This window comes from Neofelis nebulosa, chromosome 11, assembly GCF_028018385.1.
Source record: "Neofelis nebulosa isolate mNeoNeb1 chromosome 11, mNeoNeb1.pri, whole genome shotgun sequence".
NCBI classification, from domain to species: domain Eukaryota; kingdom Metazoa; phylum Chordata; class Mammalia; order Carnivora; family Felidae; genus Neofelis; species Neofelis nebulosa.
Window position 1 is genome coordinate 47,597,461 of NC_080792.1, and position 508,154 is coordinate 48,105,614.

Consider the following 508,154-nt stretch of genomic DNA (forward strand, 5'->3'; position numbering starts at 1 on the left):
CTCCCTTTATATGTGAGGGCACGTTTATCCCTTGCTGCTTTCAGAATTTTCTCTTTATCCTTGTATTTTGCCAGTTTCACTATGATATGTCGTGCAGAAGATCGATTCAAGTTACGTCTGAAGGGAGTTCTCTGGCCTCTTGGATTTCCATGCCTTTTTCCTTCCCCAGTTCAGGGAAGTTCTCAGCTATAATTTCTTCAAGTACCCCTTCAGCACCTTTCCCTCTCTCTTCCTCCTCTGGGATACCAATTATGCGTATATTATTTCTTTTTAGTGTATCACTTAGTTCTCTGATTTTCCCCTCATACTCCTGGATTTTTTTCTCTCTCTTTCTCTCAGCTTCCTCTTTTTCCATAACTTTATCTTCTAGTTCACCTATTCTCTCCTCTGCCTCTTCAATCCGAGCCGTCGTCATTTCCATTTTGTTTTGCATTTCGTTTAAAGCACTTTGCAGCTCCTCGTGACTGTTCCTTAGTCCCTTGATCTCTGTAGCAAGAGATTCTCTGCTGTCCTCTATACTGTTTTCAAGCCCAGCGATTAATTTTATGACTATTATTCTAAATTCACTTTCTGTTATATGATTTAAATCCTTTTTGATCAGTTCATTGGCTGTTGTTATTTCCTGGAGATTCTTCTGAGGGGAATTCTTCCGTTTGGTCATTTTGGATAGTCCCTGGAGTGGTGAGGACCTGCAGGGCACTTCCCCTGTGCTGTGGTGTATAACTGGAGTTGGTGGGCGGGGCCGCAGTCCGACCTGATGTCTGCCCCCAGCCCACCGCTGGGGCCACAGTCAGACTGGTGTGTGCCTTCTCTTCCCCTCTCCTAGGGGCGGGATTCACTGTGGGGTGGCGTGGCCCGTCTGGGCTACTTGCACACTGCCAGGCTTGTGGTGCTGGGGATCTGGCGTATTAGCTGGGGTGGGTAGGCAATGTGCACAGGGGCAGGAGGGGCAGGCTTAGCTCGCTTCTCCTTAGGTGATCCACTTCAGGAGGGGCCCTGTGGCAGCGGGAGGGAGTCAGATCCGCTGCCGGAGGTTTGGCTCTGCAGAAGCACAGAGTTGGGTGTTTGCGCGGAGCGAGCAAGTTCCCTGGCGGGAAGTGGTTCCCTTTGGGATTTTGGCTGGGGGATGCGCGGGGGAGATGGCGCTGGCGAGCGCCTTTGTTCCCCGCCAAACTGAGCTCTGTCGTCCAGGGGCTCAGCAGCTCTCCCTCCCTTTGTCCTCCGGCCTTCCCGCTTTCTGAGCAGAGCTGTTAACTTATGACCTCCCAGACGCTAAGTCGCGCTTGCTGTCAGAACACAGTCCGTCCAGCCCCTCCGCTTTTGCCAGCCAGACTCGGGGGCTCTGCTTGGCCGGCGAGCCGCCCCTCCGCCCCGGCTCCCTCCTGCCAGTCCGTGGAGCGCGCACCGCCTCGCCGCCCTTCTTACCCTCTTCCGTGGGCCTCTCGTCTGCGCTTGGCTCCGGAGACTCCGTTCTGCTAATCCTCTGGCGGTTTTCTGGGTTATTTAGGCAGGTGTAGGTGGAATCTAAGTGATCAGCAGGACGCGCGGTGAGCCCAGTGTCCTCCTACGCCGCCATCTTCCCTGTCTCCCCCAGTATGTTTTACATTGATCACATCTTTGAATGAGACATATTTTCTATAGTTTAGAAAATACATTATGAATATTTATGTTTGTTTCCCCTAGGGTTCAACCAGAAAAAGTTTTCATGGGGCCACACAATTCAATAAACATTCACGGCTATAGTAATCATATGAAATCCCAACTACTAATGTATAAATGTCAAAGCCAATAGCTGACAAGTAACAACTTCATAAAAAGTTGTGTATTTGTAAGGGTTCATTTCTCAAATTTTCAACATTACTATTGAATTTTTTTTTAAATGTGAAATTTATCGTCAAATTGGTATCCATACAACACCCAGTGCTCATCCCAACAGGTGCCCTCCTCAATATCCATTACCCACCCTCCCCACCCTCCCACTCCCCCATCAACCCTCAGCTTATTCTCAGTTTTTAAGAGTCTCTTATGGTTTGGCTCCCTTCCCCTCTAACTTTTTTTTTCCTTCCCCCATGGCCTTCTGTTAAGTTTCTCAGGATCCACATAAGAGTGAAAACATATGGTATCTGTCTTCCTCTGTATGGCTTATTTCACTTAGCATCACACTCTCCAGTTCCATCCACGTTGCTACAAAGGGCCATATTTCATTCTTTCTCACTGCCACGTAGTACTCCATTGTGTATATAAACCACAATTTCTTTATCCATTCATCAGTTGATGAACATTTAGGCTCTTTCCATAATTTGGCTATTGTTGAGAGTGCTGCTATAAACATTGGGGTACAAGTGCCCCTATGCATCAGCACTCCTGTATCCCTTAGCTAAATTCCTAGCAGTGCTATTGCTGGGTCACAGGGTAGATCTATTTTTAATTTTTTGAGGAACCTCCACACTGTTTTCCAGAGCGGCTGCACCAGTTTGCATTCCCACCAACAGTGCAAGAGGATTCCTGTTTCTCCACATCCTCGCCAGCATCTATAGTCTCCTGATTTGTTCATTTTAGCCACTGTGACTGGCATGAGGTGATACTATTGAATGTTAAACATGTGTCTCCTATATTTGAACTTAATGCAAGGCACAATTGCATATAAAAATCATAGGCATATCTAAGCATTTATGTACTTAAAGGATTTTCATATTTTAGTGTTTGAAATTAACCAAGGTTTAAAAGATCTAAAGAATACGGAAATGACTAAGGAACTCTGAGAAGTTACCAAAGAAACACTAATAAAACCTTATAGGGGAGATGAAATTAACAATGAAATCAAAATAAAATTTTATTACAAAGAAGGAACAGGAAAAGGTGGAGGAGGAGGAGGAGGAAGAAGAATTAATAATAACAAAAAATAAATAAATAAAACATCACCAGACTAAGAAAATGTGACTCATCAGCAAGGTATAACTTACACTAATGGCACATAAAGAAATCACTCTTAGCACTACACACACGTTAAAGACATCAAATAAATACAGAAGTATATTTTATTAATAATTATTGACATCTATTAGTTCTGAGAATGTTAAACAGCTACATCAAGTTTAATCATAGAGTCCTTTTGCCATCTCATAGCCTTTCTCTTACATATTTTCTCACAGATGTTTTAGCTGATGTGGAAGTTGGAAGAAGAGGGCAGGAAGGACAAAAGGAAAGCCATCTTTCAACCAGTTGGTGATCTTGTCTCTCACTTACTCTCTTATCCTATGATTGCCAGGCCCTCTAAGGAACTCTGAGAACTGCAGTTACCTGCTCTTCCCTCCCCACACTTTCTTCTTTTCTGGAATCAGTAGCATAGAGCCTGGAAGTACACGTGCCTTCTACCTTTCCATCTGGGCACACCCTGGCTCCCTGCTCCTGACAACTCAAACCCCAACATGCCTTCCCACTTCCAGCGAAGAGGACAATATATCTCCCTCTTCTATTGTATACTTTAGGAAAAAATGACTTTACAACTTGACGATTTCTCATCACTATAAAATAAAAGGGAAATTCACTTAACACTATAGCAAACACTGAACATAGAAAACAAGAACTCTTGACTTTCGCAATCAATGTTATATAAAGATCTAAAAGACAAGGAAGAGGCAATGAGTAAGAAAAGTACAGTGCATTTGTGGCTGTGAGTTTACAAAAAAGATTGTTGTCTATTTCTGGTTATTTTCCCTTGACTTCCAGTTTCTGATTTTTAAGTTTGCAAGTGTTACAATATTATGGACTTTTCTCATTTTGCCTTGCCTAGTGGAAAGGGAAAAATGAATGTCAGATCAAATTCATGTATGTGAGCTTAAGACTAAAATTTCTGTAAATGATAAAATCATCTTTAAGAGGACATTGACCGATTTTGTGTTAGTATGGGTTGCTTTTTCACATGAAATATTCTCAAGAAAGCCTTCTGGAAATGCTTGTGACATAATGGATACAGAAAAGGATTGACAAGGGAATTGAACCATTGAAGCCAAAAGGTGATTTCATACCAAATTGTTTGAGGACGCTGTTCTGGTGAAAGAAATGAATGAATGATCGTGAACAGAGAATATGGAGCCCAGCAAAAGGCAAAAACACCTAAGAGAATGGCCAGTGACTTGGCTAATTTCCTGGCTCTGAGCAGTTCAATGTGTTCCCTTTGGTGAAGACACAGGGAATCACAATGGGAGAGGGAAGCCATTTTGGAAGCAATTATATTGCTATTCATCTGGGCTCTTAGAGAAAACAAGAGACTGCTCTTTCTACCGTGTCTCTTCGAAGGAACAGATGTTGCTGTTTCCTTCAGTTCAGGAAGAGATGTTCTTGAAAACAGTCCACCCCTGAGTGAGCGTCCACAGTTATTGGGAGGGGTAGGAGAAGTGAGTCCAGGCTGGCTTTGCCACCGACTGAGATTACCACGCTTCCACAGCCTCCAGTAAATGTATATGTTGAAATAGGCCACTGACAAGACTGGAACCACAAATTCCAAGAATGAAGTGATGGCGAGGATGTACCATTTGGAAATGAACCCAGGTTCACAGTCCTTTTTCTCCGAGACTCTGACACTGGAATTATTCCAAGACTCTGAAACTAGAATTATTGGCCCGTGCACTAAGAAGGCCAGAACCCAGACAGCCACCATCAGAGCTACGATCTTCAAGATCCCAATGTGTTGAGTTCTGTAAGATATCTAAAAGAGAGCAAATAAGTTATTTCCATTATAATGAACATATGTTGGTTGCATAAGGCATATCATAGACCCTCTCAGGAGTTTCAGGGATATGCAAGAGGCAGGGAAGTTACCTGGCCCTGAGTAACTGGGTAAGTAATCTAAAAGGTCAACCACCCTCTATGAGAGATAAACACATGAACCAAGAGTTTTTTGAGGGGACCTGGAACAGACAACCTCCCTAAGCTTCTTTTAGATCAGTAAGGTTACTTCTAGCTCATATATTCCATATTTCTCTGATTTCCTCACTCAAGGGAAAGGAAATTATTTCCCCATGAAACTGGAACATGCCTCCCTTTCCAACTATGGTTCATATACTATTTTCTCTGAGTTTCTAAGTCTCGTGCTACAGTGTTTACTCATTTTTATTAAAAAGGTGCAACAATGCCCAGCACTGTCTTTCTTTGATGGATTGTGCAGGCTGGGAAGGGCTCACCAATTGGCTGGAGGTAAGAAGAAGCTGGCTTCAAAAAAAAAAAAAAAGGTTATTTTTATAAACTGCAGGGAAGTTGGGTTTTTTTCCTACATTACTAGTATTTCTTAGGCTAAGCTAAAATGCATATGGTGCTGACCACAAGTTCCCATATAAAATACGCTTCTTTGCTTTCTGCTTCTCATGCCACTAATTAATATATCTCTTGCACTAAATCTAATGATTATGAAGATGGTAACAATACCCAGATGGTCATAAAACCGCATTTAGTTTTTTAATTGCTCTGTTCAGCCTTTGTAGTGATGTGATGCAATATGCTAGGAAGTGATCTCTATTCTATTATGCATAAGGTCAAATGCGATAATGGACATCCAAGGGAATTGAGAAGATGATGCCCATCTCTTCATCTCTGGGTAGCATTTTTGACAGGTAGCTCAAGCATTGCTTGAATTCAGGCCCAAGCCAGTTGGCATGGCCTTCCTGACACCAATCAATGGCCCAGTCCTCACCCACGACAGGATCCGTTCATTATTCAGAATATTGCCTCTTATGCCTTCCCCACCCCAATAAGATATCCAAACGTTCCATCAATCAGATTTCTTTTATGAGGCAGAGCAGCCTACAGAACACATTGGTGGTAACAATGAGACGGGATTGCAGAGCCCTTCTGAGTGCCTGTTGCAGGTTGAGCTGTGTCCTCAAAAGAGATACGCTGAAGTCCCAACACCCACTGTCCGCGTGCATGACCTCATTTGCAATGAGGGTCTTTGCAGATATAATCAAGTTAAGATAAGGTCATACTCGATTAGGGTGAACCTCCCTGTAAGAGGCACACAGACACACAGGGAGAATACCACGGGACAATGGAGGCAGAGCCTGGAGTGATGCATCTACAAGTTGAGGAAGGCCAGGAAAGCCAAGGATGGCCAGTAATACTAGAAGCTAAGAGAAAGGCACGGAACCGGCTGCCCTAGAAGCCTCAGAGAGCATTGCCCCACCTACACTTGGATTTTGGACTTCAAGTCTCCAAATATTAAATTTATTCCAGAGAACAGTTCTGTTGTTTTAAGCCACCCAATGTGTTCTACTTTGTTACAGCAGTCCTAGGAAACCAGCAACAATATTTTCATGGTCTTGATTTTCCTGTCAAGCTTCCTTCATCTTCAGTGTACTCTCCACTTACCATCTTAACTCTGCATACATGTTAATTCCTACTCCTTCCAATGACACTGTTCTACTTTCCCTCACCCACCCTTACTTCAGCCATACAGAAATCTGCTCTCCAGAAAATGCGTCTGAGCACTGTAATCATGCACTGCCATCTGCATTGAGCCTTCCTTGTCCAAGTTATTATCAGATTTCCACCTTTCAGGCTCAGCTCATGACTCTGCCCTATCACACTACTTCGTACTACAGCAAGAGCTCAGCTTCCCCACAACTACTTCCCACAAGTTTCAGTGGTCTTTGAGGGCTTCCTGGCTTACACAGCTATATTTGAAGTATTAGCCAACAGAGGTGCAAGAGCTGCCTGAGTGCCCCTCGCGAACATCCATGCACTGGTGTTACACAGTTGACTCTGTGCTAGGTGCTAAGGACCTGGGATCCAGCTGGCCCAGCCCTCACCACAGGGACAGCTTATGTGGCCAGAGGAATTCCTCAGGGCAAGACTAGAAAACAAACCTACTCATTTTCTCTCTGTGGCCATCACTCCTTCTGTCTCTGTGACTTCTTTTTTTCTTTTTTTTTTTAAGTTTATTATTATTTTTTTTTTTAATTTTTTTTTCAATGTTTTTTATTTATTTTTGGGACAGAGAGACACAGAGCATGAACGGGGGAGGGGCAGAGAGAGAGGGAGACACAGAATTGGAAACAGGCTCCAGGCTCCGAGCTGTCAGCACAGAGCCCGACGCGGGGCTCGAACTCACAGACGCGAGATCGTGACCTGGCTGAAGTCGGCCACTTAACCGACTGCGCCACCCAGGCGCCCCTTTTTTAAGTTTATTTATTTATCTTGAGAGAGAGAGAGAGGGCACAAATGGGGAAGGGACAGAAAGAGAGGGGGAGAGAGAATCCCAAGCAGGCTCCATACTGTCAGCGCAGAACCCAATGTGGGGATCGAACTCATGAACCACAACATCATGACCCAAGCTGAAGTTGGACACTTACCCAACTAAGCCACCCAGGCACCCCTGTCTCTGCAACTTCTACACACTTCTCCTAACTGCACCTGGGGTAGACCTAAGAGCTTAGACATCCAGTGAAAGGATGTCCTAATGAATGTTAAGTGGGAACACCCAGGAAAGGCTACAAAAGAAATATTAACACAGAAAACAAGGAAATGTTTAAGTACAAATGGGAAAGATTGTGAATTAGAACACTCTTTTTTGAACATGTTGTCTGACTTAAAATAAGAAATACATTTTAGGGGTGCTTAGGTGGCTCAGTTGGTCAAGCCTCCGACTTCAGCTCAGGTCATGATCTTGTGGTTCGTGAGTTTGAGGCCTGCATCGGGCTCTGTGCTGACAGCCCAGAGCCTGGAGCCTGCTTTGGATTCTCTGCCTCTGTCTCTCTCTCAAAAATAAATAAATGTTTAAAAAAATTTAACAAAAAAAAAAGAAATACATTTTACATCATAACTAAGTCCATAGACAGAGGTATTCATAAAATAACACATTTATTATGTACAAAGTACTCTGATATTTTATACTCTAATTTTTAAAAATTGTTTTAGTATGTTCTTCTATGCACTTTTTCATTTAAAAAAAGGTGGGGGTGCCTGGGTGGCTCAGTCGATTAAACATCTGACTCTTGATTTTGGCTCAGGTCATGATCTCATGGTTCGTGGGTTCAAGGCCCATGTTGGGCTCTGCACTGACAGTGCAGATCCCGCTTGGAATTCTCTGTCTCCCTCTCTCTATGCCCCTCCCCTGCTCATGTTCTCTCTCTCTCTCTCAAAAATATTTAAACATTTTTTTGAAAAGTGGTCACGACCCACTGAACTGACTTCATGACTCAATAACGGGTCATAACCTGCAATTTGAAAAACATGAGCTTATAGGCATCTAAATTGTTCTCCCAAGCTGATCTGCACTCTCTCCATAGTTTGTCTAGTACAAACTGCAGTGGACCCTGGGTCAATGAAGTACCCAAGGCCAAGTGTCTGGATGTCCCAACACATTAATTCTCCCCTTCTTCCTGGCAATACGGTAGCTTAGCTAGAGACCACGTTTCCCAGCTTTTCTTGCAGTGCGATGTTACTGCAAGATGTTACTAGCAGATGCATGTTAGTAAATGTCACCAGTAAAATGTGAGCGGAAATGATTGCATGATTCTGAACCACGTGGTTAAGACAAAATCCCTTGCCCTGGATTTCTGCTCTTTTCCCATCCTTTCTAGAACCTGGAGTGACAACAACCTGAATTTGACCATGCAGAGGAGAATAATGACCTACGGCAGGGGTCAGCAAACCACTGTCCATGAAACAAATGTGGCCCACCACCTGCTTGGATAAATAAAGTTTTACTGGAACACAATGAATGAATCATTCTTTTTTTTTTTTTTTTTTTTAACATAGTATGTATGGCTGTTTTTGTACCATAATGGCAGACTTGAGTAGTTGCAACAGAGACCATAGGTCCCTTTCTAGCTAAAGTTTGCTGACCCCTCCCCTAGAGGGTGCACAGCCACCCTGTTAGCCTAGGTCCCTGGATGAGTTTCTGGAACAGAGCCTCCCACCTTTCCTGGACTGTTCTGCGACAGAAAAATCAATTTCTATCTTGTTTGAGCCTCATCTTTGTTCCCACAGCTTACCCTTGCCTTATGCAATGTACCTTCCCAACCCTGTCTACTGCAAGCTGCGCAGACCTCCCAAGTCAGAACTATCACTGTCCCCTCAACACCTCCAACACCATGCTTAGTCCACTGTACTGAACCCATTTGTTCCTGGATCTGTCTCCACATTAGACTATTATGCTCCTCGAAAGTGGAGACTCTGCGGGCGCCTGGTTGGCGGTTAAGCGTCTGACTCTTGGTTTTGGCTCAGGCATGGCTTCATGGGTTCAAGCCCTGCATCTGGCTCTGCACTGGCAGCATGGAGCCTGCTTGGGATTCTCTTCCTCTCCCTCTCTCTCTGCCCATCCCCAACTTATGGTGTCTCTTTCTCTCTCAAAATAAATAAACTTAAAAAAAAAAAAAAAAGTAGAGACTCTGCTAATTCATTTCCCAGCACTCAGCAAAATCCCTTGCACAGAGTAGCATCCCCCAAAGATTTGGGTCCTGAGACTCAAGAATGAAGGAAGTTTCCCATCTAGGTTTCCTAGACATCAGAGTACTGCCCCTTATTTCTCTACCCCTTTCACCGTCTGTCTTTACTTGCATCTGCCCTTGTTTGCTCCCTTGTTCTATTGCTGATCAATTTAGCTGGCTTATGAACTGCCACTAACTTTTTAATGAGGCTATTCCAAATCCTGGGTCAATCCAGACTTTCTTGGCATGGGTCCTACCCTGGCACTAGGAGTTGATCTTTCAGGTTGGGCTCACCGTCTAAGCTATAGCCTCCCTGTACACTGTCTTTTTTCCTTTGGCCATTCAAAATTGATTTTCTCATGACATTCAAAAGTGTGGGTGTCTTTCTACTTTCCCACTAGATCCCACCTGAGGAAAATATTCAGGTCTTAGTTTGTGTAAGGAATGAAACTGATAGGGATGCCTGGGTGGCTCAGTTGGTTGAATGTTAGACTTTGATCCAGGTCATGATCTCACAGTTCATGGGTTCAAGCCCCACATAGGGCTTTGGGCTGACAATGTGGAGCCTGCTTCAGATTCTCTGTCACCTTCTCTTTTTGCTCTTCCCCCACTTGCGTGCGTGTGCATGCGCGCACTCGCTCTCTTTCTCTCTCTCTCTCTCAAAAATAAATAAACGTTAAAAAAAAAAAAAGGAAAAAAAGAAACTGATAAACGTACTGCGACCCCCACATCTATCCAATCTACTATGGACTCGGTACATACCGTTTCTGACAACTCGCCTTAGATTTTCTTTAATGTCTTCCCATTTCAGTGGCACATAGGGGAGTGACTTAGCCAAATCACACACAGAAATTGTTCACTAAGGGCCAATGAAAACTTAGTGCCAGTTAACTGAAGGATAATCAGGCTCCTCTACGGTTTGCCAACTAAACGAAAAAATTACACTTAAAAACTTTTGCTTGTGGACCCAAAATTTATAAGCACATAATGTTTAAAGAAGGCAAATTAATGTTTCGACTTACAGCATTTGAGACTGACTGGTATCGATCGTAGCTGATGAGTACAATGTTATACACAGATGTCGTACACAAAAGATAGTCAACAATGAGCCAAAACACACAGAGTTTACTTTCAGAGCTCCAACCATACAGCGTGTGAGGGATGTACAAAGGAATGGAGATCATACCTGTACAAGGAAAAAAGGTTAAAAAAAAAAAGCACATATCAATGACTACCCAGAGGCATAGGTACACAACACAATGACATATATGACATGACCAAAAATGGCTTGATGATAATTTTGAAATTCATAGTGTTTCATCAGCAAACTCAGGACTGATTTCCTATGTGTTCTTTAAATACCATTTTTACAATGGCTGTCATAAATATCCTGTGCTTCCTTATTGCTTTCCAAATGAAGCACAGGTCCGGACGGCATTTCTAGCCACATACAGCACAAGCCATCTTCACGTTCGTGATGCAACCCACACAGGATGGGCCAGCCTTCCCCCACAGACAGCCTGTAGTTTCATATCCCCTTTGCCTTTGCCAACAGCATTCTTTCCTCCTAGAATATCCTCCTCTCTTCTACTGAGAAGTCTACCTCCTCATTCTCCATGCAGTTCAAAAAAATGACTTTCTCCTTGTCATCTCTTTTGGAACTTCCTTGGCAGAAGGGACCCCTCTGTCCCCTGACTATGTTGGCACTTTGCTCTTCACTCCCTCTCTCAGGTAGAAATACTTGCTACTTGGTATCTCTGTCATCTTTTAACTAGCTTCTCCTGAGGCCTGGGACCATGTTGTAAGTTGATCTTTGTATTTTTCACAGCACTTAGAGTTGCCCAGTGGCTCACACATTTAACTTGGGTAAATTAATAACAGCCAATATATATTGTGCAGTTACCATATGCCAGACATTGTGCTATGTCTGCTGTATATATCACCTCATTAAACTTTCATAGAAGCTGTGTAAGGTAGAAACTATGCTGAGTTAGACGATAAAGAACCTATAGCTCAAGAGGGAGACATGATTGCCAAGGTCTACTCAGCTGGTAATGGAAGATTGGCTTTGAAACCAGGCAGTGTGATTTCAAGACTCCCTACCGGGACACCCGGCTGGCTCAGCCAGTTAAGCATCCGACTTCAGCTCAAGTTTTACTCTCACAATTCATGAGTTCGAGCCCCACATTGGGCTCACTGCTGTCAGCATGGAGCCCACTTCAAGTGCTCTGTCTCCTTCTCTCTGCTCCTCCCCCACTCGTATGCACGCTCTCTCCCTCTCTCTCTCTCTCTCAAAAATAAATAAACATTAATGGAAAAAAAGACTCTTGACTTTAACCACTACACTTCACTGAATGAACAAATATGTGAGTGGTTCAGCTTAGCACAGAAATAGCCTAATTAAGAAAAATGACTACACTGGGTTCCCTTTCCTTAAGCTTTGCTGGGAGTTTTCCGTTGGATTGACATTTCAGACAGGTGACACTACTCACTGAGAATATAATCTATTAAGTGGAAGCTCAGTGAGTATCTTCATATTTCATCAGGCACTTGGCAGGATTTCCCATTTTCATATGAGAACCAAGTAAGCCTATCAGGAAGAACAATAGTGAAGGTAAAAAGAAAGGAGAAGGAAAGGGAAGGAGGAAGGCAACCCTACATTCTCCCAAAACAAGATAACGTGAGGATATGATGCTGTAGTTTCAGCACCAGTGAAAGGGAATGCAGAACTTAGCATTCTGTACCTAAGTTCACATACAAAGATGAGACACGAGGCATCATGGAGATGGAAGAGTTGTGTGGTTGTTTTTTTTTTTTTAATGTTTATTCACTTTAGAGAGAGAGAGAGGGGCAGAGTGTGAGCGGGAGAGGGGCAGAAAGAGGAGACACAGAATCTGAAGCAGGCTCCAGGCTCTGAGCTGTCAGCACAGAGCCCGATGCAGGGCTCGAACTCACAAACCACGAGCCAAAGTCGGATGCTTAACCCACTGAACCCACCTAGTAATGGAAGATTGGCTTTGAAACCCAGGCGCCCCAGTCAGTTCTTATATGTAGTTCAAATTGCCTGCTTATTTCATGTTTCAATTATATTTTTAATGATAACTAAGCTTCCCTATGGTGTCTCCCATCTCAAAGATGGGTGTGTGCATGCACGCGTATGCATACACATGCCTGTGGTATAAAATAGGTAAATAAATAAGATAAATCAAAGTATCTGAGATAAATCACCTGAGATAAGTCAAAGTATCTTCAAAACAGAAACATATATTTTGGTCCAGAGTTGTGGCTTCTAATATTCCCAACATGAATATTTTCCACACACACACACACACTCACACACACATTTCCTCCACAGAAATGACAGCAAAGAGTACAACGCCAGTAATTTCTTTGCCTGACAGACACCACTGTCTATTTAAACGTTAAAGGAAGGGGGACTCCTGGGTGGCTCAGTCTGTTAAGCGCCAACTTCTGCTCAGGTCATGATCTCACAGTTCATGGGTTCTGCTGTCAGTGCAGAACCTGCTTGGGGTCCTCTCTGCCCCTCCCCTGCTCTCTCTCTTGGGTTCTGCTGTCAGTGCAGAACCTGCTTGGGGTCCTCTCTGCCCCTCCCCTGCTCTCTCTCTTTCTCTCTCTCTCCCTGTCAAAAATAAATAAACATTACACATTAAAGGAAGGCTGTGAGTTCAGTAATCTTGTCCACACATTTTCTGAAATAGATGAAAGAGGAAGGGTGTGTTTGGGTGTGTCCAAGACTTTAGTTGCTGCTTGACATAGCATTTTAAAAGAGACCGTAGCCTATTCCTTTGGCTTTCATGAAACCCCACTGTTCCCTTGTGTTCTACATGATGTTTTAGCACAAACGTCATGCTCAGATCCTCTATCTTGTTGAGTGGGGGAGATGTTTGTGGCTCATTCCACCACTGTGGAATCGGAAATATTTCTAGGATACACGCACTCTAAAGTGTTTCTGTAACTTCCACTCTGGAAGCATGCTTCTGGGTCAAATGGACTTGATAAGGAAAACTAAGAGCCAGTTTCTTGAAAGGAGGAAGAAGCCTTTGGCATGACACATTAAGGGCGTGGGGGCTGAGGGAAAGAAAACTGTATTAAGAGAAGATGGTGAAGAAATAAAAACAAGGAGGTGAAGGAACAGGGGGCAGAGAGAAGGGAAAAAGAAGAAGGATGGGAGGAAAGCCCAGGCCACTTGCTCACCCCAGCCTGCCCCGTCTTTCCTGTCTCACTTCCTGCTACGCCCTCCATCCCAGTTCTTGGGCCTCAGAAACACCGCACACACACCCCCTCAGACCCTTGCACTTTCCTCAGCATGAACTGCTCTTCCCTCAGAAGCTCCTTCTATTTGCTCAGAAGTGTCCTGACCAGTGAGTCTTGCCCTTGACATTTCAATGGCAACCTCCATCTCTAGCACCCTTTCTCTCCCTCTTCCCTGCTGCTCTCACTAGCAACGACCACCTTCTAAAATACTACGTACTTTTATTGACTTATTTATACTTATTATGTATCCCCCCCACTGTCCCTCCCCCAGTAAAAACAGAAGCACCACGAGGACAGGGAATTTTGTCCCTATTTTCACTGCCATATGCCCAGCACTTCAAAGAGTGCCTGCTTCAAAATAAACCAGTATTGGATGAATAGATGAGAATGGGGAAGCCCAGTTTGTGTGAACATTGACACTAGTCTGGTATTGTCCTTTCTTTCCAAAGCCAGCTAAGACGCTACATCTTCCATGAGAAAATGACAGTCAAAATGGAGGGTGGGTTGGGGAGAGAGCTAAAAGTCCCTGTGAATTCTTTGGGCCAATAGAGAAATGTGTGGATAACAGTGAGTGCCTAGAGGGTGTTATGAACTGAATGTTTGGGTCGCCCCCAAATTCATATGTTGAAGCTCTATCCCCCAGGGTCACTGTATTTGGAGATAGGGTCTACAAGGAGGTAAAGTTAAATGAGGTCATAAGGATGGAGCCCTAATCCAACAGGATTAGTGTTTTTATAAGAAGAAACACCAGAGACTCGGTCAATTGGGTGTCCAACTTTGGCTCAGGTCATGATCTCACAGTTTGTGAGTTCGAGCCCCACATCAGGCTCATTTCTGTCAGTGTGGAGCCTGTTTCAGATCCTCTGTTTCCCTCTCTCTCTGCCCCTCCCCCACTCTGTTGTGTGCTCTCTCTCTCTCTCTCAAAAACAAATAATCATTAAAAGAAGAAGAAGAAGAAACACTGGAGAGCTTGCTTGCTCTCTCTCTCTCTCCATGCACACACAGGGGAAACAACACGTGACAGCACATGGAGAAGGCAACCATCTACAAATCAGGACAAGAGCGTTCACCAAGAACCGAATCAGCCAGCACCTTGGTCTGGTACTTCCCAGCCTCCAGAACCTTAAGATCGTCAATTGCTGTTAAGTCACCCCGACTGGGGTATTGTGTTGTGGCAGCCTGAGCTAACTCACGAGAAAAGAGAAGAGTCCTGAACTGAAGCATGAAGGGACTAAAGATTAACTGTGCCCTCCTGAAAATGTGGTTCAGACTCTGTCAGCCCCAACCACCTTTGTCCTTGCAGATCCTGCCTGGGCCATCTGTCACCTGGTCATGTAGGTCATAAATGCCCACAAGTGCAGATGTGAAGACGGTACCCACAAATGTGATACCAATTTTATAGACGTCTCCCTATATTTATATATATTAATGGTACTTTGTTTCTGGAATAGTGTGCAGATGAGATATATTTCTATCAATGTAGCTGGTACTGGAGTTTTTCCTCAATAAATCTTTGCTTTCCAACACAACAGTCAGCCTGGGAAGTTGTTCAGGTGCTACGAATTTAGATTTTCGACTGGAGGCCATTTTCAAAATCTGTAAGAAAAGGGCATTCAACCAAAAGCCCATAATATCTAGCACATGTGATACTCCAAGCCATTGCCACATGGTTCTGGAGCTCAAGGTCTCCTGACCACAAGTCCTAAGAATTGCTGCCTTACAATTACATGAGTTCTGCCCTGGCTTACCACAACTGTCACGAGCCTACAGGCTGAGCCAAAAAGCCCACTTCTGAGCACGGCAAAGGAAAAGAACAGCCTTGACTCAAAACACCAACCTTGTTACAGAAAGTTCTCAGAAACTGTTCTAATTCTTCCATCGTTATGGCAGATGCTGTTAAGTAAGTGGACATCTGGATGAAGCTGGCAAGGGGCATGGGAAATGTGAAGGAGGAGAGTGGCAGATTAACAGAGATTCTGGCCTGTGCCCAGTTGCTCTCAGCAAGCTGTGGGGTTGTTTTTGAAACCAAACTTCCCCATTCCAGCTTCTCCCACCTGCTACATCTCTGCTAATGTCTCTGAGGTAAAGCCTCACTCCATCCAGTCACTCAATTGTTTTAAAAATCTAGATCTCCACACTGCCTGTTGAATAGCCTTCAATCCAGACACACTAGCATTCAAGAGCCTTCATTATATAGATCCCAACTACTCCAACTTCATCCCCTACTGATCCCATGTAGCCATTTTCACACCAGCCAGCCTGCAGCTCACACTTAGGAAGACATACACAATGATTTTCTACCAGCATGTCTTTGCTGATTCTTGGAATACTCCTCCCCTCTCCATCTCTGACTATGGAAATTCTACCCGTCCTTTGAAGTTCACTTCAGATGCTACCACTCACAAACCAAATGTGCTCTCTCTCTCCTCTGAGCACCCATAGCACTTGGTAGGTCTCTGTGGTTCTCACAATGCTCTATACTGTTACAGTCACTGGTGAACATCTCTTATCCACTCTCCTACAATGAAACCTTACTAATGAGACTTAGTCTTCTATAGATCTCCTCATTAGCTAATCATACTTGAGTACCTAACAGTCCTTACACATGGATGGGTAATCTGACATTCGTGACCTTGGGTGGAATTGACACGTATCTGCAGAGAAATCAAAAGAGAAGAGGACTAACATTTGTTGAGCAACCCTATGTTCCAGGCAATAAGTAAATATTTTATGAGTTTTGGTTCACTGTAAGATATGCAAAAGCGTTTATGTAGCTATAGACAACCACAAGTTAAGTTATACTAGAAGTTCCTATAAAACAATATCATCAGCTGACTTTTCTACACCTACTTATAAACCTAAACATTGAAGGAAGGTACCTCTAGAAACAAGTAACTCTTAGACTAAAACAATTTTAGAACTATTCTGGACTCATTTTTATTCTATAAGAAGAAAATAAACGATTTTCAAATGAAAATTCTCCTACAAACCCCCCCACACACACGTATATATATACTACTCCCCTAAAGCCTCCCCAGAACTTTAATCCTTAAACTTTTTGTTTTTAAAATCCCTAATTCTACACAGTCCCTTGAAATAACAAAAGTTTAAAGTTATAGAAATAAATTATAATTGGAAAAGATTATCTGAAATAAAGATATGTCACTTACCAACAAAGAAGTCAGCAATGGCCAAGTTAAGGAAAAAGTAATTACTTCGATGTCTAAGCTTTTGGTCCACCACAAAAGCTAGAATAACCACAGCATTTCCTAGCATTATAGCAAATGCTACTAAGCACATTAAAAATGCTAAAAAAATGTGAGTGCTTGGTAGTAAAGCAATTGTGCTATTAGTAGAAGCTGACATCTCATCAAATGACGAAGAGGCCCTCATCATCTAGCTAGTTAGTAGAGCAAACGAATCCAGCAAGACGATTCTGACAAGTATGTTTTCCAATCGGATACCTAATACATATAGTCTCCTACTCATAACAATATTTCTCAAAATCTAATGCTGATCTCACTGTACTTCCTGATTCTTGATAAAGCAAACTTGTGATAACAGTTTCCCTTTAACTGACACTGAACAAGTTTTTTCCAAAAGACAGTGAAATGTTTTATTGTAAACATTTGAATGTGACTTAACCATCTTCACTTAATAGAGCAATATTATGTAATATATATGAAATATAATTGGTTCATTATATAAGTAAGAAATTGGGCTCCAGTGAAATTCATTTTTTAAACTAATATAGAACTAGTTAAAGATTCCCTTCTGACCATGATGGAAAAACAGGGGCTGAATTCACCATCCTATCTGACATAGCCAAAAAACTGGGCAAAATATATGAAACAATGGTTTTCAAGGCACTGGACATCAGGCAATGAAGAACAATGATCCCTGAGAAAAGGGGTTTATGAGGCGAGCTCAGCCGTTGCCCCAGCTTACTGTCTTTTGAGACTTTCCAAGCACAGAGCAAGGAGTGGACATCCAGAAGGAGCCCCCAGAAGATTCTTTGAGATGGGGAGGTGAAGATGAGAGTTGGGGAGTATCAGATAGGACTCCGCTGCACTGCTGCTCTGTAATATATGCTTTTATTTATTTAGGGAGACAGAGAGAAAGAGGCAGAGAGAATGAGCAGGGGAGGGGCAGAGAGAGAGGGGGACAGAGGATCTGTCCCAGACAGAGTATTCCACACTGACAGAAGCAAGCCCAATGTAGGACTCAAACTCATGAAGTGCGAGATCATGACCTGAGCCGAAGGTGGACGCTTAACTGACTGAGACACCTAGGCACCCCAATATATGTATTTTAACTGCACATAAGCTGGAAGTCTTGTGTACAAGATGGTGCTTGTGATTTAAAAAAAATGTATCTGATAAAAATAAAATACACATTACATAGTGAGATTTGACTTAAAATATGGTTGATTTGATTGTTTTTCATTCATGGCATGCAAATTAATGATAATGATCTTTTTAAAAAATCTGAATGATGTTCCCCATCACTCTCCTTAATCTTTATTCTTTTTTGCATTCACTCATTCACTACCAAGAGGCATTAGGACTTTTTTTTTTTAATTTTTTTTTTTAACATTTATTTATTTTTGAGACAGAGAGAGACAGAGCATGAACAAGGGGAGGGGCAGAGAGAGAGGGAGACACAGAATCTGAAACAGGCTCCAGGCTCTGAGCGGTCAGCACAGAGCCTGACGCGGGGCTCGAACTCACGAACTGTGAGATCGTGACCCGAGCCAAAGTCGGACACTTAACCGACCAAGCCACCCAGGCGCCCCAAGGTATTAGGACTTTTTACATTCTTCCACAATTACAAAGTCCCTTCCAAAACTAGCCAGGATTTAAAAAAAATTTTTTTTAATGTTTATTCATTTTTGAGAGAGAGACAGACAGAAACAGAGCATCAGCAGGGGAGGGGCAGGTGAGAGGGAGACACAGAATCTGAAGAAGGCTCCAGGCTCTGAGCTGTCAGCACAGAGCCAGATGCAGGGCTTGAACTCACAAACTATGAGATCATGGCCTGAGCCAAAGTCAGACACTTAACTGACTGAGCCCTCCAGGCGCCCCAAAACTAGCCAGTTTTTATGTTTAGCCAACTTTCAAGGCCCTTCTATTAAAAAAGCAATGCAGCACCGGTTTAATGTAATTTCTTAATTCCAGTCTCTAAATTGGAGACTCTAAAGAGCATTCAGTGTGAAGGGGAAGGAAAGAAAGGTTGGTAAATACACTGCTGACTTTGTAGTAGAAGATAAGGTACAAAAGTAAACAAGATGACTATAAGCAGTATAGATAAGATTGTAAAGGGGCACTGAATGGGTTGGCTCATAAGGTAAACAAGGATTTATTTTATGGACAAAGTGTGGTAATCTGGACTTTTTTTTTTTTCTTGTAATTTCATATGGGAAGAGAAAGCAATCCAACAGACTTTGGAGAGCTTGCCTTGTGGTCTGAGGTTGTAGGGAATTGCTTTCATGGAAGTGAACTGCCAGGTAGGTAACATTTAAGAAAAAGAATAATGACAAATTATGTTGGGCAAGATTTCATCCTTTCTTACCTTGTGTGAGCAGAGAGTTGACTAGGTGCATAGCTCAGAATTCCATTCTAGGTACTCTGTTTACATTTATTTAAATTTACTGGTGTCAAGTCGCTGTAACTTGTGTGGCAGGCCCCTTCCTTTTCTATCCTTCTGATGTATGTCCAAGGATTCTTTTTAAAGTATTTACGATACTTTAAAAATTCGAGTTCTGTAAATAAAAATAAATATATATAAATAAATCCTAGTAGCTATCATCAGTAATCTTCACAGGTGAGTTCACCATTCAAAAGAACCTATTCACAGAGGCTGTTTAATAAGCACGGACTTTAACATTCAGAAAGTCATGATTAAACTCTTTAAAAAAATTTTTTTTTAACGTTTAATTATTTTTGAGAGGGAGACAGAGCGTGAGTGGGGGAGGGGCAGAGAGACAGAGACAGAATCTGAAGCAGACTCCAGGCTCCGAGCTGTCAGCACAGACCCTGATGTGGGGCTCAAATCACAAGCTGTGAGATCATGACCTGAGTCAAAATCAGATGCTCCACTGACTGAGCCACCCAAGGTGCCCCATGATTAAACCCTTTTAATCAAGATTGTTAAACATCTAGAGATTTTCATATATCAGTTAGCAATTTGCTACTAAATAATGAATTTAAGTAACTTTTTTTAGTGAACTGTGACCAGTGATCTAAGGTCTTTTGGAATTATTTAGATCCTTTAACTTAAGCCACTAATTATGCTTATATAGCTAAGAATAGAAATAAACATCACCTTACCTCATGTAGTGACTATTTTTTTTTAACGTTTTTTTTTTTTTTTTTTTTTTTTTTATTTTTGAGACAGAGAGAGACAGAGCATGAATGGGGGAGGGGCAGAGAGAGAGGGAGACACAGAATCAGAAGCAGGCTCCAGGCTCTGAGCCATCAGCCCAGAGCCCGACGCGGGGCTCGAACTCACAGACTGTGAGATCGTGACCTGAGCCGAAGTCGGACGCTTAACCGACTGAGCCACCCAGGCGCCCCATGTAGTGACTATTAAAGATTCATCTTGTGGGGTTCCTGGGTGGCTCAGTCAGTTAAGCATCCAACTTCTGATTTCAGCTCAGGTCTTACAGTTCATGGGATAGAGCCCCACATCAGGCTCTGTGCTGACAGTGTGGATCCTGCTTGGAATTCTCTCTCCCTTTCCCTTTGCCCACCCTGTGCTCAAGTCTGCGTGCACTCTCTCTTTCTCTAAAAATAAATAAATCAACTAAAAAAAAAAAAAAAAAGATTCATCTTGCTAATGTGAAGAGGGACACAACAAGAGACTTAACCTTACCCTGCAGAATTCTGCCGGTCTCCAACACAGCCCATCTCCTTTAACAAACAGGAGACTAAAATCATCACCATGCAGAGTCTTACCAGCAGGTTTACATTTAGGGATGAAGAGGAAGTAGAAGGACCAGACTCTTTTCTTCCTGAGGCTATTTTGCATTTTCAATTGCATTATTTGTTGTTGAATTTTAAGACTTCTTTATAGGGGGGCCTGGGTGGCTTGGTGGGTTAAGTGTATGACTTCGGCTTAGGTCATGATCTCAGTTTGTGAGTTCGAGCCCCACATCAGGCTTGGAGCCTGCTTCAGATTCTGTGTCTTCCTCTCTCTCTCTCCTTTCCCTGCTCACTCACTCTCTCTCTCTCTCTCTCTCTCTCAAGAATAAATAAACATTAAAAAAAAAGACTTCTGGCTACTAGATCCTTATCAGATATAATTTGCAAATATTTACTCCCATTCTGTGTGTTATTTTCACTTTCTTAATAATATCTTTTGAAGCACAGAAGTTTTTAATTTTGATGAATTCCAACTGATTTTTTTAATTGCTTACACTCATGGTATCACAGCTAAGAAACCATTATCTAATCCAAGGTTATGAAGATTTACTATTATGTTTTCTTCTGTGAGTTTTGTGGTTTTAGCTTTATATTTAGGTCTTTGATACATTTGAGCTAACTTTCATATATGGTGTGAGGTATGGATGCAATTTCATTGTTTTGCATGTGAATATCAAGTTGATGTTATTTGTTGGAAAAGTTACTTTTTAACCCATTGAATTGCCTTGCAATCCTTGTAGAATATCAACTGACCATAAATGTATGTGTTTATTTCTTGATTCTCAATACTAGTCCATTGATCTTTATGTCTATTCCTATGCCAGGACCATACTCTTCTTTATTTTCTATTCAGTTTAACAATATCTTTGTATCTCAAACATCAAATAAAGTATATTTCAAGCTTGTGAAATAGAATTTTATGGTTTAAGACATAAAATCACTAGGGAAGCCAATATTAAAAAGAAAACTCACCAGCACTTAAGGTCAATATGAAATGACATTTTAGCATTCAAACAACATACATTTGTTTAAGCTCTTGTAAAAAAAAATTTTTAATAGCACAACAGCATAATTGGCAGATGACAAAACTGAGCAGCATGAGTTTTCAGTCTTAAGCATAGAACTTCATTTAAAATGTGGTCATTATGATTATACTTAAATAAGTTAGGTAACATATACAAACATGGTCTTAGAACTTCTGGTTCCACATGTAAGGAACTTGGAATTCACCACTCCATCCTAATGATGAAAAAGCTGAACAGGCTGAAAAAGCAACTCTTCTTGGATCCATAAGAGAGGGAGGGACACAGGGCAAACTGCTATCACCAAGACTGGAAAGACAGCCGGGCAAATATACAGAGTTATGAGTTATCAAAGCAAAAGGTCTGAAAACAGAAAACACTAACGAACTGGTGCCAGGGTGCAAAACCATGAACTGTAATTGATGAATTGTTAGAGGATCAGGGAAGTTAACTCAGAGTGTAAAATTCCAGGGGGATCCAGTCACAGGGAGGACCCCACAATATTACGAGATTTGTTTCCAAGAGTTTGACCAAGTTCCCAGTGCAAATATCAGAAAAATCCCTTATACTTCCAGCAGCAGGGGGAGAGAAAAAGAAACCATTTTGAAATATGCCAGAGCACTCTGTTCTTAACAAGGCCTGCCCTCAGGGGGAAACTAGTTAACCAGAACCCAACCTGTTGGGGTTAGATCAGAGCCTAACAGATCTTGGGGAAGGGAAACACCCAACTCCAGCCCACTCCAGCCATCTTGTCCCACCTAATGGAGGAGAGTAAGAAATACTTTTACAGTTCACAGTCCAGAGGCATGGGCTCACGAAAAGACTGAGATGTAATCACAGGACTATAGAATGCTTCCCCTCTCCTGACACCTCATTGTCACATCACTAAAGGCCTATATAAAGCAGTTCTTTTTACTCAGTGCATCATGTCTGGCTATCAAGAAAAAAAAAATTACAAGACATACCAAAAGGCAAAAAACACAATTTGAATAACATGAGTGAGCATCAGAACCAGAAATGGCAGCGATGTTGGAATTATCAAACTGGGAATTTAAAACAACTATGAAGAGTATGAGAAGGGCTCTGGATAATGTAGGCAGTAGGCAAGAACAAATGGGCAAACACTAACTTGAAAAGATGTATGTACCTCCATGTTCATAGAAGCATTATTTACAACAGCCAAGATATGGAAGCAACCTAGGTGTCCACTGATGGATGAATCAAAAAGAAAATGTGGTGTAGAGGCACATGGGTGGCTCAGTCGGTTAAGCATCTGACTTCGGCTCAGGTCATGATCTCACGGTCCGTGAGCTCGAGCCCCACGTCAGGCTCTTTGCTGACAGCTCAGAGCCTGGAGCCTGCTTCAAATTCTGTCTCCCTCTTTCTCTGCACTTCCCTCACTCATGCTCTGTCTCTCAAAATAAATAAACGTTAAAAAAGAAAATGTGGTGTATAAACATACATACAATGGAATATCATTCAGAATGAAATCTTGACATTTGTGACACTATGGATGGACCTTGAGGGTATTATGTCAAGTGAAATAAATAAGACACAGAAATACAAATACCGTATGCTTTCATTTCTTTGTGGAACCTAAAAAAAAAAGACAAAACAAAATAACAATGACAAAAGCCAAGCTCATAGATACAGAGGACAGATAGGTGGTTCCTGAAGTGGGGACTGGGAAGAGGTGGCCAAAATGGGTAAAGGAGGTCAAAAGGTACAATATTGCAGTTATGTAAGTCATGGAGATGTAATGTACAGCATGGTGACTATAGTTAATAATATTTGAAATTTGCTAAAAGAGTAAATCTTAAGTTATCATCAGAAGAAAAAAAATACTTATGGTAATATATATTAACCAGACTTACTGTGGTGATTGTTTTGCAATATATACAAATTTCAAATCATTATGTTGTACACCTAAAACTAACATAATGTTATATGTTGATTATACTGCAGTTTTTAAAAAGAGAGAAAGAAAGAAAAGAACAAACAAGCAACATAAGCAGAGAAGTGGAAATCCTAAGAAAGAACCAAAAATAAATGCTAGAGATAAAAAAAAACACTGTAGAAAACTGGGCTAGTTAGTAAACTGGACATGACTGAAAAAAGAATCTCTGAGCTAAAGGTTATGTCAATAGAATCCTAGAAAACCAAAAGCAGAAAGAACAATAACTGAAATAAAGAAAAGAATATCCAAGGCCTGTGGGCTGACTACAAACGATTAACATATGCATAGTGAGAATACCAGAAGAAGACAGAAAGGAACAGAAGAAATATTTGAAACATCAATGACTGAGAATTTCCCCAAATGTCAGACACTAAACCATAGATCCAGGAACCTTAGAGAACACCAACCTGGATAAATACTCAAAAGACTACACCTAAGCATATTATTTTAAACTTTCAGAAAATGAAAGGTAAAGAAAAAATCCTGATAGAATTTCAGAGGAAAAAACTACCTTACCTATAAAAGAACAAAGACAAGAATTACATCCAACTTCCCAGAAATCATGCCAGCAAGATGAGAGTGAAATATTTTAGTGTTGAGAGAAAAACCCACCAACCTAGAATCCTGTACCCTACAAAATTATCCTTCAAAAGTGAAGGAGAAATAGACTCTCTCAGATAAACAAAAATTGAGGGAATTTGTTGCCAGTAGACCTGCCTTGAAGAAATATTAAAAGTTTTTTAGGGGCGCCTGGGTGGCTCAGTCAGTTGAGTGTCTGACTCTTGATTTCGGCTCGGGTCATGGTCTCACGGTTTGTGGGTTCGAGCCCCATGTCGGGCTCTGTGCGGGCAGCATGGGTCCTGCTTGGGATCTTCTCCCTCCATCTCTCTCTCTCTCTCTGTCCCTCGGCTTGCTTTCTCTCTCTCTTTCAATCTCAAAATAAATAAACATTAAAAAAAAAATTTTTTTTAGAGAGAAAGAAAGAGGTCAGAAACTTGGATCTACCTAAGCTAAGGAAGAGCATCGAAGAAGGAATAAGTGAAGGTAAAAAAAAAGAAAACAAAACATTTTTTTAATTCATTTTTAAATGTTTATTTATTTCGAGAGAGAAAGAGAGAGCAAGTGGAGGAGGGGCAGAGAGAGAGAGAGGGAGAGAGAATCCCAAGCAGGCTCCATGCTAACAGCACAGAGCCCAATGCAGGGCTCGACCTCACAAATTGTGAGATCATGTCCGGAGCCAAAATCAAGAGTGGAACACTTAACTGACTGAGCCACCCAGACACCTCATATATTTCTAATTCTTAATTGATCTAACAGATAATAGTTTGTTTTAAAAAAATACTACCAATAAAATATTTGATTATGTATGCTTATGTAGATATCATATCCAGTCTTATATATGCTTATTTGTAAATGAAATGAATGACAGCAATGACATTAGGGACAGATGGGAGGAATTAGGATTATTTTGTTATTATAGAATACTCATACTACCCAGGGGTACATGAAATAGTAGACTGTTATTTGAAAGAGGACTTGGATTAACTGTAAATGTATATTGTAAACACAGTTTTATGACTTCACTCAGTAGTTTCAATGAGACATAGATTTTGTTATCAGTAGATAGGTACCATACAATCATATTAGCAAAACCAAATTTAGTTTTTCCAGTCCCTCAAAATAACAGCCAAAGGAAATTCAAATTATTAAAAATCAAAACAAACAAAACCCATACTTTCTCCAGTTATTTGTTCATCCTGATTAGGATATATAACTAATTTACAAATTAATAAGTCAAATGAAACATGAATTAAAGTTAAAAACAATTCTTAGAAATTGTCATATGCCAATGAAATTCTGTGATATTCCCATTTTGGAAATAATGCCATACATTTCTCATCCCTGTGTTGAGGGATGGCAAACATGTGTATCACAGGCAACTCACAAAAGCCTAGGAATAGGAATACCAAAGAAAAAGAAAGAAATTTCAAGAGGTATATTTATGAGAGTATCATAATATGGATCCATGCCAATGGCTCATCCTGTTACCCAATTCATCAGCAGATTCTAAGTTTGCTTCCTAAATGTTTTTCAAATTCATCTACATAGTTTCATCTCCATTGCCATTATCCTAATCCAAACTACCGTTATCTCTTTATTACTACAATAGCCTCTTAAATGTTTTCCATTATCCACTCTTGTTGATTTTCAATCCATTTTCTACCAGAGCAACTAAGGTTCTCTTCTTGAAAGACAAATCTGATTGAGTCACTCTTCTGCTTAAAATCCTTTCGTTGTTTCACATTGCTCTTTTTAAGATCTTCTCAGGGAAGAAATTGTGGTTTATATACACAATGGAATACTATGTGGCAATGAGAAAGAATGAAATACGGCCTTTTGTAGCAATATGGATGGAATTGGAGAGTATTATGCTAAGTGAAATAAGTCATACAAAGAAAGAAAGACAGATACCGTATGTTTTCACTCTTGTGTGGATCCTGAGAAACTTAACAGAAGACCATGGGGGAAGGGAAGGAAAAAAAAAAAGTTAGAGAGGGAGGGAGCCAAACCATAAGAGACTCTTAAAAACTGAGAACAATCTGAGGGTTGATGGGGGGTGGGAGGGAGGGGACAGTGAGTGATGGGTATTAAAGAGGGCACCTGTTGGGATGAGCACTGGGTGTTGTATGGAAACCAATTTGACAATAAATTTCATGTTTAAAAAAAAAAAAGAAAAGAAAAGAAAAAAAAAGATCTTATCAAGGTGTACAAGATTCTACCTGACTCATTTTGCCTACCTTTTCTGTTTCATCTCATAAGATTCTTTCTCCAGTCCCCTGCACCCCAGCCACACACCAACCTTTCATTTCCTCTAAACAAAAGTTTTCAATAAACTTATAGTAAAACAATGAACTATAAAGGGTAGGTCCTCCCACCAATGCAATTCCCCAGAACGTTTATTTCAGTTGGTATTTTTTTCTTACCTCGATCAGCCCTGTGCATGCCTCCGGACAACTTCCATCAGCTACTCCCACTGCAGCTTTCTTCCTGCTTTCCACATCATCTTACAACAGTTAGAACAAAGTGAAGTCTACCCTATACTATATAGGGTCCTATTACTATTTTTTTTAATTGTGGCAAAAGACACATAACTTAAGATTTGCTATGTTAACCATTTTTAAGTGTGCCATTCAGTGGTGTTAAGTATATTCATACTGTTGTACCAACCAATCTCCAGAACTCTTCGTCATGCAAAACTGAAACTCTACACCCATTACCAACAATTTCCCATTTTCCCTTCTTCTCAGCCCCTGGCAACCACCATTCTACTTTGTGTCTCTATGAATTCAATGACTGTAGGTACCTCATGTAAGTAGAATCATACAGTATTTGTCCTTTTGTGACTGGATTATTTCACTCACTTAGCATAATATCCTCAAGTTTTATCCATGTTGTAGCACGTGTCAGAATTGCCTTCCTTTCTAAGGATGAATAATATATCACTGAATGTATATAACACATTTTGTGTATCTATTTATCTGTTGATGGACATTTGGGTTGCTTTTACCTTTTGGCTTTTGTAAATAATACTGCTATGATCATAGATGTACAAGTATTTCTTCAAGACCCTGCTTTCAGTTTCTTGAGGTATATACCCAGAATTGAAATTGGGGTATTGTATGGTAATTCTGTTTTAATTTTTTGAGGAATCACTATATTGTTATCCCTAGTGGCTGTACCATTTTACATTCCTACCAGCAGGGCACAAGGGTTCCAATATCTCCACACCTTTGCCAACACTTGTTATTTTGTGTTTGTTTGTTTGTTTTTTTCATAGCAGCCATCTTAATGGGTATGATGAGATTTCTCATTATGGTTTTGATTTGCATTTCCCTAACGATTAATGATATTGAGCACCTGTTCATGTGCCATTTGTATACATTCTTTGGATAAATATCTGTTCAAGTACTTTGCTTCCTGTAATAAAAAAACAGATTGACAAAAGAAAAACAAGCAGAAGTTTATTAACATGTATGCCTCATATATGTGTGGGAGATACCCAGGAAAAATAAGTAAAACTCCCGAGACGATCCAAGCCACTATCTTAAATACCATCTTCATCTAAAGACAAAAAAGATGTTGGGGGGGAGAGGGGAGAGGAGGTAATTTATGGGAAGGTGGGAGGAGGAAATGATTGGTAAGCAAAGGTTGCCCTTTGCAGGGTAGACATGCAGATAAGACACAGGTCAAAAAGTTGTATATGGTAATAGCTCTCTTTCTGGTACAGGCCCCCTTTCTAATGTAAATTTCCTTTATAAATGTAGATTTCCATTACAAAAAGGTAACTTTTTCTTAGTCTTCAGAACTTCTGCTATGTCTGCAGTTTCCTGAAATAATTAGCTCAAACTAATCCTTATGCCAAAGAGGCATATTTCAGGTGGCATATTCAGCTATACTTCAGCACCAATATCTTACTGATTTCAGATCAATCTGATTTCACTTCTTTTACAAGAAACATTAAGCTCCTCCTTTGTGTGAAACTTTAGTGGCATTTCACACACGATCTTATTTCATTCAACCCTCCAAAAGTCCTATGAGGAAGGATTATTTGCCCCATTTTACAGATGAGAAAAATAAAGCTCAAAGAAGTTAAATTGTCCAAGATGGCTTCCATGTCCAAGGAACAGAACCAAAATTTAAATCCAGCTCTGACTTGCAAATCTAATTCTCCTTAATTACAAACACATAGTTGTGATTTATCTCTTGTCTGTCGAATGACAATAATACAATCTGGTAATGAGTTTGATGTCCTTTATTCAAAGAACAATAATCCACAGATTAGGGGAGTACAGTGCCTGACAACCAGTAAAGCATTCTTGGCAAGGAATTTTGGGCAAGAGTGAGTTTTATAGAATATTAGGAGAGGTAAGACAGAAACATGGCTAGGAGGTCCGATCCCTTATAAGGCCAGCCGGTCGTACTGTTTAGAGTAGGGTAAGATAGCTAAAGCTGAGTTGGAGGACTATGATTGATATAAGCTGAGTTTCCTTGAGAGGCATTTCCCGTAAGTGCAGACAGACCTATGTTTAGATCTATGACATGGGTTGTACTACTGGGGCAGTCCCCATTTGGTGGGTCCTGATATATGAATTAACTTTATCATGACCCTAAACAGTATGTAACTCAAAAGTGGGGCTAAATGGAAAAACAAAATGTAACAAAAAAACTCTTCCCTATAGGTTCAGAAACCAAAATCCTATCTGTAAGCGTTACAATTTTTGACTTGCCTTTCTTTCTCTTTTTTACCTGGTCTACACCAGGGGGTTGGCAAACCATTGCTCACAGACCATAGTCTGGCCCCTGAGCTAAGAATGGTTTTTATATGTTGTGATATTATGCTTATCACATACTAAGCACCGTGGAAGGCATCCCATTTAATATCCATAATATCCCATCTCCATAATATCCCAGTCAGGGAAGAATCATAATCTACATGTTTATAAATTAGGAATCTAAGAGCAAAAAAGATGAAGTTCCCTGATAAATTCACAGAGAATATACCAGTGGGACAGTGCTGGAGTACTGAAATTTACAGAATATGTCACAGGTACGCAAAACCGTAAACTGATTTCTCTGTATCTGAACCAACTTGGTAACAAGCCCCAATATTTCCACTGCTGGCAGGGGGGACATGTGTCATTTAAGATTACTCAGTCATTTCAGGTATAAACTATAGTAACCAAAGGCATTCAATTTCATTAGTCATCAGGGGAATGCAAATTAAGACCACAAACTGAAGGCACAATGTACCACACAGCATAATTAAATTGAAAGTCAGGTAATACCAAATATGGATGTGCAGCAACTAGAACTTTGTTCACTACTGGTAGGAGTGTAAATTGGTTTAACTGCTTTGGAAAACTGCTTGGGAGCATGAGTGATGTGTGCCGGAACTCACAAAGAAGCAACTGCTAGGTTTTCAGGAAGTTTGCCGCAGGTTGATTTCACCTTGGTAGCTTGGAATTGAACGGTGTGGGAGTATATACACCACAGGAACTGGCAAATGTTATTGATGAGCAACCACCCCAGAGAGAGTTAAAAAATTTACCAGCACACCTTGGGGCGGTGTACTCTAAAGCTCTACATACGTGGATCCTGACTTGGCAAATTCATTTCCAGGTATATATGCTTCAGAAATGTGTATATGTGTTGACTACAAGCCACGCACGAGAATAATCGTAACAGCACTAATTGTAACAGCCTCAGACTGGAGACCCAAATACTCATAAACAGAATTGATAAACTGCCATGTTCACTCAATGGAATATTATACAGTGGTAAGAATAAAATAACTGCTACATACGAGAATCAGATGAATTTCAAAAAATGTTGGAACAAAAGGAGTCCAAACAAGAGTACATACTGTGTAGGGGAGGTTGGGTGGCTCAGTCGGTTAAGCAACTGACTTCGGCTCAGGTCATGATCTCACAGTTCGTGGGTTGAGCCCCACGTTGGTCTCCGTGCTGACAGCTCAGAGCCTGGAGCTTGCTTCGGATTCTGTGTCTCCCTCTCTCTCTGTTCCTCCCCTGCTCGTTCCGGCTCTCAAAAATAAATAAACGTTAAGAATACATACTGTGTGACTCCACTTCATGTTAAAGTCAAAACAGACCAAATTAACCTCTGGGGTCAGAAGTCAGGGAGATGGTTAGGTGGCAGGGAGAGCAGCTAATGTGGGATGAGATGCAAGGGGATTCTGCAGTGCTGGTAGTGTCCTTCCAACCTAAGTGCTGGTTATATAACTTTATTTTGTGAAACTCATTAAGAAGTTCAATTTAAAAACTTAGTCACTCCTGGGGCGCCTGGGTGGCTCAGTCGGTTAAACGTCTGACTTCAGCTCAGGTCACAATCTAGCACTCTGTGAGTTTGAGCCCCGTTTCAGGCTCTGTGCTGACAGCTCGGAGCCTGCAGCCTGCTTCGGATTCTGTTGTCTCCCTCTCTTTCCTCCTCCCCTGCTGGTGCTCTCTGTCTCTCAAAAATGAATAAATGTTAAAAAAAAAAAATTTTTTTTAATAGTCACCCTCATAATTGGATATCCATATGGAAATGAACTGCAAATTAAATCTCTTATACAAAAATTAACAAAAAACGGATAACAGATCTGAATGAAAAACAAACAAAAAACCTCTAAAACTTTAAAAAGAGAACAGAAAAAAATCTTTATGACCTGGGTTTAGGCAAAGTCTTTAGACCTAACACCAAACTCTTGATTAAAAACAAAACAAAAGGTCAATTATGTCTCATCAAAATTAAATACTTTTACTCTGTGAAAAACAGTCAAGAGAATGAAAAGACAAGCAACAAAATGGGAGATTATTTGCAAATTACCTGACAAAGAACTTGTATCCAGAATATGTTTCTTGGTTTTGATAAATATACTATAGTTATATAAGATGTTACTAGTAGGGAGAGCATTTTTCAACTTCTAGTGAATCCATAATTATTTCAAAACAAAAAAAGATCAATTTAAAAATATACTGGTATTTTTTTCTACCAGAATCCCTACTGTCCCACATCTTTGGTATCCTAAGTATCTTCTAACACAATGCTAATGTAGGTCTAACCAATAAACCTTTCCTAGAGAGCAATTTGGCTAAACCAATCAAGCTATTAGAATGTATAAATGTTTGACCAAGAAATTCTATTTCTAGGAATTTTTCCTAATAATCAGAGACAAATACCAAAAAATCTGCATACAATGATTTAGTTTTTCATAAATATTTAAGCGAAAAAATTGAAAAAAACTTAAACATTGGAAACATGGGAGAACAGTTAGTATAGTATGATACACCCAGAAGACAGAATACAATGTAGTCATAAGAAATTAAGCCATAGAAGAATATTTATTGACATGGGAAAATGTTAACAATATGCTTCTATATGAAATATGCAGGATACAAAACAGTATATACAGTTTAATACCATTTTTATGGAAAGAAAAATAGCCATATATACAAAATCATGCACAGGAAAAAAATAGAAGGATGTACATAGTAAATGTTAATAATGGTTATCTCTAGATAGTACAATTAGAGGTGATTATATAATTTTCTCAGTAAATTTCACCTGCCCGCCAAACAGTATCTGCTTCATGCTATTCTTTCTTGGGTGTGATTAGCTTGATGTAACTCTTTTCAAACAGACTGCTTCATGGTATGTACCTCCAAACCATACTGCTTTTCCCACGTAAAAAGTAGATGCTACTTGCTCTTACATAACTGGCATATGGAGAATATTTTTAACTAACACAATATACTACAAAATATGCCACAGCATAGATCTGGCTATAGAAAATTAATTGTATGGAGAATCTGAAAATCCTCTACTAGAGAGAAATTTTAAATAGAGAAAAAGATGCTCTCATTAGCTAGGGGTCCACAATGGTTGGGTGTAAATAACTCAGATTCCAGAATTAGAGACTTTGGGATCTCTTCTTCCCAGCTAACTGACTTTAGGCAAAGGAGATTAGGTTTTTTAGTCAGGAAAATGTGATTAATAATTTTATAGAAAGATGCAAAAATAAGATTTTTTTTAAATAAGGGAAAATGAGATCACAGATATTAAAGGTCTTCCATAAAGACCTAAACAACTGAGATGAACAGCAAGAAAGAAATTCACATTTGGTGTTACAGAAAAATTAATTCAATTTTTCTGCAGCACCAAATTCTTCCTATTTTATATCTTTGTTCACAGGTTAGAATGTGTTAAAATTGTGAAATTATTTTAGTGTTAATTAATGGTCTTCAACTTCTTTAGTTAACAGTTAATAACACTGGATATACTTTTCATGGAATCTGACCTAGCTGTTCTAAATATATATAGCACATCCTCCGATGACTCTTGATCACTGGCAACATCAGACATATTTACAACAAATATGACTTGGATTTTATTTCTCAGAATCCATCCTAGTGGAAAGCTATTTACTCAATTTTTATTAAAAACACCAAATAAGATTGTTGGATCTTTTAAAGGTAAGACATCAAGAGAACAGAAAAGGCTATCTATCTGTGTCTGCTTTTCTGCAATGCTTTCCATAATGCAAGCACCATTCCAAGTTGCCTCCTAATTTCTGTCCCCTTCCTTTGGAAGAGAATCTCAGGCAAATCTGCAATCAATTAATGACTCTCAATAATTGTTTGCAATCATATCTGAAGGGGAACAGTTAATGACTTACTGTTAGATCTCAAAGATAAATGTATTGTCTAGAGGTAAACAGCATAACTTGCAGATGAAAGGAACATAAAACATTGATCTTAAGGAAGATCTGGTAAGAATGGACAAGAGGGATTTTCTTTGTTTTCCCAACCAAAATGTTTGCTCCTTTTCGCCCCAAAGTCAAGGAGTTGAGAAAGACAGCTGGAGCATACCTACATAACTATGCGATGATGCACTCCACCCCATACCAGTGTTGTTTTCCTACCTCTATCTCCTTCTAGAAAGGCCCCGTTAACTGCAGAAGAGTTTCTACAGTAGTCCTAATTCCTCAATGAAGATCACAAGAAAGGTACTCCCAGGATATGAAAAGACCCAAAACTAGAATATTACACTAACCCGTTTCAGGGGCAAGAGACTACTGACACTCCGTATCTACTGGTTTGCATTACAAGAATCAAAAAAAGTAAAAGCCAAAAAACCACATTTTGAAATTTCACAATCACCAATTTGCGACAGAAATCAAAGCATAACACTTGTGCTAACAAATATGTCAGATGAATTATCGCTTCAGCACATAACTGCAGATGGATACTCCTGGATTTTTGCTTAATCATTACTCAGTGATGAACACTATAAAATGCAAGGTGACTTCCTATGAACCAAAATCACAAGAAGAAACTCTCCAAGATCAATCTGCAATGAGCTCCTATTCCAATAAGCCATAAAGAGCAGTAAAAGGCAATATTCATTTAACGTTATGAGAATCCCGATGACAAGATATCAGGTATTTATATTCCTCTCGAGACATTTCTTCCCCACCTAACAAAGGCACTTGACATGTACTAAAATGGACAGTTAATTCAGGTACTGCCCTGGACAACTGTTACCTTCCTAAGATTAGATGAAGTGGCAATTAAGTTCAAATTAATTCTTCTGAAGCAGCCTGAAATACACATGAATATATCACAAGTTCTCTATTTTTGGCAGATGATATAACCAAAGAAGAAAAGGTAACGCTGGTGTCCACAATGGATTGGCTGACTTGAGCAGTCCAGGATCCTCTCTGCACAATATTCCTTGATGACTGTGGAATTTGTGTATAATTATAGGCAAATTAACCTGTTGTATAATTTTAGGTATTAATGTTCACTCCTCTTCTTGTCTTTTTTTACTTTTTTGTTTTTTCCCAAAGCCTTAGATGATTCCTCCTAAAAAAGATATAAATCAATGTAGTATCTCCCAGTTTATATCAAGATACTGGCTTAGGAACCTTAAGTCTAATCATACAGAATAAACAGAACAGTGAAAATATAATTACTTCCAGGTACATCATCTTTCTGTTTTATGGGACATTTTTACTTATAGTCTATTTTAATATTTCCAAAATAATCAAGGATAGTCAAGGAAAACACTCATCTAACAGATTTATGTTTGAATCTATTTAATCTATTGTGCACTTTTCAAAGTTAAGGTAGAAAACTTTAAATAAAATAAACATGTTTATAAAATATGAAACAAAAAAAATTCAAAGTTTAAGGGCAGACATCCAAATGCATGCCAGGGGAGAGGGAAGGGACTCTGACACTAACAGTGAATATCAGAATTTTACATATTTTTAATTTTTTTTTTTAACGTTTATTTATTTTTGAGACACAGAGTACAAGCAGGGAGGGACACAAAGAGAGGGAGACACAGAATCTGAAAGAGGTTCTAGGCTCTGAGCTGTCAGCACAGAGCCTGATGCAGGGGACCGTGAGATCATGACCTGAGCCAAAGTCAGACGCCTAACAGACTGAGCCACCCAGGCGCCCCGGAATTTCACATACGTTTAAAGAACAGCTAGCTCATAGCATTAGCTACACAACCTCCCCTGGCCTCAATTTAGGGACTGAAGAATAATTGCGTCTTAAAAGTTTTTATAAAATTCTGTATGAATCTATGAAATTAAGGCTCAAAGGGATGGAGTGATCTGCCCAAGGTTACACAACTAACTGGCCACACTGTTTTTACTAGAACCTAAGTCTACAATTTCCTAGTCCAAAGGTTTTCCCAGTGTACCACAAACACTCTGATTCATTCTTAATTTTCTGTCTGGGTTTGTTTTTTTTCTACTTTCATAGGCAATGGTGAGAAACTCTATATAGTATCAATAAGCACTCACCGGTGAATTTGTGTAGTTTCTCTCCACCAGTATGTTTCTGGCACAGTTGTTGATATGTTTAAAGCGATCTGGTCCTAGTAGAATTCCTCCGTACCAGCGTGATACTACCACCATGACATTTCTCACATTCAAAATCTGTTATTTTCAGAAGCGTAATTAGATATACACATAGACATGTACAAATTCGAGTTCTAAACTGCACATAAAATTTCCCTATGACTTGAATGGCAGAACCACCCGAGTGAGCAGAGTGAGATTCCTAAAATTCAGGCGACAGAATTTAGAAATCAAACACTGCTCCACAGTGTCCTCGAATTCCAAATTGTGGGGCAACTGGGAAGAATGAAGGGGAACTCATGCAGGTTGTGTTCCAGTTCTTCATGAATTCAACCAAAATAGCTCAGTTTAAGCAGCCTTTTGCCCCTAGGCCAAACAACAACCAAAATATGCTTCTGAACAAAACACTGGAAAGAACTCGGGCTGCATGGGTAACTGCTGGGGCCTACCAGCAAGGTCTTCCTCAGTTGGGTATCTGTCAAATGCTGTTCTTAACATGAAGCCCACCAGGCTACAGGCCTGACCACACAGAGTTCCTATCATGGAAACGGCCTGATTAGAAAACAAACCTCCACATACGGTAACAGAAGAAACTATAGCAACTACCTTAGGGAAAAAACCAATCTATTCTTAAAATTAATAGACAATTAAGATCAATGATCACCATACAGATGAAGAAAATCCAGCAGCATGAAAGAGAAAGGACAAGATAAACAAACTAAAATGGACCAGGAAAAATTTAAAGGGGAGAACATCTAAAAAAAAATCCTCTAATTACTGTTCTCAGAGAAATTACATTCATAAAGCCAAAACAACACATTATAAAAAAGGGCTCAACCTCATGACCCCAAGGTCAAGAGTCACATGCTTTTCTGACTGAGCCAGTCAGATGCCCCAACAAGAAAGAACTGTTAAAACTTAAATACATGATTGATAAAAAAAATTTTTAATTCAACAGAAATCTTGGAAGACAGGTAAGAAAATGTCTTAGAACATAAGGTGAGGAGAAGGACAAGTTAATGAAAAAAGCAATATTCTGGGTCTATCCAGATGGTCCAATAATACCCAACTAACAAGAAATGCACAAAGACAGAACAGAGAAAATACAGGGACGACATTGTTGAAAAACAAAAAGGAGATGCTTTTTTAGAGTTGAAGACAATCTTCTATCATTTATGACTGCCAGACCTTCCAAGCACAGCGCTTGTTATTAACCTTGGGCTTTCTGCCCCACATCAAGTGGTTAAACGTTTCTCTCAAGGTTTAAAAATTAACTACTAGTTATCCCAAATATATCTCATGTCATGTAGCCTAACTGATTTACTTATTCCTAAATGGAGCTCTGTTTCATTGAAAAATTTTATGGCTCAGAGAGCAGGATTACCAGGGTTTAACTTACACTTACCTCCATGAGATGGAGAAGACGCCCGCCAGCTGCTGTCTCCCCATCGTCCTCACAGTCCTGTAAGAAGGTCTGTTTATCCTCACAATATATTCTAGAAATACATATAACAGTGTTACACTTTGAAACTCCAAAATATTGCACCTAAAAGTTACACCTACATACTTGTTGCAATCAATTTACTTCCAAAATCTGCATATTTGTCAAAAAAAAAATTCTTCTTGAACTATATATTACATACATTTTCTCTGATTTGTTATCCAGTACATTTCATTTTTTTTTTTATATTTGGGAAAGCTAGGAATCAAGGGCACCTCCCTTAAAGCAGAAATGCTATAATTATGGAAAGGTGAGTTTATACATCTGACACTTCATCTAATCTTGAAGCTATAAGGTTACAGAGAGTAGTCATTGAAAACCATTGATTGAGAATATACTGTAGAGAAGTATGTAGGCACCATGAAATGATATAAAGAAATAAGTGGCATACTTCAGTCTTCAAAGAGCCTTAGAGCTAGTGGAAGAGACAAAGAGTATATAAAAAAGATGGAGGTGATGGAATTAACATAAATTAACATTTTATACTTTCCTCACATCTTATTCTAGCCATTTCTCTATCCTCCCCATTCTAAGAATTATAAGGTTTACCTTCTCTATAATTTTTCCCCTGGTTAATTATCAATATCTGAGATAAATCATGATATTTTTACCTATTTAAATTATCTAGAAAGTTTGCATTTGGAATAATAATTTGGGCTACATTGTAGCAGAATAAGCATGGCAAGTAAGGGTGAGATATAAAAAGAAAACAGTGACAGTTAAGGTATGCTGTCTACAGGATTTCTTAGGTCCCTACAGATGACACCATCTAGGACTAGGCAAACGCAGCAAAGATACTTTTCCAGCTGTGGCTATAAAAAAGCCAGATACTAACATATCTAATACCTAAGTCAATTATAGCAATCCTATTCATATATTTATTATATATTCATATGTATTATAGCAATCATATTCATTCATTTATTCACTCATTCCTCCTTCAATCTATCTTTCCATTCATTGACTCAATCAGTATTTACTGCCCACCTACTATGACCAGGCTCTACAATTATTTAGAATTGACCTCATTCCAAGAGAACAAAGTTTGTGCTATTAGACAAAATTTTATATGGCAAATTTAAGGCAAAAAGGTGTCAGCAGTTGGTGTATATTAGGATTGTAATTATAACCTAACACCATAATTTTATGGAACAAATGAAGAAAACTTGAGTTATAAATCAGTGCTGTTAGGTTTTTTAAAAATGAAAATACCAAGGACATTTTTACTTTTCGGCACATGCCAGGAAGACGATAATGCAGTATCCCATAGCTGTGTATACCAGTAGCCTGAAGAGTGCCTCGTAACTCCAAAGCAGGAACACAGCCCCAGAACCAAGAAGTAACCTTAAAAGGATCCTAAGCATTCAAAATATACAACACAAAGTCCATATACGAGATAAAGGTTATTTACTTTACTTCCAGTGGGATCCTGCAAGACTCCACTTTGTACCTGGTTTAGTCTTAGGTGCCACACAATTCTGGCAAGCTAAGCTCTTTCATTCCCAAGTGTCAATTATAACATAATGGAGCAAGGTGGAGTAAGCGTGTAAGTCGTGCTGATATCTGTGAGAATTGACAGCTGGTCTGATCACCTACTAACTTGCAAAACTAAAAAAAGTACTTCCAGGTACTTAAAAACAAAAATCTGGGGCCTGAAATAGAATATCTGGCATATTATTTAACTTTTTGATAACTTAAGATTAAAATTATATCCAGCGACTGATTGTTGAAGGTGCCACCACAGAGCCATGTCGGAATAAAAGAGAGAGAAATCAGTTTATCAGACTCCACTTATAACAACTTTGTGATCTTGAAAAAGCTAAACTTTTTGCAGGGGCAGAGTTCCTGAAATAATCAAAATTAACTTTCATAAAGTATTTGGCACAGAGTAGGCACTCAATAAACACATGGGATGAATGAATGGCAATTAATACTTTTATAGCACATTCAAATCACCGAGAGCAAGCAGAGTCTAATCCCTTGTTTTTATATTGATGACCCTAACTCAAAACATCAAAATCCTACCCAGGGATACTCTAGTAAGCAGGGAATCATATAACAAATAGTTTTTGGAAATTTTGGCACTTAAAGAAATGTGACTTAGTAATATAAAAAAACTCACCTATCCAAAGTGATGGATTGTTTTTTTAAATTTTCTGATTTTCAGATAGCCTAGATTTTACTAATATTCTCAATCACACTTTAAATTTGCACTAAATCTTGGGGCACCTGGGTGGTTCAGTCGGTTGAGCATCTGACTTCGGCTCAGGTCATGATCTCACAGTTGTGAGTTCAAGCCCCGCGTCGGGCTCTTTGCTGACAGCTAGGAGCCTGGAGCCTGCTTCAGATTTTGTGTCTCCCTCCCTCTCTGCCCTGCTCATGCTGTCTCTGTCTCTCAAAAAATGAATAAACATTAAAAAAAAAAAAGTTTAAATTTGCACTAAATCTCTATGTTTATATTCTGATTCATTTCAGTCCCAAAATATGTTCTTTTAAGTCTATACTAATTTACGTATTTAGAAATATATTCTTCCTCTGTTTACTAACACTTCAGCAAACATCTGTATAAAACCTTAGTATTCAAAACTAAAAGGAATACGGCAAAAGAAGCACACTTACTTCCCTGCCAATGAAAGCATACATTGGTTTAAAAGAAAAACTTGGGAAAAAATTTGGCACTATGTATCAAGAGTTTCAAAAATGTTCATACTTTGATGATTTTACTTCTAGGAATATATTCTTTCTTCTTCAATTACACGCCCATTTCATTTCAAAAAATAATCTCAAGTAACCAGAACCTACTCCAAGTAAATAATCTAGAATGTATACAAAGATGTTCACAAGAATATTTCATTATAATAATTCATTATATTTCATTATAATAATGAAATTCATTATATTTCATTATAATAATGAAAAATATGAAAAACTAGAAAAAGAAAATAGCTAATTACGGTATACAGCCCGAAAGAAATAGTACACAGCCATTACAATAATGTCTATAAAGCAATTATAACAACATGGAAAAATGCTTTTGGTAAATTGTTTATTTCAAGTTATTTAAATTCTAGTTAGTTAACATAGATACTACGGCAATGCACTGAAAAAATAAAAGTTGCATAGAAGACAAGGAAAATGTATCGATATATTATCAAAGTGTATCCAACTATTATCAGTTACATTTAATGGCAGAAAAAGGCTGATTTTCCCTCCAATTCTTTTTCTTTTCTGCAGATTCCAAATATTCTATACGTGATTATTACTTTTATAATGAAAAAAACCCCACATAATAGTTGTTATTTTAAAAATCATGCATCGGTTTCCCCCATTTTTTACAAATTGAACATTCCTAAAATTAGGTTTACTCACCGGTATGCATAGATGTTGTGGGTGGCACTAGCTATTTTCTTATTCTCATACAATTTGGCAAGAACCATCTTCACCTTAAAAACAGCAGTAATATAAATAAACCAATGTATACTTTTTATTTATTCCATAAATAAATGCTAGAAAAATATCTTAAAGCATATTGATATAAATACTGTTGTACTGAAATAGTGATTTAAAGAATTTACTACACTCTGAAAAAGCGATTTCCAAAGTTTTCTCCTCATTTAAAGAGTCTACTACACTCTGAAAAGGTCATTTCCAAAGTTTTCTCCTCATTTTAGAGGCAGAAACTGATACTCTCAATTGGTATAAAAAACTACAGACCTGATATATTTTTTTTCTTCAAAGGCACAGGTAAGGCTTTATTGGGCCTTATAGTTTGAGCTGAAGCAGGGCACAGTGCTGACAGAGAGTGGTCGGGCTGGCCTCCAGACCTGGTATTTTGAGTACCAAATAGCAACAAATATTTAAGCACTAACTATGTTTAAGGTCCTTATAGATGAAATTGTCCCCCCTGTAAAGAATTTTAAACATAAATATGACCATTTTTTAAAATGAACTCTGAAAATTTATCACACTTATGTATCCAAATTGACAGGTACAACATGGTTATGTTCCAAATGTTGTTAAGACCAAAGCTCTCTTGGAGTCCTATAAAGTTTACGGACAAGGTAACAAGAGCCAGATCTTGAAAGATAAGTAGCAATCTCTTTTGCACCAAAAGGGAAGAAAGGGGTGCAAGCAAGAATAAGTCATTCCATTCAGAGGAAACTTCATGTGCAAATCTATCAGATTTAGCAAATAAAACATAAAGGATGCTCAGTTAAGTTAGAATTTCAGATAAACAACAAATAATTTTTTATTAGTAGTATGTCCCATACGATAGTGTTTATCTGAAATTCCAATTTAACTAGGCATCCTATATTTTATCTGGTAACCTTACCAGGGACATAAAAGAGAAAGGTTCTGGAAACGACCAATAGTTTTATGTAGAAACTATTTAGAGTATGAATGAGATGAAAGACAATGTATCAGGAATGATAAAGCTAGGGTCATATCACAAAGGGCCCCATAGAAGAGTTTAGGTTTCTCCTTGTACACAACGGATATAAGCAAAGATTGGGGGTGGGGCCAGGGACACACAGCGAGATCTTTCAGAAAGGTAACTTGCTGGCAAAGAGTATGGAAGAAATACTGGAGGTAGGGAAGACTGAGCTGCAGCCAGGGAGATCAATTTTAATCGGAAACTATGTTATCTTGTGGTTATTACTTTTTAATCTTTCAGGTTCTCAGGTTCCTGTTCAACAAAATAAAGCAGACACTGATCTTTAAGATTTATTTGAGCTCTCACAATTATGATCCTGTAAGTCCAAGAGACTATAATCAGAAAAAGAAAGAGGATCCAGGATGAACAGATTCAGAACATAATGTCTAAGGAGGACCCTGGCAACAAGATTATGGGCAACAGCCAAGGACAAACTGCGGACAGAAAGAGCCAGAAGCCTGAACCAAAAGCTGTTATCTTGACCACAAGTCAATGCAGAGGAGAGTGAAAGTGCAGCCTGGTACAAAGAACTGTACCCTGTAGTTCAGGGCTTCAGAAGGGCTTACAGTTGAGGAGCTATAGAGACCAAAGAGAAGAGACTAAGGATTCAAACCTATGCTAAGTTAATGAGACTTTTGTTGTTAATTTAACTTTCTAGGTAGCTACAGTTTGTGATTGAAAATTCTCCCATTTGGTATCCTTGAGTGGGAATCAGGTCACCTAAGATCAAGAGGCAGAAAGGAAAAGGAATTCAGGTCAGAAAGACTCTGCTCAGCCAGTCTGTCCACTGTCCTCTTCCCTGGGCATCAATGGAGCCGACTTGGTTTTGCAGAACTCCCACACAATAGGACAAATAATTTTTTTAACAAGCTATTAAGCATCATAATTTTCCACACAATGTGCTTTTCTTGTTTGGAAATCCATTAGAGGGTTAAGCCCTAATTTGTTAAAACTGAAACAAATCTTCCATGATTCACAGTAATTCCGGGGTAGGAAAATGAACAAATAATTTTCATCTTGTGAAAATTAAACATAACAGCAAACATAATAGGAAAACCATTTACTTGAATTACTTTGGTAAAACAACATCAAAGTGAACTGGACATAGAAACTTTACCTGTTTAGGACAAACTACCGGAGCCAAGTGCGCCTGAAAAGTACTCCTTCGGTCTGTAATAGGAATGCCATGATCAATCGGAGGTAATTCTTCTATTTCTATAAATTTAAAGAATTATATTATTTTATTTTTAAAATTCTTACATTTGAATAATGAAAAATTGACAATGGTGTGAGCAGAGGGTGGGGAAGGGAGTTGGGAAAGAGATGTACATCATATAGCAAATCAACCCAAATTACCCTTAATAGCTATCTATTAAAATTATAATTTTAAGTAAAAAGTGTTCAAATGTAAGTAAGATTAAACTACTTGACTTATAAATGATTTTCACCTGTCAAGGTCACCCAGTAGGTTGGGCCTCAAATCCTGGGATGTTATAGTAGTATAAATCAGTATAATAACTACGTTTTAAGAGTATAAAAGGGTCCTAAGACCAAAAAGATTATCAGCTGCTAATATACCACAATTTATTTATCAATTCTGTTGATGGACTTCTGGGTTGGGAAACCTATGACTTTATTTTGTGTAGCTGTGATGAAATGTTTTCTGCTAATAAAACTGTTCCTTCTTCATAGGATTGAATATATCAATGATACACCAAATTGGTATTCCACGGAGTATCAGTATTTCCAGTTATTCTGCCTCTTAAACAAGTTTAAGAACCACTAATTTGACCTTAACTCTGTTGAGAAACTTACCAACTATCCTGGCTGCTACATCTGCCTCATTTAGGATCTAAAGCTATTCAGGGGGGCGCCTGGGTGGCTCAGTCGGTTGAGCGTCCGACTTCAGCTCAGGTCACGGATCTTGCGGTCCATGAGTTCGAGCCCCGCGTCAGGCTCTGGGCTGATGGCCCAGGGCCTGGAGCCTGCTTCCGATTCTGTGTCTCCCTCTCTCTCTGCCCCTCCCCCATTCATGCTCGGTCTCTCTCTGTCTCAAAAATAAATAAATGTTAAAAAAAAAAAGAATTTTAAAGCTATTCAGGAAAAATAATTAAAATTGTTTCCTATTTCTATTCACTAATCTGTTGAATCTTACCCAAGTCAGCTTGCCTTAAAATTGATGGACTACTTCAACTAACACATGTAAAAATATTTCTATACAGCTTTAAACAACAACTTGTCAAAACTTACTGCACTGGTGTGTGACGGGGCTAGGTCAAGAAACCAGGTTTATGCAGGATGTTTTGCCTTCCTCCTGAGTGTGTCCTCTTCTTGAACAAACTGTGACCACTGTACCAGGGTAGCACTAAGGTCAACATGAACTGGACACTATTTATTGTTGACTATGATTTTTACTCTTTTTTTTTTTATTAAAAAAAATTTTTTTTTTTTAATGTTTATTTATTTTTGAGACAGAGAGAGACAGAGCATGAACGGGGGAGGGTCAGAGAGAGAGAGGGAGACACAGAATCTGAAACAGGCTCCAGGCTCTGAGCTGTCAGCACAGAGCCCGACGCAGGGCTCGAACTCACAAACCGCGAGATCATGACCTGAGCTGAAGTCGGACGCTTAACCGACTGAGCCACCCAGGCGCCCCTTTTTACTCTTGCTTTTAATAGTGTATCCTGTTTCCTGAAAGAAATCTTACGCCAAATCCACAAATATATAAATGAATAAAATGTGAGACTGAGGTAGGGGTGGGAATCCTGGGTCTTTTCTCCCACTCTTTCTCTTCCTATTTATTTCCCTTCCTGGTCCTGAAACACCACACAAGAACTTTAAAGCTTCATAGTATTGTTTGAAAGCTACTGTATAATGCATAGTTTCCTCTGGCCTATGATGTTTTTGTAAAAGCCTTGAGAAAACTGATGCTACCGTTCAAAATTTTAAGATACTAAAATAGAAGATATTTTCCAATGGCAACATACAGCTGATTGATTTATCACATCAACCTATTCATAAGCTGAATACTATCTGATTATGGAACAAATCTACTTAAGCAAAAACTAAAATCTTAAAGGCATTTTACTAGCTTGAGTTCAGTGGCTGTACGTTCAGCTATTATATTTATGAACACAGACTAAAAGTTAACTGAAACATCAGGAGACAGCTGAGGATTTCAAAATAGACATATAAAAACAGGATGTGAACTGAAAACATTAACAGAGTTTTTCTTAGTTTCAGTTTCTCCTATCATTAATTCAAAACTCTAGAAAGTCACACACAAAAAAAAAAAACAGTGGGGGGAGGGAGAAATTTCTGTTTTTTCCTCATCATTCTGACAGACCTAGCAAACATCAAAATGGCCAGCAGGCAGGAAAAAAAAACCCCTCAATTCTCTGCAAATTAATAACTATTTCTTAACGTATGAGAGTTTACTACAGTTCTATACCATTTCAGAAACATCCCACACGCCTCAAAAGAAACTAGATGGTAATATACCTGTTTGATTTTCACTAATCTCAAAATCCAATGCTTTAACAGGATTTTCCGGTTGACATGCTAAAATGAGATCATCTTCACATTCTACATCTTCCTCTTCAGTTTTCTTCTTGATGTCAGGACCTATGTGGATATGAGACCTTATGAATGAACTTAGAGGACAGTAAGGAATTCCACTTAATAATTGGTTGGTCTTTGTCTAGGAAAATAAATAAAAGATGAGCCTGGAAGAGCTTATGATTCCGGAGAGCAAAGAAATGCTCAAAAAAAAAAACAAACAAAAAAAAAACACACGTGAGCTAACAAAAAAGAATACAAGAGTCTACCTGAAGGCCAAACCTGGAAAAATCTGAGCAACAAAATAATGATAGTATAGAATTTTATTTTATTTTATTTTATTTTTTTTTTTTTTAATGTTTTTTATTTATTTTTGGGACAGAGAGAGACAGAGCATGAACGGGGGAGGGGCAGAGAGAGAGGGAGACACAGAATCGGAAACAGGCTCCAGGCTCCGAGCCATCAGCCCAGAGCCTGACGCGGGGCTCGAACTCACGGACCGCGAGATCGTGACCTGGCTGAAGTCGGACGCTTAACCGACTGCGCCACCCAGGCGCCCGATAGTATAGAATTTTAACCCATGGAGTAAAATAATATACATGAGTTCATGCTGATAAAAATAAATAAAAAACAAACAGGGAGAAGAGACATCTCTTCCTCACAAAAGAATTCCAATTCCATGAAGAAGGAAAGAAGGAAATGAGAATCATTATTATGCAAACACCACAGCAATAAATCCTGTTGACAAGACAGACTAATAGATAGTAAAGTTAAAGTTTAAGGAGGAACAGGATATTAGCAGAGGCTCAAAGTATCTCCCTCAAGGTACTTATCAACTACAAAGGGAAAGACAGTAACTGTGAGGTTAAGTTTATATGTCAACTTGGCTAGTTTAGTCCACAGTATCCAGATATTTATTTGATCAAACTCTATTCTAGATGTTTCTGTAAAGGTATTTCTTAGATGGAATTCACATTGAAATCAGTTAACTTTGAGTAAAGCAGACTGTCCTCCACAATGTGAGAGAGCTACATCTAGTTAAGGTCTTAATAGAAAAGGGACTAGCCTCCCCAGAGGAAGAGAGAATTCTTCGAGCAGACAGCCAGCCTTCAGACTTGAGCTGCAACACTAATTCTTCCCTAGGTCTCCAGCCTGCCAAAGTACCTTGCAGAGTGTGGACTTGCCAGCCTCCACAATCTCATGAGCCAATTCCTTAAATTGATCTCTCTCTCCTTCTCTTCCACACCTCTTCCTCCCTTCTTCTGCATCCATCCCTCTCTTCCCCCATCCTTGTCTTTATAAATACACACGCATACACACATACACACACACACACACACACACACACACACACACACACTCACACTCACACCCAACTGGTTCTCTAGAGAGGCTTGATTAATACTATAACTTTACAGTGGAGATACCTGACAGATACCACCGTAACCAAAGGATCAAGGTAAACATAACAATAAAGCATACTGATACCATGAGTTCCTTGATATATGCACTGTGAAGGAGACAATATCATTTTTGTGGTATTCTTGCCAAAATGCCTAATCTTGCTCCAATATGAGAAAACAATGGACAGACCCAAACAGAGGGACATTCTACAAAATACAGTACTCTTCAAAAGTGTCAGGTCATAAGAGGTCATAAAAGCCAAGGAAAGACTGAGAAATTATTTACAGACTAGAAGAAAGTAAGGAGAAATAACAGATCAATGCAATGTAGAATCTTGGACAGCATCTTGTAACAGCAGAAAGGACATTAGTGGAAAAAATCCATGAAATTTGGATCTTTAGTTTGGTTAATATTATACCAATGTTAGTTTCCTATTCTTGGTAATTATACTGTGGTTAAGTAGGCTGTTACTAGGGGAAACAGAGTGAGGAATATAAAAGAGTTCATTGTACTATTTTTGCAATTTTTCTGTAAGTCTAAAATTAGTACAGAATTGTAAAAATTTTTTGTGTATATAATTACTTCAAAATTTAGTACTTCTGCAATAGAAAAAACCTATGAGATAAATTTGTACTGAAGATTAACAGTAAAATCAATCTAAGTTACTTGTTAAGTGGGTAGAATGGAAAATTCTCATGAGATATCTTGATCACGAGCTTGTAACCTTATTAGTTCTTTAGAATTACAAATCCTTCCATTTTAGTATGAAGTCTACAAAAACAATTTTTGGTAAGAAAAATACCAAACAAAATTTCTAAAAAGTATAACTACAAATTGTAAACAAAAATCAATAACATTACAATTTAAAGAGTGGCTAAACTGTAATGTGGATATAGATGGAAAAGGGAAAATATCTTATTTTTAAGATCTATACTTTTAAAAATCTCCTGAGAATTGAGTGATTCCAAATTTTTTGGAGTCCTAAATTTTTACTGGCATACATTCCATTTTTTGCAATTATCCCACACTCTAGCATGGTAGATCAGCAAAAATCAATTTTATTTTGAGACTACTTTTCCTATCAATGCCCTGAAATGCTACAAAATCAGAACATGAATTATAAAAGTCAGGAAAACAATTCAAAAATGATTGTCACATGGAGAGAATATCTTCATACCATTTATCTCAGATGTTAATGGAAGCAGTAAAAACGTTTATTTTCTACAGAAAAATAGTAAAATGCTCTGAAAAAGTTACCACTACTATCAATTTTAAATATATAATGATTTTGCTAAGTGAGTCCAAAATAATTGGTTCCTTATAAATAATCTTCTAAAAAGTTAGTAAATAAACTATTGCTGGTTTTTTAAAAATCTCTTTACCAGACTGAAAACAATTCTATCAGTGGTAACAATGAAATATTAGAAACACCCGCGTTGTCATGAATGATTCAATCAAAGAATAATAAAGACATATATTGATTTTCAAATCAATATATGTCTTTGATATGAAATTAGATAGTAGCGACAGGTGTACAATTTTGGAATATACCAAAACCACTGTATTACACATTTTTAGAGGATAAATAATTATGGTATGTGAACTACATCTCAATTTAAAAATCAATTTTCAAAGTAAATTTTTATATCCTAAATATCAGTTGGTGTGTTTTCCAGAGTTCTTTTTCTATAAACGCTTTACTCATTTGAAGCTAATGTCTAACTTGTGTATTCCAGTAATTCATGAGGAATGTTACATGGTTCATATTACCTTAATAGTCAAAGAAAGCAGAAATTTTAGACCCACGTTCTTTAACCCAAGTTCTGTAAGAGTATAATATGAAACCAAAGAGGCTAAAATCACATAGAAATAACCATAACTACATGAGCAAATGAACTTGTCCAGAGAAACCTGTATTTTACCACATATGAACCATAAAACAGAATACAGATTTTTCATTAAAAATTTCATTTAGAATAGTTACATGGAAATTTAATTATGATTAAGTTAAAAGAGCATTAATAATATTAATAATATTCTTCTGGTATTTACCTGGTTCTGTCATCTGAGATTTCTGTATTAGAACATCTCTTATTTTCTCTACCCATAGGTAAAGAATACTTTCACCAATATTCTGTCTAAACAAAATTGAAGAGAAAACTTGGTTATTAAAAAAAATTCTTTCTCAAATTCAAGAAAATATAAACATATTTACAATCTAAGAAATTATATGCAATCTAGCTATGCCTTTTACAAAAGAATTTATAATAACATGAGATTCCCTAACATCTGTTAGCTAAGCATTGAATACAGATGTTCATATCAGTATTAACAATTTCAACAGGCTCCAAATTAACATTGCTTACTTAAAATAAGAGGAAAGCTGCAACCAAAGAGGGTAAAGAAAACTTCTGAACTTGAACTAGATGAAGTAGATAGATGTAAAGGGGATTCAGTTCCTGTTAGCAGATATAGTTTCAGTACTGATGTCACAGCTTGCTTTTTTTTTTAAGCTTTTTGAACAATTTCAAACCGCTTATTTGGCACACTTGTTTGGTATAATTATTTCAGCGAAGAAGAATGCAAAGCATCAGAGGAACTCCCTCAGAGACCAAATTTAAAAGACTTAAAAGACAATTCAGGTAACAACTTTACAATTGCATTTTGCTTTTGACAAAATATCCTGTTGCCCAAATTGACTCATTTTGGTTCCAAATAATGTCTGACTGATTCAGATAAATTAAATCCAACTCAAAGGCCACTGAGAAAAAGAACATGGCATGGTTCATGTCCATAGAGTTATGTCAAATGATGACAACAGCAATAAAATAAAGGTCCCGGTGTCTACTCTTTAGGGAATGACACCAATTTTAGATAAATGTCTGTTACGTGTACTTAAAGTAATCCCCGTATTACTTGATAACAACACCTTACCTCCTTCCTCTGAAAGTCCCCCTTGAAACCACTATCTCTCTTCATCACTACTCATCAGTACCCACCAAAGGAAACTTTCAAAACAACCAGAGAGAAGAAAATATTGTTTTCAAATAATTCTGTACCCTCAAATCTTCCCCATCTCACCCATAACTCCTTAGCACTAAACATTCCTCCCTGTGCTCTGGTAACTGGTGTCTAAGATTCTAAGAGAGAGGAAAATTCAACTGGGAAGGCTTTAAAATTTGGGGAATGTGGTTTGAATTTCTTTTAAACAATTCCCACTTCTATCCTCTCTTCTCAATAAATGATTCAGAGGTATAGACGCAGAAAGGTACGATGGATTGAGTATATACAAAGCCCAAAGTTCATTATATGTGTCAACACATTAAATGCTCACAATTATTTAATGAAGTATTATTTCCCCATTGTACAAATGAGAAAACAGACCTAGAGAAAACAGACTTGTCTAAAACAGTCTTAGAAGCAGTGAAGAAGCCCAGAGACAGAATGTGAATGCAGACTGACTCCAAAACTCAGCTTGCTCACTGCATTTTGCTCTCCTATCAAGCAGCTATGATCCTAGGCAAGTAAGCCACTTGAACTCTGAGTCTGTTTCTTCATCTATAAAACAGAGACTTAGAGCACGTTATCTTACTTTACAGAAGCAGTTTCTTTTCAAGTGAACCTATCTTAATTCACTCAACATAACTACACCATGTCTACATGCTGGCCTGGGGGGATGGTAGTCAATGAGAAAACTGGGTCCCTTATATCAGTGTTTGTGATCCTTACAAATTTATGTTTTTGTATATAATTCTCTCCATCTCCTAATCTCATTCTATTGAATTCTTCACATCACCAAAAATAGTAATACCAGTATCTAGTGTTTAAAAATTTTTTTTTCAACGTTTTTTATTTATTTTTGGGACAGAGAGAGACAGAGCATGAACGGGGGAGGGGCAGAGAGAGAGGGAGACACAGAATCGGAAACAGGCTCCAGGCTCCGAGCCATCAGCCCAGAGCCTGACGCGGAGCTCGAACTCACGGACCGCGAGATCGTGACCTGGCTGAAGTCGGACGCTTAACCGACTGCGCCACCCAGGCGCCCCCAGTATCTAGTGTTTAATGAACACCTACTATACAGAAGACATGTAGAAAACACTTTGTTACTTCACTAAATCCTTAAGCCACCTTCGAGGCAGGAAAATCATCCTGTGTATGAATCATACATTCACATTCAGATTTGTTGTTGGAGTGTTGTGAAAACACCTTGGAAGAATTTTCACGATTAATAAATAATTTTTCCAAATAATAAAGACAAAATTAAACCTTAACTCCAAATCTCCTCTCCTCCGGCCCACGGCTTCTTGCAGAAAAACGTACAACAGCACTTCTGCCCGACATCAGTTACTGAATGCTTCCTTTTTCCCTTGTATTTAACAAAACTTACTGAAATCCAATGTACGGAAGTTGTAGTGCGTGTTTACAATTTCCTAAGGAAAATGACAATTACTCTTTCCCTTGTTCTATCACTAATGGTGTTTTGTTTGTTTGTTTGTTGTTGTTGTTGTTGTTATTGCTGCATTTGTGTTTTCTCTTGTAAGAAGAAACTGTTTTTTCTCCTTGGTCCAAGATTTTAACTATCCACTAGGATTTGGTGGTTTTCAAACTTTTGCATTGCTATAACGAAATCTCCCACAGAATCAGAAACAAATAAACAGACAAAAGCTGAGAGTCCTCCTTCCTGTGTCTATCTGCCTTGCACGCCACCCACAACTGGTCCTGGAGGAAGTCTACGGAATCCTAAGGACTCTGATACAAAATTTTAAAAAACTACTTATTATAGGGTGAGATGCTAAGCTTTTATTTATTAAATTAAATTATGGTAAAGTAGCTAAATAGAAAATGTCTAGAACAATATTTGTTTCAAATTGAATAAAAGACAAACTTGGACTAAAAGCTGGATTTTGTGAATAGCTATACTTAAATGACTATTAGCCAATCCAGAATGATCAAAACAAAGTCATGTTACTTGTGGCTCTGTTATCTTTAATTTTCTAATATTTATATTTGTTGATTTATGGACAAAGCCACTTGCTAAAATACACTACTAAGTTGTGTGACCTCAGACAAATCACTCAATCTGAGTTTCTATTATCCCATTTTCAAAATGACAAAATTGGATGAGATGATTCTTTTAATAACAATAAAATTAAGGGTGGCTATCATATGCTTCTAAAGCACATTACACAGATTATGTCATTTAATCCTCACAACAGTATTATTCTATTATCCGTATTTTACAGATGAGAAAACAGATTCAAAGAGGCCACATTATTTCCAAAACTGATTCTAGAAGCCTGGCCAAGACAGCCTTAATGCCAGCTTAGCTAAACTTGAGACTGGCAGAACTTCCTAACTATAGGCCCTGACCCCCCTTTTCTTAGTGCATTTTTGTTAGAAAACTTGACATTATAAATTCTTTCTCTACTCCTTTGGGAGTATCCCAAAGGATTTAGGGAGAATCCTGTCAGTTTTATAGCCTAAGAGTGTCTTTCTCAAGGACCTGGCAGCCATCATTTTGAACTGTAATCATTAAGGAAGACAGCATCCCTTCTCCCGTCTTTATGGGAGGGGAGGAGCCTAACTTCTGATGAGCAACAATTAGCAAACACAGATGGCCTAATCATGAGAAACACATTTGCAAACTCAGGAAATAACTTACTGGGCTTACACAGCTCACTGATTAACCTTCCCTCAAATCCTTATCCCAGCCCTTACAAATTCTGTTGATAGGAATGCAAACTAGTGTACTCACTGTGAAAAACAGTAGGCAGGTTCCTCAAAAAATTAAAAGTAGAACTACCCTACAATCCAGGAATCACACTACTGTGCATTTACTCAAAGAATACAAAAACACTAATTTGAAAGGATACATGCACCCCTATGTTTACTGCAGAATTATTTACAACAGCCAAACTAAGAAAGCAACACAAGTGTCCATCAATAGATGAAGGGATAAAGGAAATATGGTGTGTATGTATGTGTATACATACACATACATACACACAATGGAATATTATTCAGCCATAGAAAAGGATGAAAACTTGCCATCTGCAACAAATGGATGTATCTAGGTAGCATAATGCTAAGCAAAATAAGTCAGAGCAGAGAGAGACAAATACCATATGATTCTACTCATGTGGAATTAAAGAAACAAGGGGCGCCTGGGTGGCGCAGTCGGTTAGGCGTCCAACTTCAGCCAGGTCACGATCTCGCGGTCCGTGAGTTCGAGCCCCGCGTCAGGCTCTGGGCCGATGGCTCGGAGCCTGGAGCCTGTTTCCGATTCTGTGTCTCCCTCTCTCTCTGCCCCTCCCCCGCTCATGCTCTGTCTCTCTCTGTCCCAAAAATAAATAAAAAATGTTGGAAAAAAAAAAAAAAAAAAAGAAACAAACAAAGGAAGAGAAATAAAAAAAAAAGACTCTTAACTTTAGAGAACAAACAGATGGTTACCATAGGGGAGGTGGGGGGGGGGGTGTGGGATGGGGTAAATTAAGTGAAGGGGATTAAGAACAGACTTATCTTGATGAGCACTGAGTAATATATGGAACTGCTGAATCACTGTATTGTACATCTGAAACTAATATAACATTGCATGTTAACTACACTGGAATGAAAATTTTAAAAATTCTCCTGGCAAGAAAAACAAAAGCAAAAATAAACTACTGGGACTACATAAAAACAAAAGACTTCTACGCATCAAAAGAAACAAATCAACAAAATTAAAAGGTAATCTATGGAATGGGAGAAGATATTTGCAAATAACACATACAATAAAGGGTTAGTATCCAAAATATGTAAAGAACTTATAAAACTCAACACCCAAAAAACAAATAATCCAATTAAAAAATGGGCAAAACACATAGATATTTCTCCAGAGTAGACACCCAGATGGCAAATAGACACAGGTAAAGATGCTCTTCATCTCTTACCATCAGGGAAATGCAAATCAAAAGTACAATCAGATATTACCTCACACCTGTCCGAATGGCTAAAATCAACATGAGAAACAATAGGTGTTAGGGAGGATGTGGAGAAAAAAAGAACCCTTGTGCACTGCTGGTGGGAATGCAAACTGGTACAGCCACTGTGGAAAACAGTATGGAGGTTCCTCAAAAAGTTAAAAATAGAACTATCCTATAATCCAGCAATCGAATTACTAGGTATTTACCCAAAAAGTACAAAAACACTAATTCAAAGCAATATATGCACCCTTATGTTTATAGCAGCATTATTTACCATAGCCAGGATATGGAAGAAACCCAAGTGTCCATCCACTGATGAATGGATAAAGATGTGACATATATAAATATGTATAATGGAATATTACACAGCCATAGAAAAAGGATTGAAGTATTATGCTAAGTGAAATAAGTCAGAGAAAGACAAATACCATATGATTTCACTCATGTGGAATTTAAACAAAACAAAAAGCAAAGGAGACAAAAAAAAAAAAAAGAGAGAGAGAGAAATCAAGAAAGAGACTCTTAACTATAGAGAATAAGCAGATGATTACCAGAGGGGAGGTGGGTAGGGAGATGGGTGAAATAGGTGATGGGGATTAAGGAGGGCACTTGTCATGATGAGCACCAGCAATGTATGGAATTATGGTATCTTACATACATGAAACTAATAACACTGTATGTTAACTCATTGGAATTAAAAACACAAAAAATTCTGCCTTTTGTTTCTGGAAGTTGAGGTCAGACTGAGCTCTGGCCTCTCTCCCCTACTGCAATAGTCTTGAACAATGTTTTCCTCACTCTTTTAGCTTTGTGGCAATTTGTGCTTTGATAAGCCTCGCCTTGTCTACAGCCATACCACCCTGAACGCACCTGATCTCATCTGATAAGCCTCTCCTCCCAACTTTCAAATCTAAGACTCCATGATAAATCAAAATGTGAGGGGCTGTGGGAAATTAAAATCATCATCTTGGATTTTATTTTATTTATTTATTTTTTTTAATTTTTTTTTTCAACGTTTTTTATTTATTTTTGGGACAGAGAGGGACATAGCATGAACGGGGGAGGGGCAGAGAGAGAGGGAGACACAGAATCGGAAACAGGCTCCAGGCTCCGAGCCATCAGCCCAGAGCCTGACGCGGGGCTCGAACTCACGGACCGCGAGATCGTGACCTGGCTGAAGTCGGACACTTAACCGACTGCACCACCCAGGCGCCCCATGGATTTTAAATTAAATATTGTTAAAATGAACCATTGTAAATTTAAATACAGATATTCCCCCATTTTCCAAAAGTTTGTGTTATGCCACTGCACTTTTACAAAAGATCTACATTAGCTGTTTTCACTAACCAAAAGAAACCTGAAGAAAATTTTCACTTTTACAAGAACTGCCATTACTGTACCAAATGTAGGTCTTTCATAAAGTGAAGCAGTGTAACTTGAACATTCAGAAAGCTGGGGATATTCTTTCTTTATGCCATTTTGAGAGGTTTAATAGGAATGCTCCACTTTTAGATGGTGGGGAAAACCCTGTACTACAAAAAAAAAAAAAATGTTAATCCCTTTCCTTAAGGGATTACTCTTAAACAACATTTATTATTATGTTCCGGGTATTTTTAAATCCATCATTCACCTTTTGCTTGATTAAAATAATTATTTTCACAGATTTAAAATACTCATATGCAAAATATTTCATCAAAAATAAGGTATGAGGGGCACCTGGGTGGCTCAGTCGGTTAAGTGTCCGACTTCAGCTCAGGTCACGATCTCGCGGTCTGTGAGTTCGAGCCCCGCGTCAGGCTCTGGGCTGATGGCTCAGAGCCTGGAGCCTGCTTCCAATTCTGTGTCTCCCTCTCTCTCTGCCCCTCCCCCGTTCATGCTCTGTCTCTCTCTGTCTCAAAAATAAATAAATGTTAAAAAAAAAAAAATAAGGTATGATAAGCAAATTAATCTACAACTAACTAATCACCAAATCCTAGTAAATATTCTTTTTTTTAAAGAGTTTATTTATTTTGAAAGGGGGAGGGAGGGAGGGAGGGAGGGAGATGGGGGAGAGAGAGAGAGAGGGAAGGAGGGAGAGAAGAATGGAGGGAGACAGGGGGAGGGGGAGAGAGAGACAGTATCCCAAGTAGCCTCCATGCTGCCAGTACAGAGCCCAACATGGGGCTCAAACTCTTGAACTGTGACATAACGACCTGAGCCCAAACCAAGGGTTGGATGCTTAACCGACTGAGCCATCCAGGTGCCCCAGTCTATATTCTTAAGTATTTCTTTAACCGATCATTCTTCTCCATCCATTCTTGTTGCCTTCCTAAAAAGGCTTCCACCATCTCCCTCCTCCTCAAACTCTTCACAGCCCATCTCTCACACTGCAATACAAATCTGATTACATCACTACTCTGTGTAGAACACTTAGAGCCTACAACATAATGCCCACACTTCTTTCCCAACTTACGACTTCTTTATTCTTATCCTTACCTAATTTATATACCTGGCATCTTAAACTATTTGCTAAATTCTGAAGATGCCAGGTTGCTTCACACCTACATGATTTTGCTCATGCAGTCCCTTCTACCAGAAAACCTCTCCCCACTTGATTACCTCGCAAACACCATGCTCCAAGGTCTCCTTCACAATGGAACCCTTCTTTACAACTCTATCCACATGCCCAGAGATAGTCTGTTGCTAAAACCTCTTAAAAAAAAGCTAATACAGCACTTGGTCCAAACCTCTCAGTAATTACGTCATTATATCATACTGGTACACATTTATCTTCATTTTTAAATTCCAAACTCCTAACAAAGTACCAGCATATAGGAGATACTCAATAAATTCTTACGGGAAAAACTGTTAGTTTTCTGACTTCTGCTTTCCTACCTAAGAGGAAACAAACCATGGCTCATCCTCTTGTCTAGGCAAAAATCACATTTTACATACAAAATGATGTTAATGTAAAAATCTTCATAGTGACATAATATTTAGAATATAATGAAACTATAAATATTAAAAACTATATTCATACATTTACTAATTTTCAAAACTAATAATATTTTTCAATTTGCTGCCCCCTGCTGGATTTATGGAAAAATATTAAAGGCTGTCACAAAACTTTTTAAGAGTGTTTTAAAGAGTGCTCTTTAAAAAAAATTTTTTTTTAACGTTTATTTTTGAGACAGAGAGAGACAGAGCATGAACGGGGGAGGGTCAGAGAGAGGGAGACACAGAATCTGAAACAGGCTCCAGGCTCTGAGCCATCAGCACAGAGCATGATGCGGGGCTCGAACACACGGACTGCGAGATCATGACCTGAGCCGAAGTCGGCCGCTCAACCGACTGAGCCACCCAGGTGCCCCAAGAGTGCTCTTTTTAAAAGAGTATTTATTTTTACTCACACCACCTGTGTGAAAACAATACCATTGGACCAGGATTATTCAAGCCCTTTTTAATAAGCAAGACAGTATAAACCACAATTCTATCTTTAGAACAAACTGCTTTATAATCTCTGACCTTTCCTAATTCCCAAATAGCTCAACTGAACCAGTTAGGGAGAACACCAAATTGTGTCCTATGGGAAGGGATCTATCTCTTAGTAAAAGAGGGGCTTTTGGATAGAAAAAAGGCAGATGGGAAGCCATTTCTGAGTACATGACATTGTGGATAGGTAGGAGAAAAATCTAACTTACGAACATTAGTATGATAGAATCCAAATATGGGAAGGTTTTCAAGAAAGAGGTACTTCAACACCAGCATAAGTTACAGATGTCATGTAAGATAAGAACTAAGAAAATGACCACAAGATGTATAATTACAACATCACTGGTGAACAAATTTGCAGTATATTTATTCTACTCTAAGGGAGAAGATAAAATGGTAAATAAACATAAATAAAGGATTACAGAAACAAGTTTCTTGGGGGCGTAAAGTTGGAATGACCAGTAAGGTTAGAGAAAATTATCAGAAAACATTTAATTGAGGAAATAAATAATACTTATATGCTGAGGAATATCTAAATGGGGTCATCCTTTATTGATACGTCCAGTTCTTGGTTACTTCCAGGGTCAAGTGTAAACCTGGGACTCAAGGAAGACCATACTTCTCCAGGAAGGAATGAACAGAAGCAATTCCATAAAGACTTACCCCATTTTAATTAAATATTTTAGGAGGAAAAGGAACCTGGCCGAGATCCCAGGGATACACTGTACCAAAAAGGGTGGCCACCTAGAACATATAAGACAATCCTTACCAGTTTCTGGATTACAGTAAAACTGATTCTAAAACATTGTTTATTTTACGAAATTAACACCTTACTAAAACTAATCCAAATCACAGTCATCTTCCCTGGACTACTGCATTAGCCTCCTAACGTATCTATTCTTGCTCCCTTCCAATCAGCTCTCCACACAGAAACAGATTGGTGTTTTCAAAGTCAGAATCTTTTTTTATTTTTATTTTTTTTTAATTTTTTTTTTTTCAACGTTTATTTATTTTTGGGACAGAGAGAGACAGAGCATGAATGGGGGAGGGACAGAGAGAGAGGGAGACACAGAATCGGAAACAGGCTCCAGGCTCTGAGCCATCAGCCCAGAGCCTGACGCGGGGCTCGAACTCACGGACGGCGAGATCGTGACCTGGCTGAAGTCGGACGCTTAACCGACTGCGCCACCCAGGCGCCCCTCAAAGTCAGAATCTTATCAACGACATCACACCACTTGAAAACCTCTGCTTTCCACAGGTCTTAACAACAAAGACAACAATCCTTCACATGGCCTCCAAGACTGTGCATGACCTCCCCTGCCTACCTCACCAGGTCACTGTCCCAGCATCCTCCCTCCTCTCCCCTCCCCTCTCTTCCCCCTTCATACCACCAACTTTATGTCTTGACAAGCTCCTTGACACAGAGCCTTTGCACATGTTGTGCCATTCGCTAGTTATCTTCACTTCAGTAATTCAGCTCTGAAGTCAAACAAGCCATCCTTGACTACGTCATATCTTGTTTCAAATTCATTTAGTACTGCACATTAATATCTTTCTTTTACAGAACTTATCAGAGCTGCAGTTTTACCTTCATTTTACAATGTCATGAGTGGTATCTCAATCAGTAAGTTCTAAATGCCATGAAAACAGAGACCATTTTTGTTTTTACTATGTGTACCTATGACCTAGTACAGTGCCTGTCTTGTAGTATTTCTTGAATGAATGAAACAGTGAAGAATACAGTGTCAATAGACTCTCAGTTTTATGACCTAATACAAGATTCTGCTGTAACCAGTTTCATTCAACATAGCCTGTGAAAGTATTAAAACAAGAATTGTATCTTTGGGTTTACTTTCACAATCTGGTATTTTTACAGCTATTAGCTCTGAGTCATTACTGTTTTTTGTTTTATCTAAGTAGAAATCATATCAAGTGTATATATAAAATTATATAACCAGTCTTTCAAAGACTCTTCAAATGCATCCTTTATGTTAAGGGAAAGGCAGCTTAACAAAAACTTTAGAAAATGCCCTAACATATCAGTGGCAACAAAAGCCCACAATAAAATCACAAGTAGAATTTTTTTTTTAAATCATTTGCTACTTACATATATATTTCCTCAAGGCTATTTGATAAATCTGCACGTTCTTGTCCTTTAAGCCAAGGAGCACTAAGATTAAATAAAACACAATGAAGAAGACTATTCAAGGATTGTGTTTATATTTCAAACAGAAATTACTGATTAAATTACAAATTATTTGATAACTTTTAAAAATTACCTACTTTCATTAAAATGTTATATTGTACAAATCTATACAGTTCCAAAATGCTTTCATTGGCATTAACTTATTGTGTCCTCCCAGGAAACCTTGATGAAGACAATCCCAATATTATTCAATTAAAATATAGTTTAAAAAACAGAGGTGAGGGGCGCCTGGGTGGCTCAGTCGGTTGGGCGTCCGACTTCAGCTCAGGTCACGATCTCACAGTTCGTGAGTTCGAGCCCCACGTCGGGCTCTGTGCTAACAGCTCAGAGCCTGGAGCCTGCTTCACATTCTGTGTCTCCCTCTCTTTCTGCCCCTTCCCTGCTCATGCTGTGTCTCTCTCTGTCTCAAAAATAAATAAACATTAAAAAAAAATTTTTTTTTTTAAAAAAACAGAGGTGAGTTCATAGGATATCATGAACCTGTCCAGGTTTACGTAAATGGCAGAACAAGTTCGAGAATCCAAATTTCCAGAATCACAGTATCTGCGACACTGTTAGGAATTGCCAATTTTTTTTTCTTTCTAAAAAGTGTCTCAAAAACAACTTTAACAAATAGAGTGGTTGCCACGTGACTGCAAAAATAGATATCAACTTTTCCTGAAAAGGGCATTTATGTTTATAGGCATTCTAAAATTATATCTCTCATTTTCAATCAATAAAAATTAACAGAACCATTATTATTATCAAATTTTATTTCTGTTTTAAAACACATACAAAAAATTATCCCACTGGTAGGTAAAAATTTTAATAATGACAATTTAATGGAATTCTCTTCACACAAGTTTATACATCTTAGGAGGTCAAGTGGGCAAAGCTGATCAAAGATCATTTGCAATCAACAGGTCATGACTAAGATTAAGCTTAGGCTGCTAAGAAGATGGTTCCTCCACAACAAGGGGCAGGGAGAAGCTCCAGAAGCACCAGGCATGGGTAATTCCCAGAGGGCAAGCAGTCTTAGGCAAAGGCATGCCAAGGAACTATGGCTAGGTCAGCAGAACCAGATTAGAAGAAACTAAACCACCAGATTGTCTAAAGAGAAAGATTTCTCTCTCTATCTCTAAATACAATTCAGTAGCTGTTTTATCCCTATGAACGCTGTGATTCTCTTTTATACTAAATACATTCTGCAATGTGTTTTTTATATAATTTAAATTTTTTTATTTAAATGCTCTATACAAAGTCCAAAAGGTGTTCTTTTCAAGTACTTTTTTATTTTTTTTAAAATGTTTATGTATTTTTATTTTTGAGAGAGAGACAGTGTGAGCAGGGGAGGGGCAGAGAAAGAGAGAGAAAGACACACATACAGAATCTGAGCTGTTAGCACAGAGCCTGACACGGCGCTCAAACCCACGAACCATGAGATCATGACCTGAGCCGAAGTCGGATGCTTAACCAACTGAGCCACCCAGACACCCCCAAATAAATAAACTTTTAAAACAGGGGTGCCTGGATGGCTCAGTTGGTTAAGCAACAGACTTTGGCTCAGGTCAGAATCTCAAGGCTTGTGGGTTTGAGCCCCACATCCGGCTCTGTGCTGACAGCTCAGGGCCGGGAACCTGCTTCAGATTCTGTGTCTCCCTTTCTCTCTGCCCCTCCCTTGCTCACACTCTGTCTCCCTCTCTCTCAAAAATGAATAAACATTACCAAAAGGCAAGTTTCTTTATTGTGAGAGAGCATGCAACCATGAGCAGGGGGAGTGGGAGAGGGAGAGAGGGAGAGGGAGGGAGAGAGAGAGAGGGAGGGAGGGAGGGAGGGAGGGAGAGAGAGAGAGGGAGGGAGGGAGGGAGGGAGACTCATAAGCAGGCTCTGTGTTGCCAGCACAGAGCCCAACATGAGGCTTGAGCCCACGAACTGTGGGATCATGACCAGAGCCGAAATCAAGAGTTGGACGCTTAACCAACTGAACCACCCAGGTGTCCCCAAAAGGTGTTCTTAACTTCCATATGTATTTTCCTAAGAAAGGTATTTTATATAAACACAAAGCACAATATAGAGAAATAATCTTTAAAAAGTATAATCTTTTTGTAAGAATATAAACATAGAAATATAGCTTACTTCAGTTGATAAATAGGTGGAGCTGTACCTGGGTATTCATTTGGTAGCATCACCTGTAAAGCAGTTTAAAAATAAATCTGTTTATACTTCATCATGACTCAAAATTAACAATATTTATAAAGCTAGTCACTGGACAAATTTCCTACTTGCCAAACTAAAATCAAAACCGTTATTTTGTTCAATCTCAGGAGAGAAATGCCTCCTCATATTTATACTTAAAGTATGTTGTTAATGATAATGCCAATTTTTTAAGGAGCACATTATTTACAGAGAAGGTATATAAGCAATGAAAGTTAGGAAATAAGAGTGGGGAAGACAAAGATGAAAAGAAAACTGAAACAGGGGCATTAAACCCTAACCTCAAGTGAAAAGGGTGGCACTATAACTTGTTCCAGGTATTTTTCTGAAGAAATATTAAAAAAAAATCCTATTAAATACTGGTAAACACATTAAATAACTAACCCTTTACAAAGACCCATACACCTTTGTTCCCAGATCAGTATTGTTATAAAAACAAACACTGACAAAAACCTTTATGTTGAAAATACAGGCAGTCACCAAAGAATAAGCATTAATACAGAAAGCTATACTGATCTTGTCACTTTTTATCTTAACCACACTGATTCTCAGTTAATAAAGAAACAAGTATCTGTTTTATAAAGCCTTTTAAATTACTAACCTATTCTTCCTCTTAAAGGTTAGCCATCCTTCCAGGTTTAAACCCTCTCCTATTAAATGAACAGAACAATGAAAGGAAGTGAAACTCAAGTCTGTCAAAGGTACACTGAGAATATCTAATTAAAATAACTGGGAGAGGAAAGATTGAGACTATCAGTTAAAGCGTGTCTTGAGTGATCAGAGATTTCATTACCCTGGTGCTTACTCAATTGTTAACAAAAGCTAACAAGAAAACAGACAATTTAGAAGTCACACAACAGTCATTTAGAGGAATACAGTATTAGTCAATCATACAGTCACTGTTGTAACTGGAAAATGGCTATAGAGAAGGAGGGAAAAATACCTGCAAGCAAAGTGTCCACTTGGGGTCATCTATATCGTCGCTAATTCTAATACAAAATATTTTGGCACAGTCATCAATGACACACCATTCCTCGCCATAGATAGCTGCCATTGCTTCAATTTCCTCATTCTGTAAGAAGTTGATGGGAGGAAAAAAAGTCAACGAATGTACATGCCCTAAAAGCCTGAATTTTCCTTCCTCTCTTATAGAGTATTTTTATTTAACATTACTAGCCTTTATAAAGGATCCCTGGAGGAACATTGCCAAAAGGTCTTAGCAGCAGGTCACCATGTTCTACTCTGTAAGTGGTTGCCAGACAAGGACTAGGACCAGCCTTGCTGCAACATCACTGGGTTTTTGGCCACTAGTGAGCCAAGATATATCCAATACCCTACAGCATGATTTACAAGTGGAAAGATGAACACACATCCTCTGCTTCACCTTTTCTTAGGTACCACGTAATCCTCACTCCCACTCCCCAGTATCCTTGCTATATACTAGCCATATAGTCCTACTTAATACCTCCATTGTTTCTTTTGCATTTAGGCACAGGTATGGGTGGTTGTTTCGTTGTGTTTTTTTGGTAATCGTATCCTAAAAACATTTCGGAAATTATTCTTTGGTTTGGGGTTAAAAAAGAAAAATAACAGGATCTAAAGGTGAAAAGGGGAAGCAAAGTATGCAATCTTGTATGCATCTCATTTTGGCCTCACAGCCCAGATGGAAAAGCTTTTAAGAGTACCCACGTGAGCCACGCACTAGGGAAAGCTCACTATCAAGAGGAGTAAGATCCAGCGGGCCCTCAAGGAACTCCAGGGTTTGTGTTATTATTGCCCATTTTGCAAAGGCAGAAACTGGAGATAAGTGGCTTGTCCAAGGTGACCCGGCGGCGACAGGGCAGAAGGCAGAACCCGGATTTCTGTCGCCGGCCCGGAGCTGCTCCGTCGCGTGCTGATGGTTGACGACGACACCGTCGGAGGCAGGCCGAGCCCGCCGACGCCCGGGAGCGGCTGGCCGGAGGGCGATCGGCGGAGAACGGGCGCCAAGAAAATGGAACGCGGTGCAGCAAACGGCGCGCCTGGAGGCCCGGACGGTGCCGGCGGGAATGGGGGCGGCTCCGGGCAGAGGGCCTCTCGGCGGAGGAGGCCCGGGACGGCGAGGCGAGGCCGAGCCGAGCCTGGAGGTCGGCGCCCCGGCGGGCCCTCACCTGCCTCTGGTCGCTCCCTGCGTCCCCCTCAGCCATGTGGCCCCGGGAGCAGCCAGGCGGCCGCCGCCGGCCCAGGTCCGGAGTGCGGGGGCGGGGCGCTGCGGCGGCGAGCGGAGCACCGGCTGCGGCGAGGCCGACCCGGAACCGCAACCCGGGGCGCGCCGCGCAGCCCGCATCTGCTTCCGGGTTGTGGGCCAGGTGATGTGAGGGGCTCTCCGCACCCGAGGTTCCTCTCCCTGGCCCTGTGCCCGCCTTCTTTCTGCCCCTTAGCGGCGCCCGGGGAAGCCGTCCCGGTAGAGAGACGGCTGGAGGGCTTCTGGGCTCCGTGTCCTGGAAACGCCGGGGCTGGGGGCTTCAGGTCGCCCACTGCGGCCGCGGTATACCCCGGAGTCCCCGGGAAACGTTGGGGCGTCGGGCTTACCGCCACGGCCCAGGGAGGAATTCGACCGCAGTCTGCAGCCCAGACTCGTCTTTGCATTTCCAGGCATGGGTTGTTTTGTTTTGTTTTCTGGATTTTTAAAAACGTGTTTTAAGGTATTTTGTTTAATCTGGGCAAGGATGTGTTTGATTTTCCAAAAACAAGCGAGGAGAGAGCAGGCGGCATTTCGAAAGCGTGCAGGAAAACTTACCCACCCAACTGTTGTATTGTGATAGCTTTTTGGGGTTTTGTTGGTTGGTTGGTTGGTTGGTTGTTTTGGCGTTCTTGGACATTTTGCCTAAAAGCACCTTTTGTACAAGACACTAGTTATGCCAGCCAATGTAATGGTCATTGTTTCATTACCCAAAACATTTAAATCAATTTGCTTCAGTTAGTCTCCACTCCACCCCACCCCTCCAACACCTACTTTGCAATACATTGGTTGTGAATTATATGGATATCGTAATCAAGGCACATAATAACTTATTCAACTGGGATTTTGTCCCCTCTTCACTTTCTTCACACGCACAGACAAAACCTCAAAATATTACATCCTTCCTCTCTTTTGTCTTAATTATGGGCGTGTTTTAATTACCCCATAAAACTTATCTGAGTTAAGAGTGCATCACTTAAGTACTTGTAAAGAAGTCTGCTTAAATTACTTTGAGAGGATCTTACTGAGCCTTGTGGATTTATTAATTCAGATATTTATTAGGCTCTTGTGCTAAGCTTTAGAGATGCATTTTCAGATGTAATGCATTGCCTTTAAGGAGCTAAGATGGGGAGCAACAAAAGTAATTAAGATTAAAATGGACTAGAATTGTGTCTTGTTGTGTTAGTAGCACCAAAAAAGGCCGTCCAACCAATGTGTTTGTTTGTTTTTTAAGAGAGAGACAGAGCTCAAGGGGGGGGGGGGGGGTAGTCAGAGAGAGAGTGGGAGACACAGAATCCCAGGCAGGCTTCAGACCCTGAGCTGTCAGCACAGAGCCCAACCCAGGGCTGGAACCCACAAACTGCGAGACCATGACCTGAGTCGAAGTGGGAAACTTATCCAACTGAGTCACCCAGATATCCCCATCCATCCAAATTTTACTGGGCTTCTTGTTCCAGAGAATGCTTGCACTGACTTATAGAAGAACAGGTAGAGGTTAGCTAATTGAAGAAGGGGAGGGTAGTTGTTTCACATGGTGAGAAAAATACTGGCAGAAAAATTGTGGCCCATGTAAGAAATTTCATGCAGTTCATTGCCTCTGACATCATAGCTGTTAACCTCCTCTTGTCACATGGCTTGCATGTGGCTTTCTGATTGTCTCCATAAGTTTGCAGCTGTGCATTCATTTTGGTTCCAACAGAGTGCTTGGAGGGCTTTAGCCCTCAGTAATGTCAGTCACATTTCCTCCCTCTATTTGGTTTGGACAGTGTGTTTTTCTTCATCTTGAGCTAAAACAGTTTCTAGCTCCTCCTTCCAACCAAGTTGGGCCCCAAAGTCCATGGTACTGCCAGTGTATCATGGTATTTCTCTACTAGGCAAGGAATTTGCCTGGAAGTGCTATAGGGTTTGGCCACCATGCATCTCCAGGTTGCTTGAAACTTTCTGCAGTTAGCATCCTAATACTACCTAGATGTCCATCTATTGTTAAACAGCTTTCTTCCTTCACTCTGAACTCTTCCTTCATTGATCTCTTCACATTTCTTACAGCTTCTATTGCATAAAATAGTGATTTTCACAGTTAAAAAAAAGAAAAGCCATGGGGGGGGGGCTGGGTGGCTCAGTTGGTAAGTCAAGCATCTGGCTGTTGATTTTGACTTAGGTCATGATCTCACAGTTTGTGAGTTTGAGCCCCACATCAGGCTCCATGCTGATAACAGAGTCTGCTTGGGATTCTCTCTCTACTGCTCTCCTCCTTGTGTTCTCTCTCTCTCAAAATAAATAAATTAAAAAACAAAACATAGAATCCTTCCTTCAATGAAAGCTTATGTAAAACAGATTAGATCGTTCTGGCTGAAATAGTGGTGATGGTCCTGAAGTCCAAATTACCAACAACCTTCCCTCCCCCCACCCCCCCCCCCCACAGAGGCCCCTCCTAGACTTTAAGCCCAAATTTGAAAACTACCGTGTTAAAATAAAACAATGCACAGCACAACTTGCAAGTCTAAACAAAGCACACTATATGCAGTTTATTTTACATAATACCTCTTTTCTTACCATATATCACAGAAGCCCAGTCTATTTTACCTTCTACAGATTACACCCATGATTTTCTAGTAGAGCTGACACTTGCACAACATGGGTTTGAACTGCAGGGGTCCACTTACATGTGGACTTTTTTGGACAAATACAATACAATACTGTAAATGTATTTTTCATGATTTCCTTAATATTTTCTGTAGCTTATTTCACTGTAAGACTACAGTATGTAATGCATTTACAAAATATGTTATTGACTGTTTATGTTATCGGTAAGACTTCCTGTCAACAGTAGGCTATTAGGAGTTAAGTTTTTGGGAAATCAAGTTACGTGTGGATTTTTTACTGCACAGGGGTTCGGCATCCCTAACCCCCACGTTGTTTAAGGCCAGCTGTAATTCCTATTTCTTCTTAGCTAGAGCCTTTAATTTTTCTTTTGAGCTCAGATTCTGAACAGAAATGATTCTTTGCCAAAAGGAACAAAACAAAACCCTCTCTAATGCACTCAATGCTTATGTGTCAGATACAGAGAACCCCAAACTTAGACATGCAAAGAGCACTTTGGAATAGAAGGAAAGAAATAGTTACTGAAGTAACAAGTATAGCAAACAACCAACCTGTTTTGTAAAACACCTTGGGAAAAAAAGCAAAACTTTATTGACAACTTAGTTGAAAAGATTTTACCTAACACGAACTTTGAGCAGTTGCCTAAGCAGAGGCTGAGAATGGTTTGCAGACAGTAACATAGATTTGGATCCAAGAGGGGTCTCTAAGCCAGATTCTTCTGATTTCCATATCAGTTTACCCAAAATGTTGGTTACTGGATGTCTTCTTCAAACTCAGTATGTTCAAAACCAAACTCAGTTATCTTTCTCCCTAAACCTCTTGTCATCCTCCTGTCTTCCCCAGTTCAGGAATTGGCAACCGCTGCACCTCTGGGTCGATAATTAATTGCCCAAGCATGAGCCCTGGGAGACATGCTGCACCCCTGTCTTTCACTGCTTTCACACCCAAACAGCAAGTTTGATGATTTGGATTCCTGTATCCCTTATGTTCCTCATATCCTCCTCCCTTTTCTTTTGGATTCCATCTGGACGCTCTTCAAGTTATCCTCCTCACATCTGCCAGAGTAATCATTCACAATGTTAGAGTCTGATCATGTCTTTTTTCTTCCTTGAAATCCTTCACTTGCTGCCCATAGCTTTTGTGATGATGCTTCAGCACCTTAACACACAAGGAATGTTGATGGTGACCTCTCTATGTCCCACTTTTCTAGTGAGACCAAACTAACTTATTTAAGCTTCCTTTGATGAAAGAATTACATGGCTTAAAAAAAAAAAGTATGAAAACTGCTCTCTAACACAGTAAACACTGTATAGAATTAAGATATACAAAGAGGCCAGGGACCAGAGTGAAGGAAGAGAGCAGATGTGTTTAACAATATGTGTCTGGCTGCTTGCTGTTAGTGTGATAACTGCAGAAGGCTTCAGGTGACCTAGTGGAGACACAGGTGGCCAGATCCCATGGACTTCTCAGCAAGAAAGATGGGGTGACTGGCTGCACCAGAGCTTCTATGTCAGATAGACTTGAGAGTGCAATATGGTTGATAGGAGATGCTTGCAATTTTTTGCTTAAGATTAAGAAACGGGTGCCTGGCTGGTTCAGTTGGTACAGCATGCAACTCTCGATCTCAGTGTCCTGAGTTCAAGCTCCACATTGGGCATGGAGCCTACTTAGGAAAAAAAAAAAAAAAAAGATTAAGAAACAAACTTTCTGAATCAAATAATTGGAGGAGAGAAGGGATGTTGTGGAGATCACAAAGGGTCAAAGCCCTCCCTTCATAGCAAAAATGAATGCATATAGATGTAGAGATGATATAGAGATGACCATTAGCAGGTTTTGCAAGCAGTGTGACAGGATGAGATTGACAGCTGTGATATTAGAGGCAAGAATGAGTTATGTGAATGGGGGAAAAAACAACAACCCTAACCTGGAAGGGTATACATCTGACTATGACAGAGATGACTGTTACATCAGGTGAGGAGTTAATCCTGTGAAGCGTTCTCCATAAACATAGATAGTTTAAATAGGGCTCTTCCAAAGATTCTCTAGGACCATGCTACTCAACATGAGGTGTGTGGACCAACAGCATCATATTATCTGAGAACCTGTTAGAAATACAGAAATTTAGGTCCCACCCAGACCTATTGAATCTGCATTTTAATAAGATTCTTGGGTGATTTGTATGTACGTCATATTTTGAGAATCTTGTGTGACAACCATGGGGAAGTGCCTCTTAGATATTAAAGAAGACTCCAGCTCCTGTGCTCTGGGATCCATTACTCCATTTGCACTGAGGCTATGCTTCCCATGGGCTGTTCTCAACAAAGCAGAGTTACGCAAACTGGCCCGTTCTTAGGAGACAAGACCCCTCTGATGGGGTACTTGGGCTCCAGGGTTCCCCTGAAGGCCTTGCTGAACTTTTCTTAAAATTAGTGCCTTACAACTTTCCTCTGTCCCTCCTTCCATTTCCCCACTCATTCAGGGTCAGATTTGTATCAGTTTGTTGGCTCTCTGAGCCTCTTCAGGTTCCCTTCCTATTTTCTCGCACAGGTATTTCTTCCAATAAATTTCTTGCACATTTAATCTCATTTTGGGGTCTGCCTCTCCAGGATCCAGACCAGCACAAGGTGCTTTAGGGTACACTGTAACTCAGGTGAAGTCTGTCCATGTAGTATTGACTTACAGTAATATCTCATTCTGAAATTTTTTTCTTAAGAAAATATGTCCTTAAAATATTTAAGAAACAAAACACAAGCCATCTTGGCATACTATTAATAATAAGTCTCTCCCTTATTTCTCTGTGCTTATCTTACACTCCCCGTCAATGAAAGCCAATGTGGCAGGCTACAGGCCAACAAATGCTAAGATTATAGGTTCTGCTTGTGCCATTTATTTGTGTTCTGCCAACAGTTTGACCAAATATGGCCAAGAAAAGTGATAAAGGTACAAAGGAAGATTAACATGCCGGATATTAAAATACGAGTCTTCAGTAGAAGCTTTGTCAAAGAAATAGTCAAGGAAATGGAGTCACGATTAGCAAACAATAGAGGAAGGAAAGAAATCCTTGAATATTGTAATGTCACCGTAAGTAATATGCAGTATGGCAAGATTAGCTGGCAGTCACCAGAAACTAATGGTGCCAGGCATTTGCTGACTTCAGGAGATTTGAAGGGAATGGAAAGGTGGCATGTAATGTGCACAGTGGAGCTGTGCAGATCCTGTCAACACCAATCCAAGTCAGCAATCCCATTGCAGAAATAGGAACCCCCCTCTTTGGACGAGGTGTGCAACCACTTCAATTAATCTCTAGGGCAGTGGTTGATTTCCCAGTAACAGCATGTATAAATGTGTAGGCCACAGAAATTAATCCTTCAAGCGGTCAAGGGGGGAAGGTGGTGTGTGGTCAAGTTTATCATTGCTGCGCTAAACACACTTCATCTGATAATTTTATGTTAGATTTTTCACAGCCCTTCATATTCTAATGTGCAATATAAATCTCTAAGAGTGGATAATAGTTTCAGCTTTTCACAGGGAATTTCTCTAAGGAATCCCTAACTTTCCTTACCAACTCCCTAAAATCTTGGAACAGTAGCATTATTAGACTGCTCTTTGATAAGTACTACCTACATTAAGCATCAGTATATCTCATATCCTCCTGGCAATGATAGTTCAGGGTCACATTTATATCTATTGCTGGCCCAGTATTAAGAAGGACCTTATGTGGCAAAAATATTAACTCTGACTTTTTGATTATTTTCAAGAAGCATCTTCTTTTTATTATTATTTTTTTAATTTTATTTTTTATTTTTTAAAATTTACATCCGAATTAGTTAGCATATAGTGCAACAATGATTTCAGGAGTAGATGCCTTAGTGCCCCTTACCCATTTAGTCCATCACCCCTCCCACAACCCCTCTAGTAACCCTCAGTTTGTTCTCCGTATTTATGAGTCTCTTCTGTTTTGTCCCCCTCCCTGTTTTTATATTATTTTTGTTTCCCTTCCCTTATGTTCATCTGTTTTGTCTCTTAAATCCTCATATGAGTGAAGTCCTATGATTTTTGTCTTTCTCTGACTAATTTCACTTAGCATAATACTCTCCAATGCCATCCACGTAGTTGCAAATGGCAAGATTTCATTCCTTTTGATTGCCGAGTAATACCCCATTGTATATATATATACCACATCTTCTTTATCCATTCATCCATCGATGGACATTTGGGCTCTTTCCATACTTTGGCTATTGTTGATAGTGCTGCTGTAAACATGGGGGTGCATGTGTCCCTTTGAAAGAGCACACCTGTATCCCATGGGTAAATGCCTAGTAGTGCAATTGCTAGGTCGTTCTAGGTAGTTCTATTTTTAATTTTTTGAGGAACCTCCATACTGTTTTCCAGAGTGGCTTCACCAGCTTGCATTCCCACCAACAACGCAAAAGAGATCCTCTTTCTCCTCATCCTTGTCAACATCTGTTATTGCCTGAGTTGTTAATGTTAGCCATTCTGACAGGTGTAAGGTGGTATCTCATTGTGGTTTTCATTTGTATTTCCCTGGTGATGAGTGATGTTGAGCATTTTTTCATGTGTCGGTTGGCCATCTGGATGTCTTCTTTGGAGAAGTGTCTACTTATGTCTTTTGCCCATTTCTTCACTGGATCATTTGTTTTTTTGGGTGTTGAGTTTGGTAAGTTCTTTATAGATTTTGGATACTAACCCTTTAATATGTCATTTGCAAATATCTTCTCCCATTCTGTCGGTTGCCTTTTAGTTTGCTGATTATTTCCTTTGCTGTGCAGAAGCTTTTTATTTTGATGAGGTCCCAGTAGTTCATTTTTGCTTTTGTTTCCCTTGCCTCTGGAGACGTGTTGGGTAAGAAGTTGCTTGGCCAAGGTCAAAGAGGTTTTTGCTGCTTTCTCCTCAAGGATTTTGATGAAGAAGGCTCTTCTTAATGAATATATTTCTAGGAGGGATGACTACCAGTTCTATTGTTAATTGCTTGTTAAAACCTTGGAAGGAGACAGCCCACAGAGAACAGGGTCCCAAGTTGGAATAGGAATAAAACCATGGCTAAGCCTTCCTCGGCATTATGCACACTGACGCTGCCTTAACCCACACTGCCTCCACATTCTACCTCCTTACCTCTTTACATAACACCTCAGATTTCTTTTTCTCCAAAAGCTTTTCTTTTTTTTCTTTCTTTCTTTTTTAATGTTTATTTATTTTTGAGAGAGAGAGAGAGATACAGTGTGAGCAAGGGAGGGGCAGAGAGAGAGAAGGAGACAGAATTCAAAGCAGGCCCCAGGCTTTGAGCTGTCAACACAGAGCCCAACATGGGGCTCGAACTCACAAACGGCGAGATCATGACCTGAGCCAGTCAGACGCTTAATCAACTGAGTCACCCAGGTGCCCCCAAAAGCTTTTCTTGATTAGAAGTAGAATATGAGAATAGGATTAGCTCCCCCTACCCCAAAATCAGTGTTCAAAGGAGATGATGTACTTGAAATTTAAAAATGTTGTTTAGGGGTGCCTGGGTGGCTCAGTCAGTTAAAAGCGTTAGACTTCGGCTCAGGTCATGATCTCAAGGTCAGTGAGTTCAAGCCCCGGATTGGGCTCTGTCCTGACAGCTCAGAGCCTGGAGCCTGCTTCAGATTCTGTGTCTCCCTCTCTCTCTCTGCCCCTCCCCCACCCACGCTCTGACTCTCAAAAATGAATAAATGTTAAAAAAATTTTTTTAATAAAAATATTGTTTAAAAATACAAGCTGTTTTTTCCTCTGATGGGAATGTTCTCCCAATATTCAGATGACTGTCCCTTTACTTTTCAGTTCTTAGCAGAACAACACTTCATCAAAGACTTCCCTGACCATCCTAACTAAAGAATTGTTCCCTCTCCCTCCTATTGATGCCCGTTAATCAAAGACCACCGGGAACACATTGTAATCCAACAAAGTTGGGCTTATAGATGCCACCAAGCGAGAATGCACATCTTGGCAAAACGGGATGTCTCGAAGAAAGTCTACAGTGGGGCGTGTTAAGGGTTTGGGCTTATATCAAGGAACTGGGATTTACTCTGGATTGGGGGCTGTTAAGAAAGGGGAGTCATTCTGTGATTGCATGTCTTAGCGAATTCTATCTTAGAGGCAGGAGGAGCAGAGTGGGGCTGAAGCTGCAGTCAGTAAAGAAACAGCATTCACTTGTGGTAGCTGGGAGAGGGGCTCTTCAGTCATTTTAGGGGTCTACCCAGTGTAGTTGGTTTTGTCTCTGCTTAGACATGACTATAGGGTAGTCTTTTTGTTGTCATTTTCTCCATCGCAATCCCAGAGTGGTCTTATCTCATGTCGATGTGCCACAAAATTTTTCTGTTCAATGGGAGAACACCACCATCTAGCTCTAAATTCCAGACCAGCTCCCAGAAAACGGGTGATTTTTTTCCTTTCTCACTTGACCCCATCGTCCTGTGTAATGTTCTTCACAGTATGAATCAGCATCCAACAATTATATAACTTAACATTTTTAACGTGTGTGTGACCCGTCTTTATGTATGTACGTATGTATGTATGTATGTATGTATGTATGTATATGTATATAAGCTCTGTGAGGGCATGGTATCAAGTTCTCATTTATTGCTTGTCTCCAACATCAAAAGCAGCCCCATCATATGGTATATCCTCAATAAATACTAGTTGAAAGCATGCGTAAGTTAGGTGCTTAGGAAAGGACTCAAATAGAGGTGGCGATAGAGGTTCAGGAAGGGCAGTGAGGTAGTTCCAAAGCATATGCCTGATGGCACAGCCATTTCAAGTCACCTCGGGGGTTGCCAGACCATCCTCTGATAGGGTACCTGATCTGGGAGGCTGGGAAACTACTAACTCTAGAATGAATGGCCTTTTGAATTCTGACTAAAGAATCCTGTGAGACTGTGAAATGGTCAAATCTGATTTTATCTGGCCAGTTATGTACAGAAGATATTCTAGTTCTTGCCAATTTTGATTATTACCTTCAAGAAACAGAACATGAAAAAACAAGGTCTCTCAATCATCTTCCTACAATGGCTATCATAAGGTATCTTCTCAGAACTTTTGTTTTAGTGTCCAGGCCCAAGCTTCCTGTACATATAAAAAGAGTATCATTGAATATAGATCTTTTATGCTCATTAAAATACTGGGGCTCCTGGATGGCTTCTGATCAGTTAAGCATCCAGCTCCTGATTTTGGCTCAGGTCATGATCTCATGGCTTGTGGGTTCAAGCCCTGCATCAGTCTCCCCGGCTGGGGGCATGGAACCTGCTTAGGATTCTCTCTCTGCCTCTTTCTCTCTCTGCCCCTCCCCCACTCACACTGTCTCTGTCTCTCTCAAAATAAATAAATAAATGTAAAAAAAAATACTATGGTATATTTGGAAATCACTCTGAAGCTTTCAAAGAAAGCATTCCAGGTAAATACATGCTTTACTGCAGTTAGTAACCATTTTAAATTGTAGTCTTGAAAATATTCGTTGAATCATTTTCCCAAAGCTAGCCAAAATTTGTATCTAGGAGGCAATAATGATCATTTATGTTTATATTGACTGTGTATTTTACTACCACTGTTTGCTTATTTGTTTTTAATGCCTTCTGATGCGTTTTCCTACAAAGCTAGTGAAAACTTACTAGCTTGGTTGAGTTAAATAAAGATTAAAGCCCTATTTTGTGCTGGATACAAAGCACTGTGAATTCATTTCCAAGAAGTTTAAGAAAGAATAAAGGAAACCATGTAACTGTGTTTTTTTCAACTATGTGTAGCACACTGAATTATTCTAATTTGTGCTGAAGAGATTCAAAGTTATTAGCAATAGCCAGGCCATGTTTAGCATATCTTGTGAAGTCGATGTGATATACATTTAAGCTGCAATAGGTATATAGTTTCTTCATGTACTTTGTAAGGGCTCCAGAGCCAGAGTGCTTAGGTACAAATACCAACTTTGCCCATGACTTAGCTATGTGACTTAACTGCTCTTTGCCTCAGTTTCCTTGTCCATAAATGAGGATGATGATGATAGTATCTATTTTATAGGAGTATTATGAAAATTAAATGATCTAATCTATGGGGGCGCCTGGGTGGCTCAGTCAGTTAAGTGTCCGACTCTTGATTTTGGCTCAGGTCATGATCTCATGGTTTGTGAGTTTGAGCCCTGCATTGGGCTCCACGCTGACAGTACAGTGTTCTCTCTTTCTCTCAAAATAAGTAAATAAAGGGGCGCCTGGGTGGCTCAGTCGGTTAAGCTTCCGACTTCGGCTCAGGTCATGATCTCGCGGTCCGTGGGTTCGAGCCCCGCGTCGGGCTCTGTGCTGACAGCTCAGAGCCTGGAGCCTGTTTCAGATTCTGTGTCTCCCTCTCTCTCTGCCCCTCCCCTATTCATGCTCTGTCTCTCCCTGTCTCAAAAATAAATAAAATGTTAAAAAAAATTTTTTTAAATAATAAAAATAAATCAACATTTAAAAAGGAATTTGGTAGGGGCCATCTTGGTGGCTCAGTCAGTTAAAAGTCCGACTTCAGCTCAGGTCATGATCTCGCGGTTCATGGGTTCGAGACCCATGTCAGGCTCTGTGCCGAGAACTCAGTCTGGAGTCTGCTTCAGATTCTGTGTCTCCCCCTCTCTCTGCCCCTCCCCTGCTTGCATTCTGACTCTCTCTCTCTCAGAAATAAACATTAAAAATAAAAATAAATAAAACATAATTTGGGGTTTGGAGCCGAGGAGAGAACAAAAAACAGGTGGGCAGACCACTGTCGGCCCCATCCATAAAACCTCCCGTACCATCCTCTATGCCCCTTTTTGCTTTCAGTGACTCTGGAGTCTGTGCATTGACGGTGGTGATGTTCACAATAGAAGAAACGTGGATCTCTGAATGAGTGCTCAGAGCAGGGCTCTATCGTGACCACATTGCACTATAATACGAAGCCCCTGAGGTTTCAGTGGTTATTTGTTTCAGATGTCAGATGGTTGTAGGGGGCCGAGGGGAACAATTAACACTGATGACTCCCTAATGTGCCTCTCTTCAGGTTTGTTCTCTCTGTTGAGCTTCTGAGCACTTCCTCTTTAAGTACCTGTAAGGCATTTATATTATTTATAATTCGTGTAATTGGATATTTTAGATGTCATCTTAACCTTTTTTTAATGTTTATTTATTTTTGAGAGAGAGACAGAGCATGAGCAGGAGAGGGGCAGAGAGAGAGGGAGACAGAATCCAAAGCAGGCTCCAGGCTCCGAGCTGTCAGCACAGAGCCTGACATGGGGCTCGAACTCATGGACCGCGAGATCATGACCTGAGCCGAAGTCAACTGAGCCACCCAGGCCCCCCGAGTGTCATCTTAAACTCAAAATTTCACAGCCAAACTCAAAACCTTCCCCGAACGATCTTGTTTTCATGTATACAGTAGTCTCCCCTTAGTCCGCAGCTTCACTCTCCATGGTTTCAGTTACCTGCGGTCAGCAGATGGTCCTCCTTCTGACATATCATCAGAAGGTCAATACTTCTGTGGCCTAGCGCTATGTCACAATGCCTGCATCAGTCACCTCACTTTACCTCATCACGCAGCCATTTTGTCTTCTTACATCATCACAAGAAGAAGGGTGAGTACAGTACAGTAAGGTATTTTGAGAGGCCACGTTCATATAACTTCTATATAGTATATTATAATTATTTTATTATTAGTTATTGTTGTTCATCTCCTAGTGTGCCTACTTTACAAATTAAACTTTATCATAGGTATGTATGTACTGGAAAAAAACGTAATACATACAGGGTTGGGTACTGTCTGTAGTTTCAGGCATCCACAGACAAGGGGGACTACTGTACCCTGCCATTCCAATTATTTATTCATTGAGTTGGTCATTTTGGAATATTTGCAAGCCTGGATCTTGAGCCATAAAATGCACTATATAAAGATACAAAGATAAATAAGACATGCTTTCTGATTTCAGGAAGCCCAGAGTCTGATGGAGGTAAACACATAAACAAAACGTGTTATGTGCCATGGCTGTATGTCAGTTGCTTCCTCTCCTTTACACCTCACGGTAAAGGAGTCAAATATCTTAAGTCCTTCCTAAGTCATAACCACTTTCTCGGAGGGTTATATTTTATTTAAATGATCACTGCAGTCTCCTTGCTGCCTCTATCTTTTCTGTCCTCACTCAAGTCCTGTTTCCACCTTTCCGCATTCTAGATCTGGTGTTATTCCTTAAATGCTGCTTTGTTTAAGAAGTTAAAGTTATTGTCTTTTTTTATCTTTAGATAGAGTGTATCTGTGCAAGCAGGGGAGGGGGCAGAGGGAAAGAGAGAATGTTAAGCAGACTCCATGCTCACTGTGGAGCCCCACATGGGGCCCAATCCCACAACCCTGGGATCATGACCTGAGCCAAAATCAAGAGTCAGACACTCAACTGACTGAGCCACGCACATGCCCTGGAATATTTTAAAGTGTTGTCTTTTCCTACTGAATGAAGGCTCAATTCTGCTTGGTTTTCAGAGACAGATCAGTCCCCCTCATGCAGTTTATACCACTCTACCCACCTGTTTTCATTCTTTCCTTGGCTCCAAATCCCTGACTGATTGCTCTGGACTGTGCGTTCTTGACCTCAGTCCTTTCCATGCCCTTCTCTACTCTGCTGGGGGTGAGGTGCTGCAGGGCTGTGCACTGTAATTGCCAAGCCCTGCCTATTGTGATGCCCTGTCCCCTTCTACTGTCACTGCTTATCTTAGTTCAGGCTCTCTCATCTCACTTCAGACTATGGCAGGCACCTCTCAGCTCATCTTCCTGACTCCAGACCCATCCTCCTCCCTGCTGACAGGACCCTTCCCTTAAAGCATCACTTGGGTCGTGTCAGTCCTCTGTCCCAAAGCCTTCCCATCTTCTGTATCACCTGTGTCAGTGAGGACGCCCTGTAGGCCAACTGTCTGCACCAGAAATGTGCCATCTTTACTCTTCCTTGTGCAGTCAATCACCACACTCTTTCTGTTCTGTCACCTGAATCTTCCAACAGTTAACTTCTTCTTTTCTCCATCCTCACAGTTCTTGCCAAAGTTCAGGCCACTGTGATCTCTTGACTGGACTACAGCAACAGTCTTGTGACTGGTATTCTTGCCTCACACATCACTGCCTTTCAACCCTTTCTCCGTGTTGCCACCAGACTTTTCTCTTTGTGATAGACATCCAGTGTTGAAACTATTAGGTTTTAACTCCATGGTTTTGAGGATGAATCGCAAACTCTATGACACATTGTAAAGGACCCTTCATGATGTAATTCCCATGGATTTCTCCAGTCTCCTCTCCTCATCCCAACTCTCCAGCTGTCTGGCCTGCACCTTAGACGTAGCCTTACTGGACGACTGTCACTTCCCACAATGAGGCACATGATTGCTTTTCTGCTGTCCTATCACCTGTTAGCCCCTCTACTTGGAATGCTCTTTCCTTCCCCCCCCCCCCCCCCACCATACACTGTTTGGGGCTTGGCTTTCTTGGCAGTTTGGGACTTGGCAGTTACTATGTTTTTCTTTATCCTTGCATTGCCGGCAGCTAGTACAGTGCCCTGCCTCTGGTCGGCTCTCTGTTCAGAGAAGTTACATGAATTGTTCATGTAGACACCTGGTTAAGTGGCAGAGGACTGGGATTCAATCCCGATTTTCTGATGCTTAATTTTGTGTACATTCCATTTCATTACACTGCCTCCCACCTTGGATAAAATATCTTAGACATAAAGTCCCAGTTCATTCATTGATTCAACAAGTATTTATTGATTTCCTAATGTGTGCTAGCCACTGTGTTAGATAAAGGGAGGAAACTAGTAAACAAGACACTCCCTGCCTTTAGCATACTTCTAATTTGATGAAAGACATAGATAAATAAAGAGGCCTTTGTAGCACAGTGTAATAAATGTCATGGGTGTAAGTACACAGTAAATCAGAAAGCCTATAAGAGGGGCACATAATCCAGTCATAACGAGTCAGCAGAGGGAGTTAGAAGTGATTTCTAAACTCAGATTGTGTGAAACATAAGCCTCAGCAGGAGGAGGAAGCTGGGGAGGAGAGTTCAAGGCACAAGAAAACATGGGCAAAGGTTTGAAAGCATCAGAGACTGTGTCAATACAGGGAACTGAAAGTTGTTCATGATTGCTGAAGTGTAAAACGCTACGGTGATAATGAGACATGAATCAGGATGTTGCGGGGCTTTGTGGTGCTAAGGAGTTTGGACTACATCCCAAAGCAATTAAAAGGCAGAGTAGAATTCTAAGAGCATTATTTGATCAGATTTAAAATTTGGAAACATACTTTGACTACAAAATGGGTTAGGGTTGGGTATGGGGGGTGGAGAGAGGAAAAGGTAGTTTGGGGAAAATGGAGGGAGAGAGACAAAAACGTTTGCCACTTGAGAAAGAGAATGAATATAAGGACGGGAGCAGCCTGGAGGGTAGGGGGGGCGGGGAAGGACAAATTGCCCTTTTAGTTATGCTGAGTTTGATGAATTGGTGTGTGAGTCAGAAGTTCAGGTGTAATGTTGGGACCCAGTTATAGGTTTGAGACATGAGCATCCAGAGGGAACACATGACCTAACCCAGGAAGGGTATGAAGAGAGGTAGCGTTTAGGGCAGAACTTGTAACATTTAAGGAAAGGGGCAAGGATGAGGAGCTCAGGGAAACTAAGGGAAGAGAGCGTTCCCAGGAGGTGGGAAAGGGCCACTGGCGTCAGATGCTGCCAAAGATCAAGTAAAGTCAGGAGCAGTAACGGTCCATTGGGTTTTGCAACCAGGAGGACTTCGGGGTCTTCAGTGGGAGCCTGTTGAGTGGAGTAGCGGGAACAGAAGTGGCAGTGCAGAGAGTAGAGAGAGAGAGGAAATGGAGAGAGTCCTTATAGACCACGCTGTCAAGGAGTTTAATTTTAACTGTGAAGGAGGAGAGAGAGAAAGGATACTACTCTCTGGCAGGTAGGTTTGCAAAGGATGGCACAGGTTAGAGACGCCCTGTACGGCAGGCACACTGTGAGAGCACTTGAAGATCCAGGAGAAAGGGAGTTGATGGGATGAGGGTGCTGAGGAGGGGAGAAGGAGGGGCCACGAACACAGGTGCAGGCCCTTGGCCTTGACACGTTAACAGAAAGGAAACTTAAGGAAGAGTGTGGGTGCAGGTAAGCTTGTTGGTCCGGAGGTTAAGAATTCCAGGGGGCTTTTGTTTCCTTGGTAGAGTCGGAGGTGAAGTCATCTATTGAGAGCGCAGGGGCACAGGTGGGGTAAGGGATGTGAGGTAGGGCAGGAGACAAAGCTCAGCCCTTGCCCCTTTTATTCCACTCTGTTCTTCTTGCTCCCTGGGCGTTCCCCTGCAAGCCTCGTGGCTTCAAGTGGCCTCTGCACAGACACTGGCAGGTTGATATCTTTAGTCCAGGCCTCACCTCCAAGCTTTTGACCATTTACCTGTCACCTACCTTTGAGTATCTCAAAGTCTCCTTCCCCACTCTGCCCCTCCAGCTCCAGCTCAGAGCGTCCAGAGGAGGAGAGGAGACTGGTAGGCAGAGCTGAGAATTCTCCACGTTTTAGCCTCACCCACTTGCAGCATGGCCTACTCCGTGTGAGGCCCTATGCTATCTTGTATGCCACCCCCTGGCTTTGCTCAGACGGTTTCATCAGCTTTAACGTGCCCTTTCCCCAACTATTTCCACAGCTTCAAATCCTGTCCCTCTTAATGACTTGACTTCAAAAGACATCTTCTTTGTAAAGCATTCACTAATAGCCCCAGCTGGAAAACAAAACTTTCCTCTTCTTTGTCCTTTATCTAAACTTTTCTTATGACTCCTCATTCTCGTATGTGGTACACCTGCTTACAAGTCTTATATTGTCTCATCTGCATTAGTAGGTTGTTAAATTCCTGAAGGCAAGGCTATTGTCAAAGGCATCTTTTCTGTCCTAGTGGCGAGCATGTACTCCCTCACAAAATCATGTCATTTATGAAGTTAATGTGTATCTACTGACTAATGAATAAACGAGTTAATCCACAATGAATGACACATTCTGTGCTCTGGTAAGTCTTTACATGTCATTATCCCAATCTTCTTTCCACTGGTAATCCTATCACAGATATTTGAGGGTGATTCGTAAGTCGGCTTCTAGAGTAAGCTCTTGCCCAGAAGAAACTCCCACGTTTTGTTTCTTGCTGCATCTTTCAGATTTACTATGTGGGAGGCACTCATTTCCCGCTTCTTGGGGTTTCTAAAGTTGAGGCTGAGTGTCAATGCCACCACTTCTAAATGTCTTCTCTATTCTAGTCCTCACTGATCTGGTCTTCCCAAATCCTTGGGGGGTGTTACTGTGGCTTGTCTTTTTTGTTGGGTTTCCATTGTATACTTTGCCTCCAACATTATATTGTAAACTTCAGGAGGCCAAGAATTTGTATATAAATGTATCACATTTTTGCTGTTCTTCTTTGCCCCTTTCTCCAATCTCTTTTCTCTTCAATTCTCTTAGTTGAGAAAAAACTAGCTACCACCAGAGGGCAGTAGAGAGGTCAGGGAGACTTAGGGATGGGAAAAAGGCCTTAGGTTTAGCAAAGTTGATCAAATAGGACTTAACTATTAGTTAAGATAAGATACTCTTTAGCTTCCTAGAAACAGATGTGATTTGCTTAATTCTAGGCACTAAATTTTAAGAGAGCAAAGTACAAACTGTATCACAATGCCATGACCAGTTGGAACATGAGGACGGGCTGGAGCATCTGGGAATGTAAGCCTAGAAAAAATCAAGGCAGCTCATGCCAGTTGTCTTTAAATGTGAAAGGATCATTAATCCTAACAGGTGAGGGCAGTGTGGAGACAGCATTTTCCTCAAGAAGAACTTGCAACAGCCAGCATGTTGGGGTGGGGGTAGGGGGAGTGGTTTGAGCTTGTAGGGGTGGAAAGCTTTTCCCTTCTTCCCTTCTAGGTTCTCTGGCTGGTCTAATAATTCAGTTGACATAAAACAGATTAATAGGAGAAAAACAAATTTTGTACTTACTGGAGCCCCATAAAAATACGAGACTCCCCTGCAGTCAGGTGATTGAGGCTTATCTAGCATCCTGAGCCAAGGAGAAGTGGGTAGGGGTCTGGGGCTTCAAAGGGGAGGAAGAGAGTTCATAAGATGGAAGGGGTAAATGTTTGGTAAACAAATGTTTTCCATGCCATGCAGATAAGTCTTTTCTGATATAAAACGTTCTCTGTAGTAACAGCTCTCTTTCCTGGTACATGCTCCTGACCTAAATTATTTTAGGCAGTTAAGAGGGAAGTAGGGGCACCTGGGTGACTCATTTGGTTAGCGTCTGACTTTGGCTCAGGTCATGATCTCACGGTTTGTGAGTTCAAGCCCTGCGTCAGGCTCTGTGCTGACAACTCAGAGCCTGGAGCCTGCTTCTGATTCTGTGTCTCCCTCTGTCTCTTCCCTACCCCACTCACGCTCTGTCTCTCTCTCTCTCTCGAATAAATATTAAAAAAATTTTTTTTTTAAAGAGGGAAGTAAAAGTCTCTTCTTGAATCTTCTGGATCCCCATTGTCTTCAACTTGAAAATATCCACATGCCAAAGTGGCACATTCTGGGTGCTATGGTCTGCTCCCCCTCAAGCTGCACTGTGAAGTCTAGGAATCTTCCATCTTTGGGTATGAAGAAGAGTGAAAAGTGTTTACAGTAGTGGAGAGAATAATACTGTACATCTGTAGTGTATTTTAAAGTTCAGAAAAAACTACCCTACCTATCATCTTCTTTGATCCCCATGTATCTTTAAGCTTTTTAGAAGAATGGCTTGGGAAAAGGGAATTAAAAGGTTCGGCTTTATCTTGAGGACCAACAGGTGAGGGCTGTGTGGAGCCAGCATTTGCCTCAACAGGAGGAACTACTTCGAACACTAATATGGGGAGGTGGGGGGGGGGGAATTGAGCTGCACTGTGAAACAGTGATCTGCCCGTTCATGAATTCCCCAGCCTGAGGCTGGGGGAAATATTTCTTTAGAATGTGGTTGAGGACAACGTGGCTTAGGTTTGTGGTTAGACAAGCTGATTTCTGATGGCTCTTCCAAATCTAAGATCCAGGAGTCTGTGATTTGATCTACACTTACAATTCAGGCCCAAAGGTTGGTCCACCAAATCCCCGTGCTGAGATCTTCGTGATTTCAGTAAATGAACTGTATTTCATGCTATGGCAACTCATCGAGAGTAGGGCCTTGGACCTGGCTGTATCAGGTATTGAAAGGTGACTCAGAACAGATAGTGGAGGTTAGTGAGGATCTGGAAGAGAGATGTGTGTGTGTGTTTTAATGTTTATTTCTATGAGAGGGAGAGGCAGAGCATGAGCAGGAGAGGGTCAGAGAGAAAGGGAGACACAGAATCCAAAGGAGGCTCCAGGCTCTGAGCTGTCAGCACAGAGCCTGATGCGGGGCTTGAACTCAAGGACTGTGAAATCACAACCTCAGCTGAAGTCGTACACTTAACCCAGGTGCCCTAACAGATAGATGTGTTTTATTTATTTATTTAAAAAATTTTTTTTAAATGTTTATTTATTTTTGAGACAGAGAGAGACAGAGCATGAATGGGGGAGGGGCAGAGAGAGAGGGAGACACAGAATCGGAAGCAGGCTCCAGGCTCTGAGCCATCAGCCCAGAGCCTGACGCGGGGCTCGAACTCACGAACCGTGAGATCATGACCTGAGCTGAAGTCGGATGCTCAACCGACTGAGCCACCCAGGAGCCCGGATAGATGTGTTTTAGAAGGCTCAGAAGAGCAAGGAGGAGTAGAGACCCTGAAGGAAGAGGTGGCTCTTGAAAAGAAAGGCGGTATTGACAGGGCTGTTTGCTAGAGATGAAGAACAAGAGAGCTGAATGCAGGGAAGGGGGTAGGAGTGATATATTAGGCTCTTTCTGGGTTCAAGGAATAGAGCGGCACTCAGGTTTCATCCGGTAAAGAGCAGGATTTGTTGAAAGCAAAAATACCTCTGCTGCTCTGAAAGGTTGTTGAAGGTACAACTGTGGCAGCAGGTGGCGCCCTCTCAAGCAAGGAGCCTCTCCCTACTCTAGTGTTCCCGCACTCTGGGGTCTCTATGATTCTCTCTCCACTTTTGCTTCTATTTCTGATCAACTTTTTCTACTCTCCTTCTTGCCATCCTATGGTTTCTGTTTATTCTCTGCCTTCACTTACCTCTATGCCTTTATGCATGTACCCTGGCTAAAGAATGTACTTGTATACTTTCATGGTCAAATACTCCCAGAGGGAATCTAGATAGTTTAATGCTACTCAGTAAAGACCTTTTCTGCTGGGCAGAGAGTATCTACCAGATCTTTGTTAAACCTAATATAAAGGTACCATTCAGTTAGCCCCTGACCTTGCACCTTCTGCTGAGCCAAGGATAGTAGGTTGAATAAGCAAGTTCTCAAAACAGGGCTTTGGGTGGGGCAGACTCTGTGACTTTTTTTTTTAATTATTTATTTCATTTTAATGTTTTTATTTATTTTTGAGACAGAGAGAGAGCATGAGCGAGGGAAGGGCAGAGAGAGAGGGAGACACAGAATCTGAAACAGGCTTCAGGTTCTGAGCTATCAGCACAGTGCCTGGCGTGGGGGCTTGAACTCATGGACTGTGAGATCATGACCTGAGCCAAAGAGGGATGCTTAACCAATCAAGCCACCTGGCCGCTCCTCTTTTTTTTTTTTTTTTTTTTTTTATGTTTTTTTTTATTTTTGAGAGAGAGGGAGACACAAAATCTGAAGCAGGCTTTGGGCTCTGAGCTGTCAGTACAGAGCCCAAAGCAGAGCTCAAACTCATGAACTGCGAAATCATGACCTGACCCAAAGTTGGACACTTAACTGACTGAGCCATCCAGGTGTCCCCAAGCTCTGTGACTTCTAAGAAGGGGTAGTATTTAATTGTCAGGTACACTGGATGAAAAAACAGGGTTTACTCATGATGAATAGAGCTAAGGGCTAAAGGTGCAGCTGGAAATATTGCCCAAGGAGCTTATGTCACAAGCTATGAAAGAGAAGGGCTTGATTAAAAAAAAAAAAAAAGAAGAAGCTATAAAGGGTTTTTCTGTGATGGTGGCTGCCCATTAACCATTGGCCCTTCTTCTAGTTATAGCACTGCACCAGGACACACACACTCTCTCTCTCTCTCTCTCTCTCTCTCTCTGTGTGTGTGTGTGTGTGTGTGTGTGTGTGTGTGTGTGTAGGTGAGGAGCTACTTCTCCTATGGAAGGTAATCTTGTGAGATTGTCAGCCAAGGAGCCCAAAGTCCATCTCTCCCTCTCTGTCTTAAATTTCCCTCTTCTGAAGATAGGAGAGGAAAACAAAAATAATCAGAACTTATTCTTATTTCCTGGAAAAGCTATAGACTAGCTCCTCCTGCTGTAATCCCTGCAAGTGCCCCAGTCCTGCCCTTGCCAGGCCAGATTTTCAGCTTTCTTTGATACTCTAGTACATTCCTTATTTGTTTCAGGTAGCCAGGGTCAGGGCTCATTGCTTGCAACCAAGAAACTATAGGTATCGGGGACCTTTCTAAGCTTCTTGTGTGGAGACCCAGCAAAATCAATCATTTGTGGAAGTTGAGTTACGTAGCCATCTGTAACTTGTCACCCCTAGGAACAGAAGGTCAAGTGCGGAATGAAGTCTTAGATGAAAGTAATTTAATATCTGAAAATATACCACCCCCCTTATTTTAGCTGTTAAATAAACTGTAATGGTACAAATCACAAAGAGAGAAAAACCTCCAATGACCTCATAGCATTTATGGTCTGGAGTTCATAATAACTACAAAGTACTTAATATGTAGGTGTAGAGGATGGTTAATTTCCCCCAACTCAACAATTGATCTGGATTTGCCTGATGACATCTGACCTACTTTTTCAGCATTCCAGGCAGTAATTACCCAAAGTCCTCCCCAAAGCCTCGGTCTATAAAATCCTCCTTTTAATAAGATTGAACAAGCCTTTAGTGTGCTCCTGCAGCACTTCAAAGTCACACCAGCACCAGGAGAGTGTTTTTAAAACATGGAATGCACCAAGTGCATTCTGGGGTGTTTCAGGCTTAAGACAAAACTGCAGGGATACAAACGTCAGGTACTGTAGTCTGGAGGGAATAGTTGGGATGTGGGGAGGAGAACAGGGGTAGAAAGCCGTGGGCTCTTAAGTTTATTGAATCAAGCAAACGAAAGAGTACCAGGTAGATCTCGTGTGAACCAGGCAGTGGGCAATTCTGAAGAATATCATGGCCTAAACAATAGCTATCTTTTCTTTTTCTTTTTTTTTTTTTTAAATTTTTCATTTGGGTCAGGCAGGCATGGGAATGGCAGGGCAAAGGCTTAGTTACTCCCAAAGCCCCTGCCATACATCTAGAGCTTCCAGTTCTATTTCTGTTTACATGCATTGTAGCTAAGCATGATACGGCCACTTTAATGTGCTCTGTCTGTAAAATTAAAATACCTACTTTCTCAAAAGCTCAGAAAAGAGTTTGGAGAAATTATTGCTTCCAGAGGTTCTGTATCTGCCAAACGTTTTCTCAAGAAAGAGACTACCATGGTTGGGGAAATTTAGTGATTTCTTTGTTGTTCTAGAACAGCACTCACTAGTATGGTAGTGCCTAGCCACATGTGACTTAAAATTAATTAAAATTTAATAAAATTTAAAATTCAGATCTTTAGTCACACTAGCTAAATTTCAAGAGTTCAGCAGGCTCATGTGACTACTATATTGGACAAGATAGAATTATAGAACATTTCCATCATTTTCAACATTTCCATGCAGAAAATTCCATTGGACAGCAGTGTTCTACAGTAAGAATTGTTAACACCTTTGTTGTGTTTTCATCTTACTAGTCGGCAATAAAAATGCCAAAGAGATACCTTTTCCTAAAGATTCTTTATATAAATACCAAAGAGACTCCTGTAAATATACAGAAAAATTAGTGATCTTACCAAGATCGGAACTTCTTTTATTAGTAAGCATGATGATTACCTTCTATTACCTTCATCCTCCTATTTGGCTAGGATCTGTTTTCATTTACTAACTCAAGAGAGTACAGTGAATTGGAAAAAAAAAAAAACGAGAGTAGTAAGTTTAGGCATTTAAATATCATAGCGAGAATGCAGCCTTTCATATAATTTTGTGGAAAATTATTTCAATGGTCAATTTTTATTTTGGCTGGGAAGATAATTCAGTATCCTTAGAAAATAAATCCTGATATTCTTTGTGAGGAAAATATGACTGCCTCAGTCACCACACATTTTGCAGTTGAAGTATTGTGCTACTCAAGTGCCTTTTTTGTTAATAAGGGATGATACTAGCCTGGGAAATACAAGCAAGGCTACTGGTGTTCTCTAAAAACATTCTAAGAAATCTGCCAAAAGATGTATCACATGTAGCGCAATGACCAACCGGCCTATAATAGGTTCTCAATACATGTTTTCAAAATGGAATTGACAGGAAAACTACAGCCCCTTAAAAAATAATACCTACTTACTAATTTTTCATTACAAAAAGGTTCGTAAAATATATTGGAAAATACAAAAAAGTTGGAAGATTTTTCACATGCTCATAATTCCCTTTGTTTTGGTTAAGCATAATTTTTTAAAAGTTGTAATTATACTAGAGTTTGAAGTTGAAGACGGCGTAATTAAGGCTTCTGGCTAGACCTGTTAGAATGGAGTCTGAAGAGGTTGACTCTTCATGAAAGATTTTTTGATGCGGGGGCGGGGGAGGAGATGAGGGAAACTGTAAATCCTCATCTCTTTAAGCATCCTTCGCTGGTATTTATCTTGTAACAGTTACACCTGTATGGCATTTTAAGCCCATCCTTTGACACGTGAAAAGAAAAAGAGGTGTAGCCAATTCACAAAGCCAATTAAGTTCCCTCGGGTAAAGTCAAGGAAAGAAAAAACGTGGGCAGCTGTGTGATGTATTTGTTTACTAACAAATTTCCAGAGCCTGAACCCAGTATTTATATTCGCTTCGGCCGGGGAGAGGGCCATTTCTCTCCCCGCCACAGCTCGTAAGTATCAGGCCCACCCTTTCTTCTGAGTCAGGGGTTTGGGGAGAAAAGCACGAGCCTCTGCAACTCCCGGCAGCCCTTGGCAAAGCCTGGGCCCTGGGCCTGCGGGGGCGGGGCCTCGGCGTGCTACCGGCACGCTTAGAGGCCAGCGCGCCGGTCACGTGCTGCACGGGCCCCGCGCAAATAAACCGGGCGCGCGCGCGCGCGCTCCTGACGCGGGCGGCGGGGAGGGGCGGCGTCACCTCGCAGAGTGGCGTTTGACTGTCTCGCGTTTCGCCCCGCTCCGGGACTCGGGAGACAGTCCTTCCGCGGGGCCGCGAGTCCTTCGGTAGTGCCAGCCAGAGTCGGTGACGGCCGCTTCATCGACGTGGGGAAGCCTGCTGTCGTGGCCCCCACCCCGGGAGCTCTGGGAGCCCGGGTGACCGCGTAGGTCAGTTTCCGTGCCCGGTTCCTGTGCGAGCGCGTTCCCCCCTGCCTGGTGCGCGGGGAAGATCTGTCCTCCCCTGGTGGGGGGTGCGCGGGCCTCGCGCGCGCGTCTCCGAGGACTGAGTCCTGGCGATGCGGGGCTCCCACCCCCGGCTCGGCTACCGTGTGGCCGCCGGCTCTCCAATGCTGCAGCGAACTTAGTTGTTAAAAGTAGCGAGATGCTGGCGTTTGTTGCACTCCCCCTCGGGGTGCAACGACTTGTGTGCTACATGCATTCCCTACCAAGTCATCAGCTGTGTGCTTTCTCGGTACTCTGATGTGTGCATCATAACTTTTAGTTTCCTACTACCATGAGGAGAGGATTGATTCTCAGTGGAAGTCACGAGCTGTCCATGTGACCATTCTCTCCGTGTACCTCGTGGTCACTTCGACCAGCATGGAAGACTATCAAAAGGGATAGACAGTATGAAAGATTGCAGCTGCACAGTAGAAACGATTCATTTGCCTGGTGGCCCTATTGATTGGCAAAAGGCGTTAAAGAGGTTATTCTGATTTAGTTAATTTTAGTTTTTCGTTGTCAAAGTCGTTGCTTTATGCAGACTATATTGTGAAGTTGAACTGCTGGCAATGTGATATTAAGTGGAGACTGCTCGAATTTCGCACATTTAGTTACTAGGCTCTTGTGGATAGTTGTTGGTAATGCCTAAAATCAGTGATGCGTTTTCCCTGAAGCCTTAGTATTGTAGTTGTTGCATTCTTGATAGAGTTCGTAATATCCTCACCTCTTTACTAAGCATTTGGAAAATAATTTTGTCGATTTATTTTGAGGGCTAGCAATGTTTGCGTTCTAACCCTGAGAACAACAAATTTTATGCAGCCAGTATTGTAGGTATAATTTCTGCATCCCGCAGCTGAAAATTTTAAAGATCTCTGTGATAATTACAGAATGGTTACAAAATCCACCTTGTCTGCATCTCCTAGTTCTAAACTAGGGGCTCTATCTACAATCTACAGGAGACAAAAAAAAAAAAAGTGTCAGTAACAGTTTTAAATTTTATCATCTTTTTATTTTCTCCCTGGCAGCACTGAAATTTGATATTCAAAACAGGAGGTAACTGCCGCAAGTTGAGTAGATTTATCTGAATCAGTTGCTGTAATTCTGTGTTGTCTTCTGCCAAGGTCAGTTTGTCAGATGACACTTGCTAAATATCTCAGCAGAATCTTGTCTGGAAATTTATGGTGGGTGGCTAATCCTGGTCTCTGGAGGCCCTTCGGTCTTGGCGGTATTATTCAAGCAGTACTTAACACCTGTAATTCCGAGCAGCTGGATGTTTCTACAAAAGCACCGCTCCCCCCACTCTGCCCTTAGGACAAAGGGGAATACTTGTTTAGAATCAACAGGTAGGAGAATGCAGCTGGTTTTGTTTTATTTTGGTTTTGAGGGATAACATGGCGCAGTGTCTGTTAGATAAATTAAAACTTTTCTTCTTGTGGCTTTATTTAACTTACAGAAACATCTGTATATTTAATCATAATCTTTTCAGGTTGGAACTCTGTGGCCCTTTCTTACCTCTTGACCTCACTAAAAAGCTGAGGTTTTGTACATTCCATGTATTCACTGAGAAAAGTAGTAGAAGGTAGAAATCAGCTTAAGGAAAGGAAAGAATGAGGTAGCAAGCACACATGAGAAATTTGAAGGGGTTAGGAACCTTGTCAGTTCTTTCAAGCCAAGTCTAGTAGTAATCAGAACTTTATTGATGACTAGTAAGTTCTTTCCAGTTCCCAGAAAGAGGGCAGGTGTTAGCAGTGTAGTCACCAGCTTATACCAGTCTTGCCAGAATTCATTAATGAAGTGATAGAAAAGATGCAGTCTGTGCAGTTTATATTGATGATCATGATGCCATATAAGTATCTTTTAGGATGCTCTTGATCCCTAGAAATGTTGGATTTTCCCTCACCTGATCTCAACCACTAATAAGGTGGGCAAGTATTAGAAGTAGTTTTAAATCTTTTTCCTTGAAGTATAGTTGACATATAATGATTAGTTTCAGGTGTACAACATAGTTATTGCACAACTCTGTATATTAAGTTATGCTTACCACAATAAGTGTAGTTACCATCTGTCACCATACAATTTTTACGCTTTTAGTAAGAGGAACTACTAGGTCACTGGCTGTGAGTTCTTGTACATATCAGCCAGCAAATAGGAAATTACTGTGTAGTGAAAACAGTCTTTGTCCATTTTCCTATCATGTGACAGCGGAAAGTAACCACATGTTTTCACTTTGTTATTTAAAGTTTTTCTTTAAAGAGAAATTTCTGACTATATGGTAGATAACAGGTCAGTATTCTATGTACATAATTTAAGTTTGGAAGATAATTTTCAAATGTGAAACAAAGTGGAAAACATTTAAATATATTTTACCTAAAATTGAAGGAATTTTATCATTAAAAGGTAACAATCAAGCTCATTGTTAGAGTATTTTTACTATCCAAAACTGGATTTGTCTAATGTGTGGACTTGTCTGCCCTTTGCTTCTACAGATCCAAACTGTTTGAGACAGTAGTTAACAGTTCTAAGAATCTATCCAGTTCAAATGCAAATCAGGGTTGCATCTAAGGGTTCTTGGTTATTGAAGCACATAAAATGGGTAGCAACCTAAGGTTAGCTGAAACGATTTCATAAAGCAAGGCTGAGAAGCTTACATAATTTTCACAAATTTTGATTAACACTTTCAACCAAATAAAGGTAAAATAAATACACAGGAAGTGGGATTGTTCTTCTGTGGTGGAATAGCATCTAAGCCCATGTGGGTGTATAACAAGTATGAATAGAGAAGGTAGTATAAATATGTCAAATGTCACTACAGTTTACAAACTGCAGTGTTACTACAATTTTAGCTACTTCTCTATCATTTCTCCTCCCAAGGACACAAGGCTGTTTATCAGTGCACAAAGTCTTACTGGAAGGAATTTTTTAAAGTTTCATTGAATTAAAAATTAAGTGACTTTTAATTGAACTTTACCTTTTTGAAAGAAAGAAGTGAGTGCCTCCTAAAATAGACTTGATAATTTGTTTTCTTTAAATTGCCATGTTTTGGCTACCTCCTTTTAGTTAGTGAATAAGGCTTCTAAAAATGAGAGGATTAAGGCATAAATCAGATTTAACTTTAATGTTCACACAGGAACAATAACTAGAATCAATGGCCTTTAGTTTTAGAGGCCGAATTGAGTTTTATGAAATGTATAGCTTTAATAACAATGTGCCTTGATTAGAAGTTCTAGATTCTGGTTTTGGCTTTATTGGCAAATAACTTTACCTCTGTACTTTCCGGGTTTTTTTTTTTTTCATTTCTAAAATCAGCATTAGGTTAAATATGAATCTACCACTGTTGAGTTTCTAAAACAATGTATTTGTGTAATTGTTATCCCAAATTTATAGTTGCATACGTACATTTATATGTGTATATACGTACATATGTACACATAGGAATATGATCATATTAGAGAAATCACTGCTAGGAGTTAGAATGAGGACAAAATTTATTTTCTTGCTATTGCCATGTTTTTTACATAGTTCAATTTTTAATATTTCCCTCACATTAAAAGAATAATGGGAAAAAATAACTCATACCACTAAGCAGCTAGCTACATTGGAAAGCAGTGCTAAGTGCACTACGGATTTTTATGTTAGATTTTGTAAAATATGTTCATAATTACATTTAATGTTTCTCATTCAGATTCCTAGCATACAGTGTGTTTCAAATATTGTTGTAATAATACCAAGCATAAAAGCAGTATCTGAGAATTTTTAATTTTTTTTTAAATGTTTATTTTTGAGAGCACGAGCAGGGGAGGGGCAGAGAGGGAGACACAGAATCTGAAACAGGCTTCAGGCTCTGAGCTGTCAGCACAGAACCCGACACAGGGCTGGAACCCACAAATTGTGGGATCATGACCTGAGCCGAAGTCAGACGCTCAACTGACTGAGCCACCCAGGCACCCCTGAGAATTTTTTAAGTAATCACAATATGTAGTCAATTTTGAATAATTAGGTTTCTTTTGACTTTAATAGTACAAAAGCTATTTGACAATTGTAAGAACCATATTTCAGATGCTTCCTAAATTTCTTTTATTGTAAAATATACGTAACAAAATTACCCTTTTAACCATTTTTAAGTATACTATTCAGAGGCATTAAGTAACTTACATCATTGTGCAACCATTGCCACTGCCCATCTTTAGGATTATTTCAACATTCCAAACAGAAACTGTGTAACCATTAAATACTACCCACTCCCTCCTCCAGTTCCTAGTAATCACTATCCTGTTTTCTCTCTGAATTTGTCTATTCTAGGTGCCTCATATAAATGGAATCATATAATATTTGTCCTTTTGTGTCTAGTTTCACTTAGCATAATGTGTGCAAGTTTCATCCATGTAGCATGTGTCAGAATTTGCTTCATTTTCAAGGCTGAATAATAATCCATTGTATGTATATGCCACACTTTTTCTATTCACCTGTCACTGGACACTTAGATTGCTTCCACCTCTTGGCTATTGTGAAGAATGATGCTGTGAACATGGGTGAGCAATTATCTGTTTGAGTCCCTGCTCTAATGCTTTTGGGTATATTGTGGGTCATATGGTAACTCTTAATTTTTGAGAAACTGCTATACTTTCCTGACATTTTATAATACCCAGTTAAATATTATGTGTATTATTGAATAAAGTCAGCATGGATGTCTTTGAATATTAACTTTTTAAATACCATTAAGAACTCGAAGACAATATTTTGAGTTTATGATACTCAGGTGAATAAGCTCTGATTGTTGAACTTGATTATCTTTGTTTTTATTTTTTAATTTTTTTTGTTTATTTTGAGAGAGAGCAAGCAGGGGAGGGGCAGTGAGAGAGAGGGAGAGGGATAGGGAGAGAGAGAATCCCAAGCAGGCTCCACACGGTCAGCATGGAGTGTGATGTGGGGCTTGAACTCATGAACTGTGAGACCATGACCTGAGCCGAAATCAAGAGTTGGAAGCCTAATCAGCTGAGCCAGTCAGGCACCTCAAACTTCATTATCTTTGATTTCTCCAGGAATTTTCTACATCGATTCTATAGACCTTAACCTTAAATACTAAGGGAAAGTATCAATTCAACTTGATAGATCTCCAGCCAAATTTAGCAAGTTATGACTGTCCTTTAGGCTCCAAGTTTTAGGGTCTTTGCCAGGATCTCAGAGTTGTAAGGGCTACAGAATTTATTTGCTGTATTGAGTGGGCATTTAGTGGCACAGACTATCAAGTATGGGGACCAGTCTAATTAGGTGATTTACAGTGTTTATAAAACAACAAAATAATTTAGAAGCCTAGCTTCCTCAGTGGACCTGGGAGGTGAGGAAACAAGGCAAAATAGTCTGTAGCCTCCCAGCTTTTGAAGCTCAAACTGTTGTCTAGTTAGTGCCTTGAAAACATTCTCTTGGTCATTAGAAATCTCCTTAATCTTAAAAAGAAAGCTTGGAATTGCATGAATGTGGAAAGAGCAGTTGAAAATATCCACAGAGTGATGATGAAAAATACAATACTGATAGGCTGTGGCTCAGATCCATTCTGATCAGCTGCATTAAGGGATTGCTTGTCTTTTTCTTTCTCTTACACATCAGGGACCAAGCTTATTTCAGCTTATTTCTGAAATAAGCTTATGATTCCAAAGAATGTTTGTTTTAAAAATCTGTTCAGCACGTGAATTTGGATTCTTTTGTTTTTCTTCTAAAGTCAACTATTAATCATAGATATCAGCTTATTTATAAATTAGAGATGCATCAAGTTAAATAATAGTAATCCTCAGTAATCCTAGAGTAGATTTTTTTTAAAGGTCTCTTTTTCTGTGATCTATAAGAAAAAGGCTTCCTTAGGGGCACCTGGGTGGCTCAGTTAAGTGTCTGACTTTGGCTCAGGTCATGATCTCGCAGTTCATAGGTTCGAGCCTGCGTTGGGCTCTGTGCTGATGGCTTGGAACTTGGAGCCTGCTTCGGATTCTGTGTCCCCCTCTCTCTCTGTTCCTACCCCACTCACTCTCAAAAATAAATAAAGATTAAAAAAATTAAAAACCTTCATTAATTGCTATTAGATAAAGGTGTCCCACTTAAAGGCATTGCCTTTAGGCCTTCCTATAGGGAGGCATGATTGCTTTGTTCTCAGAGAACTGAATCCACATCCATTCATCTGCCCATCTATCTATTTAACGTTTGATTACCTGCTGTGTTCTAGGCACATTGTTAGGTCCTAGGAATATGATGGGGAACATAATAGACATGAGACCCTTGTCCCATTCAAGTTTACAGGGAGTGCAGTGTAAGGAGAGCCAAAGAAATGACCACATGAGTACTTGCAGACTGATGTGTGCTAAACATGGTGAGGGATCTAGTTGAGGTTGGGAATGAAGAGGGCAAGTCAGACTTCTTGAGAGCGGTGGATAGTAAATGATTTGTATACTTGTCCCTACAGTATTTATAAGTTCCCCCTAGTATAAGGCCTGGTTTTACTCATTAATGAGCCAGCAAAGCTCAGGACAAGTATTCCTGGAATGTTGTCGGCCCTCAATGAAGCGTTTGCTGCTTCATCTCCTTGTGGGACACAAGTGCTAGGGAAGGTGAGGGTGGCCCTGGTGCTGGTAGGGGAGCCACAGCTTCTTGGGCATGTCACGCCGGACACCTTCCCAGCCCGTGCTGACTACCTGGATGCCCGCCGAAGGCACATGGTTTAAGATCCTGGTGGATATTCTAAAGTTCAGGTCTTCATCCTCAGCAGTGGACTCTGAGTTGTGATTTTTGAATGGAGAAAGAAGTTGCCGTGAATGGTTTTATGCCTTGGTTTGGAACAGTTTCTTTGTAGCTTAGTTGGAAGGAACATAGAGATTAATATGGTGGCCACACTGCTAGCATTTTAGGAAGTTTACTGAGTTTTTAAATTACAGGTATTTTTGGAGTTGTGCTAACTTTTGTGTTAGAGCCACTGAGAAATTATCTTGCTAAAATATATTCTTACTGTTTTCTGCTCCTAACACGCAATGATTTGTTCACAGATGTAAGTTTTAAATGTATATGTGATTCGGGGATGCTTGGGTGGCTCTAAGCCTCTGACTCTTAATTTCGGCTCAGGTCATGATCTCACAGCTTCATGGGTTTGAGCCCCGCATCAGGCTCTCTGCTGACAGTGTGGGGCCTGCTTGGGATTCTCTCTCTCTGCCCCTCCCCTGCTTGTGCTCTTTCTCAAAATAAACCTTAAAAAACCTGTATATTTAAATGTTTATGTGATTTTATAGACTTGTTTCTATAGGGAGATAGGAGAAAGTGTCAATCCCCTTCCTAGCCCTGCTACTCCTTTCTAGGGTAATAGAAGTTTACAAGAGCAATGTAAGGAAAATGCATTTTGGATTTATCATTAAGGATACTACTTAAGTCCTAAATGTTACAGTCTGCGAACCTTTGGAATTGGCTTGGCCTGCTGATAGACTAATTCGTTTTGATAGATGTGGTGTTAAAATTGCTTTGTAAATGACAGAATGTCCAAATTGCTTTAAGAATGTTTTTTAATCAAACAGGCACCTGCATTAAAATCTATGGGAGTTAAGCAGAGAGCAACAAGAGATTTTTTTTTTTTTCTCCCGGTTTTGGTGAGATTTAACTGGCCTGGTTCCCTTCAAAATAATCTGTATTTTATTTACCTCTATTACACCTCCCCACCCACCCATCCTGTCTTATAGCAAGAGTTCTCTCCCCTGTTAAGATACCTAAGAATCTGTTTCTGTTCTGAGGAAATTGGTGGCCATAGGACAGGAGATCTTTCTGGGCTGCCTAGCTTTGCCCACCGGCCCCTCAAGTACCATCCCCCTGCCCCTGGCCTCAGTGCCATGCTCCCTTCTCTTAGGCTGTTCATCCACTTACTTTAGGCACCCCTCCTTTCTCTTATACATCAAGCTTTTCCTGTTTCTGGCCCTTGCCTCACAGCCTGTAAACACGTGCCCAGCTATCCTAACTCTGGAGCTAACACTAGTTCCTCAGAACAAAGTTCCTCTAAAGGAGTCTGGTGTCCTCTCTCCTTAGCATCCCTCATTCAGTCCTCAGTGTACCTACATCTGCTTTTGCCTGTGTCACTTCCACTGGATGTACCCTTGAGCTCATCAGTGACCTCCGATTCACCAGACCAACCAGCGATTTCACACCTGGTCCTGTGCTTCCTTTACCATTTCACACCCATCTGGCCCCTTTGAAACTCGGTCTTCTCTTGGTTTCGGTGCTGTCACCCTTTTCTGTCCCCTTTTCCAACCTTAGGCCTTCTCTGCTAGATTGTAGTCACAGGCCTCCTTCCCCTTAAATGTTGGTCTCCTCTAGGTGAGGGATCTCGTTTACTCCTGTGACTTTAACGACCACTGCTTGGCTGAAAGTCCTGCTGTGTGAATTCTAGCCTACAACTGCGTGCTTCTCCTCATGCTGCTCTCTGGACATATCCTTCTCCAGTTCCCACAGGAATCTCAGACTCCCCATGGCCAGCATGGACTCACACAACTTCACCCAGGGTTGTCCACATTAGCAACTTTCTTCACGCTGCTGGTCTTAGAGAACTTGTCATTCTTTTTTTTTTTTTTTTTAATGTTTATTTATTATTACTGACAGAGCATGAGGAGAGAGAGGGGGAGACACAGAATCTGAAGCAGGCTTCAGGCCCTGAGCTGTTAGCACAGAGCCCGATGCAGGGCTCGCACTCATGAACCGTGAGATCATGACCTGAGCTGAAGTCAGTCGCTTAACCGACTGAGCCACCCAGGCGCCCCAAAGAACTTGTCATTTTTCAGGCTCCAGCTTAAACGTCACCTTCTCTGTGATTCCTTCTATAACTGATGCAGACAAAGAACGCACCATGCTTTCTCCTGAACAGCTGCTGTCCCTTGGACATGTTACTATTCGTGGCACATGCTGCTCTGGTGGTTGGCCTGTCCCTTGCACACGTTACTGTTTGTGGCACATGTTGGTCTGGTGGTTGGCCTGTCCCTTGAACACGTTACTGTTTGTGGCACATGTTGGTCTGATGGTTGGCCTGTTTCTGAGAGGCAGAGACTGTGTCGTCATCACTGTACCTCCAGTGCCTCCTGCAGGCAGCCCATCTTTGGTAGGTATTAATAAACATTTGTTAGGTACATTTTAATCCCAGTCCCAGCATTTATGAGCAACCGTTGTGGTTAATATATTACTGTGGACTGTTTAAGTGGGTAAGGTTTATTTTTATTTTTATTGTTTTATTTTGTTCGTCATAAGTGTATTTTTTAATCTCCATCCCTGATTTCCCCCTTTCCCTTATGCACCTTCCCTCTGGTAACCATCAATTTGTTCTTTATAGGCAGAACACTGTTTATTTGTGTCTCTTGTTTTCCTCCCTTTGCTTATTTGTTTTGTTTCTTAAATTCCACATGAGTTATATGGTATTTGTCCTTCTCTGACTTATTTTGTTTAGTATCCTACTCTAGCTTCATCCGTGTTTTTGCAAATGGCAATATTTCATTTTTTTATGGCGGAATAATATTCCATCATGTGGATGGGTAGTATATATACACATCTTCTTTATCCATTCATCTATTAAGGGACCTTTGAGCTGCTTCCAAAGTTTGGCTGTTGTAAATAATGTTGCAGTAAACATAGGGGTACATGTATCCCTTTGAATTAGTGTTTTCAGTTTTTGGGGGTGAATACCCAGTACTGCTATTCCTGCAATGTAGGGTAGTTCTATTTTTTAAAAAATGTTTATTCATTTTTGAGAGAGACTGAGCACAAGCAGGGGAGGGACAGAGAGAGAGGGAGACACAGAATCTGAAGTAAGCTCCAGGCTCTGAGCTGTCAGCACAGAGCCTGATGTGGGGCTTGAATCCATGAACCGTGAGATCATGACCTGAAATGAAGTCGGATGCTTAACTGACTGAGCCACCCAGGCACCCCTAGGGTGGTTCTATTTTTAGTTTTTTGAGGAACCTCCATACTGTTTTCCACAGTGGCTGTGCCAGTTTGCATTTCCACCAACAATGTAAAAGGTTCCTCTTTCCCCACATCCTCGCCAACACTTGCTGTTTCTTGTGTTATTGATTTTTGCTGTTCTGTCAGGTGTGAGGTGGTATCTCATTGTAGTTTTAATTTTCATTTCCCTGATGATGGATTTTGTTGAGCATCTTTTCATGTGTCCATTGGCCATCTGTATGTCTTCTTTGGAGAAATGTCTGTTCATATCTTCTGCCCATTTTTTAATTGGGTTATTTTTTTGGTGTTATATAAGTTTTTTATAATGTGTATAATATATAACATATCTTTTAATAATCTTTACACCCGTTGTGGGGCTCGAACTCATGACTGCAAGATCAAGAGTTACAGTGTCCTCCAAATGAGCCAGCCAGGAGTCTCCAAGTTTTTTATATATTTTGGATACTAACCTTTTATTGGATGTGTCACTTGTATATATCTTCTCCCATTCAGTAGGTTGCCTTTTAGTTTTGTTGGTTGATTGTTTCCTTTGCTGTGCAGAAGCTTTTTATTTTGTTATTGTCCCAGTAGTGTGTTTTTGCTTTTTTTTTTCTTTCTTCCTTGCCTCAGGAGACACATCTAGAAAAATGTTTCCATGGCCAGTGTCTGAGAAATGATTGCCTGTGCTCTCTTCTATGATTTCTATGGTTTCATACCTCACATTTAGATCTTTAATCCATTTCAAGTTTATTTTTATGTATGGTATAAGACAGTGATCTAGTTTCATTCTTTTGCATGTAGCTGTCCAGTTTTCCCAGCATCATTTGTTAGAGACTGTATTTTTCCCATTGCCTATTACTGTCTCCTTTGTTGAAGATGAATTTACCATAACTGTGGGTTTATTTCTGGGCTCTCTATTGTGTTCTGTTGATCTATGTGTCTGTTTTTTTGCCTGTACCATACTGTTTTGATTACTACAGCTTGGTAGTATGTGTTGAAATTTAGGATTGTGATACCTCCGGTTTTATTGTTTTTCAAGATTGCTTTGGCTAGTTGAAGACTTTTGTGGTTCGATACAAATCTTAGGATTGTTTGTTTTAGTTCTGTGAAAAATGCTGTTGGTATTTTGACAGGGGTTGCATTAAATGTGTAGACTGCTTTGGGTAGTGTAGTCATTTTAACAACATTGCTCTCCTGGGGCGCCTGGGTGGCTTAGTCAGTTGAGCATCTGACTCTTGATGGCAGCACAGGTCATGATCCTGGGGTCACGGGATTGAGCCCTATGTTGGACTCTGCACTGAGTCTGGAGCCTGCTTAGGATTCTCTCTAAGTAAAAACAAAAAACAACAAAAAACCGTATTCTCCCAACCCATGATCATGAAATATCTTTCCATTTGGTTTTGTTATATTCAATTTCTTTCATCGGTGTTTTATAGTTTTCAGACTATAGCTCTTTCATGTTCTTGGTTAAGTGCATTCCTAGATATTTTTAAATTCTTGTTGAAATTGTAAATGAGATTGTTAATTTCACTTTCTGCTACTTCATTATTAGTGTATAGAATTTCAATGAATTTCTGTATATTTATTTTGTATCCTGCAATTTTGCTGAATTCATTTTTAAGTTCTGGTAGTTTTTTGGTGGAGTCTTTAGGGTTTTCTATATATAGTATCACATCATCTGCAAATAGTGAAAGTTTTACTTCCTTACAAATTTGGATGCCGCTTATTTCTTTTTATTGTCTGATTGCTGTTGCTAGGACTTCCACTACTATGTTGAATACAAGTGGTAAGAGTTGATATCCTTGTTCCTGATCTGAGAAGAAAAGCTCTGTTTTTCACCACTATGATGTTGGCTGTGGGTTTTTCATATATGGCCTTTATTATGTTGAGGTGTATTCCCTCTAAACCTACTTTGTTGAGGACTTTTGTCAAGAAAGGGGGTCATACTCGGGGCGCCTGGGTGGCGCAGTCGGTTAAGCGTCCAACTTCAGCCAGGTCACGATCTCGCGGTCCGTGAGTTCGAGCCCCGCGTCAGGCTCTGGGCTGATGGCTCGGAGCCTGGAGCCTGTTTCCGATTCTGTGTCTCCCTCTCTCTCTGCCCCTCCCCCGTTCATGCTATGTCTCTCTCTGTCCCAAAAATAAATTAAAAACGTTGAAGAAAAAAAAAAAGGGGGTCATACTTTGTTAAATGTTTTTTCTACATATAGTGAAAGAATAAAAACCATATGATCACTTCTCTTGTTGATGTATCATGTTGATTGATTTCTGAATATTGAACTACCCTTGCATCCCAGGAGTAAATCCCATTTGATTGTGATGTGTGTTTTGTTTTGTTTTGTTTTGTTTTTTGATGTATTGTTGGATTTGGTTTGCTAATACTTCATTGAGGATTTTTGCATCTGTGTTCACCAGAGAGATTGGCCTATAGTGTTCTCTCTTTCTCTCTCTCTCTCTCTTTTTTTTTTTTTTTTTGTAGTGTCTTTATCTGGTTTTGGTATTGGGGTAATGCTGACCTCATAGAATGAACTTGGAAGCTTTCCTTACTCTTTTGTTTTTTGGAATAGTTTGGGAATAGGGATTATCATTTCTTGAAATGTTTGGTAGAATTCATTCTGTGAAGCCATCTGGTCCTGGACTTTTGCTTTGGGAAATTTTTTGATTACTGATTCAATTTCCTTGCTGATAATTGGTCTGTTCAAATTTTTTGTTTCTTCTTGATTCAGTTTTGGGAGGTTACATGTTTCTAGGAATTTATCCATTTCTTCTGTCCAATATGTTAGCACTAATTTTTCACAATAATTTCTTACAATCCTTTGTAATTTTGTGATGTTATTTCTCCTCTTTCTGATTTTGAGTTATCTTTTTTTTTTTTTTTTTTTTTGAGTCTTGCTAAAGATTGATCCTTAATTTTTTTTTAATGTTTGTTTTTGAGAGAGACAAAGCATTAAGTGGGGGAAGGGGCAGAGAGAGAAGGGGCGACACAGAATCCAAAGCAGTCTTCAGGCTCTGAGCTGTCAGCACAGAGCCTGATGTGGGGCTTGAACCCACCAACCATGGGATCATGACCTGAGCTGAAGTCAGACGCTTAACTGACTGAGCCACCCAGGTGCCCCAAGATTGATCTTTTAAAAGAACTAGTTGCTGGTTTCTTTGATATTTTTTGCTATTATTCTTAATACTCAAATATATTTTTTCTGCAGTTTTATATTTTAATATAGTATCTTGGTTTTGTTTCAGAATACAATGTTATTCTCCAAAGATTAGGTTTTATTTAACTTACTCTCTGAACTTTTTTTCAAGTTGCTTTTTTTTACCCCCTGTTTGGTTTTTAGACTCTTTCATGTTTTAGAGGTTTTATTCAGATGTCTTGTTGCCCTTAGCTATTGGCATTTAAGAATGAGGAACTTGAAAGCTGACTGGAAATTGAGAAAGTAGGGGAGCCTTGTTAACTGCCATTTTTACTAAGATTCATCTGGCTTAGCTTCTTGTTGGGGGCTGCTGGTGTCCTCTTGGAATGTATTATCCTTTAGGGACTGTCACCAGCTTAGTCTCCTCCCAGTGGGTGGAGCCTGGCTTGTCAGCATTAGGAATGCTGATTAAGAAAGAGAGCTGGAAGTCATGCTGTTCACTGTACATAGGCTGCTACTTTTTGAAACCGTCCTCCGACGGTCTTCCATCCTCTAGTCTGTAGAGCATTTCTTTTAGCCTTAGAGGATTTATTTAACCAGTTGCCTATTGATGGACGTGGACTTCTTAATACCTTTTTCACTACTGTAAATCAATCCTTATGAATGTGCTTATGAAATAATCTTCTGTAAGTATTTCTATAGCATAGATTCCTAGAAGTAGAATTGCCCTGGGAAAGGAAATGGTGTATGTGTATTTTTTAAAATATTTTTTAAATTGTAAAATATGCATAAGATATAATTTACCATCTTAAAAATGTTTGTGGTATTAAATACATAAATATGTGCTACCATCACCATCATCCATCGTGAGAACTTTTCTTATAAAACTGAAACTCTGTGCCCAATAAATCCCCATTCTCCTCTCCCCCAAGCCCTTGGCCACTACCATTCCGTTTTCTTTCTCTTTTGACTACTGTGCTCAAAGTACTTCATAAAAGTGGAATCATACAGTATTTGTCTTTCTGTGACTGGCTTATTTCCCTTAGCATAATGTCCTCATGGTTCATTCATGTAGCATATTGCAAAAATGTCTTTCTTTTTAAAGATTGAAAAATACTCCATTGTACCTATATACCACATTTTGCTTAACTGTTCATCTCCTGGTGGACACTTGTATAGCTTCCATGTTTTAGCTATTATGAGTAATGCAGCTCTGAACACAGATGTACAAATACCTCTTTGAGACCCCCACTTTCAGTTCTTTTGGGTGTATACCCAGAAGTGGAATTGCCAGATTATAGGGTAGTTCTGGTTTTAATTTTTTGAGGAATTGCTAATCTGTTTTACACAATGGCTGTACCATTTTACATTCCTGCCAACAGTGCACAGGATTCTAATTTCTCCACATCCTTGACAACACTTGTTTTCTGTTTGTTTGTTTTTTTCCCCATAGTAGTCTTCTTATTGGATGTGAGATGGTAGCTCATTGTAGTTTTGATTTGCCTTTTCCTAATGATCAGTAATGGGAAACAACTTTTCATGTCCTTATTGACCATGTGTATATTTGTAGAAATGTCTATTCAAGTACTTTGTTTTTGAACTGGGTTTTGTTTGAGTTTTAGGAGTTCTCTGTATTTTGGTTATTAATCCCTTATCAGATATGATTTGCAAATATTTTCTCTGATCTTGTGGTTTGTGTTTTAACTCTGCTAGTGGCTTTTGATGCACGGAATTTAAAAATTCTTATAATGTCCACTTTGTCTATTTTTTCTTTTGTTACCCATGCCTTTGTTCTATCCAAGAAATCATTGCCAAAACCAATGTCATGAAGCATTTGCCCTGTGTTTTCTTCTAAGACTTTCATTGTTTTATGTTTTGCATTTAGATCTTTGATCCAATTTGAATTAGTTTTTAAATATGATGTTAGGTAAAAGTTCAACTTTGTTCTTTTCCATGTGGATTTTCAGTTTTCCTAGCACCATTTGTTGACAAGACTGTTGAATCATGTCGTCAGTCTTGTAAAGAATCATTGACCATATACACAAGGGTTTATTTGGCTTCCCTGTTCTATTCCATTGTTCTGTATGTCTGTCTTTATGCTAGTACCACAGTGTTTGATGACGTTAGCTTTGTTATAAGTTTTGAAATCCAGAAGCGTAAGTCCTCCAGCATTGCCTCCTTTTTGAAGATTGTTTTGGCTATTTAGAATTCCTTGAAATTTCATTTTTTTAAATACTGAAATATTTATTTTTTTTTCAACGTTTTTTATTTATTTTTGGGACAGAGAGAGACATAGCATGAACGGGGGAGGGGCAGAGAGAGAGGGAGACACAGAATCGGAAACAGGCTCCAGGCTCTGAGCCATCAGCCCAGAGCCTGACGCGGGGCTCGAACTCACGGACCGCGAGATCGTGACCTGGCTGAAGTCGGACGCTTAACCGACTGCGCCACCCAGGCGCCCCAAAATACTGAAATATTTAAAGTATTCTCCTTTCTGTAGATTCTGTAGTTATTTTTTGGGGATTAGGGTTACCATGGAGATTACATTTATCATCCTAAAGTTATAACACTAATTTGGGTTTATACTAGTTTAACTTAAATCACACACACACACACACACACACACACACACACCCCTACCTTGCTCCTTTATGCTCTGTTCCCACCCCTTTTGGCTACTGATGTCACAGAATTACATCTTTGTACACTCTGTACCCAAAACAAAAATAATTCTTTTAAATGTGTTAGTCCCTTAAATTATGTAGAAAATAAGATTTGGAGTTAGAAGACAAAATTATATTTTTAATCCAATATTTTTTTCTTTAAATGCGTTACTCTTAAATCATGTAGAAAACAAGAAGTACAGCTATAAACCATTGTTAAAATAACACTAGCTTTTGTAATTGTGCATGTGTTTGCCTTTATCAAGATGTTTATTTCTCCACATAGCTTTGAGTTACTGTCTAGGGTGCTTTTATTTTACCTTGTAAGACTCTGTTGAGCATTTCTTTTTTTTTAATTTTTTTTTTCAACGGTTTTTATTTATTTTTGGGACAGAGAGAGACAGAGCATGAACGGGGGAGGGGCAGAGAGAGAGGGAGACACAGAATCGGAAACAGGCTCCAGGCTCCAAGCCATCAGCCCAGAGCCTGATGCGGGGCTCGAACTCACGGACCCGCGAGATCGTGACCTGGCTGAAGTCGGACGCTTAACCGACTGCGCCACCCAGGCACCCCTCTGTTGAGCATTTCTTGAAAGGCAGGTCTAGTGGTAATGAACTGCCTCGGCTTTAATTTTTCTGGGATGTCTTAATTTCTCTCTTACTTTTGAAAGGCAGTTTTGCCAGATACAGGATAGTTTTTCTTTCAGCACTTTGAATATATTTGCATACTGCTCTCTGTCCTCCAAAGTTTCTGATGGGAAATCTGCCAGTCTTCCTACCCTGGATCCCTTGTATGTGATGATTTAGCTTCTTTCCTGCTATCAAGATTTTCTGTTTTGAAAGTTGGATTATGTAGCATATCTCTTTGAGTTCCCCTTACTTAGAGTTCATTGACCTTCTTGGATGTTTATATTCATGTTTTTTCCTCAAATTTGGGAAGTATTCAGCTATTATTTCTCCAATTGCTCAACCCTCGTTCTCCCACTTCTAAGACTTTCATGATGCATGTTGATCTGTTGGTGTCCTACAGGTCTCTTAAGCTATGTTTGGTTTTCAGGTTTTTTTCTTTCTGTTCCCCAGACTCAGTAATTTCTGTGTCCTATCTTTCAAGTTTTCTGAGTGTTCTGCCTATACAAATCAGCTTTTGAATCTCTCAAGTGAATTTTTTGTTATTGTACTTTTCAGTTCAAGAATTTCGTCTTTGTTTCTTTTTAGGTTTTTTTTGGTCTTTATTCATATTTTCATTTTGTTTATGCATTTTGTCTTTCACCATCTCTTCCTTTAGGTCTTTGAATGTCTTTTTGATGCCTTTGTCTAGTATATTTGCCATCAGATCTTCAGGGACTGTTTCTATTGATTTGTTTTTCCCTTTGGGCTCTACTTTTCTGTTTCTTTGTATGCCTTGTAACTTTTTTAATTATCGAAAACTGGACATTTGAATCTAACGTACTAACTCTAGATAGCAAATTCTCCTCCTTCCTCGAGTTTTCTAATATGTTAGTTTTCTTGGACTTTGTAGGCTGTGCTGAGGTCAGCCTTAGCTGTAAACTTAAGGTCTTCTCAGGTCTTCTTTTGGTGGTCGTGAGCAGTCATGTTTTAATTTTCTCCATAAATGCTGTTGTTTTTCAGTGTCCTAGTCTTTAGTGTCTTGCTCTTACGTGGGGGCGGGGGGAAGAATGGAGAAATGAAGGCGGGTGCGGGTGGGGGGACAAAAATGAATGCTGGTCCTTTAAATCTCCTGGAAGTTCAGTCTGCTGGAGGGGCTTAAAGCAGTGAGAGGTGGTGCATGCAAGTGTGTCTACTTGCTTCCTTGTCTGCATCTCTGATCAGAAGCAGCAGTGTATCAGAGCTCAGCTCTCCAATATTTGGAGTACGGGGATCTTTTTGTTCACCCTGGTTCCTGTAAGCCATTCCAGGAATGCATGCACTGGGGGAATTTTGGGGTGGAGATGGGTAGCTGCTGCCTTGCTAAGAGCTTAAATTGACATAAATTAACCACAGTTCCCTTCCAAGCTTTCCCTGGTGGTTGTAAGCCTTCAGAAGATCCTAGAGTTCCAAAACCGTTATATCAGGCAGATTCTGCCAGTACAGTTGTTATCTAGGTGGGGAGACAGACAGATTGCTGGTGTTTCCATACTCTAGTCATTTTAGTAGAATCTTCCCCCAAGTGTATGTATATTTTGAAATTTACTTGATATTGACAAGTGGTGCTTATATCCTGTCCATGACAGTATTAGGCATGTTTCATCTTTATTTTTTTTTTAATTGAATTATAGTTGACATGCAATGTTGCATTAGTTTCAGGTGTATAACCTTTTTTATTTAATCTTGTAGCCAAAAAATTGTTTTATTTGCATTTATTAGTAAGAAAGAAATTTATATTTTGTGAATTGCTACTTATTTTGACAAATGGCTTGAATTTGGTTGTAGTGCTCTATATTTATTTTGAAGCTTAGTAAAATATGAAAGAGGAAACAAAGGAATTGTAAGTATGGTCACTCCAGGATTTTTATCTGTAATTTGATTTTTTCCTATTCAGGATGTTTTGCACAAGTTTTAAAAGTGTTAATGTTTCAGCCTTATGATATTTTTATTGTAATGACCACATTTTAATTTTATATCTAGTTATATAATGTTTGTGTTAACCATTTGCAAAATATTTCATACCTTTAAGAGCATTCTGTCAAATATGATATAACAGCTCATGAGGTTGGTTATTTTGCAGATAAGGAAACTGAGGCTTTGAGAGCTTAAGAAACTTGCCCAAATGTTTAGTGTACTTTTTCAATAATTTAAGGAGTCTGAAGGTCAAGTTCTGGCCCTGCAACTGATTCACTTAGTTCTTACATCGTTCTTATTACTTGTAAAGTGAATTTTTTTTTTTGTATTAGCAGATAGTATACGAAAGGTAATTATATCACTCAATAGTAATATTATTATTTTTGAATCTAGAAATGAATACTGAAGCAGAACAGGAGCTTCTCCATCATGCCAGAAATGGCAATGCTAAAGAAGTTCGACAGTTATTAGAAACCATGGAAAAAAATCAAGTAATTGCTGACATTAATTGCAAAGGTAAGCTTTGAGTGAGTTTTTTTAGCTTTTTCTTGTGAGTATGCACAACTCTGTCATTTATTCAGCACTAATCTTTTTGGTCTTGCTAGAAATAAATTCCCAGATCTTTTTCTAGAAAGAGTCTTCATAAGAGTAGGTAAAAGAGTAGTTTTACCTAGTAGTACCTTGTAGTTCTAAGTCCGAGAAATTGAGATCTAGTCTTAAGGTTTAGGGTCTCTGACAATTTTATCAGCTACAAGAGTGACCCTGAGCCTACAAGATGCACGCTATGATAGGGTATTATGGTTAAATCAATCAGTTTGAGTGTTCAGTGTATGCCCAGAGTCCTGTGAAGTACCTTGCAGGTGGTGTTAGGCAGGATCCCTGGCCTCATTGAGACTAGTGTAGAGGATTAATAGACTAGTCTACACTTCAAAATATGTACCAGAATATGGAACCCCAGGGTGTCATGGGATCCCATAGGAGAGGCCTGTAACTGGACCTAGAAGGATTAGCTTCTTAGAGGAAATGATTCTATGGTGATCTATAAAGAGTGTGTAGAACTTAACCAGGTGAAAATAGAGAAGAAAAGTGTTCAAGGGAGAAGATACAGCATGTGCCAAGGTCCTTAGGTGAGAGGCAGTCCAGGTGGCAAGGGCCTGCAGGCAGGAAGGGTGAGGGAAGGTACATAGCAGCCAAATCCTAATGCACCTGTGGCAAGGTTGTATGTATTATGCTCAGGTGTGCAGAGAAATAAAATGTATCTTCTAAAATGGCTCTTATATTTCAACTAGCACCTTCTTCTTGGAGTATGGAGGACTAAATAAATATTAATCTTTTGGTTTCTCGATCTTGTAGCTTTTTGATAAATGATTGGTCTTCCAGAGCCTCTCAACTCTCTTTGCCCTGTCTCCCCCAAGCTGGTGTTTAAAAATAAAGATGAGCCTTGTTGTGTGTGTCTATAGCCTTTGATTCCTCAGTGACCCTTGTCTTCCCAGTGCTCCTGAAGCATTTGTAGCTGACCCTTGGGACAAACTCAAACTCGTGTCTCTCCGTGTGTCATACAAGTAGTGCTCCGTGACTATTACTTTGTGGCCACCTTGCAGGTGGGTGCTGGGATAGGTGGTTGCTAGGATACCTTTCTCTGTCATCCCAGATGCCACTTGCCTGTTCTTGGTGTATCCTTGATTTATCTCGCTTTCTGGGCTCATGAACAGGAGCACCATGTCTCTTCATTTGTGCCTTTCTCACAGTCCTCTGTCCCCGATGCATATTTTATTCTGCTGGGTCACATTCTTCTGTCCTAGAGCAATAAACCTTATGTCTTCACCCATGTTGGGGAAGGATTATTATATTTGCAGCGGAGAGAAAACTATGATCTGAGTTGTCCAGAAAATAGTTGTTTTTGGTATGCTAAAGGAATTGTAAAAATCCTCCTGGTCCTTCAGCAAAGGCTAGTTCTTAATCTTTATCTTGGGATTCTATTTTGAATGCCAGAAACATTCCTGGCATTTGATAATCCTAATGACCCTTTATCTACCCTTTCCATCCTTACCTATATATCCAGGCTACTTGGTGGAAAGTCATCTAATGGGAAATGTAAAACTGTGAAATAGATGCGAATGCTTCTTCAAAATTTCATCATTATTCCTGTCAGTCAGACTTTGTCTTAAGGGCAGTTTTAAAGGATTTATGTAGAAGATGACCTACCAGGTGATGTGCAGTTCACCAGTAGAGGTGAATGGGGGCCAGGGGACTGGATATGAGTAGTGTTTCCCCGTGGGGATAGCCTTGCACCAGGCATTTCTAGGATTTCTTTGCTATCTGATTTGTTTTTCCAAACCCTGAGACATTGAGAAAATGGTAAAATGTACTATAATTCTTTAAGAATTAAAGCTTAACAATCAACATAGAGATGTTATTGGTTGGAAGGAATTACCGATGTCAAGTTGAAAGTAACAGAAGGAAACAATGGCCTGCAGTTGAAGGTTAAGGCCAATATTTCTAGGATAGGGGGAAAAAGGATCTAATCTGTTTTCCTTATAGCTGTTGTTGTGTGTTTACGGTCCTGTCTTTTGCTAATGGTGAGACTTTCTTGCAAAAATTAATGTTTATATGCACAGTATACTTTATGTAAATTCTGAGTGGTGTTATTGGTGGGTGAACTGGGGAGCCCCTGGCTCTGGGATCTCAACACAGTCCATCCCAAAAGGTGTCACGGAATTCAAGGACAGATACGTAACACAGCAGATGAGCTACAAAAGCGGGAAAGTTTATTAAAGCAAAAAAGACAGTCTGGAGATGTGAGAGTGGTGAGCTAGAGGGCGGGAGGGCTGGGAGGGAGGTGCCTGCCCTGGGGGCTGGGTTTCTATCTGTCATTGACAGTTGTTAACTAGGAGGTGGAACATTCAGTACTCAGGTGAGGATTCTAATTAGAAGCAGAGTTTTGCGCCTTTTCTTCTGTATTTGGTCTTAGGTTTCTGGTCAGGGCTCCTGCCTCCTTGGGTCTGTGTGGTTTGACCCGGAGTCTTGTGGAGTGCTGCCAGAACAGGCCTCTGACTTTCCTGATAGCTGCCCATGACTTCTCTCAGCTGGCCTACAGGTATCCTGTTAGAGTAGGCACTTAGCTAGGTTCTAACAGTGTTCTGAGATATAAGTTCTGGAAGCAAAGTTGTAACCGAGGCCCAAGGGTGCCAGAGCCCGTGGCTCTGTGGGGTTCAGGCACTCACTTCTGACAAAATCCAAAGAGGGAGACGAGTGGTGGTAAAACAAGAAAGGGATTTGTTTCCAGGAGGCCAACACCAGGAGACAGGCTAGTGTCTTTGGCTATCTCCAAAGTGCTGAAAATACTTCTAGGTTTGAATGAGGAAAATGTGGAACAAAGGGTGGTGGGTGCGTGCCGGTGGGCAGTAAAGAATAAAGGTCAGGTGGGATTGTCTTGGGATCAGTCCTGCATTGCATGGGCATGTCTGGGCAGTGCCCCCTTGCTTGAGGGGCTGGTTTTGGTAACCGTTCCAGGATGCTTTGCCTGCTGGGTCTTCTGCCTGAGTTACAAGATAAGCTGGTGAGAAGAACGTAATCGGTTAAGTGCAAAGTGAGGTCAAAACAGGGTCTTTCGAAATAAAAACATATGTTGTCCACGTCTACACGTGATTCTGTAGTGGTGTCCTGTCGCTTTGCTGGAAATTCTGAATGTGAAGTTATGTGAATGTTACCATAGTATCTGCTGGTGTTTCCCAGTGTTTCAGCATTCTATGTAGGGTACAGTCCTTTGTAAATACTCCTCAATTTGACATTTCTTATTTGTTGAACAAAATTTTTTGGATATCCGTGGTAAGTAGTAAAAAGATACTCTTGGGACACCTAGATGGCTCAGTCGGTTAAACCTCCGACATCAGCTCAGGTCATGATCTCACGGTTCGTGGGTTCGAGCCCCGCGTTGGTTCTGGAGCCTGCTTCAGATTGTGTCTCCCTCTCTCTTTTCCTCCCCTGCTTGCAGTCTGTCTCTCTCTTTCAAAAATGAAGATTAAAAAAATTAAAAAAAAAAAAAAAAGATACTCTTTACTGCTAACTTTACTACTACTCTTTACTACTTTTTACTAATAAAGAATGAAGTATTTTAAGAATCATGTAGGATTTTGGAAATTCTGATTTCTTGGAAACCTCAGATGTGAGGAGACCAGTTCAGTTCATGTTAGCTGTTAGGTGTTCACTGGGGGTGAAAGCAATGTGAATGGCAACACACAGATATAATTAACATTTAGGGGGTGGAATTGGTAGGGCACCCTGAATGTGGGTGTGAAAAGGAGAAAGGGGGCAAGAGTGTTGCTTGTTTATGACCTGAGAAACAAGGTGAATAATGGCAATTCATTGTGAAAACACACGTGGGAAGGGGTAGAGATAATCTCAGTGACTGTGTAAAGTCGACTCTTGAAGAATGCAGGGTGAAAGGGCACTGACCCCCTGCACAGTAAAAAAAAAAAAAAAAAAAAAAAAATCCACATAGAACTTTTGACTTCCACCCCCATCCCCCGCAACTTAACTGCTAATAGCCTGCTGTTGACCAGGAAGAAGCCCTGCTGGTAACTCGGTTTACACATATGTTATGTGTTGTGTGTATGATGTGCTGTATTTTTATAAAAAAGTAAGCTGGAGAAAAATGTTAAAATCATGAGGAAAATACATTTAAAGTGTTTTGTCAACTAAACTCCATCTGTGCGTGGACCCACACAGTTCAAAGCCAGTGTTGTCAAGGGTCAACTGTGTACCTATAACAGGGTAAGTTCAGCTTTGTGCTTTTTTTTTAAAAAATTTCTTTAAATGTTTATTTTTGAGAAAGACACACAGAGCATGAGTGGGGGAGGGGCAGAGGGAAAGGGATGTAGAATCTGAAGCAGGCTCTAGGCTCCAACCTGTCAGCATAGAGCCCGACGGAGGGTTTGAACCAATGAAGTGCGAGATCATGACTGAGCTAAAGTTGGATGCTTAACCGACTGAGCCACCCAGGCACCCCTCAGTTTTGTGCCTTTTGAGCACAAAGTATTTTGCATCATCCAAATGGAGGTGTCTCGTAAAGAGATGGAATATGGATTTTGAAGTCCGTACCACAGAAAAAATGAAAGCAGTGGAAGAGGGCCAGGAGATGCCATTATTGGAGATACCAATAATGAAGGACTAATTGGACAGTGGAGCTTCCAAAGGATCCTTAAAGAAGTGTCGGGGCAACGAGAAACCCTACAGAGTGCAGGGCTGTGGCAGCCGGGAAGGCCTGTGGGCCATACTGTCCGATGCTATATGCAGTGACCCGGTGTTGATAGCTAAAAAGTGTCCCTGTGACTTGGTGATAGCACTTGTGGATCAAAACTGGAGGACCATTTGAATGACAAGGTGGGAGATGACCCTAGTCTGCCATGGGTAGTGGGGGCTGACAGGAGTAAATGGGGTGGAAAAAGTAAGTGAAGGCAGAGCAGGGAAGGAAGAGTGAGGAGCACGGTGGCTGGTAGGGAGGATGCCATCAGAGGGCTTTTGTTGCTCTTGATTGTAAGAAGAGACCCAAGTGTTTACTTCCTCCTTACTCATAAGTGAGGAGGGAGAGGCGGAAGATAAAGGAGAAAAGTGCCTCAGAAGCAGAAAGGGGTGGAGTCCAGGGCACAAGGTCTGGGTTAGTCTAGGCCTATGGGGGGAAGGATGGAAGAACGCCTGTAGATGGGGGTACGGTGGTACATTTGGCTCCAGGAAGCCCAGGGAATTCCATGAAAACTTTACCCCTCATTGTGAAGCTAAGAGATGGAGGCCCTTTGCTAAGGGGAGTTATTTGGGGAAGAGGCTTGAGAACAGTCGTGACTTGAAGTCACTGCTGTGGACTGTAGGAGAGCCCTTTGAAGAGGGTATTCTAAAAAGGATTTCCAGGCAGTGTCTAGAGGCTCGCGGAAGTAGGAGATCCGGAGTTTAAGGTGCTGGGAATCTACAGGGTTCTGTTAGTTTTGTTCTCCCACTGTTTAGCAACCTGGTGTGATTCTAGGAAAATCAAGCCAGTGTACTGATCAGGCTTTGGGGTTTTTGTAGGCTACTGCGACAGGATTATTGAGGGGACTGGCAAAGAAGTTAAAGTAAGCGGGGCGCCTGGGTGGCGCAGTCGGTTAAGCGTCCGACTTCAGCCAGGTCACGATCTCGCGGTCCGTGAGTTCGAGCCCCGCGTCAGGCTCTGGGCTGATGGCTTGGAGCCTGGAGCCTGTTTCCGATTCTGTGTCTCCCTCTCTCTCTGCCCCTCCCCCGTTCATGCTCTGTCTCTCTCTGTCCCCCCCCCAAAAAAATAAATAAATAAAAAACGTTGAAAAAAAAAAAAAAAAGAAGTTAAAGTAAGGGATCAAAATGCTGGATTTGTTAAAGGAAGTAAAGATGGAGGTGTTTACATACATGAGAAGTGATCAAAGGATGAAGGGCTGATTCAGCTGAACAAGTCTGGGAGTACACCTGTGGGAATAAGCTGGAAAGTGGGAGTTGATTAGCTCAGAAATGACAGTGATACCCAGGCCCTGACCCTGGCCCTGGGGGTTAACATGAAGCAGAGGCAAAGTTTGTGGGGAAATGAGGGAGCTGAGAAACAGAGGAGCCGGCATACTGAACAACTAGTAGACACCCCTAGGGCAGTGGCAGGGTTTGCATGGGGAGAAGGACTGTCCCCCAGAGTTACTTGGTGAGGGGCGAGCCAGTGGGAGGCTGGTAGATGACAGCAGAGAAGGTTTTCAGGCTTAATGGTAGAAGTCTCACAAGAGGAGTTGTAACATGAGTGGAGTCCTTGACTACAGACAGCGTTGGCTTCTGTCGTGGGAGGACCAGTGAGTGTGGGAATTGGGGGAGGGGAGACTCCACCTGAGGGGTGAAGGAGAGTCCTTGTCATCAGGAAAAGGACATCAGGTTTCACTTAAGGACAGAAGGTAAACATTCCACAAAACAGTCCGTGGCTGTAGGATTCATTGGCCGAAATTACAGGTTCCAGAGGGTACACATTTTAGGGGACATCATTGTAGGAGTTTGGGTAAGTGGCACACAAACACAGGACACTGTTGGTGGCAGCAGTCCCTCAGGGAGCTGTCCGAGGCTTGTTCCGGGTACACTGAGGCTGGTGCCTGGGGTTTCTATTGGCTCAAAACCTGAAATCCAGGAAGCAAGGGCAGCCATTAAACCTTCAGCCCCTCCAGAGGAGTGCCCCACAGGCGACAGCATACTCCTGGGCTTTGGTAGACCCTCCCGAGTGCTGGGCTTTGGAATTTGATAGGCTATATTCCCTTAAGCCTGAGTGGAAATTTTGGTAACCTTTTGGAGCTATTGCTGCTCTAAGCTACAGTGCCCCCCGCCTTTTCTTCCTGAATTGAATTGTATTGTTTTTGTCGCACTCCCTTCTTCTGTACCTCTCCTCATCAGGGATCCGACATTTCATTGCTCTTAATTTTGGTTCTTGTTATTTAGTAGAACTCTACCACTCTGGTAATCCATATCCTCATTACTTGAGATTTTATCTGGAGTCAGGACTCCATTTTATGTCACTATCTACAGAGTTAACAATTTTCCAAATGCTACAGAAAAGATTCTTTATCAATTCCGTATTTCCATTCACCCTCCTGACAAGGCACAGGTTTTCAAAGAGAGGTGCTTTTTATGAAATGCTGTGCCAAGAGAACCACATCTTTGTTAAATGATGGTAAGATGGTTAGAGACTCAGAACCTTGGAGCCAACTAGAGATTATCTACTTTGAATGTCACCCCCATCGTGTCTCTCCTCACCCTTTTAAGAATGAGGACATTGAGTTAGTGAGTTAGGAAGGTGGCACCAGAATCTGGGGCTTGTGGGTTCTAATCTATTACACTTGTTATGCTTCTGACTACGTCCTGTCTCGTCCCTCGTTTATCAGCAGTGCAATATGAAGGGGAGATTGGCCAATGTATGGAAGTACCTTGGTAAAGAGAAATTTTAGTATAAAATTACCTAAATAACATCTAAAAATGCCTTCTATTTTTCCACTTTTAGGAAGAAGTAAGTCTAATTTGGGGTGGACACCTCTTCATCTGGCATGCTATTTTGGACATAGACAAGTGGTCCAGGATCTGTTAAAGGTATGTATATGGCTCTAATTTTTTTTTTTTTGAGAGTGACCACATGCACAAGTGGGGGAGGAGCAGAGGAAGAGGGGGAGAGAGAATCCTAAGCAGGCTTCATGCTCACTGCAGAGCCTGATGCACAGCTCCATCCCACAATCTGAGATCATGACCTGAGCTGAAATCGAGAGTCGGACACTTAACCAACTTAGCCACCCAGGTGCCCCTATGGCTCTAATTTTTAAATGAATAAAATACATTTTGCTGTTACAGAAATTATGAAAGTCTTAGAAAAGCCAACTAACCATAGTGGCTTATTTAAAGCAATAGCTCATCACTAACACACTTAATTGTTCTTTGCTAAGTACATGAATTAGGTTAGCCTGATGATTAAAATTCTGTTTTCTTAGTCATTTGATTTTTCTGTTACTGACTTTTTAAAATTGCAAAAATGGTTGTACGAATTTGAAGATACTATTATTGTTTTTTAATATAACAGTTAAAAGATAACCAAAGCACATCTTAAATGTTTAAAAAATGTCAGAATCTCTTAATGAGCACCATATGATTTAAGACCTCACAATTTTCAATTCTATGATTTTTTTCACATATTGGTATTTCTGAAATTGTGTCTTCAAATTTAATTAGTAAACTGTACATTTAAATAGTGGTATCTTTTTCTTCCTGAGAACTTACTAAATTGGTGGAGAAAATGTGGTATTTAATATTTATTTATTTTGAGAGAGCATGCATGCATGAGCAGGAGAGGGGAAGAGAGAGAGGGAGAGAGAGAGTATCCCAAGCTGGTTCCATGCACGGAGCCTGACGAGGGGCTCGATCTCATAAACGTGAGATCACGACATAAGCTGAAATCAAGAGACAGATGCCTAATCCACTGAGCCACTCAGGTGCCCCCAAAATGTCGTGTTTCATTCAGACAGTTCTTTTTTAATATTTGGGTTTCTAAAGTAGAGTGAAAGTCTATAGATTTTTTTTTTTTTTAAATTATTATTATTTTTTTCAACGTTTTTTATTTATTTTTGGGACAGAGAGAGACAGAGCATGAACGGGGGAGGGGCAGAGAGAGAGGGAGACACAGAATCGGAAACAGGCTCCAGGCTCCGAGCCATCAGCCCAGAGCCTGACGCGGGGCTCGAACTCATGGACCACGAGATCGTGACCTGGCTGAAGTCGGACGCTTAACCGACTGCGCCACCCAGGCGCCCCAAAAGTCTATAGATTTTTAAAGAAAAGTAAACTTTTTACTCTTCTACCTATCATGTAGACTTTTACCTTTCAGGAAGCTTTATTGTTTTACTGTGAATTAAATTGAATTTTAGTGGTGACAACCAATCAATATTAATTATTTTAATTTTGAAGTATTTAATATATTTTTGGGGCTACTGGCTGGCTCAGCATGCAACTCTTGATCTCAAGTTTATAAGTTTGTCCACGTTGGGTGTAGAGATTACTTAAAAGTCTTTGAAAAAGAAATATTTAATATTTCTTGACACGTGGAAGATATCTAACATTTTCACGTTTGTTCAGGCTGGTGCAGAAGTGAATGTATTGAATGACATGGGAGACACGCCGCTTCATCGAGCTGCCTTTACAGGACGAAAGGTGAGAACATTCCATGTTCAGTGTTTGCAAGTGGAATATTTGGAGGGGCAGTCGCCTATGTTTTTTATGGCTCTGAATAGCAACTGAGAAAAGCCACAACAAATACATAAACCAGCACTTTGGGTCACAAGGTCACAAGCTCTTAGAATGAAAAGTGAGGTCAGGTTACTTCCACTCTGGCCTCCTGACAGGGACTCCTTCTGTCCCCACTCGTGTCCTTTGGGATGGGGAACTCCTGATCCTTTTTAAAAAAAAAAAAAAAAAAACAAAAAACGCTTCATTGAGGTATAATTTTATGGTGCATGAAACTCACCTACTGTAAGCGCGCATTTCAGTGATTCTTGGTACCTTTACACAGTTGTCCGGCCATCCCCACAGTCCAGTTTTAGAACATTTCCATCAGCTCAGAAAGTTTCCTCATGCCTGTTTGTGTTCATTCCCTGCTGCTCTCCCATGCCTCAGGCTACCGCTGATTGGCTTTCTATCTCTAGGATGTTGGTCTTTTCTAGAAATTTCTTTTCTAGAAATTTCTTATAGATGAAATCATACAAGCTTTGTGTCTGACTTCTTTAATTTAGCATGATATTACTGAAGTTTATCAATGCTGTAGCATTCATGTATCAGTAATTTCTTCCTTTTTATGGCAGAAGAACATACCATTTTATGGCTATGCCACATTCTTTAATCTTTTAACTGTTTACTGACAGGACTCTCTTCCTATTGTATTGCCTTGGCACCCTTGTGGAAATGAATTGATCATAAATGTGAGGTTTATTTCTAGACTTTCTATTCTGTTTCTTTGATCTATGTCTATCATTACATCAGTACTACACCACCTTTATTGCAGTAGCTTTATAATTAAATTTTGATATTGGGTAGTCTGAGTTTTCCAACAGTGACTTACATTATTTTGGCTATTTTCAGTCAAAAGTTTGTTTTTCCATATAAATTTTAGGATCATATTCTACAAAAACACCTGTTGGAAATTTGAGGTTGTCTTGTCTAGAATCTTAGGCCCATTTGGGAAGAATGGCCACTTTAACAATATTGAGTCTTTCAATCCATGAATGTGAAATGCCTGTCCCTTTATTTAGATCCTTAATTTCTCTTGGCAGTGTTTTGAAATTTTCAACGTATAGATCTTATTCTCCTGTTAAATTGTTTTCTAGGCATTGTATTCTTTTTGATGCTATTTTCAATGGAATTTTTCTTTTAATTTCCTTTTCTGATTCCTTGTTGCAACTATATAGAAAGACAAGTTGATTTTTTTTGTTGTTGATCTGTGTCCTGTGTACTTGCTGAGCTCATTTATTCTAGTAGATTTTTTATAAATTCCATAGCATTGTCTACACTGGATCTTATCTGCAAATAAAGACAAATGTACTTCTTCCTTTCCAGCTGGATACTTTCCCCCACCACAACCTCTACCCTTTACTTTGCTAGATCCTAGTATACTATTGAATAAATATGTTGAGAGCAGAAATCCTTGTTTTGTGATCCTGGGGGAATAGCATCTAGTCTTTTACCAGTAAGTATGGTGTTTGTAAGTTTTTCCTAGCTATTTATTAGGTTGAGGAAGTGTTACTCTATTCCTGGTTCTTGAAAGTTTTTATCATGAATATATGTCAAATGGTATTCCTCTGTCTTTTGAGATGATCATGTGACTTTTTCATTAGTCTATTGTGGCATATTACATTAATTGATTTGGGGATATTAAACATTCCTGTGTAAATCTTACTTCATATTGGACAATAATTGTTCTTGTGGGTTACTGGATTCTGTTTGCTAATACTTTCAGGATTTTTTTGGGTCTGTATTCATGACAGATCCTGCTCTATAGTACTGTTTTCTTGAAATGTGTTTATTTGGCTTTGGTAACAGGGTAATACTGGCCTTATAGAAGGGAAATGGAACATGTTCTTTTCTCCTGTTTTCTGAAATAGTTTGTGAAGGATTGGCTTTACTACTTCTTTAAATATTTGATAGAATTCACCAGGTAAGCCATCTGTGCTTGGACTTTCTGTGTGGGAAGATTTTAAATTATTGAAACAACTTAATTACTTTATGTAGATCTGTTCCAATTTTCTTTTTCTTACTGAATCCGTTTTCGTTATTTTGCCTTTCTGGGTATTTTTCCATTTCACCTAAATTGTCTAATTAGCTGGCATAAAGTTGTTAATAATATTCTCCCATTGTTTTCATATCTGTTGGATTGGTAATGATAGCCCTTATTTCATTTGTGTTTGCTAATTTGTGGATTTTTCCACTGGTTAATTTGGCTAAAGATTTGTCAATTTTCTTTTTAAAAAAAAATTTTTTTTAAATATTTATTTTTGAGAGAGTGAGACAGAGCATGAGCAGAGTGGGTAGAGAGAAAGGGAGACACAGAATCTGAAGCAGGCTCCAGGTTCTGAGCTGTCAGCACAGAGCCTGACGCGGGGCTCGAACCCATGAGCTGTGAGATCATGACCTGAGCCGAAGTCAGATGCTCAACCGACTGAGCCACTGAGGTGTCTCACTTTGTTCTTTTCTAGTACAGGCACTTAAAGCTATAAATTTTCATTTTAGCTGATACAATACATTTTGACATGTTTTTGTTTATTTTAAGATACTTTATAATTTTTTTGTGATTTCTTCTTTGCCCATAGATTTAGAACTATGTCTGCCACATATTTGTAACTTTCCAGATTTCTCTCATCACTGATTTCTAATTTAATTTCTCTTATAATCATATAACATACTTTGAATTATTTATTGAAGAATATAACATTCTTTTAAAAGGTATCAGGAATTAATCTGTGATACAACATCTGTCCTGGAGAATGTTCCTTCAGTGCTTGAAAAGAATGTATACTCTGTTGTTTTGGGGGTGGAGTATTCAATAAATGTCCATTGGGTTAGTTAGTAAGGTTGTTCAAATTTTTACCCTTAACTGATTTTGTGTGTTTACCAAGTATTGAGAGTGTGGTATTGAAGTCTAGCTATAGTTCTGTCAGTTTTTGCTTCATGACTTGGGACTCTGTTAGGTCCATATCCAAAATGGGGTTATATGGAATATATGGCATGTATCTTCCTCACATATTGACTTTTTTTATCATTACAAAATGCCTTTGCCTTCAGTAGTATTTCCTGCCCTAAAGTTTATTTTGTTTTATGTTAATACAGCTATTCTAGCTATCTCATGGTTACTGGTTGCATTGTATATCTTTTCCATTCCTTTCATTTTCTACTTCTCTGTATCTTTGAATATAATGTTTCTTGTAGACAGCATACAACTGTGTGAGTTTTTCTTTAGTAGACACACTGTTACATTAGTTTCAGGTGTACAACTTAGCGATTTGACAGGCTTATTGTATATTTTGCTCCGTTCACTGCAAGTGTAGCCACCATCTGTCCCATTACATCACTATTACAGTATCGTTGACTATATTCCTTATCCTCTGCTTTTTATTTCAATGACTTACTCATTCCGTAACTGGAGGCCTGTATCTCCCTCTCCCTTTCACCCATTTTACCCACCCCCTTCCCGCCTCCCCTCTGGCAGCCATCAGTTCTCTGTATTTATAATTCTGATGCTGATTTTTGTTCATTCATTTTTTAAGACTCCATTTATGAGTATTTGTCTTTCTCAGTCTGACTTATTTCACTTAGCATAATACCCTCCAGCCCCAACGATGTTGTCTCGGATGGCATGATCATATCCTTTTTATGGCTGTGTACTGTGTGTGTGTTATATCTTCCTTATCCATTCTTCTATTGATGGGCACTTAGGCTGCTTCCATGTCTTGACTGTTGTAAATAATGCTGCAGTAAACACAAGGGTGCATCTTTTCAAGTTAGTGTTTTCATTTTCCCTGGGTAAATACCCAATAGTGGAATTATTGGATCATATGGTATTGCCATTTTTAATTTTTTGAGAAATCTCCATAGTGTTTTTCCACAGTGGCTATACCAATTTACATTTCCACCAACAGTGCATGGAGGTTCCTTTTTTCCACATCCTTGTCAACACTTGTTTCTTGTCTTTTTTTATAGCCAATCTGACAGGTATGAGGTGATTATCTCATTGTGGTTTTGATTTGCATTTCCCTGATGATGAGTGATTGAGCATCTTTTTATGTCTTTTGGCCACCTGTTCAGTTGTGTGTTTTTATCCAGTCTGGCAATTTCTGCCTTTTGATTTAGTGTTCGGTCTATTCACATTTAATTAATAACAGTTTTGGATTTCCATCTTCAATATTGTATTTTCTATGTCTCAGGTTTTTGTTCTTTTGTTCTTCCTTTACTGCCTTTTGTGTTACAGAGGTATTTAGTGTAAAATTTTTATTTCTCTGGATATTAAACTTTTTGAATGTATTTAAATAGCTTCACACTCTTTATCTGCTAAATTTAACATAGCCAGCTGAAAGTCAGTTTCTATAATCAACATTTTTCTCATTAAAGGTAACTTGATTCTTTGTCTCACAAGTTTTTATTGAAAATTGGACAGTTTTTAAAAGTTTGGTGTTTTTTTTTGTTTGTTTTTTAAGTTTGAGAGAGACAGAGTGAGCAGGGGAGGGTCAAAGAGAGAGAGAGGGAGAGAAAGAGAATCCCAAGCAGGCTCTGCATTGTCATCAGTGTGGAGTCTGACCAGGGCTTGAATACACGAACCATGAGATCATGACCTGAGCTGAAACCAAGAGTCAGATGCTTAACTGACTGAACTGTCCAGGTGCCCCCAAAATTGGACATTTTTTATAATGTGTTTTAGCAGCTCTGAATTCTGACTTGTCTCCCTTCAGGTTATTTTTTTCTTTTTTTATTAACTTGTCTGGTCTTCATTTGTGAAATCTGGAATATGCCTGGCCTGATATCTCTGCTCTTTTTTTAAAAATGTTTTAATGTTTTAGCATTGTTTCTGTTTGGGACTGAATGTGTCCCCCTAAAATTCATATGTTGAAATCCTGTCCCCACAATGTGGTGGTATTAGGAGATATGGAGGAGGGTGTGGGATAGGAATGGCCTGTGGCTTCAAAGCTAATGTTGCCTGATGATCTTGCCTGGCGTTCTAGTTCCTGTTGAGTTGCCTCTCAGTTTGTTGTTGGTCTTAACTGAATATCCAGCATCATGAAATGATTTCGTTTTGTTCATTTTTATACTCATTTTTCAGGATGACCGTTCTCTGATCTTTTCATACTTCCATAGCCAAAAATTGCTTTCCCCTTTATCCTGATTTTTTTTTGATTATTTGAATGATCTGGTAAATTAACTATGGTAGAGGGCTTATTTGATTACTGACCATAGTTTAATATCCCTAAAGGTTATTTTAAAATACTAGGAGGATTTGTGAGTGTGTATCACAAGTTAATGAGTTTATTATTTGTTTCACATTTTCTATGTGTGAAACGACATAAATCTAAGGACTAGCTTTAATTTTTGCATAAATTACCATGAATGAGCCCTGGAAGTATGTGATTAATAACCATGTTTTAATTAGTACATTTTACACCATTACAGTCTATTTGTTCATATGTTGATCCTTGTGAACCAGGTATGGAGTCTTGCTAAAGCTGAGAAAAATGTAACATTTACAGTAAAAAAATATAGTGGGTAAATTGCTATACTCTATGGGATTTCAAAAATGAGCTGTAAATAGTTTAATTTGCCTGATTCATGCGTGAACTTCTTGCTCTTGATAGCCCTGCACCAGTTGTTTCTTCTGTGTAAGAATGTTGTTTGTTATCTGATTCCCATGGCTCAAGTCTACCCATTCTTGAAAGTGCAGTTCAGGTGCTGTCTGCATAAATCCTTTCCTGACTTACTGCAGCTGGAAGAAAGCTATGCTTTTTCCAGATTTCCTAAATATTTACATCACCTTCTTTTATCTTCTACTTGGTAGTTACTGCTGTGTATGTTTTTATTACTAGAGTGCATTAATCTTGCTTTCAAGGAGTTAATACATTTCAATTTTTGTATCATTGATGAGCACAGCACATGTCTTTCTGTCCATCTTACCCACATAAGATCAGTTCGTTTCTCTGTACTTGGTTCTTCTTTACATATTTGTCCATTTCTACTGTATTCTTGAACTTCGAACATGAGATTGTGCTAAGTTGGGCTTTTGATTCAAATATTAGCATATATATCATCTCTTATATTAGAAAATTTAGCTGATGCTAAGTGGGTACATCACATAGGAAACTTTAAAATGTATGTGCTTAATATTTGAGTATGATTGAATTTTGCAAAAAGTTTAATTTTCTAATTAAACTTTCATGTGCTCATGAAAGGAATCCAATTATCTTGTTTTGATGTGATCCTTTGCCATGAATATAATTTAAAATATGATAGATTCTGTGATTTAATAAATACAAAGAGTTGAAAAGGGATTTCATTTGTTATTAAAGTACTTTACATTCTTGTCTGTTTGAATATATAAAATCTCCCAAAATTTTGTGAGGCTTTTCTTGGTAATTAGTGAACTCAGGTGTTTTTGTTTTGTTTTAATTTTTTTTTAATGTTTATTTTTGAGAGAGTGAAAGAGAGTGTGAGCAGGGGAGGGGCAGAGAGAGAGGGAGACACAGAACCTGAAGCAGGCTCCAGGCTCTGAGCTGTCAGCACAGAGCCGGATGTGGGGCTGGAACTCACTCCAGGATCTGTGAGATCATGCCCTGAGCTGAAGTCAGCCGCTTAACCAACTGAGCCACCCAGGCGCCCCCTGCTGGTGTTTTATAATAAAAATTAATATACCGGAATTTTAAGATGTATTTAGTATTCCTTTATTTTTTAAATGCAGTTAGAATTCTGAAATTTTTATATCTTTATGATCAGTACAAAATAGGGATACAATCAGTATAGTAAATAATGGGATTGTGGTACTGAATTTTGTGTTGGCTACTATTTTCCAGCAGATCTGAGAATACATTTAATATACATGCTTCCTGGGGCGCATGGGTGGTTCTGTGGGTTAAGCGTCTGACTTCGGCTCAGGTCATGATCTTGAGGCTCGTGAATTCAAACTCTGTGTTGGGCTCCGTGCTGACAGCTCAGAGCCTGGAGCTGGCTTCAGATTTTGTGTCTCCATCTCTCTCTCTCTCTCTTTCTCAAAAATAAATATCAAAAAAAGATTTTTTTAAAAATACGTGCTTCCTATGTTCTGTGTCTCAGGAACTATATATCTGTCATCACCTGGCATATAGAAGATACATATAATCCTGGGGTTTATATAAGCTTATCTGTCTTGTTCTTCAAGATCCCATCTCTCACGAGTATGTATTAAATGCCTACTGTATATCAGGCATTGCACAGATGACTTGATATGTATCGTCTCATTTAATAGAGAATGACAACTCTGAACTATAGGCATAAACATTGCTATTTCTTACAGGTTGGGCTTCCCGGAAAGCCTGCTGAGCTGCAGCAGGTCAATGGGAGTGCTGTGGGATCACACTGTAGCAGGGAAGGAAGGAAAGAGGAATGGGCAGAGGCTGAAGTCAATCTGTGATGTACTCTTAAGGGACGTCTCAGCCAATGATGGGGAGCTCTGCAGAAGAGATGACCCATCAGAACTGTCCCACTTGGAGGTGAGGGAACATAATACCGGTGATGGTCAGTCAGTGGATACAGGCTGCCCTGGGAAGGGACATGACCTTGTACAAGGCAGCCCTCTTCAGCTGAGACGGTCCCTGAAATGACTAAAGGTAACAGCTGTGTCTTGGTCACTCCTAGCATCTAGGGAAGTAAGTCCCTTGTTCCTCAGGGTGAGTCTGGGTGGTGCAGCACAGCTTGGACCACAGCTCACCTTTTATTTTGCTCAGATTCACTTCTACATACGCTTTGGGGAGCAGCCTCTTCAGGGTCCCAGTGGGCAGGAGGAAGGACGATAGTGGGGCAGACTATAGCTCTTGTTGGCTGTAGTTGGCCTTTGGGCCACAACTGGATCATTTTCTCCCTCCTGTGCTGTCCATTCTAGATACAGCCTCCCCTTGGCTTGCACGTCTGCTCTTCGTGGGTTACCCAGTACTGTGACTCAGGCCCTCATCACTGGAGGTCTGCAAAGGTCATGCCCTTCATAAGCTTGTGGTTGCTACACTCATTCATTTACTGTCAAAACTGGACTAGGGAATACCAAGAGACACCTGTGTGTATCATCTGCATGCCAGACATACTTCTCCATTTCCCCACTGTGTACAGTCCTCCTTTTCTTCTGACATTCGAGTTCATCTTTACCTCTAACTCTTCTTACCTCTGGACCTTTGATAGGCTGCCTGAACAAGTGGCTTCTCTCTCTGATCTCTTGGCCTTGGATCAGAGCATTATCCTCAGGTGTGGACTGTGCTGCCCAGAACTGGAAGAAACCAATCAGACATTGTACTTCTCCATTTTGAGAAGTGCGAGATGGAATAATTTGTTCTTTACTTAGGAGACAGTGTCCTGGCATCACCCAGACCACTGAACGCCTAAAAACTTACTGACATCACATAGTCCCTGAATTCTCCCCAAGATTTATTTCCCACTCCCTAGAGCATCATGTCTTACCAAGGCTTTCAACATTCCAGCCTCTTCTTGTTCATTTGGTTCTATTAACATATCATTGATAAAGTGGACCCAGTGTGATGTTCTGCGGGATGACCAAATGGCTCTGGGGCAAAACTGTACGTGTATCCTGTTGTCTATGGGTATGCAAACCGGTTTTGATCTTTTTTCCTAATAGGGAAAGAAAAGACTACATTTGTCAGATGAGTTGCTGCGTACCATGTCCTTAAGTAGTATTAACTTGCTCTAGCAAACACAGTATGTCTGGCAGAGTGGCTACGATCGGGGCTATTTGAGTTTATGCAAGTCCTCTGCAATCCTCCACATTCCTCTGGTTTTTGCAGTGTTAGACTGGTGAATTAAATGGAAATATGGTAGGGACTGTCACCCCTGCCATTTGAGGTTTTTGAGGGTGGCACTAATTTCTCCCATTTCTCCCCATATGGGATATTAGTTTTGATTTATCTTGGCCAAGAGATGGGGGAGGGCAATTTTAGAGCCTTCCATTGGCTCTTACACTATAGACCAAGGGAGCCATGTGACACTTTGCCAACAACTGAGTGTGTGTGTTCCAATTATGTGTTCACAGACTCGGGGAGTGACTATTAGATGTCATTGTGGACCCAGTGTATGCACTGCGAGCCAGACCTGGGCCAAGGTTTCATTTATCCTCTCACTCTCGCATATGCCACCTTACTAAGGAGACAGATGACACTTTGGGTCTCTTGGCGTCAGTGTCAGCTTGGATCTTATACCTAACAATTCCTGAAATGTCTGGATATTCCCTTTTCCCCAGTGTAGTTACTTGAATAAAAGGTCATTTGTCCCCTTGGGAATAGTCTAGGAAATTCGTAGCTGTGTAGGTTTGGTTTGGTGTTGCAAAATCTTTCCTTCTGGAATTAGGTCTCTCCTTTAATAGTTTTCAGTCCAAAACTGATTCAAGTCCAGAAAACTGGACAAGGTACCATGACTTCTTCAGCTTCTGACCATTCATCATTGACTTTTTTTGATGGTACAGATTTTTACTTGGGTGCTTCCTTAGCAGCATGGACAAAAAGCAGTGGCCCCCTATAGATGTCAAAATGCCAGAAATGCCATTGCAGACAGTAGAAGTCTCTAAATAAGAAGGCTTGCTAGATTGGACATAGTATGTAAGATCATACCAGGTCATTTTGTGCCTGGAAGGCCTTAGAGGATACATCATTTACCAAAACAGGAAGAAATGACTGGTGGAAAAAGCACCAGCGTCACCGGGAAACTTATTAAGAACTATCCTCTCAAGTCTAGGGCTGCCATCAGGAAATGCCATTGTAGACCTGGTTCACTGATAGTGGGGTGTGCAAGGTGGGGGCTGTGTCCTAGGACCCTGAGACAGTAGAGGAGGTGGCACTTAAACATCAGAAGCCAGGTGGATGTAATTATGGTAATGAGCAGTGAGTTCAGAGGGGCAAGGTCAGGAGGACTGGCCTGCAGAAGTTCTGGAAATGGCTGACAACATGGCATTCCTGAAGACAAATTATATGGGCATAGCAGATAATGCTTTTGTCTTTTTTCTTTCTTTTTTTTTTTTTTTTTCTTTTTTACCCATTTTTACCAGAGGGAGAAACTACTGCCTCATACAAATTCTTCAGTAACTTACTACACATTTGTTAGACTGATCATCCACTGGGTGCTCAGTTCTGTTTCTTCATTTTCTCTCCCATCCCTCTCTCTTTCTCTTCCCTTTTTTGTCATGGGTCAATAGAAATCACTATCTTCAGGTTTACTGATCTATCTTGACCATTGTCCTGATGTCTCCTGATACCATCGAAGAAGGCATTCCTTATTTCTGTTACTATGATTTTTATTTCTAGCATTTTCCTTTAACTTATAGTTTGCACTTATCAGTTGAAACTCTTACTATGTATGTAGTCCACCTTTTCCACTAGACCTTTTAATGTAATCCTAGTTATTTTTAATTCTCTGTTTCAACATCTTGGTCATTTCTGTGTCATTCTGTTGATGGCTTTGTCTCTTGACAGTGGATTGCTTTTTCCTGCTGTTTGTGTGTCTGGTAACTTTTTATGGGATGTTAAAACAGTGTGTGTAAGCTAGTAGAGACAGAGGTACATAGTATTGGGCCTGGAAATGAGCATACCTCTTCTTAGTGTGGGGGAGGTCCAGTCAGTCTAGTCTGGAGTTGGTCTGAGCTTGGGTTTTCTTGTTGCCATAGCTACCTTCTGTGTACCACTGGCTTCAAATTTCTATTTCCAAATTCAGTATTACCTCTGCATAAGGTGCAGGCTGATTTTTCTGGAGGGTTGTTTTGCTGTGTGTGTGTGTGTGTGCGTGTGCGTGTGCGTGTGTGTGTAATGTTCCTGCTTTACTCTAAGCTTTAGGCCTTCCTAGTGTGTCTTGTGCCTCAGAGTGCGTTTCTGTCCATGCTGTTGCTTTTCCCCCATGAACTGACTATTCTTGCTTGTTCTCAGTACTTGTTAGCCTTGGGGAGGGGGGGTGGTGAGAGGAGGGGATGGAGTGAGTTCTGTGGTCCTGGTCCAAACTCCATCTTAGGTGTGGGACAGGGATTTCTTAGATGGTGGTCAATCAGTGACCCTGCTCCTCCCATAACGGTAGGGGACCTTTGGTGGTATGGATCCTTGATTGTTTCCTGTCTCTTTCCTTGGCTGAGAGAATCCTCACCGTGCCCTGTGGGTGAAAAATTTGCCGACCTTCTCACAGCAGTGTTGTTCCTTAAGGAATAACCTGAGGCAGAGAGGCTTGCCTGGGGCTTTATGCTTTTTCTGCTGCCGTGGCAGTCCCCCTTCTCCAGGCCTGTTGCACCACTGAGGGAAAGGCTTTTTCTGGTCACCTGCCTGAACCTCCATCTTTTTTTTTTTTTTTTTTTTTTTTTTTTTACTTTTTTAAGCACCAAGTGGAGGTCCGTGGGGAAGATCCTGCGGGTGGATAGGAGCTTCCCCCCATACCTGTGGCTCGCAGAGGTTCTCATGCTAGCCTTTCATCCTGTAGCAGTTCGTTAAAAATTTCAGCTGAATTATGTTATCTGCTTGTTGGCCAGTCCCTGTCTTACTCCCATACCTACCACAGTGAGCCAGTGCTTACTTTGGGGCAGTTTCCTTAGATTCCAGACTACAGGCATAGCTCAGAGATATTGCGGGTTTGTTTCCAGACAACTGCAATAAAGCAAATATTACAACTAAGTAAGTCAAATGAATATTTTGGTATCCTTGTGCATATAAAATTTATGTTTACACTATAGTCTGTTAAGTGTGCAATATCATTATGTCTAACAAAACAATGTATATACTTCAAAAATACTTTATGGATTAAAAAATGCTAACCATAATCCAAGCTTTTAGCGAGTTGTAATCTCGCTGGTGGAGGGTCTTGCCTCCATGTCGATGGTGGTTGCCGAAGGTTGGGGTGGCTGTGGCAATTTCTTAAAATAAGACAACAATGCAGTTTGCCACGTGGATCAGCTCTTCCTTTCACGAACTGTTTCTCTGTAGCATGTGTGGCTGTTGGATAGCATTTTACCCACAGTAGAACTTCTTTCAAAATTAGAGTCAATCTTCTCAAACCCTGCCATCAACTTAATTTATGTAATATTCTGACTTTTGTTATTTCAATAGTCTTCACAGCATTTTCACAGGGAGTAGATTCTGTCTCAAACCGCTTTCTTTGCTCATCCAGAAGGAGCAACTCCTCATCTGTTAAAGTTTTATCATGAGATTGCGATTCAGTCACGTTCTCAGACTCTACTTCTAATTCTAGTTCTCTTGCTGTTTGCCCCACATCTGCAGTGACTTCCTCGACAGAAGTCTGGAACCCCTCAAAGTCATCCATGAGGATTGGAATCAACTTCTTCCAAACTCCACAAATGTTGATAGTATTTTGACTTCTTCTTTTGAATCATAAATGTTCTTAACGGCATTTAGAATGGTGAATCCTTTCCAGAAGTTTTTCAATTTACTTTGCTCAAATCCATGAGAGAGGGATCACTATGGCAGCTATGGCCTTATGAAATGTATTTTTTAAGTCAGGAGATTTAAAAGTTGAAATTACTCCTTGATCCATGGGCTGCAGAATGGATGTTGTGTAAACCAGCATGAAAACAACATTAATCCCACTCTAATCTGCATCAAAGCTCTGGGGTAACTAGGTACATTGTCAATGGGCAGTAATATTTTGAAAGGAATCTTTTTTTCTGAGCAGTAGACCTCAACAGTGGCCTTAAAATATTTGGTCAACCATTTATAAACAGATATGGTATCATCTAGCTTCGTTGTTCCATTCCTAGAGCCTAGGCAGAGTAGATTTAGCATCATTCCTAAGGACTCTAGGGTTTTTGGAATGCTATTTGAACATTGGCTTCCACTTAAAGTCACCAGCTGCAATAGTCCCTAACAAGAGAGTCAGACTGTCCTTTGAAGCTTTGAAGCCAGGCATTGACTTCTCTCTTGCTGTAAAAGTCCTAGATGGCGTCTTCCTCCAAAATAAGGCTATTTCATCTAGATTAGAAATATGTTGTTTATTGTAGCCACCCTCAGTAATGGTCTAGCTAGATCTCCTGGATAACTTGCAGCGGCTTCTACATCAGCACTTGCTGCTTCCCCTTGCACGTTGGTGTTACAAATATCGTGTCTTTCCTTAAACCTCATGAACCAACCTCTGCTAGCTTCAGACGTTTCTTTCGCAGCTTCCTCCTCTCTCAGCCTTCATAGAATTGAAGAGAGGGCCTTGCTCTGGACTAGGCCTTTGGCTTGAGGAAATGTTGTGGCTGGTTTGATGTTGTATCCAGACCACTCAAACTTTCTCCATTTCAGCAATAAAGCTGTTTCGCTTTTTTTTTTTTTTTTTTTAAATCATTCACGTATTCACTGGAGTAGCACTTTTAATTTACTTCAATAACTTTTCCTTTGTACTCACAACTTGGCTATTTGGCCTGAGAGCCTAGCCTTCAGCCTGATGCAGCTGTGGACATGCCTTCCTCACTAAGTTTAACCATTTCTGACTTGTGATTTAAAGTGAGAGACCTGTGACTTTTCATTTGAATAAACATTTAGAGGTCTTCATAGAGTTACTAATTGGCCTGATTTCAACATTGTGTCTCCCAGACCAGGGAGGCCTGAGGAGAGGGAATTGGGGGAATGGCTGGTTACTGGAGCAGTCAGAACACACACATTTATTGATAAGTTTCCTGTCTGCTATGGGCACGGTCCATGGTGCTCCGAAGCAATTATAATAGTAACTTTAAAGATCAGTGATCACAGATCATTATAACAAATGTAATGATAATGAAAATGTTTGAAATAATGCAAGAATTAACAAAATGTGACACAAAAATACTAAGTAAGCAGATACTGTTGGAAAATGGTTCTGATGGACTTGTTCAATGCAAGGTTGCCACAAACCTTCAATTGGTGTAAAAACAAAACAAAAACTCTGCAAAGTACAATAAAATGAGAGGGGCTTATAGTTGGTCACCATACCACCTTGGTTCTCTGGGTTCAGCACAGTAGTTTTTTAGATTATCTGTTTTTTCCCCTTTTTTGAAAAAAATATTAAAAAAAAATTTTTTTTTTTTTTTAACATTTTTTATTTATTTTTGGGACAGAGAGAGACAGAGCATGAACGGGGGAGGGGCAGAGAGAGAGGGAGACACAGAATCGGAAACAGGCTCCAGGTTCCGAGCCATCAGCCCAGAGCCTGACGCGGGGCTCGAACTCACGGACCGCGAGATCGTGACCTGGCTGAAGTCGGACGCTTAACCGACTGCGCCACCCAGGCGCCCCTAAAAAAAATTTTTAACATTTATTTATTGAGAGAGAGGGAGAGCATGAGTAGGGGAGGGGCAGAGAGAGAGAGAGGGAGACACAGAATCTGAAGCAGGCTCCAGGCTCTAAGCTGTCAGCACAGAGCCTGCTGCAGGGCTCAAACTCACGAACTATGAGATCACGACTTGAGCTGAAGTCAGACACTTAACCAACTGAGCCACCCAGGCATCCCGAAAAAAATAAAAAATAAATAAAAAAATTTTTTTAATGTTTATTTTTGACAGAGACAGAGCATGACTGGGGGAGGGGCAGAGAGAGAGGGAGACACAAAATCCGAAGCAGGATCCAGGCTCTGAGCTGTCAGCACAAAGCCCAATGCAGGATTTGAACTCAAAGACTGTAAGATCATGACCTGAGCTGAAGTCAGACGCTCAACCAACCAAGCCATCTAGGTGCCCCCCCAAAATAGTTTAAGTTTCTTTATTTTTGAGAGAGAACATGCAGGCAGGGTAGAGGCAGAGAAAGGGGGAGAGAGAATCCCAAGCAGGCTTCACACTGTTAGTTTACAGGCAGATGCAGGGCTCGATCCCTGAACTGTGCGAACATGATCTGTAATCAAGAGTTGGATACTGAACGGACTGAGCCACCAGGCACCCCTCTGCTTTTTTTTGTTTATTTTTGTTTTTGTTAGAGGGGGTATGATGCACCTTCCAGCTTTTTAAATCCCAGGTGAAATCTGCAAGTCCTAGTTAATTTATGAAATAGGCTTTTCTTGTAACTTCAGAGACTGTGCTAATACTTAAATGTTTATTTGGTCATGTGTCTGTGCCTTATGTGGATCAGTTAATATTTAGCATGTCTTAGGAATCTTTAAGATGCTGTGAATTGCTTCTTTAAAAAACTACACGTGGCTATGCATGTGTATTTCTATATTCAGTTTTATCTTTTTGGAATTCTAGGTGACCAGATAAAAGGTCTCCATAATTGATTCTCTAATTCTTTTATCTTTTTTTCACCTGTACTCACTCCCTCTTAGGTATCTTCTGCTCCCCTATTTTCATGGGAGAGATCTTCCAATTTTTCTATTGAATATTTAATTTGCTATTATTTTTTAAGAGTCCTTTATTTTTCTCTAAATATTCCCTTTTTTGTAATCTTCATTTCTTGTTTAATAAAGAAATATCTAATTTTTCTGAGGATGTGTTCTTTTTAAGGTTTTCTTCATTTTTGAAGTTTTTTTTTCCTTACCTCTCTTGATCTTTGTCCTTTGTGCCAGTCAGATCTCAAATCTTGGTTGTAATTGGCTATTAATTCACATTTAAGAGTGATGTTTCTCAAAACTTGTAGAGGTCGGTAAGCATGAGTAGGACTTGCTGACTTTCGTTGTAGGGTCAACTTTGTTGAATTTGTATAGTAGACTGTGGTGTGTTTTCATGAGTGTATATAACACATACTGACCTCAGTGCCTCAGATTTCCCATTTTTAAGAAGACGGGTTATAATAGTACCTGCCACACAGGATTTTTGTGAAAATTTAAATGAGTTAATAAAACTCTTGGAACAGTGATACGTTGTAAATGTTAATTAAATATTAGGTATTGGTATGTAATTTTTTTAGAAATAACTTTTTTAATATCAAATCTAGCCTTAAATTTGCTCTTGATTTATTATGATCTTAGGAAATCATGCATCATTTTTCAGATGCACAGCTGCTGATATTTTTCAATAAAAATTTGGATTTGGAGGAATACTTTATTTGCCCAAGTTTGGGGAATTGTATTTCCACATGTATGGCTATTGGATAATTAAAGCTTACTATTTTAAGTCACTAGCTTTTAAAAAATATAACCTTTTAAAACAGTTGAGGTATAATTGGGGCATCTCGCTGGCTCAGTTGGTGGAGCATGCAACTCTTGATCTTGGGGTTGTGAGTTCAAGTCCCATAATCTCTAAAAAAAAAAAAAAAATTGAGGTATAATTAATTTGTAACATTAATTTCAGGTATATAACATAAGGATTCAATATTTGTATATGTTGCAAAATGATCACGGTAAGTATAGTTAACATCCATCACTGTAAATAGATTTTTCTTGTGAGAACTTTTCAGATCTACTCTTAACAACTTTTGAATATGTAGTACAGTATTAACTATAGTCCCTGTGCTGTGCATTATATCCTCATGATTTATTTCCTTTATAATTGGAAGTTTGTACCTTTTGATATGCTTTACTCATTTTGTCTACCCCTCCACCCCCTGCATCTGGCAGCCATTAGTCTGTTCTATCTTTGAGTTTGGTTTTTTGTTTTAGATTCCTGTAAGGAAAATCATATAGTATTTGTTCTTCTCTATGACTTATTCACTTAGCATAATGTCCTTGCAGTCCATCGATGTTGTTGCAAATGGTAACATATTCCTCCTTTTTATGGCTGAATAATACTCTATTGTATATGTATACCATCATTTCTTTATCCATTCATCCATTGATGGACATTGAGGTTGTTTCTGTATCTTGGCTATAGTGAATAATACTGAAGCGAACATAGGTGTGCTGGTATCTTTTTGGGTTAGTATTTTTGTTTTCTGTAGATAAATACCTAGAAGTGAGATTGCCCAGTCGTATATTCTATTTTTAATTTTTTGAGGAACCTCCATACTGTTTTCCATAGTTGTACCCATTCACATTCCCACTAACAGTGCACAGGGGTGAGAATCCTTTTTTTTCTTTCCACATCCTCACCAACACCTGTTTTGATAACCACCATTCTCACAGGTATGAGGTGGTAACTCATTGTGGTTTTGATTTGTGTTCCCTGATGATTAGTGATGTATAGCATCTTTTCATATGTGTCAGCCATCTGTATGCCTTCTTCCAAAAAATGTTCATTTGGATCCTCTGCTCATCTTAATTGGATTGTTTTTCTGCTGTTGAGTTGAAGGAATTCTTTGTGTATTTTGGATATTAACCCCTTATCAGACATACAGTTTGCAAATATTTTCTCCCGTTCAGTTGGTTGCCTTTTTTTTCTTTAAGATTTTTTAATGTTTATTTATTTTAGAGAGAAAGTGAGCAAGGGCAGAGAGAGAGGGGGACAGAGAATCTGAAGTGGGCTCTGTGCTGACAACAGAGAGCCTGAAGTGGGGGCTGAGACTCAGGAACCCTGAGATCATGACCTGAGCTGAAGTTGGACGCCTAACCGACTGAGAGGCCACCCAGATGCCTCAGTTGGTTGCCTTTTCATTTTGCCGATCATTTCTTTTGCTCTGCAGAAGTCTTTTAGTTTGATATAGTCCCACTTACTTTTTACTTTCATTTTTTAATTTTTTGCTTTTGTTACCTTTAGTCATCACCAAGACACATGTTAAGGTGTGTACTGCCTACATTTCCTTCTAGGAGTTTTATGCTTTCCTGGTCTTGGGTTCAAATCTTTAATCCATGTAGAGTTACTTTTTGTGTGTGGTGTCAGATAGTGGTCCAATTTCATTCTTTTGCATGCGACTGTCCAATTTTTCCAGCACCATTTGAAGAGACTGTCCTTTCCCCATTGTATGTTCTTGGCTCCTTTGTTGTAAATTGGCTATATATGCATGGTATGTTTTTTATAGCTATATTTTAAATGTTTTAACACATTTCCCTGCTTTCTCTAATACAATGTGTCAACATAGTGAACCCCCCGCAAAGTATTCTGATATTTCCCTTAGAATTGTATTGAAGTTACAACTCATTGTTGAAGCAGTTTTCTTGAACCTCTCCTAAATTCTAAGAGTTCAGTGATCATAATTTGTAGAAATTATTTTTTTCTAACTTTGAAACCTGAAGACTGCATTAAGAGATTGCTTTACAAGAAGTAAAATTTTCCACGGGCACCTGGGTGGCTTAGTCGGTTGAGATCCGACTTTGGCTCAGGTCATGATCTCACGGTTTGTGAGTTCGAGCCCCGCGTCGGGCTCTGTGCTGACCATTCAGAAACTGGAGCCTGTTTCAGATTCTGTGCCTCCCTCTCTCTCTCTGCTCCTCCCCCGCTCGTGCTGCGTGCGTGCATGTGTGCTCGCTCTCTCTCTCTCTCTCTCTCTCAAAAATAAATAAACATTAAAAAAAAGGCAGTAAAATTTTCATGTGGAATTTCTGCTAAAAGTAGATTAATTTTAAAAAATCAACATGGGAATGGTCATAGCATCATAATAACCCAAAGGTGGATGCAACCCAGATGTTCATTAACTAATGAATAGATAAACAAAATGTGGTGCATCCATACTGTTGGAATGTTAGGCAGCTATACCAAGGAATGAAGTACTGACACATGCTGAAACACAAAGGAACCTTGGATACATGCTGAGTGAAGGAAGCCATACACAAAAAGCCGCTGCATATTGGATAATTCCATTTATAGAAATATTCAGAATAGGCAAATCCATAGACAGAAGGTAGATTAGTGGTTGCCAGGGGTGTAGGGGAAGGAGGATTGGGGAGTGGTTAATGGGTAAGATTTCTTTTTGAGGTAATGAAATGTTCTGAAATTAGTGACGGTTGTGCACAACTCTGTGAATATACTAAAAGCCACAGAACTGTGCACTTTAAAAGGGTGAAATTTATGGTATGCAACTTATGTCCTAAAGCTATTATTAAAAAACAATCTGGGTATGGACATTTTTCTCTAAGTGTTTTGTCTGAGATGAATTCTATTATGGTAGCAGAGTAATGGTGCAGTAAGGGAATGACAATTTACTAAGCAGAGTGGATTAGGGCAGTTTAGGGGCACGATTTACAGTTGTGTTAATTTTGTTTTGCTGTAATCTTTGTTGTGTACTACTAGGCCGAATGTACTATGTGGCACCCATTAAAAAGAAAAAAAAAGGAAAGGTATCAGGCTCAAAGTTAATACTTTACTCTGCCTTCTTGGTAGTTAGTTGTTTGACAAATTGGTCAAAATGCTATCTTGACCAGGAATATTTTAAGCAAAATATATTTATTTAGGAATAGATATTAAATAAGTAGCCGTTTTGCGTGGAGGGGATATAACAACAAAGTGGACAAACTTCATAGGGGAGAACAGACAGTAGGTACAGGAAGTTAACACACTATGAAAATAATTCAAACTGGGCAAAGGGAAAGGAGTTAGGGGGTGGGCACATGCTACTTGAGATTGGGTGGGAAGGAAACCTCCTTTGAGCAAGATGCATGTTTTCTGAATTTTAAAAAATATTTAAGTGTGTCTACTCTTTTTCAGCTTCCTTAGCACCTGGTTATTTTGACTCTTTGTAGTAGAGATTCTGGCTCTACCCATGCACTGAATGTTTTCTTCAAGGTCATCAGTGTCAGTGGTTTACTGTTTTTAAGATTTTCTGTTTTCACATTTTTCTGTACCTATGTTTCTGTGCCTAACAAAGCTGATCACTTCTGGGAGGAGAGACTCTTCTTGTGGCATATCTGGTTGCTTTGATGGTTCCTATTGTTTTTTACTTTACCCTTTTAAACCACTCTTCCCTTTTCCCTTGAAACTTTCCCCATAATGAAAGCTATGTCCTCTTATGGCTTAATTATTTTTCCTGGGGGATTATTTAGAAATACGTGTTTGGACCTCCTGCTTCTCTCCAGGCATACAGGTCCTCTGTTGGGCTGCATGTTGGACGTCCTTACCTGCCCTCAGGAATCTTGAAACTTCACGCTTCTAAAGTGGGACTCCTCCTCCTCTACATCTGCTCCTTTTGCAGTATTTGAGTTGGTTGTTGAAATATGTTTTACTTTAAATCCTCCTTTTTACTGTCTCCACTTGAGAACAAACTCCTTGCTCTTTACCTGGACTGCTCTGTCTCCCCAATTACTTTTCTAATTTTGAAATCTCTTAATTCCACCCTGTGCGGGGATGCCCGGTCAGTATGCTAATGTCAGCTCTGATTTTGGGATCCCTTCGTTATTCATTATCTAAGTTTGTTTTCTCTGATTCGTGGAGAGTCTTGCATAATGTTGAAAGCTTACGTGTGTGAAGTGAATTTAACAAGAGTGGAGAGCCACATAGTCAGCTGGTGACAAGTGACTGTGAGGGAGAAGTGGATGGAGTTGGGGACTTTTGTAAAGCACCACTGACTACTCAGGACTAGATTAGGAATTCCAGGTCCTGGGAGGTGAAGAGGAAGATAATGACTCATTGTTTGGTGTCTGGGCAAAGTGGTTAAGAAGGCAGGATGGTCTTTAATTTTGGCATAGAGAAACACAGTTAGGCTTACTTTATTCTGAACATAGGAACAATGATCCTGCAACAAACTCTTAAAGAAAATTAAAACCTCTTCTACTCACTGAGGCATTAAAAATAGGCACTGACCTACCTGTTGGGTAGGTAGTCTAATTCCTGTCCCTGGATTAGAAGTCCAACCACTAGTCTCTTAAGGTGCCTTCTTTTTTCAAATTATGATTCAGCGAACAACAACCTTTTCTGATACTGCTCCTGCCTAAGCGCTTATATTCCTCACCTGGAGGGCTTCTTAAAAGACAGGTTGCTGGGGGCCCCATGCCCATCATTTCTGATTCATTGGGTCTGAGATGGGGCCTGAGAACTTGCATTTCTGTAGATTTCATGGGGGACACTGATCCTGCTGTGGAAGCAAATTCTGGGAACTTTTGCTCTAAATCTTTTTCACACAGCGGTCCACTGATTTTTCCAACTTGTAATCTGATATGATTCTTCTGAAACCTTCCAGACGTATCCCTTTACCTTTCAGACAACCTGAGCTCCCTATAATTGCATATGGCAACTCCACACTCCACATTGCCCTGTTTGCTCCCTATGCCCTTTTCCTCATTCTTGAAGCACATTCTTTGCTCTTAACAGAGGTATTTCTCTGTACCTTTGCTCATCCCATTTCCTCTGCTCATTCTCCATAGTCCCTTTGGGGATTTAGATCATTCAAGTTCCACATTAATTGTTATAGCCTTCCTAAAGATCATATCAGGCTAATCACTTGAACTCTGTGCAGTTGCAAAAATGGTATAAGGCAATTAAGTAAGCTATTAAATAGGTTGAGAAATAACATTCCTTAACTCAAATGTGCCAATGTGGTACCAGGCTTGAATAACTCTAATCATTTTTTAAGCAATTTTGCGATCTGTTTCATACACTGAACAATTCAGCCATCTAAAGTACACAATTCAGTGACTCAACTATGTTAACAGACCGTCAACACAGTTTTAGAACATTTTCATCACTCCAAAAAGAAGCCACATACTCCTCTAACTCCCTGTTCCCTCTTCCCCTCTTCCCCAGGCAATTACTCATCTATCTCTATGGATTTGCCTGTTCTGGAATCTAATATAAATGGAATCGTGTAATACGTGGTCTTCTGTGACTGGCTTCTTTTAGTTTAATATTTTCATGGTTCACCCATGACATGGCATATGTTAGTACTTCATTCTTTTTTCTTGACAAATAATGTTCCATTGTGTGGACATTTTATTTATCCATTCATTAACTGATGGGCATTTGGGTTGTTTTCACTTTTCAGGTGTTATGAATAATGCTGCTGTGAACATTTGTGTGTAAGATTTTATCATTCAGTTTATTTCTCTTGGGTGTATACCTAAGAAGTGGAATTGCTGCATCCTACAGCATCTTTATGTTTAGTATTTTGCAGAGCTGTCAAACTGTTTACCAAAGCATCTGCACCATTTTACATTCCCACTAGCATTGTATGAAGATTCCAGTTTCTCCACATTCTCGCCAACACTTGTCATTCTTCTTAATTTTAGGCATTATAATGGTTGTCAAATATTACCTCATTTGTTTTTGATTTCCATGTCTGTAACGCAAATGTTCAGCATCTATTTGTGTACTTCTCAGCCATTCTTTGGAGAACAGTCGGTTGTAGTCCTGTGCCTGTTTATTTAAAATCTATATATTTTTATTTTGAGGTCTTAAATTTGAGCACCTTCAGGTTCACAGCAAAATTCATGGAGTAAGATAGAGATTTTTTACATGTGCCCTGTCTCCACTCATGCATAGCCTCCCCCATTATCATTTTCCACCAGAGTGGTCCATTTGTTACAATTGCTGAACCTGTATTGACCTATCAGAACCCCCCCCTCCCCGCCCTCTCAGTCCATAGCTTATCTTAGGGTTCAATCTTCTATGTTCTTTGGGTTAGGACAAAGGTATAATAATATGTATCTACCATTATAGCATCATACAGAGTATTTTCACTGTCTCTGCGCTCTGCCTATTTATTCCTCTCCCTACTCCAGCCCTGGGCAACTACTGATAATTTTACTGTCTCCATAGTTTTGCTTTTTCCAGAGTGGTGTGGAGTTGGAATCATATAGCTTGTAGCTTTTTCAGATTTTTTGCCCATTTTTAAGTTGGATTGTTTGGGGGTTTTTGTTGAGTTTTAGGAGTTACTTACGTATTCTGGATATAACTTTATCAGACACATGATTTGCAAGTATTTTCTCCTATTCTCTGGATTGCCTTTTCACTCTCTTGATATGCCCTTTGACGTTCAAAGTTTTAAATTTTGATATGGTCCAGTTTCCTTTTTGCCTGTGCTTTGTGCATCATAGACAAAATTCATTGCTATATCCAGTGTCTTGGAGTTTTTCTGCTATGTTTCTTTCTAAGATCTTTATTGTTCTAGATCTCACACTTAGGTCTTTGATCCATTTTGATTTAATTTTTGTGTATGGTGTAGGGTACAGATCCAACTCCATTTTGTTTGTTTTGTTCTCCATGTGGGTATCCAGTTTTCCCATTGTTTCTTGGAATTTTCCCCTTAGAATGGTCTTGGCACCCTTGTTGGAGATCATTTGAGCATATATGTGAAAGTTTATTTCTGGACTCTCTATCCACTTCCATTGGTCTATAGGTCTGTCTTTATGCCATTACCACAGTTTTGATTACTGTAGCTTTAAGGTAAATTTTGAAATCAGGCAGTGTGAGATCTCTTCCTTTTTTTCCCCAGTACTATTTGTTCAGGGTCCATTGAGATTCCATATGATTTGTAGGGTGGGATTTTCTATTTTTGGGAAAAGCATCCTTGGGATTTGATAGGTATTCCAGTGAATCTATAAATTGCTTTGGGTGGTATTCACATCTTATTATTAAGTCTTAAGCCTAACTGTGAACATTAGATGTCTTCCCTTTTTGTCATTTTAATTTCTTTCAGCCATGTTTTAAAGTTTTACTGTACAAGTCTTTTGCCTCTGTGATTGAGTTTATTGCTAAGTATTTTATTTCCTTTGATGCTATTGTAAATGGAATTAAAAAGTTTTGCTTAGTTTTGTTTTCTGATTGTTCATTTTGTCTTTACCCATTTTTAAAGTAAGTTATTTATCTTTTTATTGAGTTGTTAAAGTTCTTTATTCTGGATATGTCTCTTATCTGATACATGACTTGTAAGTATTTTGTCATTCTGTGGGTTGTTTTACTTTCTTTAGTCATATGAAAACACTTCTCCCAAAATGCTGCCTTTAAGGTGACAGGAAATTCTAAGATTTTATTAGAATTCACTTTATTAAAATATTAACCATTTTTCTATTTTAAATGTCATAATATATTTTCTAGAATAATATTCAGCTGTGAAAAGTCTTTTAGATCATTATATAGATACTATGTAATATCCTGGAAAATACATGATATATTAGGTGAAAGGAGTTATAACATAAGCAACTTTAATATAAAAGTTGTGTTTAAAAAAAAAAAAAACTCTGACTCATGCATAGGAAAAAGGATTAGAAAGAAATACACCAGAATGTTTATAGTGGTCATAGACTAGGACAATGAGTATTTTGTTTTCTACTTACTGTGTTTTTTAGGTTGTATTTAAGCATTTCTTAGTTAAAAAAAATAAATAAATTTTTTTTTTTTGAAAGTACATGGGAAATTTTTTAGTCCAAAGGAAAAATGTAACTCATGGGAAAACATAACATGTGATGACACAAGATATTTTTTCATATGTATCTGTGCATGCGATCAACCTGGCAGTTAGAATAGCATTGTATTTCATCCTGCCCTAGTGTTACCACATCCACCAGTACCCCTGGGTACTAACTTGAACATCAGATCTCTAGCATTCTCCTGCAAATCTGCATTCTTCTTCATTTCTGCTGCCCTGTTAAGTTGTATAACTGAACCAGTGATGCTGGACTTCTATACATTGCTGGTGAGTCTGAAATTTGTCAGAGCAGTTAACTGCTTAGAGTAAATATGAATGATATAGTTAATTATTGTTGAATATTTATTTTAGGAGAGTGTTTGCTTCATTACAAACCATGCCTTTGGCAGTGTATCCTATCAGTCTGTATCACTTTAAGAGTCACATGTTCTACCTAGTGTCAGGTGCCCCTACCTACTGCCTACAGCCAGGTGCCCCTAGTCTGTATCACTTTAGAAGATGAGGGTCTATGTATTATACATCTTACATTTTTTTTTTTAAATCTAGGTCTGTTGGGGAAATTTTTTTTCAACAGGTGTTGTAGGAATAACGTTAAATGAATGTTTTATCTGCTGCAATTTCAGTAATGGCTTTGCTAACTTATACATTTGGTTTAATCACGTGAATAGTTTGGTAAAACAATCCGATAATTTACTTAAAAATCAATTATAGAAGTTTGTGTTAATTGTGGATTGGCAATTGTATGGGTAATCATCAGTTATTACAGTTAGCTAAATTGTACGGTTGACCTTTTGAACAACACGGGATGGGGCACTGAGCCCTGCACAACTGAAAATTTACATGTACCTTTGACTCCCCCAAAACTTCTAATAGCCCACTGCTGACTGGAAGCCCTACCAATAACATAAACATTAATCAACACATATTTTGTATGTTGTATGTACTATAGACTCTAAGAAAAAAGTAAGCTAGAGAAAAAATATTACTAAGAAAATGTAAGGAAGAGAAAATATATTTACAGTAATGTGCTGTATTTATTTTTTAAATCTGCATGTAAGTGGACCTGCCCTGTTCAAACCTGTGTCATTCAAGAGTTGGCTCTATTCAACTTAATGTACTTAGTATTCACTTATTGTAGATACAACTGATGTAATACACAGATTCCTATGGTTCTTGTTTCTATTTTCGAGTAATTACTAATTTGGAAAAGGGTTATAATAAAGTCTTAGTTTAATAACTAAAAACAATTTTTCTGCTTTTCTAGGAGCTGGTAATGCTTCTTTTAGAATATAATGCAGATACTACTGTTGTTAATGGGAGTGGACAGACTGCAAAAGAAGTCACTTATGACAAAGAAATCAGGAACATGCTTGAAGGTAAATATTATGGATCTTAAACAGTAATTACTTTAATGATAGCCAAGGTTCAGACTATAAGTAGAAATAGCTTCTGGGATGCCAGAATAGACTACACTGCGCTTATGCTCAAAGAGAATGCAATCTTGGAGTCCCTGATTAGACACAAAATTATTTGAGTATTCCTCACAGCTTTAAAACTTAAACAGGTTGGTAAAACTTGCCATAATGTTGTATGATCAAATCTGCAACAGAATGGAAAGTAGAAAGTGAGAGACATGAAGAATGTGGCTGGTAGGCTGCAGAAACATCATAACAAAGGATACAGAAGTGGAGGACAGTGAAGCTGTAAGAGGTGCAGCTGGTGGGAGTCGTTTGATGCTGGCCTGCTCCGTTGTCCTGAGGACTGCATTGTAGCACAACGACTGACAGTAATTTCCTGAAGGATCAGCATCGTCATTAGAAACTCCAGATATTAAATTATGTTAAAGAAGATATGAGTCTGCAATAACTCAGAGCAATTTCTCTAAAATAGAATAAAACAAACATATTTTGATTCTTACATTGGGAAACTCTCATGCATTAAGATTATCCTCTGAGTGGCCAGGGCTTTACTATAATTATTTTTTGGTAGTATTTCTATGCTAGAGAAGAGAAGATTTCTTAATTTCTACTCTGTAGTAGAAAGCACATATCCTGTGTTTCTTTGTTTTGCAATTCAGGGAAAGGTAAGATAATTCTGTATTTAAAGGGTATTTCTTAATTATTTTAATTATTAGTATGTTTAGCTATGTAAAAACCAGTATCTTTTTTCTATTTTCCAGTTGTCCTTGAAAACTAAAATTTTCTCTTGTTTTCTAGTTAGAAAAATGTCAGCCTATCAGCCATACTCCTTCTCCTGTCTACTACCTTTCTACTTTTAATTTTTTTGAAGATTTGATCATACAATTTTATGGCAAATTTGACAAATCTGCTTAAGTTTTATTGTCAGACATCCTTAGGTCACTGTCTTAACTCTTGCCTTAAAAATCCTTTGATTTAAAATGAGCAGGCATATCAACTAAACATCTTCTCTAAAGCTCTGTCTTATGTGATTTTTTTGGGAGATTGCACATATTAGATGTGATCCCTGCCCTTTAATATATTGTGGTCTAACTGGGAGGCTGAGGTGTCCTGTCCTTGACCATATCCTATCCTTTTTTTAATTTATTTTTAAAGTAATCTGTACACCCAACATGGGGCTCAAACTCATGACCCTGAGATCAGTAGTCACATGCTCTACCAACTGAGCCAGCCAGGTGCCCTTGTCCTGTTATTTTAATTGTAACAAAATGAGAACCTGGAACTGAGGCTCACCTGACAGTGGATTGTTAGTTTAGCCTGACAAATTGACATTTAGTGGGGCCAATCACGAAGACATGTTCTACTACCTCCCCAAAATTCAAATGCACTAAGGACAAGGGCTCCATTGACGTATAGTTTGTCAGCTAATAAGGTGCTATCCTGGGAAATGAAAGGAGAAAGTTATTTGACTCTGCTCTGATGAGATCACCTTAGCCAGATATAATTTGTGGAGAGCGCCTTAAGTGGCTCAGACTTCAGGGAGTGCATCTAGTAGCCCCCCAAGACTATAGGTAGAACAGAAGCCACATCATGGGGTAGTGCACTAGAGACAGGAAGAGTTTCACCCCAGAAGCACAGATCTCAGTGGTCACAACAAAATTTTACTCAAGCATCTAAAGAAGTGTTATATTGTAATCTTATTTGTGCTAGAACAGAGCCAGTTGTTGGTCCAGTTGATGGAGTGCCAGGGGTTCATCTTTGGGTCCTGTGTATCGTAATAATGGCTTGGGTTGCACTTTAAGGTGTAGGGAGTTCACGTGATTGGAGTTACCTGGAAATAGGTTAGACTACTATGGGTCAGGCACTAGAGAGGAATACCTTCTTCTACATACCATTCGTCTTTCATTTTATTTTGAGAAATTTCTAACCTACAGGGAAGTTTCAATTATAATGCAATGAAAACTTGTATGTCCTTCACTTAGATTCAGTAGTCATTAACATTTTGCCACATCTGGTGTATCCTTTTATATATTAATGTTCCTTAATATTTTTTGTAGAACTATTTGGGAGTAACTTCTAGAAAGTGGTACTTCTAAATATTTCAGTATGTATCCCTTAAGAACAAGGATATCTTCTTACATAATCACAATATAACTACCAATTTCAGAAAATTTATCACTAATGTAATATAGTTTATATTCAGATTTTGTCAATTGCCCAAATAATGTCCTTTGTAGAATTTTTCCTCCAATTCAGAATCCAATCCAGAATCTCTCATTGTGTTGACAGATTGCTTTAGTCTCCTTTATCTGGAATAAGTCCTTAGCCTTTGTTTGTCATGATCTTGACCTTTTTGAAGAGGAAGGAAGTTATAGAATTATTTGTAGAATGTCTCAGTTTGGGTTTTTGTTTCTTTTTTTTAATCTTTTCATATATTTTAGATTCAGGATCTGCTTTTTGGTGGGAATGGTGAGGTTGTATCCTTTACCAGTGCATCACACATTAGGAGGAAACATTGTTTATTTTGTTCTATTACTGGTAATGTTATCTCTGATAACCCAGTGCTCCACTGTAGAGATACCCCCTCCCTTTGTAAGTACTAATCTATGGGGAGAAAAATTCAAATTTCCTGTTTACCATTAATCTTTTAATAACTGATTTCAGCATTAATGATTCTCGTCCTGAATCACTTCTTACTATGGAGATTGCAAAATGGTGTTTTTTCTGTTGTCAGTGAAGGACATTTGCCAGGTTCTTACCTCCATTTCAAGTGTATTGCTATTTAACCTGCCCTGTGCATATACATAAGAGTGTTGTTAGGAGGGAGTTAAATTTCATGATCTCTGCACTCCCTATTTACTCGGGATGCAGATTCAAACGAAAGATAGATAATTAGTTTGTCATATTAAAATTAAAATTTAGGGATGCCTGGGTGACTCAGGCATTTAAGCATCCGACTCTTGGTTTCTGCTTGGGTCATGATCTCATGGTTAGTGAGATTGAGCCCTGCGTTGAGCTCTATGCAGAGAGCACAGAGCCTGCTTGGGATTCTCTCTCTCCCTGTCTCTGCCCCTCCCTTGCTTGCACATGTGCTTGCTCGCTCTCTCTCAAAAATAAACTTACTTAAAAAATAAAATTGAATTAAAATTTATAGGACAAATGAATTTTTTGAATGGAATATTTCCTTTGAAAACATTTATTGAGGTACAAAATATATGGATAAAAAGCATACATAATTAATGTACAGCTCACTATTTTCACAAACAGAACACATCAATGTAAGCAACAGATCAAGGAACAGAATGTTACCAGCACTCTGGAAGCCTCATCTCCCCAGCTGGAATTTTTCCTTTTCATTGGCTGCGTCAATAATCTTTCAGTGTCTTTAATGAACAGAGGACAGGAATATATGCAGTGTTTGCAACTCCAAAACCCCATTTTCCTTCATTTATGAACATAGGCAATCTAAAAAGAAACATTAGGGTACCCTTTACCTCTTTTCCATGAAGTCTAGAACCAACATGATTAAGCATTGTTTGATTATTTAGTAAATATTTATTGACCAAATACACGTCATGCCAGACACTGTCATAAATGGCTAGGATACACAGAAGAGTAAGAACAGTACCTGACTGCTAACGATAACTTACAGCTCTGGGTAACACATGCAGGAGTAGAAGTACATACAAGAGGGATAGGAATGTGACTGTTCTCAGAGCTCATGGTGCAGTAGCCCCAGGACCAGTAAGAGGAAACACTGAAGAGTGTGAATCGCAGCAAAAGAAGCCATTGAGAGCTTATGCAGAGGCTTGGGTGCCTTCCTTTGAGGTGGGGAGGGAGTCTGGGTGTGGAAATAGAAATGTGAGAATAGAAGATGATGGTATGTTAGGACTGTCAATCTTTTCTTAAAGCTAAACTAGTTCTAGCTATAGCTGTATCCACGATCGCATTCATAGTGTTTCCCCAGTCACTTGGCTCCCCAACCTGCTTTTTAGTCCATGACCTGATTTCAGCCAGGAAGACCTGAGAAACTTTTATAGTTTCTCCGTTGCAGCCTTTGCAAAGGATATTATGCACATGTTTTAAGTGAGGTTACTGAGCCTTCCTGTGAAATTGGTTTTTAAGCCAGAACAGAATTCAAATCTAGCAAAAAGAGACCTTATTGCATATTGCAGTTTCTTAAATCAAATTGCCTGTTCTCTTTCTGTGCAAGTGTGATTTAAGAAGCAGGATAGAATAGTGGTAAGAGCATGGTCTCTGGAACCAGCCTGCACAAGTTCAGATCTCAGCTCCTCCATTTCCTAGCTGTGTGACCTTAGTTTAATTCCTTAACCTCTTAGTGCCTCAGTCTCTTCATCTGTACAATCAGAATAATAGTAACACCTACTTCATAGCATAGTTATGAGGATTTAATGAACTAATATATTTTTTTCAAAATTTAATATTGAAGTATAGATGACCTATCGTGTTTTGTTAGTTTCAGGTATGTAACAAAGTGATTTGATTTTTATGTTATGCAGTGTTCACCGTGGTAAGTGTAGTTACCTGTCAGCATGCAGTATTACTAAAATACTGGCTTTATCCTGTATGCTGTATTTTTTCCATCTCTGGGACTTATTTATTTTATAACTGGAAGTTATTTTTAAAGTGCTTTGAATAGTACTTGGCATATACTAGGTGCTATAGAATTTGTTAAAATAAGTCTTCTATTAGGCAGAAGTATATACGTATGTGTAGATCTACTTACATGGTTTGTACATCTTCTACCAGTGCTGTTTCTTATTGTTATTTTTAACGGATTCTAAGGTTCTAGAAGGTGTGAGTGCTACTCTCCAATTTATCAAGGCAGATGTGTAATAGTATTTCAGCATGCAAAAGTAATTCATAATTATCTGTGATGGGTGTTATAGTAAGATACTTAGACTTCTGAATTGAAAACATAAATTCATATGAACCTAAAAGGAGTTGAACTCCCTTACCTGAAATTCAAGGCAGTGAGAATAACAATAAGTCTTTAACTATATTTGAATTATAATTCAAAATATTGTGACTTTTTCCCCACAGTCACTTTATTCATACATCCTTTTAATGATGTTGCTAATAGGATACTGACTAGAAGTAGAGTAACATATACTTTCCTTTTGCAGCTGTAGAAAGGACTCAACAAAGAAAGCTTGAAGAAGAACTTTTAGCAGCAGCGAGAGAAGGCAGAACAGCAGAACTCCTAGCTCTGGTAAAACAACATGTCTTAGTTCTTTACCCTTCAGGAAAGTTGTAACTTTACGTTAACACTTCATAATGTAGTCAAATTGCAGGGCTAAAATACTTGAGATTGTAATAGTAGTACAAAAGTCCTTAAATATCTGAAAGCACTTGGCATATAATAGTTTAAGCAAGATACATTTTAAGGATTGTTTTCTATGAATTTGTGATTTATGTCCCCACTCCCTATTGTGAAAATCTGATAAATTAAGAATCTGATTTTTCAAGGTGAATACATTATGTAAGACAATTTTTTTTTCAAATTAAGCCAATTTAAATTGAAACATAATACGTAAGATCCTATAAAGGAACAAGTTTCTCTAATTGTGATAAGCAATCGTTTCTGAAGGGTATGCTACACTTTTAGAAAGTAACGTACAAATATGTGATAATACTTGGGAATGTTCATATCATGTCAGAACAGATTGAAAGCTTTACCCATTTTTTTTTCCTTTTGGAGACCTACTTTCCAGTTTCTATTTCCCACGTAGTCTCATTAAGCATGGAACTAAATTTGTTCTAAATTGAAGAATGAAGCATTGCCATTTGCTTTAAAGTTATTTCAGCCTTTTCATTTGAAAAGACCTCTTTGGTTTCCAAGTAAAGTACCTATAAACATTTTTTAATCTTTGTGAAATGGAGACTGTATAAGGAAGTTTTTAAAATAGTCAGTTGGGAACAACAAATTCAGTAGAACTTCAACACATTTAACCTTTATGGTTTTAACTCTTCTGAATGACTGTCTGTGGTAGACTGGTGTATATTTTTGCTGTCACAAGTATGAATCACAAAATAGGTATAAGTGAGCCAATCTTAGTGAAATCTTAATGTCCAGGAGTGGGTGGGGTGGCACTGGTATAGTGTGTGGTGTCTGTTGTCAGGGGAATGTAGGACCCAAGATTTCATGGCACCTTGAGGACGAGCATGGCAAGTGACATAGATTTGCTGGTTTTAGGGAACAAGAAGCCACTGACTGTCTAGCATCCTAGAGCTCTGGTGTTCACCTGGTTCTATAGTTGGAGGGTCCACCTGAACATCAGTTACACCTTCCTGTGTTTTAAGGGAGAAAATCCATCTTTGATATATAATTCTGCATTGCATTTTTCATTTGTTAGCTCAACAGGCCCAATCCTCCTGATGTTAATTGTTCGGATCAGTTAGGAAATACACCCTTGCACTGTGCAGCTTACCGGGCTCATAAGCAATGTGCCTTAAAGCTTCTAAAAAGTGGAGCAGACCCAAATTTGAAGAACAAAAATGGTAAGCATGTTGGTAAAAGCCATTGTTGGTCATTTTGGAACTATAAAAATAAGTTAATGCCATATAAAATTGTTTTGTGTTAGGATCCAGCCTTTGTTAAACTATATGGCCCCTACTTAATTTTGAAGTCCAGGCATTCACACAAAAGAAAAAAAACTTACTAATTTCCTTCCTAGTTAAGAGTTAACTGTATAATAATACCTATTCCTTAGGAGGAAGTTGTGATTAAGATAGTTACTCCCTCGAGGAAAGAGAGTACAGTTGATTCGTGTTATTTAACTCCTGGGGGAAAAATAGAGTTGGGTTCTTGAGAGGTTCTGGTCACAACATTTTTATACTGATTAATACATACCCTTATTTATGTGTGTATTTCTATTTAAAAACACCTTTAATATATATTGTTAATCCATTAACAGAGCTTACTGCCAACAGCACTGTCATTCATGCCTCAATAGAGCTTGTCTGCTACACATATATTTTCCATAAAGCATATCACAGCCCTCTTGCACTTAGGAACAGCACTATATAATAATTCAGTACTATGTTTGGCAGCCAGTTTCAATAGTGAAGTCACCAACAAAAAGCAAACAAAAGGTGAAAATGTGGCCCTGGATAGACTATGATGTGGACATTTGTTTACCTGTGAGAGCTGAAACAGGCAGAGCATCACCTTTTTCTAACTCAGCTGGGAATATGCACCTGAGAAGACTCAAATTTTTCACCACTTTTGATGTGCCTGTGAATGACTGAGAAATTGCGATAAATATTGATTTTGAGGTTACAGATAAATTTTAGCAGTAGGCAAATCTGCAAATATCAAATGTACAGGTAATGAGTGTTGACTCTATGCATAACAGTATCAGAGATGGGATCAGATAACCCCAAGAGAAGCTACAAAAGGTGTCTCGGGTATTCAAAGGGGGAACATCACATTAGGGCCATTATCACTATTTAGGATGCTTCTCTCTGCCTACCATCAACCTGGATTAGGACTTGACTTGTTAGTAGTCCATCAGGACCCTGTGCTCACCTCCATTGTTTCCTAAATCACACTCCATGGTAGTTGTTGATTTATATAGCTGTATCTCATGAGACTGAATTCCTAAAGGTGGGGCTGATATTCTCCTGTCTAGTTTTCCTAGGACCTAGAGTAATGTGTAGCACACACCTTCTACATGTTGCGTGTTTGTTGAAGATTTGAGTAGTTAGAGATGGCTTCGTGAAGGAATAGATATTTAATATAGACTCTGAAGCCCTACTAGGATTTTTTTTAATTCCTCTAAATACTTGTATCTCTAACAAAAGGTCCCACTGTATTTTTTTTCTTTTTAAACATAAACAGAATATCATTAAATTTTGGAAAGGACATTCTAAGCAGAGAGATTATGAGCAAAGGCATTAAGATAAAAAATTCAAGTAAAGTTTTAGGTGACATCCTCAGTTTGGCATATCCCTACACATGAAGGGGGGCAGTACCAGATAATCCTATAAATGCAGATTAGGCTTGCATAGTGGAAAACCTTAATATGGCAGACTATTTTACCCCTTAATTTGGAAGTTCAGGGGATCATGATAAATAGGTGAGCAGTGGAGAGAGGAGGTGCTTTAATTAGGGCCTGAATTTTTATTGACATCAGTGGGAGTAGAAAGGAAAAAGAAAATTAATGATCGAATTTTCTGCTCTCTTCCCTTCTTTTGGCCCATATGCTGTAGACCGGCACTATCCAATAGGTGGATAATGAGAGCCACGTATATAATTTTTAAGTTTTCTAGTAGCCACATTTAAAACGTAAAAAAAAACTGATGAAATTAATTTTAATAATGTATTTTATTTAAAGCAATTTATTCAAAATACGTCAACACGTAATCAATGAAAATACTGAGACTTTACATCCCCTTTTGGATTATTAAGTCTTTGAAATCTGGCATGTGTTTTACGCTTAACATCTCAGTTTGAACTAGCCACATTTCAAGCACTGAATAATCACATGTGATTAGTGTCTATTGTATTGGATATAAAAGCTCTAGACATAACAAAGTGTTGAGTCTCTGGTTAACCATGCTGTCCCCAACCTGCGTATGCTTTTTTCTCTGCTGGAAATGTCCTTTTCCTACTTGTCCATGTGGTAAGCCCTAGTCTCACTCTAAGAGTTAGGTCAAACTATTTTCGCCAGAGAGGCTTTCCCTGTATCTCTAGGATAGATATAAGTTCTTCCTGGAATAAGAGAAACCAGGGAATAGTGAAGGGGGAGCACTCAGGAGCTGTGAGGGAAATACAAGTTCCATGGAGCCAACGGAAGACATAAAATGTGGAGTGAAGGGGTGGGGTGTATTCATTGTCATGTGCAACTTAGACTGAAGAAGATATAAACACTGAGGCAAGGCTGTGGAATTCAGTGACTCGGTGCCCAGGGGTCCTTTCTGAAAGGGTGGTTTCCTCTGGTAGTTGAGCAACAGCTAGATGCGTGGTTAAGGATGGAGTAGGAAATGAGGAAGCTGAGGCAGCACTGCTTCTCTGCAGTATTTAAGAACAGAAGGAATGGTTCTGTGGCCAAGAGGAAGATGTTTTAGGTAGAGAGATTTAAGCATGTTTGTAAAGTTAAGGAGGACTAAAGCAATAGAAAAGGAGCTTGAAGATTTAATTGTGACAGAAAATGTAATTTTTTCAAAAAAGCAATGCTTTGGTAACAGCAAAAGAAGGGAACATATTTGATAAAGGATGCTTGGTTGTTTATGGCAGCAATTACCAACACAACTGAAGACCTAAAAGAAGACCTAAAAATGGAGAGACCGGCCATGTTTGGGGGAAGGGGAACTCAACATCAAAAAGCTAACAGTTCTCTCCAAGTTAATTCAAAGCAATCCCAGCCAGAACCTTCAAAGGGTTTTCATAGGTCTTGACTAGCTAACTCTCATTTATATAGAAAAGTCCAGTGTAGTGAATTTTAAAATGGAAGAGAAGCAGGGGGAGTTGTCCTGCTGGATAAAAAGACTAATGAACCTATGGGATGTAAAACATTTATTCAACAAAGTGTTTATATGCTAGCTACTATTCCAGGGGCTAGGGATCTAGAGCAGTGAAGAAAAAAATCCCTGCTTTCGTGGAGCTTACGTTCTAATAGGAGAGGGCCAATAAAAAAAAAATATGTCAGATGAGATTGGTGCTGGGGGCGGGGGGGGGGGGGGGAGGCAAGGAAGGAGAATTGAGAGTGTGCTGGGTGTATAGATCATTGCTGCTTTGTGAAAGATGGCAGGAGAATCTCTGTTAGAATGGTAATTACGACTCTTAAGTGAAGGAACAAGCAGTGTCAGTATCTGGGCAGTGAGGATGGTCCCAAGCAGAGGAGGCAGAGAGTGTATATGATGTGTGTCATGAAAAGCCAACCAATATGTCCAGAGTAGAGTGAGAGGAGGAGGGCAGTTGGAAGAGGTTAAAGAGGCAGAGGGACATGGATGAAGAAAGGCTTTGTGGGTTATTGTAAGAATTGTGGCTCTTACTCTGTGTGAGATGGGAAGGTATAGGAGGGTTTAGGATGCAGCAGTGATATGGTCAGATGTAGGTCCTGAAAAGTGATCGCTGATTGTTGTGAAAATAGATCCTAGGAGGGAATCAGTTAGGCTATTCAGGTGAGAGGAAATTGGCTTGGATCAGGATAGTGGCAGTAAAAATGGTTGTTAATGGTTAGATTTTTTTAAACATAATTTGAAGGCAGAGTGGTCAGGATTTTCTGATGGCTTAGATACATGAGGTGTGAGAGAAAGACCAGAATTGAGGGTGACTCGACAGTGTTTGAGTCGAGGACCTGAAAAAATGGAATTTCCAGTTACTACAAAGGGTGAGACTGCAGGGAAGGGTAGGCTAGCAATGGCTAAGAATTAGGAGTTTGGTTTTTAAGGCATAAAAAATTTGAAATCCTATTCTACAATTCAAGTGAGACAGTCGGGTATAGAAGTTTGTGTTTAGAAGAGAGGTCTGGGTGGAGATAAATTTGGGAATTTTCAGGATGTAAAATTATTTAAAATAATAGAATGGATAGGATCACTGAGTGAGGTATTGGTTCAGGGTAGATGAAGGTGAACAGACCAGATAGTTTGGAAGTTAAAACATGTACATATGAGAACTTGACAGATGACAAAGGTGGCGTGATAAGTGGATGAGGAAAGAACTGAGTAAACAATCCTGGGTCAAATAGTGAGCCACATAGTAATAGGTCATTTTAGACACCTGTTGCATATTGGATACTAAATTCCAGCTGGTTTAAACCTAAAAGTGCAATATAAACTTTAAAGCATCAGGAGAGGTTTCTGTTTTTGGCCATAATACAGTTATGGCCTATAGGGACTATAGGCCAAATCTATAGGGACTAGATTTACCTTCCCCTCTCTGTTCCTAATAACACTGTATTGGAAGTCTTAGCTAATGCAATAAAGCAAAAAAATAAAAAGAAAAAAAAAGTATTCAGACTGAAAAAGAAGAAACAGAACTCTTTATAGGTAATCTGATCATTCACATAAAAATTTTTAAGAAATCTCAAGGGAATATACCTCCACATAATAAAGGCCTTATATGGAAAACCCATAGCTAACATCTCAATGGTGAAAAACTGAGCACTTTTCTTCTAAGGTCAGGAACAAGACAAGGTTGTCCATTCTGATCACTTTTATTCAACATAGTACTGGAAGTTCTAGCCACAAGACAAGAAGAAAAGACATCCAGATTGGTAAGGAAGAAGTAAAACTTTCACTATTTGCAGATGACATGACAGAATATATATAAACTCTAAACACTCCATCAGAAAACTACCTAAACTGACAAATGATTCAGTAAACGTGCAGGATACCAAATGAATACACATAAATCTATCACATTTGTATAATAATCAAGTAGCAGAGAAATTAAGAAAATAATCCCCTTTATGATTGCACCAAAAAGAATAAAATGTCTAGGAATAAACTTAACCAAGGAGGTGAAAGACCTAGACTTAAAGTAAAACACTGATTAAAAAAAATTGAAGATGATACAAACAAATGGAAAGATATTCCATGCTCCTGGATTAGGGCTTGAAATATTTAAATATATTAATTACCTGAAGCAATCTACAGATTTAATGTAATCCCTGTCAAAATACCAACCTTTCCCACAGAACTAGAATAATCCTATGGAGCCACAAAAACCCCTAAAAAGCCAAAGCAATCTGGAGAAAGAAGAAAAACTCTGGAGGTAACACAACTCCAGATTTCAAGATCTACTACAAAACTGTCGTAATCAAAGCAGCATGATACTGGCACAAAAACAGACACATGGATTAGAGGAACAGAATAGAGAGCCCAGAAATAAACCCACACTCACATGGTTATCTATGACAGGGGAGGCACAAAATGGGGAAAAGGTTGTCTTTTCAATAAATGGTGTTGGGAAAACTGGACAGCTACATGGAAAAGAATGAAACTGGACCACTTTCTAATACCATACACAAAAATAAAATGGGTTAAAGACCTAAATGTGAGCTCTGAAACCACAAAATTCCTAGAATACATAGGCAGTACTTTCCTTGACATTGACCTTCACAACATTTTTCTGAAGATGTCTCCTCAGGCAAGGGAGCTTGTGATGAGCACAGGGTGTTGTATGGAAGTGTTAAGTTAGTGTAACACCTGAAACTAGTAACACTGTATGTTAACCGGAATTTAAATAAAAACGTAAAAAAAAAAGTCTCGACGTTGATAAGATGGGTCTTCACCAAATGGATCTAGCAGTTTGGTGCAATACGAGTCCAAAACTCAGGCTTTTTCATAGAAATTGACAAATTGATTATAAATTTTATTTGGAAGGACCTAGTGTACCCAAAACAACTTGAAAAAGAACAGAATTAGAAGTCCTCGGCTACTTTGTTGTCAGGGTTTCCCAAGAGAAAAACAGTTAGTTACATATAAACTTATATATGATTTTGGAGGCAGAGATCTGCCACGATACACTGTCTGCAAACTGGCAAACCAAGAAAGCTGGTGGTGATATTCAGTCTGAAGCCTGAGACCAGAGAGGCTACTGGAGCAAGTCTTTGAATCCAAAAGCCAGAGAATCAGGACCTCCAATGTCAGAAGGCAGAAAGAGAAGGAGTCTCAGCTCAAGAAATGACAGAATTCATCCATCCTTTGCCTTTTTGTTCTATTTAGGCCCTCAGTAGATTGGATGATGCCCACACACATTGGTGAGGGCAGATCTTCTTTACTAGTCCACTGGTTCAAAAGCTAATCTCATGCAGAAACCCCCTCGCAGGCACACTTAGAAATATTTTACCAGCTATCTGGGCATTTTTTAGCCTGTTTAAGTTGACCCATAAAATGAACCATCATATAACCTAATTTCAGGACCGTGTGAAAACAGATCGATCAATCAATTGATCTCTGGAACAGGAGGGAGTCCAGACAGCAACCTACAAATACAGAGAATTGATTTGCCTTGACTAAAGTCTCATGGCCATCAGTGGGGAAAGAATAAATTTTTAACATGATATTAGAAGAGTTGGATAACAATCTCCAAAATCACAGAAAATAATATGAGTTAAGATTTATTTCCTTCTAGATTTTTATGGTTTTGAGTTAACTTGGGTTTTGCAAAGATTTCTTAAGCATATAACAAGTATGAATATAGAATACAGATAAGTTGGACATTATCAAAGTCATAAAATTTGTTCCTCAAAAGGCATTGTTAGGAAAATGAAAATGGAAGCTATTGTATGGGAGAAAATATTGGGAAAACCTACATAACAACAGACTTGTTTCTGGGGTATATACAGAACCCTTATAACTCAATGGGAAGATAATTCAAGTTTAAAAAGGTTCAGACACTCCAAAGATCTGTGAATGGCAGAAAAGTACCTGACTAAAGGCTTCACATAGAGGTATAAACCTAAATTAAAATGCATTCCAATGAAAAAACATTCACATAACTACAAGGGGATATGTACTATGATGTTTATTTCATTCTCCTTAAAATAGTGAAAAAGTGGAGATAAGCCCTATGCACTTAAATAAACTGGTTTGACTTAATACTTGCAGCAATCCTAAAATAGAAAAAATAGGAGCTACGTGTGTCAAGTGAATAAAGGAAAACAGTGTTAAAGGAAGTTGCAGAATGATACAGTATACCCTTATTTTAACATTAATACCCATATTTAACATTTAAAAGTACTTTATGAATACATTTCTATATAATGAAAGTAGAAAGATATGCATGAGAACGATAATACCCATTGAATAATGGTGAAAAACAATAAAGCTGGAAAAAGAATTATAATTCCCTTTAATTTTTTTAAATTTTTTTAAATGTTTTTATTTTTGAGAGAGAGACAGAGCATGAGCAGGGGAGAGGCAGAGAAAGAGAGGGAGACACAGAATCTGAATCAGACTCCAGGCTCTGAGCTGTCAGCACAGAGCCTGACATGAGGCTCGAACTCATGGAGTGTGAGATCATGACCTGAGCTGAAGTCGGATGCTCAACCGACTGAGCCACCCAGGCGCCCCTATAATTCCCTTTTAAAGTTAGTAGCCATTAGCGATTTAACATTGAAGCCTAATTTTTGTTAACTTTTATTTAAATTCTAGTTAACATAGTGTAATATTAGTTTCGGGTATACAATTTAGTGATTCAACACCTATAACACCCAGTACTCATCACAAGTGCCCTCTTTAATCCCTACCCCCTCACCTATCCCCCCCTCTGGTAACCATCGGTTTGTTCTTTATAGTTAAGAGTCTGTTTTCTGGTTTGCCTCTCTCTCTCTCTTTTTTCCCCTTTGCACGTTTGTTTTGTTTCTTAAGTTCCACATTATGAGTGAAATCATATGGTATTTGTCTTTCTCTGATTTATTTTGCTGAGCATAATATTCTCTAGCTCCATTTATGTTGTCACAAATGGAAAGGTTTCATTCTTTTTTTATGGCTGAGTAATATTCCATTGAGTGTATATGTGTATGTGTATACACACACATACCATGTCTGCTTAATCCGTTCATCAATCAAGGGATACTTGGGCTGTTGCCATAATTTGGCTAGTGTAGATAATGCTGCTATAAACATTGGGGTGCATGTATACTTTTTGAATTAGTATTTTATTATTATTCTTTGAGTAAATACCTATTAGTGCAATTGCTAGATCATAGGGTAGTTCTATTTTTAACTTCTTGAGCAACTCCATACAGTTTTTTTCCAGTGTGGCTGTACCAGTTTGCATTCCCACTAGCAGTGAAAGAGGGTTCCCCCTTTCTCCACATCCTCACCAATGCCTGTTTCTTGTGTTGTTGATGTTAGCCATTCTGACAGGTGTAAGGTAATATCTCATGTTAGTTTTGATTTTCATTTCCCTGATGATGAGTGATGTTGAGCATCTTTTCATGTGTCTGTTGGCCATCTGGATGTCTTTTTTGGAGATATGTCTGTTCACATCTTACTATTTTTAAATTGGATTATTTGTTTTTTGGCTGCTTATATATTTACTAAACCTTTATTAGGTATGTCATTTGCAGATATCTTTTCCCATTCTGTAGATTGTCTTTTGGGTTTTTTTTTAAATGTTTATTTATTTTGAGAGGGACAGGGAGAGGGAGGGAGAGCAAGCATGCAAACAGGGGAGGGGCAGAGAAAGAATCCAAAGCAGGCCTCATGCTGCCAGCACAGAGCCCATTGTGAAGCTCAAACTCATGAACCGTGAGATCATGACCCGAGCCAAAATCAAGAGTTGGGTGCTTAACCAACGGCATCACCCAAGTGCCCTGCCTTTTAGTTTTGTTGATCATTTCCTTTGCTGTTCAGAAGCCTCTTACTTTGATGAAGTCCCAATAGCTTATTTTTGCTTCTGTCTCCCTTGTCTCAGGAGACCTATCTAGAAAGGAATTGCTATGGCCAATGTCAAATAAGTTACTGCCTGTGTTCTAGAGTTTTTATGGTTTCAGGTCTTTAGATCTTTAATCCATTTTGAGTTTATTTTTTGTGTATGGTGTATGAAAGTGGTCTAGTTTCATTACTTTGTAGGTTGCTCTCCAGTTTTCCCAACACCATTTGTTGAAGAGACATTCTTTTTCCTATTGTATATCCTTTCTGGCCATATGAGGTCTTTTGTGGTTCCATCAGATTTTAGGATTACTTGGTCTAGCTTTGTGAAAAATGCTGTTGGTATTTTGATAAGGATTGTGTTAAATATATAGATTGCTTTGGGTAGTATAGACATTTTAATGATATTTGTTCTTCCAGTTCACGAGCATGGAATATTTTCTGGTTTCTTGGTGTCTTCTTCAGTTTCTTTCATCGGCATTTTGTAGTTTTTAGAGTACAGGTCTTTCACCTCTTTAGTTAGGTTTATTGCTAGGTATTTACTGCTTTTGGTGAAATTGTAAATGGGATTGATTGCTTAATTTCTCTTTCTGCTGCTTCATTATTGGTGTATAGAAATGTATCAAATTTCTGTACATTTATTTTGTATCCTGTGACTTTACTGAATTTGTGTATCAGTTCTGATAGTTTTTTGGTAGAGTCTTTAGGGTTTTCTATATATAGTATCATGTCATCTGCAAATAGTGAAAGTTTTACTTCTTCCTTCCTGATTTGGATGCCTCTTATTTCCTTTTGTTGTCTAAATACTGTGACTGGGACTTTCTGGACTATGTGAATAAAAGTGATGAGAGTGGATAGATATCCTTGTCTTGTTCCTGACCTTAGCGGGGAACCTCTCAGTTTTTCCCCATTTAGGATGATGTGAGCTGTGGGTTTTCATATACAGCCTTTCTTATGTTGAGGTATGTTCCCTCTAAACCTACTTTGTTGAAGGTTTTTATCATGAATGGATACTGTACTTTGTCAAATGCTCTTTTTGCGTCTATTGAGAGGATCATATGGTTCTTTACATGTATTATTAATGTGATTTATCATGTTGATTGATTTGTGAATATTGAACCACCCTTGCATCCTGGGAGTAAATCTCACTTGATGGTGAATGATTTTTTAAAATTATTTTTTTAATGTTTATTTTTGAGAGAGAGACAGAGACAGAGTGCAAGCAGGAGAGGGGCAGAGAGAGAGGGAGACACAGAATTGGAAGCAGGCTCCAGGCTCTGAGTTGTCAGAATAGAGCCTAGAGCGGGGCTTGAACTCACAAACTGTGAGTTCATGACCTGAGTTGGAGTCAGACACTTAACCAACTGAGCCACCCAGGTACCCCATGAATGATTTTTTTAAAAGTATTATTGGATTTGCTTTGCGAGTATTTTACTGAGCATTTTTGCATCTATGTCCATCAGGGATATTGGCTCATAGTTCTCTTTTAGTGGTGTCTTTATCTGGTTGTGGTATCAGGGTAATGCTGGCCTTGTAGAATGAATTTGGAAATTTTCCTTCCTTTTCTACTTTTTGGAATAGTTTGAGAAGAATATGTAGTAACTCCTCTTTAAGGGTTTGATAGAATTTGCCTGTGAGGCTGTCTGGTCCTGGACTTTTGTTTCTTGGGAGGTTTTTGATTACTGATTGAATTTCTTGCTGGTAATCAGTCTGTTCAAGTTTTCTGTATCTTACTGTTTCAGTTTTGGTAATTTATATATTTTTAGGCATTTATCCATTTCTTCTAGGTTGTTCCATTTGTTGGCCTATAGTTCTTCAGAATATTCTGTTGTAACTGTTTGTATTTCTGTGTTGTTGTAGTTCTCCTCTTTCATTTGTGTTTATTTGGGTCCTTTCTCTTTTTGATAAGTCTGGCTAGATGTTTATCTATTAATTTATTTTCAGAGAACCAGCTCTGATTTCATTCTTTTTTTCTTTTTTTTTTTTTTAATTTCTTTTCTTTTTTTTCTTTTTTTTAATTCCTAGGGGTGCCTGTGTGGCTCAGTTGGTTGAGTGTCCGACTTTGGTTCAGGTCATGATCTTGCATTTGTGGGTTCAAGCCCCACTTCAGGCTTTGTGATGACAGCTCAGAGCCCAGAGCCTGCTTTGGATTCTGTGTCTCCCTCTCTCTGTCCCTCCTCTGCTCACACACTCTGTCTCTCAAAAAATAAAACATTAAAAAATTTTTAAAAATCTCTATCATTTATTTCAGCTCTAATCTGTAATAGTTCCTTCCTTCTGCTGACTTTGGCTTAATTTGTTCTTTTTCTCCTTTAGGTGTAAGGTTAGGTTGTCTATTTGAGGTAGGCCTGTATTGTTATATACTTCCCTCTTAGGACCACTTTTGCTTCATCCCCAAGGTTTTGGACCATTGTGTTTTCATTTTCATTTTTTTCCAAGTATTTTTAATTGCTTTGATTTCCTGTTTTACCCATTCATTGTTTAGTAGCATGTTTTTTAACCTCCATGTATTTGTGGTCTTTTCAGGCTTTTTTTTTGACAGATCAGCTTTTAAAAGTAATGGATGGTAGGTACAGATATATGGAAAGGACTTCCCTAATAGGCTCTATGAACTACAGAGCAATGGGAACAACTACAGTACAGAATTTAAATTTTATCTGCTAATTACTAGTTACAAACCAAAGTTATTTTCCTAGCTGGGAATTGAGCAGAATAATTCTAAAAAGTGCTAAAAGAATAAGAAAAAAACAAATTGATATTAACGGTACCATTCCTACTGTCTCTACCAACTTCCCAAAGACTTGAATAGTTTTTCTATGTGGTGGTTTATAATGATTCTTCCTTGAAAATTTAGATTCAAAAAAGCATTCCAATGTAACTAGAATTAACAGTCCCATGCAAATATCAGTCTAAACTGAGGCAATATCCCTGTAAACATGAAAAATTTAATTGTTGGTGTTTAAATGTACTTTTATCCTGTTGTTAGTAACCAAGTGTTAAAGTGTCCTTGATAAAAGTCAAGATGGAGCCTTCTGAAAAAGTATTTAAGTCATAAGGGTGATATTGTCTGCATTATAGAAAGTTTTAAAAATAGGAAAAACATAAATGACTAAAATACCACCTCTGTTTCTTTCGCATATTATATAACTTTCTAATTTATTTTCAGTACCTACATTAGAACAGTTTTTTTTAACTGCAGAACTAATGCTTGTTTATGTTCGAAATGAGGAAGATGAAGGCACCAACAAAGTGTAATCACCTATGACCCAAAAATCCACAAAGATTTACCTTTTAGCTGTTATTCTCTGGTAGACTAGACTTTTTTTTTTTTTTTTTAAAGTTTAAAATAGTGGCACCTGGGTGGCTCAGTTGGTTTAGCATCCAGCTCTTGATTTTGGCTCAGGTCCTAATCTCATGGTATTGAGCCCTACATGTGGACTCTGCACTGACAATTCAGCGCCTTCTTGGGATTCTTTCTGTCTCTCTTTCTGTCCTTCCCCCACTCACACATGCTCACTCTCAAAGATTTAAAAAAATAAAAATAAAATTTAATACCAACTCAAGAGTGTAAATAAAAGAAAGTTCATACATTATTATCAGAATACAGAAGTGTCTCATGGTATTGAAAAGCAGGCATCAGAAGGGATGGAATCAGGAACCAGGAAGCTGTTAGGAACCAAGAAGATTGCCACTCATTGTGTGTGTATCCTTCTCATTGCTTGGTCTCATTTCTGCCTCTTAGCAGATCCATTTTCCAGCATGCATGCTAGAAGATGGCAGCGCTGAACTCTGTTCGGTAGACAAGGATCTCCTAAGCTCAGCTTTAAATTCCAGTGGGAGATAATTTGATGGCACCTGCTGTGTTAGACATCTGCCTCTGATACAGTCAGCTGGAACTCTGGGGGCGGGGCATTATGGTACAAACATGGCTGCTAGGGCCTTCCCCTTGGGGTGTGGAAGGGGCAGTGCTCAGACAGCTTACCACCCACAACTCCACAATATGGATGATTATCTATCTCTATATTTTCTAAGACTAAATTTTCCCAGTTTTTTTTTTTTTTAAGATGTTTTCCATTTTTATTCAAATTTATTGATCCTCTTCTTTGGTTTCTTTGAACACTCCTAGCCTTAGAGATTTAGTAAATAGTTGAGTCTGTTTTCTGCTAGCTTATCTGTAATCACATTCATTCATTAAGCAAAAATGCTGAGCCTCTACTCTGTGCCAAGAACTATTTGTAGATGTTGGAGATCCAACAGTGAACAACACCTGATAGTTTCCACAATTTGGGAGCTTATATCCTAGTGGGAGGAGACAGATAAGGTGTAAATACACATATAATGTCAGGCAGTGAGGTGCAGAAAAATAAACAGGATGAAGGGGATAGAGAGTGATGGCATGGGGTAGGGGGCTGTTGTTTTGGAAAGGGTGTAAGGGAAGACCTCCCTGAGCGCAGAGCTGCAGTGAGTCAGAGCGAGCCCTGAGGAAATCTGGTAGAAGAGTATTGAAAAGCAAAGGAAGCAACTGTAAAAGCTCTGGGATTGGAGAGGAGAGTGCTTTGCATATTTGAAGAAGAAATCTTTCCGGGTACCTAGAGCAGGGCAAGTTGGGGAGAGGGGAAAGGTCAGGAAAGTAGCCAGAGGCCCAGCCCCATTTGTTGGTGTGCTTGCTGGGTTTTGAATAGGAAACGCTATGTGAGAGTGTTAGGATGTGAGGCTCTCAAATTGCTGACCACTTACCTTTATTTACATCCTTCATCAAGCAATCTTTCCTTTCTGTTTTTTATACCTTTCTCCTACATTTTAAGAATTTGTTTGCTATTTTCTTTCATTGCTTCATCTGCTTCTTTTTTTGCAAGTATCTCTTTTTCCAATAGTTTTTTTTTTTTTTTTTTTAATGTTTATTTCTGCGAGAGTGCGAGCAGGAGGGAGCAGAGAGAGAGGAAGACAGAGAATCCCAAGCAGGCTCAGAGCTGCCAGCGCAGAGCCTGACATGAAGCTCAGACCCACGAACCATGAGATCATTACCTGAGCCAAAATCAAGAGTTGGATGATTAACCAACCTAGCCGCCCCACAAGTAACTCATTTTTAATGATTGTTTTTGTAATGTTTTAATATCTGGTAAGGTTTCCCTTTTGAGGATTTTCTTTGACATTCGTATCTGTTTATTCTCCCAGATGGCATTCAAAATAATTTTTTTTAGGCTCCTAGTAAAAATACCATTGGTATGTTATTGAAATTACATTCTGTGTAAATTCCTTTGAGGAATGTTGACATTTAGTGTTTTCATTAAGGGACAAATGTATATCATATACAAATGTAAATATTGGATCATTTCTGTTTTTTACTTTATTTTGTTGTGCTTGATAAGAGATTTTGAAGTGTCTGGTTATGATGCTTCTCCAGGTAGGGAGGCTATTTCATTCAGTTCAGAAAGCATTTTATTTGATTCTTACTGTCTGCCAGGCACTTTAGGCACTGAATCTAGAAATGAAGGCTTGGTGCTGGGATTTCAGTTAGTTGGCAGGAGTTCAGAATTTATTTTTGGTGTTAGGGCAGAATTCCATGAAAGAAATCACATTGTTCTCCTCCTCTTCACCTAAAGGAATAATTTCTCAAAAGTGCCCTGTAGATAGAATAAAAATAACAGTTGGCAGACCTTTTTTAAGACCTCTTCCTATATGCTAGCTAGAAAACCTAAACTGGTTTTTAATTTCTCAGTTAACACTTTAAAAAGTTTTTTCCCCACTAAGGCAATAATATATAATCCAAGTTTTACCCATTAGTCCTATAAATCTACCTCTAGAAGCTGAAACCTGTGAATTTTTCTCCACATTTTCTGCTACTAACTCTGCGGTCCAAACCACCATGATCTTTCACCTGGACTATTGATATTGCTTTGTACATATTATCCCTACTTTTCTCTTGCCCACATTCACAAGGCATTTTCCACACTGTAGCCATGGTGATCTTTAAAAACAATGTTTTTATTATGGAAATTATCAAGCCTTAAAAAATAGAATAATAGAATTAATTGATGTCTCCCTCCCACTCTCTCCATCTCTCTGTCTCCAGGACAGACATGTCTCAATAATGGCCACTGTCCAGTTACGTTATTTTTGTGTATAAATATTTCAGTGTATGGGCTCCTAGCTGGCTCAATCAGTAGAGTATGTGACACTTGGTCTCAGGGTTGTAAGTCTGAGCTCCACGTTGGGTATAAAGATTACTTAAAAATAAAATCTTAAAAAAAATTTTCGGTATAAAAAAAAAACCTGTAACCACATGATGGTTGCACAGCTCTGAATATACTGAAAACCACTGAATTGTACACTTGAAATGGGTGAATTATATGGTATGTAAATTATATCTCAACATAGTTGTTAAAAAAATATCAAGGAGCCAAAGTTTGCATTTCCCCAGTTATACTTTTAAATATTTTTTAACACTTTGATAGAGTTTTAAACGTAAGTTGGATAGTGTACTGTTTTTCTTAAAACCCTTCAGTGACTTTTCATCATATTTATAATAACCCATACCCCTTGTACTGACTCAGAAAGGTCTGACCTACAAAGCCCTGGCGTAATATGCTTCTTTGCCTCTCTGACTTTCTACCTCTCTTGCCCACTAAATTTTTTCTACCTCAGGGCCTTTGCATTAGCTGTTCCATCTACTGGAATGCCTTTCCCTATATTTTCCCAAGCCTAGATCATTCCTTTCAATTTAAATACCTTTTCCTCACAAAGGCCTACCCTGATCAGTTGCCCAGTCTCCAGTCTAAAGTGGTATCCTAGTCATTCTCCATCACATCATTCACTTATAAAGTATCAGCATAGCATAGTTTATCTGGCATGTAATTGTTGTTAATTTACTATTTCCCTTTTTCTGTGCCTTCCCTGCCCCCCTCCCATGTTTTCTGTCATGTTCACTGCTGAATCCCCAGTGCCTAAAATATTAATTGGTGCATAATAGACCCTTGTTAGGAGAAATTCATACAAAAAACTGCCCAACACATGCCAGGTGTTTGGTACTTATAAAAAGGTTATTTGCTAGAATATATTATCTCACTGCATAAACAGAGTTCTGGTCAGGTATGTTACTTTGAAAGGGCCATTTTCTACTCCCAAGTTATAACATGACTGGTTTTTGGGGTTTTTTTTTTGTTTTTTTTTTAAGCGACCTTATTTCATACAGCATCCTGTTCACTTCAAAGCTCAATAAGTAACTTTTAACAAATTCTGTTTTTGTTGTTTGGCAAAACATAGGGTGCTTGCATGAATAAGGTTGCAAAAGTTACTATAATGCCTTGCTGGTTTCATTCTCCATTATCACTTTTTCTTTTGTCCTCAACTGTGGACCATCACACTCTTTGCTTATGATCTCTCTCTGCTACCTGTTCTCTGGTGAAACAGCTTAAGAGTGGCTGTGGTAGGCTGAATGACAGCCCCCTAAAGATGTGATTAGTTAAGTATCTTGAGGTAGATAATCCTGAATTATCATGGGGGGCTGTGTAATCACAGTTGTCCTTACAGGCAGGAGGAAGGAGAATCTGAACATTGAGAAAGAAAACGTAAAGATGGAATCAGAGGTTGGAGTGATGCCCTTTAAAGATAGGAGGACCACAGTTTGAGCCCTGTATTGGGCTCTGTGCTGACAGCTCAGCCTTTGGATTCTGTGTAGTCCTCTCTTTTTGTCCCTTCCCTGCTCATGCTCTGTCTCTCTCAAAAATAAAAAAAATAAAAAAAATTCTTTTAATTAAGATGGGAGGACCACAAATCAAGGGATATAGGTGGCTTCTAGAAACCAGAAAAGGGGTGCCTGGGTGGCTCAGTTGGTTAAGTGACTTCAGCTCAGGTCATGATCTCATGGTTTGAGTTGGAGCCCTGCATCAGTCTCTGTGCTGACAGCTCAGAGCCTAGAACCTGCTTCAGATTCTTTGTCTCCCTCTCTCTTGTCCCTTCCCCCCACACCTCTCTCTCTCTCTCTCTCTCTCTCTCTCTCTCAAAAATAAACAAACACAAAATTTAGAAACCAGAAAAGGGGCAAGGCAATGGATTCTCCCCTAGAGCCTCCAGAAGGAATGCAGTCATGTCTACACCTTGAGTTTGGCCTAGTGAGACTGATTTTGGATTTCTGATCTCCCAAACTATAAAAGAATTAATCTGTATTGTTTGAAGCAATTAAGTTTGTGGTACTTTGTTTTAGTAGCCATGAGAAACCAATTCAGTGATTTAAAGTATAAGAAGGCTTGAAGGATCACAGAACCTGTACAGAGTGTTCTGAGGCTAATCTTGCTGGCTTAGTAGTTAGCTACCAAAATGGAAGCCAGAAAGAGTTGAGATGGCAACTTCAGGTGGGTAATGTGGGGGGAGAAGAGAGAGGTGTGGTTGTTGGAATAGTGAAAGAATATTCATGCTGTAATGGCAGTATCCATGTTATATACAATTAAGCTCTTGATGGTTTGTTTCCTTGTGTTTTACACAGATCAGAAACCCCTTGACCTTGCCCAGGGTGCTGAAATGAAACACATTCTTATTGGTAATAAGGTACGTAGTAATAGACTACATGCATATGATCATTTTTAGAAAAAGATTTTGAATTCCTGAAATACATAGATGGCATTTTTAATGAAAACATATTTTCAATAGGTCATCTACAAAGCACTGAAACGATATGAAGGCCCTCTTTGGAAGGTAGGCTGAGATGATCTTATTTCTAGAACTGGAAAGAATTCTCAGGTGCCCCATTTTTATTTCATAAAAAAATTTTTTTTAATGTTTGAGAGAGAGAGTGGGGAGCCCATGCTTGCATGGGGGTGGGGGCTGGAGAGAGATGTGGGGAGAGAGAATCCCAAGCAGGCTTCATGCTGTTAGCCCACAGCCCGATGAGGGGCTTCATTTCACAAATCGTAAGATCATGACCTGAGCTAAAATCAAGAGTAGGACCCTTAACCAACTGAGCCACCCAGGTGCCCCAAAAATTATTTCAGAAGAAAAAATGATTTAAGCATTCTTGGATCTTGCAATGTAAACCATTTTGTGTGTGTGTGTGTGTGTGTGTGTGTGTGTGTGTGGTATTGGCTTTCGTTAGGGTTCCACTTGTTATAGCAATTGCTGCTCTTTTTGTTGATGGTCTAAGAACACTTTTAAGTGACCAAGTTTATGCAGAACAGTGTTTAATCATAGAATTGCAGTGTTTTTGTTATGAATGTTGAAACAGGGAGGACTTGATAGGAATTTAATGTTTGAGTTGTCACAGAACACACATACAAAATCTTTCTGGTTCTAAAAATTTCTTTGCATTTTGGAGTTCATTTATTTTCTAGAATTAACTGTCTTAGAGCCTGTGTTTTCTTTTGTATTTGCAAGCACTCCCTTTATTTATGCACAAGTATGTTTATGTTGTATAAAATTAGAATTAATTCTTAGACTTTGTCTTTGAAGTCCACAATTGAAAATTGTCCTATAATTATCCTTGGACAATATTGTCAGAACTATAAACTGTGTTCATTATTGATCTTATCAGTATGCCATTTCTTCTCTTCTTGTCCCCCTGTAGTGGTATGTTTTCATTACTGCACCTAGTTACCTTAGTTCATGTTTGATCATTTTTTTTATATAATGTTTATTCTTGAGAGAGAGAGAGGGAGACAGAGTGCAAGTGTGGGAGGAGGAGAGAGAGGGAGACACAGAATCCGAAGCAGGCTCTGGCTCTGAGCTCTCAGCACAGAGCCCGATGCAGAGCCTGAACCCATGAGCTGTGAGATCCTGACCTGAGCTGAAGTCGGACACTTAACCAACTGAGCCGACCCAGGTGCCCCCATGTTTGATTATTTTTTAATATTCATCAGTACTATCTACATGAAAGACTACAATAGAATTATCATAACTTAATTTTTATCAGTCAGGTATTTGAATCTAGATCTATCAGCTTGGAAAATCCTTGGCATTTTTTCCCTTAGAGTTCAAGATTTTTTGGCTGGAGATTATTCTGGGTGGTATTAGAACATGGAGTCCTTTCGTGGTATAGGAAACAGTAAGTATTATGATCCTGATACTTAGTAAATTTATTCTCTAAATTTTGAAAGATTAAAAGTTTTCACTTATCTCTTTAATATTTATTTATATTTCTAATAATTGTAATATTTATTTTGAAGGCCTGATGCAGTCCATAATATTTATCGCCAGGGATGCAAACACTTAACTCAAGCAGTATGCACGGTAGGATGACACATGCATCTTTTGCCCACAACGTGAAGTCAGTGTTGCAAGTGTTATTTTTATAAAGCTGCCTTGTCAAATCTTGGGGTAGGGGGGACTTGTGTGTATTTTTATTTGAGAACAAGTAAAACTGTGGAATCTCTTTAAAAAAAAATAATGAACCCTTGTTTATTTCACATATTGTGGGATGAGATAGCAGTGGTCTGAAAACATAAAGAGCCTGTCATGTTTTGTGTGTGTGTATGTGTGTATATTCACACACATATATGCATGTGTGTGTACATGTATTTGTGTACTTATACATGGGCAAATCGAGATAAGGGAAGTTTTTCTGGTGTTAAAATTTAAAACCTGTGTCAAAATTGGGATTCTTAGGTCCTCTGTGTTCACTGTTATACTTTACCAACCAGGAGAAAAAGTGAGTTTCTCCTCTTAGGTATTAGTCTAAGACTGGAGCCTAGACATGCTTTCTTCTTTCCTACTTGAAATCCTTGAGGGTTGTCAATATGTCATGGCAATCACTTGTCACATTCCCCAGCAGTACAGCCTGATTACACAGCCAGCCCTTAATTGTCCTCACACCCCTTCCTCCCTTCACATTAGACCAGAGGGCCAGGGAACCTCTCTCTAATCTGGTATGTGTAATCTTTTGTTTTTTCTTTCAGTGCAATCCTGGCCATTGTCTTCTGTTCCCCCTATAGAATCATCTACTTACTACCAAGCTTTTTCCTTAGTTGAGCCTTTTATCTCGCAAATAAGTGCTCCCCCGCCCTTTTAAAATTTCTTGCTCTTTAACTTCTGTGGAATCCATTAGCTCTTGCTGTGTTATGCCTCTCCTTGTTGTATAACTTTTGTTTCTTCTGTAAAATGTCTGCTTAAAGCTTATCTTTATGAGGCCCATATCAACACAAGCTAATGAGCATTCACTGTGTGACTGCTGTAAAGCAGACTCTGTTTGTTTTGTAGTTTTTTTTTCTTAAGTTTATTTGAGAGGGAGGGAGAGAGCAAGTATGCACACACATGAGCGGGAAAGGGGAAGAGAGAGAGGGAGAGAGAGAATCCCAGGCAGGCTTCACACTGTCAGCATGGAGCCTGGTGCAGGGCTCGAGCTCAAGAACTGTGAGGTCATGACCTGAACCAAAATCAAGAGTCAGATGCTTGACCAACTGAGCTACCTAGGCACCCTACTTTATAGTTTCTTAAGGTAGAAGCTTAGAGTATTGATTTGAAATCTTTTTTCTAATATAAGTGTTTGCAACTATCAGTTTCTTAATTTTTCTTCAGTGTGCAGTTCAGGGCCATTAAATACATCTGTATTATATTGCAGCCATCAGCACCATCTATCTCCAGAACTCTCTTTATCTTCCCATACTAAAACTCTGTACCCATTAATCACTTATTCCTTTCCTTTCTATTCCCAGCCCCTGCCAGCCACCATTCTACTTTCTCTCTCTATGAATTTGACCTTGCCAGATACCTCAGCTAAGTTAAGTAGAATCAGACAATATTTGTCCTTTCGTGACTGGCTTATTTCACTTAGCATAATGTCCTCAAGATTCATTCATGTTACAGTATGTATCAGAATTTTTTTCCTTTTGGAAAATTTTTAATTACAGTAAAAAAGCACATAACAAAATTTACTATTTTAACCATTTTTAAGTGTGCAGTAGCTTGAACTGTAGTCACTTTGTTGTGCAACAGATCTCTAGAATTTTTTCATCTTGCAAAACTGCAGCTATACCCATTAAGCAACGGCCTATTTCCTCTACCCCTAGCCCCTGGCAACCACTCTTGTACTTTTTGTCTCTATGAGTGTGACCACTTTAGATACCTCTAAGTGGAATCTTAGAGTATTTGCCTTATGTCATTTCGTCTGATATCCCCAAGATTCATCCATGCTGTAGCATGTGCCCGGAATTTTTTTTGAAGGCTGAGTAATGTATATGCCACATTTCTTTATGCGTTTATTCCTCAGTTTACATTTGGATTGCTTTCACCTCTTGGCTTTTGTGAATAATGCTGCAATGAACACGGATATGCAAATATCTCTTCAAGATACTGCTTTCAGTTCTTTTGGATATAGACTTAATAGTGGAATTGTTCAATGATGTGGTAGTTCTATTTTTGATTTTTTGAGGGATTTTCATGCTGTTTTCCAAAGCAGCTGCCCCGTTGTATATTCACACCAGCAGTAATGGGGGTGGGGGGAGGGCTCCAATTTCACTTTTTCCACATCCTCACCAGCACTTATTTTCCTTTTTTTTTTTTTTTTTTTTTTTAAATATGGGCCATCCTAATGAATGTGAGGTGGTATCTAATTGCAGTTTGATTTGCATTTCTCTGATGACTAGTGATGTTGAGCATCTTTTCATGTGCTTAGTGGGCATTGGTTATTGTCTTTGGAGAAATGTCTAAGTCCTTGGCTCATTTTTTAATTGGGCTGTTTGGTTTTTTTGTTGGTGTTGAGTTGTAAGGGTTCTTGGCATATTCTAGGTATTAACCCCTTACCAGTATATGATTGTAGATATTTTCTCCCATTCTATGGATTGCCTTTACACTCTTTTTTTTTTTTTTTTTTTTTTTTTTTTTTTCAACGTTTATTTATTTTTGGGACAGAGAGAGAGCATGAACGGGGGAGGGACAGAGAGAGAGGGAGACACAGAATCGGAAACAGGCTCCAGGCTCTGAGCCATCAGCCCAGAGCCTGACGCGGGGCTCGAACTCACGGACCGTGAGATGGTGACCTGGCTGAAGTCGGACGCTTAACCGACTGCGCCACCCAGGCGCCCCATACACTCTCTTGATAATGTCCTTTGATGCATAGAAGTTTTTAATTTTGATATAGTCAAATTTATTTTTTTTTTCTTTTTGTCACTTGTGCTTGTGGGTATCATGTTCAAGGAATCATTGCCAAGTCCAGTCCCATGAAGCTTTACTCCTATGTTTTCTTAAGAGTTTTATAGTTTTAGCGCTGATGTTTAGGGATAGTTTTCTCCTGAGGCCTTTCCCCTTGATTGCAGCCAGCTGCCTGACAATCCTGCCATGGCTTTTTCTTTGTGTGCAGGTCTCCCTGGTTTCTCTTCCTCTTATTAAGGAATCCAGTCTTACTGAATTAGGGCCCCACTCTTGTGACCTCATTTAATCTTTTTTTTTTTTTTTTTTTTAAAAAGAATTTTTTTTTTAACGTTTATTCATTTTTTTGAGAGACAGAGCATGAGCGGGAAAGGGGCAGAGAGAGGGAAGCAGGCTCCAGGTTCCGAGCTGTCAGCGCAGAGCCCCACATGGGGCTTGAACTCATGAACTGCGAGATCATGACCTGAGCCGAAGTAGGACGCTCAACCAACTGAGCCACTCAGGCGCCCCTGACCTCATTTAATCTTAATTTCCTCTTTAAAGCTTAAAGCCCTATCTACAAATATAATCATATTGAGGGTGGGATCTTCATAAGAATTTGGGGAGGACACAGTTCAGTCCATGACAATCAGTGTGGTTACTCCAGCTTTCGAATACCATTTGCATGGTAGATCTTTTTCCATCTTTTTATTTTCAGCTTATCTATGTGTTTGAAACTTACTTATAGAGAACATAGAATTGTATCGGGTATTTTTATCCAATTTGACAAACTCTGCCTTGTGATAGGAATGTTTAATGAAGGACAGACACCTGGCTGGCTCAGTTGGTTGAGCGTATGACTTTTTTTTTTTTTAGTTACTTATTGAGAGAGGGGGAGAGAGAGAGAGAGAGAGAGAGAGAATGAGAATGAGAATGAGAATATATCCCAAGCAGGCTCCATACTGCCAGCACAGATCCTGACTCAGGGCTCAATCCCACAACCATGAGATCATGACCTGAGACGAAACCAAGAGTTCAATGCTTAACCAACTGAGCCACCCAGGCACCCTGAGTGTATAACTCTTGATCTCGGGGTTGTAAGTTCAAGCCCCACATTAGGTGTAGGGATTACTTAATAAAATCTTTAAAAAAAAATGTTTAATTTATACTTAATGTTGTTGACATGGTTGGATTTCTGCTGCCATTTTGTCGTTCTTTGTTCTTCCTCTTCTACATAAGGGAGATACTTCTCATGTATCATTTCCTTTTGTTTATATTTTACTGTATTTTAAAGTTATTTCTTAGTGGTTGCTCTAGCTATTATAATATACATCTTAATCTATCACAATTCATACTTTATTTCATAAAATCTGAGAACTTTAATATAGTTGCACTTCCTACCCCCTTCCTTTCTGTTATTGTTATATATATATCATGACTCTGTTTAAAAACGACAATATAGTGTTACATCTATTGCTTTATACAATTTTATGTCTGTTTCTTTGTTTTAAAATATTTTTATTGCACTATAATTCACATTGTATAAGGTTCACCTACTTAAAATGGTTCAGTAATGTTTTGTATGGTCATAGACTTGTGCATCCATAACCAGTCAGGTTTAGAACATTTCCCTAATTCCACAAAAAAAACACTTCATATCCATTAGTAATCATATCTGAGTGCCTGTCAGTACCACCTCCTCTGAGTTCCCTAGGTAGCCATTAATACCTGTCTCTATAAATTTGCCTATTCTAGTCATTTCATATAAATGGGATCATAGAATATGTGGTCTTTTGTTTCTGGATTCTTTTGCTTAGTGTAATGTTTTCAAGGTTCATCCATATTATAGCATGTATCATTACTGCAGTCCTTTTGTGGCCAAATAATATTCCATTGTATGGATAGACCATATTTATCCATTCATCAATTAAGGAACATCTGGGTTGTTTTCACTTTTTGGGTCTTAAGAATAATGGTGCTGTGAGCATTAATGTATCAGTTTTTGTGGGGATTTATGTTAATCTCTTGTGTTTTTTAAAATAGAGGAGAAAAAATATATTTATAGTCTTACTCTAACTCATATTTTTATCACTTCTAGTTGTGTTTATTTTTTTCAGTGGATGTATGGGTTATTTTTAGAAGTCATTTCCTTGCTCCACTGTAGCTCCATTCCTTCCTTTATCCTCTGTGCTATTAGTGTCATATATCATACATTAGTATGTTACAAGCCCAACCATACAATTTTACAATTGTGTAAATTGCTTTAAATTATATGAGAAAAGAGAAACTAAATACTCTATTTTAGAATTACCTATGCAATTTCACCAGGTTTTTTTTTTTCTTTTTTCTTATTTGGTGTCTCTTTCTTTCAGCCTAAGTAACTTTTTTTGATTTTATTCTTTTTTGTTAGGTATACCTAATGAATTGTCTCAGTTTTTTTTTGCCTTCATTTTAGAACAGTAGTTACACAAGACAGAGAAATTTTCTTTCAGCACTTTGAATATGTCATCCCCTTACCTCTGTCCTCCATTGGTTTTTGTTTTAATTTTTTTTCAATGTTTATTTTTGAGAGACAAAGAGCGTGAGCAGGGGAGGGGTAGAGAGAGAAAGACAGAGACACAGAATCTGAAGCAGGCTCTCCAGGCTTTGAGCTGTCAGCACAGAGCCCGATGTGGAGCTTGAACTAACGAACCATGAGAGATCATGACCTGAGTCGAAATCGGACGCTTAACTGACTGAGCCACCCAGATGCCCCAGGTTTTTTTGTTTTTTTTTTATGTTTATTTATTTATTTTTGTGAGAGAGAGAGAGAGAGACATAGGGTGCAAGCGGGGGAGGGGAAGAGAGAGCGGGAAGGAGAGAATCTGAAGCAGGCTCTCCAGGCTCTGAGCGGTCAGCACAGAGCCCAGTGTGGGGCTCAAATCCATGAACCGAACCCGTAAGATCATGACCTGAGTCAAAGTTGGATGCTTAACCACCCAGGTGTCCCTGTCCTCCATTGTTTTTGATGCAAAGTCAGCTGTTAATTTTACTGTGCTTCCCCCTGAATTTGATGAGTCTCTTTTCTGAGTACTTTAGTATTTTCTGGTTTGAGCTGTTGACAGTTTGACTAAGATGTGTCTAAGGATAGATCTCTCTGGATTTATCCTACTGGAGTTTATTGAGTTTCTTGAATGTATAATGTTTTCATTGAATTTGGGAAATTTTCAACCATTATTTTTTCAAATACTTTTTTCAGCTTTTTTCTCTCCTTCTGTGACTCTAATTGTCTATTGGTATGTGTGATAATGCCCTACAGTGATTTTTTTTTTTTTTTTTTTTTTTTTTGGTCCCCCTTACATCTCAGATTATCTGTTGAGGGAATTTTTCATTTCAGTTCTTGTGATTTTCAATTCCAGAATTTCCATTTGGTTCTTTTCCATAACTTGCATCTTTTTATTGATATTTTCTATTTGACGAGTTATTGTCATTATACTTTTAATTCTTTAAATACAATTTAGTTTTTGAACATTTTTCTGAGAGCTTTTTAAGTATCTGGCTCATTGCCAGTTTGTTGCTTGGCCCAATATATTTAGACCTCATGTACTGTGATGTTGGCTTTTCCTGATTGTTTGCCACCAAGATTGCTGTTGTTTTGACAAATCCCTAGGCTTGGGATTTTCAAGGCCCTCTAAGTAAAGTCAGCCCCAGTGTTTAAAGCTTGCCCCATCATGGTTCAGTTTTACCATAGAGTTAGGAGCAAGGGGGAATGGAGCATATTCAGGCTAAAACTCCATCACCATTCACTGTTCTTACTGAGAGATTCAGTAGATTTTTCTTGAATAAATGCTTTTCAGTAAGTTGTAGGTCTTTAATCAATTTTCAGTATTGGGGAATGGTCGTTTCGATTGGGATTGCTACAGATTTTCTTGGAGAGGACTATTTAAGCAATATCAAGACCTCCAAGCTATGAACATTGCATCTGTTCTCTATTGAAATCTGATTTGGTTTCCTTTTACAATGTTTTATAATTGTTTATTAAATTTATTCTTAAGTGTTTATTGAAGCTATTATGATAGACTTCAAATTTTCATTTTCTATTTTTTGCTATTATATATAAATTTGTTTTAATAGTTTTGGTAGCTTTTTTACACATTCCTCAGGGTCTCCTACATGCACAGTCATGTCATCTGCAAATAAGGATGGTTACATTTCTTTACAATCTGTATGCCCTTTCTTATCCTTTATTGTACTGGATAGGACCTCTGTTACAATTTTAAATAGAATTGGTGAGAGCCAGCATTCTTGTTTATTGTATTAGGTACAAAGCTTTGAGCCTTTCATTATGGAGTTATTAGCTCTAAATTTCATAGATGCCCTTAATCTGCTTTAGGAAGTTATTTTCATTTCCTAGTTTACTGAGAGCCCTTATCATGAGAATCTGTTGAATTTTATTAAATGCTTTTCATATTTAATAAACCAGTCTTCTATTGCTGGGATAAATTTCAGTTGGTCATGATATATAATCATTTTCATAAATTATTTGCTAATATTTTGTTAAAGATTCTTCTGTGTTCCTGGTAGATTTTGATTTATATTTTCTTGTGCTATTTTTGTGTGGTGTTGGAATCAGAAATACAGATCTAATATGAGAAATAATAGGTCTCATATAATGAATTAGAAAATATTCCTTTTCAGTTTTTTGGAAGAATTTTTGTAGGATTAGGTTTATTTCTTTCCTAGATGCTGATACAATTCATGGGCTAGAAGGGGTTTTTTTGGTTGTATTTTTGTTTGTTTTTGTTTTTTAATGGGAAGGATTGTAATTTCAGATTTCTTCAGTTGCTAAAGGGCTGTTTCAAATTTTCCATTTCTTCTTGGGTTGGTATTTGTAATTTCTGCCTTTAAAAAATTGTGTTTAGGGGCGCCTGGGTGGCGCAGTCGGTTAAGCGTCCGACTTCAGCCAGGTCACGATCTCGCGGTCCGTGAGTTCGAGCCCCGCGTCGGGCTCTGGGCTGATGGCTCGGAGCCTGGAGCCTGTTTCCGATTCTGTGTCTCCCTCTCTCTCTGCCCCTCCCCCGTTCATGCTCTGTCTCTCTCTGTCCCAAAAATAAAAAATAAAAAACGTTGAAAAAAAAAAAAAAAAAAAAAAAAAAATTGTGTTTATTTTCTTAGGTTATCAAAGTTATTGTTAGTGATATTCCCTTATTGTGTTTTTAATGTTTGTATGATAGGTAGTGTTGTGCCCTCTTTTGTTTTTTTATATTAGTAATTTATGTCTTTTTTTTCCTCCCTGGATTAATTTGGCTAGCAGTTTATCAATTTTATTGATTTTTTTCAGAGAACTAGTCCTTGATTTTCTTGAATTTTCCCATTGTTCTTCTGTTTTCTATTGCTTTTTATTTTTAAAAGTTTTCTCTGTGCTTTGGGTTTAATTTGCTTTTTTAAATAGTTTCTCAAGGTCAAAGCTTAGATTATTAAGGCTTATCTTCTTTGTTAATACAGCCATTTAAAGCTATCCCCTCACCTTTGCAACTGTTTTAGTTTCCTGCTGCTAATTTTGGTATATTTTCATTATAATCTAGTTCAAAATATTTTCTAATTTGTTTTCTTTGAACCAATGAATGTCTAGAAGTGTGTTATTTGATTTCCAAGTAATTGGGGTTTTTATGGTTTTTTTTTGTTTGTTTCTGATTTATAATTCCATTTTGCTCAGTGAATGTATCTTCTATGATTTCTGTCTTATCAAATGTATTGAGACTTGTTTGATGGCTCTATGTATGGATTATCTGAGTAAATGTACTTGAAAATGATGTCTGTTTTGCTATGGTTGGGTGTAGAGTCATAAATATTCAGTCATGGTGGTTGATGGTGTTTTTCAGATCTATGTTTTTGTTGATTTTTGGCTAATTGTATCAATTGATGAGAGGAGGGATACCAGAATCTCCAGCTGTGCTTGTTTAACTGTTCATTTCTCAGTTATTGCTCACATGGCATTCATGTTGTCTTCTTGACTAATTGATCCTTTTATTATTACATGGTGGTCTTCTTTATCTCCTGGGATATATTTACTTTTGCCCAATATTAATATAACCACTCAGGCCTTCATATGCTGACTGTTTGCACAGTATCTCTTTTTCTATCCATTTCCTTATAACCTATAGATCTTTATTTTCTATCTTGTATATATAGCATATATGTGGGTCGCTGTTAACCATTCTGAAAATTTTGCCTTTTAATTAGACTTCTTTTGAGAATGTGTTCCACTTTCTTCTTCACATATCAGGTAATTTTGTGTTGTATCCTTAATATTATGAATGTTAAGTTCTGGGGATTCTGGCTTCTGTTGTTTTCCTCTGTTAAATGTTATTTCTGTTGTTTTAGCAGGTTATTTTCTTGGCTGGGTTTAGATTGTAAACTCTTGTTTCTTGGCTGGCAGCTCTGGTCTGCATTCACAGAGGTTGGATTTAAGTGACTGCTTTGAATGTTTTCTCAGCATCAATTAGATGTGTGAAAAGACAGAGTTTGGGGATGCCTTCTCTTTTTCCCTTTGAGGATTCCCTCACTCTCTTTAGTATTTCTGGCTCCCTGGTTTCCTTTATTAATTCTCAAAGACAGGAAGGCTGTGGTTTTTCCACCTGTGCCCATGGTAGTTTTGTGCCACCTTATGGACTTTATGTCCCAGTTGAAAAATCTTGGGGATGGGAACTTACTTGCATAGTTACTTATTTCCTTTCCTCCGAGAGCATGTGCATGCCCCATCAGAGTCTGTCAACTTTTGTTCACTCTCCAGTTCCTTTAGGCAGTTGCCTTTTATATTTGTTTCCTGCCAGGAGTGTGGTCCTCTTATAGGGTCTTGTAGCAGAAGTCTGTCTTTTTCCATTCTTAAAGACATAATTATTTTTTATCCTCTCTCCCTTTCTTCCTTCTTTACGAATCTTATGTGTACTAGTTCCTTTACACACAGTTCAAACATTTTATACACTCTGCTCAGGCAAAAGGTTCAGGAGAGTGATATGAGTAAGAAATTGGAGCTGTGGTATTTAGAAGATTTTACAGCCCAAGTGCATGCTAAGTTATTAAATACAAAGGATAGAACTAAAAAACTACATACCTAATAGACTGTTAGTATTTACTTTGAGTAAGAATATGAAAGCCAGATATTTTCAGACAAAGCTAAGCTACAATGTGTGTGATATTCCCAATGTATTCATTTTTTACCCAGTTTTTCCAGTTGGTATTTTAAATTTTCAGTGGTGTATAATTAAGTCATTTTAATACTGTTACATATAGATAGATGATAGATAATTTAGATAATTTTAAGGTTCTATTTTATGTGCATGAATGATGTTGTCTTACTGACTTCTTTATATCCAAGGTAAAATCCACTGATAGCTGCCTCTTCTTTATTAAATGCTTTGATGACACTATTCATGGCTTCAGGGTTCCTAAGAATAGCCTTCAACAGTCAAGAGAGGTAATTTTATGGATTCACTTATATTTCATAAAACTTAGCATTTAAAAGCATAAAGAATATAAGACAGGTTCACTATTAACATCTAAAATCTTTTTGACTGTACCTTTTTAATGGGGGCAATTAAGATGAATCTTGAAATTTGGGTTATGAATTAATTTCTTTATCAACATGTCCCTGCAGGTATCTTCTGTTCATAATTTCCTTTATTGTTTGGATTTTGCGAATGTAAGGGACCCTTACTGGTTTTGGAAAAAGACCCTAAATGATGTAGTCTGCTCCTTAATTTATAGGTGCGGAAACTGAAGACCATAGATTGAAGTCATTTCCCAAGGTCACAGAGCTTACAGATGACAAAACCTGGCTTCAGCTTAGGCGTTCTGATTTATTACTGTGTAGGCTCGGCCTTCCTTTGTGGTAAATTGAACAGCAGCAGCAAGCAAGAAAATTGGGATTGATGTGACAGAAATTCATAGTGCAGTTACTTAATAGAGATTCCATATTCCTTCAGATCAAAGGAGTATTCGCAGACCTGTTGTGTTTTTTTGTAAACTACATAAGGGGTTAAAAGAGCCCATTTCCAAAGTGGTTAACCTGCGCCTGCAAAGAACCCTAAACAACTAAAGCCTGACTGTCCCAACATATCATAAAATGGTAAAATATGACCCTGAGTAATGCTATGAGAAACAAGGAAGTAACAAAGGTATTTTTAGGGCAAATATTCTTTTTGTGAAATCACTGATTTTTAAAAAAAGATTTGAAAGTTAAAGCATCCAGGCAGTTGTTGGCTCTTACAGTGATCTAAGTTTCTTGTGCTTATAACTCAACTGCAAGTTAGTAAAATTTTATTTCTGGATATATTAGTTTGTAATATAATAACATATCCAACAGTGTTGAGAATCTATAATTTTTAAGTGAAAAAATGTCCACCCATTATTCAGCTTTTATAATGTATTAATTTCATTGAATATATAAACTTATAGATGATATTTTTTAAATGTCATCATTTTGTTGTTGGTTTTGTGTGTGTGTGTGTGTGTGTGTGTGTGTGTGTGTGTGTGTGTGTTTTAGGCTGTTTTCTCCATGTAAATTTAGGCTTTCTGTATCATTGTCATATTATCTCTTTTGAGTAAAAATGCATTTCACTTTTATTTCAATTCTTGGATTATTTCAGGACTGGCTGGAAGCAATAGAAGATCATTCTGCGTACAGCACTCACTACTGTTCCCAGGACCAACTGACTGATGATGAAGAGGAAGATGCAACGTCCACTGTAGACTTGAAGGAATCCTTAGAGGTATATAGAAAAACCTAACCTGACTTTTAGAGCTAACTCTGTCACCAAGAACTTTCTTGTCAAATGTGAAGTTTTGAAATTAAGCTATCTGAGGACAATGGAGATAGCACTGCTGTTTGTCAGGTAACATTTTATTGGCATTTATGTTGTCTGTTATGATGGTACTATCAAATGTCTCTGTAGATAATACTCTAAATATAGAGGGCTGTGCTTCTATGTTATCTTTTTTTTTTATTAAAATTTTCACATTGCTGTAATCAGATTGTCGGTTTATTTGAAAACTGCCGCCAGTAGGGGGAGCATGCTTGACTTGCTGCCCTTTATGATTTCACTGCATATTTCAGAGTTTAAATAATGCAACCATAGTGATACTTTTACTGACTGGTAGTTGGATTTAAAACCACTTGTAATCTGTAACTTCATTGATGAAAAGTAAGGTAAAGCATCAGTAATGAATGGAGAGGCCTTCATGTGAGGTGACGTCAATGTATTATCCATAGAGAAATAGCAGCATATGTAATTGAAATGAAATAACTATTTTTTTTTTTCTGGGCATCAGTTTTCTGGCTGTGCCTTTTAAATGGGAATTGGGTTTGGAAGAATTATACTATGAAAGGATGATGGAGTTTCAATCCAAGTCATTATGTCAGAACATAGCAGTTTACTTACTAACTTTAATCTTTTTAAAAAAAAAATCGTTGCAGGATTTGAATGTTTCTAAATCAACAACTTTAATGAAGTTTGCTCATACCTAAGGAGTTTTATTGACTTAAGGACCTATAAACTTAGGAAAGAGATTTGGGCTTTTTCAATTTCTAATTTTATGATGGAACATTAAGAAGTTTGAGCTCTTCCATGTTCTGTTGAAGACATTCCCCAGAATTTATTGACATTTGCTTTACCAGTGCTACTTCGGTTTTTTAAAGCCTAATGTATAGTGTGGCAACCATAAACATAATTTTCAGATCCATGAACTTTGCAAAAATAACATCTACCAGAGCATCTAAATAACATTAAGACTGAGTAAAGAAAGAAGGTTTAAATATCTATGGCCAGAATTGTGTCAAACAAATGAAAAACAAAGCTGTGCTAAATATTTTAACTTTTAGTCCTTATTCCCTAAGTGAAAAGAAATCCTTTCCTATTTATCCTCAATATAAGGTAAATGATAAAACCCAGAAGGACCTACAAAGCATACCAGTATCTTTCCTAGGATTATGGTAATTTTAAGACCTTTTTAATGGAAGCTACAGGTAAATAAAAGCATACTAACTTGCATATCATTAAAAAATTTTTTCCTTGGGGGCGCCTGGGTGGCGCAGTCGGTTAAGCGTCCGACTTCAGCCAGGTCACTATCTCGCGGTCCGTGAGTTCGAGCCCCGTGTCGGGCTCTGGGCTGACGGCTCGGAGCCTGGAGCCTGTTTCCGATTCTGTGTCTCCCTCTCTCTCTGCCCCTCCCCCGTTCATGCTCTGTCTCTCTCTGTCCCAAAAATAAATAAAAAACGTTGAAAAAAAAAAATTTAAAAAAAAAATTTTTTCCTTGAAAAAGTGTTTCTTCTTTGGCATAGTTTTCAAATTTTCATGTTACAACTTCAACTATTTTTTACTCACTAGAATATCGTGCTCTTATGTTAACTTTAAAACCATGAAGTTTTTTTGCCTTCTAGATTTTATAGCACCCAAAGTTTGTGAGAGTTACAGCAAGTGGTAAGCACTCTGAGGTTGTGCAGGTTATAAACATGTCTCTGTCCAATGGAATTTGAATGCCAATTCTGTGAATCTTGACTTAACTCTGTCTCAACTGCTGAAATTTGGTCCAAAAACAGGTTAAAATCTGAAATGAGCTGTGAAGTATGTTGAATTGTAAGACTGGCTCCAGAATGCCTTTGATCATTGGATTCTTAAGTTGTAAGGATATTATGGGACCTATTTGTGAAATGAGATCTATCCTAGATGTTTATAAACTCCTAAAGAAAATTAGGAACGGTAGGACTAGAATACTCTAAAACTATCTGAATTGACATAAAACTAACCTTATTTCCTCAACATGGTTTTGGACAAGAAGTTATGGGGAAAAAATGTCCACCTTGAAAAAGTGACCATGTTACATGTTCTTTTGGTCTCAGTTTATCTCCACCCAAAATGAGGGCCTCCAAAAATTGAAAACAGTTTCTTTTCTCTATCACTGCCTTGAGGTTAGGTCTCCAGGGAGAAAAGTATAAGATAAATCACAGAAATACAGGCTTCATGGTTGTTGCCTTAATGAAAACTTTGAAAATATTTCAAATCTAACAATGGGAAGACAGATTCAAACACCGTATTGGTGTAGAAATGTACTGTGCAGTACGATAGCTACGAGACACATGTGGCTCTTCATACTTTAAAATTTCAACTCCTCATTTTAACTCCACCCAATTCAAGTGCTTAGTAGTCACATGTGGCTACCACTTTGGACAGTATAGAATGTTTCCATCATTGTAGAAAGTGTAGAACAGGGATAGGCTCTCAGATTTGGGGCGGCACAAGCAAAGCAGGGGTCTCCTATGTTGATGATATCTCAGTTCCGTAGGATCTGAGGATGTAAGATAACTCAGTGTTACAAGGAGTAACGAGCAGAGGAGGCTAAAATTTAATCAAGTGAGAAAGTGGTACACTTTGCTGATTTAAGAATAAATGATGCCTAATTAAAGTGAATATGCAGGAAGATGAATGTACATCAACACAGAGCTGATAAAGACTGGTACTTTCTTTTTTTTTTTTTTTTTTCAAGTTAAGTCCATTTTATTTATTTATTTATTTATTTTTTTTAATATATGAAATTTACTGTCAAATTGGTTTCCATAAGACTGGTACTTTCTATACAAGAACGAGACAGATTTATACATATTGATCTAAGACTTATGGTTAAGTGAAAAGGGCAAGGTATAAAAAGATGTATCTTTTATACATAGGGAGAAAAAAAAGGGATATACACACATATACACATTTGTGCAGACTTAGGTCATCCCTGGCAAGTTGAGAAATGAATAGTGGTGGTTGCTTTGAGGCTGGTAAAGGGGGAAAACGGACTATAGACTGATAGGTATGTGAGAGAGAATTGCCTTTTTCTCTATATCTTTTGATTTAATTTTTTAAATTTTGTGTAAATATCTGTTGTGAAATAACACTAAGCAGATGACGGAGCAGGTACAAAGAATGAATGCACTCTGGATGGACTTACATAGAGGGGAGATGGATTGGGCTGGAGGTAGGAAGCCTCCGAGATGAGCGGAGATGAGCACTGGGGCACACGACTCACATTCCTGGCTGTTTTCTGCAAAGAGGAATGTCATTGAGGTTCTACAATATACTACTTAAAAAGTTTAATATTATCAAGGTATAATTTTCATATAATAAAATTCATTTTATGTCTTCAGTGTGAAGACACGTATATACATGTTTTGACAAATGTATATACATATCTTTTGTAACCACCAAGAGACAGGGGGAGGGAGGGAGGGGGAGAGAGAGAGGACATTTTTATCACCTCAGGAAGTTCCTTGGGGCCCCTTCCCAGGCAGTGCCCTTCATCTGCATCTCAGGCAACCACTGATCTTTCTGTCATTTTAGGTGGTATCAGTTTTGCCTGTTCTAGAATTTCATGCAATTGGAATCACACTGTATGTGCTCACGGGTACCTGTCCTCTTTCACTCAGCTATGTTGTGTATATCAGTAGTTTGTCCCTTTTAATTCCTTGAGTAGAGGTGGTCTGCTTCTGTTCTTAATGAAATGTGGATCATCTCTAGCAAATAGGCTGGAATTAATGACCTCTCCCCTATCCTATTCAGTCCTCCCTAGCCCTTGATATACATTTTTGAGCTGTTTTTCTAAGCCAGAGATAATAAAGTGCATTAGCATCAATTTACGCAAAACCAGCAGCCAGGATCTGGGTGGGCAGAAGTGGGAGCAGGAGGCCTGTGTTGCGAATGCGCCCAGCTGCTCACGTGGGTGCCTCCTGTGCCCTGGGCTCTGGCTGTGGACACAATCCTGCTCTTGAGTTCTGTGCCCAGGTAACTTGGATTCAAAATACTGTCATACTTCAGGTACTAGGTCACTGCTCATAGTGGGATCCTGTTTATGTAGAATTAAAAGGAAAAAATTTAAACCTAAAAAGAGTGCATGACATAAGGTGAATGTCCTAGAAGTTAACAATGGGACACGATGCTGGGCTCTGCAAAGAACTCATATACATTAATCTTCATAAATAGATTTTTAGATTTTCATAACATAACTCATAGCTGCTAAGGGGAAATTACAGCAAACTAGAGAATGTCTGTACATTTTATTGATTTTCTCCTGTTCCTTTTAGTATCGACTAAAACCACACCAATTGTTGAGAACAGAAGACATGTTATTCCTAACTATAAAATGGAATGTGTAGATCAAATCTTCTCCAGCTAACCTATTCTGTACCTTTTAAAACAAGTAAATCCTTGATCAGCGAAGCTCTTTTTAGTAACTGTCAGGTAGATATGTTAAGATGAACATTCGTGATTCAAGTATTAGAGGATGATGGTATGGAGACCATTCTTGTCTTTATTACCTGAGGAACTATCCCTTTCAGGCATCCATCCAGCTGACCTTGACCATAGAAAGGAAAAGTGAAAACCGTAGCATTGACTTGCACGTGGGCAGGGGTATTAAATATGCAGAGAGTAAAAATGACAACTTTCTGTTAATAAATTATGAGTGATACATTTGGTTGCAGTGCATATTTCAATGCCTGAACCTTCCACTTGTGTTTATAGACTATGTCTGAAAAAACAATCCAGCATACCATTTCCCTTTCTATGGTGTTTTAAATTGCATAGTGTAGGTATTTTCCCTCTTCCAAAAAAAAAAAAAAAAAATTATATTTTGATGTTGTTAGAGCTCTCAAAACAGTAATGTAGATTTTAAAGAGAACATTGTGGTCACACAGTGTGTGAGAACACTGTCACTGATGTGGTACCATGAATAATTCTGCTGTGGGTGAGGCGAGCTTCATAAGCACTAAAAATTTTATAAGGAGAAAAGGCCGCTTATCTATGTCACTTTGTCATGAAGGACTGATTTGGGGGGAGTAAAAATGTTTAGTGATGAGCCATTTGGGATTAGGAGTACAAAGAGGGGAAGATTCATAAGGTTAAATGTATTACTCTACCTATAACAATGTGATTCTAGTATTAAGAAACTCAAGGTTCTCAATAAATATTTTTCACTGTCGTAACCAAGTGACTTAACAATAATTTTCTTATTCTTCCTTTTTAAAGGGAAACTATAAAAAAACTAACTTCAAAATTACATTGTTAATATAACAAATGTACTTATCTGATTTTTCAGTTTGGACTTCCAAATCTTTACTAAGATGGGATGGAACTTACATCATAAAATTCTATATTTATGTTTTACTTTTAAGGATCTAAAAATGTAGAAAATTCAGATTGCAAGAAGGATGCTTTCTATAATTGACTTTATCTTATTTTTATAAGCTTTGACTTGCAAAGAAAATGTCCTTATTGGTCTGCTTATGTGAAGGCTGTGAGCACTTAGATTGCTGAGCAAAAAATCAGCTAGTGGGTTGTTTGTTTTGTTTTGTTTTGTTTTTTAACTTTATTTATTTGAGAGAGAGAGTGAGAATGAGTGTGGGAGAGGTACAGAGAGAGAATCCCAAGTAGGCTCCTTGCGGGGCTTGAACCCATGAACCGTGAGATCATGACCTGAGCTGAAGTCAAGAGTCTACCACTTAACTGACTGAGCCACCCAGGTGCCCCAGCTTGTGATTTCTAAGTGTTAGTACCATTTAGATTTTTTTTTAATAAAAACAATTTTTAAAATATATTCATAATGCATTTTATAATTCCTGGATGAACTTAATCAAGTACACAAAAAGGATTAATCAGAAATTAACTCGGATGTATATGGTGTAATGAGTTCTTAGACGTGATTAATGCAATTGTATATTGTCTACATGACAAATGTTGAATGTATTTAAAATTTAGAAAGACTAATCTGTATGTGATTAACTAAATGCAGTATTCAATTTCTAAGGAAATTTTCTCTCATCTTTTTCTCTCTTTATGAAAATATCTCAATTGTGGTATATCAACATATGAACTAAAAGTTTTGATAAAAATATTAAAAGCATATGTACTGTAAAAATCCTGTATTAATAAGTTTTATTTTTGTTTTTGTTTTCCCAGAAAGCGCAAAAATGCCAACAGAAACTAGATAGGGAAATTTTCAACTTTCTGAAAATGATTAAGGATTGTGACATGGCTAAAGGTAAAAAACAAACAAACAAAAATAAATAAATAAATAAAAAAACAAAAATAAAAAAATGGGGAACAAACTACAAATAAGACCCACTCTTTAACTCAACCCATTGTCATAGATGTTGATCCTTCATGTTAGATAATTTTCAGTATTCAATTCAGAATTATGTTTGATAAGACTATTTTGAAAATTTAAGACGGTTATTTAAAATTTCTACTCATGGGGGAGGCCTGGTCTGTAGATTAATTTTTTAAGAAAAGAAAAAGGGAACATTTGGGGGCTATAAATTCATTTTGGCTACATAATGAGAATTCTTCTTATGAATCCCAGAAGACTTGGACTTTAGAATCAAACTGTCTTAGGTTTGAATCCTTGCTCTCTGCCACTTAACCAGTTGTTAATTTGAATAGTATGTTTAACTTCTCTGCTCTGTTTCCCAAATGAAGGTGTTGGTTGTTTCCAGGTCTTGGCCTTTTATGATTCTATGAATGCATATGTGAACTTACCTTTCTAATGTTAATCTACCTTTCAGTAGTAATTTTTTATGCCTTCAGTCTCCATTAGTTACAAATTATCAAGAGTTGACTATAAATACTCCAAAAGTCAAAATAAAATATAAAGTCAAAAATCCAATATAAAAATTACATATTCAGAAACAATTATTACTTTGTAAATTAAAAGCTGTGTTTTTTAGACTTTAGATTCCTAACTATTGTTTTAGATTTTAGCTATGATGGCTTTATAAATAACTTCACTAAAATATAATTGATTTAGTTGTCTCTGAGTTTATCATTTTTAATCATGCTCAGGTATTTTATATCTGTCCAAATGAACCTCAGGCATCCCTTTATGTCAATTCCACAAACATGTATTTGTATCAGTGATGATAGCTTTGAGAAGGACGGAAGTTAAATCATTTTGATTATTGCGGGCTGAATATTATATTAGTTAGCACTCTTCATCCTCAGGACTTTTTAAATAAGAGCAGCTTCATTAGATAGAATTCACATAGTCTACACTCCACCCGTGTGAAGTGTTCCCTTCAGTGGTTTTTAGTATATTTATAGTAATGCAACTGTGACCATCAATGAGCTTTAAAAACACCATCTTCAAGAACCATCAAAAGTAAGAAGAGATACCAACAACATTTGAAAGATGTAGAAAATGTCTAGAGTTAGTTGAAATATAAAGAGCAATTCCTTTAACATAGACCAAAGAAAGAAATTACATCAGAACTACAACCAAATTAAGTTTTGGGATTTTTTTCAAACCTCAAGTCAAATGTCTTGGTTCATGTTATGTGTATGACATATCACTCATAAGAATGGTGTGAGTCTTTTGTGTTTTAAAGACATGAATGGTATTCACTTATAGAAGATATGTGCTATCTGGGAAATTTTGAGGTCGCTGACTATTATCTGACAATGTTATTTTATGTATCTACAATTAAGTTTATACACAAACAATTGTAAACATTTTTTGAGCCATGGGTATAGAGAGATAATAAATCTGCACATTTTATAAATAGTAAATAGGGTTAAGATGATTTCATGAATGGAATTAAAGAGTTGAATGAAGGTAACTGAGGTACCTTAATGCCAAGGGATATATAGAATAATCTTAAACTATGTATTTTATTGCTGATAGGACATGTTCTGTCAAACTACTATCTATTTCAAACTGTCTACATAGTTTGCCAATAACTTCTCAGGGTGAAAAACTAAAATGTTTGTGTACAGAATCAAGGCCTTGTATTTGTGACTGTTGTCTTACATTTTAGTACAAAATTATGTGATCGTTAAGACCCCCCTCCCTTACTTCTTATTCCAACTTCTGCCATGCTAGTTTGGCTCTGTGGCCCCTCAAATGCATGTCCCTGCAGCAGGCTCCCCTGTGGTCTCCCTGCCTTCTGGGACCCCCCTGCATTCCATCCTTAAAGGGAAACCAGAGGCTTTTAAGAGCTCTTCCAACTCAGATTCTCTGAAATACTGCATTATTGCTGCCAGATTAATTTTAGAATGGTACTTTTTTGATCATAGATTTTTTCCCATTGAAAAACTGATTGAAAAACTGTAGAATAAAATACAAACTCTATCCTAGCATTTAAGGACTTTCATAGCCCAATCACAAACTTATTTTTCAGTTTTATTTACGATTACAGATCCTCCTCAACTTCTGATGGGGTTATGTCCTGATAAGCCCCTTGTAAACTGAAAATCTCGTTAAGAGTGCATTTAATATACCTGACCTACTAAACATCATAGCTTAGCCTAGCCTACCTTAAATGTGCTCAGAATATTTACATTAGCCAGTGGCTGGGCAAAATCATCTGATACAAAGCCCATTTTCTACTAAAGTGTTAAATACCACAGAATATCTCGACTGCTGTACCAAAAGTAAAAGCAATGGCTATCTGGATACAGGGTGGTTGTAAGTGTATCAGTGCCGTGGCTGACTGGTCACTACAGCCCACTGCCACTGTCCTGTATCACGAGAGATTATCATACCACATATTGCTAACTCAGGAAAACACTGAAATTCATAATTCGAAGTATGGTTTCTACTGAGTATGCTTTGTGTTCATACCATCAAGTCAAATAATGGTAAGTCAAACCATTGTAAGTTGGACATTCTGTACCAAAATAAGGTGGTAATAAAGTGATGGTAATGTGGTGTGATCAAATTTAAGTGTACAACACAACATTATTTATCATAGTCAACAACTGGCTACTACTTAAGGGTAAATTTAGGGCTTTAGGGAAGAACAGACTGACCAGCCTCAGGGAATCTTCCAAAAGTTTTATTGCTTTAGGTGATTTTCTTTGTTTTTGGTAATGATAAAATAGAGGTTTCAATACTGCATTCACTGAACCTTGAAGGATATGTTGCCAATGCTAGATACCTAAATTTTGGCATGTATCCAAACCGAAAGTAGGTCTAAGGAAATAAAGTAGTATTTCAAAGGGGATATTCTGTACCAAAATACAGAATCACTTTATTACTTTAGGATTCTTGGAAGTGAGATTAGTGGGTGAGAGCATATTAATGTTTGTGAGATGATTGATATATTGCTAATGCCTTTCTAAACGATATATTTTATGTGCCAACTTTAACACATATACTTTATTGCATGTTACTACATGCATATAGTGAATCCTTGGTTAAAGAAATTAGAATGATTTCAGTTATTTAAAAGAAAAAAGCTCTTAAAGAAAAAGCACTTTTGTTCAACCCACTTACAACTAGGCTTTAAGTAAACACACTTCCTGCCTCCTTCACTGTTGCCACCGTGGCCCAAGCCATCATTGTCTTTCCCACAGAGTATTGAAACATCCTTCTAACTGGCCCTCTGATTCCACTCTTCCCCTCTAGTCCCTGCCCCAGGGACCCTTCTAAAACAGGAGTGTACAATGTTCTTTGCTCAAAACATGTAGTAGATTCCAGGTCATCTCACTAAGAATGAAAGACCAGTTCCTTCTGATGACTCACAAACCTTTTCACTCCTTTTTGACCTCTCTGTCCTCATGTCCTAGTACCGCAAACCTTTTCAGTTCTTTTTGACCTCTCTGTCCTCTCCTGGTTCTCCCTGCTTGCTCATCTTCCAGCCTCACTGGCCTTCTGGCCGTCCCTCAGAGAGGCTGGGCATACTCCTGCCTCCGGCCTGGGCTGTGCTGGCCCTCTGCCTGGAAGGCTTTTCTCTAGGATACTCACACATATCCTTACATGCCCAGGTCGTTGTGCATCTCTTTGGCTTTCTCTTGCTGCCTGCCTTGGTTTGCTCCCCCATGTCCATTCTCTGCCCTGCTTGGTGCCAGGGGCTGTTGATCACTACAGACTGCGTTACTGGAGTCTTCTCACCCTCAGGCTTCTGATTGGACTCAGCAAAAAGGAGACCCTGTCAGGAGATTGGTGGAGGGGACCAGAAAAGTCAGGCATTTTCCTCGCTCCCTCCAGCCAGGCTGTGGTGTAATAGCACTGCTCTGTTCCTGACTTGGCTGAAGGTCCCCCCTCTGACTCCAGCTCCTGCTGGGCTTAGGGACACTGCCCATCCTTTCGCTTCTCCATTCCAGGGTGGCAACTGTCCTGCCTGGCAGTCTGTTAGTTCGCTCCCTTTGTGTGTAATCTTTTTTTTAAAAGAGTTTACAGGTGCCCTTTGAGTTTGCCAGGTCTCTCCTGCCAGGACTCTGAGACCTCATCCTGTCTAAACTTTCACCTGCCCTCAACACTTGATATTCCCCTACCTTGCTTTGTTTTTTCTCTTTGTCACTTATCAAGCTTGCTGTATATGCATTGTAGTTGATTGTCTGCCTTTCCTATTAGAATATAAACTCTATGAAGGCAGGAATTTTTTGTCTTTTATTTGCTGATAATCTACAGCAATTTAGTGCATGGCACATGGGCACTATACAGTTGATCCTTGAGTAATATGGGTTTGAACTGCATGAGTCCATTTATATATGGCTTTAAAATATATACATATATATATATATATAGCATAGGTACTGTAAATAAAATTTCTATTCCTTATGATTTTCTTAATATTTTCTTTAGCTTACATCATTTTAAGAATACGGTATATAATACAGTGTATGATATATGTGTTAACTGAATGTTTATGTTATTTGTAAGGCTTCTAGTCAATAGTAGGCTATTAGTAATTAAGCTTCGGGGGAGTCAGAGATAATAAATGGATTTTCAACAGTGAGGGGGTCTATGCCCCAACTCCCATGTTGCTCAAGGGTTAGCTGTACATGTTTTGAGTGGATGAAATGAATCACCTACTTACCTAGCTTATACATTTATAACTTCTTTTGAACTCAGAAACAAGAACCAAATTTGTTTTGTCAAATTAGTATACAGATTGTACAAGTCAGCCCCAAACTGCCACATCGTGGCCTCTGAGTCAGCAGTGGATGCCTCTTGGCTGTCTCAAGTTCCCCTGGATCACAATTCTGATAGGATCTTCTTTCAGGACTAGTGTTGTCTATACCATCGGAAAATAATAATTATAGATATTTTAGATATGCTTGCTTTATTGGGCATTATATTTAACAATAAAACTACTAGTTGTTCTTCAAGATCCAACTCAAGTCTCACCTCTTATCAGACTCCACTCGATCACTCCATCCCATAATGGTTATTCCTTCCTCTGAATATTTAACCTTTTTTAAAATCTATGCATAATTTGTTTGCTACCTATGTCTTATAACATCCCTCATATCTTTTTATTCTCATTTAATTCATGCTGTAACTCCTCTAACACATGATGTTTTAAACTATGTGTAGTCTCCATTGCAGCTAATACAGATTATACACAGACAGAATGGTTAGTAGTACTTGTTTAGTAAGTGATTGTGTTCATGCTAGTAATCTTAATTTGAACAACAAAAATATATTCTCAGTGTGACCTCTCAGTTTTTTTCAAGTTACAGTTTTATGTAAACGTTTTTAGAATATAGTTGATTTTTATATGCAGGTATCTTTTTCTCCTTTTTTGAGGAGAGCATACGGATTTTGAGGCATTTATATAATTCCAATTAGGAGTGAAAGTCAGTTTTTAAAATGCCTCTTTGCATGTAGGTTAGATCATGTCTCTCAACGTACATAGATGCATTGCTGTTTTTTCTTCATCGTAAAAAAATATGTAAATCTTCATGAGAAGGATGGCACTTGAACTTGGCCTTGAACAAAAAAGGTTTAAGTGGAGAAACTTCTGAATATGAATAATTATTATTTCCAATTTTCGGGGAAGAAGAAACATCTTGAAGAAAGGTTTGGAGGCCGTAAAGGAGAATAATATTTCTAGGAAAACAAATACTTTGAGAAAAATAGTATAGCTGAAACTGATTCAACTTATAGCATATCTTAAGTGTCGGCTAAAGAGTGTGGACTTCTTTTATGTTAGGAGAATGATGGAGGTCATCTGTATTAGGTTTAGTTTGCTAGCATAATAAGAAACCAGTATTTCCCCCAATAGTTTTAAAACTTACCCAATTAAAAATTGTACAGTGTTAGGAAAATGACAGATTGTGAGCTTTTTATACATGTCTCTAAAGTTAAGCTTTTCACGGGGCGCCTGGGTGGCGCAGTCGGTTAAGCGTCCGACTTCAGCCAGGTCACGATCTCGCGGTCCGTGAGTTCGAGCCCCGCGTCAGGCTCTGGGCCGATGGCTCGGAGACTGGAGCCTGTTTCCAATTCTGTGTCTCCCTCTCTCTCTGCCCCTCCCCCGTTCATGCTCTGTCTCTCTCTGTCCCAAAAATAAATTAAAAACGTTGAAAAAAAAAATTTTAAAGTTAAGCTTTTCACATGAGGTCTTCTAGCATCTTTCCTGAGTTCAAAAATACTTTTAGTACAAAAAATTGACATTATTCCTCAAAATTAAGTGTCCAATTCTTATAATAGGCCAAATATGGTTACATACTGACCTTTTTACATATGTTCATTATGACTAAGTCTCCAAATATTAATTGGCTAAAACAGATTTATAGTGATTCACAGTTGGTAACTTTACTAGAAGCTTAGCAGTTTTCTTTCTTTTTATATAACAATATGCAAACATATCCTATGAAGCATGCCACTGTGAACCAACAGGCCTCTGACACACTGCCCTGGTGCTAAAGTATCCGTTCTTACACAGAGCTACTGTGCAAGTTAATGTTAATTTCAAAATCTTGCTTGAACACCAGACTGTCAGAGAAATGGAGATACCTTATGACTCTGTTTGGGACAAAAGAATCAAACACATTCTCAACAATGGATTCTTAAAAGTCAATATATATTTCTTGGAGTATCCTTTAAAAAGTTACAGAATCAGTTTCGTTTTAAATCTTGAAATTCAAAAAAAATTTATTTTGACATGTAGCGTTTTATGTTAATCAACAAGTATATAAAGTATTAAGTGTCTAAAACACAGAATTATAGATGATTAAGTATGTCATGGTATTTAATAAAAAGAAATACATCCATGAATGACCGTGCTTCCATTCCCTTACCATTTTTGCCATGCAAGTGGAAAATTACTAGATTACCCAGTGCATTTATGGAAGGCAGAGGCTGTGCCTGATTTTTTTGTACATCCCCTCACGGTATTCAATCCACAGCTCTGTGAGACATCTGTTGAGGTACTATTTAAGTCATACAGCATCTGGCATATGGTATTCTTTTTTGCTATTTAGCAACTAAGTAAAGAAAAAATCTTCACAATGTGTATCAAAGATTCACAATGAAAAATAAAGCATGTGAAATCAAATTTATTTTAGGATATAGTAGTTTTCAATTGTTTGGGTGTTAAGAATAGCTAACACTAGGAAACTGTATTCCATAGTATGAAAAATACGATAAAATGTCATTTGGTATTTATATCCAGATATTAATGAAAGCTTGTTCATACCTTCATTTACTCTGACCTTTTACTTTTTTTTTTTTTTTTTTTTTTTTAATATTTATTTATTTTGAGGGGGGGGTGGGGAGAGAGAGCAGGGAATGGGCAGGGAGAGAGCAGGATCCACACCATCAGCGCAGGAGTTGATCTCAAGAACCATGAGATCGTGACCTGAGCTGAAATGAAGAGTCTGACACTCAACAGACTAAGCCACCCAGACCCCCCTAACATTTAACTCTTGTTGCCCACTTTTGCCTTATGGGTTTTGAGAAATAATTTTTCTAAGAAAAGGACTTGTCTTTGCTAAAATAAGTCACATTCCTACAGAAATCTTGGAAAATTAAAGAATGAAGAATAATAGAATTTTATCACCTAGAAATAATGACTGTAATTTGTTATATGTTCTTGGTAGAATTTATTTTCCTTTCCACTCATTTGAAAATATTTGTCTTTTGATGAGACCCACTTTATGGCCTGAAAATTATAGGTTGCCAGCTGTTGGATTTGATTGCTTTTGCTTATTGACCTTGGTTACCCTGTTTTAAGAACCCTGTGTTAAATTAATCAAGATTATTTAAAATACAAAGGGTGGTATAGATTTGTCTTTCTCCTTTTATTTTATTTTTTTTTTCAACGTTTTTTATTTATTTTTGGGACAGAGAGAGACAGAGCATGAACGGGGGAGGGGCAGAGAGAGAGGGAGACACAGAATCGGAAACAGACTCCAGGCTCCGAGCCATCAGCCCAGAGCCTGACGCGGGGCTCGAACTCACTCACGGACCGCGAGATAGTGACCTGGCTGAAGTCGGACACTTAACCCACTGCGCCACCCAGGCGCCCCACTCCTTTTATTTTTAGATGACAAGCTTTCTTAATGTTATTTGCTAGAAGGGATACGCTTAGAAGATCTTAATATATAATTAACACAAAGTCCAAAACTATTTCAATTAAGTACATTTCTCCAGCATTAATCTGAACAGAAAATGTCGTTTTATTTTTTAAGTGATGTGTGTGCATTTTGCAGCTTTCTCTTGCCAGCCTTTTGTTTTTTCTTTTGTTGTTGTTGTTTGTAATAGGTAACTGGATTAAGATTTTCCTTAGGGAACATGGGATGATCCTAACATTACCATTTTTTTTTTGTTCCCAACTTATATCCAAAAGATACTGGGCCCCCAGAGGGACACATTTGTGAGAGTGCAAAGACCTATCCATGCCAAACATTTATCCAATAAGCACTAGAGGAAGTTGAGTTAATGCTGCCTTTAGATATGTTAGCCATCATGTCAACTACAGTATTATTTTTATCTCTTTCTAGCACTTGGCTTTTGAATAAAACTACTTATCTAGCATAGAATATCATGAAAGGAAATGTTAACTGCTTTTCTTAAATATTATATTACTTATTCCTATAAACTTTGTTTTGTTTTGTTTTAGTCCTGACTCTTCAGGATATAGTCCTTCTTAGGACAAGGGTTCATCTTTTCTTTTACTGTACCAATTTATGTGCCCTGCATACAGTAGGTACTTAATGATGCTCAAGGAATATACCATATGCTTTAAGGCAGCTAGAAGGAAAGATAAAGTTAGTCCATATAAAAATGTTTGTGGTCTTTCCTGGCTCAGTTGGTAGAACTTGGAACTCTTAATCTCAGGGTTGTGAGTTTGAGCCCCACATTGGGTATAGAGATTACTTTTAAAAAATAATATAAAATTTTTGTGGTCTTAAAAATCACACTAATTTTATTTATTTATTTTTATTTATAGACATGCTTCCATCATTTCTTCAGAAAGTTGAAGTTGTCTCTGAAGCTTCCAGAGAAACTTGTGTAGCTTTGAGTGATTGCCTTAATCTCTTCACTAAACAAGAAGGGGTAGGTAGTTGGAATTGAATTTTTCAGTAACTGTCTGGGTGTCACATACTCAGTCATCCAATAAGTCATTGCTTTCAAATTGTCCAAAGGTAGGAGAAAATAGTCTTAACAAAGAAAGTGAAAGCTTTGTTTTTCCCTAAAATTTAAAACTCATTTATTCTTGAGTAAGCAAGATGATTCTGAAGTAACTTAGGTTCATATCTAATTATATAGCTATATTTATCAACTATGTTTTAAAGTTCTACTCAGAGTTCTTGTGGCATTTCAACAAGAGGGTTGCGAAAATATTGTGGAAACCAGAGGTTTTATAAGAAAAATACACAGTATTTTTATTTAGAAAATAGTGCTGTCATACTAATCTGTGTGACCTGAGCTCAATGGGTGAAATAACTTGTATTCTTTTCCCCCTGTTTTCTCCCATTCAAAATTTGCCATTTTCCCAAATATTGGTAAGAGTGATATGTTTATCCATTAGTAATTCTTTTTCTGAATGCAAGCCAAGCAGCCATAGGCCTTCTTTTCCATTCTGTTAATTTCTACATATATGTTCAGTCTTCAACGTTTTAGTTTAAGACACTACATTTCTTATTCTTGTTACAATTTATTTGTACCTTTTAGTTAGAAACTACATTTTGATAAAACAAGGCAGATGAAAATGGTTTTGTATATTTCTCTCATATATATATGAGATATGTATATGTAAAGATGTGACATTTTATTTTCTTGTGATTAGAACAGAAGCCTTGTGGGGGCACCTGGGTAGCTCAGTTGGTTAAGCATCTGACTTTGACTCAGGTCATGATCTCATGGTTTGTGAATTCGAGCCCTCATCCGGCTCTGTGCCAATAGCTCAGGGCCTGGAGCCTGTTTTGGATTCTGTGTCTCCCTCTCTCTCTGCCCCTCCCCCACTCATATGCGTGCGCGCGCTCTCTTTCAAAAATAAACATTAAAAAAATAACAGAAGACTTGTGAATTCATGTTAAAAAATTTTTAATGCCAATTTTGTTATGTACAACACAAATTTTGTATTTTATTTGGAGAAAAAATATGTAAATGATCTGAAATTCATTTAAAACAAACTTCCAGAAAGCCAATAGAATTTCATTAACTATCACAGGAAAACATAATTGTTCATTGAACTTTTTTTTAAGTTTGTTTATTTTGAAAGTGAGCACGTGTGTGAGAGAGCATGAGCGGGGGACGGGCAGAGAGAGAGGGAGAACGAGAGCGAGAATCTCAAGCAGGCATTCATGGGTTTGTAGGATCAAACCCATGAGCCATGAGACCATGATCTGGGCTGAAGTGAAGAGTCGAATGCTTAACAGACTGATTCATCCAGCGGCCCCTGTTCATTAAGCATTTTAAATGGTTGATTCTTCCAATACTATTTGAAAACATCCCCTCAGCATTTCTATTTTTGGTGATGTCATATTCTAGCTTATTTAAATGAGGCATGATGTAGTGATCTAAATCTGAATAGCATTGTAGAACATTTTTAAAATGAACAAATTATGGTGTCTAGGGATTCAGGTAATACTTAACACATCGTAAAACCAAATCTCATTAACATCTCTTCTGTGGCACCTGCTGGATGTGTCAATAACGTCTTTGTTTTAGAGATGTATAGTTTTAAGGTAAACGCTAAATTAGAAGTAATTTAATTTCTGGAGAAGCCAACCTATGCTAATTTTTAAACTGCTTAAAAATACAGGCTCATGATTACTTCTCTGTGAAAATCTGGATGTGCAAGAGTAGATTAGCCTGAAGTTTAATTAGACTTTTAGACTTTTAAATTTGTCATGAGGATAAAATAACATAATGTAAGCAAAATGCTGAGCATAGTTCCTGACACATAGTAAGCCCTGAGTACAAATCAGCAGTTATTATTGTAGGATGCTATCTAACACTTGTGACCCCTTTTCTCTGATGGCATTTTGGAGCTTTTGTGTCTTTAACTTTGGATTTAATTCATTTTGGGAGAAGGCGGTATTGTCTAAAGAAAATTTGAGTATTTGTGGAATGATTGTGTTCTTTCCATCCTTATTATTCAAGTGACAAAGAGCTACTTAAGTTCTTTGAACCTTGATATTTTCATCTTACAATAAGGGAGACCATATAGTAAGTCACTATTAGCAGCACTGGTCTGAAAGTCTTATGGGCCTTTTAAAAATCTGTCTTTTTCCTAACCAACTGTAGGCTAGTTTCTGTACAATGAAAATATGTGAACACCTCAGTATCAGGTGTGGGTATCAAATGTATGTAGATGAATAATATGTATATAGAGCATATTAACACACTGTGTGACACACAGGACTCATTTAGGAAGTGGCACTTATTGCTTCAAACTTTTAAGGCATCTTTAAGTTTCTTTTTAATTAATGCTATGAGATATCAACTCTGAGGTTCTCAGTAGTATTTATGGATTTCCTTGTGAGAAATATGATTATAGACCATGAAAAGGCCCCCCAAATAATTAAAAGATAAATGACATCATCAAAGTTAGCTTTTCAAATGGCTAAGAACTAATATAAGAATTTAATAGTATAATGGAGGTCAGAGCAGAATAATTAGGTATAGTAATGCCTTATTTATCTGGAATTGTAAGTTATATTTCTGTATCTGGAAATTTTATTAAAAAGCTTTGAACTCACAGAGACCTGGGTCTAATCATGCTCCGCTATTTAATCTGTCTGCCTCAGTTTTCATATACAATTTCCTTTTTAAAGTGGTGACCAATCAAAAAAGAATGTTTTGAAAGGTAAATGTAATCATATTGGCAAAACCCCTTGTACAGTACCTGGCACATAATGGGGATCCAATCGATTGAAGTGATCCCAGTCTCTGCAGCAGCAAAACTTGTTTTTATTCTAGTCTCTTTGATGACAGTTATTCTAAATATTACCCATTTACATCTTATGCTAAATTTTTAGCACTTAATTTTATCTTTTCTGGGCTGTCCTTTTGTATGTTCATAATTACTCTGTATCTTAATGCAGAGATGCCTTCAGGGGATAATGTTTATAGGACTCTGTAATTTGACAAAATGGCCCAGTCCTGCTAATGCTCTTGTATTTAGTTTTGCTCTTTATGGGTTTTAAATTTTTTTTCTCTTGAGTTTTAGATCAACTGTGTGCCTGTCTGTAACAGAATACTGATCCCTTCTGCCTTACTCTTTCTAATGTTCTGTTTATTAAAAAGAAAACCAGATGACCAAACTCGGTAAAATTATGTTCACAGTAAGAACAAGCTGGCTCTGTATGAGAAATTGAGGGGTTTATAATGAGAACAGTCCTTAATGCCTGGATTTGAGTCTTTCTATTTCTGTGGTATGTGAGTGTTCTTTGCTTATTTGGGGGTGCTCTGATATGACCCAGATATTCAAGGTTTCTATACGACCTCTACATTAAATGAGGTGCATTATATATGCATATTTTACTTGTAAATAACACAACTTGTGTTTTTGGAAAAAACTGCAATATATAAAGTAAGCTGTAAAGTTTGAGTTTGATTTACTAAAGGGAAATTTATTAGGTGTTCTTGGGGTGATATTCTTGGGGGAGACATTGGAGAATGTGAATGCCACAACTGTCTTTAGCCTTGTTTGAGAGTTCTATTTAAAAGGGCACCTGGAGGGGGGGGGGGGCGCCTGGGTGGCTCAGTCGGTTGAGTCTCCGACTTCGGCTCAGGTCACGATCTCACGGTCCGTGAGTTCAAGCCCCGCGTTGGGCTCTGTGCTGACAGCTCAGAGCCTGGAGCCTGTTTCAGATTCTGTGTCTCCCTCTCTCTCTGACCCTCCCCCGTTCATGCTCTGTCTCTTTCTGTCTCAAAAATAAATAAACGTTAAAAAAAAAAAATTTTAAAAATAAAAAAAAATAAAGGGGCACCTGGGTGGCTCAGTCGGTTAAGCGTCCGACTTCGGCTCAGGTCGTGATCTCGCAGTCCGTGAGTTTGAGCCCCGCGTCAGGCTCTGTGCTGACAGCTCAGAGCCTGGAGCCTGTTTCAGATTCTGTGTCTCCCTCTCTCTGACCCTCCCCCGTTCATGCTCTGTCTCTCTCTGTCTCAAAAATAAATGTTAAAAAAAATTTTTTTTTTTTTTAAATAAAATGAATAAATAGAAGGGCACCTGGCTGGCTCAGTTGGTAGAACATGCAACTTTTAATCTCAGGGCCACGAGGTCAAGCCACATGTTAAATGTGGATCCTATGTGGGAAAAAAAAAAATATCAAAAGGCTAGAAATTTGCTTCATGAGTTATTGTTTCTATAGTTTTCCTTACCCAGAGAGTGGTATCACAAGTGGCTAAAATGTCACACAGTGCTGTCATTGGTTCCCTTCTTGTTCTGTGTATTATGGAGCTCCCTTTGATATTAATCAAACCAGGTTTTCCAAGGTAGGAACTTGCCTATTTAAAACTAGCGTAAGCTCACTTATAAAATATTCTGTGCTTCCATGGTAAGTCTCCTGAGTTGACTGCTAAAGAGCTAGAATCCAGATGTATGATTGGGATAGTGATACTCAGTTTGTGGTGTAATGGAGAGATTTGGACCTTCTATTGGAACCAACTGGAAGGTATTACTACTTTGGACGAGATGCTGATAATCTTTGGAGAGAAACCATGCCCTCCTGTGGGCTTAAAGCTTTATAAAGTCGAGGTCGCCTCTTCATTAGTTTCCTGGACTGCTCAAAGTCCTTCAGACATTTCTTAATGTTTGTACTTTTCAGGCTTTCATCTCTCTGTCATGTCTTCACTTTCCTCCTCTCCCTCTGCTCTGAGCAAAATTCTTTGTTAAACATGAGGCAGCGGCTGTCTATGCTGTCAGTTCCCTGCCACTCCCTCCCCCAGTCTCTTTTTTCTTTCCTTTCCTTGGCATCATCTGTCTCCTTCCATCCTGCTTCAAAAACAGCTCCTCTCTTCTTTTGCCTTCTCTACTCCCTTATAGCTGGTCTCCTTACACGCCTTTCCAATTCTATTTTAGAAAATGTGATACTTTGTTTCTACTTCTTTATTCTTCAACTAGCCCACTGGAACCATTCTTGCCATCTCCTTACTGCTAAGTCAGAGGATACCCTTAAATTACCTTGCTTGTCCTGTGATGGATCTGGCGTTTGACTGCTACTTGTTTTGGGGATTCTTCTCAGTGATTGCTGTGGTGCCTACCTCTACTGTCTTCTCTTTCCTTTAGAGCAGCTTCTCCTCAGTTTTCTTCTGAAGCATCTTTTCGTCTGCCTGTGCCTTGAATGTTATTGTCCCCTGGTTTCTTTCAGTGGTCTTCTCACTTGGCATTCTCCGTGGATGATCTTAGCCATTCCTTCAAACAGAAATCCATGATGACTTCGATATCTCCACAGTAGATCTCTCCTAAGCTGAGCTATGAACCAGTATATCCAGCTGACTTTTAAACATTTACATATGATTCTATCACAGGCATTTCATACCAGTGTGTCTAAAGCAGAATTACACCTATTCAGGACCCCAAGCCACAATCATGGAAGCTGTCCTGTGTTCATCCTTCTTCCTCCTCCTCTCACCCCTTAAAGTCGGTTGTTTTTCCTTCCTATCTCTCAGTTGCCTGTCTCCCTGTACCCCCTCTCCCCCCACCCAACAGATTCCCTGTTGCCATTCTGTGGGGATAGAGTTCTAAGGATTGTGCTGTCAGATGACTGTGACCATTGCCTCATCCCAGGTTCCACCCTTCAAAACTGGCTTAGATATCCCTCCTGTTCTGAGAGTCCTTGCTGTTGGAGCACTTATCACATTGTATCATTATATATTTACTTGTCTGATTCTGTGTTTACTAAAGAGCCCCTTAAGGAAGCAACTGTATCTTAGGAATTTTTGTAGCATCTGTGTCTAGCATAAGTACTTGGCATGTAGTAGACAGTTAATAAATATGTGAATGAATGCATAATGAAATGTACAAAGGCAAGAATACAAAGAGCAGACCAATTGGGATCTATATCTTGACCTTGAGAAAATTAAGATATGTTTGGAAATTCCATTTCCAAATCTGAAAATGAGAATACAAACGAGTTACTTTATGTGAAGCTCCTCAGTACAGTGCCTGACACAGTTTAGGTGCTCTGTAAATTGCCCTCTAAAACATTTTGTTGTCTTTGCTGCCTAGTACCACTTTTGTAAACTGAATTCTGATTTTTAGAGTCCAGGGAGGAAGATTGTGTAGCAGCTGCTTTTAGTGCCTAATGTGACATTTCACAATACCATTTAGTTTAGAATGGGGGGAAAAAGAAAAAAACAGACTTTTCAAAGACACTATGAAACTTCATTGACATAAATTCCAAATTTTCTAGTGTACTGTTGCATCATCTTTTACGCATTTTATATCTGTAGCACAGTTACAGCCACCACTGTTGGGACAGCGAACTTAAAGTCCCCCGTGATCTTGTTAAAGAAATAGTCAGTTTGGTTCAGTTACTACTCTGCTCCCTAAAGTTTGAGGACAGATTTATATTGTTTAAAACCGTTGGAACTGAAAGTTATGTGTATCCCACCCCCACCCGAGCCTCACAGAAATTTCCTTAGCCTGAACACCCCACTTGAGTGTATTATTTACGTGGTTTTACTGTCCTTGGGCGTCTTGGTCTACCCTTCAAGCCTAGCCGGAATAAGAAACCATCTAGGTTTCACATTAGTAGAATTAATACCATTGTTTTCCTCATTGCCCAAATGGTAGCCTAGAACGTGCATTAAAAAAATAAAGGACAAGAGGACTAATGTTTGTTTTGGAATCGGAAACCCTCACTCTAAAGTGTAAGCCAGAGTAAGAGTCAGTTACCTTTGAGGTACAAGAGTCCAAAGAGGATTCCTCTCTGCTTTTCCCCAGGGGCGGGCTGGCCATTTAGAAGTTGTCAGGGCAGGCGTCGCCAGGAGAGGGCTTGAGCACACAGCCCGCTCTAGGACCTCGCAGGAGCCTCCGCGGGATGCACGCAGAGCACGAGTAGCAGTTTCCTTACTTCCTTCCCCGAGAATTGCGGGGCGCGCAGTCCGCCTGCTCGCTCGCAAGGGCTGTGTGCGGGCTCTCGCCGTCCGGGGCACGTCCCTACCTGCGCCTCCGCGGAGCGGGCCACGCGGAAGGGGGGCCTCGGGAGGAGGGACTGGACGACGACAGCGGCAGCGCGGAGCTGCCTGCCGCAGGCCGTTCCCCGCGCTGCTCGCACTCTCCCTGGCAAGCCCTGGAGGGGAGGGCGGCTCTGGCTCTGCGGCCGAAGGGCGCTGCACGGACCTCTGGCGGCCCGGCACCGGAGTCCTGGGCCGCTGGCGGGCGGGCGGGCCGCGCCTCTGCTTGACCTCGCTGGAGCCGGGGGCGGGCCGAGCAAAGGTGACTTAGAGAGACCTTGCGGTGCCGCCCTGGGCTGGGCTGGAGGGGAGGCGGAGGGACAGGCCGGCGCATTTGTGCTGGAGCTGGCCGAGGAGTGAAGGGTGGAGCGCGCTGCCGGGGATCCCCAGATCCGGCCCAGGTGGGTGAGTGTGTGCGCCCGCCGGGGGCTCTGCTAGGTCAGCCTCGGGGCGACAGAGGACACCAGGGGAGGAAGGGGGGAGGGCGGCCAGACGAGATCTAGGGATGTGAGTAGATCCAAGAATAGTTGGACGCCTGTGCGGGGAGCGGAGTGCAGCAGCGGGCGAGTGGGGAGGGGTGCGCGAAGCCGGGAGACCCTGATGTCCCTGCCTGGCCAGGGTCTTCCTGCCGGCTCCGGGTGTGCGTCGGGTTCCCACAGGAAGAGCCGCTGGGGGGAAAGCCTGTGGACAGATTTTTTTTTTTTTCTCCCAGCTAAATATTGGTAGTAGGTCAAGTGGGGCCCGAGTGGGAGGAGTAAGGCAGTGAAAGACATTATTGTCCTAAATAACCTTCCAAGTTAGTGATTTTTTGCATGTCTCTGCCCTGGCTGACATTGAGATGAACTTACCATCCGCTGTTTGGAGGCCGCTAAAATTCCAAGGAAACACTTGAGTGGATTAAAGAGAAAAGGAGAAATTATACTGGGGCTGGGGAGCGGGAAGGGAGGTAGCTTTTAACTTTGTTTTGATTAAGGATTTTTGATTACTCATAGGCTTTCTTTGTAGCCTAAACCAGTGGAGAATCACGTTCCCCAGCATTCAGAGCATGTGGCTAGTTGTTTTGTGTTTTCTGTTGTGCTGGTTTTTTCTGGGATTTGGAGGGAGGCTAGTAAGAAAGGGAAGATACCAGGGAAGAGCTTAGTCCAGCTTTTGAGAGTTATTAAAGGTATTAAAAGTTTCTTAATTTTAATTAGATTCAAAGACAGACTGAAGGCATTTTGTTTTAGAGACATAGGGTAACTTAGGAATCTTTTTCAAAAGAGAAAAATGCTTGAAATGCGTGTTGGTGGAGGAATGTGTAGGCTAGAATATGGGGATCTAAGTATAAAAAAAAATATTTTTTTTATGTTTGAGGACACACCGAAGTTCATCTCTGGTCCAAATCATGTTTGATTTCAGCAGTGAAGTTGATGACTTTGGTAAATTAGCTCAATTTTGATTGAGTAGATATTTAATCTGAGCATGATGACCAGAGAGCTATTTCAGCCTTTGTCCCAGTACTACTTTTACTAGACTGGGATCTTAAAAGCATTTGTGTCACTGTGACTATGATTGCCAGACTCTAGTCTCCCCTCTTTAGAAACTCTTTAAAGGCTCATTTTAGGGAATTTCATTGAGGCCGAAAGCGACCCACATAATCTCTCTACCCTCAGTTGTACACCTTGCAGAATGAGGGAAATGAAAAAAGGTGTTAGATTTTCCATATTTAAAAGCAGATGCACATACTACAGGGTAGTATATAAATACAGTCAAGCACATTTAGAATACTGTATGTAAAATAATTGATAAAAATAGTTATGTAATACCATGTCTTCAGCTTTATGTACAGTTTATGACATTTACCATTTATATTCTACGAAGCTTTTATAAACTTATTAGTATTCAGACATACGATTGTGTTTATCAGCTCTGTGAGGATTATAAGAATTTTTAATTCCAAGCAGAAATTTAGATTTTTTACTTGGTCCACATTATTCAGCATTATTCCTAAATTTTTAGCTTCTGTGTATAATCAGGAAATAGATTTCAAATTAATTTTGGAAGCAACTAGGACAGAAGTTAAATAAATAGGAAGTTTATGTAAAATGAAGCAGGTTTTCATTTTGATAATTTGTAAAGTATTTGAACAAAAATACATAAGGTTTTAATTAAGCAGTATGAGGCTGGGGGCGGGGGGGTGGGGCGCGGGGAGAGTGTATATGTGTGATTAGCCTTGTCATGCTTGGTATGACCCAGGATCTTTTCCTGGTAAGTTTTTGTATCACAAGGATACCAAGTCTGTAACCTGCATGCAATTGTATTTGTCTTGAATTCCTGCTAGAGAGTGCAGTACCAGATTATATTCTGTCTAATGAATTTTGAGTGAGTTACAGGCAGATACAATTTTCCTCTCATTTTAACTTAAGAGTAGTAAGGATATAACCCCCATACATTTTTATAATGGTCCACCATTGATTTGATATCTATTACTTTATGTAATTTTTTGTCCTTAATTCAGTAAGTATTTACACAGTGTTTACCTTGTCAGATAACTTGCTAAACCAGTCAAAGCTAGATGAATAGAAGCAGGGTCTTCTTGAAAGGTTTTATTAAATATGCCTAAAGAGTTTGAACATTATCTTGGGAGTTAGAATCACTGAAAGATTTTGAAGAGGGGAGAGATTTAATCAGATTTGCTCCTTACAGGAAGGATTAGAGGAAGGCCTGAAAACAGGGTGACCAGGTGCAGGAATTCAAGAGAGAGATAATCAGAGTCTGAACTAAGTTGGTGACTACTGAAAAGGAAAGCAAGGTACAAAGCCAAGAGAGACTCAAAAATAACCTAATAGGAGCCGATAATAGTTGAATATGTGGAATGGAGGAGAAGATGGAATCCTAGACAGTTCGCAGGCTTATGGCGAATAAATTACTGAAGGAGGGAATAAAGGGAGTAGGTGGAGGGTGAGTTCACCTTTGGACATGGTGACGTCCAAGAAGGGCATCCTTACTCATTCAATAAAAATTTGTGAATCGTTAGTATTGGAAGTCACCTGAATAAACATGGAGCTTGAGGCTGAAGGAGTAAATAATGTCACCTCGGAGACATCCAGCTTGAAAGAGTTTGAAATCAAAGGATTGAATACTTATATTAAAAGACAAAAAGGGAAAAAAGGAGCCAGTGGAGAACACTGAGCAAAATCAGCCAGAGAGGCAGGAAAAGTCCAGAACAAGGGAGGCCAATGGGACAGCTGGGTCAACGAGTTGAGGTAACAACTGATGGGGGAAGTTCTAGAAGCATGGCATAGGAAGAAGGTGTATTGCAATGAGCTGCAGAGTAAATGGGAAGCAAGAAAGTAGAAATAATGAAGACAGACTGATTTTCTGTAGACAATCATAATTGTAGAATAATTATACAGTTTTGTTCCTTTCTTTCAATTCTTAAATCTCATTTATTTTTCATGTTCCTAATGTACTGGAGAGGGCCTTCAGGACAATACTGGATGGAAGCTGAGATGGTGGGAAACGGTGTTCATCCCTGATTTTTCAAAAGGGGCATATTTCTAATAATTCACTACTAAGAGTGATATTTAATAAATACCATTTCTCAGATTATTGAAGTTCTTTTTAATTCTTGTTGAGGTTTTTTAATCATGAAAGGGTATTGGATTTTATCAGATTCTTTCTGCATTTAATAAGAGCATCATAAGGTTTTTCTTTATTAAGGTGGCAAATTATATTTTTTCAAATTAATGTTTTTAGACTTTTTCTGATGATATGCCACCTGTGTGTAATTGGAATAAACCTAATTTGGTCATTATGTATTATCTTTAACATTCTCCTCGATTTGGTTTCTTTTGGATTTTAGTATCTATTTATGAATGAGGTTGGTTGGTAATTTTTTTTTTCTTTTCTTTTTTTTTTTTTTTTGGTTCTGTCCTCATCAGGGCTTGGTATCCAGGTTATTATACTGGCTTCATAAAATGAGTTTGGGAGTATTCTTTATTTTGCTGTTCCCTGAAAGAGTTTATATGTAATTGAAGTGGTCTGTTCCTTCTTATAAAGCTATTTTTGTGGGATTTTTAAACTAGTAATTAGACATATTTAATGGCTATAGGACTATTTTAGTTTTCTGTTTCTTTTGGGGTCAATTTTGACAAGTTCTCTATTTCTAGGAATTTATCCTTTCCATTTAAGTGTTAAAATTTATTGTTAAAAGGTTTTTCATAATAGTCTTACTATTTTTTTTAACTTATTTTGAATCTGTAATTAAATATTTTTTCCTAATGTTTTCCATTTTTTTTCCTAATATTCATTTGGATATTTCCAATTAATATCTTTTTAATATCAGTCTCATTAAGGCTTTGTTTATTTGATTATTTTTCAAAGAACTCTCTTTAGCTTGTTATTTGTTGCCATCTTTTTTGTTTAAAATTAATTTTTATAGTTCTCTATCACTTTTTTTTGAGTTTATTTCCCTAGGTTCTATACATTTGTTATCCTCTGTCTCTTGGAAGGACATATTTTGTTCAAAATTTGTTCTTTTCCAGATTTCAAGTTGTAGGTTTCATAATTGTAGTATTTTGTAACTTAATGAATATATTCCTGCTGGGTTTTATCCATTACTTTATTTTATAGACTTAATCATGTATTTCCTGAGACTTCATCTTTCTAGACTAAGAACTGCTAATATGTGTAGAGTGCTGCCCTTCTAATACTTAAAACACATAATACTTTTGCAAAGGTTTTAACTACTTCCAATTTTTTTTTCTCTTACCTCACTCTTCTTGTTGTCATTGGTTGGTATTTCTGTTTCCTTTACCGACTTGCTTCTCATCCTCTTCCTCTTTCCTTCACCCTGACAACTTCTTTTCTACCTCTTGACAGTCTGCATGGTGGAGGAATGATCATCATTCCCTTGTCTTCACCTGTTTCTCACTGTCTTTCCAATTTTCTACCTGCTCCTCTCCCCACCCCCATCCTTGGAGGATTTTTCCATTGTCCATTCTACATATGCCATCTTGTTCTTTCCTTCTCTGCAGAAACTTGGCTCCAGCACCAAAGAGGAAAAAGCAGATAACCTGTGTCTAATTTTCTTTGGATGCTCACAGGTTCACCCTTATTTACTGCATAATCTTTGTTACTCCTCACTCAGTCCATCCAACTGATGACAACAAAGTCAGGGAGACTTTGGGCAAGGCCCAAGAAGAAAGCACAGATGGGACAATATGGACTTGCTCTTATTTGGAGTCCTGAGCTGCAGGCTCCAGTATTAGTGACCGTGGTCTTGCCATGTGACTCTGGGCGGCTCATTCTTAGGTCTCCTATTCCTCTCATGTAACACAGAATTATTAAAACAGACGCCTTCTCTCTACTTCAGGAGTTGCTGTGAGACTCAAATGATGAAAGGCTAAACCCAACGGTTTTACAAGAGACAGTCTTCCCATGCTTTATTTTCAGAAAAATGCCTTGAAAGGATTTCATGCTCAATTCAGGAACAGAGAAGTGGTTTGTGGCTTGGGGTGTTGGATCAAAGAAACCCTGATGGGAAGCGGTAGGTGTCACAGGAATGACAGGAAGCAAGGAAGTTGTGCTCAGTGGTTGAGATTCAGGGGAGGCATCTGTCCTCTGGTAGATGGGGACTAGAGACATGGACATGTCATTACACCTGGTGGCTGGAAACTATCCTGTAGCTGCATCATTACCTATTTATTATTTGCTACACTTAGGATACTGCCTTTTTGAGTTTACTTGAGAAATCAACCTTTACTTACAGTGCTTATATGAGGGAGATTTTGTTGTTTCACATTCTAAACAACTGAATTAAAAATTAAGTTTGTGAATATAGTTCTCCTTAGTAAAATTTCTTGTGATAGAAAGGACTTAATTGTGAATATTTTCCTCATTTGTTTTTGTTATGTTAGTTTGTGTTATGGATTAGTTGCTTAAAATCCCAAGGTCGTAGAATCACTCTTAGACTGTAAAGCATCTAGTCTGGTGACCCTCAAAAGATTTCCCTGGGGCATAGGGCAAATGCAACCACCTTTCTGTCCACTAAGGCACCTTCACAAAACACAGTTCCAAATGGTTGATACAATGATCTGTTAACTTTTGACAGGTGAGGAAAGGAAGGCCTGCAGAGAGGAACAGCCACTTTCCCAAGTCTATGTAGAGAGGTGGGGGCCACGTTCAGAGCTAAACCCAGTATGCAGCCTCCAAATTTAGTGCTGAAAGAACAACCCCACTGTATCACACTCAGCTTCAGTTAGAAAATTTATCCATTAGAGAAGATAGTCTATCTTGTTTCAAAGCTTATGTGGCCATCTATTAGCTAATTTCTTAGTTTGACAAAAGGATACCAACTTTAGAAACAAACAAATGGCCAAGAATATTGCAGTGTCTTCGGAGTTTGCACAGAATACCTGTATTCCAGGCTCTCCACAGAAAATGCTGTCCCTCTTTTTGTGAAAATATTGCTTGATAGAGGTCACATTTTTAGAAGATAACAGAATTCATCCCTTTCTCTAGATAGTCTAATTTTAGGATAAATATATCAGAATACTGCATCCTGGGATGTATTTTCTTGATTTCCTGAAAAATAGCCCTTGCTAAGCTGTAAGTTAGAATTATATCCTCAATTTCTGTTGAGGGGCATTTCAAAAGAAAAAAAATTTTTTTAAATGTTTGTCCATTTTTGGGAGACACAGAGCATGAGTGGGGTAGGAGCAGAGAGAGAGAGGGAGACAGAGGATCGGAAGTAAGCTCTTGGGTCTGAGCTGTTAGCACAGAGCCATACGGAGGGCTCAGACTCACAAACCATGAGATTATGACATGAGCCGAAGTTGGACACTGAACCGACTGAGCCACCCAGGCGCCCCTGAAAAAAAAGATTAGCTTTAATGAAATTATTATTCTGCCCTTGAATACTCTCATTCCCCTATACATTACCCTGAAAAAGAAATTAGAACTAAGGGCAAAGAGGGAGTTTGTTTTCCCTAAAGAATTGATATGTATTTTTTCCTTGTGGACAATTAAAAGGGCATAATTGTATTTCTCTGTTTTGGCCTTACGAGAATTCAGAGCCAGATTTGTGGCTTGTCCATAGTATCTTGGTGGGCTCCATCACTCTTTTTATTTCTTTTTAATTTTTTAATGTTTATTTTTGAGAGAGAGAGAGAGAGAGAGAGAGAGAGAGAGAGAGAGAGAGAGAGAGAGACAGGACGTGAGCAGGGGAGGAGCAGAGAGAGAGGGAGACACCGAATCTAAAGCAGATTCCAGGCTCTGAGCTGTGTCAGCACAGAGCCCGATGCTGGGCTCAAACTCACGAACTGGGAGATCGTGACCTGAGCCAAAGTTGATTGCTTAACCGACTGAGCCACCTAGGCACCCCTGTGGGCTCCATCACTCCTAATACCGTCAGAAATTCGGTATTTTCATAGCCTCCCAGGTTGGAAATCCCTGGATTACAACATTCTCTTGTGAATTATGAATGTGGTTGAATGTGGTTATGCCTCAGAGTGCATTCATGTATGATGATTGTATTTTAGGTTTTTTTCTGCAAGCAGTAAATACTAAGTAAATAGTTGTTACAATGTTAGAAATAGATTTGTACTTTATACTATGGTTTTATTTTATGTCAACAATATATGCACTTGGGTATTGACTTGGTAATAGATAATTTCAAGTACCCAAGTTAAAATATATGGCAAATGTTACAATTGGAGCCTTTTCTTATGATTTTTATTTGTGGTAAAATACAACGAGCATAGAGTTTATTCTCTTTACTATTTATAAGTGCATAGTTCAGTCACATTAGGTACATTCACAGTGTTGTGCAGCCATTACCACCATCCATCTCCAGAACTCTTTGCATCTCTTAGTTTCATCTAAACTGAAACTCTAAACCCGTTAAACAATAATTCCCCATTCCCTTCTTCCCCCAGCCCTTGGCAGCTGCCATTCTACCTGCTGTCTCCCTGAATTGGACGACTTTAGGAACCTCCTATAAGTAGAATCACTCAGTATCTGTCCTTTTGTGCCTGGTTTATCTCACTCAGCATAATGCCTTCAGGGTTCATCCATGTTGTAGCAGGTGTCAGAAATTTCTTCCTCTTTAAGGCTGAATAGTATTCCATTGTAAGCATACACACATTTTCCTTAGTCGCTTATCCATCGATGTTACATTTGTGTTGATTCCACCTTTTGTCTGTGTGAACGAACAGTGCTGCTGTGAACATGAGCGTACAAATATCTTAGTATATTTTTCTATATCCTGTCCAACACTTGTTATTTTCTCTTGCCATTGTTTTGTTATGGTAGCCATCCTAATGGTTGTGAAATGTGGAAAAACATTTTTTAGTAAGTAGAGTTAATCACTTTTTTATCCAAATGTCAACCTCAGGGTTGACAGACGGTCTCTTCTTACATTGCCCCATACTAGCCGTGCAAGGCCATGATTTTCCTTTATTTTCAAAACCAGAAGTTGCCCTGTTGAAGTGTAGTGGAGGGCACATAGCCCCAAGTCTCCCTGGTTTGCTCTTTTCCCTCCTTTCCCTTAGTGAAAATGCAGCTGCACAAAGCATGGGTAATTCTCAGGGTTTCCATGGATTTAAGACTAGGTGTAGGTCTAAATATCCATATTCTACCTTTATTTTCATTATCTTTCTGTATTCTAGATACCAGATGTTGCCTTGCTGTTGTATTTTGAAGGGTCATTGCTTAATTGAGAAGAATTTTATCTTGTCTACCGAGTTAGCATAGGAAGATGGAAAGATATATTTGAATCACCACAGATATAAAATATGAAACCAGGAAATTGATATACTTGAGAAAAGTCAAGCCTATCTTCATTTGTACATGGGAACTAATAAAATATCAAAGCTAGAAAGTAATTAACCTGGGCATTAGAATTGAACAGGGAATTTAACATATTCTGTAATGAAATTATTTGATCTTTAGCCATATTTAGGAGCACAAACTTTCTGTAAATCTTGAAGTCAAAGTAAAATTTTAAAAACTAGGGAGAAAATTGAGGAAAATGTAACCACAAAGCCATCAAAAGGATCTTAGAGGTCCTCGAATTTTCCTCCATTTGCAAGAATCCTCTCTTTAGCTAGATAGTCATTTTATGTGCTTGTGAGACTGCCATCAATGGATATACAGGCAGTGTACTCCAATACTTCCAGGCTTGGAGCCCGAGTCCCACAGACCTGGGTTTGAATACCAGCTCTGTCACTTAACAGTTGGCTGATCTCAGGCAGGTCACGTAATCTCAATAAGCTTGAGTTTCTTCATTGTTAATAATACCTACCTCACAGGATTGTGGGAGGATTATATGAAATAGTATGCCAGGTATTTATCATAACACCTGACATATGGTAAACATACCTAGATGTTGGCTCCTCCTCTTCCTGCTGATACTACTATTATACGGGAGTTTTTTTCCTTATGACCACCCATTCCCCTGTGGTAAAGCTAAAAGTAAAAGAAGGTTCAACCTTACATTAAGGTGAAACTTTTTCCATTTCTCTTTTAATTCACGTCTGTGCTCTGCAACATCACAAAAACTTAATGTTTCCTCTCCTGGGATAATACCTCAGCTATTTGGAGCAACTAGTAAATTCTACAAACATCCACAGGTTCCTTCAACTGTTACTATAATGTCTGGCTTTCCAGATCGTTTTCTTACTCTGCAATGATCTCTCTCAGGTTTTTTCTAAAAATACGTCCTCCAGAAGTGAAGCCAGTGTTCCACATGAAGTTTGAGTGCAGAGCATGGCACTTCGCATTGGCTTTCCATTCTGCTGGAGGAAGAGTCTTGATTGCTCTGGTGTCCCGCAAAGTCCCATGGGAAGAGCCCTGCTCCCCTACCTCATGGCCTCTCATGTGCTTCACTCCACAACCCCAGCTTTGTTCTGAGGACAGTGGGTTCCTTCTGTCCCACAGACTGGGAGCCTTTTCCCCCTCAGAATGTTCACTCTTCCCTTTCCTGGAACACACTTCTCCCAGGTCCTTGCCTGGTTCTCTCCCTCAGCTTTGTCAGCCTTTAACTCAGTGGCACCTGATCACTGAGTTCTCTGGCCATCGTGTCTCCCAGGACTGGCTTCCCCCTTCCCAGCTTTATTTTTGCTTTCAATGTTTTCCACCATCTAACAGACATTTCTAGCTGTTTCCTCCCAGTAGACTATAAGTTCTCTGAGTGCAGGGAGTTTGGTCTATATTGTTCGTTGCTGATCCTCTGAAGCTTGGCATGCCTGGCATGGTGTAGGTGGTGATGAGTATTTATTGCATGAGAAGCATAATGACTCCCCTTTGATTAGTAGTTGTATCATAATGGGTGACGGCCATTAAGGAGGGCCCTTGTGGGGTGAGCACTGGCTGTTGTAGGTAAGTGATGAATCACTGGGTTCTACTCCTGACACCAACACTACACTATATGTTAACTCATTTGAATCTAAATTCAATAAAAAAGAAGTTGTATTGTACTGGGCTTGGAAGGGCCATGTGGGCACCTGTTCACAGTCATGGGTCAATTTTTAAAAATTTTGAAGACAAAAATAATTTAAGTGCTGCACTCAAAGAAGGGAAAATAAGCCACATTCACTGTTTTAAGACTCTAAGGATTTTCACATTACTTTGGTTGTTTAATCAATATTTTATTTTACATACGGTTTTATGTGTGCAGAAGATTTTTTCTATAAAATCCAATATAGGTTTTTAAAATAAGAATACTTGTCCTTTAACTGTATCTTTTTTTTTTTTTTTAAGTTTATTTACTTATTTTGAGAGAGAGTGCACGCAGGGGAGGGGCAGAGAGAGAGAGGGAGAGACAGAATCCCAAGCAGGCTCTCAGCGCAGAACCTGACACAGGGCTTCAGCTCACAAACCGTGAGATCATGACCTGAGCCAAGACCAAGAGTTGGACGCTTAACTGACTGAGCCACCCAGATGCCCCTCTTTAACTATATCTTAACAGAGCTCTCCAAGTAGTGAGCTTCAGATGAATAATCCTTTCCACTTAGAAGGGGCAGACCCTTCTAAGGGTCTAAGAAGGGTTTAGACCCTTCTAAGGGTCTAAACCAGGTGGCTGATCTCTTCTGTTTGCCATACAAAGATTGTATTCTGTTTGTGCCATGACTTGCAAAACTTGGGAACCACTGCTTTAATTAAAATGCTTTCTTCAGATGGAATTAGAACCTACTGAATTGTGATCCTGGCATATTTTAGTCTCCCCCCCCCCCCCCCCAACAGGTTAAGAACTGCAAAACACTTGTTAAAACAATGAAATATCAAAATTCTGTAATAACAAAGTTAAAGTTACTGTCTTTCTGGACTTAACACTGTTCCCACATAGACCGAACTGAAGGCATTAGAAAAGTAAGAGTTGGAAATCAGGGTATAGCTGTCTAGTGGAATGGGCATCAGGAACAGAAAAAAAGCTGCTTACGCTTGCAACAACATGAGTGATTCTGAAAAACATTGTACTTAGTGAAAGAAGCCAGACACAAAAGAGTGTGTCGTACATGACTCCATTTATTTGAAATCAAGAACAGACAAACCTAAAGAAAGCATAGTTATGGAGATGAGAGCGGTGGTTGTTGGGGGTGGGGAGAACAGCAGGAGAGTGACAGTAAAGGAGCACAGGAGAATTTGGGGCAGAGGGTGGGAGTAGAAATATTCTGTATCTTTGTAATGGTGCTGGTGACATGGGGTATAGATTTGTGAACATTCATTGAACTATACTCTTAAAATGGACTTTATTGTATGCAAATTTTTAAAATTCATTTAAAAAATGAGATTTGGTAGGTGTTACTTCTGCTATGTATAACTTTTTGTAGTTATTTTCATCAGAACTACCAACTACAGAATCTTTGAATAACTTTTAAAAATCAGATTTGTTTAGATTACCATAAAACTTCCCTGCTTTTAAAAATGATTGTTTATACCTCTGGTGGCACATCTTGAAAAAAGAAATTTATTTCAAGGATACATAAAATATATAAATCTGTGGTGAGTGGTTATATAAGAGTAAGCTATTTTTAGGTAGAAGCTTTGCAACCATAATGAGACAAGAATGTGCTTAACAGAGTCTCAGTTGGGGTTTTCATTCTGGATGCCTCCGGAAGCCCTGTGTTCTGCACTGTTTGAGAGTACCTTGCAAACATTTTGTGTTTAATGCAAAGCCAGTGTTTGCAAATTTGATGCAAACATCAGTTCTTGAGTAGACCTGTCTAAAGGTATTTTTCTAATTGAGAAGTTATGAGAGATATGGAAGATATGCAGTAGTGTACAGAAAGCTGTCTTCTGTTGACGATGGAGAGAAATATAAAAACCAGAACCCAGCAACCACTGGTGGGGTTTTGGTGGGTCTTAGTTTAGGGGTATTGGCGAACACACAAATGCAGTATACGTGACTATTTAATACTGACGTTGTTTTCAGTAGCATCAGTGAATATTTTTCTTTTACAGACATACTCTTTGAAAATATGTTTGCATAAGAAATTATTATTTTAAGTCCCATTATCAGTATTGAGTGGTCTTTTTACTAGGCCCTTACTCTTGCTAAATATGATCATTTCTTACAGTTTTATTGAGGTATAACTTCTACACAGTACTACACATATTTAAAGTGTAACTCAGTTTAATGGATGTTTACAGTAGTGAAACCATCATGCCAATCAAGATAAAGAATGCTTACTTCCAGAAGTTTCTTCCTGCCTTTTGTAATACCTCCCACTTTCCCACCTACCCCAGTACAAGAGACTATTGATTAGCTTTCTACCACTACAGATCAGTAGGCATTTTCTAGAATTTTACATAAACGGAATCATACAGTTTGCACTTTTTTGGAGGTGTAGGAGGTTGGCTTCTTTAACTCAGCCTAATTATTTTGAGATTCATCTATGTTGTTGCATGTATCAATAGTTTGTTACTTTTTATTGCTGAGTGGTATTGCATTTCACCATGTACCAGGATTTTTTTTTTCACCTGTTGCCAGACATATGGATTGTTTCTAGTTTTTGGCTATTGTAAATAAACTTGTTAGCATTTGTGTATAAGTCTTTGTGTGGACATAATGTTTCATTTCATTTAGGTAAATACCTAGAAATATGGGAAATTAATGTTTGTGGGACTTCTTTTTTGATTAAAAAAAAACTGAGGTAGAATTTATATAACATAAAAATATCTATTTTGAGTGTGTAATTCAGTGGCATTTAGCAAGTCACAGTGTTGTGCAACCATCACTCTGACTACTTTCAAAATATTTTCATCACTTCAAAAGAGAACCTTGTACTTACTAGGCAGTCACTCTGCATCCTCTGAAAATGATTAATCTGTGTTTTGTCCGTATGGATTTGCTTGTTTTGAACATTTCACTAAATGAATTATACAATATTTGAACTTTTGGTGTCTAGCTTTTCACTTATAACACTGTTTTTAATTTTCATGCACACTGTAGCATGTATCAGTGCTTTGTTCTTTTTATGACTGAATAGTTTTCCATTGTATGTATGTAACACATTTTATGTATTCGTCCATTTGTTTATGGACATTTGGGTTGCTTCCAGCTTTTGACTGTTGTGAATAGTGCTGCTTTTAACATTTTTGTACAGGTATTTGAAAACGTTTCAGTTCTTTTGGGTGTATACCTAAGACTGAATTTCCTGGGTCATATGGCAATAGTCTGTTGAGCATTTTGAGGTGCCACCAAACTTTTCCACAGCACCTGTACCATTTTACATTTTCTTCACGTCCTTGTCAACACTTGTTATTTTCTTTAAAAACAAAAACAAAAACAAAAACTATAGCCATCCTAGTAAGTATAAAGTGATATCTCAGGGCACCTGTCTCAGTCAGTAGAGCATGTGACTCTTGATCTCAGGGTTGTTAGTTCAAGCCCCAGGTTGAGCAGGGAGCCTACTTAAAAATTAATTACTTAAAGTGATACCTCCTGGTAATAATTTGCATTCCTCTAATGACTGAAGGGGTTGAACATCTTTTCATATACTTGTTGGCTATTTGTATGTTTAGAGAAATGTCTGTTCAAGTCCTTTGCCCTTTTGTATTATTTTTTAAAAGTTTATTTATTTGAGAGAGAGTTGAGCAATGGAGGGGCATAGAGAGAGAGAGAGAATCTCCACACTGTCAGCGCAGAGCCCAGTGCGGGGCTTGAACCCACAAACGTGAGATCATGACTTGAGACAAAGTCGAGAGTCAGACGCTTAATCAACTGAGCCACCCAGGCACGCCCCCTGTGCCCATTTTTAAATTGGGTTGTCATTCTGTTGCTGAGTTAGATGAGTTCCTTATACAGTCTAGATACAGGTCCTTTACTGGATAAGTGGTTTCTCCCAGTCTCTTATTTGCCTTTCATTTTCTTAACATTATGTTTTGAAAAGCAAAAGTTTTGATATTGATGATATCCAAGCTTCTTATATATATAAGAATATATAATAATAATACGTGTGTGTGTATCTTTGTATGACCTATATAAAAAAATCTTTGCCAAGCCCATAGTTGCTAAGATTTTCTATGTTTTCTTCCAAAAGTGTTCGAGTTTTAACTTTACATTTGGATCTATAATCCATTAAGAGTTAGATTTTGTTTTTGTTCTCATTTTGATACATGGAGAGAAACTAGACTCCTAAATACAGATATCCTTGGTCTCCCCAAATTGATTTATAGAGTCAAAATAAGTCCAGGAAGAATTCCAGTAGGGTTTTTTGTTTTCTTTTGTTTTTTGTTAGAAATTGACAAACTGATTCTAAAATTTATGTAGAAATGTAAAGGACCTAGTATAGCTAAACCAATTTTGAAAGAGAACAAAATTATAAGATTAAGACTACCTGATTTGAACACTTACTATAAAGTTATAATTGAGAGAATATGATATTGATGAAAGAGTAGGCACACAGATGAATGCAACAGATCAGAGATTCCAGAATTGATCTCCACACATATCTGATTAACTAAGTCTTGATAAAGGTGTCAAGGCAATTCAGTGGAGGAAAGGATTACATTTTGCTTTGTGGTTGATGTTGACTTTTGTGTATCAATCTTACATCCAGCAACCTCACTTCTTATATCTAAATAATTCTAGATTCTCTGACATTTCTATTCAGACATCCATATCTTTTGAAAACATTTTTTCTCAGTTCTATCTTTAGTATTTTGGCTAAATGTGTTACTAAGTCTTCACAAACGTTGAAAAGAACTTGTGATGGGCATTCTTATTCCTTATTTTAAGAGGAATGCTTTTAATATTTTAACATGGAATAAGATGTTTGCTCTAAGTTTTTTTGGTAGACTTTTTCAGGGTTTTTTTTTTTTTATATTGAAGTTTCCTTCTCATATATTTATATATATTTATGTGTGTGTGTATATGTATGTACAGGCATACACACATAATTGTAATTTTCTTAAAACTTAGTTTTTTAGTTGGTTTACTTTTATTGAATCATTTTCTGTATGTATATATATATATATATATATATGTAATATGTATGTTAATTACAAACGTAGAAATCTGTTAATATAATCATGTAAGATTGTTTTGATAGATTCTAAAAATTGAGCTCACCTTAAATTCCAGGAAAAAATACCTACCTTAGTTGGGATGTATTTCCTCTTTATGCATAATTTAGCATACTAATATTTTGCTTATAATTTTTTAATCTATTTTGCTGATCAGTCTGTATTTTTTTTATTTTCCTATTCACATTGTGATATTAAATTTATCAGAATCTATTAAAATTTATGGTCAAAATAACTCCATCAGTGTATTACACTTATACATAGTTTTTCCGTAAGACATTTTAAATTCGTTATTTACCATTGAGAATATATCTTTGGTACATTGACCCTTTAGAGGTTCATAACAAAACGTAGTTCTTGTGGTTCATTATTCAAACATCATTTAGCCAAAACATGTTCAAAGCATCTGTAGTTTTCCATAGGGCAAATATCTCACACTAAATTGTTTTTTTATATCTTCATCCAGTCTTTTGTCTGTGTACCTTATAGCAATATTTTCTGACAAAGGAACGTATCTTTTTTCATCATACTGTTTTCTATTTTAGACTTTTTTGTAGTTTGAGAGTAGTGTTTCCCCAAGTGATTTGTAGGGTTTTTTTGTTTTTGTTTTTGTTTTTTGTCTTTTCTGAAACACCTTAAAGGAGTTTCTAAAGATTTTATTACATTTAGTGTAGAAATGTAAAGAGTAAAGCTCTGGACTGAAAGTCACATGACTTTAAATGTCACTGAAAAGACTGCAGGAGGTTTGTCTTCACCCTGTGGAAGCTCGGATGTAAAATGTTAAGTCAAATGTCTTGGCTTCACATGCTCATTAGTTTATATCTCAGGGCATAATAACAACACGTAAATAATAGGTGGCTGTGTTGTATACATCTTCTGGAAAACTGGCTTATTGTCATCTGATTATGCACAATAGGTTTTCACCAGGTGTAGCAAACAACGCACTGATGGTAGAAGCCTGTGCCATTTTCTGCTTGCTCACTTTCCATAATTAGCATTATCTTTACTCTGAAGTTCCTTTGCAGAAGCCTTTATTAAAATGGGTGTATTTTGTGGATTAATACTGTCCGTGAATCTTCCTAACCAACTCTCATAGTCTGTAGTACAGCACAGTGTCCTGAAGGCGAGTGCTTCTGTCAGTCTCTGAGCAGTACTTGCTACTCTTCCCTGAATGTTACTGGGTGTCCTGCACTTTAGCCTTGACCATGTGGCACGTGGACCATGTGAGTGCACTGTTGTCAGTCTGTATCTCTCTCTATATATATATCATATCGGTGTATGTAATATTTTGTTTAATGTTTTTGACAAATGTGGAAGATTTTCTATTTCATGGGTACACATACCTTTGGAGACTATCCAAAGGTGATAAGGGGCTACTGAAAAGCTTTAAGGAAGAAGTAATGCTGGATTTGCATTTTTAATTTTTTTTTAATGTTTTTATTTATTTTTGAGAGAGACCACGCATGAGCAGGGAAGGGGCAGAGAGAAGGGGAGACACAGAATCTGAAGCAGGCTCTAGGCTCTGAGGTCTCGGCACAGAGCCCAACATGGGGCAGGGCCCGAAGTCATGAACGTCGAGATCATGACCTGAGCCGAAGTTGGACGTTCAACCGACTGAGCCACTCAGGCACCCCTGGATATGCATTTTTAATATAACAGCTGGGTATGAAGTGTCTTTTTCTCACACTAGACCATAATGTCTCCATGGATTAGTCAATCTCTTACTTTACTTTGTATTCCTAGCATTTACTTTGAAAGAGTAGTAGGCGTTCAATAAAATTTTTTTAACTGAAAGGAAATTTTCCTAAATTAGTAATTCTTATCCAGGAGCCACATCAGAATAATCTGTAGTGCTTTGAAAAAAAAAAATTACATCTATTAATGTTAGTGTTAGCATTCAAGAAAACTCTAAACCTCGTAACATTAGCTTAAATAAGTTAGAGATTCTTTTTTCCACCTTAAAGGAGACAGGAGGTGGGCAGTCTGGGCCTGGTATAGCAGTTTCAGATGTTAAGGGCTATTCCATATATCTGATTTTATGGTCAGGAAGGAACAAAGGGCAAAAATAGGAGTATGCCCTTCCCTTTAAGGAGATCTGGTGAATTCTTCATAATACTTTCCTTCTTTGTGGGCAGAATTTAGTCATATTGCCTTAGCTGACAGAATGAGAAATAATCTTTTAGCTGGAGGGCAGTATAGCCAGCTAACAAATTGGGATTCTCCCACAGGTAGTGGGAGAAATTATCAATTTCTGTAACAATACACAGGCCTGGTTCATTCCTGGAAGTCTTGATTCAACAGGGCTAGGCTAAAACTAGGCCTTCTAATTTAAAAAAAGGGAAAACCAAACAGATCCTATAGCTGAACCAGATCTACTCTTCATGACGGAGAACCTTGGCTCTAAGCCAGGTTTTGAAGAGAACAGATCTACTAATTCTTGGAATGAGAAATCTTTCTCCTGGAGGGTATGGAGTCAGCCAGATTTCTAACGTAAAATGCTATTTTACAGGGATCTAATCCCTGATGGGGGTCCAAGGAATAGTTTTAACAAATGTTTTGCTGTAGTCTGTGTGCACACCCTGTCCCCATTTTCTTGGTCCACCAAAGTGGTAACCTTTACCTTCCTGACCACCTCCCCCTCACCCATTTCCCTAAAGTGAGACCTCTGCTTCTAAGACTCATGATCATGTATTTCCATCAGCAGTGTTACTGGGCCACATCGTGGATTGGAAAGCTTGTGGGATTTGGAGTTAAAAGATCTTGGTTCCAGTTCTTCCTCTGCTAACCTTTGGCAAGGAACTTAAACCTTAAGATCTTCAGTTTATGCAATACACACACACACACACGCACACATTCATATTCCTCATAAGAGTTGTTAGGATTTAATGAACTAATAGTATGTAAAAGTGACTTTGAAACTGTAAAATGCTATACATATACTTTATGGGTAGTGGATATAAAATTAGCCCTATGTATACAAATGCTTATGAAATTGTCCTTTTTTTTTTTTTTTTGCTAGATAAACTCATACTGAAGTTAAGAATAATGAGATTTTTAGGGACATTTTTGCTCAGTTATTTCTTGGTAAACATTGAAATATCATAAATACTAGTTGAAGAGATCTTTTCCAAAAAAGTTATTTTGCATTGCTTCAGTGCCTCCTCTACCTCTCCTGTTACTATACACCTTGGTGTTTATTCATTTAAAAATATTGTTGTGATACTTATTTTTAAGCATGTTCCAGGAATCATTCTGGTCAGTGGGGAATACAATTATGAACAGATACTTGAAAGAGAGTTAAAAAGCCATGCATGATTAAAAAACTACTTTAAAATAATTAAGTACTTTTCAGAATCTTTATTAAACACTGATTTATTACATTACATTGAAAGTTGTTTGAAGTGTGTTTAATATATACCATTAATATGGTAATTTAGCATTCTCTTTGCATGATACATAAAAATCTTTTGAAACTTTTAATACATTATAATGCAAAATATTATATATTAGAAACTATGCATTGAAGTATGCATAGTACTTATAGGAATATAATCCTTAAGTGCTACTTCTAGAATATAAAATATACATGCTTGTGGAAATTTTAATTTAATGTAGATATATCTTAGAGTCATTGTCAAGTGATTCAACTTTGCAATTGAAAGTGAAAAGTATTGGGGCGCCTGGGTGGCGCAGTCGGTTAAGCGTCCGACTTCAGCCAGGTCACGATCTCGCGGTCCGTGAGTTCGAGCCCCGCGTCAGGCTCTGGGCTGATGGCTCGGAGCCTGGAGCCTGTTTCCGATTCTGTGTCTCCCTCTCTCTCTGCCCCTCCCCCGTTCATGCTCTGTCTCTCTCTGTCCCAAAAATAAATAAAAAACGTTGAAAAAAAAAAAAATTTTAAAAAAATAAAAAAAAAAAAAAAGAAAGTGAAAAGTATTTATGAGATCACTTGTACCAAATTATTTTAAATGCCAAAACCATTGAAGAAGGCAGTGGAATAAATATGTATTGAATCTACTATTGGTAGTACATTGTAGAAGTGAATTGTTCCACATTGTTATATCGTTGGTATATACTACTAATCTCTCATTGATTTTATTTCTTTGGGACGTTGTTTTAAAATCAGCCTGACGGAATAATTATGAAATATTCTGAGTTCATATTCTTCTAAGTGTTACCACCTTGCTGTTAAAACCCCGCATTTTCTTTTAGCAAATATTTCTTTAGTGCCTATTTATTGGGCTCTGTCCTACATGTAGGCATAGCCAGTTATCCCCTCAAATTCCTCCTTAATTTAAATGTCTGAAGATACAGTTGGAAGTAATTGACTTTAACAGATTATTAACAGCTTAAGCTCCATTGAGGTCATTTTACTTAAAATATGTCAGTAAGTCAACAACCATATATAGGCCCTCATCTTATTTCTTGAGGCGGAACCTAAGAACAGAGAGGCACAGAGGAAATTCCCATTGGGATTTCTTTTCCTCTTGTCTCGAGCCAGGTTGAGGAAGATGGCAATGCCAGTAAGGGACATTTTTTAATGGTGCCAAGAGCCAGTGAGCATTGACTGTAAATGACAGGAAGAGCAACAGCTGCCCTGTTTGGAGTTGACGAGGTTAGTGTGACTGAGGCTTTGGACAGCCTTGGAAATGATCTCATTTTTCAGGGCAGATTCTCTTGTGTATAGTGTTAAGAGACTAGAGGCTTCTTACTACATAACATGCTGGGATCTGTAAGTCAATGACCTCTTTATTTCTTTTTCTCTGTATCTCGCATATGCATTGAGTCAAAAGCAGTTAGGAGAAAAGTTTATTACCCATACCTACGCAGCTGAGTCTGTGCCCATTTCTACTGCCTTTCCTCCTGCAACTAAGGGTGGACTTTCTGTGCCCCAACAAAGGCCAACTGTATACTTGTGGATTAGATCTCCTCCTTGTTTGTTTTTTTAAAGGTTTATTTTTGAGAGAGACAGACTGCAAGTGGGGGTGGGGGTGGGGGTGGGGCTGGGCAGAGACAGAGGGAGACACAGAATCTGAAGCAGGCTCCAGGCTCTGAGCTGTCAGCACAGGGCCTGATGTGGGGCTTGAACTCACAAACCGTGAGATCATGACCTGAGCCAAAGTCAGTCTCCTTTTTAGCAACCTCAAGAACATCATTCCAGCAATTCTCTCCTCTCACTCTCACATTAATTTCCCCTCTCTATTGAATCTTTACCATCAATGTAGAAACATGCTGGGGGCACCTGGGTGGCTCATCGGTTAAGCATCTGACTCTTGGTTTCAGCTCAGGTCATGATCTCAGAGTTCATGGGTTCAAGCCCCACATTGGGCTCTGTGCTGACAGTGTGAGCCTGCTTGGGATTCTCTCTCTCCCTCTCTTACTGTGCCCTTCCCCGACTTGCATGTGCACATGTGCTCTCTCAAAATGTGTTTTCCGTAGTAAAGCATTATTGACTCTCATAGCCCCTTCCAGCAATTGTCCTAGTTGTCTCCTTCCCTTTTTGGCAAAATTTTGGGCTGTACTCTGTTTCCTTCTCTCATTTTTCGTGACCCACTCCACTCAGATCTTTGCTTTAGTACTATCTCAGTGCTCCACTGCAAATGCCCGTGACAAATTCACCAGTGATCTCCTCACCAAATACAGAGGTCTTTTCCTAGTTCCCATGTTATTTAGCATTGGTGTTTGACATAGTTTATCACTTAACTCCTCTTTGAAGTACTTCTCCGAAGCTTACAGGACACCACACACTACTACTTTTCCTTCTGTCTCTCTTCCTCTCTCTCTCTCTCTCTCTCTCTTTTTTTGTTTTTTGTGTTCTGTGCTGGTTCTTTCTCATCCTATCAGAAGAAAAGTCCTTGGATGTCTTCCTATTTATACCTCACTTTATCCTTTAGTGATTGTTTCTACTCTCATAGATTAAAATACAATCTATTTGCAAATGACTCTCAGAATTCTCTCTCCAGCCTGGACCTCTTCCCTGAACACCAGATTTGATACCGAATTGTCCACTTGAACCCTGCACTTGGCTATCTGACAGCATCTCAGACTTAACCATGTACGAAACAGAGTTCCTGATGGTCTCTGCTCCCTCTGCAGTCTTCCCCGGTTTAGGTAATGATGCCTCTGTCTTTAGGTTAGGCCAAAACTGTGGAGTTTTGATTTCTCTTTTCTTTCATATCCCATAGGCAGTCTATCGGCAAGTCATTTAGGCCTTCCTACAAAGTGTATTCAGGCTATGACTACTTCTCCGCTCTCTTCATTGCTCTTGCCCATCTCATCTTACCCTGACTGTTGCAGCAGCCCTTTAAGGGATCTTTCTGATTGGACTCTTGACCTCCCCCTGACTCCTTGTTGGCCAGAGAGACTGTATGCAATTGGAAATCAGATGGTGTTACTCCTCTGCTCAGAACTCTCCAAAAGCTTCCCATCTCAGCATCAAAGCCAGAGTTCTCCCAGCCATCTGCAAGCTTTAAGCCATCTCTCCTCCCCCACCACAACTGCCTTGCAGAACCTGCCTCATCTCCCTGTTCTCCTGTCAGGTCTCCTTTGGGCACTAAGGCACGTTTGTTTTTAAATAAGTGTCTTTTTTTTAGTGGTAGGAAAGACCGAAAAAAAAAAAAAGGTCTTCAGGAACATAAGGAAGTGCATTACCCTTGAAAAGCAGTGATGGAATGGCATGGAAGAAGGGCATTAGAGTCCATGAAAACTTGAAAATGTGTGTGTAAAGGGGGCGCCTGGCTGGCTCAGTCGGTTAAGCGTCCGACTTCGGCTCAGGTCACCATCTCGCGGTTTGTGGGTTTGAGCCCCGTGTCGGGCTCTGTGCTGCCAGTGAGGAGCCTAGAACCTGCTTCGGATTCTGTGTCTCCCCCTGTCTCTACCCCTCCCGTGCTCATGCTCAGTCTGTGTCTCTCAATAATAAGTAAACGTTAAAAAAAAATAAATGTGTGTGTAAAGGTGCTTTGTAAATCTATAAAACAAAGTATGTACTATATGGTCATGAGGATATATTTTTACACTTGATTGCGCTTTAGACGTGGGATCAAACCTGAATTTTCTTGTACCCTGGAGGTGAGGGTGTGATTCGGCCTGGCTATGGATTCAGAAGTAATGCTGAGGGTCATTCACGTGAAAGAGCTCCATCCTCTTCTACCAAAACAACTCGGTAGACTTGGAGGAGAAGAGTCCTTACCAGCTGTAAAGGAGCAGACTCACTTTAACAGCTATGGGGCCATTGTGGGAGTCGCCTAAAGTACGTATCTTTAAAAAAGCCTTGAAGTTAGTATAGTGTTGGTTCTGTAACCACAAAATAAAGGTCAATGTAATTGTTTATCTGAGAGATAAAATTAGATGTTTTAAAATCGAAGATCTAGGGCTTCAGAGTTAAGCTGATACATTGTGTTGTAGCCATACAACCAATAATAAGAAATAAGGCTAATGCTGTTTAGCTGAGGGAGTGTGGCCAGTTGAAGGTAGCTTACCAGATTGATCGAGGCCAGAATTTCACCTAACCTGTAATTGGATAATTGGACACAGTAGTCTGTGAATACTCATCACTTACTCCCCACTTAGTATGCCTTTGCCAGATTTAATTATTGTCTCTGCCTGACTTAACCTCTGTGGAACGTGGGTGAATAACAAGGCACTTTGTAGAACGAGAGTAGATAAAATGTGCGTGCACTGGGTAGCACGTAACTTTTTAAAACTCTTGATTCTTTAGCCGGCATCTGTTCACTGTTGGTGTGAAGAACACTTTGGAAGTGTTCATTGTGAAATTTCACATGCCAGCATGAAAGAGAGTAAGACAATAGATTGTGTTGCTGTGGTTTGAGAAGACTAGTGGAAAGGCTTGTATTTGCGTTAAAGTGATACGGACGTGGAGCATATATGTTTCTTATTAAGTGTGTGATGGTTCAGTCCTTAAATTATTTCTAATAAAGTCTGATCTTTATGTTCACATTGTGATGTGTTCATTTTTGTTATGGGAAAGTTATAGGGCTGAGGGTATAAATTTTGTATTTCACTTTTATATTTAATTTGAAAAAATCACCATATTCTAGAAATGTTCTAATGTGATTATAAACCCATATGCTGGACTTCACTGATCATGAACTTCCACTCTGCATACCTTTATCAATAGTTTTGCACTAATTTTTTTTTTTTTCAACGTTTTTTATTTATTTTTGGGACAGAGAGAGACAGAGCATGAACGGGGGAGGGGCAGAGAGAGAGGGAGACACAGAATCGGAAACAGGCTCCAGGCTCCGAGCCATCAGCCCAGAGCCTGACGCGGGGCTCGAACTCACAGACCGCAAGATCGTGACCTGGCTGAAGTTGGACGCCTAACCGACTGCGCCACCCAGGCGCCCCAATTTTGCACTAATTTTTAAATGCCGGGTTGTCCCCTGGTGTTTCTGAAGCCCCGAGATTGGAATTACATCATTCCAGTGATCTTTCTAATAGGCTGAAAGGTATCGATGGCCATGAAGTATATTCTTAGATGCCTCTCTAAAGCAATAAAGAGCTCTTCACTGGTGTAGATCTGCTCTCAGGTGCGGTCAGTGTACATGATGAAAGAACTTGCCGTCTTGTGTGCAATTTTAGAGTGAGGTTTCTTCCTTCAGTGCGGAAGATCCTGTTACTCTTGAAGCAGGTACACGTGCAGCCAGGTCATCAAGGTAAGAGCAGGAGTAGTGGTGCGGGCCTCTTCTCCTGCTTGTGCTTCCCACCCCTTTCCCTGCTGGTAAGAGCAACTGAGAGCATGTGTCCAAATAGCAGAAATGAAGGGATGCATATTTCAGATGGTTAAGGATAAATTGGAGTTTGAATAAGATTCTGTTGAGGGAACACTATATTTGGGGGCCTCGATCATTTATTTTGCCACTATTCTAAAATCTAGATGAATGTAGGTATAAAACTAACATATTTGTAACTAGAAGGGTTAGTTGAGTTACTAAGTTTAGTTGATTCGTATGTTGAAAGGTTCAGTGTCAACAGCGTATTTGCATTTTGATGTTTGAAAAGCCAAAAAGAAAGGTAAAGCTAAAGGGAATGGATGGGCAGGGGTGAAGGAGCTTGATTCCTCTTCAGAGGTATTTTTGGAATCTACACATACAATAGTGCTGAAAGATCTTTTCCATTTGAAGAGAGGATCATTTTGGACCTTATGCTCAATTTTGTAGTCCTTGTTTACAGATAAATGAATTGTCTAACCCAAGAAATGGTTGGGTTTTTTTGTTTGTTTTAGGTTTATTTTGAGGGAGTGAGAGTGCACATAGGGGAGGGGCAGAGGGAGAGAGAATCTTAAGCAGGCTTCCAGCCCAGCACAGAGCCCAACACGGGGCTTGATCTCAGAACCTCAAGATCATGACCTGAGCCAGATCAAGAGTCAGATTCTTAACTGACTGAGCCACGCAGGAGCTCCCGTTTCATTTTTAAGTTGACTCCAGCCATAATAGTATTTCCTCTGGAGGTAAAATCCAGATTATAGGGATATTTACAAGTATTTTGCAATTTCTTGAAAATTATATAAGTATTTTTTTCAGTTTTTCACATCTTTGTGCATTTATCATTTATTGCTATTTTTATTTCATGATCGCAGCTATAATAATATAATTCATTACCGTAATGATAAACACTTAAGTGCCTGAAGACTGGAACTATTCCCAAGATAATGAAAGCTTTGCTCCATTTCAGTTATGAACTTAGCATTTCAGTAAAGCTGTGTTTTTAAGTTCTGTCACTCTCCGCTTGTTGAACCTGATATGTGGCTGTCAGGGACTCAGGGCTACAAAGGACTCTGGAGTCAGAACCAAAGGGAAGGGAGCATGCAAGTGCGTGTCAGGAGGTGAAAGGGTGAGATTCAGCAGAGAGTAATTCAGAGAGCAGCGGAGAGGGTTCTGTGGCTCCCAAGACCCAGAGCCAGAACTTCGGACCTGGAGGAGGTTGTAGAGTACCCCCATTCGGTGCTTTTCAAACTGTTGGAACAGCTCCCACTTTGGATGGAGGCCAAAGAAAGCCATAGCGCTCCTGAGTGTACCAGTGTCACCCAGTGCAGCTTTGGAAAACCTCTATTTCCTGTGTTAGGGTTATTTCTGAGGTGGGTTCTGCTCTGCCCAAGTTAAAACACACACACACACACACACACACACACACACACACACACACACACAAGTTTGGAGACTACTGATAGAAGATTCCCCTGTTGTCTAATCTAATTTTCAGGCAAGGCAGTTAAAGAACACGAGACTTCTGCGATTGCACAGTGGGTAATGGTAGACCCTTTGGAAAAGAAGTTGGGGGAGATTGCGGAATAGTTGTGATTTCTAGAGTTCCAATGTCAAGACAGGTGAAACTGTCCACACCAAATCTAGCACCTGCTATTTTACAGGAGGATCAGCTTACTTAAATTTCAGAGGGTATTAGTTAGCTGCAAAGGTTGAGATGCTCTTGAATTAGGAAGAATGGATGATCTCATTAAAAGATGAAAAATCAAACCAGGCATTACCTTTTTTTATAATCTTTTTGTGGTTGTCAGTGTACTAAATTCAAGGTAAAATAGAGAACCATAACCAAAATATGGAATTGAAAAATGGAAGTTAAAATGTCATTATGTGGCCACTCATTTCCTTTCATTTGATACTCCAGCTCTTTCAGAAGTAAACTCGAGGATTGTATCTTATACTTTGATGTGGTATACATTTTAATATTTAGAATGGTTTTAATTATTTTAGTCAAAATGGGCTTAATTTCATGATTAATGTTGAGAGAGACTCTTTTTAAAATTTTATCTGACTTCTAAATTGGCTCGCGTTCTTATACTAGAATCTTGATCATTTGAGCCAAATTTGCTAGTCTTAATCTATTTTCATTAGCTAGAGCTGTTGTGAGAAAAGGCCCCACAGGAAGAACAGAATTAGCTTAGTAATTGTGCTCATTCATCCGTGCATGCATATAACACAACTGTTTTCATTTCTGATGTTGTGATGGAACTGGATCAAAAGCAAGTAAATTTTACATCCCTTTGAATAAGCGTATGTCTCCTGTCACTGAAGTCTTTTTTTGTGTATCTGTTTTCTTGCAGGTGAGGAATTTTAAATTGGAACAGGAGCAAGAAAAAAACAAAATTTTGTCAGAAGCACTGGAGACTCTGGCCACTGAACACCATGAATTAGAGCGATCTCTGGTTGAAGGCTCGCCACCCCACAGCATCCTCAGCGAAGACGAGTTCTATGATGCACTATCAGGTAAGTCTAGAATCCTGCCACCTGTGTTGTGGGTGGTTTGAAGCCCACCACCTGAATGTCTTCTTAGAGATGTCACCTGCAGTGTCCTTGAGAGAGCAGAGGATGTGTGGCACCACAGCTCCCCACACAGTTTCTCTTTGGTGTGGGGGTACTGAGGCAGGAGGCTGTGAGTTGGGACTGAGTCCACCAACGTGGATGGAGAGGGAGTGCTGTGAACACTCAAGAATTTGTTCAGTGACCGTTAAATACCTCCTACTTCAGGGTGCTGTTGTATGTTTAAGGGTAGAGCAAGCGACAGTTTCTGTCATCAGAGAGCACTCTGAATCCTTAAAGGACAGAGATGAGTAGCTGAGTGCCAAAGAGGGGAAATGGCAGTGTGGCTGGAGCAGAGAAAAGAAGTGCTTAGTTGTGCCTCAGAACTGCATGCCAAATAAGCAGGGACCCCACAGCCCAAATTAGAATCCTGCTTCTTACACCAGCTGGCTGTGTGACCTTGGGCAAGTTCTGTGACCTCTAGTTCTCTGTTCACACGTATTTAAAATGGGGATAATTACAGTATCCATTTCATCAGGCTGAGTCAGGATTAAATGAGTTCCTGTGTGTAAACTGTGTTTAGGACCATGCCTGTCATGTCCAAGGTGCTCCAAAAAAGGAGACGTGTGGGGAGGTGGGACTGACTTGGGAGGGGATGTCCCACTAAGTAGTTAGGACCTTTGAGGAATTTGCTTTAGAATTTTTGAGGTGGGGTGCTTGGAGGAGTGGCTGCAGACGAGTGAGGCTGAAACGAACTCTTATTTGAGGAAATCAAGTTATTACAGAATAGGTGGACGTACGCAATTACTGGTCTCGTAGAACTTGACCGTGGAAGCGGGAGACCTCCGTGAAGAGGGAGTGAAAGGGTCATGTTCACAGTAGGACATTAAAGGAAGTGCAGTGAGAAGGAAGAGAAATGGGAATAAAAGAAGATTGGGTTGAGGAAATGAAAGACAACAGTGTGATCATATAGGACAGGGAAAATGGTTGTTGCTAGGCTTACAGAGAAGAGATTCGTTATGTAAGGTAAACAGATTCGTTATTGTGGGAAGTGTGATATAATCAAAAGAATGGGAAAAGTAATTTTAATAGCCAGATTATGGAGTAGAAAAGATGATACTGATGATGATGTTGTCATTTGGATAAGGCATTTGTGAAAGGAGTGACTCATTGGGAAGAGAGAGTGAAGCTAGGATTTGAAGGCAGTGAGATAAGTGATGAGGCAAAGGAAGTATTTAACACAACCGAGGGAAGTGTGGGGGGTGGGGGGCGGGAATGACATCGGAGCCTGCCAGGATTTTTTCACACCTACTCTGGGCCAAGTCCAGTAGCGTTATCGCCTATATTCCTTCCGTTTGGGGACATCCAAAAGAGAAAGTCACTAGAGGGATCATAGGATTAAGTGCAAAAAGATCTGAATATGAAAGAGCCCAGACACTTGAGCTGCTCATCTTTCCCCCAACCCGCCTCCCCCAGGCTATCATTATTTCCTTTTTTTTCTTTTTCTTTTTTTTTTTTTTTTTTTAATTTACATCCAAGTTAGTTAGCATATGGTGCAACAGTGATTTCAGGAGTAGATTCCTTAATGCCCCTTATCCATTTAGCCCATCCCCCCTCCCACACCCCCTCCAGTAACCCTCTGTTTGTTCTCCATATTTAAGAGTCTCTTATGTTTTGTCGCCCTCCCTGTTTTTATATTTTTGTTTCCCTTATGTTCATGTGTTTTGTATCTTAAAGTCCTCCTATGAGTGAAGTCATATGAAATTTGTCTTTCTCTGACTAATTTCATTTATCATAATACCCTCTAGTTCCATCCACGTAGTTGCAAATGGCAAGATTTCATTCTTTTTGATTGCCTAGTAATACTCCATTGTATATGTATATACCACATCTTTTTTATCCATCATCCAGTGATGGACATTTGGGCTCTTTCCATACTTCGGCTATTGTTGATAATGCTGCTGTAAACATTGGGGTGCATGTGTCCCTTCAAAACAGCATACCTGTATCCCTTGGCTAAATACCTAGCTGTGTAATTGCTGGGTCACAGGGTAGTTCTATTTTAGTTTTTTGAGTAACCTCCATACTATTGTCCAGAGTGGCTGCACCAGCTTGCATTCCCACCAGCAGTGCAAAAGAGATCCTCTTTCTCCTCATCCTCGCCAACATCTGTTGTTGCCTGAGTTGTTAATGTTAGCCATTCTGACAGGTGAAAGGTGGTATCTCATTGTGGTTTTGATTTGTATTTCCCTGATGATGAGTGATGTTGAGCATTTTTTCATGTGTCAGTTGGCCATCTGGATATCTTCTTTGGAGAAGTGTCTATTCATGTCTTTTGCCCATTTCTTCATTGGATTATTTGTTTTTTGGGTGTTGAGTTTGATAAGCTCTTCATAGATTTTGGATACTAACCCTTTATCTGATAAGTCGTTTACAAATATCTTCTTCCATTCTGTCAGTTGCCTTTTAGTTTTACTGGTTTTTCCTTCGCTGTGCGGAAGCTTTTTATTTTGATGAGGTCCCAATAGTTAATTCTTGGTTTTGTTTCCCTTGCCTCCGGAAATGTGTTGAGTAAGATGTTGCTACAGCCAAGATCAAAGAGGTTTTTGCCTGCTTTTCTCCTCGCGGATTTTGATGGCTTCCTGTCTTATATTTAGGTCTTTCACATCCATTTTGAGCTTATTTTTGTGTATGGTGTAAGAAAGTGGTCCAGGTTCATTCTTCTACATGTCTCCAGTTTTCCCAGTGCCACTTGCTTAAGAGACTGTCTTTATTCCATTGGATATTTTTTCCTGCTTTGTCAAAGATGAATTGGCCATACGTTTGTGCGTCCATTTCTGGGTTCTCTATTCTGTTCCAGTGATCTGAGTGTCTGTTTTTGTGCCACAGCTGCTCATCTTTTATGTTTTTTTTAAGAGAGAAAAAATTTAATGTTCATGAAAAAAATTGTAATAATTCAATATGAAAGTGTGTGCGTTACTCAGTGAAATTTTCCCTTCGTCCCTTATCCTAATGTACAGTCTTCCTTGGAAGTTCTTATAGCCTGATATATTCTCTTCCAGGCCTTTTTAAAGCATTCCCATGTGTATGCGTATGTTTACATACAGCTTTGTTTTGTTTTGTTTTGTTTTTAATCAGGAATGGAAGTAGCTGTATCATTGTTCTGGAGTTGCATTTTTGTTTTTTTTAATGTTTATTTTGAGAGGGAGGGAGAGAGAGAGGAATCCAAAGAATCTGATAGCTTGGAATCTGCTGATAGCTTAGAGCCTGAATCAGGGCTGGATCTCATGAACCCTGAGATCATGACCTGAGCTGAAATCAGGAGTCAGACGCTTAACTGAGCCACCCACATGCCTGTGGTGGCTCTGTGTTGTCATGTAACGACATAACTTGGAAATTTTTCCCATCAGTAGTACAACTCTAGCTCATTCTTTTTAAAGGTTGTATAAAAGTCCGTGATATGATTCACCACCGTTTTCTTGATTATTCTCTACTTGATAGACATTTAGCAGCTACTGTCATCTTTCTGCTTCTCAGACATATTTTAACACTCAAAACACTCTCCAAAATCAGTCTTCTCTGGGACGAGGAGATAAAAAGAACTGTAGTCCCTAGGTGAGGATTGGCAAGTACATCGCATCTCGAGCACCAATTCAGATTGGTTTGCAGTACCTGCTGCTTTAAGGTTGGCTGTGTTGAGAAGGATCCTGAGGCTGGGTGCAGGTGCCTTGGTCAGTCAGCATGTGGCACCAGGGCTGTAGAAATGAAGGAGAGGGCAGGTACCATGCCTTTGCTCCTTCCTTCCCTAAAGGACTCACCTGAGTTTTGTTACCCTTGCCTCAACAGTAGCCTTTCTGTGGCCACTCTTACTGTTTCCTGCTAGAAATCTTGCAAATCATTTGCAGTGTAGAACTGCATTAAAATTAAGAATCAGAAGCCCCAGCTTCAAGTCTTGAGCTGCTGATGACCTTGCCAAATAATCCACTGAGGTATAAAAGCCGTCCTTTGAGAATGACTTCATTTTCTCACTATAGTCTTCACACTTCACCCTTCACTCCCACTTCCTTCTTCCTTTCTGTTAAAAAAAGAAGAGGGGCACCTGGGTGGCTCAGTCAGTTGGGCTTCCTACTTCGGCTCAGGTCATGATTCATGGATTCAATCTTCATGTTAGGCTCTGTGCTGACCGCTCAGAGCCTGGAGCCTGCTTCAGATTCTGTGTCTCCCTCTCTCTCTCTGCCCCTCCCCCACTCACGTTCCATCTCTGTCAAAAAAATGAATGAACATTAAAAAAAAATTTTTTTAAAGAGAAGAAATGTTCCTCCTCAATTGAAGCCGTCCCTTCCTCATATCATATATTCATGTACCCATCTCCTTGTACCTTCTCAAGAACTTTTGTTATTGTTTCTTCTGCCTTCATTTTTATATCACATCATTTTATTTATTTATTTACTACTTTTTAATGTTTATTATTCGAGAGAGAGAGAGAGAGAGAGAGACAGAGAGCAAGCAGGGGAGGGGCAGAGAGAGAGGGAGACACAGAATCCGAAGCAGGCTTTCAGACTCTGAGCTGCCAGCACAGAGCCTGATGGGGCTCGAACCCACAGACAGAGAGATCATGACCTGAGCTGAAGTCGCCTGCCCAACCGGTTGAGCCACCCAGGCACCCCAATTTTATTTATTTTTTTAAGAGAGAGAGAGAGCACAAGCAGGGGAGGGACAGAGAGAGTGAGAAAGAATCCCAAGCATGTTCTGCACTATCACCACAGTGCCCAATGTGGGGCTCGATCTCACGAACCATGAGATCATGACCTGAGCCAAAACCGAAGGTTGGACACTTAACCGACTGAGCCACCCAGGCACGCCCAATATCACATCATTTTAAATACTAACTTAGCATTCTGTAGTAGTTTCCTGTTGCTGCTATAACAGATTACCACAAATGTCCTTGAACAATGCAGATTTATTTTCTTACGGTCCTGGATGTCAGAAGTTCCAAAGTTGAGGTCTTGGCAGGGCTGTGTTTCTTCTGGAGGCTCTGGGAAAGAATCTGTTTCCCTGACTTCTTTAGTTTCCGGAGACCACCTGCATTCCTTGACTTGAGACCCCATCCTCTATCTTCAAAGCCAGCAGTGTGACATCTTCCAAGCTCTCTCACTGACTCAGACTTTTCTCCCTCACTTTTTAAAGGACTTTAGGAATTACAGTGGGCCCGCCCAGATAATCCAGGGTAACCTACCTATCTCAAGGTCCTTAATCACATCTGCAGAGTCCTCTTACCATACCAGGTAATCTATCCACAGGTGCCACAGGTTAGGACGTGGACATGTTTGGGGGACCATTATTCTGACTACCACATTTATATCTCTAACTCAGACTTGGCTGTCAGCTGGATAAATAAGAAATGAATTTTTGATCTTTTTCCCAGATCCTCTTCCTGGGGTTTGCCTCATTTTAGTGCATAGCACTTCTCTTTTCTCAAAGCCAGAAACCTAGGAGTGATTTGTGACATTCATGTAACACATCCATGAAACCCAGCCCAAAGCTTGTCCATTCTACCTTCAAATCATACCTCAAAGCCATGTATGTTCTGTTATTATCGTGTAGGGTTAAAAGGTAGGTGCTGGGACGAGAGGCTGTTGATAAATTGTCGCTCTACCGATTCCTATGCCCTTTGGAAAGTTACTTCACTTTTCTGTGCCTCATTTCTTTTTTTTTTTTTTTTTTTTTTTAATTTTTTTTTTCAATATTTTTTAATTTATTTTTGGGACAGAGAGAGACAGAGCATGAACGGGGGAGGGGCAGAGAGAGAGGGAGACACAGAATCGGAAACAGGCTCCAGGCTCCGAGCCATCAGCCCAGAGCCTGACGCGGGGCTCGAACTCACGGACCGCGAGATCGTGACCTGGCTGAAGTCGGACGCTTAACCGACTGCGCCACCCAGGCGCCCCTGTGCCTCATTTCTTTATCTGCAGATGGGTTATAAGATTATCATGATAAATACTTAAAACAGTGTCTGGCACTCTGAGCTCTCGTTATCATCACCTGTGCTATGCCCAATTTTGTCTAGCCTCTTACCTACCATGCTTCCAGCCTTGCTTTCCTGGAGTTCACTCTGTGCACACACCCACGGTGACACTTTGTAGACATCACGTCATTGCATTCCCCTGCCTGGAATCCTGTGGTGGCTTCTCATTGCACCAAGAATAAAAATCAGACTCCTTAACCGGCCTTCAAGGCTCTTGACATGATCCAGATCCTGCCTGTGTTGTCAAGTCAGGCTTGTCTTCTTGTTCCCTTCCCCTCACTAGCCTTTCGGACTTTGTCCAGCCCTCAAACATACTAGTGGCAGCAGGCTATTGGATGTGGCATGAAATAAGACCAAGAGAAAGTATGCAAACCTGTATTACACTTAAAGATTATTTTTATATATTTATTTTTGTTTTCTGTGTTTTTGAGAGAGAGTCTGAGCGTGAGTAGGGAGTGGCAGAGAGGGAGAGATACTTAAGCAGGCCTCACACCCAGTGTGGAGCCCAACCTGGGGCTGGATCTCACAGCTGTGAGATCGTGAGCTAAGCTGAAGAGCCTGGAGCCTGCTTCAGATTCTGTGTCTCCCCCTCTCTCTTCCCCTCCCCTGCTCAAACGCTTGTGCTCTGTCTCTCAAAAATAATATTAAAAGAAAAAACTTTAAAAAAAAAACACAAGCTTTTTTTAATAGGGGTCTCACAGTAAAAGATTAAATCAAGCTAATATTTAAAAGATGTGAAAAGATTTTTAAAAATTCTTCTCTTAAAATATTTGTAAATTACTTTGACTAAATGTTTAATCTTTTTAAAAGTTGCTTGCTTACAACTTGTGTTACTTCCTTTAAAATAATAGGATAATTTTATTTGTTTAGACATGAAATCCATGTGACTTCCTGTTTTCCCTTTGCTACTTTTCCCTTATGTCCCTTTAGGTTTTTGCCAATAAGCTGGATCAGTGAAAATCTAGTACAGTGGGTGAGATAAACCTTGATGCAAGCATACAGTATAGCCTAATTTTTCCAGCCCCATGGGATCTCTTGATCATATAAAACTTGTTTTTTCAGTATTCTCAGTGACTAAAGGTTTCATAAAATTCCATAGAGCAAACAGATTTCTTTTTCACAATTTGAATTCTGTTATGTAATGTGATCTGAAAGGAGCTACATCTTCGTGTGTGTGTGTGTGTGTGTGTGTTTAAGAAAAGAAATGTTTATATTGAGTGAGATTGCTGCTCTTACTGTCAGTGACCACCTCCTGGCATACGGCTAAACGTTCGTGCATACTGAAGCAAAAAAATGGAAGAAGAAACTAACAGATAGCTGATTCTGTAGAACATAGTCCATTCTGTGAGCAAATAAAGTACAGAAATACATAGAAAGAACCACTTTAAGGAAGAAGAGAGTGGTTCCTCTTTCATATTCCTACCCTTTCTGTTTCACTTTTACTTTATTGCTACCCTGTTCTCCTACCAGAGCTCTCAAATACCTCTCAAGTACTTCCCCGCCCAGTAGTCTTTCCTGACTCCCCCTGGCAGAATTAATCCTCTCTTCTTTTGTGCTCCCTTGTTGACACTCCTTTATAGCCCCTTTCATTGTACTGTGCTGGTCTCTGTATGATCATGGTTGCCCTGTCTACTTAAATCCCTGAGTTCCGTTCTAAATGTTGAGTACAAGTTTTGAACAAATGCCACTGATATTTCTGTCCTCCCTAAAAATATATTGGTATTCAATACAAGCACAAGAGGATCAGTAATGCCTGCTGCATGTTCCACTTTGGGTTCTGTGTAGCAGAGGAGGGATGGCAGACCATCCCCGGGAGTGAGCCTGGGTGAGGTGGTGGTAAAAGATACAATTTGTTCTTGAGGAATTTACACTCTGGTTGCAGCTATGAGACCTGCTCATGGCAGTGGGGGGTAGGGGGGGATGAAAAATTTGCTAAGAAAGGGAGACAGTTCGGGGTGCCTGACTTTGTCAATCTGTAATATGCTAAGGAATTACTCTTGAAACATTTGTGGCTGCTATTCTTTAGAACTGGTCTGAGAAGTTTCACCGAAATTCCTGCCTTTTGGGTATTATAACTTCAAAATATATTGCTTTTCTTACTGTCTGTTCATTTTCCTTTTTTAGAAAACATGTTGAGATCAGTTGCTCAAGAAAGACTTTCTTGCTAGGTTTTCCTCTTAATGCTATTTTGGTCGAAATGTGCATGAATAATGCATACAGTCCAATAGTGTAGACTGGCAAAACCAATAGATAATTATGTCATGAAATTGAACCCAGTTTTAGCATTTCTCAGCAGTTGCAAGGGTGGGCGCTTATGTGTTTTTAAGTCAAAACTTTCAAAATGGAAAGTGGTAATATAACAATTTTGGTTTTGTTGGGAGGAGAGGAACACAGGAACAGTTAGGACCTATGTCAAATAAAGTTTAATCCAGTAAGTAGTACAGGTAATAGTGGAGAGCAAGTGATCCCATCTGCATTGACATTTTATGTATAGAAGACACAGGATCTGACCAAGGTGGTCAGTGTTATTGAGAAGAAGGTAGTTCTGTGTACACTGTTGCTTTATGTTCCCAGGTCCGGTGTTCTTTCCTTCTACAGTTTACTTTATTTTTAAATGTTTATTTACTTATTTTTGAGAGAGACAAAGTGCGAGAGGTGGAGGGGCAGAGAGAGAGACACAGAATCTGAAGCAGGCTCCAAGCTCTGAGTTGTCAGCACAGAGCCCCATGCGGGGCTCTAACCCACAAACTGTAAGATCATGACCTGGGTCGAAGTCGGATGCTTAACCAACTGAGCCATCCGGGCGCCCCTCCTTCTCCAGTTTATTTTTGAAATAACTATTCATTTCTCATCTGGCCCTTTTCTGTGTGTCCTTTAACTGTAGTCTGCACCTGCCTAGTATTTGGCCCTGTCAACCACCACTGTATTCCTAGCACTTATTTGTCTCTTGTTCCCCCCTCTGCTTTTTTTTTTTTTTTTTTTTTTTTTTTTTTTTTTTTTTTTTTGAGAATGAGGTATACTGCCTTGTTCTTGTCCTTTTTCTTGTGATACAACTTTTGGTGTATGCCTTCCTTATAGCAACACTACATTTCCCTTAACTGCAGAAATCTTGTACTAACTTTTGTGTTTTGTCTACTGCCCCGTACAAAACATTAATTAGTTGACATGAGAGACAGCAAAATGAGTGCCACAGAGCATGGCTGTTACTTAGCACCTTCCATATGTAATGTGGTAAAACATTCTGGAGAAAATCTGATTAGTCGCAGGAGCTCTCAATCCCATTTTCAGTTTGTAGCATTAAAAAATTATCCAACATCTCACTTATCTTGTATATGTGTTGCAGGTAAACACTGCTGAATGTAATCTATCCTTAAGGTTTTGGGTTGACCTTCTGGGTTCATCTTCATTTCCTAAAATGTTTTTTTATTAAATTTACTAAATTATTGGCTCCGTTAAATACCGTAAACCACGTGCATTTAGTACTGTCCTCAGCATTGGGAGGATTTCATGAACCAGATGTGACTGTTGAGTGCCAGGTGCTTTGTTAGACACAGCAATACCAAGCTAGGTAAGATCCAGTCCCCCAGTCTGGGGGGTTTGCGGTCAGGCTAAGGAAAGAGATGAATACCTGAAAGACAGTTTGAGTGTAGTGTAGAAGGGATCCGGCCCACCAGTCCACCGCAGCTGCTCATTCTCATTCTAGAGATCGGAGCTTAGAGTTTGCCTTTCTCAGGAACCATGTTGATGCCATTATCTAAATACATTTTGTGTGTCTCACAGTTTTGTTTGTTGTTGTTGTTGCTGTTTAAGTTCATTTTTGTTTTGAGAGAGAGAGAGAGAGTATGTGCGTGAGCAGGGGTAGGGGAGGGAGAATCCTAAGCAGGACCTGGGGCTCAGACTCAGAAACCGTGAGATCATGTACACGTCTGATGGCTGTCTCCCATCATTCGACCCACTCTCTCAAAAGCCTTGATTCCAGCATTGTTTTGACTACATCACATCATCTCCATCTTTACAACATCCCTCACTCCACATGTGCTTTCCATATGTGAGGCCTAGATTGCGTGGGGCATCATGTGATCAGTCCCCTGCCTTTCTTTCCCTGCGCTGTACCCAGCTGGCAGAATGCCAGACCATCCCTCTCCCGCTTCAACCCCAGTCCTCAAGGGACTAGGTGAGACTGGAGACACATCCAGGGCCACAGCAGTGGGTCTGGCTTTAAGTTCACAGCCGCTGACTTGTGGTTGGTCCCTTTTGCTGCCCAGCGGTCCTACTCCATTTCTGTGGTCCGTTGCTTTCACGTGCTTTCATGCGTATCTCACCTAAAACTTGTCATACCTCCTCCTCCATCCTGTGCCAGCTGGGGACATTGTTTATGTCACTGACACACTCCTCGTGTTTCCAGTATCAAAGCTGCCACATCCTTGGATGTGTACGTAAGTGTACATGTTGTGCCTTCTCTGCTTTGCATTGTTGAGGCTGCAACCTCCCTGTTTGTGCCTGGGGCCCCACCCCCTCTGACCTACAGGAGGACATCTATGCGGTTCCTCCCCTCTCCCAGGTAATCGCTTGTTCCTTGTTCCCATCACCTGTCTTACCTTTAAAATGCTAAATCTTATAAAGTACCTCTGATCCCACATTACTCTCCTTCCTTACCATGTTGTCTTGAACACCCTCTGTTTATAGGTTTATTCTCCCCGTTGCACTCAGTGCTCTTGATCAGGTCACCATTGAACTACACTCAGTTGCCTGGTTGAGTGGTTCTTTCTCAGTTCTCCTCTTTCTTGACCTCTCACTGGCACTGAAAGTTGTTGATTACACCCTCCTTCATAGAACATTTTCTTTACTTGGCTTGCAGAACATCACTCTCATTTGATTTTATTTCAGTTTCCTGTGCCAGTCCTTTGGCATTCTTCTAGCTTCTGATATTAGAGTGTCTCTGGGGGTAGGCAGGGAACCTCTTTTCTGTCCATACTTGTCTCTAGGTCCTTTGTACTCAAAGTGTGGTCTGAGGATTAGGATCAGTATCCCCTGGGAGCTTGTTGGAAATTCACAACCTAAGGTCTCAGCTCAGACCTAGTGAATAAGAATCTGCGGGGTTTTTTCCAAATCTGTAGGTGATGCATACAGACATTAAAGCTTGATCCCTGTTGCCTTACATGGCCTCATCTAGTCTCATGCCGCTAAATATTATCTGTATTCTGATAACTCCATTATTTTGTGTCTCCAGCCTCTGGCTTCCCCCCGGATTTCAGACTCATTGTCTAACTATCCACTTGACATATTCACTTAAATGTCTAACGATATCTCCTACATATATTACAACGTCCCGAAGAGAACTCTTGCTTTCTGTTCAAAGCCGGGTCCTTCTGCAGTCTTCTGTGTTTTGGTAGGTGGAAGATCTGTCTTTCCAGGTGCTTTGGCCAAGGCTGGGAACCTTCAAACTATCTGTCAGACAGTCTCGTTTTTGTGTGTCACATCCATATTCAGTCCCTCAACAAATCCCGTTACATGTACCTTCAAAATATATCAGACTCTGGCCACTTGTCATATCGGCACTCTTACCACTGAGACCCACGCCCCCACCACCTCTCACCTGGATTGTCACAGCAGTTTTCTCACTATTCTCCCTGCTTTCACCCTTCTCTCCAGCATTGTGCTAATCACAACGTTCACAGTGATCATTCTGAAACATGAATCCCTTCACATCAGTTCTCTGCACAAAACCCTCCAATGGCTTTGCTTCTTTGCTGGAATAAAAGCCAGAGTCCTACACGATCTGGCCCTCTGCCACCGTTCTGAAGTCTGCCTCTCTCCTCCTCACTTCTGTCACCCTGACCTCAGTGCTAGTTCTTGAACTTGCCAAGCATGTTCTCCCTTAGGCCTTTGCTTTTCATTATTTCCTCTGCCGGGAACTCTCTTCTCCCAGATATCTACAGTGCTTGCTCCCTCACTCAGAAAGACTTTCTTTTGTTCAGAAAGACTTTCACTATATCAATTTTTATTCCCTCCCCTTTTTTGCCCTTTAAAAAAAAAAAAAAGCCACCTTTCACATAATATTCATTTGGTGATCTCCCACAACTAGAATGTAGCCTCCTCCATGAGGGCAGGATTTTGTTCGGTTCATTCATGTATTCCCAGCCCCTGGAACAGTGCTAGACAAAGAAAGAGGTGCTCAATAAATATTTGTTCAACGAGTTAATGAATGAGTACTACCCAGTGGTATGTCACGAAGGTTACAGAAATTCAGAGGAGAGGCTGCTGACCACTTGAGAAACTTGGACAAAGCACCACAATTGAGTAATGTTTTGAAGAGTCAGGAAAGGTTCTCCAGACAGATATGGCAGGGGTAGAAAATGCTTTGTGGGAGGGGACAACACATTCGGAGGTAAAGAAAAATAGTTTTCAAAAATGTCATGAAATGTGTGGCTGAGGCAAGGGTGAATGTTGAGGGTGCTGGGGAGAGGTGACAAGATGAAGCCAAGAAAGTAATTTAGGACCAGCTGGTAATGAGTCTTGTGATAAGATTGTGCCGAAGAATTTGAATTTTAGCATATTGGTGATGGGGAGCCAACAGACATAATTATTAGAGTGACATCATATTACTGTTTTATCAAGATTCATGTATTTTTTAAGGTAAACATTGTGGAATTCTTGTAATTCCATTATACTGAGACAGGACTTTGAAGAAAATGAGACCTGATCTCTACTCAGGAGTTCGTACTCTGGTAGAGTGTGCTGTAGGAGTAAAGATTGATTCAGGGTCCTCGTGTCCTAGACGAGGGATGACAAGAGTTTGAATGAAAGCAGTCATTGAGAATGGAAAGTTGCAGTTCTCTCTTTGTGTTGCTTTAGTGAACGCATGTCCTTCTGACCGTTGCTGAAGGGTCAGAGGCTTCCTCGAGGAAGCCTGGTTGACTTTCTTGACTTGATCAGATCTCCACTTGCATGTTCTGTGCACCGTTTTCCCAGAGTTGAAATTCTGTACAATTATTGGTTTCTGTCAGCCCTGCCCGTCAACCGGATAGTACATTCATTCCATGAGAAATTCTGCAACCCTGGCAACTAGCATAGATTCTGGCACCCATTAGGAGTTCACATATTGGAGCAAATGAAATTTTGGGATACATTTTTAAGACAAAAATGACTGAGCTTGAACACTAGTTGATGTGGAAGATAATGATATATTTAGGGATCCCATCTATTTTGGCACCATATTCGGCCCCCTTCTACATTCCTTGTCTTGGTTAACAGCATCAACATCTTCCCACTGGGAAAACTACACATGTGGAAGCCACCTTTACCCCTTCCCTCACACTTCCCCCAGTACACGCTGAGGGGGCCTTAGTTCACCTCCCCTTCCTTTGACCCCAGAGACGTGGAGGGTGCTTTTCTAACCAGTTTTACTGCTTCTGGTCTTTGTCTCTGCCAGCCATTTTTCACCTGGCATATTGTCAGATGTGAGAGTCTGAAAATCAGTCCCCGACGGATAGGTTTGCCTTCCAATCCTGGGAACCTGTAACTGTATGTATGTATGTATGTATGTATGTATGTATGTATGTATGTATGGGAAAAAAGATCTTGACAGATGTGATTAAGGATTATGGAGAGAGAGGAGACAGAGGCTGAGGTGATCCGAAGGCCAAGTGATGTGGCCACAGGCCGGGGAGTGCAGGCAGCCTCCAGACCTGGAAAACATTAGGAATGTATTTTCCTTTTAGTGCCCCCGGAGGGACGGTGGTCCTGCCAACGCTGTGCCTTTGGTCCAGAGAAGGTGATTTTTGATTTCTGGCCTCCAAAATTATAAAGGACTAAATTTTTGTTGTTTTAAGCCACCATGTTTGTGGTAATTGTTACAGTGGCCATAGGACACTGATAGATCAGAGATGTCTGTAAAGTCTAAAACTGACCTCATCACTCCCTGGGAAAACATCCCCATTACTACAGTTGAGTCCAAACTCTGATCTATTTCACTTTAAAGCTTCAGCTCTGCTGACCACATCTTTTTCCTCCAGCCACCCTTGTCTCTAGCTGTACTAGATATTCTGGGCACACATTTGTTCTTTCAGGCTTTGGGGCTCTTTGCTGTTCCCCTCATACCCCTCATACTCTTTTTCTGCCTTAAACTAGTTTTCATCATTGCAGCTCAAATGTCATCTCTGCTTGGAAATGTACTCTGGGTCCCTCATGAATGACTTCTTCAACTGTCCCCACAAATGCTTTGTATAAACGTTAAGTTTACTTACATGTCTTATGTTTACCTATGTGTACTTATGTGTCTTATACATTGGACTTTGAATACTTGGAGAGCACCAGCCTTGTCTCTTTAATCTTCCTACACTGTTTCAGCAACTAGCTCTTTACCTGGTGTGTGGTAGATACTTGGGAAATGTTGATTTATTAAGTTGAAGTCACAAGAAAAGTGGTTTTTTTATTATTTATTTATTTATTTTTTAATTTTTTTTTTCAACGTTTTTTATTTATTTTTGGGACAGAGAGAGACAGAGCATGAACGGGGGAGGGGCAGAGAGAGAGGGAGACACAGAATCGGAAACAGGCTCCAGGCTCTGAGCCATCAGCCCAGAGCCTGACGCGGGGCTCAAACTCACGGACCGCGAGATCGTGACCTGGCTGAAGTCGGACGCTTAACCGACTGCGCCACCCAGGCGCCCCGAAAAGTGGTTTTTTTAAATAACTGTGGATTATTCTGTAACTGGTTTTAGTTCTGCAGAGTGAATGTATATGTGACCTTCCTGAAAAAAATTTTAAGGATGTCAGCAATCTAGGAAGCTGTGGATTTAATCGTCCAGAATAGATACACATAAGATTCCCAGTAGTCCACACAGTGTGGAATTCTTCGTCTTCAATTACATGCGCAGATTTTGCAAGTTGTGGAAAACAGGAGTAGATTTAGTTGCTTGGGGACAAGCCAGTACTTTTAAGAAACTCTGTCTTAAGCAACACTATACCATTTGGCTGATTTTGACCTTGGACATCATTCAGTGAAGATATGTCTGTCTAGAATGTCTCTCACTCTTGATGCTTGCTCCCAGGGTTCTGTTTCAAGCTTTTGTCACTTCCTTAGTAAATTATTATAGTAGCCTCTTGGCAGACCCTTCTGGACTCATTCTGACTTTCACTTTACAATGTATTTTCAATGTGGTAGGTTTTTATTTATTTTGCTTATGTTCTTTATATTTACTGGGTAATTTTTAAGTTTACACAACAGCACCTTAAGGCAAAATTAAAATTTGGCACTAATATTTTGAGCTTGGGTTACCTTGGGTTACTTTGGACATTTTTAGAATATGCCTAGTATGCGGGAAACCAACAATAAAAGTATTAAATTGAGTGTGTGTATCTCCTGATCATTTCCTGTTACCTTAAGTAACAGGGGAAAGGTTACTTGGACCTTCTCCACAGTTCTTCCACATTTTGCTCCTTTGTACTATTTGTTCACAAGCTTGTTTTCAAAGGTCATATAAAAATAAGTTGATCAGGATAGCGTTAAGAATTGTTGGCATGTTTACATTGTTAACTTTATGACCTCTTCTTTTAGCCTTTTAATAGGGGTAAAATTCAAAAAGTAGGGTGGAATTAACGATCCTCTTAATTCTGAATTTTTGAAGACTACTTTATTAAGGTATGACTGGCATACAAAGAACTGTACATACTTAAAGTATGAAACTTGATAGAAATGTTGTAAAGTCACGTTAAACCAGTCACAGCCATTGGCTGCCATGCTATTTGGATGAGAGAGAGAGAGATTAGGATTGTGAAGTGAAAGGAGATTGTGTCCTAATGTGAACAGGGCTTTAAAGATCTAGGCCTGTGGAGATTTGTCACATTAAAACATTCTATTAATATGCTGTTTTCATTGAGAAAATAATCAGGCAGAGTTTCTACTTTAAGTGCTTATCTGTAGGCTAAAGAATTTATCTTGTAAAATAGTCTTTTTTTCAAAGTGTTATTCTCATAGTTTCTCAATAAAATGTAGTTCTCAAGCCACCAGAGTCCTTTTGTAACTAGGTGGGAATAAACAAAGGCACAAATATTCCTTTTCTCATTATTCGATGATACGGATTTTCCTAGTTACCCATCAGAAGTTCAGTAAATAACATAAGGCTATTTCACAAATTCCCTTACTCTGATTTTCAGAGGTTGATGAAGTATCCTGAAAATTTAGGGTGGCTTTACTTACAATACAGAAACACTTGTGTTTGTAGGGGAAAAACACAGTGGGAAATTAGAAAGATGGTGAAAGGCTAACTTTGTCTAGAATCTAGTTTGTGTATGTTGTTAAAATAAATGTCCTTTGCTTCATTTGGAAATATGTCTGTAGAAAAATCAACCAGTTTAGCTTCTGCGTTGTTTTTGTTTTCCAGTGGCATTGAAGTGAGAGAGCAGGACCAGAATATAGTTCATGCATCCATCATGAAAGATCTTTGGCTTAACAGGTTTTGTGTGCTTATTTGTTTGGGCTTTGTTTTATTTTTGTTGTAGTAAAGTATGTGTAATATAAAATTTGCCATTTTTACCGTTTTTCAGTACACAGTTCGGTGGTCTTGAGCACGTGGAGCAGTCACACTGTTGCACAACCATTACCCACCCTCCCCCGCCCGAATTCATCCTTCCAAACCGAAACTGAAACTCCCAACTCTACCCATGAAAGACTAACTCCCTATCTCCCTCCTTGTGTGTGTGTGTGTGTGTTGTTGTTTTTTTTAAATGTTTATTTTTGAGACAAAGAGACAGAGCATGAGAGGGGGAGGGGCAGAGAGAGAGGGAGACACAGAATCTGAAGCAGGCTCCAGGCTCTGAGCTGTCAGCACAGAGCCTGATGCGAGGCTCGAGCTCACAAACCGTGAGATCATGACCTGAGCCAAAGTCGGTCGCTCAACTGACTGAGCCACCCAGGCGCCCCTGTGTATTTTTTTTTTTTAAAGCATGAGGATCATTGCCTTATGCTATTATAAGATAGCTCTGTAACCACCACAGTGCAAGCATTAAGCACTGTCTCCAAGTGCTTTATGCTTTCCATTAAGACATTACTATGTTGCCCATTAACATTGGATGACAGATAAGGTCTGGTTTATTTGATATTTATATGTATGGGCAAAATTGAAAACCTGAAGTTTTAAGATTGAGATTTAAGATCTCAGAAGTGCTAAGATCTACCACTGACATATTACTACTGGGAGATTTGAAAATTACTTCTATGGGCAGGCTTTACCTTGATCAGTAAACCTCCACAGTGGGTTTGGTGTTTTTAGGTATTTAGCTAAACATGTTTGAATTTTTGTTTTTTTAATGTTTGTTTATTTTTTGAGAGAGAGAGCAAGCTGGAGAGGGGCAGAGAGAGGGAGAGAGAAATCCCAAGCAGGCTCTGCACTGTCAGCTCAGAGTCCTATGTGGGGCTCAAACTCATGAATTGTGAGATCACGACTTGAGCTGAAACCAAGAGTAGGATACCTAACTGATTGAGCCACCCAAGTGCCCCAACATGTTTGAATTTAAATATATCTATAACTATGGGTCTACATATGAAATGATGCTATCCTAGAGACAGATTGGTGTGACTAATGCTATGAATGCAGTCTATTAAGAATAACTCCCTATTTAGAGGCACCTGGGTGGCTCAGTCATTTGCTTGTCTGACTCTTGGTTTTGGCTCAGGTCATGATCTCATGGTTCCTGGAAGTGAGCCCCCTCGTCAGGCTCCTGGGCCGTCAGCACAGAGCCTGCTTGGGATTCTCTCTCCCTCTCTCTGCCCTTCCGCCGCTCACATGCATACACATGCGCTCGCTCTCTCTCAAAAAAAAGTAAATAAACTTAAAAAAAAAAAAAAAAGACTCCCTTTTGCCAATTAGGTAATTATTTCATACTATGTATATTAGACATGTCTCTGTTCATAGTATTAGAAGTAATGAGCTTTTGTTCTTAATTAAGCAGCTAGTTAGTTTTTACCACAGGGGCACTGTAAATCATGTTGTTGATCATGTTTCCTTCTCTCCCTTTGAAGCTAAAATGCTCAGAGAGAAGTTTGTGATCAACCCCTGGCCAAGTGTACAGACCCTCATGGCATGCATGGGGACGCTGCCTCATTTCCTTCTTCATTTTACATCCTCCTTGCCCTCCTGCCTGCCTTGCTTTTTCTTTATCTTAAATTGGTCAGCTGCCCTGGGGACTCGAGATTCACCTTCTCAGTGCCTGCGGTCACTCCCTACTGCCACACCTTCCTGGTGCCTTGCACTCCCATCCTACTGAATACCTCATTCCTGTCTGTATTGGGTCCTGCTCTTCCCTCTCCTTGGTAAAGTCCTCTCATAACTCTCCCCCCACCCCCACCCTTACTTTTGTCAACTTTGAGCTCCATCATCAGTCACAGTCCTTTCTAGACACCCTGTCCTTTTGGTCTGCTGTTCCCATTCAGACTTCTGTTATGGTACCTAGAAAACTTTACCAAATTCAGATGTTCACAAAATAGTCCACCTCTCCTAGACCCTGGGCAGGGACCAGATCATACTGTTCTTTGACTCCACGCTGCCTACACTTGATAAGGGGAGAGGGGGAATGAATTAACCAGTGTCATATACCATGAATGAGCCAGTAATTCTGTAAGAATTGAAAAATGACCATTGGACTAAACAATATTGAGGTAATTGGTGACCTTTGTCAGAGCCCTCCAGGGGAAAGGTGGGGATAGCCTGGTTGTATTAGGGAGGGAGGTTGGGAAGAAGGGCTGAGGGAGGGGAGAGGTAGAAGAACCAGGAGAAAGGAGTAGAAAGGCAGGCTGGGAGGGGGCAAAGGGCATCAGGTTGTACCTCTTGTCACAGAGGACAAGGGTCTGTACTCTCTGTCATTTGGTGGTGTATCCCTGGGAGGTAACCCCGGTGGCCCCGTAGTATGGATGAAGGGAGTAGGTCTTCAGCTTATATTCACCAAGTTGAAGTCTTGTTTTAGAAAAAGTTTCTTTGCCTCATAGGAGCTCTTAACTGCGTTACCTCTTTGGTGTTTACTGCACATGTCTGCTTTTTGTTAGGAATTTTCTTTTTAGGTGGACAAGTCCCTGTCGTATGATTTGTAGCCCTTAAACAGCAAATACATTGTGCTGTTCATAGTGCCATTTAATAACTGCCTGAGGTTTTTTGCTTCAGTGCTTTTTGGTTTTCATGACATCTAAATTATAAAGTACTAATGCATCTTAAATAATACTAACCAATTCAGATAAAACTATTTTGTCTGACTCTTCAAAATCTTAATTTTTTTCATATGAAACAAATTTGAAAATGTAGGTGTGAAAAAACCACTCCTATTTCACCACCTAACACCACTGTCATCATCTCTGATTCAGGATTTGCTCAGGCAACTTCCTCTCACCAACACTCTTACCTCTACCTGAGTGTCGTTTTCTTTTTTTAAAGATTTACCTGAGGCACCACGTCTCCTACGTCGTCTTTCCTGATACCCATCAACCTAGCCGAGAAAATTGATTCCCTTACCTCACTGTGCCCTAGACAGACTTCTGTTATTTTACTGCTCTGGTCTGTATGTACATCTGAACCAGACTGGCCTCTCCTTAGGAAGGAGTAAAGTTATTTTTTTGCTCTATATTTTAGAGTTGCAGAACGATACCTTGATTATTTTTGCCTTTTGTATTTTGTTAAAAGCATTTTTCTGTTTTATTAAGTTGTATGTGTAAATGTGATTTTAACAACTAATTTCATCTGATGGCGGCTGTCCTTTCTTTGTTACTGGCTATTCAGGTTGTGTTTAATTTTTTTGAATACAAGGTTGTGTTACTGCCTGACAAAATTGACAGTGAAAAATATGTCTCTTTGAATTTATTATTAAAATATCTGTTTCTTTGTTATAACGTCTATGACTTGAACAAAGTATATTTTCAGAAATTCCAGTAAAATTATATTTACAGAAAATAAAAATTGCTGACATTGAAAGACATTCTCCAAGTAACTTAACACCATTCAGAGGGGCCAGGGTTCAGAGTTCAAGATGTGTTGTCCAACCTGCAATTGTACTTGTCCAACATTTGTTACTATGGTGTTTCCTGACTTGTAATGGTTCCAACTTACGATTTTCCAGCTTTATGATGGTGTGAAAGTGATATGCATTCAGTAGAAACCATACTTCAGGGTTTGAATTTGGATCATTTTTGGGACTAGTGCTGGGCAGCGGCAGTAAGCCTTGGCTCCCGGTAGGCCAGTAAGACAAGCATTCTGCATCCAGACAACCATTTTGTTTTTCAGTATAACATTCAATAGATTATATGAGATGTTCAACACTTTATTATAAAATAGGCTTTGTGTCAGATGATTTTGCCCAAATAATGTAAGTGACAGAGCATATTTAAGGTAGGCTAGGCTAAGCTGTGATGTTGAGGAGGTTAGGTGTATTACATGCGTTTTTAACTTAATATTTTATTTATTTATTTTAGAGAGCACACGGTGGGAGAGGGGCAGAGGGGGAGAGAGAGAAAGAGAGGATCTTAAGCAGGCTCCATGCTCAGTGAAGCCCAATGCAGGGCTCGATCCCAGGATCCTGCGATCATGACCTGAGCTGAAATCAAGAGTCAGACACTCAACCAACTGAGCCACCCAGGTGCCCCATAAATTAATTAATTATTTTAACATTTATTTATTTATTTTGAGAGAGAGACAGCACGTGCACAAGCAGTGCAGGTTGGAGAGACGGGAGAGATAGAGAATCTGAAGTAGTCTCCAGGCTCAGAGCTGTCAGCACAGAACCCGACATGGGGCTCGAACTCCTTCAATTGTGAGATCATGACCTGACCCAAAGTTGGACCCCTAACTGACTGAACCACCCAGGTGCCCTGACCTAATATTTTGAACTTGATGAGTTTATTGGGACGTAACCCCATTGTAAGTCAAAGAAGATCTAAAATCAACCGAATGTGATAAAAATAAGGTTCCTTGATGTTGGCTAAGTTATAGAATGCAGCAGAGGGAAAAGAAAGTGCTAAAAAATTTGATTTCCTGAACAGTTTAGCTGTAATACAAACTAAGCAGATGGTCAGTAAATTTAAGGAAGTTTAAGGAAGTTTGCTTGAATGTGTGTAAGAGTTCTGCCCTAGAGCTGAGGACAATTGAGTGTATAGTCATCTGCTTAGGAAGGGAATTTAGAAAGTTATCTTGAATTTATATTTCAGTAGAAACACGGGCACAATTTAAAGTTTTTTGTAGATTGCTACTTTCAGCTGAAGTATATAGAGCAATAAATGAATCGGAGGACTTAAGTTCAAATGCTGGTTCACCTAACTCAAAAGCCATGAGACCATCAGCACACATGTTAATAACCCTGTAGTCCTGCTTTACTGTCACCAAGGCACCCTGGAAATGCTAAAAGGAGATGAATAATGTGATCATGCCTGAAAACTATAATGTGTTGTATAAAAATAAGTTGTCTTCGTATTCTCAAACAGGCAGATGGCTCTACCCTGAATACATAGCCAATTAGGAACATGGTATTTCTATCCTAAAAATGCCTGCCTGATAATTGGATTGTATATGGATACTTTCAGCTTTAGCTCTTGAGGATTAAAATAATATCATACCAAAAGAAGTATTTTTTGAGGTATTTTAAGATTACCTTTTCTTCTGTGTCTACAGTATCAAAGGCAATTTAAACTTCCCCCTGAGTACACCACTATAACTTTTTCCTTATACGTGAATTCTAAAAACTGAATTTTTTTTTTTTTTTTGGTAGGTTACCCTTTAGATGCTTTGAGAGGGAAGATAGAAATTTTGGGGGAGGGGGAACTCCTTCCTGAATATGATTTCTTAAAGAATTGGATAATCTTTGGAAATCTCTTGTAATGTCTAAAATCTGTTTAATTGTAAGTTTATAGTAGCCTGTATCTGTTTCATAAATCCACTTTAGCCTTATTGGGTGCAGGTTCCCTGAAATCCCTGAGGAGGTGGTTAATGGATGGATTGTTGAAGGACAAAGTAGGCTGCTTAAGTTTCAAAGCCTAATGCATTAAGGGAGATATCCATTGTTACTGCCACCTCGCACCCAAGTTCAGTTCATTGACTGCGAACCTGCTCTGCCACAGAGTCCGAGTCCGAGCGGTCCCTGAGCAGACTGGAGGCAGTGACGGCACGCTCCTCTGAAGAGGAAGGAGAGCACCTGGGCAGTAGAAAACACAGAATGTCAGAGGGAAACGATTGTGGTGGTGGAGATGCTCTCTCCAATGGCATCAAAAAACACAGGTAGGACAGTTTAACGGTCACTATTGCTGGCTTTTTCTTATAAAATACTTACAGGTTCATAAAGAAAAGCATACCTTCTCTTTGTTTTTCCCTGTCTGTGTTGGACATTTATATTGCGGTTATCACCTCAGAGAAAGGATTTAGCTTAAGTACTTTTGCTCATTTGAGAGAAGAACATCATCTGTAATTGTAGGAACAAAGCATAAAACGTGGTTTTGGCAACCATGGTTTCGGGGAACATAAATCCTTGAGTTGAAAATTCAGATAGGCTCTTCAGAATTGTCTGTCGCAATTGATGCCGGGCTCCTTTTTCCTCATACATCTTTGATGACTCTGCCTCCCCGTGCTATTTTAGTTTCTCGCCATTTGATCTTCTTGTTGGTTTTAGTGAGAGTGGATGGTAATATTGCCTGCCTGTTGATACAACTCAGTTACATTTAAACAAAGCCCTTTATTAAGACCCAGGGTTTGTTGAACATATCCATTTTACACTGTCTAATAACATTAGTATCTTTTTATTCCCTTGATGATTTCTTCCTAGAGATTGCCCCAGAGTAACGAGAGGCAGCAGGCACTGGAGCTCTCAGGTTTCGGCACAAGTGTGCAGACACAGTGGCACATATGCCTGCCGGTATTCATAAAATATTTTATCAAATTATGGATTAAGGCTGTATCCTGGTGTCATTGTGAAATGCACACGGGGGGGTGGGTAAGAAGTTATTAACGGTTAATTTCTACAAGATAGTTTCGTTTGTTTAATATTTGCAAGTTGTATAACTCTGACTCCATTTCTGCGCCATGATTCTGGTCCTGATTGGTCTCAATTATTCTACTGGGGGGAAAATGTACATATCCCTTCTGATTTATGTGTATTTGCCCCTGGCTAACAAAAATAGTTTATACTCCATTTGAAAACATCCAGTGAATTTTAGGTAATAAACTAATTGAAACCAGGATTTTCTTTTGTTTGGTTAGGGAGTATCCTCTAAACATACTTACTGATGCGATTTACTATTGAAAATTATGTGGCCAGCATTGCTTTCCTGATTGCCTTCAGTAGTTGCTGTCAACTCCTTTGGGAGTCCGGGGCTAAAAAAGTTCTGTATAGGACATGAAATACCTAACAGGACACTTGGCAGGCTTACCAGACATACATTATGACAGTCTGGTGAGAACACAGGTGAACTCTTACGAATAGATGATACAGTTGTTCAAATATCCATCAGAATAAAATAGAAGGTTGCAGATAAATTCCAGGGTCACTTTGTGCTTAAATACTCTCATATCCTAGGGCTGGAGGCATTTCTCTGCTGCCTTTCAGAGTGCCAGTAGCCCTTTAGTATGTGTGCTGTAATCATAACAGTAGTTATTTTGCACTTGACAGAAATTTATTATACTGTATTTATATATTGTGTGTTATATCTTAATTAGTCAAACCCAGAATGGTAAAGTGAGAAAGTTAAGGTGAAATTGTTCAAAAATGAAATCAGGGCAGGTCACTAAGAAAAACTTCAAAGGAATGCAGCTAGGTAGTGACCTCACTGGAAAAGTTAAACTGATAAATGCGCTGCAACTTACTAAGCCTGTAAGTGTAATAAAATATTCTTTAGTATTTAGGAGAAAAGAGGACAGTTTAGGAAATTGTCAGCAATCAGGTATGTAGGGAAAACATAACAGTTTCTATTTTAAAAAGTAATTGTAAGGAGTTTTTTGTTTTGTTTTTTAGCCTTTTGTCTTGAAGTTCCTCTCTAATCAAATAAAGAGAACTTATGCCACCAATAATTTAAAAGTTTCATTTCAGATTAAGAAAGTAAATGTAGTATTCAGTGTTACCAAGTCCCTCTTGCCTGTGCCTTCAATTGCATTGTAAGTAATCTGTGTTTATAATGGGCAATTATTGTGGTAATAGGAAGAATAATTTGAATTAGTAGTAATTTTGGCGTTGTTTTTATTTTTTATTTTTTATTTTTTTCAATATATGAAGTTTATTGTCAAATTGGTTTCCATACAACACCCAGTGCTCATCCCAAAAGGTGCCCTCCTCAATACCCGTCACCCCCCCCCCCCCCCCCCCATCAACCCTCAGTTTGTTCTCAGTTTTTAAGAGTCTCTTATGCTTTGGCTCTCTCCCACTCTAACCTCTTTTTTCTTTTTTTTTTTCCTTCCCCTCCTCCATGGGTTTCTGTTAAGTTTCTCAGTATCCACATAAGAGTGAAACCATATGGTATCTGTCTTTTTCTGCCTGACTTATTTCACTTAGCATAACACTCTCCAGTTCCATCCACGTTGCTACAAAAGGCCATATTTCATTCTTTCTCATTGCCACATAGTATTCCATTGTGTATATAAACCACAATTTCTTTATCCATTCATCAGTTGATGGACATTTAGGCTCTTTCCATAATTTGGCTATTGTTGAGAGTGCTGCTATAAACATTGGGGTACAAGTGCCCTATGCATCAGTACTCCTGTATCCCTTGGCCATGTTTTTAGAAAAGCAGAAGTAGGTGCTGTTGGAGGATCAGCACAAAGTGACCCTAGAGTTTATCTGCAGTCTTCTATTTTATTTTTAAAAGTCACGTGAAATTAGTATTTGACCTTGTCATATATTATATATTTCCTCTTCCCTCCATACCACCATTTACCTTCTAGGATATACACACTTAAATTTAGGAAGGAGGACATGGGAAGAATATAGATTGTAAAATTTTTTAAAGTGGGAAATTAATATTTTTAAATGGCAAAAGATAAGCCTTACAATAATTCACATGGAAAGTATTAAATCATGGCCTAACTGATTTGCTGATAAACTAGAACAGGGGTTTTCAACTATTTAGCCATGGAACCACTTGTATAACAGATATTTAGTGTGGAAACTTAAAATCTCAACCACTTTCGGAGATTGTTGGGTCTCCCCTCAGAGGGGTCCTCTCCGCTCTTCTCCCCCGTCTCTAGCTTCAGTGGGAGACACCACATCTACTTCATGTCCTTATCCAACAAAAATATTTAAGCTCTATTTTCTGTAGTATGTGTTATAAACCATTACAAACTATGTTTCTGTTCCTGTTTATTACATACATAGGGGCCTTGGAGGGTGTTTGCTACGTGGGAAGCACTCAGTGCAAATGACCTGCTTTAACTCTGTTCATTCCATTTTTCCTCAAAAACTGTGATTTGCTTTGCCCTCAACCTCTACCCACTCGTTTTCCTTTTCCACCTAGTCATCGTAGGGTGACATTGTGGGGCACAGTTTGAAAATTTCCAGGTATAGGGCATATGTCGTATTAATCAACTATAAAATAAGGTGTGCTAAACTAATTTCTATGATAATAAAAGTGTAGATACTATGGATGTTTAATCTGTCCCATGTGATAATTGCCAACAAAATATTTAAAAAAATTTTTTTAATGTTTATTTATTTTTGAGAAAGAGTGTGAGCAGGGGGGAACAGCAAAGGGAGAGGGAGACACAGAATCCAAAGCAGGCTCTAGGCTCCAGTGCTGTGCATGCTGTTGGGCTTTCAGGTTAGTTCTAGAGAAATGTCAACAAAATTAGGGTTTTACTTATGACCTAGAACCATAAATATTGCAGAGTTAGCGAGCATACAAAACAAATGCTCCATTTCAATGGCATTTTATTTTTTCTCCGGAAAATATACTGAGTTGCTTTGTGGACAGTTAGTCTACACCATGCTGTAGTCAGGTTTATATTGATAGGGCTTCTTGACATCTTGGCTGTGTTTCACAGGAGCAGCTCTCTCGGACCTAATTTATGAAATTTATTCAGAGCTCTGATCTTTTAACTTGTTAGTGGTTTGCCCCAAGTTGTTATATTTGATAAAGATGCTGATATTTATTTCATTACATCACTGGATATGGTATAAAAGATACTTAATGTAGAACAGATTAGTTAGAATGTGAAACATAGGATCCATGTTACAGTTCTGTACATTCTATTTGTAAATGTTATTTACTTCATTAATAGCATTAAATGATAAAAGGAGAAAAACATACGATCATTCTAATAAAGAAAAAACATTCAATAAAATCACAGTCATTCCTGATTAATAAATATCTTAGCAAATCACAAATATAAGAGAGAACTTTAATCTTGTTAAAATTCACAAGAAACGAATTACTTAATGAGATAGTAAAGACAGTATTTAGAATATCAGGAATAATATAGGGATGCCTGCTGTCATCTTTGCTATTCAGCATTATTTGGAGGCCATAGTCAGAGATATACCATAGCCATGAAATTTAGAAATAAAAACAGGGTGCCTAGGTGGCTCAGTTGGTTAAGCAAGATCAGGTCATGATCTCGTGAGTTCAAGCCCCACGTCGGGCTCTGTGCTGACAGCTCAGAGCCTGGAGCCTGCTTTAGATTCTGTGTCTCCCTCTCTCTCTACCCCTCCCTTGCTCACACTCTCAAAAATAAAAACTAAAAAAATTAAAAAAAAAAAAAAACCATAAGTATCTACCAGCAAATTGTTCAAGTTGGTAAAGAAGTTTGGCAGGGTTGCTTTCATACACAATCAACTGTTTACATTTCTGTGCACCATCAACACACTAGCTTAACTGGGGAAGGGGGCATACTGAGAGTACCTATTATAAAGTTACATACCTAGGAATAAATCTTAGCAAAAAATGTAATATTAAACTTACTGAAAGACCTAAAACTTATTGAGATGGCAAATACATTGTCAGAGAGACATTTTTGCCAAATTGATCTGCAAGATTCAGTGAAGTTTTAATTAAAATCTCAATGCCCTTTTCCTTGGAAGTTGAAACACGAATTCTGAAATATGTATTTAAGCCCATAGGGCTTTGAAGAGCCAAGATACTGCTCAAGAACCAGGTTGAGGGAAAGGAAAGCATTTTCTTTATCAAACGTGAAGACTGATTATAAGTCTTTAGTGCAGAAGTTTCATGGAGGCAGACCTGGAGAATGGAACTAGAAGGTCGCAAGACCTGGGGCGCCTGGGTGGCTCAGTCGATTGAGTGTCCGACTTCGGCTCAGGTCATGATCTTGCAGTCTGTGAGTTCGAGCCCCATGTCAGGCTCTGTGCTGACAGCTCAGAGCCTGGAGCCTGCTTCGGATTCTGTGTCTCCCTCTCTCTCTCTCTGCCCCTCTCCTGCTCATGCTCTGTCTCTCTCTGTCAAAAATAAACAAACATTAAAAAAAAAAATTTAGAAGGTCCCAAGACCCACAGATCTAGGAAACCTGGTATATACAGCAGAGCTAGCCTAGCAGATCAGTGAGGGGAAGAATGGGTTGTTAGGTAAATGGTACTGAGTTAGTCATTTAATGTGGGTCCTCCAAAGCAAAAAGGAAATGGGTCCTTATTTCATACACACAAGTATAAATTCTAGATGAACCAAACACTTGTGAAAGAGAAAAACTTAAAGACTTTTAGAAGGAAATATAAAGTATCTAACAGTTTTAAAATAGGGAAGAATTTCTTACAACAGAAATGTGATAGGGACTAAGTTTATATCTGATTCTAGTTAATGTACTTGTATTTATACTGATGTATTTACTTGAATAAAGCCTTCTATTCTCCAGTAAATGTGGCTAAGAGTCTCAAAGGTTTATTTTGCTGAAATGGCAGATTAGGACTCCTGATGATCGCCTAGTTTACCCTTTATTTATCCTTCGTGACTTCTTTAGAATTGAATTATTACTAGCCAAATAACAGCAGTCTTCTGTTCATGAAGAAGTCATACAAAGAATATGCTGTCAAGTTGAAGAAATTAAGAATACAGGGTAAGAAAATAACTTTCAAGAAGTAAGATTATAGTGAGAAAATGTTAGTCATGAAAATTATTCGACTTTGAATACATCTAATCACTAGAACAAAACCACCTTGGTTTTGAAATCTCACTGCAGATATGGGCAAATGATCTGGTTTCAGACTTGATCAGGTCCGGGCAGAGTTGCTAACCAGTTCCCCCTCCCAGATGTCCTCTGTTGCCCTGGGCAGAAAAAAAATACTCTTGTCTGTCAGAAAATGTTTGGGGTAATTCCCTGTTGTCATGTCGTGACCAGGGTCACGTTAGCAGGAGTCCAGATACATGTCTGAATTTTAAAGACCCAAGAGTCCTGGGAGAAGAACAAGAGCCTGGCCAGAATTACCAAGATTTGTGGTAGGGCTAGAGGGACCAGTGGTTTTAAGGACACTGTGAATCTGCACTCTCAGCCTTCTCTTTGCCCCAGAATACTTATTTGCTCTGGAAAGTAGAGGGCTTTAATGTTGTTGTTGTTGTTGTTGTTGTTGTTGTTGTTGTTTTTAAGAAAAATTTAAAAACAGTATTACTAAAACGCACAGCTCTACTGTGGGGCCTACCTTTTTAACCAGTTGGACACATGGCTGTCTCAGAAACCTGAGAGAGAAGAGTGCTAGAGATGGAGAACAGTGAGAAGCTCCAGGAGAAGCAGCAGAGAAAGAGGATGCTTGACACTCCAGGAGATGCAGAGGTTGGGGCCAGGGTGCCGCAGAGTGCAAAGGAGGCAGACAGCTGGCAGTCCTGAAACCCCCCATCAGGGGGCAGTGGAGATCGGACCCCTGGGACAGATTGGCAGGTTGGATGCCAGCAGGCCACTCTGATTACATGTGACACCCACCTCTCCCACAAAAACATGATTGGAGATTTCTAGACCAGTAGGAGCTTGGCAGGTGAGGGCTGAGCACCCAACAAAAAGTGTTCAAATGCAAAAAGCTCATCTAGGACTAACAAGCTGTTGGGCCACAGTAGTATATTAGAAAGGAAAAGGCACAGACAGGAGTCTAGACTCGTGATAATTACCTTCACAAAACCAGGTTGACTTGCCAAAGTTATTCCCAGAACTTACTCTAGGAAACCTGAGACCTCTTTTCACAGAATTCACCTCTTCCCACCCTGGTTTAAAAAGCAGATAGAGGAGTTGCTCTTTTTTTTCTTTTTTTTTTAAATATAATTTATTGTCAAGTTGACTAACATACAGAGTATATAGTGTGCTCTTGGTTTCGGGAGTAGATTCCCATGATTCATCACTTATGCACAAGACCCAGTGCTCATCCCAATAAGCACCCTCCTCAGTGCCCATCACCCATTTCTCCCTCCCCCCGCCCCCAGCACCCTCCATCAACCCTCAGTTTGTTCTCTGTATTTAAGGGTCTCTTATGGTTTGACTCCCTCTCTGTAACTATTTTCCCCCCTTCCCTTCACCCATGGTCTTCTGTTAAGTTTCTCAAGATCCACATGAGTGGAGAACATGTTATCTGTCTTTCTCTGACTTGTTTCACTTAGCATAATACCCTCCAGTTCCATCCACGTTGTTGCAAATGGCAGGATTTCATTCTTTCTCGTTGCCAAGTAGTATTCCACTCTGTGTGTGTGTGTGTGTGTGTGTGTGTGTGTGTGCGCGCGCGCGCGCGCGCGTGCGCATGCGCACACGTGCATACACGCACACCATACCTTCTTTATCCATTCATCAGTTGATGGACATTTGGGCTCTTTCCATAATTTCCATAATTTGTCTATTGTTGATAGTGCTGCTATAAACATTGGGGTACATGTGCCCCTATGAATCAGCATGAAGGCTGCTCTTTTTAAAGCAGGGGCTGAGGTTCAGAGGCCCACAGGTTCACCTCCTTAGCTCACCCAGACCCCTGAAACACCTTTTTTGGGGTTGGGACATTTTAAAACACTGTTAGAAAAACACAGAATCTTTCCAGTGGTAGCATTCTATAAGCAAACAGTGGTGACATACACTTTTACCTGACTCTGAGGCTCATTCGAATTTATTCTAGATCAGTGATTTTTGTGGGCTGATGAGAACAGTTTTCTAGGGCAGCCGTAATCTGCAAAGCTGTGCTCGAGTGAACAAAATAACAAATAGCTAACGATTTGTGTTGTTTGCCTTGGAGACAAACAGAAGTAAAGAGTATGTTTTCAGGCATATAATCCCATTTTAGGAACTTTATTATGGAAGTTTTCAAACATACAAACAGTATCATATGATGAGCCATTCATACCCATCATTCATCTTCAACATTTATCATGTGCCTCACCTTTTTTCATCTAGAGACCTCCCCACCTCTGATAATTTAAAAGATTATTTCTATTTTCATTTTTTTTAACCTTTATTTTAAGTAGGCTCCACGCCCAACATGGGGCTTAAACTCACGACCCTGAGATCAAGAGTCACATGTTCTACTGACTGAGCCAGCCAAGTGCCCCTAAAAAATTATTTTAAAAATTAAATCAAAGATACAGTTTCATCATGAATTCATTATAACCCTTTAAAACATTGGGACCATTATTTTCTAAATCCACAGTACCATTATGACACCTAAAATATAGTATCCTTAATTATCAAATATTTAGTGGTATTCAGTTTTTCTTGATTGTCTCATAAATGCCACTTAGTAATTAGATCTAAAATGTCATTGAATAATAAAAATTTGGAAGGTCCACATACTGCATTTGATCTATAGGTCTCCTAAATACATTTTAATCTCTAGGTTTCTTCTCTTTCCCGTTTTTTTGTCAGTTATTTATGGAAGAAATCTGGCCATTTGTCCTGTAGAATAATCCACAGTCTGGATATTGCTGTTTGCATTCCCATGGTGTCATTTAACATATTCTTTTACTCCTGAATTGCTCAGCCAGATTTAGGATTGAATTATTTGGCACAAAATACTTCATAGGTACACATACCATAGGTGTACCTCCTGTTACATCCATTGGGAGCACATGCTGTCTGGTTTTCCTACTTTTTATAAGGTTGAGATTGATTCCTGGAGTGTCAGGCGTTCTCAGCCTGACACATCCATCATAAAGTTGTCCAACAGCCTTGAACCTAATGATTTTAGCAGGTGATGTTGATCAGTATCTCCATCCTTGTTTTATTAAGGGCTGCAAAAATGGTCCTATGACTTTTCTATCATTCCTCCTTCTTAGAACCCTTTGTAAAGAAAAAACTTCCCATTACCTCTTTTTAGAATATGTTGGTTCCCTAACATCCTCCAGAGGTAATGAATGAAAATACGGATTGGATTGCTTAAATCTATTGTGATTATTTTTCCCATCTTTTTAAAAAATTTTTTAAAGTTTTTATTTATTTACTTTGAGAGAAACAGTGCACAGGAGGGGCAGAGAGAGAAGGAGAATCCCAAGCAGGCTGTGCACTGACAGTGATGCAGGGCTTGAACTCAACGAACCGCAACATCATGACTGAGCCGAAGTTGGAAGCCCAACTGAGCCACTCAGGCACCCCTTTTACCCATCTTTGATCAGACGGAGCCCTTCTTTCTGTGTCCTTTTGACAGGTTTTTGCTTTGTTTTGTTTTTTGTTTTGTTTTTAGGTATAATTTTAGTATAATCTAATTCTCTTTGATAGCTGCCTTGCTTTCTGATACAGAGATGTTTCAGGCTTATCTGCTATATTTTCGGCCCCAGACCTAGAGTCAGCTTTTTCTCTAAGGAGCCACATTTCATTTTTTGGGAAGTAATGTTTAGATGTAACAATCTCAGTGATAAGAATATTCATTACTGCTCTCTTGGCAGTTTTCAGTCCCTTTTATTGGAGAGAGGTGAACTCCTCCCCCTCCCCCCACCATTTAAGGAAAAGTACTTCATGAGTTCATACCAATATATTTCCAGTTAAAATTTTGGATTATAGGATTTTCCTCTGAATTCCTTTGGTTTTACTTGTATTTCATGGTTTCTAATGGCATTAATAGAATTACCTGTTAGCTTTATTCTAACATGTTGGTTTTGCACACACATACACTCACAAACACTGTTACTAACAATATGGTTGCTGAAAAGAATTTCAGATTTCTTTTTTGTTCCTTTTAGTATATTCCATCTGGGATGTAGAGTCAGTGTTGTGTTTGAAGGTCACTTTATGTATGGTTAAATTACTAACTTGTTGCACAGATAGGCTCATTTGTTTCGTTTGCTTTCAGGTTTTAGAGACTCCCTTTTGACTTGGTTTTTAAGTCAAAAATACAAAACTAGAAAGATCTAGTTTCCATTCTTTTCCCTCAGCAGTTTCCCTCCTCCTCTTAAGTGTAATCATTCTTAAAATGCTCTGATGATTTTATTTTATTTTTTTTTTTAACAGTTATTTATTATTGAGAGACAGAGACAGAGCATGAGCATGGGATGGGCAGAGAGAGAGGGAGACACAGAATCTGAAGCAGGCTCCAGGCTCTGAGCTGTTAGCACAGAGCCCGACGCAGGGCTCGAACTCAAAAACCGCAAGATCGTGACCTGAGCTGAAGTTGGATGCTTTACCGACTGACCCACCCAGGAGCCCCTGATGATTTTGTTTTTAATATAAGCAGTGTAAAGATATATTCGTATTCCTTTTTAAATTATAAAAGATACTTAGTAACTTTCCTTTTTTTTTTTTTCACTCAGCATGTGCTAATTCCAATTCTTTTGGTCTCATGCTCCTTGATATTAGGTAGTTGGGTCACTTTTTCTTAAGTGTTATAACACTTAAGAAATGCATATATGTGTGTGCCTGCACATACATATTTAGAGATGATTCTCTTTAGAATTTTTAATTTGTGATACATTTATGTGCTTTAAAGTTCAGAAACAGGGTATATTATACAAATTTTAACTCTTTTTAAGCTAGCCATGCCTCTTCCTTTCCCTCAATTGCAATCATTATTATTACATATAATGTTTTCTCATACAAATGATAGAAAATGCATATATACAGTTTTTGCCCTGCTTTTATTTTTTTATTTTTTAAAAAATTTTTTTTAATGTTTATTTATTTTTGAGACAGAGACAGCATGAATGAGGGAAAGGTCAGAGAGAGAGGGAGACACAGAATCCGAAACAGGCTCCAGGCTCTGAGCTGTCAGCACAGAGCCTGACGTGGGGCTCGAACTCACGGACTGCGAGATCATGACCTGAGCTGAAGTCGATGCTTAACTGACTGAGCCACCCAGGTGCCCCTGGCCCTGCTTTTAAATATATGTGTATATGTATACACACACACACACACACACACATATACACACATACATATAATTATGCAGCAAATATATTTTGAGCCCCTATTCTATTCATGATGCTTAGGTTACAATAATAAACAAAGTCCTCATTCCTATGGAGTGTCCCATTCTGAACTGAGGGAGGGTTAGAATCTTTTTTGTGTTTAAGATTGATTTGTATCTCTTTTTTTCTGTGAATTGCTCATATCCTTTACCCATTTTTCTGTAGGAATGTTAAACTCACCAGTTTTCAGGGCTTTATAAAAGTATCATTCGAGAAACCAGCTTTTAAATGCAACATGGGATCAAAATATGTTTTTCCAGGTTTGCTAAAGGGAAAGATAATTCTTAGAAAGAATTTTTAATTCTTAACATATAGTGGAAAAGACATTTATTAAAATGCTTTCATAAATGGCACTATTAATCCTGTTTTTGTTTCTGGACTTTGCACACATATGTATATTTGCTCTTTAAAAAAAATACGTAAGTGAATTAGAACAGTGTAGTAAGAGCTACCTGGGTTTGAATCTCATATCTACCACTTTTCTGACCTAAGCAAGTAATAATTTTTTTGAAACTTCTTCATCTGTAAAATGGATATAATAATAGAGCCTACCTTATTGGCTTATTAATTAAAGACATAATGTATGCAAAACACTCATAGTGATATTGGCTAATTAAAAGTCAGGTACTCTTGCAAGTAGAAAACTGATAAATCCTGCGTAAAAACGGATAAATGGAATTATTTTCTTCCTTTCTTTTAACTTAAAAGGTCTTTGGCTGAGCTTAAGAAGTGTAAATTGTCCGGGGCGCCTGGGTGGCTCAGTCGGTTAAGCGTCCGACTTCAGCTCAGGTCGCGGTCTCGTGGTCCGTGAGTTCGAGCCCCGCGTCGGGCTCTGGGCTGACAGCTCAGAGCCTGGAGCCTGCTTCTGAGTCTGTGTCTCCCTCTCTCTCTGCCCCTCCCCCGTTCATGCTGTGTCTCTCTCTGTCTCAAAAATAAATAAATGTTAAAAAAAAAAAATTTAAAAAAAAAAAAAAAAAAGAAAAAAAAAGAAGTGTAAATTGTCCTTTGAAACTGAAACTGGGGAAAGAGGTAGCTGAAAGTGTTGCTCTTGGAATGACATTGTTACCTTTGGTAAATGTGAAGTAAGGAAAATTGTCCCCACATTTAACATCTCCTGTGGTTGATTTCCATTGTCTTTTATAAGGATATTTCATAGTACGGTTAAATTGAAACATGGTTTTTCTTTCTTTTGCCAGTACAAAGGTGTGCCTGGCCTCCACAGAGCTGGTTGTAAACTTCAGTTGTCAGAAGGGTAAACAAGTGGTGACTGGAGGCTTAAAGCTCTGTTATTCATTCCTTGGTCCCTTGAGATTACTTTTCCCTTACACAGGCCCCATTACTTCTTCTTTTGATCCCTAGGCTTTTTGAATCTCATAGGTAAATATCCAATTTCTATTTGAAGTTTGTTTTATATACACTTATAATCCTCAGAATATCAAAAGGAAGAAGTTAAATATTTAATAAAATGGACAGTCTTGCTTGGCATCTTGCTCTATTTAAAGATACACCCTCCACATGAACATAAGGTTTTAAATGCCTGGGAAATATCTTTCAGCGTAATTTAGTCTTTTAAGGCTCTACCTTTTTCTGTTTACTCTGTCCATTTCTTTTTTTTTTTTTTTTTTTCAAGTTTATTTGAGAGGGGGTGGGGGGGAGTGGCAGAGAGGGAGAGAGACAGAATACCAACCCGGCCACACTGTCAGCATAGAGCCCAATGTGGGGCTTGAACCCACAAACCATGAGATCATGACCTCAGCTGAGATCAAGAGTCAGACCTTGACTGAGCCCACTGAGCAACCCAGTGCCCTGCTTTTTTAAATTTTTAAAATTTTCTTTATTTAGAGACAGCTCAAGTCAGGGAGGGAGAAGGGAAAGATGGGGAGAGAGAAAGAGAGAATCTCAAGCAGGCTCCATGCTGTCAGCACATTGCCCGACTTGGGGCTTGAACTCACAAAACCATGAGATCATGACCTGAGCCAAAACCAAGAGTCACCCAGGAGCCCTTCAGTCCATTTCTTTTTTTTTTTTTTTTCAACGTTTTTTATTTATTTTTTGGGACAGAGAGAGACAGAGCATGAACGGGGGAGGGGCAGAGAGAGAGGGAGACACAGAATCGGAAACAGGCTCCAGGCTCCGAGCCATCAGCCCAGAGCCCGACACGGGGCTCGAACTCACGGACCGCGAGATCGTGACCTGGCTGAAGTCGGACGCCTAACCGACTGCGCCACCCAGGCGCCCCAGTCCATTTCTTAATTACAGTAATTCACTGATTAGGCATCTTGACTTCTGATGGCATAGGGGATTTGGTCTTTAAGAATACACTCAAGTATCTCTTTCCCATTGGAGCTGTGCTAATTTAAATTTTGCCTAAAGGAGAAAACTGCCTCAGGGGACATACTGTTCTTCAGTATTGTTTGCTTTGCTTGTTAGTGTAGGAGGAATTTTCCTTTTTCAGAAAACACTATATATAATAAGGATTTGTAAGTTAAATGAAATCAGGAAGTGGTTGTTTAAAAACAGTTTAACAGTTTGTTTGTTGCTTTGTGCCTTTAAATCTTTAGAAAAATTTGGTTTTCATACAACTTTTTCAAAACCTTTTGACTGCATAAAATGTAATCTATCCTAATAGCAGAATATAACCTGCTGTTGAGTCATGTTGCTATAATACCACATTGAGCCAGGATTTGACACTTTAAGATGAAATTCCATGTTGCCATTGAAAGTATTCTCAAAGCCAATTCCTTGTTAATACAGCAGTGACTCCCATTAATTACACATCCTGGTTCTTAACCAGGAAGCATTGTCACTGCATCTGACAAATGTGGAAAATATAAATAACTATAACCAGGAAAGCATACTGTTATGATGTAGGATGGAATGATAGTCTAAGGAGATAAAGGGATATGTGGTACAGCAGGGTACAGCCAGCTCTCAGAAGAGGTGAGAGAGAGAGCACAGTATCATACCAGTGCTGAAGTAAAATAGTGTGCTTGCTGGACTATAGGAGAGCACGTTAGAGACCTCTAACCAGTCTCAGCAAAACAGGCTTCTGTAGATCATTAATAACCATAGATTCTTCAGGGTGTTGTTTTGCTTTTGTGCTTTGGCATTTTGAGTTTTTTAATACCTTACGTATATTGCCACAAATTCTAGTAGGTTAAAGGTATACCAGGATCCTAAGATGACTGAGAACCATCAGCTTAATGTGTTTTTTCTTCTGGGTGTGGTTCTGGCTCTGTGACTTAGTACAGCTATATGGCTTTGGTAAGCATTTAATCCGTCTACACTCCAGCTGCTTCATCTCCAAGATGGGCAGTGCCCTATGAAAGTACAGTCCAGAGGCAAGATGCCTAGATCGTAGGCCTGTCAGTTTCTGAAGCTGCTAGCTGCCAAATGGATTATGTCAGCTACAAACCCAGTGCTCTTTACAGTATTGTGCATGATATTAATGGCTGCAAGTTACATTTAGATTATAAATTATTGTATATAAAGCACTTTTACAAACTCTGTAGTTTTTAAAAATTTTTTTTAACGTTTATTTTTGAGAGAGTGTGAGCAGAGGAGGGGCAGAGAGAGGGAGACACAGAATCCGAAGCAGGCTCTGGCTCCCTGCTGTCAACACAGAGCCAGGCATGGGGTTCAAACCCACGAACTGAGATCATGACCTGAGCCGAAGTCAGAGGCCTAACCAACTGAGCCACCCAGACGCCCCCAAACTCCATCGTTCTTGATTCTCAGAATACCTCTCAGTTATGGTTAAGGCAGGTATTCTTTTTTAAAAAAATTTTTTTAATGTTTATTTTTGAGAGAGAGCGAGAGAGCATGCGAGCACGAGTGGGGGAGAGGCAGAGAGAGAGGGACAGAATCACGAGCAGACTCCAGGCTCAGAGCTGTCAGCACAGAGCCCGATGTATGGCACGAACCGCGAGATCATAACGTGAGCCGAGGTCTGGTGGCTTAACCGACTGAGCCACCCACGTGCCCCTAGTTGGGGCAGGTATTCTTATATCCTCACTTATACAAATGAAGAAATTGAAGCACAGAAAGTTTAATTAACAAAATCCCTTAGCTGATAATTGCGAGGGCCTGCATTCAAACCAGGTTTTCCGATTTCAGAGCCTCTAATGCTTTTCTTAAAATTTAGACTTTTTTTTAAATATGAAATTTATGGTCAAATTGGTTTCCATAGCACACCCAGTGCTCATCCCAGCAGGTGCCCTCCTCAGTGCCCATTACCCACTTTCCCCTCCTTCCCATCCCCCCATCAACCCTCAGTTTATTCTCAGTTTTTAAGAGTCTCTTATGGTTTGGCTCCCTCCCTCCCTTTTTTTTTCCCCTTCCCCTCCCCCCTGGTCTTCTGTAAAGTTTCTCAGGATCCACATTAGAGTGAAAACATATGGTATCTGTCTTTCTTTCTATGGCTTATTTCACTTAGCATAACACTCTCCAGTTCCATCCACATTGCTACAAAAGGCCATATTTCATTCTTTCTCATTGCCAAGTAGTACTCCATTGTGTATATAAACCACAACTTCTTTATCCATTCATCAATTGATGGACATTTAGGCTCTTTCCATAATTTGGCTATTGTTAAATGGATCTACCCTACGACCCAGCAATAGCACTGCTAGGAATTTGCCCAAGGGATACAGGAGTACTGGTGCATAGGGGCACTTGTACCCCAATGTTTATAGCAGCACTTTCAACAATAGCCAAATTATGGAAAATTTAGACTCTTTATAGATATTTAGAATAATAAAGATTTATATATCTAGATAGAAGCTTCATATTCTGAAATTTAAGATAATTTGTCCCAGATTTAAATTCAGTTGCTTGTTTCTTTTATATAGTAATTTACTGAAAATTAACAACATAGTTCCAAAGCATTTATTAAGCATGCATCTGCTGTTGGCTCCCTGATGGGCACTATTACACATTAAAGTGGACATGGAACTAGTTCTCTGGGCCTTTATAAGTTCCCACTTGTATTAACATGAGCATACAAAAGAGTACATGAACCCATTGAAAGTTCTGCCAATTTCATCTATTATTATTATTATTATTATTATTATTATTATTATTATTTAGAGAGAGTGAGTATGAGCAGGGGAGAGGGACAGAAGGAGAGGGAGCGAATCTTAAGCAGACTCCGTGCTCAGTGCAGAGCTGGATGTGAGCTCGATCCCATGACCCTGGGATCATAACCTGAGCTGAAATCGAGTCAGACGTTCAACCAACTGAGCCACCCAGGTGCCTTGAAAATTCTGCCAATTTCAAACAGACCTGGGATCTGTTATTAAACAATCCTAAAGGAAAAACATCATTTTCTTTTCTTATAATCTCCATTATCCACCAATTTCTTACCAAGTAGAATACTCCAGAGGATGCAGGAATAATTACAGGTGTGCTGTTTTCATGGAAATTGTTTTTCTTCAGTAATTATGCGTTCTCTTATTAGTGAAAACCAAGCTTTGGGGCTATAATTTTCCTCATTATATGATTGATATAATATGTCTTAGCAGAAAGAACAAGAAAATCTCAGAAGGCCAGGTACACTACTTGGATCTGATTGTGTGTTTTAGGACACTGTGTAGTCTTTCTTAGCAGCAGAAACCTTCATAGGAAAGAGGAAGAATGCTGTCCTTTGCAGTACAGGTCTTTCACTGTGTCCAAAGCAATCAGAAAGGAAACCAAAGGGAAACTAACATACATGTCGGATAACACCATGGAGGTATTATGTGTCATAGAGCAGGGAAGTACTAGAAATTCAACTCTCCCTAGAAATTCCATCCCTCTTGATGGTAAGCAGTCAGAAGCACCTCAGATCATTTAAAAAGGAAGTTAAATCAGGCTGTTGAACTGGCTAAAGCAGATCACAAACAAATTGTTAGATTCATTCTGAAAAAGTAGGTGTGGTTTAAAGGGAAATAAGCCTAGGGGTGCCTGGGGAGCTCAGGTTAGTCAAGTGCGCCTCACTTTGGCTCAGGTCGTGATCTCACAGTTCATGAGTTCGAGCCCCACGTCAGGGTCTGCACTGACAGGGCATGGAGCCTGCTTCAGATTCCGTGTCTCCCTCTCTGCCCCTCCCCCACTCATGCTCTGTCTCTCTCTCTCTCAAAAAATGAATAAATATTTAAAATTAAAAAAAAAAAGCCTAAAATGTTCAGAGCCAAGGCAAGAGGCAGAGTGGTATTTGCATGCCTATCATTCAGTCCATCTCGGCTTCTATTTGTGCCTTCCCTTGTTAACTGTATTTTGCATAGTCCCCAAACTCTTGTTTTCGGGATCCAAACCCCTTGTCTGCAGTGTTCAGGTAACATCCAGCCTGTGAAACACAGTTTTGCTCCAGAATTGCCTTCAAGGATCAGCTGTGGCCATCAAGCACTCAGATCCTCAGATCTCCTCTAGGGTCTCCCCATACCTTGCACTGCCTAATCCACCTGGAGCGTATTCAGGTTCCAAGGCAAGATATTTCTTAGTATAATGTCTAAGAAAATACTGGTGTTTTTCTTCCCTTTTCTCTCTTTTTTTTAAAGAAAATTCGAATAAAGCCACGAAATTTCTTTCCCCTCCCTTGCCAACAAAATTGCTAGCAATAAAACAGCCTCAGATCCTTTCTGGAACGTGGGGAGGTATTAGTAGAAGATTCTGCTCGCCGTCTTGATGCCCCTCTGCTCCTTAGCTGTCCACACTCTAAGAGGCTTAGGTAAGCCTTTGTGTGAGATAGAAGGATGATCATTGGCTCTGATCTGTGCTGTACACACCCTACATTTCCTCAGTGTTCTCTGTCATTAAAACCACTTCCTTTGGGTCAAAACGGCCTTACCACAATCTACTCACTTTGCTTCATCTCAGTTATTTCACATCTGTTCTAGTACCCATTGCATGAAATCTGGTTACTCTTAGAGATAAGGGTGAGCACCTTGTCCCTAAGCGAAAGTCTGTTTTTCTTTGTCCTCCCTTCCTCTTAACTAATGCTGAACACCATAAAGTAGGCCTCAAGTGAGGGGTCCATCTGCCCAAAAGGACATCTTCCTTCTAAACCGAAAGACTAATTCATTGGTGCAGTAGTCCCCCTCATCTACAGGGGAGAGCTTCTAAGACCCCCCCAGGGGATGCCTGAAACCACAGATAGCACCAAACCTAAGGTATAATGTTTCTTCCTATACATGCACACCTACGATAAAGTTAAATTTATAAATTAGGCACGGTAAAAGATTAACAATAATAGAAAAGCATAACAATATACTGCAATAAAAGTTATGTGGATGTATTCTTTCCCTGTGTCAAGATATCTTACTATACTGCACTCTACCTTCTTGTGATACTGTGAGATGATAAAATGCCTACATGATAAGGTGAAGTGAGGTGAATGATGTATGCATGTGACGTAGCGTTAGGCTGCTATTGACTTTGTGACAGTAAATCAGAAGGCAAACCACAGAAAGCAAAACCGTGGATAAGGGGGGACTATCATATGTTCTCATCAGTCTGCTTTAGCTTGGAAATGTGATGATTTTATAGGCTTTTCCGGTTAATCCAGTAATGGTGATAAACTAACAAGAGAAGGAAGTAAATTTAATACGTTACTGAATTGGTCAGTGAATCCTAAATTTTAGAAAATCAGGATGAAAGTCAGTTTGAAATTTTGACTTCTTAAAATCAAAACAGGTAAAATCTCTTGTAAAACAAATATAATCACTTCTTTGTTATGCAGAGCCAGATTTATTAAGTGATAATCATTGATATTTTACAATTTATAAATATTTTTTATATTTAAAAAATATAAATATATTTTATAATTTATAAAAAGCTCAAAAGTGAAAAATCTCAAGTTATATAAAGCAAAATCAAGTAGTAAAATTCAATAATTACATAAAATTATCTTAGCCTAAAATAGGAAACCAAGTTGTTAGATTTTTTAAAAGATGTGTTATAACTAAGAAGGCATGTGGCTAGTCTTAAAGCTCTCATCTTAGACTTGTACCAACTTGCTTCCAAGACTCTACGCTAATTTTAGTTGAAGATGTCTCGGAGCAGGTTAAATAGCCATCTGTCAGCTAACCCCATCACCTTCACGTCTGACTAAGCCCTAAGTCATGGTGCTGGCTGATAATAGACTTCAGAATGGCATTCTAGTTAGGCAGACAGAATTTGCAGTTCCTGTACTGTCTGAATTCAAACCTGAAAGTTGGTAGAAGGTACATTACAATGTCAGTCATGCAAGAGAAGAGCTGTAAGTGATAGGGTCTTTTTTTTGGTAATGTTTGTTTTTGAGAGAGAGAGCACGCGCGCGCGAATGGGAGAGGGGGAGAGAGAGAGGGAAACACAGAATCCGAAGCAGTCTCCAGGCTCCTTGCTGTCAGCACAGAGCCCAGCGTGGGGCTCAAACTCCCGAACCTTGAGATCATGACCTGGGCCGAAGTCAGATGCTTAACCGACTTGAGCCATCCAGGTGCCCCGATATGGTTTTTTTTTTTTTAAAGACTTAATCAAAGCTCACTTTTATTAAAATGAAGACCAGTAGATTTGGGGATTGAACTGCCCCATATAGGTAAATTTTAGGTATTTTAATTATGTTGATGTCAGTATGTTAAGTTTATAAAATATTTCGTATATAAGATGCCTTTCAAGATGTTTTTCCCCCCAAAGATCTTAAATCTCCACATGAATTACAACTACAGTTTGAATTAATATTACATGACTGAGGAATAACAGTACATATTTTTAAAACTATGGAAATAAATCTTATCAACTTTGGAGGGCAAACATTTTTCCTAATTGTATGAGAGTATAATTTTCATAATGACAAAATCAGATTGAAGCAATTTAAGCTGAAATTCTTTGAGTTGAATGGCCAACTAATTTTACTCACATTTTTAAACGTTAAGATAGTATGAAGAGCCATATCCATTTTTTAGGCAGTCAGGTAAACTACTATAGATGAATTATGGTTGGAAATTTTTAGTTTTATCTTAATGAAATAAGATTTAATATTGGTTTCAAATATCTTAATGATTTCAGATCTCTTTAAAATTGTTCAGCTGAAGAAGTGCCGGGTTTTAAAGCAGAATCCAGAAAATGACGTTTTGAAACAAGTATCTCAACTATAAACATTATTTTTAATTTTTTTTTAATGTTTGTTTATTTTTGAGAGACAAAGCGTGAGCAGGGGAAGGCAGAGAGAGATGGATACACAGAATCTGAAGCAGGCTCCAGGCTCCCAGCTGTCAGCACAGAACATGACATGGGGCCCAAACTCACAAGCTGTGAGATCATGACCTGAGCCGAAGTTGGACACTTAACTGACTGAGCCAGTCCAGCACCCCTCAACTATAAACATTCTTGAATATTTTATTGATCTTGCCTCCTATTATCCTCAAAACCAGGCAGAGTAGTTGAAATTCAATTAATTTTTGAGGGGTGCCTGGGTGTCTCAGTCAGTTAAGTGTCAGACTCTACATGTCAGCTCAGGTCATAATCTCAGGGTTCTTGAGATCAAGCCCTGCATTGGGCTCTGCACTGACAGTGTGGAGCCTGCTTGGTATTCTCTCTCTCTCCCTCCCTCCCTCTCTCTGCCCCTTCCCCGATCGCGTTCTTGCACCTGGGTGCTCTCAAACATTTAAAAAATAAAGAAATTCAATGAATATTTGTGAAATGATTGTAGGGTTTTTTTTTTATTTTCACATGATAATTTTTTAATTTTTATTGAAGTATAGTTGACATACAGTGTTATATTGGTCTTAGGTGGACAATAACGATTTGGCCTTTCTGTACATTACAGTGCTCACCACAACAAGTGTAGTTACCATCACTATATGACATCACTACAGTATTATTGACTGTATTCCCTATGCTGTACTTTTCATCTCTGTGGATTATTTATTTTATAACTGGAAGTGTGTACCTCTTAATCATTTTCCCCTATTTTGCCCAGCCTGCACCTTCCTCTTTGGCAATTCTCTACGTTTATGACTCTATGTTTGTATTTTGTTTGTTATAAGTGAAATCACATAGTATTTGTGTTTCTCTGTCATTTCACTTAGCATGATACATTCTAGGTCCATGCATATTGTCACAAACGGCGAGATCTCATTCTTTTTTTATGGCTGAGTAATACTCCATTGTGTATATATACCACATTTTTTAAGTTTATTTATTTGAGAGAGAATGTGTGTGAGCAGGGGGAGGGGCAGAGAGAGAGAATCCCAAGCAGTGTGAAGACCATCACGGGGCTGGATCTCACAAACCATGAGATCGTGACCTGAGTCAAAATCAAGAGTTGGACACTTAACTGACTGAGCCACCCAGACACCCCTATATACCACATCTTTATCCATTCTTCTGTGAGTAGACACTTAGGTTGCTTCCATATCTTGGCTATGGTAATAATGCTACAGTGAACATAGGAGTGTGTCTATCTTTGAATTACCCCTTTGGTTTCTTTAGAACAATACCCGGAATTGGATTGCTGGCTCACATAGTAGTTCTAGTTTTAATTTTTTGAGTTCTATTTTTAGTTTTTTTAATTGTATGTTCTTCATAGTAGCTACACCAATTTAAATTCCCACCAACAGTGCATGAGGGTTCCCTTTTCTCCACATCCTCGCCGACACGTGTCATTTCTAGTCTTTTTGATGATAGCCATTCTGACAAGTGTGAGGTGATAACACATTGTGGCTTTGATTTGCATTTTTATGATGATTAGTGATGTTGAGTATCTTTTCATGTGTCTGTTAGCCATCTGTATGTCTTCTTTGGAAAAATATTCAGGTCTTCTGCCCACTTTTACTTGGATTTTTTTTCTTTTTTCTTTTTTTTCTTTTTTTTTTTTTAGTGTTGAGTTATAGAAGTTCTTTATATATTTTGGATATTATCCAAATTATTTGGTTATTTGGATAACCTCTTAACAGATATATCATTTGCAGATATCTTTTCCATTCAGTAGGTTGCCTTTTCATTTTTGTTGATGATTTCCTTTGCTATGCAAAAGCTTTTAATTTTGATTTAGTCCCAATGGTTTATTTTTGCATTTGTTGCCCTTGCCTGAGGAGACGTATCCAAAAACATATTGCTAAGATAAGTCCAAGAGTCTACTGCCTGTGTTTTTTTCTAGGAATTTTATGGTTTCCAGTCTTACAGTTAAGCCTTTAATCCAGTTTGAGTTTATTTTTGTATGTGGTGTAAGAAAGTGGTTGATTTTATTCTTTTGCATGTAGCTGTTCGGTTTTCCCAGCACCATTTGTTGAAGAGACTGTTTTTCCCCATTGTATTTTCTTACCTCCTTCATGGTAGATTAATTGACCATATTGGCATGGGTTTATTCCTGGGCACTCTATCCTGTTCCATTGATGTGTGTCTTTTTGTGCTGCTACCATACTGTTTTGATTACTGTAGCTTTTGTGGTATATTTTGAGATCAGGGAGCATGATACCTCTAGCTTTATTCTTTTTCTCAGTATTGCTTTGGCTATTTGGGGTCTTTTGTGTTCCAAGTGAATTTTAGGATTATTCTAGTTCTGTGAGCCATGCCATTGGCATTTTGATAGAGATTGCATTGAATCTGTAGATTGCTTTGGGTGTTGTAGACATTTTGACAATATTAATTCTTTCAGTCTATGTACATGGAGTATATTGCCATTTATTTGTGTCACTGTCAGTTTCCTTCATCAGTTATCTTACAGCATAAGTCTTTTGCCAAATGGGTTAAATTTATTCCTAGGGATTTTATTCTTTTTGATATAATTATAAATGAGAGTGTTAATTTCTCTGTTACTTCATTATTAGTATATAGAAATAGGACAGATTTCTGTATATTAATTCTGTATCCTGCAATTTTATCAATTCTCACATTTTTTAGGTAGAGTCTTTAGGGTTTTCTGTATATAATATCAGGTCATCTGCAGATAGCAATAGTTTTACTTCTTCATTATCCAATTAGAGGACCTTTTCTTTCTTGTGTGATTGCTATGGCTAGGACTTTCAATACTGTGTTGAGTCAAAGTGGTGACAGCAGGCATCCTTGTCTTGTTCCTGATTTTTTTTTTATTTTTTAAAATGTTTTTATTTATTGACAGAGAGAGAGACAGACAGACAGACAGACAGAGACAGCACGAGTGGGGGAGGGGCAGAGAGAGAAGGAGACAGAATCTGAAGCAGGCTCCAGGCTCCAAGCTAAGCTGTCAGCACAGAGCCCGATGTGGGGCTGCAACTCCTCAACCATGAGATCATGACCTGAGCTGAAGTCTGATGCTTTACTGACTGAGCCATCCAGGTGCCCCTGGCTTGTTCCTGATCTTATTCAGCTTTTCACCATGGAGTATGGTGTTAGCTGGGTTTATCATACATGGCCTTTATCATGTTGAGGTATGATTCCTATATATCACTTTGTTGAGACTTTTTATCATACATGGATCTTGAATTTTGTCAAATGCTTTTTCTGCATCTATTGAGATGATCATATGATTTTTACTCTTCATTTTGTTAATGTGGTGTATCACATTGATTTATGGATATTGAACCATTTTGCATCCCTGTAATAAGTCCCACTTGATCATGGTGTATAATCCTTTTAATGTATTGTTGAATTTGGCTTGCTAATACTTTGTTGAGGATTTTTCCATGTATGTTCATTGGGGATATCGGCCTGCATTTTTCTTTTTTTGTAGTGTCTTTGCCTGGTTTTGGTATCAGGGTAATTCTCGCCTCAGAATTTGTTCCAAGAACAAACTTGGAAATATTCCTTCCTCTTCTAATATTTGAGAAAAATGAATATTAAGTCTTTTTTTAAATGTTTTGTAGAATTTATCTGTGAATTCATCTGGTTCTGGAGTTTTGTTGGGACTTTGATTACTAATTCAATTTTATTACTAGTAATCCGTTCAGATTTTCTGTTTGAGTTAGTCTTAGAAGATTGTATGTTTCTAGCAATTTATTTCTTCTAGATTATCCAATTTGTTGGCATAAAATTGTTCATAGTAGTGTCTTACAGCCCTTTGTATTTCTATAGTGTTGTAATTTTTCCTCTTTCACTTCTGATTTTATTTTGGGGAGCATTCATTTTTTTTCTTGATGAGTCTTGCTAAGGGTTAATTTTTGTTTATCTTTGCAAAGAACCATCTCTTATTTTCATTGATCTTTCCTATTATTTTCCCAGTTTCTATTTCATTTATTTCCACTCTGATCTTTATTATTTTTTTGCTTCTACTAACTTTGGGATTTGTTTTTCCTATAGTTCCATTAAGTGCAAGGTTAGATTATTTGAGATATTTCTTTTGAGGTAGGCCTGTATCACTATAAACTTCCCTCTTATGCTGGAGTCCTAGATTTTGGAGTGTTTTATTTCCCTTTTTATTTTCCTCAAAGCAGTTTTTGATTTCCTGTTTGATTTCTTTATTGACCTGTGGTTGTTTAATAGTCTGGTGTTTACCTTCCATGCGTTTGTGTTTTCTCCAGGTTTTTTTCCTTGTTGATTTCTTGTTTCCTCCTGTGATAGTCGCAAAAGATACTTGGTATGATTGCAGTCCTAAATCTGTTGTTTTGTGGCCTAACGTGCTCTACCGGGAGAAGGTTCCATGTGGACTTGAGAAGAATGTGTGTTCTGCTGTTTGGGGATGGAATATTCTGTACATATCTGTTAAGTCCATTTGATCTAATGTGTCATTAGGCCACTGTTTTCTATTTGATTTTTTTTTTTTTTTTTTTTTTTTTTTGGTCTGGATGATCTGTCACGATGCCACTCTTCCTGCTTAGTTATTTTTATTTTGGAAAATATGGTTATTTATTCATAAAAAAGGTCATTTTAACATTGGTCATACTGTTATTAAATGAATTACTAAGTAAAAAATTAGTGTTTTGGTTTTTTTTCTAATATCATAGATAGTGGTAGTTATGACCCACAGTTAAAGAAAACTAACTCTGGGTTCTCAGTAATTTTGAAGAGTTAAATTCATCTTCAGAACAAACAAGTTGAGAAATGCTCATCTATACCAATAAATTACATTGTAACTTCTTTTTGTTTCTTTGTTGGAACCAAATATATATATACAGTGAAATTCACGGATCTTAAATAAATAATTTGATAAATTTTGGCAAATGCATCTACCTATGTAACTAATACCCAGTCAAGATCTAGAACCTTTCCATCACTCTAGAAATCTCCCTCTGCCTTCCAGTCAATCCCCACCTTCCGTAGACCATCACTGTTTTGATTTCTGTCACTGTAGATCAGTCTTGTCTATTCTTGTTTTTTTGTTTTTAAGTTTACTCTTATTTATTTTGGGAGAGATGGAGAGCAGGCAGGGGAAGGACAGAGAGAGAGGGAGACAGAATCCCAAGCAGGCTCCGTGCCATCAGCTCAGGGCCTGACCCAGGGCTCGAACTCACGAACTGTGAGATGATGACCTGAGCCGAAATCAAGAGTCGGACGCTTAACCAACCCAGGCACCCCAGTCTTGTCTGTTCTAGAAATGCATTATAAATGGAGCAATTACGGTACATATTTCTTTTGAGTCTGGCTTTAATCACTCAACATAATGCTTTTGAGATTCATCCCTATTGTGTATATCAGTGTTCACTGCTTCTTATTATTTGCGTGGTTAAATATGCCACAATTTGCTTATCTATACCCTTGTTGACAGACATCTGGGGTGTTTCCAGTTTGGAGTTCTTATGAATAAAGCTACTTTAAGTCATCTTATATATATCTTTTTATGGACATGTTTTCATTCTCTTTGTTTTGGGGGTCCTAAGGCAGGTATATGTTTGACTTTATAAAATGTAACTGTAATGTTTTCCAAAGTCATTGTATCATTTATCAGCACTATGTGAGACTTTCAGATGCCCATGGACTTACTAACATTTGATGTTTTAATGAGTGTGACATGTGGTTTTAATTTAACATTTCCTAGATGATTTTGCTTGGTTGTTCATGTATTTATTAGCCATTTTTATATCTTTTGTGAAGTAGCAGAGCGTTTGCCTGTTTTAAATTGAGTTGTGTGTCTTTTTTATTAGTGACTTGTAGGAATTATATTTCTCTTCTGGATATAATCCTTTATCAAATATACATATGAATATTTTCTTTTAGTCTAAAACTTGCCTTTGCATTTGTTTAATAATGCACAGATGTTTTTAATATTTGCACAGAAGTTTCTAATTTTGATAAAGTCCACTTTGTAATTTTCTCTTTTACCTTAAGGATTTTTGGGTCTCTCTAGGAATCTGTGTCTATCCCAAACTTTGAACTACTACCTCTGGCTCTCTCTGGTGTCATTGAAGATGTGTGCTGTTCAGGCTAACTTCTTCAGTTTCCCCAAGTAAACAAACAGCCTTTTAAAATCGTTGTTACTATGGAAGAATTATTTCATATTACAAATGCACTGTGGGACAATTTATTCAACCTAGATTCCTAGTTAATAGAAAAACAACTGGCATAAAGTTTATCTCAGCAACATTGACTGAGTACTTGCTGTGTTCTAATTGCAGGTTCAACAGAGCTTAGAGTTTAATGTTAGTAACAATTCAAGTAAATTTCAACAGTAGCCTTGCATGTGCTCATGAAGTAAGTGGAGGGATGGATACAAGTGGGCATAGAAACTTACCCTGTAAGTTGTAGAGAATGACTTGCATCTCTTACAGTTGTTTGTCCTACTCAGAAGGAAGAAGTGGTAGAGAGGGTAGTACATTTCCAAAAATGAAACTTGATACTTTCCACATGACTTATAAGTAAGAATATGTTCACCCAGTGATACAAATACATTTAGCCATGTGATGAGGCTTCTTTGCACATTGCTTCCTTTTCACTCCTTTAAAAAATTTTTTTTTTTTAATGTTTATTTTTGAGAGAGACAGGGGCAGAGTTAGTGGGAGAGGGTCAGAGAGAGAGAGAGAGAGAATCCAAAGCAGGCTCCGGGCTCCGAGCTGTTAGCACAGAACCTGATGCAGGCTCGAACTCACAGACTGTGAGATCATGACCTGAGCTGAAGTCAGATGCCTAACGGACTAAGCCACCCAGGCGCCCCCCTTTTCACCCTTTTTAAAGAGTGGATTTTTGAACTATATTCCAGATGAACTATGTAAAGATTGTTTCAAATAAGATTATCCATAATTTGTGAAAATGAAATGGCTTTTTATTACAGCCATAACTAAGTCTTGTAACATTGTTTTAAAGTCTAGTTTATTTCCAAAGGCTTCCTACTTTGGAAAGCTATTTCACTTTGAGTGATTAGTAGACAGTAGTATGATAGAAATTAAAGATGATTAGATTGAAACACAAACTTTGTTCATTACAATTATATAATTGACCCTTGAGCAACGTGGGTTTAAAATGAGTGGGTCTACTTATATGTGGATTTTTAAAATCACTACAGTAAATGTATTTCCTCTTCCTTATGATACTCATAATAACATTTTTTCTCTAGCTTTATTGTAAGAATATAGTATATAATATAGATGACAAACAGAATTTTAAAAACTATTACCCATAAGGCTTCTGATCATTAGTGGACCATTATTAGCAGTTAAGTTTTGGGGAGTCACAAGTTATGCAAAGATCCTTAATTGCGTGTGGGGTCAGCATCCCTAACCCCTGTGTTGTTCAAAGGTCAACTGTATTTAAATTGGTACTTGTGGAAGAAAGGATTTGGGTGGGGGGAGATGAATTCTGGTAGTTGAGAAGAGATGTGGTAGGTAGATTTTGCAGGTAGATACACACATGTAAGTTCAAAATATATAATATATATGCACATAAGAATTTTCAGTGTTAAAGATGTATTAGAATCTATGAAATTATTGCATATTTAGTTCATTGATTTGATCTTGAATCAAAGGTAAGAATTGGATTGTTTTTGCTTTTCTAAATATCCAATTTATCCTACTTAAATTTTTGATTCCTTCAGAATATTTAACATGAGCAAATATTTGTTAAGTACAAGTGAAAATATGTGGTAAGCAAATTTGGTTTTGAAAATGCATTCTTAAGAAGTGACTTAGAGACAAAATTTGATTGTGTTTGTACCTCACTTGCTACTTCTCTGTATCTCTCTTTTTTTCCACTGTTTTTCTTTCTTTGGCCCATTTTCCCTTGAGATGTTAGGGAAAGCCATTTATTTTAAAACACTGAGCACGTGGTACAGTTAAAGTGCTCTGTACTGTGAGGGACACAGAGGAGGATAAGACATAATCCCTAATCTTGGGGAGATGACACTTCAGTGGGTAGTGCACACAAAAAAGGGGGGAAATGAAGACAGGGAAAGTTAAGAATTGTGAAATTTAAGCAGAGCGTGGAACACCAGCCTACCTCGACGTTTTAAGTTTGAATGTTAGAGCCGCTTTCAAAATTGCGTTGCTGACAAACAGCATGTTTGAGTTCTAGATCATTCCCCAAGTAGGTACTAAGGAGAAACCTGAATGGAGGAGCTATGCTTAAAGCCTCCCCCCCAGGGATATAGTTGAAAAACAATGTCCTCAGGTCCCTGGTATCCTATGGCAAGTGAGACCACTGGCTAAACCAGCCATCATCCTGTGCTTGTAAAGCCTTCCTGGGGGAAATAGCACACATGTCAGAACCATTTCATGATTTGCTTTTCTCTAGGGTGGCAAACACTCCTTACCTGTTTCTCTGTGCAAACCTTTATATAGTTGTGGATATTGTTCAATAAACAGACATTTTTTAAATCGTCTTTTGAAACTAATAGTAAGAGTGAGGTATTCATCCAGAAAGTAACAGTAGTTTTAAATCTTTAACAACTCAGACAGGAAAATAAGATGCTTTTTCTCTGAAATAATTAATAATAACATCAGTATCCACTTTATATTGAGTTTCTGTTTGCCAGGCACTGGGATGAATGTTCTGCGTCACTGGCAAAGTCTCATAGTAAAAAAAAATTTTTTTTCAGGGCGCCTGGGCAACTCAGTCAGTTAAGTGTCTGACTTCAGCTTAGGTCATGGTCTCGTGGCTCGTGAGTTCGAGCCCCGCATCGTGCTCTGTGCTGACAGCTCAGAGCCTGGAGCCTGCTTCCGATTCTGTGTCTCCCTCTCTCTCTCTGCCCCTCCCCTGCTCGTGCTGTCTGTCTTTCTCTCTGTCTCTCTCAAAAACAACATTAAAAAAATGTTTTTAATATATATATTTTTTAAAAATTTTGGCTATGTAGTATACATGTACAAATGCACATATGTGTGTTATTGGAACATTTTCATTTTTTAAAAATGCTGGTTATGTGGAACATTATCTTGAGTTTACAAACCACCAATGAATTAGACTGAAAATTTGAAAGACACTTACTGTATAAGCCTGGTGTCATTGGGACCCCATCATAACCATTTGTCTCATTGGAACCTCACCATGACGATATGAAATTTTTATGTATGTAGATTTACATATATATTTCTTAATAGAAACACTGAGGCTTGGATAGTTAGGTAGTTACTTGTTGAAGTTTGCACAGAGAAAGTGGTGGCCAGGGCTCTGAAACCCAGACCTGAGGATTTGGAGTTAAAGAGTCCTGCCACTCATTAGATTTCTGACCATGGACAAGTTATTTAAGGAGTGCTTCACTTATAGCATTATCTTAAGGACTAAGCGAAGTGATGCATGTTAAGTGGTTAACACAGGATCTAAGGTACAGTAAACACTAAATGTAGTACTCAAACACTTTGTCTGGGTAGAACTAGAGTTAGCTTAGTAAGAGTGTGATGTCAGAGCACTTGTGAAATGTTGCTTTAAAATTTTTTTAATGTTTATTTTTGAGAGAGGCACAGAGTGTGAGTGGGGGAGGGGCAGAGAGAGAAGGAGCCACAGAATCCAAAGCAGGCTCCGGGCTCTGAGCTGTCAGCACAGAGGCCGACGCGGGGCTCAAACCCATATATCGTGAGATCATGACCTGAGCTGAAGTCAGCCGCTTAACCGACTGAGCCACCCAGGTGCCCCAAATGTTGCTTTTAAAGAAACTCATGAACTTTTCCCATCCTCCCTGACGCATATAGGTCAGTGATCAGAGGTCTTACTAAACGAGAAAAGCTAGAATGAAGCTAAATAAAAATGCAAACTATTAAGATTCCTCGAAGTATAGGTAAGAGAAAGGTCGGAGACAGAGCTTGTGTGTTGTAAGAGGGACCCAGATGACTTCACAGCCACTGTTGGAAAAGGAAGGGGGCACAGAGCACTCAGATGTTACATCACAAGTGGTCAGCAGTGCACAACCAAGAGCTTGCCCTAAAGATCCGTAGCTATTTTTATGTAAAGAAAGGAGCTGGAGATACACATGTATTTTTTTGGTCATTTGAAGAATTAAAGCATCGTTAAAAATCTGAAGTGGGGGAAGCCTCCTTCAGCCAAGACACACAAGCTAAAAGCTGTTTTTAAAAAAACCCGTAGAAGACATATTTGTGCATTTTTTTCTCTTTAACCTGCAAATGATTCTGTTTGCACTCAATGTGACAGATTAGTATCTATACAACAAATTCCTAAAAAATTGACCAAGAATCCCAGTGGTATACATGATAAAAGTACGCAGTTTACGGATGCATAAATTGAGACAGTCATTAAACAGGAAAAGATGTTCTGACTCCATACTAGCCAAAGGAAAGCAATGCAGTAGGACTTTCTAACAGACTGACAAAACTTGGATGAGAATACCTTGCTGACCCTGATTGCTGCTGGTGGGGATATGGGAGAAAGTGCCCTCCTAGATTGTTGGTAAAATACGAAATTGCCAAAATCTTTTCAGGAAGGAGTCTGGTAACATCTGGGGAGATAGAAAATAGATACACTTTTTTGACCCAGCAGTCCTACCCCTAGTACTCTGTCCATAGAAATGAAAGCATCAGATTTAAAAAGGAATGTGATGTATTAAGATGTTTTTGCTGCGTTGTCAGAGCAAAAGAATGAAAACAGTGAATGCCTTTCATGGGGAGCGGCAGAATGTATTTTTGTGTGCAGGATTCTTGTCATGGATTATGATTCACTCTTTGAAAGAATGAGTTTACCATTTGAGTTGAATAAATTTTCACGAAATACTGAATGGGGAAAGCAAACCATCTAGAAGCATGTATAAATAGTATTCTGGTTTGGAATCTTCCAGTCAGAAGTCCCCTTTGTGTGCACATGTGCCCTATTTGATAAAATGTACAAAAGTATAGAAAAATACTTACCAGGTTTCAAACTGGAGTTACAGGGTATTCAGTGGTGGCTGAGACAGGGAAGTGGGGCAAGCAAAAAGAATGAAAGGGGGAAAGACTGCATTAAAAATACAATGAGCATGCATGATTTGCTACTGATACAAAGTTACACATATCTGCTTGTGTACCTGTGCATAAAGATATCAGAAAGAAAGACACACTTATCTATCAACTAGGAGGAGTGTTTTTGGTACATTATTCAGTGGGAGAAATGTGATCTGTGGGGTCATATTTCAGTAAAAGAATATATACTTGTATATGCATGTTTGTGCAAAGAGAAAAGTATGGAGGGGAGCCCTCCATGCTGTTACATTGGTATTGGAGATGGGAATAGATAGATGATGGGTTTGTTCCTCCATGCGTTGTTTCAGTTGGTAGATAGATGATGGGTTTGTTCCTCCATGCGTTGTTTCAGTTGGTAGATAATAACATATATTTAAAATAACAGATTTGAAAAATGAACCATGTAACTTTTTTCTAGGTATGTAAATGCTTGAGATTATCTTTGTTGTCATAGGCTGTGCTGGTTTTGATACAGAAGTTGAACTTCTGAAAATTTAAGAACAAGATTACAAAACTTGATGAATTAAGAAATTTACCTTTCTGGGGTGCCTGGGTAGCTCAGTCGGTTAAGTGTCCAACATTTGGTTTTGGCTCAGGTCATGCTCTCATGGTTTTGTGGTCTCAAGCCCTGTGTCGGGCTCTGTGCTGATAGAGTGGAGCCTGCTTAGGATTCTCTCTCTGCCTCTCTCTTTCTCTCTGTCCCTTCCCCACTCACACTGTCTCTGTCCCTCTCAAAATAAATAAATAAACTTAAAAAGAAATTTGCTTTTTTTCTGCAGTGATTATTAATAGAATGATGAAATGTTTTTTAGCTTGTCCGTAGAGAAAATATTGAAAGATAGCTATTTAAGTTTCACATATAGATTATGATGTATCATGGATAGCCTCCCCAGATTTGGTTTGGCAAATTAGTCTGATACTGTGAACAGAATCAGAAGACCAGTGATAGACTTGGAAAGAGTTCTCTGCAATGCAGGTGGTAGAATATTTATAATACACAGAGAGCTCATACAAATTGAGAAGCTAATTTAGTGGGGATATGATATCACCAATATCTGATGTTTTTATCTTAATATGTATGTACTTTATAAAAATAACAAAGAATTTTTAAGTTTTTAAAAAAAATTTAAAATTTTTAAATTTCGGAATTTTTAAAATTCTTTAAGACTGATGTGCAGGTAAGAAATTGAAACCTGGTCGCCATGAGACTCTAATTGTCCCGGGCATCACTTCATCTCATACAGATCTAGCTGCCAGATAAGGTGAGTGTACAGCTGTGGATCGGGCTTGGAGGTTTGCCCCGGGCCGGGCAGGTCAGCTGTGGCCCTGGTTGGCATCCCACAATCTTTACATTTCTCTGTGAAAAAGACCCCACACCCAAGGATAGCGCTGTTTCAGTCGCGTACACACACTCCCCAACACAAGAACTGTGTGATTCGTGTGGCCTCATGAAAGAAGCAGACCTGAAAATCATGAAACAAAAGCTTACTTTTGCCTGCCTTTGTTTTGTAATCTTGTTCTACTCTTTTTAAAAGAGCCTCCGTGAGCAAACAGAATTCTGTGTTTACCAGAGTAATCCATGGGGCAAGGGCAAGAAGCCAGTGGGCCTGGTGTCCAGCAGGCAGATCAGGAGGACCTGTGCAGCTCACGTGAATTTGAGAGGCTCTGTCAGGCTGAGCCTCACATACGGTTTCTGCCACTAAAAGTACCTTGAAGATTGAGGGGAGAGTGATCTCTTGAACTTGAACAACCTTTCTTCAGAAGAAGGGGGATTCTAAGTCACGCTGATTTGGTTCAGTCGGGGGTCCGTCCACAACACTGGGTAGGTGGGAATAATGAGATAACGCACTGAGCCGTTCGTTTCACGCACATAAAACAACCGTGGTGAGGCTTTTCACTCAAAACCAGTTATTGTGTTGTTGTGTGGATAGTCGTAGTGTCATCTGTGTACTTGAAAATAGAACCAGGACACATCACTCTCAGTCCCTGGTACAGGGTGTTTTCTCTCTGTGTGAAGAAAAAAAGGAAGCATAGAATTCAGGATATAATGACTCTCAGATAAACTCCAAGGAAAGAGAATAACTGATCTATGGTTTCAGCCTGAAAATTCTGATCGCTTCTCTCTTCTGTTCTTACTTCTGCCTGGAGTAATTCTCCTTCATCCAGTACCAATAGGACTTTTTTTTTTTTTGTCCTGGTCGGAGCATAAAATTTTTACATATAGAAACATCTCCTTTTCAGTAGAAATCCTTTTAAAAGTTTTAAATCTGATACCCGATTATTAAAAATTTTTATTTCCTCTGCTTTCAAGAATACTACAGAAGATTTAGCATTTTCTTAATCATTAGGTTATAAATTCTTCTGTCTCTCATTGACTTTAGACTCCTATATTTCAGTGATTTTTGGTTCTTCCCCCACAGGCTCACAGCAGTACTGTCCTTGTGTTTTCCAGAAGCGATCACAGAAATCGGACATGTCCAGTAGTAGCCGTTAGCCACTTTGGTTTTTGAGCACTTGAAATGTGGGTAGTGTGATGGAGAAACACAATTTTTAGCCTTAATCTAAGTTAATATAATACAAGTTTTAATTGTAAAAATGAAACTAAAATATTTTTGTATTAAATTGCCATTTTATTGTTTTGATAAGGTTAGACTTCACTTTAGTTGTTGAAAATTGAGCTAAATGGAGATGTGTGCTCTAAGTATAAAATATGCATTGGAATTTGAAGTCTTAAGATGGGAAAAAATGTAAAGTACCTCAATTTTTTGTGTTGCTTACATGTCAACATGCAAATGTTTTGGACATATTGTGTGAAATGCAGTATATTTTTAATAGTACAATATTGCCTGTGTTCATTTTGTCCATTAGATCTCTGTGACTTATTTACTCCCCCTTGCAGGTTTGTACTCTTAAACACCATCACTTTTATCTGCCCAACCCCTAGGAACCACCATTTTACTCTCCTTGTTACAAGCTTAGCTTTTTTAGATAGGGCATATAAGGAATACCATATAGGACTTGTCTTTTTCTCTGACTTCTCTCACTTAGTGTAGTGTACTCAAAGTCATCGTGTTGTCACAAATTGAAGGATATGTTCCTTTCTTGTGACTGAGGAATACTCCGTTGTGTGTACGTACCACCTCTTTTTCACCCATTCATCCATCGATGGACATTTCGGTTGCTTCCGTATCTTGGCTCTCGTAAATAATGCTGCAGTAAACATGGGAGTGTGTCTATCTTGTCAAAATCCTGTTTTTATTTCCTTTGGGTATATACCCAGGAGTGGAATTGCTGGATTGTATGGTAGATCTAAATTTTTATTTTTTGAGGAACTATCAGGTTGTTTTACATAGTGGTTGGACCAATTTAGATTCCCATCAACAGTGTATGGAGGCTTCCCTTTTTACCACATCCTCACCATCACCTGTTGTCTTCTGTTTTCTTGATAGCCATTCTGACAGGTGTGAGGTGATATTTCATTGTGGCTTTGATTTGCATTTTCCTGATGATTAGTGATGTTGAACATATTTTCATGTGTCAGTTGGCCATTTTGATTTGGAAAAATGTCTATTTAGCTCTGCTACTAAGTTGACTGAGTTCTTGTTTTTTTATTAATTTTTTTTTTTTTTTTTTTTTTTTTTTTGAGAGAGAGTATGTGTGTAAGCCAGGGAGGGACAGAAAGAAAAGGGGACAGAGGATCTGAAGAGGGCTCTGCACTGACTCCTGACAGCAGCAAGCCTGACGTGGGGCTCGAATTCACGAACTGTGAGATCATGACCTGAGCCAAAGTTGGACGCTCAACCGACTGAGCCACCCAGGTGCCCCAAGTTGACTGAGTTATTTATGTATTTTAGACATTAATTCCTTATCTAATATATGTTTACAGAATTTTTCTTTTGTAGGTTGTCTTTTCATTTTGTTGTTGCTTTTGCTATGCAGAGCTTGAGTTTAATGTAGTCCCGTTTGTTTTGCTGGTTTTTTTTTTTTCTTTTGTTGTTTGTGCTTTTGAATCCTGCCCCCAAAATTGCCAAGACCAATATTGATGACCTTCCTCCCTCTATTTTCTTCTAGGAGTTTTAAGGTGTATCAGGTCTTATGTTCAAGTCTTTGATCCATTTCTAGTTAATTTTTGTGAGTGGCAGGAGATTGGGGTCCAGTTTCATTACTGTGTCTCTAGCTTTTCTTAGCATCATTTGTTGAAGAGACCATCCTTTCTCCACTGGGTATTCTTGGCTTGCTTGCTGAATATTAGTTGACCAGATGTGCTGGGGTTTAATTCTGGACTTTCTGTTCTGTTCCATTGGTTGATGTGTTTATTTTTGTGCCAATACTATATTGGTTTTTTATTACTTGGCTTTATAGTGTAGTTTGAAATCCAGAAGTGTGATACCTTCAGCTTTGTTCTTTTTTCTCAGTATTGCTTTGGCTATCTGGGATCTTTTGTGGTCCCACAGAAATTTTAAGATTATTTCTATTTCTGTGAAGAATGTCTTTGATATTTTGACAGGGATTCCATTGAATCTCTAGATTGCTTTGGCTAGTGTGGCTATATTAGCAGTATTAATTCTTCTGTCTGTGAACATGGATGTCTTGCCATTTGTTTGCGTCTTTAATTTCTTTCGGCAAAATTTTGTAGTTTTCATTGTATGGATTTTTCATGTCCTTGGTTAAGTTTATTCCTATTTTATTGTTTTTGATGCTACTGGAAATGCGGTGGGTCTTTTAAATTTTTTTCAGTTGCTTCATCATGAATATAAAGGAATGTAATTGATTTCCATATGTTGATTTTGTATTCTGCTACTTACTGAAATTGTTCATTAATGCCAACAGTTTTGTGTGTGTTTGGTTTTTGTTTTTACTAATTCTTTGGGGGTTTCTCTACTCCATTTTCTCAATTTACAATGTGGTTATATCCCAATAAACCCATCAGAGGTTGAAAATATCATAAGTTGAAAATGCATTCAATACAGCTAACCTACCCAACATCATAGCTTAGCCTAGAAAAAACCATACTCAGAATACTTATATTAGCCTCCAGTTGGGCAAAACCATCTAATACAAAGCCTATTTTATAATAAAGTGTTGAACATCTCATGTAATTTATTGAATACTGTACTGCTAGTGAAAAGCAGAATGGTTATATGGGTACAGGATGGTTATAAGTGTATTGGTTGTTTACCCTTGTGAACTTGTGGTTGATTGGGGGCTGTAGCTGCCATCACCTGGCATCATGAGAGAGTACTGTATGTATAGCCCAGGAAAAGATAAAAATTCAATGCATATGACTTTCACACCATGGTAATGGAAGCCTTTTATTTCTTTGTCTTGCCTACATCGCTCCAGCTAGGACTTCCAGTGTTATATTGAATACGAGAGGTGAGGGTAGACATCCTTGCCTTGTTCCTGATCTCAGAGCAAATGCTTTCCATTTCTCTCCAGTACATGCGTATAGTGTTAGCTGTGAGTTTGTCACATGTGGACTTTCTTATGTTGACGTATGTTCCTTCCATACTCAGTCTGTTAAGGGTTTTTAATCACGAAAGGATGTATTTTGTCAAGGGCTTTTTCTTCATCTATTGAGATGATCCTGTGATTATTATGTTTCATTGTTTTAATGTTTTACATTCATTAATCTGTGTATGTTGAACCATACTCACATCCCAGGGATAAATTCCACTTGGTCCTGATGTATAATCTTTTAACGTGTTCTTGAATTTGGTTTGCTAATATTTTGTCAAGAATTTTTGCATTGGTACTCATCAGGGATATTGGTTTATAGTTTTCTTATGGTATCCTTATCTGGTTTTAGTATCAAAGTAATGCTAGCTTCACAGTATGAGTTTGGAAGTATTCTTTCTCCTTGGTATTTCATAAGAGTTTGAGGGGGGTTGGTGCTAATTCTCCTTTAAATTTAAATGTTTGATAGATTCTTCAGTGAACCTGTTTGGTCTGCGTATTTTCTGCATTGGGAGTTTTTGTTTTGTTTTTTTTTTAATCACTGGTTCAGTCTCTTTACTCATTATTGATCTGTTCAGATTTTTCTATTTCTTCTTAATTCAGTGTTGGTAGGTTATGTGTTCGAGAAATGTATCCTAGATTTGTAACGTAGCCTAGAAATGTAACTTAAATGTATTCTAGGTTATATAATTTGTTGGCATATAATTAATTGTTCATGATAGTCTTATAATTCTGTGTGTTTCTATAGTATCAGTTGTAATTTCTTTTTTTTTTCTTTAATGTTTATTTATTTTTGAGAGGATGAGTGTGAGCAGGGAAGGGGCAGAGAGAAAGGGAGACACAGAATCCAAAGCAGACTCCAGGCTCTGAGCTGTCAGCATAGAACCTGATGCAGGGCTTGAACCCATGAACCAGAAGATCATGACCTGAGCCCAAGGTGGACGCCTAACTGACTGAGTGACCCAGGCACCCCTATAATTTCTAATTTTGAGTTTTCTTTTTTTTCTTAGTCTAGCTAAAGATTTGTCAATTTTGTTTATATTTTTGAAGAACCAGGTCTTAGATCTTAGTTTCATTGATCCTTTCTATTGTTTTTCTGCTCTATTTTACTTATTTGTACTCTGATCCTTATTATTTCCTTCTTTCTGCTAACTTTGGGCTTAGTCTGTTCTTTTTCTAGTTCCTTGAGATGTAAAGTTAGGTTGTTTGAGATCTAATTTCTTAACATATACATGTATTGCATAAATTTTCCTCTCAGAACTGCTTTGTTGCATCCCACAATACTTGGTATGTTGTGCTTTCATTTTCATTAGTTTCAGGATAATTTTTTATTTCCCATTTGGTTTCTTTTTTGACCCATTGGTTGTTCGGAAGAGTATTGTTTAGTTTCCACGTATTTGAAGATTTCCCTTTCCTCTTGATTACTAATTTCATGCATTGTGATCAGAGAAGATAGTTGGTAGGACTTCAGTCTTTTGAATTTGCTAAGATTTGTGGCCTATCATATGATCTGTCCTGGAGAATATTCCATGTGCATTTTAAGAAGAATATGTATTCTGCTTTTGGATAGAATGTTCTGTAGAAGTCCATCTATTCTAAAATGTGGTTTGCTTTTAGTGTCCTTTGGATGATCTGTCCCTTGCTGAAACTGGGGTACTGAATTCCTCTGTAGTTATTGTATTGTTCTCTATTTCTTCTTTAAGATCTATTATTAATTGCTTAAATATTGCGCATATATATATATATATTTTTTTTCAGTGCTCAGGTGTTGGTACTGTATATATTTATGACTGTTCTCTCTGCTTAATATATTGACTCCCTCCCCTTATCATTTTATAATGACCTTCTTTGCTTTTTGTTACCCTTTTTTGGCTTGATATCTGTATTGCCTGATAGAAGTATGGTTACACTAACCTTTTCTTTTCTTTTTGCTTGGAATATCACCTTCCATTCTTTCATATTGAGCCTGTGTGGTCTTTAGAGCTGAAATGAAGCTGCAGTCAGGCAGCACATAGTTGGCTCTTGTTTTTTAATCTACCCAGCTACTCTGCGTTTTGATTGGTGAGTTCAGTTCATTTACATTTAGGGTGATTACTGTTATGTAAGACTTACTACGGCCATTTTTGCCTTCTGGTTATTTTGTCTCTGCTTTGTTTCTTTTTTCTTTCTATTTCTGTCTACCTTTGTAAATTGGTGGTTTTCCATGGTAATTTGCTGAGTCTCCCCCTTTCTTACATTTTGTGTCTTTGCTTTAAATTTTTGCTTTGTGGTAACCGTGAGGTTTGCATGAAACATCTCATAGATAAAATAGTCCTTTTTCTGTTGATAGCAATCTATCTTCATTCATCTACAAAAGTTTTATCCTTTATTGTTACAAATTACTCTCTTTGCATGCTATGATTTTGTTACCAAGTTGTAGTAGCTTTAGTTACTCTTAATGCTCTTTTCTTGTATGCTATAATTAAGTTTAATATGGTATTCCAAAAAAAAAAAAAAAAAGAGTTACTGTATTATTACTTGCCTGGTTAATCAGATTGAATTTTGTGTACTTTCATCTTTTCGTTTATGTTTGAAGTGTCTCTCCTTCAACATTTCTTCTTAAGGCAGGTCTAGTGGTGAACTCCTTTAGCTTTTGTTTGTTTGGGAAAGCCTTTACTTCTCCTTCATATCTGAATGATAGCTTTGCCAGGTGGAGTATTCTTGGCTGGCAGTTTTTGAATATGTCATTCTACTCTCTCATGGCCTATAGAGTTTCCCCTGAGAAATCTGCTAATAGCCTACTGGGAGTACCTTTGTAGGTTACTGCCTCCCCCATCCCCCACCCCGCATGCCTTTCGAATTCATTCATTATTATTGACTTTGACAGTTGTAATATAATGTGTCTTAGAGAAGGTCTTTATGCCTTGAGGTAATAAGGTGTTCTGTTAGCTTTGTGGACTTACGTATTCAGTTGCTTCCTCAGGTTTGGGAAGTTCTCAGCTATTTATTTCTTTAAGTAGGTTCTCTGTTCCCTTCTCCCTCTCTTCTCCTTCCAACATACCTGTTATTCTTCTATTGGCATTTTAATGGCATCAGATAGTTCTCATAGGGTGCTTTCACTTTTTAAACTCTTCATTCTCTCCTTCCACCTGAATCATTTCTGTATTTCTCTCCTCAAGCTTGCTAATCCTCTCTTCCATAAGATCTGCTCTGTTCCCAGTGCGTTCTTCATCTCATTTACTGAGTCCTTCAGTTACAGAATTTCTGTTTATTTCTTTTTTTTTAGAATTTCAATCTCTCTGGTAAAACACTTCTATTCGTTAATTTTTTTCCGAGATCATTGTATTGCCATTTGGGGTTTTCTTGTAGCTCATTGAATTTCGTCATAACTGCTATTTTAAATTATCAGTTAGATTGCAGTGTTCATGTCTTTGGGTTCCATTGGTGGAAAATTGTCATTATAGATTTTTATATTATGTGATTTTTCACGGTATTTGTTAAGAAGTGCCCCTGCCTCCACATTTGAAGTAGTGAACACCTTTCTTATTTAGCCAAGGTTTCCTTTGCTTTAATTCTAACAGTTCAACAGGTTGAATAAGGGTTATCCTTTTGTTTTCCAGAAGATGGGGCTATAGCACAACCTTTTGGTTTTTGTTACCAGAGCTGACTTCCTGCTAAGGGTGGGGAGCATGAAAAAAAAGTGGAGGGAGGTGTGTACTTAGCACTTGGCGCTTTGGGTGTACCCATGGCTGGGTCAAGGGAACTTCAAGTGGGAGGGGATTCCAGAGGTTTTTGGGTCAGTCTCCTGCCTCATGGGGCAGACAGCAGATGCTTTCCTTCAGGGGTCTCCCCTCAGTGGGCCTGGTCCCTCCAGCTCACCTCTTTGCAGGCAGACCCTCCCCCCCCCCCCCCCCCCCCCCCCGCCGTAACCCTCCCTCCACTTCACTTCCTCTGACAGAAAGGTTGTGTGCTGGCTCACCACAGGACCAGCTGCTGCCTTCTCTGCCATTGCTGTCGGCTGCTGCCAGGTCTGCCGCCTCTTCCACAGGCCAGTCCACCCCCTCTAGGGTACACAGGCGGATTTCTCGGGCATCTTGCTATGCTGTGCAGAGGCGCTGTGGGTTTTTTTTTTTTTCTCTTCCAGGATACGTATGTCCAATTAGTGGTAAATCAGAGGGGAGAGAAGACGAATGACTCATGGCACCATGATGCTGACATCATTCCCAAATAAAATATATTATTGAAATGAATTTATCTTGCTCTCTTTAATATAGCCACTGCAAAATTTAAATTTCTATATGAAGCTTTCATATTTCTGTGGGAGGTTTCTCAGCTTTGGCATCATTAACATTTGGGGCTGGGTAGTTCTTTGTGTGAGGGCCCATAATGTTCTTTATTGGGTGTTGAGTGACATCCCTGTTCTAGATCAGCTTCCCACCCAGTGCAGGAATGCCTTTCAGGCCATGACAGAAAGGGCTCATTCAGCCTCTGTTTGAAACCTTTACTAATAAGAATCTCTTGTTTCTCGTATTTGGAATGAATTATAAGACCTTTCTATCAGGATCCTGTAACTTCTCCCAGTGGTCCTAGTCCTAGTCACTTGAGTAGCACAGAATAAACCAAATTGTTTATGAAAGAGATAATGCATGCTAAAAGGCCTTATACATTCTAAAGTTGATTCATCAAATACTTCAACTCCTCCTTTGTGTTAGGTACTGTCATGGGCAACAGGGATACAGCAGTAGGTGAAACGTGAGCTCTCCAGAAGCTCTTACACCATTTTGGGGGAAGTGGTTAATACTTGAGAGCCTACAGTAGTATGTTGTGTGTTGGTCAGTGCTGTGGAGAATACCGAAGCAAGCAAAGGTGCGTAGGGAGTGCTCTTGTTGAGTGGGGCAGGGTGTGGTTATGGGGATGCTGTTGCTCCTGGCCCCGTCCCCTACTGCTCCAAGACCTCTGTCATGCCTACTGTTCCCCAGACCTCCAGTTTCTTTTGTTTGTTTTGGACTGCACATTTCTTTCATCCATTCCTTATAAGAAATGTTTTCCAGACACATTTGCTTAGCCTCTGGTAAGTCTTTCTGAACTCAGGTGTTCAGGTTCCCTTTAAAAGTGGCACATGGATCTGAATCCTGGCTCTGGTCTGATCATTGCAGAGTTGCCCTTTGGGAATGTTCTAGCTGCTGTTCTCCTTTTGGCAATCTGAGATTGCACCTGCCTCTTTGGCAGGAGCATCATGCTCTTGACTCAGATTACGGTCAACAACCCTGAGGTCTTTTACTGTGCTACAGCTTCCACGTTGTGTGCTTGTCTTGGAGGCCAGTGTTTCTCTTGATGTTTTTGATCAACTTATTGCAGACAGTATGATCTAAGGGAGTTTGTTTTTTCAGTCTTACACAAGAAAACAGCATGGACTTTATGATGGCCTGTTGCCTTTCACAGTCCCTTTTAGCTCTGCTTTCTGGTTGGGTTCTGGAATAGATAATGTTGCAGATAATCTGGCCTCCTGATGAATGAATACTACATTTTCCTAAAATAACATAATGAGATAAGTGCATAAAAATGAATGTGGGATATTCTCAGGTAGGATTCTTGGCTGGCAGTCCTGTAATTTCTAAATCAAAAATTAAAAAAAAAAAAAACACAAAAAACCTTTGGATGTCTTTTATCGTCTTGTTTCCAGAGTATTTCTTGCTTTTCTTGCTTTTAATCAGAATAGTGAAACATACCTGTGCTCTCAGTGTAGGCATTGGTTGGGAGGAATTACAGCCCCTCATTCAGTCTTCACAAAGCGTATTTCAGGCTGAAACTTCCTAGCATCTGTTCCATTTATGGCTGACTTTTTCACAGACAAAAGATAGAAACGTTAGTTTATATAGTTGACCCTTGAACAGTTCACCTCCCGGGCAGTCGAAAATCCATATATAATTTTTGAACCCTCAAAAACTTAACTACTAATAGCCTACTGTTGACTGGAAGCCTTACCAATAACATAAACAGCCAATTAACACTCATTTTGTATGTCATATGTATTATATACTATATGTTACAATAAAGTGAGATTTTAGAAAATCATAAGAAAAAATACATTTATGGTACTGTACTGTATTAAAAAAAAAAAAATACCACATGTAAGTGGACCCATGCAGCTCAAACCAATGTTCAGGGGTCAACTGTACACATCTCTAAAACTGCACTGTGAATGAGCAAATGGTAGATGATGGCTGGGATTCTGTCCCTAGGTTCCATTGTTCATGTTACAGAGATTCATGGTCCTGGATGGTGGAGAATGTGATTTAAATACCATCTGTGGCTACTTATCCAGCAGATTGGTTAGATGAGAAATCTGCCAAATGAGCAGTGTGTGTTTCTAAAAAAGAAAAAGAAGTCAGAAGAATTTTACCATGGAGGATTTAAAAATATTATTCATTTTAAAACTTTATGTTAACTTCTGTAATTCAAATTAGCTTGTAGAATAAAAGTTCTTTAGAAGATAAATTGTTTTGTTTACTATTTTGTTTAATGTTTCAGTTACGTAGGTATATTCTAACCAGCAATAGCTAAACCTGCATCCCTTGCCATATTCTAAGATAACTGAAAAAAAATGTATTAACGGTTTTAGGAAGTTGGCCTGGCATCTCTGCCCGCTGCCCCCAGTAGTGCTGCCACTGTGATTTTTGGAAGGGGGATCAGCTTCTGACCAGCCAGGTCTGGATGCCTGAGCCCTGACATGTGGCTTACCCAGGCCACTCTGCCACTGACATCCACCAGCCTTCTGGCTACCTTGAAACCCCTGCAGAGGCTTTGAAAATGCTCCTTCTGTAGAGCTTAATTTGCAAGGGGTTTCCTGTCTTATCCAGAGGGGCTAAATTTTGTTCACATCCGTGTCTTTGGTGCTAACATATGAAGCCAGGCCTAAATTTTACTTCGGCTTTATAATTCATTTGCATTTTTCCATTTAGTTTCTTAAAAACCTTTAGGCCCTGTGATGGCGTTTTGTTTACATTATTCAGCAGCTAGAGTAAAATCATGTATGAAGTATCCAGAAGTGGTAGGTATGTCTAGGACCAAACGACAGAGTCTACTGTGCCAGCACATGAAAGGAAGGTGTACCTGTGAGGTGGTGCAGAAAGCTGGACACCAGCAGGGAGAGCTAGAATCCTAGGATCAGAATGACAGCAAAGGCACAGGGCCAGCGGGTCTGTTGTGACACTTCTCAGGGGCCAGCATAGCAGTGATTGGGGTATAGCTTCTGGCAGACCCCGTTGTACACATTTTTAAGGTGTCCATAAATGCATGCCTGTGGTGTTCATATTAATGGCAATAGCTTTTCCCTCCTAGTGACAATGGCATTAAAATTAAATGTTTATTTTTCTTTTCTTCTTTCAGAACAAGCCTGCCCTCCCCTATGTTTTCCAGAAATGACTTCAGTATCTGGAGCATCCTAAGAAAATGTATTGGAATGGTAAATTAACTATCAATTTCTAATGTAACATTAAGCAGCCATGTTTCCTTACATATTCTTTGGGAGGGAATCTTAATGTTGGCATAAAAGTAATGTACAACAAAGTTTACGGAAACTTGAGATTCGGAAATTAGGAAAGGTCTTAGGTTTGCCTGACAGAATTTGAACCACTCTTTGTGCCATTTTAATAGGATTTCAGTGTGACTTTTCACTGTTGAGAAAATAGGAAAAGAAAATGCTCTTTTCCTGTTGTCACACCACATTTGTGTTTCCCCATAAAAGTACACAGAAATTCTCTCAGAAAGCAGACTCACCAAAGTGTAGGATATAATTTCATGTGCACTTCTTCATACGAGCTACTTGTTTTGAGCTTTGAATTTTAAGTGTGGTATGTTAGATATTTGGAATGTGTCTCTGCTTGGCTGTGTAGGTAGATCTGATTTGGGGGGAAGGGCAGCACCTGGCAAAATTTGCTAAATTCCATGAAGACTTAGGTTCTTTTTAAAACAATGGTCCACATATTGGGGCGCCTGGGTGGCTGAGTCGGTTGAGTGTCCGGCTTCGGCTCAGGTCATGATCTCACCGTTCGTGAGTTCGAGCCCCACTTCGAGCTCTGTGCTGACAGCTCAGAGCCTGGAGCCTGCTTCGGATTCTGTGTTCCCCTCTCTCTCTGCCCTACTCCTGCTTGTGCTGTGTCTCTGTCTTTCAAAAAAAATAAACCTAAAAAAATTTTTTTTAAACAATGGTCCATAGCCCCAACCAGACATCAGTTAGGCTAGAATTCTGAGTAAAGTTCTCTTCATTCTGCTAGCAGGAACTTTGACCAACTAGAATGATGAACAATGTAAAACATGTGAGTCCTGAGCTGCTAAAGAAATCTGCCTGGACATTACTTTTTGTAATGTGACAATTGAACATGCTCCGGGAACTTCCTGCACCAAGAAGTATAGTCACTTTCCGCTGCTTGCCATCCGTGAAACTCATGACATGCCCACTTCAGCATTTCTCTAATGTCTGTGTTCTCTGCATGGGGTTACCTCATCTGAGACTTTCCAAATGGGACCAATGAGCTAATCCCAGAAATAGTCATTTTAAACAAATATTTTCCAATTCTATGTGGAGAGTAACTCAACTAAGGTCTACAGCCGGGTAATGGGATTTATCCCAACTTTTCTGCTTCCTATCTGTGAGACCCCGGGGGACCTGTTATACCCCCTGGAAGGGGTTTTCTACTGGGTAAAGTTAGAATAATTTGTACCTTAGAGGTGTATTGAGAGAGAAATAACATAATTTCTGTAAATTGTCTAAGAAGTTCCTGGTTTAGCATAATGCTCAATTTTATTATTAGCAGCAGTTAATTACACTAAAGAATCAGAGCACCTGCCTCTAATTAAGACTCATCAGGACAAACCAAATGTATATTTTCTTAAGACATTAATTATACATGTTACTGTCTTTGGATCTGAAATTTTCAGGGAAAGAATTAATATTTGTATTCTACAGAGGCAATATTTTTCAAACCCTTAGTAAACATATTTACCACCATGACTTAGTATGCAAATAGGTATATTTGTGTGTTTAAAATTAAAACCAGGGGCGCCTTCGGTGGCTCAGTTGGTTAAGCATCCAACTCTTGATTTCAGCTCAGATGAGGATCTCATGGTCCTGGTATGGAGCCCTGTGTCAGGCTGCTCACTGGGTGTGGAGCCTGCTTGAGATTCTCTTTCTCTCTCTCTGCCCCTCCCCTGCTTGTGTGCACACATGCAGTCCCTCTCTCTCTCAAAAGAAAAATAGTAAAATTAAACCAGTTTCACAAAAGGAATATTCATCCTTACAATAAATGATACTTCCATTTATGTTAAATTAATGCTGATTCCAACTTATTAAATGCATTACATAATCTCTGATGAATGAAACCCTCACTGTAGGATTAATACCACATCTGTCAAAGACTATGTGGTCAACAGAATTTGTATGCAAACTTCAGCTGTGGTTGAGCATTTTGGGACACCACGGAAAATACAGTTTTCTGTTCTCTTGCTTGAATCTGTCTGCTACCATCTTCTGTCTCACAAGTATCAGATTTAGTGACGGTGTCATGAATTTGTTTAGGCTAGAGGTCTAGTTTATGTCTAAAGCAACCATTCTGTCTAAATGGAGAATATTCTTTTAAAAGATAGGACATAATGTTATGTTGGATCATACCTGTCATGCTTTGAAAGATAAACTCTTATTTCTCTAGAAGAATGTTTTCACTTTTACTTTTTATGGCAGAACTATTTGTATAAATAAACGTTCTCTACTAAATTTATAAGAGGCCAACATTCTTAGAAGGACATTTACTAATGTGGATTGAAGGAATTATCTAGCATTTGGAAATCTTGTAAGCACTGTCATAGGATCCCCTCTCATAGGCGATAGAAACAATCGAAAGGTGTAACAGTTGGCCAACAATAGAGATTTAAAGTACAGTATATCGTAAAAATAAAGTACAGTGAATCTTTTTTAAACAGCTTATTTATTTAATTTGAGAAAATACAAGCTGGGTAGGAGCAGAGAGATCAGGTGAGAGAGAGAGAGAATGCCAAGCAGGCTTCATGCTAGGAGCATGGTGCCCATTGTGGGGTTCGATCCCACAAACCGTGATATCATGACCTGAGCCAAAATCAAGAGTTGGACACCTAACCGACTGAGCTACCCAGGCGCCCCAAGTGCAGTGTATCTTGAGAGAAACAAATATCATCATTAGAGTAAGTTTTTAAAAGTAATTTTTGTTATTGACCCTCCAATATCTGCCTCCTTCCACCCTCCAAAAGAAAATAGTTCAAAACTTAGAAAATGTAATATCCATAATGTTTTTGTACTGAAGTTCAAAACAAAGTCATTTTTAAAAATCCTGCAGTGCGTTTCTGTGATTATTTTTTTCTTTTTCAGATTTTTAAGTTTATTTATTTTTGAGAGCGCGTGTGAGCAAGAGAGGGGCAGAGAGAGAGAGGTGGGGGAGAGAGAATCCCAAGCAGGCTCCTCACTGTCAGTGCAGAGCAGAGAGCAGTCGGTGCAGAGCCAATACTAGGCTTAAACCCACAAACCAATAAGATCATGACCTGAGCCGAAATCAAGAGTTGGATGCTTAATGGACTGAGCCACCCAGGCGCACCCCACATTTCTATGATTCTGTTACACTGAACAAACACTTAAGGGGCACCTGGCTGGTTGGGTCAGTGGAACGTGCAACTCTTGACCTCGGGGTTATGAGCTCAAGCTCCATGTTGGGTACAAAGATTACTTAAAAATAAAAATCTTTAAAGAAAAAATAAGTACATGACTTTTATGAACTCATGATAGATGTTGAGTGTAGAGATTACTTAAAAAAAATAAAATCTTAAGAAAATACTCAAACACTTCACTTCCTTTCGATGTGGGCAAATCTCCATTGCAAAAGCCATATACATTTCTTTCAGCCAGCTCTTCCCGGTAACTCCACATTCCCAGTTTCTCAACTCTATACTAGGTCTTAAAAGTAGCGGAGGATATTTGGTATGGAACCATAGCTTTTTATGATGTCTCCATTGACTTGAGAGCATGCCAGAGCAGAGTGGAGAGTGTGAGTGTCCTGCAGGTGAAAACCTCACGATTCTACACTGAACTGGGGTCCAGTCCCAACTTTTTAAAAAATTTATGCCCCTTGTGATGATTTGGTTTTCTTGTATAGTATCATTGTTCAAAATACATGGCTTTGGGGCAACTCACTGGCTCAGTTGGTAGAGCATGAGACTCATGATCTTGGGGTGTGAGTTTGAGCCCCATACTGGGTATAGAGATTACTAAAAAATGAAAAAAAAAAAAAAAAACCCAAAACATAAATACATGGCTTTTATGAACTCATGACGGATGCTTATCTGCCAGGTGTGGTCTAGGTATAATTTGTCTTGATCAGGAAGGAAAGTCTGAGATCTTCTCCTGACATTGGCCGTACTGGACCTCAGTGCCCTGCAGCACCGTCTCCAGCCGGCTCACTTTGACCCTGTCTTCCATTTCCACATATGTATGCATCTTGCTTTGCTTCTTTCTAAAAGAGTATGGATGGAACTGGAGGATATTATGCTAAGTGAAATAAGTCAGAGAAAGACAGATATCATATGTTTTCATTCATATGTGGAACCTGAGAAACTTAACAGAAGACCATGGGGGAAGGGAAGGGGAAAAAATAGGAACAGAAAGGGAGGGAGGAAAACCATAAGAGACTGAAATACAGAGAACAAACTGAAGGGGGGTGGGGGAAGAGGGGAAAATGGGTGATGGGCATTGAGGAGGGCACTTGTCAGGATGAGCACTGGGTGTCATATGTAAGCGATGAACCACGGGAATCTACCCCCAAAACCAAGAGCACACTATACACTGTATGTTAGTCAACTTGACAGTAAATTATATTAAAAAAATAAAAAGAATATGGAGACTTAGATTTCCAAAACTAATGACATCTTCCTTTGTCCTTCCAATCTGTTTTGGACAGGATTATGTTACTAAATGTTGGATTATTACTACATGAAATGAATACTTTACATAACTGATATTCAACTCTAAAACTCTCCTGTAATTGAAGCTTTTACAAAACAGATTCCCAGCTCAGAACTAATACTGATACTGGTTAGTGGTTTGAAACCTTTCTTCCTTATTTCCTTACTCCCATTGTCCTTTTGTTGAAGGGCTCTGATCTCATAATCCCATTGTCCTGCACTTCCCGTTTTTCTTTCTCCTCTTCTCTCTCATCCCTTCAGAGTTTCTCAGCGGGACTCACCCAGAGGTTAGGTCCTGGGTGTTCATGCCTAGTGACTTTCAAAACCAGGGCCAGCACCGGGGTGAGGCCCAGAATTTGAGTAGGCACCTGTGCCCAGGGCTTTGCAGGTGCCAACCCTGTGTTCACTAAATATCTTGGAGTCATAGAATATTAGTGTTGGATTATTATCAGAAATGAGAAAGGTCTGATATATTATAAATATATATGACCTTTTAAAATGAAAATGTGATATTACTGTTAATGATGTCCAGTGGAACCAAATACCATAGAGATTTCAATACAAGAGCAAGCTGTTACTTTAAGAGTTGAAAAGTTTACAGTTCCATTTGCTCCTTTGACTCATTCTTCTTCTCCGTATTTCCTACACTTTTTTTCTTTTAAGGTCTTTTACTGATTATCACACTTTGCTATCACAAAAATACTTACAAAAATAAAAATCAGACAGTGTATATCCTGTGACCTTAAGACTTTAAGTTTCTTTGTGTCTTGTTATTCTTACAAGTATTAATATGTGAGTGATCAAAATAACAAGCATTACAAAATTTATGAAAATATTAACATAAAAGGTGAAATGTTCATAAAATGGATTTTTTCTGCTGGGTTTAGAGATCTGAGAATGTCACCTATCTATTGCTAGAATGTGATGGACTTTTCAATAACAGTTATGTAGTTTTTTAATAGATTCTGGGATTTAAAAACCTTGCTCATATTAGTAGACAGATGGGAGTAGGGATTTGGTGGGGTTTTTGAATCTCGCAATACTGTTCAGTTCTTCAACCCTTTGCCAACTGTGTGCCACAAGTTCAGATAACAATGTATTATCAAAAACATTTTTAAAAAGGAGGTTAGAGTGGGTGACAGCCAAAGCATAAGAGACTCTTAAAAACAGAACAAACTGAGGGTGATGGGGGTGGGAGGGAGGGGAGGGTGGGTGATGGGTATTGAGGAGGGCACCTTTTGGGATGAACACTGGGTGTTGTATGGAAACCAATTTGACAATAAACTTCATATATTGAAAAAAAATTTTTTTTTATGATCCATAAGTTGACAGCTCAATTAGGACTTTCTTCAGTGTTACTGTGAACAAATTTGGAGAAGTCTAACTCGTAGAAGATCTTCTGAGCCTCCATTGGAGTCATAGGTGCCTTGGTCTCTGGGAAATGTAGCCAGAGAAGCTTTGCCAGGGCTCTCAACTCTTGGTGCACACATAGCTCTGTCCTCTTACTCACATGTACATTGCAGTAGTGAGACGGGGATGAGAAAATTGAAATATTTTTCGCTGAAACACACCTGTATCAGTATAATAATTTTTGATAAAATGCTTTTATCTTACCGTGAGCTTTACAGTTTTTCCCTCAAAACCACAGATCTAGCTCATTCACTTGATGCAGGGTGCCTGCACACAGCCGTAGAGCCGGTCCATACTTGGACACATCCCAGGTCAACTGGATGTCCTGCCAGGAGTGATGGTATTTTGGGGTTCAGATAAACATGTTAGTATATGTCACTGTGACATCTGTCCCATTCTTGAATTCTAAATCTAAGATTGACACAGACTGAGGTAAGATTTGGAGCTTTGCCAAAGCTGGTACATGATAAATACTGACTTGAGAGACGGGGAACAGAAACAGCAAAGTAGTTAAACAAAACCTAGCATCTTTACCACCTTCCTTTCCAGTCTTCTGAAATCAGAATACCCTGGTATGGGAGAAATGGCCAGAAGAGCCCTTTTCTGATGTCAGGTCTTTCCCTTAACTGAAACTGGGAAAGTCATGGGGCCCTCATGCAGGTTATGGCGCCTCAGTTAAAGGGGCCTCACTGATACCAGTACTGTACTTCTACACCTCCCTTCGTTTGGTACCCTAACGAGTTTTACATTTCAGAGCGAGAATACTGTACAGTGATTGAGGATGGTGTGAGGTGTCCCCCCACCCCACCCCCGTCACAGAAGAGTAGTTGAGGGCAAGTGGGAGAAGAGAAAGCATGACCTTCCCATAGTTAAGTAAGAGTGCCTATGGAGGCTGAGCCTCTGGAAATTGGTTCCCTTAAAGCAGCCCTGCCCACGTAGCTACTAGCCAGTCTTTGTGCACCTTGAGTGAATACAGGGTGAAGACTGAGATCCATCCATGCGTCAGCCAGTACATCTGTTGTCCTTCCACGTTCCTGTCGTGGTTGTCCAAACTTCGGTTAAATGCCTCCCAACTCTGAAAATACTCCGCTACTAGACAGGAAGAATAGGAAAAGAATATCTTTTTGTTCATCTTTTTCTTTGTAGCTTGTCTTCTGTTTTTCTTTGTTTTTTTTACCGTTGGTTTGCACCAAGCTGAGCACAGTGTGGTTCAGTTCACACACAAACACATACCCCTTTCCTGCTCCACAGTTCCTTCATTTCCAAGTGTGTTATCTCCCACTCATTCCCCTGTTGTGTTCCCCTTGGGCAGGTCTGTGAGAGCTGAGGAACAGTGGTGTGACCAACAGCAGAAGGCATAAGGGCGAAGGCCTTTTTTAAACTGCTTATTCAGATGGTCCCAGGAGGGCTGTCTTTTGAGTTCTTCGTGCGGCTGCTTTGGGCACAATCAATGGTATTCGGATAGCAAGAACCTCTCATGCAAGATAAACTAGTAGATAGATGGTAGACATCTTATGGAGGGAGGGGGCTGAGAGCCGAAGATGTGAAAGAGACCTTTGACTCTCCAAAGCCCTTAAATGTAAGCGGGATGAATGTTTACATCCTTGGTAGCTGTGGGAGGTGGGGCGGTGGGGGGAGGGGGTGGTGAGGAAGGAGCCAGTGCCAACCTCATCTTGCAGAAGGGACATCCAACAAGCAGAACCAAGGCTGCTTCTAGCACTTGCCCAACACTGAGGAGCCTGGAAACCCATTTAGTGCTTGGGTCCCACTCCTGCCTGCACGCTGGCTGCCTGGGCAAACGAGCAGACGAATTTAGCCAGAGACCTAAGTTGAGTTTCTCTCTGTAACCCAGGTCTTAAATATTTGCACAATTGGGTATTACAGTGTTAGAGTTTACAGCTATAAAATATTTTCCATTTTAGCTGGGATCAAACTTGGCCTTGCCTTCAGGTTGTTTATACAGTGCTCAAAAGATGAAGCAAACAGCCTTCTCTCTCTCTCTCTCTCTTTTTCCCCTTCTCAGTTTGTCAGCAGATGAGAAATTGCAATTAAGAGTTTCTTCAGTTTCATCATTGGTTGCTATTAATTTGCATGGATAAATTTAAACTGTGTTTTTAGCTGGGTCACAGGGTGGAACTGCCTGGCATAAATATTTAATTTTTCAGCCGACTGATGCTCCCAGTGATCAGAGTAGCCTAGTTCATGTTTCTTCCTGAAACTTGACCCTCATAATGTGCGTTGTTTCTTTTCCTATTATTGGAATCTGCACAGTACTAATTAGTATACGGTATCTAGAGAGTCTAATACCAAACTTTATTATATGGGAAGTAAAAGTGAGGTCACTGTAAAATTCCAAAACAGAATGAAATAGGGTTTCTGTCACTTGAGTTTTTCATTACATACCTAGGGAACTGTAGATTTTAACAATTAAAAATTACTGTAATATTATTTTAAAATAATTTCACTAATAGAGGCAATAAAATTAAGTCTATTGCTATATTTTAAGAGTATAAATACTCCTACTCTTCTCATTCTCAGAGAGGGTGAGGCTGTTGTTATGGTGGACTGGATTTATGTATATATGTTCTCCGGGATCTTTTCTTTCCTTTGTATTCCCTCTCTGTTATTTGGCCCAGATGTGTGCCTTTTCATTTCTCTGAATGCTTACGTTCTGGGCTAACTAAAAGAAGTAAGAAAGAGTTTAAATTATTCTAGATTACAACATTGGATTTAAAGAAGCTTATTTAGATTAGGAGCTTTTCAAATGATTGGAAATAATCTACCCATTGAATTCATGATAAAACCATGTCCTTTGTGCAGTGGTCTCAGAGTTTACACTACGCCCACTTTCACGGACTCGCTAACTCCTATAAAGTCTAGCCAACCAGTGTGAGAGGCCAGTGGCTAGTAGACCCTGGATGGTCCTGTCCTTGCCTGTATATTTTCCCCGGGGGGTGGGGGCTATATGTGAAGAGGTACAGCATACCCAGCATTGCTTTAGAGATGAAAGATTAAGCCCCTAGGACACAATTCTCATCCGATTGTCTGTAATTAGGGACAAGCTAAAATGCCCTCACCTCTAGCACTTATCCTATTCCCTCAGGGAATATTTTGTAGTCCTTTTAGTACTTTTTGGGGGGAAAAAATCCAGAATCAAGCTTTGAGGTAAAGTTCTTCATTGCTGTAATGAGTACATCTCATCCTGATGTTGTACACAACGAAGTGAAATGTAGAGATGAAGAACGGCACTGTGTGGGTCACATACTAGTCAAGGACATGACTCAAGTCGTCCCCTCCGTGAATTCCTGTCTTGGTGACTGGATGGAGCAGCCAGCCGGCCAGCAGAGAGAACCTTACCAGGGGGACTGCAGCCATCCCGTCCTGGTTGGGGCTCCAGGGGGAGCAGGGGTCTTTTCCTTCAGTCCCTCACCCTTTAAAGTCAGAGCGCGGAAGCCATGCTGCTTTCTCAATAGCTTTTCTACAGCCCAGGCGAAGTATCCCAATCTCTGAGGCTCTCTTGCCTCTCTGCATCTGGGAGGACTTGGCGCTCTTGCATGCATTCTTAATGCAAATAGCTCACATTTATTGCTCACTTCATGTCTGCATGGTGCTTTTCCAAGTGCCATAGATGAATTAACCTGATCTTTACAAGCCCTGTGACGTATGCAATGAAATCCCCATCTGAGGAGAGGTGAGGGACTTACTTGTGGTGACGCAAGTATTAGGTAGCAAGGGGCCTTCAATCTCAGACCCCATTCCTTTTTGTTTTTCTAATTGTGGTAGAATTCACAGCATAAACTGTACCGTCTTCACGATTTGTAAGGATGCAGTTCGGTGGCATCAGTACATTCACCATGTGCAGCCATCACCACCGTCCACCCAGCCCCTTCGTCCTGCAGAACTGACTCTGTACCCATTGAACAGTAACTCCCAGGCCCCTGTCCCAGCTAGCTTTCTGTTCAGAACTGACTCTCTTAGCCATGCTGCTTTCTGTTCAGAACTGACTCTCTTAGCCACTTCACTGTCCCTGGAGCTTTGGCCTGGACCAACCTGAGCATGTTATGTCGCTGTTCTTTTTCCCTTATGCTTAGACTTCGTTTTTCTCTCGTACATTTTATGATTAGCATAATGTCCATGCGTGTGTTCTAAGGCGATCCAGTGTCTGTGGTGCAAGGTCGTTAGCTTCCTTTGGCCAGGCTTCAAAGTATTAGATTTTAAGATAAATCTCTTGTTTTACTCCTGATTAAAAGAGCAATACATGTTCATGTTAGGAAACAGAAAATATGGAAAAGCATAAATAAGGTCGTCGAGATTACCTGCACTACCAACTCCTAGAGACAACAGCTGTTAATTTTTTGGTGCTATGACCTCCTAGTATTTGTTGCTATGTCTATAAAACATCTCTTTAAACATGTGGCTTTGTAACCTAACATTTTGCCACATAAACTATTGTGTATCATTAAAAAGAAGGTTTGAGGGGCGCCTGGGTGGCTCAGTCGGTTGAGCGTCTGACTTCAGCTCAGGTCACGATCTTGCAGTCCGTGAGTTCGAGCCCCGTGTCGGGCTCTGGGCTGATGGCTCAGAGCCTGGAGCCTGCTTCTGATTCTGTGTCTCCCTCTCTCTCTGCCCCTCCCCCGTTCATGCTCTGTCTCTCTCTGTCTCAAAAATAAATAAAACGTTAAAAAAAATTAAAACAAAAAAAAGAGGGTTTGACTTCAAGAAGCTTGTATTCCAGTAGAAGGGTCAGCAAAGTCTAGCGTATTGTGATAAATGCCTGCGTAGGCATAAAGTCCACAGGCATTGGGACTGCAGAGGAGCATGGAGGGTAGGGGCACCTGCAGTGTACCCTTCTCTCTCTGGGGTGATGAGGACACAGGTGGAGTATAGGATTTTATCCCTCCCTTCAAGAACCGTATTGCTGTAGAGTTAGCGAGATGAGCTGACATAACAGTATGCAATCCAATACATGACCAAGAGCTAAATTGTGAGATATAGATTCTGGTATGCCGGGTGTTGGAGGAGGTGAGAAATCAATGAAAACTAGAACAGCTGAGAAGGAGAGACTTGAGCTGACCCTTCAAATATGGGTAGGATCTGTAAGAGGTAAGGGAAGAGAGCAGGGCATCCTTGGTCAGGACTGGCCCTACCAAGTCTTTTAACTCAGTGCCTAAAATAGTGCCTGGCACCTAGTAGATGGTAAATTAATTTTTTTCAGAAGATATTTTGAAAAATTATTTCTAATGTATATTCTATACTGCACATTGGCTGTAGAAGGACTGGGGTTTTTTGATATATAGTTGACAACATTATAAGACATTTAAAGTATATATAAGATGACTGCATATGTTGTGCACTGTGAAAAAATTCCCCTTGAGTTATTTAACACATCAGTCACCTCACATACACACATCTCATCTTACATTGTGTGTGAGAACATTTAAATTCTACTCCCTTAGCAGATTTCACTTATGGAAAACAGTGTTAACAACCATAGTCACCATGTTATACATGAGATCTTTCTATCTTACTCGTCTTACAACTAAAAGTTTGTACTCTTTTAACAGTCTCTCCCATATTCCCCACCTGCAGCCTCTGGTGACCACCTCCCTACTATGTTTCTATGAGTTTGTTCTTTATTGTGTTGTTGTTGTTGATTGTTTCCACATGTAGGTGATACTATGGAATACTTGTCTTTCTCTGTCCGGCTTATTTCACTTAGCATAAGGCCCTCTAGTTTCATCCATGTTGTCACAAATGGCAGGATTTTCTTCTTTTGTATGGCCGAATAATACTCCTGGGTGTGTATGTCATTTTCTTGACCCAATGATCACATTTTCTTGATTCATTTATCTGTTGATGGACACTTAGGTTGTTTCCATACTGACTATTCTAACTAATGCTCTAATGAACATGGGGGTGCACATGTTTTTTCAAGTTAGTGTTTTCAAAATAAGCCAGTGAAAAAATGGGCAGAAAACATGAATAGACACTTCTCTAAAGAAGACATCCGGATGGCCAACAGGCACATGAAAAGATGCTCAACATTGCTCCTCATCAGGGAAATACAAATCAAAACCACACTGAGATACCGCCTCACACCAGTCAGAGTGGCTAAAATGAACAAATCAGGAGACTATAGATGCTGGAGAGGATGTGGAGAAATGGAAACCCTCTTGCACTGTTGATGGGAATGCAAACTGGTGCAGCCACTCTGGGAAACAGTGTGGAGGTTCCTCAAAAAATTAAAAATAGATCTACCCTATGACCCAGCAATAGCACTGCTAGGAATTTACCCAAGGGATACAGAAGTGCTGATGCATAGGGGCACTGTACCCCAATGTTTATAGCAGCACTTTCAATGATAGCTATAGAAATTATGGAAAGAGCCTAAATGTCCATCAACTGATGAAAGAAGATGTGGTTTATATATACAATGGAATACTACTAGGCAATGAAAAAATGAAATCTGGCCATTTGTAGCAACGTGGTTGGAACTGGAGAGTGTTATGCTAAGTGAAATAAGTCAGGCAGAGAAAGACAGATATCATATGTTTTCACTCATATGTGGATCCTGAGAAACTCAACAGAAGACCAGGGGGGAGGGGAAGGGGGGAAAAAAAGTTACAGAGAGGGAAGGAGGCAAACCATAAGAGACTCTTAAATACTGAGAACAAACTGAGGGTTGATGGGTAGTGGAGGGGAGGGGAAAGTGGGTGATGGGCATTGAGGAGGGCACCTGTTGGGATGAGCACTGAGTGTTGTATGGAAACCAATTTGACAATAAATTTCATAAAAAAAAAAAAAGTTAGTCTTTTCATTTCTTTGGGTAAATATCCAGAAGTGGAACTGCTGAATCATAGGGCAGGTCTGTTTTTAATTTCTTAAGAAATGTCCATTGTGCTTTGCACAGTGTCTGTACCACTTTACATCCCCCCAGTGGTGTATAAGGGCTCCCTTTTCTCCACATTATTGCCAGCCATTCATCTCTTTTATATAAAAGCCATCCTAACAGGTGGGAGGTGATAATCTCATTGTAGTTTTGATTTGCATTTCCCTGATGATTAGTGGTATTGGGCATCTTTACCTATTGGCCATTTGGATGTCATCTTTGTAAAAACATCTACTCATTTCCTGTGCCCATTTTTTAATCTTTTTTGTTTCTATTAAGTTGTAAGAGTTTTTTAAATATGTATCTTGGATCTTACCCTCTTATCAGATACGTGATTTGCAAATATTTTCTCCCATCCTATAGGTTGCTATTTTCATTTTGTTGATGGTTTTCTTTACTGTGCAGAAGGTTTTCCGTTTGATATGGTCCCAGATGTTTGTTTTTGCCTGTTACTTTTGCTTTTGATGTCAGATTAAAAAAAAAAAAATCATTACAAGACCTATGACGATCTTACCCCTTGTGTTTTCATTTAGGGGTTATGTGGTTACAGTTCTTACATTTAAATCTTTAATCTGTATTGAGTTGATTATTGTGAATGGTGTAAGATAGTGGTCTAGCATCATTCTTTTGCATATGGCTGTCCAGTTTTCCTAGCAACATCTATTGAGGAAACTGTCCTTTCCCCCCATTGTATATTCTTGGCTCCTTTGTCAGAAATTAACCAGATATGTGTGGGTTTATTTCTGGGCTCTTTGTTCCATTTACCTGTGTGGCCAGGTTTGTGCCAGTACCATACTGTGTCAATTACTATAGCTTTGTGATACTGTTTGAAATCAGGAAGCGTGATGTTAGCTGTGGGCTTGTCATATATGGACTTTATTAGGTTGAGGTATGTTCCCACTTTACCCACTTTGTTAAGGGTTTTATCATGGAAGGATGGTGAATTTTGTCACATGTATTTTTTTGCATCTAGTGAGGTGATCATATGATTTTAATCATTCATTTTGTTAATGTGGTATATCACATTTATTGATTTGTGGTGTGGAACCATCCTGTATCCTTAGAGTGTATCCACTTGATCAAGTGTATACACTTGATCATGGTGTATATGATCCTTTTAAGGTACTTTTGAATTTGGTCTGCTAATACTTTGAGGTACTTTGCATCCGTGCTCATCAGATGCACATTCATTGTAGGGTCCTTGCCTGGTTTCAGGATCAGGTTAATTCTAACTTCACAAAATGTATTTGGACGTGTTCCCTCTACTATTTTTTGAAGGAGTCAGAAAAGTACATTCTGGCAGAATTTACCAGTGAAGCCATGTGATCCTGGACTTTTGTTTGTTGGCAGACTTTTGATTACTGTTTCAGTCTCCTTATTGATAATTTGTCCAGATTTTCTCCTCTTTCATGATTTCACTCTGTAGGGTATGTATTTCTAGGAATTCATCCATTTCTTCTAAGATTTCCAATTTGTTAGTATGTAATTGCTCATAGTAGTTTATGAGCCTTTGCATTTTTTCCATGTATTTTTTTAAATTGAACTGTAGTTGATATACAGTGTTCCACTGGTTTCTGGTGTACAGCGTGGTGATTCAACGAGTCTACACATTATGCTGTGCTCACCACAAGTGTAGCTACCACCTCTCACCACACATTACATATGTTACATTGCTTACCTTCCCTGTGCTGTACCTTTTTCCCCATGACTTATTTATTTCATAACTGGAAGCCTCTGTCTCCCACTCTCCTTCACCCATTTTGCCCATATGATCCTCTGTATTTTTATGGTATCAATTATAATGTCTTTCCTTTTATTATTTTATTTGAATTCTTTTTTCTGTTGGCTTTTTAGTCTCTATTTCATTTATTTCCCTTCTGATCTTTGTTACATCCTTTTTTCTAGTACCTTTGGCCTTAGTTTGTTCTTTTTCTATCTCCTTTAGGTGTAAGGTTAGATTGTTTGATTTTTCTGGCTGCTTGAGGTAGTCCTCTATTGCTGTAAACCTCCCTCCTAGAATTGCTTTTGCTGCATCCCATCAGCTTTGGCATGTTGTATTTCCATTTTCATTTGTCTCAAGATATTTCTTGATTTTCCCTTTGAATTTGGTTCTTTGACTGATTGGTTATTCAGTAGTATGTTTTAAATCTCACATAGTTGTGAATTTATGTGGGGTTTTTTTGTTACAATTAATTTTTTTCTTCTTCTTCAAGTTTTACTTGTTTAAGTAGTCTCTACAGCCCAAGTGGGGCTCAAACCCTTGACCCCTAGATTGAAGTACATGCTCTTCCAACTGAGCCGGCCAGGCACCCCTTTTGTAATTCATTTCTAATTTCATACTCTTTTGGCTCAAAAAGTTGCTTGATATCAATTGAATCTTCTTAAATTTATTAAGACTTGTTTGTGCCTAATGTATAATCTGTCCTGGAGAATGTTTTGTGGGCATTTGAGAAGAGTATGTATTTTGCTGCTGTTCAGTGGAATGTTCTGTAGTTGTCTGTGGGGTCTGTCTGGCCTAACATGTCATTTAAGTCCATTGTTTCTTTTTTGATCATCTGTCTAGGTGATCTGTCCGTTGCACGTAGAGTATTGAAATCCCCTACGTCTAACATATTGCTGTGTAATTACATAGCAGTATATCCCAAACAGTTGATGGTGCTTCGTTTCTGGGTAAAGGAGCATTTTCATTTTTACTTCAAGAGTTATGTATTCCTCTATGATTTTTTTTTTTTTTTTTTTTTTTTTTTTTTTTTTTTTGAGAGAGAGAGCATGCAAGTGGGGAAGGGGCAGAGAGAGGGAGACATAGAATCCAAAGCAGACTCCAGGCTCTGAGCTGTCAGCACAGAGCCCAACATGGGGCTTGAACTCATGAGCCATGAGATCATGACCTGAGCCGAAGTCAGATGCTCAACTGACTGAGTCACCCAGGCACCCTTGTGTTTTGTTTTGTTTCTTTAAAGAAAGAAAACAAGGAAGGCATTTTTAAATTTTTTTTTTTTTAACGTTTATTTTTGAGACAGAGACAAAGCATGAACGGGGGAGGGTCAGAGAGAGGGAGACACAGAATCTGAAGCAGACTCCAGGCTCTGAGCTGTCAGCACAGAGCTCGGCACGGGGCTCAAACTCACGGACCACGAGATCATGACCTGAGCCGAAGTCGGCCACTTAACCGACTGAACCACCCAGGCACCCCAAGGAAGTTTTTTGTTTTTGTTTCTTTTTAACGTTTATTTATTTTTGAGACCGAGAGAGACAGAGCATGAATGGGGGAGTGTCAGAGAGAGGGAGACACAGAATCCGAAACAGGCTCCAGGCTCTGAGCTGTCAGCACAGAGCCCGATGCAGGGCTCAAACTCACGGACCGCGAGATCATGACCTGAGCTGAAGTCGGCCGCTTAACCGACTGAGCCACCCAGGCACCCCAGAAAGGTATTTTTTAATAGAAGGAAGAGAGCTTGAGACATCTCATTGGAGATAAACATTGGTAGTCCCAGTTTTCTGACGTGGGCCCCATCAGTGAATTTCTGTACTTACTGAGATCTCCAAGTGTATATAGTGCAGTCTTCTTTTCTTTATCTCTTTCTGTGTTCGTATTCTCCCTTGTCTCCCCAGTGAGACAGCAATAGACTTACCGCTTCTGTTAATTAGGTTGAGCTGTTACACGTCTGTCTGTTCTGCAATACTTTATGGTAATGAATGAGCTTAATGTTTCTAATGCACTCTAGTTGTAGTCTTGTGAAAGTTATATTACTTTTAATTGTATGGATTAGTAAGAACGTGGATATTGAGGGGAAAGTCAGCTAAGGCAGGTGGCATTCAACTTGGATGGCACCTTGGGAATGTTCACCTGGCCTGTAGCTTTAGTCAGTAAATTTATGAAAGACCTGATTTCCAAAGGAAACATAACTAATGGTAGGTGAAGGGATGGGAAGATCATCCGAATATCCTAGAGAATACCAAGATAAGTATGTTACGTAATGAATTTTTTAAAGACCTAATGATGCTGCTGTTTGCTGGCAGGATAGGGTATACGGGGTTAAAACTTCAAGTCAGAACCCCCCCCCCCCACCACTGCCTAATCATTACATTATTTTTGGAAGTCTACTGTGATTGTATCATTCTAGCAGACGGAATTTAAAGCCTATTCTGTAATGTGTACGATAGCCTTCTAGTACCTAGTCCACAAAGTAGAGTAGATTTGCACGCTCAGGAAACCTCAATGTTGTTCAAAAACAGCCTGAAATTTCTTTCAGCTTTGATCATTAGCTCACTATGAAGATTTTTGGTTTTTGGGGCCCCATCATCTTTGTATCCCATTTCCTAATTTTTTTTTACATTTATTTATTTTGAGAGAGAGAGGGAGAGAACATGAGCAGGGGTGGGGTGCAGGGAGAGAGAATCCCAAGCAGACTCTGTGCTCTCAGCGCAGAGCCTAATGCAGGGCTCAGTCTCCCTGTGAGATCATGAGCTGAGCCAAAATCAAGCATCAGATGCTTAATAGACTGAGCTGCCCAGATGCCCCCCATTTCCTAATTCTCATCTAAGGCAGATTTATTAATAGTTGTTATCTAATGCTCACCAGATCATGAGCTCCTTGAAGAGAAGGAGAATGTGTGGGGAGTATTTATATTTCCTTCAAGGCCTAGAACAATATACTCCATATTGCCCTCTGGGAAAGATTTGTGAAAGTGAACTGATGCTAATTCAGTTTCATGGGCTGCAATTTTCTGTTACTTCCTTCCCAGGAGACATGTGAGGTAAAGATACCAGCAGGTAAGTTTGTCATATATATTGTCATGTGTATTGACATCACCATTTCCATTTTCTTGTTAAATAGGAACTATCCAAGATCACCATGCCAGTTATATTTAATGAGCCTTTGAGCTTCCTACAACGACTCACTGAATATATGGAACATACATACCTCATCCACAAGGCCAGTTCATTTTCTGATTCTGTGGAAAGGATGCAGGTACGTGTCAAACAAGCACTGAAAGGGTTTAAATCTCAGAGACTTCTCTGCCACCTCCACCCCCAAAACATACACAAAATTCATGTTCAATCCAGCGTGAGATTGGGAAACGTTATTAAAACTTAGAATATTTGGAGTGTCCTCTGTGTTCCTTCCCCTGCCATCCTCTGGCCAGAGTGCCACCACAGTGGGCAGACGAGTGACAATTGGAAGAGAAGCAGAAGGTGGTCCATAACCAAATCGGATGTTGGTGAGCTGTTTCTGAGTCTTCATTTTAGAAAGTAATGTGTTGGGAGAAACAGCTCAACTTTTCTTCTTTCACACTTTCTTAGAGTATTTCCAAAAAGGAATGAACACACACATACATACACAAATATGTATATTTATGCTTATGTGTGTAATTAACTTACACACTATTCTAGATTAAAACAAAAGATAACAAGGAATTGTACTTTGTAAATTTGTTTTGGATAGAAGATGCTTACATGATGTGTATAGATGGATTAGTTACAGGCAGAGCAGAATAGACACATTGTTCTCCAGACAAAGCAATAGCATTCTAAACGGAATCTTTCTGTTCTTTCATTTATATAAATCAGCTTTTCCCAACCTCATGGGACTTAATACCAATTTGTTTAGTTTTATATCTTTTTCCCTATCCTCAAATTGTACTTTTAGAAATTTTAAGGCAATTAAAAGTAATTTGGGGTTTGAGAGTTTTTTAAAAGTTCTTGAGTGAATTTGTAGCACTCAGGGTGTTACAAAAACCATAGCTCAGAATGACTATAGGAGGAGACTAAGTATTTTTCATTTTGAATACACACACTTACATATTAAGTTGCTAGAGATATATTAAAAATCCAAAGTAATTAAACTCCTCAAAATAATTTTGTAATTATTATCTTCAAGATTTCAGTTCCTTAAAGAATGGGGAGCAAGTGAGGCTATTTTTAACTTCTAATGCTGTGTTCCACAGTGTGTAGCTGCATTTGCTGTATCTGCTGTTGCTTCTCAGTGGGAACGCACTGGAAAGCCTTTCAACCCGCTTCTGGGAGAGACTTACGAATTAGTTCGGTAAAGATCTTTCCTTCACTCTTTGAGATGGGTAGTTGACTTTGCGTGATACATGTAGCTTTTTAGGTGAAGAGGAAAAAAACATATATATTTTTTTAACACTACCAACATTTGCATTCCTGGAGCAAGTTAACAATTTTGATGTTTGTTTCTCTTTTAGAGACTGTCAGAAATGTGGAAACATGCATAAAATGCACCATTACAAAAGTAATTAAGGGATTTCAATATTTCTGATCATGTGGGATTAATTATTCTTTCCTCCTTACATAGATCATGTGATTGGAATTTTTTTAATACCCATATCAAATATAGTAACATAAATGTGTACTGTTGGCATAAAGGCAATGACACATCTATAGATGCACTTCTGTTTGCCTGTTTCTTGATCCACAATTAAGGAATTCATTTGGCTTTAGTTTTTCTGAATCTTCCCTTTTTGTACAAGTTTGGATACCATTTATTATTTTTTTTATTTAATTTCTTTTTAATGATCATTGGTTTTTGAGAGAGAGGATTGAGCCGGGGGAGGGGCAGAGAGAGAGACACACACAGATCTGAAGTGGGCACCAGGCTCTGAGCTGTCAGCACAGAGCCCGACGTGGGGCTCGAATCCACAAACCACACGATCATGCCCCGAGCCGAAATTGGACGCTCAACTAACTGAGCCACCCAGGCGCCCCAATAGCATTTATTTTCTAAACGTTTGGAAGGGTGGGGACACATTAGATTCCTCTATCCTAGTATCAGTGGAAGAAGTTTAAATTTACATGGCTCATATTGGCAATTCATGCAGGTCACCCAAATTCATGTGTGTGTTCTTTAATATTTTCAAGTAGCTAGAATCTGCTGCTTTAATACTTTTACATTGCCTTTTGACTGAAACGACAGTGATGTACACGTTACATGATAAGAGTTAATTACAGTGTTGCTTTTTTTTTTCTTTTTAAATCTCAAGAGATGACCTTGGTTTCAGACTCATCTCGGAGCAGGTCAGCCATCACCCACCCATTAGTGCATTTCATGCTGAAGGATTAAACAACGATTTCATCTTTCATGGCTCAATCTACCCCAAACTGAAGTTCTGGGGCAAGAGTGTAGAAGCAGAACCCAAAGGAACCATCACTTTGGAGCTCCTTGAGTGAGTTGGAATCAAGCCATTAAACTCTTTTCATGTCTGTCTACACTTACCCACAGACCTGACAGTGTTGTTCTAAAGTTGGAGAAAAAGAAACAGCTTATAAACAGTGTAAATTATCCACTTTCTGTAAAAGAATTGAGAAACAGGGCAATAGCCGTTGTTTTTCAATATAGGTATATATAAAAAGTTTAACTTAATGTTTGGATCTATTTTAAGATAGAATGGAATCAATTATTCCATGATAGTTCTTAAGGAAGATGCTTTCTGTACATCATGGTGATGTTTTCTTTATCCATCATTCAAAATGAACAGATAAAGAAAATGTGGAATATATATACAACGGAATACTACTAAGCGTTGTTGCCATTTGCAACAACGTGGATGGAACTACACTGTATTATGCTAAGCGAAATAAGTCAGAGAAAGACAGGTGTCATATGATTTCAATCATATGTGGAATTTAAGAAACAAAACAGATAAACAGGGGAAAGGAAAAATACAATAAAAACACAGAGGGAGGCAAACCATAAGAGACTCTTAAATACAGAGAACAAACTGAGGGTTACTGAAGGGGAGGTGAGTGGGGGGATGGGTTAAATGGGTGACAGGCATAAAGGAGGGCACCTGGGTGTCATGTGTAAGAGATGCATCACTGTGTTCTACTCCTGAAACCAAGACTACGGTGAATGTTAACTAACTTGAATTCAAATTAAAAAAAAAAAAAAATCAGTCTTCAAAAAAAAAAATTCACTTTGAGAAATATGGAAATAATAATTGTGTGGCCCATCTTAGACATTAGGTAAATTTGAAAGTTCTCTTCTTTTGCAATAGAAAAAAAAAAGATTAGCGTGGAATATCTTTCCATTTATTTGTGTCTTCCCATTTCTTTCATTAATGTTTTGTAGTTTTCAATGTACAGGTCTTTCACTTCTTGGCTAAATTTATTCCTAGGTCTTTTATTCTTTTTGATTTAGTTATAAATGGGATTATTTTCTTAATTCCTTGCTCATATATTATAAGAATTAATACTGTTAATATATCCATACTACCCAAAGCAATCCACAGATTCCATGTAAATCCTATCAAAATTCCAGTGACATTTTTCACAGAAACAGAACAATTTTTCTAAGTGTATATTTATTTTTGAGAGAAAGAGATCACAAGCTGGGGAGGGGCAGAGAGAGAGAGGGAGATGCAGAATCTGAAGCAGGCTCTAGACACCAGGCTGTCAGCACAGAGCCCAATGCAGGGCTTGAACCCACAAACCGTGATATCATGACCTGAGCCGAAGTTGGACTCTCAACCAACTGAGCCACCCAGACGCCCCTAGAACAAACAGTTTTAGAATTGGTACGGAACCATAAAAGATCCAGAAGAGCCAAAGCAGTCTTGAGAAAGAAGAACAAAGCTGGAGGCATCACATTTGTTGATTTCAAACTATTTTACAAAGCTACGGTAATTAAAACAGTGTAGTATTGGCATAAAAACATAAAGATAAGATGGATGGAACAGAAGAGCCCAGAAATAAATCTATGCCTATATATATGGCCAGTTTATGAAAAAGGAGGCAAGAATATACAATGAGGAAAGGACAGTGTCTTCAGTAAATGATGTTGGGAAAGCTGGACAGCCACATGCAGAAGAATGAAACTGGACAGTTTCTTACCCAAGTTAACTCAAAATGGATCAAAGACTTGAATATAAGTCTATAAACTCCCTAGAAGAGAACATAAGTGATGAGGTCCTTGACATCGGTCTTGCTGAAGACTTTTTCAATCTAACATCAAAAGAAAAAGCAAAAAAAAAAAAAAAAAAGTGGGACCACATCAAACAAAAAACTTCTGCACAGCAAAGGAAACCATCAACAAAATGAAAAAGCAACCTACAGAATGGAAGAAAGTATTAGCAAATCATATGTATATGATAAGGGGTTAACATCCAAAATATATAAAGAACTCCTACAACTCAATGGCAAAACAAACAATTTGATTTAAAAATGGGCAGAGCGGACCTGAGTAGATATTCTTCCAACAAACACACAGAGTTGGCCAACAGGTACATGAAAAAATGCTCTGCACCACAATCATTAGGGAAATGCAAATCAAAATTATAGTGAGATACTGTTCCACACCTATTAGAATGACTAGTGTCAAAAAGACTAAAAAAAACAAGTGTTGGTGAAGATGTGGGGAAAGGGGAACCCTTGTACACTGTTGGTGTGAATACAAACTTGTACAGCCATTCTGGAAAATAGTATGGAGATTCCCCAAATTACAAACAGAACTACCATATTATCCAGCAATTCTACTTCTGGATATTTACCAAAGAAAATGAAGTGCCTATATGGAAGTGTCCATCCATGGATTAATAAAGAAAATGTGGGGAGGGTGTGTGTATGTGTGTGTATATACACCATATACAACACAATGGAGTATCAGCCATAAAAATAAATGAAATCTTGCCATTTGCACAACATGGATGGACTTTGAGGGCATTATGCTAAGTGAAATAAGTCAAAGACAAATGCTATATGAGCTCTGTTACATGTGGAAATAAGTAAGTAAATAAATAAAAATTTACAATAACAAAAAAAAAAGCCCTGGGGTACCTGGGTAGCTCAGTCAGTTGAGTGTCTGACTCTTGATTTTGGCTCGGGTCATGATCTCACAGCGTGTGAGATCAAGCCCTGCGTCACACTCTGTGCTGACTTCACAGAGTCTGCTTGGGATTCTCTCTGCCCCTCACCAGAAAATGCTTGCATTCTCCCTTCCCCTCCTTCCTCCCTCCCTCCCTCCCTCCCTCCATCTCTCTCTCTCAAAAATAATAAATAAACGTTAAAAAAAAAAAAGCTCATACATACAGAAAGCAAATTGGTGGCTACCAATGGTACAAAGTAGGAGATGAAAGAAATGGGTGAACTGTTTTTGTTTTTCACTTAAATAAATTGAATAAATTTTTAAAAGAAAAAAGTTAGATTTAAATTCAAAGGTGGTTCCTCTTTTAGTTAAAATGGAATGAGCACCCTATAGTCTATCTTTTCTACTGATTTTAACTGGTCAGAAGACATAAAGCAACTATCTGAGGACTCTGAAGAGTAAAGAATCACAGACTGGGGAGAGAAATAAGAACCTGAAGACCAATATGGCAGGTTCCTGGTTTTATTCACTCTACCCAACCACTGTCGCCTGGCTTACAGTCAGAGCAGCTCAGACCTTAGAACCAGACAGTGGAGGCAGACAAACAGTTTCAGAAGAAGCCATCTGTTTCTGGTTAGAACAGCTAAAAAGAGGCCTTTGCAGGATGTAGAAAGGAGGGAAAATCCTTTTTAGTTTTCTCTCCCAGCCTTGCCCCAGAGCAAGCTCCAGGTCCCACAGCTACATTCCTGGAGTGGCAGCAGCAGCCACAGAAGTACCTAAATCTCGGGAAAGGTCCTCCTTGGCCAGAGGAACTGGATAAAGGCCAAAGAGAGCAAGGAGAATCCCTGTTACTTTTTCTCTTTCTTTTCTCTTTGCCCCAGAGGAAGACTCACTTGTGGGGAATGCAAGACAGAGCAGGAACGCTTTAAAACCCCAGCTTTCTAGGCAAAGGCCAGAGGAAAGACTCCTCTGGTATCTACAAGTATGGAGGGAGGAGGGAGATCAAGAAAGGGATCCCATTAAGCAGTGTATGAGTTCCAGGCTCATCCTTAACACTTATGCATTGCAGTGACCCGAAGTGGCACACCAAAGGCCTTTAGATCTGAACTGCTGTGTGGGATCAGTGCCCAGGTCCCCAACTGGCTATTGAGGGGAAATAATAGATCTGAATAGCACTACAAAGGCTACAAAATTAAACTGACACCACAATCAAAGGCAACAGAAACTGGGTTGGGACTCGTGACCTGAAATTATGTTAACAGTACAAACAAAAATCAGTATTCTCCGGAACATTTTAAGGGGGCCCAGAATCTCCTATTATTAAAATGTCTAGAATACAATTCCAAAATCATTCGACCTACAAGGAAACAGGAAAATCTCAGTAACTCATGATGGAAAAGACAAACAATAGGCTCTAGCCCCAAGATGAGTCAGGTATTGAAATTCGTATCAAATACTTTAGAGCAGCTTTCATAACTGTGCCCCATGAGATAAACATGAACATGCTTAAAATGAATAGGAAGACATTTTAGCCAAGAAATAGAAGTATGTCTGGAAATTTTAATACTGAAAGTTACAGTGACAAGTACAAAAACTGAGATAGGCTGAATGGAATGAAGCTGATAAAGTATGTCCAGGGCCTGTATGAACACTACACAGTATTGATGAAAACAAAGGATATTTGGATAACGGAAGACAGACTGTTTCAGTATATTTGAAAGCCTTGATATAGTTAAGATGTCCATTCTCCCCTAATTGACCAATTAACAATGTTAACAATCCAAATAATAAGTCCCAGGATGATTTTTTTGGTATACAGAAGTTGATTCCAAAATTTGTATGGAAAGGCAAATAAAAAAAGAATAGTCAAAACAATTTTGAAAAGGAAGAGCAGAATCGATGGCCTCCCATTTCCCAATTTTAAGACTTAACTCTAAAAATCAAGAGATCAAGAAACTGTGGTATTGGCAAGAGGGTAGAGATGTACATCATTGGAACAGGTCAGTTGAGAAATTGACTTATAGAAGTATGGTCAGTTGATTTGTAACTAAGGTGCAAACACAGTTCAGTGAAGGGTAGTCCTTTCTACAAATAGTGTAGAAACAATTTGACATGCGTATTTAAAAAATGAATCTCGGGGCGCCTGGGTGGCTCAGTCGGTTGAGCGTCCGACTTCTGCTCAGGTCATGATCTCGCGGTCTGTGAGTTCGAGCCCCACGTCCGGCTCTGTGCTGACAGCTCAGAGCTTGGAGCCTGCTTCAGATTCTGTGTTTCCCTCTCTCTGCCCCTCCCCCACTCATGCTCTGTCTCTCTCTCTCTCTCTCTCTCTGTCAAAAATAAACCTTTAAAAAAAAATGAATCTCAATTCCTATCTCCCACCTTATCCAAAAATGAACTCAAAATCATAGATTAAAATGTACAACTGTAAAGCTTTTGGAAGAAAACAGAAAATCTTTATGGCTTTGGATTAGGCACTGACCTCTTACAGATACATACCAAAGCACAATCTAGAAAAGGCATTCATTTTTATCAAAATGAAAAACTTTTGCTTTGTGAAAGACACACTTCAGAAAATGAAGAAGAGAAGCTGTAGATGGGTAAACATTTGCAAATCATATACCAACAAAGGACCTGTATCCGGGATATATAAAGAATTCTCAAAATTCAGCACTAAGACAAGAGATAGAGCAACTCTGTAAGAAATTGGGCAAACAACATGAACAGATACCTCACCAAAAGATATATATAAGTGGCAAACACATGAGAAGATCTCAATTGCCTTAGTCATTAGAGAAATACAAAGTTATAATCACAGCGAGATACCACTATACATCTATTAGAATGGCTAAAATAAAAATTTTTTAAACAGATAATACCAGCTCCTAACAAGGATTTAGTATAACGAAGTATTGTTGGTGGGAATATAAAGCGGTAGTCACCCTGGAGAGCAGTGTGGCAGTTTCTTATAAAGTTAACGATAGGTTTACCGTACAACTCAGCAGTCCCCTCCTATGTATTTATCTAGAGGATGAAAATTTATGTTGTCACAAAAGCCTGCACACAAATGTTTATAACAACAGTATTAATAACCATGAAAAACTGAACGTTCCTCAAAAAATTAAAAATACAACTACCATACGATCCAGTAATTGCACCACTGGATATTTACCAGAATACAAACACACGAATTGAAAGGGGTATATGTACCCCGTGTTTATTGTAGCATTCTGCACAATAGCCAGATTATGGAAGCAGCTCAAGTGTCCATCAGACGAATAGATGAAGAGATGTGTCCAAATTAATGTTATGCAGCCATAAAAAAGAATGAAATTTTGCCAATTGCAATGACATGGATGCATCTGGAGAGTATAATACTAAGCAAAATAAGCCAGTCAGAGGAAGACAGCTACCATATTATTTCACTCATATATGGAATTTAAAAAACAAAGGAAGAAAAGAAACCAAGCAATCAGACTCTTAACCATAGAGTACAAACTGATGGTTACCAGAGGGGGGGGGGGGGGTGGGAGCATGGGGGAAACAGGGGAAGGGGATTAAGAGTACACTTATGATGAGCACTGAGGAATATATGGAAGTGTTGAATCACTATACTGTACACCTGAAACCAATATAACACTGCATGTTAACCACACTGGAATTAAACTTTTTAAAATAAATTTAAAAAAATAACACTAATAATTGCTCAAAACTAAAAGCAACCCAAAGTCTTTCAGTGAGTGAGTGGTTAAATGTGGCACATCCATACAGTGAAATACTACTCAGAAATAACAGATTATTGATACATGGGATTTCAAATGCATCATAACAAATGAATCCCAAGAAGTTGCATAATATATCATGTCCTGTACATGGCATTTGGGGAAAGACAGTGGAGAACAGATGCACTGTATAAGGATGAGGGATGAATTAAGGATTCAGGAATTAGGTAGAAGGGAGACCTTGACTATACCAGGGGCATGAGTGAATTTGGGAGGCTGTGACTGATTCCGATTGTGGTGGTTACAAAGGTCTATCCATGCATTAAAACTCCTAGAATAATATGCCAGCAAAAGTGAATTTTGCTATTTGTAAATGAAAAATACATGTAAAAAACACAAATGTATGAAGACGTGAAACAAATGTTTTCAAAAGGAAAGGATGTGTAAATTGGAGCTTATTGACATAAGTTTTTCTCTTTGGTGAGCTGGAAGGTACTCTTCTGGTTAGTCGTAAATAGACCTTCATTTTTATTTTCCAACTCCAATTTTTTTTTTTTTTAATGTTCTCACCAAACTTTTGAATGCCTAAGATGAGGACAGGCATACATAGGAGGTATTGAAGGCCTGATTCCAGACTACTGCAGTAAAGCAAGTCGGATGAATTTTCTGGTTTCCCAGTGCATTTGGAACTTATGTGAGGTCTATATTATAGTCTTATTAAGTGCACCATAGCATTATATCTAAAAAAAAAAAAAAAAATCCAAATACATCTTATATCTTACTGCTAAAAATGCTAGCTGTTTGAGCTTTCAGTGAGTCATAATCACAGATCACCATAACATATATAGCAATAAATGAAAAACTTTGAAATACCGTAAGAATTGCCAAAATGTGACCCAGAGACATGAAGTGAGCAAATGCTATTGTAAAAATTATGCCAATAGACTTGCTCAATGCCTGGTGCCACAAACCTTCAATTTGAAGGAAAAAAAAAAAAAAGCCACAGTATCTGCCAAGTACAATAAAACAAGATACACTGGTATATACATAGTTTATTTGGAGTTCGGTGAAAGTTTAGGTTTTTCCCTTAAGCTTCTATATCCTTTTAAGAAACAACAAGAGTAGTTAGACAATGACCCATTTTATTGTGAGTTTACATCAATAGAGGTTTCAAAGTCTTAGAGCTTAGTTATCTCCAGCTGTCTGATTTGTTATCCTGAGTCACACTTTTGAGACTTTTTAAACAAAGTAACACTTCTCATTTATTTTTCTGGGCTTTGGGTTTTTTTGTTTTTTAGACACAGTGAAGCATACACATGGACAAATCCTACCTGCTGCGTACATAACATCATCGTGGGTAAACTCTGGATTGAGCAGTACGGCAATGTGGAAATCACAAACCACAAGTAAGACGCTTTAGGGGGCTTATGTATCCGTTCAGCTGTCGTCACTCCGTTCCGGTGGGGGTCTTTGTTTTTTTCAAAAGCTCTAGTAGAGCCTGATGACAATTTAAGAACCAGGCAGTTCGACCCTTGGGTAAATAGAAGCCCATCCATTTAATGAATGCAAGTTTCTGACCAGGGACGACTGGGCGAACTCTGAGCTTTTACAGATGAAATTGTAATTTCATCCTCAGTTCATTTTGCTTATAGTGCTTAGTTTGTATTATTTGCAGAGGAGGTGGGGTGGGGGGAACAGGCAAGTTAAAAAGAGCTGGGTTCAAAGCCTACTTTGTGGCCTTGGGCAACTGTCTTACTCAGCTCATACTGCTCTAACAGACTGCCACGCAAACCAGCTGGCTTAAACAGTAGAAATTTATTTCTCGCAGTTCTGGAGGCTAAGAAGTCCAAGATCAGGATGCTGACAGCTTTGATGTCTGGTGCAGGCTTTCTCCCTGGTTCGCAGGGGCCATCTCCTCGTATCCTGACATAGTGGACACAGCTCATGTCTCGTGTCTTTTAAAAGGGCACTAATTTCATTCGTGAGGACTCCACCCTCATGACTGAATTACCTCCAGAGACCGTCACTTTGGGAGTTAGGGCTTTGACATGTGAATTTGGGGAGACACAGACATTGACTCCATAGCAGCACATCTCTTGTTCTTTATGAACCCTGCTCACCTTTCTTAATGGTGGGTCCAGTACTAATTGAGGATTAGTCGTAACAACCACTGTGTGGAGCCTGACGTGTGTTAGAAAATCAGTAAACAGCAACTGCTTTAGAAAGGTCACCTTCCTCATTATTCTCTACTGCTGCTTCTGTGGTGAATGGTCATCTGAGCTTAATATCTTCTTCACAGGACTGGGGACAAATGTGTGTTGAATTTTAAGCCATGCGGCCTTTTTGGTAAGGAATTACATAAAGTCGAAGGCTACATTCAAGATAAAAGGTAAAGTGTCCAGTTTAGGTGTTGGGTGGTATAGGTGTCATTTGCTAAATAAAATGTCAGTATTAAAATCTGCCATAACCTAGGAAACAAACATTTCAGTGAGTTGAAAATTTTTTCTTCTACAAGGAAAGGTCTGTTTCTTTAAAGAATCTGATTCATAATCATTTTCATGGTAAGATTCAGTTACAGCAAAACACGGCTTTAATTGTTGGCTGAATATCAATGTCTCTCGACAGCAAGAAGAGGCTCTGTGCCCTCTATGGGAAGTGGACCGAGTGCTTGTACAGTGTGGACCCTGCCACTTTTGATGCTTACAAAAAAAACGACAAGAAAAATACTGAAGAGAAGAAAAACAGCAAACAGGTGAATATGCTGTAAGGTGGTACCGGAGGAATCCCTGGGCTTTTGAATTCGTACTAATCGTTCTGGAGGCGGCCCGTTATTGGGTCACAGTGTGATCTTTTTTTTTCTGGTTGCTAACGCGTGTGATTTTTCTCCTCGGATCTTATTTGTTTAATTGAGGTAGATTTGACAGACATCCTTGAATCTTTTGAATGAACAGATAACCTGCCCCAGTAGCAACTGTGCGGCATAAGCTTCATGGAGTACGGCCGCGTGCTACTCTTGTGGCTGTGTGAGGTTATGCGTGAGGCGTTGATTACTCGAATTCACATAGCTTTGGAAAGTGGGAGTTCATCTTGGGACGGATGTTCCTTTCCTTCTTTCTGTTCATGTGCGTTAGAAGTTGAGATCAGGGGCGCCTGGGTGGCTCAGTCGGTCAAGCGTCGACTCTTGGTTTCGGCTCAGGTCATGAGCTCACAGTCTGTGTTCGAGCCCCGCGTTGGGCTCCTTGCCCCTCTGTTGCTTGAGTGCGCTTGCTCTCTTACTCTCTCAAAAAATATAAAAATTTTTTCTAAAAAGGAAGTTGAGATCACTTGAATGTTTAAAATTTCCTCCAAAATTATTTCCTACGTTTTCCTGCCTGTTAGCAGTTTTGTTGCTCTCACTCTTGCGTGGGCGCGCTCTCTGTCTCTGTCTCTGTCTCTCTGTCTCTGTCTCTGTCTCTCTCTCTCTCGTGTCTAAACCACTGAAGTTAAGACCAGTGCAGTTAAGGGAGTCATTCCCCACTCACCTTTCTTCCTCATGAGACTGTTCATTTCCCACATGGAGGGCACACAGCTGCTTGTCCCGGGGCCCAAGGAGGCTCTCGTGTTCGGCGTGCTCCTGTTCCTTTCCTTCAGTCAGAGGAGCAGAGGGCTAAAGAAAGAGTGCACGTGTTCCGACAGGAGATATTTGAGGACTGGTTGCTTTCCAGGAGCTGGCGGGGTAGTTAAGAGCACAAGCTCTGGGTAGAAACCCTCCCCAGCACCGAGGAGTGGGTAGAGTCAGGTTTCGTGCCTTCTCTCTGGCCTTCATGTGTGAAACGGGGATACTACTGGTACCTGCTTTGTCAGGTGAGTTGACGACTGCTGGAAAGGGCTCGGAGTAATACCTGCTCATAGTCAAGACCACTAAATACCAAGGTCCCTCTGCTCAGAGCACGTGGGCGTGCCAGGGGCCGAGCACCAGCAAGCAGGCAGGCTCCCTGGCTCCCCTCGCGGGAACCTCGTGCTTGTGAAAGTTAAGAAGCCCCAATCCTCCTCAAAAATAGGTGTAGTTTTTAGTGAGTTTCTTTGTAATTAAGTTAACCATGGTCCTGAGGCAGAAGGAGTTTTATTAAAATGTCCCAGCATGCCGCTCTGCTGTGGCTTTGACTCTTCTCTTTCTATCTCCCTGCATCTCCGGGCACTGTTCTGCTCTTCTCCTCACACCCCACGTCCGTCCCGCCTGCCTTTCCTTCCTTCTGGGAGATGTGCTGATGCTTCTCCGCAGCTGTTACAGGACCGAGGGGGCCAGAGAAGGAAATGTTCCAGGACACCGGGAGCCCTGGCGGCCACCCGGGCCAGTACGAGGCCACTTGGCAAAGACACGCACTTGCCAACGTACGTGGCATCCACCCTCCTTTACGGAGTTGGGGCAGAGGACCACGGACATTGGCAGCATCCCAGAAGATGTCCCTCATGTCCCGTGAATCCTGCCAGTCTTTGTAGATCAGTGCTCTTGGAGAGAGAGATTACTCTCACCCACTCGTGCCTTGTCCACTTCCCCTTCCTGTGTGCACGGAGCTGCTGCAGGCCCATGTACCTGAGCGCATTCAGGTGCCAGGGCAAGTTTGTCGTCATCGGTGCTGTCGCTTCCCTGCTGCTGTTTTGTAAGCCGTATGTTTGCTGAAGTATCTCGGTGACTGTGTGACACTGGGGGTATTACCTAACCTTCCAAAGGCGTGAAGTCCGTGTACCTACAGAGCTGCGGAGCTCCTGTGTCCTTATAGGTTTATTACGGAAGGATCAGCACCTCGAGAGCTTCTGGCACGGTCTGCCCGTGCGGGATAGCCAGAGGAATCGTTCGTTTCCTCATTAGCCTAACATCCGTTTAAATTCTCTTTTTATTGAATGCTTTTAGGATCCCTACTGGTTTTGTGTCTTTGATCCATTTTAGTTAACTGCCCCAAGAATTTAACCTTTTCTTATTCTCATAATGCTCCAGTAAATATTCCAGCAAGTTACTTTTCTTTAAAAAAAAAAAATTAAAAAAGCTTTAGGAAGAATAAGACACTATAGTAAAGAGTGCTGATGAGAGTTGTGCTACCTTAGCGCACATAACACTAGCTGGCACAGCACACACAAAGCTCAGGGCCTCCTAGCCCCTGGTCAGCAAGTGTTTGTGGACTCTCTGCACTGCTGGAGAGAGTCCCGGCTCCCCTGTCCCCCCACCCCCCCGCACCGCTCAGTCTATGCGGGAAACCGTGGTTATTTTACAATTTGTAAGTGTACTGTTGTAAAACGTTTTAATTTTGTCCATCGGTTGGCTCTTCTAGATGAGCACTTCTGAGGAGTCGGACGAGATGCCAATGCCAGATTCTGAAAGTGTGTTTGTGATCCCTGGAAGTGTTCTCCTGTGGCGAATAGCCCCACGGCCTCCAAACTCTGCCCAGGTGAGACGGGGCTGCTTCGGTGCCGAGAGCGTGCCTTCCAGGCACGTGCAGGGCCAGCCCAGCCAGACCACAGAAGGGTGCGGCCTGTCGCCCCAGTGCTCCTCAGCCGTCCCTCTGCTGGCTTCTGTCTGCCAGTTTCCCTTGTCACCTGAGACTCTGCGTTCATGCCGTCAGTCCCTTCTGGGGTATGGCTGGGAAGATGTCGGGGTGGAACTCTTAGGGGCTTCTTTAATGATAACTCAGGAGTAAGACTGGCTCTCGTCAAATACAGACTGGTACAAATACTTCAGTAGTAAGCCCCCAGATCCAGCGAGTTATGATTTTAATGAAGTAAAAAGAACATCAATGTGGCTTATAGTTCAAGTTGACGGTGATGGAGGATATTCATCGTGTGCAGCCTGCGTGGGGATCTCTCTGGGACAGACACCCCAGGTGGGGCAGACTTGAGTGAAAATGCTGAAGACAAGTGGTCAAGAAGGCGGGCCATCATTACCGCAGACTCAGGGAGTCATTGTCAAGTCATTCTGTCTTCAGGGGCTTTCGGGTTGCAGTACGCCTTGCTACATGTTAATTTGAACATTTTTGCTGCTTTTCAGATGTATAACTTTACTAGCTTTGCAATGGTTTTGAATGAAGTAGACAAGGAAATGGAGAGCGTGATTCCTAAGACAGACTGCAGGTTACGGCCTGACATCAGAGCCATGGAGAATGGAGAAATAGGTAACGAGTGTCTGGTGGTGAAATGGTGTAGATAGATGTGGGGGAGGGGGTCGTGTGATCAGTAGCATCATTGTGATGATACGAGCATTTTTAGTCTGAATTCAATATAAATTCAGTAGCTTTCATTTAAAATTTGGAAATCTGAGGTAGACTTTAGTAGCTGAGATTCATTATTTCAGTGATCCTCCCTGACGGTTTAATATTCTACATATGGCCAGAGGCATGTCTTAAATGTCAGAGGGGAATTTGAGAAAATAATAGCATCGTTATCAACTTTAAACTATATTCTAATTATTTCACTGTATGTTTAAGAACCCAAATAATACCTCGTGAGCCTCAAAGAAGAGTGTGGCCTCAGTTAATTACAACATTTTTACCTGATGTTAAATCTGTTCTAAATCAGTGGTTCTCAAAAGGGAAGCATCCCCCCCCCCCCCCCCCCCGAGGACGTGCGGCAGTGTCCGGAGAGTTTGTCACGTCTGGGGAACTGCTGCTGGCATCTAGTGGCTAGAAGCTGGGGGTGCTGCCAGAGGTCCTGCAGCTCACAGGATGCCCCACAAGCACCCCGGCAGTGTGATGATGTGTCGGGGACACTAGGGTTCAAAAGCCCTGTTCTAACCACATGCCCTAATGCTGTCCTTGAATGATCAGTGAGACAGGATTTTTGAAAATTGTTTGAATTTCTTATGAATAGAATCTGAAGCTCTGTGAGGTCTCACCAAAGATTAAGAAAATTTCACATTGATTCAGTTTTTCCACCCAATTTTCCATTGAAGCTTTTGAACATAATTGTTTTGGCCTTAAGAATAAGCAGGTTCTTGGGGCGCCTGGGTGGCTCAGTCGGTTGGGTGTCCAACTTCGGCTCAGGTCATGATCTCGCAGTCTGTGAGTTCGAGCCCTGCATCGGGCTCTGGGCTGACAGCTCAGAGCCTGGAGCCTATTTCAGATTCTGTGCCTCCCTCTTTCTCTGACCCTCCCCTGTTCATGCTCTCTCTCTCTCTGTCTCAAAAATAAATAAATGTTAAAAAAAAAAATTTTTTTTAAAAGAATAAGCAGGTTCTTTTTTTTTTTTTTTTTTTAATGTTTACTTATATTTGAGAGACAGGGTGCGAGCAGGGGAAGGACAGAGAGAGAGGGAGACACAGAATCCAAAGCAGGCTCCAGGCTCTGACCTGTCAGCACAGAGCCTGACGTGGGGCTTGAACTCACAGATGGTGAGATCATGGCCTGAGCCGAAGTCGGACACTCAACCGACTGAGCCACCTGGATGCCCCAAGATTAGTAGGTTCTTTTGGTAAATGCAGAAGCTGTTCGGGACTAGACTGTAGAAGGAGATGACTGGGCCTTGAGTGACCCCTCTGCCTCTCACTACCTTGGGTGTGTGTGAAAATTTTAACGTAATGTTTGTTTTCTAATAAGACAGAGATCGTGTGAATACATGTAGATGGTGCTCGTCCAAAACGTCACTGTGCTTAGTACTGTGCCCGGCAGGCTCTACCTGGAGAATAACGGTTTTCCATTAATGTTCATACCTTAGATCAAGCTAGTGAAGAAAAAAAACGACTTGAGGAAAAACAAAGAGCAGCCCGCAAAAACAGGTCCAAGTCGGAGGAGGACTGGAAGACAAGGTGCGTGTGGGGCACCCCAGGCTGTTGTGGGGGGCGGGGCACTCAGATGCAGATCTGCTAAGCCAGGCCCGACACAAGCCCTGCCAGTGTTCCCAGGTGTGAGAGAAAAGCGGCAAGACTTGCATGTGTGACACAGGAAAGGGACTATCTGGAAATTAAGGTTACAATATTGCCACACAATTAACTGGAGGTGAGTCGTTTAAGCCAACCGTCTGCCTTCCTTGTCTGGCCACGTCCTGCCCTTTTCGTTATTGTAAGAGGGAAGGTAAAATCTGGAATTAACAGATTTTGGCCTGAAAGTAGGTTTGGAGCTATTTTCTTATAGTACACGTGAGTAAACGTACAGGGCCGTTTGCTTATATGTTTATCATGTGTCCAAGATATTTAGACAGTGCCTTTATTCTTCCAAACACAAGGGATTAGACATGTACCAGAAATACAATATGTGTAAAGTAACCTTGGATTCGATTCAGAAGTAGAAAGTGGCCATAAAATTTCTAAGTTTTGAACTTTTTTTTTAAAGAGGAGTTTTCAGAGTCCCTGTATTGAGTAATAGAATCACTTGGAAACAGGAATAGAATAAAAAAACATTTTCTACGTTTGTATCACATGATAGAAACCATTGTCCCATAACTCAAAGTTATTAAATGAGTTGCAGAGCCAATATGGGTGTACTTTTGCAAGCATTTCAGTAGACATTGGTAGCCCTTTTGCATCTGAGAAATAGATAATTATTAGAACTAGAAATGACCTTAGATTTCATCCAGTCCAAGTGTTTTTTGGACGTGGTTAGCATAAAAAGCTTTTTTGCCAATGAATGCATAAAGAATCTCCAAATACAGGATGTGTGGAACCAGAGCTGCGGTGGTCGGGTGAGGAGTAGGGGCAGGACCTTGGCCACCCCTCACCTTCTTCCACCCTGTACGTTCCCCAGCTCCCTAAAACTCCATGGAATACAGTTTGGAAAGTGGCCCAGAAATCCCTTTGTTGTTCAGAGGAAAACAAATGCTGGTGTATTTCATTTAGGGGACTTGCTCATGGCACACTGCTAGTGAGCCGCAGGCCTGTGATTAGAACCCTCCACCTTCATTAATCCTTAAGGAAAAGCTACATTGCTTTCCTGTGATCCCTTTTGAAAAGACTTGACTCATTTTATCATAATTTCTAGTCTCTTTTTGCAGAAAACCCCACTTTTGTACTATATTTCTCATTATTAACTCCTTTATTTTTCTGGTCGTGTTTTCAGGTGTACAATGTAAGCGAAAAGTCCACTAAGAATTTTTACTGTCAAAGTCATAGCATTCAGAAAGTAATGAGCTTTAAATAGCTCTGTAGTCGCCTGAAAATAAAACGAGGGGCCGCGTTTGTGGGCTACAATTTGACGCCTCTCTACCACACTGTCTCTTAGCATCAGTAGTACTTATATGAATGTACCTCTTTAAAATGATCCTACCGCCCCTTTGTCCAAAGAATATGTGCTTTGAGCTCTTTTTTAGTGGAGGTGGGAAGAGTGCACACTCATGGACTTGACTCTTCTCAGGATTGACGATGTGTGTTGGAAAGGCGTGGTTCAGTTTGGCTAGGGTAGGATGGGGCAGGACAGTTTATAAAGGAACATTCTCTGCTGGGTTAGAGCTAACTAGCCTTCAGAGTTATCAAACCCGGAAATTTATTAAAATCCGTCTCAAATTCCTCCGCGCTAAAAGCTGGCATTCCTGCTAATACTGGTTTCACTCGAAGAGAGGATAGGCTCCCAAATTTTTGGCTGTCAGCTATGGCCCCTGCTTTTGAAAAGGCCTGCTTGTAATCCTGACCTATTTTCCTAGAGGAAATCAGTGTGGTACAGGGAGGGGGTAGAGGGACCGGTGAGAGAGGATTTTTAAGAGGAGGGAGGCAGGTGATGTGATGAGGCCAAAAAAATTGATGAGGCTGTCTCCCTGATCATCTGAGCATCATGCAGAATTCACATTTTATAGAATGCTACGTTCCTGATTCAGACCTGCAGACGCCGTAGACTCCAAAATACTAAAAGCACAGAAATCTTACCTTCCTCTTCCATGTGACCTGTGCCTAAAATGTGTGAGTTTAGGACAAATTAACTGGACTTTGTGGTCTCTGTGTGTGAGCGGAGGTTTCCAGACACGAGTGCTCAAAATTAGAGCTAGCGGTTGAGGGGGAGACTCTAATCCCATGCATCAGACCGTCGACTCTGAGGTGTGCTCATCTCCAGTGTGGCGTTCGGACCCTGTCCAAGAGCAGGCGGGCTCTAAGGGGGGCTTGCAGTCCTGGTCTTCAGAGAACTTGGCTTACCCCATGGCAGCATGGCCTGAGGCTTGGATTATTTTTTAAATTATTTTTTACTTGATTTGGATTTTCCTGCTTTTCTGAAGTGCTTGACTTTGCTAAGCCTAACTGCAAAAGTGCTTTTATTGCTTGGACTTTTGAGACCAAAAGGTGTGTAACTATATACTTCATACTGTTAGAATTTTGTGACTTTGATCAAATAACAGGTTTTTAAGTTATATTTCCAGTCTGCTTAACTTAACCAAATCTGATCTATCTTATCATTTAAAGTAGACTCAAATTTTCTAAGTAGGAAAAAGTCCCAAAAACTGAATAGAGAATTTAGATATTAATATTCTAGAAAATGTGGTCTAATGCACATTTACTCTGTGGTCCTCCAAGGAATCTGCCTAATCTGAAGCAGTCTTTTCTCTTAGAGCATTTTGTGCTACTGTAGGGATAATAGGGACATTTGAGACTTACCCAACACATGTAACTTCATTTTGTTAAAAAAAATTTTTTTAATGTGACACAAATTTGTGAACCTTTTGAGCAAGTAATTTTGCATTTCCATCACCTGAAGAACGCTGGGGCTATTGGAAACAGTGATGTGATGTTTTTTAAAGGGTAAGAAAATGATTAGGGCACCTCTGTGCAGAACTAGAAAAGACAGATACGGATGTTAACCGCTAGATGCAACCTAAGAATTCGTATTAGCCTGGAGAAAATGGAGACCTAGGAAGGTGAGGACTAGTCTCAGCGGATTAGGTGTGGCACAGTAGATTGGAAAGATCATGGTCTTTAAAATCAGACGTCTCTGACATTCCACTTCTGCTTTGAGTTTACGGGGCATCAACTCTGAAGCCAGTAGCTTACCTGTTATTCTGGTATGTTGTCAAAGTTCATAAAAGTTCGTTTCCTTGTCCTAATTCCTTAAACCTTAAAAAAAAAAAAAAAAAAAAAAAGCCTCCTGGTGGAAGATAATGTGGCTAGAGAGTGAACAATTAGACAAATAGTATTGTTTTTATCCCATTAGACAGAAGATCCTACTTCTGTTGAGTACTCTTGCTGAATGCTGTGAAAAAACTCACGAACCTTTTGTGTGGTATCATCCTATCTTTTGGACTCCTACTCTCTATAGTATATAGGCGGTCTCTAAAAACAATAGGACTTCTTTAAAAGTCTCTTTGGAAATCCGTAACTCAGGGCCAAGTGGCAGGTACCCTGTGATTTCAGCTTCCCCCATCAATCTTGTGCTTTCTTTTTAAACAGGTGGTTCCATCAAGGTCCTAATCCCTACAATGGAGCACAGGACTGGCTTTACTCGGGCAGCTACTGGGACAGAAACTACTTCAATTTGCCTGACATTTATTAAAATGCACACAAGTCAGGGTGTTTGGCTAATCTATAAATAAGTCTTAAACCTATGTTTTTAAATTTTTTCCTTGGTTTCTACTCATCTTTTAAAAAAAGAAAAAATCTGCTCTGAGATAACTTGCATTTCACTCAACAAAAGTAGGGCATGAGGTGATATTGGTGAGGAAAGTCAGGAAAAATGGGTAATTTTGCTATCCAAACTTACTTCTTTGGAACACTGTTTTAGAGAGGTAAGAGAAACTGTGTGGAGAAAATGCTTTTAATGGTTGCTGTTGCCATATCTACTGAAAGTTTATACCCAACTGTAACTTTAGCTTTATGGAATTATATAGTAGTCCCAAATCAAGTTATTTTGAATATTTTTATGCTGTCATGCTTGAATGTTTTAGATGTGACTTTGAAATGTTTAGAACTCTTCTATACAATGTTAATGTGCTCAAATGTAGAGAAGGTTATGTCATTGTGTAAAGACTACGTTAAAAAGATGGCTTTTCTTCATACTAATCCTCTCAATTTTACCTCTTCCCACTTCCAAAAAGAAAAACTTGTTCCTGATTTGAAAATTCTAAAAAATTAAACTGGAAAAGGTATTTTAGTGCTCTGAATTTACTTTTACAATTTTCTGTAATCATGGTCCTTAGAATTAAAAGGTGTTTGAATTGAAAATTCGTATAAAATCTAGTTCACAAAAATGCCCTAGAAATAGATTCTAATCACCATCATTACATAATGACAAACCTTTATAAATGCTTCAACTTTTGTGGCAAAGGCCACCTGAGACGTGAAGTTGCACTCATGTATTATAAGTACCAAACTATACAATAGGGGGTCTTGTGCATTGCAAGTATGTAAGGCCCCCGTGTACTTAAAATCTGTATGGAGACCTACTATACAGTAGCTTTGCCCCTTTCATTGGGGTACATTAATCTAATGGTATTTATCCACCCAACCCCGGACTGAGATCTTGCTCCCAGGGGCTTTAGGTAGCTGCCAGTAAATTATTTTAATTGCTGTCTTGAAGTTAACAAGTGTTACAATGAAATAATCTACCTGATGCTAAATAAAGGCTTTAGAATGTTCCCCAAAAGTGTGGTTTCTTAAACTTTCAAATATACTGATATTGGCAATTGGTAGGATCCTAAATTATCGAGTGCCCATGCACAGAGCCCTCGTGGTCCTGCCGTCCGCGGGGCCACAGAGCTAACCAGCACAGGCTCAGGAGGCAGTCAGCACTGGGGAGTGTTATCTGGGTAAATACAGTATTACACTGAAGTGCCCCCTGTATTCCCCTGGTGTGCACACCAAACATGGACTTCCCAAGTGGGAATGCCCACCTAGGAAATGTGTGAGGAGAGGTGTTAATAGAGTGGGAGTTTTTTCTTCTACGGTGTATATACAGAGTTGGAAAAGGCTCTGCAAGTCTGCAAAGATTTATGGCCTTCTGTAATCGGTTGTCCTGAATTACAAAATGAGAACACAAGGCTTTATGCTTGCATGAAGTTTATTGACAAATTACACGGGGTGGCAGACTCCACCTTGAACGTTGACTCAAATGGCGTCACTTCTGGCATCTGTTAGGAATGCAAACAGTGAATTGTTTAATCATGAAAATGAACAAGTAAAAAGAACGGCAGATCAGAAGTACGAGGTCTGCACTCCTATCATTAAATTCTTATCTACTCATTTACCTGTATTTGCAGCGAAATATCCCAGCATTTCATGCTGAGAAAGCCATTTTGACAATTCTGCTAAAAGTCTACAAAGGGGGTGATGAATAAGGGCACATAGACCTAAGATTTGATAACCGAGTTGTCTCCTGAAATGCGATGTAGTATTCGAACCTGCCTGTGAAGGAAATGTAGCTTTTGCCCATCAGATGTTCAGCTTGAAATTCCCACAAACTGTTTTAAGGAGAACTCGTGGGGGTGTGGGTTTAACAGTTGCATTATACCTCCTTAACTCATGTCTCTGCTCCCTCTAGTGACCTCCAGCTCTGGCTTCCTACTGAGCTTTTAACCCCAGTCTCTCTCCTAGGGACACAGGGGCCCTGACTCATAGGGTCCTCTCTTCACAGCTCCAGCGTCCTCTTAGGTGCTGTCCCGGCTCTTCCCAGCCGCTCTCATTTTGGCCTCCTTGGGGTGTCTCAGACTCCTGCTCTTTCAAGCCCTAGGCCTGGTCTGGGTCTCTACAAGGCTGGCTCCTTGCACTCACTCAGTGGTCAGTTTGCACCTGGGCCTGAACACCTGTCAGCATCTTGTTTGGTTCACCCTACTTCACATGGTGTAATTAACTCTGGTGCTTTCCCCCACTAAGTGGGAAGGTCCCTGGTTTGCCCTGCCTACCCACCTCAGGAAGGAGGGACGAGCACAGGACATGGCATTAAGTACCGGGTAAAGAATTTAAAGATGATCTGTGAGTGATAAAACTGTCTTATCCACAGTTCATTCCAGTTTGGGCTCTTCAGGGCGTTTCCAGACTCGTACTGTGTAAATCTATAAATCTTCACTCTAAGAGGGAACAAACATACTGCTCTACACACAATCTCTTATCTCTCTCCAGTTGTCCCCAGTGCTCATGTCTTGTCTCTGCTCCGACCCACCCCTTAACACGCCAATTGGATTATACAGTTCCTACGGAATGTCTTCTTATAAATCTACCCTTTTTCTAGTATCTTCCAGGGGCTAGATGAAGAACCCATATTCCCAGGTGATCGAGTGGATCGGTTCATGTATTAGGCACCAAGTCCGAGTCCTCACGGTGAAGTACACACACTGCATTTATTAGCAATTGGGGGCAATGAACTTGGAGATAGTAACCTCATCAAATTTGAGTATACACCAACTCCTTGCATATCTCAATGCAATTTTCATAAACACCTCAACCTCCAGATCAGCAAATCAAACACTAGGAGCAAGCCAAGGCCTACACATTATGGTAGGAAAACGCACCTACCAGTTCCCAGTTTCTGCTCTGCGGACATGGGCGGTGGTCACGGTTATCTCTCCAGCAATACCATAACTTCCACAGGGGGTACGTTTGTCACCAGATCCTGAACCTTTTTTGGCTACATCTTCTACTGGGAATGCGACAGAGAGAAAAACTGGGCTTTGTGGCCTGGGGACATCTTGTCCACTTGGCGGAGGACTACCATTCTGGGGGTTTGGGGTATGTTTCTGGAATTTCTGATCTGCAGGAACAGCGATGGGTACTTGGACTGCAGTGTATCTCTTCAAGGCATCTGACTGAGAAACAACAGCATGTCCAGGAAGAGGTTTCCAATCCTGAGCTTCCTGAACATTCGAGCCTACTAAAATAAAAGGTGGGGCACTGGTCTTCTTGCTGTCGTCCAGCATCACGTAAGTTGGAGAAGTAACTTTCGGTGGCTGCTGCAGAAACTGTGGATCCTTAGGATTAGATAAATAGAGGGTTGCTTGGGGGAAAGGCACAGGTGGCGGTGATGGGCGACTTTGTTGATTCATATCAGTTAGACAATAAAGGGTCCACATGTTAGAATATGGTGGTGGTTGTCCTGCTTCGCTTGCTGCTATGGCTATAAAAAAAAAAAATTTGCAGGCATTAAAGGTTTGGTCTCTGTATCAGGCGCTATGCACAGAAATGTCTTTATAAGTTTACATATAAACAGCTGGAGCAGTAAATATGTGCCATAAAGCATGCTAGAGAGAGGGCTAAATAGTGTTTGGTAATGTGAAAGAAGAGCGGTTCTGTCCGGTTGGAAAACGAGAACAGTGTTGGGACAGCAAGCGGCAGGGGCACTAGAGTTGTGGCTAAAGAAGCAATTTCATGCTAAGTGCCGCTTCCAGGGACACACCCATTAGATGTGGCTGTCACAGCATCCTCAGAGAGGACTTTACCAAACTAGTGGCTTTACCAAAACAACCAACTGAAGGGCGTGTGAAGCCACTGAAAAAGTGTTAATGCAGCTGCAGAGTGACTTTTTCTTTACTAAAGTCTGCATGGGGCATCATCTTTTGATTACATTATCAGTTATCTCTGGCCCTGCACAGGCACCATCATCTCCCATTAATTTGTCCCCACGTACAATCATCTCATGATCTAGGACTCAGAACCCCAGAGAGCACCCCTTTTAGGTGAGGCTTGAGGTCAAAGGTCCTAGGTGGCAGTATGAGGCCTGTTGGTCTCAGAGGGGTTAAGAAAAAAGAGGTCTAGGGGCACCTGGGTGGCTCAGTCGGTTAAGCATCCAACTTGGGCTCAGGTCATGATCTCACGGTTGGTGAGTTCGAGCCCCACGTCGGGTTCTGGAGCCTAGAGCCTGTTTCAGATTCTCTGTCTCCCCCTCTCTCTGCCCCTCCCTCACTCGCACTGTCTCAAACATAAACATTAAAAAAAAAAAAAAGGTCTAGGGAGTGCCATCCATCTAACCCCCAGGAATCTATGATGTCAAGTTTGACTTGCCTAGTGAAGACCGTACTGTCGTGGAGAGCTGAGTCGCAGAAGATGGGACGGAGGCGAAACTCCTTCCTGATGGAGTTTGCCCAGAGTGTGCTAAGTTCACCTTGTGAGCCCTGGGCCTTGTATCCCCGGTGTAGCTTTTCTTCTTCCCCAGAAAATAACACTGTGCACATGATTAAACTGGTAAGTTTTCAGTAGCTTCAGATGCTGTCAATTGATCCTTCTGCAAAGCCAATTAAAAATATGGACAAGCCCAGTCTTCCATTTGAAATATCCTCGTAGTGCTTTAGAAAGGGCGAGGCCCTGAAAACAGTCACTCGGGATGCCAGTGCTGCATAAGCCACGAGTGTAGTGCCCGTCCTGTGTGCCAGCTCCCAACGCTGCCCTCTGCCTTCTCAGCTGTGCAGGACCCTGTCACACTGCCAGACAGAATTTGATCCCTGAACACCTGCTTTGGTAACACTTGACCATTCTGGCTCTGGGAAGAGCCGCAGTTGAGAGTGTTTCTGCAAAAGGAATTGGGGAGGTTGGCTCCTGTATGACCCATCTGTCCCTAAAAGGGAGAAGACAGGAGGCCGGGGGCGGGGCGGACCAAACGCCACAGTTAGATGGAGAGAGAGGTCAAATCGTTTCTGTATCACGGGAAAGCCCCCGAAAGATCCAGCAGCCCCGAAAGCAGCGGGGTGTTAGCACCCGTCAAGGGAGCTGGCAGGAGACCAGCCGTTTCGGCAGTGCCAGTGCCCGGTGGTCCTCCGTGCTCTCCCGTGTGACAGAACTTGGGCCTGACCCGTCCTCGCCATCCAGGCGTGAAGCCCCCCCCCCCCCGTTGGCTGCAGGAGCCCCCAGCCAGGAGGCCAGGGCCAGGCCAGCTCCCCACACCCGTTCGCAGAGCTCTCCTGCCGCAGCGCGAAAGCAAGGGCGACACACCACCATTTCCCTGACGCGCCACAGGCCGCAGCCTCCGGAAGGCGTTGTGCAGTTGGAGTTTACGTTCACAAGCGAGGAATTGCAAACCAACACCACCGCGGCCACCTCACGTATCTTGGGCCTGACAGTTGGCTCTTAGGGTTCTTCACTACCTGTGCCGTGTCCAAAAGTGCCGGGTGGAGCAAACTCTGAGGCCAAGCTTTGGTGATGTCACTTTAAAATCACTCATCTTGTAAGAGTAAAATCTCAAATTCAACAAAGCCTTTACGTAGGTTTGCCGTTTTAAGAACTATTTAAAAGTCTTTCGACCCATCTGTAGGGAGCCTACCTAGGGGTTACCTGAAATCTAGATGGCACCTGAAATGTAATCTTTAATTTTGTCAGTATCTAATTTTCTTACCTGGCTCCATCAAACCTTGTTCGGGTGCTGCTTCCCACTCTGGTTCGATTTCTGGCTCAGTAAGACCTTCTGGAACAGGAATGGGGGGACCACCAGATGACCTTACAGATGCACCCAAGCTCCCTGCTTTGGCAGCTTCCCCAGAGAGCGCAAGTGTGGCCTCCATCTCCTGGATGGCAGAGTTTTCCCCGGATTCCTCCTGCCCAGGATTGCCAGGGACTAGAGCAGTAAACTCCATTTCAAGGTGCAAAGATTTTTCAGAGCCTACTGCATTGGTAGAGTCCTCTGCATCCTGGAGTTGTGCAGGCGGACCTTGCAGGGAGGTGTTGGAGTACAGAACTGCTTCTGCCTCCATTTGCACCGAGGAATATTCTGCGTCCTCCTCCGACTGTGCACGTTTTCCAGAACCTACGGCTTTGCCTGAGCCCCTCATGAGTGCTACAGGAATGGGACCAGAGGGTGATGACTGATCATTTTCTTTAAGAGTAGCAACGTCATCAGTGAAAGGGATAACTATGTGCTCTGGTATTTGCTCGACATAAGTGACTCCTTCAGTCACAGGCTCATCGTTATAGATAGAGGATATATGAACGAATGATGTGACCTCAATATCAGCCTGCAAAGGGACCTCAGGAGCTTGATCGTAAGCAGGAGGGTCTTGTTCATCCTGCAAGGGGAATGAGGAAGCCGTTGATGGCTCAGCGTCATCGTCTTTAGATTCAGAACCCAAATCTACACGGACAGATGTTTGGCTCAGAACCTGCAGGGCCACCACCTCTGCAGAATACACAGCAGGAGTGGCCACCGCGGCATCTTCGGCAGCCTCTGAGCTGAGCACCTCCTTGGAAAACACAGGCAAACTTGTTGCCACATCCACCATTAACACGTCAGACTGATCAGAATGAATAGATGCAACGTTACCTAACGTCTGAGCAGCAAACTGAGCTGGGTCGGCTGGGACATAAGCAAACTCCGGGGAGCCAGCTGCCGGAGACGGTGACGACGGTGGGCTCATAGCCTTAGAGGTAGTTGGCTTTGAACTGGAGCCTCGAGCGGCTTCGGTCGTCTCCTCGGGCTCTGGGAGCAGCTCAGCATGAACTGATGGGAACTGAGTGGTTTTGCTGATGAACAGTGGTCCAGCTATATTGTCCTCCTCTGTGTCTGTAGATTTTTCCATCCGTGTAGGTTCGTGGGAAACTATGGATGTTCCTACCGGTTCTTTTACACATTCTGGTTTCTTCTCTTGTGTCATTCCTTCTGACCATCTCTCTACTAACAAACAGCCGGATGGGTTAATAAGCGTGTGTCCCCCTCCACCTGCCACCAAACTTTAAAGCAGTAACAGGTAGAACATTCAGATGGCAATACATACACGAGTACAAAAGAGTTTGCTTTATTTCCCAACATCAGTGATTTCGTGTGGGTAATGAAACTTCCCTGTCCTGATCCACTCAAAAGATCCCTCACTCAGTTCATCTCCTCAGAACTAAGTGACCCTGAGCAGCACGGTGACAAAACGCATAATCAGATACCACCTTCAGCTGGTCAGCATCAGGGAAAAGACCATAACTGCCTAGAATTGAGTTGAAAACCTCCATGGAAAAAGCTTCTGATCTAAACTCCTACACAAAACCAGAGGGCAGAGGGCAAGACTTCAACCTGAGCAGTAAGTGACCTCATCTTCAGCTGATGGAATAGCTTATTAATGAAACAAATGCTGTCATGTTAATAAAGGCATTCCTCAATTTAAGAAAATGCATATATAAAATTTAACGATGACTTGGAAAACTTGACTACAGGACACTTCTATGTTAGGAAGCCCCATCTAGTCTAGCCTAAAAATGCTAGTGATCTTGCTGGCAAGATCTGATAATGCAGGCCAAGCCATACTGACCCAGACAAGAGAGGCCGAGAGAGAACTCTGGACCCATGTGTACGTGTGGACTCCGTGAGTCCTCGGGCAGGAAGAAGTTCCCATGGCTGGGGATGGCGAGAGGGCTGGCAACGTGCAGAAACTCCTAGGACTGGAAAACTGCTGTGAGCCCCTTTTCTCAGCTCCGCATCTGCCTGCCCCCCACCCCGGCCCTTCCTTGTCGCACGCGGTCACATCTGCTTGCCGCACTGAGGATTCTCTCTTGGGGAAATGTTTCCCTAATACCAGAATGCTATCTGCAGGAAAAGCACAAAGTGTGTTTCAGTTTTGTTCTTAGTCCTCCCACAAGGTTTATTATTCCTTGGCTTTGACCTTCCTGCAGTCTCAACTGCATGGCCAGAGTCTCTTCACCTCGGCTGGGCCCAACCTCCCCCACACCAACAGCACACTACTTCTCAAACCCCCCCACTCAGCTGCCTGTCTCCCCCCAGCTCTTCCCGGCTAAGCCCCAAGCTGTCCTCCACAGGCAAGCGGCTCAGGGTTGGCCAGCAACCCCAACGAAAAGGGCTTTGCGTTTTTTTATGGGGGTGGGGGGGTAGGATTCTTCTCTGCAAACACTCCCTCAGATACTTTGTTGCTTGAATCCTAGCCATATTAGTAGCCCCTAACTCTGCTTCTGCATTTCCTTTTCCCAGGGACACTTCCACTCTCTCTGCTTGGCCTCGCTTTCCCTGTGCAAGAGTTTGAAAAATGCTGCGAGGGTGAATGAGGGGCTCACTTTCTGTGAATCTCTTCTCCCAAGTATCCAGGCACTGGACTTTGTTTTGTACAATTTCTTCAGCATTATGGCTGTTGATAGGAGGCTAGGTGTGATACCAGCCCCTCCATCAGAGCTGAAAGTGAACTCTCTCCTTCCCCACTGAATCTCACCTAGCACAACATCTGGCAGTGGGTAGGAATGTACATATTTGTTAAATGAAATAATGAATTGGGCTTTAAGGATATGTAGCACTTGAAAGGTGGAAAGGAACTCCTGGAGAGGGGAGCAGCATAAAGCAAAACGCAGAAGACAACAAACTGTCTTGTACTTAATGGGAGCGAGGATTGCAAAGGCAGGATAGATGCAGATTGCAGGAAGCTGCGTTTGCATTCAGGGGCCTGTAAAGGGATGAAAATTTACACACTATGACAGACCTGTCACAAAGCATTACTTTCTCTGCATTAAAATGCTCATTTCTACATGGCAAAATTTAGTTGATCTAGGTTTAAAGTATTTATCCCTTCTAGTTTAAAAGTCTCCTTTGGTTAATTGGTTAATTATTCACCCTTTTGGGGTATCGCTCTTTTATCGAAGGTTCTCCCACTTCTAAAGAGGGAATGTGAATGTGAGAGTTAGCTCTGGTTCTGACCCATGTAGCCCTTTCCTGCCACCTATTGCCTGTGCTCTGGGCGTTGTCTCTGACTTTGCTGTATTTCCTGAAGTATTTCCACCCTGTGAAAAATGTGGCCTGTTACTTCACTCACGGACTGGGAGAGCCCTTCCTAATTTGTTCCTCTTTAGCCTCTGAGGCCTAGCTGCTAATTTTGATTCAGTCCCAGCTTGGACATTTTGTGCTGTAGCTCTCAGCTGGCAGGTTGAGTAACTGCACTTTTCTCAGCCTGACGCCCTGCGATTTCAGCACTCTGGGACAATCGAAACACATCTGCACCAACTAAAAGCCACATGCAGATCCTGGGGCATCAGAAATCTTATCTCAGGCCCATCTGAGAAAGACTCTCCATTATTTCTAATCTACTGCTTCAAATAGAATTTTTTATTCAACAAATACTGAATGTCTGATCACAATTACAATTATGGTGGAGGTGCTGAATGTAGCATAGGTTATGTTAAACGATGCTAATCACACTGCTTCTCTGAGAGGCACCCAGGAAAGCAAAGAGCAAGCGTTTTGTTCCCGTTTTAGGGAATTCCAATCAGAGATTTTACCTTCCTTATAACTGCTCTGGATCTCAGCTGGCAATTGTTATGCACGCCCTAGTACCACAGCCCCATTGCCAGGAAGGACTTCTCATTTCCCCTCCCTTTGCAGCAGGAGATGAGCTTATATCCTAACTTTACCCACCCACCCCCCTCCTCCCTGGCATATATAAAATAAAACCTTGTAAGGTGCCTGGGTGGCTCAGTCGGTTAAGCAACCAATTTCGACTCAGGTCAAGCTCTCACAGTCCATGGGTTCAAGCCCTGCATCCTCTCTGTGCTGACAGCTCAGAGCCTGGAGCCCCCTTCCATTTCTGTGTCTCCTTCTCTCTCTGCCTCTCCCGCCCCCTCTCTCTCTTTCTCTCTCTCTCAAAAACAAATTTTTTTTTAAAATTTTAAATATAAACTTGACTCTACCAGAATCTTTGGCTTGTAAATTAAAATTCCACTCTGGAAAGTCCAAGATCTTCTCTCAACAAAAACAGGTTCCTGCAAAACTCCACAAAGTGTTAGCTTTCTTGCTATGAACTTGGGAGACTCAGTACGGAGTAACGACTTCCTTGCTCTAGCTATTTTCGCCTTTTCTCCTAAAGCAAATGAATACGTCAATGGGTAGACATGAACGGAGTGAACAGGAACAATCAGAGGCTATCTGAAATCATGTATATTAGAGTTCAATATTTTTGCAAAAGTATCCCTACAACACCAAAGAGTTTGGATTTTGTGAACAGTAGGGAGCTATCAAGGCTCCTGACTAGCAGAGTGATACATTTCTCAAAGATGTTCTCCCTTCATGTACTGACTCTTGGGTCCTGCTGTCCCTGACCTCCTTGTCCTAATTTTCTGGTTTGCCGTATCTGCTTCCTCTCTCAATCCTAATTAGCTCTGTTTCTGCCCCTAGTCTGACCCCAACTCTTGACTATATCATTGGCTCAATGATTTGTTTGCCGTCTTTAGTATGGACTATTCCCCCAACTGATTAATCTTAACACAGTGGAAAAGCATAAAAGGCCCAAGCCCCCTTCCCAACATCACCACCACAGAATCATTTGAACCCTTTTCAACTTAATGTAATTCTTACCTTGGTACAAATTTTACCACCCTGTCTAGACAACTACAAGACTTGAAGAGATAAAAAGATCATTTTGGCACATCACCCATCCCTGTTTAGGGCATCAGTGTAGCTTGATTTCCTTACTTGAAAAAAAAATGCCCAGGAAAGTGCAGAGTAAGCACCAGGGCTTCACAAAATTTAGTATAGGCTGTCCTGAAATTGATACATTTCTCATTTACTTAATAAGAGAGAATAGCTACAAGTATATGTAACCAACCATGAAAATAATGCATGAGAATAGAATTTGGTACAAGAATTAAACTAAAAATTGGGGCACCCAGGTGGCACACTTGGTTAAGCTTCCAACGCTTGACTTCAGCTCAGGTCATGATCTCACCGTTTCGTGAGCCCCACATCGGGCTCTGTGCTGACAGCGTGGAGCCTCTTTGGGATTCTCTCTCCCTCTCTCTCTCTGCCCCTCCCCTGCTCAAGCTCTGTCTCTGTCAAAAACAAACTTAAAAAAGGTTTTAAAACTAAGAATTAAACTAAAAACTTCATAAATGTTTGATATGAGTAAGTAGCTCAAGACAACATCTAATGATACACATAATTGCTATGGTGCTGCATAGAAATTGAAACTGGGCCCAAAGATCCACAGCAGTGCATGACGGTAATTACTGTTCTATGGCCAAGCCAAGAATGTCCAAGATGACTACGAAAAGCTAACAGGTTAACTCAGGGTGGGCTGGGCCTCCTTGGTTCTTCAGAAGAGTTTGTTATTTCCTGCCTTTGTTGGAAGCAGGACAAGGCTGACACTAGAAACCGGACTGAATTAAGCTTAGGGGGATGTTAGGTGATAGTGGTGTTGAGATTACATTTACCACTCTGAACAGGAAAGTGCTTCCCACCCTCCTCACTGAGTGCTGAAAAAATGACAACTAGCACAATCTGGCTTCAGGGTCTACACAACATGATGGAGGAAGAAGTGAAAGAGGAGGAGATACTGTGGGGAAAGGGAGCTGAAATTCCTCTCCCTTCACACTTTTAGTTGAAGAATTTCAAGTTTTTCCAGAGGGATCCTAGAATGCTATTTACTGTAGAAAGAGCATGAGTTATGCTTCTAGGAAGATCTCAGTTTACATCCCAACTCTACCGATTACTTAATATTTAGAAGCTTACAAGTTATGTAATCACACCCAAGCATCAGATTTCTCACGTAAAATTGCAATGATGTTACCTACTTATAAAGGTGTCTTAATTGACAAAATATATTGTAAGTACCTAGGACAAAACAGGTACATGTATACCTCATTTTATCGCACTTTATTTTACTTTGCGAGTATTGCATTTTTTACAAACTGAAGGTTTGTGGCAACCCTGTTAAGCAAGGCCACTGACTGGCTGTTCCCCCCATCTTTCTCCCTCTGCTGGGACCTCCCCATTCCCTGAGACACAACAATATTGAAATTAGGCCGATCGATAACCCTACAATGGCGTCTAAGTGCTCAAGTGAAAGAGTCTCATGTCTCTTACTTTAAATCAAAAGCTAGAAAATGATTAAGCTTAGCGAGGAAGGCATGGTGAAAGCTGAGATAGGCTGAACTCTTATGCCAACCAGTTAGCCAAGTTGTGAATGCAAAGAAAAGTTCTTAAAGGAAATTGAAAGTGCTAAACCAGTGAACACACGAATGATAAGAAAGCGAAACAGCCTTATTGCTGATAGGGAGAACATTTTAGTGTTCCGGATAGAAGCTCCAACCAGCCACAACATTCCCTTAGACCAAAAGCCTAATCCAGAGCAAAGTCCTAACTCTCATCAATTCTATCAAGTCTGAGAGAGGAGGAAGCTGCAGAAGAAACGTCTGAGGCGAGCAGAGGTGGTTCATGAGGTTTAAGGAAAAACACCATCTCCGTAACATCAACGTGCAAGGGGAAGCAGCAAGTGCTGATGTAGAAGCCGCCGCAATTATCCAGGAGATCTAGCTAGATCATGACTGAGGGTGGCCACGCTAAACAACAGATTTTCAATGTAGGTGAGACATTCTTATATTAGAAGATGCTGTCTAGGCCTTTCATAGCTAGAGAGAAGTCAATGCCTGCCTTCAAAGCTCCAAAGGACAATCTGTCTTGTTAGGGGCTACTGCAGCTGGTGACTTTGAGTTGAAGCCAATGCTCTTTTCCCATTCTGAAAATCCTGGGGGTCTTAAGAATGATGCTAAATCTACTCTGCATGGGCTCTTTAAATGGGACAACAAAGCCTGGTAACAGCATGTCCATTTACACTATGGCTTACTGAATATTTTATTTACTTACTTTTATTAATTTTTTTTAATGTTTATTTTTGAGAGAGACAGACAGAACATGAGCAGGGGAGGGGCAGAGAGAGGGAGGGAGACACAGAATCTGAAGCAGGCTCCAGATTCTGAGCTGTCAGCACAGAGCCCAACACGAAGCCCAAACTCATGGACTGCGAAATCATGATCTGAGCCAAAGTCAGATGCTTAACTGACTGAGCCACCCGGGCGCCCCGGTTAACTGAATAAACTGAGGGTTTAGAGTTTAAACCCCCTAAACTCTGGGTTGAGACCTGCCACTTAGAGAAAAATATTCCTTTCAAAATATTACTGCTCAGGGACAATGTACCTGGTCATCCAAGAGCTCTGATGGAGGCGTACAATGAGGTGAATGTGGTTTTCATACCTGCTAATACATCGATACTGCAGTCCATGAATCGAGAAGTAATTTCAACTTTCAAATCTCATTATTTAAGAAATACATTTTGTAAGGCTATAGTTGCAAAAGATAAATGATTCCTCTGATGGATCTGGGCAAAGTCAGTTGAAAACCTTTGGAAAGGAGTCACCATTCTAGATGCCATTAAGAACATTTGTGACTCATGGGAAGAGGTCAAAATATCAACATTAATAGGCATCTAGAAGAAGTTAATTCCAAAGTCATGGATGATTTTGAGGGGTTCATGACTTCAGTGGGGGAAGTCACTGCAGATGGGGTGAAAACAGCAAGATAGCCAGAATTAGGAGTGAAGCCAGAAGAAGTGACTGAATTGCTGCAGTCTCAGGATAAAACTTGAACAGAGGAAGAGTTGCTCCTTATGGATGAGCAAAGAAAGTGGTTTCTTGAGATGGTCTACAATCCTGGTGAAGACCGTTGAAAGAATTTAGAATATTCCATAAACTTAGTTGCTCAAGTAGCAGCAGGGTTTGAGAAGACTGACTGGGGTTCGAAAGAAGTTCTACTGTGGGTAAAATGCTATCAAATAGCATCACATGCCATAGAGAAATCATTCGTGAAGAGTCAATCGATGTGGCAAACTTTATTGTTGTCTTATTTTAAGAAATTGCTACAGATACCCCAACTTTCAGGGACCACCACCCTGATCAGTCAGCAGCCATCAACATCAAGAGCAACCATCAAGCTCTCTGGAAGCCCAGATGGTAGTTACCTTTTAATTCATTTTATTTTTTTTTTTTAGCAGTAAAGTTTTTTAAATTAAGGTATGTACACTTTTTTTAGACATAATACTATTGCACACTTAATAGACTACAGTATAGTATAAAACGTAATTTTTATATGCACTGGGAAATGAAAACATTTCATTTGACTGGCTTTATTGCAGTATTTGCTTTATTGTGGTGGTCTGGAACTAAACCCACAGTATCTCCAAGGTAAGCCTGTACTCAATGATTCCATTCCTTTTTCCTTTCTTTTCCTACCATATACTAAGTGGTAGAACTTAAGAGACAACTCTTTTGCTTTAAAATAGAGCTGAGTTTCTAAAATCCCCCCAATTAATGATTCATCTCTATTAACAAAGAAACTCCTGAGAAGACTGAAAAATTGCGGCACTTTTCATGGATTCATGTGGTAGTGAGATCTGTTTAATCAAATTGCAAAAAAAAAAAAAAAAAACAAGAAGGGAGTCCAAGAAAGTTTCACAGCATGAATTGCTTTGGAAATAGGCATATATGGGTGAAATGCCACAGTGGAGGCCTGGACAGTCAGGGACTATCCCATAGGTCCTAGGCTCTGGAAAATGAGGAAATGATGAGAGACAACAGAGAAGTGAGAAAAGTTTGCTTCGTATCTGGTACTTTTCCTCCCCACCTCTTCCATCACCTGAGTTTGTATGAATTTTTAAGGGCACTGGGAGATGGGTGAACCCTGTCTGTCCTATAAAGAAGCTACCAAAAATGGGCCTCCTTCCAAGAAAAATCCAGGATGAAGTGTTCAAATAAAAGGGTATGCGCAAGGATGTACTGTAGACAAAAACCAATGTCTTTCACAGTCACATCTGATAGTTGGGAGGTGAGTGGGGACCAATGCATTAGGGATGGGAGTTAGCCTTTGCCCCACATCAGCAAGCGCTAATACCTGCTACTGCCTTTAGGTTGACCTAGCCTCATGCTGAAGAGACTGAAAGACCAAAGTAAGGGTCAGTTCACATGGTCCTCAAAGAATGGTCCACTTTTCCATATTGCACATCACTGAAATCTTGGGAGAGCCACAATCCTTGGGACCGAGGGAGCATGTAGGGTACTATAGGTGCCACCATATACAGCAGCGGGATCCACAGAAGGGAAGTCTGTCTAGAGGAGAAGGTGCCACTTGTTCTACCTACATTTTTATTGTAGAGAACCCAACAACCATGCAGCAAATGTACTTGGCACTCCCACAGGAATTGCGTTTGGGGAATTAAGCCAGTTAGAAGATAGGAGGATGTCATTCAGGGGAGGAAATGCCCTACCAAATGGAAACTGCCTCCATATCCCTAGATAGTCCCTCTTTAGCCCAGAGTGATGCTTTCCTGGATACACACAGACTCATGCAGTCTCTACGATAGGACCTAAGTTAATGGACACTGTTTTCCATTAATAAACCAGTTGATACAACAATAAAAGGCAGACAAATGAGCCAAACTGGTATTAGTTAACAATGAAATCAATATATTTTCTGGTCATATCTTCATGTTACCTTCCCATCTCCCCAGTAAACTAGAATAAGCAATGTTCATTTCTACTCTACTGCCAAAGAGCAATCTAGGTCTACAGCCATTCAGTCTGTTAATTAAAGTAATCCACATTAATTTAGTCCACTTGTTAAGCTGAATGGTGGGTAAGTTCTTCAGTAAACAAATTAGTCTCAAAAGCTACCAGTTAGAAGAGCCTGGGTGTCTCAGACAATTGGGCATCTGACCTCAGCTCAGGTTATGATCTCGTGGTTCATGAGATCGAGCCCCACGTCGGGATCTGTGCAGACAACTCAGAGCCTAGAGCCCACTTCAGATTCTGTGTGTCCCCCCCCCCCCCGGCCCCTTTCTGCTTGCACTCTCTCGCTCTCTCTCTCTCTCTCAAAAATAATAAACATTAAAAAAAAATTTTTTTTTAAGCTACCAGTTAGCTACCTCCCACCATAAAGATTCACCGACTTTATCACCACTCTCAAACATAGTAAGCCTGCCCAATCCCAATCCTCTCAAACATAGCTCCTGGTATAGACAGCACGAGTACAAAGAGAAAGGTTCACAGGGAAGGGGAGAGTTGTCAGGGTTCTTGCACTTGTCTGTATGTCCTGCTGGTGGTAAGCAAATCCCAGACCTGTGTCTCATGGTAAGCTGGGAATGTCCTCAGGACCCTGCAGGGAAGAAGCCAGGCTAGATAGTAAAATATTCCTGAACCACAGCAATGGACTCTCCTGCCCCTTCAAATGCTGACTCTTGCTAGCCTTAATCTCATTTTCTGTTTTGGGTCTTTTGCCATAGACCCAAATCCCTCATGATCTTTACATTTTCCTAGATCCTACTCCTGACTTCTATCTTGACTATGTTATCTATTGGCATCACCAAACTGGTAGAGTATAAAAGTGGCTTAAACTCACTGATCCTACCTTTTCTTTCTCCACAGTCATTCCAAAATGTTGGCCAGCTAAAGCAGCAAAAATACTTCGTTATTTCTCTCCCTGCCTGGTCCCATTTTCTCCACAAAATTTTGCCAAAAGCTTCTTCTTACCATTCTTTTAGATATGCATGCCTGTCCTTTGGATCACCCTTTTGCTTTTAGTGAGCCACCCAAATTGTCACCATGTAACTATGCTTTTCTCTTACTCCCCATCTGACTTTTCTCGGTGCTCCTCTGTCAATACAGTTTCATGCGGTCACGTCCACCTAGACATTTACACATATACATAAAACACAATTTTTCAAAGCCCTGTACAGCCCTATGTCAGAGAGATGGGCTGGAGAAGACCACTTTCTATGAAAAACTTGGGACAGAAAAGATGGTCAGTGACAATTGATTTCTTGCCCTCCAACTGAACTGCAGTTAACCTACCATAGGAGGAAAAAAGAAAAAAAGATGTTTTTTTTCTTAATAAAAATATCTTCCAAGAAGAGTGTTTATACAACTTTCCTAAGTAGTGCATCTATTACTACAACATCCAGTTTTCTTCAAAGTTCATTGTACTTCCTTAAAGATAGAGGACATTAGGAAGGGTCTGAGTCATAGTTTATACATACTGTTCTAGGTCTCATTTTACCAAATGGTTTGAAGATGAGTGTTTCCTATGTTTGTCTTTTAAAGATTTAAAATCCTCCAAAATGTCAGTTTCCAATCTTCAAAAAAAAATGATCCAATAATAAAAATTAAACTGTGATTAAACAAACATCAGTATAATTAAACAAAATATTTATAGGCATGATTCTGAAGCTTGAATGTATGCTAGTAATGATGCAATGATTTATAACTAGTATTATTAAACTGTTACTACTTGTGGTACTTACCTTCAATCAGATGAAATTGTTTAACGAGATCTTTTATATCCAGAGAAGTATTCCCTGAAGGAATAAATGCAGGAAATTAGAGACATCAAATTCCCAACTTAAAATGCCTTCCTTTTCAAAGCAACAAATATATAATCTCAAGGAATAACAAACCTTCTCTAAACACAATGAGTTCTTTAAAATAAACTGCTGCAAACTGGGTGATGTTTGGTGGGTTGGTTTTGAGAACTGCTCTGCTAAGTCCCTCGAGCAGAGTCTTGAGGCCATAAGGTACGACAAGTCTGGGCTTTGAAGAAATCATTTGGGCAGGATGTCTGTAATATCAACTATAATGAAGAAAAACAAGGTCTTATAAATAGTATATGATAGCTTCTGACAACAAATCTGTCTCCTATAGAAATTATTACCTTTAGTTCCAATTTCTAGGCATTTATTCTAGCAAAGTGGGCTAATTCTTAATGGTAGTTAACACACAGGTGTGAGTGCGCGCGCACGCGCACACACACACACACACACACACACAATAGCTCATTATGTGCAGATGAGCAATATAGTAGCACTATTAAACCCCCTGGGGAAAGCCCTGGTGAGAATTCTAGGATGATAGTAAAAACAAAGAACCAACCAAACAAAACTTGTTTCTGTAAAATTTAGTAAATATTTTGTGCAGAATTTCAGGAAAGATAAATTAAGCTCGTGTATCGGTGCCTAAACATCCTTTGAAATTACATGGGCACTGGCTTTTTCTCTGTACCTTCATCAGATAGAATTGTAGAATAGAGTTTCTACAAGAAAACATCTTTTTCCTCATTTTTCTAAATGTATCCCTGAACACGTTGATCGTCTTTCAATATACAATTTTTAGCCTTTGCTTTAACAATCAGAATAGGTATAATTTACTTGTGGTATCACACCACCCACTACCCTATGCACGTCTCTCTTTTCTCCTATCCTCCCTTAACCTCTGCCCTAGTCTTCCCCTCTCTCCCCTTTCTGCCGCCTTTCTGATTTTAAGTGGTACCAAGGGTATTGCATAGTCCAACCTGTAATGCTCAAGAGTTGCAAAGATTGCCATCCTAAACTGTGTGTCAGTGTGTGTGTGTGTGTTCTGTTTCACTGTACAAGATGATTTCAGGAGGTTTATAAATACATGTAAAGAACAGAAGTAACTAAGGAAAGGAGTTCAATGGTAAGGGAAAAATCATGGTAGGAAAAATATGATGAAGCCACAGGTAAGGTTAGTATCCCCATGCAAGCCATACATCCTACACTTTGATGGAGATGGCGTGTCAAATCAGCCCCTGAGCTACCAGGCAGCCATCACAAAATAGGAAAAATTTGGTTAAATGGTTCATGTTTCTGAGATAAAAAATCAGTTGCCTGGGAGACTCAGAGGCATTCTGAACACCGAGTCCCAGGAGAAATTTCTCCCCCAGGTCCTCATAAAGAGGGGAATAGTGTGATATAATGAATCATGTCAACAACATCCCTACAGTCGAGTAACGAGTTTCATAGAGCTAAGTTGCAGGGTTTAGTTACAGCAATTATATAAGGAGCCAACCTCTAATAAAAAGTTGTGTGTCATAACAAAATGCTGAATATTTCGTCTTCTCAAAGGTCAGGAAAAAAAAAATGAGTCTCTGTTGGTCAAAGCAAATCTTTTGAGGATATAATTAAGTGTATTGAATCCTTTAATGAAAATCTACTCTCAAAGTTTAAGTCAACTTGACCTTTACTGAATTAAACTGTCTTTAAAAAACCACTAGTGCGCAAAAAGCAAACAAAAACAAAAAAACAACCAAAACAACCCCACACCACTAGTGCAGCTTTGGCAGGCTACAAGCTAAACGTTAAGGGATGTAGGCAGTAATTGTATGCATGATCCACAGATACGCTATTTTTGTGTGCATGTGTATATAATTTTTTTTCAAGTACACATTTTGCACCCCAGTGTGAGTGGATAAGTCACGTTTGGAAAAGCGGCTTACCGGCAGCCATGATGGAGCTACCCAAACACCCTTTCTGTAGGCAGTTGGCAGTTGCTGCCACCAACCGTGGACAGAACGGCCGTACAGTGATCCTATTGGTTCTCCGCGCAGGCGGTATGCCGCGCCCCCAACCACTCCACACTCTGGGAGTGTGCGAGGCCTTTCAGTGCCCCAAGACCTGGGATGTTGTACGTCCTACAACACAGTCCCATGAGAAAAATTGTCCTGAGCAAGTTGAGAAATACTGCGACACCAGCAGGACTACATCGACGGGTAGTCAGAGACAGACACACACACACACACACACACACACACACACACACACACTGAGAGCTTAAAACCGACCGCTTAATTCTACCCAAATCTCTCCTTTAGAGGTTACTTGTCCAAAACTTCTTTTACTACCCCGACCCCTGTGCTGAACTGTGAGCTTGCGTTTTTACCCACTCCCCCAGGGCTAACGCCTGAGCGGGACAACGGTGCTGTAGGCTGAGAATGCGGGAGTGCGGGCTTCAGAGCCACAGGAAACGTCAACAATACACACCGCTCCCTTAAGACCTACGTTGGGGTCTGTGCTTGGTTTGCCGTTGGTTTGGTGGGAAGGGCAGCGAAACGGAGAGCGGGCGTCCCGGTTCCGCGTCCAGTTCAGGAGGCGCAGGTGGCAGACCCACCGCCGGGACTCCCGGAGCTCCGCCACACCCACGGTTGTGAGCCTGCCCTTCCCCACGGGCCTCCCACTCCGAGGGCCCTCCGTCTTCCCCAGCACTGGAAGAACCATCCACCGAGCCCACCGCGAGAGGCGCCCCGAGGGCGTGACCGCCTCCTGGGCCGCAGGGCGGGGGGGGGGGGCCTTTTCTCCAGACTCCCCCACCTTTTCCTTTCCGCCTACGCTATAAAAAGCTTCCTCGTTGCCCCCTTGCCGGCGGCTCCTGAAGGAGTAGAGGCGCTGAGCTGGGTATTTATAGCCCTGTGGACGTCAGGGCGTGCGTCACAAAGCTCCTCCCTCCTGCTGAGGGCTCGCGGTCAGGAAAGGAGGCGGAGCCTCAACGTCCCCAGCCAATGGGGAGCCGCAAAGGACAAAGGCTCCAACTCCGCGGGCCAGACACGCAGGTGGGCTTTGCCTTTTCTAGAATGCAAACTGCCGTTTCCAAACCGCCAGAAGTCGCTCAAGGCTACGGCCTTTCCACTTCTCATCTCTCATCATAAAATAAGAGCTGGTGTAGAAGGAAACAAATAGATTTATAGCATTTCTTGCAGTCGCCGCCTCGCCTCTTCGCACTACCCCTTCCTCCACAATGTTACTCTTTTCAGCCAGCTTTTAGAAGAATAGTCTGTCACGGTATACATAATGCTAAAATGTTGAAGAGAACGAATAATTTTATGCAACACAGTACTTTCCCTTTTGAGAAAATCACCTGTGGGAAGAGAATTTGGCAATAATCTTGAGGCTTCCACTTTCTGTAACTCGGATCTGGCAATACAGACACAACCCACCCTCCCCAAATCCTACTACCAGAAACCGGTTGCAATTCAGACCAAAGTAAAGGCACATCGACTTGTTTCAAATACCTGCTCCCTGCTCTTTCATCCATTCAAACTCACATACTTGAGCTGGGCATTAACTGCCACCATAATCATGATGACCAAACTCCAAACGGGCTTCAACGTAATTCGTTTTCAAATATTTAAACAAGAATCATTGTAAATCAACCAAACAGTATCTTCAAGGCATAGATATGATTTAAAAAAAAAAAAAAAAAAACAACTAAAGAAATTCAGAAAACAGTTAAGGCTTCCAGAGCTCTTAAGAGGCAATGCTTAGGGCACCAGTCTCCATTTATGCTGCACAGAGAGCACTTTCTACACATATTAAATCTTCCAAATAATAGTTACTGAGTGCTCATTATGTCACAGGCTCCCTCTTCTCCTGAAGATTGCATTTTGAAAGCAGAAATGCTAATTTTAGATTGTGATGATAGGTCTGCAGATGATACTTGTCCTTGGCCACTGTCCCAGGCCCCATTTTGGTGGATAAAAGTGAAATGAACCATTTTTGGTCGTTTCGTTCATAATATATTTAACTATCAAAGATAGAAACTTTCTAAAACCCCCAAGTACAAACCCCATTTATGGCATCTTTGGGAATTATTTATGCTTCTGTAGCCTAACCTTGGCAGGCCACCTCGGACACACAGGTCTTAGGTACTGTGCAGAATATCTGCAATGCATGTCCTCTTTCCACATTTCATCAATGACTCTTTTGTCCAAGTCCCTGAGAGGCAAATTGTTACAGTGAAAACATTTAACCAAAAATTTTCAAACCACTATTCACTGCTTTGATTTCTAGAACTCTTAATGATTTCAGGCGGTTTTATATTCTTCTTGTCCTTTCAGTCACTAGGGATCTAAATGCAAAATGATACTCTGCTTTGCATTTCTCCTTGCTCCCCATCCTTACTTCATGGAAGTTCAAGGCTCTTGGCGTGACCTCTGCAAAATTCAAATGTTATTTCGTTCCCACCTGACTCGAAACTGGCCTGAACACACATACTGTTTGTCACCTCTGTGCCTTTGCTCATCAAGACCAAGGCCTGAGATGTTCTTCTAGCCATCATTTTCACCTGACTACATCCTTTAAAACTCCGGGATCTCTTACTTTAGGAAGCCAATGGGTTAGAAGCATTTCCTCAGTGGCCCCATGATAATACACTCTCTGAGCATAACCTTGCTATATGTTTGGTTTGTGTTTGGCTCTTCTCTCAGATTTACTAAATACTTACCAAAAGATGATAACCTAGGGTAGTGTTGCTTTAATTTAAACCACCTGCACTGGAATCATTTTTAGGAGCTTGTTAAAAATGCCTTCCTAAACCCTACCTCATAGCTACTGAGTCAGATTCTCAAAGGCAGGCTAATTTCATTTCTACAACTAAAATTTGCAACCAACTGGCCTGTGGCTGGACAAAGCGTAACCCAGAGCTCACCCAAGTCAACTGGGAGCTAGAGCTCAGTCTTTCTGGTTTTCACAAGAAAGCCAATTATAATGTGCACTGGGCAAATTATACTCTAGTGAAGAAGAGACACATCTTTTATCGATCAACTTTCCTGTCTCCTGCTCCCGAGCCCTTGCTGTCCTTTTCTCTTTCCTAGCTTCCAAGTCTCCTCCCTCTATTATGTATCTCCTGGGGAGGATATGAGCTTAATTTTTTTTCTACAAGATATACCACCAACAAAATTCAAGAATATGTAAGAAACACCAAACAGTACATCGTGACTGTCAATGTGTATCTGCATCGATTCAGATCCATAGGTGTATACTTGCCACCACAATTTGCTTAAGGAAGCAATCAACTAGGAAAGTTATACAGCAAAGGAATACCCACACACATGCACATGTGTGTCTATTTTAAAAATCAAATATGCACTGTCCTTTTAGTTGGCAGAAGCATAAGAGTGCAAATTCTATAATCATTGACTTGCACAATATTCAACAATTCCTTGTTATCTGTGACATCTGAAATACTTCACTTGCTCAAATACTTAGCTATCATGTGCTAAAATCAGACCCTAACCTAATAAAAAAATCTTAAATATTTTAACACCACAAAGGTACATGTCACATTAGACCATACCTCCAAGCTGTGACAAATTATGTGTTCAGGGTACATATAGAGATTTCTCTCATCGTAGGCCAAATCTAATACAAAAATACATTTGACGCTCATAAATTAGAAGATCCATTTAAGAGCCTCCAAAATAGGAATGAGGAAGGAGTGATGCCAACATAAAAAAGCACACGTAGATCCAAGTTGTTCTGGTTATAGGATTATTTTCTTCATCCACGAGGGGGTAAAGAGCAAGTCACACCAAGCTAAGTTTCTAGGCAGATCACAGTTCACAGGCTGGTTAAATCATGGCACGCAGGCCAGAAAATGTTATGAATTACTCAACTCAAAAATGTTCTCAGATTTCAGTCTAATAGTACTATACCTGCACTGTGGTTTTTGTTAGAGACTTTAGAATCATTACCTACCCCACTAGGTAGGGAGGTACTCTCCATACTCTACGGCCCTGTTGACACACACAAACCACAGGGGCTATCCGGCACCAAACATAGGAAGAGTTATAAACAGACCTACTCTTTGACTATTAAAGTGGTCAGTGAACTGAATACAAACTTATTTGAATCCTGAAATCTCTCTGGAGAGATACAAATAAATTTTTAAAGCAGTGAGTGCAGGAATAGTTTTTGTTTAATCCTAAAGTACAGGGCTTCATGTAACCTTTGAATACTGAATAATAGTTCAAACAATATTTGAACTGAAAATTCAAGTGAGTATGACCTGAACCAAGAACTTTGGGTTCAGAATGCTCCACAACCCTAACTGGAAAGTCTGGCTCATATGCTATAGCCAAGGACAAAATGGCTAGGGCCAGATTTCACAAATTCATAATATTCTTCCCTTAAGCCTCAATGAAATTAGGCTTCCGATATTTTTAAACACCAAATGTTTCCTTCAGAAAGCATCTACTTGGCTTCTGCATCTGCTCATTCACTGAATGTAAGATAGCAATCTTTTCTCTCTGGCTAGCGTCAAAAATCCAGGCAGGATTCACACCAGAAAGAGTCCATGTGAATAAAACACTTTGGAAGTGAGGAATCATGAATATAATTTAGTCAAAGTCGGTGAGGAATAATTATTTCTTTCAAAGAAATTATCACTCCCTCAGAATCAGATGAAGTAGGTTAAAGCTGTCAACATCCTAGCTGCTCCTCCTAGGTTTTATTTTGAAAAGAAATATTAAAGTATTAATATCATATGAGATCATGCTTCAGCTACAAGGATATGTAAATAAATGACACCCCAAGAGGATACTCTCTTTAGCACAGTATAAATTTTAAAAAAATCTAACCTTAAGCCTGAGCCAAGTTAGGTACACAATTATGGCAGAAATTCTCAAGTGACTGAGGTATTTAGACTCTTCAAAAACAAAGGTGTGCAGCACTGGGCTAAGAGGTGAATTAAATGACAACAAAAATTAGCAATGAAGGATTAAAAATTAACTTTGAACTCCTTTTATAGAATAACCTGAGCTAAGGAGACAATGATTAAATCCTGGCAACAGATAGCCCAGCAAATCCTTCACCAGCAAATATTCTGAGGGAAAAAAAAACAATCACCTATGTTCATTTAAGAATACCTTGTCAAGTAATTTGTTAAAAGACCTCCAAAAGTTGGTAACGAGATAATTTATCACAAAGATAAGGAAACTCCTAAAATATAGGTATTATTTATCTAGCCAATAGACCAGGCTTTCTAATAAATTAGCAAAACAGTTCTACTTTTGATTGTAAAACTATCTATTTGCTTCTACTTGGTTGGCTTTCAAAGGAAAAAAGTGTTCATTACTTTGAAACATTCTGTAGACGATCTGGAGATAAGTATTTTTGATGACACAACTTCAGCCGAAGCGCATTTGTGTTTTAATAAGGAAAACATGAAATTCTGGGTTATTAACACATTTTGTTTTACAAGAATATTCTGTCTGTGGTCAAGAGATCTGTGTTCTATTCACTGCTCCACTGATAACAGGAATAATTGATTAGGATCAATTAGCCTTTTTGTGCCTGAGTTTGTCTAGACAATGGGAATAAGAATATCTGTGCTATGTTATTCACAAGTTAGAGGATAAAATAAAACACTAGAAAGCACTTTTATTTTTTTTCAAAACACAATATAAATGCTATGTCATAATACTGTTGATAATTTTACAGGTGCCTCCTAGTGTTATATGCAGTCGGATGTGTGCTTAAGGTAGGCATTCCTAGAAGATCACAGGTGGAATAGTTTGCTTTTATTTTAAAAATAATAAATCACAAAACTAAAATGTTTGAACAAGGTCACTTAACCCTCTCCCCAGGTGGTTAGTTATAATTACTAGTATCCTCATTATTATTACTTTTTAGCTATACGTTTAAAAGAGGAGATCTTTAATATGTCAGCCTAACTGGGAAAATGTGTCCCTGGCACAGGTGGTTTTCAGAAGAAAAGCCGGTCTTCGGGCTTCCAGAAGAGCTGTGTCCTCTGCTTTCATTTTAAAGTGCAGAACCTGGTAGGGAGGGACAGAACAGGAAGTCCGAGTCTATCACTGAGGAACCAGTTCCCTCAGAGAGGCCAGAGCAGCATGGATGCGGACATGCAATCTGTTTTCAAAGTCGTAGCCAGAGAAATCCTCCTGTAAGACCAAAGAAGGAGATTTATGAACTCTATGAACTGAGCCTTCTGAAACACTGCAACATAAGCCACACGATTTTGTGCTTCCTCAAGTAAAATCTCTCACACTGCTTCCCATCCACTCAATTTTATTTCCCAAACCTCAAACTTCGGGTTCATTTCTAAAATGTCCAGGAGGATGTCATTAATGCTGTCTTTGGAAAATTGTCTTCATGTTATTCCTGAAATAGTAGTCTTGAACTGTGCTCAATCTAACCTGCTATTAGAAATTCTTCATTCAAGACTATAGTTATGGGGGTGCCTGGGTGGCTCAGTCGGTTAAGTCGACTTTGGCTCAGGTCATGATCTCACAGTTCGTGAGTTTGAGCCCCGTGTCAGGCTCTGTGCTGACAGCTCAGAGCCTGGAGCCTGCTTCGGATTCTGTGTCTCCCTCTCCCTGTGCCCCTCCCCTGAAGTGTGTTTTTAAAGCAGGATGGGCGATTTCATTGAGTTTCTTATATTAGTAATTTCACTTAAACATCAAGGGCTCACCAAATCAATTAGTTATTACTTTTCCTTTCCAGAAATATCAATCAGAACAATCATCTCACAAAACTTCTTGAATTCAGACTCGAGTGGACACAACAGAGGGTAAGAAGGGCCCTGGAAAAAGGTAGATACAGTATTTTTACCTTTGCTTGAAGAAGTAGAGTTCTGCCTCTTGCTACAGTCTATGAATGTAAGAAAAACATAGTATCTTTTAATATCTATATTTGGACACACTCAAGCAGAAAATGTTATAATAGGATAGATTAATTAAAACAATTCACAGTAGACACAGAGGTGAGTCAACTGCTCATTCTAGTTTAGTCACTCAATTTTTCTTTAATGATGCTTGTTAAGTTCACACTAAGGCATTACTAAATAATTATGCATAACCCTCATTATACAACAAGAGATTAACAACTTGGAAGAGTTATTATAGCTTAAGTCTTAGGGAGCAACCTAAAACTGATGATCATTAAAAAGTTTACTTGACATCAGTAAGTTAGACTTTGGAATGCATTACTGATTGAGAACATGAGCTTCATGTTTCCAGAAATGGACCAGGCTTGTTATGTTTTAAGTACACATTTTAAGGCCATATTAAGAGTAAAACTTTTCCTAAAGAATATGGTGTTAGGGTTTTCTACAAAAAATGACAAAACTTGCCTTTTCTACTTTGGTAAAATTAGAATTTAAAATGACTTACCAATTACAAGCCTGTATTTGGCGAGATGGGCTACATATTTAAGGGTCAGTCTTGAATCATATTTCTGTTGATTTAGCTCTAATTTTAGAAAGCCTATTTATTTCAAAGTATAATGAACTTACTAAAAATTAGAATCTCATAAAGCTAGTATTATGTAACTGAGTTTCTAAAAGAAGGTAGCAAGCAAATCCACTCGTTTAAAAACAAAACTTCCCCAGTATACTTAAATACGTAATTGTCAAATTTATATGGCATTCTGAAATTTTTAAAGCAATCACCACATCATCCTCATTTATTCTCACCATAATCTCCATTCACTTGGCAAGGCGGGTATTTTTTATCTTGTTTTACACATTAGGAGGAGGATACATGGTTCAGGAACATAACCAGCCTCCTACACTAAGGTGAAGGCAGAGTCAGAATCCAAATGCAAATCCGTGTTCTTCTGAATAAGCCGTACTACTTCATATCCTACCATTCTAAAAAAGGCAATGATTTTCCCCTCGAGTGAGTTTTTGTCCAAAAAGGTACATTTATACTGCTCATTCCAGAGAAGAAACTGCCTCAGTAAACATAGTAAAAGAGGATGACTCACTTCTTGGATTTTTCCTGCATGAAATCAAGGAAAACAAAACCAAAAACCCACCATGTTCAATTCACTGACTTTAAATGAAGGATGCTTTGTGCCTGCTCACCTGTGCATTTTTGCTGATGAACGTTATTTAAACTATATGAGGCCTTACCTCCGGTTTGTCTAACAGAAGACAGCCAAGTTCATAGCAAGCATATGGCTGGACGTATAAGTTATTCTGACGACACAACTCATCTTTAACAGCACGCTGAAAGAACTGAAAGTAATACAAAAGTTACTACAATTAACTCATTTTCCCACCTAAGGTTCATCGCATCTTCAGGAGGCAGAAGGGGGGACTTATCTCTGTATTCTAGATGTTTGTTTTGGCACCCTTATTTCTTCCCAACCTCATCCATATCTACAAGCCCGCTGCATGCTTGCCTCCAGGCTATGCTACCCATCGGTCAGCTCAATTTGTGCTTCTTCTATTTCCAGTTGACAACCTAGCCTCTACTGATCTTAATGCGGAAAACATCATGATCTGCATCTCAAAGTAACATACCAATATTTAAAACAGGAAGCACACAAGCCAAGAATCAGCTCCTGACACATATCTTGACTGTATCTTGCGGATACTTAAGTATGTGATCTAAAGCAGGCTACTCAGAGCTGTGTAATAACTATCATGACCCTGTGCTGAAAAAGTAATTTAAAATTATAAAATAAAAGTATGTCAACACTCTAGGATTTAAAAGTCAAAGTCCCCTACTACTGTACATGAACTCTTTTAAAGAGTAATCAAAATTACACTGGGATATACTTCAAAACGTCCAACGACACAAAAACTTTAGAAAAATTCCCCCAACTATATTTGAAAATAATGAATGGTTCTCTTCCATATAGTATGTACACAGAATATCTTAAGCTAACACTTTTCTAGACTTTACCTCCAGGGTTGCTTTGGTAATCTGCAGTTACAGACACAGGAAAAGTGAACGCATGCTAACATATCTGATCATCTTGGGGATTTATCTAGCTATGAGGCTTCATTTTGCTCCTTTAAAACTGTCTGCATCCTTATTTCCTCCTTCTCCAACTGAGACTGTCATCTCTGATAAGTAACTCCTGCCAGAAGAAAAGCCTGTGTATAAAGAAGCAATGTAAGAATCTGAAGTTACACGTTACTAACTAGTATTCTCCACCAGCACCTTCCAGCATCTGAGAGGAGAGGACACGGATCGGTAGAGGGTTAAGCTCACACTGCGGCGAAAGGTCTGGTTTTGTTGAATGCTTTTTCCATTGTCCTTATTCCTAAGCACACATATAGGCTTTCACAGTCTATGTTCCTTGGCCACAGCATTAACGGTTTACCTGAACAGCATCTTCTGAGTTTCCCAGACATTTGTGTATGGCACCAAGAAGCAAATACTTTAATCCAACAACAGATGAATCATCCACTTCATGGCAAGCTTAAGGAGAAGTGAAAACAGCAACAAGGATAATAATTCACTTAATTTCTTAAACATCATGAGTTAAGTATTTCATTGTTCAGTGACCTGAATATTCAGTTCACAATCCTGCTCCCTGAAACTCAGAAGGCTCCTTTTCCTCATCCATTAGTGAATACCCTTATTCAAAGAAAGGCAAAGATATCAAACATCTGGGCATCCAGAGGACTCGGAATTATATCATATTGTTAGTAGGAACAAGAAACCAATCTGCAAAGGCTACATACTGCGTGCAGGATTCTAACTATATGACATTCTGGAAAAGGCAAAACTCTGGAGGCGGTAGTTCCCAAAAGTCTGGGGGAGGGAGAGGAAGGGAGGAACAGCTGGAAGACAGGGGATTTTTAGGGCAGTGAAATATTCTGCAGGATACTACCTCTAAGTGTGGCTACATGTCAGTTCGTACTTGTCAAATCACACAGAATGTATGAAACAAAGAATGAACTCTAATGTATGACTAAACCCTAATGATGCGTCAGCATTGGTTCACTGGCTGTAACAAATGTATCCATCTGGGTGAGGAGGGGGGGTGAGTAGGGGGGTGGGAGGGGTGGCAATGTTGATGGGGAGGCTGTGTGTATGGGAAAGTGAGGGGTGTGGTATGTGGAAACTCTAGTACTTTAATTTTGCTAAGAACCTAAAACTACTCTATAAAAATACTTCTAAAAAATTCTATCATATTAACTTCATAAGCCATATGGTGGGCACCTTTCCACGTTTGTACTGATGCACTGCACTCATCACTGAGGGGGCATCCGCCATGACCCCTCCACTTCAAGAAGCTTGCCATCTACCACGCAGGATGGGCACACATGTTGGAGGATGTTACAGGAGTTTTTCCAAGGAAATGAAAAGGGTGGAAAATTGGAAACACAGTGGAGCTAACAGAGGAGGAAAGGAAGTTAACGGTTTCTATGGACCAACAGAGATACTGAGATTTGGTAAGATTTTATAAATAGATACACATACATATGTACACACATATACACACACACCTTTGTTTGTGGCTGGTTTAAGCCTCAATAAAAAGGTGATATTTGAGTAAAGACCTGAAGGAAATGAGTGAAGGAGCCACATGGATGTTCAGAAGCGCATTTGCAGACAGAAAGAAGAGAAAGTGCAAAGGCACTGAAGCCAGCGTGTGCCTGGTGTGTTCAAGAACAGTGAAGTGAGTGTGGCTGGAGCCTGGTGAGCAAGCAGGAGGAGCAGTGAGAGGCAATGGGGTGGACGAGGGGGGAGAGTGGTGGACAGATCAGAGCCCTGTAGGCCACTGAATGGACTTGGGCATTTACTTTAAATGATATGAAACCACAGAGGGTTCTGGGACCCAAAATAACATGACTTCATTTAACAGGATCACTCTGGGCACTATGTTGAGGATATACAGAAATATTTTTAAAATGCAGAGGAAGAAGGGCACCTGGGCGGCTAGGTTGGTTAAGTGCCCAACTTTGGCTCAGGTCATGATCTCACAGCTCGTGTTTGAGCCCTGCACTGGGCTCTGTGTTTACAGCTCACAGCCTAGAAGCCTACCTCGGACTCTGTCTCCCTTTCCTGCCTGTGCTCTCTTTCTCTCTCTGCTCCTCCCCTGCTTGTGTGCTCATTCCCTCTCTCTCGCTCCCCCTTGCTCCCCCTCAAAAATAAACATTTAAATGTTTAAAAATAAATGGATAAATAAATAAAATGCTGAGGAAGAATGCAGTGCACAGGGTGGGGGAAGGGCTACAAATGAAACCACAAGATGAGCATTGTAAGAATCCAAGTACATCTGCTGATGAAGGAAGTTACAGATGGGGGGGTCTGAGAAGCTGAATACACAAAGCTGGGTCAGCATTTAATTAATGCATTTGATTGCTTTCATCCACTACCAGTTTTTTTCTGGAACTATTACTCTACAGAGATCTTCTCTGTACTCTACATGGCTGAATAGATTTGGATCATTACTCCTTAAACTGGGGAATGATAGAAACTAATTAATCGATCTCAAAACTGCACTAATATTTAACAAAGATATTAAAGAATTATATCATGTTTACTCAAGAGCCTCCCTTTCTCCATGACCACATCATTGCTATTTATTTTGATACCTGGAAAGGGATTCAGAGACTATTTAGTCACATTAAGTGATAATCATTTCTATGCCTGTCAATTACAGCCTATTTTATATGTGCATTTGTGTCTGAATTATCTCTATACAGTCTCGCATTTGTGCATTACAAAGAATAAAATTCTGTATTGTTCCTTAGAGTTAGACATTGCTAGACATTCTAGACTTGCATCAACAACCAGGGATTGTTTATTCCCCGTGAACTTTTCCCATAGCTATAATAAAAATGACTTTATGAAGGCTATATTACCATAACCTATGGTCCTGGGTTTTTGTTTGTTTGTTTGTTTGTTTGTTTTAGTATTTATTTATTTTTGAGAGAGAGAGAGAGAGAGCAAGCAGGGGAGGGGCAGAGAGAGAGGGAGACACACAATCCGAAGCAGGGTCCAGGCTCTGAGCTGTGAATACAGAGCCCCGTGCAGGGCTCGAACTCATGGACTGTGAGATCATGACCTGAACCGTAGTGGGACGCTCAACCAACTGAGCCACACACGCGCCCCCCCTATGTTTTTTTTTTTTAAATACATGAATCAAAAATCTAGGCTTCTAATTACACTCCTAGGTATTTACTCAAGAGAAATGAGTATATGATGTCCACACAAAAGACAAGTACACTTATGATGTATACTTATGTTTGTAGCAGCTTTACTCATGATGGCTAAAAAAAACCAGGAACAAATCAAACGTCCGTTAACAGGAGAAAGGATAAACACACCATGGTACAGATTTAGCCCCACAGTGAAGTGTCGCTCAGCAGGTGTAAGGAACGGACTACTGATACGGGCTACAACACGGATCACTCCCACAGGTGCTATGCTGAACAAAGGAAGCCAAGCCAAGCAATGAAAAGTACACATGGTCTGAACTTCTATGAAGTTCAAGGATAGGTGAAAGTAATCTGTGGAGAGAGAAATCAGAACAGTGGTTGCCTTGGGGTGGGGACTGACCGAGAAGGTGCCCAAGGGAAATTACAGGGGTGGTTAGAAATGTTCTAGATCTTCATTGTGGTGGTGGATGCCAGCATGCATATATTTGTCTAAACTCAATGAAGCAGATACTACCTGTTCATTTTAATAAACATGAATCAAACTTATATAAAACAAAGGGCTTTTGCTGGGGGGAAAAAATGTATGCATCCAGCAATCCCCAGGGCTATAAGAGTCGGCAACACTTTGCAGTCAGTGCGCCTCAGCACACACCGCTAACGATGTGAGCATGTCCGCACATTCCCGTGCTGCCTACACCTGTCACCTATTTGCAACAGAGCGTTCTTCACCACTCCACCATCTAATCCAAGAATGACAGATCTGTACTCTCTGAATCAGATAACGCTAACGGGAAACCGAAGAAACCGGCCGATGAGTAGAGTTTTTTTATTACCTTGACTCATCCTCTGCAGGTTGGGGAAGGAGCAGTTGGGGAGGGCTTTCCACAGGTATAACACTTCGATGGAGGCCAGTACACACAACGCTCTGGTGGGAGCTACTTTCCGAAACCTCTCTGCCTGCAAGTGTGAGAATGATCACGCTGGGTTTGGGAAAACGAATTCAAATAAAAACATACTCGAGACATTAAAAAATGCACAGTTCATCTCTGACATCAACAACCCCCTCCAACAAAGCTAACAATGAGAACTTCTCTCTATATAAAAATTTTTGGCTTTCTAACCTTTAATGTATGATAGATATGCCTTTCATTCATTATTCAACTCCATCTACTGTTAAGATCCAGGGTGCATTCAGAAAACAGGATGAAAGTGGATTCATTTCAGTTTAAATCCAAGGAATTTATAAAAGCTGGGTGACCAGTAATAATGAATGGGCTTACGTGGAAGATGTAATTAATACTAGATGCATTTTAGTTACAGCTTTATTGACTTTTTAATTTTTTACCTAGTCCTAGTGGCCTCAGTGGTATTCCACATTATAACCCAGTTTATACTCAAGCTAAGTCACTCAATGTTCATTCATTAGTAACAAACTAAAATTATGGAAAATTCAGGATATGACAAGTTGTCATGTAACCCACAGTGATTCCACTAACTTTTTTTCCTAAAAAGTGTATAATAAATTAGGGTCTTTGTCCCTGCAGTACTGGGCCTTTCTACTGGTACATTTGATGCATGTTTTTATTTTTTAGAAGGTCCAAATGTGATGTGTTCAGTAAATTATTGAGACTCAATAGTCTGTACCTCTTGTCTAGATTCTGCCAATTTCGATGCTTCTGAAACCACCCAACTCCTTAGACAGGTGCTTTCCCTTTCCAGATGTGCTCATTAGCTCTACAAGGTCTGTAATGTGTCTACCCACTCAAAGAAATAACAGCTGTTTTAATCACGTGCAGCAAAAGCAGCACTTTCCATTCAAAAGAGAAGTATGCCCACGGGGGTAAATTTTCTCCATGGTGGCAAAGTGCACTGGCAAGTAAGTCGCTGGCTTGGATTAGGATTTCCTAAAACTTGTCCAAGATGGTGTCAGTTACAAATGCCCATCACAAACACACACCAGATCAATAGGCTCCAACGTACCTTTTTCACTGAGAATTGTTCAATCTGATTGTTTTTCCTTTTGAAGAGCTTCTGAACTTCTTTAAACACTATCTGCGCCCCATCCACGTCACCGGTGGCTCCCTGACAAACTGCAAGAAACCATTGTTGTACTCCCTAAGTATCAGGGGGAAAATGCCATGGAAAGACACTCAGGCTGATGGTACTTGGAAAACGTTACCAAAGAAAAACACGGGAGGGAGCAAGTGTTACATAGAGGCCTACAACATCCTGTTGATTGTCACACCACTGACTCAACAACTACTTCCTTGGGTTCCCAGAGTTTTGTGGGGACATACAGGAAAACCGTGGTCCTGGTCCTCTCATTGGGCGCTAGTCTTGGACGTGACAAAATTCCCAGCTATTGGCACAGTGTGGTCTAGCTGAGGCCCACATACTCAGAAAGTGGAATAAAAAGGAATCTAGGAAAGAATGATAAGGAGCCAAGAAGATCATGAAGCTTCATGGTGGATGGAGGATACCTCTCTGTGCCTGGAAAGAAAGTCATGAAATTAATCTTACACATGTTCATGGGCCACCTACCACCTACAAGCCACCAGCAAGAACATGGAAGAAAACACATGCTTTAACCCTAAAGAAATGTAAATTTCAGCTGGAGAAAGAAGATACACACATAGTCCCATAGCTATAATGTATATGTTGATAAGAGCCTTGAGGGTAGGATAACCAAAGTGCTTTTGGAAAGCCTCAGGAAGAGAAAGGAAACATTTCTTTCTGGAGTGATCAGGAGCTAGGAGTCAGTCTGAGAGCCTTGGAGGATGGTAAGATTTTGGCAGCCTGCACACAATCTTCATCCTACCCCAAGCCCCAGACAAAGACTTAATCATACTTGCTTCGCTTTGTATCTCTGAAGGTGAAACTTTACCAACTTTACCAACCACTCTTCTCAACTACAATGGCACTGAATTCATTTATATCAATTTTTTTTTCTTAGATGTTGTCTTTGGCACATATTTTTCAATCCCCAGCTGGAATGTCCATTGATTTCCTAATTCCTCCTTTATTCGAGCGCTCCTAAAACTAGGTGGTCCTCTATTCACATTCTGGGGCATGGTCAAGCAGAGCACCGGGCCACGGCATGTCACAGGATGACACCTGTCAGCAGGGCCGAAGAAGCAAAGGCACCAAGACTCAGAGAAGGCTGTGGATGTCAAGGTGATGGGAGAAGCAGAAGATTTTCTGCTGGGAGCATGAGGGATTAAGCTGAATGTTCAAGGGAGGGGCAACCACATTCCGTTAGGAAAGCGGCCCTGGTCAAAAGGACAGGGTATGAATTCATCCAAAATGACCTCATCTCCTGCAGCTTTGGCATCTCAAAAACAGAAGGAAATGCAGTGATTGTTTTGTATACCAACCCCATCAGGCTATAGATCAGAGAATGTAAAGGTCCAAGAAAGTTAAAAGACTTGCCTAAGGTCACCCAGTAAGCAAATGAAAAAGAGTAATGTCTGCTGCATCTAGTCTGACATCCTTCTCCGACAATCTGTAACTTTCTTAGTCACATAGTTTAAAAAAGGGACAGATGGTGGTGATGGCTGCATAACAGTGTACATGCACACTATGCCACTGAACTCAAAATGGTGAAAATGGCAGATTTTACATCATGTGGATTTTATGACAATTGACCAGTACAGGAAACTAAGTCCCTGGTGGCAGTGTTTCTAGTCCCTGAACATCCATCTGCCTGTCGACATGTACCTGTCCTTCAGGGCCAATTCAAATGTCAGCTCCTGCGAGATGGCAGATAGCTTGACAGAAGTGATCGTCCCCTTCCTGTGTATGCTTTGTAGTGGAGCTCCTGACACCTCTTACCATCTGCACAAAATCCCCTTGCAAAGGCAGAGACTAGTCTTTCATGCTTTATCAGCTCCCACAAACTGGTATAGTCCTGGGATTTCCAATATTTGGAGAAAAAATACTCCTCTATATAGCCGCGTTGCACATTTATTTCTTTGTGTTCCATGATCAACAAAGATTAAAAAAGAAACAGCTGCCCACGAGTGACTATGTGACTCAATAACATGTTAACAACTGATGGCTGTGCTGTCATGAAGACCTCTGCTTTTCATTTCATGCATTCAACATGTTGGGCACACGGAGGCTACTCAGGATATAGCTGGTACTTTCATCGGAGATGCCTGTGGGTTCTATAAAACAACTTTTTTTTTTTTGTTTATTTTAGTTTTGACAGAGAGAAAGAGCATGAGTGGGGGAGGGGCAGAGAGAGAGAGAGAGGGAGACACAGAATCTGAAGCAGGCTCCAGGCTCTGAGCTGTCAGCACAGAGCCTGATGTGGGGCTTGAACCCACAGACCGTGAGATCATGACCTGAGCTGAAGTCGGATGCTCAACTGACTGAGCCACCGAGGCGCCCCTGTAAAACAACTCTTAAGGCGTGAGACAAAGTATATTCACCACTATACTGAAAATAATCCTATTCAAACATAAGCTACAGAGCCATACAAAAATGGATGCCCTAGGGGGACTGTAGTCAAGAGTGTAGGTATAAAGAGCTTTCATGTTGACTCAAAATGAACCGCAGTTTTAGAACATCCGGGATATGCACACTTGCCACTGTTAATTCTCTTAAATAGATCAGTTAGGGGACTGGAATGACAGGAAATCCTTCATTAAATGCAAATATTCAGGGAAATGAGAGATTTAAAATTATGTCTGAATTTTAAAGAATCACTTATATGGCCATGTAAGGAGAGTTTATCAGAAGCAGAAAATGCACAGCCACTTGGTACTTTTCTTTAATTTCCACCTCTGCAAGTGTACATCATGATGGCATGACGGCACTTTATGCATCTCAGGGCACAGACATCCCTTTCTCCAGCAGGTGGCAGCATATCTTTATCTCCTGAGAGGAGGCCAAAACATGCACTCTTACTCATATCAGCAATGACAAGGGGTCTCTGCTAAATGATAGGCAGTGTTCAAATACCTCATGTTCTACAAAATCACACTGTAAATTCAAGAAGGTTTTAATAAGTAAAACAAGGTTGGAGCAGACTACTCAAATGCAACTTTGTAACCAGGGCACTAGTGATCCAAACAAAAATATTAACACAATTTAAAAGACATGTTAAATTCCTTAAAAAATATTTAAATTCTTAAAAACTAAAAACCATATTGTAGAAAGTAAAGGATAGGAGTTAAGGGTAGGCTGAGGCTGCTTAGGGCAAAATACACACAAACCCTCACAATAAGCGTTTTCAAAACAGAGCCTATGACCAAACCAGCCGAGAGGGGGAGCTGGTGTGCAGGACTGAGTCGGTCACCGCTGGGTGACTAGGTAGCACAGAACATTAACATGCTACGGAAAAGGAAGGAGAGGAAGAAGAACCCCACGTCTTCTTGACGTCTCCCTCCCATCTGCCAATGTGTGTGGTGAACTCACCACAGAAATAAGCTACTCACCTGCAGTTAAATAGGCGTAATAGCACTGGGACCACCTGGACTCATTTTTCAGCCTCTCAAAGGAATCAAATGCATCCTTGAAATTCAGCTCTATCATGCTGCACCAACCTATGAAAGAAATATTTTTAGTATGGGACCCTAAAGTCATGATTCATATCCTGTCTTTAAGCTAGGAATCTGATACAGCTGACCATCTTTGTCTCAGTGCCACATGCAAGCTACCTGAAAACCTGAAGACTTTTTTTTCTCTTAAGTATTTTCAATGTGACATTTTGCGTAAGGCAAGACAGCACTTCTGACTTCACAACCCATTAAGCAGTATGGAAGCAGTACACAGAATGACATAAAGATTTCCATGAAAACACCCTAATTTGTATCCTACACTCCAATTTGGGTGGTGAGATTAATCTAAGCACAGGAGTACTTCTCCAAGAGCAGGCACAGACACAGAAAAAGAAGGAATACTGTTAGATTATATACATAGTGAGGATCTCAAACAGTCTTCAAGCACCTGGGTGCTCCTTAATGATTATTAATTCTCAAACCCTTATGAGAAGTAGAGACAACAAGCCAGTTAGAGATTAAGTACTCCCCCCCCCCTCCCTCTTCAGGTTGGCAGCAGAGCTGAGAAAGAACCCCCTCTTTCCCAGATCAAAGCACCAGGAGACAGGCATTCTGGGAAGAAGCGGCAGCCACAAAAATGCAGGGAATTCTACCCTCATTTTTACAACAGTACCTGCCATTGCCATGTCCCCGTGTGCCTGGGCACCTGGCGTACTTCTAATTCTACTAGAGGCTTGCTAAGGTGGCGGACGGTGTTCTCATTTTACCAAGGAGAAAATCTAAGGCACGGAGAGGTGGGTGGGACTTGCTCAAGGCCACAGAGCTTATCAGAGGGAACTGCTAAGGACTCAAGGCCACTGCTCTCTGCTATCTACCTCCTGCTATATCTGCTTCCTCGTGAAGTACTTGTGCCATCTTGGACCTGCCTTTTTAGTACAGGGATGAGAGAGATCCACACTTCCAGAAAATCCAGTGTCAATTCTATGGGATAGGAGAAGTAGACATAGGACAGTAAAAATCGGGGCTGACAATGTCCATCCTGTAAGATGGGAATTAAGTGCAAAATATGTAGAGGTGCCAATGAATCTGAATCAGAAGCTGAGTTACAACTGGGCTTCTTTTTCTTGGGTTAACCTTGCTAATAGGCCTCAGGGTTAGGCTGTGATGATTTCCAAGCTTCCTTCAGCTCTAACCCTCCACACTGCCACAGACCTGAAAATGCTGCACCAAAAAAAGAGGCCATCATAATCATTGTGCAATACATGCACATATCAAATCGTTAGGCCATACAACTTGAATACAGTATATGTCGATTATAACTCAATAAGTGGAAGAAAAAAAAGAAAGCAGTATCTTAAGAATGAAAAAAAGGACACCAAATCTAGGCCTTAATTCAAGTTCTTTGAAATACATTCCATCCTACATTATGGCTACTACCCAGAGCTCCAGCAGGGTTTGTATCAAAGACAAATATTTTTTCCACTGGATTATACCTCATCTCTTTTCCCTAACCCATAACAGGTATTTATTCCAACGTTTTTTGTTTTTTTTTTTATTTTATTTTTGGGACAGAGAGAGACAGAGCATGAACGGGGGAGGGACAGAGAGAGAGGGAGACACAGAATCGGAAACAGGCTCCAGGCTCCGAGCCATCAGCCCAGAGCCCGACGCGGGGCTCGAACTCACGGACCGCGAGATCGTGACCTGGCTGAAGTCGGACGCTTAACCGACTGCGCCACCCAGGCGCCCCCCCATAACAGGTATTTAAAACACAATACTGTTTCACTAGGAAGTGCCCAGTCTTTTAGTTTGTACTTCTCTTTAAAAAGATTTAGAGGCGCCTGGGTGGCTCAGATAGTTGAGCGTCTGACTTCAGCTCATGTCATGATCTCACAGCTCATGGGTTCGAGCCCCACGTCAGGCTCTGTGCTGATAGCCCAGAGCCTGGAGCCTGCTTCAGATTCTGTGTCTCCCCCTCTCTCTGCCCCTCCCCCACTTGTGTTCTGTCTCTGTCTCTCTCTCTCAAAAATAAACATTAAAAAAATTTTTTTTAAAGATTTAAAGTTATTCAGGAAGACACCTATGTCCACAGCGTATCAGCAAGTGGCAAGCATCCCAGGGTCCCAACCTGACAGGTGTCAAATGCCTCCTGTGCACCCCCCATTTGTCCTTTCCTCTCTGCAGGGGGCCTTAGAGTTCCAGTCTTCCTGTTGATTCCATCACTGCCTCATTATTTCTCCTCACCCTGGCCCCCTCATTCCCTCTCTAGGTGCTGTATGATGTGACCTTGCCCTACTGGGCTGAAACCCTAACAAATATGAAGCCCTTATTACAACGTGTCATTATTTCAAACCCAAACTTGTATGGATTCTCCTCCGCAAGACAGAGCACCTGCTACAAAAAAGGACTGTGGAATTACTAGGGTAAACAGGACAGAATTTAGTGCAGTCAGCAAAAAACTGAGTAACAGCTTTGGGGAAGAGGGAGAAAGCTGTATTTCCATGTAAGTATTTACATGGAAGAGAGAGAGTATTTCCATGTCTGTTTATAAATGTGTCTGCAGGAGGGAGGCGAGCAGAAGGAAGGAAGCTAACACATGTGGAGGGTGTTCTGAGGACCAGGAGCCCCACCTGACACTCGTTCCTACTGTATCTAAATCTCACAACCGCTGAGGGCAGGCACCCGAACCCTCATGACAACCATGAGGCTTAAACCGTTTGTCCCAGGTCTTTGAGCTAGTCGGCAGAAGGGCTGGGATTGGGGTCAATGTGCCCAACTCTCTCCCACGCTTTATTTTTCTTTTCAGGTAAACACCACTGTGAGGGAGGAAAACTTAGTTTTGGATTCCAATGTACAGTCCGGTAAGGTTATTTACAAATGAGTTTTAGTCAATTCTTTTCACAGGACCTATTATCCTAAAATCAAATGTTCTAAAGAGTAAACTAACGCAGTAATGACAATCACGGAGATAAGTTATCACCCCTTGTGCTCTGATGACAAAGTCTTATCATAAATGGCAGCAAGCATTTTACAGAAGATACAAACTGAACAGCATTAATAATGCAAACGTGCACAAGAATGAAGACTTGTGACAGGAAGCTAGACATCCAGCCGGACACAAGCGGAATGCATGAATGCCAGGTCGTGACAAGAAGCTGGACAGACATTTCATATTTACCGATTTCATACAGACAGACATGCTGGATCTCTCTCTGATCTATCGCAAGTTCCAAAGCAGTATGGAAAGAAGTCAAGGCACTGTTGATTTGACACTGAGGAAAGAATGAAAACAGAGTTACTGGCTAAGAGCTGCCATGAACATTACAATCCTTTTCCATTCCAATACGTCTTCTTCCTTAACAGTCATTTTAAACAGATTAAACAACAATTTAGAGATTTCTGGGGGTGCCTGGGTGACTCTGTCAGTTAAGCATCCAACTTCGGCTCTGGTCCTGATCTCACAGTTGGAGGGCTCGAGTCCCGCATCGGCCTCTCTGTGCTGACAGCTTGGAGCCTGGAGCCTGCTTCAGATTCTGTCTCCCTCTCTCTCTGCCTCTCCCTACTCATTCTCTCCTTCCCCCACCGCCCTCAAAAACAAACATTAAAAAAAAAAAAATTTAAGATTTCTGGAACGTTCCAATTTGTCTCAGTTGTGAGATGAACCTGGCTAGGCACAAAACACTTCTTTTGCTCTGGCGGGAGATGCCCCCACTGAGGGCTTGCTCACGCCTTCTCCTACAGCATACTTTTCAGACTTGGACCATACAAAGGACTTGCTCCACTGTAACTGCTAATCCAGCCCCTGGTTACCAGAGAGGTCCTGCAAGGACAGGGTTTAGATTTCACCCTCCTGTGTATACAACAGGCATATGTTAGAGATAACTACAGGTTTGGTTTCACGCCCCCAGTACTGCAAATACTGCAACAATGCGGGTCAGAGGAATTTTCCGGTTTCCCAGTGCATACAAAAGTTACGCTCCTACTATACTGTTGTTTAAGTGTGCAATAGCATGATGCCCAAAAAACAGTGCACATATCTTAATTAAAAAATACTTTATTGCTAAAAAATGCTGGCCATCATCTGAGCTTTCGGCAAGTTGTAATCACAGATCACCATTAACAATAACAAAAAACTTCAAAATATTGCCAGGATTACCCAAATGTGACAGAGACATGAAGTGAGCAGATGTTGCTGGAAAAATGGCGCCAACAGACTTCACGGAGGGTTGCCACAAACCTTCAATTCGTAAAAAACCCCAGATCTGCAAAGCGCAATAAAGGACAACAAAAGGGAGTGTGTCTGGCCCCGCCCCAGGCCAGAAAGACCCCCATCGGTATTGAGTGACTGCGTGAAGCCTCCTTTAATCCTGCCCTCAGCTCGCTCTCCCTTCTGTGACCCACTCCGCCTGCCATACAGTCCTAGGTCAATTCTGTACCTAAAAGGCTGTCTGATTGCTCCCGGTCATCACCTCTCCTCTACCCACACTCACTTCTGACTTTTGCATTAATCTAGTACTGTCCAGAGTCCAGCAGACTCTCCCAGGACTGTTCTCACTCCTGATTAAATACATTTAGTGTTTCTTTCCACTAAAGAGCCCTTTCAAAGTCTGCCAACCTCATACCAGAGCACCTGATAAAAGCACCTAAAAAGCATCAACAGCATAAAAGAGTTCAAGTCAATCCTAAATACAGCAAAGACAGGTGTTAACAAATACAAATCCTAAATGCCCTACAAATTTGGCACAGCCCTGCTCTCAGGGGCCTTCCCTGCCCCTGCAGGTGTCATTCCATGCCCACTGCCCCACACTCAGCCCTCCCTGGGGTCCCCTTTGTGCCCGTTCTGCTGATCCCTGGCCACCAACTTTTCGGGGTCCCTACTGCCTCTTCTCCCCACAGACAGCCAGGCAGGGGCAGGGAGGATCACAAATGAGAGGCTGCGGCATTTCGCATATCTCGGCTCCTTTAGTGATGCACGGTCACTGCGGGAGGCCTCTTGGACACCCGCATGCCACACAGATGAGTCAGGGAGATCCTCAGGACAGCCAGTGACTCAGGAACATCGTAAGCCAAATGACTCGTGAACCAAGGCCTCGGCTGAATCAATAACTATTCGCGTCCCATAGTAACACTTCACTGGGCCAGGACGGTTCGGACTGTGGTGTTCAATCCCTTAGCACCATCTACGGAGGCGAAGAGAGGACATACATCCCCGCGCCAGTGACTCCTGTTCTCCAGGAGGTTAACATCTAGTTGGAGGTAACCTCTTAGGAATGTGAGACAGGCCCAACCCTGTCAGACATTCACACTGGATGTAAGCACATAGCCACCAAGGTCCCAAAGAGGCAAAAAATAATAATTATTATTATTTTCAAAAATTTTTAAGATCTCGTATGCAGTGTGCATGTGTGTGCGTGCACAGGACGCTCATCACACCGCCCGCTTCCCCTTTCTGGATCAACACTTCTTTCCACGCATCACACACACACTCAATTTAGCCCGTTTGCACAAAACCGCAGTGCTGGCAATTCTGCTTTGCAGGCATCTCCTCAGTTTGCTAAATTCCTGACCCTCAATGGTCCCACACTAAATACTTCTGGATGAGCCACTGCCACCAAGCTGTCTCCAGCTGCAGGACAATGCAATGCCACACTGCCCTTCAGAAGACCAAAAACTACTTGTGAACACTAATTACCGGGCAACTACTAAGGGCCCAGGATGGTACCGGCTTGAGGTACAAATCACAGCAAAGCTTTAAATGCAAGTGTAGGAGAGACAAAAAGAAAAAAAAAAAAACATCTGAATGAACATTGTTTCTCTTAACCCTTTCAAAAAATCTGAGATCGCCATGTATTCGGTTCCATTTTCAGATGGAGAAACGAAGGTTCCAAGAGGTGGAGTAGTTCGATCAAGGTCAACAAGCTAGCAGCAGACTAGCATTCGCTCTGCTGTGCCTGCCTCCAGAGCGAGCTTTCCTCAGGCAGGGCACATCCAGGCCCCATTACATTAAAGGCCTTGAGATGGGGAGATTATCCTGGATTATCAGGGCGGACCTAAATGCAATCACAAGTGAGGGAAGCAGAGGGGAGGAGGCGACGTAATCACAAAGGCACAGACTGGAGGCACAGCCACAAGCCCAAGAACCATCAGAGCCCACAAAAGGCAAGAAACGGACGGTCTTCTGGGCCTCCAGAGGGAGGGCAGCCCCGATCACTTTGATTTCAGCCAGTGAAACAGAGTCTGGACTTTGGACCTCCAGAGCTGTGTGAGAATAATGTCTGCTGTTTTAAGCCACCAAGCTTGTTACATGGCCTTAGAAAGTGAGTACAGGGTCTTGCTTTCAAAATTAAACTGTGAAGAAAGTACCGCTGATCCTTCCGTTTGTTAGAAGCGCTCTGACAGAACACGAGACCACTATGGAGCTTAGCGATACTATTCCAAGAATAAGCATAACTACAAAATTAATTCTAGTTCCGGCCTGATTACTCATTAAGGAATTGCAATGAACAGACATTAAAATGGTGAAAACTGATTTCCCCTTTTTCACCAAAATAATTTAAAATAAAAATAATCCAATAGGGGTTTTTAGGATTATAAATTCTAATATTCACAACAGAGCAGAGAAAGGAGAATTATCCTCAATTTGGTACTTGATTCACAGCCTAATTTTTTGAGGAAATACACATATGCTGGGCTCAAGAGAATACAGAAAACGGGCTAGCGTGAAATAGCCGTGAAGCCCAGAATCGGAGGTCAAGTACCACCTAGGCTTTTGTCTGGTGAATTACCCAAAAACTACACTGTATCACAAAAACTGCCTGAAAGTCTCCATTTCTTCACTGGTAAAATGAGGAAATAATGTTGGCAAGCATCTGCAAAAGCATGAGTCTTTGCCAAATTAAATGGAGCATACTTGCTGCCAAATTAAATTCAGCACAATGTGTAAGTACTGCTTTGTTACTACAGAGACACAGAGCGTTCTTCCAGCCATTCAGGACTTCTTTCTGGATGGCTGTACTCCTAGGCAGTTTATGACACTTGCGGCGACTGTCAAAGGGCTTTGTTCCTCCATCATATTCTGCGAGTGAATGCTGCCGGTATAGAGGAAAACTCTGGATGTTTGCAGGATGATTTTGCATATGTCACATTATTATACTCATGGATCCTCATGATTGTTTTAGCTTTTTCTCTTGGATCTGGGGAGATATTCAAATCATTTGCAAATAATGACAGTGTTGTCTCTTCCTCTACAAGAGACTTAATTGGAGAGAACCACCAGTTAAAATGCTGTTAGCAAGCACAGCACGCATCGCTTTATTCCCGTCTTTAATGAGGATGTTCTAACGTTGCAACATTAAATATAGCTTGAGGCACGTTTTTAGTAGATGCCACCTTTACCAAATAAAGAAAAGCCCTTTCTATTTCTAATTTGCTAATAGTTTCTTGGTTTTTGTTTGTTTGTTTTTTAAGTGGATTTCATTAAATGCTATTTGGGCCTCTACTGATGGGACTGTGCGGTTTTATCAATTACCTCCTTAATGCAGGTCATAACAGGAACACATTTCCTGAGGCTGAACGACGCTGGCCTTTCTGAAATAAGCCCTACTAAGGTCATAATACAGCATATCAAAAATACATTGTTGGATCTAACTTACTAATATTTATTTAGAGCTTCTATGTTCAGAATGAAGTTGACCTATAGGTTTTTGTTCAGTGCTCTCCTCTAGGAGTTTTGGTATCAGGATCATACCAGAACTAGCAGACTTGTAGAAAATATTTTCATACTTTCTATGCTCTGGAACTATAAATAACTAGTTCACTACAAAGCCACGCCTTTCAATTGAATAATTCATTTAAAATGTTTAAAATACCATAACTTCAATTTTTTCCTTTAATGGAGACACGACATAACAGAGAATGTTAAAATTTAGTCAATAGTACCAGATTTCAGCGCCAACTTCACAAACAACACAGTTTTGGGCCTTGAGAAAAAAATTATAATTTTCAGGAGATCTTGAAATAAATGAATTAATGCACACACAATGCTCTTGGGGAAGGTACATTGCCTTTAAAAACAGGTGTATGTCATGGGGCACCTGGATGGCTCAGTCAGTTTAGCAGCCGACTTCAGTTCAGGTCATGATCTCACGGTTTGTGAGTTTGAGCCCCGCATCGGGCTCTGTGCTAACAGCTGAGAGCCTGGAGCCTGCTTTGGATTCTGTGTCTCTCTTGCTCTCTGCCCTTCCCCTGCTCATGCACTCTCTCTCAAAAATAATAAATAAACTTTAAAAAATAAAAATTAAAAAAAATAAAAATAGGTGTATGTTACCTGTTAGTAGTGCCAGGAAATCACAATATTGTTTTCCAACATTTAGAAAGAGGATTTGCAATAAATGGTAATTAAGCTTCTCACAATTTGTTTTAGACTACTGGGAGAAATTCTAGATTCTTTCCTGTAGACATAATTAAGAGCCATTTAAGATTCTACCACAAACATATAAATCTGTATTCTTGCCTAACCCAAACACAGACATACCTAGAGACACAAGGGACAAAGGAAAAAGGAAACATGTAAGTGGCCACAAATCCCATTTTCCAAGTTTAAAAATGTAAGCTATTTCCACATCAATATATTTTTAAAGCCCTTTAGAAAGTAAAGATTTCAGGGCACCTGGGTGGCTCAGTCAGTTAAGCAGCCAACTCTTGATTTTGGTACAGGTTATCTTACGGTTCCTAAGATTGGACCCCTCATCAGGCTCCACACTGACAGCACGGAGCCTGCTTGGGATCCTCTCTCTCCCTCTGCCCCCCCCCCCCGCCCCCGCTTGTATGCACTCTTGCTCTCTTTCAAAATAAATAAACTTTTTAAAAAAAGATCTCAAAGTACAAATATGAAAACACAAAGAGTCCGAATAATTTTCAGAGTCATCACAGTAAGCTTGCAGTTACTAATGTTACATTCTATTCTACTCAAAGATTCCCACTAGCAATACCAAGCTGTGAAGATACATTAAATTCAGATAGCAAGCAAAAGGTTCCCTTTGTAAAGTCGTGGGGGAAAAAAAAAAAGGTGTTAATGGAAACAAGGCCAAGTCCTTTTGGAGACCTGACCCAGACTCTGGTGCCAAAAGGACATCAAATTCCAGACTTCCCTGAATCTGTAAGGCAAGATTCCACTTCCCCAGCGAACAGTTTCCTTTTGTGCCACCACCAAATTCTGTTTAACATGAAATGATAGCATTCAATTGCCGACAAAAAGGTCTCAGCTCAGAGCCAGTCCACTGGCATTCAAATAACGTTGGTACCACTTAATTCTGTGGTGTTAAACACAAGAGAGGAGATCGGTGTTTGTGGTGGCAAATCCAAGAACATGATAGTTCCTGTGGACCCAGCCACTAGGAGAGGGTGTTCCTATGTGGACCACTGTAACACGCAGTTGAGCATTTTCAGCTGTTAGATATGGAAGTTTGTAAGATACAGGCACATTCTTTCAAGAGGTTTTAAGTAACCAGGAAGCAGAGTTTGTCAGGCACAGGCAGAATTCCTGAGATGTGTCCAGAATGTCAAGAACACAGTACGTACTCCACAAGTAAGAGCCTGTGCGTGTGTTAGACGACGAAAGGGTTTAGGGCGCCTGGGTGGCGATTAAGCGTCTGACTCCTGATTTCACCTTGGGTCATGATTTCACAGTTGGTGAGTTCAAGTCCCATGTCGGGCTCTGCACTGACAGCCTGGAGCCTGTTTGGGATTCTCTCTCTGCCTCTCCCCACCCCCTCAAAATAAATAAACTTTAAAAAATATATTTGAAAAAAGAGAACGAAAGGGTCACAAAGTATCTAAATTCATGAGGCACCTGGGTACTAAATATACATGAAATATATATAAATAAATATATAAAAAGCACCAAATATTCAGAATACTAAATATTCATAAGACATTAATATTCAGGTGGCCTTAATCTGACCATCCATTGGTGACACCCATGCTGACACCGTGTGTCCTCTACCCAAGAAACACTAATAAAACCCGAGGGTCCACTGCTTTACTGTGGCCAGTGACGTACAGAGCGATGCAAGACGTTATATGCGTGTATGCTGGGCCTCAGGTAGCACGGCCTTTCCCCCCGCGCCGGCACTCCATCCTCAGAGCGTTAACCGAGGCTACCCTTTTCACTTGCTTCTTGCTGTTTTACACTGATTTGATAAACCATGTGGTTCATGTCTACTTTAAATTGGCATGTGACTCTTTCCATTTTGACCCCTGAGAGAATTTTGGCACATTGAGGGAATGTGCAGGGCACCGTACTCAGAGGCTACCAGGGTATCTGATGTGCCTGTGAAAAGAAAGGAAAACCCTAAGTGCCTGTGAGGAGACACTAATTGGCACTGATAGCTGTGATGTGTGGAACTGCATCCCCCCAAAATTCATATGTTGAAATCCTAATCCTCACCATCTCAGAATGTGACTGTGTTTGGAGATAAGGTCTCTAAAGAGGTAACTACATTAGAATGAGGTCTTTACGGCAGGCCCTAATCCAATATAACCGGAAGCCTCATAAGAAGGAAGGAGATGAGGACCCAGGCACGTGGGCACACACACAGGAAAGAACACATGAAGACACAGGGAGGAGACTGCTCTCTACAAGCCAAGGAGAGGAGGCTCAGAAGAAAATCAGCCCTGCAGACTTCCAACCTCAGGACTACAAGACAACTAATTTCTGTCCCCTTTCTGTAGTTCCTTGTCATGGCAGCCTGAGGAAACGAATACATCAACTGTCAGAGGTCTCCTTTCTCTGGGGAGCCATTCCCGTACATGATGGGAATCAGAAGGGTCCTGCTTGTCTGGAAAAGCTTTCTGGTCTTAGGAAGGGTGTGAGTACCTGACCGAAGATAGCAGATCAGACCACCTGCTCCTCCCTCCCCCTCAGAATCCACTCCTGGAATTTTTCTTACAGGTGATGAACGGGGGCAGGTTTGGTCTCTGCGTGCATGTATGTGTATGTGTAGGTCTCTCCATGTGTGAGAGTGCACATATGGTACATCTAAGTTATTCCCTATACAGATTGTGGATTAATTTGTATAAATACAAGACTACATGTCCCAAAGGTTTTATGAATTTACATATGTACCAACAGTTTATAAGAGACCATTTCCCTAAACCTTTTCCCAACAGAGAATGTTTTTCAGCATTTGCCAATTATGTTTTCCCTTGTTTTAATTTGCAGCTCATTGTAAAAGGTTACTCACCATTTGTGCATCTTATTTTATGGATTGTCTGTTCAGGTATTTTGTCTATTTTTCTTTTTGTCTGTTTATCCTTCTACTATGTTCTATGTTTCTAAGAGTTCTTTCTATGTTAAGGACACTAATTCTAGCTTTATTCTCATTTTTTAAAAAAACTTTGTTTACATTATAATATAGGAGTTCATTTATAGGTCAGTTCTACCAGTATTTTGATCCATGTACTACCAATTCTGTCACTCTTTTTCTTAAAATTTTTTTTCAACGTTTTTTATTTATTTTTGGGACAGAGAGAGACAGAGCATGAACGGGGGAGGGGCAGAGAGAGAGGGAGACACAGAATCGGAAGCAGGCTCCAGGCTCTGAGCCATCGGCCCAGAGCCTGACGCGGGGCTCGAACTCACGGACCGCGAGATCGTGACCTGGCTGAAGTCGGACGCTTAACCGACTGCGCCACCCAGGCGCCCCTGTCACTCTTTTTCTTAAACTTTAAAACCAAAGCATTATTGGGGAGCCTGGGTGGCTCAACTGGTTGAGCGTCCGACTTCAGCTGAGGTCACGATCTCACGGTTTGTGGGTTCGACCCTCGCGTCGGGCTCTGTGCTGACAGCTCGGAGCCTGGAGCCTGCTTCGGATTCTGTGTCTCCCTCTCTCTCTGCTCCTCCCTGACTTGTGCTCTGTCTCTCCAAAGTAAATAAGTGTAAAAAAATTTTTTTAGAATGATTTATTTTTGAGAAAGAGGGAGAATGAAAGGGGGAGGGGCAGAGAGAGAGGGACAGAGAGAGAATCCCAAGCAGGCTTTGCACTGTCAACTCAGACAATGACGTGGGGCTTGATCCCATGACCTGAGCCTCAACTAAGAGCCAGAAGCTCAACCAACTGAGCCATCCAGGCACACCTAATGTTTTGGTTTTACACAGTCCTTGATTGGGGAGGATGGAGCCTTTAATACCACCACACACATGGAATCTACAAATTATGTGTAATTGAGGGGACTTTTCAAAATGCCATAAATATGGCTGCTCCCATTCTGACAAAAACCCAGGAGCTATAAAAATAGAACTATCATCACAGCACAATGAAGAAAGGCAAAAGGCAAGGGGCCGGAGTATTCATTCAAGGTGCACAAACACCTGTGCCCTCTCACACTCACTCACTCTTGAAGCCCTGGTGTCTGGAGCTGGGCACTGGTCAAGGCATTTGAGATACCCAGTGACAGAAAGAGTCCCTGCTTCGTGGAGATTGCTTTCTCATTCTAAGGGGGAGAGCCAGACCATGAGCAAAGAAGAAAGAGACTTCACCCTGAGTGTGCAGTGAACAGGAGTCTCTGGGCAGAAATGAGGAGGGTTGGTAAAGGAGACAGGGAGACCAGTGGCAGGAGTGAGGCCAACACATCCAATACCACAGTCATGGAAGGTTTCCCTGAGAAGGTGACCGAAAGTGGCTCTCCCATCCCTCAAGTTCCACCTCCTCCACCCCCTCCTCCCCAGTCATCCCCACCAACAGTGACCACCCATTCATTTGGCACTTTCATTGCCTTGAGCCATTACCTTTTCATGCATTCAACATTGCTATTCATAGTTAGATTATGAATGACTTCTGGGGCAGGGACTTTTTCTTTCTCTTGGCATCCCCCCCCCCCCCAAAGGCCTTTTATATCACAGGCAACAAATTTGATTACGTACAAATAATGGAATACGGTAGTTTTATTTTCAGCACCTTCACATGGATAGCAACCCCCTTGAAAAAGCGTTGTGTGACCAAATCCAGCACTAATGAGTGGTCAAAGTGATTAACGCACCAGTTACATTTCCTTGGTCTCTCAACGGTTACACATAGGATGTTGACAAAAAGTGTCACAGAAAGTGCTTTATATTGGATTTACAATCCAGATGCAATTCTGTCTAAATAGGAAAAGCCCTGTCCAAGTACCGTGTGCTGAGTGCTTTACCATATCCACATTACATTATTTAGGGCTAGCATGGGAGAGGCACTGTCCTCTTTCTATGCATAAGGACACAGACTCAGAATGCTCAGCCAGTCAGGAAGTAAAAGAGCCTGTTTTGAGCGAAGTCAGATGCTTTTTCAGCTGTACCACGCTGCCTTTTAAAATGACATGGAATTTATATGAAAAACAGCAATGAATTTAAAAGAAATGTGCATATATTAAAGATACTATTGAGGCACCTGGGTGGCTCGGTGGGTTAAGCGTCCGACTTCAGCTCAGGTCATGATCTTGCAGTCTGCGAGTTCAAGTCCCACGCTGGGCTCTGTGCTGACAGCTCAGAGCCTGGAGCCTGCTTCAGATTCTCCCTCTCTCTCTGCCCCTTCCCCACTCACACTCTGTCTCTCAAAAATGAATAAATGTTAAAAAAAAATTTTTTTTAAGATGCCACCAAAAAAACTAAAATTAACAGTGAAAAAGATAATGCAAAGAATTAACTCTGAAAAACAGATACAATAATCTACAGAAAATCACACTACACAAAAGGCAGCAATTCAAGATAAACAAACACACCTAGAAGAAAACAGATGGAGAAGATCCAATATGCACGGAGATTTACACGAGAGAAATAGAAGCCATAATCAGGAAAGCAACTTTAAGAAGTTTTCCTACAACTGAATGACATCTCTACAAAGGATGTCAAATGGGCAAGTTCCTATGTTTTTTTTTCCCTCAAAGAGAATTAAAGGCAAGTTGAAAAAATCAGAAGCAATCCCATGTAGTTAATGCTGAAGATTAAAGAACCACAAAAAACTTTTATGACAGCTTTGTTGAGATATATTTCACACACCAGAAAACTTACCCTTTTAAAATATGCAATTAAGTGGCTTCAGTATATCCACAGAACTATAAAATTTAAAGCTGGGGGCAAAAAAAACCCTTAAGAATGATGTAGCCTACTGTTTCTTAAAGTGTATTCTACTGAACCCTTCGGTTCTCACAGGCTACTGTATAAAAAAGAATTTTCCTGGTCAAATAAGTTGGGTAAACACAGACGGCGTGCCTGTATACTCTAGCTCCCTCACAGTGCAAAACTCAAGTCTCTGAGCAGTCCCAGCATATCCTGATTTGCCTGACACAGAACCTCTTTTCATGGAACATATCCCAACTAGTCAATTAAATCAGGGCTCCAGGGCAGACGCTGCAGAAAACCCCTAATTTTCCAGGTGAAGAAAGAGCGCCAGAGAAGGTTGACTGGCTTGACTGAGGTCTTACAGCTCTTTCAAGTTGTCTGGTCTGTGAGCAACCACTGGGAAGGAGACAGTGCCTGTATGGTTTATGACAGAGCCAAACCAGATCCTTAGACTTAGCCCAGAGCTCTTTCTCCAAAGCTCCATAGATCAAAACCTGAAGCAACGGGACAAGATTGCCAGAGCTAACAAGCCCTCTGTCAGATAGCGCGGAGAAATGAATACTATTACCCCAAACAAAGCAACACACAGCTTCAAGAACTCAGCTGCCCAAATGTTAAGAGTCCACAGTCATAAAGAAAATCAGGAAAGCTCGACACGATGCTGTGAGAAAATATAAAATTTCCTCCAAGAGCTTTAGACAAGGGGTAGGGTAAAAGTGAGAAATGCTATTTCCTGAAACCTGACTCTGTCACCTCTCAAGGAGTTTACAGTATGCTCATTCGCATCAGAAGAGTGAGGAACAAAGGACTGGAACACTGCATGGATATATGAACCCATGTTTCAAATAGAAGACAGACAAGTCAAACATCAAAATCATTTTTTTCAATCTAATACTAAAGAAAAATCTCAAAAACACGTAAGCATTAAAAGAAACAGAATAAACAAACACAACCCTGAAGGGCAAAGGAAAACAATGCACATGTAACACACAATTAAATATGAACAAGGAACTCTTCTATGAGAAAGGAGATTTGGACTGAGAGACAAAAATCAAATGATCTGTTGTTTCCCTAGTCACCCTCATTCCACCTGCCTCTCTCCCACCAAATGTTCCAGCCCCACTGAGATTGGATCTCCCACTATCTGGTGGCTTCTTGGCTCTGGGCTTGAATGCAGGCTAATCCCCCACACTCTTACCTCTACCTTCAAACTCCCACACTTGAAACAGCCTGCCCCAATCCCCCCACTTCTGTGTTGCCTTCCCCAGCTGTGAGGGCAGCACAATGGTGAGCCACACCAAGCTTTACCTTCCAGTAGGCCTGTGTTTATGCTGCTTGAAGCCTGGCCACATCTCCAGCTGCTTACTGCCTGCCTGCCACACAGTCCTGCTCTCTCCAGGGCATGTGCTCCCTCACTGTCCCCATGCTGCTGCAGGCTTGACACCAGCTCTGTCATCATTACAGCCAATGAGGACTAGCACTCACTCACAGCTCCAAGAGCGGCACAGGCCTCCCAGATCACCACCTCGCTGAATCTTAACAGCAAAACTATGCCCTAGGTTCCCTCAGCCCCGGGCTACTGCCAGGCAGAGGATGAGGGCCACACAAACCTACCAGACAGAGCAGTCCTCATCACACAATTTATATAATAAATGTAATAAATGTAATCAATCATAACAAATGTAATCAATCATAACACAAAACACTTGGCAAGAACATTTAATAGCACTAAACCTTTAGGAAGCTTGAAGGAAACCAGTCTCTTCTACTCACAACACTTCTGACATCATAAAGAATAAAAACGAACAGCCAGAGGAAGAGGCCCATAGCACAAGGTCCAACAGGGTCCTGAGCACAGAAACTTCTGTCCCTTAGAGTTCGGGGTGTGCCACACTCCCAGCACATGGATGCATTCACCTACCCGGAAGCTCTCTGAACCCCATCGTTTAGGATTTTAATGGAGGATCCATTAGTTAGGCTTGATTGAATAAATCATTGGTCTGGATGACTAACTCAATCTCCAGCCCCAATTCATTCCAGGAGGTTGGCAGTAGGAAGTGCTACTCAAAGTTCCAACCCTCCCATCCTACCAACCAGCCCTCCTCCTGCAGCTACCTAGGAGTCACAGTCAACCCATTACCGTAACTCAGGGTAAGGCTGAAAGGGGCTTGGTATGAGTAGCAACATACTCTTCTATCACCTCTCAACGAGGAAATTCCCGGGTTTTAGAGTTCTGTGCCAGGAACTAGGGACAAAGACCAAATGCATCTCTCACTGTAGCAATATTACAGCTTCCAAACCCTCTCAAGAAAACAAAATGCAAGCAGAACTTCAAAGCACACAGTACAATCCCTAAATGAGAGCACAGATACCTATTAAGAGAAATACAAAGTTTTAAAAAAATGGATTAGAAGACAAGCTAAATTAAGGAAAACTAGACAGAAAATGGAAATAAAAAATAAATTGATAAAAAATCACATTTAAAGCCAATGTATCCAAAAGCCCAATCATAGACACAAATTTATAAAATACCGCAAACAGCACAAAAATACCACAGATAGAAAGTGACACATTTTTACATATCTATTAATAGTACTGGCATATTTTTAAATAGTAAGTGGAAACAGAAAAACTACAATATAAAACTAAAATGCATAGAACAGTAAGATGTTTTAAAACATGATTGAAGAAATGTTACTAAGGAATTGATTTCAAATGGGTACCCGAATAACAGAAAAACACTCAAATGTTTAATAATGGTTTCATTACTTTAAGTGACCTGCTTCTTCAAACTGTAAAAAAGATAGTCTACTAACCAACTCATTTTTATAAAATATCAGATTTAAAGCTCACTAAGAATAAGCCTCCTTGAATATTTTCACATTGAAATATATGTGATTTACTTAGAAGTTAATATAAAACATTTGCCAACATATAAAATATTATATACATAATATGTGTGTGTGTGTGTATAATTTATTAACAAATAAAAGCAAAGTAACACTGGATTGAGAAAGAAGGCTTGACTTCTAGTGCCTCCTTAATCCCAAAATAACTAGGTACACTTACACATACTTATGTTATTTGGACCCCTGTTTACTCAGAACAGGACAAATGTACACACACAAACATTATCAAGTGTAATGGAAGAAATAAAGGGGCATCCCTAAATTAACAGACATCCTCAGAAATTAATGAAATATTCTAAATCTCAATTAAAATCTCCCTGTAATATGCAGAAACTGACAAACTAATAGTTAAGCATATATATGAGAAAACAAGGAGATAAAATACTAAATACTTTTTTCATGTTTATTTAGTTTTGAGAGAGAGAGAGAGAGAGAGAGAGAGAGAAGGGAGAAAGAGAGAAGGATTGAGAAACAGAATCTGAAGCAGGCTCCAGACTCTGAGCTGTCAGTACAGAGACCGACACAGGGCTTGAGCCCACAAACCGTGAGATTATGACCTGAGCTGAAGTCAGACACTTAACTGACTAAGCCACCCAGGCGCCCCACTAAATAGGTACTTTTCATGGCAATAGTTGATCTAGGTTATATTCAAGGCATTATAAAATCACAATTATCAAGGCTAAGTAACAGTCATTTAAAAATATAAAAACGTCTCAAAAATAGACTCCATCTGCATCTTTTCTGACCATAGCACTATGAAATGAGAAATCAACCACAAGAAAAAGTTTGGAAAGAGCACAAATACACGGAGGTTAAAGAACATGCTAGTAAACAATGAGTATGTCAACCAAGAAGTCAAAGAATAAAAAATTACATGGAAACAAATGCAAATGAAAACACAACGATCCAAAATCTTAGATGCACAAAAGTGGTTAAGAGGGTAGTTTATAGTAATACAGGCCCAACTCAAGAAGAAAAACCTCCAACAACCCAACCTTGCACCAAAAGGAACTAGAAGAAAGAACCCAAGCCCAACAAAAGGAAATAAAGATTAGAGCAGAAATAAAAGATAGAAACTTCAAAAAACACAACAGATCAATGAAACCAGGAGCTGATTTTTTTTTTTTTTTTAAGATCAACAATATGGATAAACTTCTAGTCAGACTACCAAACAAAGTAGAGAGAGGACCCAAATAAACAAAATCACTAATGAAAGAAGAGAAATAACCTACACCACAGAAATACAAACAACAGCAAGAGATTATGAAAAATTATATGCCAACAAACTGGACAACTTGGAAAAAAAAAATGGGTAAGTTCCTAGAAACATATAACCTACCAAAATGAAAGCAGGAAGAAACAGAAAATTGAACAGACCAATTACCAGCAATGGAACTGAATTAATAATCAAGAAACACCCCAAACCCTAAAGTCCAGGACCAGATGGCTTCACAAGTGAATTCTACCAAACATTTAAAGAAGACGTTTTTTGGGGGAGGGTGGGGGGAGGGAGTGTTATTTATTTTGAGAGCAAGAAACAGAGGGCGCATGTGCACAAGAGTGAGTGAGGGGACAGGCAGAGAGGGAGAGAGAGAATCCCATGCTGACAGCATGGAGCCTGACACGGGGCTTGATCCCACAAACCATGAGATCATGACCTGAGCCGAAATCAAGAGTCAGACACTTAACAGACTGAGCCACCCAGATGCCCCAAAAGAAGAGTTAACCGATTTTTCTCCAACTATTCCAAAAAATACAAGAGGAAGGAAAACTTTTCAATTCATTCTATGGGGCCAATATTACCCTAATACCAAAACCAGATGAAGACACTACAAAAAAAGAGAACTACAGGCCAATATCTCTCATGAATATAGATGCCAAAACCCTCAACAAAATATTAGCAAACCGAATCCAACAATACATTAAAAAAATACACCATGACCAAGTGGGATTTATTCACAGGATGCAAGTGTGGTTCACTATTTGCAAAAACAATCAACATGACACATCACATCAATAACAGAAAGGATAACAACCATAGGACCATTTCTACAAATGCAGGAAAGGCATTGGACAAAGTACAATATCCATTCGTGATAAAAACCCGTTGCAAAGTAGGTCTAGAGGGAACATATCTCAACATAATAAAGTCCATATATGAAAAACCCACAGCCAACTTCAGACTCCATGGTGGAAAACTGGGAGCACTTTTTGTAAGGTCAGGTACAAGACAAGGATGTCCACTCTTACCACTTTCATTCAACACAGTACTGAAGTCATAGCCACAGCAATCAGACAACAAAAATAAAAGACATCCAAATTGGTCAGGAAGAAGTAAAATTTTCACTATTTGCAGATGTCATGATACTATACATAGAAAACCCTAAAGACTCTACCAAAAAACTACTAGAACTAATAAATGAATCTGGTAAAGCCACAGGATACAAAAATCAATGTAGAGAAATCTGTTCCATTCCTATATAATAATGGAGCAGCACAAGGTGAATTTAAGAAAACAATCCCATTTACAATTGCACCAAAAACAATAAAATAGGAATAAACTCAGCCAAAGAGATGAAAGACCTGTACTCTGCAAGTTTAAAACACTGATGAAAGAAATTCAAGACAACACAAAGAAGTGGAAGGACATTCCATGCTTGCAGGTTGTAAGAATAAATATTGTTAAAATATCCAAAGCATTCTGCACATTTAATGCAATCCCTATCAAAATACCAACAGCATTTTTCACAGCACCAGAACCAACAATCCTAAAATTTGTATGGAACCACAAAAGTCCTCAAATAGCCAAAGCAATCTTGAAAAAGAAAACTGGAGATATCACAATTCCAGATCTCAGGTCATATTATAAAGCAGTACTAACTAAAACAGTATAGTACCATCATAGAAACAGACATACAGATCAATGGCATAAAACAGAAAATCCAGAAATAGACCCACAATTACATGGCCAATCTTTGACAAAGGAAAAATGAATATACGATGGAAAAAGGTTATTCAATGAATGATGTCAGGAAAACTGGACAGCCATATCCAAAAGAATAGAACCAGACCATTTTCCTTCACCATACACAAAAATAAACTCAAAATGAATTAGAGACCTAAATTTGAGACCTGAAACCACAAAAATCCTTGAAGAAAGCACAGTCAGTAATTTCTTGGACACTAGCATAGCACCATTTTTCTAGATATGTCTCCTGAGACCAGGGAAATAAAACTACTGAAACATCAGTAGTTTCTGCACAGCAAAGGGAATAATTAACAAAACTAAAAGACAACCTATGGAATGAGAGAAGATATTTGCAAATGACCTATCAGATAAAGGGTTAGTATCCAAAATATATAAAGAAGTGATACAACTCACACACACACTCTCACTCACACACACACACACACACACACACACACACACACAATCCAATTAAAATGGGCAGAAGACACGAACAGACATTTCTCCAAAGAAGACATCCAGATGGCCAACAGACATATGAAAGAATGCTCAACATCACTCATCATCAGGGAAATGCAGATCAGAAGTACAAGGAGATATCACCTCACACCTATCAGAATGGCTAAAATTAAGACATGAGCCAAGTGTTGGCGAGGATGTGGACAGAATGCATGTGCACTGTTGGTGGAAATGCAAACGGGTGCAACCACTGTGGAACAGTATGGAGGTCCCTCAAAAAAAGTAAAACAGAACTACTCTACCATCCAGGAAAAGCACTACTCAGTACTTACCTCCCCACCCAAAATACAAAACACTAATTTAAAGGGATACATGCAGCATTATTTACAATAGCCAAATTACAGAAGCAGCCCAAATGTTCATCAACTGAGGAATGGATAAAGAAGATGTGGTATATGTATGCAATGGAATATCCCATTGTAAAAAAGAATGAAATTTTGCTATTTGCAATGACATGATAGAGCTAGAGAGTATTATGCTAACTGAAGTCAAAGACAAACCCATATGATTTCACTCATATGTGGGATTAAAGAAACAAATGAACAACAAAGAAAGAGACAAACCAAGAAACAGACTCTTAACTATAGAGAACAAAGTGATGGTTACCAGTGGGGATGGGGGGGGGGGGGAATGGGTGAAATAGGGGATGGGGATTAAAGTGTGCACTTATGATGAAAAGAAATTGATGGAGAAAGCAAAATTAAAAAAAAAATTTTTACATTTATTTATTTTTGAGAGACAGCACAAGTGGGGGAGGGGCAGAGAGAGAAGGAGACAGAATCAGAAGCAGGCTCCAGGCTCTGAGCTGTCAGCACAGAGCCCGACACGGGGCTCAAACCCACAAACCACGAGATCATGACCTGAGCTGAAGTCACACGCTTAACCGACTGAGCCACCCAGGAGCCCCTGGAGATAGCAAAGTTTAACAACAAACAATTTAACAAGAAAAAAAACAGACTCCATCTATCTTAAAAGGGTTTAACTCAATAAGAGGAGGAAAAACAAAAGTGTCAATATTCCTGATACAGGGGGTATCAGAATTAAACGATATCTTGGGAATGCAAGCTGGTGCAGCCACTCTGGAAAACAGTATGCAGCTTCCTCAAAAAACTAAAAATAGAACTACCCTACGACCCAGCAATTGCACTACTAGGTATTTATCCAAGGGATGCTGTTTCGAAGGGGTACATGCACCCCAATGTTTATAGCAGTGCTATCAACAACAGCCAAAGTATGGAAAGAGCCCAAATGTCTGTCGATGGATGAATGGATAAAGAAGATGTGGTACATATATACAATGGAGTATTACTCGGCAATCAAAAAGAATGAAATCTTGCCATTTGTAACTACGTGGACAGAACTGGAGGGTATTACGCTAAGTGAAATTAGAGAAAGACAAATATCATGACTTCACTCATATGAGGACTTTAAGAGACAAAACAGATGAACATAAGGGAAGGGAAACAAAAAATATAAAAACAGGGAGGGGGACAAAACATAAGAGACTCATTAATATGGAGAACAAACAGAGGGTTACTGGAGGGGTTGTGGGGGGGGGATGGGCTAAGTGGGTAAGGGGCACTAAGGAATCTACTCCTGAAATCATTGTTGCACTATACACTAATTTGGATGTAAATTAAAAAAAATTAAATTAAAAAAATAAAATGGTTTTCATTGAAGAAAAAAAAAAAGAAACTATCTGTATCTCACACATGCAAATAGGTATGAGAATGTAATACTTTTTAGAACATCAGCGTACAATCTAGAAGAAAACAGGATTATCTATGTGTCCCAGCTGGGGCAGAAGATAAATATGTGAAGAAATGAAGTCTGTTATAACAAAAATGTGTACATGTTTGAATGTTCAAATTTTCACAACAAAACGTAATAGTTTTCAAATGAAAGTATTAGAAGGTATACATGATGAAGATTCCTTATGATTACATTATACATTAGAATTTGGGAAAATATGTAAGAAAAATATTTTAAGTTTATTTGAGAGTGAGAGAGTGAGAGAGAGAGAGAGAGAGAGAGAGAGAGAGAGAGAGAGACTGACCCACAGAGAGTAGGAGAGGGTTATTTATTTATTTAGAGACAGAAACAGAGAGAGGTAGAGAGGAAAGGGAGAATTCCAAGCAGGCTCTGCACTGTTAGCACAGAGCCTGACACAGGGCTCAATCTCAGGAATTGTGGGATCATGACCTAATCACTTAACTGATTGAGCCCCAGACGCCCCAGGAAATGACTTTTTACTCAGGAGTCATTCGGTTGCATCAATAATTTACATCCAAAGAAAAAGAGACTGTATATATTCACATGGAAAATATCCTCCATAACTTTCTTGAAACATCTTTGAGATATAACTCAAATATCAAAAGGTTTGCCCACTTGAAGTATACAATTCTATGATTTTTAGTACATTCACTGAGCTGCACAAACATCAGCAGAATCTAAGTTTAGAATATTTTCATCACCCCAACAAGAAACCCTGTACCCGCTAAGAGTTATTCCACTCTCCCTCGCTCATCCCCACCCCCAAGTAAGCAATAATCTGTCTCTCTCAAAATAAATAAAATATTCTCCTTATGTATCTGTCCATATTATAATGTATAATGTAATCATAAGGAATCCTTATCACATATATCTTCTAATACTTTCATTTGAAAAATATAATTACATTTTATTGTGAAAATCTGAACAAACGTGTATACATTTTCGTTATGACAGACTTCATTTCTTCACATATTTATCTTCTGCCCCAACTGGGACACATAGATAATCCTGTTTTCTTCTAGACTGTACACTGATGTTCTAAGAACTATTGCATTGTCATACCTATTTGCATGTGTGAGATATAGATATCATTTAATTCTGATAACTAAATTAATTCTGATAGATTTGCCTGTTCTGGAGATTGCATAGAAATGGAATCCTACAATATATGCTCTTTGGTGATTGACTCTCTTCACTTAACATACTTTCTAGGTTCACCCACACTGCAGCACGTATCAGTACTTCATTCCTTTTTGTTGTTGAATATAATTATTCCATTGTATGGATGCACATTTTGTTCATCAACTGATGGACATCTGAGTTGTTTCCACTCTTTGCTCTATAAATAATATGGACATATGTTTTCATTTCTCTTGGGTATACTGCCAGGAAAGGGACTTCTGGGTCATATGGTAAGTGTGTGTTTAACATTTTGAGGAAGTGCCGCACTATTTTACATCCCCATCAACAATGAATTAGGTTTCCGGTTTCTCCATATGTTGGCCAGCACTTGTGATTGTCTGTCTTTATTACAGGTAGCCTGGTAGGTGTGAAATAGCATCTCACTTGGTTTTAATTTGCATTTCTTCATAATTACTTATGATGTTGTGCATCTTTTCATGTGCTTATTGGTCATCTGCAGATTTTCTTGGGAGAAAGGTCTCTTCAGATCCTATGCCTATTTTAAAACGTGGCTTATTTGTCTCTTAATTGAGTTGTTAGAGTTCTTTACATATCCTGGATATAAGTCCTTTGTCCTATCTAGAAGTTGCAAATATTTTCTCCCATTCTGCAGCTTTTTTTCTTAAGTAGGCTCCATGTCCAGCATGGAGTCCAACACAGGGGGCTTGAACTCACAACCCTGAGACTGAGATTTGAGATCAAAAGTTGGATGTACCCTAACCCTAACCCTGGTTGGCTTAGTCAGTTAAGTGCCCCCCCCCTTTTTTTTTTTAATTTATTTTTTGTTTTGAGAGAGAGAGAGAGAGAGAGAGAGAGAGAGAGAGAGAGAGAAAAAAAAAATCTTAAGTAGGCTCCGTGTTCAGCACAAAGCCCAATATGGGGCTCAGTCCCACGACCCCGAGATTATGACCTGAGCTGAAATCAAGAGTGGGGACACTCAACTGATTTAGCCACCCAGGCACCCCTGTTTACTTTGACAATACTCTTTGCAGCACAAAAGGCTTTAATTCTGATGTAGTTCAATTTAGCTGTTTTTCTTTTGTTGTTGTGCTTTTGATGTCCTGTCTAACCCAAGAGTTTTATGGTTTTAGCTCTTACATTTAGGTCTATGATCCATTTGCATTCATTTTTCCATACAGTATACAGGAGTCCAACTTCATTTACTTGCATGTGGATACTCAGTTGTCTTCACTCCATTTGCTGAAAAGACTATTCTTTGCCTACTGGTTTACCCTTGTCAAAAGTCAATTGATCCATAAATGTACAGATTTCTCGACTTTCATTGATCTCTACAGGTCTATTCTTATGCCAGTACCACTCACTTGATTACTTTGTAGATTTTGAGATTAGGAAGTATGTATCTTCCAATTTTGTTTTCCTTTTCAAGACTGTCTCTGGGTTCCTTAGGTTTAGTATCAACTTTGTCGATTTCTACAAAAAAGCAGGCTGTGATTTTTGAGGGATTATACTGAATCTGGTAGCTCAATTAAGGCAGTACTGCCACCTTAACACTACTGTCTTCTGATACATGAACATGAGAAGTCTTATCAGCAATATTTTACAATCTTTAAACTGCATCATTATGGAAATAAAAAGAAAACTATGCAATGGAACATGCTGCTGATACCATGCACAAAATAATGAATGATCATACTCTGGCCCACTATTTGAGTATAATCTCTCATCTAGCAGGAGCTACGGAACCATTCATACTCTGATTCTAATAATGACACCACTGGAGCTTTAATCCAAAGAAATAACTCAAAAAAAAAAAAAAAAGGAAAAATATGCTAGTTACTGCAGCACTATCAGAGTGAGATACTGGTAAATAGAGAAACAACAATAATCAAATATCCCAACAGTTTCCAAACGAAAGGAAATGTCAAATTATTAACAAAATGGAAATCTAAATATTCTGCATGCCAATTACTTATAAAAACATGTTACAATATGGAAGATTTGTAAACAAAACTGCATCAAGTCTCATGTGTGTACTAAAGATCACAAAATAACTGGAAGCAAAACAGCTTAAAATGTAAGTATCACTGGGTTATTTTTACAGAATTGCCTAACATCTTTTTTTTTTTAACCTTTATTTATTTTTAGAGACAGAACAGGAGCGGGGTAGGAGCAGAGAATCCAAAGCAGGCTCCAGGCTCCAAGCTGTCAGCACAGAGCCTGATGCAGAGCTCCAACCCATGGACCAGGAGATCATGACTTGAGCCTTACCCGACTGAGACACCCAAGTGCCCTAACATCTTAAACTATTATGTATATGTTTTAAAAGGAGAGGTCTTCCTTGTCACCTTTAGCACACAAGAGGACATGAGTGACAACCCACTTATTATCTCTGATTCAGCATTAATACTGCTGAGTAGCCGAATCTGTTTAGCAATTCTGTTATCAAGGACCCCTAACAACAGACTGTGCACTGAACTCCTACCCCTAGGACCAGGGCTAATGCAGGCAAGGGAAAGCTCATCCTCTTATGCACACTTAGTGAGCTTAGGGATAAAAATCATTAACCTTCTACTTGCTTGTCAGTCCAACAGCCTGTAATGATGGAGCTGAAAGAAGAGCAAATGTATTTAACCTATTAGCAATTTGGGTTACTACCCTCTTATTTTAAAGTGCACAGAGTTATTAAAGCACATGATACATGTTTATCTCACTGGAAAGTGGAGACAAATATATCCCCCCTCTCTCCCACACCAGCTTGAACCAATCTCTCATTTTGTGTTCTTCTAAGAATAAATGGCAACCCTATTTTTTTGGCGCCTGAAGTGATAAAGAGAACCTTGTAGGATGGTGAAGAGAAGACTACAATGAACAGAACTTCAGGGAATTATTTCTCTTCCTGCATTGCCTTTTTCCTGATGCTATAAATAACAACATTACATCATGCCGGCAAGGCATGCTGTTCAAATACAAGAGGCAGGCTTGCTCTTTGACAGATGCAAAGAACGCTGCTACCAAACAGCTCTACTAATGTCAACATGCCCGAGAGAAGAGAGCTCAGGCAAAGACCCTCTGTGGTGTTTGCCACTTCCACCTGGCCTCTGCTCTCCATGACCCCTGCAGGCCTCCCGTCTCTTTTCTCTAGCTGATAAATTCACCACCAAAGGGATTGACCTCCACTTTTCTGTCCCTGTCCCAATCATGAACTGGTGGGCTAAAAAGCAACACAGCCCTCCCACTTACTCCGGGGAGCACCAGTGAAAAATGTCCTTTCATCTTAATAAAAATACAGACAGAAGCACTACAATTTTTAAAAGGTACCTCAGACAACTGAAGTCACCTAAAATAATGAGCAGAAAGCAAGTCCCCAGACAGAACACACGCTGGTGTAGATGTGTCCAAGCCTTTCACCCAGAACTTCACAGCTAGTAGAAAATAAGGATAAGAAAACTCTGACTGCCTGAGAAGGAGATGGGACGGGGGGTGACATGAACATGGTGAAGCGAAGGTCAACCGTCAAAGCAAGTCCCTACAGACACCGTTCAGGGTAAAGAAACCACATCCTATCATTCTCAGAAGGGAGAGGAGGGGCGGGAGGGGAAGTACAAAACAGGGGAGCAGACTGTAGTGAGGGGGCAGCGTTTGCCAGAAAAAACAAGGCAGCTTCAAGTCAGAGAAAGAGGAGATGATCAGGGGACATTCACACACATATGAAAGGTAAAGTTCATTGTAACTTTTTCAGTGTGGTCTCCAGGCCTTGCACAAACTTCCTTCCCTTTGTCCTCGTGAAGCAGTACTGTAATGGCTAATTGTCTGAGTGGCACCTACAGTCAAGTGGGGCCCAGGTTGAGCCTGAGGAGCACAGGGGCTCATGCCTGTTGATCTGGGTACCCCCTGCCATAAGCAGAGACTTAATTTCTTTTTTTTTCCCCATGGCTACAGTATTTTTTTTTTTTAATTTAAATCCAAGTTGGTTAACATATAGCATAATAATGATTTCAGGAATAGAATTTAGTGATTCATCACTTACACAGAACACCCAGTGTTCATCCCAACAAGTGCCCTCCTTAATGCCCATCACCTATTTAGCCCATCTCACCCACACAACACCCTTGCCTCAACCCTCAGTTTGTTCTCTTTATTTAAAAGTCTTTTATGGTTTGCAGGGACTTCATTTCTTTTTTAAAAAATTTAATGTTCTTATTTATTTTTGAGAGAGAGAGGAAGAGAATGAGCCGGGGAGGGGCAGAGAGAGAGAGGGAGACAGATTATGAAGCAGGCTCCAGGCTCTGAACTGTCAGCACAGAGCCTGACACGGGGCCCAATCCCACAAACCGCGACATCATGACCTGAGCTGAAGTCAGACGCTTAACCAACTGAGCCACACAGGTGCCCCACAGAGACATCATTTCAATCCAGCTGCATTTTACCTCATTTATTCAATTCATTTCTTTAGAGCTGTACTTCTCCAACCAGCACATCAGAATTTAAATATCTGATTCTGCACCCTCCTTAGGAGGATAACCTCTTACTCTAATCGTGAAGACATTTTGCATCTTCTTTTTCAGAACTGGTTTCAGAAATAGGTTTACGTGCCACACAAGAGAAGCAGGCAGTCTTTGATAACCAGCTTTTTCTTAACAAAGAAATCAGTCTCATTGATCAATGGACTCATCTATTCAAAAAGTAGGAGTCTCAGCTTAGAAAACAGTTTCAAAATAAGAGTTCTCAAAATGCGTGCATAATAACAACTTCATTAGAATGTTTATCAACTTTCATTAGTTTAGGTATTACAACTTAGTTTGATCACTAAACAGTCACATGATATAAAGTGTGTAATGAAAGAGTATGCATGTAAAACCAAATACATGTATATATTACATACGAAGTAGATGGTTAAAACTGAAGGGAAGAAATCTGTATTATTTACAGGGAAAAAAAGAGGATCAGAGAGAAATAAAAATAAGTGATTAAAATGTAGGCTTGTCCCTGATAACTTTTTAAACAACCAAAAAAAAAAAAAATACTCATTAATCACTTGTATACTTAATGGACTTATCAGTACCATACCTGGTTTATCTGGGTAAAAACTCATGGAAGTACAAAAATTCAAAACTATATAAATTCACATTTTAAAATTGAGATTCCTATACAACATCTGGGACCATGTCCCTAATAGCTGCTTGCAGTATGGAGAATCGGGGAAATATAGGTAAATATATAGGTATTGTGTAGGACCTGTCGCCCCTCTAGCTACATGCCACCCACTTTGCCAATCATGGGTTGGCTTTCACCGATACCAAAACGTTTTTTGTTTCCTCTTAAAAAGAAAAAAAAGTAAGAAATTTGATAACCCTACTTCCCAGGCTTAAGCCTCAGTAAGAATAAAACCCATCACACGCTAGTTATATATCGTTTATCCCATGCTAAGTACCACAGGAACCCAGTTATGCCTCCCAGCAACATGACAAGTCACACGGGAGAGGTCAACAGGAACTGGACAGGTAATGAGAACACAAGAAGGTGGAAAGGTAGGAGGTGGGAGTATACAGACATACAGTGGGGAGAAGCCAAGGCAGTAAAGAGACAAAATTCTCTCTGCAGAGACTCGTGCTTTAGCAGCAGTACCTTTAGCACAGGGTATGTTCCATCCTGGGGTGCAAATGCACCTCACATAACCACCTCACTTGACCACCTGCTAGGTCAAGTTGGGCCCTAACAACAGGAAATAACAAAACCACCATGGCAAGGGTTATCAAGTGACAGGATGGGGTGGCTTTGTCAAAAAACACCCTCCCAGACGGATTCCAAATTGTCCCAGAGGATGTAAAAAGTTGTTCATGAAATTAAACAGAAAGTGGGCAAGGGCACAGGATTTGAAAAGAATGCGTACAGAAAATAAACTAACCAGCACATGCTGAGCTAGTCACCCTGTAGGACAGCAAGCTGACACAAAAGCAGCTGTTCCAATTATGTAGACTGACTCACTGAAGAAACTGAGTGTCATATGCTGCATCTGTGAGGTTAAAGCTCGCACACCATGTTCTCTGAGTGTTTGTTGACAAAAAGATCTCAGGGGTCCTATCCCTAACCTAAATGCTTACTAAAAATTAAAAAAAACAAAAACAAACAAACAAACAAAAAAAACCCAACATGTTCTTTGCAAGCACATTTGTCAGCGGCCTGTGTTTCCATAAACCGGTTTGAGGCCTTAGAGGCCTTACAAAAGCCTCTGACAGGAGCTGTAGCAGCCCCTCTGGGCAGTCCCACATCTGCAAACAAAGGAGTCCATGCCCCCAACCCTACCCCAACCAGCTTCCTCATGGTCACTTGGGAAGGTAAATGAAATGCTTGTGTCTGGCCACTGGGAGAATACCATTAATAGTCCAAGTTACCTCGGAATCCCCCAAATCCCCCAAATCCTTCCTTCTGGGCCCTTGGGAAGGGCCAAACAGAAAAACCGGCACATCCCCTTGGCCCTGACGCTACAGCTCACTAATCAGAGGCAGAAACATATCTTTTAGTCTTTTTTCTGAAAACCAAGGATCAGTCCGGTAAGCAAGCTGCCTCACGGTGAAGTAGTCCTAATATCCACCACCCACACCAGATGACAATTCTCCACCCCCCCCACCCCCGAAAGAGCCTGAATGCCTGCTAAGAACCATAATGCCAACTGTGTACCTCCCCATACTGTATTCAGAAGGGTCCTCTGACGACACTATGGCCTCCTCATTGCTATAATCATCCCAACAGTAGTGAATAACCACTTGCTTCTAGCATCCACTCAGTCCCTAATAGGAACGAATTGTGGCACAAACTAAAACCATGCCAAATTAAGTATTGGGGGGAGGGGAGGGAGTTACCAGTTTAGCTAAAAGTTAGGCATTTTTGTTTGAAAATAAAAAATTAAAATGGCAAGCTTAAGATACAAACCCTTGTTTTACATTTCTATTTGACACCTTTAAGACCCAATTTAGAGCATTCATTTAACGTGGGGAGTAAAGAGAGAATTCTAATAAATGCCCAATGCTAAGGTGCCTTATGCTGTGTTGCACATAATTATAAATTCAGGCTCTCGTCCCAGGCAGCAAATCTGTTCAACACTGAACCTAGTATCAACATGTTCAGTTATTCAAAATGAGTAATGCCTGCCCTTTAAGAATTGGACATTTAAGGAAGCACTGACCTTGTAACGCAACTCTCATTTCAGAAATGGTCACTGTGGTGAGAAGGCTTCGTCGATTTAAAATTTCCTTATGTAGGTTATTTCCTCTTGCACAAACCCAAGGGAGCACAGAAACTTTAATAAACTGAACATCCTTCCCTACACGTAAGACCATAACGCTGAGCTTAAAAGAACACTAACCAAAAGAGCAGACTGCATAAGAAACTGATCACAACCATGTTGCTAAGACAGCAAGAAAAAGGAGAAACATAACTGAACGCTTATGAGCCTGAATGCAAAGAAAAACAGTCGCAAGATAATGAGAAAAAAACAATTCAGACACAGGTTTAAATAATTCAGATCCTGCTGTGCTTTCTGTATGTACTAGGTTCCAATTATAAATTATCAGTACTATCTCTAAAATACAACTTCCATATGTAAAGATGAGGAGTCCTCAGATTTAAGGAGGCACCTCACGAGGGAAACGAAACAATATACACTCAGTTGCCAACAAAAAATATCAGTAAACAAATCATCCCTGCACTCACAAACGCTCACAAAAGCCTTCTTCGTGAGCAAAAATCTTCAAAAGCACTCACAGCGGGTTTGCAGGAGGCTGACGACTAGAATTAACTGTGTTGCTGCCGGGCACCCGGTTAACTGGAAGATGGAGGTTGTTAGAATCTCTATTAGCTGTTGGTGCACCTGGCATAACAGCCACCTTCTTTCATATGATTTTTTTCTTATACTTTTCTTTTTCTTCAAATCTTCATGTCCCCAAGCAAGCAGATTGGGGAGGGGTGAAGGGGGAGAGGTGCAGAGGCACCTGGGTGGTTCAGTTGGTTAAGCATCTGACTCTTGGTTTTGGCTCAGGTTATGATCTCATGGTTAGTGAGTTTAAGCCCCACAGCAGGCTCCGTTCTGACAGCTAGGGATTCTCTCTCTGCCCCACTCCCCACTCATGCACTCGCTCGCTCTCTCTCTCAAAAATAAATAAATAAACTTAAAAAAAAAAAAAAAAAAAAAAAAAGAGGTGACTTTGTGTCTATGTCATAGGGTTACTCAGGATTAAATGGGTATCCTGTATAAAGCGCCTGGCACAGGGCTTGGCCAAATGAAGCCCATGAAAAAGTAATAAAAGCTACTACTGTTTCAAAGCTGATGGTGTCCTTGACATTTCAGGCAATAACGTGTATAAATCAATTGTTAACCAAGATGAAAATTTAGAAACAGATTATTAGTAACTCCAGAAAAGGAAAAAAAATAATCGTATATTGTGTTCTTCAACTGAGACGTTTGCTAATGTTCCTATGCCTCTGGCTTAGAGTACACCAATCTCGTCACCCCCGCCTCTCCCACCTCCTGAAACAGAAGGTTACTGACTAACATCCTGGGTTCCTGGAAGAGGCTTTTGTAGCAACGATGCAACTGAAAAGCACAAGAACAAAACGTTCCTTCGCCCAATGGCATTTGCCTCCTTTTGATGCTAGCACGGAGTGAGAATTACAGATTTGATCCACAGAAGGCTTTATTTAAAAATATGAGGAAGGCACAGTACCTCTAATCGTTGTATACGTCCCTTGAAAAACATGAAGAGGGAAGAATTTGGATAAGCAGCTTCTTTTTTGAGAAGAATTTCCTTCGCTTCATCCAGGCCTGCTTTGTTATCACTGCCATCCAAGGCAAAAAATGGGCGGACCACAGTATGATACCAGAGCAGAGCTAATCTAAAGGAAGAGGGAGAGAAAGATTGAGCAAGGCTTTTCTTACAGCGTTTCTACTTTGTCAAAACTCAGTACGTGCTCTTCTAATACACACTCCTTCCAAAAGTCTTTGAATAAGTAAATCAGAGTATTTTCCCCCATTTTAATCTTACCAATATTTGGAAAACTAACTTTGGCGCAGCTTATACATCAGCATATGCCCATCAGGTGAGAGGAGAATAATAGGCTAAAAGCATTTAGCTCTGCTGAGGCTTCCAGATGGCTCTCTGAAGGTATGGACTGAGATAAAGCTCTGATTTCTACACTTCACTCATCACACAAATTAGAAAGACGAACTGGTTACCATGAATTTACTGTCCCCTCATAATAAAGGCATTACTTTTTTGCAAAAGAAAAATGTAGTTTTCTCCTGTGTTCACAAAGTTAGAGTGTAAGCCTCAGAATCTAAATTTAAATATGGGAACCACAGACACAAATTTTACTAAAATGTATTAAAGTAAGTGAGAGAACCAGAAAAAGGGCTCTTTCTCTGGCCTTTGAGAAGGCTCAATTTGAAGAATAAATAATCATTTAAAATTCCCTTATTTCACACTCCTCCTTTCAAGAAAAATAACAGTTAAATAAACTAGGTAAATAAAACAGATTCGTTAGGATCTTTAGTGAACAGACAAAAATGTTTCACCAACACATCAAATATTTTTATGTAAGTGTGTGCTTCTAGCATGTTTATAAAATCAGTTCTCTTCTGGAGATCAGACGAATTTACATTACTAATTCATTTCTTTCCAGAAAATATTAAGATATAAATAGACAAATTATCACAAGTTACAAAACTATTACATCAAATTAATAAAATACCACAGTTTATGTAATTTAATGACTTTGGGGAGGAACAAATATATTTTTGAAATGAAAATTTAATGATATTTTTAATAGCTACCAACTGATTAAGACTGAATATCCAAATTCCTCAATATCGATAATAGAAACAGAGCTCGGTCTCTGTGATATTAACATTTTTTGAAAAATGTCAAAGGGCATCTAGTGTAAAATTACTCAAATTGCAAATGGTGAATATCTACCAGACTGAAAAAAAAAAAAAAACCACATTGTTTTTTAACTGATGGAGGAATGGGTGAATCCTCGTTCTGGATAGTTTTATCAGCTTCTCTCCACACTCTCCTGTTTCAGTAACTGTCATTTCAGTTTCAACTAACAGGACTCAGATTAACAGGACTCGATTTAGTTGACTAGCACAAAATATCCAAGCCACATGAGAGAGACCAGTGGACCAACCAGAATCATCAAAGAAAATGACCCAATATCAGGATTCTCTAGGTAATAATAAAAATTTCAGAATCACAGGAAAGTTATCAAATTCGTATTCCTTAAAAATTCAAAAATCAGGGTCATGAATCTCAGTGACTCTGGTCAAGGTCACAGAAACTGCTTATAAAATCATCTGCGGTTGAAAAATGTGGTTGCTTTACTTGTTTAAAATACAGGATTCATGAGAGTCAAGAACAGTGTCCTCTCTCTAGAAAGTCAGCTTATAAACACCAAAGACACAGTTCTCGGCATTGCGTTAAAAGGCATAAGGCGTGGCATCGTGTCAACCAACCAATTTACCTGAAGTTTCCTTTAAAGGCTTTGATTGTCGTTTACTTACTTTCAACACTATATTATCTACCAAAGCATTGCAATACAGCTACTCACGTAGCTAAAGGGGCCTTCATGTCCTTACTTTCGCTTGCATACATCAGTGAAGAAAGCCCTTGCAGGCGGTCTCCAGGAAAACCCAGCAGGTTGATGATTTTGAGCAGGTTGGGGGGCACCATGGATATGCAAAGGTGAAAAAGGCCATATCCAAAGCTAACAGCACCTTTCAGTCTGTTTAGAGACTCCTCAGACACCCCTTCAGCCACAATGTGATTATCATTTGCAGCATCAGAAGTCAAGGGCTCTTCAGTTAGCTTCTTCTGATACAGCTCCTGGAGGGCATTGATGTCCAGATAGCATTTATTGTAAATCTTCCAGGCTTTCCTAAGGATCCACCCACCTTTTATATAGGCTATAGAGAAGGGGAGAAAAGCATTAAAAGAAGTAAATAAGCATTCAAAATAATTTTCCTTTATTAATAAAGGAGATTGAAGAAGGACCTGAAATTCAAGCAAAAATTTAAAAAACAATAAAAATGATCATCTCTCATTGTACCTTGTTCTCTTCACAGGGCTTCAATTCCTTATTTGTCTGATCTCCCTTACTACACTGGATGACCACTGAGCAAGAACCATGTATTTTTTTTGTTCACCGTCCTATCAGGCCCCTCTCTCACACACGAGCTGGGACGTGGTATATTATGCACACTGCATGAAAGAATAAATGCATTAACGCCAGCATGCAAGCGTCACTTGAATCTGACTTTTGTTCTGTATGTTCTGTGAAACATGAATCTCCACATGTTTCTGAACTACCAAGCACTTTGCTGATAAACCTCTCTTATAACGCCTACGTTTGTCTACCCTGTGCTTCCTTCCTCCTAAAGAGCAAGTTTTAAGTTGAATTCACTGCTAAAAGTACACCAAGCATGGCAACTCGCCAAAACTAAAACAAGCAAACAAAAAGGATTAATTTATACTTACTGGGTGAACAAACGGCCAGTTCATTAACGTGTAAGTCATCAGTGTTCAATGCAGAAATGCAAAGAATCCCCCATTCATCTCTACCTAATGCCTGCTGTGTGGGCCTTAACCACTCACTCCTCACTAGGAGGGCATTATTTGGTCTAGGACTAAGACGCTCCACCCACTGCCCAGCCTAGATCTAGACCAATCCAGTGAAGGAAGGTGGCAAAAAAGAAGCTACTTCATAGAGGAGGTGAAGAGATGTTATTTTTAAAGGCATTTTCATTATTTCTTGTTGGGCCAATTTTTAACATACTTCTCACAGTCGCTACCCAGTTCCATGCCCAGCTGACCCCTCTCAGACAAGCCCACAGGTCCTGCCTCACCCTCTCCTTCTGTGAACATTTACACCTTCTGATGAGGAAAGGAAGGAGCAGTCGACTTCTCGGTGCTTATCTGAGTGTATCTTCACCATATTTGGGGGGAAAGGTCTTCTGTAAGGAATTTTCTCCAGAAAAGAGTTTAATCACTCAGCACTGTTACCAATATGGCACTGATAATCTGACCCCAATGCACAAATGGAAGACAACATGAACTGCCCCAGGCTTTCAGGCCCTTTAGAATAGCAGAAAAAGAAGTTTGTTAACATTATTTTTAAATTACAAAAAGTACAGAACATAAAAGCTGATTTACAAAGTCTAATCCCTGCATTGAAAGTGATCGAAGAACATATGGTACATACAGAAAAGAGTTACGGGAGCAGGCCTACTGCTATCCTTTGAGAGGCCTGTTTACAAGACTGGCCTTTGGCTAGGGTCTATGAAATTGACTTGGGAGAGTTCCCAGCATTCCTAGAACTGGTAAGAGTGGCTCACTGTGCCTACCCTGCTTATACAAAGAGTATGTTTCATGCTGAACACCTGCTTTCCCCTGGGAGTCTGGAATTTGGCTATGTGTAAGGCAGATTGTATCTATACATGGTCAGCCCCCAACAAAAACTCTGGGTGCTGTGTCTCTAACAAGCTTCCTAGCTGGTAACAAAACTCATTGCCCAGAGATTTAAGCATGCAACTCCACTGGGAGAAAATTTTGGTCACTTTAGCCCAATTTTTCCTGGATTCCATCCCATCCATCTTTTCCCTTTGCTCTTTTGCTTTGTATCCTTTGCTGTAACAAATCATAGCCATGAGCATGATCACACACTGAGTCCTGGCAAATCACTGCACCTGATGGTCTTAAGGACCCCCAATTCATGTAATCAAGCTGATATTTAATCAAACTAGTATTTTACTTAAATGTATCAAGTTTCTGATAAATGATGACCATATCTCCTAAGGGATCACAATTGAAAACACAACCATAGGACAAGTTCCAAGTTCTGGATTTGTTCATGTCTTGTAGACTAAGTCCACTGAAAAGAATATCGTTAAGATAGGACGAACAAGCAAAACAAAAGGTTGTTTTTTTTTTTTTTAAAAGAGAACGATTTTTATAACTTTATAAAAGTAATACATGTTTGAAACAACTTTCATTTAGTTCAAATGAACAAAAACATTTACTGAGCAAATATTACATTTCAGGCACAGTTCTAGGACAACCAAAGAGAAAGAAGATACAGATGGCACCTTTAAGAGGAGGCACACTGACGTTTCTGTGAATGGAAGTACTGTAGGAAAACAAAAGGTCTGAGAAAACCCTTAAACTTCTAGGGTAACACACCCACAAACAATATGACACTCAGTTATGATCCAAAATGCCAAAGGTTGAACAGAAAAATGGGAAAAGAAGGAAACATATATTCTTAAGAACACAAAAGTCAATTGGGATAGAATAAATATTGGCTGCTACAGATTTAAATTTTTTTTTTTTAACGTTTATTTATTTTTCAGACAGAGAGAGACACAGCATGAACAGGGGAGGGGCAGAGAGAGAGGGAAACACAGAATCGGAAGCAGGCTCCAGGCTGAGCCATCAGCCCAGAGCCCGACGCGGGGCTCGAACCAGCGGACCGCGAGATCGTGACCTGAGCCGAAGTCGGACGCTTAACTGACTGAGCCACCCAGGCGCCCCATTGGCTACAGATTTAAAATATGAAAAAAGAGGGGCACCTGAGGGGCTCAGTCAGTTGAGCATACAGCTTTGGCTCTCAGTTCATGATCTCACGGTTTGTGAGACTGAGCCCTATATCAGGCTCGCTGCTGTCAGCACAGAGCCCGCTTGGGATCCTCTAGTTCCCTCTCTCTGCCCCTTCTCTGCTTGTGCTCTCTCAAAATATAAACATTTTAAAAAATGAAAAAAAGAAAACTTGCAAAACCCTAAAAATACTAACTAGCTATTAAGTTCCCATTACATGCCTAAGACCGCACTTGGCAACGGAAGGATACAAAAGAACCATAAACCATAATCTCAGCTCTCCAACTGTCCATTACAAAACTGAAAAATAAATGAAAAAAAATAAGTGTGTAACATTAAGACTATCTCTCTACATATATGTTTGTATATACACTCCACTGGGCTATACATAGAAAAATGAAAACAAATAATGTTGAGTTGATGGGTGAATTATTCTCTTTTATTTCCTTTTTGTCACTAAAGTTTTCTATGCAGCAAATATATAAACAAGTTAGTGCGGAATAAGTATTGCGGGATTCCAGTAGAAAACTTTACTGCCTCCTACCTCTGGGCCTAACTGGAAATTTTATGGACCAAGTTTCATTCCATTTTATCCTGTATTTCCAGGCTGCTGGAGCTTCATTCAGGAAGCACAGCTTCCATCCAGGGAACGCCAGCATTCCAGGAAACAGCTACAGGAGTGTGAATATGACAGAGCAGGTGGACAGGCTGTTCAGAGGCAGAGTGAAACGGGGGACACAGGGAGGGTGTGCTCAGCTTGGCGGGGCGGGGTCCCCTGACGTCCAGCTGAGGAATGGTCACCTGCACCAGGAGAAGCAGGCCATTTCTAAGATTGGGGTTGAGGGGACTACCAGTGTAAGGAAACACATTGTAGCAATCCAGATCTCAGGCGAAGAATCATAGCAAAGGAGGGGTAGCAATGGAAACAAATGGCAAAACCCATCAATGCCAACTGCACAGACTCAGTTAAAAACTGACAAGGGTAAAAACCCTATTTTTATAAAAGAATAATGTAATTCCACAGGTCTTTAACCTCTTACCTAAGAGAGGAGTTTAGGTGCCAATGTTTAAAAGCACATGTTAAAATCTGTAGTAACAACCTTTAAAGCTTCTAATTTGAGCCAAGTAAATAGAACCCAAAGTTTTTACTAAGTCAAAGGCTAGAATTTGTGCAAAACAAAGTTCATATGCACACAGAGAAAGATACGATTTTTGCTACTTTCTAAGCTCAATGTGGCAGGGAAACAGGTTCCCCAGGACTCTCACCCTACTTCCCTGTCCCAAATGCTGTGACCAAAACGTCTGAGCACAGCCAGATGCCGTCAACCACAGAACAAAGGCTGAGTGAGGATCAGGCAGAGCCGGCCCTGTGTTCCATGCAGCTCCTGCAGGAAGCACCCTCAGTTGCCTTGATGGTGTAGCAAGGCAGCTCATGAGCGCACGTTTTCCCAGCAGGCAGAGAAACAGTATTCACGAGCCCCACACCCTACACAGCCTTCCATATGGCTCCTTGAAAGGTCAAATATAAATCATTCAGCCATCGCTATCTATGCTTTTGACGGAAGGCAAAGAGAGCAAGAAAACCACAGACCATTTGCCCTCCCCCTTGAAGGCCAGCCTCAATCAGCTGGGAGATGCAGGGGAGAGAGGAAACTCTGTTCCCATTAATGGAAAGCCTTAACTCTATCCAGGTGGTGTGGGTGTGGGTGGGGGGGTGCGAGAAATGGGAGTCCTTCCCAGGAAAGGGCTAGAGTCTTCTGGAGAGTGAAAATACCAAGTTATACTAATTGATGTTGGGATAAGTTTTACAGATTTTTCAGCAGGAGACTGTATCCGGTGGGATCTCCTACCATAGCATTCTGTTTGTTCACTTGCCCCAGATAAGGCAGGTCAACCCTATAATGAAAGGTCACTTCAGGCTGACCCTTTTTTGTGACCCACATAACACACTTTGGAAGAACAACGGTTTTGTTTTCACTTCTAAAGGACACACTTTTCCAATCTCAACTCTTCTTGGGACTCCATATCCTGCACCTCTTTCCTGAATGGCATCACCCCTCCTCCATCCCTTCAATTCAATTATACACCCACCATTTGCTAGGCAATAGTGCCACGTCAGGTGCCAAGGACAGAGAGAAGAAAACAAACTTCCATTGATCTTCCAAGGAAGAGTTTCTGAGCTGTTCACACCCTGTTCACCCAATCTGTGACTAACTTACATGTCTAGCAAGTAAAGTATCATCCTGAATGAATTATAATTGATTCACTCCTCTTTCTCCCCTACTAAACCATCCAGCTCCCTCAGGGCAAGAGCTACTTCCTACTCATCTCTAGAGCCCCAGCACTTACCACCCCACAGTGTGGAATGCATAGTAGGTACTCATAGTTGGTAAGGGGGAGGGGGAAGACAGCAGGTAGACATAGTTGCTGCCCTCAAGGAGATTACAGTCAAATATGTGCGCAGGCATGTAAGTAAAAATTTGTACCGCCATATGATGAACACTCTGACTATGCAAGGGATACATGTGGAACAACAAAGAGCAGATGATGGAGTCCGTGAGGAAGGAGAACATGAAGGAGCTGACCTGGAACGTACCTGGATAGGCAAGAGAAAAAGAAAGGGGCTGCGAGCATCTGAACTGAGGGTGGTATACAGGAAGGCAAGAGGCAGCAAAAGGCATTGAGGGAAGCGCACGAAGCCCTGCTTAGCGACACGCGGTGCTGGGAAGGCAAGGAGGCTGGGAAGGCAAGGAGGCTGGGAAGGCAAGGAGGCTGGGAAGGCAAGGAGGCTGGGAAGGCAAGGAGGCTGGGAAGGCAAGGAGGCTGGGAAGGCAAGGAGGCTGGGAAGGCAAGGAGGCTGGGAAGGACGTAGGTTTATAAGTGCCTCCTTAAGAAGCAATTTGGGTTTTACTTCATAGGTGATGCAGAATGGCTGAGTGTTTAAAGCACAGGTGTAACAAATTTTAGACGGATGGCTACAATGGCAGCACAGAGAACGTGGCCTGGAGAAGCATGTCAGTTAACAGCAGACTGTCACATGACTCCAGGAGCTAGCACCTCAGGGCGTAAGAGTGAGGGAGCATGGGCATAAAGGAGAAGGCCATGAGAAACCCAAATTTCTGTGCCTCTCGAGGCACAAGTCACCAAACTAAGGTGATGCCAAAATGGTGAGAAGACTAGGAATTCAGGTATGAAACAAGCAACCACTGGCTCAGGCCCTGGCCCTGTTGTCACTAAAAAGCTGTGTCAACTGTTCAGCCTTCTCCAAATCATCAGCCTCCACCACCTCACCTGTGAAGTAAAGGCAGAACCCTCATCTGAGGAAAATTTATTGGGCATATGATATGCCAAGAATACAACAATGAGTATGACATAGGACCTACCCTCAAGTCCAAAAGGAAGTAAACGAAACAAAATAAGATGGCAAATACCATCTTTTAAATATAGCTTCTTTTTGTTATGAAAGTAGTTAACATACGCATATGGGGTAGGGGGAAGCTAGCAAGCAAGCAGCCCTGGATAAGAGTTAATGAAAAAGATATTTAAAAAATAGTATATAAAATGAAGAGAGATGATGGGGCAGTTCATTATAAAGAAGTTCAAATGAGAGAAGGCACAAGAGCTCTTTTTAAAAAAATTTTTTTTAAGTTTTTTTTTTTTTAATTTATTTTGAGAGAGACAGAGATGGTGTGAGGAGGGGAGGGGCAGAGAGAGAAGAAAGAACCCACAAGATCTTGACCTGAGGGGAAAACAAGAGTCAGACGCTTAACTGACTAAGCCACCCAGGCACTCCAAGAGTTCTTTTAAAAGAATTTAAAAATTCACAAACTCAAAACATTCACAGACTCATCCCTACCTGGAGCTCAGGTGAGTGAGTGCGCACCCTCCCCCCCCAGTTCTGCGCCACCCACTCAGGGTGGGGGAGGAGCACTTATCTCCAAAAAGATGGCTTTTCCCCAAGAAAATTATCCATCGAAAATGTTTTCTAAGGGGCACCTGGGTGGCTCAGTCGGTTAAGCGTCCAACTTCGGCTCAGGTCATGATTTCACGGTCTGAGGGTTCGAGCCCCTCGTCGGGCTCTGTGCTGACAGCTCAGAGCCTGGAGCCTGCTTCAGATTATGTGTCTCCCTCTCTCTCTGACCCTCCCCTGTTCATGCTCTGTCTCAAAAATAAATAAACATTAAAAAAAAATTAAAAATGTTTTCTAAGAAATGTATTCCAACAAAGTAGGTTTTTTGTAGTTTAATAACCCAGTGTGTTTCAGGAAAGGCTAAGGAAGAGCATTTTTGGTTGTTTGCTTGACAAATACTAAGATGTTCATAAAGCAAAAGACCACTATACACATTTATGTCTATCAATTTTATTTCAATATCAGCATCTGTTCAATAAATTATATGGAAAAACCAAGAGCACTGTTAAAAATCTATGATAAATAGGATTAAATATTAATTGATTAAAACCAACTTATCAGGAGAATGGGTAAAGGCTAAGAAGGTAATTTGTGAAAGAAATAGTTTATTAATAAAATATAGGGGTGCCTCGGTGGTTCAGTCAGTTGCGCGTCTGACTCCAGCTCAGGTCATGAGCTCACGGTTCATGGGTTCAAGCCCCATATCAGGCTCTGTGCTGACTGCTTGCTCAGAGCCTGGAGGCTGCTTCAGATGCTGTGTCTCCTTCTATCTCTGCCCCTCCCCCACTCACACTCTATCTCACTCTCTCAAAAATAAATGTAAAAAGAAATTTTAATAAAAAAAAAATATAAGAATAGGTTTGACCTAATAAAAAAGGCAAAGCAGAGAACACCTGAATGTCCAAAAGGAATGGGTTAAATAAATCATGGCACATTCATATGAAAAACTGTTATTATTTAATATAATATTTTGAAACTGAGTTACAGGGAAAATACGTAAAATACAATCTAATAAGGAAAAGTAGGATATAAAGCACTATAGATTCCATTTTGTAAAAGAGATATAAAACATAGAACATTAGCAGTAAAGTGTAATTTCTCCCAGTGGTAAGGTATGTAGTGACTTGCTTTCTTCTTTCCCCTTCTATACTCTCTGAATTTTCTATAACATGTTTAGTAATTATTTTGTTTATTTATTTTTGAGAGCGAGAAAGAGACAGCATGCACGCATGAATGGGGAGGGGCAGAGAGAGGGACAGGGAGAATCCCAAGCAGGCTCTGAACTGCCAGCACAGAGCCTGACACAGGGCTCAAACCCACGAACTGTGAGATCAAGACCTGAGCTGAGATCAAGAGTTGGGACACTTAACCGACTGAGCCACCCAGGCACCCCTAGTAATTTTTAACCAGAATGATAATTGCAGAAGCAAACAGCACTACTTGGTGATTCTAAGTTTCAAGAGGGCAGGAAGCATAGCTTGTGCTACTCACGTAACAGTGCTCAGCACATCATACATGCTCAGTAATTACTTACTGACTAGGCCAATGAATGAGCAAATGAGGATAGATACACTTACTTTTAAAATTATATATATTTATATTTATTATTTATATATATTACATATATATTACTTGTATATAATATATATATTTATATATACTTTCAGACTTAAAGAGTTGTAAGAACATAAAGAATTCCCAGATGCCCCCTACCCTGACTCCTCACTGTACTACATTTGATTTCTCCTTCTCTCTCAAAAGATATTTTCTCAATGGCTAATGGCAAAAATAAGCTCCCTTAAGAAGTCCTTGAGTGTCAGAAAAAAGGAGTACAAGATCACAGAAAATGCCAGAGCTCCTATCTTGACCCAAGAAGTTGGACCATTCTGCTGCTCTTAATATATACATTAATGTAGAACTTCAGAGAGGGGAGTGTATATTGATGTCTCAGAGGTATTTCACATGAGCTTTGAGCCCTCAAACATACAAGTATTACGCAAGTCCTGAGAGGAAGATTAGAGAGAAAAACAGATGATAGTTGAGCCAAAGCAAAAGGCCAAAGTACAAGCATAGAACATATTTTAAAAGAAGGATAAATTCTAGTAAGTCCAAATTTTGGAGATCGAAATAAAAGTTAAATTCCACTTCTGACTTGAGCCAAATGGAAATAAAGCATCCTCAAGGATGAGATGGAGGGAGGGAGAGGGAGGGAGGGAGGGAAGGAGTGGGGGAGAGAAGGGAGAGAAAGACTGATTCTGGCAGTCTAGAAAGAACAGTGTATAACTTATCAGCAACAGACCCTTCTTCATTTAAGGTTTGGAAGGAAATACTTTTCTGATTGTGAGTTTTAGTTAATTTCCTTTTTGAATTTTCATTTTTTTCCAAGTAAATCCTATCTACCAAAGAAGCAAATTTCTCCTGGAAGTATTACAACAATAACCACATAAACAAAAGAATTGGTATCTGTGTTAGACACAGTCTTACAGAAGCTGTTAAAGACTCATTTTGAGTCTATAGCACTCAAGATATCAAAGCTACAGAATCCTGGAAAACTGTTTTGGACAAACTAAGAAATTAGTTTATATTCCTTGGACATATTTGGTACATATTCAGGCCTTCAATAACAATTTCCTAAAAAATGTAATTTAAACCAGGTATATTTCACTTTAAAGGTTATTACAATTTGATTCTCACAAAGTATGATCGATCAATCAAACTGGCACTGGTAATTTCTTTATGACAGAATGATCTTGAGACAAGAGGATGAAACATTGACTTCAAGTCTAAAACTACACCTCTAAACACACATTAAATACTTGTGGTTTCAATCTCCTAAGTAAAAATCAGTATCAAGGCCCAAAGAAGCGCCACGGATTTTTAAGGCCTGAAATATGAGGCACTGTAAAAAATAATAATAAATAAAGGGCAAGGCATTACTGATTGTGTCCATTGAATTTTGAAAGCCATTAAAAATAATGTTTCAGCATACCTGACAATTCTTGTTTTACAAACGAGAGCACAGCCAGGTAAACCTGACAGTCAGCTATGATTATCTGCCTCTGAAGCCGATCAACCATGGAGGGGGCGGATTTTCGGACATCGACCTGTTTGGTGGAAAGAAAGGACACACTGATAAATCACACACACACACAAAAAGACTCCAAACAGCTATTACTTGACTGTGCAAAATAATTTCACACAGGAACGATGAAACATGGAGCTGAAAGCCAAGACCAGATTTATACTATATTCCCATGAAATCTAGCTCTGTTAACAATACGATGATAAAGAACACTATAACTCATAACTCAAAGGGGCACCTGGGTGGCTCAGTCAGTTAAGCATCCCACTTCAGCTCAGGTCATGACCTCATAGTCTGTGAGTCCGAGCCCCGCGTCAGGCTCTGTGCTGACAGCTTGGAGCCTGGAGCCTGCTTTGGATTCTGTGTCTCCGTCTCTATCTGTCCCTCCCCTGTTTGCACTCTGTCTCTACCTGTCCCTCCCGTGCTTGCACTCTGCCTGTCTCTCAAAAATAAATAAACATTAAAAATTAAGAAAAAAACCATTTAAAAGAACATTATAACTCAAAGACAAACATCCTAAGGGATTAACAATGAAGCTCCTGGGAAACCATGAAGAAAACACAGAAGTTGAGTTTGACCTTTTTTTTTTTTTTTTTTTTTTTTTTTAAACAACTGAAGTTCTTACATATCCAAAATAAAAACCACCAAAGGTAGAAAACATTCCCCCAAATAGCTAACCCCAAAAGCCACTATGCAGCCATCTACCTTCATTCATGTAGGAGGAACATTAGGATTCATTCCTTATGGATTACATTTTAGTTAAGGAGAAAATGGCTTTGAATGAACCACAAACTGAACTCAAAATGCAAGCCATACCTCTAAGGTGACTACCCCAATAAAAGAAGCAAAAAGTAAAACCAAAAACTCCACTTGTTATAAAATGTTGGTCCTTATTGTAAAGAATGTTTCTAAGTGAAGAAAAATCACCCTGAAATAGAATAATGCATTCTTAATACAAAGTGAACTTGAACAAGATAAGCTAAATTAGCTTTCGTAGGCTGTATCAATGATAAAAGAAATGATGGGATCTTCGCAAATACGACAATAGCATAACTAGTAGACAAAAAAGAATGAACTGTTTCCCTTTTTTCTAGATTAGCATAATCTATTATGGTCACTATAGTTGCAGATGTAGTCCCAGAACTCATTACTTTGCCTAGGCAAATGTCAGTCTATTGACGCTTCTGTTTCTTTGTAATAACTTCTACTGTGTAGGGTTGTTAGAAGGGCTAATGAGGCACTACACGTGAAAATGCTTTTTAAATTGGAAAAATCCGGGGTGCCTGGGTGGCTCAGTCGGTTAAGCATCCGACTTCGGCTCAGGTCATGATCTCGCGGTCCGTGAGTTCGAGCCCCACGTCAGGCTCTGCGCTGACAGCTCAGAGCCTGGAGCCTGTTTCAGATTCTGTGTCTCCCTCTCTCTCTGACCCTCCCCCATTAATACTGTCTCTATCTCAAAAATAAATAAACGTTAAAAAAAAAAAATTTTTTTAATTGGAAAAATCCTTTGCAAATGTTAATTACTAACATAGGTGTTAGGCATGGCATTAGATACAGAGGACAGACATGTAAATAAGCTTATAGTCTAATGAGGGAACACTGCCTTCGTTACCATGTAACGTAGCAAGTGCTCTGAAGGATAAAGTACAGGGTATCATGGGCACAAGTAGGAAACCTACTCAACAGGGCTTCAGGGCTCAGGCAAGAGTCCTTGGAGAACATGATCTAGGAAGAACTCAAGACAGAATAGCAACCAGGTCAAAAGGGAGGAGGATGTTTTAGGCAGAGGAAAAGTGCTCCATCAGCCACTGTAAGGAGTTTGGACCTTATGAATGGCAATAGTGGAGGTGGGGGGGAGGCAGGGGGCAGGGACACTGAAGATGAAGCCAGCAACATGTTATTTGCATTTCAGAGACTATATTCTGGAGAACCAATTCAAGAACAGTGAGAGTTACCGTAGGCAAATGCGGATGGTGACTAACCTAAAGAAATGGCAGGAGTGGGGAGAGAAGTGGATGAACTCAGGACGTATTTTAGAAAGAGGCAACAGGACTCAGTCATTTATTACATGCAGGATTTGGAGAAAGAGCAATCAAGGAAACCTCTGGCCCTTCCGCAGCATCAAGAGACTATACTCTTGGCCCATCAGTGGCTTCATCATAGTGGACACCATCATCAAGGGCAGAGGTAAAGCAACCTGGATACGAAGGGGCCAAAGAAAAGACGGGTGGCTTTTGGGGACCATAACCAAAAGACTGGTTTGTCAACTCAACATGTAACACATAGCAGACCCGTGGGCACTCCAGAAATATCAGGGTAGGAGGATGCCTCTCCAAAGACTAGACTTTGGCACTGAAAGGTGAAAACAAAATCAGGAGAAGTGAATTGCAGTGCTATTGTGACTTTATTTGTAACCAAAGGCTGGTAAGGCCTGAGAAAATTAGGTAAATAGTTGAATTCCTCAATTATGCCCAAATGCAACATATTTGAATTACACATATGAAAGCCTCATTACATAAGCTCTAACCACAAGGCCCATTACGGAAGAAGATAATCCTAAAATAGCAAAAGAATTAATGTACTTAATGGTTCTAATGACTGATGGGGTTATCCGGGATTCTCTTGTTTTAAAAAATACATTTTACATAATCAAAAGCTGTAAGAAACATGTAGTGCATTCAGTGAAATCCTAAATATCAAAAACCAAGTAAATGAGCACTGTCCTAAGTAAGCAGCACCCAGTTCATAACCTAAAGACATAGTACTTACATTCTTCTTAATTTTATTCTTGATGGTTTCAATTACTCCAGCCTCTTCACTTTCACACAGCTTTTCTGTAGTTTTTAAGTCATCACATGCCAACTGCATTTTTTCTTCTTCAAATGTCATCATGGCATTCTTCCAAGAAAGAAATAAGGAAGAAGTGAATGAACCAGGAAATGTCTGAAAATTTAGGCAATTTATTACAACAAAATCCCAAACGAGGGAAAAAAACCCAAATTATTTGTTGCAAGTAAAGGAATCAGAATGTTACAGCATACCCTAATCATTTCCAAGAACTATAATCTCAATATGAAATAAGAATATACCTCTACTACACCTACATGAAAAAGTATATGGTAATAAATATTCTTGCAATTACTGTTCTACAACCTTTTATGTTGTTATTGCACACAGTAACAAAAGCCCTGTATGATTTCTGATTAGTCCACTTCACTCAGTTTTTATACCAATGTCTCACTGAAAAGTCCATTCTACCCACGCATGGACCCCTGGGCTCCATCACATACTGCACAAAAGCCTACTGAAACATCAGGTAGCAGGTGCTCCTTGAAAAACCTCAGTCTTTTCAGGGATGGCAATTCCAAGGGGTTCCCTTATTTGGAAATCATTTTACATTGTCCACAGTGAAAAATTCCACTGACAGCCTGTTTCCAGGCACCTGATCTGGTAGATTTTTCCAGACCACATTTGACTGGGTAAGGGCAATCCCCTTCTTGCTGAAAACCTGCAACTTTCACCAGTGAGAGTAAGGTTTCTGAGGATATGGATGGGCTCTAGGGGCAGACATGACACCTGATTCTTGGAAGGACCTAATGAACTCACAGTTGGCTCTCCATTCTCTATCCATTCATCAAGCCCTCCCCTTGGAATGGAGCCCTATCCATTCTAGGCCTCCTTGATAGGACTCTAATATACTCTCCCCTTGTAGCCAAACCAGACAACAGCCATCTTTGGTCAAGTCCCCCCACCACACTTTCTTTCCAAGCAGACCCAGCTCTGCCATAGCCTCCCTCCCCGCCTTCCTGCCCCACCTTTGGCTGGGTCTCCCTCACTGCCTCTGCAGTTAAGTGGGTATTCATGTAGTGCTTCCCACAGGGTACCATTTTCCTTAAAGTTGGAGGCTATGTTTTCCTGAAAACAGCAAGCCTTAAAAACTTTTGTCATATTCCCCAGCAGTAAGAGGAAATAAATAGCTTGAATGAAAACCTATGTCACCAGAAGCTGGTCTGGCGTCTGCAGTTGGGCACTGACAGCCTGTGTAGGACACATAAATTTGCAGATATCTTTCTAGATTTGAAATCTAAATGCTTTCTCTATTTTACTTTACTTGATCTCTATACATGATATTGATTACACACACACACACACACAATTGCTATTATACCATTCTAAGATAGCTATTTTTAATTTTGTGTTGCAAAGTGGTTTGTGAGATGTTATACGTATTTCTGGAAAAAAGCATCCAATTTTCAACATTGCTGAATTTTCTTTAAAAACCCAACTGCAACCTATTCCCTTCAATTCCTAAATACTAATATTTAAAAATGTAATAGTAACTAACAAATTTCAGCTATGCTAATTTAACTTGCCTTCCAGTCCACATTTAGTCAATGATTTTCAAGCACACCTTTAGTAACCAAAGCCTGATTTTTTTTTTTAAATCTCTACTGCAATTTGTTTTTTTTGGAAAGGTCTTTCCAATTATATATAAAAAAAAATTTTTTTGATTAAGAAAAACAGAATACTCTTCAAGGTATAAGCATTTTATTTTTAAAATTAAGGAAGAGTATATCTCACAGGTTTTGGTTAATAGGCAAAACTTGATTCCACTTTTAAATGCTAAAAGATCGCTATCTATACAGCTAGTCACTCTAAGACATACTTCATATACTTGTTTCCTTCACACCAACACCTCTCCCCATACCAACTTACCAAAAAACTGACGAAGCTGGCTCCAAAACTCATCAATGGGCTATGATTTCTGTTAAGGAAACAAAATTACGTTTAATGTATACTTTCATAAACATTTAATATATTAGGATCACTATATATTTCTAATAATTGGAGACACTAAGGTCTCAAAGCTGATTAAATTACCCTAAGAAAAAAGTTCGAGGCAAGAAAGTTCAGTCTACCTGACAGAATAGAATCTGCCCTTGATTTTTCAAAGCAAGGCACATAAGTCAAATTATAAGAGACTGCTTTAGTAACAAACATGACATCTACAAACACATGGCCAAAGGAAGATGATCAATATTCATCTTAAAAATGCAAAACAGGGGGCGCCTGGGTGGCGCAGTCGGTTAAGCGTCCGACTTCAGCCAGGTCACGATCTCGCGGTCCGTGAGTTCGAGCCCCGCGTCGGGCTCTGGGCCGATGGCTCGGAGCCTGGAGCCTGTTTCCGATTCTGTGTCTCCCTCTCTCTCTGCCCCTCCCCCGTTCATGCTCTGTCTCTCTCTGTCCCAAAAATAAATAAAAAATGTTGAAAAAAAAAATTTAAAAAAAAAAAAAAAATGCAAAACAGGTTCAAAACTTTACACACATAAAGTAACCATAATTTTTAAAGTAGATCAAAGGGTTTTACCACTGAGCCAACCTTGAAAACTCCCTCATTCTAGCTAAAAAAAAAAAAAACTTGAAGAATGCCTCCCGAGAGTCAGACACTCCCTGACTGTAATATAGTCATTATCCAATTACGTACATAAACCAAACAGAAACCAAATCAAACGAATGCCAATTCAAAAAATATAGGAATATAAACTTTCAAAATTCATAACTGTTAAAAAATCTAAATTTCCTTAAGTTGCACTAAAAGAGAAAACAAGTAGTAACTGCCTTCTTAAAAATAATGTTGATTTTTTAAATTATGTAGATAGCATATGGTCATTCTAAAAAAAGGAAAGAACAATACATTTAGTCAATCCCCTATAGGAAGTTTACTTTGTGTGCAGTGTGTCTGGGAAGGGGTGGACATGCACATTTGTATGTGTGTGCGTGTGTGTGTGTATGTATATATGTATGTATGTATGTGTACACACACACACAGATATATCCAATGGACATCTTTGTATCTGTATCTTTTCAGGCAAGTCCAATATATTCTTGGGATAAACTGCTAGAGATAGCATTACTGAGTCAAACAGTATGCACATCCATTTTCCTCTAGGGTCAGGGGAAGAGAGAGAAAGTAAGTAAGGGGGGAGGGTGGGGAAGTCCTGAAGGGAGGGGAAAGAGGTGGGGCGATAAGGAACCTGATTTATTTGGAATATCAACCTTCTGCTACATTTTTTCCCCATCTACTTAGTACTTACTCAAATTCTACAATAAATAACTTGTTTACCCCCACCTAATAGGATACTAAGCCAACAAGAAGAGAAGTAGGAAGATCAGTGCACTAGTGAAGAACCCCCACTAGCATTCATACCCATAAACCAAGCTCTAGCGGCACGTGTACAGCACACGATGAAGTCTGCTGTCCCTCTGTTCCTGCGCAATGTGGCAGCATAGATGGCGATTTTCCCATCCACAGCTCTGCACGGACATACCAGTATAGGCTCCTACCCAAATGTGGTTTGCATATGAGTATCCCCTCTAGAATGTTATTTTCTGCCCGTACCCCTTATCATCCTGTCTTACACACAACAGACATTCAACAGATATGAACAAGTGAAGGAATGAAAGATGTAGAACCCTGCTTTTCAGGAACAAACTCATTTCAATCAAGTGCGGATTAGCGTGGCTTTCCCCTTTCCTTGCTTACATGTTAACCCCTTTGCCATGTGAAAAAGGAAAGAAGCTGAAACTAGGGATATGCTTCTTGTTCTTGACCAAAATTAGGTTTCTGAGAGCCAAGGCTATTAATTATTCATGGTACTCTAGACTGGCCCTCAGTACTTCCCATACTGGCTTAGGTGAAAAACCAGCCAAATGGAAATGCTCTTCTCTCTTTGAAGTACAGTTTCTGCCAACCCCACAGCATCTGGCATGTTAGACGGCATACCCAGTACAATGAACCGGTCGATAAACGTGCAACCTCTCATATGCTACACAAGACCTGTTGTTTTAAGAATTTAACAAGGTTTGGGGTGCCTGGGTGACTCAGTCGCTTAAGGGTCAACTTTGGCTCAGGTCATGATTTCACGGTTCATGAATTCAAGCCCCACATTAGGCTCTCTGCTGTCAGAGGGGAGCTTGCTTCAGATCCTCTGTTTCTCTCCTTCTCTGTCTCTCTGCCCCTGCCCCACTCTCACTCAAAAATAAACATTAAAATAAAACTTAAAAAAAATGAATTTAACAAGGGTCACTTGACTTTTTAACCCTATGTTAATTTACCTTATCTTGATCAATTTTGGCCAACAGATGTGTTTCTACATAAAACTTACGCATTTGGGGGATTTGGAAATGTTCCCAAAGATTAGAAGTATCATTATTTTAAAACTGAATCTAAGGAAGAAGAAAGAGGCTCATAGCTCACCTCAATATGCTCATATTAGGAACCAATAAACAATGATCCAAACACAAGGGGAGTAAGGATATCATGTAAAGACCAAGTATAAAGGTAAGCATTAGAACCAAAATACAAACCTTCTTAAATACCAGAAAGTAGATAAAACAACAGAGGTGGGGACAAGTGAAGCCGACCACATGGTGAAAACCTCCCTTATTTAAAGAAGGGATTATGTAGGGATATATATACATTTGCTAATATTGAAAAAAACAGATGGAATAACTTACAATTAAAAAAAATAGATACCTACGAGGTAAGAGAAGGAATAGGGAAGAAGAAACAAGGATAGAAACAAAGCTTCTTTGTAGACACTTTGTTTTGTAGATTAGACTTTGGGATCATGTAAATATCCCTAAACAGCAAAATTAATGTACCTAAAGGCGAATCCAGTTGGTAAAATAACCACACAGAACTATTCCAAGGGACTTTAGAACACAATAACCTGACAGTGCATTTTCATTATGAAATATTCTTAAAAATAGACCCCAAAAGATGGCAAAAATAGGTTTTTTTCAGTAATCACATTCTCTCCAGTCAAGTTGGTATTGCCATTCTAAGGCTGCTGGGGATGTAGTTTGTGACAAAGCGATGGGTAGGTATGTTGCTGTTTGTTGGGACTCAGGACTTTGTGCATAGGAAAAAGAATGTAGTTAATTAAAAACCCTATAGCTTAGGATATAAAGTCTTGGTTTTATCTTTTAAAAAATAAATATTTCTGTCTACTGAAAAGCCTAGAAGTAGCACCACCAGCAGCCCTGAGCGGGTCTAGCACCCTCTCTAAATACATTAAGTAAAAGAGATTGTGGGTCTTTGAAGAAATGGTTGATTCTGGGTCAGGGGTAAAAAATGTTCAAGAACAGCCTGGAGTTATCTTATTAGAGCAGAAAGCTAGGCAGTTTAAAAGCTATATTAGGGTTTTGAAGAGGTTCCCACTATGCAAACATGGAACAATAATCCCTAGTGAGAGTAAAAACAGCAATAGTTTGAAACATCATATAAAGTTAAACCATAAATCCAAAATGATATTTTAATTAACAGCAAGACTACCACCACCACCAACACTGCTCTCAATGCCTATGGAGGATCTTAAGGAACCAATGCATTATTTTGAAAACTCATTAAAAAGAGAGTAAGCATTTATCCCGTCTTTTCTCTATGGACTCAGAGTAATGAATTAGTTGGGTAGGAGGGCAGTTCCTCCACAAAAATTTCCTGGGATAATAAATGAAAAGCAAATGATAGAATCAGTGTCTCATTGTGGATCTCCTCATGAAATAATGGATATGAGAGACAGGGGAACATATTAAACACCACCATGCTGATACAATCAGCAATATCCAAGCTGCAGGAAACTCTATAGGACAAAGATCCTAGTTTCCTCAATGACAAGAAAAAAATATATGAGTAGAGGGAAAGAAACTGATAAGGGAATCTCTAAAATAAAAGGTTTAAAATACAACAGACACATAAAACACATATAAGAGACATGTGTGTATGTATGTATGAGTGTGTGTATGTATATGTATACATATATATGTATACATATACATACATATATACGTATATATATACACACATACACACACACACACTCATACATACCCATAACAATGAGAATATGAAACAAAAATCACAATAGCACAAAATTACTAATTATCTGTAAGGATAACTCTAACAAAGACCTGCAATACTGCCACACTAAAAACTCAAAACATTACTAAAAAAAAAAAAAACACTAAAGACCTAAATCAGGGTTTCTTAACATTTGAGTCAGATAACTTTTCATTCTGGGGGCTGTCCTATGAGCTGTAGCATGTTGAGCTGCGTCCTTATCCCCTATCTACAAGATGCCAGTACCACACAGCCACCCTCCCAACCACAGATGTGACAACAAAAATGTCTCCTAATATCACCAAATGTCCTCTGGGAGCAAATTGACCTTGGTTGTGAACCACTAATATAGAGATATATAATTTTTATGAATTATAATTCAATATTGTTACAATGTTAATTTCTCTAAACTGATTTACAGCTTCAATGCAATCCAGAGCAAAATCCCTGGGGTGTGTATGGAGGGAGGTGGTATTGAAAAGTTGATTCTAAAATCTACATGGAAGGGGGACCTGGCTGGCTCAATTGGTGGAGCCTGCAACTCTTGATCTCTGGGTTGTAGGTTTGAGCCCCACACTGGATATAGAGATTACTTAAAAATAAAATCTTTAAAAAAAAAAATCTACATGGAAAGGACAAATACTTACAATGGACAAATCAAATTTGAAGAACAACAACAAAGCTGGACACCTGACATCAAAACTTAATCAAGAATTTCTATTCACTCATAAGAGATTGAAAAAGACAATCACAGATAGTTGCAATCCACTTATTCAAAAAAAGCTGATCCTCAGAATATATGAATTTCCCAGAATCAGTAAAAAATGACAACCCAGTAAAAAACGGGCAAAAGTCTTGAATAGCCACTTCACTTTTGTGGATATCTGAAAGTCAATAAGCATATTAAGCAGTGCTGAAAAACAATGGAAAATATCAATCAAAATTGCAATGAAATACCACCACACTCTCATCAGATTGGCCATACTCACGAGGACTAACATCACCAAGTGTTAATGAGAATGTGGAGCAAGGGGAATTCTCATACACTGCTTAGTAATACCTACTAAAAATAAACATACGCCTGTCCCATGATCCTGTAACTTCATTCCTCAGTATACATATGTATACACAGATTATGCCCTCAAAAGACATGTATGTCATGTTAATAGTACTATTCATAATAGCCTCGAACTAGAAACAGAATGAATATACTGAAATTATTTGATGCATTCAATGAAATGGAATAGTTCACAGCTATGAAAACAAACTACTGCTAAGTATAATAACATGAATAAATTTCATACATAATCTTGAGTAAAAAAAAATCCAGGCACAAGAGTATATGATTTCACTGATAGGAAGTTGAAAACCACTGTTTGGGGTACCTAGGTGGCTCAGTCAGTTAAGTGTCTGACTCTTGATCTCAGCTCCGGTCTTGATCTCAGGGTCATGAGTTCAGCCCTGCACTGGGTTCTGCACTGAGCTCCACCTGAGGCATGTAGCCTACTTTATAGGAGAAAAAAAACAAAACAAAACACCTTCTGACCTCTGACAACAGAGGTCAGAACAGTGGTATCTTTGGGGAGATTATCGACTAAGAAGGAGCTCAAGGGAAGATGCTGGAATGCTGGAAATATCCTATAACTTTATCTGGGTTTAAGTAGTAACACTGTGATGTTTACCCATGTATACATTCCTCACTATATGTAAACTTTTCCTTATGAAAAAGAAAAAATTAAAAAGAAAAATCTGATAAATGATCACTGCAGGCATTTGATGATATCAGTGAATCCTCATTTTTTTAGGTATGGCTACATTTTAAAAACTATTTTTTAGAGGCGTATTAGAAAAAGGCACCTGGGTGGCTCAGTCGGTTGGGTGTCCGACTTCGGCTCGGGTCATGATCTTGCAGTTTGTGAGTTTGAGCCCCACGTCGGGCTCTGTACTGACAGCTCAGAGCCTGGAGCCTGCTTTGGATTCTGTGTCTCCCTCTCTCTCTCTCTGCCTCTCCCCTGCTCATGCTCTGTCTCTCTCTGTCTCAAAAATAAATAAAACATTTAAAAAAAGAAAAAGAAAAGTATTTACAGATAAATGATGACTGGGATTTGTTTCAAAAATATATTGAGGGGCACCTGGGTGGCTCAGTCAGTTGAGTGTCCGACTTTGGCTTAAGTCATGAACTCACGGTTCGTGAGTTCAAGCTCCACATTGGGCTCTGTGCTGACAGCTCAGAGCCTGGAGCCTGCTTTGGATTCTGTGTCTCCCTCTCCTTCTGCCCCTTCCCTGCTTGCATAGTTTCTCTGTCAAAAATAAACATTAAATATATATATATATACACATACATATATATATACATATATATATATTATATACATATATATATACATAATTGAGGTAAGAGGATTAAAAGTGATAAGTATAGATAAAACAAGATTGGCCATCACTTAATTACTGAGGTTGGCTGACCACAACATGGGGATTGATTAAACTATTTTATGTACTTAAGAAGATGTAGGTTATTTTCAAAATAAAAAATTAAAAAGCAAACACAAATAAAAATCCTCTGCAAAGAGGCCTTTTGGAATCCTCTTCGATGAGAAGGCTTCTTACGGTCATTACCACCGTTTGCCTTTTGAAAATGAATCATCAGTAGTAATAAAATGGCTCCAGATTTTTCTCTGTATAAAAAGGCAGAAAACCGGGGCGCCTGGGTGGCGCAGTCGGTTAAGCGTCCGACTTCAGCCAGGTCACGATCTCGTGGTCCGTGAGTTCGAGCCCCACGTCAGGCTCTGGGCTGACGGCTCGGAGCCTGGAGCCTGTTTCCGATTCTGTGTCTCCCTCTCTCTCTGCCCCTCCCCCGTTCATGCTCTGTCTCTCTCTGTCCCAAAAATAAATAAAAAACGTTGAAAAAAAAATTAAAAAAAAAAGGCAGAAAACCTATTGCAAATACAAAGGAGCAATTGATCGTCTTTTCCTCAATTCATCAACACTGCCAAAGTTTGAAGAAATGTTTCTCTAGGATATTAAAACCTAGACTGATGAAAATTTTATCTCCTAAAATACAGAGGAAGAAAATGTATGCATCTGATTCTCAAAGGAATATTTTTTCCATTAAATAAATGGGCATAATTACTATATGTCAGTCCCTAACTGAACATGCTTTTCTCAAAGATTTTACCTCCTAACACAATGGCAAATGGCTTGCAGTTTTTAAACTTTTGATTTTTGAAAATGTTCTATATTTATACAATGTTGAGTTCTTAGAAGAATTCCCCAAAAGGACTTTTCTCCCTTCAAATGTGCGGGGAGATTGGAAACTACCCAGGGCCACCGGAAGCTAATCAGCCATGGCAACCATCCTCACCTTTCACTGCAGCCCAGAGATCCCAGATTTGAGGGTCAAAGAAAGAATCACATAAATTCACTCCCCACTGCTCTTAAGGGTGCTGTGCCTTTTCTGTGACCCAGGTTGCTCATGTGACCCATGTTTTAAAAATCACAGTTCCAGAGGACGATAGGAGCAATCAAGGTATTGACTGCCTTTGTAGATGCCTCCTTGCCTTCAGAAACAAAAACAAAACCTTTGGTAACAAGTGATATCCTCTGCTCTGTGTGGTGGTGTTTCCATGGGCACTAGAGTGGGACAAAACTGGTTCAGTACTTCATCTTTCTTTCTGAAAGTAAACAGTGCCAACAAAAGAAAAAGCTAAGTGCATGAAGCCATTCATTGCAACATCATCCACGATAGGAAAAACCTAAGTTTAAAAAGCTGTCTACATAAGGGAAAAGCTTCATGACATGGATTTGGAAATGATTTCTTGAAAAGCACAGGTAACAAAAGTGAAAAATAAATTGGACTATATCTAAATAAAAATTGTACAAAGGACATAATCAACAGTGAAAAGGCAACAGCAGCCCACAGACCAGGAGAAAATATTTTCAAATTATCTGGTAAGGGGTTAACATCCAGACTATACAAGTAACTCCTACAACTCAACAACCACCACCAATCCAATCAAGAAATGGGCAAAACAGGTGTCTAGGTGGCTCAGTTGGTGAAGCATCTGACTCTTGACTTTGGCTCAGATCATGATCTCACGGTTTGTGAGTTTGTGCTCACAGTGTAGAGCCTGCTTGAGATTCTTTCTCCTTCAAGATAAACTTAAAAAAAAAAAAAAGTGGGCAAAGACTTGAAAAGACATTTCTCCAAAGAATATATATCAACAGCCAATAAGTACACAAAAGATGCTCGTCACTGATCATTAAGGACATGCAAATCAAAACCATAATGAAATACCACCTTACACCCATTATGATGGCTATAATGAGAGAAGGAAAATGCAAGTGTTAATGAGGATGTGGAAAAACAGTAACCCTTGTACACAGTTGGTGGGGGTGTAAAATGCAGCCATGATGGAAAACAGAAAGGCAGTTCCTTAAAACATTAGAAATGAAATTATTGTATAGCCCAGCAATTCCAACTCTGCGTATATGCCCAAAAGAACCGAAATCAGGAACTCAAACAGATATCTGTATGCCCTGTTCTAGCAGCATTATTCACAGTTAACCAAAATGTGGAAATCACAAAGGCAGACGAATGTATAAGAATGTTGTATATACATACAATGGAATATTATTCAGCCTTAAAAAGGAAAGAAACTCTGACTCGTGCTGGAACATAGACGAGTCTTGAGCATGTTATGCTACGTGAAATAAGGCAGTCACAAAAAGAGTACTGTGTGATTCCGCTTACAGAAGGTACCTGCAATCATCAGATTCAGAGAGATAGGAAGCAGAGTGGTGGTTGACAGGGGCTGGGGGCAGGGAAGAATGTTGAGTTGTTTCATGGGTGCCAAGTTTCAGTTTTGCGAGATAAAGACTTCTGGAGATGGGTCAAACCATAATGCTAATGTGTTTAACTAAAGGGCACACTTAAAAGTGGTTCAGATGGTAAATGTCATGTGTATTTTATGACAATCCAAAAAATTGTTTGAAAATGTACAGCATGTCTGCAATACAATCAATGCCTCATGAAATAACCACATAGAATCTTACAACCTAGAAAAATGCCTGTGACAGAATGTAATGTACAAAAGTTCCATGTACACAGTGTTCCAATATGTATAGACAATAAAACAATGAAAATACTTGCGGCGGGGGGGGGGGGGGGGGGGGGGGGGGGGGGGGGGGGCAATAGGATTCACGGTGATTTTATCCAATGATTAAGTGTATGTGTGTGGGAGGATAAACAGTCACGACAACAACTGCACTAATCATCTGTTTCAATAACGTCATTGTGGACACTCTCCCTACATTCAGACACCTTTTACAGAGAAAAATGCATCATTTAAGTCAATTTACTTGCTCTAAGTACTCCGTGATTCAGTTGTTGCTTTGATACAATTTCTCAACAGAATATACCATCCAGTTAACCAAACAGAATAATGGAGCAATTCAAGAGCAGTAGACAAAGCCTGCTTCCGTGGGAGTGAGGTATTCACTGAGTGGCAAGCCGAGGTCTGGAGGTGCCTCACTGTGGCCCAGGGTACTGTTAGCACAGGGCTAACAGACAAACAGTTGCAAATGAAGGGAGAGATACATACAGGAGGTTGCTCCCTCAAATAGTCTCTGTTTTCCAAAAATGAATGCATAGGATTTGGAGATTTCCTTCTATATTAAAGGCAGTAGGCCATCAAATAAAATCACAGGATTTCTTGCTTTTTGAACTAATTATCTTATTTATTTTTAAAATGAAATCTTCCCTCTATCAAGATGACTATTCCCACCCTGACAAGAAAAAAAACTAAACTCTTTATTCCAAGGCCTTTTGAGGAAAGCTGTGGTAAAAACTAAAATATGCCGAAGCCAGTACTAAATAGACAAAGCCTTGAACAGTCTAAATTTCACAGGACACAGGATACCTGACTGTAGACCTCATAACTTGCACTTGTACTTCCTGGGCTATTATGTCAATTTCACTGTCCTATATTCCAAGCCCTCTTTGAGTACACCGTGTTAACAATCAATAGAGAAGATTAGTCTGACTCTTCTGCAATGAAGGGTTTCCCAAATAGACTGACCTTACTTTTCTACCCCACTCAGAAATGGGAAACACCTTTATGGTGAGCTAGCTGAAAAGCTCAATCTTGATCTGAAGATGTTGCAGCAACAACACAGAAAGGAACATCTAGACTGCCAGGGCCAGAGAACATGCCAGTTTTTATCACTCGCCAACGAAAGAGACCAAAAGATTCATCTCTACTCCCACTGTGACAGCGACAAAGAACAGCAACGTTTCCAGCCCCTTCTTGCTCTTGCATTTGTTCAATAAACATGCGTGAATGAGAGCCGCCTTCCTGTGCAGAAAAAGAAAAGGGGCCTCCACAGTGATGAGGAAAAAGCTCAGACCCACAAGTCTAAGAAGAAAAGTACCCTCTTCTCTCAGATGGCGGTCGAGAAAAATGAAACGTGAAAAACAAAATGTTTCTCTTGACATGATTTGTAATAGTTAACATTCTTCAAAAAGGAAAAAATCTAATTTATTCTAAAAGCATCTTAGTTAAGAAAGTCCTACAAAGGTTTCCTTCATGTATAACACAAAGCATCCATAGAGGTCTCATATACGAATGGAGATCATTGGTACAAAGTTCCCTTCTGAAGCTTGTTACAAGGGCATCTGGGTGGCTCAGTCGGTTGAGTGTCCGACTTTGGCTCCGGTCATGATCTCATGGTTCATGGGTTTGAGCCCCGCGTCGGGCTCTCTGCTGACAGCTCAGAGCCTAGAGCCTGCTTCAGATTCTGTGTCTCCCTCTCTCTCTGCCCCTCCCCTGCTCATACTCTATCTCAAAAATAAACATTGGGAAAAAAAACTTTGAAGCTTGTTACAAATCAGGTTATAAAATTCATTATCTGTCATTTTTTTGAAAGTCACTTCCACAGTAATAGCAATGGATCTATCCCATTGTATCCTAATATCCTAAGTTTCCACTTAGGATCTATCCCACTGTATCCCAAAATATCCTAAGTTTCATCCTCCAGGTCCATGCACCCTGCTGCTCCACAGCTTCTAAGTCTCTGGAATAAATTTCCAATTTTATTTTTTTTAATGCTTATTTAGAAAGTGGGGACAAAGAAAGAGAGAGAATCCCAAGCACTGACAGCATGAAGCCCAACCTGGGGCTTGATCCCACAAACCACAAGACCATGACCCAAGCCAAAATCAAGACTTGGACGCTCAACTGGCTGAGCCACCCAGCTGCCCAATTTCCATTTTCAAAGCAGCTTCCCGTAGCATAGAGTTGATTCAGAGCCTGTTCACTGGTTAAACTGTCAACCCTATTCAAGCCACACACTTATGAGAGTAATTAGGAAAGTGGGCCCAATCACAAACAATACAATTCACCATCAAAGTCAAAGAAATAGATGGCTTTTCTACATTGCTCCTTCCATTCTTCATAATAGATTTATGAGAAAACTATAAATTTTACTTAAAAAAACAACAAAGGTAGGTTTTTAAAAAGCAGGGTATTTAATTTTAAAATCACGTACCCAACTCTTAACCAATAATGTTCTGCAGTTTAAAAGAAAATAAATGAAAAGTGAGGTCTTCTATACATGGTGCTGGAAGAAAAATTCTAATAAACCTTTTGTTTCATTCACCCACTGAAAATACATTCACTGCATACCAAGTATACAACAGGCACTGTGCTATACGGTGAAGAAACAAAGATGAACAAGAACATGCGTGCTCTTCAAGGAAACTAGTAAGTCCACTTTGGCTGCTGGAGACATTCCAGTAACAATAAATGTGCTGGAAAGTGGGCAGCTGGTTGCTACCTTTACACAGTCATTCTCTGTCATCCTATTTTTCGTGGATGAATGAGGCTCTCTCCAACACCATATTTTATGAAGTCTAAAAAAAGCTACTTGCCATCTTTTTAAGTTTGTTTATTTTTGAGAGAGAGAGAGAAAGAGAGCGAGCAAGAGAGCGCGCACGCACACACACAAGCAGGGGAAGGGCTGATGCTGACAGCTAACAGCCCAGTGTGGGGCTCGAACTCACAAACCGCAAGATCGTGTCCTGAGCCAAAGTGGGACGCTTAAGCAACTGAGCCACCCACGTACCCTTACTTGACACCTTTGATTTCTTCTTCTCCAGTGTTCTTTTGAAAAAGGACGTATTAATAAACCTCCACTCTCTTCCACAGCTCTGTATTTTAATTCTCTGCAGAAAAAGATTTGATATTTGACATCTGCCCCATTATTTGTTTGCATAAACGTAAACCATGAGAGTGGGAATACCATCTCGGCCACGTGCTGCTGTCCTGACCACGCAGCACAGAATGTGGCATATAAACAGGCTCCCAGCATAGAGCTGTTTCACAAACCAACCAGCTCTTACCAAATCCACTCTTCACGACATTTCATCTAATGGACCTTCCTCCACAGGTTCCAAAAAATTACCAGATAGAAGACTGTCCTCAACCTGAGCCCATAAAATCTGCTTTCACTAACAATAAAAGTGCTTGCTTCTTTTATCAGAAAGGAGCAGTGGGGGAATTTCACGGGAAGGCTGTATTCTTACTTTTCAGACACAGTTCAAAGCATGGTCCTTGGGAAACTTTTCATCTAAAGGACATGACAGCATGTCTGTCACAATGCTGATCATCACAGTCACATGGCTTGTGACAGACGAGTGTTGGGAACAGGTGCAGCCTTCTGTTCAGACTTGTGTTTATGATATACCTACTCTTCTTGGGGATATGGGAGCCTTAAGCACACCACCAGCTGACCCCAGGGACACTCCACTTCCGATCACAGACATCTGCAGGCCAGGGGACGCCAGTCCCCAGGGAGCGACCACTCCTGTGTGTGCTGCAATGTCTGCACTCACAGCCGCTGCAGTTGTCTTACCATTTACTTTTGTTACATTAACTGCCTGTGAAGCAGCCTTCCTCTTACTGAGAAACCTTTGTAACTCACCAGCTGGCACTAAGGAGCCATGAAAGACTCTGCTGTAAGCAGTGCAGCCATCAGTTTGTGGCAGGCACGAGAGGACTTGCTGATGGTAGGCTGAGACTCTGGGTCACCAACTCCACTTAGGGGCAAAACACGCAGGGGCCTTGGTCTATTCCTACACCTTAGCATAGTAAGTATCTACTAGCAGATAATTAACAAGCCACTCTACCCGGCACTCTGAAAAAAGTAACTAGACCCTAGATCCTTACGTCCTATGGACAACTGTTCTGATGGGTGCATTTCTAGACATATGTACATTTTTAAAAAAAATTTTCAAGTTAGTTAACATACGGTGTAGTCTTGGCTTCAGGAGTAGAACCCAGTGATTCATGTCTTACATATGAAACCCAGCACTCATCCCCAAAAGCGCCCTCCTTAATGCCCATGGCCCATTTAACCCACCCCACCCCCCACATACACACGCCCCTCCAGCAACCCTCAGTTTGTTCTCTGCATTTAAGAGTCTCTTACGGATGGGGCGCCTGGGTGGCTCAGTCGGTTGAGTGTCTGACTTCAACTCAGGTCATGATCTCACAGTTCATGAGTTCAAGCCCCACGTCAGGCTTTGTGCTGACAGCTCAGAGCCTGGAGCCTGCTTCAGATTGTGTGTGTCCCCCTCTCTCTGCCCCTCCCCTGTTTACGCTCTGTGTCTCTCTCAAAAATAAACATTAAAAAAAAAAGTCTCTTATGGTTTGCCTCCTTCTCTGTATCTTATTTTTTCTTCCTTTCCCCTATGTTCATCTGTTGAGTTTCTCAAATTCCACGAGTGAAATCATAGGATATCTGTCTTTCTTTGACTGACTTATTTTGCTTAGCATAATACCATCCAATTCCATCCACACTGTTGCAAATGGCAAGATTTCAAACTTCATCACTGAGTCGTATTCCATTATATACATATATATATACATATATATGTATATATGTATATATATATATACACATATACACATACACACACACACACACCATATCTTCTTAATTCACTCATCAGTTGATGGACATTTAGGCTCTTTCCATAATTTGGCTGTTGTCAATGGCACTATTAACACTGGGTTCCACATGCCCCTTCAAATTAGCTTTTTTGTATCCTTTGGATAAATTCCTAGTAATGCAATTGCTGGGCTGTAAGGTATTCTATTTTTAATTTTTTGACAACCTCCATACTATTTTCCAAGGTGGCTGCACCAGCTTGAATTCCCACCAGCAGTGCAAAAGGATTCCCCTTTCTCTGCATCCTTACCAACACATGTGGTTGCCTGAGTTGTTAATGTTAGCCATTCTGACCAGTGTGAGGTAGTATCTCATTGTGGTTTTGATTTGTATTTCCCTGATGATGAGTGTTGTTGAGCATCTTTTCACGTGTCTGTTAGCCATCTGGATGTCTTCTTTGGAGAAGTGTCTACTCATGTCTTCTGCCCATTTCTTCACTGGATGATTTGTTTTTTGGTGTTGAGTTTGGTAAGTTCTTTATAGATTTTGGACACTAACCCTTTATCCGATGCATCATTTGCAAGTATCTTCTCCCATTCTTAGACATATGGACATTAAGAATGCACCTTTTGCATATGGCGAGATGCTCCTCAGAGCCACTGTGGTCTTTTAAAATACAAGCAGCTTCTATAAGTATATGGCAAAAACAAATTTCACTTCTTGGGCTTGTCTCTGGTATCCCACAGATTCAGGGGTACACCTCAGAACTTGGGATGGAGGGAGCTTTGGGGAACAACTACAAAAGAGAAATGGTGAGCAGGGCAGAGGACATGGAGGGTCTGGCTGGGTCGGAGGCCAGAAAGCCGAAAACTGGATTGCTGAGTGCCACCTCTCACAGAGCCCCAAATGGTGGCCCGGCACCTAGCCACAAAGGCCTGTGAGGACAGAGAGGAGGAAAGCCTGAGAAAGGGAAACAAAAGTCAAATAAAAGCCAGAGAAACTAGTTTGGCCCTGAGTCCCCATCTTTTAACTTCCAAATGATTTCTTGAATTAGAATTAATGTGACAGACTATTTAATAAACTGATATTTACAAATAAAGTTTGTCTTGCTACATGCAAAAGAATGAAACTGGACCACTTTCTTACACCATACACAAAAAGAAACTCAAAATAGACTAAGAAGCTAAATGTAAGACCTGAGGCCATAAAACTCCTAGAAGAAAATATAGGCAGTAATCTCTTGGCTATAGCAATATTTTTCTGGCTTTGTCTCCTCAGGCAAAGGAAACAAAAGCAAAAACAGACAACTGAGACTACACCAAAATAAAAAGCTTTTGCACAGCAAAGAAAACCATCAACAAAACGAAAAGGCAACCTACTGAATGGGAGAGGATACTTGCAAAGGCTATATCCAGTAAGAGGTTAATAACCAAAATATATAAAGAACTCCTACAACTTGATACCAGAAAAATAATAATCCAAATAAAAAATGGGCAGGGGACCTGAACAGACATTTTTCCCAAGAACACAAACAGATGGCCAACAGAGACCCATGAAAAGATGTTCAACACCACTACTCATCAGGGAAATGCAAATCAAAACCATAATGAGATATCACGGCACATCAGTCAGAATGGCTAGTATCAAAAACAAAAAACAAAATAACAACAAAAAAACAAGCGTTGGTGAGAATGTGGAGAAGTGGGAACCCTCGTGCACTGTTGGTGAGAATGCAAACTGGTGCAGCCAACGTGGAAAACAGTATGGAGGTTCCTCAAAAAATTAAAAATAGAAATACCATACAACCCAGTATTTCTACTTCTTGGTATTTACTCAAAGGAAACAAAAACACTAATTCAAAAAGGTATATGCACTTGTATGTTTAGTGCAGCATTATTTACAATAGCCAAGATATGGAAGCAACCTAAGCATCCATCGACAGATAAGCAAAGAAGATGTGGTATATATACACGGTGGAGTATTAGTCAGCCATAAGAACAATGAACCCAGAGAGCATTACGCTGACATCAGACTGAAAAAATACCATACGTTTTCACTTAAATGTGGAATCTAAAATACAAATGAATAAACAAAACAGAAATAGACTCAAATACAGAGAACTGGTGGTTGCCAGAGGGAAGGCGAGTGGGGGGATAAGTAAAAGGGATTAAGAGGAACAATCTAACAGTTATAAAATAAACCACAGGAATAAAAAGTACAGTGTATGAAATATAGTCAGTGATATTGTAATATTATAGATATAGCCAATGATTTTAATAACTTTAGTGATAGGCGGTAACTACATTTATCGTGATGAGCACTTCATAATGTACAGAATTGCTGAATCACTGTTTGCATACCTGCAAAGAATGTAATATCGTATGTCAATATACTTCTATAAAAATATTAAGTTTGTCTTGAGACAAGGCAGGGAAAACATAAAAGGTCTCCATTTAACATCCTTTTCCATTATTACTTTATCCTGTCAAATTTCCAGGTCAAAATAAAAACATTGAGAAGGGAGTATCATGTTCTCTTGCCGTGGGCTTTGGCACCCGGGGTTCCACTGCGTGAGACGCTGACCTCCTTCCACACCTCTTTCCTCACCAGTTCCTATGCTCATCCTCCAGGCCTCAGTCCAAAGAGTGCTGGTTCCAGATTGCCCTTCCTGGTCTCTCACATCAGTCTGGAGCCTTCCTCTGGGCTCACACTGCTCCTTGGCCTTTGCCCTTCAGAGTCCTACTCACCTATTATTGCTTTTCCCACCTGAACGGTACCTAGCACTGGGTATGGCATCTGGAAGGCCCTTGAGGGGTATTCAAAAGAATTCAAGAGTGAATGAATGAATGAATGAATGAATGAGTGGCAGGACAAACAAGTAACTAGAAGAAGGTAGTAGGGAAAGTGATATCTAGAAGGTTATTAAAGGGGGCCATGTGATAGGTGAAATTATTTTTTTATGTTGTAAAGCTATTTTACTGAGTGAAGAAATTAAATAGTGCCTGGTATGCAGCAGGTAAAATACAAGTATTTACCACACAAAGTTAACAAATAGTGAATTCATCTAAATAAAGAAAAGATCTTTTCCATGCCTAAGAAGCTACTCCTAAAAACAGGATTAATACTTGCAGAGTCTTTCAAGTACACAAAATGTTTAAAGTGATTTGCTTTTATTATTAATTCTCCTTAAAAAAATTATTCTACAAGTATATTTCTTGACTTGTTCACCTTTAGGACAGGTGATTTGAAAGTCCACTTACGAAAATAAAAACAAATTCAAATGGCAATCCTCGATACTTCCCATGAAATTGGTATCTGAAGAGATACTGTTATGATTTTTTAATAAACTGGATTACAATAAACCAAAAAGCAGTATCTACTCAAAGTTACACGAAAATTAACTGCTATCTGGGAAGAAGAGAGGTAGGAAAAAAGTTACCTGTTTTAATGAAAACTTTACATTTAATTCAAATGTTTATCACATCACTCTTTTTAAAGTAACAAGTAATTCAAATCAGAATGGTAAAAGCCTTAAATTTCCCACTCATAGCAGTATGAAGTATGACTGCCTTCAGGCTATGTGCAGCCTTGCATAAATGAACAAGGGCAGCAAGTAAAAACACATTTTTTTAAAGTAGTTAGAAATAGGGTATTCAACTGAATTTAACAAATCAATTCACACTCAAGTCCTTAAATGCTTAGGCAATTATCAGTGTCTTCCAGTTTATCAAGTATTTCAAAATCACAACACCAAATAACACATTTGGGAAAGTACACATATCAAACTCACTGGCTTATTAGTCTCAAACAAATTATTAAACTACAATGCTATATTTTTTTATTTCTATTCTAGTAGAGGCATTATCAGACCACAAAATTATACACAGGAGTGACAGATAAAGCCTCCCTACAAGAGGTTCTGTTCAATGGAATTTTTTTTTTCTTTTTTTTTTTTTTTGTCCAGGTTAAAGTCACTGTGTTGATATCTGGGAAAGCTCTATAGTGCAGATAAAAACAAACAGGCACTGTTTCAACTAAACATGGCTAAATGAATAAGCCAGTGTTCCACCTTCATATCGTCTCCTTAACTTCCTTTAGTGGTCCCATCTCCAATATAGAGCTATTATATTTTACAATGATCTGTCATGGTTCCAAATATTAACACCAGGAGATATTTCCTTCTTCAACAGTTTTACTAGAAAGTATCAAATATCTCCTGTACGTCCAGTGTTGAACTATTATAGAAATAGGAAGTGATCTCTTGCTGGGGACTTTCTGAAGAAATGCAGTGTATAAAATATTGGTCATTTGCTTCTCCATTAAAATGTGTCTTATTACCAAAAAAAAGTATCAAATAAAGCTACAGATAAGTTTGTTTGGTTTTGCTGTTGTTGTGATAACACAGGCTTTCCTCTCTGTGCACCATCTGTCTTGCTGCTACAAAAAGAAATAAAGAAGGAAGAGAGGGAAGGTGGGAGGAAGAGAGGGAGGGAGATAAGGGGGAAAAAATACTGTAAGTCTAAGAATGATATATAGATGCCATGATTTTTGAGGAAAAAATGGTGTTAAATACATATTAAAGTTGAGGAAGTTGTATAACTAAAAAATTCACAATTTACAAAAGGAATTATGAGCTTAACACATCTTTTTTTTAAACTGCAGACTTTATTAAGCTAGGGTTTTGAGCAGGGCAGTATGAGTGTTATGCTAAAATTCTATATAATATAGAAGCCAATATTGAGACAGCCAAATATTTCAGTACCAATTATCCATTAAATATTGTGACACAAAAGTCAAATTATTTAGGGGCGCCCTTAAGTGTCTGACTCTTGGTTTCAGCTCAGGTCATGATCTCATGGTTTGTGGGGTGGAGCCCCACACCAGGCTCTTTGCTGACAGTGCAGAGCCAGCTTGGGATCCGTCCCCCTTGTTCTCTGCCTCTCCCCCGCTCATGCTCACTCACTCTCACAAAAATAATCTTTAAAAAAAAAAAAAAAAGTCAAATTATTTAAAACTAAAAGAAAACACATTCAAGTGGATTTTTTCTGAAGAAGCATGGTGGACGTATTACTTTGTTCATATGCATTGAAAATACACATTTATAGTGACTGATGGGAATACAAACTGGTACAAACCTTTTGGAAAGTTCTATCTTTCAAGAAAATTAAAAATGTATCTGAGAATCTACCATATGAAAAATGAAATGCAGAAAAATATTTTTGCACAAAGATGTTTGTAGTACTATATATATTATTATCCCCAGCAAGACCCACTGAACCCTGAACTCAGGAATGACCCCCTGAATTCAGGACTGCTCTCCTCAACTTGGGAAACTGAGAAGCTTCAACCAAACTGTCCATTTCATCTTTTAGAAACTAACAAATTGCTGGGCAGGAAAATAAATATTTGAGGACAGGAAGGTCTGGACATGTTACTTTAGCTTCAATATAATGTTAAAAAATCACCCTCGGGGCGCCTGGGTGGCTCAGTCAGTTGAGCGTCCGACTTCGGCTCAGGTCACCATCTCACAGTTCGTGAGTTCGAGCCCCACGTCAGGCTTTGTGCTCACAGCTCAGAGCCTAGAGCCTGCTTCGGATTCTATGTCTTCCTCTCTCTCTGTTCCTCCCCTGCTCACACTTTGTCTCTCTCTCAAAAATAAACAAACATTAAAAAAAATTAAAAAAAAAAATCACCCTCTATTCATTCCAAGCCCCAATAAAATAAGCCTGCTTACCTCGGGGGTTCAGGTTCGGGAGTTACCGTTTTGGAATTATTCCACATGAACATGATCTCCTTATTTCTACCAATAAAGATGACTTTCCAAGGGAACCCCACCTGGTATAGTCTCTGTAACTCGCCAAGGAGTGGACCCACCTTGGTCTGGTAATAGTATCAGAGAGAAGAATACTAAAATGTTGGTGAATAGAGACGGTTAAACCGTATATTCACTTAAGCAAAATATTACTTTACACCCCCCGCCAAAAGTAGTAACCAAAGAATGCTTGTTCCAGTGTGTATGGGAAAGCACGGGCTTCAGAAAATGGCCCTGAGTTAAAATATCTCCACTTGACCATGGACTGGCAGTGTGACCTGGAGTAGGATATACTGTAAACCCTTAGCTGGAGTTTCTTCATTTAAAATTCTGATACAATTATAATGACTTAAATGGGTGTAATAAGTAAATAAGTATTTAAAAAGCCTAGTCTAGGGGCGCCTGGGTGGCTCAGTCGGTTAAGCGTCCGACTTCGGCTCAGGTCATGATCTCACGGTCCGTGAGTTCGAGCCCCGCGTCGGGCTCTGTGCTGACTGCTCAGAGCCTGGAGCCTGTTTCAGATTCTGTGTCTCCCTCTCTCTGACCCTCCCCCGTTCATGCTCTGTCTCTGTCTCAAAAATAAACATTAAAAAAAAAATTTTTTTTAAAAAGCCTAGTCTGAAACTTGGCACATAGCAATCATGCAATAAACCAGATACCCCACCATGATAGGTGAAAAAGCAGAATTCCAAGTAGCATGTGAAGTATGACAAACTATGGAGAAACCTTCACAATGGAAATATCCTACAATGTTCTCTATGAGTAATGGGACTAAAGAGTGACTTTTCTTCTTTCTACTTGTCTTTGTCTACATTATCAACAAAGAAGCATGAATCTCCTCTGCGATGTAAAAAGCTTTTTAATTTAATCAACGTAAGTCATGGTTTTAAAATATGCATGTAAAAGTAATTAACTACTAAGTATTGGTATTTTAAATCTTCATCCATTTACATTTTCAAAACATTACAAATATCTTTTGAGCACCTATATGTACCAAGCACTGTTCAGGCACTGAAATAAGACCGCTATGCATGGAGCTGATGTTCCACAGTGGGAAGACAGAGAACAAATACATATTTATCGCTAAATCATCAGTTCTAGAACTGATCCTACAAGCACTTTTAAAATGGTGTTCTTGCCATTTATTACATACTTGCAGAAAAAAACAAAATACATCATAAAAATTTAAGTTACAATTTGTTTTCTTAAAAGTCACAAGAAGACAGTGTATTGGAGCAGTGTTTTCACTATGCATTCAAATCTCCCCTTGTTAAAATGCAGAATCTCATTCGGGTGGTCTGGGGTGAGGCCTGAGCTGCTTTCTACTGGTAACAGACCCCTGAATGATACCGATGCTGCTGGGCCCATAACCACGCTTAGAGGAACAAAGTTTTAGAGGCATGGTTAGGATTTTTGTTTCTAAAAAGCGCTAAGTGGATAATGCTGGCAGACAGTTTTGCTAAATGATGTACCCTATATTCTCATGTAAAAAGAAAATTTGAAGGCATTGCTAATACTTCTCTACCTGAAATAAAAAATTCTTCTATTGATTAGGGTCTGCTTTGTTGCACCAATTTAAGATCCCCAAAGTATCTCTCAGTCTTCCTGTTACGATCACTACCTCCGTGTCCTCTCAGAGGCTTTTGGGAGCAGAGGGTCCCATCTTTTCCTTTTCTTCTGTATTTCCCTCATACCAGTCTCCCTCCACCTCGGGCCTCACCTCTCATGATTGAACTCCCCCAGACTCCAGTCCACACCGAACCGCCAGAAAAGCAGTGTTCCCTGTGGATACTTCTCCACATGCCATCTGCCCTTGACCAGTGCCTGTCTCTTTCCACCGCACAGGAGAACAAACTACCACCACTGCTGGACGTTCACATCCCCCGCCCCCCAAGCCCCGCCAACCTGACCCTCCCTGGCTTTACTTCTCATTTCTTCTTCCAGGAGAGCTCTGCTCCAGCTCTGCAAATCTTCAAGCCCTTAACCACCCGACACTGCTGATACCCTCTCGAGACTCTGCACGTTCTCCCCACTCCTCTTCACACCCCATTCAAATCCTGAAAAAAATCTAACTTTTTCCAGGAAGCCTCTCTGTGAGGTGTACCCATGCTGTGCCCAAGACGGAAACCAAATTCTTGGGTTCATACCATGCAATTGGCGACATGGGTTATTAGACTCCCACACACACTAAACTATCCTGTCAACCTCCGTTACAGAAGTTTCATTCCCATAGGTTAAAAAAAAAAAAAAGCCACCAGCTGGCGGTAAAAGACTTTTGGCAAGAATGCATGCTGTCCTGACCTAAGATGCGCTAACGGTAGAGGCTGCGGTAACATGCCTGGCAGGAATTCCGGCAAATGGCTTGCAGATGCAAAACTGTCCCTCTGACGCTGAGCCTGCTGTGCTCACATTAAAGCTCAACATTTCCAATGTCTCTCCCAATCTGAGAGCCGCCCCGGGGCCTCCCCCTCTCCCCCCGCATCTCTCCGTGCACCCCCACTCAGGGACTTCTATGGGTCTGAGAGTGAGTGACAGCACTGGACCGCAGCTCCATAAGCTCAGACTATGAGATGGTTGAGCAGCCACAGTCCCAAGCGGCAGACTGGCAGCTGTCCGGGAAGCCTCCAGAGTCCCTGGCCTCCCACCTGGCACTTGGTCCCAGTATCGCAGGCTCAGTACGTGCTCAGAGGCTCTGATGTTTCTCCATCCTCTTATTTTTCAGTGTGCTAAGTGCTCTAATAATAACTTGTTTCTCTAAGTATTCAGGTCTAAGGTAGGGAGGAGTGGGTAGGAAGTAAGGAATGACGTCACCCAGTAGTTTTTGATTTCACTTTTTCAACACACACTGCTTCAATTTTCCAGCTAGCTCTATAAGTTGTATTTCCTGCTACTCTCTGTTTCATAAATGTGTATCTTTCACATGTGTATGTTGTGTAACCCCAGCTAGACTAAGTTTCTTGAGGCCAGAGACTAGTTTATCACTGCAGGCTCTGCACACAGGAATCTTTGAGAGGCACGGTACCTGCTCACAGATTACTCATGGAGGCTCCCACCATGCTTCAGAGCACAGGGGATTTTCAATACCTGACTGGCTAAATGAAAAATCCCTGAGACCCTAAATAGCATTAGGCACACTACTCATTTATGCTGCATCAGTACAAACAAGGTATTTTTGCTCTTTTTTAAAGTCTTTTTAGGTCTTAAAATCAAAATTATATTCTATTTAAATTTTTTTTTTCAACATTTTTTATTTATTTTTGGGACAGAGAGAGACAGAGCATGAACGGGGGAGGGGCAGAGAGAGAGGGAGACACAGAATCGGAAACAGGCTCCAGGCTCCGAGCCATCAGCCCAGAGCCTGACGCGGGGCTCGAACTCACGGACCGCGAGATCGTGACCTGGCTGAAGTCGGACGCTTAACCGACTGCGCCACCCAGGCGCCCCCAAAATTATATTCTATTTAAGAAAGGAGAGACAGTTCAAGACAAATCTATAAGCCCCTGTAAAGCTCCCAGGAGAGATCTGGCAATATACAACACTGATCCTTCTACCAAACAATTCCACATCTAGATATATATCCAGATACATGTTTTGCATGTATAAGACATGTACCAAGATGTTCGCTAAAACACTGTTAGGGACCCTAGAAATGGAACTCACTCAAATAGTTATTGGTAACAACTACATCATCTGTATATACAACAAAATGCTACGTTGAACAGTTAAAATGATTATACTTAATTTATATACTTTATATATACATATACTCATATATACATATACATAGATACATACACACATATGTATACATATATATACACATGAGTATATGTATGCGTGTGTATGTATATGTGTATACACACACATATATAAACAAACCCAGGTAGACTTCAAAAAAATTTTAAATGGGTGAAAAATGCAAAGTGCAAAAGATACTCATTATGGACACTTAAAAACACAAACCTATATATTGTTTATGGAGCGGGACCTGCAATAAAGGTATAAATGTGGACAGCAAAGACCCACACCAACACGAGGATAGCAGGGCTGCCTCTGGGGAGGAAGAGAAGGAAACTGCAATTGTCCTGGAACACAGAGCAGATCCTAACTATATCTGCAATGTATTTCTCTAAAAAAAACTAAATATGGCAAATATTAGTATTTGTTACCTCTATGAAGGGCATCCATATTTTTATAATATGCTACACTTTTTTGTATGTTTAAAACCTGGAGTGATTTAAAGAGAAAAAGCAGTATCACACTACTATTTAAAATTACTAAAAGCTGGGGCGTCTGGGTGGCTCAGTTGGTTAAGGGTCCAGCTTCTGCTCAGGTCATGATCTCACGGTTTGTGAGTTCAAGCCCCGCGTTGGGCTCTGTGCTGACAGCCCAGAGCCTGGATTCTGCTTCGGATTCTGTGTCTCCCTCTCTCTCTGCCCTTCCCTCTGTTCACACTCTCTCTCTCAAAACTGAATAAACGTTAAAAAAAATTTTTTTAATTATTAGAAGCTTCGGGGCACCTGGTTGGCTCAGTTGGTTAAGCACCCAACTTTGGCTCAGGTCATGATCTCACAATTCATGGTTCGAGCCCCAAGTCGGGCTCTGTGCTGTCAGTTTGGAGCCTGGAACCTGCTTTGAATTCTGTGTCTCTGTCTCTGCCTATCCCCCACCACACTCTCTTTCTATCTCTCAAAAATAAACATTAAGAAATTTAAAAATTATTAAAAGCTTCAATTTCTCTCCTTGTTAAAATAACTAAAACAGGGGCACCTGGGTGGCTCAGTTGGTTGAGCCACCTACTCTTAATTTTAGCTCAGGTCATGAACCCTAGGTTGTGACATCTAGCCCTGCATCAGGCTCTGCACTGAGTGTGTAGGTGAGAGTCTCTCACCCTCTCTGCCCCTCTCCCTATGTGCCCTATCTCTCATAAACAAACAAACAAAGCAAGCAGGCAAACAAACCAGGGAAATAGGAGAGGGAAGAGGTCACTAAGAAAGTTCACAATTAATTAGCGATTCCTAACCTAGTTACAAAGGCCAATCCTCCTGCTGGACCGGAGTCAGAACGTGTCGCACCTACCTCCTCTGAGGGGGCAGAAGCACTCCTGCGCCCTCTCTCTCCTGCACCGTTACCACACTGCTGAGGCCCTGGCTGGGTGCTTTCTGCACTGCCCAGCCATTTACCAGAGCCCCATCAAACACGGGGTCTCTGCAAAGTAGAGACTAGTGTTCTCAAAAGCCAACAGTGGTTCTCTTCCTGTGCTAGCTAATCAATGCTAATCCTGTCATCAAGGGAAATAACCGAGTTTCTGCTATAATGGACCACATGTGTAGGCTGTTTTAGAAGCTACAATTAGCTGTGCTTTTAGCCTTGCTAGAAAGTAGGTGGGCTGATTTTGCAGCAGTGATCATTTTAACTGATGGCATTAGGAATCTAAGAAGTCATAAATTATGAAATGACATATAAATCAAAATCTCCTTTTCTAAAACAACTACTTCTGCGCCTCTCTCTGGTAAACTCAACAGTCCCTCATTTCCCGCACATTTTTTCTCGAACTCGATTCATTTCATTTCACTACTGTATCTCATGAGAACTCCATGAACACCAGTTTCATTTTAAACTAGCATCAAATAATGCTTCCTACAACCTACATTTCCTGTTGGTAACTGCTCTAAACATAATCAGAAATTCAGAATGTAGCTCAGAAAAATATGGTACTACCATTTTAAATGGAGGTCTACAATTGTCCTTATTTTGTATGCATACACGCACACAAAATACACACCATAGTAGAAACTCAACCAATTTTCGCTCACCTAAATCTCCAGATGAACCAACATTAGAGGGAGAAAAACAGATGCCCTTCACCTACTGAACACTCAAGCCAGTGGACTCTGCTCCTGTGCCAACGGAGACTCACTGGTGATTATTCCCAAATGTGTTTGTGCCTACTGATTTTATGACTGAAGTGATAGGATTCATTTTTTATTATGCAGATAGATGAAATTAGGGTACGAAAAAAGTACTACATAGGTGAAAAATAATTAAATACTTTGAAAAATCTGATGAAGGCACAGGACTTTAAAAGTCTCTCTTGGGGGGCGCCTGGGTGGCGCAGTCGGTTAAGTGTCCGACTTCAGCCAGGTCACGATCTCGCGGTCCGTGAGTTCGAGCCCCGCGTCAGGCTCTGGGCTGATGGCTCGGAGCCTGGAGACTGTTTCCGATTCTGTGTCTCCCTCTCTCTCTGCCCCTCCCCCGTTCATGCTCTGTCTCTCTCTGTCCCAAAAATAAATAAAAAATGTTGAAAAAAAAAATTAAAAAAAAAAAAGTCTCTCTTGGATTAGTGAGGGTGAGGGGACAACATACTTGTAAAACCAAGGAGCTTCCACCCAATTGCTTTGGCTTCAACATCTGGCTCCACTTTACAGCCCCCGATATTGAGGGATGCCTGGGTGGCTCGGTAGGTTGAACTGAGCTGAAACTTGGTTTCAGCTCAGGTCATGATCCCAGGGTCATGGGATTAAACCCTGCATCGGGCTCTACGCTGAGTGTGGAGCCTGCTTGGGATTCTCTCTCTCCACCCCCTCTGCTCCTCTCCCCTACTCGCACGTTCTTCTACTAAAATAAAAATTAAAAATAAATAAAGCCCAGGATCTTGAAAATCACAGGAATGCATCAGAGGTGTGGTTTAGGCAAGAAAGCCAACTTGAAAATCCACAGCAAATTCCCAAAGGGATGGTCCTGGTCATACAGCACAAGTCAGAACAAATGTTTACTCAATGTTCTTCCATTTTTACAATCTCAAATTAAATAATCAATAGTGGTCCAATCACAGTGGATAAGAGGCCTCCAATATACTCAACTAGCTACTTTAAGTCCTTTTTCAATATTCAATACCACATGTTTCTTTCCCAAGAGAGTTAAAACACTTGGTGCAACATTTCTCAATTTATGCCAAATTGGTAAAGAAACTGTTATATTACTTAATCCTTCCAATGTGTTCCTCATTCTGTATTCCTTCTCTCAGTAGCAGCACAATCTAGCTAATGACCCCCAACATTCTCCACTCCTCCTCCAACAAACAAAAGTTAAACCAAAGCCAGACAGTCCCATTGATTATACTTCCTAAAAGCTTTCACGTATATTGTTCCCTACCCTAGCAGGGCCCACATGGTCTAAAACAACTGCTACCGTGTTTTCTGAGCTCCAGATTTACTGTGTATGCTGCCCCCAGAATTAACTTTCTAGAACAAAATCCCATCACTCTTCTGCTCAAATGCCATCAATGACTCCCTACTGCCCAAGAGACAAGGCTAAAATTGCGTGGTTCTGTATACAACACGGACCCCCACCCCCAAGACCTACTTTACTGGCATGGACCGCCGTCACTGCTTTTAATACACGTCTCTACGTGCAGCTAGGGAGCAGCATGCCCCTAATACAAAGTGTGCAGAGTCAGAGGCCGCTCCTCACCCGAGAGCCCCAGGCTACTTCCCTACTTATCCTCAGGCCACCTCCTCTGACACTCCCCTAATTCCAGGGTCCTGGGTTCAAATTCTGACTCTGCTGAGCAGGCCTGAAAAAACAATCTTCTGAGCCTCCATTTCCTTATTTGTAAAATAGGGGGAAATGGCAATGTCTATCTTACAGGGCTGCAGGGATGACTGAATAAGGACACACAGCACAGTGCCTGGCTCACTCTAAGTCCTCAATAAGGTCTGGCATCCCTGTTACTATGGACTCCATTACATACCCACACCCACCCCCCAAATCTGTTTGTTAAAGTCCTAACCCAAATGTGACTGTATTCAGAGACAGGGCTTTTAGGAGGTAATTAAGGCTAAATGAGGTCATGAGGGTAGGGCCCTAATCTTGTAAAACTGGTGACTTTATTAGAGAAAATGAGACCTCGCCCTCTCACTCTCCACACGTACTCTGAGAACAGACCAGGCCAGGACAGAGTGAGAAGGTGGTCCATCTGCAGGCCAACAAGAGAATTCTAGCCACTACCTGACCACGCACCCTGATCCTGAACATCCAGCCTCCACAACAGTCAGAAATTACATTTCTGTTATTAAGCCACCACTCCATGGTATGGCAGCCCACGCAGACTAAAACGCTGCTTCTGGTTTCTAGTGTCATGATGGGATTTCATTTAAATGAACTGCTGTGAGGAGTTTCCTCACCACACTGGTACCTCTTTCAGGTCAGAGAATGGATATTATACACCTCTGTCTCCTCCTAGCAGCTGCTGTGGTGATTTGAAAACAGTAGATGTTCAATAAATGTATAAATTTTTAAAAATTTTCTTTTAATGCTTAATTATTTTTGAGAGACAGAGACACAGAGCACGAGTGGGGAGGGGCAGAGAGAGACAGAGACAGAGACAGAATCTGAAGCAGGCTGTCAGCACAGAGCCTGACGTGGGGCTCGAACTCACAGGCTGTGAGATCATGACCTGAGCCAAAGTCGGACGCTTAACTGAGTCACCCAGATGCCCCCAAAAATGTATAATCTATTAATGAACATAATGAGGATTTGGTTTTATGCAAACATTACCTTTATATAGAACCTGATGTTGAATTATAAGAGCTAAATGTCCTCACTAGACCTGCTTTGGACTATTCAGAGTATGTGGATGTGCTGTATGGCAAATGTCACTTTGTTGTATTTTACTGACCCCAAGTGAGGTCCCACCTGCAGGGAAGTCTCTGTATGTAGCCTGAAGAATGAAAGAAGTTGAAGGTCTTTCTCTTAACCTGACCCATGGTACCTGCCTTCCACAGCTGCACAGCAGCACAAAATACTGTTATCCCTTTATGACCACTAGGAGTACACAAAGCAATCTTGCCACCATCCACACTTTACTACCATCATACATTTGTACCAAATTTTGTATTTCAAAAGGGATCATATACAGTGTCAGAGCGCTAAATGGAGAATACCAAGTGAACCCTACACAGAATGTCTGATGTAGGCAAGCCTTACAAAAAAGTGAGAAATCCATTCAGAGTGTTATCTAATTCTCCTACTGAGAGAGTTCATTTGAGATCCTGCAATGCTACCTTCTAATCCCCCAGACCAATCCCCTACCACAAAGAAGCCACACATTTGAAGGGTGGGGGATGCATGGCACATATAGTGGGATCCCAGTAAAACCCATGTTTGAAAACAAGGACCACTCACACATCATTTAGGGACTAAGCACATACTACTTGCCAGACATTAGGCTATGCGCTGGGGATAAAATAGTGAGGAAATCACAGAGTGTTTCATCTCAAGGAACACAGTCTAATGGAGGGGAGTGTTAGGCTAGGAAATGCAGGCATTCCAAATGCTTGCTTTACAGAGTCATGCAGGATCCCAAAAAGGACCATGCAAACTGAAACCATGCAAAATTATCTTAATAATAAAGGGGAAAAACTACAATTGTGCTGTGTGCGACCTTTAAAATTTTTTTATCAAAACATTAAACCCACCATAAATATTATACTTAATGGTTAAAGACTGAACAATCTATTCAATGTAGTACCAGAAGGCATCCAAAAATAGAAAGGAGTATGTAAAATTATCTCTATTCGCACATGACATGATCATTTATGTAGAAAATCCTAAAAAATACCACAAAAATGTTAAAATAAATTCTGCAAAATATCAAGATATCAAATCAACACCCAAAAGTCAGTTGCATTTCTATACACTAGTAATGAACAATCTGAAAAGGAAATTAAAAAAATAATTCCACTTTTAATGGCATCAAAAAAGATAAAATATTTAGGAATAAACCAAGGAGATAAATACTTGCATACTAAAACCTACAAAACATTTCTGAAAGAAATCAAAGACACTAATTAATGGAAAGGCATCCTGTGTCATGGATTATATTGCTAAAATGTCAATACTACCCAAAGCTATCTACAGACTCAATGCAATCTCTATTAAAATGCCAATGATGTTTTTTGAAGAAATAGAAAAATTCATCCCAAAACTCATAAGGAAAATCAGTGGATCCTGAATAGCTAAAATGATCTTGAAAAAGAACAAAGTTGGAGTTCTCATACTGACTCTGTACTACAAAACTACAGTAATCAAAACAGTGTGCTACTGGCACAATGACACACATATAGACCAATAGAATAAAACAGCCAAGAAATAAATCCTCCCATATATGGTCAAATGATTTTCAACACAGGTGAGAAGACCATTCAATCAGAAGAGTGTTTTCAAAAATCAGTACTGGGAAAAACTGGATACCCATATGTGAAAAAAAGAAAAAAAATCACGTCGAATGCTTACCTTATACCATATACAAAAATTAACTCAAAATGGACATAAGCTTAAGAGCTAAAACTAAAAAACTCTTAGAAGAAAACATTGGGGGAAAGCTTCATGCCATTAGGTTTGGCAAGCATTTCTTGGGTGTGACAGCAAAATCACAGGTGACTAAAGAAAAAATAAATTGGACTATGTCAAAATTAAAACCATCCCTCAAAGGCCACTATCAACAGAGTGAAAAGGCAACTGCAATCCCTGAATAGAAAATATTTGCATATCATATCTGATAAGGGTTAATATCCAGAATATATAAAGAAATCCTACAACTCAACAAAACAAAAAACAGCTTGATTAAAAAATGGGCAAAGCACTTGAATAGGTATTTCTCCAAAAAAGATATACAAGTGACCAACAAGCACACAAAATACAACTCAACACCAGTAATCATTAGGGAAATGCAAATCAAAGCTACAATGAGATATCACCTTATACCCATGAACATGACTACTATCAAAAAACAAAGAACAAGTTTTAGAAAAGATGAAGAGGAATTAGAATCCTCGTGCACTGTTGGCGGGGATGTAAAATGGTGCAGCCACTATGAAAAACACCATGGCAGTTCCTAGAAACAGAATCACCACATGATCCAGAAATCCAGGATATATACTTCTGGGTATATATCCAAACGAACAAATCAGGACTTCAAACAGATGCTTGAATGTCCATATTTTAGCAGCATCACTCACAATAATCAAAAGGTAGAAGCAACCCAAGTATCCATCAATGGATGAACAGATAAAATGTGGGATATACATACAACATACATATATACAGAATGTAGTATATACATACAATGGAATATCATTCAGCCTTAAAAAGGAAATTTTGATGCACACTACAACATGGATGACCCCTGAGGACATTATGCTAAATGAAATAAACCAGTCTCAAAAGGACTAATACTGTATAATTCCACGAGGTACCTAGAGCAGTCAAATTCAGGGAGATAAATAGAATGGTGGTTGCCAGGGATGAGGGAAGAAAGGAATAGGGATTTAGTATTTCATGGATAGAGTTTCCATTTGAAGATGAGAAAAGTTCTGGAGACGGACTGTGATGCAGTTGTATAACTGTACTTCCTACCACTGAGCTGTACACTGAGATGGCTAAAATGGTAAACTTTTTCCTATGAGTGTTTTATAATTAAAGAATTTTAAAACATTAAAAACTTACAAATATACAGGGACATGAAAAATATACAGGAAAATTTAGTGGGCTATAAATTAATTTTTTAGGCATTGGCATTAATGTACTTTGCTTCTTTGTAATGTACTTTGCTTCTATTAAGAATATCTGAACAGCCCACTTGCCTTCTTGTCACGTAATTTAACGATGCACAGTGAGCATTTTTGCTAAGGCTGCATGAATTGTACTTCTTACTAAGTATGAATTTTAGTCTTTGTTGTGAAATACCAGAGACTTTTTTTTTTCTAAATGTTTATTTTTGAGAGAGAAGGAGAGCAAGCAGGGGATGGGCAGAGAGAGGGGGACAGAGGATCTGAAGTGGGTTCTGCACTGACAGTGGAGAGCCCCATTTGGGGCTTGAACTCACAAACTGTGAGATCATGACCTGAGCCAAAGTCAGAGGCTTAACCAACTGAGCCACCCAGGTGCCCCATCCAGAGTCTTTAACATGAAATTTTTTGCCTGCATCACCAACTCTGGGACATCTACAACTTTTTCCTCACATCGCTTTCCCCCTCTGTGTCAATAAGAATGCCTTCACCAGGCACCCATGGCCACATGTGTCATCTCTCAAAAGGTGGCAGGGACATTCTCACATTAGCTTTTCCTTCCATAACTCCATTTATGTTTGATTCATATCTCAACTCCAATATTATCACTTCTTGCTGAACTTTCATCTTTGTTGGCCAATTCCCCCTTTCAGTTATCCATTTTTGTGAAATGTCATATGGGTTTATCCCTACGAGGCAAGGAGGCACACAAGGACACACTTCGCGGTCTGTGTGGGAAATGAACAGGTAGATGCACAGTGACCAACACAGGCAGACTCTGATAGAAGTGACATGGTCACTGACCATGATGTGTATCTGTTATACATGCGAGGACTTGCAGGCTGAAGCCAGCAGCTTGTGTATACCGTTACTCACAGTTCAAACATGGGGTAACTGAAATCTGAGCCCTGTTATCTGGTCTTACTTAACTAAACTCTGGTAACTGAAACCCATACAGATCAGAACCAAGCAAAGCGAGTGCTATCTCTGTATAATTACAAACTGAGATAAGACGACCAGAGGAAAGGAACAGGATTTGTGGAGAACCTTCACGAATCTGAAGACCATGGTGGTTAGAGGTCAAAGAGCAGAGCAACAGCACAGCAATGCAAGAAGAGGCTATAGAAGGATAAAACTTGGCAAAGTATTGATATTTTAAATAAAGGTTAATATAGATTCTACAGCTTGTTAAGACCGAAATCACTGTCAATTTAAAGCAATTTTACTTTTCATTTTTAGATAAAGCATCAGATGAAAAACAGAGCTATTAGTCTATTTCACAGGATGAGCTCACTGGGCTTTGTACAGCTATAACCTATAAGGAACACAAGGACAATATTGAAAATAGAAGAAAAAAAAAAAAAAAGATTAGGCAGTAGATGGTCAAGGGACCAACCGAGCAGGGCCGAGCCACACCACAGAGTTCCTGTGGGAGGTTCTAGTCCTAATCCTGAGAGCAGTGGTAGGCTGTATTCATTTCCTGGGGCTGCTGTAACAACTTACCACCAACCTGGTGGCTTACAACAACAGAAATTTCTCTCTCCCAATTCTGGAGGCCAGAAGCCTGAAATCAGTTTCCTCGGGCTGAGGTAAGCTGGTGGCAGGTCTGCACTCCCTCTGAAAGCGTTAGAGGAGAATCCATTCCCCAGCTACTGCAGCAGTAGTGTGGTGTGGTACTCGTGACCACTGCATTCCTGGGCTTATGGTAGCCATAAGCATCTTCAAATTTTCTCTCTGCTCTGTTTTCCTATCAGCTTCTTCTGTGTGTAAAATCTCCCCCTGCTGCTCTCTTATAAGGACATGAGTGCATCGATCTAATCTGGGTGGATTAGAGATACAGCTGGGTGATCCTGCCATCTTAAAGCTTTAACTTCATCATATCTTTTCAAAGACTTTTCCTTGGGGCGGGGGGGGGGGGGGGGTGGTGCTATATAAGGTAATACTCTGAGATTCCAGGGATTAAGACACAGATACTGTTTTGGAGAACCGTTTTTCAGCCTAGCACAGAGGCAACATAATTAGACTCACACTGAAAAGATCACTATGGTGAGAGGTGCAGAAGGAACAGGGGTTATGAAGAAGACAGCTGGGCTACTGCAATGATCTAAGTCAGAGGAGGCTTGCACTAACTAGGTGCTGGTGGTGGAAAAGAAGAGAAGTGAATGGCAAGAGAAACACAGAGGGTGAGTAAGACAGAGGAGGTGCCAAGAGAGCCTTCTAGACTTCTGGTATGTATAACCTTGTTTCAAGTGGAGCACGAGAAGACCAAACGTGCAGTAGACCACCAAGCTAAACAAGGGGCCCGCAATACTGCTGGGTAATGCTCAACAATAACAAGAGGACTCTTTCGGAGAAAGCAGGGGAAATAGCATACACTCTGGGAATGGGCTCAGATCTTCCACTCACCATCTTTTTAACTTGTGTTCTGTTAGCCTTCCCGTTGTCGCATGCAAAGTGATAACACTACTATTTATCCTCAAGGCTGTGCAGAGAATTGGGATTAAGGGTGAAATGCACGTGACACAGTGCGCATTAACAGTAAACATTGATTACCCACTTGATTACCACTTGATTACCATTTGCCTGCACAGTAACGCAAGCAAAAACCAAGACTGTTGTCTGATTACAAGACTGTAATACTTTTAACTTTATTCCGATTCCTCTCTAGCTTTGCTAATTCGTATTCATTTATTGCTAAGGCCTGATGCTCATTTAGAGTTACTGATCTATTCTGAAAATAACTCTTCGGGCTAAATAAAGTCAACTTTTTTTAGTTTTCCTAATTCTGTCATTAATGTGTATCAAATATCTTCCCAACTCATTAGCATTAGCTCCTTCTCCATCATAAATCACACAAATAGATAACTCAATCATCTCCATTCTATACCAATATCAGGCTGACCAGCATCATTAGCAACTTCCAAAGAGATCACCCAAAAAAATTTTATCGATTACCTAAGAAGCCTTTCCAACCAATCCTCCAACAGGGGTTATCTTTAAAATAACAAAATTGCTCAACATATTTTCTCATCTTTGAATTATAATAGGGTCCCTGTATTATGTGTCAATAATCCACACACTGCATGAATACTTTAATTGAAGATTAAACACAGCTGTTTATACAAGCAATTCAAATACTATTTTATATAATCAATTCGAAATTTCAGATTTCTCTATTACTCAAAGACTTCAAAGTGAAACTACAGGCGTATTCTTCATAATAAACTTTTAGTAAAATAGGTGTTAGTAAACAACACTGAACTTCATATGGAATTGTGGGTCTCTCACCAGGGAACCTATATTTTTCCTTTAGTTTTTAGAAGAACACAGGCCCAAGAAAATTTCATTTGTGTTTCCTTCATTCTTCATAAGCTTCCTTAACTATAAATGTAGGCTTACACAGAAAGCTCTGATGAGGTCTGGTTTTATTTCACTCTAAAATAAAATCCAACATTCCTCTATTGAGAGAAAAACTCACAATTTCAAGTTAGAGACAACAACTCTCTTATCAGCTTAAGCCCAGATCTGAGATGCCACACAGGGGCTACAGAAAAAACACCCAAACCATTCTTTCATTTCTTGCTATTTTTACATGAGCAATTTCACCAGAACAAGAACTTCTTAAGAATTCCAACATGACAGATCCCTTGGCTAAAACTTTAGACAGCCATGGCCCCTCTCTCATGGCCCTTCTTTTTCTGCGCTACATGAAAAGAAATCATTTCTTGCTCAAGGTGTGATTTTGATAATTCAAAGTAATGAGTGTCTCATCAATCATCAGTCAATAAATAACCAAAAAACATTTGGATCTTTGTGGTCAACAGCTGAAGCAAATGACATTCTAGATATCAACAAAACTCCTTCCTGGGCAATAAAACTGGTGCACACTTTGCTATAATGCAAAGGAAAGGGAGAAACCCAATTACTCCAACAACCGCAGGCCTACAAAAAAGCAGCCTCATCCTCACCTTGGATAGTTCCAGAGTCACAAGCATGCAGCTGAATTCAACCTGCTTCTTTGAGACATAAATAAAGAAGGTGAGCATGATTTACAAGAAGCAAAGATAAAGTCCTTTCTTGCTCCAGAGATCAGCTGACAATACAGAACCTGAGGTTCTGCAATTCACTGTTCAGAATGGGGAGGGGGAAGAAACACTTGAAGCCTTGACAGTGACTCATTATACCAGGAGCAATCCTAAAGAGGTCAAGCAGCATGGATTTTAGTTTAATCCAACTGTTTCTCAAAACCTGAATCTCTGTCATTTAGCAAATTCAACTTGGATTCAGATACAAAACATCATTTTCCCTCATTCTCTGCCCTGTTAGAATAGCACCAAAACTTTTACTTGTGATAAAGATAAAATGATACAAACATTTAAAAATCTGTTTATCTGGTGATGGTTACTTTTGGAGGAGTGATCTACTTGAAGTAAAACTTGGAGGGCTGCTATAGGAGGCAAGAAAGCACAATTACAAAGCAAAAGGCCTCTATCTAGATGGCAAGAAGGCTGACGTGGGAAAGGCAGCAAATCATGGTCGTGAACTGTAGGAACTCAGAGACGGACACATCATGCCCAGACTCAAGTTTCCTGGAGCCCCACCCAGCAAGGAACAGGATGGTGCCATCAAGAGCTGAAGAACAGGTTGAACTAACATGTAAACATGTATTATGGGATGCAGCTGACATCACAGTTGAGGGTGGGACAGGAGAAGTTCTACATCTGTGTATGGAGGCACCCTATCAGAGATGAAATGCTATATGTGGGTGTTTCCTGCTTGCTGCTTCTAAGCACAATGGAACAGAAAATCATCATGAAGCATTCTGCCCTATTTCCTCCCAATTGAGAAGAATCACTTTGTCATCTCCTTGGCTGTGTAACTTTGGGGTAACTGTGTCCTGATTCCTGGGGATTTGGCCTGTGTGTGTGTGTGTAACCTACTTAGCAAAAAGCTTGCTCACTCCATGAGAAGGATGTGGACCCATGCACCAGTTTATACCCGGAGATTAAAAATTAAGAAGACTTGAGTGGAGACAGGGAAGACAGACTAGGGCTCTGAAAAAAAGTCACCTAAGGATGCAAAGACATGGGTCCTGCAAGCTAGCCCCACAGTGACAAGAAGAGAAGGGGTTCTCCACCCACATGGCGGGAGACAGAAGAACCAGTTCTAAGAGCCCTTCCTGGAGCTCTCTGGGCCCTAGAAGCAGGCATGGGGCAGGAGGGAGAGGGAGAGAGAGATCTGGAAAAGCCAGTGTATAGGAGTAGTGACGCGTGGGGCCCAGCACCGGAGGCACCCCACCCGGGGCTCTGTCACAGATGCAATGGAGGACCCGCCTTATTCACCACACTCCTTCAGCAGCAGCAACAGCAGCCTGGGCAGCCCTTCTCCTCCTGTCACCAGAAAGACCTCACCCTTGTGCTGCTCCCTGCAGCCTCAAGCTTCCAGCTGCAGAGACCAAACCTTGTCTTGAGCCTCATGCCCCCAAGCTCAGTGCCTCTCAATAGAGGGGTTTCGGAAATCCACGGTGACATTTGGGGGCAACACAGTGACAACAGTGGAATGGGCCATGGATGTAAGACACCCTGCAACGTGGGAGAGTCCTGGACCTTGTCCCATGTCCTGCACAACTTCTCAACAACTTTTGAACCCTACTTCCATTGGCAATGAAGTACAAGGTCATGCTGGCACTGTTTAAATATACGGTTTACCGGGGCGCCTGGGTGGCGCAGTCGGTTAAGCGTCCGACTTCAGCCAGGTCACGATCTCGCGGTCGGTGAGTTCGAGCCCCGCGTCAGGCTCTGGGCTGATGGCTCGGAGCCTGGAGCCTGTTTCCGATTCTGTGTCTCCCTCTCTCTCTGCCCCTCCCCCGTTCATGCTCTGTTTCTCTCTGTCCCAAAAATAAAAAAAATAAAAAATAAAAAAAACGTTGAAAAAAAAAATTAAAAAAAAAAATAAATAAATATACGGTTTACCAAGATTTACTCACAATTTTAGAGAAGTATGTCACCAACAGCAACATGGCTTGTGGCACGGGACACAGCAGCAACACCAGCCAGCATGTGTGGCCACCTCATGCCAAATGGAGCAGGGATTTTGAAAGTTCCTTTAAATACGTTTAAAGCCAAACAAATTTTTAAAGAGCCACGAAATACTGGATACCAATTATTTTCACTAATAGATTTCATTTTTGCCATCCTATATTCGAAATTTGTACCATATTGAGTTTCATCACAAAAAGTGAATAGAGAAATTATTTGGGGTTTTATTCTTACTCTCATACTGTCCTCACCCCCTTATCCTCACCTCAACTTCCCTATAAGCCTTTTTAATTCATCCTCTCATCCTAGACCGCTGTTACAGGTTTGGTTTCCAAAGCACTTGGCTTGGCGACAGATTTAAAGACGGGAGACCTATTTTCTGAGACACGCTGTCAGCACACATCCCATGTCCCAGCGCAGGAAACCCATGATTTTGATGCTATCCTGACACAGGCAGCCTAGCTCATTGCGAAAATGTCACACTTCCTTGCTTGCTCAACTTCAACAGTGTTTTTGGAGTTGACGTATTATCCCTACTTCAGTGAAGGTATTTCCCCACCTCTTTTATTTCAAAGTGCACCAGCTCTCTCTCATTTTTCTATGGAATGGCTTCTTGATCTTTTCTTAAAGGTAGTCCTTACACACAGGCGCGAGCACCTAACTTCATCATCTGATGAAAGAGTAGCGACCATTTATATTTTAAAATACATGCAATTTTTATATTACGAATTTTTTTTTTCTCCTTTAGAATAGCATTTGGGCATTCTATGGACCTTTAGACACTGTGAACAGGTCATGTCATCTGCCAATTTTATTTTAGGATCACAGGAGGGGAATTACAATATATTATAAAAAGAGGGCATCAGATCTGATACAGTTGAGAGCCCCTGCTCCCAGCCACCAAGTTCTTCCCAAGACCAGTTCTTCCTGAAATTCAGGACAGGGATTTGGGATCAGGGAAGCTAGAGTCCTGCCTTCTCCCGCCTAAGAGGCAAGTATCACTGGAACACGTCATGCCACCCCTCCCCCCCCCAACCAAGAGTATCCCAGAGCCTTGGAGGTGACTGATAACAGACAACAAAGGACTGGCCGCTTAGCATAGGCTGCCTCTTAACCACACACAACACTGAGCAGAGGACAGCTCAGTCAGAGGACGGCAATCCCCAGCGCTGCCACGCCCCCCGCCCCCCAGGGCCACTTCATCAGAGCACTCCTCCTTCCTTCTGACTGCACCTGTCAAGGCCAGCGTGTGCTCAGTGGCAGCTTTGCTCCCTATTGCCCTACACGAAGCACCGGGTAGCCTGAATGCACCAAAGGAAAGAGGCTGACAGGCCAGACAGGAGTTCTGTTCTCTGGTTCTGAGAAGCAGTGTGTCAATTCCGGGGGCACTGGTATTGCTCTAGAGCACCTGCACTGAGTCAGGAGACCCGCCCGCATACATCAGCATGGGGAGGGGGCTGAGTAATCGAGCTTCCAGAGCTCCTAAAGATCATGACCCCTGGGCTACACTTGCTGACTGGCAAATAAAGGGATGCGGATATGCCCAGAAGACCTCTTGGACCTCACATTATTCCAGCAACTTTAGAAGAAGGCCAGGAATCCCTGACCAGGGAGTCCACCTCTCTCTACTGTCTTAGTTCGCTCATACCAGAGAGATAGCTGTGCAAACAGTGTCCAGCCATCACCAGTGAAGAAAGGGATGGAAGGAGCCTGTGGGGGCACTGAGGCCTCATACCATCTCTTCACAGACATCTGAGCTGCATCTTGGAGAAGTCAGAACAAGTTAGAGGATACAAAATACCCCAGCACAAGTGGGGAGCGGAATGAGGGAAGAGTCAGTGAAGCGGACAGGCCAGATCAGAGGACACCTATGCCCAGCTGGGACCTTTATCCTATAGAAAGACTGGGAGCCACAAAGGGTCTATAGCTTCGGGAGACTCCTTGCCCCCTGGCAGCCAGTCATGTTAGGGTGGTTTGCATATTACTGGGATGTCGCCCCAAAATGACCTTAGAGCACACAGGTGAGCATTTCATCCTGTAAAGGTTAAGAAGAGTGGTAGTATAGTGTAGCAGTCAAATACACAGACTCTGGCACCTGCTGGCCTGGGTTTGCGCCCAGCTCTCCCACTCAACTGTGGAAGCTTGGGCAGGTCATCCAGAGTAACTGTGCTCCCCCCGCTGCAGCCCCTGTGAGAAGGAGATAACAAGAGCACCCCTCACAGCGCTGCAGGAGGATCAAATAAAGAAGAACATTCCAGGACTGATGTGTGGCCTGGCATACAGTCCGCACCATCTACTATTAACCACTAGGTGAAAGTAAGCCACCTAAACCAGTGATTTCACAGACATCACAGCTGTGGACAAGACAAAGTATTAAAGGGACCATTTCTGAGGCAGACTGAAAGATATTAAGTAAAGCAATACCTCCTCAAAGGACCAGCTTCTCACCTTCGCTGTCCCACAAACAGTAGACAGAGTAGGGGTTTACTCTGTAATAACGGATCATCTTCCTGTAAGACAGGAGTAACTACCTGTTGTCTATGTGTATTTCTGGTGTTCTGAAATTCTTGAGCAAGGAGGAAGAGATGGAGAAAGCAATCTTAGCTAGGGAAAAGCACTGAAATGGCAAACCATCAACCACCTTTACACACAAAGAAAAGCCCCTATTTCAATTTCCAAATCAGCTGCCGGGCAGTTTTGACTTTCTCCTCTGACACACCAAATTTATGGCTAGTTCTACACAAAGGTATTTTTTGTAATTATGTATGGTGAGGCATGTCAAGCATACTTATTGTAGTGATCATTTCATAATAGGTACAAATGTCTTACGTTGTATACCTGAAATTAACATGTCAATTATACAATTTTAAAAAATGCAACAAAGTCCCTTATTCAAAAACTGGAATGCATCCCCCCTCCCAACATAAAAAGGCTTTAAGTATTCCCATGTTTGCCCACAAAGGCAATTCAATCCCAAATCGGACCTATGTCCTGGATGAACAGTATACTAAGAATTCAGGGAACAGAGTAAGTGGTGGAAAAGGTAGAAGACCAAGAGCAGAGCCCCCCACCCAACTCCAGCCCCTCTCCCAGGGTAGATCTGGCACTAGGCAAAGTTTTGACATAAGAGGGGAATTCTCTGCTGCCCAGCCATCTACTTTCTGTACATCCTTTATATTCTCCTCTAAAGCTCTTCTCAGTATTAGCCTCTTCAAAGTTCCACTGCTGTTGCTGGGTAAGGAGAGGGATCCTGGCAAAGGAGACTAGGGTGTGAAAATGGAGCTACAACAACCTGAGCAAAGATCTGGACCTCTTAAATATGGTATGTTTGGGGATCTACAAGTGGTTTCAGGTAACTAGAACAGAAAGTGTTCTATGCTTCAATATTCTTTCTCTCTCAGAGGACCTGGGTGGCTCAGTTGGTTCAATGTCCGACTCTTGATTTGGGCTCGAGCCACAAGCTCACAGTTCTTGGGTTCAAGCCCTGCATCAGGCTCTGCGTTGACAATGTGGAGCCTACTTGGTATTCTCTCTCTCCCTCTCCTCCTCGCTTTCTCTCTCAAATAAAGAAAAACACAAAACTTCATTTCAGTGAGTGTAAGTCCCCAAACTACTTATTAATGCAGTATGCAGGACTCCGAACACAGATTCTTTTAAGGCTTATATCTTTAACTTTGTGGATATAAATGTGTGTGTGTGTGTGTGTATATACACACATATATACACCTATACTATACTCCCAGAATATTCACTTTTTCTGGGGATTTCCTACATATAGGTTCTCCCATTAGTCTACAGTCAGTTACATTTTTAAGAGAATCCCAATTAAAATGAATATTTAATTGGAACCTTTCTAGAAAGTACAATAATTGGGGGGTCGGGGGTGAATGAGTGTTTAAAAAACAAAACACAGCCCTAAGTTGAGGATGGAAAAAACGCAACAGAGGAGTTTCCTGTCTTTCCTGCCAGTTCCCTTACACCATTTCTGCTTTTCATTGCTTCTCCTTTTCTTAATTTCTGCAACTATGGATTCTCCATAAACTCTAGCAGCAAGGTACGAACATGCTGTTGTCTGGGAACAGCCAGATCATGCAGAAAACACAGGTGGCCTACAAGCTCTTCCTGTCCTCTAATGTACCTACCCCAGTTTTGGGCTCAGGCTCAGGTGCCTGCCGGCCCAGGTTTCTTACAGAGGCTTTTGAGTTTTTCCAGACAGAACTCTGGTTTGTACCAGGGGTCAGTCATGGTTTTGTTTTTGTTTTTTCTATGAAGGACCAGACCATAAATATTTTAGGCTTTCTAGGCCATATGGTCACAGCTATTCATTACTGCTGCTGTACTGCACAAGCAGCCACAGAAAATACATAATCAAGTGAGAGTGGTTGGGTCCCAATCAAACTTTATTTACAAAAACAGCTGGCCAGATCTGGCCCATGGGCCATACTTGGCAACCCCTGTATTATATGGATACATTTCTACAGCAAGACCGACTTTAATCAACATGCTCACAAATAAGACACAGGTCATATGGCTTTGTCATGGGTGCCGTAAAAGATGTTAGACAATTAGGATCCATACTTTCATTTTAAATGTAAACATATTACCTTACCACGAATTTTTCTTGCCTTTTGTTTAGTAAATTTTTGCCATTTTTATAATTTAAAAAACAAAAATGTACTCCGTAATACAACCACTTACAAATTCTATAACAAATCCAAATGTATGCATATTTATACTCAATGAACATTCCTTATAAACACTATATGCTTATATGCTTGTTTTAATGGACAATGACTTTTTAATAATACTTTCTAGTAACACCTACAGCCAGGAATTAGTGGTAGTGTTGGCAGGCTAAGAACACAGGTGTTTTAAAGTCAGAAATAACACCAGAAGTTAAAGCAGGAGGAGATGATAGTAACAAGGGGAGGAGGGGGGAAAATGTCCCACCTGTGAAATGAAAGCTACAAATTTCATTTTGGCCAGGAGCCCCAAATGTCTCCTGTCTTCCTCCTATCTCAATATGCTTCACCTCTCCTGACAGTAAAAAAGTAACACTGCAAGCCAAAAACAGAAAAGCATGTCAAGAGTTTATCATGGACGTGAGGGCCGCAATGAGGAACGCGGTCATTATAAAATGGGAGTTGCCCAGACCACTAGCAGCAAAGTAACCCTGAAAAGCAGCGCTGACTCACAGGAAACACGGACTAACCAGTGATCTGAAAAAATAACAAATACAGAATAAGCCATCAAACAGGATGACCTAATAATATTGATCAGCTAGCTCACAGGGCTCACCCATTTCACATTCCCATGTGGGCTTTTCACTATTTCCTAGGCTTCCCTTTCCACCCCACCTCCTGTCACATTTCCCTCCTCCCCGAACTTCTCCTCCCCCATCATCATGCTCAGACAGCAGTTCCCCTACAAAAGTGTGCTTCCAGCTGGGTTACAAGTTGCTGTCCTTCACACCTACAGGTCAGAGAAGCAGGCCATGGATACGCCTCCACACCATTGTACCTACCCCACAACACCTGATATCTAGTGCCTGTTCTTGTTCATGTAACGATCACCTAACCTATCGTGTGCCTCAATACCTACAGGTCTCAGTGTGTGCCACACATGTGAACATCAGTTAAGAGTGGTGTGTGGGGAGGGTGGCTAGTGAGCACTGCTGCACGAGATCACCAAGCCCAAAGATGAACAACAGGAATTTGATTTCAGGTGGTCAGTATCACGAAGGTACAAAGTTATGTCTTTAGGCTCAAAGCAGAAAGGGCCCACGGCAGCATCCATCTGCCTCCACCTCTGGGAACACATCTCCCACGTGCACAGATGGGGTCTCTGCACCAACAGGGCACCTTGTTACATTATTACTAGCGTTACAATAGAAGTAACAGTTACACTTTGAATCCCAACTACCGAGCCTCTTACAGCTCAAAAGAAAGGCTCTACTGTGCATTTATTTCTAATTCCTGGATCTGCGATATCTAAATGACACAATCCAGACTTTTGACTAATTCAGAATGGCCTTCATGATAATCAGTTTCTATGAAGTAACCATTTCTCATTCCATAGCTGTTGCTGAAACTTATCATCCCAGTAATGTAGCATGAGAAAATGACCTTAAGAACATTGTCACACCAGATACAAAATAGTCTTATTGTTAAACTGTAGTAGGATTTTGGAAGGTTTACTTGTAGGGAAAGGATGGTCTTCTGTGAGAACATAATCCTAACAAAGGAGAAAACCAAATTGCTCTGGAAAGAGCAGGTGGAGGTGCTCCTGGAATACTTACAATAAAGTCACTGCTGAGTTTTCCAGCAGGCCATTCAACTTTGGAACAGCAGTTTTCCACTAACATAGTAGGATCTAAATCTCTCATATGCACTATGTGAGGCTAACCTTAAATATAAAAGTTACCTGCATACAGGACATTTTTCCCTCTACTCAAACTATGTCATCAAGAAGGAAGCACAGGGTGGCTGGGTGGCTTGGTCGGTTAAGCGTCATACTTTGGTTCAGGTCACGATCTCAAGGTTTATGGGTTCGAGCCCCACGACAGGCTCTGTGCTGACAGCTCAGAGCCTGGAGCCTGCTTCAGATTCTGTGTCTCCCTCTGTCTCTGCCCCTCTCCTGCTCACACTCTGTCTCTTTCTCTCAAAAATAAAAAAGCATAAAAAAAGAAAAAAGAAAAGAAGGCACAGTTGTGGAGAAGGCATCAAGTATAAAGCTAGCTCGTGTTTACTGAGAGCTTACACCATGTCAGCTACCATGGATTATTTTTAATCCTAACGACCACATTATGATGTGCGCTACTCCCATTTTATAAGGAAGCAAATTTTGAGTCAGCACCTAGAAAAGTAGCAAAACTACAGTTACAACCTTGGTTGCAGGACGCTGGTCCACAACCACACCTGTACACAATTGTGTTCTCTAAAATCTGGATCAGCAGCACATGTGGGAAGTGGCAAGCGTGCAAGGCTTTCCCACGTCACAAAATGGATGATTCAAGGGAAAGCTGATGGGATAATGCTACCACTGTCCAGCCCTTCAAAAGCTTAAATTTCTGGAAAATAAGGTCAGAGGGCAAATCAAGATACAGTTGACCCTCGAACAATGTTGGGGTCAGGGGCATCAAACCCCTGTGCAGTCAAAAATCCATATGTAACTTCTGACTCCCCGAAAGCTTAACTGCTAGTAGCAAGACCACTGACCAGAAGCCTTACCGATAGCCAATATTTTGCATATTCTATGTGTTACATACTGTATTCTTGTAGCAAAGTAAGCTAGAGGGGGAAAATATGTTAAGAAAAATCACAAGTGAAAATATACTTACAGTATTAAAAAAATCCACATAGAAGTAGACCCATGCAGTTCAAACCCCTGTTACTCAACAGTCAACTGTATAGTAATTTTAGTGAGACAGGCCAAATGAGATAAGGAAAAGAGCCCTGATTTAGAACCACTGTGCTTGTGGCCTGGTCCTTGCTAAACACAGAGACTCAAGCCCCTCGTAATAAAATTAGCATGATGAAAATACAGCTCACCTTTTTGTTGTCCCTAGAATAGTAAGAATATAAAGGAATGAGCCCAGCACCGTGCCTGGCAAGAAAAAAGAGACTACAATAGTTTGTTTTCATTTTCAATTCCTATTTCAAAACCCGAGTAGACAGCTCCTGTCTATATACTGTAAATCTTCCCTGGACACCTTCCCCCTCCTCCACCCCCAACACACTCACCCACAGAGGAACTGTTTCCTAGGTGCATATCTGTTTCTGTGAAAAAATAAATTTCCTATCACTCAGAATCCGCCCTCTGCTAGGAGCACATAAAATTGTCTGGGTAACAGTATTTTTGCCTTATTTAATGCTTTCAATATACCAGAACCTACAAGTACTATTTAAGTACACTAAAGAAGTTTGGGGGAAAAAAAGATGACTAAAACCAGTAACAGAACATTTCAAAGCAATAAGTATTGAAATATGCAAGCACTGTATCTTGATCAGCAGCAGCTAAGGAGTAAACTTGACTCAGGCTTTCCCCAGCCCTCTCCTACACCACAAACTGGTAGTCTTTAAAAAAAAAAAAAAAAAAAAAAAAAAATCAGAGCACTATGTCAATCATACACTTTTTAAAAAATGTACATTCTCAGACTGAAATCAGACTGGTACGCTTTAAAAACAAAGGGTCCTGAGTAAAGCCAAGTTGTTTCCACTTTCAGATTTTTTATTAAAAAAGTGATCTAACGGTAAACTATCTTTAGGATAAAGTTTATTGTTGTGAGATATCTGCTTTGCCATTAAGAAGTGAAAGCCCAACCATAGAACCACCAGTCCGTGAAGTGTGAAAACATCAGGTGCCTGACGTCAGATACCTGACTGTATCCTTCCTCTCACAGACTGTGGCTCTTAACCACGGACACACATCGGTCCCTTATTCCTACCAAGCCACTCAGGTCTTAAGAAGTGTGACGCATATGGCTCCTAAACACCTACAGGGAAGCTGCTAATCAACATCCTTGAGACTGGGCAAATCACAAACTTGTTTCCTGAACCAGAAAGTAGATGCTTTGGGTCCCCAATGAAACTGAAGGCTCCTCCCACTCGCAGGAGACAACCAGATTTCAGTTCTTTCATTTTTTAGAAGGCGGATTTTAAGAAAGCAATTAACTGAGCACACGTGTTCTTCCTTCCACGCTTACGTATATTTACAATCCCTCCATTTTCTTAAAGTTAGACAAGTCCATCATAAACACACTCGCTTGAAAGGCATTAGCAACTCATTTTGAGGAATGAGTTCTAGAAGACAGGCAGAGAGAGGGGCGCAAGCCGAGTTCGGCCGAGTTTTCTTTTTAATTCCTGCACTGCCAGGCAGTTACGCGTTTATCTGTTTTCAAACAAGAGAAGCATCTAAGATGCACGATGATGCGAAGTAACGCGAGGCACCAGAACCCGGCACGAGGCAGCTGGTGTGCTCCGTGTCACAAAGGCTGCTCGGGCACAACACTGCGAGTTTGAGGCTCCCAGCTGCCTCCAATCGCATCCGGTCCCAGGTCCCAAGCCAACGGGCTCCGGACCCGGCGGCGGGAAGGCGACCCGCGAGAGAGAAGCGGACAAGCACTGGGTGCCCCTCTGGGGGGGCGGGGAGCGAGAAAGTGAGGAGAGACCGCAGGAGCGAGGGGGGACGGGTGGCGGGTCCCGCGCAAGGAAAGGACAACGGGGCGGGGGTGGAAAGGGGCGATGTGACAAAGGCGCAGAAGCGCCGGCTGCAGCGCAGGCCGAGGGAGGCGACCCAGGCACCGGGGCCGGGGAGGATTAGTGACCGACGGGAGGGGGAGGAGGCTTCTGGGGCCCGCGGCGGATTGCAGCGCGCGAGCCGGCCCCGAGGGGCGCGTGGCCGGGGCGGGGGAGGCGGGCGCGTCGGTCACCTGTATTGTTTGAAAAGCTGGTCCGACTCCCTGAAGCCGTTGTTGAGCAGCATGTTTATGCCGGCCAGGGCCAGCTCCGCGTCCTGCAGGGGCGCCGCCGCCGCCGCCGCGGCCGAGTCTCTGTCGTCCTGCCGCCGCGGCCGCTGCTGCTCCGAGCCGGCCATGGGCGCGCGAGGCTGTGCGCAGGGCCGAGGAGAGGTGGGGCGGCAGCTGCTGCGGCCCCCGCGCGCCCGGAGCCCGGCTCTACCTGCCCGGAGCGCCGCGCAGCCGAGCGGGGCGGGGGAGGGGCGGCGTGGGGCGGGGCGGGCCGGGGGAGGGGGGAGGAGCCGGGCCGGCTGCAGCGCGGCCGGGGACGTGAGCGCCCAGGCCGCCGCCGCCGCCGCCCGCCGCGGGGATTACTCAGCAGCCGCCCGCCCGCCTGCTCCTCCCGCTCCCTGCGAGACGCCCGCCTCGCGCGGGCACCCAAGAGGAATCCGTTTCCGGGTGTCTCTCACCCCGCCGAGACGGGGCCCGCGCGGCCGCCGCCCCTGCTTCCTGCAGCCCCCGCACGCCGCCGGGGTCCCTCTCGACCCGGGTCGCCACCCCGCCCGCACGTGTGCCTCGCCGCCCTGGGCCAGCGCGCCAAGCCTGCTCGGACACTCGCGAGGCACCGAGGCCCGGACTTTGACTCTTTCTTGCAAAAGAGCCAAGCCGGGGGTCGCGCGGAAACAGGCGGGTTGCAAAGGGAACTGGGAACTCCGCCTTGGATGCAGCGAGAGCGCGCGGCTGGAGACTACCTGGACGCACCCGGCACTCACACCTCTGACCCCCAGCGCAGGAAACCCAACGCTGCTGGCGCCCACGACCCCCAACTTTAAACGGATCTTGGGCCCGCCCCCTAGCCCAAGGTAGCCAATCCCCGAGGAGGTGGGCGGCGGGGGCGGGGCCCCAGGGCACCTGCCGGACTTCAGCCGGGAGCCCAGCGCTGAGCGGGAGCGGAGAGGATCCCGGATCCTGGTTCGCACCTTCTCTGGCCGCCGCCAATATCTGCGAGATGGGGCAAGAGGACGAATGGAGGCCAATGTGGCGTACACCTAAATATTTAAAGCTTATCAATTAAGCTCTTCAGGTGTTTTCTATTATAACCCTGGCAATTATACTTTCAAACCAATGAAACAGAAAAATAAGTATAAAGCTAGGGTTTATTATATGACCGAATATCAGTAAAATGTCAAAGATGACAGAACTTAGTCATTATGGCATATGTCTGACTGTTCTGATGGTGGGCTGGTAATAATGTGTGCGTGGGTAATATTATAAAGACAAACAATTCACAAGTAATTTTTGTTTTTCCATAGATTTCTCTTCTTCACTTTTATTTTAGCAAAGTCACTATATGTGTTATGGCAATCAAATTTACGTTCTTAATGTCAAGTCAGACCACCTTTCTTAAATCACTGTAGTTCTTAGAGTGTGGTTTATTAATTTCAATTTGGAGAAACTGCTCTGCTGAAGCATTTAAAACTGAAATCGTTTTTAAAAAGTAAAGCGATATTCAGGTTTAGAGATAACTCAGGAACATATCACATCCAGCATTATAATGAGGTCACATGATATGATAAATTACCACAGAAGATATTACCAAAACAATTTTATTTCATCATACAAGTTGCTATCGCTTATTCTGTGATGCATGCCATCCCTTACAAGAGTATGTATCTAAACCAATATAGTATTTCCCACATTTATATATACACATTTAAGAGTAATGTGAATTGCTGTCATTCCTTGGCTGTCATGTGTAATTCTTAGAACACCATGCTAATTCTTGAGTACATCTGGAGTCACAAATTGGAATATCAAAAGAAGGAAGAAAATGGCTGATTCTCACCTCTGGGGAACAATACTTTGTAATACAGGAATCACTGCATTCATGTGATCTGAGAAGGACTTGACAAATCTGCCAGGTTTTTTTAATCCAAAAAAAAATCCAGGTACTCTTGGATTTAAAATAGTGTTAGTCTCAAATATCAGCAGTGCCACAATTCTACATGGCATTCATAGCCTGTAACCTTTGTTTTTAGGACATTGAGCAAGAGACAAGTAACATTTCTTTGAGGTTTGAACAATATTAATCATGAGAATGGATGCTAAGAGTTATGTTCCATGGAACCAGCACTGGGTGCCAGATCCTGACAGAGCTGCCCAGGTGTTCTTTAATTGTGTGTGTGTGTGTGTGTGTGTGTGTGTGTTTTACTGGGCAGGGACATCTAACGCATGTCCTAGGTACTGTACTGGCCATGGGGCTCTTGCCAGAGAGTGTTCCCTGGTCACACATTGCCATTGGTAACCAGAGCTGACAACGTGCCCAGTGCTTATAAGCTTCCTGTACTTTGGATCTGTGGAACCATCTACCCTCTCTAACCCTGAAACAATCTAGTCAACAAGGGAGAGCAGCCAAGAGGGCAATACCAAACCTAGCAGATAGCCGGTACCCCCCCTCCCCCAACTGGAAAAGGCAGCCAAGTTCAACCAAGCAAGGTTCTCTGTGTCCCTATTTCTGAAGGGGGAAATCAAGGAATTGATAATCCTGTGGGCATTAACAAGTTGTATCTGGGGCCCTGCAGCTGAGAATGTGGTGGGGGAAGGGATGAGCAAATTTAAAGCAATCTGTCTCAGAAACCTAGCACCAATGGTTACACAGACTTAGCGAAATTTAGCTGTTGAATGATTGGGGCAAGATCCAGTGCAACTGCTCCGTGCCCCATAAAAGGTGATGTGGATAGAGGATAAGTGTACCTTGTAATATACACCAGATGTATGCCAAATTGGACCCAACCAAATACCATAATTAGATTAGCAGCTGCATCATAAACGGACATTTTCAAATATTTGCTTGACAATGAGGGATACAAAGAGGATTCAAAATGGGCCTCACCACCCTGAAGAGAGGCAATACGTGAACCAGTAATTATACCTGTGGTAGCTGTAGTTGGTACTGACACCTGTCCAAGGTTTAGCTGGCAGGCAGGGAATTAAGGTTGATTGTGTTTTCTTCACTATATAGCAACAGCAGATAATGATGGATACTTAAGAGGTCATGGTGTGTATTACCTACAAAAGGAAGGGAAAATCTAGATCACCAAGACGTTAGGGCACCCTATACTTGAAATTGTAAGATTCACTGCACCCTTTTGTAGGACTAAGGCAGTCTGCAGTGCATTTGGCTTCAGCCTAAGAGGATTTACCCAGTGGTCCTTTTCGAAGGAGAGAGGAGAAAAGGAGACTAAGGGAAAGAGAGAGGAAATGAAAAGCTCTCAGATGGACGGAAAGCTGATTTCCTTTCTACACACCTCCTGTGGGTATTGTCCTGTGAGTTTGTGGTTCATGAGATTTCATTGGGAAAATGAAACTCCCAAGCCCAAAGGATTAGTGAGCAGTTTTAGATGTCTTACTTTTCACATGGTAGATGTTTTGTAAGTTACCTTGGTTGCAAGTAACAGAAAAATCGGACCCAAATGGCCCAGAAAAGTAAATGTATTGGTTCATGAAAAGGATTCCCCAAAATGAGGTTGTACCAGGGCTGCAAAACTGTCACTTGGACCCAGTTTCTTCACCTTTCCACCCCTCCACTTTGCCACGTTGGTACTTGGTGGGCCTACTCTTACTTAGGCCCTTCTCTCCTGGTCCCCAAACAGCTGGAAGCTTTCTAGGTCTACCTGCTTCCTTTTTCAATGCTTAACTCCAAATCCCCTAATTGAATTTCATTGGCCAGGTGCTTTTTCACATGCTCATTCTTGAACCAATCAATGTAGTTAGGAGGAAATGGTTCATTAAGACAAGATCATAAACCAATGAGAGCCCCCTCCAGGGATTTGGAGGTAGACCCATTCCACCCAAACTCCATGGTTGGGAAACTCTAGGTCTATGAGGAAAAGGAAGGTAGGAAACGGGTGTCAGAGGGACAACTAATAACATTCCTTACTCTTGTCTTTCTAAACATGTTTTGAGTTTTTGGAATTACATTTTAAATACATCTAGAGACTATATATTTTAAGAAAATTTTGTTGTGTGCGCTTCGATTATATTAACATTTTTTTAGTAGTGCTAATAACCATACCTTAATGTATCTTTTTGTAAACCTACACTATCAGTTGAAATAAATACAGGTTCCCAGAATGTCTGGAATTCTAAAATGGAGGAGAGCTGGGAAATTAATGTCACTGCGTTTTCTTGTTATGCTAGCTTTGCTATCAAACTCAGCCCTTTTACTCTACAGAAGGTGGGGCAAGATTTAGTTAACTGCTTTTCATTAGAAAGCAAACCAGGTCAAGGGTCGACATGTAAAACTATACAGCCGATTCCTTCTTTTCTGTCCACAGGGGGAGTCACTGGCTGGCTTCTAAGGAGAGGAGCACGTGGTAGACCCAAGGGGATCCACCTGGCTGTTTCTCCAGCAGGGTGGGTGGATGCCTCTGACAAGATACTCAGGCCACCCTGGAGACCACAGTGGTGACCACGCAGCAAGAAGCCATCCCCTTCAGACTGGGCACCTCTTCATCTGCTTTTCCCCAAACTATATACCTGATGGACATACTATGGGTTTAAGCAGGTGTTTGCAGGAGGTGAGATCATTGCTCTGCTGCTGTATAGATTCAGGGACACGACTGGGGAAGGAGGCATCATGTCCTTCCTCCAGTTGCTTACCTCCCCTGGGCAGCACAAGCAGCAAGGCCTCCCACTCGAGTCCTGGATTGGGATGTGTTTGAGTGGGGAGTACCACTCCTCTCTTGGTCCTCAGAGGGGTTTTCTCTCTTTCCCTCTCTTTCTTCCTTCCCATTCCTTTGCATTTCCTTCTGCATCCCTTGCATTTAACCTGCCTCCTTGCTTTTTGCTGATATTGGCTGTTCCCCAGATCTGCCACCCTCCCTGGTCCTTACAGAAATAATCAAGCCTCCCTCTCCCTTGGTACCTTCTCAGGATTTGTGCATTTTGCAGCCTATGGTGAATGTCTATGACTTCTTTGTCCACTAATTGTCGCTCTGTAAAGACGCTGTCTCTGATTTCAAGGTCTGGGTCAGCTGAGTCCCTGGGATATGAGGCAAATGAGCATCTATTGATGAGGGCAGGGAAAGGTGTCAAAAGGTACAGGAGGCTCCATTCGGTGCACTGGTGGGTTTTCTCCTGGAGCTTCTCAAACCAAACTTACCTTGCCACTATGATTCATTTCAATCTGGAATTTCCATTTTTGTCTCAAAAAGAAAGTGATTTTCCTTCTGCCCATGGAACTTTACCTTACTTCTTACTGACCATCCTGGCCTTATTATGCTAAGATGTTATGAACCCTTTCCTACATTAACTGATAACAAATAGCATATCCCAGTTTTCCCTGACTGAAGGAGAAAGGAAGAGATACCTTTCTGTTCACCTAACCACATATGTGAATCTATTTTGGGTGGAAGCAGCAGCACTGACATTTGCTTCTCAGAGTGGATTTGTTTCCAAATCTTAAAGTGTAGTCAGATTCCCTAGACTGTCTAGAGCATGTAATAGGCACTCAACCCCTGTACGTAAGTTGTATGGTAAGGTTGAACTACCAAGGGGGTGAGTTGGAAATACGGGGGAAAGGGGATTGTGCCAGGAGTCTAAATCATAGATTATGATTCTGGTGCTGCAGGGCATTAACTTTGTGACCGAGGGCAATTTTACTTCACCTCTTTTAGCCTTCGTTTTCCCATTTATAACATGAAGACAATCAGTGCCTTCAAGGCCAGTAAATGAAAGAGTGGGCATGTGTTTTGTAAACTATAATGGCAAGATATTATCTAATCCATGCAATTAGTTTTCTAATATAAATTAGAGTCAGTTGATCCTTCTGTCCATATATTTACTTGTCAACGGTAGAATCTTGAAACATCCAGCTACAAAAAAGTCTGTACATTTGAATAACCAGATGCATCAGATGGAGATGATTAATTTAAACCATCTCTACTATAAACAGTATATTTTTGCCATTATTTATGCAGCCCAAGAAAGCAGTGCAGATTTACTTCTGAATGTACAAAAAACATAAAGGAATAATATCCAGGCTTCAGAGTTCTTTGTGTGGATCTGAATTATCTCTGTTTTAATTATCATTGGTATGTTTTGACACTACCTGAAGGGCTACACAAGGAAATCAACAAGTACTTGGCATGAAGATTGTAAAAATGCATCTTTTATGTCCTACGTGTATAACATGTTTTGCAGTCAGCTCTTATCTTTGCAAGGAAAGATGAGTCACTAATATAAAATAATGCCTTACTTATAAGTCACTTGTGTTTTGCTCTGGGGCTAAATTAGCAATCCAGGTGTTCCAACCCATAATGCCACTGGCTTCCCCACAGTAACTTAAGAAACTAGCTGAAGAAAAAATTTTCTATCAATGCAAGTAATCCACACAAGTATTACCTGTGCAAATGTACGGACATCCTGGAGCTGAGTGTCCTGAATCTCTGTTTTTTTCATTGGGCACTTATTGAGTATTCCCACCATGTCAGAAGAGGGATAAGTGCCAGCAATATTTAGACAAATATTGCAAGCCCCCTCATCCCTGCAGATGAGACATGTAGCCAGATACACATCGATAATATAATATTTTAAGTACCATAGTAGACCTTGGTACAGAGTTTGTCAGGATCCATTTAATTCCTGGATTTCCTCCTTAAATGAGTACAAAAAAACATATTTTATACACTGATAGATGCTGATTTTCTACTAATTTGTCGATTCTTTACATCTTTAGAATTAGTCTGCAGGCCACACCAGAACAGTTGTCTCACTAATTAATAGCCAGTTCTTGATTTTTGAGTCCCAAATAATATTAACCAGTTTCAGTTCCCCCATTAGGCATCAAGGGGAGCCAATCACTATTTAAAAAATTTTTAATCTTTATTTATTTTTGAAAGACAGAGAGAGAGACAGAGACAGAGACAGAGCCTGAGCAGGGGAGGAACAGAGAGAAAGGGAGACACAGAACCCGAAGCAAGCTCCAGGCTCCGAGCTGTCAGCACAGAGCCCAACAGAGCAGGGCTCGAACTCACGAACCGTGAGATCATGACATGAACCAAAGTGGGTCACCCAACTGACTGAGACACGCATGTGCCCCAGCCAATCACTATTGTTGATCATTTTCACATCTATCTTCAAAAGAAGATCCATCACAACTGGAGATAGTTAAAACAATGGGAATAAAAATTTGAAGAAAATTCCAAAAGAAAGGAATTTGAAAGATTAAAAAAAAATAGTATCTTAAGAAAAAAAGTTTTTGTAGTCTCCCAAGGTAGGTAAAGGAAGATATATCTATTCTAGTATATAATACTGTATACTTCTTTTAAAAGATTCTATGAAACAAGCTGCTTCCCTAACACACACACACACACACACACACGAAAAACTCATCTTGAAATGTTCTAAAATTATATAGTGGTGATGATTGCACAACTTTGTAAAAACCATTGGATCATATGCTGTAAGTAGTGAATTTTTCACTATGTAAATCATAATAAAGCTGTTTAAAATTTTTAAAATCACCCTAGGGGCAGCTGGGTGGCTCAGTCGTTTGAGTGTCTGACTTTGGCTCAGGTCATTGTCTCGCGGTCCGTGAGTTTGAGCCCCAAGTTGGGCTCTGTGCTGACAGCTGGGAGCCTGGAGCCTGCTTCGGATTCTGTGTCTCCCTCTCTCTCTGCCCCTCCCCCACACATTCTCTCTCTCTCTCTCTCTCTCTCTCTCTCTCTCTCTCTCCCCCCCCCTGTCAAAAATAAATCAACATTAAAAAGAATTTAAAAAGACATTCTAAACTGCAGGGTTCAAAATAGTGGGGGAAGGGAGTTCGTGGTGTGCTTCTTTGATTTCACATATCTGGGGCAGAATAAAACATAGTTTGTTATGAAAACACAAATCCTCATCTTGAAGCGTCCCTAAAAATCAGAAATGGCTGCTGGCTGCCATCACTACATGTCTGGTGCTACGTTAAGACTTTACATATGTTGTTCTACTTAATTCTTAAAGTAACCCCGTAAGGTGAGCTTTATCCTAAGTTTACAGGTGTGAAAATAAATATGAAGAGGTTGGATAATTTTCCCAATGCCATGCAGCCAGTGAGGGTTGAAGTAAGGTTTAACCATATGTCTCGTTGCACATAGTGGATAAGTCCTAGTTGTTACAGTAAAACCTAGTATTTTCTGGAGGCCTGACTGAGAGGGTACACACACACCCTAATAAATTTTGATCATCGTCATCTCTTCCCAAAAGTAAGAAAGAATATCGCTTACATTTAAAAGGTATTTTGAAGACAGGCAGCTATATGATCTGATTTCCCAAACCCCAGGTGGGGCCCAGGCATCTGCATTTTACCGGAACCTCAGGCAGGTCTAATGTCAGCAAACCTCACACACCCCTATGAAGAGGAGTTGCCCAGGTGGAAATTCCTGGAAAGCATATCTCCCATTGCTCATGTTTGTGTATGTGGGCCTGATTTCCTACTCTCTGTGTATGTTGCAGAAATATTGCATCGGTAACTGAGTTGAAAGCATAATCTAACATGTGATTTTGATGGTAAATCATTTTGATATCGTTGTATATGAACAGTGTATTTTTTTTAAGTTTTTTTTTAATGTTTATTTATTTTTGAGAGAGAGACCGAGTGCAAGCAGGGGAGGAGCAGAGAGAGAGAGAGAGACAGAATCCAAAGCAGGCTTCAGGCTCTAAGCTGTGAGCACAAAGCCTGATGCGGGGCTCGAACTCATGAACCGTGAGATCATGACCTGAGCCGTAGTCAGATGCTTCACCAACTGAGCCACCCAGGCACCCCTGAACAGTTGTATTATTAAACTGAGGATGGGGTGTGTGTACCTGGACCTTTAAATGAAAGGCATTTTATAGAACATCTTAAACTGTATGCACCCCATCAGCTAGTGATTTATATATCCGGAGTTGAAAGCAACATTATCCAGAGGGTAACCAGTCAGAAGAAGACAGGCCCCCATTAAGGAGGGAAGAGGATGTGGACACTGAGAAATCACTGAAAGCCTAACTCTTGACATTTATTTTTAAATGTGGTTGTAAAAGAAGACTCAGAACATTCAGCTGTGTCATGGCTAAAAATACACATTTTTTTCACTTCTCTTCACCCTCTTCACCCTGCCATCTTCTCAGAGACAAAAACAGAGAAAACAAGGAGATCTGGGAGACGGAAAAGGGAAAAGGAGAACACAGACTATATCCGCAGATGGGGAACTGGATGCCCAGATACCATAGGGATGGGTTCCTTCATTTCCAAAACCAGACCAAAGAACATCAGCTTTCTGGGTCCAGGAACAACCTTGGTTCCCTTACTTTTCTGAAAAGGTAACCAGTGCTGGTAGACAGCCCCTCACTTCTGCCTCCAAGCAATGTTACTATCTCTGCACCCCACCATACTTGCCTGGGAAGCTAAAACTGCCTTGTATAAATTAAAAAAAAAAAAATGCTTTCATTCCTCCAGACTTAAGATAGCGGTTCTATTGTTTTCCTTTGTTCAATTAAGTAATGCAAGCAAATTTAGAACGATTTGCCTGAATAGAACTCTTTTTCATACAATGTCATACTGAGACAATATAGGGTAAACAAGAGAGACTTAACTCCTGTAAAGCCACTGGTCTGAGGCAGGGGTTAAAAGTTTCCATACACTTAGAGACAAATCCCTTCTTCTGCGAAAGTGATCAAATGAGAGATAAGAGCCTTTAGGGTGTAATGGTTGTCTGGGCAAAATTAGAAGTAACAATTTAAAGCCGGCTTGCACCAGTGTTTTTATTTTCCAGAGGTCTTAAAAGTATGTCGACCATGGAGAAAGACATCCTGTGATTGTATTGTGTCCACTGAAAAGTAAGAACCACAAGATAAGGACCACGGGACTGAAGGATGCTGTCCCACTCCCAGCCCCAACGCTTTGAAAAGTGCCTTTATAAGCCTCGCACACTACCCCTTCAGAGATCGACATTCCTTTTTCTTGATGGCTCCTTTGTATACAAGCTATCTCTAATAAACTCCACCTGCTTCCTTTATCTCGAGTTCAGTGTTCATTTCTATAACACTGAGACTGAAGAACCTGGTCTTGGGGTCCAGTAACAATACATATAGTCATAGCTAGTGGTTCACTGCAGGAATGACACATCATACAAATTACAGGTTATCCCAGTTATCTAGGAGGAGTTAATTACTGGCTAATCAGAAAGACTGTCATATTTTATTTATAACAAGGTCTACTTCAGTTCAATGGCATGTTTTTCAAGGACCTACTATGTGCCAGCCTTGTATGCTGAGTGCTATGGAAGATGAAGTTGTAGAAGGTACAACCCCCGAATCTGAGAATCTTCTGGTCTAATTGCTGAAGAGAGACATACCAACAGAAACTCTAATATTAAATGGCCATAAGATAGAGGTGTATGCTGTGTGCTATGGGACAATGGCAGGTGGGGGCGGTGGGAAAGTGGTCCACCTGGGGATTCCTGTATAGCTTCCTGTGAGGATTACGATAATGAGCTGAGTCTGGAAAAGAGGCAGGAAATGTATCCCTAGTAAAGGGACCAGCATGAGCAATGGCATGGACATACGAAACAGATGAAATCTGCAAACACCACAGTTGTGCTAGAGTCAGGGCACAAGGACTTTCTATGCCTTGCTGGGGAGTGCACAGGCAATGAGGAGCTGGTAGGGAATTTAGGCATGGGAATGACATGGTCATATTTGTGGGTAGATGGAAGGCTCACCTGATTTAATATGAAGGGCTAATTTAATGTGAAGAAGACTAGAGACTTCTGAGAGCCAATTGCAGAGAACCAGATCATGTGTTACTCTCTAGTGGGTGAAATTGTAAGTTCTCTTTCTATCAATTGGGTTTAAATGGAAAAGGTGCAGCCTGAAGTTGGATCTCTGGCATTTGTGGGGCTTGATAGATGCGATCACTCATTGACACCAGGACTCTTCTTCTCTTGACAGGTTGGCCTTTTTCTGACTTTCAGTGAGAGAGCAGGTAACAGGACCACCTATACAATGCGAGAGTCTAGAATTCCTGATTCCCAATGCCAGAAGCATTTCCCAGACATTGTAATGACCCACAAATCCTCATATATTAAAAAAGGAAGGAAGGAAAAATTCCTGAGACTGGTACTATTCTTTATCTTGAGCCATCACTCTAGGGTATGAGCAATGAAGGCTCTTGTCTGCCAGATTTCCGTTTTCTCTAACATTATCAGCCCTTATAACTCTAAATGACTGCTGGTCAACTCGATTTCTGTGACTCTATGAGCTAGTAACCAACATGAAAGATCGTCTCAAGTGATAGTCTCTGAATCTAGATCCTACTCCCCACTTGCATTTTTTTTCTATGAACATTGGTCTCCAGGCTTGCTCACTCCTACAGGAAAAGAGACCTTCTCTCTTCACGTTCTATATACCCATTGTCAAGGATGATTCTGACTGGCACTGCTTGAGTCACATGGCAATTCCTGACATAATCACTAGAAGATAGAATACTCTGATTGGCCAGTGTAGGCCATATGGGGAGAAAGCAAGGAGGGTAGAGCACCCTGGCTAACAGCCCCACTGGACCCACACAGAATGGAGAATTTCTTTCCAAAGAAAGGAATGTCAGCACAAAACTTCCGTCTATCATAGGGGCCCCCGGGTGGCTCAGTCAGTTGAGCATCGGACTTCGGCTCAGGTCATGATCTCGCAGTTCTTGGGTTCGAGTCCTGCATCGGGCTCTGTGCCAACAGCTCAGAGCCTGCAGCCTGCTTCAGATTCTGTGTCTCCCTCTCTCTCTACCCCTCCCCTGCTTGCTCTGTCTCTCTCTCTAAAAAATAAATACACATTAAAAAAATTTTTTTAAACTCATGTCTACCACAGAGAATTAGTAAACAATAACGAAATATAATTACAGGGCACCTCACCCTAATAATGTTTCATTCTGTGGTAAAGAAAACTAAAAAAAAATCCAAACCTCCTTGTACCTCTTCCAAAAATGTTGGTGGATTTGGAAAATGATCGATTTGCATGGAATCTAAGAGTAAATGAAGTGCAACTTTATTAAATGTTTCTTCAGGACATTCATTATATAACTGACTTGAAAATCTTAGAAAACTGTAGTAGAACAGGGCTGGGAGAAAGGGTAGGAAAATCAAAGGAGCATCAGGGGACAAAGTTCATTGGCCTGATGGAAAACCACGAGTCAAGTAAGGACAGAGAGAGGACAGAGAGAAGATAGACCAGGAGAGATGATGAAACTCCCATCTACACAGATTAGAGGGATTGGTTTATCTCAGGAAAGCCAAGAGCTGATATCTAGAACCACAGAAGATGGTCATCAGTTGATTCTTGAAGGTTTTTCTCTAGGTCCTTGACTAAGGGCACAGATTCAGTGGCCTGAGGTCAGCAGTTTCTGTCTAACCCCAGCCAGGAGGCCAGCAAGAACTCTGCTTCTTCAGAGATATGGTGTCTAATAGACAAATAAGTAAAAGTAGACTAGAAAGGACCAGCAGAAACTATGATACCATCAGTTGAGGCTGGTAGAGGCACTTCTTAAGTAGGAGGCCAGGGACATCAAGGGCCATAGAGAAGGTAGTGAGCCTGGTTTCACGTGTTCAACATTACTCAAGGTAATGGAGTGAAGACAAAGCAATTGTGTAAAGGTTTTAGCTCCAAATTTTCTGTTTTTAGATAAGGTCTAGAGTTGCAGAATCTCAAAATTGGATGGAACACAGAGGTCTTTGCATTAGAAACCTCAGTTTCTGATCAAACTCTGAGTAATTCTGTTGACCTTGATCAAGCTGCTAACCCTCTTTCTGCTGCAGTGTCTTCTTCAATGAGGATAATGAGAAATCCCCTGTTTACCTGACAGGATTGTCATTTCATTTGCCTGTGCAAAATGCAAACGTGTGGCTCCTTGTTAAAAAAAAAAAAAACTATTAAGAATTTTAAGATGGCAACAGCTGGCCATTAAACTGAGTGCCAGGTGCTTCTGAGAACAGAGCGCTGCATGACTGTACAGGTCTCCTGGCATGAAGTCAGCCCCGCCAGGTAGGATGATGCACATCAAAGCGTTTAGCAATCTAAAAAGAGTTCAACAAACTCCTGAGGGGTTTTGTCTTCCCTTGGCTCTCCAGCATTATATTAGTTTTCTAGGGCTGCCATTAAAAAAAGAACCACAAACTGGTGGCTTACACAACTGAAATGTATTGTCTCACAGTTCTGGAAGCCAGAATCCAAAATCAAGTGTCTGTAGGGCTGGTTCCTCCCGAGGGTAGTGAGGGAAGGACCTATTCCAGGCCTTTCTCCCTGGCTTGTAGACGGCCATCTTCTATGTCTCTTCACATTGTCTTCCCTCTATGCATGTCTCAATGTCCAAACTTTCCCTTTTTACAAGGACATGAGTCATATTCGATTAGGGCTCACCTTAATGATCTTGTTTTAACTTCATTACCTTTGCAAAGACCCTATCTCTAAATAAGATCACCTTTTGAGGCACTGGAGGTTAAAACTTCAACATATGAATTCAGGAGGGAGGACACTATTCAAGTCACAATAAGCATCAACCCCCTTTTTCTATTTGGGGGCATGCCTGTTGGTGTGTGGCCTCATGGGGAGGCAGTGATGTTAGGCTGTGGTAGAAGGAGGGTTATGCCACCATGACAGGGATGTAGGGCCACAGTTTCCGCTACCTAGTGCTTATTGTAGCTCTCGCTGCTTGTTCCATAAGACCTGCTCTTCAGTCCCTGAAAGCTCTTATGCATACACCCAATATATTCCTTTCTGGCTTAAGAAAGCCAGACTATGTTCCTGTGGCTTGCAGCCAAAAACACAAAGTGATACTCCAATATTACACTGGAATTGGAAAGGATACTTGAATTTGACTGGAGTCTTGTGCCTCTCCAGAGCTGCTTGGCACTGTCTGCCTCCTGGGCCCTGGAAGCTTCCCGCTGTGGCCTTATCTCTGCCACCATCTGCAGACGCAGCCTTCCCACTGTGAGGGCTGGGCCACCGCACAGAAGCCACAGCAGCATGGCAGTGCAGGCCTTCCCTGAGGAGACCTGCGGAGGCGCTGGCTCTTCCCACTGCTCGCATGAAGCACCTTGCCACTTTGCTGGGGGCCATGCAAGATGGCTGCCCCACCGCTGCTTGGAGGGGCCAGGTGACAGCCCAGAACTGGGGGATGGCTGAATCCCTTTGAGCCCAGCTCTGAACAAACAATGAGAGTCAGGAGATGGAGGGAATGGGCAGATGAGCTCTTCTCCCTGCCTCCCTGGTGACTGACGATTCCAATATGTGATGGTTCCATTTGGCCTACTCACAGAGTACTGTTGGCTCAGCACTGGGTGTGGTTTTTGTGGCATGTGGCCAGCATTGTCACTCATCACCCCGCGTTTGCTCCCTGACTCTCTCCTAGACAGCCTTCCCTTTTCCCTCACTCCTCTGCTCCCCCATAAAGCCTCACACCCTAAGCTTTGCCTCAGGCTCTGTTTTCTATGGAACCTCTTTTGATCTCCAAAGTCCAGGAGGCTTGAAGGAAGCTTTTGGTTTAGAGCTGGGAAGGGAAAAGAGGAAACCAGTTCATCACACCCATGTGTCCATATGTCAGCTTACCTGAGGCTCGAAGACATGAAGTGGCAGGTAACCAGGGATTATGAACAATGAGACCAGGCATATTATGAAAACATCATTTATGTCAAAGCTGCTCAGAGAACTGAGGTAATCATTGAAGATGATTCAGAACATCAGCTGGAGGACAAACGAGCTTTCACTTGGACCAGCCATGTAAAGGTGGCTGTGTAAACAGAGGCCAAGACCCCCAGTGTCTATTTAAAGGGCGTGGTTGTTTTTTTTTTTTGCCCTTGATGATAACAGGCTCCTGAAGAGCAGGATGGAAATCATTTTAACACTGTACAGTAGATAACCACTTCGGTGCCCCAAAGAGCTTCACTCTCTATTTAGAACCAGCTTGATGTTTTCAATTCCTGTCGCAGTACCATTCCAGACAATTAGAAATACAACTTCAGGGGGCACCTGGATGGCTCAGTTGGTTATGCGTCTGACTTCAGTTCAGGTCATGATCTCAAGGTTCATGGGTTTGAGGCCCGCATTGGACTCTGTGCTGACAGCTCAGAGCCTGGAGCCTGCTTCGGATTCTGTGTCTCTCTCCCTCTCTGCCCCTCCCCTACCCATGCTCTGTCTCTCTCAAAAATAAATAAAAACATTAAAAAAAAAAAAAAAGAAATACAGCTTCAGTGTGGCTTTGGTTCCATTTGCCCCAATGGTGACTGTTAGGCAATTCAGGGCCATATAAATATATTTATATATTCTTTTAGCTTCTTTTTATTAAATGAAGTTTCAAATAGGTCCTCCAAAACAAATGAACAAAAAAAACTGGAGTTTGGGTCAACCAAGGACAAAAATAAAGGGAAATTCCAGAAGGAAAAAATAGTTCTACCATCTACTAGCTTTATGACCTTGGGCAAGTAACAAGACCTCTCTGAATTTCAGTTTCCTCTTCCACAAAACAGAGAATACAATAACCCCATTTTGTGTTTTTTTTTTTTTCAACATTTTTTTTTTTTTTTAATTTATTTTTGGGACAGAGAGAGACAGAGCATGAACGGGGGAGGGGCAGAGAGAGAGGGAGACACAGAATCGGAAACAGGCTCCAGGCTCCGAGCCATCGGCCCAGAGCCCGACGCGGGGCTCGAACCCACGGACCGCGAGATCGTGACCTGGCTGAAGTCGGACGCTTAACCGACTGCGCCACCCAGGCGCCCCTGAAGTCTATTTCTTAAGGAGATTTTAGCCATTTTTTTAAATGTTTATTTATTTTTGAGAGAGAGAAAGACAGAGAAAGAGTGTGAGTGGGGGAGGGGCAGAGAGAGAGGGAAACAAAGAATCTGAAGCAGGCTCCAGGCTCCGAGCCATCAGCCCAGAGCCCGACGCGGGGCTCGAACTCACGGCCCGCGAGATCGTGACCTGGCCGAAGTCGGACGCTCAACCGACTGCGCCACCCAGGCGCCCCCATTTTGTGTTTTTATAAGAATTGAGGGAGCTAGGGTGTGGGAGAAGCCTAGCACATAATTAGTGCTCCATAAATATTAGTTATTGTTACCATTATTGGTTACCGCACATGATTACTTCTCAACATAAGGGTATGATAATATGTGAGATCTACTTCTGGAAGACCAGTTTGGAAGGAGGCAAGCACACTACCCTTGCTCTCTCTGTTCTCTACGTTCCGGACATGAACACACATCTCTGTGCCCCAAAGGGACTCATGGACATTCCTCTTGAAACGAATTTCATAGTAGGAGGGCACCCACCCATGCCTTGGAGATAAACTCCAGCAGTAGAGAGTGGGATCGCCGATCTCCCTTGAGTTGATAGGTCTCACATTTTTGAGAGCATAGGAACCACTTGATATGCGTATACATATTTCTAGGCCCCATTCTCAAAACTTCTGATTCAGTAGTCCTGAGGTTAGGGACCTGGGAATTACCATTTGCACAAATGTGTGTGTGTGTGTGTGTGTGTGTGTGTGTGTGCGCGCATGCACACATGATAGTGAGGTAGAAAGAATTTGGCCCACGTTTCTAGAATTATCCTCTGGAGTTCTCAGACACTCTTCTAGCCCTGTGGTGAGTATATGCAAACAACCTGAGCTCCCAGAAAACACTTCCAATTCTCTTCTCTTGGGTTATGGACATGTTTAATGAGCCAGTCCTGCCCACACAGACCTATTTCAATGTTACCACTGGTGTAACAGTTTAACTTTAAAGTATACCTACATAGATAGGTTATTACCAGGCAGTGCTTCTTCCCAAACTTAGCTGCATCTGAGTAACATCTGGGGAAACTTTTAAATGCCACCCCACTCATGTCCAAATCTAATTAGAAAATGAGCAAAAGACATAAAGAGACATTTCACTGAGGAGGATATACAGATGGTAAAAAAGCATGTGAAAAGATATTCACATCACTAGCCATGAAGGGAAGGAAAATTAAACCATGATGAGATATCGCCATACACCCAGCAGAATGGCTAAAATAAAGCATAGTGATAATACCAAATGCTGGGAAGAATGTAGAGAAACTGGATCTCTTATACGTTACTGGTGGGAATGTGAAATGGTATGGCTACTTTGGAAAACAGTTTGGTAATTTCTTAAAAAAAACTAAACATACAGGGCGCCTGAGTGGCTCGGTCAGTCAAGCATCCAACTCTTGGTTTCAGCTCAGGTCATGATCTCACGGTTTGTAAGATCGAGCCCCGCGATGTGCTGAGAGTGGAACCTGATTGGGATTCTCTCTCCCTCTCTCTCTGTCCCTCCCTAACTCATGCACACATGTGTGTGTGCACAGACTCTCTCTCTCAAAATAAACTTAAAAAAAAAAAGCCCACTTAACATCCACTTAACATATGACCTAGCAATTACCGAAACGAAAACTCACCTTCACACAAAAACATTTTATACAAGTGTTCGTGGTAGCTTTACTTTTATTTGAGTATAGTTGACACGCAATGTTACATTAGTTTCAGATGAACATCCTGATGGGACAACTCTACATGTTATGCTGTGCTCACCACAAGTGCAGCTATCATCTGTCACCATACAGCGCTGTTACAATACCATTGACTATATTCCCTATGTTGTGCCTTTTATTCCCGTGACTTATTCGTTCCCTGACTGGAAGTCTGTATCTCCTTCTCCCCTTCACTCATTTTGCCCATTCTCCTATCCCTGTCTCCTCTGACAACCACCAGTTTGTTCCTCACATTTATAGGTCTGATTCTGCTTTCTGTTTATGTATTAATTTTTTTTAAGATTCCACATGTGAGTAAAATCATATGGTATTTGTCTTTCTCACTCTGAATTGTTTCACTTACCATAATATCCTCTAGGTCCATCCATGTTTTCACAAGTGGCATCATCTCATCCTTTTTTGTGGCTAAGTAATAATACACACACGCGCGCGCGCGCACACACACACACACACACACACACACACCACATCTTCCTTATCCATTAATCTATTGATGGACATTTAGGTTGCTTCCATATTTTAGCTATTGTAAACAATGCTTCAATAAACAAAGGGGTGCATATATCTTTTCAAATTAATGTTTTCATTTTCTTTGCATAAATTCCCAGTAGGAGAATAGGTGGGTCATGTGGTAGTTCTAGTTCTAAGTTTTTGTGGAAACTCCATACTGCTTTCCACAGTGGCAGCACCAGTTAGCACTCCCACCAGCAGTGCACGAAGGTTCCATTTTCTCTACATCATTCTCAGCACCTGTTATTTCTTATCTTTTTTAAAATTTTAGTCATTCCCTCAGGTGTGAGGTAGTATCTCATTGTGGTTTTGATTTGTATTCCCCTGATGATGAGTGATGTTGACTACCATTAGTGTGTTTGTTGACCATCTGTATTCTTCTCTGGGAAAATGTCTATTTGGGTCCCCTGCCCATTTTTTAATCAGTTTGGTTTTTTGCTGTTGAGTTGTATAAGTTCCTTACATATTTTGTATATTAGCCCCTACTGGATATATCATTTGCAAATATTTTCTTCCATTCAGTAGGTTGCCTTTTTGTTTTCTTGATGGTTTCCTGAGCTGTGCAGAAGCTTTTTATTTTGAGCTAGTGCCAATAGTTTATTTTCGCTTTTGTTTCCCTTGCCTGACAGCTTTATTTATAATAGCCTCAAACTGTAAACAATCAAAATGTCCTACAGTAGGTGATTATTAAAAAAACTGTGGTACACCCACATCATGGAATACTACTTAGCAATAAAAAGGAATGAACCATTGAGACACACGTGACTTGGATGGATCTCAAGTACATTATGCTGAGTGAAAAAGCCGATCTCAAAAGGCTTATGTAATAATCTCTATAATTCCATTAATAGAACCTTCCTGAAATGATGAAATTATAGAGATGGAGAACAGTTTAGTGTCTGTTGGCATGGTAGGGAGAAGGGGGTAGGCAATACTATAAAGGGGTGATCTTTGTGGTGATGGGACATTTTTTAAACTAAATTCTGAATCCTAATACTGACAATATCCTGCTTTTAATATTGTAAACTACATTTATGTACCATGTAATCATTAGGGCAAACTTTGCAACCTCCTGTGAATCTATAATAGTGTACAAAGAAAAAGAAAAAAATAGTCCTGGTGTCCAGGCTGCTCCCCAGACCAGTGAAATCAGAATCTTGGGGTGGGGAACAGTCCAGGGATCAGCATGTTTCAGGTGACGGCTAAGTGTAGCAAAAGTAAAGGTCTACTGTAATTGGCATGCCATAGCTACTGCTCCCACTAGCTTTCCTTCTGCCGTACCTCAGACTCGATGGGGAAGTGGCCATGCAACACACATCAGGGCAGTGAATGCCAACATTGGTTGCATAGTGATGAGGCTTTTTTACAGCCTTGAAACTGATCTGGCTGATCATATTTTCTGAGGAATCAGTGTGTGGGGAGGAGCCCCGGCAATGAAGAGCACAGGGATGGGGGCCCATGGTGTAAACCTAGGCTAAGGAAGGCCCTGAGCTTCATTTCTCTTTGTTCCTCCAGATTTCTGGACAAATACAAAATGCTCTCTTGCATTTCTCTTTAAAGTTCATAACAGATTCCCTAAGGGTTTGTAAAACATCTGCCATCCAAACTGACAGGCTCTTGCACAAAGATGTTAGAGATACAGAATGGATTCCTCTGCTGACTACAATCAATGACATCTCCATAATTGTCTTCTCTATCATCTTATTTGAACAAGTAAAAGACGGGGCGCCTGGGTGGCTCAGTCGGTTAAGCGTCCGACTTCAGCTCAGGTCATGATCTCGTGGTCCATGAGTTCGAGCCCTGCATCGGGCTCTGTGCTGACAGCTCAGAGCCTGGAGCCTGTTTCAGATTCTGTGTCTTCCTCTCTCTGACCCTCCCCCATTCATGTTCTGTCTCTCTCTGTCTCAAAAATAAATAAACGTTAAAAAAAATTAAAAAAAATAAACAAGTAAAAGACATTGCACAAAATAAAGCAGTAGTTCTTGAGGGAAGGCATATATATATATTTTTTTTCTTTTTTTTTTTTTTTTGTATCTTTGGTCAAAATATCTAAGAGCTGATCATAAAAATAACAGAATACCTTTGGCACTGACCATCCCTGTTTTTAGCCTTCACTTATATCTTGCTATTTTACTGCTATAGTTTCACATTGTTTCAGAGCCTCCTGTGTCTGATGGTTCTAATGCTTTCCAAAATGAGTTTCTCCAGCCACATCTCAGATATGGAAGCTTTGTTAACTGTAACAGTTCACTTAAGACTAATATGAAGCTTTCTGGTTGATTGTTGCTGGTGTCTTATGAACTCCCAAGCCCTCTACTGCCAACCCATATGCTTTCCCACTGTATTTCTCAATACAATTAAACTGCTGTATCATTTTTTTAAAATGGATATTTGGTTTATAATATGGGCAGGGTCTTTGAATAATTACCCAGAATGGTATTGCTAATTGTGACATTATTGAAATATTTATGAAAAGAGGGGCGCCTGGGTGGCGCAGTCGGTTAAGCATCCGACTTCAGCCAGGTCACGATCTCGCGGTCCGTGAGTTCGAGCCCCGCGTCAGGCTCTGGGCTGATGGCTCGGAGCCTGGAGCCTGTTTCCGATTCTGTGTCTCCCTCTCTCTCTGCCCCTCCCCCGTTCATGCTCTGTCTCTCTCTGTCCCAAAAATAAATAAAAAACGTTGAAAAAAAAATTAAAAAAAAAAAGAAATATTTATGAAAAGAGAACTTTGATCTGCTATTTCACTCACAGTAGCTCAAAGACAGTATAAGACAAGAGTTCAAACTCACAGCCAGAGGGCTGTATTTTGCTGTTTATACAAGCTTTAACTGATATTCACAGTGAATTTTTGGGTCACTTTTACATATTCTTAACCAAGTAAAAGTGTAAGAACTATAAGTGGGGATCTACTAAATTACTTGATGTCAAAAAGGAGGGTGCCTGGGTGGCTCAATTGGCTAAGCATCCGACTTTGGTTCATGTCATGATCTTACAGTTTGTGAGTTTGAGCCCCATGTCGGGCTCTCTGTTCTCAGCACTGAGCTCACCACGGATCCTCTGTCTCCCTCTGTCTGCCCCTCCCCCTGCTCGCATTCTCTCACTCTCAAAAAGAAATAAAAAACACTTTAAAAAAAAAGGAGCTGCTAACTTTATAATGGTCATTACGTATTCAGTGGGCATTTATTGATCTATTACACAACTGTGTAGACATTATAGTAGAGATTTTCTGCTAACCCGACATTAACACGTGTCTTTTCACCTAACCCTTCGTGGGAGACCATGGAAATACTTTAACATCTGGAATCTGTTCAAACATTAGCAGAGATTTTTAAGAATGGCACTTGAGAAAGTCTTGTCACACTTTATGAAATCCATTCTGGAAGCATTTTTTTCCAACTACTCGTCTATTTCATAGCAAAAGGCCTTTTATCGCATCCTCAAGTGCAGTATTGTAACATCAAAGCTGAACTTAACCAATGCAATGAGATGCATGATAAAAATGTAAAATGATACACGTGATTCTCCTTACCACTCGTGCAGTCTCATTAAGCCACTTACCACAAAAGAAACTTGGGATATCTCAGGAGCAAGACAGGGAAGCTTTCCTGAGCTAATGGCACGGTTGTTCTCCCCAGTGACACTGAATGTAGCCACAGGAGGCACTAGGTGTTCAGGAGGGACAAGAAAGGAATTTGAAAATAAATTCCAAATCCTGCCACTGTTGTAACAAAACTCTTTTTTCTCCCTCAGCTTTGCTCAGAACCTGCTTCTGTGATTGTGGCTCACCTGTAACGCGTAGGTGGCATTCAGAAGACTGATGCAGCCAGCCTTTTCTGTCCTGAACACCCAGGAGCATAGCCTTTCTGTGGGAAGTGGTTGGTTGCTGGTTAGTTTCTGTTGGCCATGCGCACGCTGGTCTGGCCGGCCTGTCAATTACTCAATGGTTACGCTGAGGAAGAAGCAGGTCCTGCGTGTCAAACAGGTTGCTGCTCTCGGAGTGCAGAAACGTCAAGTGCATGTAATTACCGCTAATTTGAAAACACAAAAAAGCAGCTACCATTCAGGGGGCAGCGGCGCACTGCCTCTCCTGTTTCTGGAGAGAACCAAAATCACAGCCGGGCAATACCGTAAGCTTTCTTTGCCACCTGGTATACACACATCTTTTTGATGTGTAATTACAGTGTGTAACTACATATTTATTTTTTGATCCATGTTCTCCCCATAGCTTCGTGAAGGCAGAGACCACGTGTCCGTTTTGTCTGCCATTGTACACGCCCAGGACAATGTGGGAACTCAGTAACCGTTTCATGAACAAATGACCATAGTATTTCATTTGTGAGAAAGAATTTCCAGATACATCTCTCCACATTCATTGTGACCTTATGTTTGGAGGCACTCAATATAACCTCTAAATTGTTCATGTGGAATTATTGGACCACACATGGAGGGTTGCCACGGTGGCCTATTAATGTTTTATGTAAAGTGTGATGGCCATGAAAGCTTGCACATAAAAAGTCATAGACAACGAGGTTCATTAGTTGATAATCTTTTCCATTCCTTTGCCTCTTGAAAGATCTGCACTTATATCATTTTATATATCCATATTCTGTATCCAAATGATAAAAGCTTCTTAGAAAAATTTCATTGCCTCTTGTAATTTCTTCTAATCCTTAATAGTCTTAAAGATAACACCACAGTGTTGACACATAACATATGTTAAATAAATATTATTGTTGTTTACTGTTGTTTTTGTGAATTGAACTCAGCAGTAAAAATGAAAATGTAACTATTAAATATTTGGTGTGAGTTCTAGCCATTCTCTGTAAATTTGTTTTTAATGTTTAATTATTTTTGAGAGACAGAGAGAGAGAGAGAGCATAAGCAAGGGAGGGAAGGCAGAGAGAGGGAGACACAGAATCCGAAGCAGGCTCCAGGCTCCAAGCTGTCAGCACAGAACCCAAGGCAGGGCTCGAACTCACAAATCATGAGATCATGACCTGAGCCGAAATTGGGCACTTAACCGACTGAGCCACCCAGGTGCCCCTATAGCCATTCTCTTTAATCTATGGTTTTAGTTCAGTTATGTCTGCATTAGTTAAATTGCTTTTTCTACTACCAGTTTACATTTGGCTTTTCTACCAGAGGCAAGCGTTTTCCTAGCCACTTGGATTTTGTCTTGCTCAGCACTTCAAGGTAGATGGTCCAAGATATAAGTCAGATTCTGAGTCACTGGCTGGATCATTGTTCCCAGGACCCCTTACACGGTAGGGCTAACTAAATTGCTCCTCAGTATTCTTCTATGTATTTGAGAGAAATACATGCTCTTGCTATGTGCAGTGCCTCATAGATATCATCTCTTAAATACTAACTTATTGGAAAATCACATTTTTACAGTTCTTTGGTTACAAAATTTTTAGACCCATACAACTACTAGGCATGAAGTATTATTGTTACTAGGCATGAAGTATTATTGAGTCAAGGACTAGAACTACAGCTATTATTACCATTAAAGCTTTTGCTCACCACTTGGCTAACCACCAGAAGTGAAGGTGATGTCGCTTCCTCTGCAGAGAATTATGAGAAGTCATCTTGGCCGAGGTCAAGAGCTAAAAGGTAGGAGCATTATTTGTAGATAATTTTTAGCTTTTTTTTTATGTTGACTTAGACATAACTGACATAAAACATACTGCACGTTAAAAATATACTATTTGATGAGTTTTGACATACACACAAACCAGTGAAACCATCGGCACAAATGCAGGTAGTGAACACATCCATCGCCCTAAAAAGTTTCCTCTTGCCTCTTTGTCATCCCTGCCCTCAACCCCTCCATGCCCCAACCTATCGTTATGCAACCATCTATCTGTTTTCTGTCATTATAAATTAGTTTGCCATTTCTAGAATTTCATATAGATGGAAACTTACAGTATGTATTTTTTGTCTGTCTTCTTTCACTCAGCATAGTCACATTGAGATTCATCCAAGTTGGAGCACATATTAATAGCTCATTCCTTTTTGTTGCTGAGTAGTATTCCATAGCACAGATGTAGTACAGTTAATTTATCTGTGGATAGAAATTTGGATTCTTTCCAGTCTCTCTCATACAAATAAAAGCTGCTGTGAGCATTCATGCACATGGATTTATCAACGTATATTTCCTTTCCTCTTGGTTAAATGTCTAGAAACAAATGGCTGAATGATATGGTAGGTATATGTTTAAGTTTTAAAGAGTCTGTCAGTTGTCTTCTAAAGTGTCTGTATTCTTATTTTTTTTTTAAGTATTATTTATTTTGAGAGGGAATGCATACATGTGCATGCGCAGGGGTTTTCTTATTTTAAGTGTTTATGTATTTACGTATCATTTTCCATTCCCAACGGCAATGTAGGAGAGGTCCAGTTCTTCCACATCCTCAGTGATGACCTCAGAAGACCCTACAGTCAGTAGGGTTTTTAATTTTAGTCATTCTGATGGGGGTGTAGTGGTTTCTCACTATGGTTTTAATTTGTATTTCCCTAATGGATAATGATGTTGAGCCTCTTTTCACGTACTTGTTATCAGTCTATCTTCTTTGGTGAAGTGTCCGTTCCAGTCTTCTGCCCAAAGTTTCTATTGAGTTGTTCATTTCCTTATAATATAGTTTCAAGAGTTCTTCATATATTCCACATACAATTTATTCATCAGATATATGATTTACAAATATTTTTACCCAGGCTGTGGCCTGCCTTTTTGTTTTTTGGAAGAGCAGCAGTTTTTAATTTTGATGAAATCCAGCTCATCAATTTGTTCTTTTGGGGCCTGTATTTTAGTGCTGTATCTATGAAATTTTTGTCTGCCCCAATGTCAGAAGGTTTTCTCATAGAAGTTGTATTATTTTAACTTTCACATTTAGATCTATGACCCGTTTTGTATTAATTTGTGTATATTTTGTACAGATATGAATCAAAGTCCTTTTTTTTTTCATATGGATATCCAATTGTTCTGGCACCATTTGTTGAAGAGACTAACCTTTCTCCACTGCACTGCCTTTGCACTTTTGCAAAGTGCAAAGATTTTTGTAGGTAGTGCAAAGATTTTTGCCTGGATTTTTGTAGGTCTAGTTCTGAACTCTCTCTTTTCTTCCATTTCACTATTTGTCTATCTTTACACCAATACCACCTACACTGACTAGTGTAGCTTTATAAAAAGTCTTGCAATCAGGTCACATTATTCCTTCAACCTTCCCCTTTTCTGCAGAATTTTTAGACTATTCTAAATCCCTTGCATTTTAGAATCAACTTGTCAATTTCTACAAAAAACATAGCCTTCTGGTATTTTGATTGACAGTGAGTTGAATCTATAGATCAACTTAAAAAAAATGAACATCTTAATGATACTGATTCTTCTGACTCAGAAACATGCTATATCTCTTCATTTATTTAGGTCTTATATAATTCTTGTCAACAATGTTTTGTATTTTTCAGTGTGAATAAATTTTTACATCTTGTGTCAGATATATCTCTAAGTATTTCATATGTTTGATGTGCTGTACATGGTATTGTTTTAAAAATTTTAATTTCCAATTGTTCATTGCTAATATATAGAAATACAGTTGATTCTGTGTATTTATCTTATATCCATGACCTTGCTAAACTCATTTATTAGTTCTAGTATCTTTGTAGATTCCCTCACATTGACCACATAATCATATTGTCTGAATAAACAGAGCCAACTTTATGAGCAATATTGATCTGTAATTTTCTTGTAATCTCTATGTTAGGTTTTGGTATCAGGGTAATAGTTGCCTCATCAAATGATCTTTCAGTACATTTAGAGATACTGTTGCATTGTCTTCTCAATAGCATTGTTTCCAGAAAAAAAAAATCTATCAAAAAAAATCTGCTGTCATTCTTATGTTTGTTTCTCTGTATGTGTGTATTTCCCATCTGACTACTTTTAAGATTTCCCTTTCTCTCTTTTTTATTATCCAACTTAAAATATTTTTTTGTTATTATCAAACTTTGAGAGAGAGAGAGAGAGAGAGAGAGAGAGCATGTGGGTGAGCAGGGGAGGGGCAGAGGGAGAAAGAAAGAGAGAATCTTAAGCAGGCTCCATGCCCAGCACAGAGCTCAATGCAGGGCTTGATCTCAAGAACCAGAAGATCATGACTTGGGCTCAAATCAAGAGTCAGATGCTTAACCCACTGAGCCACCCAGGCACCCCTATCAAACATTTTAAATCGAAGAATAATTGACATACAATATTATATTAGTTTCAGTTAAACAACAATGATTTGATATTTATATACATTATGAAACAGTCACCACCTGTCCCCATAAAAAGTTGTTACAATATTGTTGGCTATATTCCCGATGCTGTACATTACAGCCTCATGTCTTATTTATTTTGTGATTGGAAGGTTGTACCTCTTAATCCCCTCCACCTAACATTTTTTTTTTTATCACCGTTTTGAAGCAATTTAATTATGATGTTCCCTGACATTGTCTTATTTAGGTTTCTTGCACTTGGAGTTCACTGAGCTTATTGGATTTGTGGGTTTATAATTCTACCAAATTTGGAAACTTTTCAGCCATTATTTCTTCAAACATTTTTCTACACTTCTATCTTTGTCCTCTTTCAAGGACTCCAATTACACAAGTATTAGCCCAGTTGAAATGGTCTCACAGTTCACAGATACTCTGTTTGTTATAAAAATGTTCCCTTTTTTGGTTTCAATTTGGATAGCTTCTATTTGTATGTCTTTGAGTCACTAATCTTTCCATCTGGATTCTCTACTTTGCCATTAGAAAGTGGAGGAGGGACAGTAAAGTATCCTCCAGACTGAGAAAGCACTTTGAGACCAAAAAATGATGCAAGCCGCTGCATACCATTTATACAGAGCTATGCTCAGGTTAACTTACTGACAGGGGGGATCTGGCGGACAATAATTCTGGTGTCATGGAAGTTCTTCTCCACAAAGTCCAGACCTTGACCCACAGATTTCATGGAGCAAAGGGTAGTTATCTAAAGTAGTGCCATCTGTACCCCAGAGGGAGAATCGGAACGAGGCTTCTGGCATTCTGGTCAGGGCATACATTAACCTCTGAGGGGTCTAGAACATGGAGTCCCTGAGGGAAATTAGGGCACAGACATGAACAAGATGAAGGGCTAAGAATAGTGAGTATAGTCAGCTCTCCTACACCCATGGGTACAATTAATTATACTTAACATCTCACATATTGTAGTTTTCATCTCTAGATGTTTGATTTGGATCTTTTTTTTTAAATAACTTCCATGCATCTACTTCAATTTTTTGAACATATGGAATAGTGTTATAGCTATTTTAATGTCCTTGTCTTCTAATTCTGACATTGATGCCACTTCTGAGTTCGTCTAATGGATTGGTTTTCTCCTTATCATGAGTCCCATTTTTCTGCTTCTTTTCATCCCTGATAATTTATTTTTTATTTTTATTTTTTGGATTCCAGACATTGTGGATTTTATCTTCTTGGTTGCAAGATATTTTTGTATTTCTATAAATATTGTTCTGGAATGCAAGGAAGTTACTTAAAAAGAAATTGATCCTTTCAGGTCTTGCTTTTAAGATGTGTTAGGTGGGTCTGGAGGAATGCTCAGTCTAGGGTTAATAATTGTTCCTTAGTACTCAGCCAAAGTTATTTGCACTTTACCAGTGGCCTGAGAATCATGAGGTTTTCTGTCTGGCTATGGGAACGGAGGCTATTCCTGGACCTGTTTGAGAATGGAGCACTGTTTCTTCTCATTCCCTAAAAGAGTAGTTTTTCCCCAGCTTCAACTAATTATCTCACTTGCACACCCTAAGCAGTAAGTACTTAGCTGACTACTTGAGGGGGCTCCTCTTCAGATCATCTGAGGTTTTCTCTCCGAGCTCTCCTCTCCTGGACTCTGTCCTGTGAACTCTGGCCACCTTGCTGTCACCTCGGCTTCACCTCCTCAACTCACAGAATCTGCTGCTGTCTACCCCCTCACTGCACTGTGGTCTGCAAACACTCTCGAGGCAATGCTAGGCTCACCTTTGTTTCCTGTCCCTCAGAGATCATAAGTCTTTGTTGCCCGAGGTCTAGTTGCTTCCCACCTTGATCCACATGTTTTGTGTGTCTCAGTGACTGTGAATCCAGTCCTTGTGGCTCCATTTTGGTCGGTCTTGAAATTTTTCGAATCTCTGAACTTTAAGCCTAAATGGGGGCTTAGTTTGGTCTTGGCCTTTCAAATGCTATTGTCCTAACCTCACCATGTGACATGATATTTGGACTTTTTGTTTCTATGTCGTAGTACAGTTCAGGTTACTGTTAGGGCATTTATTATGGATGTTGTCGTTCAAAACAGAGTTAGGCAACAGTCATGTTAATCAGTAAAATAATTATTTCAGATACTAGCAAAATGTCAACACTGTTATTAAAGAGTCATCCTTTTAGTATTTCTTGAGCCTCTACTATAAGCTAGGCATTCTGCCAACCTGAAGTTACAGTAATGAATGAACATCACCCCTGCCTACAAGGAGCCGATGTTTTAATTAGGCAGCAGCTGGATACACCAGCAGAGCTATCAGCAAGTGCAAGGGCCCCGTGCTGAGAGAGCATGGCACCCTTGGAAAAGAGTGACTGGTCCTTCATAGTTCACAGTTTAGGAGAGAACGGTACTCTCGCAAAACAACATCCCCAAATAGTGTGAGCCCCATGGAGATAGGATTTGATGGTGATGATAACCACAGCTAATAACGTCTTGAACCATTATACTATGTCAGTCACTGCTTTACCTGTTTTCTTATCAAATCAGAAAAGCAGGGGCGCCTGGGTAGCTTAGTCGGTCAAGCGTCCGACTTCAGCCCTGGTCATGATTTCAAGGTTTGTGGGTTCGAGCCCCATGTCGGGCTCTGTGCTGACAGCTTAGAGCCTGGAGCCTGCTTTGGAATCTGTGTGTCTCTCTCTGACCCTCCCCTGCTCATGATCTGCCTCTCTCTCTGTCTCTCAAAAATAATAAACGTTAAAAAAATTAAAAAAAAAAAAAAGAAAAACAACTCCATGAGGGGTAAGCATTGTTATTATCCCCTTTTTATAGATAAGGAAACTGAGACAGAGCAGTTAACAAGCCCAAGGCCATACTCATTGCTCTTGTTGAAGGGAAAACTCGTTTAAACCCATACTTTGACCCCACATTCAGTGACCATATCTCTTTTTATGGTAGCTAGTCGCATATTCACCAGCACTAGACCATTCCTTTTGAAGACTTGGCCGCATACTATGTAGGGTGCAAACCAAATAATCTATACCTGAAAAGTTAGTCCACGATCTTTTTTTCCTAGAACACTTTCTGGCAAAGGATAAATTCTCATAGATGTTTCTGTTTTTATTCCAGTTTCCTTCTCTCTGTGTTAAAGCAAAGGTCACCCTTTACTTTCACCGAGTGGTTAGTCCTCTGGTGTTTCTCTAGCTATCTTATTAGAATAATCACCAGCTTCTGCTTCCCCTCAGAATTTTCCCTTCAGTACCTTGGCTCTGCTCTAGAAAATGACAAGTTTTTGAGAATGGGGACTTTGCAAACCTCCGGGATTTTATGAAGCGTTTGAATTTCACTTGGAGAGTACAATTTGTTTCCAAAGACTTGTAATTTCATTATTCATGCGACAATTTTTCAATAAGTGCCTACTATGTGCCAGGTGCCAATAGGGAAGTACACAAAATAAAAATAAATCATTTCCATATCGGGCTTACATTCTTGTGTGTGTGTGTGTGTGTATGTGTGTGTGTGAGAGAGAGAGAGAGAGAGAGAGAAAGAGAGAGAGAGAGAGGGGAGGGCATGTAGACTATAAGTAATTAAAGTATAGCAGGCAAGATGAAAAGTATGAAAAACAAAGAACAAAACATAATTCAGTATGTATAGCATCTGCATAAAAGCCCATAGTTCTTTCATGGCAACAAACAGGCATAAATGAATTAGGACTTTTGATCCCAGATCTAGCTTAGGTCATCCAAACAAGAAAATGGAGAAACTTGCTTTTGGTAATGTTTTGGTAATGTTGGTTTTCCTTAATATTTATCTCTATATCCCTATTTACCTTGACATGTTTTGGTGTAAACATTTTATAGACTGTTTTTGCTAAGTTCCCACAATCAGAAACTCGGTATTTGCTTTACAAATATGTAATTGAAGAAAAATTGCCCACAGATCACTTTATCTCCAGGATACTCTTGCCTGGATCCGACGGGTCACCTGAATAGTAATTTTCAAGTAGCAATTCAGTGGAGGGTGGTCAGATATTTACTGTGAGGATGTTCCCTTCTTGAAGATTAAGGTCAAGACTAATGAAAGGGTTATCAACATGAATGTGTTTAACCACCTGCTTCATCTACTTGAAGACTAAGTCTTCTTGGTTAAAGGAATAAGCAACTTGAGGTAGCCACTTAAAGAAATTTGGTACGGATTCCACTGATACCTGTACTATTTCAGAAAATGACATAAAAAACAAAGTCTTCACTACTGCACGGAGGGAACGCTGAAGTGAAGTTGGTGGTTGATGGAATTGGTCTTTGGTACTCACCCCCCCCCCCCTCCATGCCCTGGACCTGCTGTCTGCACCCATGGCATGAGTGGGCATCTGTGGTGTGACTGGGGCGGGGGGAGGAGGATGTGTAACTTTGTCCCTTGCCCATCTGTGACTGATGCCCAACATGCCCATTTACTGAGTCTCTGCTACATAGGTACTAAGAATTCAAGTCATAACAAGAATACTAAGAGCTAATACTCACATGGTACACGGTAGGTACCAGTTTAAGTAATTTACAAATGTTGACCCTTTTAATTATCATTACACCTATGAAGTACTATAATTTATTTTAAAAAATTATTTTTATTTTTATTTTGAGAGAAAGATAGAGAGCAAGCGGGGGGAGGGGCAGAGAGAGAGGGAGACAGAATCCCAACCAGCCTCTGTGCTGCCAGCACAGGGCCCGATGCGGGCCCAGAGTCAGATGCTTAACTGACTGAGCCACACAGGTGCCCCGAGGTAGGTACTGTTATTGTCTCCATTTTATAGAAGTGGAAACTGAGGCACAGTTAGCTGCTAAGTGGATTACTCAGGCAGTCTGGCTGCAAAGTCCTGCCTGGACTAGGCTATATTAACCTTTCAGTTTGAAAGGTAGTAAGACATCAACTCTGCCCTTGAGGGGTACTGGTACAGTCGGCACAACATATGCAATCATTCATTTGTTCCTTCCTTCATTCGATGTTTATTAAGTACCTGCTCTACATTGACAACTATATTATCTTGGGGCTTGGTGTATCCCTTGTCCCTGTGGCACTCACAAGCACACCATCTATTATAAAATGCAGCACATGCGAGATGGAGAAATTATGGAGTGTTATGGGAGCCCCAACTGGGAAGCCATTGACAGTCACTTGGAGTAGGGAGAGCTTTGCTAAAGAAGGTGATATTTGAGCTTCATTTCTAAGGATAGATTTTACATCTCCCATTTAAAAATGTAACTCCATGGGGCCCCCGGGTGGCTCAGTCGGTTGAGCCTCCGACTTCAGCTCAGGTCATGATCTCATGGTTCGTGGGTTCAAGCCCCATGTTGGGCTCTGTGCTGACAGCTTAGAGCCTGGAGCCTGCTTCGAATTCTGTATCTCCCTTTCTCTCTGCCCCTCCCCCTCCTCATGCTCTGTCTCTCTCTCCCCCCCTCAAAAATAAAATAAACATTAAAAAAATAGAGGAAAAATAAAAATATAACTCCTGGGAGACTTAATGTTTTAAGCTGGATCTGTCATTTTACAACTGTTTGGATGAATTCTTTGCTGGTGAGCAGAGGGTAGAGAGGGCAAGTGAGCACTGGATGAGAAAGGAATATTAATGGCTTTGGCACCTGGGGGCAGGGAGAAGGGTCCCACTGGATGGAGGAGGAGAGGGAGAAACTTCTGAGACTTCTCCTGCTTCTCAATTTCTCATTTCTAACCCCTTCTCCAGCCTGTCCTCCACGGGCCCGATGCTGGACACAGGCTCACCTGCCCTGAGAATGGCTGGAGCTCCAGAGTCACTACATTCCTTGCTCTTTATTCTTTTTATTTTTGTAATGTTCATTTCTTTTTTAGAGAGAGAGCGTGCACAAGCCGGGGAGGGGCAGACAGAGGCAGACATAGGCTCCAAAGCAGGCTCTGCCGCTAACGGCAGAGAGCCCGATAGGGGCTCGAACTCAGGAACCGTGAGACCATGACCTGAGCTGAATTCAGACGCTCAACCAACTGAGCCACCCAGGTGCCCCTCCTTGCTCTTTATTCTTGTCAAAATCCCAGTTCCTGGTGGAGAAACCCACTCTTTTAAATCTGTATGTGTTTGTTTAAAAGTAGTTTGTTCTCTGATTTCAAAGAGATGATCATATCCGCAGATTTTTTAGGGGCGCCTGGGTGGCTCAGTCGGTTGAGCGTCTGTCTGACTTCAGCTCGGGCCATGATCTCATGCTCCGTGAGTTCGAGCTCCACGTCACGCTCTGTGCTGACAGCTCAGAGCCTGGAGCCTGTTTCGGATTCTGTGTCTCCCTCTTTCTCTCTCCTCCCCCACTCATGCTCTGTCTCTCTCTTCTCAAAAATAAATAAACATTAAAAAAAAAAAAAAAAGAAATCAGAGATCTTTTTTCCCCCGAGAGTTCTAACCGCAAAAAGACAGAAGTTACTCAAGAAACCATTTGTCTTTAATTCCAAGCTGCCCATGGGTTGGGGACTTAGGCTGCCAGGAATACTGTTAGCCTCTGATGAGAGGGACACTGGCATAGGGAGTCATTTGCCTACATAATGCATGTGATCTCTCTCTTAGAAGAAACATGGGAAAGATGATTTTCTCTCCGGTACAAAGAGAGTCTATGGGCTATTTTACGGAGCTTATATTTTGTATATATTCTAGAGGGGCTACAAACGGACCTTTATAGCATAGGAGTATTTGACATAAAGTTAGTTAGTTACTAAGTAGAAGGAAAAAAAGCATCTTAATATATATTATAATAAATAATGCCCTTATAAATAAAGGGTAAGGGACAGATAGACAGGGTGCAGTTTTAGGTGGTGTAGACAGGGGAGTATTTTCTGAGGTGGACCACTAAAGCAGAGCCCTGCATGAGGTAAGAGAGCAAAGCCATTGCCAAGATGTGAGAGGAGAGGGCTGGGTCAGGCCACCCTGGAAGTGGACCCACACTTGGTGTGGCTGCACCAACCGCGGGCACAGGATCAGAGTAAGGCCGGCTTGCGCAGCTTTGCCCGGAGAGAGAAACTGCCTTCACTAAGACAGGCACCGTCTCAGCCGGTTGCCACTAATTCTTCATCCGTCCATCACTGCTCTGGGGTTGGCAGGCAGACATCAGGGCCCAGAGACCAGATCCTGAGATGTAAGACAGGCTGGTATGGATCAGGAGAAAAGGTTGCAAGTGGGACCCAACGTGACTCCGATAAGGTTGTCACGGTTATGAACCCGGGGAGGGCTCCAACACACAGTGGAGAGATGGAAAAGCAATGAAGAGAAGCTGCACGTATTTCAAAGTTTTTCCAGATTCAGGAGCAGAGTCTCCCTCCCCCACTTCTCCCTCCCTGTCTTTCCCTTAGGGACACAAAATTATGTAAGTCCTAACCCTACTCATGGCGCTGTCTCATCACTCGTCTGTGCAGGGTCTTGGTGCAGAGCATTATAAAGGCTCAGGATTTCCCTGCTTCTTGCCTCGCCCTTGAATAATTGATTCAGCTTGAGGCCTTCAGTTACCTGAAGCTGATAGGCAGATGTGCAAGCTAGCTGCCTGGAGCGCGCCTGGCGACCATGGATGGGTGGTGCGGGGAGGGGGCTATTTCTACGCGTACTTCCTTATTATCCAATTCCATGCAGGGCCTAAGTCTCCCTTGGGCATCTTTGTTTTAGAGCCCATGCTTTCCACAGATTCGCCGTATGGAGTCGTGAGGGGAAGTGTTGGGTGCTGCTGCGAGGCGGCCTTGGCCATGTTGAGGGCTTCCCCGCGGAGTCTTTTTCCATCACTAATGCCTGCCGTGCAGCTGTCTGCCAGAGCGAGCCCTGCAGACAGCTGCCCACCCACTGCCTGCCCGGGAATCAACTGCAAAAGTCCCAGGTCACAGAAGCATTAGAGCTGAGCCCTGCTAGCTGCTGCCTGGGCTGCTATTTATAGAAATCCCTCTGGTACAGCAGATACATGCACCCAAGAGGATTTCTGAGCTGGAAGTAGGTTTCCTGTCACTTACGGCTTCTGATAGCCCTTGTTATGAATCCTTCTGAAGACTGTGACCTGCACGTTTTCAGACCTGAGCAGGGCAACGAGTAGTTATTAGAAAAGACACAGAAAGGGGCCATGGGCTCAGTCCTCCAGCTAAGCTCTTGCGAGCTCTCCACCACCAGGTCCACCACAATCTCTCAGAATCCACGCTGCCTTGCGAATTGTTGGACAACTCCCTCATAGGGGTTAGAAGACCTTTAAAGATGCACTTACACAGTCTTGAGGATTTGAAAGTGGAAGGAAGGTGAATAATTGGACAATTTTGTATGGCATAGACTTATACTTAGTAGTAGCCGCAAAGCTCCCTGTGGGGAAATTTTGATGATAGTATTTTTTATTTTTATTAAAAAGAATTTTTTCTAACGTTTATTTATTTTTGAGACAGAGAGAGACAGAGCATGAATGGGGGAGGGACAGAGAGAGAGGGAGACACAGAATCGGAAGCAGGCTCCAGGCTCTGAGCCATCAGCCCAGAGCCCGATGCGGGGCTCGAACTCATGGACCATGAGATCGTGACCTGAGCTGAAGTCAGACGCTTAACCAACTGAACCACCCAGGCGTCCCTACGATAGCATTTTTTATAATGCAGATGACAATACCGGTGGTGACATAGGTAATGTTATTTCTTTACCAGTGTCAGTTTAGTAAAGATAGTGATACTAACACTAATTACTATTAGAAATTCTAATAAATGTAGTAATAGTAGGTAATAATGATAATACAGGTAATATTATTTCCTTAGAGGTATCAATTCCATCATCAGGCTAATACATTTTCTAAAGATCTTAGCTCATTAAAATAGCTGGGCTCCATCTCATTGTAATAAGGTTTAAGGCATTAAATTCCTTCCAAATAACATAAATCATGGTGGCAACTTTCAAAATAATCAATAAAATACATAATTAAGAAATGATCACACAATCCTAAATTACCAGATGCCAAGAGCATGTTAATTATTCATTTGATAAAAGTATAGGCTTATTACAACCTACAAATTTGCCTAGAAGTCTGGAGTTTCAAGAATCTTAGTTGCCCTTTGAATCAATTCCAGAATCATTGAAGACTAGGTATATGGGTACAGTGGGGTGGGGAATAGGAGAAATACGCAGGTCAGTAAAAAGTATATCGCTTGTCTGAGTTTGGGTGTCCCATAAGCAATGCCTGAGACAAGGGCTGGGCTACTTGGAATTACTACCCTGGGAAGTAGGACTTAGGGAGTGGAGAGAGGGAAGAAGGAAAACCCAGTATAAGTGCATATTACTAAGGGGATGGAGTATATTTGTTATCAATTGTAGTTTGTGGTTATAAGTTAGGGCAAACGAAGTGGCATACCACGCCACGGCTTAGCTGCACAGTTTAAATGCATTATCTTACCGTTCTGTAGAGAGCTTATGTCCAACTCAGGTCTCAGTGGGCTAAAATCAAGGTCTTGGCGAGACTGCGTTCCCTCCTGGTGGCTACAGCGGACGACTCTTTTCCCTTCCTTTTCATTTCTAGAGGCTGCTGACATTCCTTGGTTTGTGTCCCTTTCCCCCATCTTCAAAGCTGGCAACATCACATCTCCCTGACCCTTTTTCTGTCATCAAGGCTTTTCTGAACATAGCTGGGAAAAATTCTCTGCTTTTAGGGACCCATGTGATGAGACTGGGTCCATCAGGATATTCGCCTCAACTCAAGGTCCTTCGCTTAATCCCATCTGCAAAGTCTCTTTTGCCAGGAAAGGCAACATTCACAGGTTCTGGGGTTAGAGCATGGACATCTTTGGGGACGTTATGCTGCCTCCAAGAGGGGGCAATGGGCACTAGACAGTGGGGGGAGGGCTCTCTTCCACTGGTACTCTGAGGAGCATACAGAATGCCAGAACCGTCCACCTGAAGGAAAGAGGTTGGAGAATTTACCCACCAGCTCCCAGGCCCCACTGGCCAAGGCCTCCTCCTGAAGATAATTCACCACACCTCCAGTTGCTCCTGGATGGGGCCGGTGAGCTCTGGTGTGTCGGGGCACAGAGATCCCAGACCCTGTCAACACAAACTGACAAGAGCTGACCGGGGAGGGTCTCCCACAGCTGCTCTGAAAACAGAGGTGGCCAAGAGGGTGTCATTTGGGTGGTGGGCAACTGCTACATCCAGGGAATGATGGCACTTGGTGGCCTATGCATCACTTAGGTCTAGAACGTGGATGGAGCTCAGACCGAGCCCCATCATGCACTGTGAAGGCTTCACAGGTGTTAACCCTTCCCTAAGCCTCAATTTTTCCCATCGTTAGAGGGAGACCACTAAGGACCACACGGAGCAGTAACAGGTATTAACTGCCCTAACACATGCAGGGCCACTAATGTGTAGTGACCGGTCATACAAATGGCAGCAGGAATTTTTACTGATCTGCCCACAGAAGCATATATTGGTTTCCAGGCACTGGGTCTGTATCTTTGAACGAGACGGGCAAGGTCTCTGCCCTCATGGAGCTTCTCTTCCAGTGGGAGAGATAGGCAATAAACAAGTAAATAAATGTCAAGGCCTTACGGATCACGGTTGCTGCGGTAAAGGACACGAATAGGGTGACGCCACAGAAAGGGGCCGGGATGTGGCAGAAACTGCCCAGGGTCGCGCCCCCTCCCGCCCCTCCCCCCTCCACCTTTCTGTTCTCACAGAACCTAGTGCATTCAGGCAGCATGTGGGGGTTCCTTGACTGTGAGAGCAGAGCCCCTACACCAGCCTCAGGGGTGAATCACGGTTGTTCTGGATCAGGTATGGTCATCCCATTCCCCTTGGCGAGAGACTGGCATAAAAGCAGACGCTAGACCCAGTGAGATTCAAGGGGCTGCAGGGGGTAGGGGTAAGTGAAGCCCCTGCCCGTGCCTGGTGAGGTGAAAGCCTTTTGCCTTCTCGCCGTTCTTCCTGCTTCAAACAAAGTGAGTGAGCCATCTGGACCGGCAACAGCTTCTTCAGATCATAGAAACAGCAAAAGCATGAAGATAAAAATCTGACAGAGCAGCTCTGCGGGCTGAGTCCTTGATGATGTTGTGAAGCTGCTGGAGCAAAGCCAGTAACTACTTCTCAAGATGGCTCACGCAGGAAAAGGAAATCTCTTTCTCTCTCTCTCTCTCTCTCTCTCTCTTTTTTTTTTAATGCTCCAGCTTATCTGGTTTTCTATTGCTTGCAGCTGGGCACGCTCTTAGCCAACGCAGGTATTCCAGAGGTGGTTTTAATTGGAGGCCTGAAGGGTCAGCGATGGAAAGAGCCAGGGAATGGGGCGCCTGGGTGGCTCAGTCGGTTAAGCGTTCAACTTCAGCTGAGGTCATGATCTCACGGTTTGTGAGTTCGAGTCCCACGTCAGGGTCTGTGCTAACAGCCCGGAGCCTGCTTCAGATTCTGTGTCTCCTCCTCTCTCTGCCCTTCCCATGCTCATGCTTTGTCTCTCTCTGTCTCTCAACAATAAACATGGGGAGGGGGAGACAGGGAAGAAGTGAAGTGTGTGATGGAGATGTGGGTGGCCGGAGGGGCACCGAGATGGGGGGATAGGAGTCTAGTGAGGTGGTCAGAGGGCACCCTCCAGGGCCTTGACTTCACAAAGAGGAGGAGTTTCAGGGACAACATAAAGGTATATGATGTTTCTAAGCAGGGGAATGACAACTGGTCACAGGGACTTGTAAATTCCACATCCTTTAACGCAGAAACAGAAAAAAACATGAGACTTATAATTTTGATAGGGCTATAAAAATAGAGTTATTAAAGATTATACTGAAGCCAGAAACTGCAGGCCTCTAATAAGAACTTGTTAGCAAAGAACCCTGTGAAGGCAAGAGACTGAGGACTAGTTGTCTTGGGAAGACAAAGCCCTGAGCTAGAAAGCCTTTTACAACTAATTAATTGTTAAGGAGAAAGGCTAGCAGTATTAATAGGATATTTGACTTGCAATCTTTAGAATAGAGTCCTAACCCATGTTGGGGTAAAGGACCCATGGTGTCAGATGGACTTGTTTTGTACTTGGCATTATGAAAATGTCCTGGCCAGTCCCTAAGAATTATTTTAGAGACAGCAGGACTTTAAAAGTGTAATACTATCTCCTTCAGCATGAAACCATCAATCCTAAAGCAACATATTTAATTGATTGGCATAGAAAACTGCACTCAGCCCACTGTTTATAATTCCGAAGGGAAATGAATTCTTCCTTTTATTTATTTATTTATTTATTTATTTTTGTAAGAAAGTATCAACGCTTCAGCTTTCTCCCTTCAGGCCTGATTGAAATAAATGGCTTCAACACATTCGTTGTAATAGGTAAGTATCTCTAACATTCATTTCTTAATAGTGAATTCTCTTGACAAATGTACCTGTCTGACGTGTTACCAAAAATCACTCTGGCCACAATGAGCAGAATAATTTATAAGGAGGCACAGCTGATACAGGATGCTCAGGGAGGAGGCTCCGACAGCAGCATAGGAGAAGGACTGACAGCCTGATTTGGGGGCACAGTGAGGACCCAAACATGAGGATAGATTTGAGATGTAGTAGAAAGTGGAACTGAAATGGCACGCTGAAAACACCAAAGACGAGTCATGGGATTTTGGCTTGAGCACCGAGATAGACAGTGATGCTATTTACTGAAATTGGGACATTGGGGAGATGAAAAGTTCTGGGTGAATAAGGAGTTTAGGTTCAGGTGTATTTCAGCTCAAGGTGCCAGTTGGTGTCCAAGCGGAGCTACAAAGAAGCCAGTAGGCTGTACATACGTCTGGAGTTTCACACTGAAGAAAATACATGTGGGGCGCCTGGGTGGCTCAGTTGGTTAAGTGTCTGATCCTTGATTTTGGCTCAGGTCATGACTGTGAAGTCATGAGTCCCGTGTTGGGCTCCACATTGGTGCATGGAGCCTGCTTAAGATTCTCTCTCTCTCTCTCTCTCTCTCTCTCTCTGTCCTTCCCCTCTTGTTCTCTCAGGAGAAGGAGAAGGAGAAGAAGAAGAGGAAGGAGAAGAAGACTTAGAAGAAGAAGAAGGAGAAGAAGAAAGTGTGTGCACAGGAAAGGGATCTCAGGTGGGGCTCCAGGGGCAGTCCAATATTTACAAAAGTAACACCACCCCCATTCAGGGAGTAATTTATAACCAGAAAGAATAACGTCAACCAACTTTTCTGGGCAGAAATATACTCTCTCCTTTCTTGGAAGCCTTGCAAATGCAAAATCTGGTTCAGGTGTATCCTACTGTAGACTCTGGTGCTCTATCATTTCCAAAAGACCCTCCATTAATTACTCAGGTACACATAATGGAAGCTCATGCTGGCAGTGACTACCCAGGGTCAATTGTGGACAGCAAAGCCCTATTAACTGTGTGACTCAGATTGTTGAAAGCTTGCTCTATCTTGGGTGACTCAAAGTCCTTTGAAAAGCATGCCTTTGAAAGCAGATGTAGCGTTTGGGCGATGTTTTAGTGCTCGGATGTTGGAGTGCTATGCGGATTTTTCTATTCGTGTGCAGAAGTCACTCCAATCAAGAGAGGAGGAGCCTACAGGAGGGAGGCTGTGTTGAAGCGGTCAGCTCACTAGGGCGCTAGCTGCTTTTCATAAACCTGGGACTGGGCTGAGATCAGCTCCAGGAAGTGGACAGTCCTGTGTCTGTCAGCCCAGAACATTGAGGGGGGAGGGGACACGCTGAAGAAAGTTATTTTGGTGATTAATTAGCATTTTCAGCCCAAGTCTTTGGCTTAATGATCTGTTACAAGTATGCTAATTTTACCGGCTGTCCTTAGGTAGCTAAGTTTACCCCTAAGTTAAACGTTAAGAGCTAAGTTAAGCTTCCATCTAGAATGGAAGAACACTTTCTAGAGGAAGTAAGAATGCTCCCTCACCAGAGGGGAAGTAGGACTTTGTTTTAGTCCTCTGTTCACAGCCTTTTCTAACTCACTTTGGATGGATGTGTAAATCAAGGCTGCGCAGATAGTGACACTTCCCTTCCCTATCACCGCAATGCCATTGAAACACAGTGGGAAATGGAAAATCCCTAGGGGGTTGAAGATTAGTAGGTTAGACTAGTGGTTATTCATGCTTTTGGAATATTCTCTTAAAGAACTTCTTTTGTTTTTGTTTTTTTTTTTCAACGTTTTTTATTTATTTTTGGGACAGAGAGAGACAGCGCATGAACGGGGGAGGGGCAGAGAGAGAGGGAGACACAGAATCGGAAGCAGGCTCCAGGCTCTGAGCCATCGGCCCAGAGCCCGACGCGGGGCTCGAACTCACGGACCGCGAGATCGTGACCTGGCTGAAGTCGGACGCTTAACCGACTGCGCCACCCAGGCGCCCCCCTTCTTTTGTTTTTGAACACACCAATGCTACCATAAATAAGATGTGATGTTTCCCTCTCGTGTGTCTGCTTTCATGACTCAGGGGTGACCCTGGGGGTGTGTATTAACATAGAGGCCTTGGGGCACCTGGCTCAGTAGGTTGAGTGCCCAACTCTTGATTTCGGCTCAGGTCACGATCTCACGGTTCGTGAGTTGGAGCCCTGCGTAGGGCTCCATGCTGACGGTGCAGAGCCTGCTTGGGATTCTCACTCTCTCCCTCTCTCTCTCTCTTCCCTTCCCCTGTGCTTTCTCTTTCTCTCAAAATAAATAAACTTAAAAAAATAAAATGTAGGTCTTATTATTTTTTAGGTATGGTGAGATCAGCAGATGAGGAGACAATTGTCATTGAAAACATAGCTTGTTATTCTCATGGATCCCAATAGAAGGGGACATACCACACCATGGGAGGTGGAGACATCAGGGTCAGTTGGGAGGCAGCAGGAGAGGGGACAGATGGGGGCAAGAGCCTTCACTGTGCTTTCTGTGGAAGAAACAGGTGTGGCCAGGTAAGCAGAGTTGGGAGTGTCTGGGTTGAATAATTTCAATGGACTCAGTGGTTAGAGCCTCTCCCTAGCTCTCCAGAACTGGTCCTGGGTGATTGGGACAGGGGGATAATGGCCCTGAGGGTGAGAGCCACAGAAAAGGTGGTGGGATGTGGGGTCTAGATTGGGGGGTTAGCATCTGAAGGGCACATGCTCGCAGGTGATTCCTTCCCTGTCTCGAGCTGACCCTGGGAGATCCAGTCCCCGCAGGAGCCCCAAGTCTTCCCTCCCCCAGGTCAGAGCATCCCAAGCACATGGTTAACACAATGTGAGTCACAGTTCCGCGAGGACTGCACATGTAACCTTGGTACTTACTCAGTTTCCTCCTCTGCTAAATAGAGTACTAATACCCGACTCTTAAGGATAATTGTTGAGATTAAATGAGACTGTATAGTCAAGAGGTTAGCACAGTGCCTGGCACCTGCCTGGTGCCCAATAAATGGTACACGCGTTTTTGTTTTTGTTTTGTTTTGTTTTTAATTAGTGGCCAAATCATAAGCACTGGTTACAGCAGTCTGAATTGTTTTAGCTAGAGAAGATTTTGGATTGTTTCATAGGTACTGAGCGTGGCAGGGCAGCTATGCTCTAGAAACATCTCCTTTTCTTAGCTAGAAAGCAGTTCTCATCAGAACCCAGGGCTTTCTTTTCTCTTTTCAATTATTTTAAATGCTCAAGAGTTGCTTTGCATATAGGTGATGGGGTCTCTTCGATAAATTCATAGGTTGACCCGAATCCACTTACCTGGGGGAAACTTTGGACCCAGGAGAGTGATTCCCTTAGTGTTTGCCAAATAGTTGAATAACCAAGCCTTTTCTGAAAGTCTTCTATTGATTGGTTAATGGATCAATTTCTCATTAACCTTTAGTAATAAAATACATGATGCTATTGAGAGCGAGGTTTGGGATCCTTTACATTTTATTTCATCTCCCACACGTGCCACTTCTTTCTTTCCTTCCTTCAATGAATATTTATTATGCCCGAGGCACAGGGAGGAAGCAATTTACATAAAAGAATTTAATGGGAGGAAGCAGGACAAAGGAAGCTCAGAGTGCATCACATTTTCTTGCTGTGTAACCAGTGTTTGCTTTTATTTTAGATTTCTCTCCATTTTTGTGAGTGTGTAAATGAAATTACTAAACGAGGCAAATGAAGTCTGAGGGCAGGGAATGGCTGCCTCTGCTTTAAATTTCCCTTTCCTTTGACGTGAGGGCTTTACTCAGCTTGTAATTACTCTGCCGTGTCTTCAGACCAAATGATGTTAGCTCTTGGCTTTGTGCAACAACTGGCAACACAAAATAACGTGGATAATAGGACTTGAAATAGCCACTCATCAGCCAACCCCCTCGGCCTTCATCTTTCCCTGCAGCCCCAGCTCGTCCTGGTCAAAGATCAGAAGCAGGTCAGGACCACACGTTCTCTAGAAAAGGCCACGATCTTTCCAAACCTAGTCCCTGCTGCTTCTCTTCATATATCCCGCAGCTTGGTCTTTGCAGTTTTTGTCCTGTGCTGGGACCCAGTGCCAGCACGGAGTAGGGGGAAATGCCTGTGCTCTGAATCAGAGCACCTGGCTTTGAACTTGAGCAAATTGCTAAAGCTTGCTGAGCCTTGTTGGTCTGTAAGATGGGGCCAACGGCACCCACAGTCAGATGTGTTTCTGAAAGAGATCACACTGCTGTCCCTGACTTTTGCAGAACATCTTCTGGGGCTGTGGTGGCTTCCCTTGGTGTATAGAGCACAAAGGATTTACCGGGCAAATGCACCCTCTTCTGTACCAGGCAGAACTTTGACTCAAAGCTGCTAAAGTAGGCTGGGTACCGTGTGAAACCTTTTTTTTTTTTTTTTTTTTTTTACTTGTTTAACATTTATTTATTTTGAGAGAGACAGAAAGACAGAGACAGAACATGTGCGGGGGAGGGGCAGAGAGAGGGAGACACAGAATCTGACGCAGGCTCCAGGCTCTGAGCTGTCAGCACAGGCCCCAGTGGAGCTGGAACTCATGAACTGCGAGATCATGACCTGAGCAGAAGTTGGACACTCAACCAACTGAACCACCCAGACGTGCCCCCACATGCGTCTCAAGGAATCTTTTATCCTTTTTATCTTAGGGTTGGGGGGAGCCAGCTTTTTCTTCTTCTCCTTCTCCTTCTCCTCCTCCTCCTCCTCCTCCTCCTCCTCCTCCTTCTTCTTCTTCTTCTTCTTCTTCTTCCCAGCTTAGAAAACCTGCCCAAGACTACAGCACCAACCTGTATCAGGGCCAGGTCTCCAGCCCATCTGCCAAGCCCAAAACCCACACTCTTCCCTCTACATCTCCGTTTTATACCGAGGGCACGAAAGGGACCCACTTTAGTGGTTGAGAGATTAGTGAGAGCTCAACAACAAAACAAACAGTAGCAGCAACAAAACAAACATGCTCCAGCTCACACTGGAGAAAGTGCTCTAGGGCTCTCGGGCTTCTGTGCCCTTCAGTGTAGGTCATCATAGCAGGTGGTTCCCCTGCCTCCCCCATCCGCTGCCTGAACTTGTTGG

The 508,154-nt window shown here is 40.3% G+C and overlaps 6 protein-coding genes, 1 long non-coding RNA gene and 1 other non-coding gene across 26 annotated transcripts; 2 read left to right on the top strand and 6 right to left on the bottom strand.

Moving 5' to 3' along the window:
• Positions 1-3,015: 3,015 nt before the first annotated feature.
• HRH4 (histamine receptor H4) lies at positions 3,016-17,186 on the bottom strand. The gene is made up of 3 exons (XM_058692474.1): positions 16,871-17,186; positions 10,448-10,611; positions 3,016-4,708 (listed from the first exon to the last, which is right to left on the bottom strand). Exons 1-3 carry the CDS (start codon positions 17,094-17,096, stop codon positions 3,875-3,877), a joined length of 1,224 nt encoding a protein of 407 aa, XP_058548457.1. The 5' UTR covers positions 17,097-17,186; the 3' UTR covers positions 3,016-3,874.
• Positions 17,187-31,484: 14,298 nt separating this feature from the next.
• IMPACT (impact RWD domain protein) lies at positions 31,485-63,071 on the bottom strand. Of its 3 annotated transcripts, none has more exons than XM_058692492.1 (11): positions 62,917-63,071; positions 61,710-61,838; positions 60,689-60,741; positions 58,475-58,537; positions 47,987-48,072; positions 44,474-44,596; positions 42,090-42,187; positions 39,907-39,980; positions 36,442-36,532; positions 34,980-35,114; positions 31,485-34,026 (listed from the first exon to the last, which is right to left on the bottom strand). In XM_058692492.1, exons 1-11 carry the CDS (start codon positions 62,950-62,952, stop codon positions 33,958-33,960), a joined length of 957 nt encoding a protein of 318 aa, XP_058548475.1. In that variant the 5' UTR covers positions 62,953-63,071; the 3' UTR covers positions 31,485-33,957. The 3 variants fall into 3 exon arrangements, with proteins under 3 accessions (XP_058548475.1, XP_058548477.1, XP_058548476.1); XM_058692494.1 differs by lacking the exon at positions 62,917-63,071 and adding an exon at positions 62,483-62,888; XM_058692493.1 differs by lacking the exon at positions 62,917-63,071 and adding an exon at positions 62,456-62,888.
• A 310-nt stretch (positions 63,072-63,381) lies between these two features.
• On the top strand, positions 63,382-332,572 carry OSBPL1A (oxysterol binding protein like 1A). 7 transcript variants are annotated; one of them, XM_058692476.1, is made up of 28 exons: positions 63,382-63,400; positions 105,768-105,890; positions 113,398-113,483; positions 115,014-115,088; positions 140,517-140,628; positions 145,818-145,903; positions 147,048-147,192; positions 164,504-164,565; positions 164,668-164,712; positions 165,981-166,054; positions 166,176-166,239; positions 176,429-176,527; positions 177,699-177,821; positions 184,044-184,125; positions 193,262-193,368; positions 227,030-227,192; positions 249,344-249,500; positions 293,632-293,707; positions 311,361-311,495; positions 312,472-312,569; positions 313,525-313,707; positions 321,361-321,468; positions 322,362-322,451; positions 322,688-322,814; positions 325,369-325,485; positions 326,082-326,205; positions 327,743-327,833; positions 331,389-332,572. In XM_058692476.1, exons 2-28 carry the CDS (start codon positions 105,770-105,772, stop codon positions 331,489-331,491), a joined length of 2,853 nt encoding a protein of 950 aa, XP_058548459.1. In that variant the 5' UTR covers positions 63,382-63,400; positions 105,768-105,769; the 3' UTR covers positions 331,492-332,572. The 7 variants fall into 7 exon arrangements, with proteins under 7 accessions (XP_058548459.1, XP_058548458.1, XP_058548460.1 ...); XM_058692475.1 differs by lacking the exon at positions 63,382-63,400 and adding an exon at positions 86,840-87,026; XM_058692477.1 differs by lacking the exons at positions 63,382-63,400; positions 184,044-184,125; positions 193,262-193,368 and adding an exon at positions 86,842-87,026.
• TRNAS-ACU (transfer RNA serine (anticodon ACU)) lies at positions 141,835-141,907 on the bottom strand. The gene has a single exon. It is a non-coding gene; the product is annotated as a tRNA-Ser (tRNA).
• Positions 194,342-200,439, bottom strand: LOC131490270 (uncharacterized). Of its 3 annotated transcripts, none has more exons than XR_009251012.1 (3): positions 200,162-200,439; positions 197,492-198,676; positions 194,342-196,994 (listed from the first exon to the last, which is right to left on the bottom strand). It is a non-coding gene; the product is annotated as an uncharacterized LOC131490270 (long non-coding RNA). The 3 variants fall into 3 exon arrangements; XR_009251013.1 differs by lacking the exon at positions 200,162-200,439 and having other exon boundaries at positions 197,492-198,131; positions 198,446-199,428; XR_009251011.1 differs by lacking the exon at positions 200,162-200,439 and having other exon boundaries at positions 197,492-199,720.
• Positions 332,573-332,976: 404 nt separating the features above from the next.
• On the bottom strand, positions 332,977-351,921 carry CABYR (calcium binding tyrosine phosphorylation regulated). 9 transcript variants are annotated; one of them, XM_058692487.1, is made up of 8 exons: positions 351,812-351,921; positions 349,106-349,278; positions 348,953-349,006; positions 338,173-338,523; positions 337,252-337,320; positions 334,446-335,043; positions 333,182-333,338; positions 332,977-333,064 (listed from the first exon to the last, which is right to left on the bottom strand). In XM_058692487.1, exons 2-7 carry the CDS (start codon positions 349,251-349,253, stop codon positions 333,284-333,286), a joined length of 1,275 nt encoding a protein of 424 aa, XP_058548470.1. In that variant the 5' UTR covers positions 349,254-349,278; positions 351,812-351,921; the 3' UTR covers positions 332,977-333,064; positions 333,182-333,283. The 9 variants fall into 9 exon arrangements, with proteins under 9 accessions (XP_058548470.1, XP_058548471.1, XP_058548473.1 ...); XM_058692488.1 differs by lacking the exon at positions 351,812-351,921 and adding an exon at positions 351,503-351,616; XM_058692490.1 differs by lacking the exon at positions 351,812-351,921 and adding an exon at positions 351,485-351,594.
• LOC131489595 (uncharacterized) lies at positions 350,949-356,789 on the top strand. The gene is made up of 3 exons (XM_058691611.1): positions 350,949-351,213; positions 351,435-352,050; positions 356,717-356,789. The coding sequence occupies exons 1-3, from the start codon at positions 350,949-350,951 to the stop codon at positions 356,787-356,789; spliced, it is 954 nt and encodes a 317-aa protein (XP_058547594.1).
• TTC39C (tetratricopeptide repeat domain 39C) lies at positions 356,403-464,556 on the bottom strand. Its single transcript, XM_058692482.1, has 14 exons — positions 464,393-464,556; positions 417,406-417,454; positions 415,459-415,587; positions 412,597-412,711; positions 402,657-403,011; positions 400,775-400,943; positions 371,826-371,919; positions 368,585-368,692; positions 365,124-365,233; positions 363,977-364,100; positions 360,353-360,450; positions 359,151-359,255; positions 357,848-357,886; positions 356,403-357,177 (listed from the first exon to the last, which is right to left on the bottom strand). Exons 1-14 carry the CDS (start codon positions 464,554-464,556, stop codon positions 357,088-357,090), a joined length of 1,749 nt encoding a protein of 582 aa, XP_058548465.1. The 3' UTR covers positions 356,403-357,087.
• Positions 464,557-508,154: the final 43,598 nt, after the last annotated feature.

Coding starts and splice junctions, on each gene's coding strand:
- OSBPL1A (XM_058692476.1), top strand. CDS start 105,770: ATGAATACTGAAGCAGAACAGGAGCTTCTCCATCATGCCAGAAATGGC. Junction 166,240..176,428: donor TAACTCAAGCAGTATGCACG/GTAGGATGACAC, acceptor TTTATATCCAAG/GTAAAATCCACTGATAGCTG. Junction 322,815..325,368: donor AGAAGAAAAACAGCAAACAG/GTGAATATGCTG, acceptor TGGCTCTTCTAG/ATGAGCACTTCTGAGGAGTC.
- TTC39C (XM_058692482.1), bottom strand. CDS start 464,556: ATGGCCGGCTCGGAGCAGCAGCGGCCGCGGCGGCAGGACGACAGAGAC. Junction 371,920..400,774: donor GACGTATACAACGATTAGAG/GTACTGTGCCTT, acceptor TTCTTTCCTCAG/TGTCAAATCAACAGTGCCTT. Junction 357,887..359,150: donor TTCTGTTAGACAAACCGGAG/GTAAGGCCTCAT, acceptor TTACATTCATAG/ACTGTAGCAAGAGGCAGAAC.
- IMPACT (XM_058692492.1), bottom strand. CDS start 62,952: ATGGCTGAGGGGGACGCAGGGAGCGACCAGAGGCAG. Junction 36,533..39,906: donor CACAACATCTATGCATACCG/GTGAGTAAACCT, acceptor ATGTATTTCTAG/AATATATTGTGAGGATAAAC. Junction 35,115..36,441: donor GTCTTCTCCATCTCATGGAG/GTAAGTGTAAGT, acceptor TGAAAATAACAG/ATTTTGAATGTGAGAAATGT.
- HRH4 (XM_058692474.1), bottom strand. CDS start 17,096: ATGATGAGGGCCTCTTCGTCATTTGATGAGATGTCAGCTTCTACTAAT. Junction 10,612..16,870: donor CATTGCTGACTTCTTTGTTG/GTAAGTGACATA, acceptor TTCCTTGTACAG/GTATGATCTCCATTCCTTTG. Junction 4,709..10,447: donor ACCAGTCAGTCTCAAATGCT/GTAAGTCGAAAC, acceptor GCTCTCTTTTAG/ATATCTTACAGAACTCAACA.
- CABYR (XM_058692483.1), bottom strand. CDS start 338,131: ATGGTGGATGTGGCAACAAGTTTGCCTGTGTTTTCCAAGGAGGTGCTC. Junction 335,044..337,251: donor ACAAGGTTTGATGGAGCCAG/GTAAGAAAATTA, acceptor TTTTTTTTATAG/CCATAGCAGCAAGCGAAGCA. Junction 333,339..334,445: donor AGAGCAGAAACTGGGAACTG/GTAGGTGCGTTT, acceptor TTTCCTTCACAG/GCAGGTTCGAATACTACATC.
- LOC131489595 (XM_058691611.1), top strand. CDS start 350,949: ATGATGGAGCTACCCAAACACCCTTTCTGTAGGCAGTTGGCAGTTGCT. Junction 351,214..351,434: donor CAGCAGGACTACATCGACGG/GTAGTCAGAGAC, acceptor CTGTAGGCTGAG/AATGCGGGAGTGCGGGCTTC. Junction 352,051..356,716: donor TCCGCGGGCCAGACACGCAG/GTGGGCTTTGCC, acceptor ATAATTTTACAG/GTGCCTCCTAGTGTTATATG.